At 45.4% G+C, this 576,716-nt stretch overlaps 1 protein-coding gene across 1 annotated transcript; it reads right to left on the bottom strand.

Moving 5' to 3' along the window:
- Nucleotides 1–147,909: 147,909 nt before the first annotated feature.
- On the bottom strand, nt 147,910–497,918 carry IPPK (inositol-pentakisphosphate 2-kinase). The gene is made up of 13 exons (XM_078661382.1): nt 497,704–497,918; nt 443,231–443,278; nt 403,979–404,074; nt 363,700–363,766; nt 354,461–354,582; nt 311,829–311,918; nt 291,212–291,270; nt 276,171–276,243; nt 272,643–272,922; nt 244,661–244,811; nt 207,009–207,111; nt 157,060–157,139; nt 147,910–149,003 (listed from the first exon to the last, which is right to left on the bottom strand). The coding sequence occupies exons 1-13, from the start codon at nt 497,782–497,784 to the stop codon at nt 148,781–148,783; spliced, it is 1,473 nt and encodes a 490-aa protein (XP_078517508.1). The 5' UTR covers nt 497,785–497,918; the 3' UTR covers nt 147,910–148,780.
- Between the last annotated feature and the right edge of the window lie 78,798 nt (nt 497,919–576,716).

Genomic DNA, 576,716 nt, shown 5'->3' with positions numbered 1-576,716 from the left:
GAGGGAATGGGTCATACACTTTCTTTCGGGGTCAGAGTCAGGGCTAATGATTTTGCTATTGAAGGGATCATGAATGCCAAAGGTGAGAAAGTGACAGAGAGGTGAGAAAGTGACAGATCATGGACTCATTCGGGGGGGGGGACTGTTGTAGTTTTTATCAGAATCTTCATAATGAGGAATTGGCTCTCTCCACTGAGCACAATGATCAATTCCTTTAGGCTTTATTACCATTGGAAGCTGCCCATATCACAGCTGCTCAGGTTAGAGGGCCTCATCTTACCCTGGGAGGTGGAGACTGCAATCGGTCAGCTGGCACAAGGTAAGGCTAGTGTCCCATCAAATTCCATAGGAATTTTATTTCAGACTATTGCATGTTTTGGTGCCTGTCCTATGTGAACTCTTTAATTCTTTTGAGCTACAGGTTCCTGGGTCGGGGCCAAGACCAATATTCTAATTTTTCCCTCTCTTTTTCATATCGGACTATATTTCATAGTGGCCAATGTCATTGATTAGCGCTGATTCTAATATTTATACTCAGGTTCTTGTCAATACACTTTCTAAGGTGATCTCCGATTGAGTTGCTGAAAATTAGCATGGATTTGTTCCAGGGTGCGATACTATTTCTCATGTCAACACGGTTATCACAGCCCTCGAGGTGGGCTGTGCTCAAGGAAACCCGGTCAGAATGATAATGTTAGATGCAGAAAAGGCTTTTGACTGGGTTTCGTGGCCTTTTCTTTGGGCAACTAATTGAGGCAGCAGGGTTAGGACCACTGTATATTACTCGTGCCCAGCAGTTTTACCAAAATCTTGCAGCCAGAATCCTCTGCTTAGGTAGCTCGACGGACATAATTCAAATTAACCACGGTACCCATCAGGGATGCTTTCACCCCTGCCTTTTCACGCTAGATATCGAATCTTATATCCAAGCTCTTACGTGCGCTAATGACATTGCTCCATTGTGGATTAACCAACTTGAGCTTAAAGTGCTTGCTTATGCAGACGATCTTACTATTTTGACCTCAGCCCCCGAGGACTCTTTAGCTACTGTTGAAATAACAGCAAGCACATTTTAGGTTATCTCAGGGTGGTGAGGATCTGGGCTGTTCCAGCTCGGCAAACATATTTAGAGGTAGAAATTTCTCTGAAGATGGTAATTGAATCCAATTATGATTCACTGTTTACAAGCATCATGGAGATATTTTGTAAATGGAACCGTCTGCATACCAGCTTAATAGGAAGGTGGAATCTTAATAAAATTATTATTTTGCCTGGCTTTTTATCTCTTTCATTGCATACCCCTGTACCTAACTGAATTCTTCTATTCACAGATAGAGGCCTTGTGGCAAAAATGTATGTGGTGGTATAAAAAGCCTAGAGCCAGTATACAATTGCAACAGCGACCACAGCAGGCAGGACGGCTTTTCCCTAACAGACTTAGAGTACATTACCGAGCCATGCTCATCGGCCGCATTGTCAAGGTGTTGGGGCTGTGAACCTTGGATATTAGGTCATCTGTTTTTGGAATATCTTCCTTGGGGTGCAGATATCGTCCCACATAGCAATATTATTAACACAGTTTACTTCAATAGGACCTGGTTTAAGACACTGCTGGTTTTCATTCTATCTGGGCCTACCTGAAAACGCGCACTTTGGGCATTTCCCTTTTCAACACATTATTTATTTAGGCTATAACCCTAACTTTCCCTGGCAAGTACATGAGAGCTTTAGTAACTGTTGGCAGGCACACACTTGTGAAACACATACTTCTTACTTTATATATTCTGAATGTGATATACACACTTCTCACACGTGACTGATACATACACTTTACAATGCACAATACCCAAAAAACAGAAACACTCACAAGATACATACTCAAACCCTTTGCCCTGCACTGAAGAGAGCTCGCCACCGGACCTTTGCGAAGAACGCCTCCTGAGGAGGGGGGGGCTGCAGTTCGTGCTCCGCACTCTTCGCCCTGCTGAGGTGAGAGCCCGCCTTTTGGCGTTTGCGACCAGCGCCCCCCCCAGGAGCGGGATACTAAGCCCAGGGGCCTGTACCCTTTACCCTACAGTGGACAGTGCTCACCTCCCGGTGCATATAGGGGGTACTTCCCAGCGGGGGTGCTACATTCCACGCTGCGTGGACAGGACACTACCACCGTTCACTGCTGCGGACTGGCCGCGGAGGTAGGCGGGGTCCCTATGGCTGTCGGAGACGGAGGAGCTGGCGGTCACGACGAGAGGCACCCACTCGCCATTTCACGTTCCTGCTCCCGGGACTGACAGCGGGGGACTCCTGCCTGGATCGGCCGGGGATACTAATCACGCTGGGAGCAGAGGGCCGCAGCCCCACCCCGCTCCTACCTAGCTTCTGTCCACTCTCTCGGCACCGGGCGGGACCCACCCCGCAGATAGGCGGTGGCGTTGCCCCGCGCCTCCTGCGTGTCCTGTTGCTCCTAACCCTGAGGCGGAGTGGCCCATCTAAGACCCGAAGAAGACATCTGCGCACGTCCCCACCACCGCACACGCCGCATTGCCCATGTCTGGGGGGACCAGGACGAGGACCGGTGCTGGTGGTACGCAGGTTAAAGGGAAGATGGAGAAAGCGGCAAAATCGACCGACCTGGATCAGACCGCCTCCAAACTGGATACGATGCTGGCGGCGATGGAGCGGCTAGAGGAGGCGATGCAGCTGACCCGCACCTCCCTGGAGACCAAAATCGACAGTGTCGCCATAGATCTCACGCACCTACGAGCTGACCCCAAAAAACTGTCGGACCGCACCCCCACCCTAGAGGCCACCGCAAGTGATCTTGCGCCCAAAGTCGCACAAACGGACAGGCACGTGCAGGACCTCCTCAACCGTGTGGAATTCCTGGAAGATCGCACGGAGGATGCGGAAGGGAGGGCGAGGAGAAATAACATTTGCATAGTGGGGCTGCCGGAAAGATGGGAAGGCAGGGATCCCGAGACGCACATGGAGGGGTGGCTTCGGAGCCTGTTACCGGACGGCGCACGCTCGCAGCATTTTGTGGTAGAACGGGCGCACCGAGTGCCGACCCGGCCGCTCCCGACAGGATCCAGCCCTAGGCCCATGCTCGTTCACATACTGAACTATCGCGATCGTGATGGTATCTTACGAGAATCCAAGAAGCTACAGGAGATACGGGTTGACAACAGTAAGATCATGCTCTTCTCTGACTACGCAATCCAAGTGCAGCGCCAGAGACACTCCTTTTTAGCGGTGAAACAACGGCTCTGTCGACTAGCCCTTAAGTACTCCCTCCTCTTTCTGGCTCACTTACGAGTGGTGGCCCAGGACAAAACTCACTTCTTTAACACCCCCGAGGCAGTTGAGGCCTGGCTGGACTCTGGAACTGCTGTTGATCCCCGCGCAGCGCTGCCGGCGCCTCCCTTGCCACGCTCCCGGGGATCCCGACGCCGCTGCAGGCACAGGCCGACGCGGCAGATGCACATGGAGACGAAGGTTGGCCCCCTGGCTGATCTCGTTCACAGTGAGCAGCAGGAAGCCCTTCGGATGGTAGCGGAGATCAGCGGCTCCCTGGACACAGACGCTGCCTTAGAGGCCAGCCCACGTGTGCTGCCCAGCGACGATGAGGCCATCTATGGGCTACCGGACGCACAAGTGTCAACGGAACTACCGGATGTCACCCCGCAGACTGCTGATTTAATCCACTGATGGGGAGACAACCTGCCCGGAACGCTTCAGCTGTCTCTGAGTGCCTCTCACACTATGCTGACCCCGATTTCCGCAGGGTGCTCGCCGGACGCGGACAGGTGGAACATGGCCCCAGGCTACTCTCTATCCTTTGCTTTGAACGACGCAGTGAGTACAGTTCTGTATGCCGAGGCACCGGGGACGCTATGGAACAGTTTGGTGGTCAGAGGTTTGGGTGATGGTGGTGGCACTGACTTTGGGGGTGGGGGGTGAGGCGTGGCCCACCCTTGGGCGAAGTCTGGATGCGGAGCACCGTGCCTTGAGGGTCTTGGGCCCCCTGCCCGGAGGTGACCCTGTTTCAACTGAGCCGACTACCATGTGATACCTGTGTAGGGGGAGGTATCCTCTATCTGCCTGCGGAACACTCCTTTAACGAACAAGCTAAGTGCTCAGCGACCACCCTGAACTTAAGTCTTTATTCACTCACTAGAGAGTTTGGACGACAACATGTTTTGCTGTCGGCCTTTTGGCATTGCTCTTTTGTTTACTTGGGTTCCAGTGCTGGTTGATATGTTTTCCCCTTTTATTCCTTTCATGTACATTCAGGCTATGCATGCTAATTATCTGATGGCGCCTGTGGATGTGTGGCTTGACGGAACATTGCTTGGGTTGCCGGTGGAGGGTGGGTGGGGGGTTGGAGGGATGGGGAATGTTTGGATGTTCTATGACGGTGGTTAAGATGTGCACATGGAATGTGCAAGGCATGCACACGCCGTCACGCCGTTATCAAATTTATTCTTACCTGAAACGCCACCATATACACATAGCCCTCTTGCAGGAAACCCACTTAACTGGCCCAGAAACACAGAACCTACACCGTAGGTGGCGTGGGCAGTTGTACGTTACTGGGTATTCGGCTTATGCCCGAGGGGCATTAATCTGGATACGGCCCGGGACTCCATTTGCACTCTCCCACTTCCGGGTAGACGCAGAGGGTAGATATGTGGTAATACACGGTAGACTAGATGGCCAATTGATTGTCCTTGCATCCCTTTACGACCCTAACACCGAACAGGGAGACTTCGTTACACGGTTGTCGGCGGTGCTGGCCCCCTGGCACGGCGTTCCCTTGGTATTGGGAGGCGATTATAACTGTGACTTAGTTGTTGCCCTAGATCGCTCCTTCCCGCCTCTAACCAGTGCGTCGGTAACTGGGGCCATGAGGGCACTCACCACTTGGGCGTCACAGTGGGATTTGCATGATGCCTGGCGGAGCCGTAATCCGTGCACTAAGGTATATTCTTACTATTCAGGCGTGCACACCTTACATGTCAGGCTGGACAGATACATGCTGTCGAGTGACCTCCTCCCCCATGTGACTGAGACCTATTACATGGGTCGCACACACTCCGACCACAACCATCACATTCTAGAACTGGCATGAGAGCGCCCACACCCGCCGATACCCACCTGGAAGCTTCAGCCTGATCTGTTGTTGGATGCCCCATTCCGCGACGCGCTCTTGGCGTGCCTTTTACAATATTTTGAGGAAAATAACCACACTGCTTCCACTCCGCAACTTGAATGGGACGCATTCAAAGTTGTTACAAGGGGCCACTGTCTGGGTACACAAGCAGGCATGCAGGAGCAAATATACGGAGAACTGGCGCGTATTGAGTCTGATCTGCTGCGGGAGGAACGGGGGCGGTGGAGGGCGACGAAGGGCTGCTGTTGGAGGCTAGGGAGGCGCATACGCGACTGCTGGACAGGCTAAAGAATTTGAACTATGCAGCCCATTCAGCACGCACCCATCACCATGGGGACAAACCAGGCAAACTGCTGACGTGGCTGATCAGCCCAGACCGCTCAAGTGACATCAATTTGCACTAAGCACGGCGCTACAGTGTATACGCAAAGGGCCATTCATGACGCCTTTGTGGATCATTACACAGACCTCTATCAGTCCCGGTTGCAGGCATCTGTCGCTGACATAGCGGAATATCTGTCTTCCCTACCCTTACCCGAGATTGACGATGCGCAGCGAGATGAGCTGGGCGCCCCCCTGACGTCCGAGGAGCTACGAGTGGCCATTTTTTCCCTCTCAAATGGCATATCTCCAGGCCCGGACGGGCTGCCCAGTGAGTTTTATAAGGCCTACTCTATCAAATTGATTCCGGAGCTATTGCGGATATATGAAGCGGCTAGTGCCGACTCTGCTCTCCCACCCACGCTGAATGAAGCAAACCTGATCTCTCTCCCGAAGCCTGGCAGAGATAGTGCCCAACTGGGGTTGTACCGCCCATTGGCCCTCCTCAACACGGATTACAAGATCCTGGTTTCCACGCTGGCCAGACGTTTAGCTCCCCTGGTGCCTTACCTTGTCCACACCGGTGGTTTTGTGCCGACAAGTAGCACCTCGCACAATAGGCTGTTGTTTAGGGTGCAGAGTTTCGCCACAAATCAATGGTCCCATTCTGGATGTCTGGTGCTTGACCTTGAGAAGGCATTTTATTCCGTAGAATGGCCTTATCTAGTGTCGGTGTTGCAGAGGTTTGGCCTGGGCAATGACTATATCCAAATGGTGGAACTGCTGTACCAGCTGCTCACTGTGCGAGTTCGCATGGGTAAGTTATTCTCAGACACCATCCGGGTACGCAGGGGAACCCGGCAGGGATGCCCCCTATCCCCTTTAATCTTCTCACTGGTGATGGAGCCCCTGGCGGTGCAGTTGCGAGCCTCCGGCGCAAATTGGGGTATCCCTTTAGCAGATGGCGTGCATGCAGTGTTGCTGTACGCTGACGACCTGTTGCTCTATGTAAGGGACTTGACCCGCTTCCCACCAGCGCTTACAGACGTCTTCCGCGCCTTTGGGGCTCTGTCAGGACTCAGGGTTAACTGGGCTAAGTCTAGTGTGTATACCTTCGATGCTGCCACACCGGAATGTGCAATCGTCATTCAGAACGAAAGGCTTAACTGGTACCCAACCACGTTCCGCTACCTCAGGATATACATGTATAGAAGCCTCACGGATGTGCTGGAAGGTAATCTAGTACAGGCCATCTCCTCTCTGCAGGCGCAAATGTCCTTCTGGAAGACTCTTCCCCTGAACGTGCCCAGCCGAGTCACTTTGACGAAAATTATTGCACTACTCAGATTACTGTATTTCTATTCCAATATCCCGGTCTATGTCCCCACGCACATATTTCGTGAACTAGAGACCTCAGTACGGAGCCTGATCTGGAATGCGGGAAGGCCCCGAGTGGTTTGAAGAAGCTATATGCCTCTGTGGAAGCTGAAGGTTTGGCGATCCCCAGCAAAAGAGCTTTACTAACTAGCAGCGCAGCTGCAGTGGGTAACCAGCTGGTTGAGCGGGAAAAACCTGGGAGATACAGCAACAGACACTACTACCATGACGCTCGCACAAATACACGCGATTTTTCACCCTTTGGCCAAAACCCGCTGCCCAACACAGCTGCACTTAGCAGTATCGCGCAAATGCAAACACACCCCGTGGCGCATTTTAAGTTGGGGGACTAACAGCCTGATTCATCATTCTCCCGTTTTGCGAGTCCCTAATAGCGATTCATAACGAATCGCTATTAAGGACTTGCAAAACGGGATTCATGTAGGAATTGCAATAAATATTGCGATTCCTACATGTTCCTTATTTGCGAGTAGCAAATTGCTAATCGCAAATAAGGAATAACTCCCCATTCATTCCTATGGGCCAAAAGCCCCATAGGAATGAATGGGGAGTATTCCTTATTTGCGATTAGCAATTAGCTAATTACAAATAAGATAGCGATTTAAAGGGTGCCAGGGGTGTCCAAAGGACACCCTGTAGCACCCCTTAAATGCAAATTGAAACAGGTGTTGCGCACACACATGTCCAAAGGACATGTGTGTGTGCAACATGAAACTTAGAAAAATGCTTTTAAAAGCATTTTTCTAAGTTTTCGCTATTTACCACGAGGTTTGACCTCGCGGTAAATAGCGGGCCGAAATTGCGAATTCGCAATTTTTAAATGGATGATGAATTGCATTTAAGGAATCTCAAATAGAGATTCCTTAAATGTAATTCCTCGCAGAATAGCGAAATCGCTATTACCGATTTTTGCATTTGGGATGATGAATCCCAAATGCAAAAATAGTGCTCGCAAAGGGCCAGATTCTCAGAATCTGGCCCTTTGCGAGCCGATTTCGGCTTGGTGAATCAGGCTGTAAGTCCCCTTGAATCCTGAAGTCCCCTGGTGGCCAACTAGCCCACCCGGTACCTCCAGTAAGCGCCACAGAGCTGTGTTGCAGAGTGTTGTAAAAAGGAGCGTGGCCTCTGAATACCTCTCTGCAAAGCAGCTCCCTTGCGCATACTGGAGGTACCTGGTGGGCTAGTTGGCCCCCAGGGGACCGCAGCATTGAAGAGGAATTAATTCCCCAACTTAAAACATGCCACAGGGCGTGTTTGCACACATGTCACTGCAGGCCCCGCCCCCTTCCTTCACCATTGTACAAATATTCCTCTAAAATCAGTTGAACTACAAATTCCGATTTACTCACCTGTTATCAGGAGAGAACTCAGTGCTGCATCGTTTAGCCCAGCACTGACCCTGAAAAGTAATTCTAACCATACTTACCAGTAACTTGTATTTCCTTCCATAGGAATCCATTGCCTGGTTTTTACCAGAAAAGTTTCTAAGTGTCTATTTTCAAAAACTAAAACTAGTCTTTAAAAATTGCCTGTATGACTTAAACACATTCTTTCAACTGTTTACAGGAGATGCAGCAGTGCTGGATCCAGGATCCACCACTGAGTAAGAAAAGGTAACGATAACACTACTTACTTGCTAAGTGAATTTCCTTCCATAGGGTAACATTGACTGGTTTCACTTGGAAATTCTTCTAAGTGTGGAACTTTAAAATATTCCTATAAAATTAGCAGAACTACGAATTCTGATTTACTCACCTGTTATCAGGAGAGACCACAGTGCTGCATCTTTGTGCCCAGCACTAAACATGAAAAGTAATTCTAACCATACTTACCAGTAACTTGAATTTCCTTCCATAGGCTAACATTGACTGGTTTCACTTGGAAATTCTTCTAAGTGTGGAGCTTTGGAACTTAATATTTACCTAAAATCATCCGAACAACAAATTTGGATTTACACACCTGTTATCAGGAGAGAACCCAGTGCTGCATCTTTTAGCTTAGCACTGACCAGGTGCTGCATCTTTTAGCCCAGCACTCACCCTGGAAAGTAATTCTAACCATACTTACCAGTAACTTGTATTTCCTTCCATAGGAATCCATTGTCTGGTTTTCATCAGAAAAGTTTCTAAGTGTCTATTTTCACAAACTAAAAATATTCCTAAAGAATTGCCTGTATGACTTAAACGCATTCTTTCAACTGTTTACAGGAGATGCACCAGTGCTGGATCCAGGATCCAATACTGAGTAAGAAAAAGCGACGATAGCACTACTTACCTGCTAAAGGAATTTCCCGCCATAGGATAACATTGGTGATTCTATGTGAAAACATTTCTAAGTGTCAACTTTTAAAATACAATAATATCCCTTAAAAACACTACTGTAACTAAAACGCTTTTACTCAACCATTTACAGGAGATGTCCAAGGACCGAATCTCGGATACAGTCCTGTGGTTAGAAAAGTAATCCATAAAGTAACTAAGTGCATTTAATTAGAAATTCACATTGAGATCAATGTTGCACTGTGCTTGAAATTGTGTTGCCCATTGCTACAACTGTAACTACTGTACTTAAAAGTTTATTGCCTATTTGCAAAGTATTTAAACTAAAGTATTTCATTCTGAGAAAGTATATTTTGCAATGTAATGTATAATGTAATTATAATGTAATTTAAAAAATAAAATATCTAAAAATAATTAGTTTAAAAAATGTAGTAAATCAGTATCAAAAAATAAATATAACAATTATTACATTTAAAAATTGTCATTTACAAAACCTTAGCAATTCACTGAAAAAATAATAGGTTTCAGGCCTGATATAGTTAGGAATTAGCATTTAAAAAACCTTTGATATTCACTGAAAAAACCATAGGTTTCAGGCCTGATATAGTTAGGAATTAGCATTTAAAAAACCTCAGAAATTCACTGAATAAACCATAGGTTTTAGGGGTGTTATAGTTAGCTGGACATTTCACTCATACAAAACCATTGAAATTCCTCCGATATAGTTAGTTGTACTCACTATATCTCGCGCGGCCCCGATCCACTGCTGATGATGTCACATATAACATCATTCATGACATGGTCAGTGACATCACTGATGACATCTCAAATGACATCACTGATGACATCATCCACGTGACAATCAGATACACCTCATCATACACTAATATAACCTTTCATCACTCACTGTAAAATACAGAGTACCATATTTGAATCCATTGACACACCAATACAAGTTTCTAAAAAACCACTCAGTGATTCCTAGATCTATACACACATCTAATCACTTACCTATAGATTCACTGATACATGCAGTCAATGATCAATAGAACACTATCAAATATACTTATACACCTATATCGACATAGAACACCAGCACACATCCTATTCACTTATGCAAACAATGGATCACACTTACATTTACTTAGCTATACACTTAAACAAACACCACTTTATCTACTCATATAGATAGTAACTCATACTATGGGCCAGATGTAGGTAAAATTATTTTACCAATTCTAAAATACCGACTCATACCGAATCGGTAATTCAGAATCGGAAAATGAGATGTAGGTAAAAAATCTGTAAAAATTACCGATTCGGAATCACTCGGTATCTGAAATCGGTATTTACCGAATCGGTATTCTCCGACTCGGTAAATTCCGATTCGGTAAAACCCATTCATTCCTATGGGCCCATGGCCCATAGGAATGAATGGGTTTTACCGAATCGGAATTTACCGAATCGGAAAATACCAATTCGGTAAATACCGATTCGGAAATTTGAAACTGACAACTGATGTGAGCGGTAAACCAATCAGGAACACCAACCACACCCAAACCAAAGGTACAGTGGAATCAACCAATCAGAATCAAGCACCCCTCCCCAGTACCTGGGAGTGGCCACACCCATGCAGGTGTAGAAACCAACAGTCAGGAGAGCAGGAGGACAGACTGAGGAGCAGGCTTCCCTGAGCTTACCTGTACAGCACCATGGAGAGTCAGGATGGACAGAGGGATGCTGCTGAGCGCAGAAGAAAATTGAAATTCTGCCCTGAAGAACTGCAGGTGCTTGTTGCAGAGGTTGTCAGACATTACAGCAAGATTTTTGGGAAACAATCACTGCATGTTGCTGAGTCCATCAAGCGCACTACCTGGATTGACATACAAGCAAAGGTAAATGCCATTGGTGTCACCCACCGTGAAATAGACGATTTAAAAAAAGGTGGTATGACTTTCGCAACATTACCAAAAAGAAACTAGCTGCCCACCAGAAAGAAGCTGCAGCAACAGGGGGAGGAAGAAACCGAGCACCACGACTCACCAACATTGAGGAGCTGGTGGAATCCACCCTTGAGCCTGAATCCATCCATGGCATTGGGGATGCTGACAGCTCCGCAAGAGCTGCAAAGAAACAAGGTAAGATGCATGTCCATTGTCATTAACCCATTTACCTATTCCCCTTCCACACTCTGTGTGCCTACATCACACTCCAGAACAGGTTTTACTAATGCCCAGAAATGCATAATGGGAGACGTAGTCATAGGTAGATACCTCTATGCAGTCAGCATACCATACAGCAAGGGATGCAACACACTACTAGCATAAGAAAATGAGGGACAGGCAAATGTGTGATAGTAGTGTGTTTAATCAAGAGACACATGTGAACTACTCCACTGACACAATGTCCATGTCTGTCCACAGGAGAGTCATCGCGCAGCACAGCCAAGGATAGGGAGAAGAGGAGAGAAGAAGCAGGTCCCAGCACAGTACACGGAGAGAAGGACACAGAGCAGGCAGCCAAGTCACCTGAGGATACAACAACACCACAGCCTCAGTCTCCTCTTTTGCTTGGGAGTCAGGAGTCAGGAGCGGCTGCACAGTCCCCCACCCCGACAACTCCGTCCCCAGTGCTGGAAAGGGCAAGGCGGCTTGATGTGCCCCCACCCCGTATACTGGAAACATCTGAGGAGGAAGAGGATGAGGGTGACATGGCCATCAATCCCCTAGAGTCAGCCAACGCTGAGCAGCAGCCCACTCCTAGTGGGCTGCTGCTCAGCGGGCCAGTGTCCGAGGGCCAGTGTCCGAGGACGAAGGTCACGGGAGGCAGCTGAAGAGTATCACGGTCAGGGGGTCTTCTGTGGTCTGGAGGCCACCATGGTCAAAGTCCAGCGCCTGCAGGCGAAAGCAATGATGGGTGTTCAGAGGCAGGCACGCACCACTAACAACAAGCTGGATGACATAGGCAAGGGCATAGGAGACATTTCTGAGAGCATGCAGTCAATGGCATATGGCATTAGAGACATGACCCAGTGCATGACTGTCCTGTGCGACAAGTTGGACAGGGACCACTTGGAGAGGCGCAAGGCTCGTGTGGATGTGCGGCAGCAGACAAAAGCCCTAAATAGATTTGCGACTGCAACCTCCCTGCTGTGCAGACAGTCAGTGGCGATGCAGGATGCTATTGTTCAGTGCTGCACCAATTTATCTGTGGGGATGGCCAGAGTGACCTCTGCCATGGAGCTCATGCTCGCACAACAGACTGCCACTCGAGGCGACACATGTGTTGCTGAAAGTGAGGAGTCCAGCAGCAGGAGTGGCGCAAGCACTCCTGTCCCAGAAATACGCAGGAGCCGCAGGCGTCATTCCACAGAGACAGGCCACACCGAAAGCCATGACACACAGCCACATCAGTCCCACCCTTTAAGCCGTGGACGCAAACATTGACTATGCCCTCCACCCAAAGGACAGGTCACGGTGGTGTTAACTGTGACCACCCAGTCATGGACATTGATATTTCGTGTAACCATTGTGTGGTATCATTGCACTTGTGTAGTGAAAATTAAACTACGTACGTCATAATCTTTGCCTGTCTGTGTCTCATTACTCACTCAGAAATATTGCTGTGTGACCTCTGCCCGTCTCAGTCTCCCATCTGTAGCTGGTGCTGCTACTGTACCATGGGGCTCTGCCAGTTCTGTGTCATCATCAATGTCCTCATGATGTGTGATCTCCACCTCTGTGCCTTCCTTGGTGGCGAGATTGTGTAACATTGCACAGGTCGCAATGATTTTGCAGCACAGGATTGGAGTGTACTGGCGTGCCCCTCCACTCTTGTGGAGGCAGCAAAACCTGCTCTTGAGTAGTCTAAATGTGCGCTCTACAACGTTGCGTGTGGATCTGTGTGCCACGTTGTACCGCCTTTCACTCCTGGTGGATGGGTTGAGGTAGGGGGTGAGCACGAAGGACCGCAGGGCATATGCACTGTCCCGTAGGGGGGAGAAAGATTGACATTAGTTGCATGTACATGATACATTAATCTGCTGTGAGTGTCAGGGTGTGTCAATGTCATTTACCTAGCAGGTATCCGTTTCCAAATTCTCCGGCAACTAGGCGTGTGTATATTCCACTATTCTGGAATATGTACGAATCATGGGTACTCCCAGGGAACTTCGCAACAATGTCTGTGATGATGTTGCCAACGTTGCATATGACCTGTACATTGATGGAGTGCGTTGACTTGCGGTTCCTGTATATGTGTTCTGTGGCTGCAGGTGGACAGAGTGGTACGTGGGTGCCATCTATGCAGCCTATCACGTGAGGGAAGTGTGCCAGTTGATAAAAATCATTCTTGGTTTTTGCAAGTTCCGCAGGTGTGTCAGGGAATGAAATATAATGCTCCATCCTCTGCATCATGGCGTCAAGGAACCTCCTGAAGAAGCGGGACAGGCAGCTCTGGGACACACCACCCACTGCAGCTATCACACTCTGGTAGCTCCTGGAGGCAAGCAGGTGTAAGCTACACAGCACCTGCACATGTTATGTTATGTTATGTTATATATTTATTTCTATAGCGCATGGCTACTCCGAGGAGTGTCCGGGATGGCGTGGGCCCTGGGTGTTGGGTGCTCCAGGAGTGGGTGTAGGTCCCTGATCAAGTCCTGGATGGTTTGGGGATGTAGCCTGTACCTCTGGAGTATTTCAGGCTCTGTCAGTTCGAACAGTGTTATTCTCTGCCTGTAGACTTGTTCCTCCCTTTGCCATTCCCTCTCTTCTGCTGCCTGTAGTCTTTGCCGCCTTGCAAGGACGTAGAAAGCCGCCATTATGGTTCCACTGTTGTATTTTGGGACTCTTTTTATAGCCTTCACCTGGTTACCACCTGCATTCAATCCATGGTAAATACCGACTCATAAATACCGAATTTCCGTGAATTCAGTATTTTTGGGCTTTCCTACATCTCCATGGCCATTTTTTTACCGTTTCTTATTTACCGATTCGGTAAATAAGAATTCGGTAAATATGAATTCGGAAAATTCCGCTTCGGTAAAAAAACGACTCATATTTACCGAGTCGGAATTATACTGACTCATAATTACCGAGTCGGAATTATACCGACTCATGTTTTCCGATTCGGAAAAGTATAGGCTCCTACATCTGATTTCATGGATACCGGTCGGTAACGGCCGAAATTACCGATTTTCGGCCGTTACCGACCGGTATTGGGCGACCTACATCTGGCCCTTAGTGTGTTATAAAATCACTATTACAAGTATACAGTTATCCATATAGTCACTCATACAATCACTGAATCTTCTGTATACACACATACACTGCCTTTTATTTGTCTAGTTTGTTGGACATGTACCATTGAGAGACATATTTGCTCATCACCACACCCATAAAGATATTCACTCACCCAAACAACTGTTATAACATGTTGTTTTAACTTCATATACCTACTGAATCAACTATTCACACATCTTTGGGCAGTCACACCCCCCCACGGACCACACACACATTCACTCTCCCATACAAATACTCAGTTAACTAATCAATAACTAATATAGACTTTCAAATAGCTAGCAACCAACTGGCGAAGCAGTTTACACAACAACTGACAAAGTGATACAGATGTTCACACAATTTAGTCACTATCCAATATATTTAGTGAGACACTTTAAATTAGTCAAGTAAACAGTCAATCACACTGCTACTAAATCCTTCATCCAGATATTTATATTTATATATCCACTCATTCTTCAATGCACATTGCTATATATATAATACATATTTAAATAACGAACCAAACCACATTCACTGGATGATGTCAGCAGTGATGTCATTTGAGATGTCATCAGTGATGTCACTGACCATGTCATGAATGATGTAATATGTGACATCATCAACAGTGGATTGCGGGCGCGCTAGATATAGTGAGTACAACTAACTATATCGGAGGAATTTCAATGGTTTGTACAGCTAACTATAACACCCCTAAAACCTATGTTTTTTTCAGTGAATATATATATATATATATATATATATATATATATATATATATATATATATATATATATGCAAAGGAATTTTGCCTGGTTACTCCAAATATATTGGAAAGACGAACACGAACCCAGGAATCTTCGTGCAGGATATTTATTTAATTGGTACACCCAGCACTACCACGACGAGTTTCGGTCCTCAGGAGTCCTTGATCCCATGATGCCATGAGGAGTGACCCACATTTTAAAGTGACAGTGCAACACCATGTGATATGATGCCAATAGACATAGTAAAGGTATTGTACATCACTATGTATCGTGTAAACAATGTCTTGAACATAGCAGTAATTTAATGAATAGTGCAAATAGGCAAATACTGTGCAAATACGCCAATTAACAGTCATTAATTAAAAACACAAGGGGAACACTGTAGCCGGGCAAGAATAAAATCACAATAGCTATCAGTGGGCAGTCGTGTATGCGAAAATACTAAAAATAACACCCCAGTGGGGAATTACACATACTGCATTCCAAATGCCCCCTGCGGCGGCTACCTTCTGCTGAGCCTTCTACTGTGCAATGATACAAAGATAAATCCCTTGAAAGGTATTGTACATCTCTATGTATCGTGTAAACATTGCCTTAAACATAGCAGCTAATTAATGAATTGTGCAAATAAGCAAATACTGTGCAAATACGCCAATAAACATTCATGAATTCAAAACACATGGGGAACACTGTGGCCAGGCAAGAATAAAATCACATGTGTTTATCAGTGGGCAGTCGTGTATGCGAAAACACTAAAAATAACACCCCAGTGGGCAATTACACATACTGCATTCCAAATGCCCCCTGCGGCGGCTACCGTCTGCTGAGCCTTCTACTGTGCAATGATACAAAGATAAATCCCTTGAAAGGTATTGTACATCTCTATGTATCGTGTAAACATTGCCTTAAACATAGCAGCTAATTAATGAATTGTGCAAATAAGCAAATACTGTGCAAATACACCAATAAACATTCATGTGAATTCAAAACACACGGGGAACACTGTGGCCAGGCAAGAATAAAATCACATGTGTTATCAGTGGGCAGTCATGGATGCAAAAATGCTAAAAATAACATCCCAGTGGGTAATTGCAATTACTGCATTCCAAAATCCCCCTACGGCCGCTACCCCCTGCTGAGCCTGCTGCTATACAATGATACATTGATCAATCCCTTAAAAGTAGCAACCAAAAAATGAAAATGCAAATGTACATGCTGACCAATTGAAAGGTTATAACAACCCTATATACCGAAAGCCATATCAACCATGTATCCATATGTGTGCCTGGCCTAAATGGATGCAGCTTAATAACTATAAAGCTGCTGTACTTCCCTGAAATGTTACAAATGTATACTTAAATATTTATTACTTCATAAATATCTAAAATGTATACATATGTGCAAATTAGCTAATCAAATCAAAATCAAATAGTGATTTAATATAAAACTAATTTAGGTTGAACAAATGGCTCACTGATTTATTGATTTTATATGATAACAATGCAAAAACATTTTTGTACAATGCGACATTAGCAAAAGTCAAAATATAGGGTGATGCCCATGTGGGCCCTATGTCTACTCTACATTAAAATAAGTGCTCGTGCAAAAAGTGCTTCCTTAAAATGTGTTAAAATAACTAGAATTTCATAGTGGGAGGTCGAATGTTAAAAATTTTGTAAAGTGTGTATCAAATTGATGACGTGGGGCTGAACGGTTTATAGGCAGGTGTAAAAATCCTCACTGGAGTTTAGCCGATTGGGCGTCTTTGTGTCCAACTCCAGGATGTACCTTGTTTCCAGTTTCTTGAGTAGAGCTTCACGGTCGCCACCACGCCTCAGTGGTGGAACCATGTCAACCATGAAGTAACTAAGGTGACAGGCAGTTGCCATGGTGCCTGGCAACCGGATAGGATGCGTCACTGTTACTGATGGCTCTCATGTGCTGCAGGATCCATTTGTGAGCCTGCAACTTGGTGCTTCCAACATATTGCAGCCCACACGAACACTCCAGCACATATATGCCAAATTCAGTTTTGCATATAAGCCTCTTGGATAGGCTGATGGGTGTGTCATGAAAGGGAATCCTTTAAGATGTTCTACTCTTTCCATATTTACATGCTTGGCATGTTGACCATCTAATGAATCCGTTAACTGTTTGTAGCCATGTTTTTGGAGTGATAACGCCTGGACTGCTCTTAACAAGCATGTCACTCATAGACCGGGCTTTTCTGAACATGATTTTAGGAGCCTCTGCCACCGTCATGCCAATCTCTGGGTCATTGCGAACTACGACCCATTTCTTGTTGAATATTTTATGCAAGACTCGATGTTGGCGATTGTATGTTACAATTAGTCTTGGTGGATCAACAGTAGGACAAGGTGTGTTATGCGAACCGCCTGATTTAGGTGTCTTGTGCAAGGCTGCTTTCTAGATATTGACTTAGTTTTGATAATTGCTTTGTCAATCATCTCAACAGAGTAGCCCCTGGCCAGAAACCTACTCTTGCTCTCATTTTGAGCCCTGATACAGTCACCTACCACGCTGCAAATACGTCTGATGCGCAGCATTTCGCCGTACGGAATGCTGCGTATCAGATGCTCCGGATGGTGGCTGGCAGCATGGAGCACTTTATTGCCGGTGGTCAGCTTGCGATGTAGTCTAGTCTCCAGTTTACCTTCATGAATCTATACTTCTTTGTCCAGAAAGTTGACTAATTCCTTACTAATGTGTGCTGTGAACCGCAGATTAAATCATTGTCATTGATCTGCTGGGTGAATATGACAGCTGCTTCCTCATTGCCCTTCCAGATAAGAAATAAATCGTCTATATAGCAATACCATATTATCACATTTTCAGCTAGTACATCTGCGAATATGGTGCTGAGGACTTGCTCCTCCCACAGTCCCATGTGCAAACAGACATAGCTGGGAGAGAAGCAAGCCCCACTAGCTACACCTCTTATCTGCTGAAACACATGATTCTGGAATAGGAAGAAATTGTTATTCAAACATATTAAAATCATGTCCAAAAGCATTTTGTTGTGGTTCAACATGCACATAGGCTTAGTCCTCAAAAAATGTTCAACAGCCTTGATGCCGTCCAAGTGATGTGTGCTGGTATACAGCGCGGTGATATCTAAATTGATCAGCAGTAATCATCTTGCCATATCACATCATTAATCTTTCTCAAGAAGTCACCAGTGTCTTGCAAGTAGGAGGGTAAGCATTTGACATGGTCCTGCAAGAAATAATCAACGTACCGCAAGGTGTTCTACATAATGCTGTTCCTAGCTGATATTATCAGCCTTCCTGGTGGTTTGATTGAGTTCTTATGTATTTTAGGAATAAGATACATGACTGGGATTACCGGATGGTTGATCTTAAGAAATGTAAGTTCATCTGCACTCAGTAGACCAGCACTCTTCCATGCTATCAACTTGCCGTAATAATCACTCCAAACCATTTTGACGGTTTTCCAATCACTCCATCTATAGCATTGGCGATCATTTAAGTGGAGGAGAGGTTCCTCTAGATACAATTCCCGGGGCCAAAGGACAACATTTCCACCTTTGTCAGATTGACGGATGATTATATTGTCATTACATTGCAGTTTTTTATGAGTTGCCCATACCAGTTGTTCTGATAGGTGGACTTATGGCTTGAATGTAGGGTGGACACATGTATCTTTTTTAACAAGTTTGTCACAAGCTCATTGTACACATCGATATTGTTGTGCAACATGATTGAATTAAATGTTGATTTTGCCTTGAATTATGTCCGTCCTGCCATGTCTAAACTAGGAAAGCTCTCAATACCTGATGACTCTGTACCTATGCTTTCCTCACGTAATTTGTGTAGACTGAGCATCAAATCATAGCCATTGACCATAGGCTCGGCGGACTCCGTATACCTGCTGGAACTACTGCCTGTGGGATTGTTGGTTCTTTCTTTTGAAGATTACAAAAAACACAGTTGATGGACAGAATGTAGAACAATGCCATACATTCACCCCAGTACAAGGATCTGGGCCTAAATCCATCGTTTTTTTGCACTCCACAACACCCTGGGTTAGACACTGGCTATATGCAAATCAGCTCTGACCCTTTGCCACATGGGAAAAGTCCAGTCCGAACTACCAAGCCATGTCTTTCCCAGAACGGAATCAAGCATCCAAGGACCGGTTTCTGGCTATCAGCCTTCATTCAGCCTGGATAGCTTGACTCCAGTGGTGTGGAGAGCCTGGGACTCACGTCTGAGCATACCCAGCCCACTCGGGGTGAAAATTACAAAAAACACAGTTGATGGACAGAATGTAGAACAATGCCATACATTCACCCCAGTACAAGGATCTGGGCCTAAATCCATCGTTTTTTTGCACTCCACAACACCCTGGGTTAGACACTGGCTATATGCAAATCAGCTCTGACCCTTTGCCACATGGGAAAAGTCCAGTCCGAACTACCAAGCCATGTCTTTCCCAGAACGGAATCAAGCATCCAAGGACCGGTTTCTGGCTATCAGCCTTCATTCAGCCTGGATAGCTTGACTCCAGTGGTGTGGAGAGCCTGGGACTCACGTCTGAGCATACCCAGCCCACTCGGGGTGAAAATTACAAAAAACACAGTTGATGGACAGAATGTAGAACAATGCCATACATTCACCCCAGTACAAGGATCTGGGCCTAAATCCATCGTTTTTTTGCACTCCACAACACCCTGGGTTAGACACTGGCTATATGCAAATCAGCTCTGACCCTTTGCCACATGGGAAAAGTCCAGTCCGAACTACCAAACCATGTCTTTCCCAGAACGGAATCAAGCATCCAAGGACCGGTTTCTGGCTATCAGCCTTCATTCAGCCTGGATAGCTTGACTCCAGTGGTGTGGAGAGCCTGGGACTCACGTCTGAGCATACCCAGCCCACTCGGGGTGAAAATTACAAAAAACACAGTTGATGGACAGAATGTAGAACAATGCAATACATTCACCCCAGTACAAGGATCTGGGCCTAAATCCATCGTTTTTTTTGCACTCCACAACACCCTGGGTTAGACACTGGCTATATGCAAATCAGCTCTGACCCTTTGCCACATGGGAAAAGTCCAGTCCGAACTACCAAGCCATGTCTTTCCCAGAACGGAATCAAGCATCCAAGGACCGGTTTCTGGCTATCAGCCTTCATTCAGCCTGGATAGCTTGACTCCAGTGGTGTGGAGAGCCTGGGACTCACGTCTGAGCATACCCAGCCCACTCGGGGTGAAAATTACAAAAAACACAGTTGATGGACAGAATGTAGAACAATGCCATACATTCACCCCAGTACAAGGATCTGGGCCTAAATCCATCGTTTTTTTGCACTCCACAACACCCTGGGTTAGACACTGGCTATATGCAAATCAGCTCTGACCCTTTGCCACATGGGAAAAGTCCAGTCCGAACTACCAAGCCATGTCTTTCCCAGAACGGAATCAAGCATCCAAGGACCGGTTTCTGGCTATCAGCCTTCATTCAGCCTGGATAGCTTGACTCCAGTGGTGTGGAGAGCCTGGGACTCACGTCTGAGCATACCCAGCCCACTCGGGGTGAAAATTACAAAAAACACAGTTGATGGACAGAATGTAGAACAATGCCATACATTCACCCCAGTACAAGGATCTGGGCCTAAATCCATCGTTTTTTTGCACTCCACAACACCCTGGGTTAGACACTGGCTATATGCAAATCAGCTCTGACCCTTTGCCACATGGGAAAAGTCCAGTCCGAACTACCAAGCCATGTCTTTCCCAGAACGGAATCAAGCATCCAAGGACCGGTTTCTGGCTATCAGCCTTCATTCAGCCTGGATAGCTTGACTCCAGTGGTGTGGAGAGCCTGGGACTCACGTCTGAGCATACCCAGCCCACTCGGGGTGAAAATTACAAAAAACACAGTTGATGGACAGAATGTAGAACAATGCCATACATTCACCCCAGTACAAGGATCTGGGCCTAAATCCATCGTTTTTGTGCACTCCACAACACCCTGGGTTAGACACTGGCTATATGCAAATCAGCTCTGACCCTTTGCCACATGTCCATCATCCCCTTTTGTATCGCTTTGTTCGCCCTAAGTGTGGCAGGGTATGCTCAGACGTGAGTCCCTTGTTCACTTGGCCACTGGATTCAAGATAGCTTGGCTGATGAGGATTATGAATCCGAAACCGGTCCCAGGATGCTTGTTTCCGGTCCAGGGAAGACATGGCTTGGCAGTTCGGGCTGGACTGTTCCCATAAGGCACAGGGTCAGACTGATTTGCATATAGCCATGTCTGAACTGGGGTGGCTGAGTGAACTAAAGAATGGTGATGGATTAAACCCAGATCAGTTGACTGGGGGTGAGTGTTTGATTTATACAAACGCTCCGTCCATCATCCCCTTTTGTATCGCTTTGTTCGCCCTAAGTGTGGCAGGGTATGCTCAGACGTGAGTCCCTTGTTCACTTGGCCACTGGATTCAAGATAGCTTGGCTGATGAGGATTATGAATCCGAAACCGGTCCCAGGATGCTTGTTTCCGGTCCAGGGAAGACATGGCTTGGCAGTTCGGGCTGGACTGTTCCCATAAGGCACAGGGTCAGACTGATTTGCATATAGCCATGTCTGAACTGGGGTGGCTGAGTGAACTAAAGAATGGTGATGGATTAAACCCAGATCAGTTGACTGGGGGTGAGTGTTTGATTTATACAAACGCTCCGTCCATCATCCCCTTTTGTATCGCTTTGTTCGCCCTAAGTGTGGCAGGGTATGCTCAGACGTGAGTCCCTTGTTCACTTGGCCACTGGATTCAAGATAGCTTGGCTGATGAGGATTATGAATCCGAAACCGGTCCCAGGATGCTTGTTTCCGGTCCAGGGAAGACATGGCTTGGCAGTTCGGGCTGGACTGTTCCCATAAGGCACAGGGTCAGACTGATTTGCATATAGCCATGTCTGAACTGGGGTGGCTGAGTGAACTAAAGAATGGTGATGGATTAAACCCAGATCAGTTGACTGGGGGTGAGTGTTTGATTTATACAAACGCTCCGTCCATCATCCCCTTTTGTATCGCTTTGTTCACCCTAAGTGTGGCAGGGTATGCTCAGACGTGAGTCCCTTGTTCACTTGGCCACTGGATTCAAGATAGCTTGGCTGATGAGGATTATGAATCCGAAACCGGTCCCAGGATGCTTGTTTCAGGTCCAGGGAAGACATGGCTTGGCAGTTCGGGCTGGACTGTTCCCATAAGGCACAGGGTCAGACTGATTTGCATATAGCCATGTCTGAACTGGGGTGGCTGAGTGAACTAAAGAATGGTGATGGATTAAACCCAGATCAGTTGACTGGGGGTGAGTGTTTGATTTATACAAACGCTCCGTCCATCATCCCCTTTTGTATCGCTTTGTTCGCCCTAAGTGTGGCAGGGTATGCTCAGACGTGAGTCCCTTGTTCACTTGGCCACTGGATTCAAGATAGCTTGGCTGATGAGGATTATGAATCCGAAACCGGTCCCAGGATGCTTGTTTCCGGTCCAGGGAAGACATGGCTTGGCAGTTCGGGCTGGACTGTTCCCATAAGGCACAGGGTCAGACTGATTTGCATATAGCCATGTCTGAACTGGGGTGGCTGAGTGAACTAAAGAATGGTGATGGATTAAACCCATATCAGTTAACTGGGGGTGAGTGTTTGATTTATACAAACGCTCCGTCCATCATCCCCTTTTGTATCTATTTCTTTTGAAGTGCATGACATTTACACAGTTTGAGTTTCCGCGTATACTTGTAGAGGTCAATGCACGTTGGCGCATAGTTAAAATCGTTGGCTGGACTGTAAGATAGTCCTAATGCTAAGATATTTAACTCTGTGTCAGTCAGATGCAAGTTAGTGAGATTAATTACCAGTAGAGAATCAGTGGTGATGCGGCTGGATGGCACGTTCATTTACGATTCCATTTTTTCCGTGGTTTTCTGTTGTTTTGTTTTACTCCCCTGTTTGCGCTTGCGGCTTTGTCTTCGATCACGGCGCTCGATGTTTGACCTCTGTTGTGTTTTAAATTGAAATATATATGTATATATAAAATTATATGTTTTGAATATCAGTAAATTCAAATAAAACATAAAAGATATAATGTAAAATATATATTTTAATAATGATATATATATATATATATATATATATATATATATATATATATATATATATATATATATATATATATATATATATATATATATATATATATATATATATAATATATACACACATACATTTTTGTGGTGGAGATTAAGCCCTGTTAAACTACGATCCCAGCTGTGTCGGCCTGTTTTCTCGAAAGGAAGCGGGAGTGGTGTGCGCATATATATACATACATACACATATATATTTGAATCTGGAAACGTCCCAACTGCCTGTGGTAAGCAAAGACGAAGAGTAGACCCAGTTTCTTGTGCCAATCGGGAAATTTCTTTATCGACCAGCCAGTCCGCCATGACGCGTTTCGACCCTCAGTCGGGTCTTAATCACATGATGAGTTGACATAGCAGGGGGAGGAATTTAAAGTGCATTTTACAGGAAATGACATCAGCATGACTCTTCATAAATATCAAGGACTTACTTGTAGTTTAGCAACATTGCGCAAAAAAACGCAATTGGAAAGTGCATATTTTTGTTTGTTACACTAAGCAATATAATACTGTGCAATCTTGTGCAAAAAAGCTAATTTTGTGCAAAATATTTGAGTATAAAATTTGAATAGTTTTGTAACAACATTTTCCATATTTTATGTGCGATGTTAATAGCAGCCTGTAATAGACACAATTTAATTTAGAACAGGGTATTTCATTTCAAATAAATATTAAATATATAAATATCTTAATATAAATATTAAAACCTCAACTCTTTTTAAACCTTTGACAGTTTTCCCAATTGTATTTTGACATCAATGGGATTAGCATGTGCAATTCAAATTTCTCTTTATATCTTAAAGAATTAATTGTGCCACATGCCCTATCCTAATTTGCACATAACTTGTTCAATTCATGCGTTTTGTTGCAAGTGTTTCGAATTCAGCCCAAGTGGGTAAAGTCCCCTTTGAGTGTTATAAAACCTATTTTATAAGTCCTTCCTGTAATTAAAAAGCACCTTAAAAAAGAGTATATTTTTTCTCTCAATGAATGTGCAATTGTGCAAAATAGTGCAAAATAAAAAAACATAACCCCTAACCAATAAGCATCAGAGCACCTAAATTGAGGGCTATTGTGTCCTGACGCTATCTCTCCCTGAGAAAGTGCTACCAAATTATAATAAATAATAATCTTTTTTAGATTTTCTTAAAAAACAATGTTGCCTACACAACATAGTTCCATCTGCCATTATTTATATGGAACCAATATTGATAGAATGAGTAGTCTAAAAAGGTACAGCAAACTACTCTAATGTATATCAGGAAATTAATAGTCTTAATGGAAACAGCAAGAATTATACATTTCAAAATTATATGAATATAATAATATAATCTATAGAAAATATATCCTTATGAACTATAGACAAGTATAAAAATCTTTGCTGGAATTGAGCCCCCCTGGATGTTTAGTTTTGAGTTCTATCATGTATCGGGTTTCCAGGAGACGCAATCGGGCCTCCCGATTGCCGCCTCGCTTTGTAGGGAAAACCGTGTCAACAAGATAGAACTGTAAATGGTTAGGGTTGCTGTTATGAGCCTGCTCGAAGTGCCTCGCTAAAGGGTAGGCTTGGTCTTTGCCTGTGATTGCCCTCATGTGCTGGAGTATTCATTTGTGGGCTGGCAGTTTGGTACTTGCCGATGTATCTTAGCCCACACAGACACTCCAGCACATAGATAGCAATGTCGGTCCTGCATGTCAATCTTTTGTTAATCATGATGGGTTCTGATTTAAAGGGACTGACATAGTGTGTCCTGTTGCTGCCGATCTTACAGGCCTTGCAACTAGGACATCTCCTAAAGCCTTTAATTTGTGCCAGCCAAGTTCCCCGAGTCACCAACTCAGGGCTGCTACTCATCAGGCAGTTGCCCATTGATTGTGATTTCCTGAATGGGAGTGCTGGTTGGCTGGATACAAGACCTCCAATCACAGGGTCACCCTGTACTAGATTCCAGTTGCAGGTATAGATTTTGCATAATTCTCGATGTTGTCGATTGTATGTGAGAATAATTCTGGTTTGAGAGCCAGCTCTATTCTCAGCTTGTCCTTCCTTTTGAGACCTGGGTAACAGTGCTTCATCTCTGACAATGGAATTGGTTTTAAAAATAGTTTCATCAATGATGTTGACAGAATACCCCCTAGCAACAAAGCGTTTTTTACTTGCCAGCAGAGCAATCTGACACTCCACGTCCGAGCTGCATATGCGTCTGATACGCAACATCTCCCCAAAGGGGATGCTGCGTATCTGATGCTGCGGATGGTGACTCGAAGCGTGCAGTACAGTATTGCCCGCTGTGGGTTTTCTGTATAGTTTAGTAGCTGATGCATTATTTTCAATGTACACCTCTACATTTAAAAAACATACAGTAAACTTGTCAATACTGGCAGTGAAATTCAAATTAAAACAGTTGGCATTCAAAGTTTCTACAAACTGGATAGCACGTAATTCTGTACATTTCCAAATAAAAATTAGATCATCAATATATCTAATCTATATCACCACATGTTCTTCCATGATCTTCTTATGAATGCCTGCCAGGACCTGCTCCTCCCACAGCCCCATGTGAATACATGAGTAACTGGGGAAGAACCAGGACCCCATCGCTACCCCTCTCACTTGGTGATATATTTGGTTGTTGAAGAGAAAGTAGTTTTGCTCAAGGCAACCCTTCACCGTAGTTAATAACATTTTGTTTTGCGGTGCACAATTGAGGGGCCTTCTATTCAAAAAAATTTCAACTGCTCTTGTGCCGTCACTGTGTCTGATAGAGGTGTACAACGATGTTACGTCCATTGTCATCAGCCAAAAGTCCGAACTCCATTCAATATTAGCAATTTTTCTTAAAAATTCTGAAGTGTCTTGAACATATGAGTTCAAACCCTGTACCCATTCCTGAAGGAAATAATCAATATACTTTGAAGTATTTTCAATAATGTTGTTAATTGCCGATATAATCAGTCTACCTGGTGGAGTGGCAATATTTTTATGAATTTTTGGAATTAAATAAAACGTGGGGATAACTGGGTGTTCATTCTTGAGGAATCGATATTCTGCCTCACTTATCAGTCCCCCACTTTTCAATGCAAGAAGCTTCAAATAGTGATCATTCCAATCTGATTTGACCACCTGGATGTTACTTTTCCTATAACAGGTAAGATCTGACAATTGTATTTCTGCTTCGTTCATATAAAGATGTCTTGGCCTTAGGACCACATTGCCCCCTTTATCTGCTTGCCGCACAATTATGTTGGTGTCAGTCCCCAACTTTTTCATCAAATTGCTGTAGCACAAATTGAGTTTGCTGGTTACATTGTGTGTTTTATTGACCTTACTGTAAAGTTTCTTCAGGTCCTGAGTTACTAGTTCATGTAATAAGAACCATTTATGAATTTTATGATATCAATTAATTGTTATTATTCAACATTGGTCCAAAAAATGACAGTAGTGAGGTTGTTCTTTTTTTGTATGCTTTTTATCATCTTCTTAAAACTTTGATCTGTAGGACATAACTTGATTTCTGTTAAATATGATCAATTTTAGCTGTGTTAAAATATTTGTGAGTGGTATTTTGAAATCTTTTTAATGTTTCATTGACTGTTTTTTATATGTGCTTTTATGATTCTGCAACAAAAATCGAATAAAGCTAATTTTGAACTTTGAACTTACTAGTTCATGATATACATCAAGGTTGTCATGTAACATGATAGGGTGGAAGACAGATTTTGGTTTGAACGGTGTTTGCCACGCTTTCCTGTCTCCCATTTGAATCATGTTAACTTGTGATGATACACCATCTTGTTCATTTTGTAATGCCCATGCATCTTGAAATACCTCTAAGTCACCTGCATTTAAGAGGGAAGGGCTAGTTGCATCTGCCATAATAGAGGGATCTAGTTTCTTTTTGGGCTGCAGATGGTGGAACTTTGTAAGTTTTAGTTTTCTAACAAAACGATATGTATCCATTCTCTCATCAGCATAGTTAAAATTTCGAGGGGGGCAATATGAAAGTCCTAATTGAAGAACCTTGATTTCAGTTGCAGTCAGTTCTTTATCTGTTAGATTAATCACTGTGTTGGAGTTTGTGCCTGTATCTGATTCTTGTTCTGGAATCGATTCCATCTGCCTCTCACCTCCTTCTTGCCCGTGTCTTTGGTGGTATTTGCGGCGCTTTCTTCTTTGTTGCCGCCTCTAATTGTCACTTTGCTTTTTGCTCCAAGGGGTATACGTGGCCTCAGGGTTTCTCGTCTGTCTCTGCATAGACAGTCGACTTCCTGGGCCAATGATAGCTTGGTAAACCCCAATTGCTGAGCCCTATTAGCATCATTCTCCGTGTCGCTTTCCGCGGCAGAACTTACTTCTGAGGCAGATGTTGACGCTATCGTGGCATCGCTTTGCTTTCTCTGCAATGGTTTGCTTGTTCGCGCTTTTACCGCGGCATACCTCCGGGCATATGTGAATATCTGGCCATTCAAGTAGTCACATTTATATTTATGTATGTTTATGTTTATATAAATATATATATGTATCTATAGTACTAAAGTTATTTACATTTATTTAATTTACATGAAATCAATGCTACATATTAAGATGTTTAAGATTTACTGTTTTAAACTATATCTATGGTTTAAAAAAACAAAAATTTATATTTTTTAATGATAGCATGAAAAGATATATTTTTATCAATAGTTTTGTACGTACTTTATAAGTTTAGGGAAACTATATTTTTGTAATCAATATTTTTGACACAATATTTCTGTGTCACTATTTTGTTATGCTCAATATTATGTCATTGATACCTCGTCTCTGTGACCCGTTGGCTCACTGTATAGTGGATTCTGGGCCTAGCTCATCTAGGTCCAGATTTCCCAAGGCTTTGTGTTGCCCAGGTGTCACGCAAGGGGACGCAGGTGATACAGAACCTAGGATGAGATTTACCAAGCCACGCAAGGCCACATTGCGAGGCTCTGCATTGGTTGATAAATCTGGAGTGATGCAAGGCAGCACAAGTCGTAGCCTTCCGTTACTATGTCAGGTAAAGGTGTTCCATTGGTGGAGTGTGGGAGTTCCCACGCATCTACCCATGCATTTTGGCACATTCCCAGATTTTGCCAAAACTGGAAACCTGGGTGCATCCAAATACGACGCCTTCCCAGGGGCGGTGTAGCAAGGAGAATATCATTATTTCTCCTCGTTGTTTCCTTTTTCTAAGTGAGCTGCATTCTGCATCACACATAGAAAGAGGAAAATGCCTCTCATGATTGTTTTTGTGCAGGAAAGTGTCCCTTCTGGCACAAAAAGAATTCTGATGCATGCGCTGGCTCTAGTACGCAACTCAGCAAAGCAAGTTGTCTTGCTGCATTGCTTGAAAAAACGTTAAATTGGGCCCCAGGTGAAAAGTAGTGATAGTCGCTTGCATTATAAAAAGAAAATCACTTTATAAAGAATAGATTCAAATGAACACAATCTGATATACTCTCAAATAGCAGCAATCAGATAAAAACAAAGGCAGCTCCATAATGAATTTACAAAATCAATCAGGATAGACAGGATCTGATAAAGCTGTAATGTGTCCTGTGCTGTGAAGAGCTGTACAAAGTATTCTTCTATCACATCGTCCTCTAAACACAAAGGTGACACTAAAGTAATATTTAAGTGCAAACAAAAACACTGACACTAAAGGGAACTACCTTTTGTGGAAATGTGCTCCTTGTGAAAGAGCAAAATGAGGTGACTCAAGGGAATTAGCTTGTGGCTGAAGTAGACTGACCCACTGCCCTTTTTAGGTCTCGCCTGGCGACCCAGTGCGAAAGCGCTGTCGCCAGCGAGATCTATTGTCAGCGACTTGCCTCAGAAGTGGAACAGAGTGGGGCAGGCGCAGGGCTTTTGGCGATTGGGGTCTGTGGACGTGCTTGTGAAGACGCGCTTGCTTCTAAAGTGTGTACAGCTGGTGTTTGGTGGCGCAGCGCGTTAATTAGGCTCGAGGTTATTTTCACTTTCTTTTTTGAAATGCGCACATGCACTGCAAGCGAGGCACGTTCCTTCGTGTTTCATTCAGCCTTGGAACACTCCGCAATACCGGGCCAGGAGTCTCGTACCGGGTGGCACGCTCCTGCCCCCACCGCAGCTTGCCTCCACGTTGTTTAGGCCAGGCCCATGCTTGGTGGCTCCTCTCAATCCCACGATGCTACGTTCGACAATCCAGCGATGACAGCAATCCAATGGTAAAGGTAACTATTACCTGGGGGGGCTCATTCAGTCCTTAAATCCTGCTGCCCCCCCAGGTGCCCCCATGCCATTGGGCGCTTTGGATGTCACGACCCAATAGTGCTACCTCTTTTTCGTGGACCTGTTGACTGCCCGCCTCCCGCTCATCCCCCCGGTAGGGGTTTGTCACAGGCCCCTCACCGTCCAGCTTCGCCTCCCTGGCCCGCTTGTTTTCACTCTGTGATCTTCGTCTTCTGCTCACTTTCTCTTTAACAGTTTCACTTGTTCTCTTCTTCACACTTTCTATGGGGATATTTTAAGGCATTGGCAAAATAAGGAATTATCCAGGGTACTCACCTTCTAAGGGGCACCCTGGTAAAGTGAGCGGGCAGCCAAAATTGCTACTATAATAATGTTGCTCATAAAAAAAACAGCTTTGTTTTTAATTTCACAGTAGAGCATGCTTAAAAGAAACTTAGGGCCACATCTACTAAGGATTTGCGTTGGGGAAAAGTCTTGCAATGTGCCGCTAAGCAGCACAAACTCTTGCAAGGGTATTTACATTCTAGCGTCAAAGTTCTTTTCTGCTAGAAAGACACTTATTAGCTCTCGCCTGACCCAGCGCATGCGCTGATCTGGCGAGACATTTAGTGAGGGCTCAAAAAATGCTACCATAGCCAGCCTGGCCAGCCTGGAGCTACAGTGCATGTCCAAGGGTGCGCGCTTAGGAGCCGAGGCGCCAAATGGCAACCCTCGTCATACTCATTAAGCGCCCAAGATCACTTTCGCCCGCGATCACTTTAGCAGCGCCGCTTTGATGTTCTCGTTCAAAGAACATCAAACATCAAAGAACATGCTGTGTTAATGCTTTGCTGCTGCCCGGTTGACTTACAATGTGCTTTCTCTTTCCACACACTCGATGTTTGTGTTCCTTTATATTGAGATATTTTTAGTAGTACTGTCATACACACAACCACAGCCACACACACACACACACACAACCACACACACACAAACACAACTACACAACCACACACACACTACCACACACACACACAACCACATATACAACCACACAAATAACCACACACACACACAACCACACACAACCACACACAACCACACACACAACCCCACACACAACCCCACACACAACCACACGTACAACCACACACACACAACCACACAGTCAGTGCACACTTTCACCAGACACAGACACCATCAGTCGTCAGTGCACGTTTTCACCGGGCACAAACACCACCAGCCGTCAGTGCGCGCTTTCACCGGGCACAAACACCACCAGCCGTCAGTGCACGCTTTCACCAGGCACACAAACCACCAGCTGTCAGTGGACGCTTTCACCAGGCACACACACCTTCAGCCATCACACACACACCACCAGACGTCAGTGCACGCTTTCACCAGGCACACAAACCACCAGGTGTCAGTGGACGCTTTCACCAGGCACACACACACACCACCAGCCGTCAGTGCACGCTTTCACCAGGCACACAAACACAACCAGCCGTCAGTGCACGCTTCCACCAGGCACACACCACCAGACGTCAGTGCACGCTTCCACCAGGCACACACATCACCAGCCGGCAGTGCACACTTCCACCAGGCACACACACCTTCAGCCATCAGTGCACAATTTCTACAGGCACACACACCGCCAGCCATCAGTGGACACATCAATTGTTAATGCATCCACAATTAACTATTGTAGCAATCGCAGTATGGCACACTTTACTTTTAAACATATTCATCTAAAGCGCAGCATAACACCATTGCTACAAAAATAAATACACATTTTTTTGGCCTACAATTTATAGACTTTTGTTGCAATTGGTGTTGCAGTATTTAGCAATGCCAATAGCTCAAACTTAATTAATGCGAGACCTATTGCATTGCAAATGCTTGTTGTCTGCTGTAATGGGTGTAGGCAAAATGTGAATGACACAACAGAGCAATGGATGAAGATAGCTGGCTGAAAGCCCTGTTAAGTAAATGAGCAAAGCTCTGTCAAAACTTAGTTAAACCGTGTTAAGTAAGCATATTATACATATAACTTTTGTTTAAAAAACGTTTGCTAATACCAGACCTAAAAACGGGGCACTTCTGCCAACTTAACAAACAAAATCATCGTTTGAGAAGAGGGCAAGGCCTTTGAGAGGGTGGTGCTTCATGATGAAAACTGCCTGGGAGGTATTTCTGACACTTGCCCACACCAAACCTTCACCACTCCAAAATAAAAAAGCTTACTGAGGCTACCACTGATATACGGGTGTGTTTCCACATCCCTTAATAGACATTGGTTGATAAGAGCCCCCGCAGACTATCTAGAAACCCACTCAGGGCAGGGGGTTGCAAGTCGCCTTGCCAGTCACCGTGTGATATTGGCTTTTCAAGTGTGACCTTATGAAGAAAGACAATATTGTGTCACAGTGGCACTGTGTGAGTTAGCAGCCTAGAGAAAATCGATGATGTGCAGTTGCGTGACCCTCATGCACAGTAAGCAAGTAGCTTATTAACAAAAGTCAATATATAATATTCGGCCTAATTTAAAAAAAATTAAATTTGTTTCGATACAGCATACAAATACTCACTAACAGAAATTGTACTTTAAACTCCAAGAAAAAGCACAACTAACACATTTTCACAAAAAAACACAGCGTTGTATAATTTACAAGTCATGAGTGACCCACAATAGAAAATATAGGTAAAATACAACTAATTAACCTAACAAGCTAAAAAAATAAACACTGTAATTTACAGAGAGCGAGCATGCTGTTATTTAGCTGTCATTATAGTGCACATCTGAAAACAAAATTAGAAAGACAAAAATATTGTTTGTGTTGTTCAACTTTGCAAACCTTTCATAGTACTCTATTTATAACTGTGAATGTTGGGTTTTAACTCTGTTGGCCACATGCAGCATTTCAATCAGCTGTTTTCTCTTTGATGCTGTAACACAAAACACACGCCTCGCACCGCCTGAGGGTGCAGCAGCTGTAGGCAGGAGTGCCTGCAGCATTCTGATAAGGTGTCAAGCGTGTGGGTTCCAGGACCACAGCCTCTTCTCTCTCGTGAAGGGTGAGCGAGATCAAAGGACTGGAAGTTGGCAGTTGTGGTTGCTGAGAGGGAAAACAAGATGATATTAATCTCCGGATCAACAGACACGCCAAAAATGCGCATATGATATCAATAGAATATAATTGTGCATGTCCTATATGGATAAGATGAAATACATATAAATTCTATTTGACAAGTGGGTTGGCGGTGTTTTGAAGTATTTCCATATCTATTCAGAGGAGATCCAGTAAATTGTCGTGTCCTTGTAGTTAAGGGGTTAAATGATAACACCGCACTAAAACAATTTAAGCATACTAGGAGCCTCCATTTTTGGATCATCCACAAGAATCTTTGGCAAAGCAAAATTATCTGATTCACATTGTGATTAACATGCAAAACCCATTGGATTTGCCAGAGCTCGTCAGTAGGAGGTAGTCACTAGGCAAGCTGAATAACCGCAGGAGTCCAAGGGCAGATTCACATCAGAACCGCCCGATTGGATGCAGCAGCTGGTGGCAGACTAAAGGACGAGGTGCACAGGGGTTCAGGTATTGGAGCCCCCACGAGGGATTCTGACCTCAGACTTGGTGATAGGGCAGCTCGGGCCTCTAAGGATATAGAACCCCACCTCCTGTGTTGCTGAACCTTTCGGAGTCCGGAGGAGCCCTGGATCAGCAGACCGGTCAGTGGTGTTGTGGTGCCTCCGAATGCTGTGTGAGCTGTGTCGTGGCTGCAAAAGAGAGGAGCCATAAGGCAGCCATTTTAGCACTGGCAAAAAATAATAATAATACAGTAGGAATGTAGGATCCTTCTGCATGGTTACCCTCACTTTTTGCCGGGTGCTATGTTGGTTTTTGACTAGTCTGACTGGGATCCTGCTAATCAGGACCCCAGTCTTGCTTGCTTTTTCCATAACCTGTTGTGACATGTACTTAGGTACATCCCAGATTGGGTACCCATGAGAGACCATTCAAAACCAAACTACAGGCCTTCCATTGCAGCCTGTGTAAGTGGGTGCATGCAGCACTTACTAAAGATATAGGTTTACTATATTTTAAGGTCACTGCACTTAAAACCTAAAAGTCACCCCATAGCAGGGCTTACCAATCCTGTAGGCAGGGTGCTTGGTTCCAAGTGAGAGGGTGCCCCAGTATGAGCAGGACACTCCTGCAGCCCAAGGAGTCCATTCTCCCGGGTTGTCAGTGAAGAAGCCATATACCATATTTAGAGGGGCATTATACGACTGCGTGATGACCAACTCTAAAACGGCTGAAATAAACACTATCGGGTTTGGTGTCAAACATGGTTGAATCATACCCCCACACCGGTAACAGGCGTGGGAGGTATGATTCCACCCCCTCTGAAGCATGCTTCATGAGTCTACTGGTGTTCCCGGTACCAGCTTTCTAGCTCCGGACAGCACAAAATAGTTGCTGCCGAAACAGAGACACATTTCTGCCCTCTTGCTGCTGACCCAAGCTGGAGCAGGGGAAGGCAGAAACAATAGGCATCCTGTCACAGGGAGGTGTGACCACCTCCCAGACATAATTTAGTGTATTAGGGCTGTATGTATTTTGTGTATCAGGGCTGGGTGGGTGTGCTTGCCAGTGACTGAAAGTCTGCACGAGGGGCACATTTGGTGTCCCTGTGCATAGTCCATTTCAAACCAGTCCTGGGAGCCGTTGGCTCTCGTTCTGGCATGAAACTGGACAAAGGCCATGGGAGTAACCTACCCCCTGTCCAGTACCTCCCCTGGGAGGGTCCCCTGCATCTTTCCAACCCTCTCCCATTGGGTAATTAAGGGCTAACCTGGTTGTAAGACCTTACATTTGTCATGGACAAGATTCAGAACTGAAGCCACTGCACTTCGACCCTCTGGGCACTCTGAACTTTGCTGGACTTCATTTGGGCCTGACTTCATCTTCCTCTCAGTCTGCTGCATCATCTGTGCCTATGCACCATTCGGATTCATGTAGGACACGTGGAGCATCCAAGACACCTGAAGATAATCTCCCTTGGAGTGATGGAGTCACTTCCCTGCATTCGCAGGCACCGCAACACCACTGACCGCTCTCCTGAACCCGAGCTCCTCAGGACTCCGAAAGGTTCAGTAACACAGGAGGTGAATTTCTATATCCTTAAAGGCCCAAGCTGCCCTATGACCAAGTCTGAGGTCAGAATCCCTGGTAGGGGCTGCAATACCTGAACCCCTGTGCACCTCGTACTTTTGCAAGTGCATGTGTTTGTTGGCAATTCTGCTGTAAGTGCATTGGGCTCCGAGTAGCCCCAACCTCTGGCACCTCTTTACACAAAGATCTTCAACCACCTAGCACTGAGTGCTCCATGGCCTGTGGTTTTGTAACGCTGCTCGAGGTCCTTTTATGACTCCTGTGCCTCCGGCCTGTGGGTCCAATTGAAGGTCAGCTTTGCTTTTCCTGGGCTCCCCTGGTTGCTCCAGGCTTGCCCTGAATCTCCTCCTTGTGGTGAGTCTCCTGGACCTTGCTGGTCCGAACTGTACACTTCCTTGACCTTCTGCGTGGGTTGCTTTGGCCAAGGCTTGCTGGTGCTCCTGCCGGACAGTGACCCCTCAGCATTCGACATCCTTAGTGTGACAGCTCGCATCCAGCTCCTGGTCATCCTCAACATTGGCTGGTCAATGCAGCTGCAGATTCAAGGTCCCCATCAACTATACTGAAGCATCCAACATCGGTGGGCATTCGTCTACCGAGCCCCTGGTCACTCTCAAGTGACCAGACTCTGTCCCCTCTGCTTTTAGGTACTCTTCAACAATAATCCACATTTGGATTCCAACTGACACTTTCTCCTCTTTCAGCAGTGGCACTTTCCTGAAGTCCTCTATTGGGTTCGACTGAGGTTTCAAACACCACTTCACATCTATTGCACCAGGCTTCCCTGAGATAGGTAACTTGGGTCCTACGGTATCCAACGGTGGGATGGCTCTCCAACCTTCTGTCTTACACAGGGTTTCTTCAGGGTCCACTGGGAAGGGTTCTAACTATTTAAAACTCCAACCATGACTTTCACATAGAGTTGTACAGAGCACAAGGTCGTGTTTTCACACTGCACCCGTTCTCTGTGGGGTCCCTATCTACTCACCTTGGATGGTTCCTTGGGGTCCAAGCAATTCGTTGTCCTCTCGACATCATCCTGACTTGAGTCGTTGTTCTTATACCACTTTCTTAGTATATGGCTTGCACCCACTGGGGCCCACTGTCTATTAGTGTCATTTACTTTGATTCTTTGCTAATGTATTGTGTGCTTTGTGTCTATCGCCATGTAGGAGATACTGTAACGTACTATGTAGTATTGTATAATAAATATATATTCTACTTTGTGGTTCTCCTTTCCATTTAATCTATACTATAAGATTGTATTCTGGTAAAACAAGCTGCTTTCCACTCCTTCAAGACTTAGCCTGAAGGCTGCTCTCCACAGCTATCACTTGGATAGCTTTCTAAGGTTGTCTGATACCTCTTAACCCCTTCGATGCTCATGACGAGCTCAGCTCGTCATGCAGTACACTGGTCGTGTGCTTATGACGAGCTGACCTTGTCATGAACAATGGGAATAAATAGTTTGCAGCACAGCAGGAAAATCTCCCTAGCAGCCAAGGTGTTAAATCACCATAAGGGTTGCCTGGACTGTTGCAAGGTGCCCACTTTAATTAGTTTACATCATATACCAGGCCAACTTCTCACAAATACCATATGCATTCAATATTTCTGGTCATACTTTGATGATGTTCACAAAGCAATCATTGTTTTGTTAGTGCATCAGGGGCTTAGATTATTTTTATTTTTAGTGGTTCAAAGAGAGCTAGAAACTAAGATCGGTACAAAAGGGGGTGGTGATGGACGGAGCATCTGAACCAATCAAACACTCACACCCAGTCAAAAGATCTGGGTTTAATCCATCACCGTTCTTTAGCCCACTCTGCCACCCCAGTTCAGACATGGCTATGTGCAAATCAGTCTGACCCTGTGCCTCATGGGAACAGTCCAGCCCGAACTGCCAAGCCATGCCTTCCCTGGACCGGAAACAAGCTTCCGAGGACCGTTTTCTGGCATTACAGCCGTCTTCAGCCCGGCTTGCTTGAATCCAGTGGCACAGTGAGCAAGGGACTCACGTCTGAGCATACCCTGCCACACTTATGGTGGCCAAAAGCAGTACAAAAGGGGGTGGTGATGGACGGAGCATCTGAACCAATCAAACACTCACACCCAGTCAAAAGATCTGGGTTTAATCCATCACCGTTCTTTAGCCCACTCTGCCTCCCCAGTTCAGACATGGCTATATGCAAATCAGTCTGACCCTGTGCCTCATGCGAACAGTCCAGCCCTAACTGCCAAGCCATGCCTTCCCTGTACCGGAAACAAGCTTCCGAGGATCGGTTTCTGGCATTACAGCCGTCTTCAGCCCGGCTTGCTTGAATCCAGTGGCAAAGTGAGCAAGGGACTCACGTCTGAGCATACCCTGCCACACTTATGGCGGCCAAAAGCGGTACAAAAGGGGGTGGTGATGGACGGAGCATCTGAACCAATCAAACACTTACACCCAGTCAAAAGATCTGGGTTTAATCCATCACCGTTCTTTAGCCCACTCTGCCACCCCAGTTCAGACATGGCTATATGCAAATCAGTCTGACCCTGTGCCTCATGGGAACAGTCCAGCCCGAACTGCCACGCCATGCCTTCCCTGGACCGGAAACAAGCTTCCGAGGACAGGTTTTGGCGTTTCAGCGGTCCAGGGAAGACATGGCTTGGCAGTTCGGGTTAGACTGTTCCCATGAGGCACAGGGTCAGACTGATTTGCATATAGCCATGTCTGAACTGGGGTGGCAGAGTGGGCTAAAGAACGGTGATGGATTAAACCCAGATCTTTTGACTGGGTGTGAGTGTTTGATTGATTCAGATGCTCCGTCCATCACCACCCCCTTTTGTAGAAACTAAGATGGCTGGTGTCAGCAGCGCAGAAGAGCAAAAAGATCATCTTAGTTTTCAGGCTCACATAAAACTGTTAAAAGACACCCTGTGCAGAAAAAAATGATTGCTTTGTGAAGAGCCTAGTAGTATGAAAACAAATACTGCATGTGTAATGACTGACCATACCTTTTGGATGTAAAAACGGTCACTCATTCATCCCATTGGAGGGGGAAGGATGCACCTTAATAACCAGTAGAAAGATGGAGAGAATAAAATATGTCTGTGGTCTGAATAAAGATGTGATTGATAATGTCTCAAGCCAATTGCTGAATAGTCCTGACTCAAAGAAGTCACTGGTTATAGAAGACTGTCTCAGACCCTAATATTTACTTATAACATATCATTTTTTTTTAACAACAAAAGGTTTTGGCCTATTCCAACCCTAAAAAGGAGACATAGCCCATTAAAACTATAGGCAGTATTGTGAAAAAAGGTATATTCAAAGTTAACACAAAAATTGTCATCACCAGTCATACTTTGTATCATTTATTTTCAGAGTGTCACATCACACACCATGATTTTTATTTGCCAGTGTTGATTCACTAGCACTCAGATACTATAGGTGTGCACTCCCTAGACTCAGCCCTCGGTGTCCAGCTGAACTATTCTCCTTGTCACCAGTTGTTCCAGTGCACCCGCCATGCAAATGCCTTCCCGGCTCTTCATGCTGTGAGGGTCATCTGATCCAATGTGACGTCTCTGCATGACTCGGTATTCGCTCCGTCCATTCTATTGGTGGTACTTTTTAGGTTTTGCCTCGTCGAAAGCTGCGCCGCGCAGCTTTTCGGCGCAGGCGAAATCTAATGTTAGAACAGTGTGCCCTTCGTTCCGTCTCTCTCTTCCATTGGCTAGCTCCATAACTGGAGGCTAGCCATTGGAAGAGAGAACTGTCCGTCATTTCCCGCAGCGATTGGTGGGCCTTCCGCCGATTCTTTCCCTCTCCGCAACGTCATGAAGACGTGGCCACTGTCGGCGTGTACTTTTTTTTTTCTTTACACCGGTTTGTGTTCATTGTTCGTCTTGTTCCCTGTCCCGCTGGCTGTTTCCTGACCACCCTCCCGCTGTCCGTGTGCCTGCCCGCCCCCCCTCCCGCTGTCCGTGTGCCCTCCCGCCCCCCCTCCCGCTGTCCGTGTGCCTGCCCGCCCCCCCTCCCACTGTCCGTGTGCCCGCCCGCCCCCCTCCCGCTGCCCGTGCGCCCGCCCGCCCCCCCTCCCGCTGTCCGTGTGCATCGACCACAATGTGAAGCATCAAGTGACACACCACTCTCGGTCCAAGTACAACACCCAAGGATAATTGACACAGCGCCTTGTGCAAGCCTGACGTACTCAGCGCATAGGGCGCGGCGTGGACCACCACCCTGTCCACATGACGAGGATCAGTGTACATTGAACAAGTTGGTCGCAGCATCCATGTGCGCAACCATCTGAAACTGTGAGCTGTTGTTATTTTGTAATTTTACAATATTTATTGCACGCATATAAAAGGTTGGCCACTTAGGTGCCTGTTATCTCTTTTTCTTTTTGTGACGCCTGCTTGCAATAAAAAATAACCATTGAGACAGCAGGCCAAGTCCTGCTATATTGGGTTTTCCAATGCTTGTTTGCAGTGGTTCTCAGCTGAGATCTCATAGTGCTACGCATGAAGTTTAAACCGCCCACTTCTAATTCAGATGTTGGCACCGCCCTAAGAATAGGTGCAAAAAATTGTTGCTTCTGTTCAGCTTAGCGCCTATGTGGTGTGAAGCGCTATCTGCACTTTGTTTACTTAAACCATCATTGTTACCGATAGCAATAGAAAGTGCAAAAGTAAAAAGAAATGTGGAACAAATACAAGGAAAGATGACGTAAAAGCCATTTAAAGGTATTTCCTTCATTTTTGGGTCTGATTGGTAAATTGACTGCAAAAGCATCTTTCAAATTACATTCGCGACAAGAGACAGCAGGGGGATTCTTATAATTTAAAGGTCTCTTCCATTTGCCTTTCAAAATTATTTGACTACATAGAAATGTGGGTTTTTAACTGATTAGCATAAATTAAATCAAAGTATGTACATGTCGTGAATTACAATGGCGAAAAAAATGAATGAATGGAAAATGTAGAGACTACAAGTCCCATAATGCCTCGTGTGAAATGATGAATCTCTCAACGGGGCCGATCACTTTTTATTGTTGAACGAGCCCATTTGCAGGCAGGCTGTGGGCAGGCGGGGGGCCAGGCGGGCAGGCAGGTCTCACGTTTTCAAACATATGAAGGTGGTCCTGGGAGCCTTGCTTGCCTGCGCGCCCCCGGAAGGCAATTCTGTCCTTTGCCCTTTGGACTGCGTCCTTGTCTACACTGTGAGTAGATGCTTTTGTTGAGAAAGCTTAAAGAAAAATCAGCATATGTTTGTGAAAACTTACAGCGTTGCGAATGAATGAATGACAACTGAGTGACTACGAGTACCATGATGCAAAGCGTGAAATGAATGTAAAGGGGGCTGGACCTGCCCAACCTGAAAAGCGTGTGATCTGCAATTACGTTCTATCAATTTAATTTGCTGTGTTGTCATTGGGACATCCTTCAGAGAATTACATTTAAATGTAGCCCCCAGAAGCGATCCCGTCTATACAGTGCTCTGTGAAACTAGAATTTTGCACTTAATGCTAACAAAACGCAGCGAGGCGCACAGGGAAATAAATGAATTTTCATGCAAACTCACCCCAAGGCCCCGGCCTCAGTTACTTCTGGCGCTTTTACCGGACTGGTGGACTGAGCGCCTCTTAATATTTGTTTGCGCTATGTGTGTGGTTGGGGGGTCGGGGGTCTGGTATCAAACGCAGCATTGTAAAGAACAGGAGTGACAAAGAGTGTCTAAACAGTTTTTTATGTTTAAACATTGTGATGTAGCGCTCGTATGCTGCCTGTCTGCCGTTTCAAAGCGCTTTGAGACACTGTGAGCATGAAGGCATGACAAGACAGGGCTCAGAGAATACAGTGAAAGCGCAATATGTATGCCTGTGAGGTAATGTTGTCGCCTAGAACCCCTCCCCCACTGGGTTCAAAGGGTTCCAGCCAGCAGGATATATTCTGGTTGTCTATCTGTCCACCACAGCTGCCAAGCTGTCAACGTGTATTAAAAAAAAGTTTGGGATCTGTGATGCTGCATGCAATGGGGCGGGGCCAGTGAGCATGGGGCGGGGTCAAAGGTGTGGCTAAAAAACCAAAATATTCTGTACTTTTTTTGGGGGGGTCTTTTACCGTCAGGTAGCTACATATACAATAATGCTGAGCTTAAATGAAAAATAGAGAAGTTGTTATTCCGTGTGAAATGCACTATTGTACATTATGAAACCTCTAGTGGTGGATGCACTGCAGAGGTCTGTGTGTAACCAGAGAGCATATAATTTAATCCGGTTGGTGCCGTGTAGAATAGTGACTTGTGTATGTTTAGTGCTACGAGTTCCCAGTCTGCGACATAAAACACTGTGAGCCATTATTTTGGACGTGCATTACACACAGTACAATGGCTGCTACAAAATGTGCAGAAAGGGTTAAGATAAAATGGTGCCTTCAAAATATAGACTTTAGTAAAACCATGACTGTAAGTAATACATTTTTTTTAACATGCCTGTCCTTTCAATATCTCATCAGGAGAAGTTAACTATATAATTTCAATTAAAAACACGCACTTCACAGCTCAGTATTAACTCTTTGCACTACCACTCAAACCCAAACTAGAAAGCACTTTCTGATAAAAGTCTATAACCCAAGAAAGGGCTCTGGTTAGGGCAATGTACGGGTAGTATTGCAACATGGGTGACCCGGCCTGCCTGTGACCTCTATCACAAGCACATCTGACCCGCAATTATGCACGACTATGGATTCTGAACGGCCACAAGGAGGGTTTAAATTGTACTTATACAGCGCTTACTTTCCCTGACGAGACGTTGAAGCGCTTTACAGCCCATTAATTATAGGGGCTAGTTGTGCATGCTCATTATATGCATTCACACGGTAACTGAAGCTATACCTGCATTTTCCGTCTCCGCTGATTTTCTTGTAGACCAGTCTTCTCCAAAGAGGAGCTCGCGAGCTGCTGGTCGCCCTCGTGCCACCTGTGAGCAGGTCTCCTATGTGCAGGGAGTGCAGAGTGACTAGGGAGTGCTAGGGAGTGCAGAGTGACTGGGGAGTGCAGAGTGACTGCAGAGTGCTAGGGAGTGCAGAGTGACTAGGGAGTGCTAGGGACTGCAGAGTGACTGCAGAGTGCTAGGGTGTGCTAGGGAGTGCTAGGGAGTGCAGAGTGACTGCAGAGTGCTAGGGAGTGCTAGGGAGTGCAGAGTGACTGCAGAGTGCTAGGGAGTGCTAGGGAGTGCAGAGTGACTGCAGAGTGCTAGGGAGTGCAGTGTGAATGCAGAATGCTAGGGAGTGCTAGGGAGTGCAGAGTGACTAGGGAGTGCTAGGGAGTGCAGAGTGACTAGGGACTGCTAGGGAGTGCAAGGGAGTGCAGAGTGCAAGGGAGTGCAGAGTGACTGCAGAATGCTAGGGAGTGCTAGGGAGTGCAGAGTGACTAGGGAGTGCTAGGGAGTGCAGAGTGACTATGGAGGGCTAGGCAGTGCAGAGTGACTAGGGACTGCTAGGGAGTGCAAGGGAGTGCAGAGTGCAAGGGAGTGCAGAGTGCAAGGGAGTGTGAGGGAGTAGAGAGTGACTAGGGAGTGCAGAGTGACTAGGGAGTGCTAGGGAGTGCAGAGTGACTAGGGAGTGCTGAGTGACTAGGGAGTGCTAGGGAGTGCAGAGTGACTAGGGAGTGCTAGTGAGTGCAGACTGACTAGGGAGTGCAGAGTGACTAGGGAGTGCTATGGAGTGCTAGGGACTGCAGAGTGACTGCAGAGATTAAGCTAATGGCAATGTAAATGACAATGCCATTTATTTATCTGTTTTCAAAACCAACACATAAATACAAATGTTGTCATTTACAATGCCAATAGCTCTAATTTTTCCAAAGGCGAAACCGTTGCATTGTAAATGCGTGTTGGTATTTCCTTTCTGTATCAGCACCTTGGTATTTTTTGTTCTCTAGATGGTGACCTTGTACAGCACACCCTACCCAGATATGTTTCCTAGTATTCTTCAAGTCTATCCTTTGCAATTTTCGTTGATCACTTTTCCGCACTCTACTTAGTCTTTTTAACCAGTTGACCGCGATGCGAATTCCGCCGCGGTGCGGGTCATTTATGGAGTGGGCGTGTTTCGGATGGCCCCTGGCCATCCTCCGCACACGGCCACAGGTTAACATATTCTCTCTTTTATTATGTGATTGACCAAGTTAACCTCATAGCATGCCACTTGCACCACAATGTTCTCTTCAGAGCAACCAGACATCTTGGCCCCTAGGGTGTTCAGGGTCCTTAATTATATGGATGCCATGTTTCTTAGGAATTTCTATCCCTTCTGAATATGGATATAATAAACAAATCTGGCTCCTATTTACGGTAAGCAAGTTGATATTCTGAGTTGTGAACAGTGGCGGCTGGTGACACTTGAAAGTGGTAAGGCGTAAAATCAGAATACGTAGCACAATTATGACTTCTAATGTTCTACTTGATCTGTTATTTTATTTTCAGAAAGGCAGCATGGTGCCTGTGTCCAAGGAGTAGAAACAACGTGTGAGGCACGTATTAGAACCAGGACGTGCCTTCAGAATAATAGGATTATCGGTAAGTAAGCAAAGCATTTAGACAGCTGTGATTGGTAAGGCTCAGCTATGCCAGTGGCCACCTTGGCAAAAAAAATGAAAAATTCTAAACGTGCGGGCGTTCAGGGGTCTTAGCACCAGAGAGCAGTACATTTAAGAATGTGGCTCGAGTGTGACTGCTTGACATAAGGAGAGATTAGGCAGCCTCAATAGCTCATAGAGAGAATCTGTGGACTGTCAGCTCAGTTGCATTGTGACAGAAATGCTTGTAAATGAGGAAAACAGAACTCCCCAGTATCACAGCATGCTTGATGCTGGTAGAGCTCCATGTTGAAATCTGTTTATTTATATGAACATTTCACTTCTTATTTAGCTTAGCGCATCCAGTTTCACATCAGTTTTTTCCATTGCCTTCTTCAAAAAATTATTCCATGAAATAGATACTTTGATTTGGACCAAAGGACTTCTTTCTGTCCATAGACAAGAGCCCCCATTCTTGAGCAGTGCTCCACCTCCCTTTGTGAATGTGTTTTTCTCTTTTAAGAGTGTTATTGTGTGGTCCTCTGTGGGTTCTGGCTCGTCTACAAAGTGAAATGCAGTTCATGCATGATGGCTACTGGTGTTGTTTTAGACATCTAGGCCGATTGTCATTCGGATTATTCATTGAGTGGAAATGATATATCGCATTCCATTTGGTGAAGCTCAAATGCTCAGTGTGTTTTAAACAGATTTACAACATATATGGATACGTAATGTATCCACAAATAAAATGTACCCAGTTCACCGAGGACGAAAGAGTTCAAATGAAGGTTCATATTTACACATTTTTCAAGCTACACAGCACAGCATCCAAATTTGCCGCACTGTCTTGCTCAGGGAAGAAAGCGCAGTGAAACGCCATATTTAAAATGGTTGGTATGCCTCTAGTCTGTCATAGACTTTGCTGGCACAAAAAATAAGGCTGAATCTCACATCACCGGCATAGCGTCCATTTGTGCAGCAGGTGCAGTGGCACCGGTCCCAGAGGCTTGAGGGCACACTGAACCCTGAATTTTATTGTATTTTATAATTCAAACAGAAGCCAGGTGGCCTATTCCCTTCCTTGCTCGAGAGCCCATGACTCTCTGGCCACGCCACTGTCTCAAACCATGGTGCAGAGGTGAGTGTGTGCAGTCTAGCATAGGATGGATTTATACCAGAGTCATGTCCGTCCAATACACATGTGTGTGCATAGTAAAATTCAGAGGGTTACCACGCATTGGATGTGTGATGTGCACTGCAGCACACAAGAAAGTCGTTGTTTTTCTGTAGAAATGAACACCTTGGTTTTGCTTTTTTCAAGTAGGTGTTAGCTATTTAAATAAAGCCAGGTCTGCCTATCTTAGTAAATTTGTCTGTCCATCCCAAATTATTTATATTTGTGCTAATACTCCATAGTAATACCCCTTGGAGCAGAAAGATTGGGCCAGTTTTGAAAGCCCAGGGCTGCTCCCTGAACCTCTGTGACTTTCCACAGCTCCCGGGGTAAAAATGCAGCAGCACAGCGAGACTTCACGAGAGAGAAAGAGAGTAAAGGGGAAAGTGGCCAGAAAGCGATAAGAGAGGGAAAGAGAGAGCGGAGAGAATGAGGGAAAGAGAAAGGACAGAAAGAGAGACAATTGAGAGAGGAAGCGAAGGGAGTGGGGCTGGTTTGAGCAATTGTGCCAGGGCTGCTTTTGGTATACCAGTCCAGCACTGTAAATGCATCTTAAGACACCAAGGCAACATGGTGTTTATAAACTAAGGAAAAGATGGAAGCTGGATTGAAAATAGTGCTGTACATTTTGGGTCAATGTGTGAGCTGGCTTGAGCATGCATACTTTGAATTTTGAAAGAAATGTGGTGATTGGTAGGAAAAAAGTACTTTGTACATTATGGTAGTAATGTAGCAACTTTCCTAGAAATTTGGTTTACTTATTGATGTGTACCACGGGCAAAGCCAAGTGTAGTTTGGTGTCTGAGATTTGAGTCTGTTTGATAATGAATCTAATAAGAAGCTCAAGCACTGAATGTTCGGGCACCCAGGTCAGCTCTCCTGCATACTAAAGGCCTCATAACACTATGTGCAACTCAGAGCCACAATGAGCTGTGCTGGCCCATTTGCTGAACAGAATTCTGTATCAAGCTTTCTCACAAAGAAAACAGTGAAATGCATTTTCCCGCACCAAGGATTCCCTCACAAGGTTCAAGCTACCATGTCTCTTGTCCTATCTAAACTTTTATTTGAGTTTAAAGTAGAAGTTTATTGAAATAAATATGCAATTACAGTACAGGTAAAGTACAGTGAAACAAAAGGGAAACATCCTTTACCACGCGGACTTTACTCCGCAAGGCTTTAACAACGCATCCATTACAACGCAAGTCGTAACCACGACTTGCGCTGGAGGGCTCTAGAGGATTAAGAATAGTATATTTACTATTCCAACACCTTCCCTAGTGTCCACGGGGACTGGTGTTTGAATAGTAAATTATGCTATTCTCAATCCGCGCCCCCAACGCAAGTCGTGGTAACGACTTGCGTTGTAAGGGACGCATTGTTAAAGCACGCGTTGTGACGGTACGCGTCGTACCGTCATACATCCGAAACAAAACATTCATTAGGTCTATTATCTCAACTATGCAATATATAACAACATTAGCGTAAATTATATTACATCTATAGGAACGTGTAAATATTTGTAAATAAGATCTAAAAGATATGAAACAAATATATTTTTATTTTCTGTTATTACTTTAAAACAAGTCATGGAGGTCTAGGTACCTCTTCAATTCTAGGAGTGTGTAATTGTGGAATGCGGACAGATTTGTTTAAAAAGGTTGTTATGGGTAGCCACAAAAGATCTCTTTTACTAGCGAGAGTCATTGGGTAAATGTATGCTTTGTCAAGCCTGTGATTGTAACACACACCATACCACCAAGCTTGACAAGACACCTGAGAAGTGTCCTTCTAGGATTTTGTAATTGTGTTGAAAAGCAACAGCCAGAAGTAAATCTATTATAAGAAAATGTTTGGATTGGGAATCCCAAAAATTGGAAATACTACCTAGAAAAAGGTTAATAAAATTAAATGGGGCCTGTGTATTGAAGATAGAATTTATCTTTTGCCAAACTTTCAACCAAAATTCATAAATAAGAGGGCAATCAAAGAGCATATGTTTATCCGCTGATGGCTGAGAACAGGAACAACAATTAAAAGATAGAGCAGAGTCAATTTTGTATAACGTAACAAGAGTGATCAAAAGGCGGTTGTAAATAAAGAAAAGTGTTTGAGTTGCATTAGCTGCTCTAGACTACTTTGGTATTTTTGCCCAAATTTTGTTTCAAATTGAACAAGAAAAAGTAGTTAGCAGATTGGTTTCCCAAAGAATCTCTACCTCCGACTTTACTCTCTCTTCCGGAATAAGTGTAAGATGCTTGTATATTTGAGATGCAGAAGGCAATGCTTCCAATAAATTGTGCATAGGAGATGGAGGGGGAGAAATTAATTGATCAAGAGAAAGTTTGTTATAAGACGATTGAGCTGCTGAAGTAAGTAAGTGATATTTGGTTTCATATGAGTCCGGAAAGGAGAACAACAACTGCACTACTCAAAATGGTAAACAGGTGCCGTGTTGAAAGAATTGGTGGATCCATTTAAAACCTTTGGAATACCAATCCTTCTAGAAAATAATTGTATTATTTATTTTAATAGACATATTATACCAAATTGATGAATGCAAAAACTGATCCCTAGGAGATTTATAAGAAATAAAAATGGGAGACAAAATTTTACTTGTGTTCTTAAAAACTGGAAGAGATAAAGATGAAGTTCTAGAAGTAAAAGACATGCCCTCCTTTAAGGAAAAAGGATGCCAAGAGGATTTTTCAAGATCTGTCCATAAAGGACAAGGTATTGAGTCATTTCATTGTAATAAAATCGGCGCTTGTTTAAGACAAAAGGCCAAATGATATCTATGAAAATCTGGAAAATAAACTCCACCCAGATGCTTTGATTTTTTAAGTTTAATAAGTGACATTCTAGGTTTTTTTATTATTCCTTAAAAAACGAGATTAAACAGAATATATCTTTTTGTATTCGGATTGTGGGATAATAATTGGCATATTTGAGATGTAAAACAATACAATGGGTACTAACATCATTTTATGGTACCCCACTAGGATAAAAACAAAGGATTCCAATGTGATGTATGTGCAGAAAGAATTGAATGAAGAGATTTCAAATTAAGGGCCACAGCATCTTGAACCATATCAGAGAACCATAGACCTGAGTTTGTAATCTTATCTGGATTCCAATGAAAAGAAGATGAATTAAAATCTGCATTAAAACATATTTTATTGAGAGGGAGGAGCTAACATTTATCCTCATTTAATTTATAACCGGAAACAGACCCAAATTGTTCCACTTCCAATAAAAAGGCTGATAAAGAAGTTTGTGGATTTGACATAAAAAGTAAAATATCATCAGCATAAACAAGGAGTTTGAGCTGAGTGTCCCAATAAGTAAACCCTGTAATCTGCGAGTTAGAGTGAATCTTTATTATAAACGGTTCCAAAGCAAGTATGAATAATAAAGAGGAGAGGGGACAACCTTGTCGGACACTTCTATGAAGGGGGAAAAAATGAGACATAAGATCATTAACCAAAATAGATGACTTTGGAGAGGAATATAACAAAGAAACATAATTAATAAATGTGGGCCCAAACCGAACTAGGAAAGTGTAGAAAATATAAAAGACCAACTAACTCTATCAAACGCTTTTTAGGCGTCCAAAGAAATAGCGGCCAGAGAAGATTTATAGGATTTGGATTTTCTAAGCACATTAAAAAATAGACGAGTATTATCTGACATATGTCTACCTTTGATAAAACTACATTGTTCTCTCCCTATTAGCTGGGGTAATAATTTTTCTAAACGGAGGGCTAGTATTTTTGTAAAAATGAATAATCTAGATTAATAAGGGAAATAGGACGATAATTTTAACACAATCTGGGATCTTTATTATCTTTCGGAAGGAGACATATCACTCCCTCTTGAAAGAAGCCACCTGAAGCCTGAGAAGAAATAAAATAAAGGAAAAGTTGGTGCAATTTGGGTAACAAAAATGAGGAGAAATGAGAATAAAATTCAATAGTAAAACCATCAGGTCCGGGAGCTTTGCCGCGTTCAATGAATCGAATAGCATCCAATATATCCTGGCTTAGGATATCTATCTGGAGAAATCAATATCCAGACATGAAGGCGGAAAAACTGATGATAAACACTGAAGAGGATCTTGGGGAATAGATTGAGATTCTTGACTATATAAGGCTTGATAGAATTTTGTAAATTGGAGAAGTATCTCCTCATGTTTTGTGTCCATACTGATTAGTAGAGGTTAGAATAGATTAGATTTTCATACGTTCTTTTTTGATTTCAAGATAATTGGCCAGAAGTTTCCCTGCTTTATTTTGACCCCCATATTATTTCGCACTAGATTTAAGTAAATAAGAATTGGCACATACTGTAGAAAGTGTATTAAACTCAAATTTAGCAGATACTAAATCATTTCACATTTTCTCTGAGTGAGAGTTATAAAAAGAGTGTTCCAACTGCTTAATACGCGTGTTAGGTAACTTAAATTTAGTAGAGGCAAATCTTTGTTTCTGCGAAACATAATTAATAATAAAATCTCTAGAAGCGGCTTCCCAGATAACTTGAAAAGATATGCCAGGGGATTCATTTTCATTGAAAAAAATGGTAGCAAATTACTCAAAGGCATGTGTAAATTGTAAATCCAAAAGAAGAGAATTATTAAATCTCCACCGCTTAATTCCTTGGAAGGAGGAAGGAGATCCAAATCCAAGGTGACTGGTGCATGATCAGAAATCAAAATGGAGCCTTTATCAGAATTAATGACATGCTGGGCTAGAGCGTTCGAAATAAAAATATAATCTATACATGATTGGGAAAAATGTACAGGAGAAAAGAAAGTGTATTCCTGATGTGTTGGGTTGCACAATTTCCATGCATCAATAAGAGATCGTTGGGATAATATCGACATGAACAGAGAATGGATTTGTGACGGTATGAATTTAGATATGGAGCGTCTATCGAAGATGAAATTAATAACCATGTTACAATCACCTCCAACAATCAAATAGTCATCAGTGTAAGTCATTAACTTAGACAACACCCCTGGCCAAAATGAATTATCTGGACTAGTGGGTGCATACAGATTAACAATAGTAAGAGGAATTGTACCAATAAGTAAGGAGACTGAACCCTCCTTCCTTCACAATCAACATCTTGTGAAACAGTTTGCATATCAAGACATTTATGACACAGAATAGCTACATCATTATGTTTCCCTGAGCCCGGGGAAGCGAAAATATGACCAACTCATTGTCTTTTTAGTTTAGCTAATTCTTTGTCTGAAACATAGATTTCTTGTAATAAAACAATATCACCTTTTAAATTGGCAATGTGAGACAAAACCCTTTGAAGTTTTAAAGGGGAGCCTAAACCCTTTACATTCCATGAGATAAATCTTAAAGCCGTTTATAAAACGAGAACAAATTTATAGAATATATAACAGGTAACAATATTTAACTTTCTGTGTAAACTGTAAAACAGAACAGCAAAAAATATCGCAAAATAGACCTGAAAATGTAACAACTTATCAAAATAAACTGCATAATGGATATAACATGAAATTTGAGAGAAAAGAGAAGACAAGAAAACAAGAAGATATAAAAAAAGTTGAGTGAATATGCAGAGGTGAGTTAAAAAAGAGAATTAAAAATAGACAAAAAAAGTATAAATGCTTTGCAAAACATAAAAGTAGAGCAGGAGGGTAAAACATAAAGAAATAGAAAAGAGAAAGAGAAACAAAACCCATATAGGAAATATAAAAACTAACATACCAGAAAAGACACACAGAGTTTGAGGGTGGTAGAGCCACATATGGGAAACTGCACAACAATTGGAACTCTCGAAAACGGGCAGGGGAGGAATAAGAAATATCATCAAGAATGTAAGAGACGTCAGATGTAGACTCATGACAAAGGCATTAACTGAGAAAAAGATGAAAACGCTTAAACAAATATTAATGATGTAATACAAAAAACATATAAAACGTATAACCAAGACTGTATAATAAGATATCCAGAATCATTGAGGTAAAATTAGACAATAGATCGTGGTTTTATTCTTATAGGTGACTTTAAACAAACAAGGATGGCTAAAACCAAATCTCGCATTAAGATTTCTCAGTGCTGGCCTCATATCTAAAAACGTAATTTGTCGATCCGCTATTGCCTTGGCATAATTCCTGAGAAAAGAAAAGGTTGTATCCGTGCCAGGAGATTCTACCCTTGACCTTGACTGCTTGCAGGACCTTCAACAAGTCGATGTATTTTAAAAAATACAAAATAACTTCTTGTGGTTTATTGGATGAAGGCGCAGAATGTGACACATGACCTAAACGATAAGCTCTCTGAATATTCAATGGCGGAGATTCCGGCACATCAAGTATTTTTGGAAGAAATGTCTGAAAGAAGGAAAGAGGATTAGGATCCTCAAGACCTTCAACCAAGTCATAAATATGTAGGTTGTTACATCGGTTTGGGTTTTTCAAGATTCTCAATCTGTTTTTGAAGATGAGAGTTTTGGGATTGCATAGAAGGAACTTGAACTGCAACAGACTGATAAGAATCCATTTTGTTTTCTAAATGAACAACACTCTATATGTGACCATTTTTCATCCAATTGTTGAAGGCGAGCATTGGTCTCTTCTATGCATGGCTTAAGAGACACATTTCCTCAAGAATAGTTTCCATAGAAATTGAAGGAGGAGATATAGTTGGCGAAGGTGGATCATATTTAACCTTTTTTCCAGATGAGAGGACTGACGAGCCCGGTGATTTGGCCGCCATTTTGGAACTAGGAAGTGGAATACTTGAGGGCGGGAGACTGGATGGTGCACCTTGGTCAGAGTCTGCCATGTACTCTTGAAGAACAGAAAAAGGGTTGAAATCCACTGCAAAAGATGAAGAAGTATTGGCAAAGCGACGAGTAGGTTTTGTTCTCCCCATGCACAAGATAGCATAAAAGGAAACACGTTGTCAAAAATGTTAAAGGTTTGGTAAGGCACCCAGCTGAACAGTAAATATGATATAACTTTATGTCAAAAAAGTACGGTTACCAGAAGGAGTAAATGAGGCAATGTTGAGAGAAAAAGCACCAGAGGTAATCCAAAAATAAACAATTATTTGAAGACCATTAAAAAAACATAAGCGAAGAAACTGCAGTATAAATGCCTCATCCTTAATTAATAAACATGGGTTGGCAGTCCAACAATGAAGTTTTCATGGCCTACTTGGTTGAAAACTCATTAGTATTCATGACTGATACTAGAAACACCATCACGATGGAAACAAGATGGCGGCCATATTCCTGAAGAGAAGACGTGGTGAGGAACAAATGTCAGAAAACTGTTCCCTTCTCATTGCACGTCAGAAACCAATGCTGGAAAATTGATGTGGGTAGCTTCTCAGGATGTCGCCTTGCATTTGAAAGTAAAGGGCGGATTTCTGACACCACCGCGCCGCTATGGAGCTCACAGTGGAGCTGCCATTCCCATCGGCGTCCAAGCCACACCCCTGTCCTATCTAACCTGAATTATACTGTATCACAGCTCACATTTGTAAACGATGAGATTACAGGGAATTCACAACACTGCCACTAGACCCCTTCTACATCTAAAGTCACAAGCAAACATCTCCCCTGCCTTGAGGGCCCCACACAAGTTACCAGTTGCCCCAAAAGATCAACCTTCAAGCTGCTTTGTTTCACACACAAAGCAATACATGTCAAAAGACCACTCTTCATCAGGAGAAGACCACTTTTCACCCGAAAAAAAAAGCCAACATAATGCATACAACAAAGGAACCTACACTCAATACAATGCCTCCCTGCCACAAAATTCCTACATACAAAAAAAGCATGGATGGAACATCTTCCTCAGTTCAATCAGTCAAACTATGGAATTCCCTAATTCCACATGGGAAATAGCCTTCACAATGGGGCTGTTACCATGCAATACAATTACCAAGCACCCTTAACAATCCTTAAGTCATTTCAACGCATGTCTTTACCATGCATAATTTTACCACGCATCTACCTATCTGTCTATCTAGCTATCTAGCTATCTATCTAGTTCCCTATAAAAAGGCACTGCAAGGTATACATATAAATGTATTTGTGTGTGTGTGTGTGTGTATATATACGAGTGGATCCCCGTCCTCCCCTATACATAAACCAAGCTGCAGTTCGCGTGCTACTCAAAGGTGGACACCTTCGAGCATTGATATATATATATATATATATATATATATATCATATAACTTATAATATGTATATGTAACTCTGTTCCGTAGTTGCTGAGAAATTTATGAAATCCACATAAGGATGTCTGTGGCCACAGCTAACTTACAAATAATAACGGGCTCATGCAGAGCTCTGACTGGCTGTCAACACTTCAACCAGGAAGTGTTGGCAGCCATCTTGGGACTCGACTTTAGCCAAGTACCAAAAAAAAATAAAATGGAAAAAAAGAAAAGGGGGCAGCGTAGGAATGCCCTGACCCTAACCCTTCGTTTTGGGTGTCCTCTGGAATCCTGCCTAATTTGTTTAATTCATGGCGATTTTTGAGAAATATTCCCAAATATCACTGGTTACTTAAAAAAAAAAATGAGCGCGGGCTCCCAGGCTTGTTTTATTTGTAGCCCTGGGTGGGCCAAGGGGCACGTGGAGATTATTGAATCTCCCCCTCATGCGCCCCCTCTAGGGCTTAAAACCATCTCCCTGGGGCTAATTGTAATAAGAAGTAGGGGTCAGGCAGATCCCCCTGAGGCTATAAATCAAATGCTTGGTGGGGGGGGACCTCACAGACCTACACGAATCCCGGGGACCACCACCCACCCAAGGCTAAATTAACTATGAATCATCGGGCCACGCAGTCAAGCGGGCAGGGAAAGAGACTAGATGATTTCTCAAACAGCCAGAGGGCTGTATTTTTAGCAGCTCCCTGTCTGAGAGACCAATTCCGGCTATAGATCAGAAATTAGCAGGAAGAGGCAAATTAAAGGCCAGTAAGGAGTAGAAAGAGGCAAAATACAGATCAGAAACAAGCAGAAAGAGATATTCAGACACTCATGCGCCCACACACAGACCTACACAGAGACTCATGCACTCACTCACATACCCAGTCAGACACTCCTGCACCTACTCTCAGACCCACTATGACACTCATGCACCCACTTGGAGACTCACGTACCCAATCACACACCTACTCGTTAAAAATAAACAAAGGTTACAGGGACACAATAGTTAGGAAATAGAATTTTTAAAATGTAGAAATTTGCTGAAAAAACAAAGGTTACTGGGACATTATAGTTAGGAAATAGAATTTTACAAAACTTAGAAAATGAGTGAAAAAAACTAAGGTTACAGAGATGCTATAGTTAGACTCAGATTTCTCTCATACAAAACCAGTGAAATTTAGCAATTATAGTTACCTAAGCTAACTATAATTTATGCGCCCACAATGCCCTGCTTTTGACCTCACATATTCCATCGCTCATTACATGGTCAGTGGAATCACTGATGATATCACTGAAGCTCTGGTAACTACAACTGCTGAATTTCACTGGATTTGTACATGTGAAATCTGAGCCTAACTATAATGTCCCTGTAACCTTTTTCATTGAATTCCTAAGGTTTTTTTAATTCTATTTCCTAACCATAACGTCCTAATAACCTTTGTTTTTTCAGTGCATTTCTATGTTTTTCTTCATTCTATTTCTTAACTATAATGTCCATGCAACCTTTGGCTTTTTAAGTGAATTCGTAAGGTTTTTATAATTTTATTTCCTAACTGTAAACACTAACCTTTGACACTGTGGGTCAGGTTATGACTTTTGGTGCAGTAGAAGAGGGTAGTACGCCACTGCCACGCTCCCGTTGTGCCAAAGCCGTGGTTGAGCCACCCACCAGATTAGGAGTTTCCACCTGTCAGGCGGGCTATTTTTTAGCCCTCTCACGTCGGTGCCTCTAAAAATGGGTACCGCAATGGGAATGGCAAAAAGAGTTCCGACACTGCATCAACCGTAAAGTCCATGCCATGCAGGAACTAGTGTGCATGCACACAAGGGGGCACATGTTGTGCACCCCGTGTGCATCCAAATAGTGTGAGGCACCAGGGGGCCCTGTAGTGCCCACTTTGTTTACTCTCTGCTATAGTTTTCATGGTGGTGGAACAGCCATGAAAACCACGGTGAAGAGGAAACTCTTAATATGCTTGGCAGGACTGCGATAGTCCTCCTAAGCATATTGCGGACTCAGGACTGCTGTGCCACCACCAGGGCCTAGTGGTTCTCTGGCTGTGTCGGTGGTCCCATGGCAATCCGACTGCCCCAATCTTAATCTGGCAGTCCGGTGGCTGGGCCGACACCGACGTGCCATCAAGGCGGACTGGCAGACTCGTAATCTGGCCCTAAGTGTGTCTGCGAGTGCATGAGTATCTCAGTGGGTATATGAGTGTCTGAGTAGGTTTGGAAGTGGATGTGAGAGAGTATGAGCGGGTATATGAGTGTCTGAGTGTGTCTGTGACTGGGATCACTGACATAATATCGACAGTCACAATATCGAGATGTCAAAATATCAAGGTGAAAATATCGACTGACAAAATATCGACTTCCTATCTTCAAACAGGAAAGTACAAAAATATCGACTCCAAAATATCGAGTGTAAAAAATATAGACTGTCAAAATATCGTTTTTTTTAAATGTCTTAAAAGTTATTTAAAAGTAATATAATAATAAATAAAATTAATTTTAACTTATTTAAAATACTTAAATAAACATAACATTACAAAATAATTAATATAACTTTTAAAAAAGTAATTTATTTTGAATACATATATATATATATATATATATATATATATATAGATATATACATATTATTAACAAAACATATACAATATTTTTACCGTAGGATAGCAAGAGGTTTAAATGTACTGTAACGACTCCAGTGAGTGCAACAGAAGGGAAAGCGTTGGATAGCGTAGGGGTAAAAATTACTATTCCCACTCCAGAGAGTGCAACAGTAGGGAAAGCGTTGGATAGCGTAGGGGTAAAAATTACTATTCCCACTCCAGAGAGTGCAACAGTAGGGAAAGCGTTGGATAGTGTAGGGGTAAAATTTTATATTCCCACTCCAGAGAGTGCAACAGTAGGGAAAGCGTTGGATAGGCTAGGGGTTAAAATTACTATTCCCACTCCAGAGAGTGCAACAGTAAGGAAAGAGTTGGATAGCGTAGGGGTAAAAATTACTATTCCCAATCCATAGAGAGTGCAATAGTAGGGCAAACGTTGGATAGCGTAGGGGTAAAAATTACTATTCCCACTCCAGAGAGTGCAACAGTAGGGAAAGAGTTGGATAGCGTAGGGGTAATAATTACTATTCCCACTTCAGCAAGTGCAACAGTAGGGAAAGCGTTGGATAGCATAGGGGTTAAAATTACTATTCCCACTCCAGAGAGTGCAACAGTAGGGAAAGAGTTGGATAGCGTAGGGGTAATAATTACTATTCCCACTTCAGCAAGTGCAACAGTAGGGAAAGCGTTGGATAGCGTAGGGGTTAAAATTACTATTCCAACTCCAGAGAGTGCAACAGTAGGGAAAGAGTTGGATAGCGTAGGGGTAAAAATTACTATTCCCACTCCAGAGAGGGCAACAGTAGGGAAAGCGTTGGATAGCGTAGGGGTTAAAGTTACTATTCCCACTCCAGAGAGTGCAACAGTAGTGAAAGAGTTGGATAGCGTAGGGGTAAAAATTACTATTCCCACTCCAGCGAGTGCAACAGTAGGGAAAGCGTTGGATAGTGTAGGGGTAAAAATTACTATTCCAACTCCAGAGAGTGCAACAGTAGGGAAAGCGTTGGATAGCGTAGGGGTAAAAATTACTATTCCCACTCCAGAGAGTGCAACAGTAGGGAAAGCGTTGGATAGGGTAGGGGTAAAAATTACTATTCCAACTCCAGAGAGTTCAACAGTAGGGAAAGAGTTGGATAGCGTAGGGGTTAAAATTACTATTCCAACTTCAGAGAGTGCAATAGTAGGGAAAGTAAATACTTCATATATAAATATAAATAACATAAATAGTAATACCAATTACAAATTAATTAAAATATTTAACAATTGTATAAAATATATTAAATAATTATTTATAAATACAAATTAAAATTATTTAATTATAAAAATTACCTACTAATACTAATTAATTACCTATTAACAATAAATTAATTTAACATTTAAAAATTAATCTATTAATTTTAACTACCAATTATATTTTAATTAATTACCAATTAATAATTAATTAACAAATATTTCTAAATAAATATCAATAAATAAATTAACAAATTTAATTAATTATAAATAAATTACTTCCCACCCTATTCCCCTATAAACCCACAACACGCTACAGAAAATAAATTACTAAAATTAAAATATTTATCAATTAATCAATTAGAATTAATTACCAATTATATTTTAATTAATTAACAATTAATAATTAATTAACAATTAATTCTAAATATCAATAAATTAATTAACATATTTAATTAATTATAATTAAATTACTTCCCACCCTATTCCCCTATATACCCACAACCCGCTACAGAATTATATTACACAAAAAATTAAAAATAATATTAACTTACCTTAAATTCGATATTTTTGTTGTCTATATTATGTCTAGTCGATATTATGTCCATTCTATATTTTTGATTCGATATTATGTCCATTCTATTCGATATTAATTTTTTCTAGTCGATATTTTTGTTGTCTATATTATGTCTAGTCGATATTATGCCCATACTATATTTTTTTCTCGATATTGTGTCTAGTCGATATTATGACCTCGATATTTTGACTCTATACCCTGTGACTGGGTATGTGAGTCTCTAATAGGGATGGGTGGTAAACTCCGCTCTGCTGACAGAGTTTGCTGAGTTTTGCCACTCCACACTCTGCTTGGAAAGCAGAGTTAGGCAAAAACTCAGCCAACCGCCAGTGGAGCAGAGTTTACTGGCGCGCTCACCCCTAGACTTCATGCCCCAACCAGTGGTGCACCAAGAGGGCCCTTTACAGAGTGGTTGAGGAAGGGGGCGGGCCTCTGATGAGGTCTCAGCAATCCTACAGCGGGGGACTAACTTGTGGCAACAATCCGGGTTCTTGGCCCCAATGACCCTCAGCAGCCAAGAGGACTTCATCCCCCAACCAGTAGTGCACCTGGAGGCCCCTTTGCAGAGTGGTTGAGAAAGGGGGTGGTCCTCCAGCAAGGTCTCAGCAATCACACGGTGGGGGACTTGTTGCAACAGTAAGGGTTCTTGGCCCCAACGACCCTCAGCAGCCAAGGGGACTTCATCCCCCCTCCAGTGGAATGCCTGGAAGTCCCTTTTCAGAGTGGTTGAGAAAGGGGGAGGGCCTTCAACAAAGTCACAGAAATTGCACAGTGGGGAAGAAACTTGTGGCAACAATAGGGGTTCTTGGACTCCAACGAAATACAGCAGTCTAGGAAACTTCATCCCTGACCAGCAGTGCACCAGGAGGCATGTATGCAGGGTGAGCAGGTCTTCGATGAGCTACGGCAGGATTTGTGGGTCCACAGGGCGCCAGGGTAGCTCTGGGCACAATAGGGACCAGCAGATTCCTGCATATTAAGAAAAAAATTATAATCCAATTTATTGGCCTTTATGAGTCCCTCTGGGACCCCCACGGTAACACACCGATTTTCAAACCTGGGAACCATTTCCAACCAAACAAAATGGTGGTGCAACTTTTCTGCGAAGGTGTGGCCACCAATCTGGACTTTGTTCTGGTGCGTGGATCCCCGGATTTCCCTGCAGGGGGTGGGCCTCTGATGAGGTCTCAGCAATCCTTCAGCGGGAGACTTACTTGTGGCAGCAATCCGGGTTCTTGGCCCCAATGACCCTCAGCAGCCAAGAGGACTTCATCCCCAACCAGTAGTGCACCTGGAGGCCCCTTTGCAGAGTGGTTGAGAAAGGGGGTGGTCCTCCAGCAAGGTCTCAGCAATCACACGGTGGGGGACTTATTGCAACAGTAAGGGTTCTTGGCCCCAACGACCCTCAGCAGCCAAGGGGACTTCATCCCCCATCCAGTAGTATGCCTGGAAGTCCCTTTTCAGAGTGGTTGAGAAAGGGGGAGGGCCTTCAACAAAGTCGCAGAAATTGCACAGTGGGGAACAAACTTGTGGCAACAATAGGGGTTTTTGGACTCCAACGAAATACAGCAGTCTAGGAGACTTCATCACTGACCAGCAGTGCACCAGGAGGCATGTGAGCAGGTCTTCGATGAGCTACGGAAGGATTTGTGGGTCCACAGGGCGACAGGGTAGCTCTGAGCACAATGGGGACCCGCAGATTCCTGCATATTAAGAAAAAAATTATAAGCCAATTTATTAGCCTATATGAGTCCCTCTGGGACCCCCACGGTAACACACCGATTTTCAAACCTGGGAACCATTTCCAACCAAACAAAATGGTGGCGCAACTTTTCTGCGAAGGTGTGGCCACCAATCAGGACTTTGTTCTGGTGCGTGGATCCACGGATCCCCCTGCAGGGGGTGGATCCGTGGAGGACCCGCGTTCCTATATATACAAATTTGTTTTTGGTTAATATCTCTACAACTACTAAACTGATGTATACCTAAGCACAAAAAGCATGATCTGTGGAACAAAATCTACCTTTCCGCCAAATTCAGTGTAATTCGGTCCAGTGGTTTGGGCTATAGTCGTGCTCAAAAATCCTATGGGAATGAACATAGAGAAAACATGTTTTGGACCGCCCCACACACTCAACCTTTTCCTCGGCTCACGCTTGACAAGCCATGTCGAAACGCTCCATCTTCCTTCCCTATTACTATGTGATTCTTAATTAGGGGCCAAAATGTCTGCACTATTCTTCAGTACGCTCCTTCCAACTTATTAAAAGTGGTTATTAGTCTGAATTGAAACATTCCTCTCTTTGATGGTTTATCCTTCCTCCTTTCAAAAATTAATTGTTCCCTTGTTTTCACTTTTGCCTTATTTTTTCCTCTTCTATGTTATGTGTGTATCTCCTTCTCAAAATCTATGGGTCATGTCTATTAGAGCCTTTTTTCTCTTCCTGGAGTTTACTATCAATCAATCAATCAATCATAACATTTATAATGCACACTACATACCCGTTAGGGTCTCAAGGCGCTGGAGAGGGGGCGCTGCTACTGTTCGAAGAGTCAGGTCATAAGAAGTCTCCGGAAGGTTAGGAGGTCTTTGGTCTGCCGCAGGTGGATGGGGAGGGTGTTCCATGCCTTGGCGGCGAGGTAGGAGAATGATCTACCGCCGGCGGTCACTCTTCGGATGCGGGGGACGGTGTCGAGGGCAAGGTCTGCACAGTGGAGCTGGTGGTTGGGGGTGTAGAGGCTGAGACAGTTGTTGGGGTGCGCTGGTCCGGTGTTGTGGAGTGCCTTGTGTGTGTGGGTGAGGAGCTTGAAGGTTATCCTCTTGTTGATGGGGAGCCAGTGCAGGTCTCTCAAGTGGGGTGTGATATGGCTGCGGTGGGGGATGTCGAGGATCTGGCGTGCAGAGACGTGCTGGATGCGTTTGAGCCGTTTCAGGAGTCTAGCTGGGGCTCCGGCATAGAGGGCATTTCCGTAGTCCAGTATACTGCTGACGAGGGCCTGGGTGACCGTCTTTCTTGTTTTAGTGGGGATCCACTTGAAGATCCTGCGAAGCAGGCAGAGGGTGTTGAAGCAGGAGGAGAAGACGGCGCTGACCTGCTTCGTCATGGGGAGGGTGGAGTCGAGGATGACCCCTAGGTTGAAAGCGTGTAGGGGGTGCTCCTAGTGCAGTAGGCCACCAGGAGTCATCCCAGGCCGAGCGGATGGGTCCGATGATGAGGACCTCCGACTTGCCAGAGTTCAGCTTCAGTCGGCTGTTTCTCATCCAGTCGGCGACAGCCTTCATTCCTTCGTGGAGGTTGGTTTTGGTGGTGAGGGGGACTTTGGTGAGGAAGAGGATCAGCTGGGTGTTATTGGCGTAGGAGATGATGTTGAGGTCATGTCGTCGTGTCACGCGGGCGAACAGTGCCATGTAGACGTTGAATAATGTTGGGCTGAGGGATGAGCCTTGAGGTACGCCGCAGATGATCTCGGTGGCTTCAGAGCGGAAGGGGGGGAGGCGGGCGCTTTGTGTTCTGCCCGAGAGGAAGGAGGTGGTCCAGTCCAGGGCCTTCTCTCAGATTCCGGCGTCGTAGAGGCGTGTTCGTAGTGTGAGGTGGCATACCGTATTGAAGGCGGCTGACAGGTCCAGGAGGATGAGGGCCGCGGTATCTCGGTTGTCAAGCAGGGTCCTGATGTAGTCGTTGGCGGCAATGAGGGCAGTTTCTGTGCTGTGGTTTCTGCGGAACCCGGACTGGGATGGGTCCAGGATGCTGTTCTCCTCGAGGAAGCTGTCTAGTTGTTTGTTGACAGCCTTTTAGATGACCTTCTCCGGGAACGGGAGCAAGGAGATTGGTCGGAAGTTCTTGAGGTCCTTTGGGTCTGCCTTGGGTTCCTTGAGTAAGGCGTTGATCTCTGTGTGCTTCCAGCTCTCCTGGTAGGATGCCGTCTCGAAGGAGATGTTGATGGTTTTCCGGAGATGGGGTGCGATGGTGCTGCTGGCTTTGTTGAAGATGTGGTGTGGGTAGGGGTCTTCCGGGGATCAGGAGTGAATGGTGTTCATGATCTTGCTGGTGTCGTCGTCATTGATGTTGTTCCAGGCGAGCAGGCGGTTGGTGCGGGTGGTGGTCGAGGGAGCAGGGGTATCGGCGGTTGCCAGGGTGGTGACGGCGTCGAAGCTGTTGTGGAAGTCTGCGATCTTGCGATGGAAGAAGGTGGCCAGCGAGTCGCACAGGCCTTGTGATGGTGGGATGTCATTGGTGTTGGAGCTGGGGTTGGAGAGTTCCTTTACGATGTTGAATAGCTCTTTGCTGTTCAACCCGTTTCTGTCTAGGCGGTCTTTGAAGTAGGTCCTTTTGGCCGATCTGATGAGGTGGTGGTGTGGGCTGTGTAGCTTTCCGGTGTTTGTTCACTGATCCAGTTTTTTTTAGAGTTTTCGGCAGGTAAGCTTGGAGGCCTGGAGGTCTTCCATGAACCAGCTGGTTCCCTTGCTGTTGTGGGTGTTGGGGAGGCTTCTTGAGCGGGGCGAGGGTGTTGGCGCAGTCATCGATCCATTGTCTGAGGCTGCGGGCTGCGGCGTCGGGGTCGGTCGGGACTGCCGGTGGGTTTTTGGCAAGGGCGGTGGTTAGCTGGTGCTCGGTGACTTTGCTCCAGTGGCGGCAAGGCATCTGGTGGGTGCGGTGGTGTGTGGGGGGTTTCTGGAAGGTGAAGTGGATGCAGCGGTGGTCGGTCCAGTGGAGTTCGGTGGTGTGGTTGAAGAAGACGTGGGAGCTTGCTGAGAAGATGGGGTCCAGTGTGTGGCCGGTGGAGTGGGTGGGTGTTGTGACGAGTTGTCTGAGTCCAAGGTTGGCGAGGTTGTCGATCAGGTTGGAAGAGTTGGGATTGTTGTTGTTCTCAAAGGTGGAAGATCAGGTCCCCAAGGAGGATGTAGTCCGTGGAGGCGAGGGCATATTTTTCTGACTCTAAGGCGTTCGTCATATGGGATACTCCCCACTAAGTTCTGAGGGTGAAAACTAGTTGTGTGTAACAGTATGTTACCCACTCTCATTTTTTTGTAGAGTTTAGTCTCAAGTCTTTCTTACTTAACATAAACAGTCAAGTACAGGAAATGTACTTCGTTCTTACGAACTGAACTAGTGAAGTGGAGGTTCAACGTATTTTGATTTCTTTTTTTCAACAAAAAGCTTGGCATCTTCAATTGGGCCCCTTCATATTGCAAACATATCATCTATGAACCTGCACCAGAATATCACATTCCCTGACCACTCAGCATGATAATCATTTTGAAGCACCTGCTCCTCCCACCAGCCCATATGCAGATTAGTATAACTGGGGGCAACGCAGGTGCCAAATGCTGTACATCTGACCTATGGGAACAAATCCCTGTTGAATAAGAAATATTTATTTTCCAAACACCTACGAGGCATAGGCAGTAGCATTCTAGTGCGGCTCCACAGTGTCAAAGGTCTAGTACTTAAAAAATGATTATTTGCCCTCAGCCCATCCTCATGTTTTATACTAGTATATAGCGTGTTTACATCTATAGTCATCAACACAAATTCTTCTTCCCAGGGAATATCAAATATTTTTTTAGCAAGTCCCCAATTACTTTTATATTTGAAGGCAGGTGTCTTACAAAATCCCTTAGAAAATAGTCTATATATTTAAATATATTCTCAAATGCACTGCCTAGTGCAGAAATTATAGGACAACCTTGAGGACTGATCCTATCCTTATGAATTTTGGATATGGGATAAAATACTGGTGTTTTTGCATATTCGATGTACAGATAATGACATTCGTTATAGCTCAAGACACACAAATGATGGACGGAATGTAAAGCAAATCAAACATTCACCTCCAGTCAAGAGTTCGGGGTTAAATCCATCGTTCTTTTGCTAACCATGCCACCCCAGTTTAGACCCAGCCATGTGCAAATCAGACTTGACCCTGTTCCTCATGGGAACAGTCCAGCCCGAACTGCCAAGCAAGGTCCTCCTTGGACCGGAAACAAGCATCCCGGGACCGGTTTCGGGGCATCACGCCTCATCAGCCAGGCTAGCTTGAATCCAGTGACATAGTGAGCCCGAGGCCCACATCTGAGCATACCCATACTCCATAACAAAGGGTTCTATGCCTCTCCACAACTATACAAATTTAACAATCATTGGAAAGGCAAACAGGTTTGGTGTTGGCTACTGATCTTTTGATTTTGAAAATGCTCATTTTATTTATGAATAATGTTTATATGAAGGAAGTGCCATACAGACAGCTGAGTAGTTATGTAGGATGAGCTGCCATGCCCAACCTAAGTAAAAGGAGTTTTGATTGAAAGACATTTTTTTATGTAAAAGCACCATGGTCCCTGGCAGAATGCCTACAATCACAGCTATGTAAGCCACTGACCGAAGTCGGATGACACTGTGTGTAATGCTGTATGCTGTGGGAGAGGAAGCAAAATCTGAAGGACACTGAAGCAGAAGACTAAATGGTGAGGACACCCTGAAAGCATGTATGTAAGTAGGTATAGTTTATATATTTTTATTAAAATTTAAAGCAATTGTATAACACCAGACTAAACAGGCACTGACAAAGAAAGTTAGTTATGAGTTCCCTGCTAATCCTTTGACATTGCCAATACTTGTTTTGCTTTTTCATTACTTTTTAAAAACAGAGGGGCTCATTATGATGGTGGAAGGACTGCCACCTCCAGCCATGCATAGGCGGTCCTTCCGCTATCGGAGCTCGATTTTCCCACCGCCGAATTAGGATGGCAGTGGGAATCCAATTCAGTCGTGGCGGACGCAAAGACAGTGCGCCACAGAACCGCCACAGGCAATTGTTGCGATTGCCTGGCGGATGGACAATAGGGGCAAAATGGTGGCGGTGCCTAGCAGGCACCATACACCAAATTAGGATGAAGGCTGACACCGGCATTTCCATGGCTGTGATACAGCCATGGAAAGCCTGGTGGAGAATGCCTCTGGGGCCCCGTTGCGGGCCCCCCTTGTGTTGGGGTGGTGTCTGTGCACTGGGGGGGTTGCCCATGGTCGTTCCCTACATTGCACTGCACCAAATGGCAGGCACGGTGTGGTGCTTGCCACGTAATGCAGTGAAATGCACCACATGGCTTTTTTAGCTTTGCGTCGGGTGCTGTTGTGAGCAGCATCCGCCACAATGTTAAAAACAAAAATGCGACCGCCATGGTGATGGTCGCATCCTAATTAGTGGTGCGGGACCGCCACATGTATGGAGGACGGTCCTGGTTTACACCAGGATGGCGGACGGACTCCAGTCCGTTCGCCATCCTAATGAGCCCCATAGTTGTTGGGTGGAATTAGTGAGCAATATCAAAAATGTCATGAAGCATATTTTTTGAGTCTCATAAAACAGACATTACCATAGAAGCCTCTGGAATTAATGGAACTACAGTGTATGGGGGTGTGCTCTTTAGAAAGAGCAAAGTACCATCACTCGCTCTCAAGTTGGTTACTTGCTAAAGTCGACTAAGTGCCCCTGCTGTGTGCTGTAGTGGGTTGAAGAAAAATATGAAAGACACAATAACAGACCAGTGGATTTAGGGGGCTGTCTGAAAACCCCTTTAAGTAAGTATATTGTATATATAATGTTAGTAAAATCAAAAGGTCTTGGCTAATGCCTGGCCTAAGAATAGAAGTATTGTGTTTTTTTAAGTGTTTGAGACATAGGTATTTATTTAAACTCAAGATTGGAGCCTTCAGGAATTGGTCGAGAGGAGTCAATGTATCTGATAGCAGGTCTTAGGGCCATATGTATCAAGCTAATTAGCATTCGCAAAGGCCGAAATTCTGCGAATTTCGGCCTTTGCGAATGCTAATTAGACAAATGGTATGTATCAAACATGTTTGATGCAAAATAAGGAATAGCAAAATTTGCTATTCCTTATTTTGCGATTGCACTTAAGGAATCGCAAATTTTGCGATTCCTTAAATGCAATGTATCCCTCCCAGGAGATAATTTGGAGTTCACGTTAGGGGAAGTGGTCAGTGCAATAGATGGCCTAGCAATGGGCAAGGCCCCCGGCCTTGATAAACTACCCGGTGACCTCTTTAGGTCCCATTCAGAGATCTGGGCGCCCTACCTTCTTATCCTTTTCAACTCAATAGCATGTGGAATGGCGATCCCCTGCACTTGGCTGGGGGCAGAGATAGTCCCCATATTCAAGAAGGGCTGTCCTCTGCTCCCATCCAACTACAGGCCGATCAGCCTGATAGATGTCCCCCAGAAGATTTATTCGCGACTCTTATTGGACCAACTCATGGACTGGATGGAGGAAAATGAAATTTTAAGTCCTCTCCAGGCTGGCTTCAGGAAAAATACGTCCACCATGGATCAAATCTTCCGCCTCGTCCTCCTTTACTGGAAGACGGTGACCATTGAGGGCGGGAGATTATACATGGTGTTCGTAGACCTGAGGTCAGCGTTCGACCTTGTACCACGGAAAAAACTCTGGGAGGTCCTGAGGGAGATGGGAGTTCCCACCAGTTTACTCCAGGCAATTATAAGACTCCATCAGGGTAATTTCGCCCAGGTGCGCTGTGGGCGGGGTGGTGCTTTGACACAAAGGTTCCCTGTTTCCCGGGGGGTCAGGCAGGGGTGCGTCCTTGCCCCAACCCTTTTTTGTCTATATGTGAACAGTGTCATCTCGCATTTAGCCAATGTTGGGGACAACGACGCCCCGATCCTGGCAGGCAGGAGGGTACCGGCAATTATGTTTGCTGATGACACCCTCCTGCTTTCCAAAACGCCCATGGGAATTCAGAGAATTCTGGATGGCTTTGATCTCTTTTGCAGGCAGTATGGCCTCGAGATCAACGCCGGGAAGACCAAGTATATGATTTTTAACCCCTCCCCCACTACTAGACCTAACCCATCCCTAAATTCCACGGTCTTAGAGAGGGTAAAAACTTTTCAATACCTGGGCGTAACCCTCCAGGAGAATCTTTCATGGTGTCCCCAGATTGCAAGTTCGCGAATAAGGCTCTCTCAACTGTCTGGGGCTATCCTGAAGATTACAAATACTTCAACATATAAACCCATAGCTCCTGCAGTTGAGATGTACAAAACTCAAGCAAAATCTGCTGCACTATATGGCAGCGAACTATGGGGACACCAAGCTGCAAATGAGATGGTATGTGTTGAGAATAATTTCATGAGGCGTCTTTTGGCCCTCCCAGCTGCAACTCCCTTGCTTCCCCTACGTCTTGATTTGGGCTTATCATCTATCAGGGAGGATGCTGAACTTAATCCTATAAGATTCTGGCACAGACTCTGGTCAACTAAGGAGCTTAGCCACTACAGGCGAGATCTTGTGCATGTTATGAATTTAAACCACAACGACAAGATCCCCTGGCTAACTTTTGTCAAAAAAGAATTGTTCCGGCTAGGCTTCAATGAACTCTGGCTGGCCCCCGAAATTGGCTGCTATAAGGTCTCCCGGAAAAGACTAGTGAAAGCCTACAAGCAACAAAATCTTGTATCCCAAATGACTGCACCTAGCATCGGCACCCTAACCCATTGTTTTACCCAATCCAAAAATACTTACAAATTTGAATCTTTTTTGGATTTTATTTACCCGGTTACAGCAAGGAAGCTTTTTATACAGTGGCGGTTCGGAACCCTACCCCTTAAATCCTTTACGAGTAAATGGACCAATGGAGGGGACAAACTATGCCCTGGCTGCAATTCTTGTGATGAGGAGGATATCCATGTCTTGTTTTTCTGTCCCACTTATAGGTCCCCAAGGAAGTATTGGTTGGTGCCTTTATGCAGAAACATGGCAATAAGAAATTGTTCAGCATCGTATAGAATTTTGAAATCTGATTCCTCCCCCCACATTGTTTTTGCAGTCTCAAAATATCTGTTCGCCATGTGGCGTATTAGGTCCAAGTTGATTAAGGTCACACCAACATAGGATGGTAGTTCCAGCCACTGTCTTAAAATAATTTTTAGCTCCTTACGTAAAGTTGTTACATTAATGTCTATCTTACCTCAATTGATATGAACTGTGATGTATTTTTCTTATTCATTTTACTTCATCTAATTTTAACTTCCAAGATACGTATCGATTGGCACTTACATGTACTTAAGTGTTGGTTTTAAAATGTTGTATGTTTTTTTCATGCATCTTTTATGGTCTTAATGGCCGAAATAAAGATTTTTTGGATTGGATTGGATTGGCAATGTATCAAACAAAAAATATGCAAAAAATGCCATTAAGGATTAGCAAATTACCACCAACTTCTAGTTGGTGGTAATTTGCGAATTCTTTTCAAAAAGCTTTTTTCCAAAAAACAAAAGGTGCCATATGACGCCCATACATGCCCTTAGGGCATGTATGTGCGCCATATGCCGCCAAATGTCTTTTTCAGGGGTGCAGCAGGGTGTTCTTGAGACACCCCTGCACCCTTGGAAAAATTCCTAATTTACGATTAGCAAATTGCTAATCGCAAATTGCACTTTCATTCCTATGGGCCTCCTGGCCCATGGAAATGAATGGGTAATTTGCGATTAGCAATTTGCTTATCGCAAATTAGGAATGCTAAGGAATCGCTATTGAAAAGCGATTTTGTACATACATACCGTTTTGCATTTCCTAAATAGCGATTCCTTAAAATTCGCTATTTAGGAAATGCAAAATAGTTTGATGATACATATGGCCCTTAATCTCCAGTTTTATCCTAAGTGATTACTGTATGTTACTGTGCATCCATGTTGCTGATTTGAAAAACATCACGGGGCAGATTTACTTATATTTCACGCAACACATGATGGCAAACAAAGTTGCTGCGCTGCATTGAATGAAAGGAAGAAAGCAGAAATTCTTCATATTACAAAGATATGAAGCATTTCTGCCATATCCTAGCGCTGGTGCACTGTGTGCTGGCTAGCGCCAACTCAGGCACCCTTGCACCATTTTCAAGTGTGTTTGCTTTACAGGCAGGATTGTTGTTATGCAGGAAGGAACACCTTCCAGAAAAAAAACAACCCTTACAGACATCTTCCTCCTTCTATTCAGCACCCATAGAAAGAGGAAGTAACAAGGAGAAATAACATAACGGGCCAGATGTAGGTGGCCAATTACCGGTCGGTAACGGCCGAATTCGGCCGTTACCGACCAGTAATTGGATTTTGAGATGTAGGGCATGCATTTACAGAATCGGTATTTTACCGATTCTGTATTTACCGATTCGGTAAAATTACCGAATCGGTAAATACAGACTCGGTAAAATACCGATTCTGTAAATGCAGATGTAGCTGGCACATGTCAGAGTGCCACAGGGCTTTAAGAATCGGTATTTTACCACCCAATCCAATTGGGTGGTAAAATACCGAATCCAGGTGTGCATGCACATGTGTGCGTGCACACCTGTGGCATGTGACAGTCTGTGTGCCACATGGCGCACATGCCTATTTTTGGGGTGCCAGAGGGTGTCAAAGTGACACCCCCTGCACCCTTGCTAAAATCGGTATTTACCGAATCTGTAATTACAGATTCGGTATTGCCCATTGATTCCTATGGGCTGCAAGGCCCATAGGAATCGATGGGCAATACCGAATCGGTATTTACAGAATCGGTAAATACCGAATCTTAACGATTCGGTATTTACCGATTCTGAAATACCTACATCTCCCCCCCTCTATTTTACCACCTCTTAAATACCGATTCGGTATGAGGTGGTAAATTAAAATTACCTACATCTGGCCCAACATGTATTTGTAAATTGCATGTTATGGGGTAGGTATCTCGGTGCTGAATAACAGATGTCTATTGTTACCCAACTCGTTTTATCAACCTCAGATGGATAAAAGGCTGAGTGGACCCGCGGGTATGTGAACCTGTGGCCATGAGGTCGAACATACACCCCTGCAGTGACCGCATTTGTCCACTGAGCCACCAGACCAGGGCTTATAAATAGACATATTTCTCCTTGTTACACCTGCTTCAGGGAGGCGTAGCTCTTCGACACGTTTCCAGGATTACTACCTTTGGTAAATCTTGGAATGTGTCAAAATCTATGGGCGGTTGCATGGGAACAACCATGTTCCAACCATTTAACTCCTTCCGAACACAAGGTGGAGCCTTATACGCTGCCTTGCCTTACTTTCCATTTACTAAACCACGCAAAGCAGCTTTGTGTGGCATAGTAAAGGCTAAAAAGGATGTTGCGTCTGGACTGTGCCACAAAAGTGACGCAACCCGAAACAAAACCTTAGTAAATCTGACCCTATATTTCTTTAGAACGTTCCCATTGTTTTGAAGTGACGTGTTAGGTTGGTAGTTTGATGCAGGTGAGTAGGCAGAATTGAGTTTTAAAAGTTAACACAAAAATACACGAATAAAACAGGAATGAGGTTGATGACTTTCACGCCCACAGTGTCAGCAGTTTTGTTCAAGTTCTATATTTAAGTGCTAACACGTTTGACTTTTAGAGCAATTTTGGCAGACCCACTTTCCGGAAGCCTGTCATGGAACATATATAATAAAACATAACTGCGTATATTAGTTCTTACACATACCACGGTAAATACACGAACAAAAAAAAAAAAGCCTTTGAATTTTAGAGAAATGATTTCCATGTGCTGTAAAGTACGAATAAACCCTTGGAATGATAGACAGAAAGATGCTGACTCCGTTAATTGCAAGTAAACGGCTGTATTCACTTTTTTTGTGTTCACATACTTAGTTCAGATTATGTCAGTTGAAGAGTCTCTGAGGTTTCTAAATCTGCCAAGAAACTTTTTACATCTATGTTTTTGTTTTGCTGATTCGGTAGTTCCATTCGTCTGGGAAACTCGCAGCATATTGTTTTCGTATGCGTATTTCGTTAAGCGACTCTCTTAATGTGGGGGTGCTTTTTTTAGTAGTTTTTTTATGACAAGTCAGATCAAGATTTGAAAAAATAATGCACTTTTTAGTGCACGGACAAATACATTGAAAAATCAAACAGAAAATGCCTTGTGGGTGACGTGAAGAGCCAACCTCCCTCCAACCCCACAAAAGGCCTCTTCCAGCTCTACCCAAGATGGCTTTGGCTGAGACTAAAACTGGCAGCCTAAGCAATTCCAAAAGATACATTTCAAGAGAGGCATCGGACCCCATCATTATTACTGTTCTATAAAACTTCATGAAAGACGCTCTTTGGAACGCACATGCAACCCCCACAGAGGCCCATCAAACACACATGTGCTTAAAGCAGCCACGGAGCAGAAACCAGACAGATTTATTTTCATAGAGTCTAGTGTCAAGGAGAAACATAATAGGGACATGGATGTCATGCTGAACTTTCTAAAGGCTGATGGCCTTCAACGCCAAACGGGTATAAAGTGTGAAAGTGATCCATATATGCAGTAGGGGTTCTAAACACAGCATTCTTGCTCACTTGGCCCCATTGTACCATTTTTAAATGAAAAGAATTTGATAACTTGCCTCCCTGAAAACCATGGCACCGTTATTCATGCTTTTTGGCTTAAAGTGTGCTTTAGTGAATGTGAAGCACTGGTTGTGTAAAGGTAAATAAATTAATGTCTGCATGAACTGCATCGTATTTCCTTCCTAATCTACAGGGAAGAAGGACTTCGAGTGCAACACATATCGTTTTAAATAAAGAATGTTTTATCCAATATAAGGGACCAGGTGTCCTTTTTTGCTTATTTAGTACTCTTGAAATTGTATGGCAAATGCCCGGTATTTAGTAATGTAATGTCATAGTATGAACTGTCTGGAGGCATTATGGGACCGTTAGTCCAGAGGGGGTGGGAAGCACATGAGCAAGTACCGATTGTGATTTGCATATCTTTGTTTATTTTTTATTTTATTTTCAAAGGTTTTGTATAGCGCTACTGGACCCAAGAGTATCAGAGAGTTTTACAAGGATGGTGAACATAATGAGATAAAATTAACAATTAAGCGAAAAAGAGTTACAGTATGATAATGCATTCAACAGGGCTAAGGGGGCAAGAAACAGAGAGATAAAATTAAGTGGAAAATGAATATTAAAAGTTAGGAGAGAGAGGGGGTGAAGAGAGGGAGAGTGAGAGAATGAAGGGATTGAGAGGGGGTGGGAAGAGGAGTGGACAAGGGAAGAGAAAGGAGTGAACATGGTCAGAGTCAGTAACATTAGATACCCCAATACTTGTTGAGAAGAAGTACTTTGAGTTCCTTTTTGAAGAGAGGGTAAGAGGGGTTGCAGCGAAGATCCTTAGGGAGAGAGTTCCAAATTGTAGGAGCATTACCAGAGAACGCACGGGATTGGGTCTTTTGACATTTGAGTCTGGGTGGGATCAAGACAAGGGAGTTTGTGCTCCTCAGGGACCTGGAGCAACCTGCTTTGTGTAGTTTTGTTGATAACTTTGGAATTGCTTTTGCCTCGAGCTGGGACCCTGGACTGCTGTTTTTACCCTCGTCTTCACCCTAACTGCTCGCGGAACCCGCTGTGAGGGTCCCGCTTCGTGTGGGGCTCCCTGTAGGAGGTTGACTGTGCAGGGCTGCGAGCGTGTTGCGGCGCAGGACTACAAGTCCCAGGAGCGCCAGCAACCCCCAACCGCCACCACCTGGGACGCTCTCCCTGCAGCTCCTCCCTACAATCCTCACAGCTAAAAGCCGTCTCCGTTGGTTCTACGGTGGATAACTTTGGAATTGCTTTTGCCTCGAGCTGGGACCCTGGACTGCTGTTTTTACCCCCGTCTTCACCCTAACTGCTCGCGGAACCCGCTGCGCGGGTCCCGCTTCGTGTGGGGCTCCCTGTAGGAGGTTGACTGTGCAGGGCTGCGAGCGTGTTGCGGCGCAGGACTACAAGTCCCAGGAGCGCCAGCAACCCCCAACCGCCACCACCTGGGACACTCTCCCTGCAGCTCCTCCCTACAATCCTCACAGCTAAAAGCCATCTCCGTTGGTTCTACGGTGGTTAACTTTGGAATTGCTTTTGCCTCGAGCTGCGACCCTGGACTGCTGTTTTTACCCCCGTCTTCACCCTAACTGCTCGCGGAACCCGCTGCGCGGGTCCCGCTTCGTGTGGGGCTCCCTGTAGGAGGTTGACTGTGCAGGGCTGCGAGCGTGTTGCGGCGCAGGACTACAAGTCCCAGGAGCGCCAGCAACCCCCAACCGCCACCACCTGGGACGCTCTCCCTGCAGCTCCTCCCTACAATCCTCACAGCTAAAAGCCGTCTCCGTTGGTTCTACGGTGGATAACTTTGGAATTGCTTTTGCCTCGAGCTGGGACCCTGGACTGCTGTTTTTACCCCCGTCTTCACCCTAACTGCTCGCGGGGCCCGCTTCGTGTGGGGCTCCCTGTAGGAGGTTGACTGTGCAGGGCTGCGAGCGTGTTGCGGCGCAGGACTACAAGTCCCAGGAGCGCCAGCAACCCCCAACCGCCACCACCTGGGACGCTCTCCCTGCAGCTCCTCCTCTCTCTCATTTGGATTGTATATCTGTAGCAACCGTGTCCCGCGGCGCGGGAGCGGCCCGGGAGAAGCACGGGACAAGGGCGGGACCGTCTGTGGCCGTCAGGGGCCGGAGGAGGCCGGGCTGGGCCACCCCATTGACGTTTAGGGCTAAGTAATTATCCTCGTAAATTCTTGTGATTGTACCGACTCATTTTATTCTGTATTTTATCGATTTATTGTGACAAAGTATTAATTGTATTGCTGTAGAGGGTCGCTAGCAATGTCCTTAACACAAAATAGTACAAGCCTGGTCCCTTCCCAGGCTGAGGGTGGAGTAACCATCCTTGGCCCACTAGATAAGTTTTTTAACCGTGTTACCCAGGATATTGATAAGGAAATTACTCTAGCAGAAAAACGTGCCGAGGCAGGCTGTCAATTGAGATCCTTAAGATTTCTGCGGATAAACGCTTATCACAAGTCTTCCCGGCACTGGTTACCCCCTTGTCGTCCACAATCCTGCCTGTTGTGTCTGAAGTACCTAATGTATCTCCTATAACCTTGGGGACTGAGGGTGGGTTGAATTTGGAAACTGAGATCTCCACTCTGTCCCTAACCCCTTCTGTAAATCTCATTGACTCCCCAAATTGCATAGCTGAAACTAGTGTGCCCACCAGTGCGCTTACTTCAAAATCAGGCGCGAAAAGAAAGAGGAGTACCGCTCCGAGGAAATGTTATTCCTCTAAACCCCCAACTAAAGTCAGGAAAGTCGCAAAAAATTCCCTGTCCACACGAAAGGAAAATAGTGAGATCAGCGAAAGTAGTGACCTACTAAATAAGGGGGGAATTGCTCCTGTAGTGAGTCCAAGTCTTATCACCAATGACCCCCAGGGGAAGGGGTTGGTTGCACCCTCGGTACACCCACTGATACCTGAGCTGGAAAAATTATTAAGGTCCCTTTTGGCACCCATAGAGAATAAAGTTAATAAGGTAATTAGTCGTTTGGATCATTTAGAACAGGCCACCCTTGACAATTTTTTCTCTACAAAGTCTTTAATCAAATCTCAACTTAGGTTAAATGAGAGTAGTAGGTGTCAGGAAATTGCTGGAAAGGGGAAAAACTCGCCTATTGTTGAAATAAAATCTCCTATAGCTAGCACTATAAATGGGTCCCAGAAAAAGGGACCAAGCCAATTGACTAATCCCACAGTGTTAGCCTGCCCGGTAACCAGTTCAGGGAAAAAAACTACTAATGTCCCAGACCAGGTGCCCAAGGGTAAAACCTTGGAATGTTTGCAAGGTAGTATTCCCATTCCTAATAATCTCCAGCCCCCTTCAAGCATTCCTAAACCCCACCATAATGTTGGAGCTGTGGCTAACAACGATCCTAGGCTAAGTAATGTTCCACGCATTAACACCCAGTCAACATCAAATATCCCTATATCTCGTCTGAATGTCCCAGCTAATATACAACCTTTCCCCCATCCAGTGAAGCCGTCTCAAAAGATACCCCCTATGAATCTTACCCCGGATTCCTATCCCTACGTCGCGGTACTTACAAATGTACCACCTCTCTTAGTTGGTCAGAGGGAAACCTTCCAGATGCTCAAAAACAAGGTAATGCACTGGCTAAGGGTAAACAGACCACTACCAGGGGAAGTGGATGGGTTAATAATAGGGGTAAGAAGGACTGACTGGATTGGTTATGCTCCCAAAAATTTTGGGGGGGGATTGTATTGTTATTAATTTTCAAGACCCCAGGGTGGCTGGTTGGATAACGAGGCAGGGATGGGGAACAAGCAGTGGTGGAATTGTTATCGTGGACCTCACGTTTTTTTATCCAAGGCAAATTTGTGCCCAGGTAGGTGTGCCTAGGAACCCAAGCAGCTCCAATAGTTTTTCTTTGGTTGGGGTTGCCCCATCTATTACTCCATTGCAATGGCAAACCTATGGCAATGGTCCAAATTTTAACCCTTTGGAAGGCATGCAATGTTTGGGTTGGGGTTGCTGACCAAAGTTTGACTATTGGGGTAGTTGGGGGGGGTACATCTTGTTGGAACTTATGTCGGAACTTGGATGTACCTGAACAAAATGTTAGTGTTGTGCTAAATGAAGCAAATGTTGGTGAAGAGATTGTATCCAATGTGGCACCTATTGGGGAGCTGGGGCAAAAACTGGGGACAAGGGAACTACCTGTATTAAGTATCAATGACTCTCTAGATGTCAAGCAAAATATTCGGGTCAACGATTATAACGGGGGAGAGCGTGATGATGGCCCTGTGAACCCCCGTATATCCACCTCTATAAGAACACTATCCAAGGATGGACCTATTGTGGGGAGTTTTTTATCCTGGAACGTTGCAGGATTGGGGAGCAAGTCGACATTACAACCTTGGATTGATTTTATCAATGGGTATGAACTGTGTTTCTTTCAGGAGACATGGGCTTGTGACCCTATCTATTTTCCAGGTTATTTAAACTTCTCAATTCCAGCAAGTAGAGGTCCCAGGGGTAGACCCATGGGAGGCCTCACAGTTTGGATTAGCAGAGCTTGGATATTACGATGAAAATGTGTGATTTGGGTTGTAGAGACATCTTAATGTTGCGACTTACCTCTGTAAAGTGGGGGGTGATAGATTTGTATAACGTCTATGCTAGAGGCTCCAGTACCGGGAGCTCCTCCACTTTAGAGGCCTTGTCCTCCTTCTTGCAAACCAAGTCCCTTGGAAATCGAGTAATAATAGCTGGGGATTTAAATAGGACCTTTGAACCCCTAGATAGTGCTGAAGATCCCCTGGGGCAGGAGGAAGATAACCTTTGGGGAGTGCCTCCTTTGAATTTAGCCCCCGTTAAACGCTGGACAAAGGATATACTTCTCCTAAATGCTATGTGTTTGGAACATGGAATGAGGGCTCTTAATGGGAGAACAAGGGGAGATAGGGAGGGAGTGTGTACATTTGATAATGGACACAACAGAAGCAGGATAGACTATGTTATATGTAGTCTTAACCTCTGGCAGTGGGTTTGTGATATGGAAATCAAGGGCAGAATAGAAAGTGATCACAACCCCCTCTGTGTGTCTCACACATGGTGGAAGTCTGGCCATTCCGATTTGAAGGCTAGTGATGGTTTGCCCCTTGATATCTCAAACGATATGCGTAGATTAAAGTGGCCATGTGTTTTGGTGAATGAAGTATCTATGGACTATATTGGTTCTGAGGTGGATAATGCTCTTGCCGCCATGGAACTAGCCAGTTCTATAGTCCCTGGATCTAGGGCAATCACTGATATACACAACAATCTCTTTGCTCTTTTAAGACCACATTTTATGAGAGCATGCAAGGGAAATGTTTCAGCACCCCCTAAACCAGCTAGGTGGTTTAACCAACAGTGTAGGGCAGCTAGATTAACCTTGGGTAATGCTATCAGAAATAAGGACAGGGCTGCAATTAGGGCAGCAAGGAAGCAATATAACTCAAGTATCTCCGTGGCAAAAAAAATATGGGACGAAAAGTTTTGGGATGATCTAAAGGAGGCCTCTGGAGCCAAGGATTCCAGGCTTTTTTGGAAGATAGTGAAGTGGGGTAGAGGGGGCATCCCAAACAAACCAGATAATAATGTTCCAGAGTCTGCTTGGGTGAACTATTTTAGGCCCCAATATGCAGAAACAAATGAGAAGGTGGTGGGGGAAGCAATTCCAGCTGTATTCCCTAGAGACAATCTCTTTTCCGCCAAAGAAGTTGAACTTGCAATAGGTTCCGCACAAGGGGGTAGGGCCCCGGGTATAGATGGGATACCCTCGGATGTTTTTAAACACGATAAAAAAAGGTGGGTCAGGTACATGTTCCTGCTGGGGAACGCCATTGCAAAAGGCGCGCTAATCCCAGACCAATGGAAGGGAGCCATAATTATACCGATATATAAAAAAGGAGATCGATCCCTTCCGGCTAATTACAGGCCAATAAGCTTGATTGCCACTATCCAAAAAGTGATTGGGAAGATGGTGGCAAACAGACTTATGGAATGGGTGGATGAAACGAATTCTCTTTCCCCCTTCCAGGCAGGCTTTCGGAGGGCCACCAGCACTGTTGACCAGGTGTTCCGTTTTAATATGTTGCGGTGGGGTACGGTATTTCTTGGCAGGGGCAGCCTGTATGTCGCCTTTGTCGACTTGCGGGCTGCATTCGACTTAGTTCCAAGATGCAAGCTTTGGTCAGTTTTAAATAAGATAGGCATCCCAGCAGAATTGCTCACATTAATCATGAGGTTGCATGAGAGCAATTTTGCTAAAGTCCAGTGGGGGTTGGATGGCCAATCTTCCATCGACTTCCCGGTAGAACGAGGGGTTCGTCAGGGTTGTGCAATGGCACCCTTGCTTTTCACATTATATATTAATGGGATAGTTGGCAGGATCCTGGATGTCAGTGTGGATGCTCCTTCGTTAGCGGGCCTCAGGGTCCCGATCCTGATGTTCGCTGACGACACTTTAATCATGTCTAAGACTCCCGCTGGGCTACAGCGTGCCTTGGATATCTTTGACGAGTTCTGCCTGGAACATGGTCTTGAAGTTAATGTAGGCAAGACCAAGTTGATGGTCTTTTCCCGAGGATGTAAACCTCGTCCCAGGATACATATGAAAAACATCGTGCTTGAGGTAGTTAGTGAGTTCACCTATTTAGGAGTACAAATAGCTACCAACCGGGGTTGGTCCCGTCACATAGAAAAAGCGGTTCTGAAACACCTGCAAATTTCGGGGGCTCTACGGGTGGAGCATAAGAAATCAAAAACAAAGCCCATAAAACCTGTCCTTGCTGTATATGATGCTAAAGCAATAGGCTCGGCCCTATATGGGGCAGAACTGTGGGGCTTTGAGAAGCTCACCTCCCTACAGATAGTAGAGAACAGGTTTCTCAGGGGAATCACAGGACTTCCCCAGAGTACCCCACTAATTCCGCTTAGTCTTGATCTTGGGAGAAGAACTGTTAGTGATCGAGCTCGATTGCGTCCCATCCTATATTGGAGACGACTTTGGTCCACTCCCAAGATTAGGTACTATGCGGATGGTTTTCTAGCAGTTATTAAACTTGACACCTTCCATAAAATACCATGGCTGAAAAACTTAAGGGTCATGCTAGGCGAACTGGGTCTTTCCAACCTATGGAACAACCCAGCGGGGGAAGTTTTCCCAAGCAAAAATATACTTAAAACCTTATATTGGGACTGGATAGATTGTAGGCTATGGAGGGGGGCTAAATCTGACTCAATGGGTGGTCACTTTCTGGAAATCAAAATGTGTCCTGTGCTAGAACAGTACTGGGACAGTATTACTGTCCCCATGGACAGGAAACTTTTTCCAGTTAAGATCCGGCTCCCTCCCCCTGAGATACTTAACAGGCAGGTGGAAGAGTTTGAACACCCTGTGCTGCCCAGCATGTGGTGCAGCCAACGAAAGCGTGGGTCACTTCCTATTTGCTTGTAATGCCTACGCCACACCTAGAAGGGTTTGGTTAGTTCCAGTTTGTAAGAACCTTGGGACAAATAGTGCTGCTGAGGCACTGAGAATCATCTGTACCACCACAGAGGAGCCTATTGTCATGGGTATAGCTAAATATCTGGGGTGGGCCTGGTCCATTAGGCGGAATGCACTTTCCATTAATTTGATTTGATAATTGTTTCACTGTGTGTCATTTTTACAGTGTTTAAAGCTTGCACAACTGTTTTATAAAAATGTATTTTGCCTAAATGTAACTAAATTATTAATTGTCTTGTTTTAAAATGTATGTTATGCTTTTATGAGTATGCAACTCGAATAAAGCTTTATGATGATGATGATGTAGTTTTGTTGTAAGGTAAGAAGGGGTGTTTTGGTGAAGAGCTTTGTGAGTGATGCAGGCAATCTTGTAGGTGGATCTTCCTTCTATTGGGACCCAATTGAGATTTTTGAGGACGGGGGAGATGTGATCACATTTTTTACAATCAGAGATGAGTCTCGCAGCTTGATTGAGGACAGATTTCATCGGTGCAAGATGGATTTTAGGGGTGCCAGCCAAAGTGGCGTTGCCATAGTCAATCCTGGAAAGGACAAGCGATTGGACGACAAATTTGAAATCGTCTGCTGGAATATATGGTTTAAGTTTTTTGAGGTGGAGAAGGGTGAAAAGCGCACTTTTGGATGCATTTTTTAATGTGGGGGATGAGATTTAGATTCTGGACAATACTGATGCCTAGGGATTTGACAGAATTAGAGGTGGAGAGTGTGCAGTTAAGAGCTTTGATGTCATTTATCCAGAGTTGAATGAGAAGGGGGTTGTTTTTTGGGGAAAAAAGGATGATTTCAGTTTTATTCGGGTTCAGTTTGAGATGGTTCCGATGGAACCAGGTTTGAATTCTGGTCAAGGTCTCATTGAGGTGGTGAATGTCTTTGTGGGATTTTATCCTGTAATATAATTGGGTGTCATCGGCATAGAGGTGGTAATTGATATTAGCTTGTTTGAGGATGAGGGTGAGTGGTTCCATGAACAGATTGAATAGGGTTGGGGAGAGGATGGATCCTTGAGGGACGCCGAGTGAGACAGGTTGAGGTTTAGGGAGAAAGTGGCTGAGCTTGATTTGCTGTGATCGGTTTTGAAGGAATGAGGAGAACCATTTGAATACGTTGCCATCTAAGCCGAACCAGTCTTTGAGAGTGTTGAGAAGGGTGGGATGGTGGACGGTATCAAATGCAGCTGAGAGGTCGAGGAGGATCAATAATGAGGATTCCCCTTTGTCTAGGGAGCGATGAATGTCGTCAGTGATATTTAGCATAGCAGTTTCTGTACTGCATCCCTTTCTAAAGCCGGATTGGAAGACATCAAGGAGGTTGAAGGAGGCGATATGTTTCTCTAATTGCAATAAGACACATTTTTCGAGGGCTTTAGAGAGGAATGGAAGGTTAGAGATAGGGCAAAGGTTGTTAAGGTAATTGGGGTCAGGAGAGGTGTTTTTGAGAATGGGTGAGATTTGACCAAGCTGAAGGGAGGTGGGGACACAGCCAGTGGAAAGAGAGGAGATGATGATTTTGGTCCATATAGATGCAATGATAAATTTAAGTTCTTGAACCAAAAGGGCGGGAAGAGGATCTTTGGAGTGGGAGGAAGGTTTTAGTTTGGTAATGATATTAGTGATCGTAGATTCAGATACTGGACTAAAATCACTCCATGAGGCATTGTTTTTAGCAGGGGGGCTTATATTCGGAAAGGTATCTTGTTGGGGAGGGCAGGAAGGGGATGAAAAGGATCGAGAGGTGTGGAAAAAGTGGACGGAGGTGAGTTAGGAGTGTTGGGGAGGGTGTATAGGATGGGAGTAGGTTGAAGTGAGAGTGGGAGGGAAGAGAAGGATAGTTCGATCTTGTTGATTTTGTTCGTAAAGAAACTGGCAATTTCTTCGCATCTGTCAATAGAGGCTAATATTTTAGGAGGGCCAGTGGAGGTTTGTTTTTTAACAATGTTAAATAGTTCTCTAGGGCGGTTTCTGGCTTGATCAAGTTGTGATCGTAGAAAGGAGGCTTTCTCATTAAAGATATGTTTTTTGTACTGGGCTCTAGCAGTTCTAAGGAGAGCCAGATTGTCAACGGTTGGATGATTCCTCCAAACCCATTCAGAATGTCTAAGGGTCCGTCTTTCTTTATTAAGTTCAGAATTGAACCAAGACTTAGGAGGGTTGCTTTTCTGTTGTTTGAGTTTGATTGGAGCAATTTGGTCGAGGGCTTCAAGAATAGAATTGTTATAATGGTTAGTTAGGTCGGTGGTGCTGTCAGAGAGAGGGGGGAGAAGTAAGTGGGCCTTAATTGTGGATTCCAATTCGCCAGGAGGGATAAGGTGAAGGTTGCGTGTGGATTTCTTAGGTAAAGAGCTGATGGGGGTGGGGCGAGTCATGGATCTATTCATGGTGAAGAGGATAAGGTGGTGGTCAGACCAGTCTCCCGGAAGTATATTTGAGAGGGAGGCCAGGTCGTTGCTAGTCATAATAGCATCAAGGGTGGCAGAATGGCAGAGTTGGGTCATATTGGTGATGTCCATGGTATCATTAAATAGGATGACAGCAGGATCATCACTTTTGTTCCAATGGATGCTGTAGTCACAGAGGAAGAGATTTTTAGAATGTGAAAGCGATGATTGTATAATAGGATCAGTCAACTCTTCCGTAAAGGGGATGTTATTTCCAGGGAGATGGTAGATAGTGTGCAACCGGGTGGTGGGGGAGTCAGGCATAATGAGATCAGCGCAAAGGTATTCCAAGGATGAAGGGTCTTGTAGATGACCGAGCGAGATGTTAAGTTCAATTTTGAAAATGATGGTGAGTCCTCCTCCTGCTTGTTCGATTCTATCTTTTTTAATGATAGAGTAACCAGGGGGGATAAGCAAGTCGAGGATGGGAGTGGAGTGGGAGGTGAGACAGGTTTCAGTTAGGAATGCAATGTCAATGTTTTCACTAAGAATGGTTTCAGCAATCTCAGTAGCGTGGCAGGAGGCGGATCGGCAATTAATCAGCATGCAACAGAGGGGAGTGGGGTCAGGCGATTTGGAGGGGTACCAGGGGGGATAGGTCTAATTTGTTGGGATGGTCTAGAGGAGGTCGGAGGAAGGGGAAGTCTGCTTATTCCTAAGAGAACAGGGATGGTAGACAGTTGAGTAGGGGGGATAGTGGAGGAAGGTGGTGAGGGAGAGGTAGTTAAGTTAGTGGAGCTGCTAGCTTCAGAGGTTATTGGGCGAGTACCAAGTTTTGGCGGTTGTATGTTGGTATTGTAGGGAGTGACGATTAAGGAAGGTTGAGTGGGTAAGTTGCTGGTTGCGTAGTTACTAGAAGTTAAGTAAGTGGAACTGTTAGCTTCAGAAGTTATTGGGTGAGTAGTGGGGGGACAAGGGGGGATAGGTCTAAGTTGTTGGGGTGGTCTAGGGGAGGTCGGAGGAAGGGGGAGTCTGCTTGTTCCTAAGAGAACTGGGATGGTAGACAGTTGAGTAGGGGGGATAGTGGACAAGGGTGGTGAGGGAGAGGTAGTTAAGTTAGTGGAACTGTTAACTTCAGAGGTTATTGGGCGAGTACCAAGTTGTGGCGGTGTGGGTATGTTGGTATTGTAGGGAGGGACGATTAAGGAAGGTTGAGTGGGTAAGGTGCTGGTTGTGTAGTTGCTAGAAGGAGGAGGGTTTCTGTTGGTGATAGAGTTTGGCGGACAATATGTGGATGTGTTGAGGAGAGTGTTGTTGTGCGAGTAGATGGTTTTAGTGAGGAATGAGATATCGCTTCTGAGTGAGGAGAGTTCTAATATGAGGGACATAAGGACAAGTTCAATGGTAGGGGAAGCCAGTGTGTGTGTTGATGAGTGCTGTGGGTCCGTATTTATTGGGCTGTTGGTCGAGTTAGGGTTGTTTAGGGGGAGGATAACGTGTGGAGGATGAGGAGGAAAGCCTGGAAGGGGGTGGGATTATAATGAGTGGGAGGATCATTTTTGGAGAGCGGAGGTGAACTAGAGGAGGATGTAGGAAAGGTATTCATTTCGGACAGACAGTTCGGTGAAAGTGGCATAGAGGAAGTAGAAGGTGGTGTATTTGTTGGATTGTGAGTTGTTGAAGAAAGCAGGGAGGTTTTGGAGGGTGATTGTGGGGGATATGTGGGGGCATTTAAGGGGGAGTGGGGAACTGAGTCGGAGATAGATGTGGTAAGGGAGTCAAGGGGAGGGAGGAGCATAGAAGAAAGTGTGTAGTTGTAAAGGGGGGGTACTATGGGGTAAGTGGTAGAGGGAGAAATGATAAGGGAGTCAGGGGGAGGGAGGAGTATATAAGAGAGTGTATTATTGGAACAGGGGGGAATCTGGGGATAAGTGGCAGAGGGGTAAGGGATGTGAGAGTCAAGGGGGGGAGGGGCATAGAAGAGAGTGTATTAATGGGACATGGGGGTCCCAGGAGGTAAGAGGCAGAGGGAGAAGCGGGAAGGGAGTCGAATGGAGGGAGGAGCGTTGAGTAGAGTGTGTTTTTGGAATCGGGGAGATCATCTGGTAAGTGGGGGATGCAGGGGGTATCGTTGTGTGGCTGTATGATGTGGTGCAAGGAGGGGGGATGTTGGAGAGGAGGTTGAAAGGAGAGGCGTGTGTACCAGAGTATATCAAATTAGGAAGAGGCGATAAGGGGGAGGGAGGAATGAAAGGAGATGAAGACAATAAGAATTGGGGAAGGTCAGAGAGACGAGGTAAGGGGGACGGGGATGATATGGGGTGATGAATCTAAGGGGAGAGGGGGTGAGAGGGCAGGGTTCGGAGATTGTTTGAGGGTTTGGGATTAAGTGCTAAAGTGTTGTTCATTGGGAGTAGGAGAGGGATGGGGGAAATCAGGAAGAGGCGAAAGGGGGAGGGAGAGGTAAAGGGAGAAGAAGGCAATAAAAGTTGGGGTAGGTCAGAGAGATGAGGTAATGGTATCGGGGATGAGAGGGGGGTGATGAGTCTAGGGGTGAAGGGGGTGAGATGGCAGGATTCGAAGATATTGTGAGAGTTTGGGATATAGCGCTAAAGTGCTGTTCAAAGATGTCGAGGTGCTTTTCAGATGCTTGGATGAGTATAGTTCCAGATTTGAAGATAGAGATATCTATTTTGCCTGGAAAGCAAGAAGATGGTGTAGTGGAGAGTTTTAGACCGTATGGGATGTTGCGTAAATTAGAGATCAGGAGGTGACGTAGAAATATGCTTTTCCATTTAGATGGTCGTTTGGTGAAGAAGATGAAGTTGGTATTGCAAACAGACACTCTGTCGGCTATGATGACCCCGAGGTGAGGCTGCGATTTTCTGATCGCGTTGCCCCATGATATTTGGATTGAATGGATTGTGACATTAACATCATGGCAGAAATCAAATAAATCTTGCAGTCAAGGTCAGAGGTCTAACGCTGGCTGATAGTTATCAGCTTGAGAATGTTTTCCGAGACAATGAAATTATTAATGTTGAACATTTTTAGTGACGCTGCGCAGCGTTGCTTTTATTTTACATTATGTATTATATTGAGGCATTACAGGATTATGAGTTTGGTGATCAGTTCCATTGCCCACACTATTCCCACTATGGCGGATGCTAAAGGGATTTACATATTATTTAGATGCCTATGCTACCCATAATAATAGTATAGGCAGATTTCATACGTGGTAGTATGTTTTTTATGTTCATCTATGGGTCGAGTGGGAAGGGCTATATAACATGTTTGTAATTTGGCGCCAAACCAGACTGACAAAGGCTTACCGGTAAGCCAAAACGCGTCTCTCCTTGTTCTTGGGATTAAGGGCGACCTGATTGATTAAACAGATGCTGAATCCTTTATCACCTCGAGTCCGTGCCTTCTTCCATGGAGTTTCTATGGGAGCTGGATTTTTTGGATCCATATATGGAACTTTGACCCAGTGGTATCAGAGCTCTTTACATGAGCACCAGTTGTGTTACCGACAGACACATTCATTTTGTTAGGCACAGGGAGATTAAGTGATTTTCCCAGAATGAACCGGTTTTACCGCTTAGAGGTCGCCCACTCTAACCGTTAGACCACATCCTCTCTGTTTTCTCTACAATGGAACAAAGATGAGACACATCTTTCCCTTTCCAGCAGAATTATCCATGCACAGGTAACAACCTTGTGAACATAATTATGCTTTTGTATCAAAGAGAAACATTAGTAATAAAAGTGGTATGGGTTAGAGAGAGGACAAGAATTCCTTAAAGGTCTACGCTACTCTTAAAAAGAATGGGAATAGATATCGATCTGCCCTAGCTCTTAACCTTCAGCCCCATGGACACCTCATACTCCACGCCTTCTACATGGATATATATATGGATCCAGAAGAGCAGGTGCTTATGGATGACGATTTGGCTTAGGCTACTCACTTCCATCACTTCTCATCTTTGCTTGATTGTCCTTCTACACGCTGCCACTTCCCCAAACTGACTCGGACAATTTGGACAAATCTACAACTTATTTAAAGGATATTCTCTAGCACGATGAAGAGTGGCACATTGATTGGAGACTTTGATATACACTTTCAGTGCATTTCCAGATCACTTTTGGCAGTAGGTCCCTAACAAAGATAGGAAAATGGTCTCCTTGAGGTATCACTGCTTTGTCCTTTACTAATAGCGTTGGCCAAATGCAAGACTAAGCTGAGGGATCTTATGGGAGTTGTCAGGACGACAAAGTCCCATACATGGTGAACAGGCATGCACGCCTTCGGTACCCAACTGTTTGTGCAACTGGTGCCATTGTCATCATGCTAATCTAGAGTGTGCTCAGAGGCCATGCCTGCCTGGAATTGAGAGGGCCAGAACCTGCTCTGTGATCTGGAGGACAGAAAGCATTAGACTACCGTCCATCACCTGGGTGAAACAAATAAAGCAGTGGCGGCAGTGTGCAGAGTTTTTGTGAATCAATAGTATGCTGAGAGTTTTTCTCTCTTGTGGCAGGGAGAGGAGAGTCCATTGATTTCTCTCACTTAAAGTGCAGTTGTTTTATAATTCCTAGAATCTTGCACTGACATTCCATGTGTATGTTGACTAGATGCATGTGCAATGAGTGTGTAGCATGCATATGGTAGTAGGACTCCGTGTATGGTACGAGTCTGAGTATTGAGACCAGTAGAATATATTTTGGATGGCCCCTGGTTTACCATGGCACAAGAAGGCGATACAGCTTTTCCAGGCAGTGAAAGTGTATTGACGGCATTCCTGCGGCTGGAGGGTGAAGATCTAGACAATGAGGTGAGGGCGATGGAGAGATGTCTCTCTTTGGCAATTCAATGAGAACTTTGAGCACAGCCTTTTAGTAGATTGTTGTGGTAAGGAATAAAGCTGTGGTTACTGTTATTCAAGGTGAGAACGATTATAGGCAGTGCCTGTCCTTTATTATGTCCTTGATAATTTTTTGAGGACATCTCATGTCCGCCGGGTGCAGATATCACAGACTTTTTTGTGGCCTTGTTTTGAATACAAACAGCCCCATTGCTACCTGCTATGAGGGCCATCACATTGCACAAACGCTGTCCCTGAGGAGAAGCCTGAAAATGACAAGGGAGAGAGCACCAACCCTAGCTGGTTGTGAAACCGTAGCCCTATATTCCCGACATGGAATATGCATATAAAAGGATAATTCAAATCACTTCACTTTGTTCCAGATCCAAGCTCTTCTTCATCAAGGAAATCAGTGCTCCACAGAGCACTCAATTGGCATCTGCTGTGATCAGGGCTGGTACCTGCATGACAGCTAGTTTCCCAGAGAAGAATCGAAAGATTTGGCTAGCGCCTAGAAGCCTGCCAGCCTGACTGCCTGCTCAGAAAAGGAAGGAGCGTGCCAGTACCTGCAGGAGGAGAGAATGTGCAAAAGGATTAGCCCAGTGGCAGCTGCTACGGGGCTGTAGTGGCGGGGCGCTTAAAGGAGGGGGGGTTAAAAAAAAATACACTTTCTGCCAGCCGCCTCCTCTTCTTTGTCCGACGAAGGAAACAGGAAGCACACAGGCTCCCAGACGTCCCTAGCCAATCACGACACTGCTGTCACCAGCATGACAGCAGCGTTGTGATTGGTCTGAGCACTGAGGTTTGGCGCTCAGACAGGGACTAGGAGCCTGTGCATGTTCCCCACCTAGGCTGTGCAAGAGAACTGGGTGAGGAACATGCCAAGTGTGTATGTCTGTCTGGCCATCCATAGACGGCTGGCCAAACCATCATGCGCACTAAGAAAGTACCCACCACTCCTCCCCCTGCTCTGTGGGCAGCCCAGCCCCGCCCTACCCTACCCGCACCTAAACAGAGCCAGTTTGGAAAAATAAAATGATAAGAACATAGTGTTATTATCATTTTATTTTTCCTGTGCAGCAACGATCCTCCACCTTAGTGGAGGAGCAGAAGCTGGATGTGCCAGCTGTGTTCTAAACATGTGGAACAATCAGAAGTTGCTAAATTGCCCTTGGATGCAAAGCCAAATCTGATCCATGTTGTGAATGGTCTCTCAGTCTCCCATCGCGGCCACTGCAGTGGACCACATACAGAAATACAGCCCGAGAAGTAAGCAAGTTCTGTCCAGCCCCCTTGCAATGACCGAATGAGCAGAGACGTAGAGAACAGTACCTGTAACTATCAGCGTTTTAGGATCCACTGAGCCTTTCATCCTTCTGAGGTCAATAAAATGAGCACCATTGAGTTGGGTAACAATAACATCTGTTATTCAGCACCAAGATACCCTTCTGGGTGAACCTCTATGCCTAAGAAGAGTAGTAGTCAAAACAGCCAATTGGGCTGTGTAGCAGTGCATTTGCCTGTATTATTGACCCCTTCTATGCATCAGACGTGCGGGAGCCGCCCGACGCATAAGTGCTCATGTGCCTCGGATAGCTCAGGCGCGTTCGATGCCATGGCACTGGAAATAACTCTGGTGCGGGCACGCAAGGGATTTCTCCCCCCCCCCCCCCCAACAGCCTTGTCATTGCAGTGAAACCAAAACTAAAATGAACCGATAGGCTCATTTCAGTTTCTACATTCCCAGGGGGCTATCTCAGCCCTCTCCCCCCCAAGCACTTAGAAAGACAGGAGAGGTGTATGACTTGACCCTTTTTGGCTAAAGTCCCTAAACTTTTTGTTTTCCCCCTAGATCTTTTTTCTGACATGGTGTTGCCAACTTTTGGACACTTTGCCACTGCTAAACAGTGTCAAAGTGCAAGTGCACCCTGTATAAAGTATAATGGTAATTGGTTGTCCACAATTGGTATGTTTGCCTTACTAGTAAAGGGCACTATGTGGGCCAGGGCTGGGAATGGAAATGCGACTGGTGGGCCTGCAGCACTAATTGTGCCACCCAAACTAGTAGCCTTAAAAAGGGAACACAGGCCTACCATTGCAGGGCCTGCGCGCAGTTTTTTAAACTGCCATGTTGTTCAGACAAGTGCACCCACTTGCAAGACATCCCCTACCCTTTCTATGCACATCAGACACCCCTATGGTAGGCTCAGGGTACCCCCTGGGCAGGGTGCAGTGCGTGTGAATGGTAGGACATGCACCAAGGTGCGTACCATGTCCTGACAGTGAAATAATCTCCATTTCGTTTTTCACTGTTGAAAGGCCATCTTGCCCATAGGATAGAATGGGAAGGCTAAGTAATATGTTTTCCAGCCTATCTTCCTAAAGGCTTAAGATGGAGAGGTGAAGTTTAGTATGCCTGAACTCACAATGTAATAACACATCTTTCTATGAAGGTAGTAGATCATCACTCAGGTCATTCACCTATTAGTGGCACTAATTCAAACTTACATCTGCCTACAGAAACAACACCCTATATTGTCGTTTTAGCTAATGTTCCCCCATTGTTGCCTGACGCCAGGAAGACTGGCCATCTCTGAGTAATAAATCTTTGCATTGTGTAAATGCAAAGACAGGTATAAATAATGATCTACTACTCTCTGAGCTTAAGATGGCACGCAGGGTTAAGTAGGTAGGTCCAACCAATAAGTCACTGGCGGGGGATTGCATTGTATTGACCTTCAGACCACCAGGCCTGGTAAGATCCATATTAGATAGGATGGCTGACCAACCTATGAATGAGTTAAGGATCTTTATATTACCATTTTATTTTTATCGACCGCCTAGATTGCGACCATACTTAGTGGAAGACTAGAGCTCATTAAGGACAAAAAAGTATCCATAGTTTCCACCCTGGTATCACGAAAATTGCTTTGAGCCACTAAGCGGTCTTGCAGATATAGACTGACTAAAGCTAAAAACGAGTGCATCTGAGGCCAATGCCCATGTATCTGAGATTATTCCCAATACACGTGGGAGTGATAAAAAGTATACACTCTCTAAATACCCTAAACACAGCTATTGCCCCCTGCAGCTGTACCATAATAGAGGTCTGGGAACAGCTGGGACTATTGAGATAGATTTGAATGCCACTTAAGCTGAACGACCATCGAATAGTGGGGATGGCAACTCTTTACATGTGCAAAATTGCCAACCTAATAGCCGCAGCCGGCGTCTAATTTCTTGGAATGTTGCAGGCTTTTCTCGAAGGTTATTAGACGAGACATGGGTCCAATATGTCAAACCTTTTGACATTATTTGCACACAAGAAACGTGGAGCAGGGAAGATGTCTCTCTGGACAGATAACACGCATTAACTTTCCAAGCTGAACCATCATTGGCAGGGAGGGCAAAGGAAGGCCTCGCGACCCTTATTTCGGTACAGTACGAGTCGCTAAGAATAAAAAAAGTAATTGAATCCCCATGGTATCAGCTGATCCTGTGTTAATTTGATCAATGTACCCATATTATTAGTCAATTGGTAGTACAATATGTTTGATACACAGAATGTTGTGGTTATCAATTTGTTTGACATGGAGATTGTTAAGGTAGCAGTGAAGGTCTCCCCTTTGTGTATTATTTGGTTAGGAGATTTCAACTGCACCTTACATCAGCATAGCGGGAGCAAGGCTTGTGAGTTAGTAGATACTGATGATATACCTAGGACCCACTTTAAACATACCATACAGGGCAATGCCTTAAACTCCATTATTGTTGTGAATGACCTACGTATGATTGGAACTTTGGTTAGCACTCCAGTGGTGCAACATCCGACATTTCAGGGTGGTGGGGGGGTTGTCGTGTAAGCACTATTGATTTTATGCCGATTTCTAGTAGGTACTCACACCTTGTTGATAGCTATGCGGTTGAACCCAACCCTGCCAGTGATCATGACCCCCTTACTGTTTCCGTACATATTAAGGCACGAAAGGGCAAGGACTCTGATTGCCTAATAAAACATAATCGCAACCAAGGGATAAGGCTAAAATTGAACTCGATGAAATTATAAAGATTTTGAGGAGACTATTATTAAAACAAATCTAACTCAAGTAATAACCTGCTTAACCAATACTTGGGATATGATAAAAGGAGCCAGGCAGACCTATAAAAAGGTAATTGCGCAGAGAAAGGATGAATTGAGAAGGCAGGCCTGGGATGATCTTGAAAGAGCAAGTGCCCTAAAAGATTCTAGGAGCTTTTGGGAGGTGCTAAATCTCCCCCTTTTTACTAATGAAAAAAGGAGCATGGATACTAATATAATGGGGGTGGCTTGGGAGACCCACTTCTCCAATATATTTAACCCAAAGAGTGTTTCACCAAGCAAGTGCGAGGCTAAAATAAGTATCAACATACAAAATGCACAACAGCTTAGTGCATCACTTTCTTTAAGCAGAGTGGAGTAGGCCCTGAGAAAGGGTATTCCCCTATAAGCTCCAGGGCCAGACGGTGTGCCCCTGGATTTATTCAAAAGCAACCCACAAATATGGGCCCCACTGTTACTTAAGGTTTTTAAAGTCAGAATTGTGAGCCGTATTCCATCATCATGAAAAAGAGCAGTGGTGGCGCCGATTTTTAAAACAGGAAACAGAAATGACCTTACATGCTGCAGGCAGATTTCTCTAATCGATGAATCATGCAAGTTGCTGCGGAGGGTAATTCTTGCACGCCTGGAGTCAAGAGCCAATACTTCAGGCCTTATAGTGAACACTCAATTTGGCTTCAGGAAGGGAAGGGGAATGACTTAGCAGTGCCTCAACTTGTCTATGATTATGGGCAAGTACATGAAGGCTAGGGGTGTTTCAATCCATCTGACCTTCATGGACGTGCCCAGTGCCTTCGACACAGTTTGTCGGGGAAAGCTGTGGTCACTTATGGACACTATGGGATTTGAGGACCTGCTTGTCAACCTGTTGGGCAGATTACACGCATCTACTACTGTAGCTATCCGGTATGGTCCAGGGGAGAAAAGACTAACCCAATTGTCTCAACCGAGGGAGTGCGCCAGGGCTGTATATTGGCTCCCTTCTTATTTTAAATATATACTAATGGCTTAGAACATTTTTTACTACAACAACACTTGGATTTTCCAAGAATAGGAGGCAAACTGGTACCCTTATTGTCTTATGGGGACAATACAGTCCTGACTACCTTAACAGCCAATAGCCTACAAAAATGTTTGAATGCATTCACTGGGTTTATGACAGGACTGGACCTCAAGGTTAATTTTAGTAAATCTTTTATTATGGTCTGCGGTCCAAAGAAAACTAAAACACGTAAATATATAGTAAATGATATTGCTATTGACAAAGTGCCACATTTTACTTACTTGGGGAACCTTTTTAATAATAAACTAAGTTGGGACCACTTGATTACGACAAGGATACAACAAACTAGTAGAACCATAGATGGGCTTTTTTGATTTGCCAGCAAACTTGGTCATAGGCCGATAGCTGAATTGGAAACATTGTATAAAACCAAATGTCTGTCAGCGGCCACCTTTGGGGCAGAAGTATGGGGATATCATAAAAGTGCACAGATTCAAACACATTTTTAACAAGACTTTTACTTATCCCCAGTAGTTCCCCCACTCAATTCTGTCACTCTGAGGTGGGTATTGGCTACGTGACTGACAGAATTCATATTGCCCCCTGCTTCTGTGGGGAAAAATTTGGACCTCAGAGGACCTAATATTTTCAAGAGATATCCTAAGAGACTGTATCAACCTTGACAATGCAATGGCGGTCCCCTGATTATGTTAAAGAAACTTTTTATAAGATAGCCCTTGAAGATTTTTATGAGAACCCGGAGTCTTTTCAACCCAATATGAAAATGGGCCTTAAAAATGCATACCATAATGTTTTAAGCTTGTCTAACCAGGTCAGTGACACAGTGGATCATGCACTTTTGAATCAGCAACAACTTTATGTGTCTTTTACCACCCTGGTCCATTCACGTTTTCTAATGACTAGATTTCATTTAAGCACACTGCACTTTCTTGTGGCTTTTCTGAAACAGGGGGTTGGTGTGAGAGACTTCCCCCCATCCATGTAACCATGTAGCCCAACAGAGCGCAATGTACCTTATGCTTTTTTGCACACTCTACAAAGACCCAAGAGCCCGTTTTATTAAGCCTATTTTAAGGGACATTCATCCCTGTCTTTACAAAGAGGGTTTTGACTATTTGAGGTTGCTATCAACTGTTACTATCTGCAGCTCTGTGCTTAGTTTTATAAAAATTGTATTTCTAATTAGGAAACGTTACGAGTTGTAAATTGCTTTTATTGAATTTACCTAACCTGGTTTTTATTTTGTGCATTGCTTTTAAACTATGTGTAGAACTTTTATTTTAAAATGAATGTATGATTTTCTGTAAACTTTTATGATTCATTTGATTCGAATAAAGTTATTTGACTGACTGACTGAAGGTAGTTTTTGCATTGTGTGTTTATAAGCCACTTTTTTAGAAGTGGCTGGGTTTTTGTGTTCTAAACATTTCTCTGTGTCTCTGCCTGGTTGTGGATTGACTGTCTGGGGAATGTCTTGACCCATGGGAGGAGGTGAGACAGCAACAGCCTCACCTGAATCTAGAGTGTAGGGGGAGCAGTAGCCCCTAGAGGGGAATAGGCCTTGGTTGCTGCTATAAAACAACTGTCCCATCTCCTGCTGAGTGATTGAGAATCCAGACCACCACTAATCAAAGGAAGAAGGTGTCACTGGCAGGGAGGCACCCAGAACTGGTTTGAACAGGGGTCAGTGCCTCCTGAAACACAAAGACTTCAAAGCCATTGAGGGGTATAACTATGAGAGCTGAACCCCCTGAACTTTGAAGAATGGCTTGATCAAGACTGGAGCTACTTCGTGGTCAAGAGGAACATTTGCCAAGGAAGAAACAACCGAAGAGACAGAAGGGAAGGACTGACCCTCACTGTGTGTTCTGGGGCTGGACTGCGATTGCTGTTTTAACCAGTGAAAGGCTAAAGGGACTTTGCTGTGTGCTGTGTTCCCCTCCTTGAAAGAACTTTGCTGCTCTGTGTCCTGAAGTAACTTATCTCCAAGGGCCCGAGGTGAGCTGGCTCCCTGTTGCGGGAACACAGGAACACAAAAGTTTCCAGGAGATTCTCAGCGGCACTGTGTGCACATGCTTGTTGCAGCCTGAGACCCTCGTAAGGTGTGCCCTGTGATCATGGCACCTGGAGTACAAGCAAGGATCAGCGACGCTGTGTGCGTGTGCTTTTTGCAGCCTGAACCTTTTGTGAGGATTGGCCAGTTATCGTGTGCACCGGAATCCAAGTGAGTTTCATCGATGCTGTGTGCGTGTGCTTTGTGCAGCGTGAGACCTTCGTGAGGATTGCCTTGTTATCATGGACCATAGTAAGTAAGTAAGTCAATCAAAAATTCTTTATTCGATTCAAGGAATCATCAAAGCATTACAAAACTAATATTTGTACACATGGCTAAAATGCAGGACATATATACAGTTTGAATTTTCTCCTTTTAGTCTTGGCTCTAAGAACATGATTGAATTAAAGTTATTGCCATATAGTACAAAGATAATTATTCATTTGGCCCATGCAGCACCAATTTGGACTCTAATGCCATTGAAATTATAAGGTGATTCAGTTTAAAACCATAACAATTATTAAAAAGCATAAAAATATTCTTAAAAGTAATTTTTTTTCAAGTTCTTAAAATGTATGCCCATTCATATATTTTATATAACTGAGAGGCAACAGATATTTACTAAGACAAAATACAATATGTTGGGAACTGTCAGATTTTAAGATTCTGAGCTACTCCAAGTAGCTCATGATGTTCAAACTTCTGCACAAGGGCTTAATCCACTTACTTATGGGGGTAGCATATGCTGCGCAAAAGAATAGAACATGCACAATATCCTCGTTGACACCTAGTATACACAGTGAGCATTTAGGATCACTTGCTATCAATTGAGACTTTGCCAGTTTATCTGTAAAAACATTAACTTGTAACATCTCATAACTGAATTTCATATAGAGTGACTTTGCCAACTGCGGTTCAATCTTGTCTAAAAAGGGCTCAAAGCGCGGGGTTGGTTTAAAAGACAGAAATTGGGTAGCCAATCTCCCTATCTCGGGATTTAAAGTGACTTTGTACGTTATAAATTCCTTATATATAGACCTAAACTCTCCCTTTGAGTCAGGGGTCAGCAGGCCCGGGGTTACCCAATAGCGGCTCAAACCTAAGTCGGTGAGCCATTTACGGATGTGGGCCAACCAGGGAAGAGTGACTAATACATCCAAATGCAGTAACTCCCTAATACATCCAAATGCAGTAACTCCCTCAGGGTGCCTGTAAGTCTCTAATTCCTCAGTTGTCCAAATTCTAATCCAATAGCCTCCATACATCATGATGTTCTAGTCTTTTTATCCCAATATCGTATATAAGAGGGATCATCGGGGTATTTTTAGGCAAACGTGTAAACATTCTCAATATTTTATTTTCCCCAGTGGTAAGAGGCTAAAGATTTTCTCTTCTCCATAGCTCAGATCCATAGAGTGTAGCAGATTGAGCTCTACATTTATAAACTTCTAATGTGGGAGTAATGGCCTTTGATAAGGTACAATGCTGTTTCTTCACTATAGGAAAAGAGTTCTGCATTAGGATTGCATTTGACTTATTTATTTGGGACTTCCATGTGAGTTTTGAGTCAAGTGTAACACCTAGACATACAAAGTTGGGGACACATTCCAAAAGCACCCCGTTCAATACTGATCTTTTCTGGAAGTTTTTGTGTGGATTGATAGCCATGTACTTGGTTTTATTAGGGTTTATCCCAAGTCCTTTTATCTTACAGTAATTATCAAGGCTATCAAGTAAATTTTGAAGACCCCTAGGTGTTTGCGACAACAATATTGTATCGTCTGCAAAGGTAAGGGCGCAAATGTGGGTACCTCTGAGCTTGGGGGAATCATGCAATGCTGAGTGTAGGTGTTCTACCATATCATTTAAGTATAATAGGAACAGGGTTGGCCCCAGGACGCAGCCCTGGTGCACACCTCTCTGAATCAGGATTTCCTCTGTCAGCTCCCCTCCTGGGCCCCAGCGAAAGTTTGCAAAATTCCCTTCATGAAGCCTTCTGGTCTAGAATCTTCACTGGGACTCCCTGATTCTGTAACGATCTCCATAAAAGATCTCTGGGGATGGAATCAAAAGCTGCCTTCATATCTATGCAGGCAACATATAGGTGTCCATGTTTTATCTTGGTATACTTCCAAGCTATACTAAAAAGTCTGAATACTTGATCAATTGTGCTTATTCTCTGTCTGAAACCGGCCTGGCAAAGTGAGAGGATGTCTTTCTCTTCCATCCAAGCATTTAACTTGGCATTAATTTGTTTGGCATACACCTTTTGGGTAATGTCTATCAGACTGATGGGCCTAAAGGTCGCTGGATTGTCCCTACTACTCTTTTTGTGGATAGGGGCAATCGCAGCCCCCTTCCAGGTTTCTGGGATAGGCTCTCCCCAGGCTTTTGCGTTGCACAATTTATTTCATGTATGGAGCCCAAACATCGGGGGCGTGTTTCAGAAGGTCACCGGGGATTTTATCAGGACTGGCTTTAAGGTGGCTATAGCTTGCTCAGTATCCTCTAGGCTGAATTGGAGGTGTGTGATTATGTACTTCAGGCAAGGACACCTCAGTGAGAACTCGTAAGTCTGGGGCGAGTACATCTGGTGCAGTGTAGAGCATGGAAAAATGTATATGCCATGTTCTGGGGTCCAAGAAGTGATCAGCGGTCACCTTATTCACTTTATTCCCATTTGCAAGTAATTTACAGAATTTGGATTGGTCTCTAGTTTTTGCAGCTACGATGAGATCACTCCAACTAGCATCCTCCCATTCCCTCAGAGCGATTATTCGTACTTTTTTAAAGTTAGATCTTTCAATTCTGATCTGGTTTACATCTTTAGATTTTAAAGCCTCAAGCAATCTACATTTGGCTTTGACACATTCCTTATTGAACCAAGGGTTCGAAGACTGAGTTTTAGTTAGCTGTGTTTTTATAATCTCAGACATTTTTTGATGAATTTGAGTGAACAATATGGACCCTGGGTGTGACTCTGGTTAGCCCATTAGTAGCCCGCAGAAGTTGGTATATATGTTAGTGAGGGGCTCAACCTGATCTAATATTGTTGGCCTTTTCACAGATCTCCGAATTTTACTTACTGATGGATGTCTAGTCTCTTCTCACTGGTTTGTTATATTTGATGGGTGTTTACCAAACAGACTCCCCCTTAGATCTAGACATAATGGGAAGTGATCGCTCTCCCATCTTTTGTCAACCCTAAAATCATGGATATGGTTCCAATATGCTATGCTTGCCATAACATAATCAATATGGGAGGTGGCATTTCCTCTTGTAAAAGTGTTCGAACAACCATTGTCTGAAGGGAACCGCCCATTGCATGCCCTTAGCCCTCTTTCGAATGTAAAGTGCAAGATTTGAGTTTCTGATGTAGAGCACACCACCTTTTTGTTTATTTCAAGAAGAGGAATTCCCCTGGCCAAGTCTTCCTCATGTAAGATCAAGTCCATTCCAGACATTGGTTCATAACAGCAATTGAAGTCTCCGCCCACAAAGACAGCTCCATTTGGCTTGATACTATCAAGCACTTCTTCCAGCTGTTGAATGCCCAGTGCTTCCTCTGAGCACCCCCTCGGTCTTAAGTATATGTTAAAAAGGTGTATGAGAAACCTATTTTCAAATTTCAACTTTATCCCCAATATGTCCTTGGAACCAGTGTTCACTATCTCTATAGCGGTGTTTAAAGTAATTTTTACCCAGATAATTAGCCCGCCCGAAGGTCTTCCTCTCTTCGATGGTATAGCCCCTATATGGAATGTTCTATAGCCTAGATGGACAGAGGCTCTACCGCCCATGTTTCCTGGAAGAGGCACAGGTCAAAGTTATTAACATAGCCTTGCCAGTCTGGGTCAGAAAGTTTTTGGTGAAGCCCAGCTATGTTCTAGGACAGCATCTTTAAAGTGTTTGGAGCTATATCTATGGAAGGCCTATTGAAGGTTTTACTTTGGGTACTATGGCTATGGTTATCAGTGTTCGTAGAGATTGTTATCGGCTCTTGTGGGTGATTTTTATGCAAATAGGCCTCATGTAAAGCATGAGAATCTCGCTCTAGTTGCTGGGGCTTCACATATATATGGCTATGTGTGCTTCATTTAGATGAAGTCCCTCTAGTCCGCGCACAGTCAATCAACTAATTCTAAATTGTGAGTCCCCTCAAGTGCTGACGATAGACTGTTTCTCTCTGCTGCTGATGTTTTTGTTAGTCTAAAACAAATTTTTGATTCGAAGAGTGAATGTGTTCTTAAATTCATAGTTATCAAATTGTCTACGATGATTTTAGAACGAAAGGTTAATTTGATATCATATAGATTCCCTGTTTCTTGCTGGAGACGTTCAGCTTTTAAGATGTCAGATCTTATTATAGAATGGCATTGGCGTTTATTTCTAATCCAATGCGTAATTTTATTTATTAGGGACTCTTTGTCCTCTCTGGTTTCATTATCTCAACTTGGGACGTTTGGAAGGAAAATACTATACGCATTTTCCCTAGGTCTAGTTATGTATTGCGATGATGGATAAGTCAGTCAGTCAGTCAAATACACTTTATTCGATTCGTTAAAATCATAAAAGGCATGAAAATTACAAACATGCATAAAAACAGACAATTAATATATTTACAAAATAGTGCAAAACCCTTGTAGATAGAAGCCATACATTAAGTCAGGAATAAGGTAGCGTAAAAAATGCGAATGATTAAGATAGAGCATTTGATGACACAGTTTTTGTCTTAATTCTACAAGCCGCCGCTAAAAAACTGGCCACGCAATAAATAGTGCAGGTATTACTCAACAACTGGAGATAAATAAGTGCGGGCCTGACTTGGCGAAAGTCGGCCTCTCTCAGGATCGGAAACAAATATTTTTTTCTTATGTCCGTGTATAACCCGCAAAACATGATAAAATGCATTGTATCTTGTTGAGAGAAGTTATCGCAGCTACAAGGTGGGTCAAGTTCTGGTTTGGCCCATGATTGGTAGCTACCCAAGGTAAAATGGATCAAATTAAATCTGAATTTGGACAATAAAAATCTATGAGAGGGTTTGGTTACAATACTAAGGTATGGCTCAAGAGAATGGGAAATTGTTAACATGAGGTGCAATCTGACTCATGATGGATAAGATTCTCTTGAATATTGCCTGCCTATAACCTCCCGGTATGGTCTGGAATTCTGACACCGCCCTTCCTATCCCTTACCATTTGGCCCATTTTCTCTGTGAGCGTCAGAGGGATTATTATTGGACGCCTTTTGCCTCAAAGACAAGGGCATTCTGGGCCGAGTCTCCAAACTAGTGGGGTAGTTGTGTAATTAGCTAGTAAGGATGGTGGGGGGGCAGATGGAGGCAATAGCCCCCAACCTGCCCCCGGGGGGGGGGGGCAGAAAGCACACTAGGCACCAGGGATTTTGTTTTGTTTTTTATACGTAGGGGTGGGGGCTGCAGAGAATGGGCATGCTAATGTCCCCACCGCCAAAAAAAGTCTTTCTGCCCCCGAAGGGCAGATCAGGGCAATAGCCCCTTATATGCCCGGCAGGGGGGGGGGTAGAAAGCCCACTAGGCACCAGGGGCATGTTTATGGGCCTGCCAGTAAGAAGCCCAATAAGAAAGGGTCACTCCCTTTTTTTTTTTAGGTATGCATTTTGGCTGTTTCAGTGATATTTTTATTCTCACCTGCACCCAAGTGGGGGCAAAAAAACCACTAGAAACCAGGCATAGTTTGTGTGAGTGTAACCTAGAGTTTGGCTGACAGTCTGCATGTACTGACCTTTGGCTGGCATTTTGCAGGCACTGTGTGTGGACCTGCACTTGGCTAATCATGTGGGTGGACTCTGGCTTGATGACGGTGTGTATAGAATGGCACTTGCCTGGTGGTGTGCGTGGATTGGCGCTTGGCTGGAAGTGTACGTGGACTGGTGATTGGCTGCAGGGCCGGACTGGCTGTAGCGGGCACTGGGTATTTTACCAGTGGGTCAAAGGGGAGTGGGTCGGGTTTCTGGGGTAGTTTTGTCACTAGGGGACAGTTTTGCAGCAGTGCTGCAATATCAGACCCCAGTACCAAAAGCGGGAGCGGTGCTTTTTACTTACACATCCCCCCTCCTAGGGCCAGTCGAGTAGCAATCTGCCAGGGCTGGTTACTGTTCCCAATCCGGCCCTGATTGGCTGGTGTTGTGCGGGGATGACGCTTGGCTGGTGGTGTGCGGGGATTGAGTTTGGCTGGCAGAGTGCGTGGGTGGTGCTTGGATGGCGGGGCGTGTGGATATTGCTTGGCTGGCTGTGTGCACTGATATCAGTTGGCTGGCGGTGTACATGGATGAAGCTTAGCTAGTGGTGTCATGGATGGCACATGGCTGGCAGTGTGCATTGATGGCTCTTGGCTGGCAATGTGTGTGGATGGTGCTTGGCTGGTGGTGGGGGTGGATGGTGGTTGCAAGGACATTTGTGCCCGCACAGTGATCCCACACAAAAATGTGTGAAAAAAGGGTTTTTGTTTCCAGCTAAATTTGAGGTTTGCAGGGGATTTTGGGTAGGAAAACGTCGGAGGAGCCACGGAGGCCATACCTCCCTGGACTCCACAGGGTGTCTAGTTTTCTAGTATTCGGAAACATGTGGCTTTGGTAGGTTTCCTTAGATGGCTACCGAGCATGGGGCCAAAAACCCAGGTGCCCCCCTTACAAACCCAGGTTGTTTGTGATAGGTAACATTGATGTCTCCACATTACGTTTTGCGCCCTTGCCTGTCAAGAGTACCTGGCCCACCCACACAAGTGAGGTACTATTTTTATTGGGAGACCTGGGGGAAGGCTGGGTGGTAGGAAATTTATGTTAGCGCAGTGATCCCACAACTTTCCCACGCAGAAACGTGAGAAAAAATTGATTTATTTTGGCTAAATTTGGAGGGGATTCTGGAAAGTGAAACATTGGGGGATGCATGCAACCCATACCTCCAAGGACTCCTCAGGGTGGCTAGTTTTCAGAAATGTGTGGGTGTGGTAGGTTTCCCTAGATGGCAGCCGAGCCCAGGGCCAAAAACCCAAGTGCCCCCCTTCCACGCACAAAACCAGGTTGTTTTGTGATAGGTATTTTTGATGTCTCCACAATACGTTTTGGGCCCTTGCCTGTCACGGGTACTTGGCCCACCCACATGAGTGAGGTACCATTTTTACCAGGAGACCTGTGTGGTAGAAAATTTGTGTTAGCCTGCTGATCCCACAACTTGACCACACAGAAATGTGAGAAAAGGTGGGTTTTTCAGCTACATTTGAGGTTTGCAGGGGATTCTGGGTAGAAAAACGTTGGGGGATCCATGCAACCCATACCTCCCTTAACTTCCCAGGGTGTCTAGTTTTCAGAAACATGTGGGCTTGGCGGGTTTTCCTGGATGGCTGCTGAGCCCGGGGCCAAAAACTCAGGTGCCCCATTGCAAAACCAGATATTTTAATGATAGGTCATTTTGATATCTCCATAATATATTTTGGGCCCTTGCATGTCACGGGTACTTGGCCCACCCACACGAGTGAGGTGCAATTTTTATCAGGAGACCTCGGGGAACACTGGGTGATGTGAAATTTGTGCCAGCCCGGTGTTCCCACAACTGTACCACACAGAAATTTGAAAAAGATTCGATATTTCAGCTAAATTTGAGGTTTGCAGGGGATTCTGGGTAGGAAGAAATTGGCAGGTCCATGCAAGCCATTGTTCCCTGAACTACCCCGGGTATCTAGTTTTCAGAAATGTGTGGGTTTAGTAGGTTTCCCTGATTGGCCGGTGAGCCCAGGGCCAAAAACCCAGATGCCCACCCCCCCTAGCAAAACCAGGTCATTGGTGATAGGTCATTTTGACGTCTCCACAATACGTTTTGGGCCCTTCCCTGCCACGGGCACTTGGCCCACCCACACAGGTTGGGCGCCATTTTTATTGGGAGACTTTGGAGAATGCGGGTGGGTGGAAGTTTGTGGATCCACTCAGATTCCAGAACTTTCCATCACAGAAATCTGAGGAAAATGTTTTTTTATTTTACAAAATTTGAGATTTGCAAGGGATTATAAATAACAAAACCTGTTGAGAGCCACACGAGACACCCCATCCTGGATTTCTCTGGGTGTCTAGTTTTAAAAAATGTATAGGTGTACTAGGTTTCCCTGGGTGATGCCAGAGCTAGTGTTCAAAATACACCGCTAGGCACTTTGCAAAAAAAGGGTCAGTTTTCACTGCAAAAATGTTGTGTCTCCAAGCTGTGTTTTGGCCCATTTCCTGTCGTGGGCACTCCACAATACCTTTTGGACCCTTCCCTACCATGGGCACTTGGCCTACCCACACAAGTGAGGTACCATTTTTATTGGGAGACTTTGGGGAATGTGGTGTAGGCGGAATTGTGTGGATCCATGCAGATTCCAGAACTTTCCATCACAGAAATGTGAGGAAAATTTGTTTTTTTCTTACAAAGTATGAGGTTTGCAAGGGATTCTGGGTAACAGAACCTGAGGAGAGCCACACAAATCACCCCATCCTGGATTCCCCTGGGTGTCTAGTGTTCATAAAGGTATAGGTTTGCTAGGTTTCCCAAGGTGCAGGCTGAGCTAGGGTTCATATTCCACAGCTAGGCACTTTGCAAAAAAAGGGTCCGTTTTCACTGTAGAAATGTGGTGTACCCATGTTGTGTTTTGGCCCGTTTCCTGTTGCAGTCACTAGGCCTACCCACACAAGTGAGGTACCATTTTTATCGGGAGACTTAGGGGAACACAGAACTATCGAGCAACTGTTATTACCTATTGACGTTCTACGCATGTATACCTTCCAAATGTAAGACAATGTGTAAAAAAGAAGTCACTTTGAAAAATTTCCTATAATTCACATGCTAGTATGGGTACACACAATTTCAAAGATGTGCAAATAACTAGTGCTTCTAAACTCTATATTTTGTTCTAATTTCAGAAATACCTAGGTGTCCTTGATTCCTATTTTTCACTCTTTATATTTTACCAAATTAATTCCTATATACCTGGTACACAATGAAAAACCAATGCAAGACGCAGCTCAGTTATTGGCTCTGGGTTCCTCAGGTTCTTGGTGAACCTATTAGTCATATATATCCCGACAACCAGAAGGGTCCAGTGAATGTAATGGTATATTGCTTTAAAAAATGTGTTTTTTTCGAAATATTTTCAATATCTCCTAATTTCAACTGTTAGTTTCTATAAAAAAAACTTGAAGGATCTACACAAATGACCCCTTGTGGAATTCAGAATTTTGTCTGCTTTTCAGAAATGTATAGCTGTCTGGGATCCATTATTGCTTTCACACCTATTTCTACCATTAACTGGAAGGAGGTTGAAAGCACAAAAAGCAGCAAAAATAGGCTATGACCCAGTAAAATGCAAAAACTGTGTAGAAAATGTTGGTTTTCTGCCAAAAGTCTGCCTGCCTATCCTTGAAAGCTGGCAAGATGGTGATTTCAGCTCCACAAACCCTTTGTTGATACCATTTACAGGGAAAAAACAGATTCTTTCTTATTCAGTGCTTTTTCCCCATTTTTCTCACGATAGACAAAGTTTTGCTGTATTTTGGCATATTTTTAGGTACCCTCCAGTGGTAACCACAAACCCTGGGTACCTTTAAATCCCCATGATGTCGGAAGAAAAGGACCCAAATTTGGGGTGGATACCTTATGTGGACAGAAAGTTTCAGGGGCCTAATTGTGAATGACCCAAAATAGCCAAAAAAAGGCTTAGCACGGGGATGTGGGGGAGAACGGAAGGCCTAGCAGCGAAAGGGTACCTTCTTTTACTATCATAAACGCTGAGCAATGCATCATTGGAGTGTGTTAACTTTACAAATAATAATTTATGTAGACTTACATTTAGAAAGCATATTTGAAATCACAGTCATTTACAACATATGCTTTACTTTGCACATGCTTTGCTTTACTTTGCATGTGTTCTAAATGAAAATGCGATGTAAAATAAGAGGTGAAAATGATCCCCAGAAAATGTGTGCATACGCTATTTTTGTAGAATTCCTACTCTCAAAGTGTCTAATTAAATCAAATGACAGTTAAATGTGAGCTGATTTGGAAACCTACAGCTTCTAAACATAAAATGTTTGCCTCAAGAATGGAAGTTGAAATCGGCTCTGTTTCAAAAGGAAAGAGTGTTCACATACAGGCCAGTGGAATCCTACAAAAAAGAGACGAGTAACAGAACTAAAGCGCACTGAAATAAGGAAAGAAAAGCCCTCTTGTTACTTTAGTTCTGAAACTCTTCTCATTTTGTATCGTAGAAGAATTTGACTGGCCTTTATGCCAGCATCCTTTTCTATTGAAGCAGAGACGATTTAAAAGTTCTGCGGCACGGTTTCTTGATGCCAACATTATATCTTTAGAGTCTGTCGGTTTCCAAATTAGTAAGCTATGCTTTTAGGGTCATTAATTCAACTCAATACTGCCATCTAGTGTTTTTGATTTAATTAGGCACATTGAAAGTTGGAATTCTACAGAAAAACGTTTACGCACCCATTTAATTGCTATGGAACTGTTTGCGTTGTAACTGAGCTCCCATTATTAAGCCTGTTTGTGGAGTACTGACCTCTTGCCCCCTCACAACCACCCTGAAAAGCATTTGACTGCTCACCCTAGCAATATTGAGAGTCAGCTGCAGAAAAGGTGTACTTAGGCCAATTTGCCAAGCCATATTAGAAAGGTCCCCAGCAGTGGCAGCTCCTCCGCTAAGACGGTGGAGCGGCACCCCGCTGCTCAAAAGGAAAAAATTAAATTATAATTACGTATCGTTATCATTTTATTTTTCCTATTGAGTCAGTGGCTCTCGGGGTGAGGCTGGACCAGATCAGGGAGAGGAGTGGTTTACGTTCCTTAAGTGCGCATGACAGCCTGGCTGGCCCTCTCTGGCCGGCCAAACAGTTCTGTGCACTTTGCATTTTTCCCACCAGGCTTGCTTTGCACAGCCTGGTGAGGGACATGTAAAGCCTCACATTTCCTGTCTGAGTGTCGATCCACAGCACTTAGACCAATCTAAACGCTACATTGCAGCATTGTGATTTGCTATGGGGAGCCTGGGATACTCATAAATAAGACAAAATAACGTTTCAATATACGCACAAGCCTGTGGGAAGCCAGGACAACGGGTGGGAGGGGGGGTAACTTTAGAATAGGGAATATTAATTTGTAGTTTAAGGAGTAGAACTGATCCATATACTATATATTTGATTAAGTACAATAGCGGTCATTACCCATGATATTTGATATATGTCTTAGCAATGGATGCTAATATATATATAAATGTTTATATGTACAATTACAGTTTGCTTATAGCATTGTAACCGAAGATCAATTAAGCATATGCCTATGCTATTGACCAAATGGCAGCTTTTGTAGAACATAAGAACTGTAATGAAATCAATAAAATTGTGTAAAAAAAAAAAGGCGGAGCCTGGGAGCTCTGGAGCCCGGGTGCTTCCTATTGCCGGCAGAGACAGGAAGAGGAGGACGGAGGAAGAAGGCGGCGGCTGGCTGGCCCAGGTAAGTGTTTTTAAAAAAATATTTTCTTTTTCACCACAAGTCTGGGTACGCAGGGAGGGTGATTATATTTAGACATTTCAGATGGACACCAAAGTCACAACCATCCCTTTACTTACCATCCCTGTTCTCCTACCATAACTACTTACCTACAATATACCTACCATATGTAACATACTATACATATCACATCTAGGATAACTAGAATACCTACAATTACTTACCTACCATACCTAACCTACCATAACTAAATCTCCCTCCACCTCTGCAGGTATAGTATCTAGGTTTGGGAGATATGTTAGGCTGAGTATGGGCAGCAAACTAGGTATGGTAGAATATTTATGGTATGTAAAGCAGGTTACATATGTTGGGTTCAATAGGTAGATATTTTAGGAAAGTTTGGTACAAGGTAGGCATGGTGGGTTGGGCATGGTATGGAAGGCTGGTGTAGATAAAGACAATAGATAGATATGATAGGTTAGGAATGGTGGGTAAGTATCGTAAGTATGTTATATTACTTATGAATGGAGCAGTGTAATCTTGGATCCACTCTTACACGTCACAAATACGCAACATAAACATTCATGTAGAACTTGTTTTCTGTGTGCCCTAACGATAAAAATTTAAAGTGTAGCTCTTGACATCACCATTGAAGTGCATTTACTGTAGAATTAGAGATCCATATATATGTCTGTGTGCCTTAATTCATTAAGCAACATTTACTGTTTAGATGATTGAATACAAACCATACTCACATTATTAAAGTGGTTACTTTAGAAATGACAATGATTTATGTAATGTGTGCATTGTTTTAAATGTGCAGTTAAATGTAGTTCTTATTCATACCTATTCACAAGTATTGAAGATTTTACCATATGCCACATGTGATGTGACTCTAATGTATTGATATTTTACATTCATTTGTGTTTGAAAGAGCACATGCATATTAAATGTCCACCATTGATTTAATACTTTAAGTTGCCCTGATTAGGCCTGAATTTCTTCTAGCACAAAATGCTGTTTTCTATTTTCTGCTTGCATGTCTTTCTCCTTGTAGGTACATTCACATGGTTTGTTAGTTTGAGAATAGAAACAACACTTTACTAGTGATAGAGAGAGAGCCTGAGAAGAAGACCTTGGAAAGGAACACGGGGAGCCAAAATGTTAACTGAAAGTGTCCATTCAACACTGTTGCAAACTGCATTTGATAAAGAACAGTAAGGTTCCCATGTTCCGCCTGGGATATTTGGTGAATGTTGCAGCTTAAAACGTGAGAATGGAAAAGATAATGTAGTCCCTGTTGATGCAAACACCGTATGCTTTTTCCCTTTGATTCTTTGGTGAGTGTGGCTTAGGCTAACACTCATTTCCCTGACCCAAAAAGACTCTTGACTGACCTTCTAAAATGCTGACACCTTCCGGCACTTCCCTGCATTTTCCTATGTGTTCGCTTTTCCTGATTTTTGAGAGCTCTTTAAACTATTGAATCATTCTCTTAGTTTGGACTTAACTTAGACAATTTTAGATTTTACTCATGTACAGAAGAGAGAACCAGAAACTATTCTCTGAGAAGCAAATATTGCTATTAATCCTTTGTATTGCTGCGACTTAACTACTTGTTTGCCTTATACTGGTATGTCTAAACGTTTTTAGGAGGTTGGGGTACCTAGTTGTTATTCAGTATATTTACAGCATGGTACTGAGATTTGTTTATCTTAGCCTAACTACTAACTTGTAATAAACCTTCATAACTATAGTCACTGATTCCTGGCCCTTACTGTATAAACAAATGGGTTACACTGTTAATAGAAATTGTTTAATTCAAAACTAACGCCCTTCACCTTCTCAGGTGGCGAAGAAAAGGTCAATCGGAGGAAAAATGGTAAGAGGGTTTGCCCAGAGCATTGCACCAGTAGGTAAAGTATGTTGGGTATTGTTAGAAATGGGGGTCTCTAGTTGGCAGAGGGAGGTACCTTTGTCCAAATAGGGGCCCTTGCTTCTAGTCAGGGTAAGGGGGATACACTCCTAAAATATCCCCTGCTCATCCCCTTAGTAACTTGGCACGAGCAGACAGTCTTATCTCAGAGGCAGTGTGTAAAGTATTTGTGAAAACATACCGTAATAGACACCACACCAGTTTAGAAAAATAAGTAATCTTTATCTAAACCAAAAGAAGACCAAACAACAAAAATCCACAATACAGTATCAAAAATATCCTTAGACATAGGTTATTCACTCAAATAAAGGTTCTAGCAACAAATAACTCCACCTGGAGTTATTACGACGTTGTGACAGATGAAAATCCCAAAGAACGGTGCCGACTGCGTGGTGCGTGATGTCGGGCCCAAAGTCAAGCAGACCCACAAAGGACGGTACCTTGGAATTGATGTAAGCAAAGACAGTGCACGGCATCGCGGAGGTGATGCTTCATTGGCGCCTGCGGCATCAGTTCCTTATGGCCCCAGGTAAGGTCATGCCTCTGTTCCTTACTGCAGGGCAGGAGAGGAGAGAAGTGGGTTTCTTACTGTGGAGGTGACGTCACAAATGGCGGCAAGGCGGCGGTTCCTTAAGACGGTACGATGTTGATGGATTCTGGAGTCACCTACGTCTAGGATCTGCTCCGTGTTGATGAAGCACCGGCGTCGATGAAGTCGGGGCTGCGGTGCAAGTTGGGACGTGCGTTGTGGATGTCATGAGCGGTATCCTCGGCTCTGGTGCAGGCAGCGGCCTCCATGACTGCTTCGGAGTCGATGCGGCACGGCGTCAGCCCTATGGGGCAAGTTGGGGCGGTGTGCTGTGCTCTTCACGAGCGGTGCCCACGGCTTCGGTGCGGGTTACTGCGTCGCTTGCCGGCATCGGTGTTGCAATTTCCTTCTGTAGCAGCTAAAACAGCAGTTCCAGATGCAGAGAGACAGAAGGGATGAAGTGTTGTGTCCCTGAGACTTCAGAACAGGAGGCAAACTCAGTTTCAAGCCCTTGTAGATCTTCCTCAAGATGATAAAGCAAACAGCAAAGTCCCTTTCTCCTTTCCATGGCAGCAAGCAGCCATTGCAGGCCAACCCCAGACAGCAAACAGCACAGGGGCAGTATTCCTCCTCAGCTTCTCCGGCTCTTCTCTTTGGCACAGGTTTCTCTTGATTCCCAGAAGTGATCTAAAAGTCTTGGGTCTGGGCCCCTCTTTTTATACCCAAAAATCTTTTCTTTCCTGAAGGCAGAGAGTGTCTTTACCCAGCCAAAACCAGTACTGTGGGGCACTTTGCAAGTGCACAACAACCTCCCATTGTCGGTGTGAGCACTGGCTCCAGACACACCACAGGGGGGCACGCACAGCTCTATTCAGGTACAGGTGTTACTCTTCCCACAACTCCAAATGCAGACCAGGCCTATTCAGCCCAAGCCTGACTAATCAGACTTCTGGAGCCGCTGCCCCTCTCCAGCCTCTGTCATCCAAAAGCCAGATGTGCAATACACAAACCTAGCAGAGGCACACTGGATGGTTAGGCAAGAAAATACCTACTTGCTAAAAGTGGTATTTTTAAACACAGAATGTAAAAACACCCTCACTAAAAGATGCACTTTAACATTCTGAGTTCAGGCATACTAAACTTTATTTTTCTACCATGTTCCCAGGGCCAGTTATGTTTATAAGATGTTATAAACAAACTCCTCATTCTGTCCTATGGGAACAGGTAGCCTTGCAATAGTGAAAAACAAGATTGGCAGTTCACTATCAGGACATGCCACACACATCAGGGCATGTCCTACCTTTCACATACAATGCACCCTGCCCACAAGGGTATCTTTGGCCTACCTTAGGGGTGACTAATATGTAGAAATGGGAAGGTTTAGGGACTGGCAAGTGTGTGCACTTGCCAAGTCGACATGGCAGTCCAGACTGCACATGGGCTCTGCAATGGCAGGCCAGTCACATTTTAAAGGCTGCTTCTCTGGATGGCACAATCAGTGATGCAGCCCACTAGCAGCATTTGATTTACAGGCCCTGAGCGCACACACAGTGCACTATACTAGGGTCTGACAAGAGAATCAAGCCCATCATCGAATCATTAATCCATACCAACACTTTATAAAGGGAGCACTTGCACTTTGGCACTGAACAGCAGTGGCAAAGTGCCCAAAGCAAGACCAGCAAAACGGAGTCCAACACAGCAAAAACACAGGAGGCAAAGGCAAAAACATTAGGGGAGACCCACGCCAATGGTGCCAGGTCTAACACAAGTCCCCTCCAGCTGAAATGTGGGGAGAACTACCCACCCTCTTGGGAGTTCTCTTCACTAAGGCGGAAAAATCTGGAAAGACCATCAGCATTGGCGTGTTCTGTATCATGGCGGTGTTCCACCATAAAGTCCATCCCCTGTAGGGAAATGGACCACCTCAACAGCTTTGGATTCTCACCACTCATCTGCATCAACCATCTGAGGGGCCTGTGGTCTGTCTGAACCCGGAAATGAGTACCAAACAAGTATGGCCTCAGCTCCTTTAGCGCTCAGACCACAGCAAATGCCTCACGCTCAATCGCACTCCACCTCTGTTCCTGTGGAAGTAACTTCCGACTACAGGTTGGTCTAGGCCTTCCTCTTTTAGCTATAAGAGCACCACTCCCACACCATGCTCTGAAGCATCTGTCTGCACAATGAATTCCCTTGATAATTTAGGCGACTGTATCGCGGGCGCCGTGCACATGGCAGATTTCAGGGCATCAAAAGCCTTCTGGCAGGCATCAGTAAAATTCACCTTCTTTGGCTGCTTCATGAAAGTCAGCTCTCTCAAGGGGGCAACAATTGTGCCATACCCCTTGACAAATCTCCTGTAATACCTTGTGAGTCCTAAAAAGGCTCTCACTTCTGTCTGGATATGGGGGGCTCCCAAGCCAGAATGGTATCAATCTTGGGCTGTAGGGGTGCCACCTGGCCGCTCCCTTCCTGGTGTCCCAAGTATACCACGGAACCCTGCCTGATCTGACACTTACTCGCCTTGACTGTGAGGCCTGCCGTGCAGAGCCTTCAACACTTCCCAGAGGTGGTAGAGATGCTCCTCCCAAGTGGCACTGAACACTGCGATGTCATCTGGGTAGGCGGCACTGAAATCCGCCAGTCCAGCCAACACCTAGTTGACCAACCTCTGAAAGGTGGCGGGGCATTCTTCAACCCAAGGGGCATCACCCGGAATTGGTAGTGCCCCTTTGGCATGGAGAATGCCGACCTCTCCTTTGCCCCATCAGTTAAGGCAATCTGCCAGTACCCAGATGTTAAGTCAAACGTACTGAGGTACCGGGCAGCTCCTAACCGATCTATGAGCTCATCAGCTCTGGGGATGGGATGCGCATCAGTCCTGGTGACCGAATTGAGCCCTCGGTAGTCCACACAGAACCGGAGTTCAGGCGTGGCGCCGGGTGCATCAGCTTTTGGGACCAAGACCACTGGGCTGGCCCAAGGGCTGTTTGAGGGTTCAATCACTTCTAGCTCGAACATCTTGGAGACCTGATCCTTGATGCAAGCCTTGACCCTGTCAGTCACTCTGTAAATGTAGTGTTTTACAGGAGGACTGTCCCCAGTCTCAACATCATAGACACAACAGAGAATGACAGCAGGGGTCAGGCAGAACAAAGCAGCGAACTGTCCCAACTGTTGGCGACAGTCACTCTGCTGTTCAGGAGTCAGGGCGGGTGAGAGGGTTACACCGTCCACTGACCCATTGTGACAGTCTCCTCTTCCATTCCAGCATCTGTTGCTAGGAGCATGCCCACTTTGGACCTCTCCACGTGGGGCTTCAGGCATTTAACGTGCAGGACTCGCAAAGGGTTCTTGGAGACTGAAGTCCACCAAGTAGGTGACGTTAGTCTAGCGCTCCACCACCTCAAATGGTCCGGTCCACTTATCCTGGAGTGCACAAGGATCCACTGGGGCCATGACCCATACTTTCTGTCCAGGCTGAAACTCGATCAGAGTAGCATTCTGATCATACCACCATTTCATTTCCTCCTGGCTGGCTTCTAGGTTCGCCTGAGCAAGTTGCCTAAAGCGCTTAGTCTGGTTTCTGAAGGCCAGCATGTTGCTAAATAATTCCTGGGGAGGTTTACTGGGAGCTTTCTCCAATCCTTCTTTCACCAGACTCAGAGGGCCTCTTACAGGATGGCCGTACAGCAGCTCACAGGGACTGAACCCTAAGGACTTCTGTGGTACCTCTCTGTAAGCAAAGAGAAGGCATGGTAAGAGGACGTCCTACTTATGCCTCATGGGTTCACCAAGACTCATAATCATGCCCTTCAGGGTCCAGTTGAATCTCTCAACCAGCCAATTACCTTGGGGCAGGTAAGGAGTGGTGAACTTGTATGTAACCCCGCACTACTGCAACAGGGACTTCATATACTTAAATATGAAGTTGGTACCATGGTTGGACACCACCTCGCTGGGGAACCCCACACGGGAGGAAATCCCCATCAATGCAAACCCACCACGGGGGCAGTCACAGTCCGGAGAGGGATGGCTACCGGGTGGCATGGTCCACCAAGACTAGGATGAACCTGTTGCCCATGGCTGTCTTAGGATCCAGAGGCACCACTATGTCAATACCCACCATCTCAAAGAGGGTGTTGAGCACAGGGAAAGGTTGTAGAGGAGCCATACACTTCCTCCCTCTCTTGCCACTTGCCTGTCAAGTCTGGTAAGACCTACAATGAGTATCAGAGTGGTTGCGCATTTGGGGCCAGTAAAAGTGGGTGACAAGCCTTTCAAAGGTCTTGTTTTGCCCCAAATGCCCTGCCAAAGGCACACCATGAGCCAGACCCAGTAGGAAGGCTCTGAAGAGCTGGGGTACCAGCAGCACATGGACTGACCCGGGTTCAGCAACCTTAGGCGCGCTATGCAGGAGACCATTCTCCCAGTAAATCCAGTGTGACCCAGACTGATCACTAGCTGCCTGGTTTGCAGCCTGCTGCCGCAACCAACAAGAGAAGGGCACTTCTGCTGCTCCTGGCAGATTCTTCCCTGGAGGGGCCTCCTTCCTGCTCCAATGGGTCCGCTCAGGCAGGTCCCCCAGTTCGCCACTTGTTCCCCTGTAGGGTCCATGGCAGCATCCCCCTCAAGATTTGCCTCCTCCGGGACCATGGGAACTTTGGGGGCCCGTTTCCCATGCCCCCTGCCTCGTCTTTTTCTGGCAAGCACCTGAGCCACTCTTTCAGGCTCCAGGTCCTCTTGAATGCCCTTACTGGCTGCCATAGACAGAGTGGTCACACACACCCACTCAGGCAGACCCAACGTCTCCAGGAGACCTCCGCTCCACCTTCGCCCAAGAGGAAGCTCTCCAAATCATTGCCTAGCAGACAGTCAACCAGCATGGCTGGCCTCACAGCTACTTTCAAGGTACCCGAGACCCCCCACACACTCAAAGGGAACCTGTGCCATTTTGCAGAGGCACTCTGAATTGTCAGCGGCAACTACTGGGTAGAATGCGTTGTGGACCACCTGCTCTTCAGACACCAGCCGACAACTGTCACACTGGCTCTGGTGTCTCTCAGAGCCTCCACACAATGGCTATTGATGGTCACCCACTACCTGTACTTTTTAGTGTTATAAGGCAGATGATCTCTTGGGAACATCTCACTGTCTCCTAAAGAGACCAGTGACATTTCTGCGGCACCCCACCCATATTGGGCACCTGCCTCCTACCCCAAGACAACACTAGCCCTCTGGGGCGGTGCACCAGTGGGTGCAGTGGTAATATTTGTGGGATACCTAGGATCCCCTTGGAAGTGGACCACCTAACCACAACCATAACAAGCCTTGGAACCCCTCTGAACAGGTTTACCTTTCGGGACCCAGGCTTCTTCTCAGTGGGAGGCTAGGAACCCTTACCTTGGCTCCCTTGTGGATTACTTTGGGGCCCTTTTTAGAACTCCTTCTGTTTACCCTTGCCCACCCCACTCTTCTGCTGAGGACCCAGCCCACCTTTGGCGGAGTCTCCCACACAACCTTTTTGGACCCTGGTGCTGACCCAGCGGTCCGCCTCCACAGAAAGCTTCCTGGGATCAGTCAGCTTACTGTCAATCAGGTGCTGGCGCAGTTCTGGTAAACAATTATTTGACATGTGCTCCCATGCAACCAAATCATAGAGCCCCTGCAAATCATTCACCTTGCTACCCTTCACCACAAGCATCCGGTTTTCTGCTAATATAGGACACATACTCCACCCAGGTACTTGACTCCAGCTTCCTACAGTTTCCAAATTTCTGCCTATAAAGCTCTGGAGTCAACCTATACCTGGCTATCAAGGCTTCCTTTATGGGGGCATAGGACATCAGATCCTCAGTGGGCAAGTTCAGCAAGGTTTCCCTCCCTTCACTGACAAAGCAGCCCCACAACCCTGCTCCCCAATCTTTCTCAGGTACCCGGTGGAACTTCTTTGCAACTTCATAGGCCTTTAACCACTGACCAATGTCCTCATGCTTCATAAAATCCTTAATAACATATTTGGGAATGTATCCCTTTCCTTCCCCAGGCACTGATGGTGTGCTACCACCAGAGGGATTGAGCTCTAAACTCTTTGCTTTCAGATTCAACTCCCTCAACCCTCCCTCATCGTCTAGAAGCATCCTCTTTTCCTCCATGGCCACGTTCTGCTTTTCCAACTCCAACTTCTTATTCTCTATGTTACCCTCCTTCCCCAGCCTGAGCTTAGCAAGCTCCCTCTCAGGCACCCTATCTCTCTCTCTGTCCTCCAACTCCTCTTGGGACAGACCCCTTTGAGAAACACTGCTGCCATCCACATAAGGTACCCTCCCTCCTAGCAGGTTCAATTGCCCCTCCTGTTGCTCATCCACATTCTCTGCCTCCACCAGAGGCTCTTCATCCTGCCCACTGGCATTTCTGGATTCCAACCAGGCCCTCAGCGCCTTTTGGTATTCATCAGTCCTGGTGAGGCTGTTCACAGAGGCTTTAAACTTCTAGCAGATAGTTTTCAGTAGAAACACAGTGTAGGTTTCCACCCTATCTAGACTAGGGCTTGAGTGGTGGTTTTCCTGGTGTTGGCGGGGAGCCATCCGAAGGTTTTCCAGGGAATACAAAGGATGTGAAATCAGGCAGAGGAGACTGCATTAATCTGGTGTTTCATGGTGAGTTTGCTGTCCAGGATGATGCCAAGGTTGTGGATGTGGTCTGTGGGTGTGGATTCAAGTTCAAAGGGCCACTAGGTGTCGTCCCACAGAGAGATGTTATTTGCAAAGATCAGCATTTCTGTCTTGTCTATGTTGAGTTTAAGGCAGTTAGTCTTCATTCAGTCAGCGACACTCATCATGAAGTTGCGGAAGTTGGTTATAGTGGTGGAGGGATCTTCTGAAAGAGAGGATGAGCTTTAAGGAAAGGCCTCGAACTCCACAATGCTCAGATTTGCCCCAATGAATGGAAACCCCTGTGAAGGAATCAGGTGGGACTTTGGCTCATTTATCTTAAACCGCTTAGATGGCTGCCTACAGCAGCCACTCATCGAGGTACAGGAATACAGGAACTCTTGACCTCTGAAGATGGACAGTGATACTGCATACACTTTCATGAATGCCTGAGGTATGCTGGTGGGGCTGAAGGAGAGCATGACAAACTGGAACTTCTTGCGAGTCCAAAGACACCATGAAGTCTCCGGGCTCCAGAGCAGAAAGGAAGTGAGCCAATGTAAGGATTCCAAATGTGTCCTTTCACAGGAAGGCATTCAGGGGTCAGAGGGTCGAGTCCCTTGTGTTTTTTCAGGACGAGGAAGTAGCAGCAATAATAATCCCTGCCCCCAGTCCAATGACCACTGCATGCATGCTTGGAAGGCAATAGGCATACCCCGTAGAGCAATGGATAGATGTAGATGCTTTTCCGAAATTCATTCTGCTGTGGGAGGGATATCTGATGAGGAGAAAAAAGGCATGGCATAGACTTTTTTGAACCATTTGCAAGACCCATCTATTACACATGAAAAATCACCAAATAAGGAGGAAGTGTTCAATCTTGTCCACCCATTGGTTGGCCATGAGATGCTTAGGACAAACTAAGGCGGGTTGTTGGCAGTGGTAGCAGGGGGAAAGGTATTGAAGGACTGATACCCTTGCTGGTCTATGCACAATCTGCAGGTTCCACATCCATGGCCTTAAAAGGACTGGGCTGTCCGCTGCATCACTGGCTGTGAAGGCTGTCACTGCCTCTAAGCCAATCCTCTGCAATAATCCCTAAATTATTGGAATTTTAAAGTGTTCCAGAGCAGAGCCTCCATTCTCTCCAAAGAGGTGCAATCCATCAAAGTACATTTCCATTATCAATGCCTGTACACCCCCTGAAGAAAGCGGTGGACTTCATCCAAATATGACACTGGTGTCAACGGCCCTGCCAATGCAGTCTGCGGTTTCCAAGCTGGCAAGGATACCGTACTTTTCCACTCCTGCTGGTTATGAAACGTCTGAGCCAGAGACCTTAAAGGTCCTCTGGAACTGCTGGTAAGGTTTCACCGGCCATGTACCAAATAGCATGTGTGTATTGGCCTAATAGACTTCACTTATGGATCACAGTTCCACGCTGCAGAGAAAAACACTTATTTAGCAAAGTCATTAATCACTTTAGATTCTTTAACTAGGGTATTGGTTGCAAAATAACCAGTGTTAACCTTACTAGTGGAGGCCTGTACAATTAGACTCTGTTGTAGGCTGCTTGGTAAGAAAATCTGGGTCATCTGGGCCAGTTTATGTCGCCTGGACACCTGCCTCGGTTGGTGACCCATGTGGAGAGTCACGCTCTGCCTCAGCGGATTTATCCATCCCACTGGTGTTTTGTACATCAAGGTTATAAGGCATCATCAGTATAATGAGCATGCCACCCACTCACCATCATCAGTATTCCAAGCTACACTGTAGCATAGGATCCGAGTCAGAACCAAAAAGATAATGAAGACTCTACTGACGGCTGCAACACAGCTAAGGCACTGGGTTAGAGTCAGGCTACAAGACAACTGATTGTGGTTTCATATTGATTGGGCTCAAGCAGACGTCGGCCCGGGACCCGACATTGTTGCCTGCACCGGATCATCCATTGGCACCAGGAACCAGAGTTTATCTTAGACTGGAGTGGAAGTCGGCGGAGGCACAGTAATGGGTCCTGAGGGGGCAGCTGGCACCAGGGAGGTGGCAGTCGGCACTAGGGAGGTGGCAGTTGGCACTAGGGAGCGGGGCAGCAGTCAGTAACCAGACTGGAAGCTCCTGCGATTCCATGGGGCCTGAAGGCTGCAAAATAACTGAAAATTTGCAGCATGGCCTCTTTGAATGCGATCTGCTGGGGGGGGTGAGGGGGGGGGGGGGTTGACAGCTCAAAGAAGTTGGGGCGCATTGCGACCATCAGTTCTGTGGCCGGTGACCTTGATAGTGTGCAACTTACATCTTGACACTCTAATGCCTTCTCTATGGAGTCAGAGAAGCAGGAGGGGGCCAACTCCTGGGTTGCTTTCTTTTGCCTACATTTATACATACTTACCTGGGGGCTTCAAGTGGGAAATGCAGCGTTTTTTTCTTGTATTCGGCAACGTACAACTTCACCTCAGTCCCGAATCACCTTTAGGTGCATTTATCACATGACTTAGCCCAATCACCAAAGGCTCAGAAAGTATGGGTCTATGACAGACATCTTGCTTTCTGCCATTGCAGCACGGTTTGAATTCTGGCATTTCCGATGAGAACATCGCTCCGTTGCACACTGAGGAAAGGTTTTGGAGATGTCAGCAGACCAAGAAAGTCAAGAGTGGATTTCCAGATCCGCTTTGCACAGTGCAGAAAGAAAAGCACTGACTTCAGCTTGCAGGGGTGGCACTTATATGAATCTCCGCTCCGTCACTTCTGGGGAGGTGTGCAGTCAAAAAATAGCTGCACACCAACATCTGTCAGCATGCGGGAGTCTGGTCCCTTGGGGGTAGTTTAGGCTGATATCTATCAGAAATAAGGAATTCAAAACAAATTCTCTCATCAAACATCACAACATGATTTCTGGCTAAGGGTAAAAGGGTAAGAACAGTAGAAGGATAAGAAAATGCAGGGAAAGAAAAAAAGGATTGGAAGCAGCTTTAAAGGAATAGTTCAGTATTAGGCTAGTTAAGCATAAAACAAAGACCGATGGTCAAATGTAGATTAATGAGTACAGCTGAGAAGCGTGATAAAGGACAAGAACCTTAGAGCCAACTGGAAGAGTAGCTGAATGTGAGAAGGTGTAGTCATAAAATGTCTTGTTAGACCTGGCATCTTTGGCGTGGTTTCCCCTGTCTTTTTGCCTCTACCTCCTGTATTTTTGACGCTGTGCTGGATTTCGTTTTTGCTGGTTTAGATGCTTTGAGCACTTTGCCACTGCTGATCAGTGTCACAGTGCAAGTGCTCCCTGTGTAAATTGTTATTGTAATTGGTTATCCATGATTGGCATATTTGTATCACCAAGAAGTCCCTAGTAAAGTGCACTGAGTGTGCCAGGGCTGGTGATACAAATGCTACTAGTGGGCCTGCAGCACTGATTGTGCCACCCACATGAGTAGTCCTAAAATGGAGTCTCAGGCCTGTCACCGCAGTGCCTGTGTGCAGTCTGTGAACTGCCATGTCAACCTGGTCAGTGTCCCCACTGACCCGGCCTAACCCTTCCCTTTCTGTACACATTGGTCGCCCCTATGGAAGGCCCAAGGTACCCCCTTGGGCAGGGCGCAGTGTATGTGAAAGGTAGAGCATGTACTAGTGCAGGGGACATGCTCTGGTACTGAATTACAGCCATTTTCGTTTTTCACTACTGTAAGGCTATATTGCCCATAGGCTATCATGGCGAATGCTGGCTACAGTGGTTACCTGCATATCTTCCCATAGGAGCAAGATAGGACATAAAAGTCTGGTATCCCTGAACTCAGAATTTAATAACACATCTTTTAGGAAAGGTGTTTTTTAAATCCTGTGTTTTAGAACAGCACTTTTAGAAAGGGTCTGTTCTCTTGTCTGACCTTTCTGTGTGCCTTGGCCTGTTTGTGAATTGAGTGTCTGGTTTGTGAGTGGCAGGGGCTGGGTGGCTCCCAGAGGCTGAGTGGACCAACCCTGGGCTGAATAGCTTCATCTGCATCTAGAGTGGTGGGAGGGGGTAGCACCTGGGCCTGAATAGGGCTGTGCCTGCCTTCCACAATGCTGGCTCCATCTCCTGCTGGGGGCTGACTACCCCTCTCTCTGAAAGGAAAGGAGAGGCGAGGAAAACAAAGTGCTCAAGGAACACCCAGAACTGGTTCAGACCGGGCTCAGAGCCCTCCTGCACAAAGGGAACAAAGACTTTTAGGAGTATAAGTACAGGACCCCAGACTACAGAAAATTAGATCATCCTGGAATCAAGAAGGAACCTCTGCCAAGGAGAAAGCTGGAAGAGTGAAGAGGAAGGTCTGTCCTGCTGTGTGTTTGTGGACTGACCTGCAGTTGCTTTTCTGCCAAGGAGAGGGGAAAGACTTTGCTTTGTGCTGTGTCCCCTTGCTTGAAGAGATCTCCAAGGGCCTGTGTTGAGCTGGCTCCCTGTTCAGAAGTCCCAGGAACAAAAGGACTTCACCCCCAGGTTTCCTGAACTCTACTGAGAGGGTTCTGTCCTTCCTAGAGTGCTTGGACTAGTTGTGGTGCCTCTGGAAGTTGTACTTGTGCTTGGGAAGCTGGAAGAGAAGATACTAAAGACTTCCTATAAAGTTTCACACATCGCTCGCTAGCGGAGTGCATCTCCATCAGTGCAATGAAATTCCCGCCGCCGCAATGATCGAGATCGTCGCAGCGGCTGTTGCCGCTGCAAGTACCGACGCATCCTTTGCTTGCGGAAAACATCGCTCCGGTGCGGGAAAAGTACCATCGCTGCGAACATCGTCACAGAGCTGTCGTCACTGGGTGAGATCGACGCACCGCCTGCTTGCGGACCGCATCACGTCGGTGCGCGAGTCGTCGCAGAGCCATCGCATCGAGGGGCCGCGAGAGTAGATCGATGCTGCGCCACGGATCGTCGCCGCACCTCAGATCGTAGCCGTCCCGAAGATCGTTGCATCGTACCTTTGCCAGCCTCTTACACCGAAACCTGCGCAACGGAATCCACGCAAGGTATCGCATCCCTCCCCATACAGACCGGAGTCATCGCAACACACCTGCAGCGTCCAGCGGGGTTGTCGCATCGCCTCCCAAGGGTCTCAGGAGTGACGCATCGCTTGCTTTTCAACGCGGCAGCTTTCACTTGGAACTTTTGTCGCATCTAAATGTACTGTTGGCTAAAACGTGACGCAACTGTGGATTATTTTAACGCAACCTTATGAACTCTTTTGAAACCATTTTCTCGAACTGTGTATGTTGGATTTTTGTCGTTTTGGTCTTGTGCAGTTTAGATTAAATACCTTTATTTTTCTAAACTGTTGTGGAGTCAGTTTGTGGTGTTTTCACTGTGTTACTGTGAGTGTTGGTACAAATACTTTACACATTGCCTTTGATAAGCCTGACTGCTCGTGCCAACCTACCAAGGGGGTGAGCAGGGGTTATCTAAATAATGTATCCTTTTTACCCTGACTAGAAACAAGGGTCCCTATTTGGACAGGGGTACCTACCTCTGCCAACTAGAGACCTCCTGTGATGCGGTTCGGTCCCGGACCCCTCCCGGACCGCCTGTTATCGGACACACACCCTTCCCTGATAACGAGCCTGAGGCGTCCGTGGACATAGCCATGACAACCTGCACCCCTCCCCTCTCTTTCTTACAGGAACCTATCAGGAGCAGGCATGGACCGGAGCCACACCCCCACGACCCCGGAAGTCCCTCCTCATCGTCAGAGCAGGAAGACAGAAAAAGCAGAAGCCGGGACAGAGACGGAGCAGCAATCTCGTGGCAGGAGGCTCGGACCGGAGAAAGCGCAGACCAGACGAAGGAAGATGAAGACGAGTGCAGCGAGGACTGGTGGAGTCCAGAGGAGGAGGCTGAAGAGCGGCCGCAACTCACCAGGGAGTTGCGGCGGAGTGTGTGAGTACCAACTATCCACCTCTGTAAGCACACTAGGTGCCTTGTAAATATCGACCTCTCTTTAGTCACACCTGGCCTGGCCATCACTATTGAATACTTGTATAGCACGTCACCACTTGTACAGCACGTAGTTTGTAGGACATCCCTCACGTCCCCTCACCGAACACTCTTTTCTCTTTCCTTGTCCTCCCGAGTCCATCCCGCCCCCTTCCCTCACCGTCGTTTCCATCGAACCCCATCACTAACCTCCCGGTGCTGGTTACGGGTCAAAACCATAGCAAGAGCAGCTGGACTAACCGCTCCTTTGTTTTGTTCCTTTACCTCCGAGGATCTCCCCAGCACCCGACCTCCCCGAAGGACCATCCAAATCCGAAGACGATCAAGGCGTCCTCTCCAAGACCTTCGCTTCGGCCCTGCGACTGTCCAGCGTTGTACTGTCTCTGTTCTCTTGCGTAATAAAAGACACGCTATTGCTCACTACATACGCCCTCCGTGCCTGATTGTCCGGCCCGCCACCATCCCACGATCACAGGTGGTGTCAGAAGTGGGATCTGCTGGAAGCATGGAGGCCGTCGTGCAGAAAATGGCGAAAACCCAGGAACAGTGGGGAGCACTCATGGAGCGGTTCCTAAAGACCGCAGAGGACGACCGAGGCCAGTTACATGACGTCCTCAAAGGCCAAGGAGCAGCACACGATCAGGCCATGGGAAAGCTAAGCGACGCCCTGGGTCAGCAAAGACCGGTTGCCTCCCTCCCTTCGATTGTCCTGCAAAAATATGTACCAGGAGATGACCCGGACTATTTTTTCACAAATTACGAAAGACTCGCCCAGGCCGCCTCGTGGCCCGTCGATCGCTGGGGCCAATACCTGGGCCCCCTTTTGACCGGCGACCTACAGGCCGCCTACCAGCAAGCCAACATTCAGGGGAACACACCCTACGAGGACATAAAGAAATGTATCCTTGAGCGTTTGGGTATCGATGATGAGACATACAGGGTGAAACTGCGGCAGGCCAAGGAAGGGCCGCAAGAGAACCCCAGAGCCCTCTCCTTTCGCGTTAAAGACCTGGCTAACCGGTGGCTGAGACCCGACACATCCACAAAGGAAGACATCCTAGGGAAAATCTATTTAGAGCAATTCTTGGCTTCCCTTCATCCAGCCACCCAGCGATGGGTCAGACAACATGCCCGTCTCACCTTCGAGACGGCTGTAGAAATTGCTGTCGCTTACAACCGAGCACAAGAACTGCAACGGGGCAGAGATGAACACCCTAACCGACAACACCCTACTACCAGTGGACGTCCACACCGACCCTTGCTTCCACGAAGACCCGACCCGCCACCCTTATTGCCACCCACCGTCCTGTACCGACCTCCTCACCCAGGACCACAATGCTACAACTGCGGAGGTTTCGGCCATATCGCCCGCATGTGTCCCCAAAAGGAAGAACCTATGGAGGTTGGTCTTGTCCGGAACTATGTGTGTGTCCACCCGGGAATCACTCCTCCCCCTTTTCACTGTCCCGTGCACATCGATGGTCACCCTGTTCTCGCCCTTGCTGATACGGGGTGTCGGCAAAGCGTCCTTAGACCACAATATATGGTGACACCTGTTGGTCCTCCTACCGGTATGATCGACATACAATGTGTCCATGGTGACACCAAAAGGTACCCTACTGCCCGGATTCGAATGCAACACCCCGCAGATCCCGGAACCGACCTCACCGTCGGACTAGTACCGAACCTCCCAGAACAAGCTATTCTGGGGAGTGATTATTCTGGCCTTCCAAGTCTCCTACAGGATACCACAGACTCATTCGCTCGATGGTGGAAGGAAGCCCCCTTTTCTCAGGAACAGCCAGTAAGGGTCCCGACGTCCCGACCCAAGAAGACACGGACCCAGAGACGTCAGGAAAAGAAAAGTTACTCCAGTGCGTTCCCCGTGATACCCGATGAACACCCCTGGCAGACAGGGACTTCAGAGCCGCACAGAGGGAGGACCCCCTCCTACAAGAAGCGTGGGCAAGGGCTGTAGACAACGAAGACCCCTTGCAAGTAGGTACCTATTTCTTTAAGAAAACAGGACTGTTATATAGAAAAGGTGGACCACAACAACCTCCCCAATTGTTAATCCCCGGCCCCTTTCGGGACAAGGTGTTGTTCCTAGCCCACAGCCATCTCCTGGGGGGTCACTTTGGCGACGAAAAAACAAGCCTGTCCATTCTGGAGAAATTCTATTGGCCGGGAGTCCATCAACAGGTTAGAACCTATTGTCGAGAATGCCCGGTTTGCCAGAAAAATAGCAGATACCGGCCCCCTAAAGTGCCCTTACTCCCGCTCCCCCTCATTGACGTACCATTCAGTCGAGTCGGGATGGATATCATAGGCCCTCTCATTCCCTCCCGAAGCGGGTGTCGCTATGCCCTGGTTCTTGTGGATTACGCCACCCGCTTCCCTGAAGCTGTTCCCTTGCGTCATCCCACCACTCAAAGTATAGCTAAAGCCCTAATAGCTGTCTTTTCCAGGGTAGGGTTTCCCCGGGAGATACTTACCGATCAAGGCACCCCTTTTGTTTCCAGCCTCATGCGACAGGTATGTTCTCACCTTGGGATAAAGCAGATCAGAACCTCAGCATACCACCCACAAACGGATGGGTTGGTCGAGCGTTATAACGCAACGCTAAAACAAACCCTCAAGAAACTGCTGGCCCTGGAAGCCAAAAGATGGGAAGAGATGTTGCCCTTGGCCCTGTTTGCCATCCGATGTAAACCCCAGAGTAGTACTGGGTATTCGCCCTTTGAGCTCCTGTATGGTCGCCCTCGCCGTACCCTTTTGGATATGGCCCAAGAGGCTTGGGAAGCCGAACCTGACCGTACACGACCCCTGTGACGTACGAGCTAGAGCTTGACTCCGCTCGGGGCACGACACAGATATATCATATCAACCTCCTTAAGAAATGGGAGGGTCCACGGCCCGTCCTGACCTGTGATGTCCCCCACACAGCACTTTCCTTTGAACCTTGTTTTGACCCAGAGCTGACCGAGAAACAAAAACAGTCCCTCAGAGCGGCGCTCATGCCCTCCCGCCGGGTGTTTTCTTCCACCCCAGGGCACACCACGCTCACGGAGCATGCCATACACACAGACCCTGGGAAGGTAGTCCGGTTGAGACCCTACCGGGTCCCCGAGGCCCGTAGGAACACCATACAACAGGAAGTCGAGCAAAGGTTACGTATGGGGATCATTGAACCATCCATAAGCGACTGGAATTCCCCTATTGTTTTGGTACCCAAGCCCGATGGGTCGATACGTTTTTGCATAGATTTCCGCGAGGTGAACAAGGTGTCCTCCTTTGACACATATCCCTTACCTCGTGTTGACGAAATGGTCGAACGGATAGGGAAAGCTAAATACATCTCCACGCTCGACCTCTGCAAGGGGTATTGGCAGATCCCCCTTAGGGAACAGGACAAGAAAAAGACTGCCTTCTCCACCCCGGCAGGGTTATTCCAGTTCACGGTTTTGCCTTTCGGCCTTCATGGCGCACCTGCCACATTCCAAAGAGCCATGAACCAAGTCCTGACACCCCATTCCCTGTACGCGGGTGCGTATCTCGACGACATCGTCATCTTTAGCGATAGCTGGGAACAACATCTGGAACACCTGGGTCACGTTGTCACTACCCTGGGAGCCTATGGGTTTACCATCAACCCTGCCAAGACTACTCTAGCGGCCCAAACTGTCAAATACCTGGGGTTCCTGTTAGGTGAAGGAGTTATCAGGCCCCAAGAGAACAAAGTAGAAGCTATCCAAGCCCTGCCATTTCCCAAGACACGAAAAGACCTCCGAGCCTTCCTGGGCCTCCTAGGTTATTACCGGAGATTCGTCCCCAACTTTTCCCAAAGGGCAGCTCCCCTCACGGACCTGCTCAAGAAAACAGCCAAGACCGATGTCACCCTAAGAAACCCTACACCCACACTCCTGCAGGCCTTTCATGAACTAAAACTGTCTTTGACCACTAAGCCTGTATTGGTCAGCGCAGACTACACCCGCCCTTTCATACTGCAGACCGACGCCTCAGACCAGGGTCTAGGAGCCGTCCTCTCCCAGACAGACGAGAAAGGGAACGAGAGACCAATCCTGTTTTTGAGCAGAAAACTGTTTCCCCGTGAAATGAACTACGCGGTCATCGAAAAGGAGGCTCTCGCCATAAAATGGGCTGTCGAGAGTCTCCGATATTATCTGGAAGGCCGGGAGTTCCTTATATACACCGACCATGCACCTTTAGAATGGATGGCCCGGAACAAGGGGCACAATGACCGAATCCTCCGCTGGTTCTTGTCCCTACAACCGTACCGCTTCAAAACCATCCATCGGAAGGGTTCGGAACAAGGGAATGCCGGCTTCCTCTCCAGATACCCGGTCACCCCAACCCGTACAAGAAGGACAGCTAGGGAAAGGGGATGTGATGCGGTTCGGTCCTGGACCCCTCCCGGACCGCCTGTTATCGGACACACACCCTTCCCTGATAACGAGCCTGAGGCGTCCGTGGACATTGCCATGACAACCCGCACCCCTCCCCTCTCTTTCTTACAGGAACCTATCAGGAGCAGGCACGGACCGGAACCACACCCCCACGACCCCGGAAGTCCCTCCTCATCGTCAGAGCAGGAAGACGGAAAAAGCAGAAGCCGGGACAGAGACGCCGTCGGAGCAGCGATCTCGTGGCAGGAGGCTCGGACCGGAGAAAGCGCAGACCAGACGAAGGAAGAGGAAGAAGAGTGGAGCGAGGACTGGTGGAGTCCAGAGGAGGAGGCTGAAGAGCGGCCGCAACTCACCAGGGAGTTGCGGCGGAGCGTGAGTACCAACTATCCACCTCTGTAAGCACACTAGGTGCCTTGTAAATATCGACCTCTCTTTAGTCACACCTGGCCTGGCCATCACTATTGAATACTTGTATAGCACGTCACCACTTGTACAGCACGTAGTTTGTAGGACACCCCTAACGTCCCCTCACCGAACACTCTTTTCTCTTTCCTTGTCCTCCCGAGTCCATCCCGCCCCCTTCCCTCACCGTCGTTTCCATCGAACCCCATCACTAACCTCCCGGTGCTGGTTACGGGTCAAAACCATAGCAAGAGCAGCTGGACTAACCGCTCCTTTGTTTTGTTCCTTTACCTCCGAGGATCTCCCCAGCACCCGACCTCCCCGAAGGACCATCCGAATCCAAAGACACTGAAGACGATCAAGGCGTCCTCTCCAAGACCTTCGCTTCGGTCCTGCGACTGTACAGCGTTGTACTGTCTCTGTTCTCTTGCGTAATAAAAGACACGCTATTGCTCACTACATACGCCCTCCGTGCCTGATTTTCCGGCCCGCCACCGTCCCACGATCACACCTCCAGATCTAACATTGGTGGTCAGCGCTGGGATTTTGAACTTGTATTTGTACTAGACCCACAGTGACTGGTGTACATCACTAGTGAGTGCAGACCACTATGCCACCGCATACTACGGTTGAGTTTTTTTTGTTGGTTCTATTTTTGAGTAACTCTTCAAAGCATCATGTCTGTGAATGGAAAGGCACCAAGTGTGGAGGCAGAATTGGAGTTGGTCATTGAGGATTTGTATTCATACAAAGTTGAGGAGCTAAAGCAATTCTGCAAAAAGTTTGAGTGCCCCATAAAGAGCAACTTCAGGAAGGATGAGTTGCAGAGAATCTTGAAGGCCTGGCGGGAGGCCCAAGAGGGAAATGATGCAAGTGGAAGGGAGGGGTTTTAACCCCACAAATTGCCAGTGGGCAATCCAGGCTCAAGGCCTGGCAGTAACCATTCCAGCCGGGGTCTGACCCCATAGGAAACAGAAGAGAACCAAAGAGTGAGAGACCATGAAATTGAAATCATGAGAATGAAAATGAAGCAATGGGAAGTAGAGAAAGAAAAGGCGGCAGAGGAGAGCAAGAATGCTCGTGCCCTGGAGGAAAAGAAATTGCTTTTGGCTCATGAGTTGAGCATGACAGAACTGGATATCAATGCCAAGAGGGTGGATGCCAGTTCAAATGGTGGCAGCGCACAGCCAGTGCCAGGGGGTAAAGTATATATTCCCAAGGATTTGGTACAGAATTATCATCATAGGAGTGAGGATATCTATGCCTGGTTTACTTCTTATGAGATTTCATTGAGAATGAATGGTGTGCCTGAACAGCATTGGGGGCGGGCTGTGGAAACATTTTGAGGCTTCTGGGAGGAGTGCTTTGGAGCCCTTAGAGTTAGCAGGTACCATGATCTACCCCAATATGAAGGAGGCTCTATGTCTCAGGTATGGACTTACTCCAGAGCAGTACAGACTGCAGTTTAGAAACTCTAAGAAGAAAGAGTCTGAGACTTGGATGGAGCGTGTGGATTTTTACTCGCGTGCACTGGAAGGTTGGATGAAGGGCAGCAAAGTAACTGACTATAAGAGGTTGTTGCATTTAATTATTTGGGAGCACTTGAGTAGTCTTTGTGTTCCAGAGCTGAGCAAGAATCTTTTGGACAGCAAGCTGACAGACCCCATTGCTAAGGAGGCGGACCGCTGGACCAGTTCTAGGGTCCACAGAGGGACTGTGGGTACCACAGCCAAAGGTGGGCAGGGTACACAGCAGAAGAGAGGGGGGACAAGGGTAACCAAAAGGAGTTCTCTCAAGGGCCCCAAAACAGTTCCCAGGGAAAGGAGTCCCAACCCCAAGCAACCATGGCCCCCTCAGGGCAGAAGGGATAACAGAAGTCCCCCTACCTGTTATCACTGCAATGAGGTGGGACATGTTATTAATAGGAGCCCTAAGAAACAGCCAGCACCCACTGGTGCTCCAGCCCCAGGGTTAGCAAGTGTAGCTTTGGGAGGGGAGTTAGTTTCCAGTGGGGAGGAGGGATTAGCAGTCATGGCCCTTGTCTCTTTAGGAAACCAAGAGATGGTCCAGGATACCCATCTGCCCCCTAACACTAAGAAATACGGGCAGAAGGTGACCATCAATAGGAGAAAGGTTGAGGCTCTGAGAGACACAGGAGCCAGCGTGACATCCATGAGGTGTCAGTGGGTGTCTGAAGAGCAGGTCATTCCCAATGTACTCCGCCCAGTAGTTGTAGCTGACAGCTCAGTGCGCCTCTGCAAAGTGGCGCGGGTTCCCTTTGAGTGGAGGGGTCTCAGGTCTTTTGGAGGTTGTTGTAAATCAAGCCCTGCCTGTAGACTGTCTGCTAGGTAATGACCTGGAGAGTTCTCCATGGAAGGAGGTGGAGCACCAGGCTCCTCTGGAGATGTTGGTTTTGCCTGTGTGGATCAGCGTGACCACGCTGGCTATGGCAGCTAGTAAGGGTGATTCAGCAGAACTGGAGCCTGAAACAGTGGCCCAGGAAGCAGCCAGGAGAGGAAGAGGCAGGGGGCGCGGGAAACCCGCCCAAGCTGTTCCCACGGCCCAGGAAGGAGCAGTACCTGGGAGGATGCCCTGGAGCCTACCGGGGCACAGGTGGACGAACTGGGGGACCTACCTGAGCTGACCCATTAGCAGCAAGAATGTGGCCCCTCCAGGGAGGAATTCTGCAAGGCGCAGAAGGAGTGCCCTTCCCTCATTGGTGTGCAGCAACAGGCTGCAGACCAGTCAGCAGGTGGAGAGTCCAAGGATCATTTCATTTACTGGGAGGACGAGTTGCTATATAGTGAGCCTAAGTTCGCTGAGCCGGTGCAGCCCGTGTGCTGGTGGTACCCGAGCGCTTCAGGAACTTCCTAATGGGTCTGACTCATGAAGTGCCTCTCGCATGACATCTGGGGCAAGACAAGACCTTCCAAAGACTTGTCACACACTTCTACTGGCCCCAGATGAAGAAGCACGTCGGGACACTCTGTAGATCTTGCCAGACATGTCAGGCGAGTGGCACGACCAAAGGGAAGTGCAAGGCACCCCTCCAACCCTTTCCTGTGGTGAGCACCCCTTTCGAGCGGGCGGGCATCGACATTGTGGGGCCACGGGACCCAAAAACAGCCTTAGGCAACAGGTTCATCCTGGTCTTTGTGGACCATGCCACCCGGTACCGGGAAGCTGTCCCTCTCAGGACAATCACAGCCCCCGTGGTGGGCCGTGCATTGATGGGGATCTTTTCCCTTGTGGGGTTCCCCAGAGAGGTGGTCTCCGACGGGGGTACCAACTTCATCTCTAGGTACATGAAGTCTCTGTGGGAGGCGTGTGGGCTAACTTATAAGTTCACCACTCCTTACCACCCTCAAGGAAATGGGATGGTTGAAAGGTTCAACCGCACCCTGAAAGATATGATTATGGGCCTAGTGGAGCCCATGAGACGGAAGTGGGACGTCTTTCTACCATGCCTGTTGTTTGCCTACAGGGAGGTGCCTCAGAAGTCCTTAGGGTTCAGTCCCTTTGAACTTCTGTATGGCCACCCTGTTAGAGGACCTCTCACACTGGTGAAGGAGGGGTGGGAGAAATCCAGCGGGAAAACCCCCCAGGATGTGTTCAGCTATGTGCTGGCTTTCCGCAACCAGACACAATGCTTCAGGAAGCTCGCACAGGAGAACCTAGAAGCTAGCCAGGAAGAAATGAAAAGATGGTACGACCAGAATACCACTGGTCGAATTTCAACCTGGGCACAAAGTGTGGGTGATGGCGCCAGTGGAGCCTTGTGCGCTCCAGGACAAGTGGAATGGGCCATATGAGGTGGTGGAGAGCAAGAGTGAAGTAACCTACCTGGTTAACTTGAAGACTCCCAGGCAAACCCTGAGAGTCTTTCATGTGAACCGCCTCAAACCCCACTTTGAGAGGCCTGAAGTGACAATGCTCCTGGCTACCGATGCTGGAATGGAAGAGAGAAGTGACCCTCTTCCTGAACTCCTGGCAGCCAAGGAGCAAGATGGATCAGTGGATGGTGTGGTCCTCTCGCCCACCCTGACCCCAGAACAGCAGAGGGACTGTCACCAAGTGTTGGGTCAGTTTGCCTCCCTGTTCTCCCTGACCCCAGGTGTCACCAATTGGTGCGTCCATGATGTGGACACTGGATATAGCCTGCCTGTGAAACAGAAATTTTACAGGGTAGCTGACAAGGTCAGGGCCAGCATCAAGGAAGAGGTTTCGAAGATGGTGGCGCTAGGGGTAATTGAGTCCTCCAGCAGCCCCTGGGCTAGCCCAGTGGTCTTAGTGCCAAAAGCTGCTGCGCCCGGTGCGACTCCAGAACTCCGGTTTTGTGTGAACTACTGTGGGCTCAATGCGGTCACCAAGACTGATGCACACCCCTTCCCCAGAGCTGATGAGCTTGTGGATCGGTTGGGAGCTGCCAAATACCTCAGTACATTTGATTTAACTTCTGGGTACTGGCAGATTCCCTTAACTAAGGGGGCCAAAGAGAGGTCTGCGTTCTCAACGCCAGAGGGGCACTTCCAGTTCCGAGTCATGCCCTTTGGGTTGAAGAACGCCGCCACATTCCAGAGACTGGTCGACCAGGTACTGACCGGGCTGGAGGAATTCAGCGCCGCATACCTGGATGACATTGCTGTGTTCAGCTCCACGTGGGCAGAACACTTGCAACACTTCTTTGAAGTGTTGAAGGCTCTGCAAAGGCAGGCCTCACTATCAAGGACAGTAAGTGCCAGATAGGGCAGAGGTCTGTAGTGTATTTGGGACCCCAGGTGGGAAGCAGCCAGGTGGCGCCCCTACAGGCGAAGATTGATACCATTCTGGCTTGGGAGCCCCCCCAAGACCCAGACAGAGGTGAGAGCCTTTTTAGGTCTCACCGGGTATTACAGACGGTTTGTCAAGGGATAAAGCACCATAGTTGCCCCCTTGACAGAGCTGACTTCAAGGAAGCAGCCCAAGAGAGTGAATTGGACCGAGGCCTGTCAAACTGCTTTTGATGCCCTGAAAACTGCCATGTGTACAGCACCGGTGCTCAAGGCACCTGACTTCTCCAGTGAGTTTGTAGTGCAGCCAGACGCCTCCGAGCATGTTGTGGGAGCAGTACTCTCACAGATCAACGACGAGGGCTGGGACCAACCTGTAGCTTTCATTAGCAGGAGGCTACTACCCAGGGAAAGAGGTGGAGTGCAATTGAAAGGGAAGCTTTTGCTGTGGTCTGGGCTCTGAAGAAGCTGAGGCCCTACTTGTTTGGAACTCACTTCCGGGTTCAGACAGACCACAGGCCCCCAGATGGTTAATGCAGATAAGGGGTGAGAACCTAAAACTGTTGAGGTGGTCCATCTCCCTACAGGGAATGAACTTTATGGTGGAACACCGCCCGGTACAGAACACGCCAACGCTGATGGTTTGTCCAGATTCTTCCGCCTTAGTGAAGAGAACTCCCAAGAGGATGGGCAGTTCTCCCCACTTTCAGCTGGAGGGGACACGTGTTAGACCTGGCATCTTTGGCGCGGTTTCCCCTGTCTTTTTGCCTCTACCTCCTGTATTTTTGACGCTGTGCTGGATTTAGTTTTTGCTGGTTTAGATGCTTTGGGCACTTTGCCACTGCTGATCAGTGTCAAAGTGCAAGTGCTCCCTGTGTAAATTGTTATTGTAATTGGTTATCCATGATTGGGATATTTGTATCACCAAGAAGTCCCTAGTAAAGTGCACTGTGTGCCAGGGCTGGTGATTCAAATGCTACTAGTGGGCCTGCAGCACTGATTGTGCCACCCACATGAGTAGCTCTAAAATGGTGCCTCAGGCCTGCCACCGCACTGCCTGTGTGCAGTCTGTGAACTGCCATGTCAACCTGGTCAGTGTACCCACTGACCAGGCCTAACCCTTCCCTTTCTGTACACATTGGTCGCCCCTATGGAAGGCCAAAGGTACCTCCTTGGGCAGGGCGCAATGTATGTGAAAGGTAGAGCATGTACTAGTGCAGGTGACATGGTCTGGTAGTGAATTACAGCCATTTTCGTTTTCGACTACTGTAAGGCTATCTTACCCATAGGCTATCATGGGGAATGCTGGCTACAGTGGTTACCTGCATATCTTCCCATAGGAGCAAGAAAGGACATAAAAGTCTGGTATCCCTGAATTCAGAATTTAATAACACATCTTTTAGGAAAGGTGTTTTTTAAATCCTGTGTTTGAGAACAGCACTTTTAGAAAGTGGCTGTTCTCTTGTCTAACCTTTCTGTGTGAATCGACTGACTGGTTTGTGAGTGGCAGGGGCTGGGTGGCTCCCAGAGGTTGAGTGGGCCATTCCTGGGCTGAATAGCACCATCTGCATCTAGAGTCATGGGAGGAGGTAGCACCTGTGCCTGCCTTCCACAATGCTGGCTCCACCTCCTGCTGGGCGGCTGACGACCCTGCCCCTATCTCTGAAAGGAAAGGAGAGGCCAGGAAAACAAAGTGCTCAAGTAACACCCAGAACTGGTTCAGAGCCCTCCTGCACAAAGGGAACAAAGACTTTTAGGGGTATAAGTACAGGACCCCACACTACAGAAAATTAGATCATCCTGGAATCAAGAAGGAACCTCTGCCAAGGAGAAAGCTGGAAGACTGTCCTGCTGTGTGTTTGTGGGCTGACCTGCAGTTGCTTTGCTGCCAAGGAGAGGGGAAGGACTTTGCTTTGTGCTGTGTCCCCTTGTTTGAAGAGATATCCAAGGGCCTGAGTTGAGCTGGCTCCCTGTTAAGAAGTCCCAGGAACAAAAGGACTTCACCCCTAGCTTCCATAACTCTACTGAGAGAGTTCTGTCCTTCCTAGAGTGCTTGGGCCAGTTGTGGTGACTCTGGAAGTTGTACCTGTGCTTGGGAAGCTGGAAGAGAAGATACTAAAGATTTCCTGCAAAGTTTCACGCATCGCTCGCTTGCCGAGCGCATTCCCATAAGTGCGAGTAAATTCCCGCCGCTGCGAAGATCGAGATAGTCGCGCCTTTTGCCGCTGCAAGAACCGACGCATCCTTTGCTTGAGGAACACATCGCTCCAGTGCGGGAAAAGTACCATTGCTGCGAACATCGTCGCGGAGCCTGTCGTCACTGGGTGATATTGTCGCACTGCCTGCTTGCGGACTGCATCACGTCACTGCAAGAGTCGTCGCACAGCCATCGCATCGAGGGGCCGCGAGAGGAGAAGAATGATGCTGCGCCGCGCATCGTTGCTGCACCTTAGATCGTCGCCGTCCCGAAGATCGTCGCATCGTACCTTTGCGAGCAGCTTCCACCGAAACCTGCGCACCGGAATATCGCATCCCTCCCCATACAGACCGGAGTCATAGCAACACGCCCGCTGCGTCCAGCGGGGTTGTCGCATCACCTCCCCAGGGTCTCAGGAGTGATGCATCTCTTGCTTTTCAACGCTGCAGCTTTCACTTGGAACTTTTGTCGCATCTAAAGGTACTGTTGGCTAAAACGGGACGCAACTGTGGATTATTTTAACGCAACCTTAAGAACTCTTTTATAACCATATTCTTGAACTGTGTATGTTGGATTTTTGTTGTTTTGGTCTTGCGTAGTTTAGATTAAATACCTTTATTTTTCTAAACTGTTGTGGAGTCAGTCTGGGGTGTTTTCACTGTGTTACTGTGAGTGTTGGTACAAATACTTTACACATTGCCTTTGATAAGCCTGACTGCTCGAGCCAAACTACCAACGGGGTGAGCAGGGGTTATCTAAAGAGTGTATCCTTCTTACCCCGACTAGAAGCAAGGGTCCCTTTTGGGACAGGGGTACCTACCTCTGCCAACTAGAGACCCCCAGATCTAACATGTCTCATTATATATTTGTTACAAATATCCATAGAAAATGGGGCAGGGTGAAGAATGAGTAGAAAACTGGAATAAAGAAGTGATTTGTGTATTAGAACCATTACAAAGCTTGACAATGTCAAATGAAGATATTCTGTTAAGTTAAATTGTGTGGTTGAATGTGGCAGACAGGTCAAGGAATCTATAGATGTGTGGGAGATAATTATATGCAGAGGTGATAGCATTACAACATTAGAGGGCTGTATTGGTGGTGTGAAGGTCAAGAACCTGTACTGAGCTGGATTCACTTGTACAAGGAGGTCTAGATCATTTGGGTTTCAATTCTGCCCTGGAGTTTATGTTAGGCTCTGTTGATGTTTGGCTGTAAGTATGGACGAATGCCAATGTGCACCCATTAGTGCTTTCGAGGGTGCAGGAGAAGGGATTTCAGCCTTTTTTTAGGATTTGATAGTGTTCGACTTGGCACGATTGGCGTGGGTCTCCCTTCCATTTTTCGCTGTTGCCTCCTGTGTTTTTGCTGATCTAGATGCTTTGGGCACTTTGCCACTGCTGTTCAGTGCCAAAGTGCAAGTGCTCCCTTTGTAAATTGTTGTATGGATTAGTGATTCCATGATTGGTTATTTGATTTACTTGTCAGACCCTAGTACAGTGCACCATGTGTGTCCAGGGCCTGTACATCAAATGCTGCTGGTGGGCTTGCAGCACTGATAGCGCCACCCACAGAAGCAACTTGTAAAATTTGGCTCACGACTGCCATTGCAGAGCCTGTGCGCAGGCTGGGACTGCCATGTCGACTTGGCAAGTGCACATACTTGCCAGTCCCTAAGCCTTCCCTTTTCTACATGTTAGTCACCCCTAAGTTAGGCCAAAGGTACCCCTGTGGGCAGGGTGCATTGTATGTGAAAGATAGGACATGCCCTGATGTGTGTGGCATGTCCTGAGAGTAAAATACTGCCAATTTCGTTTTTCACTGTTGCAAGGCTATCTTTTACCATTGGCCAGAATGGGAAGTTTGTTTATAACATCTTATAAACATAACTGACCCTGGGAACAAGAATTGAAAATAAAGTTTAGCATGCCTGAACTCAGAATGTTAAAGTGCATCTTTTAGTGAGTGTGATTTTTGGGTTTCGCCTGCCGAAAGGCTGCGCTCTGCGCAGCTTTTCAGCGCAGGTGAAATCCTATGTCGGCACTAAGCACTTCGGGAACGTCCCCCGGCTCTCATTGGCTAGCTCCATAAATGGAGGCTAGCCATTGAGTGCCGGATCTGTCCGTCAAGGCCGGACCAGATTCGGGGGCGTTCCCGAGATTTTTTCCCTGGGCGGAGATGCGCTGTCCATTCCCGCCCCCCCATCGCTGTCCTGTGCACGTTTCCTGCCGTCCGTGTCCCCTCCCGCCGTCCGTGTCCTCTCCTGCCCCCCTCCCGCCCTCCGTGTCGTCTCCCGCCCCCCTCCCGCCCTCCGTGTCGTCTCCCGCCCCCCTCCCGCCCTCCGTGTCGTCTCCCGCCCCCCTCCCGCCCTCCGTGTCGTCTCCCGCCCCCTCCCGCCGTTCGTGTCCTCTCCCGACCCCTGTGTCCTCGTAGGTGCTTGTTCTTGTCTTATTTCCTATGTGGATAGAGTGTTAGCGTTTGCGGCAGCCGCTCCATGGCCGCCATTGGTTGGACGGAGTCTGGGAGGCAGTCTAGGAAGCGGAACATGTCCGAGAGCGGGGCGGCCCTGGCGGGAAACTGCGAGATGCCGGGCAAGAAGCAGAAGCTAAGCAGCGATGAAAATAGCAACCCCGACATCTCCGGGGACGACAATGTGAGTAACGCCGGCAAGGGCTGCACCTTTAACACATAAAGAACGGAGAATGCACCCGGATTACTTTAACTAACGTACAGAGTGTTAGCGGCAGCCGCTCCATGGCCGCCATTGGTTGGACGGAGTCTGGGAGGCAGTCTAGGAAGCGGAACATGTCCGAGAGCGGGGCGGCCCTGGCGGGAAACAGCGAGATGCCGGGCACGACAAGTGTCCTTTCGTCAGTGTGCTTGAACCTCTGTAGAAGACAGATTTTCCGCTATGTACCCAACATTCCACGGATTTGAAACTCGAACGTGTAATTAATAGTTCAATTTTAGGGCATCGTATGTGACGTGTATTTGTTTATATCTAACCTCTCATTTTGTTTCTGGCTTGTTTTGAACCAGGATGTCTCTTAGAAATAAACCCGGTTACTAGCTAGTCCCGTTGTCAATAATAACAGATACAAAAGAGCTCATAAATATTGCACGTTGAGAAATGCACGTTTCCAAGATCCGAAAACCCGTGATGCGCAGCTAGTAAATACACCAGAATGGCTGCTTACATCATCCGCCATTTTATTCCCGAGTGCTCGCTGTCTGAGTGCAGTTATTCATTTGGGACCTGAACATTTAGCTGCGGTAATGACCTGCCTGTCCTAATGATGCTGCCGGTGCTACTCATGAAACACGGGTTTGCTGCTTTTGAGCAAACTATTCAGGTTCTTTCCCAGCACACCGGGTGATGTAGTCCGTGTTTTTTCCACACAATGTCTGCTATAAGAGACCTCTGGGTGATTATCAGGCCGTCAGGTCTTCTGTCCCAACAGAGTGTCGTGGAAACTCTCCAAAACCACGAAACGAGAAACCTAGAGCAACAGGCATTTCTTTTTCAGTGGTGTCTGTGTAAGCAGTTAGGTCTCTCGTTGTGGCTGGTGCTAGGTTTATACCGAGTATGCACTACTAAACCTATATTGCAAATGCGTACATAGTGGGCTTTATATGAGTCTGTTGTTGCCCACTGATAACTTTATTTTATGTTAACAGAGATTTGTATAGTGCTGTATAGCCTTTAGTATGGCCATGTAGCATTTTCAGGTTCGGGTAACTTCTCCCTCAGGTTTTGAGAATTCATCACACACTATAGTATGTTTTGTGTGTCAGCACCAACACTGGCAGTTTAGGCATGCTTTATGCTAAGTGTTTATATTTGATTATAGTGTGGGTAACCAGAGATCTTACTCAGTTTCAGGTATGTGCCACCTAAAGATTGATATGGGTATTACTCAGCTTGAGGTATCTGCAGGAGGAAACTGAGACTATGTTGTCTTATTAAGGTCCACAGTATCCTTTTTAGTCTTGTTAGCTGTCAGGTGTTGGTGTAGGGTGTTATTCATTGTTTTCAAACAGTGTTTGATATATGTGCATTGTTCTGACTAATGTGTTGCGTTGTCCAACTATGGAAGTGTGTGATACAAATACGTAGTGTTCCTTCCAGTGTGTTATATTGCATTTTCCCAGTTATCTAATGTAGCTTCTAAGTACTATTTGAATCCACCCGACTCTGTACATCCAAGTGCATCCCCCTGTAGGTTGCATGCATGGCTACTTCTGTTATTTATTATACTGCACGATGTTACTAGTGCATTGATCCCAAACTATATGGAATATGTGAGCTGTGTTGGTTGCATAGGCAGAGTAGTGTCTAATGTGTTGTCTGGTGTGCTTGTTGCTGAGAGGAGCAGAGTAATACCAACCATCATAGTATGTATGCACTATGTTGGATGTGGAATCAGTGTTCTGTCTAATGCTTTCTGATGGATACAGAGGTTTATTTGATGTGGCTTATGATGCAATGGAGTATTGGGGACCGAGCTACATAAACCTACATATTTTCAATTTCAGCCATATTGTACTAAATGAATTTGCCCAGAACACACATTTTGTAGTGCAGTGGCAACGCTGGGATTAGAAATACCACCCCACCACGTTTCCCGGGTCAGGAATTTAGTTACCGTGACACCTGAACTGAGAGGAATATCAGACTTGCGGGGTCATGCCCAGGCTGCCAGATGTCTCACTATCATGGGGATACAAAAGATCCAGGACGTCCCTGTGTGTGTGTGTGGCTCTGGGTGTGTGTGTGTGTGTAGTAGTAATTGCTGTCTGCTGAGCTCGTCCGTAGGGTACAATAGGTCTCACAGTTGCGAAAGATTAAGCTAATGACAATGTAAATGACAATGACATTTATTTATCTGTATTCAAAACCAAATCATAAATACAAATTTTAACATTTACAATGCCAATAGCTCAAACTTTTCCAAAGGCGAAACCATTGCATTGTAAATGCTTGTTACATTCTGTTTTTGAAAATACCACGTTTAGAAAGTAGGTATTTTCTTGCCTAATCATCCAGTATGCCTCTGCTAGGTTTGTGTATTGCATGTCTGGCTTGTGAGTGACAGGGGCTGGGAGAGGGATGCGGCTCCGGGAGTCTGATGAGTCAGGGCTGGGCTGAACTGACCTGTGTTGAATTTAGAGTAGGGGGAGGAGATTTCATTTCACCTGCCTGGACCAGGTCTGCTTTCAACAATGCTGTATCCACCTCCTGCCAGGAAGCTGCACCAGTGATTACAGAACTGTTTTACGCTGGGTACAGACACTCTCTGCCTTCAGAGAACACAACATTTGTGTGTATAAAATGGGGGACCCAGACCCCAGAACTTTAGATCACTTCTGGGAAATCAAGAGGAACCTATGCCAAGGAGAAGAACTGGAGAAGCTGAGAAAGATTACTGCACATGTGCTGTTTGCTGTTTGGGGTTGGCCTGCAGTGGGTACTTGTTACCAAGAAAAGGAGAAAAAGGTATTTGCTGTTTGCTTTGTCATCTGCTTGAAGAAAAGATCGTCAAGGGCTTGCAAATGAGATTGCCTCCTGTCTGGAGTCTCAGGGACACAAAGACTTCACCACCAGCTCCCCTGAATTTCCTTGCTGGGAATTTCCAACCTGCAAAGAGGTGCCTGCTGCGGTTTAGGACCTTTAGAGACTATTTGTCGTTGGGAGCTGGAAGATCGGCGCAATGAGGAAGAAGCGTGTTGCATCCACACCGATTCCCAACGCATTGCCGAGCCACAGAGAAGAAGCGCGCTGCATCCACACCAGGTCCCGACAAATTGCCAAGAAAACCGTTGCAACACCTGCTGTGCGGCTGCAAACGTTCACACATGGTCCGGATCGTCGCATCGCATCAAGCCGCCATTTTGTTGCATCGCACCGGATAGTCACCACACATCGAGACGCCATCTTGTCACATTGTAACCGGAACGCAGTAAGAATCAGATGCATCCCCTCCTATCCGGTAAGGAACAGACGCATTGCCTCCCCTGCGCCGCAGTAAGGAACAGACACATCACCTCCCCGAAGCAAGGAACTGACGCATCACCTTCGCTGCGACCCTTTTGTTTGTTTTGCGTGACGCATCCAAGGTAATTTGTGGGAAAAGTGTCGCATTTACAACTTGCATTGAACTGAACTATTTCTACCATTGAAGAGCCTTATTTTTGATACTGTGTTGTGGATTTTTGTCGTTTGGTCTTCTTTAGATAAAGATTACTTATTTTTCTGAACTGGTGTGATGTCCATTTGTAGTGTTTTCAATGTTTTACTGTATGTGTTCACAAATGCTTTACACACTGCCTTTGAGATAAGCCTGCCTGCTCGTGCCAAGCTACCAAGGGGGTGTGCAGGGGTTATTTTAGAAGTGTATCCCCCTTATCTTGACTAGAAGCAAGGGTCCCTATTTGGACAAAGGTGCAAACCATTGCCAACTATAGACCCCCATGTCATAATTTGAGTTTTATTTTGGGCCTAACTTTGAATCCGTCCAGTTTCACCACAACCCTTTATCAAGGCGCAACATCAATTTTCTTTTCAATTGAAACGTTTTGAAGATAGTCCCAAAACGCCTGTTGTTAACAGAGGGTTCTTTTAGTTGGCCCTCACACCCAACGTCCAACCCATATTTCCCGCCCAAGAAAAAGTGCTTTTTACATCTTCATTTTGCCAATGTTTTGTCGAATTTCCAGCTAAGCCAATCATTTGTGCTAATCCCGGTAGTGGGAGAATTACTCCACTTGACACACGTCAGCTGGATTAATTTAAAAAGCTGACCTCTTTTAATAAAGTATGAGCTATTGTATTTGGTGCAACTGAAATAAGATTGAAAGCTTTCCAGCCTTTGTGTGAGCACATTGCTTATCATTTCTTGACTTTCTAGTCAACCTTATTTGCTTGCTTCTTACTCAATGGCATTCCTCCCTCTTCTAGTCTTTGTGCTTTACCCTGCAGCATACCTAGTCTAGGATATTTTTGATTGGATGACTAGGATCCTTCCAGGGCTCACATCAGGAAACTACTTTTTTGTTTTCTTTGAGGACTTCATGAAAGTACATGTTCTTTCTTGCTGCCTCTGCATGTGCTGTTTTCCTCCTCACATCCCCACCCCTGCGTTCTCAACCCTCCAAGTTCGTTGGTAAAAGCACAACAGGTATATTTTGCCACGTCTGACAAAAGAGCAGACTTTATTGGAAAGGTTTTCCTCCACGTTGCATGAAAAGCCCAGGTCTCCCAGACAAAGTCAGCATTCATGATGCTGGTGTACTGGAAAGCAACAGCGCTCATTCAAACTGCTTAAACAGCCTCTCTTCTCTCAGAAGCTCATCTATCTGCTGCCCGGGCTCCTGCAGAGCACCAAAGTGCCGAAGAATTTGCATCACTAACTCATTTGTAAATTAAATTGCAAACATCTTCCTTTAAATTCTGATACTTCCTCAGACAGCTATTCTGTTCTTTTCAGTACACCTTTGCTATTTTCCTGCAGGATCATATGCATTTTTTTTATTCAGTTCAGAAATTTCTGAGTGAAAGTTGGAAAATTAACAATACAGTTTATAAAAAATAGAAAATATTAAATTCAATGTTCAGTTATGAGATACTTTGAGATATGTTTTTGCTTTTCCGCTAGTATTTTAAGAAAAGCTTTTCTTTAACATTTTTGACTATGCTTCACAAGCAATTACTGGGAAAGCCAATAGTTTAATACTGACATTATGAAGACTAAAGCGATTGGCTCTGCCAGTGTGTTTGCATTGCAGACCACAAAGTTTCTCTTATGAATCTAGTGCTATCCAAATAACAGAACGCCTATTATTTGCATTGGCAATGACGGTCCTATTACTATGTAGCGCCACAGACCGGGTGAAAATATGCTACTCTTTTACAGAAGATCATATTTCTATCATGTCATAAGAGTGGTGTCTATTTACTGCAATGCAATTCCGTTACATGTAGTGCACTATCAGATGGCCGCAGTAGGCCCGTGGCAGAGGTGAGTGACAGCTACTTGGGGGTGTGCGATAGTATTAAGTTCTGAGAGTGTCTGCCCATCCCCACCCACACATGAATGAATGAATGAAAGTGGATTTGTAACAGCGCGATTGCTGCCCTGAGGTGTCCAAGCGCTAAAAAGGAACCAGATGAAGGGGTGAGTGAGGTTGTATACCAGAAAAGGAAGGAGAACGGAGTTAATATTAGACGGAATTGAACAGGTGTGTTTTTAGTTGTTTATGGAAGGAGACGAGGTCAGGATTGGATCTCAAATGAGACGGGAGGGAGTTCCAGATCTTGGCGGCGTTGAAGGCAAACGTCCTTCCACCCGATCTAGTCCTTTTGACTCTAGGGACTGTTGCCATGAAAGCCTGGCTAGAGCCCAGGTCTCTACCTGGGCGATACTGGCTTACTAGACTACGATTAATTAGGGGTCCCGAATCCCAAAATGCCTGGTGAGCAATACACATTGCTTTAAAAGTGACTCTCTTACGCACTGGGAGCCAATGAAGGTTGGTCAGTGCCGCTTTAACTGACAGTCTGCGAGGAATCTGCAGCAGAGTGCGGGCAGCGCAGTTTTGTACCAGCTGTAATCTCTTTAAGGTGAACTCTGGTGCACCCAGATAGAGGACGTTGTTGGAGTCCAATCGTGACTGTATCAGGCCCTGTATGGCTATCTGCTTTGCCTCCATTGGGAGCAAAGGAAGAACTTTCTTCAGTGTCCTGAGCAGTCCAAAGCAGATGGCTGAGAGCTTTGTGACCTGGGTGTTGAGTGAGAGACTCCTGTCCAGCCATACCCCTAGGCTTTTGATGTTATCCTTCGGGGCCGGGGGGGATACACAGTTTAAAACAATATTTTAAACATGGAAAGACCCTGAGGCGGGCGCACAGATATCCATCAGCTGGGGCTTAGAGCCCCACCAACCCATCCAAATATACCCTAAAATAAAATTTATTATCTAATCCAAAATGTTATTTGTCTTCTATAACATAAATGCTACCAAAAGGAGAGGCTGGAAGGAGGAGTGCGTAGTTATGCCTACAAAATTAAAGACATGGTTTTGCAGGAGTTGACTGTAAGGATGAGGTGCAATTGGTCAGTAAACTTGGACAGATGGCAGGTTGTGTAGCCCTAAATCGTGGAAAGAACTAGAGCAAAACGAAAGGCAAACAGAAAGAATCACCTGGACTCTACAGTCAGTGTTTAGATGTGCATGCCTTCCGTGTACAATAAGACTGAAGAACGCTGACTGTGTGGCCTGCCAGGCATCTTACGCCTCTTATGGTGGGCTGAGAGGTCTAAAATGGATGCATATGTAGCATACTCTGTGGTGCAGAAGAGAGAAGGGGTCAGAGTATTATGGCTTTTCAAATTCTCAAGTCTCCTCTTTCCAAAGGCGGTCCAAATATACCTTGTGCGGTACTCGAAGGTGCGTAAGGGGGAAACATATTTTCTTTTAGGGAACAGCCCTTATATGAATGTGCCGATGGAAGTGATTTGTCCACTATCAACCGAACCATCCAGTGAGTCAGAAGGTGGGCAAGTGAAGACCATTCCCACCTAAATCGCAGTAGTGAAGAATGTGACTGCATGGTGAAGGTACATCTTACCATCTCTCACTAATTCATGCATATTACAGTTGTTATTCCAAGATTATTTACCTGGCCTGTCAAGTCGATTGCCCAACTCTAAAACATAATGAATACGAATGACAAGTCTTGAAGGGCAACCAGCTTGTATAATAAAGTGGAGTTAAATATACTTTGGAATATTGTGAACAGTGGCCTGAAGACTAATGATCAAAATAAAAAAAAACACAAAGCATGAGAATTTTACATTCTGAAAGGTGTTTGAATAATTAGCAATTTTAGAAGTTATCACAGCTTTTCTTGTGTAGGTGCCGGACCTGTCACTCAAATTATATAAAGATGACAAAAAATACAGCAACTTTGTAAGTTAGAAATACAACAAAACAGCAATAAAGTAAACTGCTGCTACCAGTACACAAATAGAGTTCCACAAAACCAAAAACAAGTTAGTCGTCCAATCTAAAATTTGTACACATATGAATGTGAACTTTCCTGCATTCTTAAGTCAAACAGGAAACTGGGTTAGCAAATAGAAGAAGAAACAATAACCATTCTTACCTAGTAATTATGGTTAACAACTACATCTTGAAACTGGTAACAAAAAATAAATACCAATGCTCAACAGAGTGGAAACAAGCCTCAATTGCTTTCCTTAACAAACAAGTTGCTTACCTTTGGTAACGCCTTATCTGGTAGAGACTACCTAGCCTCGGATTACTTACCTTAGAATGATCCCCAGGCGTCGGACTGCATTCTGAATTTTTTTCATGAGCAGTACTCCTGCGTACCGGTATCGTTTTGGGTGCCTATATATGCAACACTAAGATGTGTTGATGTCAGTTACTTTTCACAGCTTTCCACACCAAAAGCATAGAGCCACAAAGTACACTGACCACTGGTGTGGAAAACTAGGGCCTTGAAAGGGGAAAACCCTGTCCCTAAAAATCTGTTCACAGAGGGGAAGGATGAGTGGGTCGGTAAGGAATCTGCGCTAGAGTCTCTACTAGATAACACGTTTCCAAAGTTAAACAACTTGTTTATCTGATAGACTTCTAGCTGCAGATTCCTTACCTTAGAATAAATACCCAAGCAATACCACCCCAATGTGGGTTTGCATACCTATTTCACACGAGAAAGTCCTGCAGGAGAGTGGGCGCAAAAGGTCCATCCCCTATGGTCCAGACTGTCCAGGCAGCTGTGTTTGGTTAACGTATGCAGGGAAGCTGACGTCGCTGCCTGGCTGAAGTCCAGGACCTGAATTCCGCGAGTTAACGCAGTAGATCCAGTTTTAGCTCTGGTGGGGTTGCTTTTCAGCCGTAGTAGAGTTTGATACAGAAAACTATTCACCACAAGACGGTCCTTTTATTTATGGCACGTCCCTTCATTACTCTGGCATACCTCACGAAGAGATGGCCGTCCACCCGGAACTCTTGCGTGCTATCAAGGTAGAACGACAACCCTCTTTTTGGGCCCAGGCGGTGAAGTAGCTCCTCTTCTTTGGAAGGATGAGGCAGAGCGCATAAAATAGGTGGAGTGATGGATTGGCCTACGTGAAATGCAGTGGCTGCTGCTAGCAAAAGAAAATGGTGAGGCAGCGTGAGGGAGAATAACAAAAAAATTAAAAAGAGTACTCACCCACTGGCCGCCACATCGGTGCTCTGCTCCTGTCCCGGAAGCCCATGGGCTGGTGCACAGGGTCCCAGACTCTAGTGAGCTCCCCATCACCAATCCAGAAGCTGCTCTCATGCGGTTATAAATATTACCTAACATGACAGAAGCGCCAGGATTGGTAGGAGCGGGCTGGTCTGGTGCTTACGCATGACCTAGGAGCCTATGCCTGTACTCCACCCGGCTGTGCAACACAGCTCACGTTGGAGAGATCGAAGTGCGAATGTCGGGCTGGCGGTCATAGGACAGCCAGCCAAACCAACATGCGCACTTGCAATGCCCACAACTCCGCCTCCCTGCTACAGCTGCTATCCAGGAAGCCCCTCCCTGCTTAGACTTGGCTCAGCTGGCAGCCTGCAAGGTGAAAAATAAAATTAAAATAAAACTGGTATATTACCATTTTATTTTTCAGGATCGACTTTGGACTCTGAGAAGTAGAGCAATGCACTTCCGCCCTAATGGGGGAGCCGCCATTGGTGAAATGGAGTGACCACTTTCAGAAAAAAGGAAGCTCTCATATGCAGCACCAATTAGTCTGGGTAGATTTTAAGATAAGGAGGCTTGGGTGACAAGGCCTGAAGTTCACTGACCCTCCGGGCAGATGTTTTTGCAACCAGGAAGGCTGTCTTCTTGGTAAGGAGCCTGAGTGGACAATTGTACAGAGGCTCAAAGGGAGCAAACATAAGGAAAGTGAGGACAAGATTTATGTCCCACTGGGGCACAACAAAGGGAGAAGGTGCTAACAAATATCGTAAACCTATCACAAACCTATTTACAAAAGGGTTTTGGAAGAGGGATGGCTGATCAGGCATCCACAGAAAAGCGGAAATGGCAGATAGATAGGCCATAAGTACAGCCCTGCTGGTCAAGGGAAAGGGTGAACCTGAGAACGGTTTGGTGAGTTTCCTCCCCTGCTGCTGCAAAAGACAATTCTCCTGAAGTAGGAGCCAGATTTGAGGACCAATGGCCATGCTCCACAGCTCTGGATACCAGACTCTCTGTGCCCAGTCCAGCCCAAAAGGTGACTTGAGCCTTGTTGTTCCTGATCTTCTTGAGAACTCTAGGTAGGAGTGGTATGGGCAAAAAGGCATACAGAGGCCTGAGCTCCACTCAAGATGAATAGTCTCTCTGAGCAAGAGCCGCCTTGCAAACCTCAGCAGCTAGAACTGCTGACATTGTGTGCTCTTGTTGGAGGCAAACAGATCTAACAAAGTCTCTCCCCGCTACTGAAAGAGACCTTGCAACAGCTCCGGATGGAGACGTCATTCGTGATCTGTGGGGCATCTTCGGTTGAGCTTGTCTGCTCTGGCAATCAAAGAACCCACTAGATGTTGAACCACCGGGGATATGCCCCGTTGTTCAGGCCATGTCCAAAGCTACAGGGCCTCTTGACTAAGTGTCCACAACTCCACACTGATCTGTTTGTTGCAGTACGACATGGCAGTGGTGTTATCCGTGAACACTTGCACAAGCCTTTATTGGATGGAGGGTAGAACTGCTTTTAATGACAAGCGGATCTTCCGGTGCTCCAACAAGTTGATGTGGAGTTCTAATCTCCTCCTCTCACAGATGGCTGCCCCATCTAAAGAGTGACATATCTGTCACTTCTGTGAGATTTGGTTGAGGAACAGAGAGGGGTCTTCCACTGATCCAATTGTAGTTTGTTAACCAGCACTGAAGATCTTTCACAGTTCCTTCTGAAATCTAGAGCATATATTGGAGAGATTCCCCTGATGCTAAGCCCACTGGAACTTCAGCTCTAACTGCAGAGGTCACATTTGCCATCAGGTATGTGTCACTAGCAGGTCACAGGGAGCCATGAGGCCCAGCAGCTTCAGTCTGGATGACTGCAATCCAGGATAGTGGCTGGAACAACTGTATCATAGCCTGAATATCCTGGACTCGCTGTTCAGGAGAATAGGACCAAAACTGCACCATATCCAGAACAGCTTCTGTGAAAAGGAGCAACTGAGAGGGAGTCAGGTGTGATTTCGGCAGGTTGATGGTGAACCCCGGGGAATCCAGGAGGTCCGCCGTAGTCTGGAGGAGGGAGATGACAGCCTGGGGAGAGCATTCCTTCAACAGCGATGAGATGCAGAAAGGCTGGCACCCCTGATCCCCGCAGATAAGCTTCAGCCACCGCCGTCACCTTGGTAAGCACCCGAGGGGCGCCAGTGAGGCCAAAGGGAAGCACAGCGAACTTAAAGTGCTTGTGGCCCACCATGAACCACACGTAACACCTGTGGGCAGACAGGACAGTAATATGAAAATATGTATCCTGCAAGTCCCACGCTACCATCCAGTCCACTGGGTCCCGGACAGAGAGGACCTCAGCAACAGTGAGCATTTTGAACTTCTCCTTCTTGATGAAGAAGTTGAGAGCGCAGGTCTAGGATAGGATAGGACAAAGGCCCCCGTCCATCATGGGCACCAGAAAGTAGCGGCAATAACAACCAAGACCCACTTCTGACGCGACATTCTTTCTATGGCTCCTTTGGCCAAAAGAGCCATCTCTTCCTGGAAGAGAAGAGAAAGGTGGTTATTGTCACCTGTCGTAAGTACGTGGCACGGAGGCAGGGGAAGTCAAAAAGGGGAGAGAGTAACTCCTCCGACAATCAGCAACATCCACCTGTTCGATGTTATGGGCTGCCAGTTGGGGGAGGTGATAGCGAATCATGCTGCTCATGATGGTAAACGGGCAGACTAGGCGGGCTTGGAGGCTGTGGCTACTGGGGTGGTGGTGGAAGGACCCAACAGCTGGCTACTGGATCCATGGGTCCGCTAGGAATCGCGTCAAAGGCCATGCAAAGGCTGGAAAGATTGCGCGCAGCAGTTGCTGGGTGTGTAAGGAAGCAGTTGCATGCCCCTTCTGTGGCCATGAAAGGAGCAAAAGGCAGATTTGAGGGCGACGAGGGGCCACAGAAAAGTCCAAGGACCTGGCAGTAGCCCCACTGTCTTTAAAGCACTCCAGCGTCGAAACAGCCTTGATTCAGAAGAGTAAGGGAGTCATACAAGGGTATGTCCATGAGTGAGGACTGGATATCCACAGAAAAGCCAGCAGTCCACAACCAGGTGTGGCGTCGCAGGGCCAATGTCAACGAAACCACTCTTTCTAGTGCGGCGGTGGTGTCTAGTCCACATCTATGGATTAACTTCGCCGCATCGCTCCCATCTGCAACAGCCTGCAAGAGCGCGTTCCGGGCCTCCTGCCCTAGGCCCATAGGCAGCACCTGCGCAACTGTATATCACAGAGCGTGGGAATAGCGGCCCAAAAGGCATGTAGTGTTCACTGAACGCAAAGCCAGGCTACTCGGAGAAAACATTTTCTTGCCTAAATTGTCCAGGCTCTTGGATTCTAGATCCGGGGGGAGAGGGAAGTTGGAAAAGCACCAGGATTTACATGTGAAGTGGAGGATTGGACCACCAAGCTCTCTGAGGTAGCAGGTTCCGTGAGGAATTGTGGGTCCCCTGGAGCAGGGCAGTGAGCAATTGTCCTGTTCACAGGAGCCCCAGTGCTGGGCTTGGAACCGGTTCCAAGAAGGACATCAGTATGCACTTCATTAAATGGACAGGACATCAGTATGCACTTCCTTAAATGGAGAAGCAAGAAGGAAGGGGACACTCTGAGCCGAAGCATCAAAACATTAGTCTTGACTGCCACCGAGGGCAAGCTAAGGTCCAGGACTTCAGCAGCCCTCAGCACCACCATTCTAAATGAAGGTCCCTCCTCTGCAGCCACGGTAGAGAGAGAAAGTATGCCAGTATCTGGAGAAGTCTCCTGTTGCTGGCTTTACCCAGATCCTCACACCAGTTCAAGGAGTCATTAGGCTGGTATTCTTTAGGGTCCAGTGAGCCCTCCCCTATATGTTCCGAATTCCCAGCCCATAGGAATAGAGCTAAGGCTCTAGCCTGGAAGCATGGCTCCAGTCAGTGCCGGAGCCAGCGTCGGACAATGCCCCTTCGGCTGTGTCAGAGTCGGGGATGAGAATGGGGATGGCGCCGCAGGAAGCGTCAGTCTTGGGATCAGCTCCAGGGAAGGTTCACATGGCACGACCAGCACCGATCCAGATCCACCTGTGGATCCCCGACTGGCACCGGAGCCACCGGCGTGGATCCAGTAGGGGCCCCTCCCGAACCCACAGGGCGCGAAGGCTCGCCAGAGGGAATGGGCAGCTCAAATATGAGTTGCATGGCCTCATAAAACTCCTGAATTTGAGCGGGGGCACTCCGGCTCCTGGAAATGCAGGGTGGTGCAGAGTCATCCCAGGCTCTGGCTCAGTCACGGAGCCAGGCTTTGAGAGATGCTCCCTCGTCTCACCAGCCAACGAACGAGGTGAAGTTGAAGCACGCTTCTTTTGGGACCAAGACTTACCTGACTGGCTCTACGACTTGGAGTGGGAAGACGACCTCGGACTCCGCGACCACGCCCGGGACCTCCCTCTCGAGTGTCGCTCGTCAAGCCGCCAGGAGCTTGAGGGATTGCTCCCTCAAAGCTTTCGAGTGCATTGATAGCAGTCGGGACAGGCCTTTGGGTCATGGTCTCGTTCGAAGCACCATAGGCAAACAAGGTGTGGGTTCGTGGCTTGAACTTTGACGCAGTGATTAATTTGTAAAAGTGCTGGCACTGTAGTCATGTGGCAGCTTGCACTAGCTAATTTATCTTGTTAGCGCTGTCTAAAACAGAACCAACTACTAACCACAAACGTGGGGAGAGGATGCACCATAATGGTCAGAGCTGCCGACTTCAGAGCTGGGGAACCAGGTTCAAGTGTCGGTGTCAGCTCAACATCCTGTGATTCTGGACAAATCACGTAATTTTCTCATGCCTACCATAAATAAATGTGTCCTTAACTGGTGCTCATGAAAGGTGCTGGTGTTGATTATTATGTGCAGGTGCTGAGCACCAGAAACCACCAGCTCAAATGAAGCACTGCTTTGACGACATTTCTGTTGCACCAGGAGATAAAACCTCATAAATAATTTTAACAAGACGTCAAATAAAAAGCAAATTTAAAAAGTGACTAAAGGGTAGCTCTTCCTCGATCTCCACTAACTGGTGTGGAAAGAAAAGAACTGAAGTCAACGTGCCTAGGTGGTGCCTATACAGGCACAGCAAACAATTTCCGGCGTGGACGACACTAAAAGCAGAGTGTGCAGGGGTACTGCTCAAAAAGAAATTCCAAATCCAGTTTGACGCCTGTGGATAATTTTATGGAAGGGAATCTGCGGCTAGAAGTCTCTATCAGACTTAATACTTTCCTCCCAAAAATTTAAAAAGTTCTTTACTTGTCTAAAAATAAGTATTCTAAGGGAAGGTATAAAGTCATCTCAAATCGCAAGATGAACTGGAATCAAAACTCCAGGCAATATTTTTTTTAGAAAAAGGTTCCTAATAGCTTTAGAGATGAATTTTCATTAGCAATAGAAAGCACGATTCAGTTGTAATTTGAGCTGCTGCGCAGTTGAATCGTCATCAACATTATTGGATTGAACTGTAAATAGATGTTTGTAAAAAAAAAAAAAATGTTTTAAAAATGGCGAGCAGTGTGGAACGGCCATGCTAGCGCTAATGCTACCTAGAAAGAAATACAGCTTCAAGTCTACCTATTCAACAAATAAAATCGAAGGATCAACAGATCCAGTGGTGGTCAAATCACATCTATTTACAGAGAAGAAAATGAAAACTAACACACTTTATTCCTCAACGAGCATAATTAATGTTTATTTTCCTGCCACATGCGTGAAGTAACACAAATATGGAAACCCTCTTACTCAGAAAAATGTGTTACATTGTAGATGGCGTGATTATTTCAATGTATTAAAAAAAGATTATGGCGTCAGTTTTACAACTGTTATGTGGCTGGCAGGAATCGGATATAACCCAAGACGCATTGCCTTTCAGAGCAAGTGCTGTATAAATAAAACAATCAAGAGCACTTAAAACCCTAATATGCAGTCAAATATAATTTAAGAATAAAGGGCTGAGAGAGAGAATGGATTTTCATACAGGTTATTTTGGATGTTTTAACCCACAGCCAGGGTAAACCATGAAATGAGACTAACATTCCAGTTGACGACATACGTTATATCCAGAAATAGACGTTTCTGTTCACAACTTCTATTTTCTGAGGTAATAACTGGAATAAATAGGCCAGAGCGACCTACCTGGTACCTAAAGATCAGAAGGCTGATAAATTCAACCCAGGTGGAAAAAGAGACTAAATGCAATCCATGGCATTAACAACCGTGCATACAGAATCCGCTTTAAAAAAATCGAATCGCAACTTCCCCTTGTGAGCATTCAGTAAACCCTGGTGTTGCAATTCATGGCACACTTGTGTTATAATAGTTCGCTATACATATTTACAAGTTTCCTGGGCAGTGTCTGAAGATGGTCTGAGGAGTCTCCAATCCTCATGTCCATAAAAAGGTACTTCAGTACATCAATTCCTTCAAGCTGAAGCAAAGGAGACCAAACCTCTTGAGCCGATGCCAATATAATTTTGTAAACCATGTAGCAGGATACCCCTTATTTTTAAGAGCATTTCAACTGCACCAGTTCCGTCATACTTTTTGAAGAACTAATGTGCACTCTTCATTTTCCAGTAAGTAATTTGACAGAGGATCTTCTTTGGCCTGTATGCTTTTCAGGTAATGGTTCACAATCTTGTTGTCGCGCTTGTATTGGTACGGGATGTTGTCATATGGCTTAAAATCCAGATCCAGGATAGAAACAGAATACATCAACCTCGACTGTGATGCTGTAACCACCGACCTTTGTTCAGAGCTGTGAAGCAAAGCATAAAGACGTATATTAACAAGTAATCTAACATTTCAAGTGAACGCCATCAAAACGGCAGGTCATTATCGGAGATGAATTCCTTAATAGGCATGGATGGAAATCAGCCAGAATAATAATAATGGGCTATTTACCGATCTTGCATTGTTAATGGCAGATGCTGCCCTTTCGGTTTTTACAACAATGAAAAGGCTGAACTCTGTGGTGGCTGCCTGAGAATGCAATACAAGGGTGGAATATGGTGCAACAGATCAAGTGTGTAAGCCTTTATGTCGTTTATACTCCTGGCATAAATGATGGTGATTTACAATGCAGCTTCAATAGTTCGGAGCTTGAAAGGACACTAATCAATTAGACAAACGGGAAGTCCTAAAATCAAGATACATGACATTAATGGTGTATTTGATATTTGTGGTATAGCATCAGTCAGGGCCAATTTTGGGTCTTATTTTGACAGGCTTACAGTCCCATCAGCTCCATTTACTTCCAGTTCCATTTGCCTTCCTTTACCTCTGATCACCCATCTACTAATGGACAGAAAAGTCTCGCTTTTGTGACAGGTTTAGCTGTCCAGCAGACTAATGCTTCATATTATTATTTTTTTAATCATACATACCATTAGAAGGGCTATTGTTTAACAGGGTTTTATCCATTGGCCTGCTGAACTGTCATTCACGTTTTGGACCAGTTTGCAATTTTATAACTTTGATTTGTAGTTTTTTGGGGGGAACACTTATCCTCACATCACTAGACCTGAGTTGTTGAAGGATAAAAGTAAATAATAAAGGCAATATGACTGATTAAGTCACTGTGAAATGTAATATCAGGTGCCATACGTCAGATCTCCATATTATGCACATTTATAACAAAAGCAGTGTGCCTAACTTATTTATTGTGAAAAGCATACGTTAAAGCCAATGGTCATGAAGCAGTAGAGTGGTTATTATCCCGTGTTAAGCCTTTTGATAGGCATTTTATTACAACGAATCTCATAGATTACCACAGCAGGCAAGGCTTTAGGTTACCCCTTCTGACAGACGATGAGGGTAGAAGATTTGCTCTGTGAGGATCCTTGTGGAAAAAGATATATCTGACGCCATATGCCCGATATGGTTTTTATAAAAAGTTACAACTAAGGTGGTAAGCTTGAATTATTTAATATGAAACGTATACGTTAAAGCCAGTAGACCCTGTAGAGCCCTAACTGTCTTAAAGCCTGCAAGCATGTATTTTGTACATGGAAACTCACACATTATTCTATTAGGGAAGGATTTTGGTGGTTCCTTCATATGAGCATCAGCCTTGACACTTATTTATTTTAACATCCCTCTTCAATATAGAGAGCAGCACCTCACTACTCTTTCTACTGAACATGGACAATTTGTCCTTTCAGCCTGCCACTCCCCCCTCAGCCTTTTCCCAGCCCAGAGCAAAGAGACTTCCTGCCCGTCCGGGGTTGAGACTGGAGCAGCAAACATTTCCATCAAAGTTCAGAGAGCTCTGCAAGGACCACAGTCGAACATGTCAGCATTGCGTTGGGTGTAGGGCTGCCCCGTCCAGCCTGAAGCAGGAGGTGATGCCATGGTGCCTCCACCTACCTCACCCCCCACCTTTGCCCACTACGTTAGAGGCAGGGAATGGATTAACAAGTTAACTGATCCCACCCTAGTCTGTGACAAGGTGAGCAAACTTGTAGTTGAAGGTGGCGCAGCCCATCTTAATCTTCCTTGCCCCAGGATAGCTACCCGATCGAGCGCTGTTGGGTGGGTGGCCCATAATAACCCAGGCCTTATAGTCATGGCCTTGCTCCTGAATCCCAACTTCCTCCCTTTGTCTGCAGGCGCACTCTTCGTAGGAGGTGTTTAGTGACTCTATGACTAGGAGACAGAGAGGTGTCCCCTACAGCTTTCTGTCTCCTTGGGCATGGAGAGACTCACTCAACACCACCATTAGAGACCCCACGTGTAGTTTTATAGTGGCTAAGCTTCCCCATGCTCACTGCTTCCTCTTAATGGACCAGCAGAGGGCAGATGACAGTGTGACTCCAGACTGGAAGAACTGTGTGACATGGGTGTTCCTGCTAGAGCCATGCCCGGGATTAATTAGTGGGGAAGGGGAGGAGGTAAGATTGAGACTTAAAAGTTAGTTGGTGAGTAAGTGTGGTCGGGGCATTCTTAGTTCACAGGACCCAAAATGAAGCTAGCACAGTGTACCTGAATGCAGGGAAACCTAGCTCAGTGTGTGATGCACTGAGCTGAGTTTGCCTGTATTTAACACAGAGTTAAAGAGTAGCTTGCAATAGAAGTGAGTCTCTCCTTTCCAGGACATGCAACAGGCGAGGCCTCTTGCTTCCCAGCAAAAGGGGCTGCAGGAGCATACTGCTTTGCAACACAGAAGAAACGAGAGAGAATGCACGAAATCTGAAGAAGGCAGAACACATCTGGCTCGGTTTCAGTGCTTGCCTTTAAACGCACTGCTGCACTTATGCCTATTTTTGGGTGTGGCATTAGAAAAGCCCTTTATTATTATTATTATTATTTTAATCTTTAAAAATACATACAGACATAGAGGAGCTTTAGGACAGCGATTTTCACGTATTGGTCCGTTAAATTGTCATCCACATTTTGCTTCTGCACACCACAATATACTGCAAGGGACAGTGGGTCTGGCCACTTATTCAATTGACTCTCCTCACTGCGAGTAACAGGATTTTGCGTGTGCGCACATCAGTCATTGAAGAAGACCCTTTCGACATCAGAGGACACGGGACAATGAGTTCTCCCATTTTAACTCATTATTTTTAACATATATAAACACACATTTTACATTTATTTTCTTTTTGTGCAAACCTGGCTGTTCCCTCTACGCTGCTACCAGGCTGTTCCAGCATAAACATCTTTCTGCAAACTCTCATAAAACAAGCATTGGCAAAGCAAATGGGTTCTCCCTAAGTGAGAGCTATTGACATTGCCACTGTCTCTTAGCCATATTGCACAGAAGCACGGCTGCTGTTCAGCATAGCTACAAGTTAGTGGAATGGTGTAGAGTGCCATAGAGGAGAATGACAGGACAGTGGAGTAAATTGGCGTGAAGTAGAGTGGCAAGAAGCAGAGTAGAGAAGAGCAGAACAGAGTAGAGTGGCACAGAGCAGAGTAGAACAGAGGAGTGGAGTGGCCATGGAGCAGAGTGGTCATGGAGCAGAGTGGCGTAAAGTGGCATAGAGTAGAGAGGCACAGACTACAGTAGTGTGGAGAGGCGTGGCATAGTGTGGAGTGGAGTAGCATGAAATACAGTGGCATGCCGTAGGGTGGAGTAGAGTGGAGTGGCGTGGAGTGGCGCATGCTTGAGTGGCGTGGTGTAAAGTAGCGTGGAGTGGCATAGATATGCGTGGGTGGCGCAGAGTTCAGTGGGATGGACTGGAGAGGCATAGAGTGGAAAAAATCACATTGAGTTGAGCGACGTGGTGTGGCATGGAGAGACGTAGAGTGACATGGCATAAAGTGGAGTAGAGTGGCGTATAGCAGAGTGGCATGGAGTAGTGTAAACTGGAGTACGGTAGCATGAAGTGGCGCAGAGTAGAGTAATATGGAGTGGCATGGTGTAGAGTGGTCGGGAGTAAAGTGGCAAAGAGTGGAGTGCTGTGGTGTAGAATGAGTAGAATGCATTGAATGGAGTGGCATGAAGTGTCGTGGAGTGGCATGGAATAGAGTACAGTGGAGTGGAGTGGCACAGAATAGCACAGAGTGGCATAAAGCATAGTGGCATCAAGTGGTGTATAGTGGAGGGTCGTGTAAAGAGTCGTGGGAGGGAAGTCGCGGTTAGTGGGTTGGTGTGGAGTGGCCTGGAGTGGTGTGGAGTGGTGTAGAGTGGAGTGGCACAGTGTGGAGCAGTCTGGTGTAATGTGGTGGAGAGTTGGTTGGCGGAGAGTATGCAGAGTGTAGTGACACAGAGGGTCATGGATTGGCACAGAGAAGAGTGGCATAGAGTAGCATAGGGTGAAGTGGTGTAGGGTAGAGTAGAGTGGCACAGAGAGAAGTGGTGGGAAGTGGAGCAGAGTGGCACAGAGTAGCACAGAGGAATGTAGAGTAGAGTGTCGAGCGGCACAAAGCAGAGCTGAGTAGCATAGAGTGGAATGGCGTAGAGCAGCATGGATTGGCAGAATAGAGTGGCACAGAGTGAAGTGGCACAGAGCCTAGAGGAGTCAAAAACAGTGGAGTGGTGTAGAGTGGAATGGTGTGGAGTGGTGAAAAGTGGTGTAGGAAAGAGTGGTGTAGGAAGGAGTGGAGTGGCATGCAGTGGTGTGGAATACAATGGCGTAGACTAGTGTAGTTTAGAGTGGAGTAGAGTGGCTGAGTGACAGAGTGGAGTGCACTGGCACTTTATGGCGTGGAGTGGCACTTGGGGCGTGGAGTGGCACTGTGTGGCCATAGAGTGGCATTGTGTGGTGCAGAGTGGAATTGTGTGGATTGGAGTGAAGTGCCACTGTGTGTATGTGTGAGATGTAGAGCCGAGTGGCATTGTGTGGTATAGAAAGCTTACACTGAAATGCCCTATAGCGCTTCAAAGCCTGATTAGGGCTAGTAAGTGCTATATTAATGAATTATAATACAATACAATAGGTTAACAATGATCTAGACCTACAATCTATGTAAAAATGTGATGCCTTTGATCCCATGCCGGAGCTTGTTAGTTTGTGCACACTTTTGCCAGAACTGGTTTGTCTACTAATAAATGTGTTTTAGATTGGGAGGGGCTGGTGGACGAGGAAGCAACATATACTGTACATAAAGGAGATGGAGCCAAGTGGCGGCAGTGACAGAAATAGTACCTGAATCACTGTGCGATCAGCAGGCGGACACTGATTAAGTTGAATCAATCTGTGCTTGGTCCTTGCTCCACAGAAAGATGAAGGGACACCTGATGCGCTGGTCAATTAGGAGGTAGCATAGAAGAGTGACAATTATGCCAATGATTGGTGAGCAATAGGCAGGCTCCAAGCCCTTTATTTTAAACAATACCCCTCGCAAGCGTATCATAAACGCTATGCGGGCGAGACCTAAAAAGCAGTGATTGTCTTACCATAGACATATGTTTCTCTCAACATCTAATGGGTATGGGCTGTGGTGCAATAGTAGAGTTTGAGCCTCATGTGTAAGATCCTGGGTTCAAGCCCGGTAAATGATGTGTTAATTCTTTTTTTTTTCCTTAAACGTTCTTAAGTGCCCTTAGCTTAAAGTATTAACCATGAATCATTTCGTTAAAAAAATGTGGTTCTTCAGGTACACGGGGTCTGTATATTTCATTTCCAAACTGGGCATCACATTTCCACATATTTTCCTTGCCTCTTCATTTACTTGGGCTCGGTATTTCCACTGAAGTCAGCGAGCGCGACTAATATGGGAGAACTTCATGTTTTTCTCCTATTTGTTTAGCTAGGCTCTTTTCACAACCTGGGTTCTTTCCTTTTTTCAGACCCAGCTGAGGTATCAGTGTACTGGTGTTTTATAATTAGCTTTGTCTGTCCATGCTCGCAGCGCCACCTAGTGGCTTTTTAGTATATATTTTTTAAATATCCGCTTTGTGATAATTGTACACACACTACAAAACGCGTTTTTAATAGGTACACATCTTCTAATGATATAATGATCTTTTAACAGGCCAATACCCCAAATATCAAAGTACAAAAGAAGGAAGAGCTTGTCTTCAGTTGGACATACTGCTGTGTGTATGGTGGGGGGTGCGTGGCTAAGACGGGGTGACAAATACAAGCATTAGGGAATACAGAAGTGCGTGCTGGTGGCAAGAAAACATGTTTTTAAAATATGTAATTACCTAAACAATGTAATTACTGAAAAGGCATCAGAAGTTGAAATGTTTATAATTTGAAAGAGCACCTAAACCGGTCAAGCGTTTATAAAATCCATGCTGCTGTTACAGAATTTGATATTATCTAAAAGGTAAATAATTACTTTTAAGGCATTAGAGACCAAAATCTTTAAAAAAAACAAAAAACATACGTAGCAGTGAAAAAGCACGCATAAATGTCCTGATGTTGCTATGACGCTTAGTTCTGAAAGTATATGGTAAAAACTGAAGTTAAAATATACGAAGTATTGGAGCTAATATTTTTGTAAAAAAATACAAATATAAAGGAAATAATCAGTTTTTGCAATGTGCTGCAGACGAGGGAATGCGTGTTGAGAAGGAAGCTCTTAATTACGGAGCGATAGCGATCAAGGAGGTTACAACCAGATCAGGCTTCCTCAGAGATGGGAGACTCTTAGGGGCCCACAGCCAGGCGTCCTGTATGCATGCCCTGGGGTACGAGGGGGTAGAGATGTAATGTGGCGATTTCTGATAAACGTGTCTGTGAGGCTTCTGCAGCCAAAGCAATAATTAACATATTGGTAAATGCACGTACGCAAAGTGAAGAGTAGCACCAAAATAAAAGTACAAAGCTTCATATGCTTAAAATCTGCCATTGAAATGTGCAGAAAGCGTTAATACAATTCTAATAATTTCCCATTGTAAATAAAGCTAGCCCAGGCGTATGAGTCCGGAGTTCCTGGCAGCTGGTGTTATCTTTAGTGGCAGCTGCCATATTTATAATACATTTCAGGTGATCCTCCATGCCCTGCAGGAGGACAATAGGGAAGGGTTGTTTGAATTTTTTTATTCAAATACTGGAGCACTGAAAAAGCAGTGTGTAGGCTCAGCACAGCCATACTTCTACCATATAAATAACACCATCTCACGCAGCGCTGCAACAGCAGACTGCTTAACGGAGTATAGAGAAGCATTTACCCACTGCAAGGGCTCAGCACAGCTGTCCTGATAATGCCAAACATACCGCGTCTTCGCAACACACTACTGCATCGGACTCAGCGCATGAAAATACCTAAGCTAAGCTCGTTGCCTCTCCTTAGTTGCAGTATAACGGCAAAAATTTACAAGAGCAGCGACTCACATGCATCGGGGTCCTGGCAGCCACACAACTCGTTCTGGTGTTGTGGGCTGCTGATCAGCTGCTGCAGGGGAGGAGAGGTGGGCAGGTCGGAGCCCGGCACAGCGGCTGATCACATAGCCAAAAGAGGCTTTTGCCCGGCCGCTAACGAAGAAGTGGTAGGAGTGTGAAATGTGCACCTTGTTTTTAGTGGCTGGAGGTGGAGCAGATGCAGCTTTGAAGCTGCAAATAAAATGAAAGCACAGAGCTTTGAAGCTGCAAATATAATTAAAGTGTAGTGCTTAAAAAATGAAGGAATCGAAAAATGGTTACAAAAAACGCAGCACCCGGTATGTGCATGACTGCGTGTGAAGCAGGCATGCTGAAGAAAGCGTGGCGCTCGGTATGTGCGTGGCTGCGAGGGAAGCAGGCACCATGTTAAAACTAAGCAGTCCCTAAATACATATGGAACTACAGTATAAGGAAACTGTAGTTGGCCGGTGCTCCTGGTTTAAAAATGGAAGTGATGTACCAGGAGCACCAGCCAATAAAGAGCCTGGAAATAAAGGTGACACACAAATAAACCAATGGGAAGCGGCAGGCGGGATTACACTCAGTACGAGTAATTACAGCAGATCTTGCAGACAGCGCATGCACGCTGATGCTTGACCTAAAAAGAAACAAAATGCAAAAGGTCTCATTAGGGACTCAGCCTCGAGTCATCATCGTAGGATAGATTTATTTCTTGAACTGACAGTGGTACAATTCCATATCATACTATTAGTTGCCAGGATAATGTATCATCAGCCTAGGGTGGCTACTGTAGTACATCAATTAAGGAAAGACATGCAAGCTAATAACTCAACACAAAAGTCATGTAAATGTCTGGAGTCTTATGTAAAGCTTGTCTACAAACATTTATATCATGTTAAAGTGCTCCCTATTTTGGCAGATAAGGGAAATTATACAATGGGGGACTACAAGATTTCATTAGCATCACTTAACTCGGTCAGTGGAGTGCAGTCCTCAGTGATGAACAGTCAAAAATAACCATCTGCCCCAGAATGGATTAATAAATATGACTTTTAAACGTTTCCTTACCATTCATCCTGAGGATTCGGAGAAAGAGCAATCATTATGGAGCAATCTTTGGCAGTCATCGCTACTCTATATTGATGAATCTAAAAAACAATGAAGAAACTGTTATTCAAAAACTTAAAAGATGAAAAATGTGACAGATAAACTACATATTCTGTAGGATACACAAGACACATTTCAGTCTCTTCTTCAGACCCATTATGTCTCTCTCTTCTGTGAAACAGACTATGGAGTCTCCCATAACACATGCATATGTGGAAATGCATACAGACTACAATAATCTTGAGCTTCTGAATAAATGGTCCGAGTTGTAATGGATACCTCGTGACATAGATTCCTTACCTTACAAATATACTCCAGGCACAAAGACTGTATCCAGGAAATGTTTTCTCTAGTTCTAGCTGCACCAGGTGGCATCACACATGGTTCTGTAGCCCCAGATGGGACATAGGGCTAAATATGGGGCAGTGTGGAACAGGTCCACATATCTTTTCCGTACTTCTTGATAAATCCTACACAAATCTGACAGCAACTAAGTCAAATATCACCTCTTAAGGTCTTCAGCTATAAACCCAGCCAAGGGTGTCGCAAGAAGATGTCTTTATGTTATCCACTTAACATTTGCATGCAATTTCTTGGATATGACCACACCCTTTAAAAGCCTGTGACTCCTGATTGCCCTTACCTCTAAGGCAATCGGGGAGGAAGAAGCCAACTTATTTTCACAAGGGCCCCAAAGCAGTTCCTCTTCTCTCCTTCAGGTATGTCTCCTGACAGAGAGTAATCCTTTAAGGGATACTCTGGCGAAAAGCACCACAAGACAATTCGGAGTCAGGAAAGCGCCCTTCCGGAGACAAGTATCTTCCTCATGTTTGGAAGAAATTCGAGTTTTCCAAAGAGATGAAACCAGAGTTTTGGGTTCCAACTACAAACCTTTCCTAGGCTGGAGCCTCAAAACAGGCCACACTGGATTTTATTAGGACTGCCACATATCTCTCTGAGCCAATTCCCAAAGCTGAGCCTCTCCTAAGGGCACATAGATGTGTCTATCTATAGCAGAGATCTTTGACTCAGACTCTGAAACCTTAGACAGGACCAATATGGTTCGGTGTTTACAGGCTCCTCTTTCTTTATGGCAAATGACCTGACTTAATCTAGGCTTGGAAAACACTAGGGATCTTAATGTATCTCTAGTGGAAGACATTCCTTACACCTCTAGCCCTTCCTTCTTCAGAGGAAATCTGTTTGTTTACACCTGTGTTGTGGAAAGCAGTGTAGGTTCTAGAAGTGTATTTACCGACTGAGGTAAGTACAGAAAGGGAGGTCTCCCAGACAGTCACAGTAATCCTCAGAATCCTTTGGTGTACAGACAACACCCATTTTGTGGTCTTTGAGGGCCCTGCAAGGTACCTCCACATTCTCATGCCCTAGTTGATCCTGCTCTATTACCATCACAAATGGAAACATTTGTGATGTGGCTATCTTGATGAATTCTGGATGGGGGAGGGGGATTCTGGATGGGGGGTGGGGAGTGGAAAGCTCAAATGCTTAGGCAATCTTTCATTATCAGCTCTAATGCTCTGCCCACTGTTTAAAAAGACCTGCAGATATCACTTTCTGTGGAAATGAAGCAGCCCGCAGGAGTTTTGCAAGTGGAATGTTATAAGCACACTCCAAATTAAACAATACATGAGGACTGGCTGGCCTGAAATCCTTCGATCAACTATATAATGAATATAAAATAGGAACTTCTGAAATCCTTAGATATTTTCAACTCTGGAGTACCCTGCAGACATTTACAGATCACCTTAAAATTATCAGAAAATTGGATTTTTGAGAGAATGGTATTAATCAAATGACTTCAGAAAACAGCCACACACAACATATATAAAACGCTAAGGCAATACGCCTTACTGTCTGGGACCCACATGGAGAAAATGGAAGAGACTTGTAGAGGAATTTGAAGCCCCACATTGGAAAGTTGTATTATAGAGAAAAGTCAAAGGTGAACTTAAAAAATTATCGAGATCTAGTATTTTACATGAATAAGAATAAGACAGGCTATCAGAAGACTACAAGTGCCCAACTGGCTTAAAGACTACAGTCAGGAAAGGATCGTCTAACACGCTCTGGCTGTAAAAAATATACAACATTCTGGAGGAAGTGGGATTGGAGCTAAAAGAAGCATTAGATAGACACGTTGGCCTATCAGTGAAATTGACTCTGCTGTTATGGTGGGGGCAAGCGAAGACCTGCCTTGGTAGTTAGGCTGGACTATTCCCATAAGGAACAGGGTCAAGACTGATTTTCATATGGGTGTGTCTGAACTGGGGTGGCGTAGTGAGCTAAAGAACGATGATGGATTCAACCCAGTTCTGTGAGTGTCTGAAAAGTTTCCGCGCTCCGTCCATCATCTCCTTGAGTTTGCTTTGTTCGCCTGAAGTTGGCAGGGTATGCCCAGACGTGGTCACTTGCTCACTTTGCCACTGGATTCAAGCTATCCTGGCTGATGAGGGATGTTACCCCAAAACGGTCCCAGGATGCTTATTTCCACTCCAGGGAAGACCTGGCATGGCAGTTTGGGCTGGACTGTTCCCATAAGGAACAGGGTCAAGACTGATTTGCATATGACTAGGTCTGAAAAGGGGTAGTGAAGTGAGCTAAAGAACGATGAGGGATTCAACCCAGATCTGTGACTGGGGAGGGGGGGGTCTGAAAAGTTTCAGCACTCCATACATCATAGCCTTGTGTTTGAGCTGTCCGACAGGTGTCCTTGATAGAGAACGTGAGGCCTCGGCTGTGCTGGTGATGAACCTTGTATTGGTATGTGTATAGGTGGGCAGTATAAGTTTTTGAGCCAGAATTTCAAAGGTAAAACTGAGAATGCTTTGTGATTAAAAGACTGCCTGTCCTGTTTCTACCTTGTGGTAGGGAATGGTCTCTTAGACCTTAGGTAATGTTAAGAGAGCCAATTGTCTCTTAGTCCTCTAAACCTTCATCTTCTGTGACCCGGTCTTTTGTCTGAATGGTCTCCACAGTGGTCTGCTCAGATATGATACCTTCATAATCCCAAAATGCCCCTTTTGTTTCCCAGCTCACTTCATTTCTCTCTGCTGGATGCAACCTACCAACTTACTTCATTGCGGTCTCTTTCAGCCCCTTCTTGCATATCAGTGTTGGTCCAGCTTAAAAGCTAGTTATTCTTTGCATGGCACATAAACCGAATAACAGAATGAAAATATACATAGAAAATGTATGTGCACTTGCACACCATATAGAAACATCAATGAGAAAAAGTATAGTACACGCAACATAAAAGAGTGCTTAGATTTCAGAATTAGAAGAACATATACTGCGTGTTAACTTGCCTAACAGTTCGATTCCTAGAATATTTTAAACCACATTGAAACAAAACCTCCTACAAATATCTTTTCTACAATTAAAGAAAAATGAATCTCGACTAAACATTAATGCATTATGAAGCTGCATTTTTTAAATTGTGTGGATTTTGAGGAGGACTACGAATGTATAATGCTTAAAACTATTGTCTTTTGTTCTACTTGTAATGCACCATTGACTTTGAAAAGCCTGTGTAAAATCTATGTGCAGTGAGTCAGAGAGCTGATTTTCTCCACATATCATCTTCATAATAGGGACTTATACATTCATATATAAGTTTCTTGTTTTAGGAAATCTAAGAATAAGTTGCATGTATACACTTTGAAAATGTGGTGGGAGGCCACACTTCTGAATGAATTCATGAATTGATTTGTGACACTTGACTAATGTATTAATTGAATCACACTTGCTTGCATCTAAATAGAAACCTATATATATATAAATGTATTTCATTTACTGACTTCAATGCCTTAACTTGACTTTATTCTTTAGGCCTGCACTTTCTCATCATGATGAAAAAGAATCTTACTTCAGCTCACACTCGGGTAACTTTCTTGTATTTTGGAATGGCATTTTGGAAGGCCCCCGGACACATATTGTAATACCCGTATTGATACTACAGTGTGGTACAAACTCTTCTACTAGCACATGGGAAGCTTCAGTAATGAATGGTTCTTTGTGGACTAACCTTTGCGCCCAGACGGACAATCAATTCCCATGAACAGTGTGGGAAGAATGCGAAGTTGTCACTTTTCCATCTTGTGAGCGGATGATGCCTTCCTGAGTACCTGACGTTAAAGATGTGACAGTCAATGTCATCTCCGGACTTGTGGAACTGTACTGACGAGCCCTTCCAGAAAGAATGGGGCTACGAGGCTAAGACTACTGCTGTTGCCCAGTCCAGTAAGGTCCAGACCAGGCTGTTGAGCCCAGCTGTTGATGCTGCTGCTGCAATGTTGATTGACCCTTTTTTTGCCCTTTCTGTCCTGAGTACTCATGCTGGCATGCTAACTAGCTTCCTAGTTCTCTCTTGCCCGTCCTCTGACCAGACTCTATGCCCACAGAGAACTTTGCACATTTTTCCCTTGCCCCTGCTGGTGGCAAGAACCCTTTGCCTAGTGGATTTTCCTTGGACTTCTTTGTCGAACCATAACTTTGCATATGCCCTGTGAGATTTTACCTTGAACTTATTTTCCTAGATGTCTTGCTCTATGGACTATGCTTCTTAATTTAATTTGTAGCTTTATACTACATATGTAATTGTACTCTGAGACTCATTACTGAACCTACTGAATGCTGATTATTGCCTTGATTTCTATTATTGCTTAAGACAACACTAATTGAAAACGTAAATGTCTGAGCCTTTTTAATTGACTTATGTTCTTTCAACAGAGACTGTGCATACGATATCTAAATTCTAATGTACAGCAGATAGTCACAGATTGTTTTTAGAACAGCAAGTCCTATTGCTGTTGTTCTGTACAGTAGTAGTTGAGCTGCTAGTTTGTATGATTTTGGCCCGACTAAATTTCCTTGGAAGGTTTTGACTTCCAGTAGCCATCCTATACCTTTACATTATCCAACACAACATCCTCCGTTTTCCGAGGGCCACCGACTCTGCAGGGCGGGCTCAAGGATTGCAGGAGCGGAGAAGCCTGCATGTTCAAACCTCACGAAAAATAGAGTCCCACTCCGGCTTCTGCGCAAACAAAGACTTTATTCGTCTGAGGCAACATAAAACAATTCACATCCTGACCGGTTTCGGCGTCACTCATCACGTCTTGCTCACAGGTGAGTTCAATGATTCCCATGTGGTCACGAGACCATAGGATCGACGACAAGCCCAAGAATGCAACATCATTGTTAATAATGAAGAGGCATTGCATTATTTCATATTTGCTGAATAGCGTTTTTTTTTTAAAACAATGTCCCAACAAAGTTCCAAATGGAAATGTGCACGCATTTAATTTCCCAGCAAGTGCACTGTTATGCTGCCTCTGTCCTCGATAAGGGTTAGCGCTGCGGAGCTTCCAAGGGGAGAAAGCAACCCCCCTATTCCCTTGCTCCCAAATGCGCTACTAATACCTGTTGCATTCCTTAGGTTGGTGCGCAAGAGCATGTCATGCCCCCTCAATGAAATCCAACACAACATCCTCCGTTTTCCAGGAGCCACCGACTCTGCAGGGCGGGCTCAAGGATTGCAGGAGCGGAGAAGCCTGCATGTTCAAACTTCACAAAAGATAGAGCCCCAGAACAAAGAAAAACCAAAGGAAATGATGGGCGGAGCGTTGACAATACAAGCACTCACCCCCAGTCAACTGATCTAGGTTTAATACATCACCGTTCTTTAGCCCACTCTGCCACCCCAGTTCAGACATGGCTATATGCAAATCAGTCTGACCCTGTGCCTCATGGGAACAGTCCAGCCCGAACTGCCAAGCCATGCCTTCCCTGGACCGGAAACAAGCTACCGAGGACCGGTTTCTGGCATTTCAGCCTTCTTCAGCCCAGCTTGCTTGAACTTCTGCGCAAACTTTACATTTTGGAGGAGGGCGTGGCCAACAACATGCCGAGGTAGACGTGTCTCTCGGGAGCTCCCGGCCGGCGATAATCAATCCGTCGAAATATGAAATCCCACATCACGAAAGACAGCACAAAGGGTGCAGCACTACTCCAGGAGGCGGCGGAGCAAGGGTACGAGAGACATTGAAGCCCCGGAGCAGCGTAAAACCGAAGTTTAGGCTGGCAATCCGAAACCGTGGTGAAGAGGCAAGATGGCGGCGCCGTAATCATATCGGCGGTCGGACGGCTGCAGAGAGCGGAGAGAGGCACACAGAGGTGTTACCCAGTGTAGCAGGCAAGCGGAGGTGCAGTCCCGAATAAAGGACACCCAGAAGCGGGACCGAAGGCATCAGGTAACACCGGAGCCCGGGAACACCTTAAGCAACATGGCGGCCTGACTCCGGTACAGGCACGGTGAGGAAGAGCACATCGGAGGACGGGCGTTTTGTCTCACAGACCCAGCCGGCAGAAGTTACCTGACCCAACCGCCGGTGAACAGCAGGCGAGAGGGTGCGAGGCCCCGGGGGCCGGGAAACCTTACCAAGATGGCGGCCGCACCTTCTACCGGGAGGAGGACATAGGCGAAGTGAAGGACACCACACCGGGGGAAGACGGAACGGCCCGGAGGACAAGTAAGCCACAATTGACCATCCCCACAGGCCGGTGCACAGAAGTGGAGCCCCCCCCACCCCCCCATACCCTGAGCGCACACTGCCACCGGAGCGCAAGGGAGGGGCGGGGCAAGGCACACAACGACACCGCCACCAGCGAAGGGCCCTCACAGGTCGGTGCACGGAAGCGGAGGACCCCCCCGCCCCCCAGTACCCTGAGCGCGCACTCCCACCGGAGCGCAAGGGAGGGGCGGGACAAGGCACAAAACGACACCGCCACCAGCGGAGGACAGGGGAAACCAGAAGGAGAGGCCACAATACTAAGGCACCGGCAAATAGTACCCGAGGGTAACACACCCCCCCCCGCACTATACGAGACAGAGGCAGTGGTTCCACGACCCCCCGAGCACCCAACAACAGCTGGGGCAGCGGGGTGAGGGGGGGGCCGAGTGAGAGCAGTATCGCCAGCCGCATGCACCTGGAGGGGTGACAGGACAGGACGTGCAACTCCATAGCCAGGCTCCACAAGACAGAGTCCACAGTGCCAGCAGTAGACGAAGTAGGTGGGGGCACCGAGGCCACGCTGGAACTACGAACTAAGCAACAGCAGTGGGCAGTGGACACGGATGGTCTCATGAAAATGGAATAGAGGGATAACAATCAGACCACCGTGAGGAGGACACCCAGCATTATTGGCAGTGGTGGTGAGTGTGGGAAAACGCAAGCCACGCGGTAGCAACACCCAGATACCCACAGGGACACACCAAAGGAGTGTGACTCACCGCTCCCCACTACATCCTCTCATCATTTCAGGGAGTTCAAAAGTGGGGCGCAGAAGCCGGGCATACTACCCTGCCGCAAACAGGAAAAGTGAAGGCCACAGGATCAGTACCAAAGACCGCCATAAACGTGCAAACTGAGGTAGAGAAGTTGGCGAGAAGGAGAGTGAGCGAACCGGAAGGCGCCAGTAGGACGCACAGCGGAGCCACGCCTCGACACCACCGAAGGAGTTGTCGCACATAGGAAAGACCCGAGTGGGGCAGGTACTGGAGGTAACACTGGTAGTGCATCGAAGACTCAGGTACAGTTGGGGAGCATCACTAAGCGAACACCACTGAAGGACACCCAGGGCCGTTAACCTACGAATCCAAACCATAGCAGCAACGATGGGAAAGAAAGACCAACTATCCAAGCCACCAAAACAGGGCACTATGGACATCTTTACAGCTCCGCGACAAACCAAAGAGAACCCGGGAACGGCGCCAGAAGGGCCCATCGATACGGGACGACTACTCGCAGCGATCCAGGCATCCAGAACAGACATCCAAGAATCACGGGCGGCACTGGAGGTCAAAATCGGCGAGGTGGGATCCGAGGTCACGCTCCTACGCCAGGATTTCAGGAATCTCTCCGCCAGAGTGACTGAGACCGAATCGCGTATCGGGGAGGCGGAGGAGTCGATCACCACGTTCAGGAAAGATATGGCCGAGCTCCAAGCATCACACAGACAGCTCCTCTGGAAGGTGGACGATGCCGAAAATAGGGCACGTCGCAACAACCTACGCTTTGTGAGATTTAGAGAAGGGATTGAGGGGAATAACATGTCGGCGTTCCTACATAAATGGCTCATCGAAACCTTCCCAGCGGCGCAATTCTCACCATGCTTTGTAATTGAAAGGGCACATAGAGCGCTACTGGCCAAACCTCCAGAGGGAGCGAGACCCAGGCCGGTAATCGCACGCTTCCTCAACTTTGTGGATAGGGACCTGATATTGCGGGAAGCAAGGAAGCTAGGGGACATTCGGCTGGAGAATACTAATATCATGATCTTCCCGGACTACAGCCAAGAAGTCCAGAAGCTTAGACGCTCCTTTGACTCGGTGAAGGCCAAACTCAGGTCTATGAACATCACATACATGCTAGTCTTCCCTGCTAAACTTAAAGTCATCTATAAAGACAAAGCACTTTTCTTCAACCACCCAGAAGACGCATGGCAGTGGTTGGAAGAGAGACCGATCCTCAATGGGCGTGAAGCAGCAGGGCGAGAGGAACTGGAAAAAGCCGTAAGGGAAAAGACACAATGGGGATCACCCAAGCAACAACGAAGGAAATCCAGAAGAATATACTCACGCCACACAGGAACCCCGTATCAGGCGCGCATAGCGACAGGTGCTAGGAGGGGGAGATCGGAGTCGCCGGGTACATCGACAACAGCTGACCAAACACTCCGGGGGGCACGGAAACAGATTCGCTCGGAGGGTGAAGGAGATGACGAAGTGGAGCCCAGAGACTCAGATGCCGAAGAAGAAGATGAGTTGGACAGCGATCGAAACTCAGTTCACCCGCTAGTGAAGGAAATTCGCAACCTGGAACAAGATGCCTCCGATAAGATCAGTGGAACTGAAACTACCACACAAGACTCACACTCATAAAAACCGGTGAAGTGGACTACTGGAGACGTCGGCCGGAGCACACAAAAGGGACACGCAAGTTTTTTCACACACCCCCCTTGTTTTCTCTTATCTAATCTAATCTTTGTTTGTTTTTGTGGAAAGTTCAGAGGCTCTTTCCTCTTTATTTGAAGCGCAGGGGTGGGCAGAAGCTACATCTGGGCATACTACCCGGAACATTGGCGACACTACCTTCTGCTTAGACAGAATTAGCAAGATATAATTGAATAAGAGGGTGGGAGAGGGGGGGCGACAGACCGACTGTTACCGAAAGTTCGGTCCTTAACCAAGGATGAGACTGGAGGGAGAGGGGGGGGGGGAGGGAGTCGGGGCAGGGGAAGTTCTTCAAGTTCGGGGAGTTGGGGGGACTGTTGGGAAGGGAAACAGAAGAAGAAACAGAGTCAAGCATACATGAAGCAACACTGCCGCTCGCGGCTGTCACGGACAACCACATAACATGAGCGTTACTCCATCCCATGGCAGGTACACTAACAGCCCCAGGTCAGGAACATAGAGGGCTCCCAATCCTGACGTGGAATGTGAATGGCCTAGGCGCCAAAATAAAGAGGGGACTTGTAAATGCGTACATTAAGAGGGCGGCCCCAGACCTTGTACTTCTGCAAGAAACACACCTTAGAGAAGGGAAGTGTGCATTCATGGCGAGAGGAAGGTACATGGTGCTGGCACATGCAGGGTACACTTCAGGTTCAAGGGGGGTAGCTATAATAATCAATAAATCATGCCCGTTCACCATAACACGTACTTGGAGCGACCCACAAGGAACATATGTAGGAGTACAGGGGACATGGAAGAGGCAAAGATATACTATAATTTCGGTGTATGCGCCACCGAAACTACAGACGCGCACACTCAGGGCAGTAGCGACCATCCTCCTGGAGACAGCAGACTCTATGCAAATAATCGGGGGAGACTTCAACGATGTAATGTCTGAAGAACAAGACCGCTCAGGGCCGACACGTAGGGGGGGGGGGCACAAACTGCACTCGCACAATACATAGCTAACATGGGCCTCGTCGATGTATGGCGATGGAGATACCCGACGCATATTCCTTCTACTCAGGTGCCCATAAAGTCTTCTCCAGGTTAGACTACATATTTGTGGCCAGGCAATACCTAACGGCAGGGGATGAGTTCGTATACAAAGCTAGGGGAATCTCGGACCACTCACCACTGTATGCAAAAATAGGGGCAGGGAGGAGGAAGGGAGGCAAGGAATGGCGCGTCGCAGCATGGGACCTTCAGACTCCGGAGATCGCACGAGGAATTAGAGCTGATATTAAGGTATATGTGGCCGAGAACGAAGGGTCGGTCGACTCCGAGATCACATTCTGGGAGGTAATGAAACCTGTTCTGCGGGACAGAATAAAGGGCAGACTGAGGGACGAGCGGAAAAAACAACATACGGAGGCAGCAGCACTAGAAACCGCAATTTTGACCATAGAAAGGGAATACCAGACATGTAAAGAGGAGGGAACCTTGAGGCAATTACTAGACAAACAACGGGAATATAGAGAATTAGTCTCTAACGAGGCCCGGACACAATCGCTAGCTACCCTACACTGTCTATACGACGTAGGTGACAAGTCAGGTAAACTCCTGGCATGGCTGAGCAGGAAAGAAAGAGCGGCGAGATGGGTGGAGCAAATCAGACAGGGGGATGGAGATATGGTGAACACCGAGCAGGGGATAGCAGAGGCTTTTGCGTCCCACTACGAAACCTTCTACAAGGCAAGAGACCTCGGGACGGACGTTGAGGCACACCGATATTTTGAGGGGGTAGACATACCAATATTGGAGGTCGAAACCAGCACGACGCTGGAGGCGGACATTACACGCGATGAGATTTCAGAAGCAATAAATAAACTAAAAACAGGGAAAACACCGGGGCCGAGCGGCTTCCCGGCGGAATTCTTTAAACGTACGTCGGACCTGATAACTCGCCACCTCCAAGCCCTTTACACAGCATCATACAAGGAAGGGTGCCTCCCACCTGACCTTGCACTGGCCACCATTGTCCCGATCCACAAACAGGGTAAACCCAAGGAAGAATGTGCCTCATATCGCCCCATCTCGCTCCTTAACATGGAGGTGAAGGTACTGGCAACAGTCCTGGCGGTACGTCTGAGATCGGTGATTCCAGATCTCATCCACTCGGACCAATCCGGGTTCCTGCCGGATAGAGCGACTAAGCTCAACCTCACACGCACACACAACTGGCTGCAAGAAGTTAAGGACAGGAAGGAACCACACTGGTTCCTCTCCCTAGACGCGGAAAAAGCGTTTGACGCAGTCCACTGGCCCTTTCTTATGGCCGCGCTACAACGGTTCGGCCTAGGTCCGAAATTTCAGGGCTGGATAAAGCTGCTGTATACGGCCCCGAAAGCTCGCGTACGGGTAAATGGCCACCTATCACGCGAATTCCAAGTCGGCAGGGGCACGAGACAAGGGTGCCCACTATCCCCTCTCCTATTTACGCTCACGATCGAAATCCTGGCGGCTAGAATCCGACAGAACCCAGACATCCACGGATTCTCGTGGGACGGTGAAGGGGGAACACAGGAAAAAATATCGCTATATGCTGACGACGTACTGCTATACATTACAGATCCCGAGACCTCGGTGCCGGAGTTGTTCAAGGAGTTTGACGGTTTTGGAGCAAGGGCGGGCCACACATCAACTGGCACAAGTCAGTCCTGTATGCACCACAAGGCGCCGAAGGGTGGGCAAATTTGCCGGGTCAACTACTCATCACCACGGAGGGGTTTCAATACTTGGGAGTTTATATTACCCTCAACAAGACACTTTCGTTTAGCAGAAACGTGGAGCGCATTATGGGAGAGGCAGTGGAGGACATGGCGAGATGGAGATTACTACCCCTAACTCTACTAGGCAGAGCTGCGCTGTATAAAATGATCACTCTCCCAAAATTCCTATACGCACTCCAAAATGAGTACTACCCACTCCCGACAACCGCTATATCTAGAATACATTCTGAGCTGCGTTCTTTCCTGTGGCTGGGGAAGCAGGCGCGCATAGCCCTTCAGACACTCCAATGGCACCAGTATAGTGGGGGGATCTCATTGCCAAACTTAGAGGCGTATTACTGGGCGGAACACCTGACCCCAATAAATGACTGGATTCATGCACCGGCGGACCACCCGACATATGCACTGGAACGAAGCAAACTGTCTCCACACAATGTACTGTACTACCTGTACGGGGGGAGGGCGGGGAGATCGCTTCTGCCGGCCACGGTTATTACACTGCGGGCATGGACACAGGCTACGAAACGCATGGGTTGGGAGGAGAGACCGACCCGACAGACGCCACTATGGCACTGCCAATGGTTAACGGAAATTAAAAAACTAAAGGGCTTCCAAAGGTGGGATGACATTGGTATATCAACCATTGGAGATGTGATCAGGAAGGGTGAACTAAAATCATTTAGCATGCTACAGGCGGACTATGGGCTGCATCGTTCGCAAATATTTAAACACACACAGTTGGCACATGCATGGAGAGCCCAGAACGTCACACCCACGGACATACCGGATTATGCACCATTAGAGGGCAGACTCCTTCAAGAGCAGATAGTGTCTTGTATGTGGGAAACCGCCTGATGCACTAACGAATAACATGCTTGGCGATTTAGCTAAACTTAGAGGCGTCTGGGAGGCAGAAGTAGGGGAAATGGAAGACCTAGACTGGGAAATAGTCCTAATGCACCCTCGGGAAGTAGCAATCAAGTCGAGGTTGAGGCTAATACAGTTAAATGTACCCCATAGGACCTACTTTGACAGGAGGCGTCTCCTCAAGATGGGAAGGATAACCGACCCCTCATGTCTTAGATGCGGATACCACCAAGGGGACTTTTACCACACTATATGGTCTTGCGAAAACATTCAAACATATTGGGCACACATCTTCACGGAATTGGGAGAGGTTCTGGGTATAGAATTGACACGAGACCCGAAACTGTCACTGCTGGGCATGACAAATGAGGTGGGCCTGCCACGCCCACAACTTATCTTTTTGGTATTAGCCTTAGTAGTGGCGAAGAGAGACATCGCAAAATACTGAGGAGTTGCAGAGGCACCAGCGATAGAGGAATGGAGGAGGGGCCTAGATCTGTACATGGTGGCGGAAAGAGTAACCTATAAAGCCAGAGGCTGCCCTAAAAAGTTTCGGAAAGTGTGGAAGAAATGGAGACAATATCATGGTCTGGAAGGGGGCCAGTAGGGTGGAACAGAACGTCAGGCAAGGGCAATAGAAGGGTCAGAAAGGAGAGACGAGTTAGCAGGGATACTGCCTGGAGAGGGAGGAGAGTCAACCAGATACCGAAGGGAGCAGAAATCAGTGGTTCTGTGGGTGGGCGGCGGGTGGGGAGAGGTAGAGTTGCGTGAGACTCCGTACCTGGAGTCGGTGAATTGCTACTATTTGTAATAGAAGGATATGTGATGACTGTTGTTCTTCCAGAGGGTATACGTTATTTTAGTTATCCTTTTCTATATCTACAGTTGGGAAGAGGGGGGGGGGAGTGGGAGTAAAGTAAAAGCAGAGATTTATCATGCGATGGACAGCCCGAATGGACTTTGGCCCAGATAAACTCAGTGTATGAAGGATTGAACGCCGCCCGGCCTCCGGGATGTGGACAAAATGGCTGTGATGCTGGGTATGAATACGTATCTGACGTCTTGGGGGGGGAGGGGGGCGCAAATGATATCTTTTTCTGATTTCCGGGGCTGGAAATATACGTATATTTGCTCTGCACAAAAATAAAGTTAAAAAAAAAAAACTTTACATTATGGTATTGAGGGTGGTATATTTTAACCTGATCACAAATTTGTAAGTTGGTTACCAATTCCTGGTCGTCATTGGTTAGCCAACAGTTGACACTGTAATTTCCTTCACCCATCAATGCGAAGAGCAAGGTTCATCGGAGGACTAAATGAAGGAAAACCAAATAATATAATAAAATTATTGGGCCTTTTCTTCTGCTGCAAGTGTCTATTCCCAACACTGTTTCTTGCCCCCAAACCCTCTCTTTAAAGTATATTCCCAGGTTTCTATGCAAATCCTTCACTCTGCCATTTTTAGGTCTCGCCTAGCGTTGCAGCGCATGAGCTACTCACTCTGCGAGATCTATTGTTGTCGGATTGCTTTCGGAACTGGGGTGGAAGCTCCACCCATGCTTTTAATTGGCGCGTGTCACAATTTATGCTAAACGCTCGCTTTTTATTGCAAGTGAGGCTTGTTTCTTCCCTTCCTGTCTTCCTGTCTCCTGTCAAGGGGTCCTTGACAGACTGCGAAAATGTATCCTTCGCCATTTCCTTTTCGCCCGCTTGTACCTTCTCCGGTATTTTGTTATATCGGCCCCCGGGGGCCTTTTCCGCCTTTTGCAATGACCTGGTTGGTACGGTCATAAACCTTGCAAGTAGCTCCTCCAACTTCTCGATTATTGGTGACTTTAACCTTCATTTAGATGATTTGAATGTATTCTCTTCTCGAGAAATGGTTGCAGGAATGGAAGCTTTCCAGTTTAAACTTATTGTAACTGGCCCTACCCATAATGCTTGCCACCTGTGTGATCCTCTGTTTACTAATCTAGAGGATCTTACCCTGAAGGAGAAAATTGCAGTACCCTGGTCAGATCATTTGCTTCTTTCCTTTGTATGGACTCCAGTGGTCGTCCCGCAATCCTCTATAAAAACCACTAAGTTGGGCCGAAGTTGGTCTAAACTCGCAGTTGAAGAGTGGGTAACCCACATAAACAAGTCCATCCCTGACTTCGCCACCAATCCTATTGAAGCAAATGACGATTTCAATACTTGGCTGGAAGCCTCCTTAGATATTGTGCTACCAAAGAGGTGCTTTGACTTGCGAACTGGCTCTAATGAGAAACCTTGGTATACGCCTGAACTTAGGAAAATGAAACAAACCTGTAAGCAGGCAGAACGGAAATAGAGAAAAAAAATTCTACATCGAGTAAGGACAACTATAGATCAGTACTTAGGCTGTACAAAGCTGGTATTAAAGACGCTCAATCTAAGTACTATCAGGGAAAGATTATGCCGGCTGCTAATGCCCCGAAGGAAATATAAAAAAAATTTAAGTCCCTTACCAATCCTCCTGACCCCCTTCCTGATGCCTTGAACGCCCAATGGCTCTGTGATGAAATTGCTAACTTTTTTCTCTCCAAAGTCACTAACATCTACCTGCAGTTTCCTCATTCAGTTCTGGATTTGCAATCTCCCTGCGTCCCCTCATATGCCAAGCTTGAGGTGTTCCCTCCTCTTTCTTTATCCGACACAGTGCCTTTTGGAGAATCTCAAATCCGGCTCCCCAGCTGATTTGGCGCCTCCCTCTGCACTCAAGTTAGTATCAGGGACTATAGCACCTGTTATCCAACACGTTATTAACAATTCATTGGCAGTTGGACAAGTCCCCCCTGTATGGAAGCAGGCATGTGTTAAAGCATTGCTAAAAAAAACTAACTAGGATTCGGGGGATTGGGCAAATTATCGGCCTATCTCCCTTCTCCCCGGTATTAGCAAATTAGCAGAAAAACATGTGAACACTACATTGGCAACATATGTCGAAAGTAACGGGGCCCTACATCCCACTCAGACAGGGATCAGAAGCAAACAGGGCACTGAGACGGCTCTCCTGGCAGTGGTGGAAGATGCCAGGAAGATTGTGGACTCCGTAGGCTGCGCTGCTATTATCCTGTTAGACCACAGCGCAGCCTTCGATACGGTAAACCACCGTATCCTGATACAAAGACTGAAGGCGGTTGGGGTAGCTGGGACTGCCCTGGAGTGGCTTCGATCTTTTTTAGCTTACAGATCGTTTGCGGTCTGTGAGGATTAGGTGCACTCAAAGCAGACAGGGTTGCAGTATGGTGTCCCCCAGGGATCCTCGTTGAGCCCCACCATGTTCAACATCTACATGAGGCCCTTGGCAGACATTGTACTTCCCTGGGGGGTCCACTTGGTAACCTACGCGGACGACACCCAGCTGGTAGTGTCACTCAGCCAGCTGGACCAGACTAATAATAACCTTAAATCCTGTCTGGTCAACGTAGCGGAGTGTATGGATGCCTCTTTTTTAAAGCTTAACGGCTCCAAGACCGAAGTCATGTTATTGGGCCATGCCTCCCCTACTAATCTTGATCCTAGCTGGCCAGCAGTACTAGGCCCTAGCCCGCTGCCGAAGAGCCAGATTAAGAGATCTGGGCGTGTGGATTGACCCCGGTCTCAGTTTTCTGGTACAAGCTCGCAAGGTCGCAGCCACCTGCTATGGCTTGATCAGAACGCTGAGGAAGATCCTCCCTCTTCTTCCTTTTGATGCTAGGCGCACGTTGGTGCAAGCCCTCATTCTATCACGACTCGACTATTCCAACGCGATCTATTTGGGCGCTCCACAGGGGACCATTAAGACCCTTCAGCTGGTTCAGAATTGCGCAGCACGCCTACTGCTAGAGGTGGAGAGACGTAACTCTGCTAAGCCAGCACTTCGTCAGCTTCACTGGCTTCCTGTAGAACAGAGAATTGTGTTCAAATCTTTGTGTACTGTACACAAATCCCTCACTGGTAATGGGCCATCGCTCCTTCTACCGATGTTTCAATGCCTGCGGGTATTGCGAACCCTCAGATTCAACCATAAAATGTTGCTGACAGTCCCAAGGATTCGCCGGGCTCGCTCTGGCGGGCGCAGATTTGCGCTACACGCGTCAAAACTATGGAATCAACTCCCTGAATCGATCCGTTTTGAACCTAACCACCTACAATTCAGGAAACAGCTGAAAACCTTACTTTTCCCTTGAATGGCTATGACATTTCTGGTTATCCTAATGCGCTGGGATGCCTAAGGGTAACCATGCGCAATATAAGCGCATATTCCATTCCATTCCTTTTCTGCTCGCCCACCCGGACTGGATATTTGGCTCGTGCACAGCATCTCTTTTGCTTGCGCACTGCGTCTCTTCCGCCTTGTTCAACGCGCATGGCGCGCTTTCACTTTCAGCAGCAGCACTTTGTTTCATTCACCTTATCCACCCCCTCTGCATAGAAGCTGCCCCTTCCCTCTGCTGATAAAAGGCTGAGTCTGTGGCTTGTAAGTAAAGGAAGGAAGGAGATCCCGGTCTAGCCATGACACAGGGACCAAGTTTCAAGAATGACAGCCCTCTGTAGGCAGCCCTGCATGCATCCTACGCAGCTAATCCCTCCCAGCTTCCATAGACTATAGTGACGCGGCTCTAACATAGCGGCAGCTCCAGGGGAGGAATAAACTTTTTGAGAAGGAGTTGTGCGTTGTCTCAAAAGCGAAATCCCTTATAAGGCTCGGATCCAGTCCCTGCTCAGTGCTTCCGACCTTGGCAGCCATAGGTAAGAGCTGAGGGAAAAGGAGGGATTAAACGAAGACGCTAACAGTCTGGGGGAAACGTCAGACTCAGCTGTGGCAGTGTGGGGCTTTAATGAGGGGATGTTGAGGGAGATATTTTAATTGCAGACCATTTTGGACTGTACACCCGTTCCTTCATCCTCTAAAGGAATTAGATGCTCATTAGTCAGTGAACAGTTTTTGGTGTTGTTTTGGACTTTCAGGTGCACTGTATTCGCCTCACCTCTATCTAAAGTTGATGTGTGCGGCGCACTCACTCACGTGAACGACTTCCTCGAAATACTGGAACTACCCGCTGCTATGACTTCAGCCTGCCTCGCTGTGGGCTCCGCTTCACCAGAACCCAACAAACTCTGATTGCTTTGGTAACACCAACATTGAACACTCCACTTCCTGCTGCAAGTGGAGTGACAGCAGAATTTTGCCTGTCCACAGACATCCCGATTCTATCTTGACTCTCAAATTAGGACACTGATGCTGGTATCTCTCACACTAGTGCTACTGTTTTTTGACCCATACTTCCGGTAGTCAAAGTTACTGGCCTTTGTAGGATTGAGGCTGTCATGTTTCTCTCTTAGGCGTTCCAGGTCAGTAGCATTGTCATTATACAATAATTTATGACCAGTAAAAAACGAAAGCATTGAAAGAGCGGTGCATTCCTAAGGTACTGGTTATCGATTGAAGCTTGTTGTTTTAGGTTCTTCATCCTTCTCAGTGTGAACATCGATTGGCCGAGGCGGCAGGTCCTATGAACGCTTTCCAGGGATGTATGTCCTCTGTTGGAGTTGTTGTTTGAGGTAGGTGAGGTTTAGAGACGTGCTCCAAGCACAGTGCAGCCTGTGTGGCAGTACTTAATCGTGTGGTCTGCAGATAGTGTGAGTATAGGTGCAGCACCGTATACTACTTTTCCTTTCATATACACAGATAATATACTGAATTTTGTGGAAAAAGTCTTGGGAAGAGCCACACCATTTAATGCTTAGAGACAGATGTCGATTTTCAATATTTGGTCAGAGATTGAGTTGCAACGTTTTGCTGGCTGAACATAAAAGGGGTTTTCACCACTTGCTTACAAGGGTGAACAGCCATTAGTACGCGGCTATTACACTGCATACCAAGACTTCGCAAGCGTTACAACGCATGCGATGTACCAACGCGTAGCCGTTACTACGCAAGTTGTTACATTGCATGCCTTGTAATGCTATTCCACAGTGCGATGACTGAAAAAGCCTGAGGATGCACGTTTTTAGTAACGTTTTGTAGAGTCCTAATATATGCACTCCACTGCAATAGGATCTGGAGACAGAGGAGTAACAACGTGACTTTGTGCATCATTTAACTCTTAAACTAGGTTGCTTGAAGTTCACGTACTCCTTAGAACCTTTTAGTAACCAACAACAGAGCAGGCTCTCTTTTATCCACACATGACGATCCACATCGCAGGGTTTCTGCTTCGAGCACATCTGTGGCTGATAAGTGGCAGGCTGACTCAGAGATAAATACATTCAACACGTTTCCTCCAAGAAGTTGAAGTTTCCTGTGTAAGATTCCCTGCAATGCGCGCTGCTCATAGCTCTTTAAAGTCATTGTGTTCTCTTGGGCAGACGGCTTTACGTGCGATGTGCCTAGCAGCCCTGCCAATTGGTGTGTATGTCTCTTTCACCTGGCGTCCTCATGCATCCTGAAGGTTGCCTCCTCCCTTCTCCAACCTAGCGTGTTGTGGAGCCCTGAGCAAGGCGTAACACCCCAGAGGGATTCCCGGCGCCTGTGCGTGTGTTCGAAACAGTCCCTTTCTTGGCCCTGCGCAGGTGTCGGCGGAGTCTGTCCAACAGTCGCTGTTCTGTGGACCAGTCCCTGGATATCTCCTGGCAGGGGACCTGAAAGGAGAATGAGCGGAACGAGGTAGGAGGGAGGCCAGCAGGGAGCTATCAACAAGTATGACTTGTTACTACGCAAACATGCGCAATAAAAACTTGGGTAGTAATGGTATTTGAGAAGTTACAACTTCGTACTAAAAGCATGCAAACTATCGGTTAGCATAGTAACGGGTCATTTTCACTTACAAAAGCACTAACATGAGGCTGGGTTGCCTCTGCTCGAATCCTGAACAAAGTACACAAATCCTTAATTTTTTTTTAACATTTCAGAAGCATTTTCTACAGTTCACATCACAGCTTCTGGTATCCAGAACAACGGAAATACTGGAAATACTCCTCTGGATATGGCTCTGGTCACTCTAGCACGCTTCATCAGAGGACTGAAGGGATTGCAAATGTTGTTCTGTTACTATCTTTTACATGATGGGTGATTTATAGCACCTTCCAGCCAGTTCTCAAACCGCTGCATATCAAGTGTTGTTATTAGCCAAGTGCGTGATTCCCGTTGTATCAGGTCTGGAAGAATGGGGCTGCATACCCTCTTTGAGAGTCTAACGTGTTGAAGTTTACACCTATCTCAGTATTAGATGCCGTATTCCACTAAACTATCTTAATAGGAAAGAAACTGCACCCTAGATACGTTTTCAGAGCTGTATCACAGTGGATTAGCTATGTGAAGGCAGTGAACATGTCTTTCTTTTGGTAGTATGGTGTTCCAATCAGCATTTCTTACGCAGTAAGGGTTTTGTGGATATATGGTAAGTTTTGTACCCTAATAGTGCACGTTTTTAGCTTTAAGTGGTCTGGGGCTTACTGTCTATGTGAAGGGGGTCCAAGCTAGTGGGTTATGTTTTTGGGGTGGTTGTGAGCATGTTGAAAGAGAGTGTGTGCGAACAGTGAACTACTTCAAGTGGTAAGAGACGAGCCTGGTTTTCAGTGTTATGCTGAACATTTCTGTGCTCTTGTATGGTTCTAATGTGTTAGAGGAGTAAGATCCTGAGAGCTTTCGTCAGCACAGGGAGGAAGACCTTGCTTGTCGTGTTAGTAAGAGCTATGCGATCTTAGTTATTCATTCTGTAGGTATTTAGAATCTCTACCATAAAATGCTAAGCAGGTCATTCTGATGGTCATCAAATGTATCTAGTTTATACATGCATTTCTGAAGCTTGAGCAAATAGCAAAAGTACTTTTCCACTTTTTTAAACTGTAGTCTTGTTGGCACTTGATTCTGTCAGACCCTCCAAACAGTATTGTAATCAAGGTTCCACGGGCCTTCTTTGGTCTCATTCATTCTTTCTTGTTTGCTGTATTCTATTTGACGTCTCAAGCTAAGTGAAATATCCTTTCACTTCATCCACTAAGCAGCCCTACAACTATTCCATTCTCTCCAGCACTTACAGATTCTCGTCAGTAGCTCTGATCTTGCTTGAATGAGACACCCCATGATTCACCGTTTAACATCTCTAAATAATTTCCATGCACCTTCACAGCCCCCCTTCGCCTTTCCTTGCTGCTTCTCTATTCTGCTTCCTTTCCTGCTCCTAATCTCCGTGCAGCCCTCAGACCCTCATCTAAAATAAAAGCCATTGTTGTTTGCAATGTCAATAGCTCAAACTTGTGTAAATGCGAGACCTATTGCATTGCGAATGCTTGTTTATTTACGATGCCTTCCAGTGGTAACTTGCCCCGTCTTTGTCTCTGGACACGTATCTAACATGTGCCTCTCCATGCAGCCTTTTTGTCAAAAGAGAGAATCTCAGGATAAGGAAGGATACAGAGTACTAAGTTAGCAAGTCCTGCTTCCTTTGTGCGACAATACAGGGTCATGAACATGTCGGAGCAAGTCAGGGGAACTTCAGACAAAGTATTTTATTTTGTTACTGTTGTGGGACCCAGTAGCTTTGTCCACACAAGTATGAGATGCACAGCACCTGCTTCTCTATCTAGGTTGACCGTTTTGGGAGTGGCAACAGAGCACATTCCTCACTGCAGAATGACAGTGAAGAGAAGTTAGTAATGCCGGCCACAGCACCACAGTTTTATGTGCTGGTTCAATTCTTCCTCTTTTCCTCACTCCAGTACAGGTCGGAAGGAAGACACAGTTTTTTATCTGCCTCATAATAACTGGCTCTTCATTATGCCACTTGCTGCATGGTTCTTCTGCCCATCCACTTCTTGATTGCACTTATTTCTGAAAATCCGAGTGTCCCTCTTGTCCTCTCCTTTCACAGACTTACTATATTAAGGTGGGCTCTACATGAATTAACAACTTTTGGGTACAGATGAGACACAAGCCTCCAAGACTCTAGGAGTTGTGGCAGGCATATGGCTCATCAAAGATAGAACACAGGACGAGTGCTCCTATTTCACTTCGGAAAGCAGTTTGTGTACCCTAGTAGGAACCTCCTCTGAGATAGTTTTAGCAAAGCATGCAAGCAGCTTCAATCCAGGTTATGACCAAGGGTGTAGTACAGCAGGTCCCACATCCCAAAATTTAAGAGAAAACTTGAGATCGGATCTTCGCTTAAAATGGCTGATTAGTTTTGTATACATTGCTCAGGATGAATCATGGAGTGGATGTAGAACAGATCTTCAAGTAGAGAAGGCTGGCATAATTGCAGCATAGTGGAATAGATGCACAAGTTACTACTTGTGTAACAATATATCTGTAAGAGACATTAGTTAGTGATAGATTCCTTACCTTAGAATATCCACAGGCGTCAGACTGGATCAGGAAAGTTTTTCGTCAGCAGTACCCTTGCGCGTCGGTAGGTGGCATTGTGCGGCTCCGCCTCCGTCGCTGGCGTTGTAAGTGCCGAGATGACGTAATGGAGACTAATTAGGCACCACCCATGAGCGCCAACGTCAGTTCTGTACATGGCTTTCCGTGCCAGGAACGCAAAGCCATGCAAGAAACTGACCACTAGTGCCATGAAACTAGGGCCCTGAAAGGGACAACCTTAACCCTAGGAATCAGTTTGCAGAACGGGGGGATGGGTGGGGCGGTAAGGAATCTATCACTAACTAATGTCTCTTACAGATATATCGTTACACAAGTAGTAACTTGTGCATCTGAAAGAGACACGTTAGTGATCGATTCCTTACCTTAGAATAGATACTCCAGGAATACCAACCCCGGTGGTGGGTCTGCGAACAAAATTACACCAGAAAGTCACGGAGAACAGAACGGCCAAAGAAGCCGTCTCTCCAGACTTGACTCTCAAGGCAATATTGCTTGGTAAACGTGTGCAGCGAGGCCCGCGTACCTGCCTGACAAATGTCCTGCAAGGGAACGCCGCGCCCCAAGGCAGTAGTGGCTGCCGTTGCCCTGGTAGAATGGGCACAAAGCCTCACAGGAGGCTCCTTCATGGCCAACGAGTAACATGCTTTGATGCACAGAACAACCCACCAAGAGATGATTCATTTGTGCACGGCCTGACTTTTTTTGTAGCCAACAAAGAGCAGATCATCCAACCGGAACTGTTGTGTGCGCTTCAGACAGAACAAGAGCGCACGTTTTGGGTCCAGACGGTGGAGACTCTCTTCCTCTTTTGAAGGATGCGGAGGCAGAAAGAAGGTGGGCAAAGTGATGGTCTGCTTGATGTGGAAGAGTGTGACAACCTTTGGCAAGTCCTTAAAACCACGTTGTGTGGATGAACAGAAAGGAAAGTAGGTTTAGAAGAAAGAGCCTCTTCTGGCAGAGGTGATAGCTACCAGGAAAGCCGTCTTTAGAGTGAGAAGATGTAAGAAACAGTTATGAAGGGGCTCAAAGGGAGCGCACATCAGATAAGTCAAGACACGATTTAAGTCCCATTGAGGCATTATGAAAGGCACAGGAGGAAAGTGTGTGTAATGCCTTTGAGAAAATGGTTAACACCCGGGGACTTAAAAAGAGAAGACTGATCTGGAAGCCGTAGAAAGACTGAGATAACCGAAAGATAACCTTTGATAGTGCCCAGAGCAGAGCCCTGCTGAGCCAAAGATAGAAGGAACAGAAGGACTTCAGAAAGAGGGGCAGAAAGGGGATCCACAGCCTTTGCTGTGCACCATGCCACAAATTTGTTCCACCTGCAGGCATATAATGTCTTAGTGGAGGGACGCCTGGCTGCCAGAATGACATCACAGACTTTGGGAAGAAGATCGAAAGCGGTCAACTATCGCCGCTCAATCTCCACATATGGAGGTGGAGGCTGGACAAGCTCGGGTGGAGGACCGTCCCCTGCTTCTGTGACAGAAGATCCTCCCATAGAGGCAGTCGGATCGGGGGATCGGTCGCCATGCTGAGTAGCTCGGGATACCAGTATCTTCGTGCCTAATCCGGAGCCACAAGGATGACTTGGGCACGGTCGCGCCGAATCTTCTTCAGCGCTCCTGGCAGAAGTGGTATAGGCAGAAAGGCATACAACAGACCACAATTCCACTCGCCGAGCGAGTGCCACCTTGGATATTCCAACGTGCAGAACTGATGACATTGCAAGTTCTCTTTGGAGGTGAATAGATCTAACCAAGGCTCTCCCCACTGCAGAAAGAGACCTTGCGCCACGTCCGAGTTCAGACGCCATTTGTGATCCATCAAGCACCGGTGGCTGAGTTTGTCTGACCTGGCGTTCAGAGAATCTGCCAGGTGTTGAACCACCAAGGTAATGTCTTGATGTTCAGACACAGAGACTCCTGACATAGGTCCGTGAACACCTGCACTACATTTCCCCGGACAGAGGGAAGGAATGCCTTCAGTGCAAACGATCGCCCGAAGCTCCAAAAGTTTGATATGGAGCCGGGACTCCGCCGGAGACCAGAAGCCTCTGATCTCCGCCTCTCCGAAGTGGTCGCCCCATTCCAGGAGGGAAGCATCCGTCACCACTGTGTGCTCCGGTTGGGGAAGGGAGAGGGATCTGCCATTGACCGAATCGCGATTCGTGACCCACCACTACAAGTGTCGTGCAGTGCCTTCTGAGATCAGGCGAGCCCGCCTTCAATAACCAGTCGTCGAGGTAGGGGAAGACTGACACCCCTGACCAGATGAGCTGCGACCATCGCCATCACTTTCGTGAACTCCCTAGGGGCGCTGGTAAAGCAGAAGGGGAGCACGGCAAACTGAAAATGCTCCTGGCCTACCGTGAACCGCAGGTAATGCCGGTAAGCTGGCAGGACTGGGATGTGAAAATATGCGTCCTGCAAGTCCAACGCTACCATCCAGTCTCCAGGGTCGAGGGCAGCCAAGACCTAAGCAAGAGTCAAAATCTTGAACCTCTCCTTCCGTAGGAAGCGATTGACGTTCTTGAGGTTCAAGATGGGGCACAGGCACCCTTTGTCCTTCTTGGGGACCAGAAAGTAGTGGGAATAACAACCACGTCCTATTTCTGGCTCAGGATGGCACTCGATGGCCCTCTTGGCCAGGAGGGCCATGACTTCCTGTTGGAGAAGTGCAAAGTGATCCCCAACATGCGGTGGAACTGAGGTGGCACGTCTGGGGGGGGCAGACTCGAAGGGGAGAGAGTAACCCCTTCGGGCGATTTGCAGCACCCTCCTGTCCGAAGTGACAGAATGCCAGTGGGGGAGGTGATGTTGAATCCTGCCGCCCACCAGCGTGGGGTGCACCCCAAAGCTCGGACTAGGAAGGCTTTGAGGCGGATGCTACGGGAGCGGAGGTGGACTGATCCGCACGCTGGCCCCCCTGTGCTGCCACGGCGGCCTCCACAGCTGCGCCGAGGTTGGTTCTGTGCAGGCTTCTGGCTGAACGAACATGCAGGGGTACCCCTTAAGCAGCCATGAAAGGAACGAAAGGTAGACGTGGCCGGGGGTGTGGTGGAGAGACACAAGGACTTGGCTGTAGCCCGAGAGTTCTTGAAATGCTCCAGAGCACTGTCTGCCTTATCGCCAAACAGGCGAGTACCATCAAAAGAGATGTCTATGAGGGAACTCTGGACATCCCCTGAAAAACCTGTGGACCGCGCCCAGGTATGGCGATGCAGGGCCACCGTCGTGGAGATCGCTCTCCCCAAAGAATCCGTGTGTTCAGCCCACACCGAATGGCGAACTTCGCGGCATCCTTCCCCTGAGCAACAGCTTGGGAAAGTACAGCCCGCACCTCCTCCGGGCATTGGGGCAGTGTCTGAGCCACACAGCGTGAGAGGAGCGGACCAAGAGGCATGCGGTGTTGACTGACCGCAGCCCAAAGCTGGCAGAGGAAAATAACTTCTTGCCAAAATACTCCAGCTTCTTTGATTCCTTATTGGGCGGGGTGGTAGAGAATGCACTTTGGGAAGTGGAGGCCTGAATGACCAGGCTCTCCGGAGTCCGATGATTTGTTAAAAAGGCAGGGTCACCCGGTGCCGGGCGATGACTCCTGGTCACGTTCTTATACACAGGAACCCCTGTGGCTGGTCTAGACCAGGTGCTCATCAAAACATCCGTCAAGGCCTCATTAAGCCGAAGCAGAGATTCCATACAACTTGCCGCCGGCTGAAGCACTTCAGTAAGGAGGTTCGTCTTAAGAGTGATAGTAGGCAGATCAAGGTCAAGGGCCTCAGCTGCTCTACGGAGCACCACAGTATATGTGGCGCTCTCCTCCATGACAGCAGGAGGAGACATAAATCCAGGCTCAGAGGAGAGGTCAAGGCCACCTGCATCCTCCGATTCCTCCGACCACTCATGTTCGGAATCGCACTGCCGTGAAAGAGGGTCCTCCGACCCCTCCCAGTCATCCCCCTCCTCCACGGCCTGAGGCACAGGCTGCAGCGGTGGGGGGAGGCACAGGGGAATACAAATGCTTCCCGGCGCCGGGAACGACGCCGATCCGGCTCCATGTCCCAATTAGGGTCCCAAGCCAGAGCAAAATTGCCTGTACAACCGGGCAAGGGTGGAGGTGGGACAAACGGGACCCATTGTGGCGCCGGGAACGGAGCCACAGGGAGCGCCGGGGCCGAGCCACCATCGGAGGACCCTCCGGCGCCGGAGCCGCTGGCGGAGGACCTTGCAGCGCCGGTGGCTAGAGCCGGCGACAAGCAAGGGCCCTCAATTGGGACCGCGGGGCCCGAAGACACGCCGGCGGGAGCCCTAGGCCTGAAAAGGCGGTCCATGGCAGCAAGAAATTCTTGTACCTGGGCCGGAGTCGCCGATGGACCCGGATAAGGTGGGTAGGCCGCGGGACTCTCTGGCTCCAACAGAGCAGAGGGGGAAGAACCTCTGGTCCCCTCGTCCATGTCCGGAGACCGCCGGGGGATGTCGGAGAGCATAAATGCTTCTTCAACTTTTTCTTGTGACGTCTCTTACCCGATTCCGAGGGTGAAGACTTCGACCCAGAGGAAGATAATGATGGCCCCGCGGTCGGTCCCTCGAGCGACCCCTGGACCTCAAACGGCGCGGAGATGACTGCCGGGCCTCCAACAGCTTTCGGAGAATGACCAGAAGTCATGGTTGTGCTCCAGACAGTAGAGACAAACGCCGTGGGGGGCGGCCACCGACATCGTACGGCGGCAGGCCCCGCAGGATTTAAACCCAGGCATCCCTACGCAGCACCAGGAGTCAAGACTCAAGAAGTAGAGACAAAAGTCTCAAAAATATTAGTCAAAAAGCGAATAGGGCACGTGCTCTAACCAGATCTGCGTTTGCTGGCGCCGAAAAAGAAAGAACTGACATCAGCGTGCATGGGTGGTGCCTAAGTCGTCTCCGTGACGTGATCTCGTTGCTTACGATGCCAGCGATGGACGCGGAGCCTCACAACGCCACCTACCAACGCAAATCTATCACTAACGTGTCTCTTTCAGATTTGTGGATGCCACAGCCAAACTAATCAGCCCAAAGTTGTTGGGTAACATCTGGCATTGTTATGGTCTGTGAGTTAAGCCAACTGAGTGTTTTGGTGTTTCACCTATCTTGTCATCCTTGTGAGGTGATAAACTGAGTACCATTGAGCTGTGTAGCAATACACAGCTATTAATCAGTGCCAAAGATCCTTCGGGGTGAATGTGTGCTTTACAAATACACATTATGCCATCAAAGCCTGTAGGGAGCACAGATGCAGATGGCAGAGCTAGAAAGATATGTAGCCTGCGTTCAAGACCACCAGGAGGCCCAAAAGTAATTGTAGCCCATTGCAGCAGGACCTACAGTTTTATAACAAGCGGCCCAATGGAGTGGTTGTTCAGAAATAGGCTCTAGCTTGGGCCCAAATGCAGCTCATCCATGCAGCATCTCTGTTGGAGTTCAACCCAAACAGTTTGCTATCTCCACTGTAACAATAAGTGCAGAGAGGTTGTTTGGTATCAGTAGCACCAGGTAAAGTAGTAAGTTGCTTGCTATTCTAATGGCGGGCTTTGGTGGGGCCAATGGGTGAGAAAAAGGAAGATTAGAGAAACGTACCCAGTGCATACACATACATGTTGCAACAACATAAGCAAATATTAACAAGCTAACTTTTGAATTATCATGAAAGAGACCATTTTTCAATATACCTCTTCCAGAATAGGTGCAGGCCATTCAGCAAGCATCATGCTTAAAACCTCATATTTCTGGAAAGGGTCTACCAACGCCACTTACATTCAATAGTTGATAAACATCTCCATGAACTCCTGGAACAAACCAAAATTCCTGAGCTATAAGGCTATAACAACCAAGCCAAGAGGTTGAGAGAATGAGGAGTGATGTAAACCTCTGCATGCATCCCTGCTCAAGAAGTGCCTGATATCCTGGAAGTTAACCACAGATACATGGTGTAGCCCTCTGAACCAGGTCCAACATCCCCAAGAGTCTCTGCATCAGCATTAAAGCAAAAGGATTGGGAAGATTGTGTACAGGAATTCTCCAACCTCAGGCTCACTTTCAAGAGGAAGAGAAAACATGATTTCTATCTCAGGCTGAAGGTCCAGGCCAAATCCAAAGCCTACCCCCTGCCCATAACAGAAATATAGGAAACTATATCCTCAAAGGCTTCAGAAATCTAGGGTTAAAACAAAAACATTTCCTTTGTGTATCCGCACTCATACTACAGGACGTTGTACGCATGCTGTGTTGTCTTTTGGGTTAGTCTTGTGCTCGGGAAAATTAATAATTTCCTACTGTTTCAAGTGGTGGATTAGGTTAATATGCGTTAGGTGTAATTATAAGAGTGAGCTAATGGAAGTGGAAAAACACAGCAGTCCAAGTTTCATACACCAAAACAGTTGAAAAAGTAACATTGCATAACCAGGAACTCTTAATCACCAAGACTGTACTGTTCTCTGCACAAAAGGCCCTGCTGCCTTACTCCTGCACATAGATTAGGTCTTGCAAAAAAGTGACAGCAGCACCTGCACGTTTTTTCAAATCAATGAGTTTAACACAGAGTACATTTTCTGAGCCAACTACCATCGCCAATTCACAGCACCGGCAGACACTTTAAATGTATTCAGCTGGAGGTACCAGTAAAAAAAACTCATGTCTTAATTCTCTGGATGAATTTAATTGAATGTCACACTTGGAAATAACCTTCAGTACATTAGATTTTGGTCCAACTGTCTTTAACAAAATCTGTATGCTCTTGGTAATTGGGATAAATGTCTGGGCATGAACTGTTGTTAAGTGGTTGTTAAAGCAAACACAGGGAAATGATGTACGGAGTGCTGAAACTTTCCAGACACTCACCCTCAGTCACAGATCTGGGTTGAATCCATAATCGTTCTTAGGTCACTTTGCCCCCCCAGTTCAGACACACCTATATGCAATTCAATCTTGAGCCTGTGCCTCATGGTAACAGCCCAGCCCGAACTGCCAAGCCGTGTCTTTTCTGAACCGGAAACAAGCATCCTGGGACCGGTTTCGGAGTAACATCCCTCATCAGCCAGGCTAGCTTGAATCCATTGGCAAAGTGAGCAAGGGACCCATGTCAACACCTTGGAGTTCGGTCTCCCGGTTGATCAGTTGCCGAAGACTTAATGATTTAAATCAAGTTCCCGGAGAACACACACTTACAGCCAGATGCATCAACAGATGGAATTGCTGTTCCTAAATAGCGATTTATAAGGAATCACTATTTAGGAATCGCAAAAGCCTATGCATGTAGGAATCGCTATAAAATTAGCGATTCCTACACTTTCCTAAATTGTGACTCGCAAATTGCGAGTCGCAATTAAGGAATATCTCTCCATTCATTCCTATGGGCCTAGGGGCCCATAGGAATGAATGGGAAGACAATCTCAATTTGCTAATCGCAATTAGCGATTCGCAAATTGAGATTGCGATTTCAAGGGTGCAGGGGTGTCCAAAGGACACCCTGTTGCACCCCTGAAATGATGTGTGCACATATGTTGCGCACACACATGCCCCTAGGGCATGTGTGTGCGCAACATGAAACTTTGAAAAATGCACTGAAGTGCATTTTTCAAAGTTTTTGCAAATTACCATGAAGTTGTACTTCATGGTAATTTGCGTGCCCTAATAGCGAATTCGCTATTTTTTTCAATTTCATGCATTGCATTTAAGGAATCTCAATTTGAGATTCCTTAAATGCAAAGAATCGCAATTTAGCGAATTCTTCATTAGCGATTTTTGCATTTGGGATGATGCATCCCAAATGCAAAAATACAGGTCGCAAAGGGGCAGATTCTGAGAATCTGCCCGTTTGCGACCAGTTTTTAGGTTGATGCATCTGGCTGTAAATGTTTTAATATTACCAAGGTTCTAAAAATGCAATGCGTTTTACTCCTTTGGTCTCTCAGAAATTGATCTAAAATCTAGAAAAACAAAAGGCCATGGGACGGTAGGAATGTGTTCTCAGCACTGTACATTTGACGGCACACTTCGAGATGGACAAAATGTCTTCTTGTTCCATATTAAGCAAGTACATCACAAACACCTACATTTTCTATGCATTACAGGGTATCTAGTGCTGAGTGTACGAAACGGACAGATAAACTCCAAATATCGTAATGCAAAGAAAAAAACAGATTAAATTAAGCGATCGTGCAGCACAACACAGCGTGATATTTTACTGTAAATAAAAAATGCCTATGTCAGTTGCCGCCTGCATGGACATGCAGTGGCTGGGGGAGTCAATCGGGAAAAAGGAAAAAGAAAAGTGGCCAGTGCACGCAATACAACATGGGGCAGGTAGGCCATACATTACAGCTCAGGTGGGGTGGGAGGGACGGGGCAAGCAATAACTTGGAAGGGGGATGGCATAACCAAAACAACGCGACAGGGGGACGGGGCAAGCAACAACTTAGAAGTAGGTGGGTCAAGCAACACAATGTGGGAGAGGGTGGCTCGACAGGGCAAGCAACAACACAGTTTGGGGCACAGGGCAAGTAACATCGCAGGGAGAAACAGAGCAAGCAGCAATGCGGGAAGTGACGCAGGGCCAACACAGACAACAGGAGGGCAGGAGTGGACAAGGAACATGACGGACAAAGGTTGGAAGGCAGGAAGGGGCAAGCAACAGGACTGATGAGAGGGACATGGGTGGGAGGGGCAAGCAGCATAAGCTTTTATGGAGTGCTTTCACAATAAGTAAAGAAAAAAGTAGCTCGAAAAGAGTGAGCAGTGGAAGAAGACTGAGCAAGGAAATAGTACTTGGCCCATGTGCCAGGGAGGGCCAAACACAAGAAGAGGAATCCAAGTCTGCAAGCGCCAACCACAGGGAAGAAAGCAAGAGAGTGACAATGAAGTCAACCAATGGTAAGCAATAGGCGGGCTAGAAGTTCCTTCTAAGTAAACAAAATGTATTGCAAGTCACAGCGCATGCACGGTCTCAGGCAAGACCTAAAAGAACAGCAACCAAGCTGGGAACCCCCCTTGAAGACCTGTTCACAGGTGCCACTTCAATTTCCTTTTACCTGCTTAAAAATTCCAGCTGGGTCCTGCAAAGAAGAGAACTTAGGGCGTCGTTCTTCAAGGTAGTATCTCTCTCCTCTCTCCTTCTCTTCACTTTGATTGTTTACAACTCTAGTAGTCACCTAGGCCATCTGACAGAACTAACTTTTCCAGATGCCGATGTTAGGTAGACCACCACTAAGGGAGACATCGAATAGCATGACAATGTAGACATCAACATTGAGGGCTTCGATGCTGGAGCAGAGGTAGAGGTGTTCGTTGATACTGCCGAAGTGGATGGCATTATGAACTTTGGGTTTGAGGAGCAGGTTACCATTATGTGAAAGCTGAGGAGTGCAGGAGGAGCTACATGGCTTCAGGTGGAATAGGAAAAAGGGCCTCTGGAGCCAGAGGAGTAATCAAGGAAGGAAAAGGGGAGTCTCTTGCAATAGATTAGGTTACAGGTTTTTGAAAGGGAGACAATCTTGGTAGCTATTTTAGGTTTTTTCTAGACTTTATACTTGGGTTCCAGTTTAAAGTGTATTAGCTTCAAAGCTCTTTCTTTTCTGCTACTCAGACAGATGGAAATGTAACTGACAAACTCTTCAATGTTGTGATCATGTTACTAATCGTACACATTGTCTTTCGGAGTGTTTTCAGAAATCAAAAGCCACCAACTTCTTCTTAGGCGCCATTTTTCCAAGAAACTTTTAGCGAGGTAGAGAATGCAGTGATTGTTATAAATCACCAGACACAAACATGCACACAGGACAGCTTCAAAGGCAAAAACTACAAGTTAAGAGGGGAGGTCAAGGAGGATTGCCTATACACTAATTTCTAATTTAAAACATTTATACAGCGCAGCGTACACCTTGCGGTTTCTTGGCGCTAGTGGTCAGTTCGACACCTGAGGAAAATCAGACCTGTAGTGGGTAACGAAGGGCAATTTATACAGGGAAAGCTTGGTTGAAGAGAAACCGAAAGATAATGGGTTGCGTAGCGAAGATGGTCGGGAAGGGAATTCCAGAAAGTGGGGGCAAGAGTAGCGAAGTTGGTGCCGCCCCACTTTTTACGTTTAAAACGTGGGGTTTGGAGAAGGGATTTGGAGGAGGAACGAAGCTCTCTGGTGGGGACGTATTCCTTTAATAACGAGGAAATGAAGACAGGGGCAGTGCCTTGTCGAGCCTGAAAAACCATACAACCGGTCTTAAACAGGGAACGTTCTCTAACAGGGAGCCAGTGAAGCTCTTTAAGGAGGGGTGTGGAGTGATGGTACCGTGGGAGACCATAGACCAGGCGAGCCGCCTGGTTCTGAACCAACTGGAGTCTCCGCAGGCTATATGCTGGGATGCCGTTGTAGATGGGGTTGGCATAATCTAGCCTCGAGATCACCAGTGCGGCCATGATCAACTTAAGTGCCTGTGGGGAAAAGAAACGGGAAACAGAGCGGATGGTGCGGAGGGTGAGAAAGCAGGAGGAGACAACGGAACTGATTTGTGAGTGAAGAGTGAGCTGGTTGTTGATTTTAACCCCCAGTGTTTTAACTGTGGGTGAGGGAGTGGGGGGGGACCAAGAGAGGGGGGCCAGAAACAGGAATTCCAGGGACTGGACGAACCACCGGTGAGAACCAGCTCAGTTTTACCTGGGTTCAATTTCAGGTGGTTGTGGTTCATCCAGTCCCTAATGAAAATCATGGTGGATTGAAAGTTAGAGACAGAAAGAGAGGAAATAGACAGATCAAAGACGAGCTGGAGGTCATCAGCGTAGTTGTACACGGTAACCTCCAGCTGCTGAAGAGCAAAGATGAGGGGAGAGATATAAAGGTTGAACAGCAAAGGAGAAAGAGAAGATCCCTGGGGGACACCACAAGTGACAGGAAGTGGAGTGGACGTGAAGTCGCCTAGCCGGACCGCCTGAGTGCGGTCCCTCAAGAAGGAGGACAGCCGAATCAGGGCTGAGCCCTCGATTCCCGCCGCCCTGACACGGGACAGTAAGATGGTATGGTCAACCGTGTCAAAGGCGGCGGAAAGATCGAGAAGCACCAGCGCCTGATGTTTGTTGTTGTCCAATCCCTTCCTGAGGGTGTCCAGGACCGAAACTACGACTGATTCGGTCGAGTGCCTAGGGCGGAAACCGGCCTGACGGGAGGCCAACCCACCGTTGGCCTCTACATGGGTGCTGAGGACTGCGGTGACGTGGCGTTCCAGCACCTTACCCAGATAGGGCAGCAGGGAGATAGGACGGTAGTTGGCTGAGATGGTAGGGTCAGCGCCGGGTTTTTTCAAGATGGGCACTATAAAAGCTGTTTTGAGTGCCGGGGTCACTACTCCCTGTGCAAGAGAATTGTTAAGAAAGGTGATGGGGACTTCAGGGCCGGAAGAGTAAATGTGTTGGAGGATTCGGGCCGGACAAGTGTCTGCCGGAGAGCCCGACTTTACTTTGGGGAGTATCTCACAGAATGAGACCACAGTGAGAGGGGGGATGGAGGAAAGGCAATTGAGGACAATGGGGGGGGAGGGGTCCACAAAGGCAGGTGAAGGGGGGGGAATGTTGGCCTTGATGGTAGTGATTTTTTCTACAAAGTAAGTATTGAGCTGATCACATAGTGACTGGGATGGAGGGATTTGGGATGAAGTTCTATCGGAAAAAGCCAGATTGTTTACTATGCTGAATATTTCTCTGGATTTATTTTCCGCTGCCACTATTTTAGTAGAAAAATAGGTGGTTTTGGCAGAGAGAATTGCAGATTTATATTTAGTGAGTGATTGGAGATAGAGGGTTTTTGATGCAGGGGAATAGTTTCTTCTCCACTGTCTCTCCGCCTGTCGAGCAGATAGTTTTAGCTCTTTTAGGTGGTCGTTAAACCATCTGTTAGAGTCCTTTTGTCGACGGATGGAGATGCGACGCAAGGGGGCTACAGAATTGCAGCCAGCAGTCAGCCAGGTCTTAATGGCATTGGCTTGAGAATAGGAGGAGAGACCGGAGAGAGACGGAACGGAGGTACGAAGCAGGGAAGACAAGGCAGCAAGGTCAACTCTGTTCCAATTCCGTGCCCAGGTGTTTCTGACGTGTGGGACTTTGGATGCAAGATGGTGAGAGATAGAGAAGGAAATAAGGGCATGGTCGGACCAACAGCAGGGGGATACAGTCACCGGGGATAAATGAAGGTTAAGGGACCAGACCTGGTCCAAAGCGTGCCCATGGGAGTGGGTGGGGACAGATATGTGCGAGAGAAAATTCAAAGAGGAAAGAGATTCGGTGAACTCTTTGGAAGCGGTGCACTCAAAGGGGTCCGAAGGCCAGTAATTGAAGTCGCCTAGCACCAAGACCGAGGCGTAGTTGACCACCAGGTTGGCCAACAGGTCTTGAAATGCTGGCAGGAATAATGGAGAGGACTGGGGTGGGCGGTACATGAGAAGACAAGTGATAGGGGGAGAGAAGGATAAGGAACGAGCCACAAGAAATTCAGTGGGGGCGATGGGGGAATAAGAAAGGATTTGAAAGTGTAATTCTGACCGGGCGATTAACGCCACACCGCCGCCGGCCCTGCCCGCCGGGCGATCGGCGCGCAAAGCAATATAGGAGGGGGGGAGGGTAGCCAGAAGGACAGGAAGGGAGGAGTCACAAAACCAGGTTTCGGTTAGTAACAGCAGGTCGGGCTTCTCAGAGTCGAGCAGGGTGAACAGCTCATGATGATGTTTGACCGCTGACCTTGTGTTAAGTAAAAGAACAGATAACAGTGGAGGAGAGAGGGGGGGGTCAGGCAAGGGGGGGTTCAGCGATGGAGAAGTCGATCGGACGAGGAATGATCTGGATGTAGAGGAAGGGAGAAGACCTAACGAAACAATATGTTTTTGTATGAATTCTGGAAGAGGCCAGTCTCCTTGGAGTGAGGTGAGCTCCTTGGAAGAATAGGAAGTATATAGGGCATGGGGTCGTGCCCCGGGCCCCGTCCGGCCGCGACGGGCGCAGACGGGCTTGCCTTAGGCGCGCCTTCGGCGCGCAAACGGCGAGCCCGCTGCGCACGTCCGCTGCGCTCCCTGGGGTAGCACATTTAATATAGGGAACCTAAAGGCGGGAAGGGGGCGTGGCCTCAAAGTGGGCGTGGCCGAGCGTGGAACAGGCCGAGGGGAGGGGGTCACGTGAGCGTTTGATCCGCTGCACGGCGCCCTCGAAGTTAGGATAGCGGTGGGAGTCCAGGTAGGTTCAAAACACAGGCATATATTACAAGTGACACAAAATAGTTTAAAAACGAGCACTCCCGGCTATTTTGCCTCAGGAGACAAACAAACACCCCAGCGCTAGCAGCTCAGCGCTTATGAAGGGCGGGAAGGGGGCGTGGACTCAAAGTGGGCGTGGCCGAGCGTGGAACAGGCCGAGGGGAGGGGGTCACGTGAGCGTTTGATCCGCTGCACGGCGCCCTCGAAGTTAGGATAGCGGTGGGAGTCCAGGTAGGTTCAAAACACAGGCATATATTACAAGTGACACAAAATAGTTAAAAAACGAGCACTCCCGGCTATTTTGCCTCAGGAGACAAACAAACACCCCAGCGCTAGCAGCTCAGCGCTTATGAAGGGCGGGAAGGGGGCGTGGCCTCAAAGTGGGCGTGGCCGAGCGTGGAACAGGCCGAGGGGAGGGGGTCACGTGAGCGTTTGATCCGCTGCACGGCGCCCTCGAAGTTAGGATAGCGGTGGGAGTCCAGGTAGGTACAAAACACAGGCATATATTACAAGTGACACAAAATAGTTAAAAAACGAGCATTCCCGGCTATTTTGCCTCAGGAGACAAACAAACACCCCAGCGCTAGCAGCTCAGCGCTTATGAAGGGCGGGAAGGGGGCGTGGCCTCAAAGTGGGCGTGGCCTAGCGTGGAACAGGCCGAGGGGAGGGGGTCACGTGAGCGTTTGATCCGCTGCACGGCGCCCTCGAAGTTAGGATAGCGGTGGGAGTCCAGGTAGGTTCAAAACACAGGCATATATTACAAGTGACACAAAATAGTTAAAAAACGAGCACTCCCGGCTATTTTGCCTCAGGAGACAAACAAACACCCCAGCGCTAGCAGCTCAGCGCTTATGAAGGGCGGGAAGGGGGCGTGGCCTCAAAGTGGGCGTGGCCGAGCGTGGAACAGGCCGAGGGGAGGGGGTCACGTGAGCGTTTGATCCGCTGCACGGCGCCCTCGAAGTTAGGATAGCGGTGGGAGTCCAGGTAGGTTCAAAACACAGGCATATATTACAAGTGACACAAAATAGTTAAAAAACGAGCACTCCCGGCTATTTTGCCTCAGGAGACAAACAAACACCCCAGCGCTAGCAGCTCAGCGCTTATGAAGGGCGGGAAGGGGGCGTGGCCTCAAAGTGGGCGTGGCCGAGCGTGGAACAGGCCGAGGGGAGGGGGTCACGTGAGCGTTTGATCCGCTGCACGGCGCCCTCGAAGTTAGGATAGCGGTGGGAGTCCAGGTAAGTTCAAAACACAGGCATATATTACAAGTGACACAAAATAGTTAAAAAACGAGCACTCCCGGGTATTTTGCCTCAGGAGACAAACAAACACCCCAGCGCTAGCAGCTCAGCGCTTATGAAGGGCGGGAAGGGGGCGTGGCCTCAAAGTGGGCGTGGTCGAGCGTGGAACAGGCCGAGGGGAGGGGGTCACGTGAGCGTTTGATCCGCTGCACGGCGCCCTCGAAGTTAGGATAGCGGTGGGAGTCCAGGTAGGTTCAAAACACAGGCATATATTACAAGTGACACAAAATAGTTAAAAAACGAGCACTCCCGGCTATTTTGCCTCAGGAGACAAACAAACACCCCAGCGCTAGCAGCTCAGCGCTTATGAAGGGCGGGAAGGGGGCGTGGCCTCAAAGTGGGCGTGGCCGAGCGTGGAACAGGCCGAGGGGAGGGGGTCACGTGAGCGTTTGATCCGCTGCACGGCGCCCTTGAAGTTAGGATAGCGGTGGGAGTCCAGGTAGGTTCAAAACACAGGCATATATTACAAGTGACACAAAATAGTTAAAAAACGAGCACTCCCGGCTATTTTGCCTAAGGAGACAAACAAACACCCCAGCGCTAGCAGCTCAGCGCTTATGAAGGGCGGGAAGGGGGCGTGGCCTCAAAGTGGGCGTGGCGAGCGTGGAACAGGCCGAGGGGAGGGGGTCACGTGAACGTTTGATCCGCTGCACGGCGCCCTCGAAGTTAGGATAGCGGTGGGAGTCCAGGTAGGTTCAAAACACAGGCATATATTACAAGTGACACAAAATAGTTAAAAAACGAGCACTCCCGGCTATTTTGCCTCAGGAGACAAACAAACACCCCAGCGCTAGCAGCTCAGCGCTTATGAAGGGCGGGAAGGGGGCGTGGCCTCAAAGTGGGCGTGGCCGAGCGTGGAACAGGCCGAGGGGAGGGGGTCACGTGAGTGTTTGATCCGCTGCACGGCGCCCTCGAAGTTAGGATAGCGGTGGGAGTCCAGGTAGGTTCAAAACACAGGCATATATTACAAGTGACACAAAATAGTTAAAAAACGAGCACTCCCGGCTATTTTGCCTCAGGAGACAAACAAACACCCCAGCGCTAGCAGCTCAGCGTTTATGAAGGACGGGAAGGGGGCGTGGCCTCAAAGTGGGCGTGGCCGAGCGTGGAACAGGCCGAGGGGAGGGGGTCACGTGAGCGTTTGATCCGCTGCACGGCGCCCTCGAAGTTAGGATAGCGGTGGGAGTCCAGGTAGGTTCAAAACACAGGCATATATTACAAGTGACACAAAATAGTTAAAAAACGAGCACTCCCGGCTATTTTGCCTCAGGAGACAAACAAACACCCCAGCGCTAGCAGCTCAGCGCTTATGAAGGGCGGGAAGGGGGCGTGGCCTCAAAGTGGGCGTGGCCGAGCGTGGAACAGGCCGAGGGGAGGGGGTCACGTGAGCGTTTGATCCGCTGCACGGCGCCCTTGAAGTTAGGATAGCGGTGGGAGTCCAGGTAGGTTCAAAACACAGGCATATATTACAAGTGACACAAAATAGTTAAAAAACGAGCACTCCCGGCTATTTTGCCTCAGGAGACAAACAAACACCCCAGCGCTAGCAGCTCAGCGCTTATGAAGGGCGGGAAGGGGGCGTGGCCTCAAAGTGGGCGTGGCCGAGCGTGGAACAGGCCGAGGGGAGGGGGTCACGTGAGCGTTTGATCCGCTGCACGGCGCCCTCGAAGTTAGGATAGCGGTGGGAGTCCAGGTAGGTTCAAACACAGGCATATATTACAAGTGACACAAAATAGTTAAAAAACGAGCACTCCCGGCTATTTTGCCTCAGGAGACAAACAAACACCCCAGCGCTAGCAGCTCAGCGCTTATGAAGGGCGGAAAGGGGGCGTGGCCTCAAAGTGGGCGTGGCCGAGCGTGGAACAGGCCGAGGGGAGGGGGTCACGTGAGCGTTTGATCCGCTGCACGGCGCCCTCGAAGTTAGGATAGCGGTGGGAGTCCAGGTAGGTTCAAAACACAGGCATATATTACAAGTGACACAAAATAGTTAAAAAACGAGCACTCCCGGCTATTTTGCCTCAGGAGACAAACAAACACCCCAGCGCTATCAGCTCAGCGCTTATGAAGGGCGGGAAGGGGGCGTGGCCTCAAAGTGGGCGTGGCCGAGCGTGGAACAGGCCGAGGGGAGGGGGTCACGTGAGCGTTTGATCCGCTGCACGGCGCCCTCGAAGTTAGGATAGCGGTGGGAGTCCAGGTAGGTTCAAAACACAGGCATATATTACAAGTGACACAAAATAGTTAAAAAACGAGCACTCCCGGCTATTTTGCCTCAGGAGACAAACAAACACCTGGCATGTGTGATATGAATCGGAAGAATAGAAGTGCTATAAGAAGATAGCTAACCGGCTCTATTAAAAAGCCCTTCTGCCAAACTTTCAGTTTAAAGGTTACATGGTTATCCTACCGTATGACACCCAGCTTGATCTGGGGGATATTCAAATAGCACCTGGCTCAATAAACAATGCAAATGAGAAAAGCCTAGCAACATTTTTCCACTTTGACTGAGGAAAAGATCGTATTAACGTTTCTATTCTCTTTCTTGCAATGGATATGCTTAAGATGTTTTGCCAGAAAACATAATTTTTGTGAGTTGATCCCAAAATTGAATTGTATTCTGGAAGATCCACTTAATTAATCACATAACCACCTAACAACAAAACCACCCACCAAACAATCTCTGAAAACATTCAAATGCTTAAAGGTACTCTATAAACTGTTCAACCACATATCCAAATATCCCAATTCAAAACCTCTGCGGACCACAACTACCTCCCCTCAAACCTCATCCTTTGACTTCTCTGCCCACCTAGAAGCAGCAAAATATGAAATAGTTCAGGCTAACAAAGACTGAACTAAGCAGGTTCATTGTCTTTCTCGCTGAGCAAGTTCCATCTGTGTTCTAGTGCTAATCATCTCTGATCCAAGCTCAATACCAATGGATGTGCCTGTCTGCTATCATCTCATCCCACAAACCCTCAGAGACTTTGTCTACTTTTGTGAGAGTTGTAAGGCGGTTTCATTGTTTTTGGGACATATCCGGATCCAAATACACAAGAGGAGGATTTGGTGATCCGTAATGTGACTTTAGAAGTGCCTGCAATGTTTTTTTGTTTTTTTTATATATATATTTTTATTATTAGAAGAAAAAAACAAGAGGAAATGGTATACATATCGGGTATCATACAAAGGGTACATTACAACGGTGAGTAGGCGAACAAGTCAACGAGGCACAAGTCAATGAAAGGAATACGAGACATAAACATTAGAAGGTGTGTAGCAGGAGAAAAAACAGCACGATGAACAAGTTACTTACCTTCGGTAACGATATATCTGTAAGAAACAGTAGTTAGTATTAGATTCCTTACCTTAGAATATCCCCAGGCGTCAGTCTGGATCCGGAAACTTTTGCGTAGCAGTACCCCTGCGCGTCGGTAGGCGTCGTCTGCAGGCGTCCCCTGCGGCTCCGCGTCCGTCGTCGGCGTCGTGCGCCGTGATGACGTCGCTGGAGTATATAGACGCCGCCTCCGCGCGCTGACGTCAGTTCTTTGCACACAGCTTTTCCGCGCCAGAACACGCAGAGCCATGTGAGAACTAACACTGGTGCCATTTGAAACTAGGGCCCTGAAAGGGATGTCCTTAACCCTAGGTATCAGTTCGCAGAACGGGGAGGACGGGTGGGGCGGTAAGGAATCTAATACTAACTACTGTTTCTTACAGATATATCGTTACCGAAGGTAAGTAACTTGTTCATCTGAAAGAAACAGGTTAGTATTAGATTCCTTACCTTAGAATAGATACCGCAGCAATACCAACCCCGGTGGTGGGTCTGCGAACCAATACAAACCTACACCAGAAAGTCCTGGAGGACCGAACGGCCAAAGAAGCCATCCCTCCGGACTTGACTGTCCAGGCAGTAGTGCCTCGCAAAGGTGTGCAGCGAGGCCCACGTAGCCGCCTGGCAAATGTCCTGCAAAGGGACTCCCCGGCCCAGGGCAGTAGTAGCCGCCGTGGCCCGAGTGGAATGGGCCCTCAGCCCAACAGGAGGCTCCTTCCGAGCCAAAGAGTAGCATGCCTTGATGCACAGGACGACCCACCGAGAGATAGTTCGTTTCTGTACCGCCCTTCCCTTCTTCTCACCCACGTAGCCAACAAACAGTTGGTCATCCACCCGGAACTGGCGTGTGCGATCCATATAAAATGAAAGCGCACGTTTTGGGTCCAGACGATGGAGCCGCTCTTCATCTTTTGAAGGATGCGGAGGCGGGAAGAAGGAGGGTAAGGTGATGGACTGCCCGATGTGAAAAGCAGAAACTACTTTGGGCAGGAAAGAAGGCCTAGTCCTAAGAACCACCTTGTCAGGATGGACGGACATGAAAGGAGGTTTGACAGAAAGAGCCTGGAGCTCACTCACCCTCCTGGCAGAGGTGATGGCAACCAGAAAGGCCGTCTTAAGAGTGAGAAGACGGAGAGGACAGGAATGAAGCGGCTCAAAGGGAGCACACATCAAGAATGTCAGAACCAGGTTCAAGTCCCACTGAGGCATCACGAACGGAACAGGTGGATACATGTGCGTGATGCCTTTCAAGAACCTCAGTACAATAGGGGACTTGAATAAAGATGGCTGATCAGGTAGCCTTAAGAAGGCGGAAAGGGCAGAAAGGTAGCCCTTGATAGTGCCCAGAGCAGAGCCCTGCTGGGCAAGAGAAAGAAGGAAGAGGAGAACCTCGGAAAGAGGGGCAGAAAGGGGATCCACAGCCTTTGCTGTGCACCATGCCACAAATCTGTTCCACCGGCAGGCGTATACCGACTTTGTGGAGGGACGCCTGGCTGCCAGAATCACATCACAGACTTCAGGAGGCAAGTCGAATGGCCTCAACTGTCGCCGCTCAATCTCCACGCATGGAGGTGGAGGCTGGACAGGTTCGGGTGGAGGACCGTCCCCTGCTGCTGCGACAGAAGGTCCTCCTGAAGGGGCAGGCGGATCGAGGGACCGACTGTCATGCTGAGTAGCTCGGGATACCAGTATCTTCGAGCCCAGTCCGGAGCCACAAGGAAAACTTGGGCCCGGTCGCGCCTGATCTTCTTCAGCACTCTGGGCAGAAGTGGTATAGGCGGAAAGGCGTACAACAGACCGCAACTCCACTCGCGCCGAAAGGCGTCGCCGAGCGAGTGCCGTCTTGGAAACTCCAACGCGCAGAACTGATGACATTGCGCGTTCTCTTCTGTGGCGAATAGATCTAACCAAGGCTCTCCCCATTTCTGAAAGAGGCCGTTCGCCACGTCCGAGTTCAGACGCTATTCGTGATCCACCGAGCACCGACGGCTGAGTTAGTCCGCCCTGGCGTTCAGAGAACCCGCCAGGTGTTGAACCGACAGAGTCACGCCCTGACATTTCAGCCATTGCCAGAGGCGCAGAGCCTCCTGGCAAAGGGTCCACGACCCCACTCCGCCTTGTTTGTTGCAGTACCACATGGCGGTGGTGTTGTCCGTGAACACCTGCACTACACTCCCGTTGACAAAGGGGAGGAATGCCTTCAGTGCTAGGCGAATCGCCCGCAGCTCCAACAGGTTGATATGGAGCCGGGACTCCGCCGGAGACCAGATGCCTCTGATCTCCGCCTCTCCCAAGTGGCCACCCCAGCCCTGGAGGGACGCGTCCGTCACAACTACGTGCTCCGGTTGGGGAAGGGAGAGGGATCTGCCTCTGACCCAATCGCGGTTCGTAAGCCACCACTGCAACTGTCTCGCAGTGCCCTCCGAGATCAGGACATGGTCGGATAGGTTGCCCTGATGCTGGGCCCACTGAAACTTCAGGTCCCACTGCAGAGCCCGCATCCGCCACCTGGCGTGATGCACCAGTAGGATGCAGGAGGCCATCAGCCCCAGAAGCCGTAGCGTCAACCTGACCGAAACCCGGGATAACGGCTGAAAGATGGGAATCAGAGCCTGAATATCCCGGACCCGCCGTTCCGGAGGATAAACCCGAAACTGCGCCGAGTCGAGAACCGCTCCGATGAAAAGGAGCTTTTGAGAGGGACACAGGTGTGATTTCGGCACATTGATGGAAAACCCCAGCTCGTGCAGGAGGTCTGCCGTCATCTGAAGGTGGTGGACGACTGTTTGAGGCGAGCCCGCCTTCAACAACCAGACGTCGAGGTAGGGGAAGACTGAAACCCCTAACCGGCGCAGATGAGCTGCGACCACCGCCATCACTTTCGTGAACACCCGTGGGGCGCTGGTAAGGCCGAATGGGAGCACGATAAACTGAAAGTGCTCGTGGCCTACCGTGAACCGCAGGTAACGCCGGTGGGCCGGCAGGACGGGGATGTGAAAATACGCATCCTGCAAGTCCAACGCTACCATCCAGTCTTGTGGGTCTAGAGCAGCCAAGACCTGAGCCAAAGTCAACATCTTGAACTTCTCCTTCCGGAGGAAGCCGTTGACGTTCCTTAGGTCCAAGATAGGACGGAGGCCTCCTTTGTCCTTCTTGGGCACCAGAAAGTAGTGGGAGTAGCAACCACACCCTACTTCTGGCCCAGGAACGCGCTCGATGGCCCCCTTGGCCAAGAGGGCCGTAACTTCCTCCTGCAGAAGTGTCAAGTGGTCCCCCGACACACGGTGGTTCTGCGGTGGCATGGCTGGAGGAGTGGACTCGAAGGGGAGGGAGTAGCCCCTTCGGACGAGCTGCAGCACCCACCTGTCCAATGTAATCGTGCGCCAGCGGGAGTGGTGATGGCGAACCCTGCCACCCACTGGCGTCACGTGAGCCCGAAAGCTCGGACTAGGAAGATTTGGAGGCTGCAGCGGGGGGAGGTGTGGATTGACCTCGCCGCTGCCCTCTACCGCCACCACGGCGGAAACCACGGCCGCCACCGCGCTGGGGAGCGTTCTGCGGCGCGTGGCTGGCAGCACATGTGGGACCGCCACTTCCTTGGCCACGAAAGGGGCGAAACGAACCCGTTTGCTGGCGCTGGGTCGAAAGACCCAAGGACTTGGCCGTGACCCTGGAGTCCTTGAAGCGCTCAAGCGCGTTGTCCGCCTTGTCACCGAACAGGCGACTGCCATCAAATGGCATGTCCATGAGGGCATTCTGGACGTCCGGCGAGAAGTTGGCAGATCTCAGCCATGCATGGCGACGAATCGCCACCGTCGTGGACATAGCCCGTCCCAGCGAGTCGGTCGTGTCAAGACCACACCTGATCGAGTATCTCGCCGCATCCCGGCCTTCAACCAAGGCCTGGTTGAGCTTGTCCCGCACTTCCTGCGGGCATTGCGGCAAACACTCCGCGACCGTATCCCACAGGGAGTGGGTGTAGCGGCCCAAGAGGCACGCGGTATTACAAGACCGCAGTCCAGCGCTCAAAGACGAAAAGACCTTTTTGCCAAATTGGTCATATCGCTTCGATTCCCGATCGGGCGGGGCCGACGGGAATGCGGACTGTGAAGTGGAGGCCTGGATCACCAGACTCTCCGGGGAGGGATGGGTGGAGAGGAAGGCAGGGTCGTCCGAGCACGGACGGTGACGCCTGGCAACGTTCCGGTCAACCGGCGCACCGGAAGCGGGCCTGGACCAGGTGCCCAAAAGGACATCCGTCAGGGCCTCATTAAACGGCAGCAGAGGCTCCTGAGGGCATGACTGCGGTTTAAACACTTCGGTCAGAATGTTAGGTTTGACCTTAGCGACGGGGAGCTCAAGGCGCAAGGCCTTGGCAGCCCTCATCAGGACCACCGAATAGGCAGCCCCCGCCTCCGACGCCACAGGGGAAGGCGAGACAAACCCAGGGTTGGGCGACTCGTCCAGACCACTGGCATCACCCAAGTCACCTACCCAGTCCACATCATACTGGCAGGCACGGGATAAAGGGTCTTCAGACCCCTCCCAACCCTCTCCATACTCGTCCTCATCGCCGTAGGCTGGGTCGACGATATAGACAGGCTCCTCGGAGCCAACGGGCTCCAACGGCGCCGGACTCGGCGTCGGACGATGCCGGTCCGACTCCGCGTCAGGAGTCAGAGAGGGAATGGGGGTGGCGCCGCGCGGCGCCGGCGCCCCGACGCCGGCCGGAACCGACGGCGGAGCCACGGCGTCGCGCGGAGGCGGCACCACGGGTTGGCCCAATGGAATCGGCGCCAGAGAGGCCGGTAGACCAGCCGGCGACGAACCTGAGGGACCCAGCGGCGCCGGGGCCGGAGCCGCCGGCGGCGTCGAGGCAGGAGCACCCGAACCGCTCGGGCCCCCAGACGGGACCGACGGACCCGCAGGCCCCGCCGGAGGAGACATCGCCGGAGGAGACATCGCCCTCATAGCCATGAGGAACTCCTCAATCTCCTCGCGCGACGCGCCTTCCCCAGGGACCGACGGGTATGGGGCAGTCGGCGACCCACGCGGGGCCGCGGGGGTGGGGCCACCCGAACCCCCGGCCGCATCACGCGGGCGTCGGGGGGAGTCGGGGGTACGATGACTATGCCCCGACTTCTTGTGACGCTTACCTGACGAACCGGAGGAATGGCGGTGACTCCCGGAGCGCTCATGGCGGCTCCGCGATCGCTCCCTCGACCGCTCCCTTGACCTCCGACCGGACCGGGACCGCTCTCGACGCGGGGCCGACACTCGGAGCTCGAGCAGCTTGCGGGACCGCTCCCGCCTAGCTTTACTAGTCAAGGCCCGGCAGTCGACGCAGGACTCCACGTCGTGGTCCGCGCCCAGACACCGGAGGCAGAGTCGATGGTGGTCGGTGACCGACATCAGGCGGTCGCACCCGTCGCAACTCTTGAAACCGGGCATCCTACCGGCACCGTAGAAAGAATTAGGAATTTATCAAAAACTTGGTCAAAAGACCGGAGTACTGCTCTTCGGATCTGCGCTAACTGGCGCGGAAAAAAGAAGAACTGACGTCAGCGCGCGGAGGCGGCGTCTATATACTCCAGCGACGTCATCACGGCGCACGACGCCGACGACAGACGCGGAGCCGCAGGGGACGCCTGCAGACGACGCCTACCGACGCGCAGGGGTACTGCTACGCAAAAGTTTCCGGATCCAGACTGACGCCTGGGGATATTCTAAGGTAAGGAATCTAATACTAACCTGTTTCTTTCAGATCAGCAACCCCGTTAAGCTGAGGCCTACGAAGCCTGTTCATCCACAAATCAGGACAATTAAGACCAAAGTAGACACCCAGATATGAGAAAAAGATCGATTCAGGATAAGCAACCCACCTCTTGTAGAAGAAGAAGAAAAGAAAAAGGCCATAGAACTAAATAAAGACAAAAACAAAAAACCCTCCCCAATCCCCCCACCCTGCACCCCTGCAATGGCTACGGCCTGATCCCACGAGCAGCGTGCCTGTCGCCAAACTAACTAAATCCTAAAAGAAGGAAAAGAGTGGAGGAGGAGATGTCAGACAGGCTCCCGGTCTCCCACTACCCCCCGCCAGAAGCAAACAACCCCAGAATATAGTCAAAACTTTGAAAAATAGCAATTACAAGCCAAACAAACCGGTGAAGTTTATAAAAACCGCCCGACTCCCGCATCGTTATAGACTGCAAGTCCCGTATCCAATGAAGCCGTTATATCAAACCCAGACAATCAAACTCATCCCTGGCCCTTCCGATCTTTCGTGCGAGCTCTCACCACTAGAACCACCATGTTGACTGGGGAAGTAAAACGTTCAAAAAAGTCAAAATCAGGACAGCAGGATCGAGTCCACAGTTCTAGTGCACGAAGTCCACCCATCAAACAGAAATACCCTTCCACCGACAGTAAGTCTTGTGAACGTAGTAGAACCAGCTGGGAGGAGAAAAAATGGGAAATCAATCCGGTATGCACTGAGAGCGTTCTCCAGGAATAGAAGATCAGCTGTGTCCATCTTGGGTGATAGCGGCATTAAAAATGATGAATTTTTGGTAGTTCCGCGCTCGCAAGCTGTTGTTCGTGAGCTAACAGTATACATCAGTCCTAGTTTCTGCACGGGCCCTCTGTTTCAAGCGAGACCCGCTTCACGGGTGACACAACGTGTTCCGAATCTGGCAAAGGGTCGGAGTCCGGTCTCAAACAAATAGCCTCAGCTGTTACGACCATTTTGTGGATGATGGCGGTGATCCGCGAATTTAGGGTCCCAATGGCGGCCATTACGGTTTTCAGCGACGGCGTACACTCCGCCCGCTCCATCTCCTCTCGCGAAGCAACAGATCAGATCATTAACCCCGGAGGTCGACTACTCGGGGGCAACAGGCACAAGCGGAGCGGACGGTAACGGTGGGCGACCAGTCGATCTCGGGATCTCCACCCCGCCGCCGCCAGCGAGGATCCGGACCGGTCGACCCCAGGGGGTCAGCAGGGGGGCTTCGGGCGACGGATCCCCGTCCACAGCCACAGATGCGTCTTGCCACCGTATACTTAGCACCAACCGGACCACAGGACCACAGGACCACCATCCAACCCGGTCTGGATATTCTCCACTTCGAAGGACCGGACGCCGCCCAAGTCTCGCGGCCGATGTTGTTCAACTCCAACCCGGATGGGTCAGAAATGAAGGCCCCGGCTCCCACGTTGGGTTAGGCCAAAGATGAAATACGGCATAACTTGACCATTAGAGGCGATAACATTTTCGGGATTGCATCTGTAGAATCAGCAGCGGTTCAGCCACACGGGAGTCTGGTGCGAATTCAGGATCAATATCAGGATTTATCAGCTACCGGCGGAGGTCGGCGGAGCAGGGAGCTTACGCGGCCATCTTGGTTGCTAGCGTAGCTCCTCCTAGTGCCTGCAATGTTAACGCTCTTTCCCATTCCATCTCATACCTGATCCATCAGAAAGTATAGTGACTTCCAAGTTCAAGATGACAGAGGAGTACCTCCAGGTTAAGTGGGAAAGATACTGCATTTAACCCAATGCAACTGAGAACACCTTGCATTGTAACTGTGCATTTTGTTTGGTTTGTTCACCTGTGTACCGATTCACACCATGCCTTCCCTTAGCATTCACCTCTGCTGTTTTGTTGCATAATTTGGTTTCTCCTTCATGATCTCCTCAAAGTCTGCCCTTTTCTGCTTCGGTTTACTACTGCCATAAACTTGCTCCTGAGGCCCCCTTGCTACCATTTACTGCTCTCCGTTCTTTATGCTACTGGAGTGCTTACTCATGCTGTGGGTGACATCTTACAATGATTGTAAACAGTGGTGAGTATTAACTACTACTACTACTACTAGAACCTCTGGATCTTCATCAACAGCAAACTCAACATGACCGCCCAGGTCAATGCCTTCACAACCTCATGCTTCGATACCCTGAGCAACCAACCATTAACACTGAACAATGTAGTCTTAAAGTATCCTGCATGCCTGTTCCTTGCAATGTTACAGTCTTTCAATAACATAAATGTCTAACCGAGAAAAAAAAAAGATCAAATGGCTTCCAATCAGCATCCAGAAAACCGTCGTACACACCCTTGTCACAAGCAAGCTGGAATGTGAAGATACTGTTCATGCCTGGAACAACCAAAAAATTATTACCAGAAGGCTGCAGACCAATCAGAACTTTGGGGCATATGTGTCAAATGATACATTTGTGATTCTCAAATAGCGATTTTTAAAAAATCGCTATTTGAGAAACGCAAAACGCTATGTATGTAGGATTTGCAAATAATTTTGCGAATCCTACATATTCCTTAATTGCGAATTGCAAATTGCGATTCGCAATTAAGGAATACCTCCCTATTCATTCCTATGGGCCTGGAGGCCCGTAGGAATGAATGGGAAGACATTCTCAATTTGGATTCTCAATTAGAGAATCGCAAATTGAGAATGCAATTTCAAGGGTGCCAGGGTGTCAAAAGGACACCCTGTTGCACCCCTGAAATGTGCATGTGTGCACATGAGGCACACAAACATGCCCTAAGGGCATGTATGTGCGCCACATGGAACTTTGAAAAATGCAAAAAGTGCATTTTTCAAAGAAATCGCAAATTTGCGATTTCTTAAGGAGAAATCGCACAACTTGGGTGCTTTTTACATCGCATTTAAGGAATCGCAAATTGCGATTCCTTACATGCTTTCGCAAAACAAGGAATCGCAAATTTTGTGATTCCCTATTTTGCAAGGGCCTTTTGGGATGATACCTCCCAAAAGGCATTTTCCTGTTTGCAAACGGGCCGATTCTGAGAATCGGCCTATTTGTGAACGGGAAATGGGCTTCATACATATGCCCCGTTGTGGCCAGAATCACTCTCAAACTACCATGCTGCACTCACATCACACCAGTCCTCTAAAGGAGTTCCACTGGATCCCCAAACTAGCACAATTTAAGGCACTACATAACCCTGGCCCACCACACCGCCACAAACGCATCTGCTTTCACAAACCTTCCAGACACCACCGCTCATACGGACTTCTGCATGCACATATCCCATGTATATGGATAACCAGATCCTGAGGTCGAGCCTTCTCCTACATCGCTCCCAATGTCACTAGACATAACAGACTCTTCCTCACTTCTTATATTCCGCACAAAGCTGAAGACCTGGCTTTTCGAGTAGTACCACTAGGCTCCATGTTTGGCTAGACTCATACCTGTTCAGTGCCAGGATACGCTCTTGGTTGATACTGCACTCTACGAACTTGCATAACATATTCATATTTGAAAAAGTGTCCCCAAAGCACACTGACGTAGAACACAAACGTGGTGAGGCCTCAGTACTGCAAATATTGCCATACAGGGTAGCTATCTGGGGGTGTTAATCCACCAATTCGGATTCCCACAAATGTTTACCATCTATCAAGCAAAGTTTTTACCACTTCTCAGTTTTCTCCTCTCCCATCTTAAATCTCCAAAGAATATTCCATCTGTACCCCCTCCCATTACACAATGAGTTCATATCCCCATTCTGCTGACACACCACTGGAGGCCTCCTTTTTCTCTTAGCTTCCAAATCCCCTTCTGTTGCTTGCTTCCAACATTCAACCAGCCTCATTACCCAGCCCCTTTTATTTGGAGTACCATCCTTCCAACTGAAGTCCAGGACCTTGGACCCCGGCATGAACTCTTGTAAGCACCTTCACTCAAAAAGAGTGAGGGTAAGTCCAACCAGCACAATTGGGAATGGGGTGCTCTTAGCCTTAACATCTACGGGCCTTCTCTAAACGAGGAAGACAGGCTAACCTTTTGCAATTGTTGAAAGCTTACTTCCTCTCTCAGTTGAGCTACATAATGTGCTTCAATGTTACATACATGGACTATAATATAGATATGTAGATGGCGGTCAACGTGAGGCTAGTTCACTCTAAGTAACTAAAAGAAAGCACATTTCCCCCACCAGAAATGCCTTACCTTTGTTGCAGCATATTCTACTGAACCATCATCCTCAACTGAAATATTTTTTAATCGCTCATAAAAGGTTTCATCATAGGGGCCATCAATCTGCAATGTACTTCTAGGTGGAGGAAAAAAAGTACCAAGGTGTTAGCTGCACAAGTAAAAACACATTCATGCTTAAAGTCAAAGTATTGCTACCAAATGGCAAATAACTCTTTAAAGCCATTAATAAACTGTGCGCAGAGTTCATTCAATAATGAAAAACATTCAAAATAGGAATATTGAATAAAACACAAAGACAAAGCGATATTACTAAAACGTAGGTGGTGAAAGTACCCCTAACCATTGAAGAGATACAGTGCCGAATGCAAAGACAACACATCCATAGGATCCAGTTAGGAGCTAGGATTTATATGTTTTTTGTTAAACAAACAGCGTCTAAAGCCCTTCTAAATCCGGACCAAGAATGAAAACGAAGGCCAGGTTAATTTTGTGAGCATACTTAGTTCAGAGAAATACAATAAATATGGATTGTCATTCACGTGTTGTAGCCAGTATTATTCGACACACTGAGTCAGCTTTGAGGGACTGCATTTTGTATGTGCTCATATATGAATTTACCTAAAAAATAGCCCCCACTGTTAGACATTTGAAGGCACTTGTATTTACCAATGATTGCTAGTACCTGTGTATAGTTGATTGCCATCACTTTGATAAATAACAAGAAATGTAATACTCATTATCATAAATCGGCTTTGGCATATTCATTTATAGTATGGAAAATAAGCACAATTCATTATACTAGTAAATATTTGCAAACTGTTAGGTTTAAGCCACAGCCCCTCAGTTTTGTGAAGGCCATTTCACACACTTGCTTCTTGTTCGAGAGGCACACAGAGTACCCACTTAAGGTACTGCAGTTTCATGAAAGAGTAAGCCATCTGATTTGAGAGTGTCTTCTACTAATCACTTGGGGTATTGACTGTTTGTGGAGACTTCAGTTAGATCGGACTCGCGAGGGACACCTAGTAAGCACTTTAAGTGATCCAGCTTAGTGAAAGAATGTTGTGGATTTTGAATCACACTCGAGAGGGGCCTAGTAAAGACCTGAGGTTCTGTAGGATGTGAATGTCTTGACAACCTCATGGAAAATGTACATATATATTAATATTTCTCAGTGGTAATTGCCACTGGGCAGTTCTAGTCAACTAAATGTTTCCATAGGAAATCCTCATAAAGAAATGAAAGTCTGAGGGAGCGGCAGGGCCAAACGGCATTCCAAACGCAATCTTCAGGAATAACCCAGAGTTATGGTCTGAAATCCTAACACCAGTCTTCCACGAGATCTATGTAAATTCTAACATCCCAGCTTCCTGGAGGGGGACTGTCCTACACCCCATACACAAAAAGGGAGACCATGGTAAGCCAGGGAATTACAGATTAATCTCCTTGATTGACGTGGAAGCCAAACTATACGCCTCGTGCCTATTGAACCATCTGCAACGTTGGATGGAGGAACAAAACATCATACCCAACTTCCAAACAGGATTCAGGCAAGGCATGGGCACTCAATCGAACCTTGCAACCTTAGCTCTAAGGGTTGTGAAGCGCTGCGAGGCCTCCGGGTGGTTGGCGCTATATAAATATAATTTTTCATTTAAGCTCTATTGACGGAACAGGCGCAAAGAAGGAAAGTCCGCCTCTTAGCCTGTTTTGTGGACATCAAATCTGCTTTTGACAGAGTGAGCAGGAATCACTTATGGAATAAATTTAAAAGATGGGGTATACCAAATGCACTCCTCACCGCCATTGTAACCTTGCATACTGACACCTGGACAAGAGTCAAGCTGGGAAACGGGTCAAGCACCACCGGAAATATTCCTATACAAAGTGGTCTGAAGCAAGGCTGTGTCTTGGACCCAAGCCTTTTTAATCTGTATTTATCGGATATCGCCCGACACTTTGAAAACTCAGACTGCCACCCCCGAAACTGCCCAACAAACCAGTCGCAATCCTCCAATATGCAGACGACATTGTCTTGTTAAGCCAAACCCCAGTGGGACTACAAAGATCAATAAATAACCTGGCATCCTACCTGGACTCGGAACAGCTAGAGATAAACAAAGATAAAACAAAAATTGTTCGTCTGGTTGACAGCAGGAAATTAAAGTTCAAATGGAGGGTTAAGGGCGTCCATGTGGAAGAAAAAAGTTCATATAAATATCTGGGCGTAATAATCGGGCAGGGCACAAGTCACATAGAACACAAAATGTCCCTCAAGGCAAAGACTCAGTCCCTGATCTACGCTTATAGATCCTTGCGTAAAAAATTGGACTGCCCTAACCATTCGCATTTGTTAAAAGTCATGGCTGCCCAAATCCAACCAAGTTTGTCATACGGCCTTGTACCCTGGTGCGGCAAAGATTCGCATCTCCAGAACGAACTGCAGTCCAAAATTTATAAAGCAGTTTTTGATTTGCCAAAATGTGCTTCGCCCGCCCCAGTGAGACTGGAATTTGGTCTTCAGGATCTTAAATACAGGGCAATGCGTAACTTTATTAAATTCTGCCACACCCTCCGGCTACCCGAAGCGGAAACTCTAAATAGACTCTGCTGGGACGAAGTAAGGTCACAGAATGAGCAAGATACCCCAAATTCTTGGGGGAGTTATTTGAGTTCATCTTTGGCCACTTTGGAACTCCAACCAGCTTGGGACAACAAGATGGATCGAGTGTCCTTTAATAAAACTGTGAATGTCGCAAGCAAAAAGAAATCTTTATTGGAAGATAAATTTGCGCTCACAAAGAGACGGCACGGATGGACAGTCATGAATTCATACAGGTCTCCAAAGCCACAAGCCTACTTATCTGCCCATTTTAGTTCCTATTTGAAGATGTGCTTTCTAAAGTTCAGGATGGGGGTGTACGTCTCTAAGGATTTATCCCCCTCTTGGGTGACAGGTTTTAACTCAGAACGTTGTCGCTTATGTGGATTCCAAAAGGAAACCTTGGCCCATTTGTTGTGCGCCTGTCCAGCCATGTTGACCCAAAGGAGACAATACCTAAAGGCGATCTTTATCAATCTGAACATTCGCTCTAGCAGACAAGCAGTGATAAGATGGCTGGAGGGCTCGTCATGCATCTTGTCTTGCCGAGGAGTTAAGTTTATGAGATTAGTCAACCGCGGTCTACTGCAAGCGGATGATCTTTAACCATAATTTCATGTAACATATCCCCATAATTTTAATCTGGTTGGTATATAATTGTAACTTTTTGGTTGTAATCTGATCTAAACATAGTTTTAGAATGATTTTATAATAACAGATTTTTATACACTTGAAATGTATGGGAGATAGAGTACGGATGTAAAATGAGCACTTGCATAATGATATTTCTTGCTGTTCGAGTATATGAATCTCACTTATTTTATGTAGGGGGGGATTGTGATGATTTTAATTAATCAAGCAATAAACATTAAACTTGAACTTGAAACTTGAAACTCCATAGGAAATGCAGTTATTTTTTTTGCTTGCAACTTTGGCGCCGTTTGATGAATCCTCATGAAACTTTCCAAAAACCATTCTTCCACCTCAGCTTTTTCCTGGAATCTTTTGGGGTGATCCGTCTAGGAGGGGCAGAGAAAATGAGGGAGTCTCAAAACAGGTTTCCCTCATTCCCGGCACAGCTCATTTTAAAGAGGGGTGGGGGTGGGGGGCGGGGTGCATGCAGAATTTTGATGATTTAAATTGTTCTATGTTTGAAAAACATATCCATTTATGATGTTCTGATTGAAATAACTTGCTGCTTTCTCTCTTGGAACATCTATAAGCACACTTATTTTTAGCCTAGTTTGTTTCGAAATTTTTCAGCCCTTAGCACTTTATTCACTTTCTTTGGCCCGCTAACCGTAGGTAGAGCAAAGTTTGCTTGGCAAATGTATTGTGTATACACTTACGATTAAGATGTCAAATGCAATAACTTTATTCTGTGGCAGTGTTACATTGCGTATTGATAATCTTTGTATTTGTACGGTAATTCATTATCATGATTTCGAGTATTTATACCGCAATTATAAAAATATCAAAAATGTATTTTTTAGATTCTAATGATTTTGGTTACATGAGGATAGTATTTGCACTGTCATTCACTTTATTGCTTCTGCTGTCAACACAATTTGCTATGCGTGTTGCCAGTGCCCCAATGTGAACTACAAATAGTATTTCTTCTATGTTCACTATTAGTTAGGTGTCGGCCCATCACATGACCATCTGGGTGGGGTTTAAATAATTGTTGTATATCACAGTGGCGTTTATGTTAGCAAGGCGACTTGGATCGCCGAAACGCGTCACACACACACACCCCCCCACCCACACACGCGTCACACGCGCGTCACACACACACACACACACACACACACACGAGAAAGTACAAAAATTAAGAGAAAACAGTTGCGAAAAAGTCCAAGTGCTATCTTTAAAAGATTCCTTCATTTTAACAGATTAGAGTAATTTTCAATCTCTGGGATGCAGTCGTAGGCGGGGGCCCATATTCGGAAGTTAAGAGATGTGTTTTGTGTGAGAAAGAGGAAAGCTGCAAAGAGGACTTACATAATTGTATACAATACGATGTTGCCATCGTGTGGCCACGCTATGAAATACACATTATTGAAATCCATTAGACCAGCCATATATTATTGCTTTAGCGAGGGTCCCAAATATGGTGAAACATTTCTGTTGTTGTTAATTTTTTATTTGATATGTGAAGCAAATATACACCCGCTGGCTTCTTAGCTGCCGGACAGAACAGCTGAGCGTGACGGCGTTCAAACTGGTAAACGAAGTACAACTACTTTGACTCCCGTGTGTGCAGAAAGTCGGTTAGAGAGAGCTCATCATGGACAGTGGTTCTTTTTAACTGCACCTTACAGTGGCAGGGTGTGTCCCTTATATATTTACTTACTAAAATATTGAAAATGTTTAGTACGAGACTCAGCACTCAGGTTTCACATAGGTGCTGAGGTTTCAGATTGCTTATGTGTGACATGTTCATACTTTCAGTGTGAGAGCCATTCAACGACTATGAGTGACACTTTCTCACGAGCAAAATCAAGGAAGGAAGACGATGGAAACATAAATATCAGAAATTACACCCATGTCAGCAACGAGAAACTCTAATAAGATCTTAAAACTGCTGCAAATCAGCAAAAAATGTAAGGGCACTAACCTAGCGCCACGCTGTAATTTAAAAAAATACTTTTTTTTATGCTCATGATGATGCACTCTAAGTTAGTAAATTAAATTTGGATTCATTGAAGACGAGGGACTACTTTAATGTCACAGGGCTGGTGATGCATCACCCTACGAGTTTTGTGAGGTAGCACCTCTGTTAAACCCTGCACCTAGCCTTATTCAGTAACCTCTGGCATGTTAGTTAAAGAGGAAAAATGTATGCTTCTTCATCAAGTGCAAGCACAGTTAATAAAGAACCACCATTTATTATTTTCAGTGCAAGGGTCGCCGTGTATCCAAAGAGCCTGAGGTGGTGCACAACGCTTGCAGTGAGTTACTGCGCTGATATAGTTTGCCATCTTCATACTGTGCTCGCCGGGTTGCTAGGCCATGTCAGATGACGCCTGCTCACATGGCACTGTTACAGAGTGTCTGGCCAGCCAGGGATATCCTAAGGATTTTGGGGGCCGTGGGCCAAACTTATTTTGAGGGCCCCCGTTTGGATTAGGTTTGAATTTATGAACCAATTTCAACTCTTTCGTACCCTCTCTGGCCAGGTCACAGACACTGCACAGTTGCGCTCGTCTAAATTTGAAATGTATTTACCTCCAATATTTAGGGATAGTGATGTGTTTTTTCAAGATTGTAACAGCAGCAACTCATTAATATTACTGCAAATAATGTCTGTGAAACAAAATCTGTGACTTCCTACCATTTTTCTGATGTGAGGTCCTGTTTTGATATCAAAGAAACTTGTTTAATGGATGCTGCATGAAACAAACATTTCTCTACAAACAGTCTGCAGCAGCCTCTCACACATCACCCACATTAAAAATAGATTGTGTTAAATACCATTTTTATTTAATGTAAGATTTATTAAAGGTCATAAGGGTAAGTCTCCCTGCTGAACCGAGCTGGCTCTAAGAGGGGGGCCCCTAAAGCCTGTGTTCATGCCTTAAAACGTCTCTATGGCCTGCATTTGTGCATCCTTGCAGCCGGGGGCATGGCAGGCCACACGTACAGGATAAACCCAGCACAGAAGGTCTTGTGACAGAGGAACTGCCTGCTGTATTATCCCACCCCGGGCGACACTGCTATCTTAAGGTGCTGTGGTTGTCAGCTGCTGCGCTGGACGAGATGATAACAGTTGTAAAGAGAATAAAGAAGGTACCCTGCCAATTATTTATAAAGGTCCCACCTAGAGGATCCTACTGTGATAAGGTGAGGGGATGAATAGCCCAGAGGCTGAGGCTGCACAGGACAAGACTAGGTCATTCCAAACAAGCTCCACAACATGTTTTGGAAAAATACATATTTTTTTATTTTTATTTTATTTTTTTCCTTCTTAGATATATTCAAAAGACATACATATATAAATTTAAATAATCAATGATATTTTACAAAACATATAAACAAAAATGCTTTTCAAAGTTAAGACCTGCCCATACTTCAGACAAACTACCACATTCATTCACACAGGGATTTTCCTAACTACAATAGAACCATTCAACTCTCATTCATCCATTCTTATAATTATGGCGTAGACAACAATAGATCTTAGGTAGGTTGCCTAAAACGGAGGGTTCATCCAGGCAGATGGTATTAATACGGGTCCTGATGTATTTAGAACGGGTTGCCGTATTCCTGGGACAACGTGCCGACGCGCGTTTCGGTGGAAGGCCAATATGGCCACACCTTCGTCAGGGCCAAAGTAGTATGGTGGGCAGGGATAAGGGATAAAAATCTGTTTAGTTTATTGGGGACGCCTACGCAGTAAGGTCCACCTTCACCATATCAGGAGGGAGTAAGTTTCAATTATTACCCAAGATTTAAAAAGTCCACCCGTAGTCCCTCCTGCAGGTTTACCAGGTTTTAGTTTCTAGCTTCTTCCTTAGTAGCTGCCTTGCGTCCGGAAGGAGGTACTTTCGGTGCGTAGTCCTGCACTTTCTAGTCCTTTTCTTTCGGTGTCACAGATCGAATCACAATAATGTGTCGGGTATTTCTTTAACTTAAACGTAGATCAAGCCGGGCTTTTGGTTAAGGATTCCACCGACATTGCTCGGGACCATGATGAATAGCCGCTTCTGTTAGTCCCGTCTAATGGTCGGTCGTCTACGTTAGAGGGGGTTCCGCCGGCTGCCTCGATCGCCCAACAGCATAATACAGGACACTTGCCTTAAAACAAGATGCACCTTAATGGAGTTAAACTTCAAACCTGCTTTGGCCAGATACAGCAAGTATGGAAGAACTGCTTCTTCCTGACTCTTCACCGGATTGTGACCATTCTGCACACACCACATATAGAACCTCTTCCACTTGCATGCGTAAGAATGTCTCGTGGAAGGACGTCGTGCTTCTCTCAGAATGGACATGCAGTCTTGTGGCAGTCCTAGATGGCCGTACTGAATGACCTCAGGAGCCATGCTGCCAAGTTCAGTGATGGAAGGTTGGGATGGTGAATCCTCCCGTTCATCTTCGATAATAGGTCCGGCCTGCAAGGAAGCCTCTTGTGAGGAGACACTGACAGGTGAAGTAGGTCCGTGTACCACCATTGCCTCGGCCAGTCGGGGGCAATCAGTATCATCGTTGTGCACGAGTGGTTCAGCTTGCTCACCACCTTCGGGATCAGCGGAAGTGGTGGAAAGGCGTACACAAATTCCTCTGACCAGTCGATCAAAAGAGCATTCCCTCTCGTTCCTGGTCGGTAAAACCTTGAGGCGAAGCTTGGGCATTTGCTGTTTACGTCGTCCGCGAAAAGATCTATGGAAGGACGACCCCAAGACTGGAAAACGTCGTCTAGCACTTCGTCGTTGAGAACCCAGTCTTCTCTGTCCTCGAAGTGCCGACTTAGTGCGTCCGCCCTCACATTCTGCTCTCCTGGGAGGTGGACTGCTTGAACAGACAACTTGCGAGCCAGAAGCCAATGCCAGATGCTCTGAGCTTCTAGTGACAGTGTCCTTGAGCGTGTCCCTCCCTGTTTGTTTAAATAGTACATAGTGGTGGTGTTGTCTGTTTGTACTAGAACCACCTTTTCCTGAAGCGAGGGAAGGAACGCTTTGAGAGCCAGGTGGACTGCTCTCAACTCCAGCAAGTTGATGTGGTAGGTGCTTTCCTTGGGAGACCACAGACCCTGCACCTGAAGAGGGCCCATGTGCGCCCCCCAGCCTTGTAATGACGCATCTGTGATGATCGTCTGTGTAGGAGGAGGCTGATGGAAGAGAATTCCCACTTGCATGTTCTGCTTCTTCATCCACCACTGAATGGAGGACCGTGCCACCTCCGACAAAGTGATCTGATCGTCCCAGCGATCTGATTGCTGATCCCATTTGTCCTCCAGATCCTGCTGAAGAGGACGCATCCGAAGCCTGGCGTTCGGTACCAAGAATATGCAGGAAGCCATCGATCCTAAGAGAGAGGCTATCTTTCGCACTTTCTGAGACCTGTTGCGAAGAACTTGCTGGCACTTGAGTGCTATTGAAGACTGTCTCTCCTCCGAAGGAAACACTTTTCCTACCTCGGAGTCTAGCAGAGCTCCTAGGAAGTGAATCTTCTGAGTGGGATGGGAGACCGACTTCTTGTAGTTGACATGCAGGCCTAGATGTTGACAAAGTTCTATGCATGTCCGAAATTGATTCCTCACGCTGTCTGGAGTTGGACCTTTCAACAGCCAATCGTCTAAGTATGGGTATACGAAGACTCCCCTGCGGCGTAGAGCTGCCGCTACCACTGCGACACACTTTGTGAACACTCTGGGGGCCGACTTCAACCCAAACGGGAGGACTTTGAACTGGTAGTGAGAGGTCCCCACCCGAAAACGAAGGAATCTTCTGTGGTCTGGACGTATCGGGACATGAAAATATGCGTCTTGAAGGTCCACCGAACACATCCAATCCCCCTTCCTGAGATGTGGATATATCTGGTGAAGCGCCAACATGCGAAATTTTTCTTTTCGTACATGTAGATTGAGCGTTCTCAAGTCCAGAATGGGCCTGTATTCCTCTTTCTGGCCCTTTTTTCTGACCAGAAAATACCTCGAGTATACTCCTTTCCCCCTTTGCACCACCGGCACTCTCTCGATGGCTGATTTCTCGAGGAGTGTCGCTACTTCTTTCTGTAACTTTTGTAGCTGGTGACTTGATGTTGACATCGGAGGAACGGGTGGAGGTAGACGATGGAAACGAAGACAGTACCCATTCTGCAGCGTAGACAACACCCATTGATCTTTTGTAATGGTCTGCCACTCTGTCCTGTGATGCGCAATGCTTCCCCCCACTGGAGTGGACAACGGCGCTGGGGGAAGTGAAGGCTCATTGCTTCTGCTGAGATTTATTGAAGTTGTTGCCTTGTCGCTGATTCCCATTGCCTTTGGAATTGCGCTTGCCTTTGTATTGCGACTTTTGTTGACCTTGCTGGTTCTGGCCCTTCTGCCATTGAGGGGTTTGAACCCTCTGCTTCGAAGAGCCCTTGTTGTCCGAACGGAATTTCTTACGGAATTCCTTCTTCTTTTCAAGCCCCACGGCTTTGAGGGTGTCTAACTCCGTCTTCATCCTCTGCATCTCCTCATCAGCACTCGCTCCAAAGAGAGACTTGCCTGAAAAAGGAAGATTTAGAATCCTGGCTTGAGCCTCGGGTTTCAATGCTGTTAGTCGCAACCATGAGGATCTCCTCGCTGTGATTCCATGCGCATAACCATGCGCAGCCAGCGTTGCGCCATCTGCCGCCGCTCCTATCATCTGATTGGAGACTTGACCGCCCTCCAACAGAATCTCCTCAAAATCCTTCCTATCTTCCGGAGGAAGTTTCTCAGAAAATCTCTGAAGTGAGTCCCACAGAGATCTATCATACCTGCCAAGCAGCGCCTCAGCATTAGAGACCTTAAGGAAAGAAGCCGAGGTGTTACAAACTCTTCTCCCCCATGAGTCTTGCTGCTTGCTGTCCTTATCCGGCGGTACTGTGGATGACTAAGCTACCGCATTGGATTTTCTAGCCGCCGCAATGATTACTGAATCAGGCGGGGGATCAGATTTTAGGAACAAAGGATCCTCCTCAGGAGGACGATACTTCTTGAGAATTCTAGCTGGGACGGACTTCACCGTTGCCGGAGTCAGGAAGACTTCATTCACTGGGTCCATTATACCCGGAACCAACGGCAACAAAGGTTTGGGTGTCGTTCTGTGCTGTAGGGTTTCAAATATGACTGTCGTCTTGATCTGCGGAGCAGTCATAGGCACTCCTAGTTTCAGGGCTCCCCTGCCCAAGATGTCCTGGAACGAGAAGATATCCTCAGTTGGAGATACCCTCGAGCGTGGACTGTTCGTCAAGGTCGGAGAGTAATCCCTGTGAGAACGGTTCCTCGAAGAACCTGAAGAGCTACGGGTCCTCCTGGACCTAGATCTTCTACTTGAACGTGTTCTAGATGGAGATCTATCTCTGTGACGAGATTTTTTCGCACTTGAATGTCTAGAACGAGACTGCTCTTTACGGGGAAGAGCCTGGTCTCGATATGCCTTTAGCCGATCAGCCATCGCCTTGTCCTCGGCCCAGTGGTGAAGGGGTCTATTCCACCTTGGAGAAAGATGAATAGAAGGAGATTTGTGAGTGGGATCCTGCACAGGTGAACGTGGCCGTGAAGGTTGATCCACTTGATCCTGTTGCGATCCTGCAGGGGACTTGGATCTCTCCCTAAGTGAACCGCTGTTTCGTCCACCTGAAGACCCGCCACTGTGAGATGATGAGGAAGACGAGGATCGGCTCCTTTGAGATCTAGAGGAAGATCCCGACCGAGATCTCCTTTCTGCGATCCTCCTTTTCTTGGCAGGGGGTTCATGCACCGGAGATTGTCCCACCTCCGCAGCCGATGCCGATCCTGGAGAACCGAATTGAGACCGAGACTGGTCCAATGGTTCACCTTCCGTCTCCTGCAGCACCTGCCTCAAAGGCGACCTCTCCTGTGATCTTGTAGGAGTGAGGCTCACTGGCTGGGAAACGCTCTGTTCTCTGGCTCTCCGCTGATCCATAGACAGTGGCTGCATCGACGCCGAGCGCTGAGCTGATATACGCTCTCTCGACGTCGACCGTGGCTTCGTCGACACCGATCCCTTCGGCATAGAGCATCTCGCCGTTGAAGGACGTCCACTCGACGACGACTGAGGCTGCTTCGACGCCGATCGCCTGTGCTCTGTCGGCGATGGGGTGTGCCTCGAGGCCGAATGCCGCTTGCTTGAATGCGACGGAGGCTGCCTCGACGTCGAACGCCATTGATCGGGCGTCGACGTGGGCTGCTTCGACGTCGATCGACTATGTGTCGACGAAGGCTCCCTCGACGCCGAACGACCATGACTAGTCGTCGACGGAGGATGACTCGACGTCGAACGCCGTTGACCTGGCGTCGACGGAGAATGCCTCGACGTCGCAGCATGACGATGCTGCTTCGACGTCATGTGGATCGCCGTCAAACTCTTCCGCTTCGACGGCGACCTATCCCTCGACGCTGTCTGTCGCGGAGGTACCTTGGATGTTGACGCTGAAGACATCTTCGTCACCGTCGACGCCGACTGCGAACCGGTCGGGGCTTCTTTCGACGTCGACCGCGTCTTCCGACTTTTCTGCTTCTCGGGAGATCTTCCTCTCTCAGAAAGCCCATAAACACAAATCCTCTCACGTTCTTTAAGAGTTCTGGATGATAAAACCTGGCAGTGTTCACAGGTTTTCGAAGAATGAGAAGCTGGTAGGCACAGGATACACACTGAATGAGTGTCAGTCTTGGCCATCTTCCTTCCACATGAAGGGCACTTGTCAAAGAGAGAAGGCATCTTTGACAGAAAAATCACCTTTTTTGAGCCCAAAAAAGGTAGCAGTAACACCCTAAGTCCAAAAGACGTCGAGTGAAAGCAAAAAATTGTAGTTAACAAGAGTATTTTTTGACAAAAAGCCAAAAAGAAAAGGGAGCTGTTTCACAAGGGTCCTGACTGAAGGAGCCGGAAAGAACAACTGACCTAACTGTCACCCCTGAGGCATGATGGGAAGCCCGGGGTCATGGCTGCCTTAAAGGCACGGTGCCAGTTTTTTTTGTTGAAAATGGTTTCATTTTCTATGCTATTGTTTTGCAATGCAGCCTGAGGGCTAACAATGTCTATTTACAAGCAATTTTTCAGAATTTATGAGTGGTTTACTCATTAAAACACAAAGTTCAAAGGTTATTTGACCTGATGTGTTTTTTCTTTTGCTTTTCTTGCTAATTGCAGTGCATGTATTGAATATGCTACTTACCAGTATGCATCTGTTCTTGGCATGTAGGGCTGCTAACATTCATATCTTAGCATTAGATCGCCGCCTAGTGTTGGGCTCGGATGATCGCACATTGTTGTCCTGGAAGAGTCTTCGAAGTATCCTGAGATAGGTGGCTCCTCCCCTGGACTACAGTGCGCATGGGCATCGGCTCCATCCCCAGATTGTTTTTCGCCATTGTGGCAGAAGATGGAGTGAAAAGTGTAAAGGATGTCCATGCTAATGAATAAATACAATAGTATATCTGCAGCTGCGACAGGCACCGGGGAGGAGGGCGGGCGATATGAATGTTAGCAGCCCTACATGCCAAGAACAGATGCATACTGGTAAGTAGCATATTCAGTTCGAGGCATGTGGGCTGCTAAATTCATATCTTAGCATAGAATACATAGCAGTCCCTCCATCAGCGGCGGTTGCCCGTGCCAGCTGCAGAAACCTGAAAAAGTGTCTTCAGAACAGCCTGTCCTACAGCAGCTTGCTGCTTGGAATGCACATCAACACAGTAGTGTTTTGTAAAGGTATGTGGTGTAACCCACGTGGCTGCTCTGCAAATATCCTCTAAAGGAATGTTCCCTAGGAAAGCCATGGATGCCCCCAGTTTGCGTGTGGAGTGCGCTCTGGGGGGTATTGTTAAAGTGCGCTTGGCTTTTTGATAACATATCTGGATGCACTTAACAATCCATCTGGCTATCCCTGCTTTGGAAATCGGGTTGCCTTTGTGTTGCGGTGCGAAGGCAACAAAGAGTTGTTTCGTTTTTCTAAAGGGTTGTGTTCTGTCTATGTAGTACATCAACGCCCTCCGTACATCTAAGGTATGGAGCATTCTTTCCGCCACCGTTTGCGGGTTTTGAAAGAATGCTGGTAAGTCAATAGTTTGGTTTAGATGAAACTGTGACACCACCTTCGGAAGGAATTTGGGGTTAGTGCGTAGCACTACCCTATTTGGATGAATTTGAATGAATGGCTCTTGGATTGTGAGCGCCTGCAGCTCACTGACACGCCTCAGAGACGTAATAGCTACAAGGAAAGCTACTTTCCACGTAAGGAACTGGAGTTCACACGAGTGCAGTGGCTCAAATGGCGGTCCCATCAGTCTGGTGAGAACGACATTGAGGTTCCACACCGGAGCTGGCGGTGTTCTTGGGGGAATGACTCGTTTCAGACCTTCAAGGAAGGCTTTAATGGCGGGCACTCTGAAGACAGAGAGGTGCTGCCTGTTCTGGAGATAAGCCGCTATGGCGGATAGATGTATCCGAATGGAAGTGTACGCTAGATTGCACTTGTAAAGATGCAACAGATAGCAGATGATGTTGGGGATAGATGCATCTAGTGGGTTGATGTCATTGGCTGTACAGTAAATGACAAAACGCTTCCACTTTGCAGCATAGCATGCTCTAGTAGTTGGTTTCCTCGCCTCCTTGATGATGTTCATGCACTCCGGAGGTAGGTTAAGGTATCCAAACTCTAGGACTTCAGGAGCCAGATCGCCAGGTTGAGCTGTTGCGGATCTGGATGCTGAATGTCTCCATGGTTCTGCGTCAAAAGACTGGGCGTGAGGCGCAGTCTTTGATGCGGCACCACTGAGAGTTCGAGGAACGTGGTGTACCAAGCCTGGCGCGCCCACGTTGGAGCAACTAGGATGAGAGTCATCTCGTGCTGCCTTAGCTTTCTTGCGACCAGCAGTATTAGAGGGGCTGGCGGAAAAGCGTACGCAAATTTGCCTGACCAGTTCATCCATATCGCATTCCCCTGCGACTGTGGGTGAGGGAACCTGGCGGCAAAGTGTTGGCATTTTGCGTTCTCTTTTGTGGCAAACAGGTCTATCTCCGGATGACCCCACTGCCGGAAGTACGGGTGGAGGACAGATGGGTGTAACTCCCACTCGTGCATTTGATGGCTGTACCTGCTGAGCAGATCCGCCATCTGATTGTCCTTTCCTGGGAGGTGTTCTGCCATGAGGAAAATGTTCCTCTGAATGGCCCACTTCCACATGCTCTGAGCCAGATGAGACAGCTGTGGCGAGTGGGTGCCTCCCTGCTTTTGAATGTAGTACATCGCGGTCATGTTGTCCGTCCGGACTAGCACGACTTTGTTGCACAGATGTACAATGAAGGACTTGAGCGCCATGAAGATTGCCATCAGTTCCAGATAGTTGATGTGCATCTTCTGTTGCTGCGTCGTCCATAGTCCCTGCACTGTGTAAGTGAGCACATGAGCTCCCCATCCCTGGAGAGATGCGTCCGTTGTCAGGACAATCTGCGGCACAGGCTCTTGGAACAGTCGGCCCTTGCAAAGGTTGTGTGGAGTCCACCAATGCAGAGAGTCGTATGCCCGACTGGTAACCAACACTAGGTCTGTCAATTGCCCACGAGCCTGTGTCCACTGATTCGCTAAGCACTCCTGGAGCGGGCGCATATGTAGCCGTGCGTGAGGGACTATGAAGATGCAGGAGGCCATCATGCCTATCAACTGCATGAACACTCTCGCTGGAAGCGAGTGTTGTGGCCTGAACCTTTGGATCAGAGCCTGCATGCTGTCTATCCTGACTTGGTTTGGCTGAGCCATGGCCGTCAGGGTGTAGATCGTCGCACCTAGGAACTGCCGGACATGTGCCGGCTGAAGATGCGATTTTGGGTAGTTCAGGGAGAAACCCAGATCGTGAAGAAGGTGAATTGTAGTCGACATGTCTGCGGCGCACTGTTGCTCTGACTTGGCTTGCACGAGCCAGTCGTCTAGGTAGGGGTAGACATGGATGTTCTGCCTCCTGAGGTGCGCCGCTACCGTCGCCAGACACTTGGTGAACACCCTCGGGGCTGTTGTGACTCCGAAGGGTAGGACCTTGAACTGGTAGTGCCTGCCTTGAATAGTGAACCTGAGGTATTTCCTGTGTGACGGGTGTAGTGGAATGTGGAAATAAGCATCCTTGAGATCTAAGGTTGCTAAGAAGTCTCCCTGGTTTAGCAAGGGAAGAATCTGTTGCAGTGTAAGCATGTGGAAATGTTCTGATAGTATGTACAGGTTGAGGGGACGTAGATCTAGAATGGGTCTGAGAGATCCGTCCTTCTTTGGAATAAGGAAGTACAGGGAATATACCCCCGTGCCTTCCTCTCCCACCGGCACGAGCTCGATTGCTCCCTTTTGCAGCATCACCACTACTTCCTGCTGCAATAAGAGCAAGTGCTCTGCGGACATAGGCCTTTGCCTTGGCGGGATGTTGGGTGGAGTGGACTTCAACTCTAGGCAATAACCATACTGGACTAGTTGTCGCACCCACCTGTCTGTGGTGATGTTTCTCCAGACGGGCAGGAACTGCTGCAGTCTCCCCCTGACAGGTGTTAGGTGGTCGGGGGGCAGTGACAGAGAGTCACTGTTTGCTTGGAGTAGAGGAGCGGGAGCTGTTGTTTCCTCTGCCGCGACCTCTGTTGCTGTTATTTCTGTAACCTCCCTTGTTCTGTTTTGTGAACGAGGATTGTGCCCCACCTTTTGAGAACTGGGATTGTTGACCCATTTGTCCTCTGGTGACTCCACGTGCACCTGAGCGACGAAAATTGCTGCCACGAAACTGTTGTGACTGTAGGGCCCCCATAGATTTAGCAGTTTCTGTGTCTTTCTTTATTTTCTCTAGGGTGGTGTCAACATCTGGACCAAACAGACTATCAGGATTGACTGGCTGATTAAGAATTGTTGTCTGAATATCCGGTTTAAACCCTGAGATGCGGAGCCACGCTTGTCGTCTCAGCATAACGCTAGTGTTGATAGCTCTAGCAGCTGTGTCCGCAGCGTCAAGTGCACACTTGATGGCTGCGTTTGAGATTAGCTTTCCTTCCTCAATAAGCAGTTTGGTGCCCTCTTGGAACTGTGGAGGCAGGTGTTGTACAATCTGTTCTAGGGTGTCGTAGTGCGCCCTATCGTAACGCGCCAAGAGTGCCTGTGTATTGGCGATGCGCCAAATGTTTGATGCCTGTGCAGCTACTCTTTTGCCCCCTGCCTCTAGCACTTTGGACTCCTTATCCGGGGGAGGAGCTTCACCCGTTGTCTGGGAGTTGGCACGTTTCCTGGCATTGGCGACCACAAGAGAGTCCAGTGGCAATTGTCCCCGAATGTATGCGGGGTCTGCAGGTGCAGGTCTGTACTTTTTTTCAATGCGAGGGTTGACCACTCTCGCTCTTGTAGGCTCCTTAAATATGTCCCCAGCATGCTTGAGGACTCCTTTAAGCATAGGCAGTGTCTTTACTGTCCTTTCAGAGACTGAAAAAGTGTCGAAAAGGAAGTCTTCCTCAACCGGGTCGGCATGCATGTCCACATCATGATTGGCTGCCGCCCTTTCGAGTAGTGCATGAAAACCTGCTGAATCCTCAGTCGGGGATGCCCGTGCATTAAAAAGCTGCGGGTCCTGCCCCGCACCTTGGGTGTTCTGGTCACCAGTGTCATCATATGAATCCGGTTGTGCATCAGGTTCATTGATTGGGAAATTGTACTGCTCGTCCTCATCATACCCCTCACCCGCAGAGTGTTCCGGGGAGGGAGTAGGGCTCCGTCTCGGAGGAGGCTGGATTGGTTCCGTGAGGCCTGAGGCGTCAAGGGGCACCCTCTTCTTCTTTAGTGGGATGACATAGGGGTCCACTGGCTCCGAAGTGATTTTCCTCTTATAGAGGGTCAGTTTGCCTGTGTCAGCGTCGATGAAATGCTCTGAATCGTCCTCGGATTCGAGTACCCGACGTGGAAGCGGGCCAGTCGGTGAAGAAATCACCTGTTTCGGTGCCGATTTGGTTGAAAATGCTTTCGGCGCCTCCTTCGGCGGCAAAATAAAGAGAAGTTTCCCAGATGGCTTCGCTGGAGTGTCCTTTTGCGGCTGCGGCGATGGTATCGGAGCCGACGGGGCAAAGGCCTTCTCCCTGATTCTTTGCAGTGATTCGGCTATGGGGGACGCCTCACTCACAGTTTGCTTCGGCGCTGACGAGGATGGTCTGATCTTTCCCTCGGATCCGACGTCCTTGTGGGCCTTGTGCGCTTTGGGCGCGGATCCTGTCTTTACCGTCTCCGATTCCTGTGTTCGGGGCGCAGACTTCTTTCCGTGTGCCTGCGTAGCCTCCTTGGAGCCGACTTTGGCGGGCTTGGACGGCGTCGTAGCCGCTGACCCGTGCCGACCATCTTTCTTGGAGGACCCCTCCTCTGGCGTCGGTTTCGATTTTGCAGCATCGGAATCGACGGACTTCTTCGACTTCTGCGGACCGGAGGTCGACGGAGTCGATGGGGTAGCGGGCACCGTCGTTTTCACCGGCACGGCAGCCATCTTAGGGACACTCGAGTCCTTAAGTTTCAGTTTCGTTTTCGGGTCGGCCATTTTAGGTGTTGTCGATCCCGATGGTTTCGGTTTCGGTTTCGAAACAGTCTGCTCAGCAAGTAAGTCCGTGGCCGGGCCCGAAGGCGGGGCTGTGGCTTGCGGCAACGGGTCTTGGGTAAGGCCGACAGGCGATCCCGTGTCCCGGTCGGTATCCTCGTAACCTTCGGGGCAGAGCTCGTCCCCCGAGCTGTCTGCCGCGGCCCCATAAATCTCATCGTCGTCTCCTACCTCGTCGACGTATTCAAGGCCTTGACCCGCGACTCCGTCGTCGTCTCCCGGATCCGCCTCGACCTCCGTCTCGGGTGGGGAGATTTGGAGATGATGACCCTGGTCCTCTTCGTCCTGGTCGCCGAAGATGTTCTCCGGATCCGGGGCCGCTTGTTTAGCTTCCATGCGCATCGCGCGCCGAAGCTTGAGAGTCTTCTTTGAGCGGAACTGTGCACACAACTTGCACTTGCCGTCGTCGTGGTCAGGCGAAAGGCATTTGTTACACACGGGGTGTAGATCGATGTGTGGGTACTTGGACCCACAGAGCGGGCAGTACTTAAACGGGCTCCGCTCCATGTCCGAAAAGTTTTGCAGTCGTGTCGCGATGAGAAGGCCTCAAAGTTCCGAGAGCGAAGAAAACTCCGCTTATTCCGGCTCCAAGAGACGGAAGACTCGAGACCGTGCGCAGACAATACCGACGCAAGAAAATCGAGGCCTTTTGGCCGCTAAAAGTTAGTTTTTCTTGGTTCCGACAGTAAGACGTCGAGACCACATCCGAACCCAATGGCGGAAAAAAACAATCTGGGGATGGAGCCGATGCCCATGCGCACTGTAGTCCAGGGGAGGAGCCACCTATCTCAGGATACTTCGAAGACTCTTCCAGGACAACAATGTGCGATCATCCGAGCCCAACACTAGGCGGCGATCTAATGCTAAGATATGAATTTAGCAGCCCACATGCCTCGAACATGTGTTTACATTGTTTTTAGCCTCAGTTATGGAGCTGCATTGGTGTGAGAAAAATAATATATGTGCATACATATATGTGGAGCGAGATATATGTGTTTTTTACATATATATTTTTTATATTGTTTCCGGGGTCCCGCACATGGGCGGGAATATTCAGTGCTTATGACTATTGATGAGGATCCCCTGGAAGAGAACAAACAATTTGCTTTACCCCAATAGGCGTTTATAAAGTGCAATGTGTATAGCAGCTTATTACAAGCTCAGGGATCGTTGTTAATCATGCTTCTATTAAGGACATTGTTCCCGTCTTCTAAACATATTCTTATTATGAGATCCTTTCATTACACTTAACATCTCCTTACTAAGTAGAAACACAACTTTGCCAGCCTAGATCTTAAGCTCTAAGAAGGGGGTAATATCACCTAAATCGTTATAATTTTTGCACAAATATTGGCCAATGGCAATAAGTTACATCTCGAAATCTGAGGTCATAAATCAGATCCAGACCCATTTCCCTCGTGTGAATCCCATATTTTTTTTAATACAGGTTGGAAAACCTTTTTCCTTTCCTCAATGAAGAATCCAGAATCAATCAATCAATCAATCACGACATTTTTAGAGCGCACTACTCACCCGTAGGGTCTCAAGGCGCTGGGGGGGGGGGTGCCGTTACTGCTCGAACAGCCAGGTCTTGAGCTTCTTCCTGAAGGCGAGGTGGTCTTGGGTCAGGCGCAGGTCAGTCGGGAGGGAGTTCCAGGTCTTGGCGGCCAGGTGGGAGAAGGACCTTCCTCCTGTTGTCGCTCTTCGGATGCGGGGGACGGCGGCGAGGGCGAGGCTGGTTGATCTGAGGTGGCGCTTGGGAGCGTAGAAGTTGATTCGGTTGTTGAGGTAGCTCGGGCCTTGGTCGTGAAGGGCTTTGTGTGCGTGGGTGAGGAGACGGAATGTGATTCTTTTCTTGACGGGGAGCCAGTGCAGGTCTCTCAGATGTCCGGAGATGTGGCTGTTTCGTGGGAGGTCGAGGATGAGTCTGGCTGAGGCGTTCTGGACCCGCTGGAGTCTCTTCTGGAGCTTGGCGGTGGTTCCGGCGTAGAGAGCGTTGCCGTAGTCCAGTCAGCTGGTGACGAGGGCCTGGGTGACGGTCTTCCTGGTCTCGGTGGGGATCCACCAGAAGATCTTCCGTAGCATGCGTAGGATGTTGAAGCATGATGAGGATCCATCAATATGTGGCTCACTGAATATTTCCTACCTCACTTACAGGGACACTAACCATTGTTCTTATCAACTTCAATTTTTAATCCCTTGATATGCCACCCATAGTCAGTTCCAACCCTTAAACGCAAGACTTCATTATGTAGGCGCTTGTCCGGAATATTATATAGGTAAGAGAACAGATTCATGCTCTCCTGTGAGTTTAAGAAAGGAATAAATGAACTCTTAATTTTAAGATAATGCAAATCCTCTCCAACTAGTTACTAATGCTCTTTGCAAGTGTACTCTTTATCTGGCTGATTCAAACTACTTCCCCTCCTTCGGTGCGCATCTCTGGGGCCTTCAATTGCTTTAGCATCCCTGCCATGGGCTTCTTTTTACCAGAATAAAATGACATCATCTCTGGAAAGATTTGCTTCCATACATTGTCATCAGGGACCCCAATTTCCAGAGAAAAATAGAAGCACAAAGCTCTGGCATACGCCAGGACACTTCAAGCTACAGTTATTAGCTCCCTTCTTACATCTTGAATCATAGTGGTTTTAGGGAACTCAAGGAGCAATTTTAGAGAATTACCTTCTAGCCCTTCCCAAAAGACTGGCCTATCCCAAGCCAGAACCTCTGCTCCACAAAGGGCCTGCAGAATTAGCTTACCCTGTATAACTTTACTTAATGGCTCAAAGCTATAACTACCAAACTTATGGTCAAGCCTTTTTACCCCATTCTTTACTGTCGATAGAACAGGTCTCAGGGAAGCCATTTGTTTGTCCCACCGCAAATCATCTGAAAAGGTTAGACCCAGATACTTCTACTCTCTAACATGCTCTAATCGTACGTTACCTAGAAAGCAAGCAAATAAAATTTTCCTCCTAGCAAAAAACTTTTTTTTTGTCTTATAATCATTTATCATTATTTTTTTTTCAAGACAATAGGCATGGCAGGCATGAGTTTTAGCACTGCTGCTGTTAAGTCTGGTCATTGCAGAACTCCCCCCAGACTTTACGCAATACGCATAGTTATTCTCCAAAGGATGGAGTTAGGCACATTAGTTGCCTCATGTGCGCGGACGATCTGGTGGTGATGGATCTCATGCCTATAGGGATGCACCTGAAACTAAATTGCAGAGCTGTGGTCTTCTCCTTATTATTTGATCATTCTTTTATCTTTTCCTGTTGAACCAGACATTATGTTGATTAATTGACACTATAACATTTTAATCAGCATATAAGTAATGTGATTAATGACCTTGATGGTTTTTCAGAAAGCTTTTATCAGTCAACAAAATGCATAGTTTATATAATAAGGGTTGGGATCTAAATATTACCCTGTGTCAACATATTAGCAATAGTCTGTGTGGGCTCAGAAGTCTAAGCAGTGATAATGCAACACATTTTAAGCACACAGTATATGGTGAGGCCCTTAACGTAGTTATTTTGAAGTATAACTTATTTTTTTGTGCGATTTGCAATTGAGGAGCGTGAACAGAAACAAAGGTGGTATACCTCCCTTGGGTTTGTGAGCCTTTGAAGGAAGGCTGGTTGAGCAAAAGACTGGTAACCATTAATCTGTAAACTTTCTGTCATCCAGGTTGCTTGACAGCAAATAATATCAAAGGCATTGACAAACCTAAACCAGTCAGGATTTGTAATTTTAGAGTGGGCATCTGCAGATTTCCAGAAAACAACACTAAGTCCATCCTGTACTGGGGAGAAGTTTTGGCCTATGAGCATTTTGCGTTGCCCTGTGATCAAAGAGAACCAAGTGACAGAGGAAAGTGAGCTAAACTGGGTATACCAGGAGTCGAAGGATTAGGATCAGCTACCCTAACAGTTTAGCAAGGAGTTGAGGGCAGTGTGTCCCGCATGGACAGTCAATCAATCAAATCTAGCTCTTTCACATTTTCACTGCAAATGCTCACCTGGACGGTACTTATTTACAACAAGGGGTGGTGATGGACAGAGTCTCTGAATTAAGCAGAGTACTCTCACCCAGTCAAGAGATCAGGGCTGGATCCAACACCGTTTTTTAGCTCATTGCACCATCCCAGTTTCAGAACCTGGCTGTATGCAAATTAGTCTGTCCCTGGCCCAGTGCATCATGGGAACAGGGCAGACCAGACTACAAAAGCCAATTCTTACACTGGGAAGGAAACAAGCTTCCGGGGACCGGTTTCTGCCATTTCAGGCGTCTTCGGCCCGGCTTGCTTGAATCCTGATGGTGCAATGAGCAAGGGACTCACATCTGAGTATACCCTTCCACGCTTAGGGTGGACAAAATTATTTACAACAAGGGGTGGTGATGGACAGAGTCTCTGAATTAAGCAGAGTACTCTCACCCAGTCAAGAGATCAGGGCTGGATCCAACACCGTTTTTTAGCTCATTGCACCATCCCAGTCCCTTGCTCACTGCACCATCAGGATTCAAGCAAGCCGGGCCGAAGAGGCTGAAATGCCAGAAACCGGTCCCCGGTAGCTTGTTTCCTTTCCAGTGTAAGAATTGGCTTTGTAGTTTGGTTTGCCCTGTTCCCATCATGCACTGGGACAGGAACAGACTAATTTGCATACAGCCAGGTTCTGAAACTGGGATGATGCAGTGAGCTAAAAAACGGTGTTGGATCTAGCCCTGATCTCTTGACTGGGTGAGAGTTTTCTGCTTAATTCAGAGACTCTGTCCATCACCACCCCTTGTTGTTAATTATTTTGTCCACCCTAAGCGTGGAAGGGTATGCTCAGACATGAGTCCCTTGCTCACTGCACCATCAGGATTCAAGCAAGCCGGGCCGAAGAGGCTGAAATGCCAGAAACCGGTCCCCGGTAGCTTGTTTCCTTTCCAGTGTAAGAATTGGCTTTGTAGTTTGGTTTGCCCTGTTCCCATCATGCACTGGGACAGGAACAGACTAATTTGCATACAGCCAGGTTCTGAAACTGGGATGATGCAGTGAGCTAAAAAACGGTGTTGGATCTAGCCCTGATCTCTTGACTGGGTGAGAGTTTTCTGCTTAATTCAGAGACTCTGTCCATCACCACCCCTTGTTGTTAATTATTTTGTCCACCCTAAGCGTGGAAGGGTATGCTCAGACATGAGTCCCTTGCTCACTGCACCATCAGGATTCAAGCAAGCCGGGCCGAAGAGGCTGAAATGCCAGAAACCGGTCCCCGGTAGCTTGTTTCCTTTCCAGTGTAAGAATTGGCTTTGTAGTTTGGTTTGCCCTGTTCCCATCATGCACTGGGACAGGAACAGACTAATTTGCATACAGCCAGGTTCTGAAACTGGGATGATGCAGTGAGCTAAAAAACGGTGTTGGATCTAGCCCTGATCTCTTGACTGGGTGAGAGTTTTCTGCTTAATTCAGAGACTCTGTCCATCACCACCCCTTGTTGTTAATTATTTTGTCCACCCTAAGCGTGGAAGGGTATGCTCAGACATGAGTCCCTTGCTCACTGCACCATCAGGATTCAAGCAAGCCGGGCCGAAGAGGCTGAAATGCCAGAAACCGGTCCCACTGTGAGATGATGAGGAAGACGAGGATCGGCTCCTTTGAGATCTAGAGGAAGATCCCGACCGAGATCTCCTTTCTGCGATCCTCCTTTTCTTGGCAGGGGGTTCATGCACCGGAGATTGTCCCACCTCCGCAGCCGATGCCGATCCTGGAGAACCGAATTGAGACCGAGACTGGTCCAATGGTTCACCTTCCGTCTCCTGCAGCACCTGCCTCAAAGGCGACCTCTCCTGTGATCTTGTAGGAGTGAGGCTCACTGGATGGGAAACGCTCTGTTCTCTGGCTCTCCGCTGATCCATAGACAGTGGCTGCATCGACGCCGAGCGCTGAGCTGATATACGCTCTCTCGACGTCGACCGTGGCTTCGTCGACACCGATCCCTTCGGCATAGAGCATCTCGCCGTTGAAGGACGTCCACTCGACGACGACTGAGGCTGCTTCGACGCCGATCGCCTGTGCTCTGTCGGCGATGGGGTGTGCCTCGAGGCCGAATGCCGCTTGCTTGAATGCGACGGAGGCTGCCTCGACGTCGAACGCCATTGATCGGGCGTCGACGTGGGCTGCTTCGACGTCGATCGACTATGTGTCGACGAAGGCTCCCTCGACGCCGAACGACCATGACTAGTCGTCGACGGAGGATGACTCGACGTCGAACGCCGTTGACCTGGCGTCGACGGAGAATGCCTCGACGTCGCAGCATGACGATGCTGCTTCGACGTCATGTGGATCGCCGTCAAACTCTTCCGCTTCGACGGCGACCTATCCCTCGACGCTGTCTGTCGCGGAGGTACCTTGGATGTTGACGCTGAAGACATCTTCGTCACCGTCGACGCCGACTGCGAACCGGTCGGGGCTTCTTTCGACGTCGACCGCGTCTTCCGACTTTTCTGCTTCTCGGGAGATCTTCCTCTCTCAGAAAGCCCATAAACACGAATCCTCTCACGTTCTTTAAGAGTTCTGGATGATAAAACCTGGCAGTGTTCACAGGTTTTCGAAGAATGAGAAGCTGGTAGGCACAGGATACACACTGAATGAGTGTCAGTCTTGGCCATCTTCCTTCCACATGAAGGGCACTTGTCAAAGAGAGAAGGCATCTTTGACAGAAAAATCACCTTTTTTGAGCCCAAAAAAGGTAGCAGTAACACCCTAAGTCCAAAAGACGTCGAGTGAAAGCAAAAAATTGTAGTTAACAAGAGTATTTTTTGACAAAAAGCCAAAAAGAAAAGGGAGCTGTTTCACAAGGGTCCTGACTGAAGGAGCCGGAAAGAACAACTGACCTAACTGTCACCCCTGAGGCATGATGGGAAGCCCGGGGTCATGGCTGCCTTAAAGGCACGGTGCCAGTTTTTTTTGTTGAAAATGGTTTCATTTTCTATGCTATTGTTTTGCAATGCAGCCTGAGGGCTAACAATGTCTATTTACAAGCAATTTTTCAGAATTTATGAGTGGTTTACTCATTAAAACACAAAGTTCAAAGGTTATTTGACCTGATGTGTTTTTTCTTTTGCTTTTCTTGCTAATTGCAGTGCATGTATATGTGTTTACATTTTTTTTAGCCTCAGTTATAGAGCTGCATTGGTGTGAGAAAAATAATATATGTGCATACATATATGTGGAGCGAGATATGTGTTTTTTACATATATATTTTTTATATTGTTTCCGGGGTCCCGCACATGGGCGGGAATATTCAGTGCTTATGACTATTGATGAGGATCCCCTGGAAGAGAACAAACAATTTGCTTTACCCCAATAGGCGTTTATAAAGTGCAATGTGTATAGCAGCTTATTACAAGCTCAGGGATCGTTGTTAATCATGCTTCTATTAAGGACATTGTTCCCGTCTTCTAAACATATTCTTATTATGAGATCCTTTCATTACACTTAACATCTCCTTACTAAGTAGAAACACAACTTTGCCAGCCTAGATCTTAAGCTCTAAGAAGGGGGTAATATCACCTAAATCGTTATAATTTTTGCACAAATATTGGCCAATGGCAATAAGTTACATCTCGAAATCTGAGGTCATAAATCAGATCCAGACCCATTTCCCTCGTGTGAATCCCATATTTTTTTTAATACAGGTTGGAAAACCTTTTTCCTTTCCTCAATGAAGAATCCAGAATCAATCAATCAATCAATCACGACATTTTTAGAGCGCACTACTCACCCGTAGGGTCTCAAGGCGCTGGGGGGGGGGGGTGCCGTTACTGCTCGAACAGCCAGGTCTTGAGCTTCTTCCTGAAGGCGAGGTGGTCTTGGGTCAGGCGCAGGTCAGTCGGGAGGGAGTTCCAGGTCTTGGCGGCCAGGTGGGAGAAGGACCTTCCTCCTGTTGTCGCTCTTCGGATGCGGGGGACGGCGGCGAGGGCGAGGCTGGTTGATCTGAGGTGGCGCTTGGGAGCGTAGAAGTTGATTCGGTTGTTGAGGTAGCTCGGGCCTTGGTCGTGAAGGGCTTTGTGTGCGTGGGTGAGGAGACGGAATGTGATTCTTTTCTTGACGGGGAGCCAGTGCAGGTCTCTCAGATGTCCGGAGATGTGGCTGTTTCGTGGGAGGTCGAGGATGAGTCTGGCTGAGGCGTTCTGGACCCGCTGGAGTCTCTTCTGGAGCTTGGCGGTGGTTCCGGCGTAGAGAGCGTTGCCGTAGTCCAGTCGGCTGGTGACGAGGGCCTGGGTGACGGTCTTCCTGGTCTCGGTGGGGATCCACCAGAAGATCTTCCGTAGCATGCGTAGGATGTTGAAGCATGATGAGGATCCATCAATATGTGGCTCACTGAATATTTCCTACCTCACTTACAGGGACACTAACCATTGTTCTTATCAACTTCAATTTTTAATCCCTTGATATGCCACCCATAGTCAGTTCCAACCCTTAAACGCAAGACTTCATTATGTAGGCGCTTGTCCGGAATATTATATAGGTAAGAGAACAGATTCATGCTCTCCTGTGAGTTTAAGAAAGGAATAAATGAACTCTTAATTTTAAGATAATGCAAATCCTCTCCAACTAGTTACTAATGCTCTTTGCAAGTGTACTCTTTATCTGGCTGATTCAAACTACTTCCCCTCCTTCGGTGCGCATCTCTGGGGCCTTCAATTGCTTTAGCATCCCTGCCATGGGCTTCTTTTTACCAGAATAAAATGACATCATCTCTGGAAAGATTTGCTTCCATACATTGTCATCAGGGACCCCAATTTCCAGAGAAAAATAGAAGCACAAAGCTCTGGCATACGCCAGGACACTTCAAGCTACAGTTATTAGCTCCCTTCTTACATCTTGAATCATAGTGGTTTTAGGGAACTCAAGGAGCAATTTTAGAGAATTACCTTCTAGCCCTTCCCAAAAGACTGGCCTATCCCAAGCCAGCACCTCTGCTCCACAAAGGGCCTGCAGAATTAGCTTACCCTGTATAACTTTACTTAATGGCTCAAAGCTATAACTACCAAACTTATGGTCAAGCCTTTTTACCCCATTCTTTACTGTCGATAGAACAGGTCTCAGGGAAGCCATTTGTTTGTCCCACCGCAAATCATCTGAAAAGGTTAGACCCAGATACTTCTACTCTCTAACATGCTCTAATCGTACGTTACCTAGAAAGCAAGCAAATAAAATTTTCCTCCTAGCAAAAAACTTTTTTTTTGTCTTATAATCATTTATCATTATTTTTTTTTCAAGACAATAGGCATGAGTTTTAGCACCGCTGCTGTTAAGTCTGGTCATTGCAGAACTCCCCCCAGACTTTACGCAATACGCATAGTTATTCTCCAAAGGATGGAGTTAGGCACATTAGTTGCCTCATGTGCGCAGACGATCTGGTGGTGATGGATCTCATGCCTATAGGGATGCACCTGAAACTAAATTGCAGAGCTGTGGTCTTCTCCTTATTATTTGATCATTCTTTTATTTTTTCCTGTTGAACCAGACATTATGTTGATTAATTGACACTATAACATTTTAATCAGCATATAAGTAATGTGATTAATGACCTTGATGGTTTTTCAGAAAGCTTTTATCAGTCAACAAAATGCATAGTTTATATAATAAGGGTTGGGATCTAAATATTACCCTGTGTCAACATATTAGCAATAGTCTGTGTGGGCTCAGAAGTCTAAGCAGTGATAATGCAACACATTTTAAGCACACAGTATATGGTGAGGCCCTTAACGTAGTTATTTTGAAGTATAACTTATTTTTTTGTGCGATTTGCAATTGAGGAGCGTGAACAGAAACAAAGGTGGTATACCTCCCTTGGGTTTGTGAGCCTTTGAAGGAAGGCTGGTTGAGCAAAAGACTGGTAACCATTAATCTGTAAACTTTCTGTCATCCAGGTTGCTTGACAGCAAATAATATCAAAGGCATTGACAAACCTAAACCAGTCAGGATTTGTAATTTTTGAGTGGGCATCTGCAGATTTCCAGAAAACAACACTAAGTCCATCCTGTACTGGGGAGAAGTTTTGGCCTATGAGCATTTTGCGTTGCCCTGTGATCAAAGAGAACCAAGTGACAGAGGAAAGTGAGCTAAACTGGGTATACCAGGAGTCGAAGGATTAGGATCAGCTACCCTAACAGTTTAGCAAGGAGTTGAGGGCAGTGTGTCCCGCATGGACAGTCAATCAATCAAATCTAGCTCTTTCACATTTTCACTGCAAATGCTCACCTGGACGGTACTTATTTACAACAAGGGGTGGTGATGGACAGAGTCTCTGAATTAAGCAGAGTACTCTCACCCAGTCAAGAGATCAGGGCTGGATCCAACACCGTTTTTTAGCTCATTGCACCATCCCAGTTTCAGAACCTGGCTGTATGCAAATTAGTCTGTCCCTGGCCCAGTGCATCATGGGAACAGGGCAGACCAGACTACAAAAGCCAATTCTTACACTGGGAAGGAAACAAGCTTCCGGGGACCGGTTTCTGCCATTTCAGGCGTCTTCGGCCCGGCTTGCTTGAATCCTGATGGTGCAATGAGCAAGGGACTCACATCTGAGTATACCCTTCCACGCTTAGGGTGGACAAAATTATTTACAACAAGGGGTGGTGATGGACAGAGTCTCTGAATTAATCAGAGTACTCTCACCCACTCAAGAGATCAGGGCTGGATCCAACACCGTTTTTTAGCTCATTGCACCATCCCAGTCCCTTGCTCACTGCACCATCAGGATTCAAGCAAGCCGGGCCGACGAAAAAACGGTGTTGGATCTAGCCCTGATCTCTTGACTGGGTGAGAGTTTTCTGCTTAATTCAGAGACTCTGTCCAACACCACCCCTTGTTGTTAATTATTTTGTCCACCCTAAGCGTGGAAGGGTATGCTCAGACATGAGTCCCTTGCTCACTGCACCATCAGGATTCAAGCAAGCCGGGCCAAAGAGGCTGAAATGCCAGAAACCGGTCCCCGGTAACTTGTTTCCTTTCCAGTGTAAGAATTGGCTTTGTAGTTTGGTTTGCCCTGTTCCCATCATGCACTGGGACAGGAACAGACTAATTTGCATACAGCCAGGTTCTGAAACTGGGATGATGCAGTGAGCTAAAAAACGGTGTTGGATCTAGCCCTGATCTCTTGACTGGGTGAGAGTTTTCTGCTTAATTCAGAGACTCTGTCCATCACCACCCCTTGTTGTTAATTATTTTGTCCACCCTAAGCGTGGAAGGGTATGCTCAGACATGAGTCCCTTGCTCACTGCACCATCAGGATTCAAGCAAGCCGGGCCGAAGAGGCTGAAATGCCAGAAACCGGTCCCCGGTAGCTTGTTTCCTTTCCAGTGTAAGAATTGGCTTTGTAGTTTGGTTTGCCCTGTTCCCATCATGCACTGGGACAGGAACAGACTAATTTGCATACAGCCAGGTTCTGAAACTGGGATGATGCAGTGAGCTAAAAAACGGTGTTGGATCTAGCCCTGATCTCTTGACTGGGTGAGAGTTTTCTGCTTAATTCAGAGACTCTGTCCATCACCACCCCTTGTTGTTAATTATTTTGTCCACCCTAAGCGTGGAAGGGTATGCTCAGACATGAGTCCCTTGCTCACTGCACCATCAGGATTCAAGCAAGCCGGGCCGAAGAGGCTGAAATGCCAGAAACCGGTCCCCGGTAGCTTGTTTCCTTTCCAGTGTAAGAATTGGCTTTGTAGTTTGGTTTGCCCTGTTCCCATCATGCACTGGGACAGGAACAGACTAATTTGCATACAGCCAGGTTCTGAAACTGGGATGATGCAGTGAGCTAAAAAACGGTGTTGGATCTAGCCCTGATCTCTTGACTGGGTGAGAGTTTTCTGCTTAATTCAGAGACTCTGTCCATCACCACCCCTTGTTGTTAATTATTTTGTCCACCCTAAGCGTGGAAGGGTATGCTCAGACATGAGTCCCTTGCTCACTGCACCATCAGGATTCAAGCAAGCCGGGCCGAAGAGGCTGAAATGCCAGAAACCGGTCCCCGGTAGCTTGTTTCCTTTCCAGTGTAAGAATTGGCTTTGTAGTTTGGTTTGCCCTGTTCCCATCATGCACTGGGACAGGAACAGACTAATTTGCATACAGCCAGGTTCTGAAACTGGGATGATGCAGTGAGCTAAAAAACGGTGTTGGATCTAGCCCTGATCTCTTGACTGGGTGAGAGTTTTCTGCTTAATTCAGAGACTCTGTCCATCACCACCCCTTGTTGTTAATTATTTTGTCCACCCTAAGCGTGGAAGGGTATGCTCAGACATGAGTCCCTTGCTCACTGCACCATCAGGATTCAAGCAAGCCGGGCCGAAGAGGCTGAAATGCCAGAAACCGGTCCCCGGTAGCTTGTTTCCTTTCCAGTGTAAGAATTGGCTTTGTAGTTTGGTTTGCCCTGTTCCCATCATGCACTGGGACAGGAACAGACTAATTTGCATACAGCCAGGTTCTGAAACTGGGATGATGCAGTGAGCTAAAAAACGGTGTTGGATCTAGCCCTGATCTCTTGACTGGGTGAGAGTTTTCTGCTTAATTCAGAGACTCTGTCCATCACCACCCCTTGTTGTTAATTATTTTGTCCACCCTAAGCGTGGAAGGGTATGCTCAGACATGAGTCCCTTGCTCACTGCACCATCAGGATTCAAGCAAGCCGGGCCGAAGAGGCTGAAATGCCAGAAACCGGTCCCCGGTAGCTTGTTTCCTTTCCAGTGTAAGAATTGGCTTTGTAGTTTGGTTTGCCCTGTTCCCATCATGCACTGGGACAGGAACAGACTAATTTGCATACAGCCAGGTTCTGAAACTGGGATGATGCAGTGAGCTAAAAAACGGTGTTGGATCTAGCCCTGATCTCTTGACTGGGTGAGAGTTTTCTGCTTAATTCAGAGACTCTGTCCATCACCACCCCTTGTTGTTAATTATTTTGTCCACCCTAAGCGTGGAAGGGTATGCTCAGACATGAGTCCCTTGCTCACTGCACCATCAGGCAAGCAAGCCGGGCCGAAGAGGCTGAAATGCCAGAAACCGGTCCCCGGTAGCTTGTTTCCTTTCCAGTGTAAGAATTGGCTTTGTAGTTTGGTTTGCCCTGTTCCCATCATGCACTGGGACAGGAACAGACTAATTTGCATACAGCCAGGTTCTGAAACTGGGATGATGCAGTGAGCTAAAAAACGGTGTTGGATCTAGCCCTGATCTCTTGACTGGGTGAGAGTTTTCTGCTTAATTCAGAGACTCTGTCCATCACCACCCCTTGTTGTTAATTATTTTGTCCACCCTAAGCGTGGAAGGGTATGCTCAGACATGAGTCCCTTGCTCACTGCACCATCAGGATTCAAGCAAGCCGGGCCGAAGAGGATGAAATGCCAGAAACCGGTCCCCGGTAGCTTGTTTCCTTTCCAGTGTAAGAATTGGCTTTGTAGTTTGGTTTGCCCTGTTCCCATCATGCACTGGGACAGGAACAGACTAATTTGCATACAGCCAGGTTCTGAAACTGGGATGATGCAGTGAGCTAAAAAACGGTGTTGGATCTAGCCCTGATCTCTTGACTGGGTGAGAGTTTTCTGCTTAATTCAGAGACTCTGTCCATCACCACCCCTTGTTGTTAATTATTTTGTCCACCCCAAGCGTGGAAGGGTATGCTCAGACATGAGTCCCTTGCTCACTGCATCATCAGGATTCAAGCAAGCCGGGCCGAAGAGGCTGAAATGCCAGAAACCGGTCCCCGGTAGCTTGTTTCCTTTCCAGTGTAAGAATTGGCTTTGTAGTTTGGTTTGCCCTGTTCCCATCATGCACTGGGACAGGAACAGACTAATTTGCATACAGCCAGGTTCTGAAACTGGGATGATGCAGTGAGCTAAAAAACGGTGTTGGATCTAGCCCTGATCTCTTGACTGGGTGAGAGTTTTCTGCTTAATTCAGAGACTCTGTCCATCACCACCCCTTGTTGTTAATTATTTTGTCCACCCTAAGCGTGGAAGGGTATGCTCAGACATGAGTCCCTTGCTCACTGCACCATCAGGATTCAAGCAAGCCGGGCCGAAGAGGCTGAAATGCCAGAAACCGGTCCCCGGTAACTTGTTTCCTTTCCAGTGTAAGAATTGGCTTTGTAGTTTGGTTTGCCCTGTTCCCATCATGCACTGGGACAGGAACAGACTAATTTGCATACAGCCAGGTTCTGAAACTGGGATGATGCAGTGAGCTAAAAAACGGTGTTGGATCTAGCCCTGATCTCTTGACTGGGTGAGAGTTTTCTGCTTAATTCAGAGACTCTGTCCATCACCACCCCTTGTTGTTAATTATTTTGTCCACCCTAAGCGTGGAAGGGTATGCTCAGACATGAGTCCCTTGCTCACTGCACCATCAGGATTCAAGCAAGCCGGGCCGAAGAGGCTGAAATGCCAGAAACCGGTCCCCGGTAGCTTGTTTCCTTTCCAGTGTAAGAATTGGCTTTGTAGTTTGGTTTGCCCTGTTCCCATCATGCACTGGGACAGGAACAGACTAATTTGCATACAGCCAGGTTCTGAAACTGGGATGATGCAGTGAGCTAAAAAACGGTGTTGGATCTAGCCCTGATCTCTTGACTGGGTGAGAGTTTTCTGCTTAATTCAGAGACTCTGTCCATCACCACCCCTTGTTGTTAATTATTTTGTCCACCCTAAGCGTGGAAGGGTATGCTCAGACATGAGTCCCTTGCTCACTGCACCATCAGGATTCAAGCAAGCCGGGCCGAAGAGGCTGAAATGCCAGAAACCGGTCCCCGGTAGCTTGTTTCCTTTCCAGTGTAAGAATTGGCTTTGTAGTTTGGTTTGCCCTGTTCCCATCATGCACTGGGACAGGAACAGACTAATTTGCATACAGCCAGGTTCTGAAACTGGGATGATGCAGTGAGCTAAAAAACGGTGTTGGATCTAGCCCTGATCTCTTGACTGGGTGAGAGTTTTCTGCTTAATTCAGAGACTCTGTCCATCACCACCCCTTGTTGTTAATTATTTTGTCCACCCTAAGCGTGGAAGGGTATGCTCAGACATGAGTCCCTTGCTCACTGCACCATCAGTATTCAAGCAAGCCGGGCCGAAGAGGCTGAAATGCCAGAAACCGGTCCCCGGTAGCTTGTTTCCTTTCCAGTGTAAGAATTGGCTTTGTAGTTTGGTTTGCCCTGTTCCCATCATGCACTGGGACAGGAACAGACTAATTTGCATACAGCCAGGTTCTGAAACTGGGATGATGCAGTGAGCTAAAAAACGGTGTTGGATCTAGCCCTGATCTCTTGACTGGGTGTGAGTTTTCTGCTTAATTCAGAGACTCTGTCCATCACCACCCCTTGTTGTTAATTATTTTGTCCACCCTAAGCGTGGAAGGGTATGCTCAGACATGAGTCCCTTGCTCACTGCACCATCAGGATTCAAGCAAGCCGGGCCGAAGAGGATGAAATGCCAGAAACCGGTCCCCGGTAGCTTGTTTCCTTTCCAGTGTAAGAATTGGCTTTGTAGTTTGGTTTGCCCTGTTCCCATCATGCACTGGGACAGGAACAGACTAATTTGCATACAGCCAGGTTCTGAAACTGGGATGATGCAGTGAGCTAAAAAACGGTGTTGGATCTAGCCCTGATCTCTTGACTGGGTGAGAGTTTTCTGCTTAATTCAGAGACTCTGTCCATCACCACCCCTTGTTGTTAATTATTTTGTCCACCCCAAGCGTGGAAGGGTATGCTCAGACATGAGTCCCTTGCTCACTGCATCATCAGGATTCAAGCAAGCCGGGCCGAAGAGGCTGAAATGCCAGAAACCGGTCCCCGGTAGCTTGTTTCCTTTCCAGTGTAAGAATTGGCTTTGTAGTTTGGTTTGCCCTGTTCCCATCATGCACTGGGACAGGAACAGACTAATTTGCATACAGCCAGGTTCTGAAACTGGGATGATGCAGTGAGCTAAAAAACGGTGTTGGATCTAGCCCTGATCTCTTGACTGGGTGAGAGTTTTCTGCTTAATTCAGAGACTCTGTCCATCACCACCCCTTGTTGTTAATTATTTTGTCCACCCTAAGCGTGGAAGGGTATGCTCAGACATGAGTCCCTTGCTCACTGCACCATCAGGATTCAAGCAAGCCGGGCCGAAGAGGCTGAAATGCCAGAAACCGGTCCCCGGTAACTTGTTTCCTTTCCAGTGTAAGAATTGGCTTTGTAGTTTAGTTTGCCCTGTTCCCATCATGCACTGGGACAGGAACAGACTAATTTGCATACAGCCAGGTTCTGAAACTGGGATGATGCAGTGAGCTAAAAAACGGTGTTGGATCTAGCCCTGATCTCTTGACTGGGTGAGAGTTTTCTGCTTAATTCAGAGACTCTGTCCATCACCACCCCTTGTTGTTAATTATTTTGTCCACCCTAAGCGTGGAAGGGTATGCTCAGACATGAGTCCCTTGCTCACTGCACCATCAGGATTCAAGCAAGCCGGGCCGAAGAGGCTGAAATGCCAGAAACCGGTCCCCGGTAGCTTGTTTCCTTTCCAGTGTAAGAATTGGCTTTGTAGTTTGGTTTGCCCTGTTCCCATCATGCACTGGGACAGGAACAGACTAATTTGCATACAGCCAGGTTCTGAAACTGGGATGATGCAGTGAGCTAAAAAACGGTGTTGGATCTAGCCCTGATCTCTTGACTGGGTGAGAGTTTTCTGCTTAATTCAGAGACTCTGTCCATCACCACCCCTTGTTGTTAATTATTTTGTCCACCCTAAGCGTGGAAGGGTATGCTCAGACATGAGTCCCTTGCTCACTGCACCATCAGGATTCAAGCAAGCCGGGCCGAAGAGGCTGAAATGCCAGAAACCGGTCCCCGGTAGCTTGTTTCCTTTCCAGTGTAAGAATTGGCTTTGTAGTTTGGTTTGCCCTGTTCCCATCATGCACTGGGACAGGAACAGTCTAATTTGCATACAGCCAGGTTCTGAAACTGGGATGATGCAGTGAGCTAAAAAACGGTGTTGGATCTAGCCCTGATCTCTTGACTGGGTGAGAGTTTTCTGCTTAATTCAGAGACTCTGTCCATCACCACCCCTTGTTGTTAATTATTTTGTCCACCCTAAGCGTGGAAGGGTATGCTCAGACATGAGTCCCTTGCTCACTGCACCATCAGGATTCAAGCAAGCCGGGCCGAAGAGGCTGAAATGCCAGAAACCGGTCCCCGGTAGCTTGTTTCCTTTCCAGTGTAAGAATTGGCTTTGTAGTTTGGTTTGCCCTGTTCCCATCATGCACTGGGACAGAAACAGACTAATTTGCATACAGCCAGGTTCTGAAACTGGGATGATGCAGTGAGCTAAAAAACGGTGTTGGATCTAGCCCTGATCTCTTGACTGGGTGAGAGTTTTCTGCTTAATTCAGAGACTCTGTCCATCACCACCCCTTGTTGTTAATTATTTTGTCCACCCTAAGCGTGGAAGGGTATGCTCAGACATGAGTCCCTTGCTCACTGCACCATCAGGATTCAAGCAAGCCGGGCCGAAGAGGCTGAAATGCCAGAAACCGGTCCCCGGTAGCTTGTTTCCTTTCCAGTGTAAGAATTGGCTTTGTAGTTTGGTTTGCCCTGTTCCCATCATGCACTGGGACAGGAACAGACTAATTTGCATACAGCCAGGTTCTGAAACTGGGATGATGCAGTGAGCTAAAAAACGGTGTTGGATCTAGCCCTGATCTCTTGACTGGGTGAGAGTTTTCTGCTTAATTCAGAGACTCTGTCCATCACCACCCCTTGTTGTTAATTATTTTGTCCACCCTAAGCGTGGAAGGGTATGCTCAGACATGAGTCCCTTGCTCACTGCACCATCAGGATTCAAGCAAGCCGGGCCGAAGAGGCTGAAATGCCAGAAACCGGTCCCCGTTAGCTTGTTTCCTTTCCAGTGTAAGAATTGGCTTTGTAGTTTGGTTTGCCCTGTTCCCATCATGCACTGGGACAGGAACAGACTAATTTGCATACAGCCAGGTTCTGAAACTGGGATGATGCAGTGAGCTAAAAAACGGTGTTGGATCTAGCCCTGATCTCTTGACTGGGTGAGAGTTTTCTGCTTAATTCAGAGACTCTGTCCATCACCACCCCTTGTTGTTAATTATTTTGTCCACCCTAAGCGTGGAAGGGTATGCTCAGACATGAGTCCCTTGCTCACTGCACCATCAGGATTCAAGCAAGCCGGGCCGAAGAGGATGAAATGCCAGAAACCGGTCCCCGGTAGCTTGTTTCCTTTCCAGTGTAAGAATTGGCTTTGTAGTTTGGTTTGCCCTGTTCCCATCATGCACTGGGACAGGAACAGACTAATTTGCATACAGCCAGGTTCTGAAACTGGGATGATGCAGTGAGCTAAAAAACGGTGTTGGATCTAGCCCTGATCTCTTGACTGGGTGAGAGTTTTCTGCTTAATTCAGAGACTCTGTCCATCACCACCCCTTGTTGTTAATCACCTGGACGGTACAGCAGACCTGCATGTTTGTAGGCACTCGAATCCCTCTTATCTTGAGTACTATTGTTTAGTGCAGAGTGCCGGGTTATAGAAAAAACTAAGAGAGAGAGCCTGTATGCCATGGTGTTTTTTACTCAAATAAGCATAAGAGGTGGGCACCAAGTTATGGATCTTTAAAGTTAATAACTACACAATCGCCTTTGGATGATTTGTTGGCTCGGCCAATCCACCCTATTCTACGGCAAATAGTTCATCATTGCACAGGTCGCCATAATAGCTGGACTTCTATGGTAGCCAGTGAGCCATCTTCCGCTTCAGGGCCTCAGCGTCTGCCATCCAAAAAGAAATTGGTGAGACATTTTCGAGCACAATCACGTAAGGAGTGCAGTCAAGAGGAAGCTGCAGGATTTCTGTAAGCACGCAGAGAATCCAACTGTGCTGGTTATTATGATAAGGGTTTTTGACTGCAACCCTTGTGTGTACTTTGCAATTCACACAACCTCTTTTTCCTACACTAGTCTCCTCGGGATATCTGAGCCTCCGGGTATTAAATCGTTAAAGACACTTGCAATGACACTAAAGACTTCACGCCGACCCTCAGGGTGGGTGGAGAAGCGTAGCTCAATAGTTAGAGCGGCAGATCCTGATACAGAGGTCTGGCCCGGGACCAGGGTTCAATTCCCGCCTCGGCCGCTCTTGTACTCAATTTCCCCGGACCTGATAATTCTCGCCTCGGTGCCTAGTCTAATCATGGGTCCCACTCTGGGCAATAGCTTCCTTAATCTCCACAACGGCCCCAGCAGCGCTTGGATGCCTGGCTTCACCTTGGGGGTGCCCAGGAGTGGAAATTTCACACAGGAAAGCCAGGATGGGTTCCACAGCGGTATGAATACAGAGCTACGAGGCCTCCGGGTAGAAGTGCGCTATATAAATACTATACATTTACATTTACATCCATCTCCTTTTGAGACCGCCCCTCGCAAGGATTGATTACTGCCTTTGATGTTTCGGTCTTCTACATGTGGGGCCCTCATAGAAATAACATGTTGTGATCCCTGCTAATAGTATGCAAAGAAATAAAGCTAAACCATAGATACCCTGATACAAATATCCTTGCTCGTGAACTAATATCTAATACAAAATGTGCAACAATGTACCAGGAGGAAAGATGTGCAGATCAACGTCATTTTTCCTGATCCAAGTATAATCCAGGAGATGGATTTCTTCAGTTTTTTAGTTGGGGTCTAAATGTCAAGTTGAACACTGTGCGGTGTAAGAACGTACCTTTCTTCTGGAAATTCCTCCAGATACTGCTCAACTCGGTTATATAAAGGGAGTAGTCCTTCGATGTCGAGCAAGTCAAGCATCTGGACTTGAAGGGTTTTGTGCAGGATACATCCCTTTGGCAATCCAGAACACTCTACAGAATGTTTTCCTAAATGAAAGATTAAACTGTGTTAGTCATGATTCAAGATATAACTATTTTCTATTAATCTGTCATTAGTACAAGACACACTAATCTTAGCTCTAAAACAAAGTGAGAAATTATATTCTTGTAACATACTTCGGGAGAGAAGGCTAGGAGCTTTCTTTTATGATATGAAAATGAACGAACTGTATGTGTATGCACAGATATGTTCATACCAAAGGTCCATCTCTCAACACACCCAAGGGTTTCATGTCTTAGTTTGACACTCTCTTCAGAGCAATGAATTTTATAGCACATAAGTACTGTTGATGGTTCTAAAGAAAAGGTACAATAGAACTGAGAGGGCTAATGTGATTTTGTTTTACGTTTACTGTACTCCTCCCTCAGCCCTGTCAACAACATTCTTAGAAATAAATCTGGATGAGAGCAACAAATAAAAAAAAAAAAAGGAACAAGCATCGGCCATGCCAATGGACCTGACTTTAATGTGCTACATCTGCACTCACAGGAGCACACCCCTCACTATGCACTCACATAGGACGAGTCTTTTACCTCTGGTGTACTAGGAATAAGAGTGAGAACCAAGAAAGCGCATCCACATGTTCTGGAGTGGTGGAACATGGGATTACCCAAGAGAGCATGAGAAGGGAAATAAAAAATGCTAAAGGGGATGTAGGAATGAAGCTACTCTGGACAGGTGCCAGCAACTGTCTTGTGCACATGCAAAGTGCCTTAAAAAAGATCAGATTAATCACTCATAACCTGCAAAAGTGTACTGATATAGCATTCCTCTCTTATCTCCTGCGGGGGAATTAAATGGGAATGTGGAAGGAGACATCTTTGGAGTATATTGCAGCAGTTCTCCTGTTGGAAGCCCATGTTTTCTCAAAAGCAGGCAGCAAAAGTCTCAGACTTGGAAACTCTCCAAATCATGCTACCTCCACAGCACACGCTACCAGGTGCTCCATTAACTAGCTAACTATAAAATAAATCTGTAAACTTAACAGGGCTATAAACTGGCTCTTAGCCTCCAAACATACATAACGGAATTCTCCATGAAACATCTACTGTCATTAAGGCCAGAGCAAACATCACCTCCTTAATAACAACTTGAAAGTTCAAGAGGGTTCTGAAAACTGACTACATTACACCCACACTAACAGGGACTTTAGCAACCTACCTAGGAAATTACAGAAGAATATCCAACTGACCATTCCTAGGTAAACTAATTCAAAAGGCAGCCTTCTCGCAGTTCTACCACATAAGTGAACCAAAGTAGCTCTTCTGAGATAGAGAAAGATTCAGACTGGGAATGAGAACTTAATCAGTATTAATCTCCATCTTAGATGATCACAAGAACACAAGGTACTTAATAGAGTCGCAACACAACTCTTGCTTGACTGGTCAACAGTATTCAACATTGTACATTGGCAACCAGTAGTCCAAAGGGTAAATGACACAGGGATCCATGGTACAGTACATCATTGAAAAAAATATACCTCACTGACAGAGCCCAAAAGATCAAACTTCCTCCATTCTGCTTGATGCCACTCAACTCTTGCATAGGGATTCCCCTAATCCCCTCAAGCCAAGGGGCAACAATTGTCCCTCTCCCCTTTTAAATATGTCTGTCATTTCACCCCGACATGATCAACTCCTTCATGTTTACCTGCTACAACTGTGCTACAATCATGTTACAATTAAGTTACAATTATGCTGATGATACCCAGATCATAAACAGTCTGATTTTAAGTCCTCTTCACTAACAGACCATTTGATGCTGAAAAAGCATCTTAAACACAATTCACTCAGGGTAGGAATATTCACCTAGGAAACATGGAAAAATTAAGACCTGCTATGCATTTGGCTCCCATAGTTCGCACTTCCACCAACCACCCATAAAGCAGTAAAGGAACTTAGTGTTATGTTTGCCACGTTCTTGCGCCAATCTCAAGGAAATAAATGAGCAGAGATGCTTTCTGTACGATAAGAACGCTTTGATGCAACTTTCTTTACATAAGCCTATTGCACAGGATTAAGAAATCAACAGACCTCGTGTCATCGTTTCTGGATTATGTGAAAGGCTTCTACATCAAACTTACTAAGGATCTATCTTTGTACAGTCGAAACTCGAACTCTGCAATCTAAAGAGAAATACCAGATCCAAAATGGCTCCAATCCTTTTAATAAAAAAAAAACTGCCATCATTGGCAGTTCCTTCTCAGTTCAGCCATGCAAACTCTGTAATACACTCCCAAAGAATAAGGATCTATCAACTATGACTTTAAAAAAAAAAGAAAGAAAATGAAGGTTTAGTACATGCACAGTCCCACTGAACTGATGTCTAACTGATCCATGTCACCAACGGGCTTAAGATACACAGTTCTCACTTTTCATCATGAGGAGGTCTTAAGGGATACTCAAACGAAGAGAGTGGGACATAATAGGGCTAAAGATTAATGGTGGAGGGGATATACAATGAATTACTTGCTAGTACTTTCATTTATGTATTTACAGCATTTCCATAGCACACCTTCTACACTGAAAGTTTAGCAAGCCTGCAAGAGTTAAGAAAAGGAATTGCTTCAAACAAAAAGTTTAGGTGACAGTGAAAGTTAAATGTAAAGGCAGCAGAGAGAGCATGATGAAATTAATTGGAATACGCTCGGAAAATCCCTTCCGCCAGACTCACAAAGCATGAATGCATCTGAAAATAAAGGGAAATCCAAGAGTTAAATATATGATGAAGGGTACACATTCCCAAAGGGACAAAGACCAAGACTGGTGGAGATTCATAACAATGGAAATCCTCACCGTTTCACTAACAGAACCATAGAAGTGACAAATTTATGAAGCACAGACAACTCTGCTGAGGGATAAAAAAGGCAAATAAACCGAGGATAGCTGACGACCGAGCAGATATGAGCATCAGGTCACACATTAGCAAAAGAGGCACAATAGGAATGAATGGAAGAGGGCAAAGACACTTTGAAGGAGGCGGCTGCAAACTGGCAAGAGAATCAAATCTACCTCAAGGGACAGAGCAGAAACCGTAATGGCAGGAAAAGCACGAGCACTTGGAAAAGAATTACGATAGTTGAAAGCAAGATGGGCATATAGTGCCATAGATCTACAAAAGACGCCCTGCCAACATGAAACAATGAACAACGTAATGAACTGAAGGAGTCAGATAACTTCTAGGTGGCACCTCATCCAGAAGACATAACAAAGAATCACCAGAACCCCAGAGGAAAATAGGTAACTGAAGGATCCGGCCATTGGGTGTTCAACGGGAATTAAAGGAATATCCACTGCACTTGGAATGGGAATGGTGTGGTGTGGTGTGGTATTATTATGAGAAATCAAAATGGTCTAGCACTAGGTTTGCTTCAGCAAACTGGCAAGAGAACCCCGAGTAGGTTAAGGCTTTTCCCAGCCCAGTAACAACCAGACTTTGAGAAGTCGCAAGTCAAGTGTAATGCATAGGAGACAGAAAGCTGCCCAAACAGCCCGCAGACAACTGAGGAAAAATCTCAGAATCTCAGAAGGGTAACATGTCTTGCAAGCAATAGTTCAGGGCCGTGAGCAACCATCAGGCCCAGTCAAGTGGTAAGGGTTAGAACACACAGTGCTAAATGCCACAGAAGCTCCATAAACAATACTGGGGATGCTGTCTGATGAAGGCCTGGGAGGGAGTCTGGGCCTAGGGGCCTCCACATAAGTGTGATTAAACCAAGTGGGCTCACCTTGTCATCTTGTTAGAAAAATGTAGCAGGGCTAACCCATACAAGGGGGCTTTTGGACCAGTGACAGGCAGAGAAGGGTCCTATGCAAGATGGGAGCCAAGGAAGCAAACCTGCCCAAGGGATCTTTAAGCCTAGCCTGCTGAAAACGAGCCTGTAGGATGCTTTCAGGTTAAATCACAATAGACACAGCTTGTCTGGAGGCACGAGAAAGTAGACCTTGATTACTGTACTTTGGCGGTGTAGACCGACAAATTTACTTACCTGTATCATCGGTTTGAGCTGGTAGTGCTGTAGATTCATATGCTTTGCACATTCCTACTATCTAGTATCGAGCTTGGAGTTTTACAAGTTATATTTCTTCAAAGAAAGAGTTTTGGTTCGAGATGATTCATGATACCTCCCCCTGAATCCCATAAAGTACAAGCACAGACTGCATATTAGATTTAGCTTCTCCCCTATGGGAAGGCACAAGAGCAGAGATGTTTAGCAGTATAAAATCTGTAACTTGTGTAAGAAAACATTAGTCAAAGTATCACAGATGTTATGAATAATCGCGTTCGAGTAGGCAAGTAGGGCCCATGTAACTCTGTTTGTTTCCTCCATCTAGAGAAAGCAAAACAATTATCTTTGGGAACAAATCGAAACCATATAAGTGGTTATTGGGCAACAAGATGGTGAAGGTGGTAACCTCATATCAATACCTGGAAATGAGGTATTCTCAAACATTGAATTTGGCCATACATAAAGAAATTGTGGGGGCCCGTGCAGCCTCTACTATAGGAGGATTTGTAAAGTTTTAAAACACATTTAGGGGATCGTTTGAGGACCCAGCTTCTATCTGCTTATAATAGGATGCTGCAAGCACAATGCGTGTAAGGGGCTGAGCTGCTGGCCCAAATAAGATGCTGCATGCACAATGCTTGTAAGGGGCTGAGCTGCTGGCCCTAAGTACAGAGGTAAACTGAGAGAAGTGTGAGGGGTAAATGCCTGAAATAATTGCTGGGGCTACCAAAAAGCGCAATGTGCCTGGCAATAAGATTGGAAGGAGACTTGCAGGCTTGGGGTTTTCTAGCCTACAAAGCATCCTTGCGTTTTTAGGAAAAGGTCTGGGCCACGGGGGTCAAAAGGTTTCAGTCCACTGTGATAGTGAAATTGCAACTAGCGAATTAAGATGGGCGGTGCAGGACAGGAATAGACTAGGTAAAATCGTTGCGACACTAACTGGTGGGGCCATTTAAAGTCACAGAGGCCTCTCACCGTTCGAAGGGGAAGTTGAAAGAGGTCTAACGTAGGTTATGTACCAAGTATAACATCAGCAAACTATATGCAGGAGTCCTGGGGTAACCAAAGATCGTTCCCATATATATAATACGCACTGACTAATGCTCAGCTACGCATACAGTTATTAAAATTTCAGATTTCTCTGGATTTTTGTTACGTGAATGGGAAATGTAATGCACTTTCTGATTCCTATTCGTTTGAGGGCTAAATTCAAACTTCTAGGGTCCTTCACAACACAGGTCCTGTGATCCTCCCATCTAATTTGGAGTTTTATACCCCACAAGAAGGATCAGATCCGCCACTCTTGCCCTTGCTAAAACAAAACGAGTGAAAAAAGAAAGAGCCGGGGCAGTTCTTTCACTCATCTAGCTATAGAACACTGGAATTTATTACCCCTAGATCTCCACTGCACCAATGATTAGCTGGTATTTAGAACCAAGCCCAAAACTTGGCTTTTTCCAAAATAAGGTTTATTCTACTTCTGCCTTACTCAGTACTTTTGCTTATGTTATAGGGCTTTCTACAGTGCCGCGATATCCCCTTTGGGATGAGTGTTACACTTTATAAAAATGCAATAATAAAACAAATACATTCTCATAACTGTACCTGTAAAATTACAGTTTCAAAATGTTAATGTTCACCTTTTATCAGACTGCTTGTACTTTTATATATTTCGATGTCGGATCTTAAAACCACTTAAAAATATATATATATTATAGCTCATCTTAATGATGCGCTTGCACTACTTGTGAACATGGAGTTTTTAGATGCGGCTGTGAACCAGCAAAATTTAAAACAAGCCTTTGCAATGTAATCGGTCTCACCTTTGGGACCTTATATGTATTTAGCTATGCAGCACATTAGCCTGGGTGCTGAAACATCCACTGTTCTTTAACATGGAAGGAAAGTAAGCACCAAACTGCGTGACACACCAGGTATGGGAACACATGGAGAGAAATATTGCCTTTCAGCAGGAAATGGTATAGTCCAAAGCTCTGTTTTTAATATAAATTCAGAGCCTTCGGTAGGCATATCACTGAAAATACAATTAGAAAAAAATATTATTGTCTACGGGTGCTTGTGGCAGACAATTTCTATGGACTGGAATCTAGAGAATGCTAAAGCGATTCTGGTATTTTACTGACCTCTGCTGGTCTTTTTCTATCAAGACAGTTAAATAGAGGCAGTTGAAAAGAAAAAAAGTCCCCAAGCGGAAGCAGACAAGTCCTAGGGCTGATCTCCAGAGCCCACAAAGTACATACACATATAAGTATATACTAATATATATATAAGTGGTCTTCAATGCTCGACCTAAAAATATGTATGGTAAGAAATGCCGTGCGCTGATCCTTGACAACATAGGTTAGCTCCTATGTTGGCCCTTGTGGAAGGAACGACAGATGGGGTAAATATGATTTTATGCGAGATATAAATTTGATGCCTAACAGAGTGTTATAAGGGAATTTTGTGGGTAGGCTCTGTTACAGACTGTGCATGGGTCGGGGGGGGGGGAAGAATTGGAATGAATTTTAATTTTCATTTTGTGGTTGTATGTATTTATTGTTTTATAGACAGTTGTCTAAACAATAATAAAGGTGACTTGCTTGATGCTGTACTAAAGCACTACAACTTGTAAACTGATTATTACAGGTAAGTACATAACTTTTTCCATTTGCAGCATGTGTCGCTATAAATCCTATGTTTAGCAGACTGAAAAGCTCCCTTCCCCTAAAGAGGTTGATCGCGACCAGGAAGGAAAGATGTTTGAAACAATGTTTTAAGGACAGCTTGTCCAACTTGCGATTCCTGGCTGGCTTTTATTTCCACATAATGTTAGTGGATAGTGATTTACATAGCCGCTTTCCAGATGTGTGTTAAAGGGATGTTGGATAGCAAGGTCACTATGGCCCCTTCTTTACGAGGGGAATGCTCTCGAGGCAACATAGAGGGTATTCCACGTTAAGGTTTTGTATAACAAATCTGTATGCACTTTACAATATATCTGTCGAGCTCAGACTTTGAAACTGGGTTGCCAAGGGGGGGTTGTGCAAAACAAAGAGTTGCTACATTTTTCTGACTGATTGCATTTGATCTACATACAAGGGTTCTTTGTACGTCCAAAGTATGTAATTACATTACCACTGTAGTCTGTGGAAGCGGAAAGGAGGAGAGTAAACCAAGAAACTAACTGACATGAAACAAAAAGACAAATTTTGGCAAGAAACTAGGTTGGGTCCTAGGGAAAATACGATACTTGTGCAACTGGTTTTAAGTTTTCTCCACCGATAAAGCCTGCACTTACTAGATCTTCAAAGGGAAGTGAATACAAGAAAAGCCATTTTCCATGACAAAAGTAGCAGGAAGCGCAAATTGAGGGGCTCAAAAGGAGGTCACATAAGTTAAATGGTATGGTGCCGTTATGGTAGAGGTAATAACCTAGGAGGAATGACCCTTTTATGTCTTCCATGAAGGTTTTAATGCCAGTCATTTTGAAAATGGACTTTTATTCTTTATTTTGGAGGTAGGCAATGACTAACAATCAATAGCCATTTTGTTTTTGTAGTTGCTTGAAGACCACTAAAGCCCTAGCATTATAGCACGCACACACATTTGAAACAAGTCTCCATCATGTTAACCTGTGTGGTGCACCGCACATTTCACATAACCATTCAAGCAAAGTGTTGCCTCGTTCCGAAGACATTGAGAAGAGGAATTTAGAATACAGTAGAGGCAGCTCTTTCTGGCGAGAATTGCATCAGTTTGCCATGGTCTTCACGCATTAGTCTCATGAGAAGAGCCTGCTGATTAGTGCCTATGTAGGTTGAAGTTTACAACGGGCTCTCGCTTCTATCCACTTGCACTGAGAACAGGTGTATAAATGTAGCACCAAATGGCATGCTCCAACTGATGGAGGGTGAAGCTCTGGGCTCTTTAAAAAGCAATAGTCTTGCTTATTTTTAATGCCTGTTGTCGATTTTTGCATTAAACACGTTATACTTCTAACCTCTATATTAGTGTTCGTGCTTTCTTTTACAGAACCTGGTGCATTGTGTGTTAGGAATCGTCTTAGCTAGGCAAAAACAGGATCTCTGGACCGGACTTCACATTATCACCCTACGTGCCACAGGTATGGGAGACATTATTTTGCAAATGTGAGGGGGATGGGGCACAGCTCAGAGCTCAATCTGAAGGTAGAGCCGGAGAGCTTAAGCACATTGAACAAAATGTAGGTTAAGTCTAAGTGCACCTAACATATTTTGTTTGCATTGCATGTGTTATCTTGCATTGTCTGTAGTGCTTTGCACAAAAGGTGTCATATACGCAGGAGACAACAGGATAATAGAATTGTTGGGTAAGTGGAAATGGAGAAGGCCAGAGTCAATGGTCGTGTGAGTGCAAATTCATGGCGTAGAGCAAGCAGGCTCTAGAAATAGTGTGGGAATGAGAGAAGATAGGCAGGAGTGCCGGGACACAAAGCACATACAATTGAAGGATGAATGTGTAAGAGAAAGATTCCTTCTGATTGAGCCGCCCTGGCTCCTTGGCTAGTCCTTCAAGGTGCACAACTGAAGGTCAGCCAAACACAAGGGGATCCTAGGGTGTGAGTGTAGGATATCTTTCCTCCCCACACGTGATTAGTTAGAAGATAATCGAGGGAACTCCTACCCTGTTTTCGGGTTTCTAGGCTATCTACACTACGTGCTGGGGGCACAAGGCTGACTGACCCCTTCTGCTGTCTTCCAAGTGACCATGAGCTAAGAAACCGTGATGGGACCCAAAAAATCTCAAACCTAGTGAGCCCCACCATAAGGTACTCCTGCCAAAACTATGTAAAACTAACATGGTAAAGGCAATCGAAAATTTTTGATACAGTCTGTGGGAATAACTAACAAAGATGAGAACAATTCCTTTCCTAAATACAGTCTCTCGATATAGAAAGAACAGAGTGTGTGTAAATAAGTTTAAAGACCATAAACAAGAGACGAAGAAGAGTGGCCACTCTTTTTGCTATAGTAAGAGTGGGCCCATAAATGTACATGTCTAGAAAGGGTTCAAACTTAAGACATGGCTTGAAACTAAGGAACTGATTGGCCAAGCGTCATGAGTTGAAAGGTGCACTTGTAGCATATTGGTCAGACACAATTGCCCAATAGTTCACTTTTAGAACAGCTACCTCTGCCTTGCATATTTTATCAGGGTAGTTCCACAATCTAGCCAGCCAAGTGTCTTGCACCAAGTTGCAATGTGCTTTAGCTAGGGTATTTTTGTAGCGTTGTTCGTTTTCAATAATTTTCCAAATGCCTCTCAATAGTCGATTAGCCCAGGTGTAGACCACAATCTTATCCAATACATCAGCGGTTTTAATAGTTTCACATCTGCAATGCTTTTTAAAATAGATCGAAAGACAAAGGAATGAGGCCTGTGCTGACCGAAAGAAGGGATCTAACAAAGTTATTTTTGCCTACTGCCAGTTTAGGAGTGTCAACGTAGCCCAAAATTTCAGCTCCGAAAGGTGCAACACTTTGAGCTTTATCACAATAAAACTCCAGGGCTGGCGTTATTGGTAGCGACTGTGTCTGCTTGTGGAGTCCCATGGTGGCTTTCGATGTTTGGATTATAAGCAGATGGCTTTTGCTGAGCTGCAATTCCCAGCACAGCTTGTCAGTCAGCTTAACGAATAAGCAATCAAAGCTATGGACCCTCTCACGTGGTTCGTCTGCAACTGTAGCAATGCTGCTTATGGTTTTGCCCTTCCAACATACCATAAATTTGGTTTTGCATTGAGTTCTAGGCCCCTTAAAGCACAAACAAACAATAACTTACCTAACACGTTCTGAAAAACTATGAGAGTCTTTGAGACAAGTAAAGAATTATCAGAGAAGAGACAGATTGTTATTTTCTTCAAATTTAGGGAGGGGTTCGTTCCTGCAGTCTAGAAGTGCATTACACACGTTGTTCATGTACAGAGTAAACAAAGTAGGTGTGAGGACTCACCCCTGGCGTACAACGCGTTGGACAGGAGTTCTACTAGTTAGTTCACCATGTTTCCCCCAACAGACCTGGGCATAATGGTCTACATGCAGTCTGGTTATCAGTGTTGCCGTGGCCCCCATTTCTATAAGAACTTTCCGCCAATTCTTGCAGGCACAAGATCAAATGATGCTCTTAAGTCAACAAATGATACATGCTATTTTTTATTTGAATGGTCCACATGTAGAGAAATGTTATGCTGTCCCAAGACGTTAGAGTGGTAAGTGTGCTACCCACCAATACCCATATGATTCAGTGTCCCAAGGGAATGCCCTTGCTGATTCGGATGTCAGAAAGGCCACCCTGTTACGGATTTCTGATGTCGCTATGTATGTTGTACAAAATTATTTATTTACTGTATTCTTCCGTAAAAGATTTGTCTTTGTTGCAGAAATGAGCCTGCGTTAATGAGGAGCAGTATTTGCTCAAGCAGTGGTGTACTGGGACTCCAAATGTGTACGGAGAAATCAGGGTGTGTGTCGTACCAACATTTGTACTCCCAAACCTTGCACAGCTGTATCACGGAGCTGCCCATGTTGGCAGGGATGCAACAACCCACTACACCCTTCTTTTCTTTTATGGCACGGAGCTGCCCATGTTGGCAGGGATGCAACAACCCACTACACCCTTCTTTAGTTCTATGGCACAAATGGCATATGCTGGGAAAGCATCAAGACCACCCCTGCAGCTCACCCTCCCTCTTGGGGCCCTCAGTCCAATTCCAAATAGACTTCATCGAGAGGCCTAGCTGCGCTTCATATTCTTAGGTGTTGGTGATTGTATGTTTTCTGGGTGGGTTAAAACTTACCTCTTCGCAAGGGCAGATGCCTTTACAGTTGCAAAGTGCTTTCTTGAGGGAACATATTCCAAAGAAGTTACCTTGCAAGCAACCTAGAAGCACACTTCATTCCATCTGTATGTGCAGGAGTGTTGCAAAGCCTTAGGAATAGAGAAAAAACTCCACTGTGCATATTACCACAATCTGCAGCCAAGGTTAAGCAGAACAATGGTAGCCTAAAAAAAATAAAACAGCAAAGATTATGTTCTGAGAACCACGTGAAATGGTCTGATGCCCTGCCCCGAATTTTATAGAAAACTAAGCTGAGCCGTACGCGATAGCTGTCGGATGCCCCATAAGGTTACCATTGAGCACTCCCAAATATGCTGCCAAGATAGACTTACACCTGAATGATGATGTAGTCCTACAATATTGCAAAAAGCTCGTATGCTGTCTTTACAGTTTCTGTTCAAGCTGCCCTACTTGAAAGCCCAAGTGGAGTCTGCTCTTCCTTCTAGCCTGGTGACTGGGTCTTCACATGCTGTCATTCGAGGAACAGTTTTCTGCAGCCCCCATCCACCTCGGCGTGGCCCCGTGGCCCCTACCAAGTGCTAATTATCACAAACACAGCTGCTAAGTGTTGCAGTCTGGGAACCAGAACAGACTCTTCCCTGTGTACGTGTGCTGCATATCTCAGAGGAGACAGCCCATCATTGCTTGCTTCCGGACCTGCATCAAGCCCTAGGCTGGGACCCTTGCCGGAAGGTGGTCCTTTTGCGAACCTGCCAGTGGGTCAGATCTCTGGTGCCCACCTCTCATCTACTGCACCTCCACAGTCAAGCAAAGCTATGCCCATTACTCCTCACTGTTACTACCTCTGCCGGAGGGAAGGGCAGTTCGTCTTTTACTGGATCCCTTTATGGGCCTGGCATGTTATCTTAGCCACTGTCTTTAGTCTCTGGCTTTTTGTGGGAAACACAATTTTTGTGGAATGGAAGGACATCAACACATCTGACTGTACAGAACTTATCCTTGAACAGAGCTGCTGCCCTGTATATAGAAATAGCTCCTTAATGCTGTTGCTTGAAGAATCCTGCTAAACTGACAAGTTACTTACCTTTGGGAATGCTTTTTCTGGTGGACACTATCTAACCACCGATTCCTCAACTTCAGAATATTCCCCAGGTGCCAGACTGGATCCAGAAGCTTTTTCAGCAATACTTCTGCCTGCCATAAGGGGGTGCTGTACAGCTTCACGTTAGCTTCGTACCACCCCAGAAATCAAAGAACATAAAAGCGCCACCCCTGCACACAGACATTAGTTTATTGCTCGACTGTTTCCACCCCCCCAGACGCAGAGCATTAAACAATAGCCTGTACCAGTATACAGATCTCTAACTTGGGACATCCGTTTCTTAATGTTTCTCCTTCCAAACACTCAGACATGGAGCACCCCAAACAAAGTGCAAGTGACAGTGTGCCAAAACAAAACTTTGGTCCTTATTGTGATATTCTGGAGGCCACTAAACAGAACGAGAATGTAGGAGAGCAGTGAGGCATCATCTGTTAGATAAATGTATTCACCAGAAACATCATTATTAAAGGTAAATAACTCGTTCTTCTGATGGATATAATTAACCCCAGATTCCTCAGCATTAGAATGGACCAAGGCTGTACCTCTCGAAGGTAGAGGATCTGTGGTGTGGACTCGCACCAAAAAGTATTGCACGAACGAACTGGTGAAAAGCCTGTCCCATTGGGCATGGGTTGTCAAGGCAGTAGAGCTTTGTGAACGTGTGCACCGATGCTCACATCACATCTTGGCCAATATCAAGGACATGCACTCCTCAATGCGGGAGAGGGGTTGGCCTAACGGCTAAGGCGCTCGACCTCGGACCTGGAGATCTGGGTTCAAGTCTCGGTAACGACGCCAAAAACCCCCTGTGATTCTGGGCAAATCACTTAATCTCCCCGTGCCTAAAAAATGAGGGTGTGTCCTCATGTAACGTAACTGGTGCTATGTAAAGCGCACTGATAACTGATTCGGTTCGGTTCTAGTTCGCGCTATATAAAACTCCCAAAAAAAAAAAATGCCAAAACAGTGGTAGCAGCCTTAGCCCTGGTTGAATGGGCTCTCAGTCCCCCTGGAGGTTGCCTTGTGGTCAGTGCACACACCTTAATACAGAGGACTATCTACCTCGACAGAGTCCTCTTCTGCACAACCTTCTATTTCTTCACCCAAGAAAAACACCACAAAAATGTGTTCGTCCACCCGATGTTTACTAGTATGCTCAAACCCCTTTTGCAGTCCAACTGATGGAAAATTCCCTCTTTATAGGGGTGAGGGGCACAGAATACTAGGGGGTGATGGCTTGATCAAGGTGAAAAAGAATCATGACTTTTGTCAAGAATGCTGCTTAAGTCCTCAGTACCAGTTTGTCTGTAAAAAAAAGGTGGTGCAGGGCGGCTGCACAATTAGTCTGAAGTTCACTCATGAAAAGAACTAAAGTGATCACTTTGAGGGAAACAGTCTGTAAAGTCAGAAGACAGGTGCATCAGCTCGAAGGGCATACATACGAGAAACCTCAGGATCAACTTAATGTCCCATTATGGTATCACAAACTGTTTGGGAGGAAATATAATGTCAAACCTTTAATAAACCTCATCACAGCCGCTGATTTAAACAAGGATGCTTGGTTGGTAGACGCGAAAAGGTTGAAAAGGTTGCCAAATAACCTTGAATGGTTCCCACTGCAAGACCTAGCGAACCAAAGACAAAACAAACAACAAAACATCTGACAGTTGGCTTGTAAAGGGTCTTTCTTGAACACTCTACAACAGGGTACAAATCTGTCCCAGTGCTGCTGTAAATGTACTTCGTTCAAGGACCCCTGGCAGCAAGGGTGAAATATACAACTTCAGGTGGCAGATTAAACTCAAGTCAACCGCAGCTGCTCAAACTCCACGCATGGAGGTTTAGAATGCGTACATTCGGGTGAAATATACTGACCTGCTGCTGCGAAATAAGATCCTCCTAAAGTCATAGCCTCACCAGAGAGATGATTCTCACTCTAACACACGTGGCAAAAAACGGAGCAGCTGGGATGACTTTGGCCTGGTTGGCCCTGATCTTCTTCAGAACTGTGGGCAAGAGAGGGAGGGGTGGGAAGGCGTAAATAAATCCTAAGTTCCATTCCAGCCAAAATGCATTTCTGACCAGGTGTCAGCAAGGACATGCCAATGTGCACAACCTTTGACACTGCGTGTTAGAAAGAGGTAAGAAGGACCTAGCCCCGGTTCCCCTCACTGCCAAAAGACGTCCTGTGCCACTACAGGATGTAGAAGCCATTTAAAATCCGCCAGATGCCGCCAGCTGAGCTTGTCTGCCCTGGCACTCAAGGATCCCACCACGTGGGCATGACTAAGGAAAGGCCCTGATGCTCCAGACAATTCAAAAGGGCAGAGCATCCTGGCACAGGCCAATCTTGCTTGCTGCGGTACTAAATGGTAGTGGTGTTCTCCATGAGAACCTGCACCAGTCTCCACTTGATGGATGGCAGAAAGGCCTTCACCACCAGATGAATGCCCCACAACTTCAACAAATTTATAAGGAACCAGGCTTTGGCCAGAGACTAGGGTCTTCTGGTCTCCAACTCAGGCTCAGGGCTGCTCTCAGCAAGATCCGGAACTGAGGCTGAAACATTGGCATCATAGACCTAATGTCCCGTACCGTTGTTCCCAACGGGTACAGGAAATTAGGGAAGATCTTGAACTGTACTGTACCTAGGACAACTCAGATGAAAGCAGACCTCTGCAAAGGAGTCCGGTTCAAATGTGGCTCACTGAATATGAGCCCCAACAATTTTCGCCTTTGTCTGAATCGAGTCCACGACTGACTGTGGCAAGCCGACTTTTAACAGCCAGTCATTATGGTAGAAGTAAATGGATATCTCCAACTTCGGAAAATGGGCAGCGACCACTTTCATGTACATCAGAGGGGTACAAGTGAAGCGAAGGGGAGTACGACAAACTGAAAATGCTCCTGGCCTACCTTGAAACACATATAACATCTGTTGGGTTGCAGGACAGAGTCCAAGAATACCATCCAGGCGTTGGGGTCATCCAGGGCTGTCAGAATCTGGGGTAGCGTGAGCATTCAGAGGACAAAGATCTAAGATGGGCCAAAGGCCCCATTCTTCTTTAGCACAAGGAAATAGCGATAGTTCCAAACCTCCCCTATTTCACAGTACAGAATCCTTCAAAAAGACTAATTTACAACGTAAAACTCACACCTCAGAATGAACAGGTGTTTTTCCGAGATTTAGCAGAGCAGGATTATGTTACTTACCCTTTAAATATCTGTTTGGGGCATGTAGGGGTGTAGATTCACATGCTATGCATAGTTCTGCCATCTAGTATTGGCTTTGTACTTCATCCTTTTCTTCTGGGGGGACATGGGTGTCTAATTTCTCCTGGGAGGGAAAACTCCTTTTTGATGTCAGAGAATCCAGTATTCGTCCTGCAACCTAATGGATCTGAATCTGCTGTTGTTGAATGTCCATTTTTACAATAGGCTCGACCGGAGACATGGAAGCCAATGAAGACTTTGAGGTTTTTGGATCAGTAGTTTTTTTAACCAAGGCTTTTGGTGTAGACCCATGTTTTTTGCTCAGAACCGAAGCGGATGAGGTTGGATGCCGGTTTGAACCCGGAGGTCGATCTTGGTACAAAGAGTTTTATTTCAGATGTTTGGTCTTGGGATCAGTTTTCTGTGCTGGGCCAGAGGGCGGGGCATCCGAAACAATCTTTTGTATCCAATCATGGCCCAAAAGCAGTGGCGGTCTGGCAACCTTTAAATGAGGATGTTTTAAGGCCAGCTTGGCTAATGGAGCAAGGGCAACAGTACTCATGGGTTGACCCGCTTGAAGTCTGCTCATGTCCAGGTTGATCTCCACATCAGAGCCGGAGCTTTCAACAGGTGAGAACCCTCCTTGTTCTTACTTCAAAGAAAATGTCGGAAGTGTCATCCCCCACGACCGCAAGACATTTCCATTCAACGCTCCCTTCGATCCCCAAGGGTGTTCTTCGACCGAAAGGACTTACACACGTCACAGTCAGCCTAACGATGGTCAGGCGAAAGACACAAGTTGCACACAACATGTTGGTTAGTGTGCAGATATTTCGAATGGCAACGTGAGCAAAATCGAAAGGGTGTGTGTTCCATCAGAGGGGCATCTTAGATGGAAAGGAGAGCACACAGGAGTAGGCCCAGGAGTGGCCTCGCTCCAAGTGCAATCGGTCGGATCCCAAACCATATCGAGAACAGCGCAGAAGGGAGAAGCGTGATCGAAACAATACTAACAAAGACAGTTAAATGAACCGAAGAATCACACCGAACAGAGAAGAAAGAAAGAGCCGAGGCAAACAGATCAGAACCCGACGGCGGAGAGAAAACAAAGGAGCCGATGCCCATGGGCAGAATCACTGAGCGGAGTCACTCTATCTCATGACTCCAAATACTTCTTTGAAGAAAAACAACTTGCACAACCCTGGACCCAACACTAGATGGCAGGAGTACGCAGAGCATGTTTACCTACAGCCAAGCATGCCATCAAACAGAAAGCTTACAGCATAGCCAAATAGTTTCAAAGACTTATCTGTTGGACACGATAAATCGCCATCCTGGGAGAAAAGTGCGGGCTCCTTCCTCATACAGGGTGGATGGCCACCACGGATGTCAAGCTAAGCGTCTTAGTGGCTGTTGCCTCAGGGAAGGGAGACTGGGGGACGGGTGTCCTGGTGGCCTGCATGTTGACTCCCAGATACAAGCCCCGTCCTCTAAAGGGCTTGGGTGATTGCAGGAGAGACTCTGAAGGCTGATGTTGCCAGCCAGCCCCCTAAGGTAGCCTCTGAATTTCCTAAACCGGTCAGGAAATTGTTTGGCAGGGGTCAAAATAACCAGAGAGCGAACAGTGGCCCTATTCTCCTTGAAATGTTCAAAGGAGGAATCAGCTTTTTCGCCAAGCAGGAGTGAGGCATCAAAAGGCCCCAGAGAACCCTTTGTAGGGTATCAATGCATGGCGGAGGAGCACCACAATGGTGCAACCACCCTTCTCAGACAATCAGTAGCACCAAGGTCATTGCAAATCACGTGTATGGGCCCATCTTGACCAACTTGAATGTTATGAACCGATCAGTGCACTACCTGTTTTCTCACACCTCGCTGCAGGGATCCACTTGCCAGAATCCCCCACCCGATCTCACTCCCTCCTAGCGCTCTGCTCTTCCTCACAGGGCACACTGGTCTTGGAAAGCAGGTGGTTTTGGATGTCCATGGCAATAGCCCCTCACCCAGCTGGGAAACTGGCAGACCTTTCCTGTTAGTCCTGGTTAAAGGAATACATTTTCCAGAGCTTTTCCTCCTCACACAGCAGACTGGCTGCTTGACAGTTGACAATTTGGGGGCCCTAAGCTCCCATTATTATATTATATTTGCAGACACCAAATTTGGTTTAGGTCTGCATCTGTTAGACCTCATACCCTTGGGTGGTAGTCACTCAAACGTTTTGCCTTTACCTCCCCTGTTTTGCTGAGTTTAGTTTCGGTTGAATTTAGTACTTGGTACACTTTACCACTGGTAACAAGTGCGAAAGTACTTGTGCTCTCTCCCTTAAACATGGTTAAATTGCCTACACCTAATTGGCACATTTAGTTTATTTTCAAGTCCCTAGTAATTAGCACCCCATGCTACTAATGGGCTTTCAGCACTCACTGTATCACCCACCAAAGCAGTCTTTTAAAATCTGTCTCAGGCCTACCACTGCAGGCTGTAGTGCAGTTTTAAACGGCCATTTTGATCTGCCAAAATAAACCTTATGCCAGGCCTAAACCTTCCTTTTTAATAGATATTTCACCCCTAGGGTATGCCCTGAGAGTTCACAGGGCAGGGCGCATTGTATTTAGCAAGTGGGACATGTAGGTTTATGTTATACATGTCCTGGTAGTAAAAAACTCCTAAAGTTCTTTTTCACTATAGCAAGGCCTATCACTCCGTTAGGATAACATTAGGTCACCTTCTTACACTCAATAAATGATAACTTACACTTTGGAGCAGATAGGAAAATTATGTTTACACTCAAATGAATTGTAAAATGAAAACCTCATAGTGGTAAAGTCAGATTTTAAGTCACAAATCTGAAAATGCCACTTTTATAAAGCTGGCATTTTTTTGTCCTAACCATTTGTGCCTGCGTCACGTGACTAAATAGTTTGGCAGTTGGCCTTGGTGTATTCCTTCCAGACACTGACAAAGGATACTAGGTGTTGGGCAGCATAGGTCATCCTTCTAGGGCGGTTGGTGCAGAGCTTTTCCCTGCCCAATTTACATTTCAAGGAGCTGCCCACAGCACACTCAGAAAGAGACTTAACACCAGTGTATTGTCACCCTAAACCACTTGAAGCCTGGGATGGGGAAAGAATGAACTTTCCAAAACCAGACGTGGGAGTAGTATAGGGAGTCCCCTCACTTCAAAGGCTGGCACCAGATATAAATATTGGACCTCTTGAACCACTCATCAGATCGGGGCCGGACTGGCCATAGCGGGCACTGGGCAATCCCCCGGTGCGTCGCACAGCTGGGGGGCCGATTTGGGGCCCCTGGGGGCCGTTTTTGTTACAGGGCCGCAAAATCGGCCCTGTAACAAAATGGGCCGAAAACCGGCCCAGGCAAAGAGCTCGGTGGCACCGCTGGGGAGGGGGGTCGGGGGGGGAGCACTTTGCCAGGGCCGGTTTTGGTTCCCAGTCCGGCCCTGCTTCAGATCACTTCTGGACCTGTGGAAGACTCAAAGGGACTGTTCAACTTCTGTAAGACCAGTCTTTCTGCCTGAGGAGGGAAGAGTGGACCTCCTCTTTGAACCCAGGACCACCTGGTCTCCTGTTCTAAGGTTCAGACCTGGCTCCAGAGTCCTCGCTGCAACTGCCCAGCGGACCTGTTCAACTGGAACTGAGACCTGCTGGCCTCTGCTAAAGTCCCTGAATCCCAAGAGGTGCATCTCCATGTCCTGGAGCCTTGCTTAGCATCAGAGTTTACTCCTTCGAAAGAAAACGAGAAATCCTTACATTTTCAGCTCTTTGCGACCACAAACTGCCCGTTTGCGATTAGATTATGCCGCCTGCACCAACAGCCAACACAAAGCTCTGGTGAACCCGACCCTTCGAACTACAGCGACCACATAATAATAATAATAATAATAATAATAATAATAATCCACATTTGTAAAGCGCACAATCACCCGTTAGGGTCTCTAGGCGCTGGGGGCCGTCGGGAAGATTAAGCAAGCTATTGCCCAGAGTCACATGGTGCTGGGCTAACCTGCCGCCGGGGATCGAACCGTGATCCCCAGATTCCAGCGTCAGTCGCCCTGGCCGCGGCGCCACACCTCAGCAACATGAGATCTGCACTTAGCGATAAAGCAATCACAGCCACGGTGATCACCGAACGCGAAGCTCCAGCAACGACCATCCGTAACGCCTGACAGGATCTACGTGCTACACCGATGGCCATCCGCAATGCCAGGCCTGCTCTTTATACAACAGCGACAACCATGCACGGCACTGTCCCGGCTCCTTGCTGCCTCCTACACTGTAAACTGAACTCTCCGCGCCAGGTTTTGAGAACTTAATTTTTTCAGCAGAACTAACTTAGTCCCTGTGTCGGACGAAGGTCCATCATGGTCAGCCTGAAGTGAGACTTTCCCCCCCGGTCTAGCATAACTAGATGACCACGAGTGGCACTTTGACTTTTTAGGCACCATACTTACCTAAACTTTGCAATTACACATCTCTGGCTTTTAGTCATCATGGTATCATTTTAGTTATGAAAATGTACTCAATTTGTCTAAATTGGTTTGGGATTTTTCTTAAATAATAATAAAAATAATAATAATAATAATATATTAATAAGCACATTTGTAAACCGCATGGTTACACTCGGCCAGTGTGTTCCAGCGCTGCGGTGTCACTGCAAGAAAACCACCCGCTGCATCTTCCCTAGTTATCCTGGGGGAAATGATAGGTCTTCAAATCTTTCCTGAAAATGCTCTCTCGATCATCTGTCCGGAGGTGCACGGGGAGTTTGTTCCAGTGCTGGGCAGCCAACAGCGGAAACGTGCGTCCACCCATTCTGTCTCTCTTGGTCGCAGAAACGCACCCCAAACCCCTCCCACATGATCCTAGTTGGCGAGTAGGAGCATAGAGGGTGAGTAGCTCCGACAAATAGGAGGGGGCAGTCCCCTGCAGATGCGGTGGCAAACACACATTGCCTTAAACAGGACTCTCTTCTTGTGCTTTGTTCTCACTTTGTTACTATTTGTGTGCTAAACAGAGCTTCTAAGTTAAGTCTGACTACTTTTATGCCATGAGAGGCTTAAGCACAGGTTAATTTAGCGACTTTTGTGGTGCACCATGACGAGGATCGTGGTTGTAGCTTGAGAAGAGTCTACATCCCATCATCACAAAACACAATTCAAACATAGTCTTTGAAGTTTGGTTGGGGAGCTGCTTCCTTTTGAAGTGCTCACTCCTCTGTCGTGCCCTTCCTGCAGAAAGTAGTTTGTAACAGCAGGAGTGACTCCAAATTTGATATCCCTAAAACACAGGCCATAGCAGTGACCAGAAGCTTTCACCTGGATTTCAGCCACAGTGGTATGAGCATCAAAAGGTTACTCGAGGGCCCCAGCCCTACTTTTTATGATTCTCCTATCCACTCAATTTCACTGAAGTGTGTGTGTGCCTGCGTGTGTGCGTTCGTTCCCACCAGGCCACAAAAATACAGCAATTCACAAATCTGTCTTCCATATGGGGCTGAGGGCGGGGGTACTCTTCCTCCTCATGCTCCTCCAGTCAGCCCTGGGTCTCTTACAAGGAAACCCAGAGTCATCCATGTGTTGTACCATTCACATGTACACATACTCACACCGCAGACATGCAATCACATGCACAGCACTACATACTAACCTGATGTAGGCCAAAGGTGAGAAACACACAGCAGCAGAACTTTACATGAGTGAGCCAGAAGGTCTCACTCCAGTAACACAGGTAAAAAGGCCTGTTCACCTCTACTGATTACTTCACATTATGCTGCTACCACTGCGCTCATGCTACTTAACTCCCAGCAAAGGCAATAGCCTTTGACAACTATGACAATAGTTCTTTGAGCGCCCCTTCCAGTCCAAGAAGAATGCAATCTGTCAGACATGCCAAAGTTCCGGTTTGCCTATGACAACAAAAATCAGCACTGGCGATCCAGACATCTTTGCAGCGGAGGCACTCGGGGCAGGTGTGCATGTCCCTCACGATGTGAGGGACTTTTCCGTCCCAACGAATACTTCAAACAGCAGATTTAGAGGAGTGTACTCAGAAGAGGAATTCTTGCAGCAGAGTGTGGGCAAAAGGCCTCTAGTCAAAAAAGCCAGTAGTGTTTCATGAACATGTTTAGCAAGGCTGATGTTGCAGTCTCACAGGTATCCAGACCTGGCAAATCCCTGGCCAATGCGATCGTAATGGCCTTGGTCCTGGTCAAATGAGTCAGCCAGTCGGGGTTCCTGGTTTGCCAGAGAGTAGCAGATTTTAATGCAGAGAACTAATCACCTGGATGGAGGACTATTCCCCTGGACATAGTCCTGTTTTGCGCCACAATGTCTTTCTGTCCTCAGAACTCCAGGTAGGAGAGTAGTGGCTGGAATGTGAATGGGAGATATGTGCCCCGATGCAGGCAAAATGTATCTCCCAATTACATTTTGGTAAGAACCTACAGTGCGCAGAAGCTGTGACACTGCTTGTTCTCAATCGTGGGGAACAAATCTAGCCAGGGCATGCCAGGACGCCTCCGGGCATTCGTTGCGCTTTATAAATGTTTAAATCAAATCAAATCAAACCTCAGGATGGAGCAGTGGTCCGCCAGCTGACACCTGTTCTGCTCCTCTACTCTGGTGTTCAGGGACCCCCATAAGGTGGTTGTCTACCAGAAGACCCTATGCTAGTCCAGAGACAGAAGTTCCTGACACAGGACCCCTGCCCTGTGTGCGACAGTCTCACATAGTGGCCATGCTATGCATTAGGATCTTTACCAGCTTTACCCCGATCATCAGTAGAAGGCTTATTATATCACCTAAAGCTCTGAAGGTTGATGTAAAGCAGACTCTCCAATGGACAGTAGAGCCTCTGATCACCATCTCTCCCCGATGACCACCCCACTAGTGAACCACAAAGACTGGGTGGAGAAAGCAGAGTGGTCTACTGCAGGTCAGGCTTGCATCCATATGCCACAAAGGAGATATTGAGCTATCTGTCGTTCAACATGGACAGCCTTGGAGAGGCAGAAACAGGCTCTGGGACAATTGAAACCTTGGGTTCAATTGCAACGTCCTTATGTGCCATATGGTGTACAGGAGAAGGAGGATGCATGACTCTAGGAGCCCAAGCAGCCTCAGAGCCATCCTCACGGATACGCAGGACCAAGCCTGAAACGTCAGGACTATATCCTGAATGACCAGACTCACTTCCGGGGTGGAGAGGCCTTGAATGTTAACGTGTCCATGATAGCCCCCATGAAAGGAATTCTCTGCATAGGGCTCAGGTGGAACTTAAGCTTGTTGATGGAGAACCCAAAGGAGATCGAAGAGTACGGTTGTAGTTCAGAGGTTGTCTGTGCCAGTCATTGAGGTGCAGGAAGATATGTAACACTGACCTCCGAAGATGAGCAGCGACCACTGATATAACTTTGGTGAACACAAGAGAGGCAAAGGTAACGCAGAGGAAAGGTGAAAGTACTGCACATCAATAAAGATTCTGGCCCCACTATGAACCGCAGGTAACATCTGTGGGACAGCAGGATGGGCAAGTCCCAGGGATATGGCATGACAAAAATCACTCTGGTGCAGGTGCCTAGAAGGCAAATCAAACGAGCTTTGGAGCCGCTGCACCAAAAGTACCTTAGAATCACTCAAAAAAGTCTTGATCCACTGAACGGCATGTTCATAAGGGACGCTTTGTCCTTAGGTTGGATTTACATTTCTTTCATTATGGCTATTCAAAACTGCAGATTTTGAGCTCACTAATGCATGGTCACATGAAAAAAGGAAAAAAAGGAAAAAAGGATAAACAATTAAAGAAGAAATATTTAGATATTGGAATGTTCTTGTTTCATGACATGTTTGTATTTGAAATATGAATTGGAAATTGATATACATATTTTTTATAAAAAAATATATGCCTTTTTGCCCACTACAGATTATGTTGCTGTGTTGATATTGTTCATGCCCCCTCATTTCCCACTGTTGAATGCCCTGATGAAGGTTTGCCGTAGATCTGGCACGGCACCGAAACGCGCGTTGGCATTGTTTGATTCTGTCCTGCAATTACGATTTCTGGTCCCTGGTTTTACTGGGAAGACGCCGCAGGACAGCTATAGTGTGCTACATCTGAAATCTTGAGAAGGATGAGTAATGATATAGTTGATGGATATATGTGTATGTTTGCTGTTATATGTGTTGAGAGGAGGTAAAGAATGAGATTAAATGTTGTTGAGTGAATGCTAGAATCTTGGGTTGTGTGGGACTGTGCAATTGTGATGTGCGAATATGGTTATTTATGTTATCTTTGATGATGGAATTTTTTATCTGTGATGAAGTCAATAAATACAACTTTTGTATTTTTCTACTATGTTGTTTTGTCAATTGTGTGGGCTGGTTATGCATTCTGGTGAACTCAAATCTGCTATGGAATAATTTTGGACTCCATGTGAGCCATTGGAATCAAGTATAAGGGACAGACCTGTTTGTTCTTGGTTGGTTCTGTTTTCCCCTGGTAGTCTGCCTTTTATCATTTCTCAGGGGGCCCCTACATTCGATTAATTGGGACGCTGGATATCACCTGAAAACCCAGATGATTGCATCAAGGCATATCTTCTAAGCAGTACACTGGTGCCTATAGCATGGCTTATGCAGTCAGTGGGGTCCATACTTGCATGCAACATACAGTTTGGTATGTCCTATCAGTCTTGAATCATTTGGGCTAGTGTATACGTAACGTCCTGCAGAATAAGTGCCCTTAAATCTCAATTACCTGCTAACTAACAGAGGAAAATCTTTTTGGCCAAAGGCACTATACCTTTCGACTCCTACTTGGCAGGTTTGATGGAAAAGCCTTCAGTATTACTTTGCTTGCAGACTCCTGCAACACAAGGCTCCTAGGCACCTGGTGTCTTGTTAAAATGTCAGGATCACCAGGGGCTGCTCTAGGCAATCTGCCCATAGGTCAGCTTCCTGGACAGGCTGACCATGGCTTAGATAAAGGTGCCAGGACTCTTAAGTGGCTCATATGAAGTCAGACCGGATTAAGAAATTCAGTCAATAAACCGACTTTGGTTTCAAAAGCAGATAATTACAAGTCTAGTACTTTATTGCTCTTTACAGTACAAAAGCAAAAAATTCACTTTATTCCATTAGTGGACCAGGGGGGCAAGTCCCGCTCTATCACAGTGGAGGTATCAAGCCAACTGGAATTCTGAAAGTCTCAATATAGCCCTTCATCCGAGTAGTGAGAGGGTGCATTTTGTCCACCTGCTCGTCCTCATCAGTGACATGAGGGGCATTGGGTGTGCTCTACACACAGGGGAATGGGCAACAGAGAGGGCCTCTACTCTTACTCTCGGACAGTACGGACAACGAGGGAGCGGCTGAGACTGAATGTCCGGACTGCATAAACACTGGTTGCACCTTAGTAATTTCAAAGCATGACCTTGGCCCAGCACAGGTCAATGTCGGCTCAAGATCAGAAACTGTCAGGAATGAATTCGGCAGTGGGGCCTGCACGAAAGGAGCTGGCGTGGACCCTTGAATAGAGTAGAAGTCTGGACCAGCATCAATATGAGCCTAGAAATGGCCCGAGGGGTCAGTTGACGGAGCAAATGGCCGCTGGTGGAGGGCCAAATGACAGTCCATGTGGCTCAGTTGGACCCAAAGGCACACCAGAGGGAGCCAGTAGGTCCAGAAAATTGCAGCGTAGGCCCCTTGAACACTGTTAACTGCTGAGGGGTGGAAGACAGCCCAGGGAAATCAGGGTGCATTGTGACCAAATGAAGGACCGGCTTGGCGTCAGGTGACACCAGATCCTTCGATTAATGCCCTTGTGAAGTCTCGCCAAGCAAGATGGGGATGAGTCCTACTTGGTTTTTTTTGCATTTATTGCAGATTTTCAATTTCAGGAAGAATGTATTCAGTACCTACTTGGTGACTGCGACTGACAACAGCCTTGTGGCTTTCGGGGGCAGGACCTTGACCGCTATTTTGAACACTACCTCTTCTTATGTTTGGCGATGTAAAGTTTTGCCTTCCGCTGTATTGTCTCTGGCCTCATATGGGTGCACTTATTGCACGACTCAGAATACAGTTTAAATTCTGATGTTTTTGGGGAGACATCTTCCCTAATACACTGTCTGTGAAACAAAATTTGGAGTTGTAAGAAATCTGACAAACTTGGTGTGGCCAAAGTCTTGGGCATTCTTGCCCCTATTCTAGTAAATCCATTTCTCTCCATCTGGAATACCTCCCTGTCCCGCGGTCAGTTCCCTTCAGTGTGGAAGCAGGCCAGGCTAATTCCTATACTGAAAAAACCTGGTGCTGACCCCCTGCAATTTAGCAACTATCGGCCCATATCGCTCTTGCCCAAACCTGCCAAGATTTTGGAGAAGGTGGTACAGAAACAGTTGGCGCAGTATCTAGAATCAAACCAGCTTCTACACGACTCCCAGTCCGGCTTCAGAACCGGCTACAGCACTGAAACGGCGCTGGTAGAAGTCTCTGAGATCATCAGGGAATCAGTGGATAGGGGCGAGGAGGCCATGTTGGTCCTCCTCAACCTATCCGCTGCATTCGATACTGTATCCCATAATATACTTGCCACCCGTTTACAACAGTTAGGGGTAGGAGGGACAGTGCTGGCCTGGACTAAATCTTTTCTGTCCAGTCGATCTCAGAGAGTTACGTTGCACCCTTTTGAATCCGAGGATAAACCCCTCCTGTGCAGAGTGCCCCAGGGTTCTGCCCTGAGCCCTTTATTGTTTAATGCCTATGTGGCCCCTCTTGCCAAGGTAGTTGAGTCTTGGGGTGTCAGGGTGGTCTCTTATGCTGACGATACTCAGCTTGTTTTCTCCTTTAGAGACCGCTCTGATTCCCTCTTTTCCAACTTTAGAAACTGCCTTGGCAATATTTGCACTTGGATGGCAGCCAATCACCTTGCCCTCAACACCGACAAAACGGAGGTTCTCTTTTTCAGCAAGAAATCCCCCCCCCTGCAAGTCTTTGGTGGCCTACCGTTTTGAATCCTCCCCCCTTTCCTGTACAAGCGGCTCGCAACCTTGGCTTCACCTTTGACAACGCTTTGTCTGGAAGTGTCCAAGTCAACAAAGTGGTAGGTGCTTGTTTTTCCAAATTGCGGATGATCAGGAAAATTTTCCCCTACCTCCCTCAATCATCTCGCAAAACAGTTATCCAGGCACTCATTACCACCCATCTAGACTATGCGAATAGTCTATATGCAGGTGCCCCCCTATACCTAATTGACCGCCTGCAAATTGTCCAGAACGCGGCAGCTCGGCTCATTGGTAATATCCCTGCTCGTACCTCGGTCAGAGCCTACCGGGATGAGCTTCACTGGCTTCCTATAGCCCGACGCATTGATTTTAAAATACTGACCCTGACATTCCGAGCAATCCATGGAATCGGCCCTGTCTATCTGAGAAAACGTCTTAAGATCTCTTCTTCAGTTAGATACCTGAGATCTAACAGTTTGCGTCTACTGACGGTGCCAAGATTCAGGCTCTCTCGTAGTGGCGGCAGATCATTCACCGTCACTGCTGCCAAGCTTTGGAATAGCCTTCCTCTTGATCTCAGGTTCTCTGATTCCGAGCCAGCCTTTCGACGCAAACTCAAGACCTGGTTGTTCACTAATCATTAGGTCTGCAACATTCTCAGGTTCAGTATTTCCTTTCCCTTAATGGGATGTACTCTTGGTTACTCTCTATGGGGACTCTCATGTAATCTTAGCGCCGGGACACTTCCGCCGGAGGTAGCCGTGCGCTCTACAAGCTTCTAAATAAAAATAAATAAATAAATAAATAAAACTCTGAATCCGTGTAGAAGGTAAAAGAAATGAAGAAACTGATGTCAGCATGCAGGGCTAACGCTTATTTACAGCTCTGCTCTGTCACTTCTTCGGTGGTATCAGTCACTGTATATGACACCACCTACGGGCGTGCAGGAAGCACTGCTGGAAAACCTCTTGATCCAGTCTGGCGCATGGGACTATTCGGAAGCTGAGAAATCTGCTGTTAGATGCATCCATAAAAAAAAACATCCACTAGTATAGAAACTAGGGTGAGGATTATATCTCCAGGTATACAACGGTAAACTGGTGTTGTTTATCATGACACAGGCTTACTGATGGGATTTTTGTCTATGGGATACAACTCTCGAGCTGCACAGTAAACACTTGTCTATTGTGCATCCTTTTAACTAGCAAACAATTATCTGCTAAGAAATTATGGTATTGGTTCCAGTACCACACCATAAAGTATTTGATTACTTCAAAAGCTTTCCCTCTAAAAGCTTGAAGAAACATGGGGCCTGTATTACAAGTATTACAAACTTCTCCAGGGACTGGTGTCACTCGCAGTTCTTCCACTGAATATATACTCCATGCAAGGTCATATTGCCAACCAAACCTGGAAGAAAAAACCTAACTTCTAAGTGGAGGCAAAAATTTAATTTTCCATACTGCAAATGCAAAACATTGGCTCCTTATAACCATCATCTACCCAGCTCACAATGTCACAGCATGTGCCTAAAGACCACAGACTTTGTACTCTAGCAGCAGAGTAAGATGGAACACAGTATGGCCTAGCAAATGTTACATTTTTCGGTCACATTGTGCAAGAATACTTACCATTTCTCATCAAGTCCCTACTAAAGTGACTGGCTTCACAGTAGTTCCTTCCTTGTAAAATAGGGATTGGCCTCTTGTCACTTGCCCTGTAGTTCTCTGTAGTGCTTAATAGAGTCATTGTTATAACATTAATTAGTTCCTTAATGACTGTCCTTGTACAGTGCGGTCCACTGATCAGCCCATTGGCTGGGAAAAAAAAAGATTTCAAGTGATGAGAAAGTTCATTCAAGTCAGAGAGACTATTGTGATAATCCCTGCAGCCATAAATTAATTCTCCATTCTACAAGGAAAGAACAACATACAGGATTTAGTGACATTTTAGAAGAGTCATTTTGCAGTTTTGCATGCTAATCAAACACAATCCTTGATCTAGAAGCAAAGTTAAATGGTTTACGTAAAATCACAAGTACTTTACAATTCAATTTGGTCATAGATGTTGAAAGCCTACACCTCAATATACTGAGTCTCCAAGGATGGAGTCCGGAATTTGCAGAGGGCAATCCCACTGTAGTCAATAGAGTTGAAGAATGTTCACACATGAGGAAGATTTACAAGCCTAGTGACTACATGTAAGTACGGAAAATATATGGCTTGTTGCGAGAACAAAACATTTTCCATTGTGGACAACACCCTCTAAAAGATGGCTCGACGATAAGTGCACCACAACCAGAATGGGCCTGCATTCAATTTGGAATTGCTAAAGTTGCTGTTCATGAAGCCTCTGCACTCCCTTGTGCAGATAACAGACTGCCTCAAACGTATATATGGAGTGTGTGTGTGCACTGGCTAAACACAATGAAAATCTTCACTCTTAACCCCTTGGCTGCGGCGGTAATTCCGCCGCAGTGCTAGGGGGGAGGGGGAGCCGCGCGGCGCCGCCATGCTCGTGACGAAACCACTCCGTCACGAGCCTCGGGCGCGCAGTGCTTGTGACAGAGTGGTTCCGTCACGGCCGCCCGCTCAATAGAACGCTCAGCGCAGGCGCGAAATCGCTGCCGCGCAGGCGTGGCGGCGGGGCCGGGACGGAACCACTCCGTCATTAGCACAGCCCGTCCGTGGCTGGTGACGGAGTGGTTCCGTCACCAGCACCCAAAGGGTTAAGCAAATCTCCATCATGCAGAGACAGGGAATACAGTGAATTTTATCTGGTTTCTGCAATATTTGCAAATCAATCTGAAATGGGCAAGTCTTGCTAAAGAGAGAAATCTGGGGCAGTATGAACAACCTAACTTCTATACGATGAGTTTCACGTTAGTCGAAACAATAAAAGTAAGTGACTTTACTGCGCCTTTTCAATAAATCACTACAATCGATTGGCTATTAGAGTGCTTTGTTTACTTGTTGGTCTCTGGTCCTGAAGACCGAGATGGCACAAAAAATGAAAGTAATGGAGCCATAACTCAAATAAACATGCTCCAATGCACGATGTGACACTACAAATGTTAGCCTTTACATGCTGTCAGCACTGGAACAATCTGAATGTGTGCTAGAAACATAAATCAGTTTAATCCATTCATTAGTGTTCGTTTCCTCTTTATTTGCTTATGAATGATCTCTTCTCCTGCATTAGTCTAGGCCTTTGCAGCAAAGGTGGCCTGGGAGAGTCGCCTGACGGCAAGTGCTCCTGTACAAATATCAAATCCAATCAATACAATCCAATTCAAATATAATCAGGTTTGAAATGAATTTTTCAAACTTGAGCGGGAAGCTGGCTGCTTGGTGTGTTCATGCCACCTGAGCTCAGATGGGCCTGAGGGGTCAGCCTCCTTGATGTTGTGAATGTGCAGTGGCTTAGCATTAGCAACTCACACTGCCAAGTCAAAGATTGCGCTATATCCGTGGCCAGAAGCTACTGTTTAACATGCTTCATATGACACAAACCAAGGGCTGTACACCAAAGGTAACATATCAGACCTGTATCCTGAGGACCGGTCCAAGTACTATTTCATCTGTATAGTTGACACGCAGAGTACCCTTCTTGCATCCCACCCCTCTATAACGTGGCAAAGACCCACCCGGGGGTGGCTTTGCCTGTTTCTGAACCCAATGGTGTCATGCGTCTGAGCAATGCAGATCAAGTAGACACCCACAAATACCAGGTGTACAGACAAAGGCAGAGAAAAAGATCGCAAATAGATCAGGGAGTGGCTATTACCCAAAAATCACTGGTCCTTGGGGTGTCAATGTTTTTTTTCCCTGCTGCCCTGCACATAGGTCAAGAGATTTTCACTCACTGAGATCAGGAGGCAGGGTGGGAAGGGTGACAACTCATCCAAATCAGATGCTGACAACCAGAAGAGCTCCAAAGATGCTACCCAGCAACTTCAGGAATCCGCTCCCCCGTGCAAAAAGTGTTACTGACTAGGGGTTCCGCTGTGGGCAAGCACAAGCAGGAATGCTGTGATTTAGGGAAAGATAACATCGCAGGAAGGTGCTCCTACAGTGAAGGGAATCGCAGATGATCCTTACTAAGAAGGTTTCTTGTGCTGCATGACTTCCATAAATCTCTGAGCAGGGGGTTGAGCGAAACAGGTAGAAGGAAGTACTCTCAGAAATCGGACGAGGATGCAGTGTCATAGTAAGCAGGTCAAATGCAGTGCTTTGGTGGTAAAGAACATGGAGCAAAGTGAGGCCGGTAGTAAGAGAAGAAGAAAAAAAGTTGCACAAGTTGCAGTGTCTCTGCCCCTGGGACATAGGGAAGTGCAGTCACAAGCAAGTAAGTAAGCAAGTAACTCAGAGCAGGTTGGCAGGTGAGATTTCCCAAAGCTATTGAGCAGGATCCCCCAACCGCTCTAGTCTTAGTCAACCCCATCTAGTAGTATAGCCAACACCGACAGTCAGAGTGGTGCCAATTCAATGAAAAACCACTGAGGTAAGAACAGGGGGGGAGGGGGGGGGGAGAGAGCACAAACACAGATGTATTATTAGGAAATGTTGCATGTGAAGCATTTCTACAGGATTGTTAGACTTGTTCTTTTTTGTTTGCATTCACACATTAAGCAGTACCAGGTCTCAACAGTCAAGACTTTAACGCCCAATGATGAAGGTGTCACAGTATTTTACACGTTTTGAAGCAACTAAAGTGCTCAGAGTCTTCAATAAGTAAAAGAAGCAGTAATCATAAAATGTTGAAACTATGGGTACCATCTCAGGCAAAATACAAAGGAGAGGAGTTTTCCTTAAGCCGTCTGCCCTAGTCACAGCCTGCTTAAATTCCTTCCCCACGTGGCTCACATTATTTCAGTATTCATTCTTCACAATGTCAACAACATGGTGAATAATTGAAGGAATTTAAAAAATACATATTAGAGTGCACGATATGTAGTCTATGATAGTATCCACAGAGATTGGGACCAAACATATAATTACATTTTATACTGCAAAACAATGTCTATTTTAATTTAGATAAGTTACAAGAAACCGTTACAAAATTCTGTCACATCAGTTATGTGATTTACAAGAGAATGTTTTATTCTTTGAAAGTTAATATGAAAACACCGAGGTAAATCAATGTCCAAAAAATCTTACCTTAAATATTTTTAAATTATTTTGTGCCTCTTGTAGTAAATTTGACAACGCAAAGTGCATTCTCTGTTTATTTCTGCAATAAAAATACACATTTGTTTTCATTTTGAAGTCTATTTGACAACTTTTTAACAAAAGAAGGCAGAAGGAAAGGTTACTTGTATAGTAACTCAAGCTCTCCTACCTTAGGTAATCACCTGTTATTCAAGTATATGGAATACTTCAATACTGTAGGAGAAACTGAGAACATTCTCTTAAAAAGCTTTACATATGCTGCACATATTTCTTTTCCAAATATGCTTCACCTTACAACTGGTTTGCACCCTAACAGTTGCTCATACTGCTTGCAGCTGGTCCAAAGATTTTCAGACAAAGCCGATCAAAGATAACAGTGCGTGGTATTACTTTATGAGACAACCTTTACTTACTACAAAAAACGGTTCTCTCCGATTGCCAATGTTTAGGAACATATTAGTAAGGAGATGTAGGCTAGTAGGTGCTGAAAGCATAAACCTACATTAGGCTTTCTACAAACAGATTGCAAAGAATAGCTTGGTCAAGATAAGCTTTCATTCCACATTTAGAGAGTAGTGCACACAAAATGATTGTGGCTACTATGCTTATCTCTATTACTGAAGCATGTTTCTGAAAAATCATCAATAAGACCCAGCCTCAGCAGTGTTGCATAGGGTATCTGGCCAACACTATCTGGCCAACACTCCAGATAACAGATAGCACGTTAGTCAGGTATGTGGTGATCTAGGCAACTGTACTTTGCATGGATCACCCCGGCTTTTAACTACCTTATGTCAACCCACTTCCGAAAGGCATGTACTGCCTCCCTAAAATGTGGGACAATCCCCCACTAGAAAGAATGAAGGACTGCTTTCTTGCCTGCTAAGAACTATCTACACAGGGGCGTGGCCAAGCGTGATCCAAGATGGCCGCATAGAATGTGAGCTCGGTCGTCTGTGAGCCCTAACGACTATCCTGACGGACTATCCGGCAGTCCTGTATGCACCCCGTGTGCCGGAAAGGTAGCGGAGCCTGGCCTGCCTGCCCCGGTGTCTGTGACAGCTTTGATCGCGGAGCTGCGGCCGTCGTTGGAGGCGGGCCCTGCCTGGGCCTTGAATCCGGGGCCCACAGGGACGGCGCCAGCTCGGTGGAGACGACTTCAGGCCCGCCCTGACGGTTGAGCTGCAGCCGCTGCGGCTGTCCGCCCGCCATCACCCGAGTAGCCCGGATCGGGGCTTTATATTGTAGCAGTGGAGGAGGGAATGGCGAAAGGGAGCCGAGGAGGCAGCGGTGGTGGTGGTGGTGGTGGTGGTGGTGCTGCGGCGGCTGCCATTACGGCTGCGGTCTTCTACATGCCGGTCGCGGAGCTGGAGGAGGCGGGCAAGTGCCTAATTTGAGACTTTGAATTCCCCTCCCCCCTTGACCTCAGTGAAGACCCGCGAGTTTGTGGAGGACTTGGCCACCACTTACATCAATGCAGGCGGCATACGAAATAGTGCATGGGACTCGGCAGTGTGAAGGTGGGATTGGCCCTCCAACGGTGGTGTAGTGCAGCGCGTTTGGAAGATAACACAGCGGTGGACCCCGATAGGGTGTAATCCCTTGGTTGGCCTGGTTGATTGATGTGCGAGGAGCCCCCCGCCCTCTTTGCCCCTGAGCCAGGTTGTTTACGCCACTGGAGGTTGATGCTGTGATTTTGGGTGCGCCAACGATTGCCACGCTGGGAGTTACGGTGTGCTGAGGAGTAAGGGCGTGAATTGGCGGCAGACCCCGACACGACCAGCTTAATAGCAAAAGAGACTGAGTCCACTGGCATTGCGCCTGCAGTGGTCCTCCCAGCATGGTGGCACAATGGGAAATGTTAAGACCGCGATAGCTCGCTCCGAGATGGCACATTGAGGGCAGACTTGTTGACGCTGGACCTCTGTGATCCTCCGGGGTTCGAGGCCGTACTGCTGGCCCAGGGCTCGGCGTGCTGCGCAAGGTGGGTCTATTGTACGGGTCCTGGCTGCTTGCCCACAACTGAGTTCTGCCTCCACCTGTGAAATGGATCGTGGGAAAGGCCCTGGGGCCAAAGGCTCCAAAAAGGTCCAGGCTAATAAACTGGATCGTTACACGATCACGAAGGAGACGTGACTGGGAAGGCTCTCTGAAGAGACTGCGAAGTGGAACCAGAGTGAGGAGGAACCAGAGCTCTCCCTGAAAGACGTCATTGGCGCTATTACAGGGGGGAAAACCTTGCTGGAGCACAAAATGGACTCCATGGCCATTGATATTAATTTGATTAGGGCTGATATGGGGAAACTCAATGAGAAGGTGAAGCAAGTTGAACTCACAGCTTCCAGCCTAGTGGAGGACGTCTCAACTACAAAAGGAGGTCAGAGAGTTACAGAACTCCCGCAGCTCAATCGACCTCAAACTGGATGATTATGAGGGCCACCTCCACCGTAACAACCTCCGAATCTTAGGTGTGCCTGAAAGATCAGAGGGGCAGGCCCTGACCTGTTTGTGGAAGAACTCATGCTCAAGCACCTGAAGCCTCAGTAAGTTTTTTGTTATAGAGCGGGCGCACAGGGTCCCGGGGGCCGTCCCAGACCGGGTGCTCCCTCGCGGCCTATGCTGGCCCGAGTCTTTAACTACCGAGACAGAGACGCTATCCTTCAAAGCTCGAGGGCCAATGCCCCACTCAGGCATGAAAATGCTACCATTTCCTTTTTCCCAGACTTCACGCAAAGAGTGCAAAAGCAAAGGAGATTCTTTCTGTCGGTGAAGCGAGATTTAAGGGAAAGGGGCATGAAATACTCGATGTTGTTCCCGGCCCGTCTCAGAGTCGAGGTGGAGGGCTGAGCATGGTTCTTTGATCAGACAGGGGCGGTAATGGAGTGGCTCGAATATCGGGGAGCTCAGGCCCATGCGGTCCTAGGAGAAGACGGCAAAGCAGACAGTCAGCCACCCTGAAGCTGAGGCCAGTTGAATACTCGACCTGTTTAAAAGGGGGATGTTGGTGGTTGGGGATGGGACACTTATGATAGGGCAATAGGGGTGCAAGGTATTTGATAATTTGCTAAATTGACATTCTTCAGAACCAACTGTTACATGAGCTGGGGACACGGACCGGAGCTCATAAACTGTTACCCCCTAAGTTCTTTATTTTTTCCTTGGAATTTTCAGGGCAACAGGCACTCTGGGTTTTTCAGTGGGCAGTTTGGAGCCCAGTGGGCGGGGCGGTGGGGTGGTTTTGGGGAGGGCAGTTTGGTTCACCTGTTGGGTGGTTTGTTGGTTGCATCAGCACAATACATTTGATCGATAGACAAAATGCGGAGGTTTGTCAACTGTACCATGTAAATGATGGGTGGTAGGGAAGTGAGGATTTTGAGTTGGAACATTAATTGGCTGGGGGACAAAATTAAACGAAGTGTGGTCCTTCAGTATCTTAAAAGGCAAGCGTCAGACGTGGCCCTGCTTCAGGAGACGCATCCCGTCGAGAACTCATGTAAAGCTCTACACAGAATGGGGTACAAATTGGTCGTACACTCAGGGTTCACGTCGGGCTCCAGGGGAGTCGTCATTTTGATCCGCAAGGCGTTCCCTTTGGCAATTGTTTCCACGTGGGAGGATGGAAGTGGCAGATACATTGGAGTCCGGGCTTGTGGGAGGGTCACAACATAACCTTCCTATCAGTTTATGTTCCTCCGGGGCTACAGGGCACAACATTTGCAGACTTGGGGAAGCTCCTACTTGCTCTCCCTGAGGGGCCTTTAATCCTGGGAGGCAACTTTAACGCAGTCGTCTCTGGTATGATGGACAGGTATCCCCCACGGGAAACGGGGCGGGCGATGCGGTGGCTACCCGACTTCATGGACGCAATGGGCCTAGTTGATGGCTGGAGATTGCTCCACCCTGATCAAAAGCAATACACATTCCACTCGGGCGCATAATAGTCTCTCGCGATTAGATTATTGTCTAGTCCCCGCCGCACAAGCATCCTACATAACAGAAGTCACACACTTGTCCAGGGGCATTTCAGACCATTCTCCGCTGTGGGTCCACGTGGTCGTAACTCGAGGTACAGCGGGGAGGGTGGCCCCCATCAATCCGTGGTATCTGCGCAATCCCAAAATTTGCAAAGACCTCATTACAACGCTAGATAAATACTTCACTAACAACGTGGGGTCGGTGTCCTCTTTCCGGTCCCTGTGGGAGGCCTTTAAACCGGTCATTAGGGGCCAGGCTCTGTCATTGATAGCGGGCTCAAAAAAGGAGAAGAATAGGGAGGTGGTGGACCTGGATACTGAAATTGGTGAGCTAGAGGGAGAGTTGGAACTGGGAGTGACGCAGGCCAAACCTAGTTTTTGAGCCTCAAACAACACGACTACAAGACGCTCGTCACTAATAGGGCCAAGGCTCTTGGTAGGAAACAGCAGGGCAGGCTCTATGATTTGGGGGATAAGGCAGGGAAGTTTATTGCATGGCTGGACAAGAGAGACTGGGCTTGCCGCCTCGTCCCAGAGCTCCTAACAGAGGAGGGGGTATTGCTTACCGAACCACAGGACGTAGTGGATAGGTTTGCGGACCATTTTCAGACAGTTTACACGTCGGTCTCCCCTCATTCGGAGGCCGGCTCCCAGCTACTACTCCGAGACATAGAGCTCCCGTGTCTTTCCCCTGAAGATCAGGAATTTATGGATAGTGCGTTAACAGCGGACGAGATCGCCCAAGCCATCCGTTCCTTGAACTCTGGTAAGGCACTAGGCCCCATATATTGAACTCTATAAGCTCAAACCAGATAAGTTGGCACCTCACTTGAAAGATAGGTTTGTTGAATCTAGAGATAAAGGGGTTCTGCCTAGGGATCAGAGTGTGGCTACGGTGGTCGTAATTCATAAGGAGGGCAAGATTAAAACTAACTGTACCTCATATAGGCCGATTTCTCTGTTAAATGCTGAACCGAAGATTTTGGCCAAGCTCCTGTCGAATAGACTGGTAAAAGTCGTCAGTGGTCTGGTTCACCCTGACCAATCGGGCTTCATGCCCCATAGAAATACGTCCCTAAATCTGCGCAGATTGCACGGGGTGATAGCCAGAGTCCACACTCTACGGGAGCCAACTGTAATTGCATCGCTCGACGCAACCATGGCTTTTGACACGATTGAATGGCCCTATTTGTGGGCAGTTTTGGCCAAATTTGGATTTGGCCCCGAATTTATCAGATGGGTACGTCTGCTTTACACGAAACCGCTCGCCCAAATAGTGATAAATAACAGAGTTTCAGCACCTTTTTCGCTCGATCGGGGCACCCGTCAGGGCTGCCCGCTGTCCCCCCCATCCTTTTCTCGTTAGCCTTGGAGCCTCTTGCCGCCTGGATACGTTGGGAACCGTCGATCAAGGGCATGCGGTGATCCCCTGAATGGGAGGATCGCATATCTTTATATGCAGATGATATTCTGCTCTACCTGACCTCTCCCCATAAGTCCCTTATTGTAATCTTCGATGTCCTGGCCTCCTTTGGGAGAAATTCGGGACTCTCAATCAACTGGGGGAAATCCTTGTTGTTTGTATTGAGGAGAGACCCCCTGTCCCTCTGCGAAACTGTCCCATACAAGTAAATACAGAAGATTTCAAGTATTTTTTATCTCTCTTGATCCCTCGGTTAGATATGCCCGAAATCTCCTTCCTCCTTTGCAGAGGCTCAGGAGTGATATTGCCAACTGGAGGAAGCTTCCTCTTTCATTGTTGGGTAGGGCAGTACTCTTTAAAATAATGGATCTGCCTCACTTTCTCTACGCCCTGCAGAATACCTTGGATACTGTGCCTGCCGGTTATTTTCGTTAGACCGAGAGCTTGCAGCGTAGTCCACTATGGGAAGGCAGGCCCCGCATTGCCCTGAATAAGCGAACACTTCCCTGGTACAACGGAGGCATCGCCCTCCCGGATATCAAAGGATACTATTGGGCCTCCCAGCTGGCTGCAATCAATCATGGCACATAGGGTCCAGTTGATGACCCTGGATATGCCATGGATAAATGGCTTCTTCCCGGGGGTAGGTAAAACAGGGCCTTGTACTCCAGACCGAAGAAACTGACTTTGACGGGGCCAACCAATCATACAGTCCAGATCTGGCATGACGCCACGAGTTCCCTGGGTTGGAGAGATAAACTGACCATGGCCACCCCACTCTGGGACTCCGAGAAGCTAGGTAAGCTCTGGAGGACAAAAGGTTTCGATAAGTGGGACCTTAAAGGGATCTTCACAGTTAAGGATATCTTGGGGAAGGAGAAGATTAAATCGTTTGAGGAAATGCAGGTGGAATATGAACTAACAAATGCCTAATATTTCCGCTATGCACAGGTCCGGCATTCGTTTCACTCAGCACTGCCAGGGGATGTGGAACCCCCGGAGGCTTCACCTCTGGAGGATAGAATGCTGGAGGGCCACCTTCCTGAACAAGCATTTGCAATGCAATAGGTCTCGCATTAGGAAAGTTTGAGCCATTGGTATTGCGAATTACATTTTTTTTATTTATGTGTTGGTTGTGAAAATAGCTATAGTAATAGCTAAAGTAATAGCTTTGTCATTTACAATGCCAATAGTTTTAACTTTCACAAATGTGACACCTATAGCATTTGCAATGCAATATGTGTTGTGAACCTGGCTGCCTTCCTGTTAGAGACACTAGGATTGTGTAGCTCTGCCCCTGAAGGTGCTAATCACATCGAGTCAACAATCCTGGTTTCTGGAATCTGGTGTGTTTTTGGAGTGGCTCCAGCTCAAACAACATTTTGTAATACTGACCAAGCTAGACCTAGAGTTCACATAGTGGGACTAGTTCTCGGACTTCATGGGATCTAGGTAAGTGGTGGAGGTGGTGGCTGTTTGATATTTGCACAGGAACGCAGGGTCATGCAGTCTTTTAATGATGGCTCGAAGGGTGCATTTTCAGGACCAAGGCTGGTAGCGATCTTTGCTTGCGCTTGACGGAGGCTAGTGAATCATGGGGTTGATGAAGAAAGAGGGTACCCTACTTAAACAAAAGATCTCTACGAAGCTGGATTTTGAGCGCGCCTACAGAGACTCCCATTCTATGTGCAAGCTCACCTGGATTTTATTATTTTTACTGTTCTTGAGCGTCTCTGGAAGCCTTCCAGCTCTCTCTGTGGCTCATGTTGCCTTTGTTTGTTTAGTTGGCTTGCAGGGCAGTTTGCGGGGGGGGGGGTTCTCCTCTCAGGCAGTACTTCCAGCAGTCATCAGCAGGGTCACACGAGGAGCTTAAGGTTGAGACAAAGTCTGGGTAAACATGCAGAATGCACCTGCAGTCCAGAAAGCACCAAAAGTCTGTTTTGGTCCAGTTCAGTGTAGTTCTTCAAATTACTGAATTGGAGCTTGAATTTCAGTTTGGGCATCATTCGACTACCTGTCAGGGTGTTTGTAATGCTCAATGATATTCAGTGTGTATTCCAAACCAAAGCCATTTAGTAAAACATGGCCTATCTGAGTTGGCCCCCAATTGTGTTGCTTAGGTAGGGCGGGGACTCTGTGTGCCCTCAACCCCTAGAGAGGAGCACCGGAATAACGAATGAGAGTTAGCATAAGGCGAGGGTACCTGAGCCAAAGGAATAGGAACTATGTATATGTGCACTATCTTCTCTGTGACATGCTTGAAGCGACACTCGCTATCTCCCACATATCGGGTGAATGGAGATGGCTCATTGCAGGAGTTTGAGAACTTTTGCTGTGGGAGCAAGGGTAAAGCCATGTTGTGTGTTCCTGTTGTGAAGCCTCCGACGCCTTCGGGTAAAGTCCGCGCTATATAAAAATGCATAAATACATACATAAATAAATACCGCCTTCGGGTAAAGTCTGCGCTATATAAAAATGCAAAATTAAATAAATAAATAAATACCGCAAAACATCCTCGTTACTCTGCCGGCCTGCGACCAGGAAGTCAGGCAGGCCGGCGCGACAACAGGAAACAGGAAGTAGGAGGGCGGGAGCCTACCCCGCCTCCCACGGAAGAGCCGCGATTGGAGCCGTGCACCGGAGCAGGCAGGAGCCTACCCTGCGCCCCGGTGCCTAACGAGGGAAGATGAGTCCTGCTGCCGGGCCCTGCAGCTGAGGAGAGCCGGTGAGTGCATTGCTGAGGGGGGAGGGGGAGGGGAGTAGGGGGGGGGGGGAGAGAAGCATGTACACGCGCGGGGGGGGCGGCCTGTGTATGTATGTGTGTGTGCGTGTGTGTGCGTGTGCGTGTGCGTGTGTGTGTGTGTGTGTGTGTGTGTGTGCGTGTGCGTGTGCGTGTGTGTGTGCGTGTGCGTGCGTGTGTGTGTATGTGTCTTGGAGTGCGTGTGTGTGACTGTGGGGGAGGGGGGTGTGTGTGTGAGCGAGTGTCTGTCTGCGATGTGTGGGACGCGGATGTTGTAACTTTGCCTCTGTTAGCAGCTAATCTGTCATTATGCTTTGCGTGTATATGCTAATAAATATTGGCGTGTAAGAAACTCTACATGCCTGTTTTTAACTTGCGGGAAAAGTGCTTTTTATTTATTTATTTTTTAAATAGCGTGAACTGGACCCTAATGTATTGGACCGCTTTATGTAATGACTAGTTACATTACACATGTACGCACAGCAACATGAAGTGAATTGCCCCAAATTACAGTTCTGGTTAGAATTACAGGCCTTTCGCGCCACTTTTCCGTCACTTTTAATGTGAGGAAAGTGATGCAAGTGGCTTGGGAATAAATTTTGGGAATAGACTATTTAGTAAAGCAGTCACGGGTTGTTTTACTGAAATGTGAACGCTGGCGCTGCTTTCACCGCATGGGAAACGTGACTTTGCAGCTGTAACAAATACTGCAGAGTGAGGCTGGGCCCTTTCCTTTCTCTCACTAGGGCACCTTTGAGCTGAGCTGTGGAGAGCAGGGCTTCTAGCCAAATAAATGTGTAGCACACGCTGTTTTTAATGCAGCAGATTGTTATTATCATTGTGTTTTTGTAACTGAAACATTGGGAAAGGTACAGGCGAATGGATAAGCTGTGCTTTCTTACTTATGCTGGCAATTTGTATTTAATGTTCCCTTTACTGTTGTTTTCGACTTTGTCACATGTTTCGCACTTGTAAACAATGTTTGCGCTATATAAGATGCCGCGCTAAATAACCAAGGAAGGAAAGACTTTAAATGGTGCGTTTAAGTTAAATTCCCGCTCTGAGCGAAACTTTGAAAGCCTACAAAAGAATAACTACTTTAATTGCGCTATACAAATAATGAAATGTTGTAAACGGTTTGTTTCTTTTTGTACGCTTTTGTGTAAAGTGTGCTATATTAAAATGCGCACACAATAAAATATATGTAATTTGTTAAAGGCTGAAAAACAGAAACAATTTGTACTTGGCGGGTTGCGGCTACCCCCCTCACCTCTCCCACCTCCAGAATGTGCGTGTAGCCAGAGACTTTGAATGAGGGTACCGCGTGCATGTTGTTTATTTACTCTGTAAATGTTGGAACTGTTTCCCCTCCCCCCTTCCACTTCCCCCCTGCAGAATGTGCTTGTGGCGGGACACCTGGAATGGATGTGCCGCGTGCGTGGGCTTTATTTAGTGTGTAAATGTTAGAAACTTGCTGTATTAGCCGCTAATAGGGCAGTATGCTTTGCGTGTGTATCCTAATAAATTGCGGCATGTAACAATGTTTATATGCTTATGATCAACGTGCAGCTAAAGTGCTTTTTCTTAAGTGCATTTTTAAATAGCGCGAACTAACCCGTAATGTATTGGACCACTTCATATGATGGCTAGTTACATGAAATATATGCGCACGAGAACATATGTATGTTGCCGGCAAAACTTGTTCCTGCGTTTCCCACTGTAAAATTGGCATTTGTGTTCGTTACGCCACATTGCGCTTTCTTATAGGAGGAATAGCGTTTCTACGGACAAGAAAACACTTAGTAGCATTGAAAACAAGCGCGTATGGAAAGAGGAAACATTTGAGAATGTGAGGAATGAGCAAGGAATGGATTATGCTAGTTAGGTGAATGGAAAAAAGCCGAAACGGAAGACGGAAGAAGAGAACTGGAGACATGAGAAAAAAAAAGAGAAAAAATAAAGGAAATATGTCTGTTCCCAACTTGTAGACAAAGGGCTTCTTGTTAATTGCAGTGGTAAATTGCGCGAATTGGACCCTATTATATGAAACCGCTTGACATAATGGGCATTTACATTTGAGACGTGCGCGCGGGAACTTATGTATGTTGACGCCAAGACTTGTTGTTCCGTTTCCAACTGTAGAATTTGCATTTCTTCCGCCGCCGTTTCAACTGCATGGGACATATAACTCTACAGTGCAAACATATCCTGCAGGCGGAGGTTAATGCCTGCCGATCATCATGCTGGCAGTTTTCCTGTAATATTACCCTTGCTGGTGTTTTCGGCTTTGAATGTCGTGTGCTATATAAAAATGCCGCGCTCAATTAAAAATAATGACACCTTTAATCGCGCTCTAAAAAGCAAGAAATGAAAGTCTTTAAAAGCTACAAAAACGAAAGCATACAAAAACGAAAGCATTCAGTCTACAAAAACGATAGAATTCAAGTAAAGCGATCGCGCTAGAGTAAACGAAACTGACAGCATGCTTACACAGCCAAAGAAACACGCTGAAGGAAAAGCGCGTGCACGCAGTGAAATCCAAGACAAGCAAAACTCGTACACCTTCTCGTCCGTCCTTCCCTCGAGACAGCTAACTATACGTCTCCAACCCTGGACGCATCCTTTGGATGCTAATTCCAGGGCGAGACCTAAAAAACGATCTCCTTGATATATAAGAAACTAATTAATCATAGAGCGGATCCCCTTGAGGCGCTGAGGGACAATTGAGTGTAGGATGGGATAGAGCTAGATGACAAAGACTGGTAGACAGCAGTGTCTTCCCCAAGGGAGGTCGCCATTCCAGCTCACCTGAGGCTGGTTCAGCTTAAGATACTGCATAGGGTCTACGTCACGGTATCCCGGCTGGTGCTCATGGAACTGTCTGATACGGGATTATGTAGACGGCAATGTGATCTTACAGGTACCTATCTACACATCATCTGGGAATGTGAACACATCGCCACATATTGGCGCAAGATACACGACACTCGGCATAAGGTGTTTGGGGTCTCTCTGATGCCAGAGGCAAGGAGATGCTTCCTAAACATATGGGAGCCTACCGACTTAAATACCTCACAGACACGATGGTCTACTCTGGGCTTCAGGTTAGCTAAAAGAAATATAGCCCAGCTGCGGGGAGTCGAACAACCTCCCACCCTAGAAGTGTGGGAAAACAACTTAGATTGGTGTATGTTTAGGGAAAAAACTAGGTATCTTGCGAGGGGACGCCCTCGAAAGTGGTCACTGGTATGGGGACCCTGGAATCGTTACAGAGGAGAAATTTGTACGCCACCTAGAAATGCTGTTTTTGATGACCCCCCTCCCCGTGAAGTTCCCTTTCGTTTGTGAATATTATTTATCCTGTGACCCCCTGGTGTATAATTTGCAACTCTGAAGTAACCTCGGTAATGTAATTTTTTTGCTGATGCTTTCTTTAATAAAAAGAATAATACATTTTTTTTTTAAAAGAACTATCTACACCCATGATGTTTATTATTGTTCAGCATAGTCAATCATGGTTTATAAATGCTCTACCATGGATGACCATGGTTTACCCTCAAAGTTCACCACACGGGCCACGCTTGCTTTATATATGGCCGCCAGTTCTATTTCTGAGATTCACCTTACGGTCCGTCCCTCATTTATGAAAAGTAAATATCCAGAATTATGTAGTACTTAACCAGCTGGGTCATATAGCCATTACTGTTCTCATCTTACAGATCATGTTTCTGATGTGTATTGGCCTTACCACCCTTTGAAAGGTATTCCCATTACTTTATGGCCATGTGCAGGAGTGGTGCTGTTGATCCCTTTTAGAGGGAATGGAACTAGTGCTGCCTACAAGGTTATGGTCTCTTAATCAGGTGAGTTCTGACAGTGAATACGTCAGACGCCGTCTTACATGGAAATTATAAGAAACGTCAAGCTTTTTCCTGGACTTTACATTAATCTTTTGCTTGCATAGAGATCTATGGCCTGCATTGTTTTGCTCATGTTATCATGTTTTCTGACGTAATGTGCTCTGCCTTCAACCACACTGTTAAAATGAGTACTATGGCTGGGGTGAGGTTTGCTGTTATGTAGCTGGGAGAGAAAATATAGCCTACCCTTTAATTAACATATTGGCCGTGGGGATGGGATGGAGTCCCCAGGGCCTCATGGAGGCCCAGGAAGGTGGCCGCACACCCTCCTATAAACTACCTTGTACTGCCTCCTGGGAACAGACCCACCCCTTTTTTTTTTTTTTAACCGTGAGAGCCTGTGCTTTTAAAAAATACATATTTTTAATTACAACGGATTTGTAGATACACCCCAAATTTGTGATGATTATAAATATATTTTTGAAACAAGAATTAAGCTCCAATATCGAGTGGTGTAGGCTGGCAGAGGAGCCTATCTACTGGGCGAGGGCATGCTCACAAAATCATACAAAGACATAGGGCCAGTGGCAAGCACTTACATATGGAAAGCTCGAGTCCCCACCGTATACCTCTCCACTATAATCTGACTTCCGCGGGTAAACGAAAAAGACTCTGGAGGCCAATTGGGAGAGGGAGTGTGGGTCATACTGCGGCGATGGGAGGCACACAAGTTATCCAGTACTATGTAATCTGACACATCATACCAAAGACTCCTATTCTGCACTTCTTTTTCCAACGCTCGCTGCATCACCCGAAAAAGAAGTGGGGGCAATGGTTGTATATGTTGTTTTAAACTGCTCAATAAAAAAAAATTGGGAAAGAAATAATTTTTGCCTCTGGGACTCTCCCCCACTAGACCTAGGTGAACAGTGTATCCATACACTGCCCCCTTATATCTTGTTTTAACCTTTAGGACTCGGTCCCTGAAGTCCTAAAATGACTGTTACTGCATCTTTGTTCATGTGGTGGCAGCAAATGAGTTCTTATCTTAAGATCTGAGAGGTCTGCAAATCCTCCGCAGTGTGAAACATACAAACTTTTCAGAAAATACTAAACAAATTTACACCAAATCACATTTGCTGTCTCGACGACTGTGATGCTTCCTCAACTGCTATACTTCTTTATTAACCTCCCCTTGGGACTACCCCACATCTTCTCCAGCGACCTGGATAAGATACTTGATGAGCCTGTCTGGCACCCATCTTGGCATAGGACATCGCTGGCCAAGCTGAAGCTCCCATTGAGGCTGGTGACATGAGGGCCTAGAACTTGGATCTTATTATATCGAAGCTGAGTTGCAGAGGCTATCCTGCTGGATAGCTCGGCTTAGCCCAGCTGGCACATGCTCCCTAAATCCCAAGCTGATACAGTAACAGCTGCTGGGGGCATTGACCCCTGGAACCTATTCACCCACGATATCCTCCAGGCTGGTGGAGGTGGCCCAGAGAAATCTTAAGAGAGGCTACCATATTATTCGGGATTGCTCACCTGGATTTAGAAAGCCTCGGAAACCCACTCCGGGATTTTCCTGGCCCCTCTTAGGGATACATAGGAAACAGAGCACAGTCGTGCCCTCATTGACAGGGAATGGTCTAGAGCCCTCGGAGTGTCACGCAAAACACAGTTCAAGTTAATACAGTTCTATATTCTGCACAGAGCATATCATTCCCCAGCAAAGATACAATCTTTTTGTGGATACCACGTTCTCCTGACCACATTGTGATTCAACAGCGGACAACTTCAAGCACACTCTCTGGGCCTGCCCTGCACGAATAACTTATTGGACAGAGGTGACAAAACTCTTTCCAATGTGACTAAAGTACCCTGTCTAGACACCTAGGAAGCTGGGGCCATCGGCCTTTACAAATGCCACAAAAAGCCGAAGATAGCCATCTCCCGATTTCTTGACTTGGCCCTCCTCATAGCCAAATGCACAGTCACAATGTAATGGTAGAGTAGAATTACCCCATGCAGTGCACAATGGCAGAGGCCAGGTGCCTACACAGGAAGGAGGCCCGGAGCCTCCAACGACACCCAACAGCACCAGCACAGGATGCATTATCAATGGAAAGTGTGCACCCACCTTAATCTGCTGCTATCTCCCTTTCCTGCCTTTCTGCAACCAAAATTCTGCTCGAGGTCCATCATCCTCACCCCCACATTATAAACTTGATACCCCGCCCCTTCAGTTGATAGGCCATCTCTGCTCTCAACCCTTTCCCCCTACTGCCCCTTCCAGGTTAGCCATTGTCCACAATCCCCCAACATAGGTTGAAAAACTCTGCTGGCTTGCCATTGGCGTAACTCTTTAACACCTAGGCCCACTGACGAACTCTGGGGAGAAATGCGGCGAATCTCACCACAGAGCACAGCGCTCTGCACTGGTGTTGGGACAATGTGTCATGTGGGAAACAGTGATTCTCTATGTCAGAGCTGTGCCTATACTTTGTTAATTACAAAACCACCATAAAATTAGTTTAAAACAAAAACAAGATGGTTCTGGAGAGTGTCACCTACCGAAATGTGAATGTTACATCGACTGAACACTTGAATCTCTGAAGAAAGCAGCATGAATTGAGGTCGGGAGGACATTGGCAAGAAGACTAGAGGAAAGTCTCTGCTACTTAAAGAGAAACCGCAAAAGCAATTTGGAAGAAAAACATGTGCCTGGTAATCCGGACCATATCAGTGCACGATATGTCCTTCCAAGCGGAGAAAGGGGACTACCTAGAGCTAGACAAATACTTTAGCAAACAGACCCATATCCAGTTACGACCAGTAGAACAGAAGGAGATCCAACCCATTGAAAAAACAGGATACATAAACTGTAACCATCTAGCCACACATGTTCTATCATAAAGCAAACTCATAAAGCCATACAATCTTTTAAATGTCATTGTAGGCTAAAGAAATATATGAAGCACAAACTTAGGGGAAAAAATGATTTAAGACAGAATATATAGCATTCTTACCCTGAGAAGAGATCCAACGGACAGTATCTACTTATTCTCTTCCATTTTCCTTTCGCTACCTGTAAACACAACAAACAGAAGTAACATTTACTGGTCACGTTTAGCTAAAGGTTTTCTGCAATGCTACTCTATCCGACTGTGGGTCAGATGTAAATTAAATTAGCATGCAAACTTTGGTGAATGTTTTTAATAGGAAAGACACGTGAGCTCAAAAGGGTGAACATCCGTATATGGGGGATTCTATGTCAGGACCGGAGGCTTCAGATTATGCTTTTCCTTCTTCGCTGTTTATTACAATTACAAAACACAGCAGCCTAGAAAAGCACTGAAAGCTAGAAAAAATGACTGAATAATCTCCAAACCAAGAGATTAAGAACATGTAACATCACAATCCAGGAATAGAAAACTACATTTCCCATCAAGTCCATGGATAAACCACACAACAATAGTCCTTTCACAGTGTCCATCGCACGAAGATAGGGCGTCCATCTTGTGTCCCCTTCCTCTTTCTTCGCTGCTTTGCAGCCAGTTAAGTCCCTTGCTTTTTTCCTCTTGCGTTTTTGACTGTAGTGAGGGTTAATAATTGCATGTTGGGACTTTGAATGTTATTATACGCTTGCATAGCTATGTGAGGGCTCTGGTGGCGATGTTTGTGTATTTTTTCCTCAGAGCCCCTTGGTGTTATCATCGCGGGGACGCTTTCGCCCCTCACGCGATGTCCCCGTTCTTCTGATGCGGCGCAGCTGCGGTCGCTAGAGGGAGCCGTCGCGTCTCGTTCTCCCTAGCGTGGTTCCTCTCGCTGACGGAGACCGCGCTGAGGAGAGGGAGCCGCGCCTTTGTTGCCGCCTCAACCCGGACGCCCGATCACAGGTTGTATTTGCCCCACCTTCTCTTGAACGCCCCGAAGGGGTCTGTACGGCGGATTACCGCCCTTGAACGCCTGCGGGCTGTATACCGGCACCTTGGCGGTTTCTCACTGTATGCTTCAGTTCTGTGCCTTCCGTAGGGCCGATTACGGCCTTTTTCATTAGCGCGCAAGGGGGGGGCGGCATAGACCCGGTCCTTGAGAGGGTCTGCGCGCTTGGAGGCGGGTGCTGCCTCGATTGGCCTGGTCCCCAGTCCACCAAATTACCAGCCTCTGGCTGGGCCTTACCCGGGTACTGCGCTTACCTGTTAGCCCCGTGCCTTACTCCCTTCTTGTCCTTTTGGCAGGGTAGTGCATCATGGCAGAGGGGTACTATGTCGAAGAAGAAGAATCTCATCAGTACCTTAACGATGATGAGTTCTAAGACGCGGTTGACAGTTCTATTTACCGCTGCGTACAGGAGATTGTAGGCCCCATGGAAGACAGGCTCTCCACGCGCATTGTGGAGGAATGTGCGAAATTATCTCAAGCGCATTTGGGAGCGCCTGGAGGCACCTCTGCGGCCTCTGAGGGGGTACCCCCTGCTCCTAAGAAACTTTGTAAGGACGGTGCTACGGGATCCACGCAGGGTGTGGACAAGGGTGCCTTTGAGCGCCTGCGTGACGCTTTTTTGGCAAAGGCAACCGATCCTACCCCTGCGTCGACCCCGGCCCCGGGACCTTCAGGGCAGTCTATAACAGCCCCTTCCTCCCCAGGTGGGTTCTCCCCGGCAGACACTGACGACGACGACGAGTCGGTGCGCTCATGGCGGCCGTCAGGCTCCGCGACGGAACTTCCGCAGGATAGCTCGGGCATGCTGGACCCGGACGAGATTGTTCATCCGCGGTCGGCAGCCTGGGTGCCTGGGGAAAAGGTTGCGAAGTTTGTGGCGGCACGCCTCCGCAAGCCGCTGGAGAAGGAAGCTCGCAGTTGTCTGAGGGGAGAATGCCCGCGTCCTACCCTGGAGGGTAAAGTTGCCATGACCCCTGAATTAGATGGCAAAATGGCCACATTCATGGCGAAATTTGTCAAAGACCCCCGTAAGGGAATGGACCGATCCTGGCGTTCCTGTCAGGATAAACTGCTAGACGCCATAGGTCCCATTACGAAGATCCTGGACATGGCCTAAGAGGCCAAGGTTTCTGGCACTCCTATATCCCCGGACGTGCTCTCAAGCTGGGCGCAGAGAGTAGTCATCTTTCTGGGAAACGCCAACTGCGCCCTATCAACTGAGCGCCGCCGGTCGCTGTTGATTAAACTCGACCCTAAGTTAGGTGACCTAGCCTCCTCGGAGGCGGGCGCGGTGGCGCAAGGCGGTTTGTTTGGTGACCCCTTTATCAAGGAACTGGGCAAATTCGTTAATACGTTTACCTCCTTGGATAAGGCCCAGTCCAGCATAAAGAGGGTCTTCCACCAGCGTTTTTCCCCGAGGGGCCGGTCGCGGTAGGGGCAACGCGACCGGCCGTGGCGGTCAAAATTTACCCAACAAAGGGCAAGGCTCCGGCAGAGGCCAATACAACACATCGGCAAACTACACCAACTTCTATCCGACGAGAGGCCAGCGCTTCAAGGGGCGCGGAAGCGGTTTCCGGAATGACGCCGGTGGTAATAGTTCCCATGGTAAGTGTGATACCTGCGAGTCAGGTGAAAATTGGGGGACGGCTGGCGGACTTTCCAGCCGCTTGGGCAGCGATTACGGCAGACGCATGGGTGCTGCAGACAGTGCGAGGTTTCCGCTTGGAGTTTTACGATCAACCCTATCAGTCGAGGGCACCATTCCCTTTAGTCTTCTCGCAAGCAGATGCGGCCTTAATCGACGAGGAGGTCTCCAAACTTTTGCGAAAGGGAGCCATCTGCCGAACGGTGAGGCATCCCTTCGGCTTCCTCAGCAACCTCTTCTTAGTCGAGAAGACGGACGGAGGACAGAGGCCTGTGATCAACCTCAGAGACTTCAACGGGTGGTTAGTGTACCATCATTTCAAGATGGAGGGGATCCACCTACTCCGGGACGTGCTGCTCCCGAACGACTGGATGGTCCGCTTGGACCTCAAGGATGCTTATCTGGTCGTCCCCATCCACCCTCCACACCGTCGGTTCCTTCAGTTTCTCTGGAAGGACCAAATCTTCGAATTCACCGCCCTTCCGTTCGGGCTTTCATCTGCCCCTTGGTGCTTCACCAAGCTGCTGCACCCGGCGGTGGAAGTCCTTCGGAGTCAAGGGATCCGAATGATCGTCTACCTGGACGACATCCTCCTGATGGACCAATGCCCCAACAGGTTGCTCCTCCAGCTCAATCGAACGATTTCATTGTTACAGGGCCTGGGGTTCATTATCAACGAGGACAAGTCAGTTTTTTCACCTTCTCAAACGATGACGTTCTTAGGTTTCGTAGTGGACTCGGTACAAGCCTCTCTCAGCCTTCCCTCGAGGAAGATTGCCAAGATCCGTCATATGCTGAAGCAGACGATTGCAAAGTCTCATACCTCCCTGCGGCAGATTGCCAGAGTGGTAGGACTCCTGTCCTCCTCCATTCAGGCAATCTTCCCGGGTCCCCTGCACTATCGTGCCCTGCAGCGCCTCAAAGCGCATCACCTCAGGAAGGGTTTGTCCTACGACCAGCTGGTTCCTCTCTCTCAAGAGGTGAAAGGGGAGATGGCTTGGTGGCTCTCTCATATGGAGGCGTGGAACGGCCGAGCAATCTTCGGGTCCGTTCCGGATTTGATCATCGAATCGGACGCCAGCAGATCCGGTTGGGGCGCCCGCTGCGGGGATTTCTCTACCGGCGGCGTTTGGTCGTCCGAGGAACAAAGGCTCCACATCAATTGTCTGGAGCTGCTAGCGGGATCTTTCGCGATCCGCTGTTGGACCAGAGACGTGGTGACATCATGCGTCCTTTTGCGTATGGACAATGTGTCGGCGGTTCGTTATGTGAACCATCTGGGCGGTCCCCGGTCCCGTGCGCTAGCAGATCTGGCGACGAACTTTTGGGACTACTGCCTCTCTCATCGGGTCTCAGTGACGGCGGAATATCTTCCGGGCCGGGACAATCAGGTGGCAGATTGGCATTCAAGGTACCTGCGGGATTCCAGCCTTTGGAAGTTGGACACCCAGGTTTTCCAATGGCTGAACAGCCTGTGGGGTCCGTTCTCGGTGGACCTGTTTGCGTCCCGACTGGATTTCCAGCTTCAGAGATTCTACAGTTGGAGACCAGACCCGCTAGCGGAGGCTACGGATGCGTTCCTCCAGGATTGGAGTCAGGGGAAGCTCTATGCGTTTCCTCCGTTCTCGATGGTACTGAGGGCGGCGGCTCAGTTACGCCGCCAGAGGGCGGAGGTGACTTTGGTGTCACCGGTTTGGAGGTCTCAAGTTTGGTTTCCAGTTCTTCTGGAACTTTCCTGGGATTCTCCAATCCTACTACCCCGGCTCCCTCATCTCCTTCTCAATCCGAACGGGGAACCACATCACCTCGTCCAGCAAGATTCTCTCCGCCTCATGGCTTGGCGGCTTTCCGGCGACGTTGGTCGCTCCCAGGCCTTTCGGACCCGGCTCAGGACCTTTTGTCTAAAGCCTGGGCCAGCAGTACTACAAAGAGGTACCGGTCGGCTTGGGCCAGGTGGGTTCGTTGGTGTGTTCAACGACATCTGGATCCCCTGGTCGGAGGAGTTGTTCCCATCTTGAATTTCTTGGCCAACCTAGCGGTGGAAGGCCTAGCTTACCGCACTATTAACGCGATGCGGTCGGCAATTTCAGCGGCTCACGAGCCTGTGGCAGGGGCTCCAGTGGGCGAGCATCCTTTGATTTGTAGGCTCCTACGAGGAGTCAGGCTTTCTTTACCCCCGGAGCCGCGCTATTCCGTCCTGTGGGACGTGAACGTAGTGCTGAATCTTTTTCTTTCCTGGCAACACAACAGGTATCTGTCCCTTAAGGAATTGTCTGCCAAATTGGCTATGCTCCTGTGTTTGGTATCGTGCCGCAGGGTCTCGGATGTCAGGGCATTGGACATTTCGGCGAGAATTTTCTCACCAGAAGGAGTGACGTTTCCTTTGGGTCGTCGCACAAAGTCGGCGACGAGATCGATCTCCTACCCGGCCTTTGTGGATGTCCCCAAGCTATGTGTGGTTCAGTGTTTAAAGACTTATGAGGATGTCACTCTTGAACTTCGCCCCCCGGGCGAGAGACAATTGCTCATAGCCCTGCGTAAGCCACACAAGGCGGTTTCTTCCCCCACCATAGCCAGATGGGTGCGGTGGGTGCTGCAGGAGGCTGGCATTGATACTAGCAAGTTTGGCGCTCATTCGTCTAGAGGGGCCATGGCCTCGAAAGCTTTTTCTTTAGGTGCGCGTTTGGAGGACTTGATGCGTGCGGCGGATTGGTCCTCGGATTCCACCTTTAAAAGGTTCTATTTTAAGACGGTGGTGGACATTGCGCATCTGGTAGTAAGTAAGCTTTGAACAAGCATAATCTGAAGCCTCCGGTCCTGACATAGAATCGAAATTTGCCTAGCTTTGTAACGGTAAGTTTCAATTCTATTAAGGACACGGAGGCGAGGATTATCCCTCCCGATCCTTCGGAGGAGATCCCACCCGTATGGCTGTAAGTAACCAGTTTTGCTTCTAAGGCTATTTAATGTACTGCATTGTGCCTTTGTGGATAGTGGGTGATTGTTTCTGCTTGTTCTTATTACTGGTACAACGCTTACGCTGTTGTTATTGTACTCCGCTAGGTAATGAAGGTTCGAAGCAGGACCGTTGAGAGTTCGGCGTGACTCGCGCAAAGAAAGAGGAAGGGGACACAAGATGGACGCCCTATCTTCGTGCGATGGACACTGTGAAAGGACTATTGTTGTGTGGCTTATCCATGGACTTGATGGGAAATGTAGTTTTCTATTCCTGGATTGTGATGTTACATGTTCTTAATCTCTTGGTTTGGAGATTATTCAGTCATTTTTTCTAGCTTTCAGTGCTTTTCTAGGCTGCTGTGTTTTGTAATTGTAATAAACAGCGAAGAAGGAAAAGCATAATCTGAAGCCTCCGTGTCCTTAATAGAATTGAAACTTACCGTTACAAGGCTAGGCAAATTTCGATTCAATGTAACACACAAAAGTATGTGTTACAGGATCTGCAATCAATAAATCCTAGACACACTATGGTAGGGTAGCTTTCATTCACAAACCCACACCCTGGTCCTCAACACATTTCTGTGCTTTCTTTTTATAGTATAAAATATGCAACAATAACTGTATGCAGTAAAAATAATATGCATCACAGTCCGGCTCAAGGTAAAAACTTGCACAATAGGCTGTCTGGCAACTCTTTAATGGAAAAGAAAGGACAAAACCAGCAAATGTTCTTTTAGCTTTAAAGGGGATCTTGAAATATAATGGATATCATCGTCAATCAAATAAGCAAATCACATCACTGTTTATTCCAACTACCACTTTAGAGTATTTGAAAGCTTTGTGCCTAGCAAACCGATGAAGTGATTTAGCACCTATGGCTTACATCTTAAATGATCAGCAGGTAATGAGGTTGAAAGCAAGCAAGGCAAACTCAGCCTTGAAATCTTGCCACATCAGTAAACCGAACACCTTTGCACTGGGTAACAATAATGACTCCCATTTACAGTGCTTTGAATGGCAAAAGCATGGCACGAAGTACCATATAAAAAGGATATTTTTATCATTAATTTGAGTTCACCTGCAAGTTCACCTTTGACACAGCAACCAATTGATTGCTTCCATTTCATAGATACATGTGGCCAGATTACTAGCAGTAAAACTGTTACTTATTTAAACAATTGTGTGTAACTTATTCTGCAGATTGACAGGTGGAGCATACTACTGCCATTTGGGGATCAGCCATGGAAAGTACATGTATGCGCAAATAAGGCAGCCATCTTGTAATGGAGTTTTAAAGAATCAAATTCCATTAAAAGATGGACCTCGTACATGTGTGTGCAACTTCTAATGGAATTTTTAATGCTTATTGAAACTCAATTGAATGATCGTCAATATACTGTGTGATCATTTAAGGAATGCAAGCCCTTTACAACCATGCCATGCACACACTCTTCCTTGTAAAAGCACCTACTTGGCTGCCCGTTAATGAGGCACCAACCATTACATTACCCTACATACCATTTAAACTTTTCAGATAAAATCCCACTCTCAATATCAGTCGAAAACGTAGGTGGTCCAGTCGATTTGGCCCTCTCACTACACTCTTTCCACACGGACTTGCTAGCTATGACCTTATTTAAAGCAGCACTACTGTTGACTGAATAGATGAATGACTGAGGGCCCCTCATTTGTCACGATTGCTGCTCCAAATTATCGCCAGCCTCTTTTACCTTCACCCTAGGTTTCATCAATGGACTATTCACCATACTGCCTAACACTCACTGAGGACATTGAGACCTCTTTGTTTAGAGGTAAGGTGCAAATTGTCCTCCAAACTGATATATCTCAAGAACCATAAATCATAGGTGAATGGTTCTGAGTTCAGGGTATTGACCCTTGGCCAACAGAATCTAAGGTGAATTGGGTGAAACATCTATAATCCTAAAATCCATTTCTGGCTCAGGAAGGGAAGAGATAATGCAGGCTTCCTTAACACCAAGGACAGGGAGCAGAGGGCTCAGCAACCTTCAGGATGACTCCGGTTCGCCTCTGGATTGTAGACCAGGATTCAAAGCACAGGGGACAGTGCACATTCAGTGACAGGCAAAGCCCTTCAGTGTGTCTGGAACGTTTTCGACCTTCTTGGTATGAATCAGATAGTCTCCAGGTCTGTTCCTGATCATTTGGGCCTAGAGGTCTAGTAGCTTCTGTGGTGGATTTCATCAAGAGTTGCCCTCTAGAGGTTTTATTTTAATGCAAACCTGGCCCTTGAAGTCAGGGCAACAGATTTCCTCCAGTGCATCTATTCTTCTTCCGCCCCCTTCAGGGTGGAAGAGCAAAACTTTAGTCAGAAGTCATGGAAAATAAAGTACTCATTGTAAATGGGCACTGCAGGGGTGTGGAAAAGTAAATTTTGCCATGTTATATGTGCCTACGTGTTCCCCATCTTATGTTATATGTGCATGATCGATATGCATGTATCCCCTCTGACCGATTAAAGACGCAATTACAGTTGTGTCCATCTCTAGTATGCCAGTTTTCAGTCTTCGTGAATACAACGAATATCAGGCCTATGTAAAGCTACGTTGCCACGTTTCACAGTGTGCACGTTAATTCATTGAATTGTCCCCGTTTCTAGGCCTCAAAAGGGCCCGGACTCAGATTCAGCTCCTGTTTCCTGAACTCTCCGAGGAGCGATACAGCCCCCACCTGTATCCCTGACCCTTCACTTTCATGTCTCGCAGTGCCCGGCTCGGCCTGGCTCTGCCTCCCAGTCTGCCAAGAGTATGTTATGTTTCTAGTTATCAGTCCAGCCCTCCTTCTCTGCATTCCTAAGCTACTGAATCGCATCAATAGTTTCCGTCATGGTCTAGCCTTTATGTCTCCATGTAAGAGAAATACTGTATTCATATTCATAGAATATTCCTCGCACATGCAATACATTTAGAATAATGCATGCACCAGTCTTAGTGTCTGTTAGCCTTTACCCTGATAACTTTTGGATTCTATCAACATGTACTATAAACACCAGATACTAGATATGCCTAGGTACATGTCGCTCTGACCCTCCAGACTTTCGTCTCCTCTTCTAGCGCAGAAGTCATAGCCCCCAGTTCTCCCTGGTAACACGTCATTGCCAGTTTGCGCGCACCACTAGGTTAGAGGTCCCAGCTGCTCAGGTAGCCCCCTCCATGTTTCCGCCCCGTTTATGACATATTCTGTTACGTTTGCATCACATGTCTATGTATACGCCCTGTACACACCTCTTGTTACACCCACTTTATGCCTTATCTTTCGCGACTGCTACAAACTCCGCCTACTGCTACGCCTACTGTATTGAATGCAATGTAATTGTTTTTAGTATATATATTAATGCACTGTTATTAAAAGCCAGCCAATTCCCAGATCCTGCCCCCGGCAGCTGCCATCCTATTCCTATGCAGGCTGTCCTGTTCCTGTCCTTTTATGCCTGATTAAAGCCTGTATACTTCAGCTACCTCGAATCTTGACTCTTATTTATTGAGCTATCTGTTATTAGAGTATCCTGAAAAATAGAACCGGTAATTAATTATTTATTTACCACATAATGGCGCCCGAATAGGGACTTGCCCTTTCCCCACGCGCCGGAGAAGCCACGCAGGCCCCCTGATCCTCTGCAGCCGTGACGGAACCATACCGGCCACGTGCAGATATTTCTGCTTCAAGTATCCCTCAGGCCCACGGAGGAGACGGAGGTTGCGGTCCAGCGTCCAGACGAGGCGGTGGAGGAACGCGGCGAGTCCCGACCAGAGCCCAAGCCGAGAGTCCAAGGTCCGAGGTATCCGGAGGCCCACCTGTAACTGAAGTCCGAAGTTCGTCCGTCCGTCGTCGTAGCAGTCCAGTCCAGTCCGAGGCCTTCCGTTCTTGCTGCCCGGTGAGTACCATTGCTGGGGTAGTATCTAGACAGGGTCAATTAATTTGTCTCTGGTCCGTGGGTTTGGGTACACAGATCCAACACGAAGTGTCCACCTAGGTGGATGCGGGTCCTGACGTGTCTCTTTATGAGACCGGTAAGTTTCGTACTGTTTTAGCAGTACATCTAGTCATTCCAGTAAGTTCTGTTCTGTTCTCGAGAAATTCATGTGTTTCTGTTTTCAGTATTCCAGGTAGTATTCTGTCCGAACTGTTATTTTAAATGTTATTTCATGTGTTTTCAATGTTGTGGTATGAGTGATTTGTTTTCAAGTTATTATTGTGTTTATCGTGTATTATATTTGTGTCCAGATTCCAGTCTAAGTCATGCCTCTGTTCTCGAAGTTACGTCAGTTAAAAACCAGAAAAGGTCTGCTCGAAGAAGCAGTTCCTGTCCCGCCTAGGGACAGTCCAGGTCATTTTATGTATCATAAGCATGGCATAAGTGCCATATTATATCTAGACTTATGGGTCGAGTATACTAAAGATCTAGAAGAGAAATATAGATGGCCTGTATCAGGTACATGGGATGCCGAGTGCATCATGCGAGTAGAAGAAGCATTATGGAAAAAGAAATCCAGACAGTCCCAGAAAGATGCCATCGAGTTATGGCGCAAAGAATCTCATAAAAGAACCGAAAAAGAAATCAGAAAGTCAGAATTAAGTAGAGAATCCTCAGAAAGAGCCCAAGAAAGGGAATTAATCGAAATAGGTGAACGAGTTAAAGCCGAACAGTCAGACAGACAGAGAAATGCCCTTATTAAGGGTATGTATCCTCTTCGTGCAGAGGGCTTGCCAAAAGCAACCCCGGAAGCACCATGTAATTTTCCGCCGACATTGGTTCCGATTAAGCTACGTCACAAACCGACCGCAGCTGATATTTTTCTCTCGTCCTATTTGGACGACACAGTCCCAGAATATGCAAATCCTGTTCCGCCAGCTCCTGTAAATAATGTAATTCCTGTTCCTCCAGCCACCGGGGCACCTGTTACAGCACCTGTTACGGTACCCCCGGTCCAGCCCGTAGTACAAGTTCCCGCTACATCGGTCACTCTGCCAGCACGAAGAGTATCAGTTGACGATTCTAGTATAGGGGCCGCGGGGGGAGGTCCTCCTGGTACCCCGCCGCCACACAAACGTGTAACATTAGTCGAGTTACATGAACGTGCGTTACAGCGTACGCCCAAATATCAGTCCGTTGCAGATATCAGACGAGCTCTTACAGAATGCCGTTATGATCCAGTCCCAGGTGATGATAATATGGTTATATATTCATTACGCGTAAGACGGGTGACCGAGTATTTGGACACCCTACCGAATATGAAAGAAGATCTAGACAGAATATATCGTTTCATCCGTACAGGAGACGATCCAGAAAGTATTGGCGAAATCATGTCTCTAAGGAAAGCTGAGACCCAGCTCATGCTATTAAAATTTCTAATCAATTGTTTAATAAGGGAACAAGATTGTCCGACTAAAGATCCGATCGAAATGAGAGTTCTGACAAAGTGGAGTGATCATATAGCCGAGGGAAGACACAAGACACTCAGTAGTATAGAGAGTATGTACAAGAAAATTCGTAAGGAAATAATAAGGTTACATGAGAAACGCAAAGCAGCGCAAGTGTCCGAGAAAGAAGACGACTCTCCTACCGAAGAGGTAGAAGACGAGAATCCCACCAGAATAGCGTATGTAGGTAAATCTAGACTTCTAGACCGACATTCACGCCTAGAACACAAGAAAGTTTTTCACCTTCCAGCACTAGAACAAGAGAATCTTGAACAAGTATTTCAAGCTACCGATCACATTCTGAAATCACGTATCGGTTATAGTGAACTTAGTACCATGCATGAACTAGAACTAGCCCGATCAGCAGTCCGATGGACTACTGATTCTACCACTTTTCCAGATGAAATAGTGGCACAAATGTTTCTGAAACTGCCCCCAGCCGAGCAGCGACTGGTGGGTATGTATATGATCCAACACCTCATTACACTGTATGAGGGACAACATTCCGATCCAGGTCCGTTACATGATGTTCTGAACGAGTTGCTCCAGTATAGATGGAAAGGTTTAGGTACCGATTTAATTAGTGTCATTCTAGAACAGCGCCACAAATATAGAACGTTTCTGAATCCGCATTTTGTTCATGTCTCACCTCCAGAAAGTAAACCATTTTACATAGATAGACAGCATCCGTTACGAGAAGTACACCCAGTTAGGACAGCGGGTGGTGAAATGCAACGAGTATTTGTTTACACCCCTATCACAAAGATGGAACTCTTAGAGATGAAGAAATTAATTCCTTGTCACAACAAAGATCCAGCAGGGTTCCATCGAGAATTAAAAGACATGCTCCGTATGGGAGAATACACGTATCCAGATGTCATTAAAATGTTAAAGGTCCTGTTGCCCGCAGGGGTATATGAAAAACTCAAGGAAAAAGAATGGGAGGTGGGAGAGAAAAAGATAGATTGGACGGCTCTAGAAGCTGAAGATAAAATACGAGTACCAGGTACCGGTCTTGGGGACAAATGTAAAGAATTGCCCGAGTTATTGATACAAGTTTTGCCAAGGTTACTAGCCACGAAAAAGGAAGATTGGGATGCAATCTCAGCATGTAAACAGAAACAGGATGAAGACACTAGTGATTTCTATTCTAGATTTGAGAAATGTTTTATTATTAACAGTGGTTTGAAGACAGGTAGCGAATCATACCCTCATCTTTTTGTAACTAAACTAGTCGAGAATTCAAGTCCACAAGTTAAAAATCGAGTTTTGAAAGTCGAAAGTACCTGGCAAGCTAGTACCCCGTCACAAATGCTTCAAATGCTCCAGTATCACCAGAACAGAATCAGGGAAGAGCAAGAACACGAAAGGAGATGTATGAAAGACACGAAAATGAAAGTACTAGTTGCACAATCTGTTCCACAAGACAGTCAGAAGAGGGGTCCGAATCAAGCCAGTCATCCTGCAGCTCCCGTTAAAGGGACATGCAATTATTGTAAACAGCCAGGTCATTTTATAAACGAGTGTGCAGTTCTGAAACACAACATAGCTACTGGTAAGACTAAAGAAAGACCACGTCCGCCTAGACCAGAACAAGTCTCACAGACTTCTCAGTCACCACAGAATGCACAACAGACAGTTCCAGCACCGCAGCCTATCGCTGCAACACAACACGTTACACAGCAAATGTATCAGTATGCCCAGACAGAGTATCCAGAGTATCAACAGTATTCATGAAATAGCCTAGAGAGGGAGGTAGGCTTGCCTCTCATCGAGATACCTGTAGATCAAGAGGGTCCCTATGTACACAGTCAAGTATTAGGGAAAGACAGAAAGTTTTTGATTGATACAGGGGCAAGTAGGACTACTATCAGTCATGACGAGGTTCCAGGGGCTCCGCTCTCAGGCTCTAAAAATGTTTCCCTTGGATTTTCAGGAAAGCCTATTGTTAACGAGATTTCAAAGCCAGTTACTCTAGAAGTTGGTCCATTGTCCCGAACTACTGATTTGTTACTTACGAAGTCATGTCCAGAAAATTTGTTAGGCATTAAAACATTGAAAGAATTAGGTGCAGTAATTTGCTGCTCTCCAGAAGGAATACGATTGTTTTTGCGTGACTTTAAAGGTCACTATGTATTACGCGATTTTGATCCAAGATTATCCAATGTACTGCAGCATTTATGGGCGCAAGGTCCAACTGATGTAGGTTTTATGCAAATCACACCCCATCGTGTGACTCTCAAGCAAGGTATAGTCTTGCCACGAATCAGACAGTACAGATTGCCACCTGAGGCTGTAGCAGCCTTATCCAAAATTATTGACGAGCTCATTGCTCAAGGAGTGGTTGTAGAAACTGACTCCAATGTATGTAATTCTCCTATCATTCCAGTCATGAAACGTACTGATCCAAATGCACCTCCAGTATATCGATTAGTGATTGACCTTCGAGAACTTAATAAATGTATCATACCCCAGTATCCAGTAGTCCCAGATATTTCATCCCTATTGACAGCCATTGATTCCGAAGCTACATTTTTCACTGTAATCGACCTCAAGAATGCATTTTTCAGTGTCCCCATTCATCCAGACAGCCAGTACCTTTTCGGTTTTTGTTTAAATGGAAGGAGCTATAAATTCACACGAGCTCCTCAAGGTTTCACAGAAAGTCCTAGTATTTACAGTCAAGCACTTAAAAGACAACTAGACAATATCCACATGCCAACTGACACTGCCCTGCTCCAGTATGTCGATGATCTACTGATCACAGCCCGTTCTGAACGTGACTGCGAACAAGCGTCACTTACAGTTCTGTATTTCCTAGCCGAGATGGGGCACAAGGTGTCCCCTTCAAAACTCCAGTTCTGTGTCCAGCAAGTGATCTACTTAGGCCACTTACTGTCCAAGTGGGGTAGGCAGTTGACACCAGACCGTATCCAGTTGATAGCGAGTCTTCCACAGCCCAAGACACAGAAGGAGGTACGTGCTTTTATTGGCCTCACTTCTTACTGCAGACAATGGATTCCTCAGTATGCATTTCTAGCCAAGCCACTGATACAGTTAACGACACAGGAGGCAGCCGTATCGACTGTCCTCCCTTGGACCCAGGAACATACACTTAGTTTTAATGAATTAAAGAAAGCCTTATGCCAAGCACCTGTTCTAGCTACACCGAACTACAGTAAGTCTTTTACACTTTTTGTCACAGAACGTGATGGTACTGCATTATCTGTTCTCACACAAGATCAAGCAGGACAGTACAAGCCTTGTGCTTATTTTTCGAGCACATTAGATCCAGTAGCCCAGGCTTTGCCTGCGTGCCTCAAGTCAGTTGCAGCCACAGCTCTAGCTATCAGACAAAGTGATTCCATAGTATTAGGACACTCCTTGACAGTACAAGTTCCACACTCCGTGGAAGTTCTTTTAAACCGAACACAGACACAGCACTTGACCATTGCACGTTTAACAGGTTATGAACTGACACTGTTCCAGCCACACATAGAAATCAGACGCTGCAACGTTCTAAATCCTGCTACCCTGTTACCGTCAGTTACTTCAAATCCTGCCACACATGACTGTGTGGAAGTCATTAATACTATGACTAAGCCAAGACAAGACCTGACAGACATTGCATTACCTAACCCCGACCTGACACTTTATGTGGACGGTTCATGTATGAGAACTAGTACAGGAGAACTAGCAGCCGCGTACGCAGTGACTACTGAAACTGAAGTTATTGAAACACACCGTATTGACATCCTGTCTGCTCAAGCAGCAGAGCTAGTTGCTCTGACCCAAGCCTGCATACGTGCCAAGAACCTGAAAGTAAACATATACACAGATTCACGTTACGCATTCGGAGTTGTACACGACTTCGGAGTACTCTGGAAGGAGAGAGGTTTCATGACTTCTCATGGAACCAAGATTCAGCATGGTCTCCTCATTCAAGCTCTGTTAGATGCAATACATTTACCGACAGCTATCGCTATCATGAAGTGCAAGGCACATACGAAAGTTACTGACATCATTTCCCAAGGTAACGATCTAGCAGATCGAACAGCCAAGCTTACAGCTCAGACACCAGACATTCCAGTTAACAAGACACAGACATCCATTCCAGAACAGACTACTTGTATGACAGTTAAGGACCCTACACAAGATGTCATAGACATACAGTTACATGCTACTCCTGAAGAAATAAAGAAATGGTCCGAACAAGGAGGGGTCCAGACAGATCAGGGATGGGTGACGAAGGGAAAAGCCACATGGTTTCTCCCCGACTCCATGGTTCAAGTCATTATCAATACCGCACATAGTCCAGCACACCTAGGAGAAAAAGCCATGTTAGATAGTATACAGAACCTTTGGTTCAACAAGCACTTACGAGCTGCAGCCAAGCAGAAAGTCCGTACTTGTATGATATGTTGCCAGTTCAATCCAGGTAAAAGTGTCCCGGTGGAACAAGGTGGATTCCAACCTCCTGACCACCCTTTTGAAGTCCTCCAGATGGATTACATTCAGATGGAGCGATGTCGAGGTTTCAAGTATGTCCTTGTAGTTGTATGCGCTTTGTCCAGGTGGACAGAAGCATATCCAGTTCCAGATTACACAGCAGCGACCACTGCCAAGCAGTTGGTTCGTGAATTTTTTCCCCGTTATGGACTCCCTAGGGTCGTGTATTCTGATAACGGCCAGCCATTCTCATCTGAGTTAATGAAACAAGTTTCCCTTCTGTTAGGGTACCAGTGGAAGTTCCATTGTGTGCGCCATCCTGAAGCAGCCGGTCTCGTAGAGAGACATAATCAAACCCTGAAAATCCGTATTGCTAAGACATGTAAAGAGAAAGGTGTAGACTGGCTAGTTGCCCTGCCAGTTGCTTTATTCTACATGAGAATGGTCGCACATTCCAGATCAGGTCTGTCCCCTTATGAGGTCGTATTCGGCCGCCCCCCAAACATGTGGGGTACACCTAGACCCCGCAGTATTACAGATGTTTCCAGCAATATGTTGACAGATTACCTAGCTTCCTTGATGTCTGCCCTACACTCTTGTCGTTCCCAGGTTGCCGCTGCATTTCCAGACAATACCGAAGTGAAACCGCATGAGGTCATTCCAGGCGACCTCGTCCTTGTAAGGAACTTTGATCGTTCAAGTCCGCTGGAGCCTCGTTGGAAGGAGCCGCGACTTGTTCTCCTGACCACCCGCACGGCCGTGAAGTTGGAGGGCCGCAAGGGGTGGGTCCATCTGTCTCATCTAAAGAAGTTCCATGGAGTCCGAAAAAAAACATTTGCAAAGGACATTTCTAAAGACTGCCTGAAACCAGACACTGATTTGAATCCTGAACTGAAAGTTCCTCTGTTAGAGAAAACTCTGCAACAGGAGTATAAGTTAAAGCTCCGGTCTAGCAAAATAAGTCAGCCAGTTTAATTGTCTAAGTCCCTCTCGGGTGAAACGGTTAGACAGGTCCCTGACATGTATGAGATAGACCCCCATAGTGAGAGAGTTAGTCAAAACTCTATACGATATATCGTCATTCTAAGTTTCCTATTGTTTCTAAGTTTGATGGTTACCTGCACAAGTTATGCATTACATTTATGTTTTCCAATTTCGCATATAAATAAGTTTGCTATTGCTACAGTAGAGCACACATTTAGTGATCTGCCTCCTCACGAGTTATCCTATCGTCTTGCTATGCGTAATACATTTATAAGAATGTTACACTATTCACACCAGACCAGCAATGCCACTAATTGTTGGGTGTGTGGTCGACTCCCCCCTTACCAGACACCGAAGGGAGTTCTGCCACTCTTTCCTTATCCGTTTTCACATAATGGTTCGTGTGGAGCATGGTCCATGTTAACGTCATCTTCAAATGATATGTCCCTTCTGAATAGGACATGTTTTCCAGACAAGCAAGGTCTCTCCCATAGAACAGGGTTAGATCTAGAGAATGAAGTATATAATTTAGGTAATTATTCTTCGAATTTTATGGTATTGAATGTTCAGTCTGATACTACTCCAGACTTACCTGCTATTTCAGTACTACCAGTCAAAGGCGAATTATGTGTCAGAAAGAATGGTTCCGCACATGTAGGACATAGTGATTGTACTACTACTGTCAAGTATAGTGACAGTGGGAAATCTATTTTCAAAGCCTCACGTCATTCTTATTTTGTGTGTGGTCAGACCGCATATGTTCGTCTGCCCCTCGATTGGGATGGAACATGTTACATTGCCTTCCTACTGCCACCAGTTTTTCTAGCCCCATCTGATTATCACAGAAACACACATCTAGTACAGGTCAGACATAGAAGGGAGATTGAGTCCCCGATTGTCGATCAAACTGAAACTACTCTAGAACAATATCAAGATTTCAATAAAGGTTTCTTCTTCTTTATAGGACCTGTCCAGAATAGTAAGTTAATCCGTAGGTTAACCAGAACCCTTGAAGCAGTAGTGAATGAGACTACTTCTGCTTTAGGTAACTTAACCGAAGAGCAATCTGCTATGAGATTTGTCGTGCTCCAAAATCGTCTCGTTCTTGACGTCATACTGGCCGATAGAGGAGGAGCATGTAGAGTCATCGGATCTAGTTGCTGCATTTTCATTCCTAATAACGCGCCGTCTGTTTATTCAGCTATAACCAGACTTCATAAAATTGCCCATCAGTTACACCAGAATCCAGGCACCTGGACATGGTCCGGTTGGCTCTGGAGTATTGTATCTGCCTGGGGATGGAAAGTATTGTCATTCCTAGGTATAGCAGTAATGATCATATTCAGTTGCTGCCTCTGTATACAATGTGGCCCTGCGATTTGCGGTATTTGTGCTACCTCTTGTATTCCTAGTCCTAAGTCCCGTTCCAAGACAATTCGAGACGAACAAATGATGCTATATGAAATGATAGATGGTATCATGAATATTGATGTTTCCTGATGGAAACGTAGGGCACAAGGAGGGAATGTGGAAAAGTAAATTTTGCCATGTTATATGTGCCTACGTGTTCCCCATCTTATGTTATATGTGCATGATCGATATGCATGTATCCCCTCTGACCGATTAAAGACGCAATTACAGTTGTGTCCATCTCTAGTATGCCAGTTTTCAGCCTTCGTGAATACAACGAATATCAGGCCTATGTAAAGCTACGTTGCCACGTTTCACAGTGTGCACGTTAATTCATTGAATTGTCCCCGTTTCTAGGCCTCAAAAGGGCCCGGACTCAGATTCAGCTCCTGTTTCCTGAACTCTCCGAGGAGCGATACAGCCCCCACCTGTATCCCTGACCCTTCACTTACTTTCATGCCTCGCAGTGCCCGGCTCGGCCTGGCTCTGCCTCCCAGTCTGCCAAGAGTATGTTATGTTTCTAGTTATCAGTCCAGCCCTCCTTCTCTGCATTCCTAAGCTACTGAATCGCATCAATAGTTTCCGTCATGGTCTAGCCTTTATGTCTCCATGTAAGAGAAATACTGTATTCATATTCATAGAATATTCCTCGCACATGCAATACATTTAGAATAATGCATGCACCAGTCTTAGTGTCTGTTAGCCTTTACCCTGATAACTTTTGGATTCTATCAACATGTACTATAAACACCAGATACTAGATATGCCTAGGTACATGTCGCTCTGACCCTCCAGACTTTCGTCTCCTCTTCTAGCGCAGAAGTCATAGCCCCCAGTTCTCCCTGGTAACACGTCATTGCCAGTTTGCGCGCACCACTAGGTTAGAGGTCCCAGCTGCTCAGGTAGCCCCCTCCATGTTTCCGCCCCGTTTATGACATATTCTGTTACGTTTGCATCACATGTCTATGTATACGCCCTGTACACACCTCTTGTTACACCCACTTCATGCCTTATCTTTCGCGACTGCTACAAACTCCGCCTACTGCTACGCCTACTGTATTGAATGCAATGTAATTGTTTTTAGTATATATATTAATGCACTGTTATTAAAAGCCAGCCAATTCCCAGATCCTGCCCCCGGCAGCTGCCATCCTATTCCTATGCAGGCTGTCCTGTTCCTGTCCTTTTATGCCTGATTAAAGCCTGTATACTTCAGCTACCTCGAATCTTGACTCTTATTTATTGAGCTATCTGTTATTAGAGTATCCTGAAAAATAGAACCGGTAATTAATTATTTATTTATCACAGGGGAACCAAGCCAATAATATGTTGCACATTAAAAATCCAGAACCTTAAGCAACCAAGTGGGTTAATATCTTTGCAGGCATGTTACTGTTTTCCAAAAATAAAAGAGTGAGAAGCAAATAATGGACGGTGGTGTAATACTGGATGTTCCATGTCACACACCCAAATAAGATGTAGCTTTTGAAGGACTGAAATGGGGCACGGGGCTTTCCTGACAGTTTTTTTTTTTTTTTTTTGCAGAGTTTTATATAGCGCAAACTAGACCCGAACCGAATATGTAAATCAGCGCTTTACATATTTTCCAGTTACCTTACATGAGGACACACTTTCATTGTAGGCACGGGGAGATTAAGTGATTTGCCCAGAATCACAGGAGGTTTTGGCGCAGTTAGCGAGACTCGAACCCAGATCCGAGGTCGAGCACCCTAGCCGGTAGGCCAACTCCTCTCCCCAGTTATTCCAGTTTCCAAAAAGTATTGTTGGGGAAACAGTTATCTGGGGTTAATGTAAACTTCAATTCATAATCAAGACAAGGGGAAACCCATTATGGTATCGCTGAAGCAGTGGGCCCCAGGGGCTGCTCCAAAGAAAGAAAACCTAAAATGGCCTTGACCCGGATGTTAACTATCTTGCGCAAAATGCAGTGACATATAGTACTGAAAACCAGTCACACAGTCGCCATGCATACCACACATTAACAGACTCGCACAACAGATACTTAGCAGAAATGTAAGATTTCAGTTAAGTGGCACTGAACCAATTTGGTTTGTAGGGCAGCTTGACACCTCTCAGAGGGGTACAGCTAAAAAGACCCAACCACTAATCAACTACCATCAACTGTCAGTCTACCTATATCTTGGTGAGGAGGCAGTACCCATCCTCTAATAAGGGTACACTTTGAGCACACCTGTAGCCATGTACATGGAAGGAATGTCTATGGGAGGCTTAAAGATGTTGACTCCACTGAAGAAGAACATTCAGTCAGCCAGAAAAGTTGAAACAGGGCAGGACAGCACAGCTGTGCCAATATTGCGATTTAGTTGCCTACAGTCACCACATAGAAGTACGATACTATGAGGCCCAGTAGTCTCTGAAACCAACAGGCAGAGATGATCGTCTTGCCTACAAATGTATAATGTTTTGTTAAAGTGAGATTTTTCTCTCAGAGGGAGCGGGAATGGGAGGATGAAAACATGTATTCTGAAATCCAAAGGTACAGATGGGTAACTACTGAAACAGTGGCAGGAAGTTGGGCACCAAATCAATTTGTATCTGAGACCCCCCCACCAAATGTCACTGTGAGAAGACCTACTGAAGATAATGGACTAGAAACAAACAAAATTCATGAACGATAGCTTATTTAACTTACTTTATCCATGTTAATTATTTTTCAAATCAGTATTTTAAAATACTTTAGTCCCCCACCAAGCATGACAGCCTGAATAACAAAAGTTACATAAGAGTAGGTAGCGCATCCCTAAACTTACCTTGAGACGCTGATACATGCAAAATCGACATACTCTGTGCTTTACCTCCTTGCTCACAGAATTGGCGATGGGAATAAACCCACACTTGGGCTGCAAAATAAAAACAATCCAATATCAGACCTTCATCTGGTTACAGTGGCTGCTACTGCCTAGTGTACAGCACAGGAAGTCTTCAAAAATAGATTTCTTGATTTCTATTTCACAACTAGAGGAGAAATACGCATTGTGTATAATAATCAGCCATATTTGTTTCCAAGATGGCAGTGAAACAAATAAAAAATAGCTTATGGTCATAACAAACATGCACATTTGCTAGAAACCCATCTGTGAGACAATAACTAAATAGTAGTTCGATATTATGGCCACTTGAAAGTAATGGACTGCCTTTCTTAAAACACCCCCAAACGCTTCATAAAACTTTTACAGAATTTAACAAAGATTTACACAATCATGACAAAAGATACAAAATAGACATTTACAAAAGAGAATACCTTCATTAAAAACTTCTGCTGTACGTAAGCAACTTTGCCAGGCTTTAGATGCATGCTGGGGTTTTGGAGTAGCAATGGGGAAATATTTCCCTTAAGTGCTACAACTGCAACCGCAGCCATTGTAGATTGTGTCCTATGATAACATGATAAAATAAAGGTTTTCGTAAACCATCTTTATATGAAACACTTACTGTTTCTATTTTGAGAACCTAAATCATTTGTAGAACAAATCACAGTCTCAAAATGCTGGATCACTAATCTTATGCAAATAAAAGAGCTAACATCCATTTTACCAAAGACTTATCAGCTTAGATAATGGCTTGAATCTAGACAGCTACTCCAGAGAGCGGAGGATGTATTAATTAGGGCCAAATTAACTGTTAACCCCTTGCGTGCTCCCGTCGGCCAACCTCGCTAGTGCTGCAGTCGGCCAACGGAGCCCCGCCCACCTAATAGAACGCCCGCACGCCGCGGTTAAGTTGTTAATCATAGAGAGATTTTGTGTTGTGGGTACTCAGTACATCTCATTTTGCACAAACATGGAAATAGTTGATCAAGCCTGTAGCACCATTCTTTGATCTTCGCCCTAGTACTCGAACCCCTGGCAACCTGGATTTGTGGCGATTCATTGATAAGAGGCTTGCACTGGATGGGTAAGTGGGAGGATGGTATTTCCCTGTATGCCGACAACATACTTGTATACCTAGCATCTACCAAATACTCATTAAGCACAGTCTTAAACATGGGTACATATTTTGGCAAATACCCGGGCTATACTATTAACTGGGCAAAGTCAATTATTTATATATTGAGAGGCACACTCCCCTCATTACCTAGGGGATGCAAGGCAACAGTGACCACAGAGGGGTTCCGATACCTAGGCATATATAATACCACTGATCCAGCCTTATTCTAGGATAGAAACCTTTCACCCCCATTACGTTTGTTGGGAGATGTGAGACACTGAAGATCCCTTCCACTCTCTTTCCTAGGACCCGCAGCCCTATTCAAGATGATGGCACTCCCTAGATTTTTATACGTACTGCAAAGCGCACCAAGCACGGATCCTGCCTCCTATTTCAAAGCCCTAGAGAGTGAGCAGAGAGCACTCCTATGGGACGGTAAGCCCCCTTGAATAGCAACACAGAAACTGGTAAAGGGGTAGTATGATGGGGCATCGGAGTCTCTAATATACAGAAGTATTACTGGGCATCACAGCTATTGGTGATCAATCAATGCCTATATCGACCCTATGATGAACCTGCATACAGAATGGACAAACTGGTCTTACCAGGCGGTAGATATGAAAGGGCACTCTACACTGCACCAGAACGAATACCACTCACCGGCCTCACCAAACATACTGTTCAGCTCTGGCATGTGGTAAATAAAAGCCTGGGATGGTCAAATAGGATCACACAGGCCCCCCCCCCACTGTGGGATACTGAGCGATTGGGACCCTGAGGAGCATCAAGGGAGTTGACAGATGGGATCTCATAGGTATCTCCCGAGTGGGAGGCGTGTGTACAAGGAGGTGCTATGCTGCAGAGAGAATATGATCTAGAAGACACAGAACGGTTCCGATACATACAAATCAGGCATGCTCTGCAGGCAGTAGTCGACGATGAGGAGTGTCAGGAGGCATTGGCCTCATCCCGGGAGATAGCCATTTCTTCGAGACTCAAATTAATACAACTCAAAATATTTCACAGAATATACTTCTCAGGCTACACTCTTGTTAAGATTGGTCGTATGACATATCCTACTTGTAGAAGGCACTGAGGGCAAGAAGGCACATTTTACCACATAACTTAGGACTTCATGAACATAAATACTGGGGAGCAGTCATACGGTGTATGGGAGAGACACTGGAGTTTAAATTGGAGCCAGAGCTTAAGCAGTGCCTCCTTAACATATGGGGGGGCTACAGACTTGAATAGTAAAGAAAAATACCGGGCCACATTGGGAATGACAATAGCAAAACGAAACATAGCAAAATCATGGGGTGCTCCCGAAACAGCAACACTTCAGGCATGGATGGAAGATATGGACTAGTGTATGATTTCAGAAAATACAGTTTATAAACGCCGTGGCTTCCCGAAGAAGTAGGTGCAAATATGTGATAAATGGAATTCATTTATGGGAGATGTACGTTGGCTGGGCTCAGGACCCTTCCCAATACGAGGAGCTGAAGGGTCTGCATTCCATAGGGAAAAGAAACCTTGCATAATAATTAAATTGTTGTAACAAGGTCTATAGATTCTTTAAATGCTGCTTTCCTATTCCTGATGTCTTGGTTAAGTTATCAATAAAAATAATTTTTTTAAAGCCTGTAGCTCCAAAGAGGGCACACTTATACGGTTAAATGGCAAGTGATGCTGTTCTATTGCGACTAAATAATTTACAACAAGAGGTGGTGATGGACAGAGTCTCTGAATTAAGCAGAGTACTCTCACCCAGTCAAGAGATCAGGGCTAGATCCAACACCGTTTTTTAGCTCATTGCACCATCCCAGTTTCAGAACCTGGCTGTATGCAAATTAGTCTGTCCCTGGCCCAGTGCATCATGGGAACAGGGCAGACCAGACTACAAAAGCCAATTCTTACACTGGGAAGGAAACAAGCTTCCGGGGACCGGTTTCTGCCATTTCAGGCGTCTTCGGCCCGGCTTGCTTGAATCCTGATGGTGCAATGAGCAAGGGACTCACATCTGAGTATACCCTTCCACGCTTAGGGTGGACAAAATAATTTACAACAAGAGGTGGTGATGGACAGAGTCTCTGAATTAAGCAGAGTACTCTCACCCAGTCAAGAGATCAGGGCTAGATCCAACACCGTTTTTTAGCTCATTGCACCATCCCAGTTTCAGAACCTGGCTGTATGCAAATTAGTCTGTCCCTGGCCCAGTGCATCATGGGAACAGGGCAGACCAGACTACAAAAGCCAATTCTTACACTGGGAAGGAAACAAGCTTCCGGGGACCGGTTTCTGCCATTTCAGGCGTCTTCGGCCCGGCTTGCTTGAATCCTGATGGTGCAATGAGCAAGGGACTCACATCTGAGTATACCCTTCCACGCTTAGGGTGGACAAAATAATTTACAACAAGAGGTGGTGATGGACAGAGTCTCTGAATTAAGCAGAGTACTCTCACCCAGTCAAGAGATCAGGGCTAGATCCAACACCGTTTTTTAGCTCATTGCACCATCCCAGTTTCAGAACCTGGCTGTATGCAAATTAGTCTGTCCCTGGCCCAGTGCATCATGGGAACAGGGCAGACCAGACTACAAAAGCCAATTCTTACACTGGGAAGGAAACAAGCTTCCGGGGACCGGTTTCTGCCATTTCAGGCGTCTTCGGCCCGGCTTGCTTGAATCCTGATGGTGCAATGAGCAAGGGACTCACATCTGAGTATACCCTTCCACGCTTAGGGTGGACAAAATAATTTACAACAAGAGGTGGTGATGGACAGAGTCTCTGAATTAAGCAGAGTACTCTCACCCAGTCAAGAGATCAGGGCTAGATCCAACACCGTTTTTTAGCTCATTGCACCATCCCAGTTTCAGAACCTGGCTGTATGCAAATTAGTCTGTCCCTGGCCCAGTGCATCATGGGAACAGGGCAGACCAGACTACAAAAGCCAATTCTTACACTGGGAAGGAAACAAGCTTCCGGGGACCGGTTTCTGCCATTTCAGGCGTCTTCGGCCCGGCTTGCTTGAATCCTGATGGTGCAATGAGCAAGGGACTCACATCTGAGTATACCCTTCCACGCTTAGGGTGGACAAAATAATTTACAACAAGAGGTGGTGATGGACAGAGTCTCTGAATTAAGCAGAGTACTCTCACCCAGTCAAGAGATCAGGGCTAGATCCAACACCGTTTTTTAGCTCATTGCACCATCCCAGTTTCAGAACCTGGCTGTATGCAAATTAGTCTGTCCCTGGCCCAGTGCATCATGGGAACAGGGCAGACCAGACTACAAAAGCCAATTCTTACACTGGGAAGGAAACAAGCTTCCGGGGACCGGTTTCTGCCATTTCAGGCGTCTTCGGCCCGGCTTGCTTGAATCCTGATGGTGCAATGAGCAAGGGACTCACATCTGAGTATACCCTTCCACGCTTAGGGTGGACAAAATAATTTACAACAAGAGGTGGTGATGGACAGAGTCTCTGAATTAAGCAGAGTACTCTCACCCAGTCAAGAGATCAGGGCTAGATCCAACACCGTTTTTTAGCTCATTGCACCATCCCAGTTTCAGAACCTGGCTGTATGCAAATTAGTCTGTCCCTGGCCCAGTGCATCATGGGAACAGGGCAGACCAGACTACAAAAGCCAATTCTTACACTGGGAAGGAAACAAGCTTCCGGGGACCGGTTTCTGCCATTTCAGGCTTCTTCGGCCCCGCTTGCTTGAATCCTGATGGTGCAATGAGCAAGGGACTCACATCTGAGTATACCCTTCCACGCTTAGGGTGGACAAAATAATTTACAACAAGAGGTGGTGATGGACAGAGTCTCTGAATTAAGCAGAGTACTCTCACCCAGTCAAGAGATCAGGGCTAGATCCAACACCGTTTTTTAGCTCATTGCACCATCCCAGTTTCAGAACCTGGCTGTATGCAAATTAGTCTGTCCCTGGCCCAGTGCATCATGGGAACAGGGCAGACCAGACTACAAAAGCCAATTCTTACACTGGGAAGGAAACAAGCTTCCGGGGACCGGTTTCTGCCATTTCAGGCGTCTTCGGCCCGGCTTGCTTGAATCCTGATGGTGCAATGAGCAAGGGACTCACATCTGAGTATACCCTTCCACGCTTAGGGTGGACAAAATAATTTACAACAAGAGGTGGTGATGGACAGAGTCTCTGAATTAAGCAGAGTACTCTCACCCAGTCAAGAGATCAGGGCTAGATCCAACACCGTTTTTTAGCTCATTGCACCATCCCAGTTTCAGAACCTGGCTGTATGCAAATTAGTCTGTCCCTGGCCCAGTGCATCATGGGAACAGGGCAGACCAGACTACAAAAGCCAATTCTTACACTGGGAAGGAAACAAGCTTCCGGGGACCGGTTTCTGCCATTTCAGGCGTCTTCGGCCCGGCTTGCTTGAATCCTGATGGTGCAATGAGCAAGGGACTCACATCTGAGTATACCCTTCCACGCTTAGGGTGGACAAAATAATTTACAACAAGAGGTGGTGATGGACAGAGTCTCTGAATTAAGCAGAGTACTCTCACCCAGTCAAGAGATCAGGGCTAGATCCAACACCGTTTTTTAGCTCATTGCACCATCCCAGTTTCAGAACCTGGCTGTATGCAAATTAGTCTGTCCCTGGCCCAGTGCATCATGGGAACAGGGCAGACCAGACTACAAAAGCCAATTCTTACACTGGGAAGGAAACAAGCTTCCGGGGACCGGTTTCTGCCATTTCAGGCGTCTTCGGCCCGGCTTGCTTGAATCCTGATGGTGCAATGAGCAACTCAGACATGAGTCCCTTTCTCACTGCTCCATCAGGATTCAAGCAAGCCGGGCCGAAGAGGCTGAAATGCCAGAAACCGGTCCCCGGTAGCTTGTCTCCTTTCTGGTAAAGAATTGGCTTGGTAGTTTGGTCTGCCCTGTTCCCATGATGCACTGGGCCAGGGACAGACTAATTTGCATATAGCCAGGTTCTGAGCTGGGATGGGGCAGTGAGATAAATAACGGTGATGGATCAAGCCCTGATCTTTGGACTGGGTAAGAGTGGTCTGCTTAATTCAGACACTCTGTTCATCACCACCCCCTTTTCTGAATCGTTTTTGGCCACTATAGGTGTGGCAGGGTATACTCAGACATAAGTCCCTTTCTCACTGCTCTATCAGGATTCAAGCAAGCCGGGCCGAAGAGGCTGAAATGCCAGAAACCGGTCCCCGGTAGCTTGTCTCCTTTCTGGTGAAGAATTGGCTTGGTAGTTTGGTCTGCCCTGTTCCCATGATGCACTGGGCCAGGGACAGACTAATTTGCATATAGCCAGGTTCTGAGCTGGGATGGGGCAGTGAGATAAATAACGGTGATGGATCAAGCCCTGATCTTTGGACTGGGTAAGAGTGGTCTGCTTAATTCAGACACTCTGTTCATCACCACCCCCTTTTCTGAATCGTTTTTGGCCACTATAGGTGTGGCAGGGTATACTCAGACATGAGTCCCTTTCTCACTGCTCCATCAGGATTCAAGCAAGCCGGGCCGAAGAGGCTGAAATGCCAGAAACCGGTCCCCGGTAGCTTGTCTCCTTTCTGGTGAAGAATTGGCTTGGTAGTTTGGTCTGCCCTGTTCCCATGATGCACTGGGCCAGGGACAGACTAATTTGCATATAGCCAGGTTCTGAGCTGGGATGGGGCAGTGAGATAAATAACGGTGATGGATCAAGCCCTGATCTTTGGACTGGGTAAGAGTGGTCTGCTTAATTCAGACACTCTGTTCATCACCACCCCCTTTTCTGAATCGTTTTTGGCCACTATAGGTGTGGCAGGGTATACTCAGACATGAGTCCCTTTCTCACTGCTCCATCAGGATTCAAGCAAGCCGGGCCGAAGAGGCTGAAATGCCAGAAACCGGTCCCCGGTAGCTTGTCTTCTTTCTGGTGAAGAATTGGCTTGGTAGTTTGGTCTGCCCTGTTCCCATGATGCACTGGGCCAGGGACAGACTAATTTGCATATAGCCAGGTTCTGAGCTGGGATGGGGCAGTGAGATAAATAACGGTGATGGATCAAGCCCTGATCTTTGGACTGGGTAAGAGTGGTCTGCTTAATTCAGACACTCTGTTCATCACCACCCCCTTTTCTGAATCGTTCTATTGCGACTGGCTGGTTTACATATTAGAAATAGCCATCTTGAAATGGTATAATTACTTAAATACTGAATAAGAGGCCATTTTCAAACAAGGTACATGGAATACTCTTCAAATCATTCAATTTTACTTTCTGAGTTTTCACCATTTGCATGAACAGAAGTAACAGTCGTAAAAGTTTCTTTGGCATTTTGTTACCAAATGTCATTATTAACAAAGTTACGAGGATGTTCAGTAACACAGTAGTAAGGAAAACTTTGTTAACTAATGAGCTCCTTTTGTCCGATAGTTCAGGAAAGTAGGGCCAGATCTTGCTGCATCCATAGTCTATTGGTGCATGAAAAGTGTAGTGAGGTTGGGTGGGGAGGTAAAGTTCTAGTCTGTTGTCAATGGGCGGGATCACATGATCTTAGGACAGCATATAAGGCTGCATGTCTCTACCTTATAGCAGATGGTAGGCTTCACAACGCGAGCTCACCATGGGGCCCATTTACGAGTTGACTGCACCTATCTATCCCAATGGTCCAGTAACAGGAGTCCTGGTGACCCAACTGCGTGGGAAGAATGCTGGTGAGTATAGGTTGTACTATCTAACGAAAAAACGGAAATCCAATAGAACCAAAAAGGGTCTGGCTGCGTCTCTTACATTTTATAGTGTGTACGAGGTGAAATTTGGTATCATGCAATAAAACGTGATTTTGTTGTACAGTTTGTCCATTTACAGTTTGTGTGATTTTACTATGAAATACTGCTCACAACATTAAAAAGGCATTTCATGAAAATACAATTGAAGTTCTCTCTATCAATCAAAATCGAAAACTAGGGAAAATTCAAACACAAGCTGGAGTGTTTAAGGTTAAGCAATACAATACGTTTTTCAACAGTCAGTAGACCAATGCAATAAGCTCCTCTATACACATTTTTGACTGCAGGTAAGCCTTTGTGCAGGTTCGAAATTGTGGGACTTTCCAGTAATGATGGATGCTTGTTTCAGAGAGCAATGTGGCACAATTCCTTTTAGAAATGCTCTATGTAACATACCACACAAGGTAAGGAGTGATTCCCTGGGTCACAGTTCTGGAGCTGTTTCCTGATCTCGCTTTGAGATAAAGCCTTATATGCTGCAGTAGCACTGACAAAAGGTCCTCAAAATTAGAGTCAGGCACATTTTGATTTTAATAGGCTAATGTCAAAACCATTTAAAAAACGAGCATTGGCACAGCCAATAGGTTTGGCATTGGTTACCAACCTTTTGGCTTTGTCAGGGCTTGTTTTGTTTTGTTTTGTTATGGTTTTTGCACAACTGTGCTGACTTACTGCCCCACACTGCATGCTGCAGTGGACAGAAGAAAAGTGTGAATAATGAACAAAGAATTATACACCGCAACAGCTGCCCAGACAAGGTCGTTAGGGCGCTACACCAGTGAATGAGGCATACAGCTAGAGTAAACTAATGCAGTCCGAGATATAGGGCGTTTGCATAATCCAGTCTGGCAGTTATAAACCAATGCATCTTACTTGTTTTGTCTGGTAGACTGTTAAGGATTTTATTTATAATGGAGACTGGATGATTGCTCCAAGGGCAGCACATAAAAACTGAGTAGGGCTCAATAAAGAGCCCGGCGGGACTCCTTTTTTTTTTTATTGCCTTGGTTCGGTCAAAAAGCAGAAAAAGAATACATTCTCAACATACAATAATTCATTTCCAATACATTCTTAAAAAAAAGAAAAATAATAATGATTGCTCTATATATTCTTTTAGAACTCCCCATGTGGATAAGCCAATCTTTTTTTTCCTTGCACCTTTTAACGCATATAGACTCCACTCTAATTCGTAAACATTAAATAATTTTCTTCTCCAAAACTCAAACATGGGTGCTTCCGGTTGTAGCCATTCAGTGGCAATACAGAGCCGAGTAATAATCATTAATACAAACAAAAAATTCTTATATTTACTTAATTCCACATTTTCATTGATAGATTGGCTGACCCCAGTTAACATAAGAGCTGGCGATATCTTTATAGGATAGTGAATAACTTCAGTAATAAATCTTTCTATATTAGAAATGAATAACCTCAATTTAGAACAGCTATAAAAAATGTGCATAATATCTGCCTCATCTCCCTTACAGCGAAAACACTTCCCATCATATTGTGGACCCCATGTGGCCATTCGTTTAGGAGTGTAATATAGTCTGAACAAGGTTTTATATACTTGAGCCTTCATGTTAGCTGATAGACATAGCTCTTTGGACATCAGGATAGGATCCAAAATATTCCATCCAATCTCTTCCAGCTGGGCCTGCCAAAAAGGGAAGATGGCGCCGAGGCAAGATGGCGCCTGTACGCGGAGACGTGTCAGACGTGTGAGCTGCACTCTCCCCTGACTCGCAGGTTTCTGATGCTGGGAGAAGGCGGTTAAGCGCAAAAGTACACTGAAAGCGGCCAAGAACAACGGAGAGCTCAAAAAAGTGAAAGTGGTCCAAAATGTACTTTTCGGCAGGGCGCGGTGCATGGAGATCTGCGAGGTTTGCGAGGACGCCGCGTCTTGAACGCCAGGCACCGGGAGCACAGGCTGAGCTGAGCGTGTCAGAGAGGCTACTCCTGGAGTCACCGGAGACGCTGTAAAAACGCCGAGCTTGGCGAGTGCTCGGAGAAAACACGGATAAACCGAATCTGGGAAATTTCATATTGAGAGTTTTGGAATCTTGGAGATTGTCTGCAGCTGCAAAACGCTTAGTCCAGACGCCGAGCTTACAGAGCTCACAGAGACGATATCTCGGACGAGCGTTGGGAATCTCTGCAATTGTTCTTCGAAGTTAACATGGCACCCAAAGGGACTCGCAAAAAACGGGACCCAGAGACTGCTACAGTGAGTACACAAGCTGAGCATAATTTGACTGGGACTGTGCAAAAAAAAAAAACCGGGGGGTGCTATGTCAGCAGAGAATATGAGCGATAGTCCTAACACAGCTTCAGCTGGGTCAAATAAACAGACTATCTCTAATTTGTTTAAAGCAGTTGAAGCAAAAAAACGCCAGGAGTTGGTCTGTAGCCCACAGCCTGCTTTACAAAATCTCCAGGGGAACACTGGTGCATCTAATGGAGAGATTAACGATATAAATACACTTACAGATAAACCAGGGTTGGAAGTAGAGCCTTCAATTAATACTATGTCTAGAGTGGTCTCCTTACACAATGGCAGTTTCAGCGGTATTCTCACCTCCCCCCCTACTCCTATGGAAAACGCTTTAAATCCTGGAGCATCCGAGAGTAATGCCGAGAGTAATGCCAGGGCAGCTCCGGGAATGTCTAAATCACCTGACTGCAGCCATGATTCGAATATAATCAATGAGGCAGAATCACTGGACTTCTATTCAGTCTCAGAAAATTCAGCTTCGTCATGTGAGGATTTGGCTGTTCAATATTCTAAAAAATTGCATTTGGAGGAAGGCGAGAGTGAGGTTGACGACGATGAAATTGATTGCGAGGAAGATATTGAAGATAGCCCCATCACCGTTAGGGGGGAGGGTGATGTGTCTCTAACTGAGGGGGCTAAAGGAGGTTCTCAAGAAGATCTTAATGAAAACATTACTCTAGCTACAATCTATCAGACTATCTTGAGTCATATGGCAAAGACAGAACGGGATAGTCAAAAAATTCAAAATTCATGTCGTAAGCTGCAAGGTTCTATTCGGAGGCTCACGAAATCTCAAACTGACTTTGCTGAGAGATTTAATGAAGTTGAGACCAGAGTGTCTAATATCGAAGATGAACTGGTAAAACAAAAGGCCGCTACTGAAAACTTTACTGCTAACAAAGAGGACATACTTTGGAAGATGGGCGATTTTGAAAATCGATCTCGGCGTAATAACCTTAGACTAATGCAAATTCCCGAGGGAAAAGAGGGTCAAAATCCACGTAAATTTGTTATTGAATTATTTCAGAGGGCATTCCCGGAGATGAAGCGTTGGGACTGGGAACGAGAGATCGAACGCGCCCATAGATTCTTTCAATATTCAATCTAGGCAGGGGGAAAATGCCAATAAACCTAGACCAATATTGGTCGCTTTCAACAGTTTTCGTGCTAGAGAAGATATTTTTACGAGTACAAGACCAAATAGCAAAGCCATGGGAACAGGATTTACATTTTTTGCAACATCAGATTATTGTAAATATACTATGGACATTCGCTGGCAACTAAGACAACTAGTGAGCCAATTTCAAAGGAAGGGTGCACAAGCATATATTATGAACCCTGCCAAACTGAAAGTTATATATAAAGAAACTACACGCTTCTTTAGTAATGTTGCAGCCGCCAAAGGATATTTGTATGATTTAAAAGATGCTTAGAATATGAATGAACTGAGCCTTTCCTTCACTTTCTAATTTATTTATTTATTTATTTATTTTTTCTCTCTTCTTTAAATTGCGCAGTTTATGATGCTTAAGTGTCATGGAATTGAAAAAGAAAGGGAAAACATTTTGATGTTATATCTAATAGTCACCTTAAGTGCTAACTTTATAAATATTAGAATGCGGTTTATAGTGGATAAAATACACTGGCATGATACATAATGCAAGAAGGAAGGGAGGGAGGGAAGCGAAGGAAAAAAAAAAAGGGGCAAAAAAGAGAATTCTACATTACGAACTTTGAATACTCTGTGCTTTTTCAAGAAGTTTTGTTAGGTCAGAGAAGATGGAAAAGCCAGATTATATAGTTTACTTATATGTTGTAATGTTGAGATGTCGTAATGTTCACCTGTGAGCCACAACGGGGGAGAGATGTAGGTCAGTACCATCATTAGGACCAAGAGTCCTAAAGCCACGGTAAAGGAGGGGTGGTAGGGTGGGGACAGTTGGGGTGGGGGGGTGTTGGTGGAGGGTGGTACGGTGGGAAAAAGGGGAAAATGCCTTGGGGGGGGGTCAAATGAGTATATTATATTAACAATAGGGAAAAGAGCTATTACTAAAGGGCCTGTAAGCTTGAAGATGGACTGTTATAACTCAAATTATACCCAAATTATACTAATGGAGAATTGCAAGTACCGTAATGGCCAAGAATCTTAAAATATGCTCTTTTAATGAGTCGGGTCTCAATAATATAAATAAAAGAAAGAGGATTGCAGCTGAAATTCGATTTATGAACCCAGATATTCTATGTTTACAGGAGACTCATCTCCCCTGGGAGAAAAGAGCTTTAGCATCTGATTTAGGGTACTTTCTATTGGCAACATCCCGACAAACAACTACTATTAGAGGTGTAATGATTATGATAAAACTGCGGCTAGGTACTCTTGTAAAAAGCTTATCGGATAAATGGGGTAGATGGGTGATAGCTACTCTAAATATAAGGGGGACATTTATCACGATTTGCTCTATTTACGGATCCAATTTGGATGAAGGGGAAATATTTGAATATTTAAATATGGAACTTGCCAACTGGAGATCACCCTTAGTCTTATGCGGAGACTTAAATATTAATTTGATAGGAGGGGAACTTGAGGCTGGATTAGAGAACTATAAGGGCAGAAAACCTCGTGTATTTAGAGCTTTACAGGATTTAGTGAAAGATCACGCACTGGTTGATATATGGGCTAAAAATCACCCTACCATACCAGGCTATACTTATTACTCATCGCCTCATAAGAAATTCGTACGCTTGGATTATTTTTATATTTCAATCGCAATTCATGCCAATACAAAAATTCAGTTATATCCCAGGGTAACATCGGATCATTCTCCACTGATAATAGAGATAGCTTGCATAGGAGAAATAAAACAGAAAAAGAATTACTCTTTCGATAGAAAATTATGTTTGAATTTGGAATACAAAGAGGTTATAAATAAATGGACTAATGAATTTATACAGAATAACCTAAACTCTGCTAATATTGAGATAATTTGGGATACATGGAAAGCGTGTTTTAGAGGGGAAACAACGAGCTATGGGTTTTATTATCAGAATCAACAGCGAAGAAAAATGCAGGCTCTATATCAACATCTTTCTAAAGATGAAGAAATTTTAATATCAGAGATTAAGAAGGGGGATAGTAACCTAATTAAAATACAGCAACAAGAGGGTTTAGTTGCGAAATGTCGCGCGTGTATCACGGGCATTTGGTCTGAGGAGACAGCGCAGAAATACTTAACACACAGGAGGTACATGCATGAATACGGAGAAGCTGTAGGTAGGGCGCTGGCTTTAAAACTTAAAATGAAGGAATCCAATAGTAAAATTGCTAGATTACAAGATGAAAACGGGATAATACATGAAGATCCAAAGAAAATATTAGAAGTATTCTATCAATTTTATTCCGATCTATACACTAAGCAATCCAACTTGGTACATGATACTTTCCTGTGTGGAGCTATTTTTAGTAAATTAACAGAAAGTGAAAAGAACGCTTTAGAACAACCTTTCACAATGGAAGAACTGGAGAAGGCAGTTAAAAATATGTCTAATGGTAAGGCAGCAGGCCCCGATTTTATCCCAGCCGAAGTCTATAAATGTTTTTTTGAATCTTTAAAAATAATTATGCTGGAAACCTTCAGGGGAGCACAATTGGGGAAGGCTCCACAATCATGGGACGATGCTTTAATCGCAGTCTTCTCTAAAAAAGGGAAACCCCCGGAGCAACCTGCATCGTATCGACCCATATCTCTACTAAATTGTGATAGCAAGATCTACTCAAAGATGTTAGCAAATCGTCTGTCTAAAATAATTACACCGCTAGTCTCTCTGACCCAACATGGTTTTATTCCTAACAGAGGAACTGTCGCACATATTAATAAGGTAATCACTTTAATAGACATTGCAGAAACCGAGAAAAGAAATTTTGCTCTGATATTACTCGACGCCGAGAAGACGTTCGATCGCGTAGAATGGGCATATATGTGGTAAGTTTTGGACAGAATGGGATTCGGCACAAATTTTGTAAAAGCAATTAAGACTCTGTATCGCTCACCAAATGCGAGAGTTGCTGTTATGGGTCAAAAATCGGAAAAAATTACTATTACTAGAGGTACCCGACAGGGGTGTCCCTGTTCTCCACTTCTTTTTGCGTTATTTATTAATCCTTTTTTAAATAAATTACTAGAATCACCATACATTAAACCATTTGTTGTTGCCAATATACCGCACTCTTATCTTCGCCTATGCGGACGACGTAGCTATAGTTACCACTGATCCTAGTCAGGCAATTGTAGAGATAGAACGCCTAGCTACTGAGTTTGGAAACAGCTCTGGATATAAAATGAACGCGTCAAAAACGCAGATACTCTGCTCAGACAGCACTCAATTTAATGATAATAGGGTAACATCAGAGGTGACATATTTAGGAATTATTATAAAAGCCCAAACAAAAGAGATTGTGGAATCTAATTGGGCCAATGTATCATGCCAAATTCAGAAATCTTTAGATAGGTGGGGGCGACTTCAACTTTCTATAATTGGCAGAGGGAATATTATTAAGATGAATGTATTACCCAAAATATTGTATATATTTCGCAGCATTCCTTTAGAAATTCCTAGTAGCCAGATATTGAAACTGCAATCTTCATGTACAAAATTTCTATGGGCACCTGGGAAAATAAGGCGTGCAATGAAATGGCTTACACTTCCCATAGAGAGAGGAGGGCGAGGGATACCTGACTTTTTATTTTATTATTATGTTTGCTGTTTACAAAGAATCCGAATTTTATTGACTGGGGAACAAATAGAGGATCCAGCAGAGTCCCCGTCAATATTTTATCTGCTACTGGGAGAACATTCAAAGGGATGCTTATTAAAGGAATTGGAAGGTAATTATTATAAACACACTAGATTCAAGGTGATTGAATCAATCTATAAAGTCTGGAGGAAAGTTAGGTCCTTAATAAAAATAGAGAAGATCACTTATTATACTCCTTTTTCAGCAAACAAGATACTTCCCTTTATATTTTGGGACCATGTGGCCAAGGAATGGAATAGGAAGGGAATCACTCGAATAGGAGATTTATTAGAGTCAGATGGATCGGTTAGAGCCTTTTCCGATTTACACAGTAAATATCAAATATCTCATTCCAGCTTTCATAAATATCTCCAACTTAGAGATTTTTGCTTAAAGAAATTAAATAAACCGACTCCTAATAGTTTAATAGAGGCAATTCAATCAAAGAAAAAAATTGGTTTAATATATCGGCTAATAGTCGACTATAAATCGGATGATTTAGTTAAATACAATACTTTGCGGGACTCCATGTCAAAGTAATTCAGTTTATGAGGTGAACGGTGGAAGAGAGACTGTTTGCATCAGTATGAAAGAAAGCATTCCAGCCATCTGAATGCTAAACGTCATGCACTTATGCTTTGAAGAAGTTCCTACAGAACAGAGTGTGGCACAGTGTCAAATGCAGCTGAAGGGCCAAGCAACATCAAATCAACACATTGACCCTACTCCAAACTGAGTTTGATGAACTCTGAGACACTGGAAGAGCGCTGATCCAGTGATATGACTCAGCCTAAAACCAGATTGTGTGCTGTAAAGAAGATCATGTGCTTCCGAATACTAAGAGTACTAGTCATTCACAATGTTTCCACCATCTTAGGTGAGACTGAAATAGGCCTGAGTTTGGCCAGTTAAGTGGGGTCAGCAGTAGGTTGTTTCAACAACGGGATTACCTGAGCAGGTTTCCAGCACTTCAGAAGTGTGTAAGTGGGAGAGACAGATTAAACAACGTATTAAGTACTGACCTGACTGCCAGCAATTCTTTGACTAAAAAATGGGCTGGGCAAAAATCCATTGGCAAGCCAGACCTGCAATAAAGTATATATTGAGCAGAGCGCTGATCGAGTAGCTGACACGCTGCATCACATCCTCTCAGGTCATTCTCTTATCTCCCTTATCAAGGAGGCCTACGTCTTTATATCACTTCTGTGTTCATATTGAGTGACGATTTCACCGAACTTATTGAATATATTGATGACACATTAACACCTTCATTTCATGCCCTGACGAAGTTTATTCCATGAACGAAACGTGTTGGCTGTTTTGTATTTTTCTATGCATTTGGATCTGACAAAATAAAGACTTTTTCTACGAACACACTGATCAAGCTTCTTTATTAATGCCACATCATTCTGGGAGTGCACCGCTCCATTGTTTCCATATATATTGAGCAGACTCCTCAAGCAAAACGCAGTTGACTCAGCTGATGAGGAACCAGTAGGAGTGACAGAATGGTGAGAAAAGAACAATGAAATCAAGATTGTCAGATGACTCATGAAATTCTTGATCGATTTTGTTGCTTTCATCTTTAAACAACAAAGAAGATTCTCACACAGTTTGATTAAAGGCGTAATAACACTATTGCAGACTGCACAGTAAGAAAAGAATCAACAATTTAAAAAAAACGTCTCCATGCAAATTGGACTCTCTATTAATTTTCTGAGAAAAAATATTTGCCTCTGGTTTTCCTATAGCGATATGGTATTTTTTAAAGCAGATTTGTATCTGCCTATCAGAGAGTATACAATAGCTTCTCCATATTCTCTCTAATCTCTTGCAATTGTGTATTTTGGTCATAAGCTCAGCCGAAAACCAGAGAGCCAACAGCGTTTGACGTGGAGAAGAACTGACTCTCAAGGAGCAATTTGGTCAATGGCACTCGGAAGCAATTGACTACATTGCCATCTCGCACCAATGTCCACCAATGTCCACACTAATAATGCCTGAGAAGAGGCAAACCACAGTCCGCGTGAGCTTTTGTCGATTACTTTTTTTCCATAGTCATGTGAATTTAATTAGAATGGTGTTTGAATACACTCAGAGTGTGAAAAGAAAAAGGGACAAGAAAGTGATCAGACCGTTCACGAGAATACAGTGATCCTACAGATAGGGGATTGAAACTGGACAATATAAGAATAATAGAGTAGGAAATGGAAGGTTTTTGCATAGTACACCCAAGAATTTTTCCTTAGCGGTTTCTGTTGGATGTAGAACTCTGCCCTTTACCCCCGCTAACCAGTGATAAAGTGCCTGTGCTCCCCCTTTTAACATGATGAAATTGGCGTATTTTTACCTTACCTATAACTCCTTAGTATACGGTAGAAAGTGTACCCAGGTGTCGGTAAGTTAAAGGTGACTGATGGGTTGCAGCACCCATAATGCAATCCGCTACTGTGACAGGGCAAACCTGACGGAAGGCCTACCATTGCAGCCAGGCTGTTGCAGTGTTAAACTGTAATTTCAACTTGTCAAAATGACCCTTTTCAACAGGCCTAAACCTGTCTTTCACATCACAATCAGTCACCTCCAAGCTTACGGCCAATATTTACTGCCTATAAAGTAGGGTGCATGGTAATCTAAAAGTAGGACAAGTGAAAGTTTCATGTTAAACATTTCCTTGCAGTGAATACGACCCAAAAGCTATTTTCAATGTAGCAAAGCCGACTGTCCCATAGGAAAATAGTATTACATTTGATCATGATAATGTCTGTTAGAAAACTGCTAGAAATCTAGTTCCAAGACAATTTTTAATAGTTATTCAAAATCCAATTTAATGGTAAAATCTAATTTTTAATAACTTTTACAGAAAAGGTACTTTTAGAAAGTTACCCTTGTCCCTGCCTAAAGCCTCTGGAGGTCCTTTGGCATGAGCTCCAACTGTTACCTGCTGCTGAACAGTCCCCTTGTTGAGGTGTAAAAACTCTTCATACAGGAGGATAAGTGCCTTGTGTGCAGGGAGGTGTTTCTGTTCCTCTGGCAGGATGACTAACTAGACTGTGGTCAGGAATGTTATCAACTTAAAAGAAGCCTGCCCTGTCACAGGCAAAAGTAGGAATACACCTGGGCAGAATATTGTTTGTTCCCCCAGTCAAGCAGGCACCAATCACATGGAAAGGAGCTTCCCCAAGAATTTGTTTAGAGTGAGCACAAACAAGGGGTTGCTCATTTTACTAGCCACACCTCTCGGGTGAGAAAGCAAAAGAGACACAAATAAAGGAAGGAATGCAGATCAAATCAAACATTCACACCCCATCAACAGATCTGGGTTAAATTAATGGTTCTTTTGCTCACCATGCCACCCCAGTTTAGACCCAGCCATATGCAAATCAGTTTTGATCCTGCTTCTCATGGAGCAGTCCAGCCCGAACGGCCGAACCAAGTTTTCCCTGGACCAGAAACAAGCATCCTGGGACCGATTTTGGGGTATTACCCGTCATCAGCCAGGCTAGTTTGAATCCAGTGACAAGGTGAGCCCGGGACCCACGTCTGGGCATACTCGGCGCACATAGGGCAAGAAAGCAAAAGAGACACAATTGATGGACAGAATGCATAACAAACCAAAATATTCACCCAAAATCAAGAGATCTGGGTTAAATCCATTGCTCTTTTACTCGCCATGCCATCCCAGTTTAGACCCAGCCACATGCAAATCAGTCTTGGCCCTGCTCATCATGGGAACTGTCTAGCCCAAACAGCCAAGCCAGGACCTCCCTGGACTAGAAGCAAGCATCCTTGAACACCCTCTTCTGCCACGCTAGGTGGCATAGTGAGCTGGGACCCTTTAACTAGGGGCCTTAAGCAAAAGAGAAAATGCAAACTAATGCGCTCTACGCTGAGCAGTGCTGAAAGCAGGAAAAATGTTGAAGTGCAAAGTCAAATTAAAAAACACTCACCCACCACAACACGGAATAAACATTTTTAAAGTGTGAAAAAATAATCAATAGCTAGTATGAATGACTTAAAGAGGTAAATGGATGAGTAGGTTTGGCTTAAACCCGTATATGTATATCATATACATAGATTTAGTAGAATCAAAAGGACTTGGCTAATGCCAGGCCTAATTAAACAAAAAAGCTGCTGCTGGAGTTGAAGGCCCAGGCTTCTTTTTGGCATTCCACTTGACTAAGAGTGCAGTACAGAAGAAGAATTAAAATGTTTGTTCTGGTGGAAGTAGGAAAAGAATTTTGGCAGGGAAAAAGCAAAGCAGGCTGTAGAAGCAAGGGTCCCCCTTACCCAGTGACAGGGTTGGCTCTCTGAAAGTGTCACAGAGGAGTACCAGAAGTGGGTTTCATTATACTGGAGTGATAAACAAGAAAAGGGACTGTACTGCTGCCGACCTATTCCTTTACCCTATTTGAATATATAAAAGTGGTCAGGGTCAAATGGGTGTGGACATCAAAAATAGGCAGGAAACTTAAGACACCTAACCCTTTCCACAGTGTTGTCTAGTGGAGTTACTTAAGAAGAGTGGTTAACTATACATTGCACGTTAACAAGAGGTCTTAAGACACGAGGTGATAAAGAAAAGAGGTATGCTTATGGGTTTGCTCACCTTCCTATGCTCAGTTTTTTAGATGCTCAATAAGAAGGTTGAAACATTAACTCTTGTCCCTTTTCTATACTCCGGCACTTCCAAATTTGTTGGTTTAATGATATTTTAGTCAAGGTGAGACTATAACCTATCCTGCAAATTGACATACACCCAATCTAGGGTTATTTCTTGAAGATACCGCACACCAAAAACACCAAACTAGTCAGTCCTTACGTTAAAAGGAGTTCACTGTCCAGAAGCCACCCAACACTTGGAATACTGCCTGCAACCCAGTACATTTGAGAATACCACAACCAGCAGCTGTTCCTTCAACATAGGAATGCTGCCCAGGACAAATGTAATACACTAAGAATGACAGAAGGCTATTCAACCCACAGCGCTGGCCTGTAAGAAGACAACAAAAATTATTTGCAATCTGGGAAAAGGCCAGAAGGGAGCATTGTTCCGAGACCCAGCTCATGTGCTCCATGGTGCATCCATGCCAAATAGCCTATTTCCCCATGCAATAAAATTGAATACATTTATAAATTGGCAAGTATAGTGTTTAAACGTGCTACTCTGCCATTCACTCTTTTAAAAGGACGCTGACCGGATCATTTATATGCAAATGGTAGTAGGGTTAAGGCACTTTCAATCACCTACATATCAAGTACATGTAACCAATTCTGTTAGAGTCCTACCCCCTTGCAGAACTACTTTTCAATAAAGGCCCGCATGTTTTGGCAGTGGATGGAATGCAGTGACCAAGGTGATGTCTGCGCAAGTAACCTATTTTCCAATTAGGTCTTTGTTAGAGTTTGATTCTTACGGGTCTGTTCAAGTAGGGACCACAATCTTAGTTAGTGTAAATCCGATACATAGCCTGTAATAAACTCTGCTCACCCTATGGTAGCTTGGCACAGACCAGTCAAGCTTAACTTAAGAGGCAATGTGTGCAGTATTTATGCAACACTTATTACAGAAAAACAGTGAGAAGCAGCACACAAAATATAGCTTATTTTAATGAACAAAACACCACAACCACAAAACTTCAATAAGTAGAACTGCAATTATACTTTTTAAAATAATATCTGCAAATATAGTGCTTAAAAGCATAAAACATCAACCAGGGCTATCGGGTCGCGCTTGACAGGGTCGAATCCAAAAGTTGAAGCCGACAATGATGAAGCGTGGGTCGGATACAGGCACCAACCTTGTCCCGCTGAAAAAGTACCTTATTGCGCCATTGATGGGTTCCACTGTGTGGAGCAGAGGGGGCGATGCATCGATGTTGACCCCTATGGATGTAGGCGATGAGTTTGTTCTGAGCTGCGTAAATCTAGATGCGTCACGGTCGGCTTCTTCATATGTAGGCAATGCATTGACGTTGAGCCGCAGAGACGGCAATGCGATGTCTTTGTCTTCTGCGGCGATGCATAAGAATTGAGGGGAGATGAGTCGGCTCCGACCGGAACAACAACGGCAATGTGTGGATATTGTTAGCTGCAGCACAGAAACCCCACTTCTATGAGCCCAGGACTGGATTGGCACCACTTGGCAAGGAAAGACTCACAGTTGGCATAGTCCAGGTTCTGTAGCAGGATTGTAAGAAGTCTTTGATATCCCAAGACTTCAGAACACAAGCCAGCAAGCACTTGGTGTCACTTTGGTTCTCGGGATGTAGAGATGCTGGTCCAGTCCTTCTCACTCCCAGGCATGAAGGGTAGCACGCAGTAGGGCAGGCACCGCAGAGCAGGAGTCGAGCAGAGCGACAGTCCTTTCAGCCGCACAGTAGTCCTTCCCGGCAGAATGTCTTCAGGTGCAGTAGTGTACTGAGCTGGTGGTGTCTGAGGTCCAGTACTTATACACAGGTTTGCTTTTGAAGTGGGGGGGACTTCGAAGAGAGGCCTATCAAGTGCAAAGAGGCATTCCTGCCCTGGATCCAGACTCACTACAGGAGGTATGTAGCACTCTGTGTGGGGACAGGCACATCCTATTCAGGTTTCAGCTTCCTTCCATACTTCCCAGGATGGTACATCAGTCACACCTAAGTTTCTTTTGTGTGTGGTTGTCTGGAGGGAATGCACAAAGTCCAGCTGTCACTCACCCCAGACGTGTATTCAGAGGCAGGCAGAAGGCACAGAATGGGTAAAGTAAGAAGATGCCAATTTTCTAAAAGAGCCATTTTTAGACTTACAATTTAAAAGCACAACGTATGGTAAACTTGGATTGTAAGTTGCGAGTCCAGAGACACCAAACTCTAAAAGTCTCTTTTCCCAATTGGAATTACACGTCTAAAATGTAATAAGTTTATCCAACAATTTACTTATGGGAGAGATAGGCCTTGCAGAAGTGGAAAACTGATTTAGGAGTAAGGAGTAAGCATGGGCGTAAAATCCATCTGGTCGCACTTGCCAACTAGAATACTATACAATTTCGCGAGAGTAAACACTTGCGAACACGTAGATGCGGCGGGCAGCGACAATCTCGCAATTGCGAGATTGCAAAATTTGCAATTTCGCACAAGAAATCCACCAGCAGGCAGCATAAACCTTGAAAATTATGATTTTTATCAGAATAACTCCTCAGGTTGACATTTGCCTGCACTTTTTCTTTGCAAGGAGTCCATTTTGAGGGTTGAGGGATGGGGGGGGGGTGGGAGGAAGGAAGTGCCCCACAGTCTCCAACTTCCTGTTCCTGTCCAGCAGGCTCCTCTCAGTGCTTTCGTCATGTGCTGGTCACTTTGATTTGGATCTTGACCTGGAAGGATTACTTTTTGTGGATGCTGCTGGATATTTGGATTTTTGCAATACTGAAAGCACTCAGCAGGTGCAAAAGTTCAATCTTATCATTAGTAACCATTCCCTGTAGGGCTTCCTGAGGGGCCCCTTCAGAGTTCAGTTGCCTACTTGCAACTATTCTATGACCCTGCTCTGACCCTCACAGCAGGCTCAGAGAATAGCTACAAGTAGGCCACAAAGGTCCTGTGAAAAAAAATTGCACTGCAACAGAAAGCAAATTACAGATAAGGAAGCAGGTGCCAGCCAGACTGGAAGTTTAAATTCAGTGACACATTAATCAACCCCAAATTAATTCATGTCACTTGAAGCAGGGCAGGTGTGCTTGCTTTTTTTCACCCCATAATCTACAGTGATAAACCAACCAGAGGGTGGCAGTGATGTACCAGAGGGTGGCATGGGTGTACCAGAGGGTGGCAGTGGTGAAACAGAGGGTGCTGTGAACCTGTGATGATGAACCAGATGTAGAAACAACATAGTCGCGGCCGTTGCGAGCCGACAAGTAAGTTCGCAATTGCGAACTGGTACATAACCCTCGCGAACTGGCAGAAACCCTTGCGAACACAAAAGAAATAAAAAATCCGCAAATTCGCGGATTTTGCGGACTGCGAATCCGTAAATACGCAAGTTCGCGGATTGCCAATTCGCAAAATCCGCCCATGCTTATTTAGGAGTGTTTCACTACCTGGACATGTAAAATCAAAAAGTACATGTCCAACTTTTTAAATACACTGCACCTTGGGGCTGTACAGGGAATACCTTTGGGGTGACCTACATGTATTAAAATAGAAGTATTGAACCTGACAAGAGGGTTAACTTGCCAGATTGACATGGTAGTTTAAAACTACACACAGAGGTTCTGCAGTGGCAGGACAGACATGTTTAAAGGTATACTGAAGTGGATCGCACAACCAGTGATGCAGGCCCACTAGTAGCATTTAATTTACAGACCTGGGGCACATGTAGTGCACTTTACTAGGGGGTTTATAATAAATGAAAAATGCCAATTGTGGCTACACCAATTATACCATGTTTTAGGGAGAGAGGACATGCACTTTAGCACTGTTTATCAGTGGTTAAGTGCCCAGAGTCCTAAAACCAGCACACATGACGTCAGCAAAACAGGAGGACAATAGGCACAATTTCTAGGGAAACCACACCAAGGATGCCAGGTCTAACAGTTTTCAAAACATTATGAAAATGTGTGTCAAATTACTTGACCTCACTGGTGCAGTTAGAAATGTGTCAAATTCAGGAATAACAAGAAAAATGTTTTACCCACACCTCCTACAGTTTGGATCAAATTTGTGATCACAAAGAAAGAGATAAACACCAGTTACTATGCTCATCTTGGCACTGACTTATGCCTCTTTACTCTTTTTATTTTTTACAGAAAGATACTTTTTTTTGTCCGAAAGGTGGACACACTATCAACTAAACAAACAGCTCACATTAGTAGAAAAATGAACAATACATAAATTATATTGTGCTGTACAAGACTCCAGGCACTTATTTACAAAACATTTTACATATACAGTGAAACACCAATACATTCGTGAAACCTATTACGTAACATTCAGTGTGTCAAAAACAATTTATCTACACATCAACTCAATATCAAAAGTCAATATCAAAAACCCAGTCAAAAAGTCAATATCAAAAACAAAGTCACCATCTTATTCTCCGACTGAAGCTGTAGATGAAATCAAGCAGTTTTATGACAAATATCCCGCTCAGAGAGCAATTAGTTCAAATACTCTGAGCATTCGGAAATAAACACGAAGGATTCAATCCCACATAGCCGACGCGTTTCGAGTTGTGGCTGTATAGATTGCCAAACTCTCCTCAGGGCTGAATTAATCTTTGAGAACTGTTTCTGGGAACTGCAGGCATCAGTTCAAAGCTGTAAAATTACATCTGTATGCAGTGGCTGCCAGTCTTCACAGGTGGCAGGTACCCCGCTCACTTTTGAAGGAAGGCGCTACTGGTTCCTCAATTTCGGCTTGCAACGCATATTTGTAGTGAATTGGCACAGTGGGCTGTTACCCACACGGTCGATGTTTTCTTCACCCGCGGTGACGAATTCCTGTCTGTGACTCTTCGCGTGTAGCACTGGGACAAGTCAGCGGAGCACTGACTTGTCCCAGTGCTACACGCGAAGAGTCACAGACAGGAATTCGTCACCGCGGGTGAAGAAAACATCGACCGTGTGGGTAACAGCCCACTGTGCCAATTCACTACAAATATGCGTTGCAAGCCGAAATTGAGGAACCAGTAGCGCCTTCCTTCAAAAGTGAGCGGGGTACCTGCCACCTGTGAAGACTGGCAGCCACTGCGTACAGATGTAATTTTACAGCTTTGAACTGATGCCTGCAGTTCCCAGAAACAGTTCTCAAAGATTAATTCAGCCCTGAGGAGAGTTTGGCAATCTATACAGCCACAACTCGAAACGCGTCGGCTATGTGGGATTGAATCCTTCGTGTTTATTTCCGAATGCTCAGAGTATTTGAACTAATTGCTCTCTGAGCGGGATATTTGTCATAAAACTGCTTGATTTCATCTACAGCTTCAGTCGGAGAATAAGACAGTGACTTTGTTTTTGATATTGACTTTTTGACTGGGTTTTTGATATTGACTTTTGATATTGAGTTGATGTGTAGATAAATTGTTTTTGACACACTGAATGTTACGGAATAGGTTTCACGAATGTATTGGTGTTTCACTGTATATGTAAAATGTTTTGTAAATAAGTGCCTTGAGTCATGTACAGCACAATATAATTTATGTATTGTTCATTTTTCTACTAATGTGAGATGTTTGTTTAGTTGATAGTGTGTCCACCTTTCGGACAAAAAAAAAAAAAAAAAAAAGTATCTTTCTGTAAAAAATAAAAAGAGTAAAGAGGCATAAGTCATTGCCAAGATAAGCATAGTAACTGGTGTTTATCTCTTTCTTTGTGATCACAAATTTGATCCAAACTGTAGGAGGTGTGGGTAAAACTTTTTTCTTGATATTTAGGCCCTACCCCCCCCCCCCCCGTCCCCCTAGGCCAAACCCCCCCTTTTTGTTCAAATTCAGGAATAAAGCACTAGATAAACATGGCAGTTACTTCTAAACTCATTCATTGCGTAAGTGTTCAATTGGTACATCCAATATTTAAGGGGTTTCATTCTGAACATAGCAAAACATAGGATTAAATGCCAGGTTTTGTGAAAATGAAAAAGGGGACAAAACATCCACAACAAGATATTTTAACATGTCACCATGTGCAAATTTCACCATTAAGGAACAATGCACCTGTTTTCACAAGGGCATTAAAATACATTCAGGTAGCAGAGAATACAGATGCAGTGGAGGAAGTGTTAAGAGTTAAAGAATTATCGACCTTCTTGCTGTCTTGAAGTATTCTTTATAGTTTTAGTGCCATTAGTCACACAATGTGATAACAGATGACTGCTCTATCCATGCAATGAGCTCGCAATGAAGACATTTATTGTAGTTTTCACCAGTGTGTTTTACTAGCGATAAATTTTAGCATTTATTTTCACATACACTTGTTTTTAGCCATGAGGCAAAGGGGTAGGGTGGAATTTATGAACTCTAGATGTCATTGAGCTTCTACCCATCCCTCCAGAACACTAGCATCTCTGATGTGCTTTAGGACAAAACTGGTAAGGCTGCTGGAGTTAGAGTGGGGCATGAAAGTGCCGATTATCATCTCAGAAAAAGATCACCTTCATAATTCCTCCTGCACACATTTCCTCCTCTCTCACCCAACAGAGCTACATGTCTGATTCTCCGTACAATTTATTAGCATAGCCATACAGCAAAAGACTCCCCACTGCCCTCTTCTGCTTTTGCCCACAAAGTTTATCCAAAGATTATCTAAGCTTAATGCTGCAAGACCAGCCACTTCTGCTGAGGATCTATCAGTTCAAGCAACAAACAGCCAAAAAGCAGCTGGTGTCACCTTCTAAATGAGGATCAAGCTTCTACACATGACATTTCTTTTCTTGGCATATGTGAGACTGGTTTACCTGTAGTCTCCCTACTATTAATTGTAAGGTGCGTGATAATCATGAATCTGTACTCCGCCACATTTGTGTTTGCTTCCCTGTGGTGGCATGCATGTGCAAGTCTTTGACCCTTTCTTTGAATGAAACAGTTTATTTATAAGTGTCTATAGAGAAAACAATGACTTGCATATCCTTAACTCCGACGTCAGCACCAAAAGTTCTAATGTGTTCTTTATGAAACCGTCATGTGGAAGGGGAAGATAACCTACCTGCAACCCTTGCCGATGTACATGGAGAGGGTGAAGAGATAGTAGACTGCCATTGTTGTTTAAAGTAGGAGGAGTGCAAGTTTTGTTTGGCAAACACTCTTTGGCATAACGAAAATTACTTCTAAGTTATAGATACTTTCTTTTTTTTTTATTGTCAATACAGAAGTAGGACATCACAAAAAACAAATGAGAAACAGAAGAAAATAATAATAAGCATGCGAGACATACGATAGCTAAAACGTGATAGTTGATACTTGTTCATACTGAAGAACATCGAGCAGTCCATTAAGCAGTTGGGTTATCTACCCATGGATAGAAAAATAAGTAGCAAAGCCGTGTTGATTTCCTATATCGACAGTACATATTTAAAACAATGAGTCCCAAATCAGATTGAATTTGCGCATAGATTGAGCCCCCTTCATCTTTGCTAATGCTTCCTCCATATCATATGTTTGCCTAACTAATATCCACCAATCCATTACTGTGGGAGGTTTTGATGAGATCCAGTCCCGGGCTATTGTCAATCTTGCACATACGAGCAACATTTTTAACAAATCTTGAATATCAGAGCTAGTATTTCTTATTCCAATCATTATTTCATTATTTCATTATTTTTAACCATTGTTTGCTAGGTAAGCGCCGCGATACTGAGGCTGCTCCTGATTGAATTTGCATGCTGCTAACTAGCGCGAGCACAGCGCTTTTAAATGCGGAAATAATTAATTAATTTTCACTTTTATTTTAAATTATTCGAAGGGTCCCGTTTTTGGTGGGGTTTGAGTTAGGACATACCTGCACTCTAATCGGAGACTACACCGCTGTTGAGCGGATCTTTAGCTGCTTTCTCGGGGCGGGAGCCATCTTGGGGGAGGAAGTGCCGCTTTGGGACGCCATTGTGGTTGACAGCCTAGTTGCTGCCTGGCCACCTTGCACGCTCGAGGCTACTTAAGCTGAGAAGCACAGGGCTTCTCCTTGCTAGGTAAGCGCCGCGATACTGAGGCTGCTCCTGATTGAATTTGCATGCTGCTAACTAGCGCGAGCACAGCGCTTTTAAATGCGGAAATAATTAATTAATTTTCACTTTTATTTTAAATTATTCGAAGGGTCCCGTTTTTGGTGGGGTTTGAGTTAGGACATACCTGCACTCTAATCGGAGACTACACCGCTGTTGAGCGGATCTTTAGCTGCTTTCTCGGGGCGGGAGCCATCTTGGGGGAGGAAGTGCCGCTTTGGGACGCCATTGTGGTTGACAGCCTAGTTGCTGCCTGGCCACCTTGCACGCTCGAGGCTACTTAACCCTGCCCTCATGCAGGCGCGCAGCGTATGCGCGCAGCGTGGGCGCGCCGGAGGCTCGCCAGAGGCAAGCCCATCTGTGCCCATCCGAGACCAGACGGGACCCGGGGCCACGACCCCTGTTTCTCGCCTGGTATATACTAGAGGTGAGTTGGAGTCCCTGAACTCCTGTAACACTGACATTAGCCCAGAATGTGCTGCCATTCTTGTGCGAGAGAGACTCCTTTCTGCCCCTATTCCCCAGTTGGGTCGGAAGGTTATGGGTCAGGCCCGAGGCTTATGCTTTGGCCTACTTAATACACGCTCCCTGCAACGACATAATTTAGAGGTGTTTACCCTTCTAGAAGAAGGAGAACTAGACCTCTTGGGACTTACCGAGACATGGTTAGAGGATTCCTCTACGCCGGATCTCGTCGCCTCCTTACCATCCGACTTTTCGGCACTTTTCTATAATAGATCTGGAGCTAAGAGGGGGGGAGGTGTTGCCCTCCTTTACAATTCACGCCTATTGGTCGAAAAGGTCTTGACGGAAAATTTAGCAGGTGCGGAAGTGATGGGCGTTAAGTTGCAATCAGGGATGGATTGTCTGGTGATCCTGTTAGTTTATCGCCCTCCGTGGACCACGCCTGAATTCCCTGACTTATTCATAAGACTGGCCCAGGACATCCGTTCAAGATATGATAAGGTAGTGATAATGGGGGACTTTAACTACCATTGGGAGAAGGTCCCAAAAGATGGTCAGGCGTTACAGATCGATGAGGCGTTAACCTCATTAGATCTGGCCCAACAAGTAAGAGGCCCAACACATAATAAAGGACACACCCTAGACTTGGTGTGGACGACAGTTCCTGTTCAGGACATGGCTGCGGCCCAGCCATGCGTATGGTCTGACCACCATTTGGTGAGAGGCACGTTATTGGTGGACAGACAGAGAACAACAACCAAAGGAGGGTGGAAGGCAGTCAGGAAGTGGAACAAGTTCGATGGGGATAAAATGATAAATCTACTTCGCACCAATCCCCTTGCTAACAATTGTCTTCTTAACCCAGAGGCCCTCTGTGGGGCACTCATGGACAAAATCCAGAATGCCACAGATAAAGTTGCACCTATTTGTAGGGTGAACCGTACGGATAGGAAACGAGGGGCCCCGTGGTACAATGACTCACTCAGAGTACAGAAACGTGGGTTACGTAAACTGGAAAGAACTTGGCGTAAAAACTACAGTCCTGACTCTCGGAGCAACTATATACGGGCTCTCGCTGGTTATAAGCAAGCGATTATAGCCAGGAAGTCCGAGTTCTACGAGGAGAGGATTTCTACGGCTACGAACCCTCAGAAAGAAGTTTTCCGAGTCCTTACGGAGCTTAGGAAGAACAAGGAACAGTCTCCGGACTTCAGTCAGGAGGATTGTCAGAAGTTCAAGGATTTCTTCACCAACAAAATCATTGATTTGGTCACTGAAATTACGGCAACCTCGCAAATTGACTGTCCACCGGTGGATATTCCAGCTATATTGCCCATTACAATTCCGCTTTCTAATCTACCCTTGATTACAAAGGATAGGTTAGTTTCCCTCATGGGACGGGTCAAGTCTGGCTCAAGGTCGGACCCATGCCCACCTGAAGTGTTTAAACTTGCACTCCCGGGCATAGAGGAAGATGTGCTGAGTCTCCTGAACCTCTCTCTACATACTGGTCAGGTGCCTTCCGCCTTCAAGGAAGCCCGTCTGATTCCCTTGTTAAAAAAACCGGGGGCAGACGCAAAATGTCTGAAAAATTTCAGACCAATCTCCCAGTTACCATTCTTGGCGAAGGTTCTGGAGCAGCACGTCCTCACCACCCTTTCAGCACATCTGGAAAGCAACACGCTGTTAGAGCCGAATCAAGCAGGCTTCCGTGCGAATCACAGCACGGAGCTGGTTATGTTGTCAATCGTAGATGAGCTTAGGAACAGAGCAGACAAGAAAATTCCGGGGGCCCTGGTGCTGTTGGACCTCTCCGCGGCATTTGATACCGTGTGTCATGAACAACTATTGTCGCGGATGAGGGACCTTGGCATTCAGGGCATAGCATTGGCATGGTTCACATCCTTCCTTCAAGGGAGGACGCAGAAAGTGCAATTAGGTGACATGCTTTCTACCGCAACTTCGATCACTTGCGGAGTCCCTCAAGGGTCTGCTCTGTCACCCCTATTGTTCAACATATACCTACAGCCTTTGATTCGAATGCTCAATCAAATGGACTGTCAGGTATATAACTACGCAGACGACACCCAGATTATCATCCAGTTGGAGGATAGCCAGAATGCCTTTACCAGACTGCAAAACATCCTGAGAAGCACAGCTAACTGGATGTCCGGCAACTCCCTAAAAATCAACCCGGACAAAACCGAGGTGTTGCCGATTACCATCGCTGGCAACCCTTGGTGTGATCGTTTCTGGCCTGGGGAGTTGGGCACCCCTCCAGAACCGGCGGAGGTGGTTAAGAGCCTGGGCATCCAGGTGGACAGTAAGCTGTCCATGAAAAAGCAAGTCACAGCTGTGGTGGGCTGCTGTGTCGGCCTCCTTCGCCAACTCAGGAAAGTTTCCCCGCTGTTCTCTTTCTCCACTCTAAGGAGTGCGGTCTCTGCAATGATTTTAGCCAGGCTGGACTATGGCAATTCATTGTATATAGGACTTCCACAGGGCCTTCTTAACAGAATGCAGACGGTCCTGAATGATGCTGCTAGGCTCATTTTTAAGAAACCGAGGAGTACCCAGGCATCCCCCCTCCTGCGGGAACTCCACTGGTTGCCAGTTAGGCAGAGGCTAATGTTCAAAGGGCTCTGCATTGTACACAAAGCGCTTCATGGCAGGGCACCCACCTATTTGAAATCTCGCCTGTCCCTTTATAAACCAGGGAGGGTGCTTAGATCTGCGGATTCCATCTATCTGGTCCAGCCACGCTGTAGACTGACCACGGTGGGTGGGCGTGCTTTTTCACATACTCTGCCAGCTATGTGGAATAAACTACCGCTGGAACTCCGCAATGAAAAGAAACTAATGCCCTTTCGCAAGAAATTAAAAACTGTGCTTTTCCAGCAAGCGTGGGGTGGCCGCTAATTGTAATCTGATGCATCTTTTATTGTCTAGCTGATCCTAACAAAGCGCTTAGAGACCCCTGGGTTATAGTGCGCTATATAAGTCACAATAAATAAATAAAATAAATAAATTTCAATAGTTGTTAGAGGTGTTTTGATTTCTAATTTTTGTGTTAAGATTTGAGACATTTTTTGCCAAAATAGAGAGAGTCCTGGACATGCGACAAACATGTGTTTTATGTCCGCCGCATGCAGACCGCATCTTGGGCATTTTGTCCGATCACTGAACTGATTGTTAGATGACCACTTTGCTATTCGATCTGGCATATAGTATAATAAGCAAATTGTACGAAATTGTTGCATGAGTAGGTTAGGCGAGTGTGCTGCTCTAACTATTGTGCTTAATGCATATGATATTTTTTGGGCCAAAATTGGCACCCCCATAGCTCTAGTTCAACGTTCAGCTATTCCTGAGCAGTCATCCAACCTATAAGCACAGAGACTTTTCTATGCTTTACTAATAGAAGATTTTTCGTTGGTGTCATGCAAACAATTCCATATAACTGATTCCGCAATGTTCTTCAAATTTAGTTGCTTAATAAAATAATGGCGAATCTGCATGTATTTAAATTGCATATTATCTGCTAAGTTGTACAAGGACTGCATTTTCAATAAGGATTAGTTACTTACCTGTAATCCTAGTTCTCTTCCAGGGGTATCCTCATCAAAGTCATAAGCATTAGAATATTCCCGCCCATGCGTGGGACCCCACACTATATTATATGATTGATATATATATATATATATATATATATATATATATATATATATATATATATATATGCAATTGCAGCCTACTAAACACCAGAGCTGAATCATGCTGTAGAGAATTTCCATTATACATGTAAATATAAACCTTTCAGGTTGATATTTACACAAATACATTCAGGTGCTCACATAAGTGACAAAAGTGCGTAACGTAACTAAGTGGAAGTGATAGTATACGAAATATCACACAGATAGACAAAGAAATCCAGGACGATATGTACAAGTGGGGGGATTTGCAATGGGCGGTCGACGACGTTTCGATCTTTAGATATTTTAGATCATCATCAGGACAGGGTGAGCGTTCTGAAACTGAATAAAAAGAGGGGGGGGGATTTTGTTAGCGCTGAGCCTAAATGGACAGTAAATTGCTTAAATGCTGTGCCACTGTGCTCCCGGTGCTAAGTCTTATACCAGTGAATGTTTGTTGCAGTTGAAATCTCATGCAGCTCATTTGGGAAATCAAATTTCATGCGGGGACGCTTGCGCAGTACTACACATCTAGTTTGGCAGTAGTAGGCAGGTGTGTTCCATAAGTGGAGATTCATATGGTCCCAACGTGCTAACCATGATTATTGAAGAGCACAAATAGGATTGTAACACATGCAGCTGTGTGCTTATCGCTATTTGGGAAGGCCGGGATCCGCAAGGTTGCTGGGACCACTACTTACTGATTGGTAAGTATTCAAAGGATAACGGTATCATACTAATGAATCCATTGTCCAAGCCTTCTTGGGTGACCTTGAGAATGTCTTCGCTAATCTTTTTGACTGGGTTGCAAGTTAGTCGCTCATAGTGTAGGGTGTTATTGACTTGGCGAAGAATCTCAGCCTCATATGCGGTCCTATCTTGGATGGCAATTCCGCCGCCTTTGTGTCAAAGTTTTATTATGATTTCGTCATTGTTTTTAAGTCTATCCAGACTGTCTCCTTCATCTGTACTGACATTAAAAGGAGTGAATCTGTAATCCATTTTAATTCTAGCTAGGTCTCTCAATACAAGGTGTTCAAACGTGATAACCTCTGGGGGCATAGTGCCACTCGCTGGGTTACATGTGGACACTGGACGAAGTCCTGTGGTATCATTTCTGGGGGGATGTCGCGATCTTGGAAGAAGACCTGTAGTCTCACTTTTCTGAAGAATTGTAATAACTCTGCGTGAATAGCAAACCAGTTAGGCTTCTCAGTAATTACAAATTACAGACTTCTGCTTAGCAGCGCTATGTCCGTCGAATTTAGCTGGTGGTTAGAGAGATTAAAGATGGGAATAGATGAACAATAGTTACTTACCTGTAATCTGTGGTTCTCCAGTATTGGTGTCTTTCATAGATTCACATGCCTGAATCATTCCCCGTCGTCGGAGTGGGAGTCCCACGGTACATGAAAAAGCAATAATATGCCATAAATATGTAGTAATACTAATAGAAAAAGAACCAGGAAGTAAAGTAGCCAATGCTACAGTAGGAAAAACTTCCACATCTATGACTCTCATAGTCATTTTGTATAGTCCAAACTACAGCCAATCAGGCGCCAGCACCCACCAGAATGTTCTCCCCAGAGGCTCAGGCTCTCAGATTTTCTCGCAAGGAGTGAAGGTAAACCATAATAGCCTAAAAAACCTCTGAGGTGAGGTGGGCGGGTTGCATGTGAATCTATGAAAAACACCAATACTGGAGAACCACAGAATACAGGTAAGTAACTATTGTTCTTCTCCAGTATTAGGGGTGTCTTTCATAGATTCACATGCCTGAATCAGAGTAGCTAGCAGTACCTATCCTTGCTGGGCAGACGCCAATGACGCCAAGCTTGTCAGCTAGTAATGCAAATAACAATGCAAAGTGAAAATACACATATCGTATAAAGCATAACATAATGCAATCATGGAAATATGTGTGAACATAACATAAGAAGCGTCTGACAGCAGAAACAAGGAGGTGGGAAACAGAGGCTCACCTTAATGAAACAGATTCCGTAGAACAGCTCGACCCACAGAAGTATCAGCCTCGCTGATTGACTCTAGACAGTAATGTCTGGTAAAGGTATGGCGACTAGCCCAAGTAGCCGCTTTGCAGATCTGCTGAAGAGGGACTCCAGCAAATAAGGCCGTAGATGAAGAGACCGCTCTTCTAGAGTGCGCTCGGGGCGCTGATGGTAAAGGTCTCCCAGCCTGTGCATGGCAAAAGGCAATGGCAGCAGAGATCCATCTTGAAATAGTCGGTTTTGAAACTGCCTGCCCCTTACGAATCGCACCGTAGGTAATGAACAACTGGTCAGAAGTGCGTACAGTAGACGTTCTTTGTAGGTAGAATTTAAGACATCTTTTAATGTCAAGCGAGTGTAACGCTCTTTCCGCAGGTGTTTGCGGGTCTGGAAAGAACGACTTAAGAACAATAGGTTCGTTCAGATGGAAATCCGAAGGTACTTTCGGAATGTATCTTGGATTTGTGCGAAGTATCACAGAGTCACTTGTGAATTGCAGGAAAGGATGATGCACAGTGAAAGCTTGGATATCACTAACCCACCTGGCGGATGTTAAAGCCAAGAGCAGTGATACTTTCCACGAAAGATACTTCAAGTCGGCCTTATGGATGGGCTCGAATGGGTGACGCATGAGTTGAGCTAGGACCACATTCAGATGCCACGAAGGAGGTGGACGGCGTACAGGAGGGAACATTCTAAAGAGGCCTCTAAAGAACTGTTGGATAATCCTTGCTGACTACAGAGAATTGGACCCATCCTGTCGATATCTGGATATTGCAGGCAGAAACACCTTTAAGGTAGCAGGAGACAGACCTGTTCGTGCTAACTGCAGGAAAAAAGGAAGAATTTCCTAAATTTTTGCTGAAAAAGGGTGAACCCCTGCTGAACGGCACCAGATGCAGAAGCGCTTCCATTTCAGACTGTACGTCTTGATGGTAGCGGGCGCTCTAGCCTTGGCCAACACCTCTTTACAGTCCTCCGGGATGTTCAGGTGTGCGAACTCACGGTGTTCAGGAGCCAGGCCGCTAATCTCAGAGAAGCTGGGTCCGGATGGAAGACTTGTCCTTCCTGAATGCTGAGCAAGTTCGGGATTGGATGTAACTGAATTGGCTTGCTCTCTGACAGTAGGAGGAGCTCTGTAAACCAATATTGGCGCGGCCATCTGGGCGCAATCAGGATGAGTCGGCAAGGTTCTTTCTTCATCTTCCGCAGAACCTTGGGGACTAGTGGAATCGGTTGGAAAGCGTACGCAAACGTCAGAGACCAATTGATGGAGAACGCATTCCCCAGAGAGTACTTGTGGGGATGCCAGCTTGCGAAGATCTGGCATTTGCTGTTGGTACTTGTCGCAAATAGATCTAGGTCTGGCCAACCCCACTGATGAAATATGTGTTCCACTGTCTCCTGGTGAATCTCCCATTCGTGGGTGGTGACCGTTGTTCTGCCGAGTGCGTCCGCGAGGACGTTTTCCGTCCCCGGAACATGCACTGCTTGCAGATGTACATTGTGGTGAAGAGCCCATGTCCATAAATCCTGCGCCTCTTGAGACAGGAGAAGAGATCGAGTTCCCCCCTGCTTGTTGACGTAGTGCATGCTTGTTGTGTTGTCTGTTCGTATCAACACATTGGCATCCTGAATGATGGCACAAAACGCCTTGAGTGCAAGAAAAATGGCTCTCAGTTCTAAACGGTTGATGTGCCACCGTCTCGGTTGCGCAGTCCATTTGCCGCTGATCGTGAGGCCTTGTAGATGAGCCCCCCAGCCCTCGAGGGATGCATCTGTAGTGATGGTTAGACTTGGTGGTTCTTGAAGGAACGCGCACCCCTGCCTCAGATGACACATCTGTGTCCACCAGAGAAGAGACTTCTTCATGAGTGGTGTGATTTGAATGAGGTCCTCGAAAGTGCCCGAAACCTGTTGCCACTGTAAGGTTAGTTCCTCCTGAAGCGGCCTCATTCGAAGCCGGCAATTTGGAAGTAATGGAATACAAGCCGATGCCATCCCTAGAAAAGACTTGTACAGTCGGACTCAAACTGACTTTCTTTGCATGAGATCTTGTGCTAGCCGACTTATCTTCATTTGTCTCTCTTTGGAGATGAAAGCTCTGAGTTTTTGAGTGTCCAGAGTCGCTCCTAAGAATGCCTTTCTTTGAGACGATTGCATTTGGGATTTGCTGAAGTTGATTGTCAGGCCTAGAGACTGAAATAGGTGCAGACACTGTTGAAGGTGGCGTTGAACGGTTTCGTGAGAACTGGCCTTTATAAGGCAGTCGTCCAGATATGGGAAAATTTGTATTCCCTCCAGCCGGAGGTGCGCAGCCACTGGAGCTATAACTTTTGTAAATACTCTTGGAGCTGACTGCAGTCCAAAAGGAAGGACCTTGAACTGGTAGTCCCTGCCAGCCACCCTGAAGCGAAGGAATTTCCTGTGGCGAGGTAGGATGGGGATGTGGAAATATGCATCCTGGAGATCTAAAGTGACCATGCAATCTCCTGCTGCTAGAAGATGTAATATTTCCTGAAGCGACAACATCCGGAACGTTAATTTCCTTAGATATTTGTTCAAAGCGCGAAGATCGAGGATCGGGCGCCACTCCCCGTTCTTCTTCCTTATCAGGAAGAACCTGGAGTAAAACCCTATTCCTCTCATCCTCTGAGGAACGCTCTCGATCGCTCCTTTTTGTATCATCAATTTGATTTGGGTAAGCAGCTCCTTCAGGTGAGCTGGAGGCAGTCCTCTTGGCGGAACATTTGGAGGGAATTTTTCAGATTCTAGGGCATGGCCCCTGGCCACAATATCCAGGACCCATTTGTCTGTTGTTATAGACTGCCAGTTGGAGTAAAATTTCGATATTCTTCCGCCAAGTTTTTTGTGAGGGTGGAAAATAGGTGGTGGCAGGTGAAAAGTTTCATTGGCGCTTGTCTTTGCCGCGGTAATTTGTCTTACCCCTGTTCTGGGTGTAGTGTAATCTTTTCTGCCCATAAGACTGGTAGCGCTGTGTCTGATAGCGCTGGTTACTTTGTCGGTATGTGGATTGTTGTTGGTATCCACCTCTATTGGAGGACGTCCCTCGTCCTCTCGCGCCTCGAAAGGGCGGCTTGCGGAATTGGAGAGTGCCCAAGGATCTTGCTGTTTCAGTATCCTTTTTAATTGTTTGTAAAGCTTCCTCTACTTTGGGACCAAATAAATATTCGCCATCAAATGGCATGTCTAAAACTCTGTTTTGGACTTCTTGCCTGAAAGAAGGTGAATGTAACCACCCCTGTCTGCGCAGGTCAGCAGCTCCTGCTAACTGTCGAAATCCCGTAGATGCGACATCTATAGCTGAATCGATAATCTCTTCCGAGATTCTTTGGCCTTCTTGAAGAATTTGGAGTGCTTCAGCCTTGGATTGCTCAGGGAGGAGATCGATGAAAGGTGCGATGTCCGACCACATTTGGCGGTCATACCGCCCCAAAATGGCCAATGCATTGGCAGCACGAACAGTTGTTGCAGCCATGGTGGAAACACGCTTTCCAATTGAATCTAGGCGTCTGCCATCCCTGTCCGGCGGCGCCGTAACTGCAGAGGATGGATTTCTGGCTCTCTTCTGGGCAGCCTGGACAATTACAGAGTCAAGTTTTGGATGTCCAATCAGACATGCAGGCGATTTTTCGGGAGCTTTATACTTTTTATCAATGCGTGGCAAGACCGGAGGAATGGAGGCCGGCGTTGACATTACCTTAATCCCTTCCTTCCAGATGAAATCAATGATGGGTATTGTTTTTATTTGTCGTCTGGGCTGATCCTTAAAATCGTATAAGAAACATTCTTGTTGCGTCTGTTCCATCTGTATAAGAAAACGTTTGGTTGCACGCTCCATTAGTAAGTAAAAACTCGCTACATCCACCGGAGGGGAGGCCGACGTAGTCTGAGGAGATGGTGAAGGAGATTGTACTTGATAGTCATCCCACTCCGATAAATCATCCACTTCTCCTTCTTCCCTTTTGTCTTCATCCTCCGAAGACTGCGGAGCTCCCTCTTGAGTAGGTTGTGAGTGTGAAGACGGACACACCGGTGGGAGCACAGTTGGAGGTACATCAGAAGTTGGAGTTGTCGGTCCAGAACCTGCTGATTCTGATGGTGGCAACCTCCTATATTAATCGTCCAGCATATATTGTAAGTTGGATAGCAACGCCATAGGCACTTGAGCAACTGGGTTACTCACTGGTGTCGATATATTAACAGGAGATTGAGAAGCATCATATTCCTCCTCTTGAAGTTTGATATGCAACTCCGATGGACTAGTTGCTTGTCCAAATGTATTCTGGACCATCCCATCCTCACTTTCAGTGTCCAAAAGTTGGTCTGGCACTTCAGAAGACACCTTTTGAGGTGAAATACAAAGGGGTTAAAGCTGCATTGCTGTTTCACGTATTTGCCCCGATGCTTGTTGTGGTGTTAAAAACACCGTCGACGGAGACCAAACCTGTAGTGCCGTGCATGATGACAACTGCGGCGTCGTCGGAGGATTCCCTTCCGATGGTTTTGTCGTCGACGGGACACTCTTCGTCGACGGGACACTCGTCGTCGACGAGACACTCGTCGTCGACGAGACACTCGTCGTCGACGAGACACTCGTCGTCGACGAGACACTCGTCGTCGACGAGACACTCGTCGTCGACGAGACACTCGTCGTCGACGAGACACTCGTCGTCGACGAGACACTCGTCGTCGACGAGACACTCTTCGTCGACGAGACACTCTTCGTCGACGAGACACTCTTCGTCGACGAGACACTCTTCGTCGACGAGACACTCTTCGTCGACGAGACACTCTTCGTCGACGAGACACTCTTCGTCGACGAGACACTCTTCGTCGACGAGACACTCTTCGTCGACGAGACACTCTTCGTCGACGAGACACTCTTCGTCGACGAGACACTCTTCGTCGACGAGACACTCTTCGTCGACGAGACACTCTTCGTCGACGAGACACTCTTCGTCGACGAGACACTCTTCGTCGACGGGACACTCTTCGTCGACGGGACACTCTTCGTCGACGGGACACTCTTCGTCGACGGGACACTCTTCGTCGACGGGACACCCTTCGTCGACGGGACACCCTTCGTCGACGGGACACCCTTCGTCGACGGGACACCCTTCGTCGACGGGACACCCTTCGTCGACGGGACACTCTTCGTCGACGGGTCACTCTTCGTCGACGGCGTGGAGCCCGTCGACGAGCTCGTCGACGAATTCTTTTTCGTCGGCGGTAGAGCCTTCAGAGGAGTCGACGACGAGGCGTCGACGACGGACGTCGACGATACAGGCCTCACAGAAACAAACACCATAGTTGGAGACGATGTCGACGATGACATAACCATACAAGGTTTAGGAGAGGAAAAAGTTACCGTCGATGTCACTGTAGTCGTCGTTCTCGTCGACGAGGAGGCTGAAGTGGACATCGCCATTGGAGGAGATGAGGCCTGTGGTAAATTCCTCTCAGATGATTGGGGAAACTTGATGATTGTTTCCTTTTTAGAGACAGAAGCGCTTTCCATGCCCCTGCATGTGGGGACAGCCTTGGATGTTGAAGGCTTATCCAGTCCCTTAGTAGGTGGTTGTTTTTTAGTCACCTTTGCCTTAGGTGATGACATTCCTTCAGGCGCAGGCCTCTTCCTAGAGGCTGTAGTAGAACCAGAGGCAATGGTGCCTACCTCAGAAGCAGGATTAGAAGAATCCTTTAGCCTTTTCAACCACAGAAGTAAACGACCCTCTCTATCCCTGAGTGTCTTTTGAGGCATGGTTCTGCAGATCTTACAGTCAGAGGCCTGATGATCTGGGTACAGGCAATAGATACACTTTTTATGTGGATCTTTCTCAAAAATCCGAAGCTTACCACAGCAGTCACAGGCTCTAAAGAGAGATTTCTTAGAAGACATCCTTGAAAGTAGAAAAATTGAAGTTAGAGTTAAGAAAACTGAGCAGAGCTCAGGGAGACTCCCTTTCACACGACATGCGGTAGAAAATCTGAGAGCCTGAGCCTCTGGGGAGAACATTCGGGTGGGTGCTGGCGCCTGATTGGCTGTAGTTTGGACTATACAAAATGACTATGAGAGTCATAGATGTGGAAGTTTTTCCTACTGTAGCATTGGCTACTTTACTTCCTGGTTCTTTTTCTATTAGTATTACTACATATTTATGGCATATTATTGCTTTTTTATGTACCGTGGGACTCCCACTCCGACGACGGGGAATGATTCAGGCATGTGAATCTATGAAAGACACCCCTAATACTGGAGAATCCATGGTCTCTTGGTTAGATGTCCCGGGGTCTAGTACTGGTAGCCCCATTGGTAGTACCTGTTCCGCGTCTGGCGTTCGCCTGGGGGGGGGGGGGGGGGGGAGTTGAATCTGGTCCGACCCCTCCATCTTCCTCTGGGAGGGTCTGAATTCCTCAGTAGGCCCCTGCCTAAAAAAGGAGGGTTGCTGCTGTGTTAAGATGTGCTTGGCCCCTCTGTTACGTCGGAACTATCCGATTCAGTAGATGAGTCAGAAAATGTGACAGGTACTCTGTCCCTGAAACGACCCCACGTGCCAGTCGGGAATCTTTGTTGATCTTGTGGGCCTACCGGGAAGAAATCTTCACATAGATAAGGGTTTTTTCCTTATTGTAATTTTTTATATCTTTGGTGACTTTCGTAGATTTTTTGTGATGTTCAAAGTTCTGGAAATCTAATATTTTCTCTAGGGCTGCCTTTGCGTCAGCAATACTATCTAGTTCGAGGATGGCTTGTTCTAGTGCCTGGATCTCTTCCAACTCTTTTTTACTATGTTCTTGGGCCGTATCAATGCCTAGCACCATCCAGTGCCTTGAGCAGGTAGTCCCGATGTGCGAGAAACCGGTTTTAAATTTTGGGTCTTGAATGAAGATAGCCGGTACGCTGCGCACCTGGAGACCAATAGGGATAACCTCAGCTCTTAAATAGTCGGTTAGCATGCGCGCATGTAACTCTGTGCGTATGTGTTTTTTCTTTAATCTTTCAAGTTTCGCAAATTTTTCGCTCGCCACGTCTGTGGAAGCTCTATTGCTTAATATTGGCCCTTGAAATAGTGAGGGCCCGGTGAGCTTACTCGCAATATATTCCTCCGAGTAAGTAGGAATCAATGGTGTGGATATTCTGGTATATACCAATAATTTGTTTTAAATTAGTTTTGTTAACTATGCGAGCATTGCCCGCTGTTAAGATACTTAATGCAACCACTCAAAGAGTGGAACCCTTGCAGTGTAGCCACTGCGCTAAGGTAGGTTTGAGAAACAAGGGTACCCCGTTAAAAGAACCAGGGGTTTAATATTTATAGTAGGTACAATGGTTCAGTGGAGGCCTGATCAGATCCAGTAACACACGGTTAAGTATTATTTGATCTACTGAAAGAATCGCAAAGGGATATAGAGCGCACGAATGCCCAAGGGCGTCTTGGCGCAGAGTTAAATGCAAAAAAAACGACTGGAGCAAGTGGTAACATGGAGTATGACTAAGATGTGAAGAGCCATGTTTTTACGGCCTTCCTGAATATTAGCAGCGTGGAGCTATTTTTTATTGAAAGTGGTAGTTGGTTCCAAGTTTTAGCTGTTTATTGAACAACCCACACAAAAGCATTTGCCTGCAGGTGCTGATTTAATACAAGGATCTGGAAGAAAATAAAAGCAGATATGATACTTGGAAAACAGAGTTTCAACACCTAGTGAACTCCGGGGCAGTGAAGTGTATGGCAATAGATCAAGACAGCAATGGCCTAGCTTAGCTGACAGCTACTGGTGCAGTAGGCTAACAATCCAAACAGTACTCCCAATTTTTTTCTTTATTTCTTTGCTAGTTAAGTCACTTTCCAGAGTGGATTTAAATTTGACTTTGATGAGGGGACATGTATGGGGCTCTTGACCCAGTGCTGTTCCCAATGTGCCAGCGATTCAGTAAGCCTCCATACTCTTGATTGCCTATGCAGCCTATGGAATTTCAAGGGGGGGGGGGCTGACTACAAAACATTATGCTCGAGGGGGGGGCGTGGCATAACAGAGCTTGAAGACCACTGCTCTAAAGGCACCTCTTCATGAATGTTACACTGTTATCTGGCATACCAGAGGGAGAAGCGCATGGATGACAATTCCTCCCAGTCACCTTTCTGGATGAAGAAAGGGTCAAGGGCCAAAACTTAGTCTACTGTCGTCAGACAACAACAGAATGTGGACTCTGGATTAAATCTGTACGCTTTTCTTCACATTGAGAGTACTCATATGGTTAGAGGACAAGCTAAGAAGAAGAGGTTAACTACACAATTATCTGTAGCAGTGGAGACATGGGCCTGTGAAACTATAAGGGGGACTGTGAAACTATAAGGAGGCCTCAATGACACATCAGACGTCAATTTCAGAGAACAAAGAGGTTAGGAGAGAAACTCTTCAAAATCAAAAGAAGCTTTAAAAAAACACACAAGAAAGAAGAGGTTAAAAAACAAAGGGATGAAAAAGCAAAGTGCTAACTAAAAGGTTTAAACATTCTTTAAAATGACTTGCTTTGAAAGAGTGGGAAAATGTGGGCTAACTTTATTTCTCAATTTAGAAATAAAATAAAAAAGTGACCGGCTATTATACGATGTTTTTTGTGGTCAGGTCTTGCTATAAAAGCACTTATCTGGGCAAACATTAATTCATAACAATACATATAAAAAAGGGAATCGAGTTTTACTGTGAAAAAGTACATCACATTAACGGTTTACGGTTACCTTAATCTCTATGCAAACAATAGGCCGGTGCTCCACCAAATGGCAAGTTTGTAGTCTCGTTAGATTAGGCAGGCACATAGCATATCCACTCAAAATGTCCATTGCTTTGTCACATCGGGATTCTGGAAAAAGCGGAAGGAAGAAACACAAATTGTTAACAGAACAGAATATGGAGTGGTCTACCTTCCTGTAACTGTAAGCTCTCGTTTACTTTAACAATAATAAACAGAATACAGAGAACCAGCTTTATAAAAAAAATATATTTTACTTGTGGTCTACCTTCCAAAACCCCACTTACTCTACAAAAAATAGTCAATTAAAATAAATAATTCCCAAAATATTTCTGAACACACAAAGTTTGTTTCCAAACCACAGTTGATTAAAAGCCACAACAAACTGACAGGTTAAATACCTCGGAGAATATGTGGCCTGAGAGGAAAATTAATGAAAGCACCTAACACTGGAAAGTTAGAAGAAAGCATCACTTTAATAAACTACACACACATTAATACCCAAACCAGAAAAGGGTTGATTGGAAAGTTGACCATAAATACCAAAAGCAGATTTTTAGGTCGAGCATTCGAGACCTCTTGTATATACTTTAATATATGCATATATGTGTATGTACTTTGTGGGCTCTAGAGATCAGCCCTAGGACTTGTCTCCTTCCGCTTAGGGACTTTGTTGTCTGTTCAACTGCCTCTAATTAACTGTCTTGATTGTTGCCTCCATTTAATTTTCTTGAAAGAAAACGGCCAGCAGAGGGCAGTAAAATACCAGAATCACATTAGCATGCTCTAGATTCCAGTCCATAGAAATTGTCTTCCACGAGCACCCGTAGACAATTTTTCTTTCAAATCTTGGATTTTCAGTGATATGACCACTGAAGGCCTGATTTTATATTAAAAACAGAGCTTTGGACTATACCATTTACCGCTGAAATGCAATATATCTCTCCATGTGTTCCCATACCTGGCATGTCAAGCAGTTTGGTGCTTACTTTCCCTCCATGTCAAAGATCAGTAGATGTTTCAGCACCCAGCCTAATGTGCTGCATAGCTAAATACATATAAGGTACCAAAGGCAAGACCGATTGCATTGCAAATACTTGTTTTCTAAACAGGTTAGCATCTTAGTTGCTGTCCTAGGTCAGGGTTAGAGATCCTGCGCCCTCAATTCACAAACCAAAACTTGTAAATATTTGTTACAGGAAAAAAAACGCCTTTAATTGTCATGTCTACTGCCATCACTGCATGACAAAGTAAGCTTAGCACCATCGATGCTCATGACGAGCGGCGCTCCAGTGCTCATGACGAGCTCAGCTCGTCATGAGCCGTGGAACGCTCGCATGCGGAGATAATTCCCCTGCCGTGCTGAGCGTTCCACGGGAACGGGTGTGCTCATGACGAGCTCAGCTCGTCATGAGCATGGGGGCGCTGCGCGCGCCTCCCCCCACCCCCGAGCACAGCTGGGGAATTACCCCCGCATGGAAGGGGTTAATCATGTCGTTATCAGCTGTTGCTGTAGAGAAAATATATTATTATATGAAATACAAACCATCACTGCCGTCAAAGATTAGTTAGTAAGGGCACCATGCTCTTGCCCACAAAAGAACACACGTTTCTTAGTGGTGTGTGAGTCCACTACTCTTATCATGAGTAAGGCACTAACCCTGTGGGGAGATACTGAGTGACTAGAGAGCGGTTGGATGCAGGCAATAGCTGTTCAACAAGTCACCAATGTAATGGAAAAAGAAAACACGATTTGACATAACGTAAAGATATGCATGTGTATATCAGCTGACTATTTGCAAATCTTCAGTTTCACATATTTCTAACAATGCAACAAACAAACACTCCTCTTTAGGTAGTCATTTTGCGGTAGACTGTTAGCCAAGACCATTGATTTGAATAACATTGTACATGTAATATACTGACTTATAGGAGGGCTTTCAGCCAGCGCTTTTCATCCACTGGTGTGTCAGTGTGTTATTCACATTTTTGTTTCGCCCTCCAAGGCATACAGAGAGCGATAGTTGGTCGGCCACTTCAGCTATTGGGTTACCTGGCCACTTCAACCATTGGGTTACCTCTCTGTGAGTGAAAGAATTCTGTTCATACACAATATGCATCTACCCACAAAAAGTAGTCCCTTTGTATAGCTTTACAAACATTTTTTATTAACATTGGTAAAGTCACGCTAGACGTATTGGTTTGCCATAGCTTTTTAGCCCAAACCTTTTGTTTTTGATAAAAGATTTTAATAAAAAAATATAATTATCAAGAGGGGCTTTCAGCCACCCCTCTTCATCCATCGGTCTGTTTAAACGCCATTCACATTTTGCATTCACCCACAGCGCATTACGATATGCCCACCAGGTCAGACTAGTTTAGCTATTGGTTCCTTTCACTGGTAGCTGCAGTATTCTTTCCCAGAACCATACTGCCATCCACAGAGAAAGTAGTAAACATCTGGAACTCCCAGAGGGACGCCTAATAATGAGAGGGGACATGAATAATTTCCCCGGAAGTAGATGTGATGGGGGAGGAATCGGCCACGGGTAGAAGAGTGGGCAACTTGGAAGACTTCCCGATAGCACTGGGTCTCAATGATATATGGAGTAGCTACCACCCCACAGTACATACACCTATTAGCAGCTCAAGAGAGCCTGTCCAGACTAGACTACCTGTTCACACAGACCAGCGGTCTGGGTGACTTTACGGAGGCGAAGCACATGGCACGAGGGACCTCCGACCACACCCCAGTGGAAGTAACTCTAAGAGGCCCATGAAGGACCCACACTCTGCCCATGAGGATAGATCCCTGGTACCTTAAAGAAAAAATATTCTCAACAGATTTCAGGAAGGGAGTCGGGCGCTTCTTCAGTGAGAAACTGGACTCGTGGTTACACTGTGGGAGGCGTTCAAAACCGTGCTGAGAGGACAGGCCCAGGACATGATAGGGGAGTCCCGGAAGGAGGTGATGGAGCGATAGTTTGCAGGCAGAGATATCCAAACTGGGTAATAGTGTAGTTGAGGATGCAGCTCGAACTCAGGAATGGCAACACCGGCTAAAATTAAAGCCGAAAGAGCTGAAAAGCCTATTAGAAGATAGCGCGAGCACAGGCTTTGGCTACTCAACACAGACTGTACGAGGAAGGGGACTTGGCAGGCAAACTCCTGGCATGGGTAGACAAGAGGCGAGCTAAGAACAAGTGGGTCCCAGAGATTATAGACGCAGAGGGGTGACACTACAGTAAGGGGAAGGAGATAGCAGAGGCCTTCACCAACTATTATGAGGAGCTATATTCATCGAAGAAGGGAAGATTGGTGACTGAATGCAAAGATTTCCTACAAGACATACGTTTACCTAAACTGACGGAGATGGACAAGGACATGTTAGAGGGCAATTGCATGTTAGAAGAAGTAGATAGTGCAACTCAGGGACTCCAATCAGGAAAAGCAGCAGGGCCTAACGGTCTACCGGTGGAACTGTTCAAATGCGCACAAAGTAAGATAGCAGAACACCTACTGACCATGTTCGCTGACGCAAGGGAGGAGGGGTCTCCTCCCCGTAACCAAAGGACGGCACTGATAAAGGGCATCCCTAAAGAAGGGAAATCACCAACAAATTGCAGCTCACACCGCCCGATCTCTCTACTGAACTACGAAGTGAAAGTATTAGCCAAGATCCTCTCCATGCTGCTATGCAGGGTGATCCCCTCCCCGATGCACCCAGACCAATCCGGATATATGCCCCTTAGGGGCACCAGACTGAACTTAAGGTGACTCTTTCGGGTCCTCCGCATAAAGGGAGGGGAGTCAACAGAACCCGCGGCGCTGCTGTCCCTGGATGCTAGGATGGCCTTTGACAGTGTGGAATGGGACTACCTCCTTGCAGTACTAGGGCACCTTGGGGTTGGGCTTAAGCTCGTCAGCTGGGTGAAGTTGCTCCACCACCTACCCTTGGCAAGAGTACAAGTTAACAACTCAGTGTCCAGGGAGTTTTGCCTACAGAAAGGAACAAGGCAGGGTTGCCCGCTCTTACCACTACTATTCACCATGGCTCTGGAACCAACTGCGGCATGGACCAGACAGGACCCTCTGGTATGGGGCATTCCATGGGGAGGGGAGTGGGAAAAACGCATTTCCCTTTACGGGGATGACATTTTACTGTACTTACATAAGCCACGACAATCAGTAGACCGAGAACTCCAAGGAGATTACTCGGGTTACCAGATTAACTGGGACAAATCCCTCCTATTTCCACTGACGGGTTGCAGCCCCAACCTAACCTCTAGATGCAAAGTCCACACAGAAACCCAGAGTTTTAAATATTTGGGAATCAAGGTGATCAGAGAACCACAATAATTCCACTGTCTTAATCGAACACCACAACTGGATAGATTCATAAAAGATGTGAAACAGTGGAGTTTGCTTTCCCTTACTCTTAGGGGTGGAGCAGCCCTATACAAAATGACACTGCCCGACTTTTATATACCCTACAAAATATATCTCATGAAGTTCCCCACACCTTCTTCCAGAGGGTGGAGGCCGAGCTGCGCTCCCTGCTTTGGGGCAGGGAAGCCCCACGTATAGCGCTCCGGAAGTTACAGAGAGGAGTCAATAAAGGAGCTTTAGCCATCCCAGATATCAAAAGTTACTCCTGGGCCACACAGTTAGTCACAATTAATGACTGGATGTTTTGGGACCGAACTGACCCAGCATAGAGGGTAGATAGGGCAGCGAGGGGAGGGGTGTTTCCTGTTGCTTTATGATAAGGAGGTCAAGAGTGCTCCCTACCCACACCCACATAGTCATTACAGTATTGAGCACAGTCACAAAAACACCTAGGTTGGGAGGGAAGACTGACACAGAGGACCCCACTTTGGAACAGTGCTGGACTCCCGAAGGTCAAAAAGCTGGAGAATGTTTGTAAGTGGTGACTGATGGATTTGGAAAAACTCAGGGACGTGTGGAGAGACCAAGCCTACATTAAATTCAAAACACTACAACAAAAATACGAAATGGGAAAGGGTGAGTGGTTAAAATACCTACAGCTAGGACATGCCCTTAGGAAGCACATCACCAGAGGTGAAACCATAGTAGAAGACTCCCCATTTCAAGACCGAGTGCTCACAGACCCACTAACCTGCAAAACAATATCGCTCATATACAAACAAATAATAAATAACTCAACGGATATTCTGGGCCCGTTAAGGACCACATGGGAGGGTGGCAAGGGAAATCTAGACGAGGAACGGGTGGAGTCGCTGTAGAGTCATAGGGAGATCGGAATACAAGCTAGGTTCAGATTAATACAACTCAAAATTCTCCACAGAGCGTATTATACCAAAACATTGCTACACCGCATAGGACACGCGAGGACAAACCACTGCAAGGCAGGATGTGGCCAGGAAGGATCACGGTCAAGGTAGTGGATCAACCAGTCTCAATCAAACCCAAGTGGTTCCTTATACAAATTGTAGGAGAGGAAACATGGCCACGATACACGAAAATCTGGCTATCCCTGGCAGCAGTGGTACCAAAGCAAAATGTGGCGAGATGCTTGGGGACGGTCGCCGCACCAAAAATAGAGGCTAGGAAATCCGACGTAGACTGGTGTTGCTAGCCTGAAAAAAAACATATACTTGAGCAGGGGCTGCCCAAAACAATGGGAGAAAATCTGGAGTAAATGGCAAAGGTATAGAGGATCGTAGGGGAACGGGCTGCTGCCCACATAACATCGCGCACTTTGCCCCTACTGGTACACTGCGGGGATACGGCTTGCGTGGTGGGTGGCTGCGACACAACTAAACAGGACCGAGGGGGTTTGAATGAAGAACCACAACTGTCGATCGTTTTACAAAATGTATACTTATGGCATGGTGTTTTCACTAAACGCAGTGCCGGAATTTCCGGGGTATAATACTCCTTAGATGTATTGTGATTTGAGCATCTACCCATAAAAAGAGTTTTAAAAAAAAATAACTTTTAAAAGTCAATTACCTGTTCATGTGCATACGTATGCAAGCACAAGTGTCTGTTTTTAATGTTTCTGTATAAAAGTTCTAACATACACATTAACAAATCTTTATTGGCAAAGCCAATAGGCTAGCAGCCAATGCCACTCCATGCTTGTTCATGCTTCCTGCTTGCACAATCATTCTCTTGAACTTGTTCAGAGATTTGAAAATTCCATTCTTTGAAAAACTGCCAAAACGTGCTATGCTCTATTCAGCTAATTTGGCCTGTGACTTTCGCAAGGCTTGTGCATTGTGCCCAGTCTTCCAATCTGTATGCATGCGTTGGAATGTAGGATCTGTAACTAGCAGGCAAGCAATGCATTCTGTGAGGACGGAGATGCATTTTGTCCCTGTGGCAACTGCAGTCTGTTCAGATTCAGAGTTATAACTCCTGCTCCTATAGAGTGTCGCAGTCTTATTAAGCACAGCTAGAACGCCCCAGATCTGAAAGAACCTGCTCAAATTCATAGCTGACCACATTCAATCAGAGAGGCAAGGTGTTGAGCTGTTCCTTAACAACCGACTCGTCCAGGCTTAAATGCAGCCCGAGGGGCAGGGAGTTCCCATATAGTTTAGCTGCTAGGAGCCGGAATGAGCACGCTCCTGCTCGAGCTCTTCTGATCCTGGGCACATGTGCAAGCCTTAGGTTGACCGATCTAATGGCCTCTAGCAGGGCTGTATCAAATTACTGAGAAAACCAGGACCTGTGTTGTGGAAAGCGTGGAAGAGAAGATAGAGAGTTTTGATTGTATACATTGTTCCACTGCTAGCCAGTGAAGAGCCATTAAATGAGAAGAGACTGGCTGATGTCTGGGAACACGCAATAACAAGAGGACAGACGCATTCTGGCTGGTCTGCAATCACTTCTGCAAATTCTGTGCCAGGCCCAGATATAAATGATTTGTGGAGTGGGTGCGAGAGCATCAACCTAGTGCTAGAGCAACATGAACTTAGCTAGTTCTACAGCGTCAACAACACAGCATGTCCTACATCAACGCACAGCAAATACCACAGCGCTAGGCCTAGGTGGTAAATTCCGTTCCGCTTGCGGAATTTAGTTAATTTCACGTTCCGCGGAGAACGCGGAATTGCCAAAAATTCCACGATCTGCGGCTTCGCACACTTTTTTGCTTGTTCCCGCTTTCAAAATATGTGTTTGGAAGATACTGCTCCCCGAGCATGCAAACAGCGTTCGCAAACAGGAAAAAAGCATTGCTAACGGGCGGAACAAGCAATTCTGCATGTTCGCGGAACTTTTGCGTGCTCGTGGAGATTTTTTACCATTTCGCGGAGCTTTGCGTAGCGCGACTACGCAAATTCCACCCACCCCTACACAGCTGCATCAACGTAGCCAGTGGTACAGCAAATATTACAGTATATGAAACACAGCCTGTCTAGTAACATACAACAAATACTACAGCACCAACACAGCCAATAGTTCATTAACAATACAGTGAACACAACATCAGCATCATAGCGACTGCTCCATCAAAGCACAGCAAATCCTACAGCACCATCAACACAGCCAGTGCTACACAAGCAACACAGTGAACACTACAGCATCGTAAACACAGCCTGTGCTGCATTAGCATACAACAAATACCACAGCATCATCAACATAGCAAGCGCTACATCAACTGTGAATATTGAGAAAGTCAGTATCAATGTGAATACCGATACATTCATAAATAAAAACGAAGTTGCATCTTTATTGACGAATTTGCCTGGCGTGAACTACACGTCAACTCCGACTCAGGAATACATAGTCAGGCAGGTGCTGAAATCGAGGCCTGAGGTCACTGATTGACAGGTCACAGGTGGGGTGGTAAGTAGCAAACAGGAAATTCCAGATCAATCCCACAGATTCCACAATGGTCCAGAGAGATTGGCCCCAATAAAGCACACATGGCCGGAGCAGTGCGCACATTCCCAAAACACCATGAAGTCAGTTGGCACATGAAGTTAGGAACACATAGCCATTCAGGACACATCACACACAGTGATCACGGGCTCCCCAGACCAGACACCTGGACACGTCACCCACTGGCCCCATTGTGTCCACGCAAGGTCGAGGCTCACCTGGATTCCTCATTGAATACATTCATTTATGACTCCTAAGACAGCGATTAACGTTCCTTACTAAAAAGGATCGCCGGAACGGTTTATGGCATTCAAAGAAATGTATAAAACCCATGTAAAATCAATTGTAAGTTGAGACAGTCTTCAGACCCTATGCCTGTGGTTGCTCTACTGGCTGCACGGTTTAATTAAATGAACTGGTCCTGTTCTGCCAAACGCCTTTTGTCTCTTGATTTTTTTCAAGGTATTTCATGTTCAAGTACCATTTTGTCGAGCCACCATTGGTGCTGATTGGTACCTCTGTATATTATTTAGTGCAAGTGTTTTCATGAACTTGCTCATTGATTTCTTCTCTTATATACATTTTATGCAAAATAAACTTCTAAAATATTCAGTTCTTTATAAAATAAGAACCCACGACTCAATCACAACATGAAGAGATATACAGAAACACAGGTGTATATAAAAAGAATTCTATCTTTCAAAGTTCATAAAGGGTACCTCACATTTAAACACACAATGTAGCAAGAGGATAACATAGACACTTGATAGGTCCTTCAATGCCACAATTGTATACACTTTTTCTCACATGGATTATTTTCAGAAAAAAGTGTTAAAGTCGACGTTTCGGTCTCTAAGCATTCGTCCATGAGACCATCTTCAGGACTATTGTGTATAATACAGTTGACCCCTGAGAATTACTTCACACGACCCAGAAATCCGGTACCATTATCGTTGTCAACTTCTATATATAGGCGAGGGTAATCGTTATTCAGTGCCTGTAATTTTAATAATCCCCGTAAAGATAGTAGGGCTATCTGGAACTTTATTCTACTGTAAATGGAGTTTTTCAATTACTTCTCCAAAGAATGTTTAAATTATGTAGATTCAATCTGGTATTTCGGTAATCATGTGAAAGAATGGCAGTCTATCCTCCGATCTGCAGGATCCAGGAGCAATATCGAACACCTTGACATCTCCTAAAATATATTATCTCTCCATTGGACTAACTCTAGAATCGTCCTACAAGATGTAAGAAGAATGTAGAACCTATCAGCAGGAGGCTAGTAGTGTTGAATAAAAAGAGTGTTAACGGAGTGGGTCTGTATGAACAATTTTTTTTGATGGCTCTTACCTGGTCTTTCAGACTGGATCTTCAAACAGAGTCGTTTCAAAAAATCCAAAGGTAGCTGAACAACCTCCTATAATAAAGGATATCCTATGCATTAATACATTATTACATTATAGTCTAACAGATGCAAATCATGCCATCTTCATAAATGGTTAAATATGAAAATGAAAACAGATAAAAGAATGGCGAAGAGCAAGGCATAGTTTCAGCTCAGAGTGAAGAACAATATTAAAATTATCTGAAATTCTTCAACCCTTAATCTTTATTTGTGAGCTATTAGCACTATGTTTGGAATTTCCACACTAGAAGCGGAACAGTAGGATGGAGAACAAAGGTCTGCTGGAAACTAAATAGAACAGAGAATTTAACAGATTCTTAAGGAAATAAAGTATCCCTGCAAACTCGACAGTTTCTCTTGTTGTTCCTTATTACTACTAGCACATGAATACCGATGGGCCCAGTAAAAAGTTACCAAACCCATGGATTTACAAAGTCAGTGGGATCGCCGCTGATGAGTTGTATTTCACCCAGGAATGTCACCCTGCTGCAAGCAGGCGAAGTCTCCTTTTGGAATAGCGAGGAAACATTTGGAAATCTGCACGACCAGGCGGTTTTCTGTATGTTATTTCTCAAAAACATATCATAATTCCTGTTAATTCATCTCTTCCGAAATTACTAGGGCCTCTGGTAACAGTAATTTTCATGGAGGATTTTTATGGGCCACGTCAAGAGGGCATTGTCTTCAAAATTGAGAAAATGTAAAGGTCTCACGTCTCTAATAAGTAAATACGATGGTTCCCCAGATATGTAAACAGTTATATGAACGAAGGCTTGAAGAATTGCCCACTTTTCAATTCCTAGGTAATCATAACATTAGATTCAAAGGAAATAGGTTTTGTGGATCACGGTGTATGTCCCAAGCTCCAATATGAATATTTTCCATTAACCCACTGTATATATCTACTCATACCATTCAAATGCACTGCCAAATCCAATGAGAGTTTACTTAAAATGTGATTTGGATGCCTGGTGTGGTTGAAAGTTGAACCATATAACCTCATTGGTGCCAGGCTCCTAAACCCTCACCACCCCTTGTTGTAAATAAGGCTCCTAAACCCGCCATGAAATCCTTAATAACATCCTGGATTAGATTAGGTCATTCAGTTTTTACCTCAACAGTTGTGACATACCGAGCCCCCTTGCTGTCTTTTTAAGCTGCAAAGTAAAAGAGATTATGGTCACTGAGCTGCACTGACAGCAAAGAGGGGGTCACATGATATACTACCTATATGCGATAAGTGAGGAGCTTAATGAAAGCTCAGTTGTATGGGGCTAAGGTGGTGAACAGACGAACAATCTCACCCGCTGGGGCATCGGGTACAGAAAGTCCATACCCTTTACAAAGAAGAAGCCTATTACCCAGATATTATGCAGTAGTTCCAGGGATCACACAATTCACAAAGCTACGCAAAAGAAATGATGTGTCCCAACTTGGACTAAGCTTAGTCCGCCTCTTCTTCTACCAGTGAAGAAGAGACGTAACTGAGTTCTATCAGATTGTGCTGGAATCAAATATGACAGAAACGTGGGACCACCTGTAGGTAGTGACATCTACAGGCCCCAGTTTGTGGAGTAGTGAGGGCTGGAGAAGATTTTCTGGTTTTCTGAAATGGACATGTCGTCCAGGGTGATCCACAAGTGCTAATGCTATAGATGGAAGTTCTAACAGATGGAGGGAAGCAGAGCACACTTAAGGCCCGGTGATATTCTTTAAGATACAATTTCACTTTATAGAAATGTTAAGAACGTCTCTAGATAAAAGGATGATAATTGACAGCATGCAATTGACACCAAGTATATAATAATCACAATATGGATATGATCAGGAGTAGAAATAGACAGACATTATGAAATCATTGTTAACCATATCATTTAGACTGGCGAAGAAAGACATAGATGGTAGTGTTCCAAACCACAATTAACAACTGGCAAATGAAGAAAAGGGATACAATATTATTTATTTTGTAAATAATATAATGAAATGTAATAAACTGGAGTATTGAAACCAAGAATGGCCACACAAATGTACCACGGTCTAGATATATATATGGGCATTCTTGTGTTGATTTGCATTTATAAAACAACTATTTACAACCATCACATTGTCTCTTCAGTAGTTTAATGTGGTTGTTGTCTGAGTTTGTGAATCCTAAATAAAACGTTAAAAAAAATGTAAGTAATTTACCAAATAAGTCACTTTAGCTTTGATGGAATGAGCCATCACACAAAACTATGGGGCATGCAAGGAGAACCAGTGGAAAATGGAGGATGTTACTGCCAAATGTCCAACCGTTGGTCCGTAGAACAGAGACCAGTTTGCCTACATAAAAATGTATAGCACACCAAAAATAAAGGTTGCACAACATATAGAAAAGGAGGGGAGTGGAGGCAGAAAAAAGGATGGAACAAAAACATGCTTATTTCAATGAAATTCCATTAGCATCTTCGGAAAATGGTGGGAGGAGGCCTAAACACCTTCCTGCCTCAATGGAACACGACGTGTTAAGAGAGGCACAGATCCTAAAGCACAGTGAAGAACCTGGATACTTGGTTCATCTATATGCAATTAGGCAAGTTGACTTTCTGTGACAAGGCAACATTTCAGAACTTTATGACTGTGCTTGAATACTGCTCTCTGGTGAAGTCGATCTATATTTTCAAAGATGCTTAGGTGGACAAAAGTTTGCTCATGGAGCACCATATTTTACAAATGAACAATGGTGGGAGGAGGGCGTAGAATTCACCACTCAGTAGAAGTCGTCTGTGCTCCTTTTCTTGCAAATGGCACGGAGGACTGATAGCATTTCCTTTCACGTTATCTGCTAATACAATTCTACAGGCAGCAGCAGAGTTGCAAGTTTATGTACAGAGGTTCGTGGTGTTGGATGTGTGAAGCACTGCGACTCTGGATTAGATTACTGTAAGGACACAAGACCAGTTTAAACCCAATCACTGTTAAGTGGAGGAATTCCTAGATCTGTTTCACAACACACAGACGTAGATCTCACTGCAATGTGCCAGCTTCCCTCTCCCATATCTAAACTCTGTTGAGGCCGTTGTGACCACAATGGCAGGCAGATGAGACTCCCCTCCCAACTAGAAGTCTGAAAGCACAGGATCATCAGCTCAAAAGACGGTGTCAGATATGAGTGAACATGGTAGGCCTGTGGTGGCTGAACTGCAATTGACCACAGTGCTTTGCTAAGGATAGATTCAAGACACACATTAAGTTTCATGATAGATAACCATGTAACAACAAGTATTACATTGAAATGCTCTTGAGGAACAATTCAATGAACTGTTGCATAGCTGCTAATTAGTCGGGGAAAGAAAATCTTTGCAAATTCAGAGTTCAGAATTGTCCCCAAGAACTGGATCAACCTGAACAGAACTGAGAAAGATCTGAATGGTTCAAAGAAAATCAACATCTACAAAAAGTATAGAGGACATGGGCAAGACTGTACTCAGACAGCTCCCTTTACAAGCACATCACCAGTTTAAGATCTGGGTAAGGATGGTAGTAGCAGCAAGTTTTCTGCAACCACAAAGGAGAGCATGCAGAGCCATCATTGAGAAGAGGAAATGGGTATTCAAGCTAAAACTCATTCCTTTGTAGCGTTAGTGTTGGTTTCTCCTACGGAACCACACATATTTGCTGTGATCTTGTGGGGTAAGTATGGGAAAATGGGTGGCATACCGATCTAGTAATAAATTGTTGGCTTTTCTGGTCAAACCAAGCATGTTAAACAAATGCTGGAGAAGAAAGTGGTTTAAATGTATAGACCCAAAATAGGACACCAAGCCCAAGAGGAGAGTGCTGTCTGCTCGAGGTATGGGGTGAATATATACCTTGGCCTTGATTGGAAAAAGTCAGCACTGGATGGAAAGAGGACAGGGGGCTGGCTAGTATTTCTTGCATATCTGCTGATGGGGGAATGTCCTCTGTGTGGTACAGTCGTGTTCCTCTGCAATGAGTGCCCAACTGAGTGGATCTAGTTTTCTGAGTTTTTTATGTGAGGAGAGTGACAGGGAAAGAAAGAGAAAGCGCGCAGGACTGTACCTTGACATGAGTCAGGTCCTGGAGACCCACATAAAATGTGCCCTCACTTGAATACATGTAGCATGGTGGCAGCAGTGTACCATGTTCTGTGAATCAGTAGATGTAACCCGAAATATTTATTGTGTCACAGGAGTGGAGGTCTACTGGCCCACTCATGCAAAGCTCCTTTGCCACATGCTAACATTGCTAACGGCTCTCTCTCTCAAGGTGCAATTGTATACAAGTGACCCAGAGTAATCAAGGCCAGCAAGCTTCATGTATCTGTGCATAAGATGGAAGCGAGGTTGTTTTCCCAGGCAGTGGAAGTGTATTAAGGACATTCCTGGAGCTGGAGGGAGAAGATTAGACACTGAAATGAGGAAAAGGGAACAGGGCTCCCTTTGGAAATTTAATTAGGTTATTTCCCTGTATAACGCTACTGATTACTCGTTCTGAGCACAGACAGAAGATGGCTGGTGTGAATGGTGGGAGATAGTGGGTGTCAATGGTGGGACCTCTGTGTCTGCTATTCAGAGTCTGAAAGGCTTTATAGGGCAGGCCAACCTTTTGTCTCTCACTGTTCAGAATTGTTGTTCATAACCAGGTGAAGAAAGCTTACACCTCTGTGTGCCTCTGTTGCGTTGCTCCTCACCGGGGAACATTAACCCTGCTATGAGGAACATCACTCTACCAAAAGGTTGAGTCAAGAGGACAGCCTGGAAAGGATACATGAAAGGAGAACCAACTCATGTTGATTCTGAGGGTACAGCCAGAGACTCTACATGCCCTCTGTTTGATCAGTTTAAAGTGGGAGCTGCTGACACACTTGCTGATCCTATTCCAAGTTCTGTTTGACCAGAGTACCCTGAGGACTGCTGTGTAATGGGAGCTGATGTCTGCCTGACCGCCAGCTTCCCAGAGAGGACGTTACCTGGAGTCTAATCTGGAAGGAAGAGCAGTCTCCCTGTCCTGAAGCGCCAGGAGGCGGACCAGCCTCATAAGAGGGAAAGAGTTTGTCAAACCTCCAGGTAGTGTTGACTACTAGGGCCAGCAGACACCGCTGACTCCGGAGCGGAGGGCATTTGCCCAGAGACTCAAGAGGGAGCAACCGGCGTGCTCCTAGATCAAAACATCAATTTCATTGTATGAAGGGGCTTTACCTTGGCACTGTCGAAGTATGCAGAAGCATACTGCGCCACTTCCCGAGTTGCAAGTCGGGAAGTGGCGCAAGCTGGTTCTAGTCAGGAAGCGTAGCTGAAGAGGTGCAGGCAGAGCCGCTATCCCATTGCAGGAAATGGTGTAGGAGCTGAACCAGCGTCCGAGAAGTGCCTTCGGCAGCCCCATGACACCTCTCTCTGCGGAAATTACCTTGTGCTCAGAAGAGGGCCTGCTAATGACAGGAGACCACCAGTGGAGCCAGAATCTGCATACCAGTCAGACTCCAGGTAGGGGCCTCCACAGCTGCTGCTTCCATGAACAGAATTAGGGTTCTGAAACACTCGTAGCTGGCGAGTCTACCTCCAGTATAAGGGCCAGACACATGCTGCAGCTCTTGAACCTGACTGATGAGAGTAAAGGATTCACATACTGGGACCAATAATGTAGAACTGAGTGCACAAACTCTGTTGAGAATGTTAGCACAGTACAGGTGCATGAAGCCTGCTCCAATATATCTTATGCCAAGATGGGGGAAGGTGAGAGAAAGGGTTCTTCAACCCTGGATACTGTGGCCCGCATCAGTGGATATTCATTCCTGCATATAATAGGGTGTCGTACTTTATTATTGAGTTTACTGAAGTGCTTTCTTTTTTTAATAAAAAGTTAGCACTGGATTGGAGTATCAATTATTGCGCTGCTGGGAGAATTTTGAGAGTCTGACTTTGATGCACCCCCACACCATCTCCCTACGAATCCTGGGACTGCTACCACTGAGTTAAGTGCCGAAGGAATTGGGCTTGGCCCAGTTTGGTTGAACACCACTAGTACCAGTTTAACATCCAACTATAGCAATAAGCAACAAAAAGTTGACTAGTCCAGCTGGGCAAAGGACCTTCCACTGCGCGGCAACATGTGTTGTTGCATTTTAAGTAACTTTTGTACCGTTTGAGCTAGACATAATTGTTTGGTTAAAATCTACAGATAATGCTGCAGATGATGGATTATTTGCACATGCAGCAAATCTATAATAATGAGAAAACCGTAGTGGCCGCACAATCGCATAATTCCAGTGGCCCCGGTTTTAGATAGGAGCGATAAAAAGTTATGCTTTTGTTTAAAGAAAAAAACGTAGATATTCACTGAAAAACCAAAAGTTAAAGTAAACCTATAGTTAGGTGAATAGGTAATTGAAAACTTTAACATTTTTAACAATAAAAAAAGTACAGAAATTCACCAGACATAGATAGCAGACCTAACTAACACTTGTGCCCCGGCCATACACTGCTTATGACTTCTCATATTACATCACAAATGACATGTTCTATGACATAATTTATGACATCACTGATGATATTTCAAATGACATCATTATTTACGTTCGTATTGAACGTTTCACCCAACTATAACGTTACCTTTGTTTTTTATCAGTGAATTTCTAGTTTTTTTTGTTTTTTGTTTATTGAGTTTACTAACGTACTTTCTTTTTTTAATAAAAAGTAAGCACTGGATTGGACTATCAATTATTGCGCTGCTGGGTGAATTTTGAGAGTCTGACTTTGATGCACCCCGAAACCATCTCCCTACGAATCCTGGGACTGCTCCCCATTGCTACCACTGAGTTAAGTGGCGAAGGAATTGGGCTTGGCCCAGTTTGCAGACCCACAACGGTTACAGAGACAAACGACCCCAGCACCAATGGCTGAGGCCCAGTAATCCTCGCCTGACCCAATCCACACCCCGAACTGGGCCTGACAATAGTACGCATTCATTAGGAAGTGTTCATTTTGTACTGCTTTCTCTCTCAACAACATTCTCCATTAATGAGGAGCACATACAGCGCATGACTGTTTCAGAAGACTCAGATAGTATGGGGTGGGCAACAGCTGCTAAAAAAGGCAGCTGACATAGTGCACTTGGCAAGATATGGAACATTCCGTTATAAGCTACCAAAATTGAAGTACGAGAACAGAGTAAAAAGTACCACAAATTTAGAAACCAAGCAGTGGTAAGACAATGGAATTGATGGGAGCAAGAGAAGCATGATGCAATCCACCTCAATGTAGAGAGAAAGAGAACTGGCAATTGTATGTGCAAGGGAAAACAAAACACAGCCACGTAGGATTCACAGTTGCGTTCATTTTAATAGAAGCAAAATTCTTTGGTTCATCTGCTGCAAAAGCAGTTGCCAGTCCTACAACAGGGTGTCATCGCAGCCAATTAATCTGAGTGGAAGACTGTTTGGGCTTTGGAATAATTCTCGAGTTCTAGAATTATTTGACACTTTTCTAAATTCACAGTAATGTCTATTCCTGTAAGAGTAAAGTTTGTAACGTTGGATTGTTCGAGCAACATGCCCCAAGCAATTGAAAAGGACGACTTCGTATGAGACAAGACCGGAACATCCTGAATCAGAAATTCATTGTTTTCCACTTTTTTTCATGCTCGCACATACAAAAGGGTTATTATGCTCCTCTTCTTAACAGGAGGAATGGGGTAACAACTCCAATTTATTTTTTAAATTTAAAAGTAGTGAGTGTCATAATCAGACACATAAAACAATGACTCGGATACACACAATGCTAAAACAATTGATTACCCTTAATTTTCTGATGCACTATAGTGTGAAATAAAACGACAGAAAAGACAACAATCACAACTTCAATCAAGCTGTAATTTGAAATTTGATACCATGTTTCCAAAAAGAGGGATGATGGCATCATTTTCCCGTGAAATGCATAAGAAAAGGATTACAGGGTGTTCCCAAATGCCTTGATTTAAGATATAAATATCCTTACAGACAATTTTAAAGAGGAGAAAGAACTGCAAATTAAAGAAGGCATTATAATACATTCCTTGAATGCCTAACCCAATTCAAAAATAAAAGCTAAAGTAACCTAATAGTCAAGGCCACTGGAAATATGTAGCAGGCGAGGGTCAAATTATGCAGCAGGTTTGAGGAAATTATGTGGCAAGAAAAGGCAGATGATGCGGCATAATGTCACACATTTTGTAATAGTATTACTTCATTAGTTCATCATTTTTAAGTTTTCCTTGAGCTGTGCTTGTGAAATCTATTGTATTCAATATATCTTAAAAGGGACTTACATTCTAACTTCACTGTTTATTGGTCCTTGGGCTTGACACTGAACTTTTCCCCGTTTCTATTGGTTGAGGGGTTCTATTTCCTGTTTTTCCATGTGTGTTTCTCTTATCAGTTTCCCATCGGCAAAGTACAGTGTTCATCTGCTCGGAGCATGTTAGTTGGCCCGCTCTTTTTTTAGGGGGTCCAGCGCTCTTTTGTGGGTCTGCGTTAACATACATAGGTAGGGCATCCACGCACGTATTTAGCATTCAATTTATTGTTTCAAGCATTCTTAATAGATGTTCTTATCGTCGATATAAGAAACGTGTTAACCGCTTGCACCTTGCAGTCTACAACGAGACGGCTTCCGAAACCAGACACTAGATAGCTCTGGTCTGGACGTCAGATTTTCTCTTTCCATGGAGACCATTTGGTTTTTTAATGGTTAAGTATCTCGTGATTACAGCACAGGCCAAAAAAAACAGGAAACGCTTGCCCACGGGCCTGCATTAAAAGTCAGACTGTTGGCATGCCACATTAAGCAAAAATACTCCCCGAAAACCATGGAATTTACCAGCCAAAAATAAGGTCACCTCTAAGCTAACAATGCGATGCTTAGTTTTAACGTGTGTACTCGTATGCACTGACGCAGCAATGTTTGTCCCAGGCGCCGCAGCGCTATTACTGAAATTAAATTACATTTTGGACCCGCACTATTCTTACTGGTTGACTGTAATTATTGCACCGGGCTGGATTTGTTTAGCTGATACTGGGAGGGTTTAATTTGCAGCCCGACAGAGAAAGTTTCTCAGCAAAACTCCGTTCTACCATCATCTTAAATTAGTCTTGAATTATAAGAACCCTGGATGTTTTCTGTGAAGCTTTACGGTTGCTAGTAAAAGAAGCGTTCTTATCCGACTGGCCTGGAAAGAAGATTGTGTCTTACTTTATTGCAGAGCAAATTATAACATTATTTAGCTTTCAGACAGCATTTCAAAATTGTATAAACATTTAGCGTTGGCAGTTTGCGATATTCATGATAGAGTAAGTGGGAGGTTAAATTATCGATGCACCTCCTCCAAATCGTAAAAGATATTTTAGCTGACGTGTCACAAGAAATAAATGTGACACACATCTGACGTTTGTTTAAATAAAAAAAAGCCATGAAAACATGTCTAACTACGTTATAATGCGAACAAAGAAGGTGAATCGATACGCATGAACCTTTCTTGACCCCAGAGATCAAGAAGAGGATACAGTGGAACCTTCGAGAACAGCTTCCTCAGGTAATTTTTAACAGGCATGTGCCATAGGCACCGCCATTCTCCTCCATCAGCCCTAGGCCACGCCCCCTGCCCTGAGGCCACGCCCCCTGCCGGAAACCTGCTATTAAAAGGCGCGCTCTGCACTCGCTCGCAGTAAGAGGTCACAGACTCCTGAAGCACAGCCGGGAGATCGCTGTTTTTAAAACTTTGTTTGCTTAAATAATATCGTTTTTACCTGCTTTTCACCACTTTCTGGGCACTCCCTTGCCCTAATCTCACCCCTTATTCGCCGCGCAGCCTATCTCAACGCTGCCACGGCACCAACTTTTCTGCCACGCCCCTTCCCTCTCAATATAACAATGTGCCTCCCCTGGGCGCGCAGCGGGCGCGCCGTCTGCGCGCCGAAAGCGCGCCAAAGGAAAGCCCGTCTGCGCCCGTTCGCGCCAGACCGGGCCCAGGGGCCAGCCACGGCGGCCATTCTATCTCATACTCGGCCAACTCCCTCAGGGACCTACAACTCACCCATCTTACCCCCTTCCCCACCACCATCAGACGCATCATTACTGCCAGCATTATCTCGTCTGACCGGCGGACTACCAGTCGGAGCATGCCCCCCGCCAAACCGGGCGCGAACGATACCACCATTCGGGTGCTGTATTTGAACACCCGCTCCATGGTAAACCACCACGCCGATATCTTTATCCTCCTTTCCACCGAGAAACCGGACGTGCTCCTACTTACGGAGACCTGGCTGACCCCGGACTCCCTCCCTGATATTCTGGCGGCACTCCCCCTTGATTATTACATCCTCCGCGCTGACCGTCAAGGCAACCGCCCGGGAGGCGGAGTGGCAGCCATAATATCTAAACATCTCAATTTCATCTCCACTTCCTCCCTCTCCCTCCCGGGTGTCGACCACCTTATCCTCAGTCTAAAAACGGATCTAGGTGCCTTAACACTCCTCCTCCTCTACCGACCATCCCAACTCATGCCCTCCTTCGCTGCTACCCTGACCGACCAGCTGATCAACCTACTCACTTCCAACCCCAGATTCGCCCTCTTTGGCGACCTCAACTACTGGTTCGACGATGCCAACGCCGGGCCCCATGCTCTGGAATCTTTGATGGCCCTTACCAGCCTCAACCTAACTCAACAGATCACCTCGGCTACCCATATTAAGGGCTACATCTTGGACCAGATATGGTCCCAAAACCTGACCTTCTCTCCCCCATCCGTCTCCCCCTGCACCTGGTCAGACCACCACTTAGTGGATACTACCCTCACTGTCAGCGGCAAAATGTCCATCCCACTAATGGCAGGTGGCCTTTCTCGCAAATGGAGCTCCCACGACTCCAAAGGCCTGCTCGCGACCCTTTCCGATACCCGGCCCACCCTCAACCTGCCCACCGACACCAATATTGACGAGCTGGACTGTGACATCGACACTTTGCTGAAGTCAGCCAGTGACATATTTGCCCCCCTCACCAAATTCCCACCGACCAGACACCACAACTCCCACAGATGGTTTACGGATGACCTAAAAAAACTCAAACTGAAAGTGCGCCAGCTGGAAAGGACATGGAGACGTAACTACTCTGAAGCAGACAGACTGCAATACACCCTAGCCCGGAGAGACTACAAAATCGCAATCTCCTCAGCCAAATCATCTCATTTCTCCAACCGAATCTCCTCTTCGGACAACAAATCTAAAGAAGTGTTCCGCATCATGAACGAACTCACCTCTGATGAGAGAACTCTTCCAGGTCAAACCCCAACCCAAGGAACCTGTGACGCCCTCAACCTCTTCTTCGTCGAGAAAATTAATAAAATCAAGGCTTCAATCACCACCTCTTCCCGGACTCCCTTCTCTGATACTCCCCGCAACAATTCATCTGTATATTCTGATTTCCCGGCCCTCAACTCTGCTTCCCTGGCCCAGCTTGCGTCCCGGGTAGAATCAGGCTCCCCGAACGATGTCTGCCCTCCCCCGATCCTGCGGAGCATCTGCCACTCCCTACCCGAATGTATCTTACCTCTGTTGAACAGCTCGCTCAGCACAGGCACTGTTCCCAGCTCTTTCAAAGAGGCCATCTTAGTCCCGCTACTGAAAAAACCTGGCGCGGACCCAGCAGATCTGTCCAATTTCCGTCCCATCTCGCTCCTACCCTTCCACTCCAAAATAATCGAGGCACATGTCACCCAATGCCTCTCCAAATTTATCGAGTCATCTAGCTACCTGGAATCCAACCAGGCAGGCTTCCGGCCTACCTTTTCAACGGAGGCTGTCATCTTGGCTGTCCTTGACACGCTGAGGAGGAACGCCGACGCAGGGACCCCCCAGGCCCTCATACTCCTGGACCTATCGGCTGCGTTCGACACGGTGGACCACAACATCTTGCTCCACCGTGTCGAACAGGCCGGCATCCAAGGCCTCGCCCTGAGCTGGATACAATCATTCTTGTCCGGAAGATCACAGGCCGTCCGGCAGGGCCCCTACACAGCGCCCAAAACCCTCACGACATGTGGTGTCCCCCAAGGTTCTTCCCTGTCACCCTTATTGTTTAACCTTTACCTCCGGCCCCTACTCCACTCTCTCCACAATTGGGATATCACAGTATATAACTATGCCGACGATCTGCAGATCATCTTCCCCCTTAACTCCCAGAACGCGGTAGCCAACTTCCACTCCGCCCTGGTCCACATACAGGAATGGATGAACGTCAACCATTTGAAATTGAACCCTGGGAAAACAGAGCTCCTTCTTCCGGGCTCGAGCCCTTCTGTCTGGGGGGCGCACTTCTGGCCCACGGAACTGGGCACCCCACCAACTCCCGCGAACACTGTAAAGAGCCTCGGCGTGACCATCGATACCGAACTCTCCCTCCGATCTCAAGTCGGTTCTGTGGTTTCATCCTGTTCCTTCCAACTCCGCAAGATCCGCAAAATCAGTCACTTACTCCCCCCTGCTGCTCTAATCCAAGTGATCGTCTCCCTAGTGCTTTCCCGCTTGGACTTCTCCAACTCCCTCTATCACGGCCTTCCCAAATCACTCCTCTACCGCCTACAGGTAGTCCAGAACCAAGCAGCCCGCCTAATTTACAAATCCCCCAAATGGCAATCGGCCAAACCACTGCTGCACAAACTACACTGGCTGCCTATAGAGCAGAGAGTGGCCTTCAAGGTGGGCTGCCTCACGTTCAGAGCACTTCACGGCACCAGCCCCGCCTTCATAACCTCACTCATCCATCCTTATCGCCCTACTCGCGACCTACGCTCTTCCCACCTTCACAAGCTTGTCGTGCCCAAAACCAGAACCAATAAATTCGGTGGACGAAGGTTTGCCCTCCTGGCCCCAAAGTTCTGGAATCCCCTCCCTCTGACCATTAAATCTAGCAGCTCCCTCCTTCATTTTAGGAAGCAGCTCAAAACCTTCCTCTTCCCTCCACCCTGCTAATCTTGTAATCTCACCTCTGTCCTACAGCGCCAGGAAACTCATGGTGTCAGTGCGCTCTATAAATGTCACTTAATAATAATAAAATAAATAGGGAAAGTGAGTGCTTGGTGTATGGTTGGGGGGGAACTTCATATGTTGTAATTGCATTTACAGAGGCTGCTGCTTTTAGCGCTCGCTGCTTTTCAGCTGTATGTTTGTTTATTTCGACAAAGTGTGCACAATAGACACCTTCGCCCACCTTTTTCGATTCTCGTGGATCAGCCCTTTCTGGTTTGCGAATGTGAGTGAGCACGTCACGCCTCACTGTCCTTGTTCGGTCTTTGAAGTTACAGTGATCCTGCCCCTTTATGTGCGTGCCTTTCACCCGAAAACCCATAGAACCCTTTCACGGAGTTTCAGTAACTTATATTGCACACCTGCTCACCAAGCTACAACTTATAACAAAAACAGCTTATTATTAATCACATTGGTGAAACTTAATGCATTTACCAATGCTTGTTAAACTTGGTAATACTCTCTGGACTTTGGTTGCACGCCACTAGTACCAGTTTAACATCCAACTATAGCAATAAGCAACACTAAGTTGACCAGTCCAGCTGGGCAAAGGACCTTCCACTGCGCGGCAACATGTGTTGTTGCATTTCTAGTAACTTTTGTACCGTTTGAGCTAGACATAATTTTTTGGTTAAAATCTACAGATTATGCTGCAGATTATGGATTATTTGCACATGCAGCAAATCTATATTTATGGGAAAACCGCTGTGGCCGCACAATCGCATAATTCCAGTGGCCTTGGTTTTAGATAGGTGCGATATTAAAGTTATGCTTTTGTTTAAAGAAAAAAACGTAGAAATTCACTAAAAAAACAAAAGTTAAAGTAACCCTATAGTTAGGTGAATAGGTAATTGAAAACTTTAACATTTTTAACAATAAAAAAAAGTACAGAAACTCACCATAGTTAGCAGACCTAACAAACACTTGTGCCCTGGCCATACACTGCTTATGACCTCACATATTACATCACACATGACATGTTCTATGACATAATTTATGACATCACTGATGATATTTCAAATGACATCCTTATTTACGTTCGTATTGAACGTTTCACCCAACTATAACGTTACTTCAACCTCTGTTTTTTATCAGTGAATTTCTAGTTTTTTTTGTTTTTTGTAAACATTAAGTAATATTTAATTACCATCTGCAACTGTAACACCCCACCGCGCACAGCCACTGGCCTGGTGTGTGACCAAAACCTGCATGCATCCAACCGCACGCTGCACATGGCCAATGGTAGGGTTAGTAGGGGTTCAGCCACAAGGGTTGGCCAACACCACACTTCACACGTCCTTCAGCTATGTACAGCGGGGGAAGGGCCTGGCACTGGGGACCCCATGCCCCAAGAGCCTGTTTATTATTATTATGATTATTATTTTTTTAAAGGTGAGAGGAGCCACATAACCCCCCTCCTCAAACCATATTGTAGCCCTGGAGACCCCAGGGTCATATATATATTTTGGAGGGGGTCAAACAAACAGCTTTGTTCCTCTCATGCCTTCTTGGCGACAGTCCCCCGGATTAGGAGATCCAGAGCTGGAGGCCGGTCTTTTTCTTACAACGCAGCCAAGTTATGGAACTCACTCCCCCTCCATTTAAGATCTAATCCTAACTTGATGACCTTCCACAAACAACTCAAAACCTTTCTTTGCAATAAACCAGACTAATTCCCGGGCTGACCACACTGGGAGGTACTAACCTAGCTCTTAGCGCCTGGACGCCTCAGGGCAGCAGTTGCGTTTAATAAAACCCCTTTTCATTTCATTTCATTTCAAGTGGACCCCCTGCCTGAGCCTCATTATGCCCTGGGGACCCCATATCTCTGAGCAATAGGGACTTTTTGAGTTTATTTTGCTTGGACCAAGTACGCAAAGATGAAAGAGGGGGAGAAAGGATCAAAAAACGACACATCCTGGAGTCCAAGTATATAGTTTAGGGACTCCTTACATTTGCACCCTGCATATTAGAATAGCAACCATATATCCCCTTTCCCTTCTTTCTAACAAACATTCTTAGTTATTACAATTAGGCGCCAAACTGTAGTCTTGGAATGACATGCTATACAGCTAACTTTAGAAATGAACAATTAGTGTTAGTTATATTGAATTGTATTGGAATGATGCCAAGGCAAGATGAGATTGAAGGAGGGGGCCTGATGAAATTAACTGTCACGCTCTATATTATTGCGACATGATTGAAATAGCCCATTCAGGGCGTTACTATGAAGTGAATATTTTTAAGCCAATATGATTTTTTCGTGCATAAATTAAGATAAATCTTAAATGCGAGATGAGTTATATATTGAAAGATAGTATCAAATGCCCACTGAGGGCGTAATTTGATCTATTGGGTATTTGCTCTATGTCATTTGAGGTCACGTGATTGAACACGTTTATAAATACACCACTATTGGTGTCCTCTAAGTAGCAATCCCCCATAAATATGTTTCTTTAGAATTTTAAAGATACCTTTTCCACATGTATTTTACATAGAAATGACTATGCACAATAGGTGAATAACCTTTGGATTGTACATATTCGTAAAATATTATTGCTTTGTACTTTTTTTGTTATTATTTTATAAGTTTACTGCATTTTAAAAGATGGCCGCCATGATTCCTGGGAAAATGGAGCAAGGCCAAGAAACCGTCTTTGATACTCATGCCGATCACATGACACCTTATGGGTTTGCATTAAAACACGGTAATTGCTTTTGGTCACTGACATCGAGAAAGGCTTCTATCCCGAAACGAGTCTGTTGGAGCGGGGGTCCGCACATTAAAGAATTGTAAAAAAAAAAAAAACATCAACCCGTGAGGGCGTCCATTTTTGGCCTGAATCGTGCAGAAGTGGAAGAACATATATCACAAGACATCAAAATAACAATAAAAGGGAATCTTTTATAAATTAAGACCAGAGTCCTTGTGTTGGTATCCAGGGGAAAGTGAAAACTGGAGTTGGTGTTATATATATATATATATATATATATATACACACACACACACACATATATATATATACACATATACATACACACACACACACACATTCAGTTAAAACCGAATATAACAGAAAACATACCACCAAGGGGAATATCTGATTTTCAACAGAAAATTTTCAACGCTGGACCTTTTACACCTTTACTGCCCTCTGGCACAGTGCATCATCTATCTCTAAGCACTTTTCTATGATGGATGCTCCTGCTAGGACCTATGCCCTTTCGTGAGCTATTTAGTATGGCTTTTTGACCATTGGCAAAGTTCCTGCACTCTCTAAACCTACTTCCACTCACCTTATAAGGATTCAGCTCACTGTTCATTGCACATTGCTATGTAGGCTTTTACACAGCTTAACTATGAGCAGGGCCTCTGTGAAGGACATTAGGTACCATCTTAATGTCATCCTACTACACCGACAGCGGGAAGAAGCTATACTTTCTGAAAGCTCACATATCAAGAGTGTAGAAATTCTTCTGCTTCAGCTTCAGCTTCATGGCTTCCGGTTCAAAGCAGAATCTCTTTTAAAATACTATATATAGAATTATACACAAATATGTCTATGGTTCAGCTCATGGTATTTTGAAATGTAAAATATGCAAATATCAAGCAGCACTTTGCATATTTTGAAATGTAAAATATGCAAATATCAACCAGCTCTTTGCATCTGTCTTCTGCCTCTCTTCTTTTGCAGCCTGGTTTTAAAAAACTCCAAATAAAATGCCAGAGCTTTCACGGTGCTGGCTCCACATATCTGGAACTATATTTAAGGTAAACAAGCTAAGCAGAGCCTGTTCTTTGTCCCACAATGGAAGGTGCACTAGAACAGTGAATGTAGGCCAGATCTAGTGTCTTAGGCAATTCTCACACAAATCTTGCAAGAGCACACTTCACTGCTTTTAAATAAACAATGGCTCACATGTGTTGAATAAATATATGATTAGTGGGCCTCGTGCTGGCATTCAAATAAACACAAACTACCCAAGACATGGCCCAAAAATGTAAAATAAACTGTATTAAAGGTGGGAACAGCACAGGCAAACGCAAAGGCATCTTGCAAGTCATACGGTTTCATTACTACCTCATCAGGAGCTGGTTTGTGTAATAGCAGCATTTGCGGTTACCAAAGGCCCTAAAAGCTTTTAGTATGCATATTAATTATTTAGCAGACATCTCCCATATGACCAGGTAGACCGGGAACAAGCCCCAGAAAAGACACTAATACCAAAGTTATTAGACCAGTCATTTTTTGATATCCCAAGACAAAGAACAGAACTGTGTGACACAGACTCTTGGCTAAGAGAGCACTGAGCCTCAATACATATGTAATGTCTTATGTAGAAAATCTTCATTCAATCGATATTCATCATTGGTCTTAAGAATGCAGCAGCAGGACGGTATGAAAGGCTCAGCATTAACCTTGTATGTGCTGCAATCAAATGTTAATGAGGTCCAATAATGTCCCTATCCATCCACATACTGCACAGGGGATGGGACTAGAGTGCTAGAAAGAAGTGCTTTAGTGCTGGGAAATTGCAGGTAGGAAGATAAGAAAACATAATGAAAAGTTACTTGTAAGAGTACATGTAAGGACAATGTACGGAGAAGGAAATCAGGAGCATAAAAAACGAATAATGGATAATAGGGATGAACAATAAAAAAGAAGGAAATAAAAGGCAAATTTGAAAAACTCCATGTATATCCATGTCTGAGACGCTTAGGTTAAGTATATTTTACAAGCCTCTTATCTGTAAATATTTTTAAAAATTGTTTCCTATTATCCCGTGTTTTAATTGTAAATCCTGAAATTGTCTAATCACCCCCTCCGTGTCCAGTAGATCCCCTATCTTCTTGATCCCCTTATTCTCCCAGACCTTCATAGTTGCATCCCTGAATATATCTCCTGGCAATGAATGATTACCATATAGACGCGGTCATGACCCCTTTGCCTAGCTTGAAATTCTGCAATGTTAAAAGACATTTTTGCAAGATCAGAAAATCATCTTGTAAATATCCCCATTGGTTGCGTATGGTTCCCACTTGGAAGACGACGTTGAAATCCATTCTTGGGAGATTACGTCTGTCTTCATTGCGCCATGCTGTATGATTCAGAGTGGACAAGGGTTCTCGTTCTAGTTCTTCTGGCTCGAGACCCGTAACGTCTACTTTGCGCATGCGCGAACTGGTAACTGCGCACTTCAACTGAGAGAAACGGCGGAGAGAGTAGCGTTTCCTCAGCGCGCAAAAGCTTTAGCATTCTACAACTTTGTGCGCGTTTATCTGAGTCGCAGAGCAGTAGTCTATCAGGAAAGTATTCAGAATTTCTTGTTGTTTCCACAGAGAGCGTGTGGTAACTTTATGTTTTTTCCCCGACCTAAACCAGAGTCCGTTTATTTTCGTTTTGGAAGCAGCCTGAGGACTTGGTGAAGAGGGTGCGGGTTCAGTGTGTCACGAGTATTTTCTGGAGGAACGCTTTCTGTGAAGAGAAGGCTTCCAGTCTACAGTTTTCAAGTAAGAATTTTCATTTATATGCTTGCAAGCCGGCGCCTATCATTGGTCCGTCTGGAGTCGTCTACAGTGGGCAGAAGTCAGCGCGCTTTTCTTTCATTTTTGGATAAAGACTAAGAACTGTTATAAGACTTATTCTACATAAGGCATCTTGAGCTCAGGAGGAACTTCTACTGTTTCTTTTGTGAGAAAAAATAGAGACTTGAAAATACAGAATTTTGAATGACAAGTTCCAACTATTAATGAACTGTTGAATCTGGTAACGCAGAGTTTGAGATAGCATTTACCAGTAATACCCATCTTTACTGGAGAAAGAAAAAGAACTCGCTAATTACCAAATAAGAATAAAGTAACTATCTTATAGTTAACTTATCTTCAGTTCTTGAGCGGGGACTGAAGCCTTTCCAACTGATCAAATTCAAGCTCAGGCAAACGTTAGAGAGAGGCGAAGTCATTGGTGTAAAAGGTAATTAAAGGTAAAATCTTGAGGTACAGTTTGTAGTCAGAGTAGAATAGAATTACAGTGTTGTCATTTGTTACAGGTACTTTCAGGACAAGTGAAGAAAGAAGAATCCTGGCAAGTAATCGTCACCAATGAAGTCTCTCTTGTTTTGTCTTCCACTTCCCCTTTCCCCCCTGGCTGAATTCTAGAGACAGGTGTTTATCAGCTGTCTTTGAATTTGGTTGGAGGGTTTGGGGTCTAGCATCTGTTCCTGGAGAGATCGCATCAGGTGTTCTGACAGATTGAAGTGCCCAAAAAGCCTCTTTCTGAGGTACACAGATCTCTCCCTGAGCAGATATGGCGGAGGGGTTAGATGTAAAGGCATTGGCTACAATCCTTGACAGCATGCAAAAACAATTAAATAATTCCTTGGAGGATAATAAGAATCTTAGAGAAGAGATGGAAAAGACTAGCCAAGAAAATTTACAGATAAGATTAAAATTAGATGAATTGTTAGAAGCAGGTCCTAGTTTTAAATCCTCTCTGGGTCAAGTTAGCAGTTCATCCCCCTCAGATATTTCTACTCAAGTTATTCATGCAGTCTCACCCATCATTCCGTTGGCCCCTCCCGAGAGATTTGGTGGGGATCCTCAGAAGGCCCAAATTTTTCTTACGCAATGTTCCTTGCATTTCCTGTGTAGACCAGTTATTTTTGCCAAGGATCAATCTAAGGTGGCGTTCATTTTGTCGTATCTGAATGGCGATGCAGCTGCATGGTCTATGTCTCTGGTCACAAAGGACGACCCCATTTTGTACAGGTTTGATGAATTCAAATTGGAGTTTTTGAGAATTTTTGACAGGCGTTCTGCCTCACAAGCCACAGACAATGAATTATTGGACCTTAAACAGGGCAATCGGGACCTAGTGGCGTATTTGGCCCAATTTAATAAATTGATTGTTGAAACTCAATGGCCGGAAGCAAAGAGAGCTGCAATTTTTTATCGTGGATTAAGGGATGAATTAAAAGGATGCCCTGGCGCAAATCCCGAAAAGACCCACAGAGGTATCAGAACTTATCGACCTGGTGCTGCAAATGGATCATAGACTCAATGAACGGAAGAGTGAAAAGCGAAGAGATTTTCGTCCTCTTCCCCCTCGTTTTGATCGGATGAAAACTGAAGGTCCAAAGGTATCTGAAAATTCTCAGTCGGAAGAGCCCATGCAGATTGGGTCAATAAGAGGGCCCTTATCTAAGGAAGAAAAAGAGAGGAGAAGAGCAGGACATTTATGTTTGTACTGTGGGCAATCGGGCCACTTTGTAAAAGATTGTCAAAAGAAGCCAAAATTGTCGCAGCAGGGAAAAGATCGGCTTCACCTGTAGTGGGAGCTGCACAGGTGAAAGCAGAATCAAAGTCAGCTTCAAGATCTCAACAGATAGTTAACACTCTTCAATCGTCTGCTCCTCATTTGATAGTCTCATTCACTGTAGAGTTTCGAAATTATAAAATCAGTGAAGTCTCTGTGATGATTGACTCAGGGGCAACGGGTAATTTTTGCGACATCAAGTATGCCCAACAAATTGGAATACAGTTTATGCGAAAACCAGTTGTGGAATCAGTGAGAGCGGTGGATGGAGCTAATCTGTCATCCGGTCCCATCACTCACGAAACGGAAAAGATCCAATTGACTGGATTGAGTGGACATACTGAAATCTTAGTTTTTAATCTCATTGACGCCCCTCAGTTCCAATTAATTTTAGGACTCCCTTGGTTAACGGAGCATAACCCACGCATTGATTGGGAGAAGAGAACTGTCACCATGGATTCTACCTATTGTAAAGAAAATTGTTTTCGCAAACCTTTTCTGTCTGCAGAAGATTCTCCAGCTCGAAAATTGGCTGATCACCCAGCTCTGATATGCTCTATTGAGACTCAGGAAATTCCAGTCGAATATCAAGATCTATCTGCAGTTTTTGATAAAAAAGAGGCCGAAAAACTACCACCACATCGCCCGTACGACTGCAAGATAGATATTGAACCAGGGGCTGTGCTGCCATGTAGTCGCATTTATGCCTTGACAGAAACCGAGAACAAGTATTTAAAGACCTATTTGGAGCAAAATTTGGAGAATGGTTTCATTCGTCCCTCCAAGTCTCCTGTTTCATCGCCTTTGTTTTTCATCCCGAAAAAGAACGGGGAATTGAGAACCTGTATTGATTATAGGGCTCTAAATCAGGATACAGTGAAAAATAGATATCCTCTTCCTCTTATCTCAGTACTTTTGGATCAAGTCAAAGATGCCAAAATCTACACCAAATTAGATTTACGCGGGGCGTATCATTTGATTAGAGTAGCTGCAGGAGATGAATGGAAAACTGCCTTCCGAACTCGTCATGGATTATATGAGTATCAAGTGATGCCATATGGTTTGTGTAATGCCCCTGCCGCATTTCAACATTTTGTAAATGACATCCTTCGTGAATTTTTGGACAGAATTGCGGTAGTCTACATAGACGACATTTTAATCTTTTCCAACAGTGTAAAGGAACACATCTGTCATGTAAGATCTATTTTAATTCGATTGCTTGAGAATCACCTTTATGTTAAGTTGGAGAAATGTGCGTTTCATGTGGAAGAAGTAGAGTTTCTTGGATTTGTTTTATCTCCAAAAGGAGTCAGCATGGATATTTCTAAAGTCAAAGCTGTGCAAGAGTGGCCTTCCCCTTCAAGTGTGAAAGAGATTCAGAGTTTTATTGGGTTCTCCAATTTCTATCGGAGGTTCATTCCAGACTTTTCTCATAAAGTCAGTCCCATCACTCGACTATTGAGAAAAGGAGTCAAGTTTGTGTGGGACGATGAAGCAGAGACAGCATTCCAATTTCTGAAAAAATCTTTCACCCAAGCTCCAATTCTGTTGCATCCAAGATCTGAGGAACCATTTTATGTAGAAGCCGACGCTTCTGATGTTGCCATTGGAGGTATTCTATCTCAACGTCATCCTGACACTGGACAGCTGCACCCAGTGGCATATTATTCTCGAAAACTAACTCCTCCGGAATGCAACTATTCCATTTCAGATAAAGAATTGTTAGCAGTAAAAGCAGCCTTTCTTGAGTGGAGACATTATTTGCTTGGAGCAGCACATAAAGTCACTGTATATACCGATCATCGAAATCTACAGTTCTTAAGGTCTGCAAGGACCCTTACTGCTCGTCAGCTTCGTTGGTCTCTGTTTTTTGCGGATTACAACTTTGTAATCACGTTCCGGCCAGGCACCAGTAATGTGAAAGCAGACGCACTTTCTAGAATCAATTCCAATTTTGTGGATCTCAATCAAAAGGATCAGACGATCATTCCAAAAGAAAAAATTGTTGCAATTTCGGTTACCACAGATTTGGCAGTTGGAGTTCAGAAGGCTCTATCACAGGAAGAGATGAAGTTGTGGTCAGAAGAAGACTCGGCAAGAGAAATCAGGAAGGGCTTGCCGTATCACCAGAATAGTTTATATCTTCCCACAAAAGAATTGCAGGAAAAAGCTTTGAAATTTTGCCATGATGGAGTCTTAGCTGGTCATAAAGGAATTCAGAAAACTACGGAATTGGTCGAAAGAAATTTTTGGTGGCCAGAGATGGGATCACAGATACGACAGTATGTTGCCACCTGCGAGCGATGTCTGAGAGGCAAGTCTGATCGGAGAGCTCCCCTGGGTTTATTAATGCCTATGCCTACACCCCCTCATCCTTGGCATACTGTGTCCATGGATCTGATAGTGGATCTTCCCGTTAGTCAAGGATTGAACACCATATTGGTGATGGTGGACACTTTTTCTAAAATGGCCCACTTTGTAGCTCTAAAGGGGATCCCCTTCAGCTTCCCAGCTTGCTCAATTATTTACTCAGCACATAGTCAGACTGCATGGAATTCCTCAAGTTCTAGTCACAGACCGAGGGTCCCAATTTGTTTCCCATTTTTGGAAAGCCTTTACCAAGAGGTTGGGAATCGATGCTCGTTTCTCCACCAGTTTCCACCCGGAAACCGATGGGCAAACTGAGAGGGTCAATCAAGAGCTTGAACAATATCTTCGGCTGTATTTAATGAATCAGGAGGAGGGATGGTCAGAGTTAGTGTGGTCAGCAGAATTCGCCTATAACAATGCTCAACATTCTTCCACGGGGTTCTCACCCTTCTATTTGAATTATGGTCGACATCCCAGTTTAACCTTAAGTAGAGAGGAGGCTCCAGTCCCAGCAGTGGAAGAATTTGTAGAAAAGGTGCAAGAATCCTTAAATCACGCTAAGGGAAACCTAGACAAAGCTAAGAAAAGTTATAAGGTTCAGGCTGACAAGAAACGAAGAGAGAATTCACCCTTCAAATCTGGAGATAGAGTCTGGTTGTCAACTAAAAATCTTAGATTAAAAGAGAATCGTAAGTTTCAACCCAGGTTCATTGGCCCCTTTAAGGTTGTTAAGATGATAAACCCTGTCTCAGTCAAGATTCACCTGCCATCCTATTTGAGAGTCCATCCAGTCTTCCATGTATCCCTACTTAAAAAGAGTCCACCTCAGCTAAGATTGAAATCAACACCTAAGCCCATAGAAATTGATTCAGTGGATGAGTATGAGGTTCATAAGATCCTAGATTCTAAAATTAGGAAGGGCAAACTACATTATTTGATCAGTTGGAAGGGATTTGGCTCTGAGGAGAACTCTTGGGAACCCTTTGACAATGTTCATGCTCCCAAACTCATTCGAGAATTTCATGAGTCCAATCCAAACAAACCAAGAATGAAGGGACGCCTTTTGGTGGGGGGTACTGTCATGACCCCTTTGCCTAGCTTGAAATTCTGCAATGTTAAAAGACATTTTTGCAAGATCAGAAAATCATCTTGTAAATATCCCCATTGGTTGCGTATGCTTCCCACTTGGAAGACGACGTTGAAATCCATTCTTGGGAGATTACGTCTGTCTTCATTGCGCCATGCTGTATGATTCAGAGTGGACAAGGGTTCTCGTTCTAGTTCTTCTGGCTCGAGACCCGTAACGTCTACTTTGCGCATGTGCGAACTGGTAACTGCGCACTTCAACTGAGAGAAACGGCGGAGAGAGTAGCGTTTCCTCAGCGCGCAAAAGCTTTAGCATTCTACAACTTTGTGCGCGTTTATCTGAGTCGCAGAGCAGTAGTCTATCAGGAAAGTATTCAGAATTTCTTGTTGTTTCCACAGAGAGCGTGTGGTAACTTTATGTTTTTTCCCCGACCTAAACCAGAGTCCGTTCATTTTCGTTTTGGAAGCAGCCTGAGGACTTGATGAAGAGGGTGCGGGTTCAGTGTGTCACGAGTATTTTCTGGAGGAACGCTTTCTGTGAAGAGAAGGCTTCCAGTCTACAGTTTTCAAGTACGAATTTTCATTTATATGCTTGCAAGCCGGCGCCTATCATTGGTCCGTCTGGAGTCGTCTACAGTGGGCAGAAGTCAGCGCGCTTTTCTTTCATTTTTGGATAAAGACTAAGAACTGTTATAAGACTTATTCTACATAAGGCGTCTTGAGCTCAGGAGGAACTTCTACTGTTTCTTTTGTGAGAAAAAATAGAGACTTGAAAATACAGAATTTTGAATGACAAGTTCCAACTATTAATGAACTGTTGAATCTGGTAACGCAGAGTTTGAGATAGCATTTACCAGTAATACCCATCTTTACTGGAGAAAGAAAAAGAACTCGCTAATTACCAAATAAGAATAAAGTAACTATCTTATAGTTAACTTATCTTCAGTTCTTGAGCGGGGACTGAAGCCTTTCCAACTGATCAAATTCAAGCTCAGGCAAACGTTAGAGAGAGGCGAAGTCATTGGTGTAAAAGGTAATTAAAGGTAAAATCTTGAGGTACAGTTTGTAGTCAGAGTAGAATAGAATTACAGTGTTGTCATTTGTTACAGGTACTTTCAGGACAAGTGAAGAAAGAAGAATCCTGGCAAGTAATCGTCACCAATGAAGTCTCTCTTGTTTTGTCTTCCACTTCCCCTTTCCCCCCTGGCTGAATTCTAGAGACAGGTGTTTATCAGCTGTCTTTGAATTTGGTTGGAGGGTTTGGGGTCTAGCATCTGTTCCTGGAGAGATCGCATCAGGTGTTCTGACAGACGCGTATAGTAATTATATCGACCAATGCCAAGCTTTTTTGCCACCGCCTTCCACACATTATATGCTGCTCGTAGAATCTTAAACTTAGTATGTTTAAAGTAGTTAAAATCAACTGTTTTCAGCAGGCCGTTCTCGGCTTCCTCCCCTACTAGTGCTCTATATACATTCGTGTGATTTAATCTGCCATCTTGGTTCTCTTTACCCCCGCCACCTAATAATCCTTGTGTATACTGCAAAACTGCTGCCCAATAATAAAATCTCAAATCTGGAGCCCCCCATCCTCCCATCGCCCTCGGGAGTACCATGTATCGATAGGCTCTTCTAGTCTTCCCTTGAGCCCATATCAGTCTATTAAGTATTAATTCCAGTTTCCTAAACCAAGCCTGATCGAAAAATAATGGGATTGCTCTAAAAAGGTACAGAAATTTCGGAAAGGTGACCATTTTAATAACGTTTATCCTACCCATTAATGTCAGATGTAAATTGTGGATCCTTTCGGCGTTTCTTTTTACTTTATCTAGTAATGGATTCATATTAAGTCCTACTAAGCTATCTAAGTAATACGGTTTGAACACAGTAGAATTATGGATTATTTGGAGAGGGCGGACCACTGTACAATTCGACAGTTGTATGCAGAACTGTATATACTAAAAACCGATGACAGAGAAAAATTTGCTAATAAATGGGCGGTAAAGGTGGGAGCGACCGCGGAGGATTTACAGACATCGCTGGATTTAGGGCACACAGTTCTTTGCTCTGCGACACTACAATCGCAACACTATAAGTCACTATATTCCTTATATCATACGCCAGCCAGAATTGCACAGTGGGGTGGAGACACAGGAACTACTTGTCCACGTTGTGACTCAAGAGAGGCGGACATTGTCCATATGTTTGCTCAATGCCCGTAATTACATACATTAAAAGTGGCAATTGAAAACTTTTTGGAGATCTCTTTGGGAGTTAAGAGTAAATTGACGGATGATATAATAATCCTAGGGGTGTCGGGAGGGACAGAGGACCATATAGAATTTATGTTTATGGTAGCGGCGGTCTACCGAATTGGAATTGCAAGGGCATGGCTTGATAGGGCTCCTCCAACATTTCAAATGTGGATAGCAAGATTGATCTCAACGTTTAATTTGGAGAAAGCTATCTATGAAAGGAAGGGTAGGAGAGCGAGAGCATTGGGAGATAGAATCTGGCAACCACTAGATCAGTGGAAAAACAGACAGAGAGAAGAGTAGATATAAAGCACGTAATTTCAAAAGTTATGACTTATAGCAAATTTGTTGTTTATGTTTGAAAATTTACTGTATGAATATGATTTCATGTTTTGAATTCTTTTTGTGCTGTATTGGAAAATATTGTAAAATGGGGTGAAAAACGTTAAAAATAATAATTAAAAAAAAGTATATTTAACAAGCCAATACCCCCACCACCCGTGTGTGTTTGTGTGTGCCTGCAGATTCCGGCCAGGACTATTGGAGAGTGTGATCTTTGATCAGTGTCCATGATAGGCAGAGAGGGCAGCTGCCCAGGTTCACACTCTTACCTCACTACTATGGTCTCTATATTCGCTGCTATAAGGGGTGCGGGAGGTGCTGCAGCACCCCTAAAATAACCATGCTGGAGGTCAGAACGTGAATGAACAAAAAAAAGACACCTTTAAATTTTGTTTTTATCTCGTCATATTTGCTGTGGATTCAAAGACAGAGGTCAAATGTCAAGCAATGTTTTCTGACAAATTACTGCTTTTTTCTTTTAACAATTAAATTGCTGTTTCCTTTTTTTTCTTTGACTGTAAAATGAAATGATTTTTTAATGTGAACTATAACAAACTTGCTGGAGTGTGAAAAGAAAGGCTGAAATTGTCAATTTTTTACTGATTTAAATACCTATTAATGGACTAACAATATTTCAAAATGTATCAGCAATTAGGTAAGCACAAATTAAGAACTTTTCTTTATACTTCTGAAGTGTGGTGGACAAAAGATTTAAACATCAAAACAAATCAAGACACTTGTGTGAGGTGCAAATGATTATATTCGCTGAATCCCAATGTCCACACATTGTCGTTTCCACACTATAGTATTTGATCAGTAAAACTACGTGTCAGTACAAATGTGGTTGCCATTTCTTTAAATGACAATGCACTAAAACACCGAGCTTTAGTAATATATTTGTGACAGTGTGCTTCAAAGTGCACTACTAGCTACATTCTACACCCTCACCACTCTCCTGCTGAATGGCAATGTCTCATTTGTTACACTTGTTCTTTGTGATATTTGGATTTTTTCACTATACCCAACACTTCAGTGATTTTGGCACTCTGAAAATTGCTACAACACCATGTGTGGCAGTGAGACACAAATTGATTCTCTATTTATTTATTTCTTTCTCTGTTGGGCCTCACAGAGCTAGGTCATAGCTCCTAGACCAGAGGAGGAATCCCACGCTCCCATGGGCTTCACAGCTATTTCCTTGCCATGTACAACCCAACTGTGGGAGAGCTGGTTGGGGTCCCTGCCTCTAAACCTGTGGTCGTAGAGCTTGAGGCCCACGGGAATGGGGAACTGCTCTCATGGTCCTTCCAGCAATAGAAAGTGGCTGTAAGGCCCAGGTGACGTGGTGCCCCCTCCCCATGGCCTCCCAGGGCTAAACCATCTCTAGGTCTGATCGAGTTGGGCAATAGCTGCGAGTCCCAAGAAAGGGGGCTTTTGTCCCCTGAGCCTTACTGCACCCCCTCTCTAGTGGGCCTTGTAACACTAGACAATAACTGTGAGGCATATAGGAGGGGGACTCACTTCCACTGTGCCAGAGTTAGACCACCTTTAGGAGTATCATTGGTCACTGGCCTGTCCCTTAACCAGTGCTTAATGTGAGCCGGTGGTTTCTGGTGCTCGGCACCAGCACTTTATTGCTGGGGTTGTGTAATATTTGGTATCCCATTCTATCATGAGGCACTTAATTGCCTGAACCTGCACTTATGAGCACAAAAACAGTTGTTAGATAATTCAATATACATTATAAACAACTAATACCTGCCTCCCATGCCATTCTTAAACCTTTGGCGGCCTCAAACAGTCTGAATTGTCACACTTGTAGCAGTGTGATGGTTAGTAGTTTTGCAAGTACAGTGGGAATGAGTGGTGCAAACTGCAGTGGCCTCTTGACGAGGGCCATGGCACTTATTATTTTTTTCTTTTCAAATTAAGCACTGGCACTGACACCCCTGTTTGGTAAAGAGCAGCAGGTGTTAGGCAAAAGGTATAGCCACACTAGATGCCCCAAGTCCTGCAAGAAAAATCACTGCACAGTTTTCAGTAACTTTGTTAAGTATCGCTGCACAATGTACCCAAAAACATGTTGTCAAATCACCACCAATCCGCTGACATCAGCCGCATTCCTGGTTAAATACCCATAAAATCAAATTCTATTTCAGGACCAGAGGCTCTGATAATTGCTGGTCTTACTTTTACTGCAAAAATACAGCAGCCAATGAAAAACGTGTTAACATAACAAAATATGCATTTCCCACGGTACCCTGCTCACAACCACCAATCATGGTTGAGCAGACCATATAATCATAGCCATCGCCATTTTAGGAGCCTCTTTCTTTGCAGCTCACAGCCAAGATAAGTGACTCATTATTTATGCTTATATATCATTGATTTATGTGTACTTTTGAAATGTTTAATCAATAACGTTATGGTATGTCCTGGATCCTTGACAGCGCCTCACTCGTTACGGGACAACGATCCTTGTGAAATAATATACCGCATTCGGGATTCCGTTTTAATTCCCCTGGTCGCGCTGGACAACAAGTTTTGTTACTGCAATATCCAGCATTCAGGATCCAGTATTGTTCGCTGTGGTCGCGCTACTGAAGTAGACCATATTGCAGCTCACAATGCGTCATTGAGCCGGTGCCTTCCCTAATCGGGCCCCTTGCACTTGAGACTGGGGACACGTGTAGCCCGATTGGGCTATCTTTTGGACGTTTTTGGGCTAAGCGCTGTTCTCTTTCTATTTTTAGCCTCCTAGCTCTGCGTTATTTTAACACAGAGCTCCACACTGCTAATTAGCATTGCAGCGTGGAGTTGACGCCGGCTCTGGCTGAAATAATCAGAGCTACCCGCTGAGCTGTGTGCACACTCTTGGAATCCTTTGGTTCTGGACTCCTTGTCTCCCCTGGGGCTGTAATAACTGGAGTACACTCTGCAAAGGAGCCTGTGACTTTCTCCCTGGTGCACTTGGGGTTTGCTCCCCCTTGATTGGTCCTTTTGGGATAGACTTGGCACAGTGTTAAATACTAGTATTATTTTTTTAGAATGGACGATTGGGCCCCCTTTGAGGAGGAAGAGTATGCTTATTATTAAGAACGACCAAAGGGGCCCTACTTGGAAGATAATTTGGTTGATGCTCTGATGCCTCTGTCCCGCAGTCAGTCAACAGGGCAATTGAGACTGCTGTTCCCATTACAGTAAACCAGGCTCTGGCTGCCGCCCTCATACCTATTACCGCTCAATTGTAGAGTTTTGCTAGGCGTCATGGTTTTCAAAACCCTGTGACACCGAGCCCTATACCTGGTTCTCCAGATGCAACCCATAAACTGCAAGCCAAGTCCTTTGAATGGCCTCCTGCTGACGCTCTGGCTAACCTCACTCAGGGCCCTCTGGGTGATCATGGGTACACAGCTCTGTCAACTTCCACAGGTGCACAATCCAAGCGCAAGTGTGGTAAAGATACCGATACTGATACTACAAATATCAACTCAACTAATTCGGCGAAGAAGACTCATGCAGCCAGGCTACAAGTTTCAGCTCCAACTCCCTCGAAATTCCTTTACCTTTAACCCTCAAGACATTGTCCACTCACATTTGTCCAATTGGGCTCCTACCACCAGAGGTGTCCGAGAACCTCCACGAGAATCTTCATATAGGATTTGATAAGTAGGTCCACAACAGTTTTCAAGAAGAATGCCCCAGGACAGATATTCCAGACAAGGTTGCGAAAAGACCCCGAAAATCAACCCTAGCATGTTGACTATTCCTAAAGAAATTTGCTAACGGTCCAAAGAAGGGGTTGTCAAGACAAGCTGCTAGATTTAGCTGAGTCCCTGACAAAGATTTTGGAGATGACCTTTGTGGCCAAGGAAACTGGCTCCAGTGTCGACCCCGATATATTGGCTGACTGGACCCAACAGGCTATGTGCCAATTGTGCAGTGTCAATGGAAAGGCGCAAATCCCTCCTTATGCGAGTGGACTTAACTGAACTCACTTCACTGAGACAGGTCCCTTGTCTGAGGGTCACCTATTTGGAGATAAGCTGGTGAAGGATGTTTCCAAGTATGTAGGTACCTTTACTTCCTTGGATAAGACCCAATCCAATAGCAAAATAGTTTTTCAAGCTTGCCTTTTTAATAGGGGTGGGCTAGGCAGGGGCCACTCGCCAGGTCATTACTATTATCAAGGCCCTTCCAGAGGTGGATAAAGTCGTGGTAGAGGAGAGTGGCAAGACTCTACCAAGGGAGGCATTTTACTCCACCAGGCACCGATTCTCCCAGCGACACTTCAACAGAGGCGGTCACAGAGCGGGATTCCAAAGCCAAAGTTCTGCAAGTATGACCTCTTGACACCTCAGTAATTTCGTTGGGGGGTCGTGTTTAATTCTTTCTCCACAATTGAAGGATGTTTACACAAGATACATGGGTCCTGCAGACTTTTCTGGATTTTCACTTAGAATTCTATCAGACTCCTCAGCAAGTGTCATTCCCTCAGCAGTTACATTTTTCCCTACAAGAGTGCGTTTTCATAGTTGCAGAAATTGGGGACCAGTTGCAGAAGCGGGCAGTGGCATATTGAGACAACAGCGCCAGTTGTTTCTGCAGCAACGTCATCCAGGTTTGGAAAAGGGGAGGTGGACTCAGGTTGATTCTGAATTTGAGAGATTTCAAACATTTCATCACGTACAAGCATTTGAAGATGAAGGGTATCCATCTTTTAGCGGATCTGTTGCGGAAGGGGGATTGAATGCTCCGGCTAGACCTCAAGGATGCGTATATAACCATTCCAATCTTCCCTCCTACAAGCAATTTCTTCAACATCCGTTAGAGAGGCAGGTTGTTGGAATATTTAGTCCTTCGGGCTTTCTTCTGCACCATGGTTTTGCCGCGGTGTTTCGCCAAGCTGATGAAGCCAGTGATAGCCGAGAGTAGAGTGGGGTGGGGTGGAATGGAGCTCTGTGGTGTAGTGCGAGGTGGCGCAGTGTGGGTGTGCTTGGCATGCAGAGTCAGAGTAGATTGGCATAGTGTGGCTTGTGTGGACTGAAGTGGCATGAGTGCAGTTGAGTGGCATTGTGTGGGGTAGAGTGGAATACAGTAGGGTACAGTGGAATGGCATAGTGAGGAGTAGTGTAGAGTGGCATGGCGTGGAATGCAGTGGTGTGGAGTGGCGTAGAGTGATGCAGCATAGAATTAAGTGGAGCGGCATAGAATGGAGTGGTTAGTACAGTTATGCATGTAAGCAACAAACAAGAAATCAAACTAAAAATCAACGCAAAGCTATGAGGCAAAATGAGGATGAAGGACTGAAAAGCAACTAAAATAGGAATGCATCAGCAAGCGTCAAGAAGGTGTGCATGTTTTGTTAGTATGGCATTTATACATTATACCCATTGCAAGCAAAACCTAAAAACTAATCAAATTCAGGGCTGAGCCACTCGCAACAACTTTGGCAGGGGGACAGGTCTCCTCGGAGTCCTTAAATTGGCTGTGAGGGGACCTGCTGAAGGTGAAAAACCTGGGCCCAAAGTAAGAACTTAAGAAAAAATAGTTCCCGTCAATCTCACTTACCCAAGAAACTCAAAGTTCTCAAAAGTAAAAACAAATTTGTCAAAGTACCATCCATGTTCTCCACAGATAAACAATGAAAGAAATATGAAGGGACAGGCACTTGAACTTCCACTTTTCAAGTGTGCGATCTTCTAGTAGACAAACTCCAAAGGCAGTGATCAACCATGCCTTAAAATGCACCAATGTACTAAACTTTACACCACCCCCAGTACCTAGATGGCCCACGACAGCTTTCGCGGTGCTGAGTGAAATACCACCCTGAATTTGCCCTCCAGAGTTGTACTTTATGTGATCATGGTCCTGTGTATTTTGTGTTCCCTTCCGGACAATTCCCTACTATCTTTAACTCTCCCACCGCAACCCAGCAACCTCCCCGACTTGCAAATCTGCACAAACACCCAGTTGACATTAGAGGCAGAGTACAAGCCTGGGGGTGGACGGAGCCTGCATCCCTCTATACCCCCTCTCCCATTATTTTTTAGACCGGGGACTCCGTCCCCTTTCACTCAAGAACTGAGGCTTGGAGGTGCTGGCAGTATCACATTGTGCCCCAACACTGGTCACGTGTGTGTTCTAAACACTATAATGCATTGCATTCCTTAGCAATATGGTGGCAAGATGTTTCTAAAATGTCATACCCCCGGTAGCATTTTCTCTTTGTAGGTAAGATGGCATAGGAGGGGGATATCTTTAACTTAACTGTGAATGACCAAAAAAGAACATCATTAATTTGTATAGCCCTTATTGATGCAAAAATGCAGGTGCTTTGGTGTTTGAAGCTGATGGAAGAAGGCAGCTGTAAGAAGACAACAGTAAATCAGTAGCCTTTAAATGAAATGTGCTGGTGTATTTTTATATATGTGTTAAAGCAGTTTAAAATGCAACTGCAAAGTGCCGCGCATCTGTTAAAAAAGATTGTTATCGAGTCCTACGTTATCTATATGTAGAAAACTGAGGAAAGTTATACAAATTAAAACGAAAATCAAAAATGTTCCATTTTTGTGCTATCACATTTTTGTTGTTTTTATGTAGCGCAAATGCCCTAAGAAGGTCACTTTGGAGTGCTGATAAAATGAACACATGGCTGGAAAATATGACACAAGCTATATCAGTTACTTTAATGTATCACAAATAAATGCCTTTGACTTCCTTGCCAAATTTCAGACTGGATTACCTTTTTCTATATGAAGGAAGACTCTAGCCACATTATTTACTGGGATTGCTCCATACTATAGTAGAAATGCAGTGCATGCCTTGTTGGTGCTCTACAATTCTATTACTACAGACAATTTTCTTGATATGCATCAACGATCTACAACCTGAACAAACTGACAGCATTTGAGGTGCTTCTTGTGTCGGAGGTATCACAACACAAAAAGAGGATGGAAGGAATACTGAACATTGTCAAACATACACCCCCATTCACAGATCTAGATTAAATCCATTGCTTTTTTTGCTCACCATGCCGCCCCAGTTTGGACCCAGCCATATGTAGATCAGTGTTGACCCTGCTTTCCATGGGAACAGTTCAGCCCAAACAGCCAGGCCAGGTCCTCCCTGGATCGCTTTTGGGGAATCACTCCTCATCAGCTAGGCTAGCATGAATCCAGCAGCATAGCGAGCACGGGACCCACATCTGGGCATACACTTCCCACGTAAGACAACTATAGCAACACAAAAAGTTGATGGATGAAATGCTTAACATTGTCAAACATTCACCCCCAGTCACAGATCTGGGTTAACTCCATCATTTGTTTGCTCACCACACCACCCTAGTTTGGACCCTGCCATATGCAAATCAGTCTTGACCCTGCTTCCCATGTCAAGTCAAGTCAAGTCAAAAAGATTTGTATAGCGCGCTACATACCCATAGGGTCTCAAGGCGCTTGAGGAGGGGTGGGGAATTACTTGTCGAATATCCAGGTTTTAAGTTGCTTTCTGAATGCTAGGTGGTTCTGAGTGAGGCGAAGGTGAGTAGGAAGGGAGTTCCAAGTTTTAGCTGCCAGGTAGGAGAAGGATCTGCCTCCCATGGTGGTTTTGTTGATGCGAGGTACAGTGGCAAGAGCTTGATTGGAGGATCGTAGCTGACGGGGGGGGGGGGTGTAGAAGGACAGTCGTGTGTTGAGGCATTCAGGTCCAAGTTCGTAAAGTGCTTTGTGTGCATGGGTTAGGAGGCGGAAAGTAATCCTCTTATTTACGGGGAGCCAGTGGAGGGTTTTCAGATGACCAGAGATGTGTTCTTTACGCGGGATGTCTAGTATGAGCCTGGCTGAGGCGTTCTGGATGCGTTGGAGTTTTTTCTGGAGTTTTGCGGTGGTACCGGCGTAGAGGGTGTTTCCGTAGTCCAGGCGGCTAGTGACCAGTGCGTGGGTGACCGTTTTACGAGTTTCGGTGGGGATCCAGCGAAATGTTTTTTTGAGCATGCGAAGAATGTTGAAACAAGATGATGAGACGGCGTTGACTTGTCTGTTCATCGAGAGTGAGGAGTCCAGGATGATGCCCAGGTTCCGTGCGTGGTCTGTCGGGATGGGAGCTTTTCCAAGGGCCTCTGGCCACCAAGAGTCATCCCAGGCGGAGGGAGAGGTGCCTAAGATGAGGACTTCTGTTTTGTCGGAGTTCAGTTTCAGACGGCTGTGCTTCATCCACTCGGCTACTTCTTTCATTCCTTCGTGTAAGTTGGTTTTGGCGGTGTTAGGGTCTTTGGTGAGTGAGAGGATCAGTTGGGTGTCGTCAGCGTAGGAGATGATGTTGAGGTTGTGTTGGCGAGCGATGGTCGCAAGGGGGCTCATGTATACGTTGAAGAGGGTGGGGCTGAGTGAGGATCCCTGTGGTACGCCGCAGATGACTTCAGTGGCCTCTGACTTGAATGGTGGAAGGCGGACTCTCTGGGTTCTTCCGGTGAGGAACGAGGTGATCCATTCCAGTGCTTTTCCTTGGATTCCGACGTTTCTGAGGCGTTGTAGGAGGGTGCTATGACAGACTGTGTCGAAGGCTGCGGAGAGGTCGAGGAGGATGAGGGCGACTGTGTCTCCGTTGTCCAGTAGAGATCGAATGTCGTCAGTTGCAGCGATGAGCGCGGTCTCAGTGCTGTGTTTGGCTCGAAAGCCGGATTGTGAGGAGTCGAGGGATTTGTTGGTTTCGAGGAAGGCGGCGAGTTGATTGTTGACAGCTTTCTCGATGACTTTGGCAGGGAATGGAAGAAGTGAGATAGGGCGGTAGTTTTTGAGTTCGGTGGGGTCAGCTGTGGGTTTCTTCAGGAGGGCGCTGAGTTCGGCATGTTTCCAGCTTTCCGGGAAGGTTGCGGAGTTGAAGGAGCAGTTGATGACGTCTCGGAGGTGCGGTGCTATAATGGAGTCTGCTTTGTTAAAGATGTGGTGAGGGCATGGGTCTGTGGGGGATCCTGAGTGGATAGAGTTCATCAGACGGATGGTGTCCTCAGTGGAGATTGGCTTCCAGTCGTTGAGGATGTTTCGGGGGGGTGGGGGTCCTGCAGGGGGTTGGGTGGGTTGGTCTTCGGGTCGGTTGTCGAAGCTGTTGTGAATGTTTGCAATTTTGTTGTGGAAGAATGAGGCTAGGGAGTCGCAGAGGGCTTGAGAGGGGGTGATGTCGTTGGCCGAGGGGTTGGTGAATTCCTTGACGATGTTGAATAATTCCTTGCTGTTTTGGGCGTTGTTATCTAGTCGGTCCTTGAAAGCGGCTTTTTTGGCGGTCCGGATCAGTTGGTGGTGTGTGCGGGTGGCGTTTTTGAAGGCGTGCTGGTGGTTGGGTCTTTTTTCCAGGCCTTCTCAAGGGAGCGGCAGAGTTTCTTGGATTTCTTAAGATCATCGTTGAACCAGGAGGTCTTCTTGCTGCCTAGTTTGATTTGTCGTTTTTTCAGTGGTGCTAAGATGTCAGCGCTGTTGGATAACCATTGGGTGAGGTTGGTGGCTGCTTGGTCTGGGTTTGAGGAGTGGGCTGGGGGGTTTAGAAGAAGCGATGAGGAGATCTGGTCGATGGTGATTTTGTTCCAGTTTCTTTGCAGAGTGGGTAGGGGGTGGTTGTTGGAAGTGGGCTTGTTGTAGGTGAAGTGAACGCAGCTGTGGTCAGTCCAAAGGAGAGCTGTGGTGTGGCTGAAGGAGACATGTTTGCTGGAGGTGAAGATAGGGTCGAGTGTGTGACCTGCGATGTGGGTGGAGGTGGTGACAAGTTGTTTAAGTCCGAGGTTGGCAAGGTTGTCCAAAAGGGTGGTGGTGTTGCGGTCGTTGTTCTTTTCAAGGTGAAAGTTGAGGTCACCTAAAAGGATGTAATCCTCGGAGGGGTGCGCGTGTGGAGTGATTAAGTCCGTGATGTCTTCACTAAACTGTGTGGTGGCCTGTAAAGGAGGGTGCCTCTGAGTGTGGTTTTGGGGTCGATGTGGATCTGGAAGTGAAGGTGTTCAGAGTTGGCGAGATTGGCGTCTGAGCTGGTTGAGATGCGGATGGATTTCTTATGGACGATAGCGATGCCTCCTCCTGTGCCCAGACCGAACTGCCAGGGCCGTCCTCCCTGGACCGGAAAACATGCATCCTGGGTCCGCTTTCTGGGTATCACCCCCTCATCAGCCAGGCTAGCTTGAATCCAGTGGCATAATGATCACAAGACACACGCCTGGGCATACCTGTCCGACTTGGGGCGAGTCAAAACATTACAAGATGCCATCTATATGAGTCTTGTGTTTTCTTTGTAATTAATTTTGGTCAGATGAATAGGTCTGAGTAACTCTAGTTTACTTCTAAGATACATAAAAAGATACCACTTTTGAAGGAGTCCCACAGGACAATTGTTTTATTAATACAAACCTACCCTGGTCCACGTGGGCAGATAGGGTCGTCATTTGAAACCAAGTTAATGAGCAGCTCTCTCATCTGTGCTCACTAAAAACCGGTTCAAGGAGTAGCTTTTCTTCTACTGGGTTTGGTGCCTGCTTGACTATGGAGACAAAGAGTGGTGGCCTTTCCAGGTGTCACCTAACATTTACTTGTGACATTGCAGGCCCCTTTGAAGAAAATTAGGTCCTTTGGCCCACCACACTGGTCTCCCTGCCAGGGGAAGAAAAAAAAAAAGCCCCCCATTCCAAGGCCATTGTCCCTGCTCCGGGAACAGTTTTCATTTCTTTCATAGCTAATTCAGACCACGTACAGTCTGGGTAGTGGAAAGAGTGCTAATGCAACTTAGCCTCCAGCTGTTTCCAGCAGAGTAAAGTTAACTTTCTAAAAGTTAAAATTCCGAAATATTTAATGAAAATACAACTTGACCATTAAAATGGATTTTTATTAAATATAAAAATTAGTCACTGACTGGAGACTGTCGCTGGTACACAAAAATAATTATAGTTTGAAGCACAATCTAAACTTTGGCTTTTCATATATACCAGTTACAACATCGTTTCGGGCCTAGTCACTGGGGGTGGAATGTGCCATTTCGAATGTCACACATGTTCCATTCGTAAATATTAAGCACTCTCCCTTGTAGGCAGCAAGGTGTGCTTAGTGGGGACTTATTTCATATTTAAAATCACGATTTCCGACCTGCTAAAAGGAGGATTTTGACAGTTCTGTGAAGCAGGGCTCAAGCTGCTACTGTCAGGCTACATTGGATGGGCCTGAAGCGTTGTTTTCCCTGCCATAGTACTGGGTGGCACAATAGGTGCTGCAGTCACTAGGTGGCATTTAACTTTCCATCACAGGGATGTATTTCTGAATCATATACAATGGCCTTAGAGGAAAGCGAATTGGGTTTAAATCATTTTCTACATGTTTAAAGGGGAGCACAGGCATTTCCCACCTGTTTAGCAGGGGTAAAGTGCACAGAGTACTAAGGCCAGCAAAACAGATAAGGCAAACATTGGTGGCATTCATGCAAAACATTGTCATTTTCTACAGGGATGTATCCGTGTCAGTTTACCTCTCTTCAAGCAAGCAAATGACTAGGGTAAGAATAAAGATAAGAACAGCCCTTCACTGTGTGGGTGAATTAACAAATGTAAGCGTTAAGAAATGGGTGGGTGGGTGTGGATGAAGGAGAACGCAGAGGTATGAATGAATGTGCAGAGAAGGATAGGGCTTGCTGAGCAAACTAAATCACAAATGGGTGAGGGTGAAAGCAGGGCTGGGTGCGAATAAATGCATACATCTTTGGGTAATAAGGAATGCTTCCATGCATGCTTAAGTGAGAATGAACAAGTGGGTATGAATTAATACATATGAAGAAATGTGTGGATGTCAATGCAAGCACGCCGATGGATGAGGCTTACAAATGGACAGGTGCATAGATGTCCACTCTGGTGTGGGGAGAGGGTGGCATTTGAGATCAGATCTGGAAGGTTCAGTAAGTGAAATAATAATAGTCCTAAAAAAGCTCCTTTGTGCAATATTGAATAAAAGGAATTTTACTGGAAGAAATGTGATTTGGTTGTCCTAATTCTTGTGTGACATACCTTCAATTGAGAGTAGTAAGTTGCTAAGGCAGAGTGGGATTTTTCCTGACCCTTTAAATAGGACTTTGACACACCTTTAGATTTTTGTTCAGCAGCGTATATAAACTGCCTTGTATAATTGTGAACTAGTTAACTTCAGGGGAGTGGACTTCGCTTAATGCCTTAGTACCCAAGACGGGTCTACAAAAAATAACTAAAGGGTGGTTCTCATCAGGGGGCTCTGTCTACAGTGTCAGTGATGGTAGGGTTTTTTTTTATTATAGAAAAGTCAATGTATGAATGTATGATCAAGAACATGTATAAAATTGAAGTGCTGGATCAAATAAGGATTATGGGCCCCGAATGTCAGTATGGTAGAAACAACATCAGCAAAGAAAATAAAAGAGTGAATACGCACAAAAACATGGGAGCTTTGAATATTTAAATAGGACTGTAATGAATAACAGCTGTAAAGCTGGTAAATACGAACCTGTCCCACTGGGCAAAATACACTTCGTCAGAGATAGGTAGACATACAATAGTTGTCCTAGTGAATATGCCTGACCGACCTAGATTTATTATGTAGAGTAACATATAGATAGCTTAAAGGGAGAGTTTCATACCCTGATGTTTGCATTTAGTGCAAGGTTAACATGAATACAGGTAAACGATGAGACTCAACATAATTTGAATACACCTATCCTGTGACTGTAGACTAGAAGGATCAGCATTTACAGGAAGGCACAATCACTAGGCATATTTCCAGAAAAAGAGAGGCTACACACCAGAGAGGTGGGGGATGGCAGCCTTGGGGTAGTAAGGTATAATAATAAATGTTGATTAAAACATACCTGAACCTACGCTTCCAGCTCATGATTTGGTATATGTGAGTAAACTAGTTATCTTTTTTGCTTACACTTATCGAAAATAAAATGTGTTAAGTTGATAACCGCTGAGGGCGATCCAGTGGTGGGAGCAGTTCTATCAAAGAAGTGTTTGCTTGAAGCGGTGATCATAAGTTGAAGACTAACATTTTGTTCCAAATAAGTACTTGCTGTTGCACTGTCCCAAGAGGTGTAGAAATTTGGCTAATGTCTCCATCTGGTTTTACTAGGATGTACAGAAACTGGTGTCAGTCTTTAGTGAAATAAGGGGGGGCACCTTGAAATAAAAGTAGAGGAGATTAGTTTTAGAGAACTATTAAATAAGAGTCTCTTTAATCAGCAGGCGTCATTGATATCCCTCAGGTAGTTATAATATCAAGTTGAGAGAGCAAGAGTCAGAAAAGAACAATGTGGACCATTCAGAAAATAATGCATGAAAGTACCTAAAAAACTAGTCTTACCATTTCTGCTCAATTGTCTGAGTTAATGGCAATACAGACGAACGTGTTTATGTATATATATTTTCAAAGAGATCTTCCTCTCCTTTAGGAGGATATGAAATGTCGCTTAGTTTGCTTCATTTGGATACATTTAGCAGTGCATCTCATACCGGCTACAGTATCTTTATCACAGAGTTATGGACTCAAATTTAGCGGTTGGTGAAAGGATGATCATGTGAAATCCTCTTGTGGGGAAAATTTTACTTGCGAAATGAATTTGCCATTTTTTCACGAATATGAATCACCATGGAAAGGCAATATTTCAAATAGAAAAATGTGGAAAAAAGCAGCTTGCCGCAATTTGTTTCTTTTTTTTGCTTACACATCGCGGTAAACAAAATATTCATGAAAGCAGACTCAAATATACTTGCACACATTGTACAGAGTTGCTAGAAAAATGTTACAATAATTACCCCATAATGAACGTAGTTCTCTCCCAAATATAACTTCATGATGTGTTTCCCAAACTCCACTATGTTCTTTAAGTGGTGGAATATTTCCTCTGGTGTCTGAAAGACAAAGGACACAGGTCATGAACGAGAAATTGACAGCACAAATGTGAGGTCCTATCTTTCGTTTAAAGTATACATCAGTTTTTTAATTGGAAGATGAAATTAAACAATTTAAAAACAGAACAAGTTCACGTTTACGGCTGTGAAAGATACCAGAATGATATATTCTTTCTCAAACCGTTTTGTATATCAGTGTGGCCGTATCTTAAAGACTTTCACCAAAAACTGCATCAAAAGCTATTGCAAGAAAGACGTAAAATAGACATTACCAACCCCATTAGAAAAAAAAGCGTGTCCTAGGAAAAAGGAAATGGTTGTCATCTCGAGAGGCATTAGGCACGCTGGTAAATAATGGGGGCCAATCAGTGCTTTAGTTGAGCGCGGTGGTTGAAGGTTGGGCCCACACCGGCACTCATTTATGGGGACCGGCAATAATTTTTCCTCAATGGCTTTTGATCTAGAGGAATGGAGAGAAAACCACAAGGGGGAGAGGGGGGATTCAGGTAAAGAGAACGACTTAAAAGTAGTGGCAAAGGGGAAACGCAGGGATGAAAAGGAACCTGAACGAGTGGAATAAAGAGGCCAGGGAGTATTTGGAGATGTATTAACAAGCATTTACAATGCAATAGGTCTCGCATTGACGTGAGTTTGAGCTATTGACATTGCAAATAACAATGCCTTTTATTTTTGTTTGTTTTTTCAAAACATAAATAAAAGGCATTATTTACAATGTCAATAGCTCAGACTTGTGTCACTGCGAGGCCTATTGCATTGCAAATGCTTGTTTTCATTGGAGTCTAAATGAGCATCTTAATCTGTAGCTGCACAATTATTCTGACCTAATTTCAATTACTCCTGAGCATTTCAGGCTTTTTGTTTCTTTGTCGCCTCACACTTTTACTCGTGCTGCATTTTCACACCTGACAACTGCATTTTGCTTTGTAACTAGTTCCAAGGAAGGAGTAACAGCGAGCGTGTCCGAACAGCAACATAAGAAGAGGGACAGTAACGTCAAAGAGGGAGGCTGAGACGAGGGGCGAGAACAAAGGAGAGGACCCGCTTCCCTCTGGAGGTTTGAGGTTCAGCAGAAGAGAGGACAAGGGAAGGAACACTAGAGGGTGTGCTGTGATCCAAGGGAGAGGTTGAGACTAGGGAATAGTGGATCGAGCAGATTGCAGAGAGAAACGAGTATGTCGATGGGTCGGGCCACTATACTTTCGATCCCTATATCTGTCACAGAACGGACTGGGCGCCAACGGGCAGAGCAGCACAAACACAGTTAAACAAACAAAACAATAGCCAGTAGTAATGTTCTTGAAAAACCGGATGTTAAATCCCATACTTGCAAAGTTAAATGTGAAACTACAAGACCCAGACTGCAATACGCTGCTGCCCAAAAGAACAGGACTGGCATTAAGGGCCACCTAATGAATTTACCCACTTGGCAGCTAATATCAGTTTGTGAGGTGGGATAATGACGGTAATGTCCATCTGCATTTGATCAGTGATACAAATGTAGTAGCATGCAGGACCCTTTATAATAGCAGAAAGCGTCCTCCCTTTCGGTGTGTGATGTCACAGTCTGAGCCCACCCCCCCCCCCCCCACCTACCTTATTATGTTGTGCACGCCCAACCTCTGCTTGTCGCCAGATGCTCGAAGTGAAGGTGAGGCGACACAACTGCTTGTTGAAATTTTTTTAGGGAAGAACTACATAGAACTTTGCCCCAAAACCTGCTCTCGCAGTCAGACCAGCAGCAGGATGAAACGAACTATCCTAATGGGCTGAGCCCTCCCCTCCAATGTTGCGTGGGAGGGAGGCACTGCTCCAGACTGTGCCACACTGACCCTTGCCCGAAAAGACGAGCTGCCCTCCTACCATGACTGGGGGAATTTTAGGATGCTACACGCTAATGGTTCCTCTCCTCACCTGCCTGGAGCTGAGCGCAGTGATGCTGCGGATCAGGGTGCCCAGCTTTGAGGTTCCCGCCAGCTTACCGGCCCCGGCATCCTGCGCCAGCAGCCCCGGTAAAGAACTCAGAGTCTTGCCCACGATGTCGCTCATGGTCAGGCAGCAGCTGTCAGCGGAGCCAGAAGTAAACAAGCGGCATACGAGGCAGGAGCAGTCTGCTACCGGCATGCGCCATCTTTTGCCTTAGCTACTTCCGGTTACAATTCATACACTAAACTTTATCAGTCAGCTTTAGATAGCAAATTAACGAAACGAACAGAGCGGGTACAGAAACGTGCCAGCAGTGACAGAAAATAAACAATAGTAACAAAACTGCAATACAATGAAAGTATGCAGTACTTTCAAACATTTACGCCTTGCTTTTCGTCAATACAAAAGAATGTTTATTTTAACATCCGCAGATGGTTCAAACACACCAATATACCAGAAGAATCTGTACTGCTCGCTCGGGGAATTCTTCAAGAAGCAGGGACAAAGCTGCGTAATTGCTCTGCAGCTAATCAAATGCCGGTTGGCGTCAGTACAGCCAATGACGAGGTTAGGCCACGAAACCGAAACCACTGTTGTAGCGCAGGAGACGCCGTCGCCGTGTACGTTGGGTGTCCCTGCGCAAGCTGTGATGAGAAGAATCGCCGAGCCGAGGTAGGGGATGTGTGGGTAAGCGCTGGGGGGATGTGTGGGTAAGCGCTGGGGGGGGGGCTGTGTGTGTGTGTGTGTGTGTGTGTGTGTGTGTGTGTGTGTGTGTGTGTGTGTGTGTGCACGCGGGGGGGAGGAGGTTCTCTGTGTGTGTGTGTGTGTGTGTGTGTGTGTGTGTGTGTGTGTGTGTGTGTGTGTGTGTGTGTGTGTGTGTGCTTGCGTGTGTGTGTGTATGCGTGGCTGCGGGGGGGGTTCTCTATGTGTGTGTGCGTGCGTGTGTGTGTGTATGCGCGGCGGGGGGGTTCTCTATGTGTGTGTGTGTGTATGCGCGGCGGGGGGGTTCTCTATGTATGTGTGTGTGTGTGTGTGTGTGTGTGTGTGTGTGTGAGAGTGTGTGTGTGTATGCGCGGCGGCGGGGGGGTCTGTATGTGTGTGTGTGTGTGTGTGTGTGCGCGTGCGTGTGTGTGTGTCTGCTTCCAAGGAGCCATGGGAGACAGGAAGCGCGCGTGACCTGATCCGTTTACGCGCGCGTGCACATCACTTGTTTCCTGTCTCCCTTGACTCCTTGGAAGCAGAAATGATTACAATAGAGTCTCGCAGCGACGATCGGTTCGCGATCGGTTCGCAGTGCGAAACCTAAAAAGGCGTGAGGTGGAATCATGACTGTTTAGCTGTGGTATTTTAAACTCGATCAATATAATATCTCTGGCTGTGGACACAAGTGTTTATTATTTTACAACATTTAAGCGCCGGGGCAAATATACTCCATGTAGAGATGTATAGGTCTCTGTGACCAACTCCAAATGTGCATAACATCACTAAAGACTATAGCAACATGCTAGCAGTATCCTTCGCATACTATAAGAATACCACATTCCTAGCATCCAAAGAAAACAGCCCCACATAAATTACCATTTAATTAGTCCAAAGGAATGCAATGTATTTAGGCATTTCTGTGGCCCAAAGTTTCAAATATGTCTTGGATCAACAATTCTAGTTAGCCTGTTGAAAATGGGCACAAATCTTAAGTACCCGGAAACCTCTCGACAACAAAACTGCATCTTACCACTTTCTAAGGTGACATATTCAGGATGCTTTGTTTGTACACAATTCACATAGACATAGGACAAAACATAATATTTAGTGGCAGCTCGAATTTAATCTAGCCTTCTCCAAGAAGGATCTTTGAACTTCCTAGCAGGATAGTTGTTTTATCAGGATACATCAGACTGTTTATATATGTGTGCATTCTTATAAAGAGCACTCACCTCCAAGTATTAGCAAAATGATACTTGAAAAACAATAGAAGACAAGCTTTAACTTACATCAAACTAAAGAAAAGAAAAACAATTTAACACGTCAACAAGCACAAACCAATGAAATGACAGCGCCAAATTAGTTTAGTTAGGTCCAGAATGGGCCATGATGATTCTATAAGCTGAAAATTATAGAGTGCAAGGCACAAATAAAGGAGTGGGCAATTCTAAGGACTGAAGGCAAAAAACACGAAAGAAAGAAGAGAAATGTAAAACCATCGGGAGCTTAGAGGGAAAGAGCTCAGAGGAGATTATGCACTATTTTGAAAAACGGTGATAAGGCGGCTTTCAAAGCTGAGAGTTTCTAGTTTTTTCCAAAAAATGAATAGAGATTCAGACTGTCAAAGTTTCATTGAGAGCACTGTTTGATCATGGGGTATTCAGTTTTCTCAGGCTTTAGTTTCAGTAGCTTTTATGCCATCCAGTCCTGAATCTCCTGCATGCATAACTTTAGGGTAGGTATGTTCCGAGTTGATGAAGCCCTCAGGCAGATCTGGGTATCATCTGAATACTGATGAATGGCACACCTGATCTTTCATTAAAAATAATCAATGGTTCCATGTAAAGATTAAACAGTACTAGGGCTAGAATGGATTTTTTGGGAGACTCCATATGTCACAAGTGCAAGCGTAGATGACCGACTAGCAATTCTTATTATTTGTTTTCCATTGGTTAGGTAAGAACGGAACAATCTGAGGATCTCCGCTTCGATGCTCATGTGGGTCTCCAAGAGGTGAAGGAGCCGCTAGTGATCTATGAAAGCGACAGATTAAATCCAGAAGGACAAGAATACATGCTGATCTGTTGTCTAACATACACAGGATATCTTCCAAGATTATTAGGGCTGCAGTTTCAGGATTACAGTCAGTCCGAAAGCATTTTTGCTAGGGACACAAGGAGATTGTTGACTCCAATGTGCTTGTTAAAAGTGAATGTCATACATTTCTCTATGGCTTTTTCACTAGCCAGAAGAGGTTGATCAAAGGTAGTCAGTTGTGATTTCAAGCAGATTTTGTTCTTAAACAGAGAAGTTTTTTTCAGTTTTTTAAGAGTATGGGAAGACTGTTCCACACAGTCAGACTGACCACTGGGAATAAAAGCCCGGCATCTATTTTTCCAGGAAAAGTGACCTGAATCTGTGTCTCATCATGAGAGAGATACTTACTACGGTCAAGTCAACAAAGAATATTTCAAAGATTTTTCATGTACATTGAGCAATATAGGCAACATCAAGCCCATTAAGTATCCCAAAAAGGAACAGTAACTGAAATGACATTAAAATTCATATGTACCTGCTGACTCACTTCCAGAATGTTGTGTTCTTCTATTGGTGATGTGAGTGTTTTCTGGCCCTTCCCTTTGGTAATCATGAGTCTGTCTTTCGAGTAAGAGGGCAGTCCTAGGTGTATAGTGCGGTTTGTGTAGAGGTGGGTGAGCCACTGAAAGCTAGAGCCAGACTCGACGTTAAAGCCTGGCTCTGACTCAGCTTGAGATCCTGTTGAAGCTCGAGACCAAAAGCAAGTCAAGCTTTAATGTGGATTCTGCCTGCCACCCACCCTCTACCAGGGATGTGGCGTTAGGGCCAGAGCTGCTGACTGTGGGAACTGGGGAACTGGGGAACTGGGATTGAGTCTCAGCATCAGCTAAACATTCTGAGAGTCTAGGCAAATCACTTAAGTTACCCATACCTTTAAATAAAAAAAACTAAGGCGACCTTGTGTAATGTAAGAGGTGCTCATGTAAAACACTAAAATACCGTAGGTCGAGTTCGCACTATACAAAAAGTGCAGAAAAATGCACAAAGAAAAAACAAAGCGTTAAAGGAAAGAGAAATAGATACCCATTTAGTGGCTGATTTGTACTAAGGGAAACCAGAAAATCACAGCTTCACCACTTAAAATATTTACTTAAGATCACACAGTTTATTTAACCAAAACTCCTTTTCCTTCATTATCGGAATTGAAAGCACTATCAAATATGTGAGTGCAGAATGCCAGTTGTACAAAAAACTATTGTGTGATTTAACAGACTATAATGTTGATCTATAATAATCTGGCAAAACACACAAGATGATGAACGGAATGTTGCACAATGGCAAAACATTCACCCCCAGTCACAGATCTGGGTTTAATCCATCGTTACATTGCTCACCAAGCCACCCAAGTTCAGACATGGCCATATGCAAATCAGTCTTGACCCTGTGCCTCATGGGAACAGTCCAGACCGAACTGCCAAGTCATATCTTCCCTGGACCAGAATCAAGCGTCCTAGGACCGGTTTCTGGCTATCAGCCGTCTTCAGCTAGGATAGCTTGACTCCAGTGGCGTAGTGAGCACGGTACCCACGTCTGGGCATTCCCTTCCCACATAGGGTGAACAGCAAAACACACAAGATGATGGACGGAATGTTGCACAATGGCAAAACATTCACTCCCAGTCACAGATCTGGGTTTAATCAATCGTTTTTTTGCTCACCACACCACCCCAGTTCAGACATGGCCATATGCAAATCAGCCTTGACCCTGTGCCTCATGGGAACAGTCCAGCCCGAACTGCCAAGCCATGTCTTCCCTGGACCGGAATCAAGCATCCCAGGACTGTTTTTTGGCTATCAGCCATCTTCAGCAAGGATAGCTTGACTCCAGTGGCGTGGAGAGCACGGGACTCACGTCTGAGCATACCCATCCCACTCGGGGTGACAAATGCAAAAACAACAGTTGATGGAGTCAAGCTATCCTGGCTAAATGCGGCTCATAAAATCCACTGGGTGTGCAGGAAAAGTTAAGGAGGAAGCCCTCAGCAGGGGTAACACCGGTTGCAACACAGCCCCTGCAGTGCCGGGGGAGGGAGGCATCCAAGCAATCGATCTAAAGCCTGCGAATATATAGGAGTTACTGGGGCCCTTACTACATTCGCCTGGGGGTGGTGGTTATCACCTTCGTTATGCCACTGGCCCTCCCGCGCACCCACCTAAATCCCTTGTTAACCCCTCCCTTTACTTCTGCCATATAACCCAGCGCCCCTAACTCCTGCCAGGGGCCATCATGCGGTGGAAGAATAAACGAGGCTATCTCCTCCTTGACACAACCCCCACCTCTCCCCGCAATCAATCTGCAAATTTCATCCACACCGTCTGCTTCCTATCCATGACCTGTCTCCTGCTTTTCATTTATCCATGGTGCCTAAGTCTCCTTCTAGTTCATTCCCCAGCATTGCATTTTCCGTATGGACCTCGCCTCCGTGCCCTAAAACCGTATTTCTCTGATATTCTCACTCACTTTGTCTCTTGGGGACCCTTTGAGTTCATGATGCACATGCGCTGTCTTCTTCCCGTTTCCCTTAATCCCTCCTTGATGGAGGGGTGGGGGGTGGAGGGGGGGGGGGTCAATCACGCAGTTGCAAAACTGAGAAACTAGCCGACTCGTACTTCCGATCTGAGCACACGAGGCGCCGCCTGCTCTCGGAATCAGTCAGTGAAGCCGCGCAGCTAATTTGTGTGTTCAGGATTATTCTTGCGCTTTATCGCGTCTCACAGGAATTCGGTAAGAAGCAGCACTCATTATTGGGCCGGGAGGGCACGCGTTTAAAGTACTTCAGGAAGCGTGGAGCCAAGTGCAAGATGATATTGGAAAGTAAGGCAAATATCCTGTGTCCGCTCAGTCACTTCATAACGTTAACTACATCGACTTGGCTCATTGCGAGCCAGCCTCCTCCACATGGTATGTGTGCCCTTGGGAGGAGCACATACGCGAAGCGGCAGCTTAGTTGCCATGACGACAAAATGCAAACAAAATAGCGTCGGACTGTCCACAGTCCCGACGGGCACGCGCATGAAGTTTGCTTTGGACAAATGGCTAGGCAGCCATCTTTGTCCATGCAGACGTGTGTATGTAAGCCCTCGGGAGATTTGATCGCAAAAGGCACTCGCATGGCGAGAGCAGCGCATGCGCTGCTTTCGCCAGGCGAGACCTAAAAAATTTGAACATTTGAGAAACAGTGTAAAACCATTAAGGGCAACATGTAAAATAAATCAGGAGCAGCATTCTTAAAAAGGTTAAAAAAAAATGCACCAGCAGCTCTATGATCCTGCACTGGTATAGATTTCAGACTGTCAGGATTTTGCAATAGTCATTTGAAAATCTGCACAAGAAATGCAAAGTCACATGTTAAAAACATTTTCTTGTTTTCTTTTTCCAACAAAAAGAAGTATTTTACACCATGAAGAAAAGTCACTTCTTCTCACCGCCCCTTTTTAGGATGCGCTTGGTTCCCATCATAGAAAAAGTTGAATTCATGCCCTTGTCAGAAGTAAATTCCCTACCTTTAAAGGGAATCGAGAGACTTGGTGAATAATAACCTTAAACTTCTATGTTTGTGGGTGGCCGCAAACTCACTGGGCATTACTTCCCGCCTATCAGCCTCTGTGAGTAAATGTGTTCACATCAAAATCCTAATGCAAGTATATAATTTTATATATGCAAAATCATATTTTGCATGTGTAAACCAAAGTTATATGCGTAAATAGCTTTGAGAATTGGGTTTTGAGCATTTTGACTGACAGTATCTGGCAGAGTTCTTCCAGCTGTAAAATGTAAACAGGCCATTGATCCAGCACTTCATACATACTCCTAATTAAAGCAAACTAAGGCACGGTAAAATGAAGTTATCTAAATAAGAATAAAACATTCTGGTCAAGTAGAGAAGGTGAAACAGTGAGCGGTCTGGTTGATCCTCAGATGTCAATGAACCACAAAAAAATTCTGGGTTTGTTTACAAGTTTACAATAACATTTTGTGATATTACCCCGCACCTGGCGATCGATGCAATGGCACCCGTATTGCAAAGGGCGATTATAGGTAGTCCACCCCCTAGATACTCTCTAGCTATCCACAGCAAACTGCACACTCTAGGCAAGGACCAAGCTAGGCAGACGAGAGGGCCAGCACGTTCTACGTTCTCCTTTGCTCCCACTCCGCCAACACCCACGAATTCCGGCCACAAATGAACCAAAGGCTTTATCCCAGCTGTGTGACAGGGGCCTTGTAAAATGGGGAGAACCATACATAAATAAGAGAGTTCTGAGCCCGGACGACTTCGTCGGTGCCACACAGCGCACCCCTTTAGATGCCTTCCTATATTACAAACTAAAGAATGCCTTATGGGCGCACTTTTTATTTGTTTTACTTTTTGTTTTTTATGAGTTCCCCACACAATAGGTGCCTTGCAGAGCACTGGACACACACTTGACGGCCACCTCGACGACAGCTGATAACTAAACTTTATCGGGCAGCGTTAAAGTACACGCCTGTGACAGCACAATCTGCATGCATAAACTGGGAAAGGGATATGCAGCATGAGATCTCAGAGAAAATGTGGTCTTTTAGCTGTACCCAAACCGGCATGATATCCCCGAGCAGTAGGTTTTGCATCATACACTATAAAATTCTCCACGAGCATAGCACACCCCCAGATCTTTCCATAAACATGGCCAGAGGGAAGCTACAAATTGAGCAAGATGAGGTCAACCAGGGCTTAACTTTTTGCACTAAGCATGGTTCTGTCAAGCTGTCTATAAGGAGGATGTACTGAAGGCACTCTCCACCATTGCAGCTTATGAAAGGTCTAGAGACGCAAGAGACACTGTACTGGTGTGGGTATGGAACATTCCAGCATCCTACCGCCAGCAAAGTGCTCCAGTCCTAATGCAGGCGCATAGACTGGTAGCTTGCTATTGGAGCATAGGATGGTCACCAAAGTACAAAAACTGGATTCAATCACTTATTTACTGCGACAATCTGAATTATATGTCACTATTCTTCCACTTCATCCTGGCTTAGACATATATGGTGCCCCCTCAAAACCTTCCTAATGATGACAGCCGAATGATACACATGACTAAGTGGCGGAGCGCCCTGCAACAAGCTGTGGAGTGCAGCGCTGTGAAAGCCCCAATGAAGGCTTGATACCCACTGCCATATACAGGGTACTGATTGGTGGTTTGGGGGAACGACTACAGAGAAACATTCATGGGCTCCCATCTCACCCATGTGACGAAGGTACAGATTTACTGCTTGTGACTAATGATTATGGTCCAGTGGTCCTTTCTGTATGCCTGGTCTGTTAATGCGGTTACTTCTCTTGTAACCTGGCTTTATGTTTCGGGTTTCCTAGTATCAATAAAACCTTAAAACAAAACTAAATGAACGTGAAAACATTCACACCTTTATCCAAGGGAATCATAAAGGAAAATTGATACATTCCAAAACATGCGGGTACTGCAGATTGAACAGTCCCTCTTTGCCTTCAAAACATTGTGTAATTTGAAGGACTTTTTTGTCCACAATAGACCAAAACCATCACACTCCAAAAACGGTGTCACACTAAGCTGGGTCCCTCCTCCTATGGTTGGCCATTTTCCATGTTGTCATTGTAATGTTTATGAACTGACAATGCGGGTCAAAGAGACTGATGTTGGTTACAACACACAGCGGTGGATTTATAAACATGCAAACTATAACACTAGAACTGCATCAATTTGATCACGTCACTGCAACTTGAAGTATGTAGGAATGACACTAGCGCAGCCACAACCCATATCAATGAAAGAAGGATTACTATACAGTGTCGACATTTAAACTGCTTTTATGGTTTTCCTTAAATACCAGAGTTGATACACTTTTGGAGAGCTGTAATGGGTCGAGTCAACAATACTGGTCTGTATTTACCATGAGAGAAAGAAGTTATTGACCTGGGTCACACTCCAAAGAACCACTTTAAGCATACCCTGTAATGTCTTTTGGATGTTTTGATCCCTTGGAGTTACTCAACAACACTCGTTTTATTTACCTTGGTAGAAGTTATTCACCAGGAGGTCTAGGTAAAAATAGGTCTTTATTTTCCCCTGATAATATCTCTAGACCACTGAGGTAGAACTATTTTCTCTCAGGAGGATTACTAGATATACAGTTAATGAATGACAATAGCGCTTGCAAACATTGGAGCTAATTATACAATCCTCCTAATGGGACACTGGAGTCTGCAGTACAGATATTACAGCTCATGTGCCATCATCATGCACGTCCCAGTGACATAATCCAATGCTGAGATCTTCCATCCGGATATATTTTGGGACAGCGACAGCGGCACGATGCTCTCATTACAGGAGGTTTGGATCAGTTCAGCGACCACCAGCGGGGCAAGTAAGTGACTGACACTGGTGGGACTTCATCAAGTTTATTGATTCACCTTCATGTTACACTACTTTCACTTATATTTTACATGATACCAAGTCAGTCTGGATGCCCCCCAAGTCCTAACAGGCCTTTTTACCTTGTACTTAGAGTAAGCTACAGAGATATAGATAAATTGGAATGCGGACAATATGCATATAAGAGGTTTTCCAATACAGCATTAAGGGCCACATGTACAAGGTAATAGTTTGTGATTTCCAAATAGCGAGTCTTTTAGATTCGCTATTTGGTAATCGCAAACAGCAATGTACAAAAGTGTATATGACACATTTAGCGTTTCCCAGTGGGTTGCAAATAGACCTACCTTATGAATAATAATGAGATAGGTCTTGGTTTGTGACCCATTGGGAATCACCAAAATTACACGGATGGTGGCCTGCAAAGGTCAGCAGACCCCTATGTCTGCGATTGCTTTTAAACAAGGCAATCTTTTTTTGGGGGGGATGGGATAAAAGGGCTGCATAAGAAAGTGTCTGGTTTTTTCCCTGCAAACGGTATCGACGAAGGGTTTGTGGTGCTAAAATCACCATCTTCCCAGCTTTCAGGAAAAGGCAGACTTTTGTCAGAAAACTACAATTTTCCACACAGTTTTGGTATTTTACTGGGACATAGCCTATTTTTCCTATTTTATGTGCTATCAACCTTCTTCCAGTTAATGGTAGAAATGGGTGTGAAACCAATATTGGATCCTGGAAAGCTAAACATTTCTGAAAAGTGGACAGAATCTGGAATTCTGCAAGTGGTCATATGTGTAGATCCTTCAAGGTTTTCCTATAGAAAGCAACAGTTGAAATGAAAGAATATTGAAATTTAGATGGAAAAAACAGCCATTTGTACCTACATTTCCACCTGTAACCTTCTAACTATGGTAGATTTTTGAAAGCTATATATCATTACGTCCACAGGACCCTTCTGGTTGCAAGGATATATGAGGCTTGTAGGTTCATCAAGCACCAAGCAATAACTGAGCTGCACCTTGCATTGTGTATCGGATATTCAGTAATTAATATGATAAAATATAAAGAGTGAAAAATAGGTATCAATGAAACCTATGTATTTCTGAAATGGGAACAAGATATGGAGTATAGAAGCAGTGGTTAGTTCTGCATCTCTGAATTTGTGGGTGCCGATATTAGCATGTGAATTAGAGGGTATTGTCAATAATGACTTTTTTTTACATACGGTCTTACATTTGGAAGCAGTGGCGGCTGGTATTTGAAAGCGGTGAGGAGCAGAGGGGGGTTGAATTAAAAATTAAAATAAGAGTTGCGGGGGGAATGAATAAAAAATTAAAATAGTCACTTACCTGTCTGCCGACCGCAGTCACCTCCTTCTCTGGGTCCTCTTCTTCCCGCTTCCAGAGCAGGAAGCAGGGAGTACCTGGCTCCAAGCCTCCAGATAGCCAATCACAACACTGCAATGCCGCATTGTGATTGGTCTGTGCACCGTGGATCGGCGCTCAGCCAGAGAATGGGCGGCTGGGCATGTTCCCCATAAAGGCTGTAATGCAGCCTGCATGGAGAACATGTAAAGTGCGCATAATGGTTTGCCCGGCCCGAGACGGCCGGTCAAAGCATCCAGCACACTTTTTGAGTGGGCAAACCACTCCTCCCCTTCCCTGTAAGCAGAGCAGAGCAGCCCGCCCCTACACAGCTGAGCAAGGGGAAAAATTTAATTATAATAACATTGAGTTATTATCATTTTATTATTTCCTTTTTTTTACCTTCTCAGTGGAGCCTTAAGTGCTTGGAAGGCAGACATGCATAGAAAGACACTGGTAATATCGCTTGCTATACTTCTGTGTTCCTCTAAGTCTCCCGATAAAAATGGCACCTTACTTGTGTGGGTAGGGCTAGTGTCTGCAACAGGAAACGGCAAAAAACGCAACTTGGACACATCAAACTTTCCCACTAAAAACGGACCCTTTTTAGGTTTTGCCTGGCGAAAAGATGCGCTCTGCGCATCTTTTTCGCGCAGGCGAAAACCTGATGAGAACTGTAGTGTGGGTTTGGGTCGGCCCTCGTCATTCATTGGCTGGCTCCATAAATGGAGCCTAGCCATTGGACGAGGGGCCTGTCCGTCAATGCCGGACCAGATTCGGGGGCGTTCCCGAGATTCTTTGGCTTTTGCCGACGTCACGCGACGTCAGCCGAAAGCCGGGAACGCCCCCGAATCTGTTCCGGCATTGCCGGCACCCGCCTTCCTGCTCCGGTGTCTCCCGCCGTCCGTGTCCTCTCCCGCCCCCCTCCCCCCGTCCCTCTCGATGAACAGCTTCTTCCGTTATTGATCAATTGTTTACTTGTGATAGAGTGCCCGGCGCCCGTGATTGGACGACGCTCCGCCACCCCGGACCACTTCGAAGAATTCTCCCTTTGCGCTATTGACCCGTAGTTTGAGTGATTATTATAGCGCCGGCATGTGCAGGTAGGGGGACTCGCGCCGCTGGCGCACGCAGCTGTTTACATTCGGTGTTTCTGCACCGTTGTGGCTTGTGTATTGTGTTCAGTATAGTGCCTACACCGCCCAAAGCTCTTACTACCTCTATTTTTAGTGTGATCTTTTCGATCAACCGGCGCTGGTCACGGCGGGACGTCCTTTTCATGGCGGGGGCATCCCTTGGACCCTGAAATGATGCTTTAGTAGGGTCGGTTTTGCACAGTTTTCACCGGCTTAAGTCACAGTTACTATCGTCTAAAGAAAGAAACGGTTGTTTTAGGAGCGAGACTATCCTACATTCAGAAACAGTGTTTTTAGGTAGTTAGGGCAGCATGTCTTAAGAATGTCCTAAACCATTAAATTGTGGTCGATTCATCAAGGAGACCTCCATGTTGGAGTCAGGCAAAATCCTTTGCAAGTCAAGTCCAGAAATGCTAAAACTGCCTTAAACCTGTGAGAGGCCCGAGTTATACAGAGCTATACAATCCTATGACATTTGGGCCTTATTTACAAGTAATTTCCCGACATTTAAGACAGACTAACAGCTGTGCGTTGAAACTTTCGAAAGATTTTCTGAGGGTAAAACCCTGCATGGATCAGGCCGTTTCACCTGGCTTATGGCAGCCATAAAACGGTCTTAAATCAGGATATCCCCTTCATTACCTGAAGAGGATGTGGATTAAGGGCTAGAGCAGCCGACTTTTGACGCTCAACATCCTGTGATTCTGGGCACATCCCTGAATCTCCCCGTGCTTAACAACATGAATGTGTCCGTCTGGATTGCACTGGGTGCACATGTAAAGCGCTCTGATACCTTCGGGTCGAGTTCGCGCTATATAAAACTGAAAAAAAAAAAGAATATTTTATGTCTGTCCCAGGCATGGGTGACCCCGCGTTGACCCCTGGGGCCCCGACTCTGATACCCGGCCGTATATTCAGCATATTCACATACGATACGTTTACGAGCAGTCAGTTCTTGAAAAGCTGACAGCCTCTGCCCTTCCTGGCCCAGTGCTTGCGTTTGAAGCGCAATGTACATTAGAGCACTGCACGGCACGTGGGCAGTAAACAGTCCTGAAGTTACCCAGTGGCTGCAGGAAGCTTCTCTGCAGCATCCCTTGCAGCAGTGTGTTGCACCTTTATATCCACACTTTGGTGTGGGTAAGTGCACATATGTCTTTGCCTACCGACTTCGACCTTTATTGCAGCGTCCCGTGTGCATTTGTTGCAGAAAACATGCCGCCACCCCAGGGCACGGCAGGAGTGTCGCCCCCTGCAGGTAGCACTGCACACAGGAGGGGCTTGCCTGGTGGCGTCCACTGTCAGGAGCTCAGTCACACCACGTGGTACTGTCATCACTACATTTGTGTACTTTCCGGTTCCATTGGCTTGACTGAGAAATCTATGCATCGTGTATTTTATGCTCCTGAAAAATCAATTTACTGGTTGGCAATTGGCACAGCAAGGGCGATCCACGCTGACCACAGGACTTTGGTGGCTGACTTGGAACCCTTTGTTTCAGTTTAAAAGTAAACATTTTATTAAGACATCAATAAAACAATTATACCAAAAATAACATTGTACAATATGATGAAATATCCATAGGTTAAAAACTGTGAATTCTTTACAAAGTTGTATAATAAAATTTGAAACTCATGTCACCAAAAAATGGAAGATATTGAAAGAAAGTAAGAAATTATGTGTAACCCCGTGTGTGCTAACAAACATGGAAGCATCTGCCCCGAGGAGTGTGCAGGCCTCCCTTCAAGGGGACTGACTGACTTCTGATGCCCACGTGCCCACACTGTGTGAGCAGAGTGTGAAGGTGCTCATTCATTGATACTGTATCTTTAATGTACCAAGCTCATTCATTGTTACTATGTCTTTAAAGTACCAAGAACCTTGACTGTAGTAGTTCTAGAATCCTGCCTTGTGTGTATTCCCTGATGTTCAGTTACTAGGCTGTCTTCTGTGGATGAGGTTTAATAAATACCTCTTGGCTTACTCTACTGGTTCCTGTACTTTCTTCTATATAAAGGACACCACATTTTATGGCGACGATCGGGTGAACCCACATCACCTTTCACCTCAACACAGAGACTAAAAGAAGATAATTTCCCCTTCTCCTCCAGCGGCAGTTTTGTAAAAGAAAAGGAAGCGGAGTCTTCCCAGCGGCAGTTCCGACTAAAAACGGTGAGGAGTAAGGTGGGAGGCTTCTCGAGGAGATTATTTAAATTAAGGGAAAAGACTGTCTTTATTTGAGAAGTAAAGACGAACGATTCTTACGTTGAACAGGCCTCGCTGAACAGGCCTCGTGCTTAAATTGCTCGCGCTGATGAACTGACATCAGAAAGGGTACACGCGCTTTGATTCTTTCCTCGCGCTAATCTATTAGCTCGCGTTCAAGAAATAAACATCACGAACTACAAGCGCATGGATTATTTTGCTCGCGCTACTCTGCCATTGTGATACAACAGCGCCACCTACTGCCTGCTAACACGTGACATTGCGCAATCAGTTCACATTGTGTGTCATCAAAAGAATCTTCTCGAGTAAAAGAAAGGAAGACAGAACATTCTAATTTAACCATTATTGAAGGATTCCAATCTTCATAAAATTAACAATTGTTTAGCCTAGAGAGAAAAGAATACAGCAAGAGAAAGAAAGATTCTATTGTGAGCATTAAAAGAAAAGGGAACTTAATATAAATTAAAACATTAAAAGAGGATATTTGAAATGCAAAATGTAACTCAACCCGCAATTTTTTTAAATACTCCAGGAGAACCTAATATAAAGTGAAAAAAATGGAAAAAGATTTTTGCCAACTACGCAAGAGTTTGTGGAACTAACCTAAGTGCAGAAAGAAAACTAGCCCTCCTTTTACATTGTTTAGGAGGAGAAGGACAAGATGTCCTAGAACACCTCCCTGATTTATCTGCTGGAGAACAACGCAATTTAAATGAATACGAAATTGCAATTGCACAACTAGATAAACACTATCTTCCAAGGATTAGTACCATCATGGAACGCTATCACTTCGGCTTAAGGGAACAGAAGAGAGATGAAACTGTAGAAGACTATATTTCTTCATTAAGGAAACTAGCTTCCTCTTGCAACTTTGGCTTAACACTCGATGAAAGGATTAGGGATCAATTTGTCCTCAGATGTGCCCATGACGAAATAAGAAAGGAACTTTGGTTAAAAGACGAACCACCCCTTGAAGAAGTTTTAACAATAGCTAAACAAGTAGAACACATGACAAAGTGCGTGGGAGAATTGAGAAAAGAAAAAGACAAAACATCTTTTGTTGAAAAGAAAGAAGATACAAAAATTGAAGAAATAATTTGTCAAGTCAAGAAACAAGACAAGAATGAAACTCAGTCTGCCTCAGGAAGAGATGATTTTTCTACAAATCCTGGTTTACAAAACAATTTTCCAGGACAAAGTAATAAATTTACATGTTTTAGATGTGGCCAAGTAGGACATTTGGCTAACTCTCCAATATGTCCTGCATTAAGAATTATATGTAATGTTTGTGGCAAAAAGGGACATTATGGTAAATGTTGTAGATCAAAAATGTTTAGACCTGACATGTCTAGAAAACGTTGGAATCAGTCACACCCACAAGTCAGAACTGTTACATTTGAGATAAAATGTGAAGAGGGAGATCATCCCATTCATCCCGTAAAAATAGGAAATGTAATAATAGATTTTAAATTCGATTCATGTTCTCGCATCACCCTAATTGATGAAGAATTATTTAATAAGCACTTTGCTGGAAAAGTAAGACTTATGAGATCAGATATTAGGCCCCTTGGGTACTCAGACAACCCAATTAAAATGGTTGGATGTTTCATGACGGAGATTGAACTTGGGTCTAGAATTATTGTAGGGAAAATATATGTGGCAAAGAAGGGTGATATCTTGTTAGGCTGGATACATCAAGGTCAACTTGGTGTAACTTTAAATCCCAATGCAGATCCGCAGGTACAAATTCATCAAGTAGATATTCTGGAAAGAAATGAGTCTGATAAGGAATTGGGAGAGAATCTAGCTAGTAGATTTCCAAAAGTATTTAAGGAAAATTTAGGTTGTTTACAAGGTTATAAACATCACATCAGATTAAGAGAAAATGCTGTTCCTGTCATAGCGAAAGTTAGAAGAATACCATTGATGGAACAGGATAAGGTAAAAGAGGAAATAGACAAATTGTTAAAGAATGATGTCATTGAACAAGTTGAAGCTACTGAGTGGTTAGCTCCCGTTGTCATAGTTAAGAAATCTACAGGTGAGATTAGGCTCTGTGTTGATTTAAGGGCATTAAATAAGGAAATAGTTGTGGACAAGTTTCCCCTTCCCAATATTGATGAAATGGTTAGCACCCTTGAAGGAGCCAGATATTTCACCACACTTGATCTTGCCTCAGCCTATCATCAGGTTGTATTAGATGAACATTCACAAGACCTAACTGCCTTTATCACCCCCATGGGTACTTTTAGATATAAAAGGATGCCGTTTGGTCTTGTATCAGCGGCTTCCGTTTTTCAAAGGATTATGGCAAGAATTTTAGAAGGAATATCTGGTGTAAGATGTTACCAAGATGACCTACTTATTTATGGGAATAGCTCAAAAGAACATTTTGGTCGTGTCTGTTCTGTACTCAAACGTTTGGAAGATGCAGGTATGACACTTAAGAAAAGCAAATGTAAATTTGGTGTAAAGGAAGTTAATTACTTAGGCCATAGAATAACCGATATGGGCATCTTTAAAAAAAAAGAGTTAGTTGACACCATCAACAAAATAAAAGATCCAGAGAATAAGGAAGAGTTAATTTCCTTCCTGGGTATGGTAGAGTTCTATGGGAAGTTTATTCCTAATTTTGCGGACAAAACCCAGTTTATGAGAAAGTTGACATCGAGGAATGTGGAGTATGTGTGGTCAGATGTATGCAAATCTGAATTCATAGGGATTAAATCTGAATTGAACAAAGCTCCCTCTCTACAGGCATTTACACCAGGTCTTCCCACAATTTTATTCACTGATGCAAGTGAAAAAGGACTTGGTGCTGTCCTAATACAAAAAAGAAATGGGAGAGACAATTTGATTTGCTGCTCCTCAAGATGTCTAAGGGGCTCGGAACTAAATTATTCCGTCATAGAAAAAGAATCTCTTGCCATCTATTGGGCCCTGAGAAAATTAAGAAACCTAGTTTGGGGTACCAAGATTCTAGTTTATTCAGATCATAAACCTTTAAAAGAAATTTTTGATAAGAAGGGATTAGATTCAATCTCTTCAAGAATTAGAAAATGGATTGTTTCATTACAAGAGTTTGATTTCTCTGTTGAATATATCCCAGGTGTCACAAACAAGTCTGCTGATTGTCTCTCGAGAATGGTTGGTCAAGAGAATTTTGATGATGATGATGCTGTAGGTTGTTGTGATGAATCTATAAATGTGTGTGAAATTACAGAAGGAGCAATTGAGGAAAAGGAGTGGAGAGATGAGCTTGAAAAAGATGAGGAATTAAAAAGAGTTATGCTGTCCTTGAGCAATAACTCTCGTTTAGAGAAACCCTGGATCTTAGTTTCCGATGAACTCTCTATACACTCCGGTTTTTTAACTAGGGGAACAAAAATGGTTCCTCCACTGGGTATTAGAAAAAAACTTTTATCTCATGCTCACTCTGGACATCTTGGAATTGTAAAAACCAAAGAAATATTACGAATGCAATTTTGGTGGCCAGGGATGGATTTGGAAATAGAAAGATTAGTGAGGGATTGTCCAGAATGTTCTGCAAGTGATAAAATACTTAAAACTAGACAGATGCCAATGGTTAAGCGGTCCCTCCCAAGACATCCTTGGGATGAACTAGCCATAGATATAGTTGGTCCGTTGTCAGGCGTAAGTGATACTCCTTACCTTTTAGTACTTATGGATCTTTATTCCAGATGGATTGAAGTGAGCGCTGTAAGGGAAATCACTTCTGAAGAAGTAATAAAATTTCTAGAGGCCATTTTTAAAAAAGAAAGTTTCCCTAATAGTCTCCTGTCAGATAATGGTCCACAATTCTGTTCAAGGGTTTTTGAAGAGGATATGGAAAAATCAGGTATCGTACATAAGAAGTGTTCTTTATACCATCCAGAAACCAACGGAGCTGTTGAGAGAGTTAATAAAACCCTGAAGGAAGCTATACAGTTAGCAAGATCATCTGGCTTAAATTGGAAATCTGTCCTACAAGACAGAATAAATGCTTACCGCTATGCTCCCCACACAACCACTGGTAGATCCCCCTTTGTTTTGTTTAAAGGAAGGGCTCCCAACACCTATCTGTGTCCTGCTTGGATGGATCTTAATAAAGGTCTGGTTGATAATGGAATAGGTGAGTGGCGAAGGAGGGAGGAGAGGAAACAAAATGAGAGAAAGATTTATTTTGATAAAAGAAAGTGTGTTAATGATCAAAAAGTCCTTGTTGGTGATTTGGTTCGCATCAAAGCTCCTGTTGGTTGCAGAAATTGGTCCAAATTCTCAGATGTAAAAGCTGTTGTAAAAATATTTAAGAATGCCATTAAAACTGAGGATGGTAGAATTTGGAATAAAAGCAGAGTTGTTGTAGTTAAGTCAAGAATACCTATACCTGTTTCCTATTATGATAGACAAGGTTCATCTCATATGTTTTCCAATTCTGCCAATAACTCTAATCTACCCATGCTTCCCTCAAGAGGTCAGAGAATACGTAGACCACCCTCCTATTTGAGAGATTATGCATTATGACCTTTTCAATCCCTTTCTCACTTGAATTTTGTTTTATCAGTTTTACTCGTTGTTCTTCTTTCTTTGTTGGGGGGAGATGTGTGAAGGTGCTCATTCATTGATACTGTATCTTTAATGTACCAAGCTCATTCATTGTTACTATGTCTTTAAAGTACCAAGAACCTTGACTGTAGTAGTTCTAGAATCCTGCCTTGTGTGTATTCCCTGATGTTCAGTTACTAGGCTGTCTTCTGTGGATGAGGTTTAATAAATACCTCTTGGCTTACTCTACTGGTTCCTGTACTTTCTTCTATATAAAGGACACCACACAGAGCTGTCACGTGACCTCCTTCTCCACCAGTTTCATTATCTGCCAAAACAGGCCTGTGCCCAGAAACAACACGAGCCCCGCACTTTACGGAATAAACAGCTGCTTTCAAATAGGTTCTCGTGAAACATTTTGGGTTCGATTTCGAATTATGTACCAGTTTATTACAGGGCTGTGGGTGGGAGTGTTAAACAAATCACCCCTGTCATTGTAGGGGGTCTGTGCAGTTATTGTAATAGACACAGCAAGTGTGTGCACTTGTACAGCAATATTCTGTGGTTGGACTTTTGATAATATGTTTTATCTTTCCTGTTTTTTGTGATAGGTGGGGGTTGTTTTGTGCGGACTATGGACGCTAAACTTGTTCTCAATCCGGTCCTTGACATAAAACAATTTTCTGCCGGCTGCTGAGAGCTGCGCGCGCTCTCCGCAGATACCATCAGCTCATTAGCCGGGACGAGTTTGTCTTTTTACGGGGAGTTTTGTGCAGTTGTTTATGAAAACATGCAGAATACAAAGCAGCCGCTTTTCATCAGAGACGCAAGCGAAAGAGTGTCAAGAGATGCTTCCCCGGAAGCACGTAAAACATTGTAAATATGAAACAAACAGAGCAGCGCTATACATGCCAGGCATGCTGAGCGCTGTATGCGTCTGGTTAGAACTACTCTGTAATAACTACACTTATTACTCACAGAATGAAGCGCACTGCTGGGGCATAACGTGGGGTTTTAAGTTGTTTATTCTTGCAATGCGCACAGCGTATTCAAAATCAAATGTATCTGAACCTAGAGGTTAGATAGTCGTCTATATGTATAAGAAGCTGGAGTTCCAATCACAGCTCCTCTGTTTCCCCAGTTATGTGATCCTGTGCAAATTAATCTATCTCACTGTCATTGTATTCTTTTATATTTCTTGACTAGTGCCATCTTCAAAAGGTCATATATTTATATTGGTGCATATACTCCTCTGCACAGATGTATGTATATGGATTGGTACCTATACGCCTATGCTCAGATGTATGTATATGGATTGGTACCTATACGCCTATGCTCAGATGTATGTATATGGATTGGTACCTATACGCCCATGCTCAGATGTATGTAAGTGACTGAGCATTTCCAGTATCACACCTGGAAACCCACCCCATTGGGAGATATCCAGGCATCCACAGGTGAAACCGTGAGTACATTTCTGGGAATGTGGAATAGCACTCACAGTACAGTCCCGCCTGCGTAATGCTAAAAAACACCAACGTTTTGCGGGTGTTCACAAACTTTCAAGGCAAACCACTCCTCGACCCCTCTACCCTCCCCATGTGCATGTTTTACCACTGCAGAGCTGTGTGCAGTGCCATCTTCTACATTCATTTACACCTGCTAGGTATCCTTTTGTGGAACCGAGAGCGCCTGGAAGGCTCAACGCCAGCAGCATGAGCAATGCACAAACTAGCACTTTTATTTTACATTTTCAATTCTTACCTTCAGATCTCCTGGTCAAGTGAAGTGAAATACAAAGGTACATTACAGAGACAAAGATGCAGGGCGGTATCTCAGCTGATGCAGTATTTAAAACTAAATGCTCTTGTCACCGATTGACAGTTATTGTCAGGGCTCGAGTCAGGGTACCACGCGGGTGGACGGCGTCCCCCCACTTATTTTACTGGGTGGACGCCGTCCCCCCTGACAAACAGCTGGGCTTCACTCTTAAGCCTCTCTGGATCGAGATCGGAGCTCACGAGCACGCTGATCACGCGCTGACTTCTCAAATGCAATCGCATCTAAGGGGTAAGCGAGGGGAGGCAATGAGCCCGATGGGGCCAGCCACCTTTCGTGACGTCATTTCCTGTTGTGACGTCACTTCCGGTGACAGTGTCCCCCACCTCTTTTTTTAGGTTTTGCCTGGCGAAAAGATGCGCTTCTGCGCATCTTTTTCGCGCAGGCGAAAACCTCTTGAGTTGTATACGGGAGACAGGGACGGCCTCCGTCTTTCATTGGCTAGCTCCATAAATGGAGGCTAGCCATTGGAAGACGGGCCTGTCCGTCAATGCCGGACCAGATTCGGGGGCGTTCCCGAGAATTTTTGGCTTTTGGCTACGTCACGCGACGTCAGCCAAAAGCCGGGAACGCCCCCGAATCTGTTCCGGCATTGCCGGCACCCGCCTTCCTGCTCCGGTGTCTCCCGCCGTCCGTGTCCTCTCCCGCCCCCCTCCCCCGTCCCTCTCGATAAACAGCCGGCATTGCCGGCACCCGCCTTCCTGCTCCGGTGTCTCCCGTCGTCCGTGTCCTCTCCCGCCCCCCTCCCCCCGTCCCTCTCGATGAACAGACTGTTTTATACTGCAAAAAAATACATGCGCAATAACAATTTTCTGTACGAGGACGGAGAGCGTCTGAATCAGCATTCAGTCAATGTTACATTTTCCACAGGTGCTTCTAAGCGCATTATTTCTACAAGCGTATAAACTCTTAACACCTGCTCGGCTCTGCGGGATAGTGTTACGCGCATTCAGGGTGCAAGTAAAGCTTGGCCACCAGTATTTCTAGGAACCCACACTTCAAAGTGTGGGACAAGGCAGGATGGAGTTTAACTGGTTGCTTTAAAGTGGGAAAACATGCACTTGAACATTACCACATAGCTCTGAATTATGCCCTAAACATTGGGCGGCTCCCAATTTTTCACGCATAACAATCCCTGTGAAGATAATTGGTTGCAGTCAGAATTCAACTTGCGCTGGTAACATTTTACTAGACCTTGGGCTATTGGGAGGAGTTTTATTTCCAGGTCTGCTTTCAAGGAACTCACACGCATCCACAAGCGCTGGCAATGAACAGACTGTTTTATACTGCACAAAAATACATGCGCAATAACAATTTTATATGACAGATGAGGAAATGGTCGCTTTTAAGTATGAAATTATTGGTTTCTAAGAGTATTCGTGCCCTTCTTCAACAGGTAGACTAAGCATGGCATGAAGGTTACAGCTAGTCCATTATACTAGGGTTGTGTCACCAAAGAAGCATTGACAAAGCCTGTAGTGCAGATTCAGAGTGCAGATTCAGAGTGCAGATTCAGAGTGCAGATTCAGAGTGCAGATTCAGAGTGCAGATTCAGAGTGCAGATTCAGAGTGCAGAGTGCAGAGTGTGACTCTATGTGTGTGGCTCTGTGTGGGTGTAAAATGCAAGAGGTCATGCATTTGCGAGCGATTTAAGCTATTGGCATTGTAAATGACAATGCCATTTATTTATGTTTTAAAAAAAACACATAAATAAAAATAATGTCAAGAGCAATGCCAATAGCTCTAACTTTAACAAAGGCAAAACCATTGCATTGTAAATGCTTGTTTTGCAATGTACCTAGCTGTGGATTTTGGGCCCTAGCTCAGCCAGCACTTGGGGAAACCTAGCAAACCTGTTACATTTTTAAAACTAGACACCCAGGGGAATCCAGTATGGGGTGTCTTGGGTGGCTCTCATCAGGTTCAGTTAACCAGAATCCCTTGCAAACCTCAAACTTTGTCCAAAAACCCCACATTTTACTCACATTTCTGTGATGGAACGTTCTGGATTCTATGGGGAGTCACAAACTTCCACCCAGCCAACATTCCCCCAAGTCTGCATATAAAAATCGTGCCTCACTTGTGTGGGTAGGTCTAGTGTCTGCAACAGGAAATGGCCTAAAACTTATTGTGGAACATCAAAATTATTTATCACGAAACAACCTGGTTTTGTAAGTGAGTCACCCTTGGTTTTGGTCGTGGCTCGACGGCCATCTAGGGAAACCTACCAAACCCAGACATTTCTGATAACTAGACACCCGGAGGAGTCCAGGGAGATGTAGCTTGCATGGATCCCAAATGCTTCCTTACCCAGAGTCCCCAGCAAACCTCCAATATAGCTTTAAAAAAAAAAAAAAAAACTTTTCCTCTCATTTCTGTGTGGAAAAGTTGTGAGATCACCAGGCCGACACAAATTTTCTACCACCCAACTTCCCACCAGGTCTTCCGATAAAAATAGTACCTCACCTGTGTGGGTGTGCCAAGTACCCACGACAGGGAAGGGCCAAAACGTATTGTGGAGCCTTCAAAATGATGTATCACAAAACAACCTGGTTTTGCAAGGGGGGCAGCTGCGTTTTTAGTCCCGGGCTAGGCAGCCATCTAGGAAAACCTACCAAACCCAGACATTTCTGGACTCCAAGGAGGTGTGACTTGTGTGGATCCCTCAATGTTTTCCTACTCAAAATCCTCTGCAACCTCAAATTCAGCTAAAGAAATCACATGTTCCACACGCTCCTGTGTGGGAAAGTTGTGGGATCAAACCCCCCCCCCCTCACCCCCCCCCCCACCCTCCTTGGAGAAGATTTGCCTAAAAATATCGCTGATCTGCCCCCCAAGCAGCGAAAATGTGTTCACAAAAATAGGGCGGGAACCCTTGCCTGAGGGTCCGCACCCTGACATGCACATAAACATATCTGTGGTGCATTGTGGACTTTCTGCTCCTCCGCCCGCCCCCCCCCCCCAACCCTCCTGGGGAGCAGAAAAACTGTGGCTATTCTTTTGGGGGGTGGGGGTATTGGCATTGCCCATTATGGGCAGCCCACCACTTATAGTAAAAAAAAAAAAAAAACTGGTGTCTAGTGTATTTATTTTTTATGCGGGTTCCCAATCTAATCTAATCTAATTAGTAGATTGGGATCCCGAATACCGAACAACATACCTGATGTTTGATAAACATTGCGATTAGGGAAGACGGACATGTGCTGGACTACAATCCCTTTCGGTCCCCTTGTTGTGGGATAAATATTGTCAAAAGACACCAATCAGTTGAGAGAAAGGAGCAGACTAGTACACAAGTGCATCTTCATCTGTAAAATAACCCTGAGCTGTGCCAAAGAGTTATTTAAACATGAGGCATGCAACTTTGAAGCAGATTCCAATTCAAACAGGTAGCCATTAAAAAATGGTAATTGAATCAAACTTCTAGAGGGCAAACATCAAGCTGCCAGACATATTCTGAACGTATTGTAGTTGACTGAAGTTGATACTTAAGAAGAGTGAGCCAACCAATAATGTTGGGCAATCCCGAGGAACAAATGACAACACTTTCTTCAATAATCTAATCATGCAAAGGCCACCCAGAACTACTGCTTCCATCTGGTGATTCATTTTCAGAGTCCCAACCCACAGTACACCAACATCCCTGGTCCTTTCAGGACATACTACTTGGTGACCGAGTAACCATGGAGGAGCAGGTTTAGTATCCTTAAGGCTGAGGTGGCATGTTGGGCAAAGCAGCAGTATCTCATCTCTGAACCCGTCCAGTTACAATCTCCTTCCAACTATCTAAGAAGCAGTGTCCTGTACGTTATCCACTATTTTTGGAAACAGACCATGAATGCCTAAGAAATGCAAACAAACCTTCATATAAAGTGATCACAGCTTCATGTCTCTACAGAGATACATCAGTAAATTCTAGGATATGCTAAACAATGACAACACACAACAGATCCAGCTAACTCAGGGTTTTACACAAAGGCCCTTCCCAACTCTTTCCAGGTGGGTCTTGCAATTTGTACCAGTCAGCAACTTGGGTGAAATCTACACAACCACAATAACCTTTCATTATCCAACTTAGAATTCCTGATTAAATTAATTAGAAAGCGTATACAATCCAAAAGGACTGATGTCTAGTTTGTCCAAGAACTTTCGTGCAACAGCTTAGTGTCAAGTATGGTTGTCCTTTTATGTGGCTCATTTAAGTCCTCATGATCACCTTTTTGTCCTGCAATCAATGGTAAAAGGGCCTAGTATCAGTGTAGTTGGAAATATGGGTGAGACTGGAGATCAATGGTCCGATTTTATGGGTACGGGTAAGAAATCAAACTCCTTATTTGGGACGCCAATGGGTTTAGGTCTAAGAGGAGGCAGTACAAAATTTGGAAGACAGCTTAGCTCATATAATGATTCTGTCAGAGACCCATTTGACGACAATAGAGAGCAGGGCGCTATTCTAAAAGCAAAAATAGATGGGACAGTATGCGCTCTCCAATCAAGTCGAATACTTCAAGGGGGCTGCAATTATTGTAAGGAAAGGGGATGGAGTAGGTCTGGTGGGTTACAAACGGACTGCTCTGGCAGATGGGTAGTAGGGTGGATGAAGTGCAACAACTACAGTTTGTTATGTGCCAGTTTGTATGGCCCGAAATCAGAAAACCCATCTCATCTTTCAACCCTGCAGTGGGACTTACTAGAGGTACCCTTTCCAATGATCCTGGGAGGCGATTTTAATACACTATTGGATGTTCAGTTCAGTTCATAAGGCTTTATTTCGGAGCATAAGAACAATGTCCATAAAAGCACAGCAAATACAAGCAGGGTACATTCATCAGTAAAAAACATGATATAAAATACATCACAATAAATAATTAAAAGATCATACTTTTCCTGGCCCTAATCGCTTTCAAGAGGAAATAAGCAGTAAAAAAGCAAATATCAACATGATTTAAGTTAAAAAGCAATTTCAAGGCGTCATGAACTGTCCTAACACCAAACTTAACAAAAATAGGTTTTAAAAAAGACAATACGAAGGTTTTCGTATAGCTTACACATCAAAACAAAGTGCAGAGTGCTTTGTGCGGAGCTGTTGTCACATGGACACGCACCCTCTGGGTGCTTGTTGAGGGAAGGGAAAGCCACCAGATTGTGCACAATCCCCATCCTCATCCGAGTCAAGACAAATCGGTGGGACGCTCTGTTAACGTGCTTTAAATAAGGTTGGAAGCCCGCACTTTCATTATATTTGGCATAGAAGGAACTAGTGGATAAATTAACTCCATTACATCGCCGCTGCTCAGACTTGTACATTTAAGAAGACATTCTTCAATTCAGTATTAGACAAGTCAGAGGCTGCTAGGCTGTCCCCCTTGACGTCAACTTCAAAGATCTCCTTAAAGGTATTAATTACGTATTTAATCCAGGGGATCTTTTGATAATTATCTAGGGAGAGACAGTCCCCTATAATAGCTCTATTTAATGACGTTTCTTCCTTTGCCCACACAGCACGCCATAACATTAGAGGTCTTAAAGCAATTAAATCAGACAGGTGGGGGATTCCTAATTCCTTGTGGACTAAATCATTAGAAGATGATTTTGGTAAACACAAAAGTCTTTTAAGGAAACAGTTTTCCTCCACCTGGAGACCACCTACAGATACAAATCCCCATACCCCTGCTCCATAGATTGCAATCGATAGGGATCTTGCCTCGTAGATCTTAAGCATGTCTGCAATCCGTCTATCACCCAGTTTAGTGGCAAATTTGCATACCCCATGTCCGCTTTTCGCCATTTTGGCCCGAACGTTATTAAGCTCACAACCCCAGCCCCTATTTTTAGAAAACGTTATGCCCAGGTAGCAAAAGTTGTCCACTAGTTGGACCTTCTGGCCATCAATAAAAAAAAAAAGGATGATGTTTCCCCCTGCCTTTTCCACATTCCATAACATAAGTTTTGGATTTGTTAATGACCAATTTACGTTCACCAATAAAAAGAGAAAACCTGTCCATAAGACGTTGCAGACCCAAGGGTGTCCTTGACAGCAGCACCGTGTCATCCGCGTATAATAATACCGGGGCGTCAAGATTATTAACTTTAGGGGCGTCTGCCGCAATAGTTTTAAGAACTGGATCAACTTCATTAATGAAAAGAGTAAAAAGGAGGGGGGCGAGAACGCACCCCTGCCTAATACCCTGCCCTATCCTGAACTGGGGTGTACACTCCCCACTTGGGCCATAGCGGACGCTCGTACATAGGTTGGCATAAATACGTGCAAGAAAATAGACAATGCCTCTATGGTTCCCCTCCCCTTCCTGAAACCATATTGACAGTCTACAAGGATGCTATTAGAGGAAGCCCACTCTTCCAATCTTGTAAGTAACACCCTGCTCAGGATTTTTACAGAGGAGTCTAGTAACGAAATGGGGCGGTAATTCTTCACCTCCCCCCTATCACCTTTCTTATAAATTGGAACTATGATGGATTCCTCCCACGAAGGAGGAACCCCATAGCAGACCGCAGCATTAAAAACTTTGGTTAACAGCGGACCCCAGAGCTCAGGTGTAAATTTATATACATCGATAGGTACCCCGTCAGGGCCCTGGGCTTTACCCCCTTTACTGGCACTAATGCTAACCATGACTTCCGTTAGAGTAATGTTTAGTGGAGCAACAGGCCACGAACCATCACGATCCCTAGCCCAACCCTCCGAGTCAAAAATTCCAGAGAAGTGAGTGACCCAGGAATCAGAATCAACATTAGATGTCAATTCGGGGACTTTATCGTCCTTTAAGAACGAACCATTCACTGTAGCCCAGAATAACGTATTGTTTGAAGTTTCCGCTGCCAGAGCTAAGTTATCCCAGGCTTCCAGCTGCAGTTCCTTCTTTCTACGCTTGATTTCCTCCTGATAGATATATCTTAGCTGTCTTACCACACTTGTTACTCTCGGTTTAGCAATCAGTGCCTCCTTCAGCTTTTTTAGTGCGAGGGTACAGGCATGGTCAAACCACCCCCTTTTGTTGGTCCGGTTTCCCCTTTCCAGTTTTGGTCATCAATTTCTCAGTAAGAGCATTCATTTTAATAAAATTAGCTACAATCTCTCTGTTGTCCACATCACTATCCAGGATGGCAGTGATATCCAAAAGACAGTTCCTGACAATGGCTGCAGACATCGTTTCTGCTTTGTCCCCCTTCCATCTAATTCTAAATCCATTTGTTCTATGGGGTTCAATATTAACAATAACACCATTATTAATGGCAGAATTTACCTTCCAGAAGGTCACCTCTATGGCGACACAATTGTGATCGCTATATAGGGAAGAATCCAAAACCCTAGGCGCCCTACACCAAGAGATGAGATTAGAGGACATACAGATATAATCGATTATGGAACTCAAGTTCCGTCCTGTAAAAGGTAGGAATACTGACACCAGAGTTATCTTTAGCAAATGGCAAAATTTCCATATCATAGACAGCTAACAAGTTGTTCAGTGAATCCCCATATTGGTTGTGTGGGAAATGAAGATCAGCATCCCCATTCATGTCAACAATCCCAAATACCCTACGATCAGAAAGGGGGCAGACCACCACATTGAAGTCGCCTACCCATACTATTTCAAAAACAATATTAGAACCCATAATAATGACTTCTAGGGCACTCTCTAAAGCAGCTACCACCAGATGCCGTGAACTGTCCAAGACGTTGTTATAAAAGTTAATTAAGAGAAAATTTCTGCCATTACCCTGTTTCAACCATAAAATCTGTGAGTGGGCACCTACTAGCACATGTTTTTTCACCATAATAGGGGGTTTCACAGATATCAAGATCAAAAGCCCTCCCTTCGCTCTTCCTGATGGAGATGCCAGAGCGGGTAGAGAGTAAGAAACATATCCGTTAAGGTTAATGTGTTCTTTGGACCAAGTTTCCTGGATACATAATATATCGAAACTATTTACAAACTCTAGCCAACTTTGACACTCCATTTTGGACACAATACCCGCTATGTTCCAACTGCCAACTAGACAGGCCTGTTGCCTGGAACCATCATCCAGGGCAGTTAATGGCCTGACACTACTATTACTGGGCATTTCATCAATGATGTCTAGGCGTACCTTCGGCCCTTCCACATTAGCTGAACCAAAAATATTCTCTCCAATTAAGACCCCGGAGACAGGGATGTCCCTATCCTTAGCTTGTATACACTTCACCTCCACACAATCTTTCCTCCCCTTATCACAATTGGGGGGGACTGGCGACTCCAAAAAGGAGTTAGTTGAACTAGATGTCAGTCAGTCATTAGATTCAAGACCACTCAGCGGTTGGAAGCGATTAAAGGTAGACACCCCAGGACTTGATACTGTGCTATAACCCCTGTCTCTATTCCTGTGGCGAGCATAAGCATTCTCGCCCTTGAGATGCTTATAAAAATAACCAAGGGGTCTTAATGCGATTCCCTGATTATGGTAGGGGAGGGAAGAAGCTCTAAGTAGGGCGGTGGTTGCAAGGTGGGGGTGGCGGAAATTCACTATAATACAATCGCCACTAACATTTTTCAAAGTACTGCCTATCCAGTTTGTTCTTCTAGTAGTGATAATCTGCCCTGATAGTTCTACTGGGAATCCACACTCCCGATTAAGCCATGAAACGGTTTTATTTTTTAGGGAAGCATGAGTCTCAAAATTATTTGGATGCCCAGTTGTACCAATGGGGGGGACGTTAGTTAGGACCGCAACATACGGCGCACAATCGGGGGGCAAATCGGGTTGGGAATTAATCGGGCCTTTATTTAGGCCGGACGTTACCCCTTTCTTTAAAACAGTTGTTGGGTCAGTTGTAGGGCCAGCAACTAATTTACTGCTCTTTGGCTGGATAGATACCGTTGAGGATACAACTTCTGGCCCAGGTTCAACATTAGGGTCCTTTGGAGTATCAGTGATGGATCGCAACTCCCTATCAATTACTTGTGTGCAGCCCCTTTGGTCAATGAGTGTGTCCAAGACCCCCCCCTAATTTAACCATTTCAGCGGTTATTATATCCAGCTTATCCAGTAAGGGTTTCACTGTCTTCTCAATCTTGATATCAATGATGCTAATTAGTTGATCTAACTGCTCTGGATCAACTTGACCATAGTGTTATCGGCAGTCACGGTCCGATCATCAACCAATTTTTTAGGGGTCAGGTCTACTCGTTTTTTATTTCTATAACTATTGCTATTAACCCCCCTCTTAGCTGGTAACAACCTGCTAGAATTCCTACTTGATCTTAATACTCTCTGAGTAGGTAATACCGAGTGGTTTAAAACAGGGGGGTCATTTGTCAAATCCGGGGCAGTTACATCAATAACCGAGTCCGGGGGGTCCTCATTACTAATCTCAGCAATAGTCTCTACAGTTTCAGGGTCTAATACTGCGGGAATACAACTATCGTTCAGTGAGAAGGTAGTCAAAGAGATAGGTGAACTGGGCAGTGTAGGTGAAACAGTAGTAGTTGTTATGATGGTAGGATTTCCCTTGCCTAGGGACCGACGTCGCTCTTTATTAATTTGGTCGACCTTTTTTAACAGATAATTATCCAGAGTGGCTAAAACTGGCACCTTCTTATCTGGTTTGGATAGTGACATAGTGGGTGCTACTCAGAGTCTGCCCCCTTCAATGAAGAATAAAACAGTTAGTGCCCAATACCGGGCTAAACTTTAGCGAGGCTATCTGGATAACGGGGAGACTCTCCCCCAATGTATGCCTTGCCATGCCCAGGTAAGCGTCACCAAACAAGATAAAATTAGATGTCCTCAAATAAAGCCAAACTACAAGACATTAAAATAACACCCCACAATAGAATCAAGCGTACAGGAAGTCCAAGGCCAAATACCGTGGCCCAGCCCTGACACGACCTGCCACGGACTGTCACAGACTGTCCGCCCTTATTGGATGTTAATTTTGACAGATCTGCCTGGAGAGATAGTATCAAAATCCCAAAGAGTAGGCAGGCCCTGAAAAGGGTGTTTCAGGGTATGGGTTTGGTAGATGTGTGGCGACGTAGAAAATCAGATTCCTGAATCTTGGGAGAAAGCCACGTTGGTATTAATATTGAAGCTGACTAAGGATCCTAAGAAGGCAGATTCATATTGGCCAATTTCATTATTAAACGCCAATTACAAAGTGTTTACCAGTATTCTTGCAAGCAGGATGGCCCTTTTGGCTCACCAATTAATACACCCAGAACAGGAGGGCTTTTTTCCAAGCAACAGATTCATGAGCTTACACAACAGCTTACTAGTACAATCGATCTTGCTGTTGCTTATTATTTGTACCAGATACAGTTGATAATATACAAAATATAATTCTAGCAGCACTTAACTTCTTTTCAAGACGGTAAATACAATACAGGAGACAATGAGCAGATCATAAGTGCAAAGTATTCTAAAAACTACTAACAGAAATGTACCTATTTTACATAGTGAATTATTTATGCAAGACAGAGTTATTTTTGTGCAAAATATGGGTTTTGCAGCTGGTAAAGGGCCAATGATATACCGATATCGCTGTTATTTGTGCAAAATATGTTTATTTGGGTGCAGTAATTTGTGTGGGAAATAACATTTTAGCAGCGAGATGCCAGAACCAAATAAAATTATAAAGAGTGGCTACCTTAAAGGTCCATCAGGTTCTTGCTTCATATCTTATTACATGGTATACCATTAATAGGTCAAGCCTATTTTATAGGACTCACAAGTCCTAGATAGTTGGATCAGCCCTCCACATTCCATAAAATACATCTAATACTATGAGCTACCCAGAATAGCTACCCATTCAGCAACTATAGACAAACGTTTCCCGACGGCGAAACACAAATTCATAATATTACACTTTACTGTCATTCACTTGCTAATACGACGGACCTGTAAATTTCTAAATACAGGGAGTAGCAGACTTCTAAATATGTCAAAGTAAGTGCAAAATACAAATTATATACGGAAAAGACAAAGGAGCATTTTGACAGAAGGAGCAAATGCCACTTTACGCCCCTCTCACTGAGGATACCCAACAGGGTACTCATACAATAACTCAAGGGCAAGTCCAGTTTTGCTTTTTATACAACGGGACCCAAAATACCACCTTTCCAGGTTTCTAGTAGATCATGACCATATAATATTGCTCCAAACACCGGAGTCAGAACTTTAACCCACAAACTAGGATTACATTGGATTATATCTGATGAAAGTCCATCAAGACCTTGAGCGCTACAGCTTTTCAGACCTTTTATAACAGCCTCAATACTACTTACTGAGGGGAACAATAAACTCTGCCATACCATTCTCTGGTAGCCCAGGAAACATACTCCCCATTACTCCCCTATTTTCTTCTTTCAGCTTTTGCAACTGTGATATATACACAAACCATGCTTCTTCAGGTACCGGCAATGCTACAATTTTTTTTTTTTTTAGACAGCCCAAGGTCACTACTAGCTGTGTTCCAGAAGGTCTTTAGGGTTTCAGTACATGGGGAGACAACTGCCGTTGTCCATGCTTTCTCCTTCCACCTTATTAGCCTTAATTATTTTCTATAAGTTTTCCTGTGTGTTGTAATTAGGCACTCCGTATTAACTCCCCTATCCTATATGCCACCCTTATGTTCTTAATTAATGTAGACTGCCCGCTCCTTGTCAGGAAGATATATACCCTTCCTAACACGACCACTATTAAAACTCGCTATTGCCATATATATATCCCTTAGGGAAATAGTTACATTCTCAAAATCCTGTACTATTTACAGAGCTGATTGTTCTGAGATCTCAAGAGCTCCATCATACCATTTATGGTTTGAGATTTTTGTTTTGCTGACCGCAATAATCTGCACCCATTTCTGCAGTATATTGGCCAACTATTGTGCCAATGCGCTCTTAAATCAGCGCCACTATACAACAAGAGCACGAGTGGTTTATAGTCGCTACCAGCTAGATCGCCTATTACTAGGTCCTTTACTATGCCAACATTTTCAGAGGAAATTATTAAATTCACAGTGTGGACACCCTCCCATTATCAAAGGTGAGCTGGGCCGGCTGGTCACCTACACATATATCATTAATAATGGTCATGTTAAAGCGGTCTAATGGTATACCTAATGTTCAAGCGATCTAACTGTGTAACTAATTGTCTGCCAATCCCATTTCCCCTCTGGCGCAGTAATACTGGACATGGAATACCCAAAGCATTTTCTTTCTCCAATTGAAAATCGTCCTTTAAAGGGTCTGGGGAATCTTTGCATTGAAGTCGCCCATCAATAGAAATGGCACATCAGGAAAAAAAAGGTTAACCTCATCCATTAGAACTGCTGCCTATTTTAGTGTTTTTTCATGCCTTTTTTTTCGAGGGGCGTATTAACAAGTATTAAATCTGGACAACCATTTTTCGCCATTTTATCTTGCTTTTTAGTGACCAACCGGAGACTGACATTGTAAAATACTGGTAAATTCTTTGAATAGGATGACCCCAACAATTTCATATTTTACAGCCATCATAATAGCTAAACCCCCAGAGGGAGATCAAACTGCCCTTCAACAGCTTTTGTACTAAAAACTCTATAATCGCTCCATCCCACATCCTCCAATTCCCAGGTCTCTTGCAATGCAATAATCATAACCTTTTTTTCTTCTATAACAGACACAAGGTTCCTTTTCAGACCAGCAATATTTAATTACACAAAATTAACCCCAGCTTCATCAGAATCTGCAGAATAGGGGTGTTGAAATCCCCTTTTTTTGCATTAATTGTTCCTTCAATCCAATTCCAGTTGTTATCATGCTGTTCTGATAGTTCTTCACGGTTAGTAAACATTTGCTTCCCCTTCTCTCTTTTAACAATGAAAATCCCGCCAGACTCAGCAACCTTGTGCGGCACCCACCGCCACATTAACAAGGGCTCATGATTAGGCCGATTAAATTGTGCCCCCATACATTTTTATCCTGCACTTTATCGTGTATTGACCACTCCCTAGTAAGTTCAGACCACTGGATAAATGATTCATAAATATCAAAGCCAGACCGCCGTAGCTCATCCAATGAGTTCAGCGCTTCATCTGCCACTTCATCAGAGAGAACAAACAGAGAGACATAATTAGAGGATATTTTGGCCAACTGAGGAATTGATTTATGATCTATTTAGGACACATAATTCACGGTGACGCGGGGCTCCCATGCCCGAGGGAGAGCCCCTTGGAGCCTACAGAACACCGGATTGGCGGTAAGGGTGGAGGGGGGGTGCGCTTGTGTGTGCGCGGGTGTGCGATGGCGGGGGTCTCTGTATGTGTGCTTGTGTGTATGTGTGCTCCTGTGTGTGTCTCTGTGTGCGACGGCGGTGGGTGGGGGGGGGGGGGAGTCTCTGTATGTGTGTGCGACGGCGGGGGGTGGGTGGGTCTCTGTATGTGTATGTGTATGTGTATGCGCGGCGGTGGCGGCGGGGGGGTTTCTCTATGTGTGTGTATGCGCGGTGGCGGGGGGGGGTCTGTGTGTGTGCGTGCGTTTCTGCTTCCAAGGAGCCATGGGAGATAGGAAGCGCGCGTGACCTGATCCGGTTTACGCGCGCGTGCACATCACTTGTCTCCTGTCTCCCTTAACTCCTTGAAAGCAGAAACGATTGCAATAGGTTTCGCAGCGACGATCGCAGGTGCGAAACCTAAAAAAGTGCTTGGATGTGAGCAGCACTGGCTACCTTATAACGCTCTTTTTCATAACTTTCTAGCAGGAGGGTGGGTCATGAAGCATTTTAAAGGGAGGGTGTAGGCGCCTCCTGGCACCAATAAAAAGAAACGCTATACCACTGGTTTTAAAAAAAAAAAAATGTTATTTTTTTTTTAACTTTCAGCCGCCCCCCTCTGCAACATAGCTAAAGCAATAACAAAGTCAAAAGGTCACCCAGGCGAACCCTACTGGCTTTGCTAATGCTTATTTTTTCTAGTGGGATGGAAAGGTGGGTGGCACAAGCAACAACACAGGAGTAGGAGAGTGGGAGAAGGCCAGCAACAATGCGAGATCGGGGAAGGAGGGAGATGGCAAGCAACAACACGGGATCTGTAGGGTGGAAGAGAGCAAGTAAGAGTGAAGGATCAGGAGGGTGGGAATGGACAAGCAACTGGTGTAGGGGGTGGGGGAAGCAACAACATGAATAGGGTGGGAGAGGGCAAGCAACAACATGGAATGAGTGGGACAGCAAGAAACATGGATGATGGCAAGTAACAACACGGAGTGGCCCAGGAGGGTGAAAAGTGCCACACAAAGTGGTACAGGAAAGTGGGAGGGGCAAAGCAACAACACAGACTGAGGGCGAAGCAACACCATTGAGCAGGATGAGGGGGCAAGCAACAACGTGGAGAGGGGAGGGAGGGTTTGTAGGTGAAAGGTGTCAACACGGAGAGGGGTGGGAGGGGGCAAGCAACAGCATGGATAGGGATAGCATGGGGCAAACAACAACACCAAACGGAACAAAGGGTAGGAGAAAGCAAACCACAACAGAGAGAGGGATGTAAGGGAGCAGTCAACAACACAGAGAGGGAAATCGACAATACAGAGAAGGAAATCACCAAAACAGAGAGAGAGAGGTGGGAGGGAGCAAGCAATGACACATCTCAGAAGGAGGTGCAGCAAGGAGGGAGTAAATGGCTCCTGAACCCATTAAATAAAAACTTTCAACCATGCAGTACATCAGCAGTGCACATGTGCCAAATTATTGACAAAGATGGGTAGGCAAGACCTAATGACATTGCCAATGCTGTGTTTTTTCAGGCAGGATGGGAGGGGGCAAGCAACAGCATAAGATGAGGAGGCTGGAAGGGAAACCAGCAACATCGTAGGATCAGGAGGGTGAGAGTGGGACAAGCAACAATGGAGGATCGGGAGGAGGACAAGAAACAACACAGGAACCAGAGGGTGGGAGGAAAGGGGGCAAGAAACATGCGAGAGCGGGCCGGTGGAAGTGGGGACAAGTCACGTTGATAGTGAGAGTGGGTTGGGCACAAGAGGTAGCAGGCAATGAGGGAGCAGGCAATGCGCGAGGGCAAGCAATGGGATGGAGCGGGTGGGAGGGGGCGAGCAACAACACTGATTGGGCTAGGAACAAAATGGAGTGGGACAGGAAGGTGGGAGTGGGCAAGCAACAAACACAGAACGAGGGGGCAAGCAACAACACAGAGTGGGACGGGAGAGTGGAAGTGGGCAAGCAACAACACAGAGCAGGGTAAGAGAAGAGCAGTCAACAGCACCACAGAAGGACGGATGGATGGGTAGAGGGGGTCAAGTACAACACCACTTACAGGGATGTTAGGGTGGGGAAATAAGCAATAACACAGAGTGTTACGGGTATGAGGGCATGAGGGAGACGATCTGCAAACGCAGGCACTCTTATTGAGTGGTTCAAACAAAATAAAAAGCTTCAAAACAACGATTAGTGGGAGAACACAAGTACTTGGGCCATGCTCCAGGGGAGGGACAAACACATGAAGCCAGCAAGGGCAGACCAAAGTGAGGCAAGGAAATAAGAGTAATGATGAATCCAACCAATTGTAAGCAATTGGCAGGTTCTAAACCAACTGAATCTAACAAAACCTCTGGCAAGTGACAGTGCAGGCGATGTCTCAGATAAGACCTAAAAAGGCCACACATGACCTCTGTTCCACCCGTTCCAGCTGTTAAGCAGCACAGGTCAGTTGGAAGTCTGCCACTTTTCTCCTTCTCAGGTCAACCTCAAGAGAAAGGCAGTTTTCTGCGTTACTACAAAGCTCTACATATTTGGCTTAAATTCTATAATGGTGAATTAGGAGCAATTACTGCTTACCTGATATTACTGACGGAATTGAACCCTCTGCCAGGGCCACCACTATGCCTGGGTCACAACTCTGCTGACAAACTCAATGGTATAGCAAATATGCACTACTATTGTACATACTAGTGGTGAATAGGGTCGGTGAGAAATCACTACTGGCACAAAAATACAGCAGCAGGAAGACGAGTTCTTCTTCAGATGTTTCCAGTAGCTAAGCAAAAACAGCCAGGGGTACAAATGTAAAGTTGGCAGTAAAAAATATGCCGCTCTTAATCAGGGCAGAAGCCTCAATAAAGTGAGGCAAGATTACCTAGTCACAGTTCCAAAATACTGAAAAAGCCTTGAAAATAACCTTTTTAAGTGTAAAGGAGAACTCAAGCAGACTCGTCCCTTTCCGGTTCGCACACTATTCAAGCTTCACAGGCAGAGAGAGGGCCACAGTACAAACCATTCCCTGAGTGAGAGGCTGGTGATCTTTTAAAATCAGTTCGGAGCAGCAGGAGTAATGTACTAAAACTGTCACTGTTAGTAAAGTGAATTTTAAGTCGGTACAGTAGAATTTACCACCAGGAGGTATTCTTCCCTACAGCAAAGGGTGGCATTTGCTGACAAGAAGTCAAACCTCAGAAGGTATTACACGGAAATTGACTGGAGCAATGCATCAGCACAGGCTGTGATCCAAGCATGAATGATGCTGCCTGTGAAGGTGGTGACCATTATTAATTAAATTTTTGAGATGCAGTTTTGGGCTTTACCAAGCCCTAATCCCATTTGCTTCAAGGTAGAAATGTGTACATGTGTATAACGTTATTACCTGGCTTTAAAACAAAATGTAGGACATGAAGAGATCGGAACATGTGCCCACAGTTCAATTGGAACGATGTCCTTCATGTCGTAAAATATACTTTTACTCCACTGTGACAGGTTATTAAACATACAATCCAAACAGCGAGTTAAACAGTTGTGTTTTCAATAACAAAATAGTCTGAAATCACAAAAAGAACAGGGCGATCTTGATATTTGAACTGCTATGCAAACGAGATAACAGGCATAGAATCTATATACACTGCAACAAGGAGTGAAGTAGAATTTATTCCACCTTACCATGCTCCGACCAGGGGCAAACTTCAAAAACCGCAGCACCACACAACGCTATGAAAGAAAGAAAAAAGACACAGGTGAGAGTCCTGGCAGCATTAACCTTACAATTAAATTAAATGTTATAATCGTGTGACCGGTTAGTAAAAACAAAATGACACAAGCACTGGCGAGTATATTTACAGCACAGAGGTTATATATTAAAGCATCCAGATTATAAGAAGCAACCCTAGAAACTGACTGCAAACACTGTGTTGATAACTCGGGTCAGTTTCCTAAAAGTATTGAGTATCAAGTATTCCATATCATATCATGCAATTACCTTCCATTATCATCACAACGTTTGTTTAAAAGGTCGATAAAGACGCTGATTAGGAAGAATGAAAATCAGTCCAATGCGGTGAGAGAAATAGGAAGAGTGGTGCGATGAATCAACAGAGAACTGGGCCCTAGTGTGGGAGGGACAGCAGAAACGGGTACAACTACGAGTCAGGGGAAGAGAAGGGAGAACCAGCGGCCCAATACGTGGAAGGAACTCTAATAAGACGTCTGCCATGCATGTTTCAGAATAATCTGAAAATTGCATTATTTTAGTCATCATAAAAGTAGTGTTTGTGTTTATTTGTGTTGCTTTATTGTAGTTTAAACACTTTCAGTGAAGTTAGCTTTACATTTTCGGCAAGATTAGAAGAATCTAGAGGAAACTACTAATTATTTCACTTTAAATGTGCGTTTTGATGTCTTAACCTAGTAAAACTTTAGCTACTCAACGAGGCACGCATAGGCAAAGCTGATCCGGTTTTAAACAATTTGTGATTCTTATAAATAAGTGATATAGGAAAGATTTAAATGATAGATTTTCCGTCACAGTGATCCACTTCACTGTATGGTTGGTCAAGTCTTATGGGGAACTCCCATTTCAATCTTTTATGGCCACTGACGCCCAGATGCCAACTCATTTTCGTAATGAGGTGCACACAGTGAGTGCACTATTAGCATGTTTATGTCTCAGCACTACATGTGCAGGTAGCCTAGTCTTACTTTTATCACCCATGAGTGGTGGACGTCCAATCTCTGTGGTGTACTGTTTCTGTGCACAGCTTGTTTATCCTATTTCTATGGTGGGTGTCCGTCGATGCATACCTTAATAAACCTGGGCCCATTTTGCTTAGCATTTTCTGGACCCAAACATAACTTTCACATGCAAATAAAATCAGATTCTGAATGTAAATTCCCTAGAGGAAATTTAGATTGGGTAATGCAGAAATTACTGTATTCGCTAAATTAAGATTAGGGTGAAATTGTGGGCATTTCTTGGTGGGCTGTCCTATAAAATTAGATAAATATCCACCAGCTCATACATTTTCGGGTATTTACTTACTTATTATAGAAAGAGCATGTTTTGGACTCCCACTTGGGCTAGACACTGATGGTGATCCCAATGGATTGGTCTGACACACAACATGGTTACATTTTTCAATAGGCCTAGTAAAAATTCAACCAAACTTCCTATCGGTTTATTTAAGAAATAGAAGGACAATCTGCTGATAAACTGGCAACAGTTAAACATAGGAAGTTTGGTAACTGGTTTCATGCCAATAGTCTCTAACGGTACAACTGTCTTTGTAGATCAGTGTGCACAATTAAAAACCTTAAGGCGAAACAGGGTCAATAAACCACCAGCCTGGCCCAAGGAGGAACTCAGGACACTAAGTTCCGGAGTAACAAAATGAATGTGTATGGCAAAAGAACCATGTGAGGCTCACTAAGTTAAACCATGTCAAAACTGCCTACAAAGTGGCCAACCAAAAGCCAAAAATGTATATTGTGCTGCACAGTCTTCTAAATCACAGTGTTCCTTGAGCATCAACTAATTGGGACGATATCATTCAAGAACATTTTCTGGATAAAATAAAGCAGATCGGAGATATATTTCCAGTTACTGATGCCACAGTGGAGGATCACTTGAATCTGGCTTCTAGTAAGCAGGAATTTACCATCTTCTCCTTCCAGGAGATTTCTTTAGATTGCAAAATATGAGTGGCTACTTAAGGCAAGGGTTTTTCCAAGTCATTCTGATGGAGTCATAGGTAATGCCTCTTTTGAAAAACATTAAGCTTCAATCTGGTGGATCCGAAACACTAGTGTACTATCTTAAATCCATCCACTTGTTCCTTGAGAGATTGGAGAAGGCAGCTACAATACACCTTTAGGAGTATGTTGAGCTCAAAGGTAGTCCTAGGAAGGGATAAACAGCCAGTCTTAAAATGCCCCAAGTAATGCCCGTTCAACTATTTTGAATATTGCAGACTATCGTGACTGAGCAATAGTGATGCAGCAATAGCAATGGGTACCCCTGACCACCTAAGCAAGGATTCTGGGTGTGTCACAGGCAGCCGCGGCAGGTAAGCGCGGTGGGGCCTGCTGGGGGGAGATTTCGAGAGACGACCACGAGGGAAAAAGATTTCTTTATTTATCCTTGTGGTCATCTCTCGAAATCTCGACTTTTAAAGGCAATGTTAACAACTTGCAATGTCTTTGGAATTCTGCAGAGAGTGCAGGCCATGATTTACTCAAGACGGCTCACTTCTCTGCTGCTGATAAAGAACAGCATCAACTATTGGTGGTGTCCCAAATTACATTTAAAAAAAGTTACCTTTCCAAGCAAAAAGCTTTTTATGGTAAAGTCTTTCAATACCTGAAATAAACATGCTCTTGACTGGCCACAGAAAGCAATAGGGCTACCAAGATAAGAAAAAAAAGCTTTTTGACAGCACGCGGTGAAATATTTACAACAATCATTCCTACTTAGGGAAGTGCCAAGTATCGATTTGTTTGGATACTCTCATACTACCTGGCGAGCTTTAGTGCCTAGTTGCACTTAAACGTTTTTAGCACTTCATAAACTTACTGCTGTTCTCTCCTTGGAAACACGCATAAATGCACCTCTATCAAAGGAAGGAGCAAGAGTGCACTTAAGGGTGAAGATGGGGAGAAAACACACCAATTCTCAATGGAGTGTAACAGAAGGGAAAAGGGACATAAAAAAATACAGTGATAAGAAATATATATTTAAAAAAGTAGTACATCAACACACATACGTAACACTATTTTTCACATGCAGGAGGAAATCCACAACCAATGATGTCTGATTTCCTGCAGTTCGAGATTGTTGGTGAATCCTTAAAACAAATAAAATTAGAGATCAGTCCCAAACCTTGGCCATTTTGTCAATAGGGTCCCCTTGGTTTAAGGTGTATTTCTATCTGTGCAACACTTTCTCACTATACTGCATATTACTGCCTGTACAGTATCTACTTGTCCTGGTTCTACTGGGTTTTCGGGTTTGTGCATGATTAAATCATTACATTTCCGGGACTTTGGGCTGCTGGAAAGCCAAATACATGCTCATATTTCTACTGCTCAGATATGGATGGAAGATAATAATTTAGTAGCTTGATCAACAGACATTTAGCGAACAAATTGATTAGAAGAACACACAACAGTAAGCTGTGCTTGTGGAATTTGCAGCAGCTCACAATTACCAGATACAGGCACATTTTTTCGAGGCTATACAGGCATGACCATGACATCCAAGTATGAGGCCCTAACTCACTACACTAATGGTCAATTTATCCACATTTGTGACAAAATATTGTTTTATTCACGAACCCCAATTCAAGGACTGGTTGCTAGAGCCAAATCATTTTGGGGATTTCTTTCTGGGCAATAGAAAAGTTCCGACTAAGTCAATAAACGTATTTTGAAATATTAAAAGGCCGGTGGAGCTGCCAAAAGGATATCTATCACATCTGCCAAACAGCCAGGGAGGTCAAGTCATGAGAGAAGAAGAATAAATGGTGTCTGAATGAATTTTTTTATTGACTGCTATTTGGCTGTCAGATGCAGTTTTGTCATCAGCAGCCGGAGCAGAAATATCAATAGTGATAGGAGCTGCCATACTTAAATTCTGCTCAATATTTACACAAGTGTTTAGTTTTAAGAGGTTTCATATTGTACTTCCACAACATCTGAAGGAAAGGTATACGGGGAAATACGACGTTCTAGCATTAACTTCATGTCCGAAAGCCTTCTGCTATCATTAAGTACAGTCTAACCTGGAATCGCTCATCACGACATTATTCAAACAACTGAAATGTTTGGCTAAAGGATGGACTTTATCTAGGATACTGACATTTTACCGGAACGCTTCACCTTACTGACAGACCCCTTATGTTACTTTGGATTGGGGAAAATGGAGGTAACTTCCCTTCTGGGCATTTTTCCAACGGGGGGGGTTGACAGAGTTAGCTGAGAAGTCAAGTCTCACAAATGGGTTGTTCTATGCAGTTAATCTGGGTGTAATCTAAGGGTTATAGCATAGACAAGGACATACGAGCTCCAATAGTGCAGCACACTTGTTACAGCAGAAGTGTACAACAGACAGGTCAAGGTTTGAGTGAAATTGATGCAACTGCCTCACAGAAGTCAGCTAATTATTTCTCTCCCACTTTCTTGGGTCCATTCAATTATACTTTTATTATTCCAACCTTATTTATTGTTTATCTAGTCTTCACCCACATGCTTACTGAAGAATCAATTGAGGATTCTCCCTGCTTTTCTCAAGGAGGGAAAGGTGCACATAAATATATTCATGACCTGTTACATGAGCTGCATAGAAAAATATGCTATTGAATACTTGAAATGGTACAGTTCTCATCTTAAGAGGCTTTTTCAAATAACATTTAACACATAGCTCCGCATTTAATGGGGTATAGTAAGTTAAAGTTCATAAGTTAATCAATTTGCGTACTTTCTTCCAAATTTTGCTGGCTGCTACTACCGTCTTAAACTTAGTTCTTTTGTAGTAGCTCCATTCTATCTCTCTGAACAAACTCCGATTAGCTTCCATTCCTAAAGTTAAGTGATATATCGATATGTTAATGCTTGATGTTATTAAATTATTTCCCTCTTCACCTCCCATCAATAAAGTGTGCATCCTTTGCAAAAAAAAGACGTAATAATACAACAAAAAATCCGGGACCGATAGCCCCCCCAAGCTTTTGGTAGTGTCATAAGCCGCATAGCTCTTCGTGGATTACCAGGAGTCCATATGAATCTAGCACACAGTGCCTGCAGTTGCTGAATTTGGGTTGGTAATATTTCTAATGGTAGTGATCTAAAGAGGTATAGTACCCTAGGTAATATGTTCATTTTTAATACATTAGTTTGACCGATTAAGGTAAAATGCAGCCTCCCCCACTTCTCTAGGGATTCCGCTATATTTCTATAGAGTGAACCCCAATTAGCCGGAACTACCTCAGACATGGCCGCCCTTATCTTAACCCCCAAATACGTTGCTTCAACAACTACTCTAGGATCATTGACCTTCGCTACTTCAGAACAAACCAATTGTGTTTTTGCAGCGTTTAACTTGTAGCCGGACAATTGACCGAAAATCTTAGCTAAGCGCTCAATTTCTACCAAAGCGAGAGCCGGATCCTCTGTAGTCACCGCAATGTCATCTGCGAAGGCAAAGACTATGTGGGGGATATTACGGACCCAGAAGGGTTTAATGGCCTCACTACTAGAGAGCATTCCAATGAAGGGGTTTATATATAATCCAAAAAGGAGGGGAGAGCATGGGCATCCCTGCCTTGTGCCTCTAGTTATCTGCACTGTGTCTGAAGTTACGCCCATAGATGTTATCCTGGCGGTTGGTGCTTCATATAAGATCTGCAATGCCATCATAAATTTCCTGTGAAATCCAATATTCTCCATTAGTAGCCATAAATACTTCCATTCCACGCGATCGAACGCTTTTTCAGCATCAAGTAATATCAGCCCTAAGCTGCGTTTCTCTACCTCAGCTATATCAAACAAAGTAATAACTTTGTTTATATGTGGCCACTGTTCCTCAACCTGGAATAAAGCCATGATGATCATCTGATACAAGTGAAGTAATGACTTTTGATATACGGTGTGCTAAAATTTTAGAGTAAATCTTCCCGTCACAATTTAAAAGTGAAATAGGACGATATGACACCGGAAGATTGGTCTCTTTTCCCTTCTTACTGAAGACAACTATAATAGCTTCGTCCCATGGTTTTGGTGCTACCCCAGTTTGAGCGGCCCTAAATGTATCTAACATCATGTCTTTAAGTTCCTCAAAAAACAGTTTGTATATTTCCTCTGGTAGTTGGTCAGCACCCGCTGCTTTCCCCATTGCTAGCGTTTTTACTGCAATAGCTACCTCGTGCTTTGATAGAGGTGCCTCCAATAAATCAACCACTAATGGGTCTAGCTTGACAAGTGTTCCTAATACGGTAAGATCTACCTCCTCCAAATTATTTTGTTCAGTCTTATACAATGCTGAGTAGAAATCATGGAAAATAGCCAATATATCTTTAGGTCCGGTCTTTGAAATCCCTGCCTTATCTTTCATAGATGATATATTGCGACTAGTATCCTTCATACGTAGCTTTAAATCTAAGGGTCGTCCTACTGCTTCACCATACTCATGACAGATCTTCCGTTGTGCCAAATATGTTCTTGCGTTTTCACTGTCCCATACTCCCAGTATTTTTGCCCTTTTCTTTGCAACCTCAACCTCTAATATTTTCGCCTCTGCCAGTTGTAATCCCTGATATAGCCTCTCCATGTCTGCTTTTAGCTTTCTTTGCCGAGCGACCCCAAAACGTAAAACCTCCCCCCTAAAACAGGCTTTAAATGTATCCCAGACGATATTGATTGGGGCTGAGTTTTTATTGTTATCAAAGAATTCTCTTATCCATTTGTTCATATACACTGTATACTCCTAATTAAAATATAATTTCCGGTCAAAGGTAAATTTCCTCATCGTAGTCGATACCCCCCACCCAGCTATTGACAAGACAATAGGTGTATGATCGGATGAGATACTGGGATAAATCTGCATTTTCGCTTTAGCTAAATGAGGCACTATCATAAAAAAATAGTCGAGTCTAACCTTTTTATGGGGGTGGGAGTAAAAGGTATATCCAGGATCCGTTGGAAACAAAGTGCTCCAAACATCCACCAAACCATAGTCTTTTAGCAAATTGACGACAGCCCTGCAAACCTGCGGTTTCCGACCTTTATAAGCCTTCACTCCCCCAACAATATCATACACTGTTAAATTAATATTCATATCCCCACAAATAATCAAGGGGGTAGCCCAGGCTGCGAGTTCAACATGTAATTGTTCCAAAACCCCTGCATCATCTATATTAGAGCCATAAATATTGCATATTGAAAAATTCCCATGCTGCCCCCCACATTCAACCATCGCCCATCTGCCATTTGTATCTGCTACTTTCCGTCGTACCTTAACCAAATTCCTTTTTGCTAAAATAGCTACTCCCCGAGTCATGCCGGATTGTTGGGATGAAACTACAATAGAAAACCCCAGTTCTGCTAATACCTGGTGTTTATTCCAAGGGAGATGGGTTTCTTGTAAGCACACCACATCCGGAGCGACATGGCGCAGTTCGGCCGCTACTCTTCTTCGTTTATTGACATTATTTAGCCCATAAACGTTTAACGAACATATTCGAAGAGCTCTAACGGTAGACATATCGCTCAACTAGATATCCCGCATGATTGGCCCCAAGTAACCTTTGAAATACCAGACAGAAGCCTTTTGTCAAGTTGCCTACCCTATTTTTTATTGATTCTCTTTCAATTCAATGTCATTTTTAAATGCAAGTGTGGATTTTTTACCCCCTTTTAACCCCACCACCAAGTCCCCCCACGTGCGTTCTTTATAAATAATCTTCATCTTCGCGTGGTTGAGGAGAAACACTTGGGCCCCTTTGGCCTGCAGTGGAGTAGTTAATTGTCGAAGTTGCCATCGGATGTCTACCGTGTATTTGTAGAAATCGGGGTAACAAAAAACTCAAACCCGGGGCCAGGCCGTCTTTTATCATGTCTTGCAAGTTTGAGTACATCTTCCCGAGCAAGAAAACTATTGAAGATCAAAAGAGCCCTAGGCCTGCCCATATTTCTCTCGCTCACTTTCTCTGTTCCTTGACCGGTAGTCCCCTTCAAGTTAAATGGAAAACAATGCGCTCTTTCGACCTCCCTGTCCCAACCCCACTTTGTAAGTTCCGGGAAGGCTTCCTTAAACAAATTAACTATAAACTTGCGAGGGTCTTGACCTTCTTTGCCTTCAGGGACTTGGAGGACCCTCAAATTATTGCGACGAGCCCGGTTTTCAAAGTTAGCAAGTTTCCACAGAGTATCCTCCTTTAGCCCCTGTAAAGTCTCCGTGGCACCTTTCTGCTGTTCTGCGTCTTCCAAATTGGAGATACGAGTCTCAGCCTCATTGAACCTGTTGGCGGAGTCTGCCTGTGACTTCGCAAGCCTTCGAACTGAGTTTTGGAGCTTACGACACATACTTTGCACTCTATGGCTCTCCTCTCTTGTCTCATCACGTAATGACATTATAGACTCCTAGATCAGAGCTAATGAAATGTCAGCATTCCCTCCAGCAGCAGACTCCTCTGGCAGTCGATCTGTCCCTGCTTCATTTCTTATATGGTCTGAGGCTTCAATGTTTAATTCGCAAACAGTGGAAGGGCTTTCCTCTGTAATATCTATAGAATCATCCTGACACAAGCTACTTGCCGGGCTCCCTCCTTCAAGACTCATGTGCAGGGCATATTGTGATACTAAATCCTCACAAGATGAAGGCAACGATGTTTCGGACATAGAATAAAAATCCCCAGACTCGCCATCCGGTTGGGCATGCTCCTGCTCCTCACATCCAACTGCTCCGAGGGCGGGGGGTAGACCATCCACTGCTGGAGGGTTCTCCCCGGCTTCTTGACTCTCCTGGACATTAATGGTAGCTTTAGCGGAAGAGTCCTCGGTTAAACCCCTTCCAATTGCCCCTTTAGCTCTGCCTTTTTCTAGCGCTGCCGCCACTGCAAAGATGTAGGGGATTACCACATTCTTGTCTGCCCCCAGCGCAGTTGTATTAGCAGTTGAATTAGCTTTGGCACTTAACTGTGTTCCCTTTACATTACCTGGCTCCACAGGTGTTTTGGGCTGAGTTTTCTTGCCCATGACCGTTTTGCCCCCTTCTTTGGGGACACCGTTTTCACCCTGGTCCTCCAAGACCTTCTGCTTCCCCCTTGTTCCTTTGGGAGCCATATCGACTCCTTTTCCTAAGTTTTTATCCGTCCAAAACTCGGTTGCCGTCTAACAGCTGTCTCACGGTGCACAAACTTGCACTCTATGCCTTGTAATACCACTCACCACATCAAGTCCTCGGGGTCTAATCTGTCCACCCGGTGATGTAGAGCAGTTAAGTCTCCTGCCCCGGTGTTACAACGCTCCAAGGCACAAAAAACACAAAGAAGACGGGGAATCCTCTCTGCCTGCGTCCCTCTCCGTCTCTCCTCCCGGAGCCTGCAGAGCCGCGGAGCCGCGCTGAGCCCGAATCGGCCCGAATCAGACACAGGTGTGTTGAAGTGAGGCAGCCTGGGTAAGGGCTGGAAACGCCGAGGATCGAACAGGCGCTGCCGCCCAGATGCTGGTGAGTTCTCCGCTCTGCTCACTGATGCCGCAGGTTAGCAAACTGTAGTAAATACTATCTTCACTGTTCCTCTCTGGCTAGACAATACTATTATACTAATGACATCATAGAATTCATTTAAAACAGCTTGGCGACGATTTTTAAAAGGAGGAACCTACGCGTGATAAAGACTACTTAAAGGACTATTCAAGTTAAAGAAAGGAACTCAAGGAATCAGGAATTAACAAGAAAATCTGTTTTCAGACTAAAGGTAACGCCCAGCTGACCCCACCAGTGTCCTGTTCCACCTGGACAGCCTGCACCCTGGGCGTGAGTCTCTACAGTCTGCAACCTCGGCCTTTGTAAATAATGTACCTGCTGTCATCTTGCTCCTGCCTCTGAAAGATTTCTCTAGCAACACCCTTCCCTGAGGCCAGTGGTGAGTAATTCCTTTTCACCTGGCTTTCGTCTAGTGAGGGAAGCGTCATAGCTTTTATCCACTATCTCAGTCATTTTTGTTTACATATGGATCTAGAATCGGTATTTATCAAAGTCTGCCAGTGAAATAGTCTGGAAAAGGAGTTCAGCGCCTCTTGACTGTATTCTCAACTTTGTAAGAGACTAAAGTGTGTTCGCAGAAGTGGCACTGTAAGTAAACTCATACACTATTTTGCGCGAGTGATTTTCAGATACTGAGTGCTACAAGCCTTAGCATGTCACGCATATGGGAAGAATCGAGCCAGAGTTGTGTTAGACAGCGTGAGTTATTAATTTTTACCGATTTTAACTAAAACAAGTGATTTTCGGTGACTGTGTGCTATGAGTCATATCTTGACACGCATGTGGAAGAAATCGGAACAAAGATGTGAGTTATCTATTTTTGCCGATTTTGGGCTTCAGCATGTGTCCTGGCTCCGTGGCAGTTTGGCAGATTACTTTCAAATAGCCCATGACACCACGTCGCGCGCGCAGACTCTACACGCATAACCTTACCTGTTTCGTGATGCCTGCGGATTTCCTTCTGTGACGTCCGTCTTCTCCGCGAGATCTTTGCAGTGCTTGACGTTTTTGCGCACGCTTCTGCTGCGAGCCTTCCTGCACAGCGTCAAGTATGCGTGCTGTCATTTTGTCTTCGGCTCTGGTTCGCACTATTTCCTCAACAACACATCGGATTGTCGGACATATTCCTTCAACCTGTCTATCACGGCAACTAAATACAACAAACATGCTGCTGTTTGTTTCCCTGCCTGGTTGGTGTCATGTTTACTTCCTATATCGACGGTCTGGGCGACACATTAAATACCAGATGTATCGATTGGAAAGAGTGCACAGCAACAGTATGAAAGAGACTTATCTCATACACTGGATGACATTTTACTTTTCTAGAGAAATTCTGCGACAACTTCGTGGAGCTGTCTACAGAGACCCCGGGTGAGAGATCGCTCACCGGAGCTAATATCATTATTTATTTATGTATTTGTGTTACAGTTATTTCATGAATACATTTGAGTTAACACTGTTTTTTTTCAGGAATATGGTGTGTTTTTAATATAACAAATCTGTTGGGCTCATATGAAAACTCTGTATTCTGCGTTGGGGATTTAGTTTGGTGTCTTTAGGTAGTAAATGCTATGAGATGTCTGTATTCTAAGTTAGGGATGTAGTTTGGTGTTTATGGGTAGTCAATGCCCATCCATGTTATCTGAATTAATACCCTGAGGTAATTTTGTGTGGGTAGTCCATGCCCATGTTATAGTGCATGTTCATCCATGAAGTCAGGGTTAGTATCCTGAATTATACCCTACATAAGGGTGGTGTTTTTGATGTGAGTAGTCCATACCATGTACTCTTGTCCCAAGGTAATAGTCTTTACTCTATGCTGTACCCTCTCATAGGGACGTTGGTGTCTATGGTAGTCTATGCCATGGTTGGTTGTTCGGGGATGTTGATGGGTAGTCAACACCCATAGTATGTTCCATAAGTATTTATGGCTTGTCCATGCCCCTTTTCCCAGAGATATTTTGTTTACTCTGCGGTGTACCCTTTTTCAGGGGAGGTTATGTGTTCTTTTTGGGTAGTCAACGCCCATAATATATTTTATAAGTATTAATGGCAACTCCATGCCTTTGTTCCCAGAGATATTTAGTCTGCTCTGCGGTGTACCCTTTTTCAGGGGAGGTTATGTGTTCTTTTTGGGTAGTCAACGCCCATAATATATTTTATAAGTATTAATGGCTACTCCATGCCTTTGTTCCCAGAGATATTTAGTCTGCTCTGCGGTGTACCCTTTTTCAGGGGAGGATATGTGTTCTGTTTGGGTAGTCAACGCCCATAGTATGTTTTTAGTTTTAATGGCTACTCCATGCCTTTGTTCCCAGAGATATTTAGTCTGCTCTGCGGTGTACCCTTTTCAGGGGAAACTTTGTTTTTTTTGGGTAGTCAACGCCCATGCTGTCCTGCAGCGTACTCTTTTCAGGAGAGGTTTAACGTCTTCTGTTAATGGTAGATATTGTGTGTGCACTGTGTTTTATCTGAGTCTACCTTCATGTGGCTACTGGCCAGGGCTTCATTTAGGTGAGATTTCGAGTTGTATTTTTGTCATACATTAAGTGTCGACATATCTTCATCAATCAATCAATCAATCAGGTCATTTGTAGAGCGCACTACTCACCCGTAGGGTCTCAAGGCGCTGGGAGGGGGGGGGGTGCCGCTACTGCTCGAACAGCCAGGTCTTGAGCTTCTTCCTGAAGGAGAGGTGGTCTTGGGTCAGGCGCAGATTGGTCGGAAGGGAGTTCCAGGTCTTGGCGGCCAGGTAGGAGAAGGATCTTCCTCCTGTTGTCGCTCTTCGGATGCGGGGGACGGCGGCGAGGGCGTGGTTGGTTGATCTGAGGAGGCGCTTGGGAGTGTAGAAGTTGATCCGGTTGTTGAGGTAGCTCGGGCCTTGGTCGTGTAGGGCTTTGTGCGCGTGGGTGAGGAGCCGGAAGGTGATTCTCTTGTTGACCGGGAGCCAGTGCAGGTCTCTCAGGTGTCCGGAGATGTGGCTGCGTCGGGGGATGTCGAGGATGAGTCTCGCCGAGGCGTTCTGGATCCGCTGGAGTCTCTTCTGGAGTTTGGCAGTGGTTCCGGCGTAGAGGGCGTTGCCGTAGTCCAGTCGGCTGGTGACGAGGGCTTGGGTGACCGTCTTCCTCGTCTCGGTGGGGATCCACCGGAAGATCTTACGTAGCATGCGCAGGATGTTGAAGCATGACGAGGAGACGGCGTTGACTTGTCTGGTCATGGAGAGGGAGGAGTCCAGGATGAAGCCCAGGTTGCGTGCGTGGTCTGTCGGTTTGGGTGCGGTGCCCAGGGCGGGGGGCCACCAGGAGTCGTCCCAGGCGGAGGGCGTGGAGCCCAGGATGAGGACCTCCGTCTTGTCTGAGTTCAGTTTCAGGCGGCTGGTCGTCATCCATTCGGCTACGTCTCTCATCCCTTCGTGCAGGTTGGCTCTGGCGGTGGCGGGGTCGTTGGTAGGGAGAGGATCAGCTGGGTGTCGTCGGCGTAGGAGATGATGTTCAGGTTGTGTTGGCGTGCGATGGCCGCGAGGGGGCTCATGTAGATGTTGAAGAGGGTTGGGCTCAGCGAGGATCCTTGGGGTACGCCGCAGATGACTTTGGTGGCCTCTGACTTGTACGGTGGTAGGCGGACTCTTTGTGTTCTTCCGTCGAGGAAGGAGGTGATCCAGTCCAGTGCCTTCTCCTGGATTCCGATGTTGCTGAGGCGCTGTACTAGGGTGCGGTGGCAGACAGTGTCGAAAGCCGCGGAGAGGTCCAGGAGGATGAGGGCCGCTGTTTCTCCGTTGTCCATCAGAGTTCGAAGGTCGTCGGTGGCGGCGATGAGGGCGGTCTCGGTGCTGTGGTTCGCTCGGAAGCCGGACTGTGATGGGTCGAGGGATCCATTCGTCTCGAGGAAGGCGGCCAGCTGTTTGTTGACGGTCTTCTCGATGACTTTGGCCGGGAACGGGAGGAGCGAGATGGGACGGTAGTTCTTGAGGTCGGTGGGGTCTGCTGTGGGTTTCTTGAGGAGAGCGCTGAGTTCGGCGTGCTTCCAGCTCTCAGGGAAGGTGGCGGAGTCGAAGGAGGTGTTGATGATGTCCCGCAGGTGGGGTGCGAGGACAGCGTCGGCTTTGTAGAAGACGTGGTGAGGGCAGGGGTCAGTCGGAGATCCGGAATGGATGGAGTTCATGGTGCGGATGGTGTCTTCGGTGCTGATCGGGGTCCAGGTGCGGAGGGTGGTGGTGGGTGGCGTCGTTGCGGTTGTGGCTTGCGTTGGTTGGTTGTTGAAGCTGTTGTGTATGTCCGTGATCTTGTTGTGGAAGTAGGACGCGAGGGAGTTGCAGAGGTCTTGCGACGGGGTGATGTCGTTGTTTCCGGCGCTGGGGTTGGAGAGCTCTTTCACGATGTTGAAGAGTTCCTTGCAGTTGTGTGCGTTGTTGTCCAGCCGGTCCTTGTATTCATTTTTCTTGGTGGCGCGGATCAGTTGGTGGTGTTTCCGGGTGGCGAGCTTGAGGGTGGCCATGTTGTCCGTCGTTGGTTCCCTTCTCCAGGCTTTCTCGAGGGCTCGACAGTTCTTCTTGGAGCACTTGAGTTCGTCGGTGAACCATGGTGTTTTTCTGCTGCAGGATCTGCTGGGCGGGGTCCTCAGAGGGGCGAGCTCGTCCGCGCAGTTGCTGATCCACTTCGTGAGGTTGTCGGCGGCCTGGCTGGGGTTCGCTGAGTTGGCGGGAGGGTGCTGGCTCAGGGAGGCGGTGAGCTGGTCGGCTGTGATCTTGTTCCAGCTTCTTCGAGCAACCTGTTGCTGGAGGTGGTGGATCGTCGTTCTTCTGAAGGTGAAGTGGACGCAGCTGTGGTCCGTCCAGTGGAGTCCTGTTGCGTGGCTGAAGGTGACGTCTTTGCTGGATGAGAAGACGGCGTCGAGTGTGTGTCCGGCGAGGTGGGTGGGGGTGGTCACCAGTTGCTTGAGTCCGAGGTTGTCGAGGTTGTCGAGCAGGGTGGTGGTGTTGCGGTCGTTGTTGTTCTCCAGGTGGAAGTTGAGGTCCCCCAGGAGGATGTAGTCGGCGGAGGGGAGAGCGTGCGGGCTGACGAAGTCGGCGATGTCCTCGCTGAATCGTGTGCGCGGTCCCGGGGGTCGGTAGATCAGGGTGCCTCTGAGGGTGGTCTTCGGGTTGGTGTGGATCTGGAAGTGCAGGTGTTCAGCGGTGGTGAGGGTGTCATCGGTGTTGGTACTGATGCGGATGGTGTCTCTGTGGATGATGGCGATGCCTCCTCCGGTCTGGTTGTCGCGGTCCCTCCGGGTGATCTTGTAGCCCTCTGGGATGGCGATGGCGATGTCAGGGGCTGAGGAGGCGTTCATCCAGGTCTCGGTGATGAAGGCAACGTCGGGGGCGGTGGTGTCGAGCAGGTTCCAGAGTTCCACGGCGTGTCTGTGGACGGAGCGGGTGTTGAGCAGGATACACTTGAGGTGGGTGCTGCTGGAGTTCGGCTTGGCGGGTGCAGGGAAGGTCCGGAAGCAGGTGAACTTGCAGGCGAGGCAGCTGAAGGGTCCGTGGGTGTGCTTCGGGGCGGCTCGGTGACATCCTGGGATGTGGCCGGTGTTGAGTGCGATGAGGTCGGCGGCGCTGTAGGTTCGTCGGGTCGGCTTCCGTCGGTGGGGGCCAGGGGTCCTGGCGCTGGTCGCGATCCGGTCGCGGACGGGCTTACCTTTGGCGCGCCTTCGGCGCACAATCGGCGCGCCCGCTGCGCGTCAACGCTGCGCGTTCGCACGGTCGCCATATAAGGCGAAGTGCGCGGGTGGGCGGAGCAGCTGGGAGGCGGGAGCGGGGAGGGAACAGAAGGGAAAAGGGGCGGGGTCGGTGGTAGTGGCGGGAAGCGGGAAGCGGGGGCGGCGAGGGAGGCGGGAAACCGAGCGCTAACACGGGTAGAGGGTAGAGAATCTGGACAAGCAGACAGGAAAGTAAAAACAGGCTAAAACGGGGAAAAACGCTTAAATACAGGCACAAGTGATAGACAAAATAGCTAAACACGGAGAAAAAAGCCTAAGAGCAGAATACAGGCACAAGTGATTGACAAAATAGCTAAACACGGAGAAAAAAGCCTAAGAGCAGAATACAGGCACAAGTGATTGACAAAATAGCTAAACACGGAGAAAAAAGCCTAAGAGCAGAATACAGGCACAAGTGATTGGCAAAAACAGACTGAACACGGGGGAGGGATTTGAAAAATAAAAACAAGCACAAGCGCGTGGCAAAGGAAGGCAAACTGACGGCAGCAGGGTCAGTCGGCAGCGAGGCAGCGAGGCAGCTAGGCACAGCTAGGGGGGCACACGCAGCAGCTGGCGGCCGTGCGGCGCGGGGGTGTCAAGAGTAATCAAGAGTAATGTTAAGGGTAGTCTTGGTTTTGTTTCAAAATCTCTCTCTTTCGTTAAGGAGAGAGGATGTGGCATATTATGTCATAATGCTAAAGTCATAATGCTGAAGTCATAATGATGATTCTTTTCTCAAATAATAATACCTCATGTTAAAGTCATCTTTCGTTGTACACTACTACTTTTGGTAATTCTAAAATGTGTACTTCCTTGCTGTTTGAAACATATTAGGTATTATTATTGATTATTCCTTTGTTCTGCTATTACTCCATAAAGAGAGAGGATATGTAGTAAATACTATCTTCACTGTTCCTCTCTGGCTAGACAATACTATTATACTAATGACATCATAGAATGCCAAGGAGTCTCTCTAGCTGACTGTACCTTTCTATTCCCTGTTGTGGCAGTTGGTCACCTGAGGCTGAGCTACCAACAGCGAGCTCCTGGTGGGGTTTTCTATCTATCTACTTACAATCTTAACTTGTCTGTCTAACCCGGAAGGAACCCGCAATAAAGGATCTTACTATCAAGTGGACTCTGCATCCTTCATTTAAAACACAAACGCCATTCCCATGTCCAGACGCCGTCCTAAATCATAATATTTACTACTTTTGTTCAGCTTTGATCAGTCGTCCACTATCCGACGCTGTAATTCCGGCTCCCGGACTCTCAGACTCAGGCGCACAGACTAGCGTATTGCAGCGCCTATTTTCTCCGTCAGGTCTTCTCCGCTACTGAGGCTTGCAGGGACACGAGGAGCGGTCAGCCTACACGTCCACTCTCGTGGGCGCCATCTTGCCTCTCAAAAAGGGACACCATTTGTGGTGACAGTGTGGCGATGGCCTGGCAGGTTAAAGGGATTAAGACGCTAAGTGACATATGACCAATGTGGAACGCATTAAACATTTCTTAATACTAGCACAGGCATATGGCTTACCACAAGCACAGTTTTTCAAGTTCTTACAAATTAGGGATTTTTTAGTTAAAAATAATTTGAAACTGATTTCTAACCCTTTGATGGAGGCTCTAAAGGCTCATAGTAGAATTGGTGAGCTGTATAACATTTTAAACTCGAGGAAGAACGACGATCTGGAAAAACATAAGACATATTGGGTAGAGACTCTCAGTGAAAATGAAATAGACAGATCAATAGAGGAAGCGATTGTCAGAGCAAGGGAAGTTCTTATGTCAGCAAATCTACGAGTACAATTTTTTAAAACTTTATTTAGGCTATACTATACACCCGCAGGAATGAAAAAATGGGGTAGTTGCTATGATGGTAAATGTTTTCGATGTGCTTCATCCGATGCGGATATAGATCATATTTTCTATACTTGTGTTAAATTGTCTCCCTTTATACAAGATATGGCACGATTTTTAACTGATGTATTAGAGAGACCTGTTTGTATAACCCCTGTCTTGATGCTGTTAGGGATGGGGAAGGATGTTTCAAAGGGGGGAAGCTTATAGAAGTATAGACATTTTCTATTTGTAGCAATGACTATAGCCCGTTTATGTATAACGGGGGATTGGCTATGTCTGGAGCCTCCAAGATTTGAGGTATGGAGGGCTAAGCTATACAGAATATCTAGCTTGGAATTTAGCCTATATTGGCTAAAGGGGGCAAGAAAGCAGAAATTGGGTCTTATGATTTGGGAACAGTTCTTGGCTCACATGAATAACTGAGAGTATTAATATGTAAATAGCACGGAACTATGGAATGTATATGACTAACAGCAGTCGTAAACGCAATATGACAATTACACTGTTCAAGCCAAAGTACAAATGGGGATATTGTAATGTTAAGCAAAATTTACTTTATTTCTTATTAGATTATCGATATTTATGTTTTAGTAGCGTATTTTCTTGATTAATTTCATTGGAAAAGCTCAGCTGGATACAATTATGTATGAAAGTCATGTAAGAATTACATTGCGAAATGGTGCATTGTCAAATGTCTATCATGTCTTGGAAGTGTGGAAATAAAATTTAAAAAAATAAATAAATAAAAATAACACATAGCTCCGAAGATTCTACCTCAGCCTTGTGAATAGACCTCCTGACAGTTCAGTCACTCAAACTGTGCACAGGTATTATTATTCTCACCAGTGTACCCAAGCAATGTATCAAAATTAAAAACCGTTGTTTATGTTCATCAACTTTCAAGGTTTTTCCAAATCTAAAGGGGCAATTATAATGCCCAACTGTGATTTTGCAAGATTTTCAAGTTAGTAATTGCTAACAGTGTTTCCCAACAACTGAAAGCATTAGTATTACCCAACTGCAAAGAGGGCAATGTTTCCCAACATCAACTGGGTGCCATTTCTCAATTATACTAAAGCACTAACGTTTTCCAACTATAGAGGAGTCTTGTTTACCCAAATGGGAGGTGTAAATTTAATATTTCACGGCTATTAGTCTATCAGTCTCTATCAGAGAACACAATTCCGCAGAGATTAACAAACATATATTCAATACTGTAACCAGGTACCACTATATAGCAAAACTGTAGAAGCACAAAGTATGTTTAGGTCAAGTCTAAAAAACATTGGCAAAGCCTATTGGCTCTGTCAATGTTTTTTTTCCGGAACCATGGCTTAAAATTAAAAAAACTAAATTAAAAGCTCTATGGTGCGGTTAATGCTGGCTGCGTCGTAGCTCTTTTTTGCCGCCTTTAAGTCATGTTGCACTGTAGGCTACGCTGCTATGCAACAGAGAAGGGGTTTGCAGGGATCACCCAACACGATAAACTCATTGGAGAGCAAGAACAGGTGCCTAAAGATATCAGAGGGTGGGAGAATAAACAACAGCAGGGAGTGGATAAAAACAATGGAGGGCAGTGGAGTGGTAGGGGAAACATGAGCAGGGTGAAGGAGGGGGACTGTGGTGAAACTTTGTATTTCTTTTAAAGCTGCATTTGTGCGACATGCTTGAACTGTGCTGAGTGTATTACACAAACTTGCTCTATGCTGACATAGGTTAATTTTGGCATTGTGGCACACACTGCACTGCTATTGAAAGAAAGGAACCTCGGCCGGGAAAAGACACAAAACTACCCATATCCTGCCTCTGCAGTAAGAGTGCATCCCATGGTGCAGTGGTGTATGTTTATCACACAGATGCGGCTTTACAAAGAAATATAAAGTTTTACGGCAGCATTCCTGAAACAGTGGTCATAAAAAGTGCACAAGCAAATGGTGTTTGTCAAAGAAAACCTCAAACTCCACACAAAAGCAGTCGTGCCTCAGTGTCCTTCTCGTCCTGCAGGATGGGGAAGGGGGGGGGGGGGGAAGTTTGATTTTAAGAACAATGGAGAGCGGGTTCATTTAAAAACAACAAAGAGCGTGAAGGGGTCGGTTCAAAACGAATATATACTTTTACTACACGTTTTTTACACCGCAATACCATCACAACGCGGTCATTACATCAACCACATTGTTACCATGTAGTGCCTTTACAACGCAAAAGGTTACAACAACTTGCGCTAGATGGCGCGCTTTACTTAGGAATAGTATGATATACTATTCCAACTCCAGTGTGTGCAACACTAGGGAAGGTGTTGGAATAGTAAATCAGACTATTCCTTAGTTTAGAGCGCCATCTACCGCAAGTCGTTGTGATGACTTGCGTTGTAAAGCCACTGCGATGTAACAACACGGTCGATGTAACAACACGGTCGATGTAACAACACGGTCGATGTAACAACACGGTCGATGTAACAACACGGTCGATGTAACAACCGCGTTGTGATGGTATTGCGGTCTAAAAACCGCATAGTAAAGGTTGTTTCCTGTTCAAAACAACAGCGGGGGAGGTGGCAGCGGGAGGCGGGGGCGCTGGTTGAAACAACGGATACCAGGTTGGGGGAGGTTAAAAATAATGGCTGAGCACAGCTACAAAATAAACATGCGCTCCTCAAAAGACCTTGTTTAGTAGCTCCAGAAACAAAGAAAGCGGCTGAAGCCTTCAAAAGGAAGAAGTATTAGGTCCACACTCCACAGGAGAAAACAAAACGCACGAGGAGAGATAAAAAGAAACGTACAGAAAATGGTATGCAGTGACCAATAAAAAGCAAGAAAATTAGAGTCACAAGCAATCCAATAAATGGTAAGTAAAAGAAGGACTGTAAGCCCCTTTTAAGATGTTTTTATTATTATTTACAAGAGATATCACAAGTACAGCACAGGCAAAACCTAAAAACGGTTTTAAACTTTCGAAACCTGATCATCTGTAACATGTTGCAGAGCTAACTCTAAAATCTTGAACTATTTAGCATTTTTCATATTGCCTTAGAAGCATATTTCTAAGGTACAACCTGAGATGGATTTGAATATCAGGGCAGATAAATGGCACATGGTGCAGACCCTGAACGCCAAGAGTACAGAAGGAGCAACGACATCTTCATATGTAAATCCCTCCCCCTTGCCAGTATTACATTTTTAAATGTAATCCACCACTATTCAAATGTAAACATAGCCGTCCTACAGGATGACCGATTAACATGCATAATATGGCTGCTTTCGTTGCATAACAGCTGATTTGCATAGAAGTGGAAGTCCGTAATTCTCACACAATGAGAGCTAATTTAATCTATAACCTATCACTCACACCTCTCCAAATAATATTTGGGTGAAGCAAGTAATTATGTCATAAAGACATTGCATCAACAGTAAAATTAGCATTTTTAAGTGCAGATATAATATTGGTTTGTAAAAGAAGCACATATGCAAAATCTGCACCAAGTCTTTTTCTGCCGCAGTCTCTCAGAGTTTTTATGTAGAATACCTATCCGGTTGTGGCCCCCAGAGCTTTAGGTTGCATGCTAATTAAAGCAAGTTCAAGAAATATTCTTTGGACATAAAAGTCCTTCCTCGTGGGTAACAAGGATTTCAAAGTGTTTCTTTTAGTTTCACTTATAAAAGAGGACATCTCAAAGGTCATACATTTAATGCTAAACAGGAGAGACGGAGGAATCTTAGTGTGATATAGGCCCTTAGTAAAACGTTCAGATGTCTAATTGCAGCTGCGTTATAAAGATTATGCAATCCATCACAATGTGACAGGGACTGCAAATTTGCTTTTGCATATTGGGTGGTGGGGTTGCTAGCTCAAGCTCAAGTAGTCTGGTAGAAAAAATATTATTGTGGATTTACCAACAACTTACAGTGGGCTTACAGGCCAACTGCTTAACATTGGTGGGCTTTGTTACGTTCATTTGCTTGCTTCCAATTCAATGGTTTGCCTAGCCCGTCTTGTGTTTCTTTGTCCCATGGACCAGAGCTTCCTCACCATCCTTTGGCTTGGCTGACATTTATCTTCTATAGCCTACTTTTATAGAAATACTTTCTTCATAAGACTCCACGAAAGTATCATCACACACACGCTCCATGTTGCTGTTCCTTCGGTGCTATTTTTCCCCGTCCTCAGCCAACTCTACATTGCATAATCCTCAAGCGCTCCTGTTGTCCCCTCGCCCTACTCACCCATCCGTGGTCTTTTTTTTCTTTCAGCGACACATGCACGGGCACCCTTCATGGTGTCACGCTGTTTCTTTTTGTAATTTTGTTTTGGGCCGTGCTGTACAGCATGGACAATACTTCCCAAAGGCGAGACCTACTAGTTTTGCCAATTATATAGGGGGTAGTAACCGGTTTCCCTTCCTAGAACTGTAGATGCGGCCACTATTCAAATATTCTTTAAAAAATAAAATAAAAGTGGTCTAGGAACTTCCCAACAATAAACCACTTCCTTTTTAGTTTCTAAGAAAAGTAGCTCTTCCTAGCATTCAAGAACCTCTAATAAACTTTAGACTATTAAGATGGCGTAACAACACCAACTGCAGGATTCCAGCAGATTATATTTAATCAATGAGCTTGTTGGAAATCCTGCAGTTTATCCACACCCTGGGCCACATCATAAAAAATGATTATACAGTCAAGTCAAGTCAGGATTATCTTTATTCGGTTTCAAATTTTAAAACCATAAAAGCACATGTAAAAATTGATAACAACAGTCCTCACAGGGACATACCAGGCTAAATAATAAACCTAGGCTAAAAATAAATCAGGGATACAAAGACTCCAATACACACAAACAGTAGCAGATAAAAAGGAATTACTCTGGTTAACACAATAAACCACATCTCCTAAAAATATTTGATAATCGGACAGATGAGCGAGACAATGCAAAGTGTGTAGTGCCATAGATAACTTATGGGAGAGAAAGTGGGACACTAATTGACACAGTTAGTTCCCTGGCTATGAGATCTGCCAATTTCAGTGTTATTGGTGATTTGAAGTTGCATCTTGACAACCCCCATGATTCAGAATTGGTTAACTTCACTGCTGACCTAGCGGCTTGTCAGCTGCTCCAACTGGTTCAAGGCCCCACCCACTCTGCTGGCCATTTGCTAGATCCAGTCTTCTCTAACCTTCCCTATCTCACAGTCTGATCCCCATGACACCCTCCAGGGTAGAGCCCCCCTCTGAGGGTGCTCCAGAAATTCTCTCTCAAACGCCCCTGGCAAAAATTAAATTTTGACCATTTCCACGCCTTCCTCTCTATGAACACACCCAGCTTGCCGGATGATCCAAATGCTGCCGATAAAGCGCTATCAGACTGGATCCTCCGCCCTTTGGACACACTTATTCCTGTTAAACGGTCTAAGTGCTGTAACACCAAATCTAGTTCTTGGTATAATGACAGGCTCGCTACTATGCGTAAAGCTTGCAAGAGTTGGAGCGAGCGTGGAGACGAGATTATGACCCAATCCTTAAAGGGTGCTATCAGGAGGCCACCAAGAAATCTCACAGTGCTTTTCAGAAAAAATGGGCAGCCTACTTTGAAGACGAGATCAGGAGCAGCAGTAACCCCACCAAGAGTATTTTTTCCCATACTTAAAGATCTTAAATCGGCTGGGGTATCTGCAGTGCCCTCTATCACATCGGATGAGCATTGTGAGGCTCTCGCCACCTTCTTTGTCAACAAGGTGGAAAGCACCTTCCCTTAAGTGAATATGTGCTCTGACCCTGTGGGTAGACCCCTTCCCACTCACACACTTGCCGCCTTCCCGCCGATCTCCCAGGATGTGCTGCGCTCATTGTGCAGCAAGGGTAAATCCGGCTCTCCTGCTGATCCCATGAAGCTTGATCAATTTATGAAACTGCTACCTGTGCTTCTTACACCTCTGGGCCAGGTGATTAACATGTGCCTGTCTATGGCAGTTGTCCCTAGGACTTGGAATCAGGCCAGGGTTGTTACCCTGTTAAAAAAACAAACCTACCCTCGATACAGCTAAACCTGAGAACTTTCGTACTATCTCTCTCCTGCCGTAGGCATTTAAGATCACAGAGGCCTACATAAATTCCATCTTGACAGGTTTTTGTAAGAGAATAACATATTTGACCCCTCTCAGAATGGCTTCCGTCCGGGTCACGGCACGGAGTCAGCCCTCCTAGTGGTGACTGAACATCTGAGGGTAGAACTGGCTGAGGGACGTACTTCAGCACTGATCTTATTGGATCTCAGTGCCGCGTTTGACACGGTCTCTCACCAGATCTTGCTGCAAAGGTTGGAGGAGGTAGGCACTGTGGGTCCTGCACTGGACTGGTTGGCCTCTTTTCTTTCTGAGAGGACCTTCCAGGTAACGGCCTCCCCACCTTCCACCTCCATGGTTCATACTATTAAACAGGGTGTGCTGAAGGGCTCAGCTCTGAGCCCAATGCTTTTCAACCTGTATGTCCAAATTTTAGCAGCAGTGACCAGAAGTAGAGGGCTTACAGTAGTATCATATGCAGATGATACGCAGTTGGTAGTTGCACTCTCCGATCACTGTGTGCAGGACGTTCAAAAGTTTCAGAGCGATCGTGCTGCTGTGGCTGAGTGGATGGCTGCCAACTGCCTCCAGCTCAATGCCAGCAAGTCTGAGGTTTTGCTGGTAGGGAAAGATCCTGAGCTGTGGAGTGAACGCTAGTGGCCTGCTACTCTGTGTTGTGCACCCGCCCCCATACAGGTGGTGAAAAATCTAGGTGTCTGGGTCGACTCTGCTCTCAGCTTCCAAGCCCAAACTAAGAAAGTTGCAGGGATGTGTTTCGGTATACTACGGGGGCTCAAACCGCTGTTGTTTTTTTTTTCGATCCACCCATCAGGCAGGTTATTGTCCAGGCCTCCGTTTTGTTGAGACTGGATTACGCCAGCTCCCTCTACCTGAGGGCCAATAGGACTGAGATTTTGAGACCGCAGAGGGTCCAAAATGCAGCTGCCAGAACTCTCCTTGGCCTTCCTAGAACCTGCTCCATCATGAGCGCAATTCGTCGGCTACACTGGTTGCCAGTGGCCAGACAAGTGGAGTTTAAGTCTCTCTGCATTGCTTTTAAGATCTTGAATTTTTCCTCTCCTGGCATCTTGGCCAACCTGCTTTCATCATATACCCCCACCCGCCAACTCCGCTCGATAGGTCATCATTTGGCAGTTGTTGCCCGGGTAAGGAGGGTATGTGCTGATGGGCGCTCTTTCCACACACTGGCAGCTAAACTCGGGAACTCACTACCTATACACATTCGCAGCATCAATATTTATCTGGCTTTTCGTAAGGCTATTAAGACCCAACTCTTCCCTTCACTATAGGCCTCCTTCAGTCGATAGCCTCCCTTTCCGTTTGCCATTAGCGCTGGGACGCCCCTTTACTGAGGCAGCTGTGTGCTCTATAAAACTACATAACATAACATAACTAGACCAGAATCGGACTGCAAATTTTAAAAAGTTAACATTAAAACAGTTCTACCCGTAAGCATCTGTAGAAAGATAAAAGGCGATCGCACTTGCCTATGATTGGCCTTTCCCAGGATCAGGCTAAAATAAGACTTTCTAGGTGTGTCATAAAAGATACAAAACATTGTGAAATGGACCATGTCCTGTGGAGATTTTCCATCACAACCACAGGACGATAGACTTTGGCCCTTGCTCTGACCCCTTAGGTGGGTGAAGAGGACCAGAACCTGGTCAGTAGAAATTGTCATATGAGTTTACGAACCCCAGTAAGTACGGTTCCACAATCAGGGTGGTTCTTAACATGATGAAGCAACGTACACAGGGCTTCAAGTGCTCCTTCTCTTTCCTGGCTATGGTCTGCTGCGCAAGGAATGCTGCCTTTATCTGGTTCAAATCCTTCTTATTGGTCAAGGTTAGTGAAAATATCTCCCTTCCCCATACTCGTTAAATTATCCTCGATGTATTTGAGGCACAGCACTTGGGTGGCATGATCAAGGGCCAGACAGTCCTTTAAAATCACTTTGTTTAATGAGGTCAACTTGCTAGCCCAAAGGGGGCCCCCTGAGAAACGGCTAAGAGCCATCTCAAAAACTTGTTTCAGCAATTTGAAGGTCATCTGTGGTAGTGTACCCCCAGATTTCACTGCCATATAGGGCTTTGGAGAGACATGTGGCCCTGTAAAGCTTTAACAGAGCCCCCACCCGTCTTTTTCCCAATCTAGAGATAAAGTTCAAAATAGCTGCAGTCTCTTGTGTAAGGTCATTTTTCTTGCGAGTTAATTGGGGCTCCCATTTCATTTTGGCATCAAACAATATCCCCAAGGATGAGAAAATGCTCGTCCATGTGACCTGGGTAGACCCTACCTTGAAAGTATATGACCTTCTTGAGCTGGCACCTAATTGCATGATATAAGACTTTGAGTTATTAACCTTTAGGTCCTGCTCCCCCATGAATTGGACAAAAGAATTAAAAAGTGTTTGCAGACCCCATTCCGTCCTGGCCATCAAGAAGGCATCGTCTGAATACAGCAGAACCAGAAGGGCATGCCTTCCCGCCAGAGGATAATCACCTTGGTTCCCAGAAGGGTCTTATCCAAATTATTGATGTAAACATTCAATAAGAAAGGGGCCAGAATGTAACCCTGACGGACCCCTCCCTGAATGGAAAACAGGCGCGAGACCTTCTGGTCACCCGAGTATCGCACAGCCGCCTTCGTATCTCCATGAAGATCTTGTAAAAAGAGAACTATGACCCTGTCCACCCCCAGGTGGCAAGGTCTGCCACAGCTTGCTTCTGTTCACAACGCTGAATGCAGAGGAGAGGTCCATAAAGGCTAATAAGATGGTGCCAGAGCAGGCGACTGCATACTTGTTCAAGATCATAAAAAGGTTCAGGCAACCCATTTGTTGAGGTCCTGGGAAATGTACCAGTGTTACAGCCCGGTGCCACCGAAGACTTGGCCTGGATTATACCTTAACAATGTTGTGCAAGTTGCAATGCTGTGGTGAATAAAGCTGCAGACTGGTATTTAAAATGTAATATTGTTACCACACCTTTAGGTTTACATTTTAACTCTATGTGTTAATTTATTGTACTCTGGAGGGCATGGATTTTATTCTTCATTCTATTTTAAGGTGACATGGATTTCTGCTTTTATATAAAAATTCATTGGGTAAACCATGGGTTTCAGGGGTGTTGTGCTAGGCTGGACATTTCACTTGTGCAAAACCATTGAGGTTTCTCTGTTGTAGTTGGTTGTGCTGACTGTGGCTCTCGCGCCCGCAGTCCACTGGTGGTGATGTCGCATGGTGCATCGTTTATGACTTGGTCGGTGACGTCACTGATGATATCTCAAATGACATCACTGATGACATCATCCAGTGAATGTGCTTTGGTTTGTTATTTAAATATGTATTATATATACACACCAATCTGCATTGAAGAATCAGTGGATATATAAATATCTGGATAGAGGATTTAGTAGAAGTGTAATTGATTGTTTACTTGAGTAATTTATAGTGTCTCACTAGATATATTGGATAGTGACTAAATTGTATGAATATCTGTATTACTAGGTCAGTTGTTGTGTAAACTGCTGCACCAGTTGGTTACTAGCTATGTGGAAGTCTATATTAGTTATTGATTAGTTAACTGATTATTTGTAATGGAGAGTGATTGTGTGTGTGGTTCGGTGGGGGATCTATGACTGCCCAAAGATATGTGAATAGTTAAATCAGTAGGTATATGAGGTTAAGACTACGTGTTATAATAGTTGTTTGGGTTGGTGAATATCTTTATGGGTGTGGTGAAGAGCAAAAACATTTCTGCAAGATTCAGAGACAAGTGTCTTTAGCGTGAATCAAGACCATGCTGTTATAAAGTGAGATTGTGAGCGAGCCATTGAAACAAGTTTTGAGCCTCTCATATCGACCACTATGGTTTTGGTCAACAAAAAGGGAATCAGGAAATTGTTTCAATGTTCTGGTTTGTTACGAGGTGGCACATAGGACGAGTACTGCGGAAACCTGCCTCTGTGCGTATATGTGGCCCAATAGTAAAGATGTACTTAGAAAGGCAGCGTGCATCTGGAACTGCAGACAGCTGCCGCATCGGCCACTGCAATTCACCCCAGTGGCATAGCTATAGAAATCAGGAGGATAACTTTGCCGACATACGTAAGAGACAACATACCATTCGGTGGGTGGTACTCAGGTGTGATACAGGTTTACCATCTCTATGACATTATGCACTGTGAAATAGTAGTGACGTCGCAATTAAAAACTTTGTTGGACCCAAGATGAGCACTGATATTATACACCGAGGTTGTACCAACCCCTGAGAAAGGTGTAACACTGGTTTACTACCTTTATGCCAATATATACTGTGAAGTAGTTACTACACTACAATTAACTTCAATATGGCATTACTGTCCTTCGATCAACAGCACGATCATCCTCGGTCACATGTCCTTAAATCCATTGCTGCCCCTAAGACAATGGAACTGTGTCTGGTAATACCTTCACCTACCTAAGTTCTGTACATCAGGATCCCGGCAACCATTCCAAGATGGCTGCCGTCCTGGTCCATTTAGTTACTTCTTGTCCTCACCTGGAGACAGGCTAGGTGTCTATTCACACCACTTTCGACGCTGCCCCGGCCCATCGCAGGGATCCGGTGAGTATAACCGTGCCTTTCCGACGCTTTTCTTTACCACCCGGTTCCAGCGGCAGGGGTAGGTTGTCCAGTGCAGTGATGCTGAGTTGAAGTAAATGCTCTTGTCTCTTACGTGTGTAGGCGAAGTTATTCTTCTGATTTTTTTTTAGCTACGCTGCTGGTGAATTGCAGTGGCCGACGCGGCAGCTGTCTGCAGTTCCAGACGCACGCGGCCTTTTCTATGTGCATCTTTACCGTTGGGCCACATATAGGCAAAGAGGCAGGTTTCCGCAGTACTCGTCCTACGTGCCACCTCACTATCGTGAGGTGGCAGGACTGGCGGGAGCTTCCTCCTCGGCGCTCATGGCCAACGGGGACCGTCCCTCAGTGATTACATTTGTACGTTCTAGGTAGCTCACAATTACCCCTGGGTCCATAATTCCCACCCGTGACGGGCTCACAATCTAGGGTGGGATGTCAACTGATACTTGATGATGTCAACCTAACGACCCCATTGATGCTTTCCTTTAGGACACTGTACCTAGAGGTGTCACAGCCCCGCCGGACACTGTTGAGGCATGGGTATTAGAGCCTTATGGTGAGTTTGAATGACCTCTGGGAGCTACTGCTTTTTGCTTAGATAAGCAACATTTTAATATAATTCATGTTTATGACGACATCACGTGTTACTTGTCACTTGATCACTTGTGTACACATTTTGGGTTACTATTTTTGGTTATATTCAGAGAGAGCTACATTGTTACAAAGTATGCGTAATCACATATGTCTATATTAATGTATGCTTTTATTTTATTTTAGATTTCCCTCAACACTTTTGACGTGGTAGGTAGATTGGTCCACAACTACCACGGTGTGTAGATCGTTTACACATGGTCCTGATGAATTGCCGTCTGATCCTTAGGATGTTTCAGGCAAGAAACATGTTTACCCCATTAGAGTAGAGCGCTAGGATCCTGAACCCTTATTTTCAGATAAGTCGCCACTCTTTCTCATTTTAATCAGGAGGGAGCCACCCTATTAAAATAGTTTTTTGGACTACCCAACCTGTTTTAGCCTTCACCTTCCTTACCCCACAGCTACACTTTTCTAGGCCCCTTCCCCACACCTCACCAAACGGCAAGGAACAAAAGATCTCCGCTAAAGAGACCCATATTGGGTGCCCGTCAGGTATTGCAGCGCCGACGAGAAGCAGACCCAATGATGAAGCAAGACACCTAGCTGGCTGGGTGTTAGTTATGTTATGTTAGTTTTGTCTTTTATAGCGCACACGGCTACTCCATAGAGTGTCCCGGCGCTTTTATTAGAATCTAATCGCAGAGTAACACAACACAATAGAGCAAAGTGGATCAAGAACAATCAAAAGAAGCGAACTACTGGGCAAAAAGCCAAGTTTTGAGGCCCTTCCTAAAAATCAGCAAGTTAGAGGTGCTGCGTAATGCCAAAGGCAACGTTTTCCACATCTGTGGCGCCAACAACCCGAAAGAACGGCCCCCAATGCGGGCCCTTTTTACTCGAGGGACCACCGCAAGGAACAGTGATTCAGATCTCAGAGATCGGGTCGGATGGTGGAAGGCAAGCCTCCTTTGGAGATATTTTGCCCCGGAAGCATGAAGAGCCTTATGGGCCAAGGTCAAGGCCTTGAAAACTATCCGCTTCCGGATAGGCAGCCAATGGAGCGACTGCAGGAGTCCCGAAACTCTGGCACGCCTATACAGGCCAAAAATGGCCCGCGCAGCCGAGTTCTGGACCACCTGCAAACGTTGCAGAAGGTAATCCGGCAGGCCAAGATACAGGACGTTGGAGTAGTCCAATCTAGAGCCAATTAAGGCCTGCACCGTCATCTTCCTATGATCTACTGATAGCAGAGGAAGGAACTTGCGCAGCATCCTGAGGAGGCCAAAACACGTTCCCGTAAGACCAAGGATCTGAGATCTTAATGTCAGGCCATTATCCATCTTGATCCCCAGATTCTTAGCTAACTGGGACGAGTGCGCTGGAGGAAACATATTAGCCGGCCACCATTTCTGCCAGTCTGGATCGTGAGGGCAGCCGAAGAAGAGTACCTCAGATTTATCGGAGTTGCACTTGAGGCTGTTCAGCTGGAACCATTTAAAAACAGCCCCAAGGCACTCACGGATACTCTCTCCATCAAAATCTTCTCCTTTCCTGCACGTAAAGAGAATCTGGGTATCGTCGGCATAGGATACGATCTGGGCCCCATAAGACTCCGCCAATGCCGCCAGAGGGGTCATAAAGATGTTAAAAAGTGTCGGGCTCAACACAGAGCCCCGACTCCCAAAGGCGGCATCACGGCGGAGCTGGGTGAGGCCCAGACTGTTTGTCAGCGGCCAGCCAGAAATGATCTAAACCAGCTAAGCACCGTCCCCCTCAGACCGATCTCATGGAGTCTGATGAGGAGAGCCTCATGGGGGACGGTATCAAAGGCCGCCGACAAGTCCAGCATTACAAGCATAGCTTTGCCCCCCGAATCCCGCGCCTCTTTGATGGCCTCAGACACCTCCAAAAGCGCCGTCTCGGTGCTTAGATTGGGGCGGAAGCCAGATTGAGTGGAGTGCAGCAGATTGTGAGATTCCAGAAAATTGGAAAGCACGATATGAACATGCTTCTCCAGGATCTTAGCCAGCGCTGGGAGGAGAGAGATTGGCCTATAGTTGGCCAAGGCCTCCGGATCAAGACCAGGCTTCTTAAGAAGGGGAATGACCATCGCCTGTTTCCAAGCCTGCGGGACCACCCCCCGACTCAAGGAGAGATTCAAGAGCGGATTCGCCAACGGGTTTATAGCATCGGCCATTTTCGCCAGGAATTTGGCCGGACATGGGTCAAGTGGCGACCCAGATTTAAGATTAGCCATAAGTGCCAATGACGAAGGAATTAAAATAGACGGAAAATCCGCCAAGACTGAGCCCGAGAGGGCCCACGAACCTGACCCGTCTTCGAGGCTCGGAGATACTTCAATTACCCTCAGAGGAAAAGAATCCTGAATCAGTTTGATCTTGGGTGTGTGAGGGCCCTAGTTCTGAAGGGAGGATTCCCCTTCCCCCCTACTCTTAAATATAGAACTACATTATCCTACATGTACCTCTCTCTACCATAATCCCTGCTGACCCATTTAGGAACTGCATACCATTTCTTGTTTGAGTGCACAGAACAGCCATTTCCCATCACAATCTGTTTCGAGATGTAGTCTGAGCATACATTACAAATACACCTCAAATGACTGGGAGGTTTTTGCATTTGCTTGGGACTAAGTAACCGGATACCATGTGCGCATCAAAATCCAGGCAGAAGTTCTCTTCTAATTAAACTTTATTTGCCATGTACAAACTCCAAATGCTATCTTACTGAGTGTCATGAATCAGCGTCTGTGTTTAGTTGTGGTAGCCATGTGGCAGTAGACAAAGCAGATTTGGTACAGGCTTCATTAGAAGTGAGAGCCAATTGTGGCGGTCATCATTTGCTAGCTACCAACTGGCAAACCATAGAATGTCCAAGCTCAAGCAGAATTTCAACAGCATATAATGATACTGATATGCCTTAAAGGCTTAAGTGCACATCCAGCGGTGATAAATCAAACCATCAATTATTATTAAAACAATGAAATAAAATGCAGAAGAGGTCGGTGGAGCAAACTATGCTTTGAACCAAGCTAGACGACGGCGCAGAAAAGAACTCTACTTCACCTGCTATTTTGATTAATTTAGTAAATGCACTTAATTACATCAAATAATACGAATAGCCAGTGGACGTTTCAGCAGGTCACATGTGTGACGTGGAAAGATGTTAGCTGAGGTTTACCTGCTGGTAGGAAAAAAATAGCTAGCAAAGCTTGTCGTTTTAGATGGAATGGACACCGCAAACCTTGCCAGTTAATACACAATCAAAGAAGTACTAAAAAACAGGAATCGCCGAGCATGTAGTGTCAAGAAGGCAAACTTGCATAACTAAGCCAAAACAGTACCGCAACAGAAGCAGGAAAATTTCAACACGAACCGGAAGACATAATGGGTTTATTTTACCAGTCAATAAAAGTTGAAAGTCTTAGAGAAGGCGAATTGTGAAAAGGGTTTCTTATAAACAGTGAGCGGCTCAGCTGAAGCGTTGTGACACACTTAACAGCACATCATACCACAAAGAAACCTCGTATTAAACAGCAGCTAGTGCCCTTGCAGGTCAGGAACCAGAGGGAGGCAAGGTAATAAAGAAGGCTCAGTCTGCATAGCACCACGTTGGTATAGAGCACAGCTTTCCAAACTTTTCATCTTGGTGACACACCTTTTTGTGAAAAAAAATTCAGGGACACGGTAAAGCGAGTAAGCGCAGCGAGCGAGCCCGAACCACCAATGGTGGGTTCGGGCCCCACACACACCACCCCACAGACACACACACACACACACAACCCCCCCCACACACACAACCCCCCCCCACACACACAACCCCCCCACACACACAACCCCACACACACACACACAACCCCACACACCCCACACCCCCCCACACACATCCCACACACACACCCCCCACACACACACACACACCCACACCCTAGCACTCGGATTACTATATTCCCTATGGTCGTTATGCTCCAGGTGAAATATATTCTCCTTTTAGGGCTGCCAGAGTCTACCAATATGTGGGAGGTTGAAACGTGTTGAAATTCTCCTACTGGACTTGTTTGGAAGGAATTTCTCCGTTATTTTCATTACTGAAAAAGTCCACAGAATGTTAGCACAAACTCCTGTGCCAAGGTAAAGCAGCAACCAATTCTTGCGGACTGCCGCCTGAATTAAAGAGATAAAGATGTCACCCTGCATATGACGAGAGAAAATGGAGCACTGACGCCTCAAGATCTGAACATCTCCATGTAACCAGATTTTACATTGGTAATCCAGGAGGCTAAAAAAATATTTGCACCTGTCAAAAAGAAACTACAATAGCAGGTAAAATATGCTAAGCCTAGCGTCGCTGCAGTGGAGAAAGCTTTTTGCTGCTCTTTTTTGGCACTGTTCGATCTTGATTCAGCTGCCCCTCCCCCTGTCGTGTGTGGCATCCCAGGACCGCTCACAGCCACACCCGAGCACTTAACAGGTCTTTAAAGACCTTGTGCGTGTTAATAGGGCTTTGTTGTTGTTTCACCCCTTCTAAGAGCCCCTGCAGCCCAGCTCTGCCGATTGCCGGCAGACGTCAGATCATCGCATCGCGCGACACACCTACATATGGGGCGCGACACAGTAATGTGTCGCGCCACACAGTTTGGAAAGCCGTGGTATAGAGGAAGGACCATGCAAAAAGAAAAGAGTGATTGTCAAAAGGAGACACCCAAACCTTGCTTGTAAAAAGAGCCAATCGTTGCAATTCATTCCATACACAGAAATCTTTCAAATCGATACAATACTTTATATTCATCAATTAAACGTAAATATGCTTCTTGACTGATTGAAAAAGGTTTGCATATGTGTAAGGGGTGAGCGATCAATAGATCAATAAGGGCCTAGAACAGGGAGTAGATGGACGGAACAAGAAGTGGATGGAAGGTTGAATGAGTACCCAAGTGCATTTATAGTTAGATAAATGAGGGAGTGAGTTCTTTGAGAAAATGGATGAATGAATAATTCAGTGGGGAAAATGAAAGAATCGACAGAAAACGTGTGGTAGCAAGCATTACACAGGAACAAGATATGTTGGTGTCATCTGAACAGTTGTAGCCACTTCAGAAAATTCTGCATTAGAGTCATTCTAATTAATATTCTGTTTTAAGTGTTCAGACAAGAGCTTGTTGTATAGCTTTAGAGAAGCTAATGGCTGAAATTCAACGGGTACTATTCAATCTGTCAACTACCCAACCTACTTTATCACCGAATAGTTCCATTCAGTATGCAACTTTACCATGCCTAAACTCCAACTCTTACTACAACTACACTTTAAGTCAGAGACAGAGCAAAGGTCTGTTACTCTGCAGTACAGAAGCTGGAGGTTCTGCTCTTCAACATGTGAAGACAATGGCACAGTTTTCTCTTTGTTGAAAAGGCATTTGAAAGGATGGCGATCCAGTTCTTGTGGATTCTTGAGCTCAATTGAGGGTTTGCAGAGCAGGGAGTTTCTGCATGTAAGAAATCGGAATCCAGCCTCTACGGCTCCCAATCTGGTGTATGATGGGATAACAGAAGTATTCCTTAATTAAACTGACACGAGTCCAAAGTGCCCACTGTCACAGTCTGTCTTTGCACTCTATTTAGAACCATCCCAACACCAATTGCTTAATTATCCCGCTGCAGCATCTCCCTTAGACTATGAAGGAATAATTTCCATACTGGATCTCATTAATATGTCCCTGTCTTCTGGAACTGTACCCGCGGCCTGGAAGCAGGCAGTGGTTACCCCCATATTAAAAAAAGCAAATTCTGACCCCCGACTGCCAGAAAATTACCGACCTATCTCCCTGTTGCCGTGGATTGCCAAGGTAACAGAAGCGCATGTCAACTCGGTTCTGTCCGAGCATCTGGCTTGCAACCAGATCTTGGACCCCAGCCAGAATGGATTTAGGTCAGGACACAGTACCGAGACGGCACTACTTTACATCTTGGAACATCTTCGCCAGGTACTTGACATGGGTCATACCGCAGCGCTTATATTATTAGATTTAAGCGCTGCTTTCGATACTGTGTCCCACCAAATACTTATCCAGCGCTTACAGGAGGCGGGAGTGACGGATGTCGCTCTCCAATGGTTCCGGTCCTTTCTGGCTGATCGTACTTTTAAAGTGGCTATACCACCTGGCCAATCCACTACTTACCCCCTGAAGACGGGGGTTCCTCAGGGATCTTCACTGAGCCCGACTATATTTAATCTCTATGTGAAACCGTTGGCTGGTGTCGTCAAACAGTGGGGCCTTACGATGGACTCATATGCGGACGACACACAGCTAGCGGTGACACTTAGCGGAGACCCCGAGGTAGCAGCTTCGAGATTCCGTGCGGGTCTCTTGGCAGTAGCAAGCTGGCTTCGCACCAACTGCCTCCAGTTGAATGCCACCAAAACGGAGGTATTGGTTCTTGGGAAGCACGCTGAGCTATGGGGTAATCAGTGGTGGCCGTCAGAGCTTGGTGTCACACCTATTCCAGTGGCTGGAGTGAGAAATCTAGGAGTCTGGGTAGACTCTGCGCTTTCCTTCAAGGACCACACCATGAAGGTGGCTGCCACATGTTATGGAATACTGCGTGGTATTAGGCCAGTCTTGAAGTACTTTGATCCCCCTACCAGACAGCTCGTAGTTCAGGCCTCAATACTATCTAGGCTGGACTACGGTAGCTCACTGTTGCTAGGGGTGAATCAAGCGGAGGCCTCTAGGCTCCAAAGAGTACAAAATGCCGCGGCACGAGCCATTGTGGGCCTTCCCAGACACTGTTCGGTGTCGGGTACCATCATGGCCTTGCATTGGCTCCCGGTCAGACAGCGAATCAAGTTCAAGGCGCTGTGTCTGGCCTTCAAAATTTTGAAAACTTCTTCGCCACCGGCACTTGTTACTCTGCTTACACCCTATGTGCCATCGAGGTCTTTAAGATCGGAGGGTCTCCATTTGGCTGTCTGCCCACGCTTCAGGTTGAGCAGGATGGGTGGCCGTTCTTTTAGGGTTCTAGCGGCTGGCCTATGGAACTCGCTACCAGTTCACATTCGTGCTCTTGAGGATATGTTTGCCTTCAGGCAGGCCATTAAAACTTTCCTCTTTCCAGTTTCTGGCTAATCTTTTTAGTGTGTTATGTTATAGCATCTGTCAAAGCGCCAGGACGCCCCTTTGCTGGGGCAGCTGTGCGCTCTAGAAATTTTAATAACATAACATAACATAACATAACATTTCAGTGTTTTGTTGATGATCCACATTATTTTCAATAGTCAACTAGAGGCAGCCATATCGACCATTGAAACCATAGTGGTAGTGGCTTGTGTGGTGGCTGGTTAATATTTCTCACCATGGGAAGTGCGTTTAAAGAATAATGTTGCTAGAATATCTGTAATGTCCATCTTTCTGTGTCATTTCAGGACAATAATATGTGTTCCATTACAAAAAAGATATTTGGAAGAAATGTGCCTGATATTTCAGCATTCACTTGGGCTATGGAAACGAAATACAAGCTGAGCAATAAATGGCTGAAACTCCTATATAAACAGGGAAAAGTCTGAGCCTTCCAGACCCCCAATTCAATATCTGGGTAGCCGGAAGCACACGTTTTATTGGATGCAATGAACACACAGACACTTTTCATCCATCCGTTTGTAGAATGGCTTTATGGCTTTTTCTAGACCGATTCAAAGGACTTTTGAAATTCCATGAGCTGTTCTTTGTGTGTTTTTTTTAATAAACAGCATGACTAATGTTTGTGAGGTTCATGAGACAAATCTGGCATGACATCGCCCACGCTTTTAGCACTCTGGCTGTTTCAGGAAGTGCTCTCATTTGGGATACAAATACCTCTAATTGTGTAAATGTGATTCAATTATAAAGAAGCAGTGCAAGCTGGAGATCAGGTCACTGACTGACCTTTAACTAGATTTATGGCTTTGAAAGTCTAATATCGAGTTGTTTTTTATTTTCTGGCAGGACTTCTTTAAATATTTCAAATTGAGATCTTATGTAGGATTTGTGATTGAGAAAAATACGTAGCATGAAGAACATGGTGTGGTTGCGATGTTCCTTGCAACTCATTTCTGGTTACTATCAAATTCTTCTTAGCAAGGTTAGTAATGACTTGAAGTAAATGTGAGAAGCGGACAGAAGAGGTTGGTCATCTAGCACCGATTAGGAAAGGTTGCCCTAGCCTTGCTACTTTTGTGGCAATATCTTAATTGGGTCCACCTCAAATACTAACATACTATTTGTAGACTTAATCTTTCCAATAATATGATTGTCAAACGGTATATTCCAAAAATACACGTTTTTTACTAAATGAGGCTTGACCGAGGCAAATAGGCTCGCTTTACCCTGGGTTATGACCACAACATGTTATCTAAGCTACAGCATCTCGCTTTCTTTAGTCTAGCAGTGACCAAAAGTCTGGCAAGGGCTTAAACAGAATAAACTACTCCCTCAAACCTTATTTCAAGGAACGATCACTACTAACTTGAAGACATAGCAGTCTCAGGTTTGATCACATATGAAAAACAATATCTGATGTTTTAAATGAAAAGGTGAGCTAACTGTTCTCCTATGCCCATTAAATTTATTTTACTATTTTGTGTGAACCTCCCCAATTTCATTATTGTTTTGGTATTATTATTCCCATCCTATATATTCCACCTTTACATCGTGTGGATGTTTCAGAGTGAGATTAAAGAGTAAAAAAAAAAAAAAAAAAAAAAAAAACCTTACAAGCTAAAACTTTCTTTGTTCTCATTAAGAGGGGTACGTTGTCAACAGACCTCATTGCTTTACACAAGACTGCACTCACAAAACTGCCATGAATGGTGTGCAGACCTGAAAAGGGACATGCTTTTCCCGCCAAATCCAAGTCGACTATCTGCTGTTCATTGTTCAAAATGTGTGTATATCTATGATTTAATCAAACCTTCATCTAATGTGTGTAAATGTCAATTAATTACTTTTCCAACGTATTTAGTATTTTCCAGCAGTTTCAATTGTAACGTAAAAAGTTATGTAAATTGGAAAAAAAATTGAAATGTAACATAGAGAAAATATCACAAACGCCAAAAATTCTGTCTTCGGGCGGTGTGACTCAATTGTTCTTACATGAAAGCAAATAAAACTCAACAAAAAAGTTTAACACATCCTTTTCAACGTTTAAAAAGAATAAAAGCAGATTTTTTTTATTTATTTTTTTACAGAAAATTCGTTTGTATCAGTCTGGCGGTAGTAGTCCAAGGCTATGTTCTGCAGAAGGTTTTACACATTTTATCATCTATTTCCTTAGCATGAAAAAACAAGCTTTGGCAAAGCCAAACTATCTTGCGTATAACTGTTTGTTTGTGTGGTATTATTGATGGGCGAGTGGGTATGCGCATGCATGATGAATAAAAGATTGCTCAAACTCTACAATGCTTGTTAAATAAAGGTTTATTATACAATATATAGCTCAAACACATATCCCAACACAACAAAGTTGTAGAAAAGTGTCCCGATTACTGCATCATCAATTCTCACATGTGCACTATCTCAATCTTACCTATGAAATGTTTTTGCAGCATCATGGGCATTCTACTCACTGATGCACCACCAACCACATGAAATTAAGGATTAGCTGTGCAGTTTGCTTGTCACCCATTTCACAGCATCCATACCCACTGACAGGTTGAAAGTGGTTGTGTTTCCACTTGCACTTCAAAAGTCACTATTTGGACCACTTACCATTCTCTACTATACTTGAGCTGCAAATCTGCTAGAATGTGCTGGGACTGCAATTCTGCTGACCCATCACCATGGCCCCACTACAAACATCATGCCGATTGACTGAAAGCTGGCCTGGGATATAAGGCCGGGTCAGGGACTCGGATCACAAAGGCAATGCTAACCTACTAACAGTTTTTTCTAGCCCTACACTGAATCTCTGGCTTCCCAGGCAAGGAAGAAATCCAATTGTCCGAGTCGTCCTCCATTAATGTACATATATTTTTTAAGAACACAAAATGCATCAACATAGCTGTACTCACCCATCCTTGGCCACAAGAGATGCATCTAGTACTACCTCACTTCCAAAAGCCAGAACACTGGCACACCTGGTGAGAGCCGCTGCTCGCAAGAAGCTGAGAGCATAAGCACTGTTGAAAACTGACCTCTCACTGCTACACAAGCATTGACAACTGACAATACTAAGAGCTCTGCATCATGAGAGAGGACAGCTTAGAGTCTGCAGCCCGGTTATGTCCAGCGGAATGAAACTACAGGCGATTCCCTACCTAAAGAAAGAGAAATTGCCTTAATAAAGAGCTGCATTACCTGGGCAGAGCACAGCATGAGCACTGGCACTCTGTCCAGTAAGAAGGTGCACTACATTCTGCCAGCAAAGTGAAGAGGAGGCAGCAGAGGAAGGAGCGGTAAGGGGCGAAATAGGCAACTACCAGTTGTCCAGGGGTACTGCTCCAATGTCATTTTGCAACATCTGCCTCTCCTGCGAGACATGCGACTACCAGAAAAGCTTCAGAACCAATACACACGGTGAGCTCAGATAGGGCACAGAAAAACGAAGCGGCCACTGAACCACAGTCCATGTTACCATAACAGCTCAGGCCCAACCTCCAGTCTGCTGCTCTGCTCAGCCATGAGCAGCAACCACAAGAGCTGTCAACCGTGAAGCCAGTTGGGGCCATAAAGCCGATGAAAGCAGCACTGCAGTGTAGAGCACTGGATCCTGTGATGCTCCACAGCCTGGCTGCTATATTCACTACAGCAATAGTCATGATGTCATATTGAGATCGTTAAGAAATGGATAGCACTTTGCCAACCACAGATACATGCCCACCAGTCCCTTTATCAGCACTCTGGTCCATGGCTATTGTTCACAGCTGCTCAGTGCTGCTGCTTTTGATACCATGTTCCAGAATTCTTCCAGAGAGCAGCCGGAGCTCGCTTAAGTAAGTCCTCTTCCACCATTCTTTTAAATCAGCTGGAGCGGAGGTTTAATAGGAGCAGGGGTGCAATCTAAGGAGGGACTAAGTTGTCTCTATCTTCAAGTACAAAACATTTAAGACCAAAAACATACATCCATGACATGCCTTGGCTGGTCCCAAGACGTAAAGGACATCCCAACAAGCAAATGCCCAAACGGGATTCTCCCAAACAAACTAATGGCTGAAGTGGTGACCCAAAGCCATTTTCTGTTTGTACAGTACGTTGAGAAGGGGGCTCTCACACAGCCAGAGCTGTCTGTAGCCAGCCCTAAAAATACAGAGGGCACTTCTGTAAAGGATTGGCCTTCTAGGGATTTTACAAAACAGAGTATGTGTTGTTTATCATAAGGACACCAGGCAACTTAAGTTATGAGGTGGAGTCAGTACTGTGCACAGCCTTGCCTATTTTAAGTATGCAGAAAATGTAAAAAATGTGTACTTTGTCGGAAACCGAGCAGGGCTGGGTGAGATATTTTTGTCAGGAAGATATGAAAACCGGACTTGAAGGAATTTAGAAACCAGACAAAACAGATATTTTAAAAACAAAAAGAAAACACACAACTAATAGCATAGCTACAAGCAAAAAACAAAAGACTACTGACAAGTCATAAGGTATAACATGCATGCCATACATCGGTCTGCTCTCATATTTCTCTCCTTTCCATCTTCCTTGCTTAACCAGAACTAGATTTCTTATTGCACAATTTCTCTTTTTACTGACCTGGCTGTACACATACTTCTCCGACCCTATTCTCCAATTCTACTGTAAGAAATTGGGTTATCAGTTCCGAAGAATGTACGTCCAGTGCGAACCAATTCCCCCGTTTTAGAACCAGACTCTCTCAGAGTAGGGAAGCAGAGCAGTCCAAGGACTTCTCTGGGGAGGTAGTGTGGGCTAGTAATCTCCGTTTGCTGGCATGCAACAACACTAAATAAAATATTGTCCAGTCGGTGCTGTTTCTTCGGAAAAAAGGAAAAGAAGATATATTACATATGCACTACTATATATATATATATATATATATATATATATATATATATATATATATATATATATATATATCAGAAAGATTGTACCTGTGGTGTCAGCCCTGAATCACATTTAACATCTAGTGGGTTACGAACCCTATGATCACAATACCCCTCCCAGCTATAGCAAATGAAACATCATGCTATAAAGGAGTGCCATAACATAGAAGGCAAGCCTATTAGCTTTTTCTAAGGGGTCGCCACATTATAAGAAAAATAATTACTTGCTAGAAGTTATGCCCAAACCAATGCAATCAATAACCATATTTAAATGCAATTGTTATCATTAATAAAAGCACTGCAATGTTTCTCAATAATCATTACAATAAAATACCTTGAATAAAGCATTGCAAATCAAAACAACATGTCCGGGTCTTTTTTTCACAATCATACAATTTCAGCCCCCAGAAAGATAGAGAAATGTAGTAAAAGTAGATGGGGAGGGCTGTACTGCTCCACTTGCAGACCCAAATCACGTGTCAAAAGTTTTGTGATGCCCCTGCCCCTCTTTGGGCCACCACAAAGCATGTGGAATATTGAAATTACCCTATGCAAGACATAATTGGGGCACTCCAGCCAGAGTGAGTGAATACTTAATGAGTGGATTGCATTCTGCTCATTTCTGTAAGCGGTGTTGCACCTCAACAGGCTTTTTATATTTTCTTTTAATTCCAGGTGCCCATGCTCACGAGGCACGAAGCTATAGGTATGGCAGTGGGTGCATCTCGGGAAGCCCAGTTCCAGCTTCCCTGACAGAACCAACCCTGTATGCCTCCACCTCCCAGCTACATCCCTGTGTAATGGGAGCCCCCAAGCATGCCCGCTCTCCCATGGATTGAAATCTGCACCAGACCTTTGCCCACCTACCCTAGGGGTTTTCTTCAAAGTACGGCAGAGGCACGCTCTGCTTCTCTGCCTCAGGTTCAAAAGGTGAAATCTTCAAACAGCCATATCTCGGCTGCATTTCATGATCTTCAGTTCACTTCATGCCAGGTGGCGAACTCTAGCCATCGGTATCATTTTCTACAGTTCTCCTGGTCTCTAACATGTCGCCATTGGGAATGAGCTGGTTTTAACGGCTCCCTGTGCCAGTCTTCTCCTCTCCTAGCTCGAAGTGCTCCTCTTCGGAAGGTGGAGGCTTCATGCACAGCCCCTCTACCACTAGCCAACAGTGCACCATCTGGCAACACTCCTATGCCCCAAAGCCTCAAGGCTGTCTTGCATGGCACTTGGGTGGCAGTGGGTTCCAGATCTTCGCCAAACTTGTCAAGGGGACCAGCGTCACTGACCCTGGAGAAACCCATCTAGTCCTGGGAGTCAGATCCAGACTATGTAGCAGGGAATCAGGTAGCTTCTTTATTGTTCCAGTTGTCCGTGATTCTGTTGCTGTTGCTTCCCAGGTCTAGGGTATTATTCCCAGTCTCTCCCCGACACCACGGAGCAATCCTAGAATACCACATCATCCCTGTACCCCTGTCCCATCACTTCTGCACAGCATTCTGGGGCAATCTAAAACGGCCTTGTCAAGTTTTCTCTGTAAGGAGCTTCTCTGAGGGGCTCAGCTCCATCCCTAGCTGACATCACTGCCAGATTCCTTCCCACTAAAACTTCAAAAGGGAAGTTCCTCCTAGGTTAGCTCCAGATGTCTGGGTTTCCTTCTCTGTTCAGTGAGCCTGAGTTGACCCAGACAAGGTGCAGTGTGACAGCGAATTACCAGATGCAGATTATTTCTTCCCCATCCCTTCCTTCACAGGAACGGAGTAAATCACTGATAACTGCTCCCTTTGTGTGGGGAGGCCTTTGTTCCCTTTGCTGAGGAGCAGGGTAATTAACTTGACCCAGGCAGGGGACAAAGGGCCTGGAATCGAATTATGAGATGAGCTAGAGAAACATGAAAATTCTTGATGGCCCATGACATATACAAATGTTACTGTACCTTCATATTCAAACTCAGCCTGCATCTTTTAACCTACTTTGACACCTCACTGGACTATGTAGACCTAAGTGGCACAAAACTTAAGGCAGATTTCATGTGTGTGTATAAATCAATGAAGCACTACATATAGTTTTAGTAAACCCTACTGATCTATCTATTAATAGCCACTAATTTTAGACGGCCTGCCCCCATGTCAGCACATATCCTGGCAGAGTTCCTTCTGCGCCAGGCTAACTGTGCGCAATAGCTGACCTGTGCATGGCAGGAGTCTCACCCGCAGTCCGCGTTTGCACATGTGTAACCAGCCTATGGTCCCGTATCTTAACTGCACCGCAGTAGCCTTCTCCAAAAACGTGGCACTCAACATGCTCAGTCCAATTACCATGAAAATACCATGGGTGAGGCCCAGGTTTTGACAGTCACCCATGGTAAAGGTTCAAAAACTGGGTGATCAAAAGTGAAAACTCCAGGAGGACTAAACGGGCAGATCCATTTTGCTACACCTACCTCATAATTTGCAATACTTGTGGCAGTTTCTTCCAATAGGCCTAAGATTTAATGGGTGCATAATATGCATTACTTTCTTGTCTGAATATCTTAATGCTCAATGCCAGACACTGGACGGAAGATTTCTCTAGTGTGCAAGACAACAAACCCCATTAGACCTACAAAACTTGGACCCTTCCAATGGTCAGACCTGACAATACAACAGAATTCATCTCACATAACCTCACAAGGCAGTTAACAGAAATAGCAAAATCTTAAGTAAAATAGAAACCAACCAAGGACAAGGTATACTCTTGCACACTGCATTATTTAGGACACTAGCACTGAAGGAACCACAAACCCTGGTTTGAAGGATTTCAATGAAGGCTACATGCACCCATAAACAGCAACACCCCGACATACTTTCAGTAAGACACCAGTTAGCATTCACCTCCATTGCAGGACTGATCACATACATAAGATTGTATCTACTATGTCCAACTTAATTAGGTCATTGTTAATAAGCACTTCTACAGTGCACAATGTGAACCGCAAAGGGCACAATCAAACCGCAGATTGAGTACTTTTACAATATAATCCAAAATACTGAATTAACTAATTATGTTGCACACAATGGCATACAAATAGCAATGGTTTGCAGCGGAAGGGGATACTTGACACTTACCTCGTGAAATCCTTGGTTGGGAATGTTTGCAGAGTTATGAAAGCTTAAATTCAAACAGTCCCTAATGTAAGGAAGAGGGATTCGCATTAAAAAGGGGAAAGGATTAGCTGCCAAGTTGTTATAGAACAATTTTGCTTATTTTTGTTCACCCTGTTACTCTCGAATGTTTCCATATGCAGTGTTTTCATCTCACTTTAGGCATGAAACGGCCCATGCAAATAAAAATCACTGTAGAGGGATACAAGAAGATATGAGACTTGCCTTTTGTTCGGCAATGTACGACGTAACAAATTATGTACATCTATGAAGAATACTATTTTTCAATATTTTCCTAACATTACACCGAAGAAACACAGTACATTCTAAGACAGATATTGTACAGGAGTCAAAAATCAATATTTGCAGTAGGACACTGGCTGCTGAACCAATCACAAAGCCAGCAATGCCGTTTCTTGCCATGACATTTAAAAAGACAAACCTAAAAGAATCTTGTAACTAATTTAGTCTTCCCAACCCCTTTATTATCTAGAGGTTCAATATGACTGCATACCCCAATTACCAGCCCTCGAAGGGACGGGATACCCCTTATTTTATTGTTTCACGACTCTCCACTGGAACACCCACCTACCTTGCCTGTCTTTTCTCCATTAGGGGTACAAAGCCGCTATAAAAAGACCTGATCACAGGGAAGGAGCAGGAGGTAAAACAGCAAATTATGAATATAAAGGGAAACACATACAAGCTCTATAGTCATCCTGAAAATCTATGCTGTATGTCCTAAAAATGTATGCTCATTGGTCATACGAGCCTGAATTTATGTGCACTATTCAGGGAGATACGCTGTCCTGCCAAGTATCACGCATCAGGTATGACGCCAACGCATTTCAGTGCGGTGCTCCGCATCACCGCACTGAAATGCATTGTCACGCATATGATGCATTCTCCATAGTGTCCCAGTTGAAGCACTGCAGCATTAACTGGTGTGTAGCAGCTGGCAATGGCATCACGTCGCGACGCATGGCCTGTGCGCCTGCTCTTGCAGGCTTGGTATGCTCCCACTGAGCTGCAAGCTGCTGGTAGGTTCATGCCTTCATTGTTAAAATGTATCAGTCTCGGGGGATTCCCGGTCGCTGCGATGGTTTGAGTCAGACAGCCTGCCGCCTGACATCACGAGGTAGTGCCCTAGAGCCGGGCCCATTTAAGTTGTATGGCGTGGTGCCGCAGGGGACGTAATCACGTCCTGGAGCCTGAGTCGGGAGTTTGTGAGCGGCCGCAATCATGGTCTCTGCTCGCAGCACTGCCTACTGCTCCCACCGGCCCTGGCCGGCCGGCCGCCCTTATTGAGGGCCGCAGTACAGGTCAAGTTTTCTGGTGAGTTTATCTGCAGGTTTTGTGATTGTGTGTTAATTTGCTGCCTGGCCTCGTTTGCAGATAATGACCTCGGGAGATCGGCCCGTCTTTCACTGCAAGCGATTTTCAAACGTTACGTGCTGAAACATCGATACGCGGTAGTAGAAATAATACTGTTAAAAGGTGCTCTTTGGTTCCAGGTAGGATTTTAGGAATGCGTCATTGTTCGGGCTTTTTGGGGGTTATGCCCGCAGCCCTCATCGGCCAGAACCTGCTTCCCGTGCCTACTCTGCACCCACAGGTGGAAGGACTGGTTTTCATCTTTTGTGCATTAGGCAAATTCCTCGCTTGTGTAGTTTTACAGTATTCTCTTAATTGCCAAGTGATTCAGTCAGTGGCGAGCAGGCCCCCTTTAATTCCTTGTGTTGCACTGCAGAAAGTGGTGCCTGGGAGCTTACTGCAGTCTGCACTTGCCAATCAAGCAGCCTGGGAAGAAGGGGGTGCAAAAGGGTGGCATGGACATACCTGCTATAATGCCATCACAGTGGGGTGGGCGGCATTGACAGAGTGGTTAGTGCCCTTCTATTTGCGATGCTTTTCAGAAGTTGAAAGATCTCCTTGGAGTTTCTTGTTGCTCAAATGGGTGTAATGTATGGTATTTATGTTTCCTTCGTTTTTATTGTTTGATTTTGTTGCTTGATTTTGCAAGTAAGAAAGTGTCACTCGTACTCGTTGAAATGTCATTCATAATTTCACTGAAATTGAGAAAATGTCACACATAGCCATTTAAAACCTTGGCAGCTATGGATACGACTTTTACAGATGATCTACACTTGACAATATTATGAAAGGAGGCTTGTCTGCAAAGTACCCTCCCCCCCCCAAATAGCAAGCACAGTCTCTACATGTGCCGATTTTTCAACCTAAAATAACCCTTATTCAATCAACTCACATCCAGGCATCATCCAGACTGTTGTCGGCAACATCAAAAGCATAATTCTCCATAAGGTGTTCACTTAGGATTTACCAAGGATATTCCTTTCTGAATGGCACGAAGACATCTGAACACTTGTTCAGAAGCTGGTGCAACTGTCCAATTATAAAAAGGACAAAAAGCAGACTGCTTGACCTTTCGCGGTACCACCAGATACACAGCAAAACGTGTAACCAAAGACATACAGGACCACAGTGGCTAAGGGCCATGATCACAAAACAGCCTCTAAGAAAACTAATATTACAAAAGCAGACCCCAACTGAAGTTGTATAACAAGAATCATTTTAAGAAATTACAGAGGCGGTATTTGCATCGCTGTAGTTAAGGTTGACAACACTCACTAAGACAAGCTGTTTTTGCTTCACTAATAACTTTGGCTTTCTTGGCCAACCCCCAGCAAAGCTTCCACATGGCACTCACTCAGATCTTGTCAAATATGCTGCAGAATGGTCGGAAAGCACATAGTTAAATGAGGGGAACTCGTATATCTTTTTCATTGAAATACCGGCAGGAAACGCTCTTTTCGCTGGTTTAGAGCATTTTTAATTCAGCCATTTCAGTGATATTAAAGAAACTGCCACTTTACATAGGACATGCGCCAGTTATGTATTTATATATCTATTAGATGCGTGTGATCAGAACATGTTTTAAAATGGGAGTCTTTTTTCTGATTGGGTAATATTGTATAATGTTCAGTGGAACTGAACACAGCGCCCAAAACACAGCGCCCAATCAGAATATAAATTGTGCTTGATGTTGCCACCACATTTGCTAAAATAAGCTACCTTGTTGGTTCATAGGCACGTGTGCTTCAGCATCGCATAATTACCAACAGCATGCAACAACCACCCCATTCCCACAGTTGAACACATGTTCTATAAAGAAAGCATAGTTATTTCGCTAGTCACTATATAAATGACTGCAATCTCAACATTGCCTCCATTTTCAAATACAGTTATCTGAATATTGAAAGGGGCTATAAAAAAATTGATAATGATAAACAGATAGCAATCTGTGGATGGGCACCATAATAAAACACTGGTTGCATGCTCTTATGAGCCACAAAGCAATATTGCTTTATGGGTCATCAGAGCAATGGCACTTAACAGACCAACCAATAGCACTAGGAGAAAGGGATATGGTCTACAAAAACCCTTGAAATCAATTTGCACAAACCAAAGTTATGTTTAGTTAGGGATGTGAGAAGGCGAAGTAATTGAGAAGAATAATTACAGCAACACTGTGTCGACTATGGCCTAAAAGCTAAAAAGAATGGAAATTCCCCAGTAAAAGTACAGGAACGAACTTAACTCCCTGCCTCACCACGACCAGTAACAAACCAAGTTACATCAATGAAGTCACTGGTGATACTACAGGATGGTTTCAAGTTTATTTATTTTTGCATAGTTTGTTAAAACCATTGCAACACAATAATATTTCATTACAGACACATTTTTGTATATACAAACTCCTTAAATATAAAATGGTAAAAAATTCTAATAAAACAAACTATACATTAAAAGTTCAAATATAAGCAGTCACTTGTACAGGCACATTATATCCAGATTATTTATACCACGGTGATTCTTGGATATACTACTTTGTTTATAAGTGCATAAGTAAGTTTTAAAATTAGATTTCAGTCAATGTTTTAATTTCCGGCAATTTCTTATGGCATGCTGTCAGAAATTTTACAAAGGCACAGTTTAGTTTGGGATCATTTGGAGCTAGGCAAGCCAAAACTGCTTGCCTCCTAGTTCGAATTCTCCGCTGGTTGAATTTTACTTTTAATATTTGTAGCCGTTCTTGTGAAAGTTGTTTACAGGAGCATAATAGATGCAAAAGGTCTACTGATGCTAACTCGCAAAGGCGGCACCTAGGGTCCACCTTCCCCTTTAGCCAGGGTGGAGAATGCTGAGTGCCAGGCAGCAAGCCAAGTCTAAACTTCATGAAGCTAATTTTTGTATGCTTGGCATAACCCGTGTTAAAGTACTTTTGGGCTGCTTGCTCATAGTATGTGTTCAGAGTCATCCAGCCGTGAGACCTTTCAGCGAGTGAAGCTTTATCCTCCAGCCACGATAGATGTTTGACTGATTTCCAAGTTAATTTCTTAAGTACACCAGAGCTAGTGGGAGTTTCCCACAGCTGGTTTAGTCCCAGTTAGTGTAGCCCTTCTTTAAGGTATTTTGCTGCGGGCGAGGTAGTATGTCTGCTTAACTCTTTCCACAGCTGTGCATTTAGTGACCCTGGAACAGCTTTTCTTATTTTGTCCCACATTATGATATATGCCCCGTGTCTCGCAAGAGATTGCTTCTGAATGCCAAACTCAAGCCTTATTTGCGATGGGGAGGTATATTGGGGTAGTCCGAATATAATCCTAAAAGCATTTGAAACTGTGGAGTCCAGTAATTTGGCATCTCTTCCTTTCTGTGCTTCACTTCCATATGTTATTGTTGGCAATAACTTTGCACAAATTACCTCAACAATGGGCAGAATCGATGGGGGCCAGTTAATTTGGAATTCAATGATTTCAGAGAGATTGCCAGAGCGATGCCTTTGCGCCTGATGCTGTTTTTCTGCGCAAGGAATTGACCTCCCTTGTCGATCTTTACACCCAGATATTTATATTCCGTGGTGCTCTCTATTCGGGTGTTGCCCCAGTACCAAGTTGGGGGCTTTTCCCTTTTTTTGCTCACGGTAATGGGCTTTGTTTTGTCGAGGTTTATCGTTAGGCCATTTTCCTTTGAGTAATCGTGAGTTGCATTTATAAGATGTTGAAGGCCTACTCTCGTTTTACTAATCAAGACTATATCGTCTGCATATAGGAGACACGGCACTAAGATATCTCCCAATTTTGGTGCATGCGAGTTGCAGGCGTATAATCTCGGTATGAGGTCAGCTACAAACAGGTTAGAAAGTGTGGGGGCCAGAACGCAGCCTTGTTTAAGCCCTTTGTCCGTTGGAATGCGTCTCGACAAGTGTGTTCCGTCGCCCAGTTTAATCTGGACCCAGGGGTTAGTATGCAGGTTTATCAGAAGGTTTAAAAGAGATTGGGGAAACATGCTTGGTCTATAATAAACAGTTACAAAAAAAGAGTCCACAACAATATTTGAATATAGCTTGGACTTGGAAATATAAAAATATATTCATGAAAGCTCGATTGTGAATCCTGCCCGGAGAATCTCATGCACTGCCATGGAAAAAGCTTGAAAATAATATATCATGTCGGCTGTGTAACACAGGAGAGGAAAATATTATACATCTATTGTGCCTCTGCCCAGAACTAAAAAATAAAAGATTAACACTTCGAAAAAGGCACTTCAATAAGAGACCAATAAGGACATGTAGACAAGCACTAATCCAGTGTCTTTGCCTGGAAGATATACATATTAACTCTGCCCTCTCAAAATTCTTAACAAGTGCATGGAAAAAACTTGAATTTTTATAACATTAACTATTATACTGTTTACATTTCTAAATTTTTAATCTTATGAAATTATCGCTTATTTTTTTTAAAGTCATCGCCCTTTTACTGTATTACTATAATTGAATTGTTATATTGTGTATTCTCTTTTGGTAAAGATTTTAAATAATCAATCAATAAACATTATCACACTGATTGGGGGAGCCCCCAGTTACGAAGTTTGGACCACAGTCTGTTGCGTTTTATATGATCAAAAGCTGCTTTATAATCAATAAAGCACAAATGCAGGGAGCTCCTAGTCATTTCTGCCATGTCGAAGAGCATTGCCATCGTTATTATATTTGTAGTCGTCCCCACATTCTTTGCAAAACCGGGCTGATTCAGGGGGATGATGGAGTTTGCTTCTGCCCAGGCTTGGAGCTCTTCCAGGAGCGTTCCAGCGAAAAATGTGCCTCATTGTCCTGTAACGCAACTAGCCGATAGTTCTGAGGCTCTGACCTATCCCCTGCCTTATGGATTGGTGCAATAATGGAACCCCTCCATGACTTTGGCAGAATATTTGTCATCCTAATTTCCCTAAACAGTGGTTCTAATGCTTCTGCCCAGAATGTTGGCTCTTGCTTATAGAGCACAGGCGGTATACCATTTGGGCCGAGGGCCCCTTCCCTCCTTCCTTTGCCTTTTTATGATCATAGTCCGATTAGTTGAAGTGTCGGCAGTTAAGATGTCATTATCGGTTTTGCTTTGTGTGATCTGATTAATTCCTGCATATGCAGCACTGATATAAACACCTTGTGAAGTGCCCGAGGAGTTTTCCCCTTTTGCTCTAGTCTCCGTAGCTTCATGGAAATGAGAACTAAAATATTGTGCCGAGGCTGCCTCAGAGATGTTGGAGGTAGTTCCCCCGTTATTTGGGTGAACAAAGTTGTTTATGGTTCTCCAAAAACTTGCGCTGTTGTTTAGCTTTATATCCGCATGTAATTTGGCCCACATTGCGTTCTCTTTATCCCTTTTTGCATCCTTTTTTTGTTTTTTTAACCGAGCCTTTTGCTTTCGCAGCGAATTTAGTAGTGTTATATCTTGAGGGTTCCACTGTAGCTGTCTCAATATACGGTTGATAAATCTCTTGGTGCGCCCGATTTCTTTCAGCGCAAATTCAGATATCGATTTCGCACCGCCAGATCTTTGTTGGGTTTTTGGCTTAATGGTCGTTGTGTAGGCTGCCTTAGTTTCAGTAAAGCTTTCCAATTTTTTGACCTCATCTGATCTGGCTCTCAGTTTAAAGTGATCCTTAGCAACTCCCATCATTCTGCAATGTGTGGCAGGCCTGAATTTGATTCTCTTAAGATTAATAGTATAATCTGCTCCTTGGGCAGTCTGGCAATGCTCAAACATTTGAACTGTTGTTCGAAGCTCGATTTCTTGAGGCCGGTGATCGCTATCCCCTTTATCCCCTAAACGAATATAAGGTAATTTGGTGAAACAGATCAAGGGAGACAAAGGTGTAGTCCAGAATAGTATTTATTCTGGATGAGCAGTATGTCGCTACAGGGGGATTGTCTCCTCTTGATCTACCGTTTAGTGCTCTTAAATGTAAGTTTTCCAATTCCTCCAAGGCCGATTGACCTGCCTTGGTTTGCTTACTAGAAGGTGGCTCCCCTTGCGTTGGAATGTTCCAGATTGTGTTTTGTATAGACATTTCAGCGTCCGCGGGGTACCCCATTAGATTTAGGTTGAAGTCACCCGTAAGAATGAGCTCTGCAGATGGTCCTTCTGTAATATATTTTTCTACCAACTTGCACATTTCCTTTATTAATTTACCTTTTCGCTTTGGTTGGATATAGACGTTGATTATTGTGATATTAAGATCCGTTGCTCATGTTAAGCCCATGCAGGTTAAGTTTAAGGCAAGACCTGCAGATGAAGGAGAACAGGATGGATGAAACCACACTTTCAGAGGCAAAAGAACTGGGAAATTAACATATAATCCCAAACATAAAACGACGCAGTATCATGCAAGGTGTGTCCATAAACCAATAGAGTCACAGCATGATTTAGAAAACAACACCTTTAACCAACTGGCAGTCATTCTTGAATACCTGGGAGAGTCACTATCAATCACAAATGATAAACAACATCTGATCTACAATGTGTGACAATCATGGTTGGCTGCCCTTCTGTGTCTGTACTAAAGCACCGATAGTGGGCAGAGTACAAGGGGAAGGGACATTTTACGACCTGGGCTTTTGGAAGTTTAAATATAACCCAAATGCCTCACAAACTCTTCCTCCTTTCCAATGAAAGAGAGCAGTGTACATAACAGCACGTATTTCTAAGTCAAATCAGCATACACAGTCATCCAGGTACCCAGAGTGCCAGATATAAAGTCAGAATCGCCAAATACTAAATACACTTATCTAGTGTTTGACAATGGCAAATCCCTGGAAGGAGCTTACAATCGCATGCAGCAGTAACATCATGTTCATTAAGATGATGCCCTCTAATAATTATGTTATTCATCGCATTATGCTATGTTGTTGTAAAAACTTTATTTCGGCCATTCAGGCCATAAAAGTGCATAGAGGAGAATACCCACAATTTACATAACATTTACAAGTATTTACACTTTCATAATACATACACTCTTTAAAAATACATATATACAAATTCTGTTTCCTGAAAAGATCAAAAGAATCATTTTACTCCACTCTAAGATGAACATAGGATGTCATCAAAATATTACTTTAAAAGACCTCGCCTAATGTGCCATATGGCATTTAAAAACCACAATACTGCAAATACTACTGGAGGGTCAGTGTCATATTTTAAAACTCTAAAAGCCTCTGTACAACGTGTAAACCCTAAATTTTTACATATTTGGAATAACCAACGTTTGCGAGATGACGCATAGGCCGGACAGAAGAACAATACATGCAAATCAGTTTCAGCCGTTGTTTTACAACTGGGACACATACTTGAGTTCTCGGGAGCTCATGAACTGGTGCACGCAGCAAAAGGTAAGTTCCCCAATCTAAATTGCATGTACAATTTCCTAGCCATGGGTGGCTGAATTGCATCTAAAAAGGGTTCCTTAGGTACACCTCTTTAACTTGTAAGAACTCCATTGTCAGCCTGCCCTCTTTAGCACTCTCATGTAGAGACAGCAGATTGAATTGCCTATAATGTTCTACAAGATCCGCCCTAGATATCGTGAGGCAGGATAACTCAGGGGACAACCATAGCTCCAACCTCCCCAGCCTGTTCGAAAGACTCCTAATATGTTATGTAATTACAGAATCCACAGGGTGAATAAACCTGAGCTATTTGGAAGTCTTTACTTCTCCTAAGAATATTTATGCCAGGATATGTAGGTATATCATAATTCTTGCGGGAAATGAGACCAGTATATGCTTTATTTGATTGAAATAATTATTTGAAATGCTACGGTATTTCATAAAATATATATCGTATTTCCTCATTATAGGAATAATCACAGTCTTTCAAAACTGGTCAGTGATACTGATTTGCTTTGCAAGATTATTTGTTTCAACACATGTAAGTAATGAAATGTTGCCAAGTAAAAAAATAAACAAAATCAATGGAATTACAGGAAAGGCAGTGGTGGTAGAACGGTGTCATCTATAAGTTTGTTTTGAAAACAAAAACGAAAATCAAAAGAAGCAACTACTTGGGCTGTGAAAGCAATGTGTACCATACATGTGCTGTAAAGCATGCGCAACCAAGAGAAAAGGGAAACACTACACAGGAAGCAGCGTTTTCGTAGACAATGTTTGTGTATTCTCTCGGGCACTAGAGGCTGAAGAAAAGTGCCAGGAGAGACACCATACTAAATATAACACAAGGACTACATGAATGTAGATTGTGAGGTTTAAGTCTTGAAGTGGTACAAATCTCACAGCAAGGTGTCATAAAGCAGATCCATGCCACATGTAAACAAATATATAATAATAAGGGTGTAGATGGAGAGCAGTCTACACAGACACAATGAGGGGACAGAAGCACAAGTATCCCACTGCGTAAGAAAGTGCATGCATCAAATTAAAGAGGTGGAAAGAAAGATGCGTAAAGGGGATACGATTTTTTTTAACAAGGGTTATGTACCCGATGAGGATGATAAATTTGAGAGAATGAGGATTGAGATATCTATAATAAATCAATTTAGGATAGTTGTCCTTGGATGTATAAAAACTTAAGACTGACCAATAGGGCGTGTAATAAAGGGCCCAATACGTTTTTAACCGATTTTCATAAAATACAGAGCAGGTGAAGCCATGAAGCACAACTCAGTGGGACAGAAATCCGTGCGGTGGTGGAGTACTAGAGTTAGACAAAAATAAGACAAACAGTACTCTGTTTTTCTTCAGTGTATGTAGGAGACAAGTCATGGAGACGGGATTGGGATAAAGCTGGACGAGGACATATAGATGCTTAAATGATCAAATGAAGCGAGGAATTTGCCAGCCTAATCGTGCAACTATTCCAGTTTTCTGGCAAGGACTCTAAGGTCCCACCAGTTCCAGCAGTCTTTGCTTTTTTCGCTTGGGGAATTAAATTTAAAGGAAGTGACTAACAAAATCGCGAATCTCCCTTCTAAAGGTGAAATGCTGGAAAGCTTTCGGTTGTGGGGATAAAAACAAAGCGTGGGATTAAAACGAGTCAGCGATAAGTGCGCACCCTGTAAACCCTCATCAAATCAGACAATATAGGGACAGTTGCTGAGGCGAATGAGGAGTGGGAGCCAAATCACCAAAGAGGATATCCACACTCCCAAGTTCCACGGCTCGAAGTCCATTTTATGGACATGAGCCATCAAAGTTTGGAGAAGCCCAGGGGGCTGCCATACAAAGCTGAGGGGGGCGAGAGGATGTAGTGTACTCGCTTGACGTTAAACAGAGCAGTTGAGGAAGCCTGTAACATAGCAGACTACACTGCAGAGCATAGTGCCTCGGCTAGGAGAATGTCTCTTCCTTGTTTCCTCAGCCACCAGGATCACCGCCCGGCTCCCCAGAGTGCATTTAAGGACGGGGAGCAGAGCCTCACCTGAACGTGGGACACCACCAGACTCTTATTGCCCTCTCCGTGGTACTTCCATTCATTCTCGTCCATCTTCTCGCCTTCCATGATGCTTCTATTTGTTCCGGCGAGATGAGGCGCTCTCTGTCCCCTCCGAGATACAACTGTCACTGGCGGGAGGACAGATACAGATGTCCTGCCGGACAGGCAGGTTTTGACGTATAAAACAAGCACAATGTCCCATGAATAGAAGCCCAAAACAAGCCCAAATAGTTCAAAAGAAATATCCTAAACAAGCCCAGCCCCACACGAGGACGACGGGCGATAATAAAAGTCGATAAACATTTGCTTTTCTATATTAGATACGCGCACATAAGCACACATAGTAACTTCAGCCAATGCCAGAGGCATACGCTAACTATGACGTCCTGATTTTTCACTTAGAGTGAGTGTACTGAACAGAAATACTGTCGCTACCCTCTGGTCGGGACTTACAGTTGCATGCTGACTGAAAGTGTGTAATGCCTACTGTTATGCTTAAAATGCATTTGAAAGGGATTCTTGAACGTTGCGAAGCATTTCTGTCCCCCTTTTCCCGTCCCACCGCCGATTCCAGGTATTTCACAGAATGAAAGCCCATTCGAAGATGGCGACTGCTTAAAGCTATCAAAGTTGAAAGGACGCGATTTCATTGTAGCTTATCTCTGGGATGTGCCAGTGGCGTATCCTAACTTCCACTTTTCCATGCAGTGCTATCGCTTTAAATCAACGGGGTAATGGCTGCTGATAGTAGTTTGTTTGTTTATTTTTGTGTTTGTTGTTTTACAGAACACAATCTGAGCCAACCCTTAAAGATCAGAAGTTACCCTGTTCCATGCGTGCGTAGCTCATACGGGCCAACTCGTTGTTTGGTATAATTGAAAACTTGACATGTTTCAATGACATGACCACACATTAATGGCATGAAAACGTGTACACTTTAGTATCAGCTTTGAACACATCTGCAGCTAAGTAAGCCTCATTACAAAAATTCCTTTTGCATGACTCCCTTCTTGTTAATTTGCATAGCTATTGGCCTAGAAGTCATAAGTGTCAGCATTTAGAACTGCTAACAAGAAAATCTGTTTATATCAATATTTAAAAATAAATCCTGACGGGAAAGTAGATAGTTTTCTGTCTGTATTTGCAAAAATCTGTAAAACAAAGCTACTGACTTTAGTTCGGAACTGGGGAACCAGGGTCTTCTTGGTGTCAGCTCCACATCCTTTCTGGGCAAATCACTTAATCGCCTAGTGCATAAAAATAGGTGAATATGCCCTTTTGTAATGTAACTGGTGCTCATATAACATGCACCAATACCTTCAGGCCGAGTTCATGATGTATAAAAAATACTGTAGAACTACACGGCCATGAATTCAAACAAAAATTCTTCTGCTTGATGAACGACTCACTTATGGAACTGAGAAACATAAAAGCGCTGCAACGGGGTTTCAGAACGCTGCATAGAGCACTAACACTCAGCAGAGGTAAACAATCTGGGGATTGGGAGCTCAACTGAGCAGATTATTTACAGTAATGCAATTGGCGTTAATTGCACGTGTCAAGAAGATAGCAATATAAGGAAAGTATACGATAGTACAGAGAGAAAAATGTATGAGTGCTGAGAAATACACAGTTACCAGCGAGCATTTAGTACATGTTCATTGGTTTGGATGGATGACATTAATCGTACAAACATTGACCTGAAGCAGCAATACCAGCAGTGGCTTGAAAGGGTAAGAGAAGCAGCAGAAGACCCAGCATTAAGGACTGAAGGAGAATAAAAATAGTGCTGCTGGGCAGTGGATCACTAGAGTTAAGTTGTTTTTAATTAATAGAAGGAGAGTTGACCTGGAAGAAACGGATTTTCTAACTGTACAGCAGCGGTCATGAGTTGGAGCTGTGGAGAAAATTTCGAGCATCGTAGAAATTTATGAGTAGTGTGTGGTGTGTATATATAATTAGTGAGAAACACAAGGTGGTCAACAGCATGAAGTATAGGTTCAGCATCATCAAGAAATAAAAAAATACTATTGGGCATACAAGCAGCACCTTACTAAGAGCACTAAAAGCAATAGAAGACCTAATATGACAATCTAAATGACAGTGGCCTGTCCTAGGGAGGGTGCAGTAGTCGGGAGTATTTAGTGCTAATTTTGTTGCAAATTCATGGAGTTCATGGAGTTATGCCAAAGAAGGATCTGTGAAGCGCCCTACTTCTGTTTGAAAAAAGGAGCTATAATAAGTCTTCTACATGAAAAGACGAGCTCAATGGAGGAAAGCCCTATATTCACTTCTCTTGATTATCACATGTAGGAAAACTCCTCATGGTCTTAGACTCTCTGTAGCCCCCTCACATGTTTGCGAGCAGAAGCATCCATCTCCCTTTATAACAATGGTAATAGCCTCAGACAGTCATCAGACTGCAACCTAGAAGCAGTTATCTCTGAGGCACAAAACTTCGGAAGTCACACCATCACGCAACTATAGGCAATGCCGGGCACCGGGCAATTCCCTGGTAGGATGCCAAGGTGGGGGGCTGTTTTTTTGTCCGGGAGCCGGTTTTGTTGCTGGGTGGGGTGGGGTGACGATTTTTTTGTACATTGTACAGTAGTCGCTTACTGTCTTTACTGACTACTGTCTGTCTGCTCTGTACTGTCTCTGCTGCGTGCCAGCATCTCCCTCGCTCCGTGCGGAAATTGAAAAAGCACAATTTATGAATGTAATCAATCTCTGCTGACTGCTGGTCAGTGCTGGATAAAGAATGCATTTGAGGTGGAGCAGCGCAGCAGTTCCATTTCAGGAGGTGGGTTGGGTCGCGCGCGGATGTCTCCACCACCGCGTCTGCGCAGGCCTGCTATTAGTCGCAGTTCACCACCAACAGGCGCGGCTGTTGGTGGTGACACATGCGCATTGGGCTCGCGCAATAAAAAGTGTGCGTGACCCCTGCTCCTGATTCTAGAACCCAGCAGAGACTGAGACCGTGACGAGACGACGAGAGACCCTCTCATTCCAGCCACCCCATAATTTAATTATTTCTAGCCCAGGCCTGGCCCCTGCCTGTCCCAGTGTGTCCCAGTATCCCTGGCTGCTGCCAACTGTCTGCCAGTGCCGCCCGCCGCCATGGGAGTGTTGTCTTATGCATTTTTTTAAATGGCATTTGCAATCAGATAAGGCACAGCAGTCAGCAGATCAGTCTACTCCCTGCTGTCGTGAGTGTCACATGCCAGGCTTGATTCTCAGTTTCTGACGCCAAAGCACAACTTTTGATCGACCTGGTATTCTCTGATCTGGATTTTCCTTTTGCTCTGTTACATACAAAACTGAGCTCGGTGAACACGACATATGGGCAACTGTGTCTGTGCTTTGTTATCGATAGTCCTACAATGTTCATTTTGATAAAGTGAACATTTTATTTCCCAGAGAAATAGGTTCATATTGTATCAGAATAGTTGTTATCTTCCTGCCGCACGAGAACATGCAGTGAGTGGCAGGGATTCTGACCGATCCTAGTGGAGTCCGGGAGAGACACTTTACAACCTGAATTTGCAAGGGCAACGTTAAAGTAACATCTGTTGTTCCACAAATCCTTGGGCTATGGATGCTGGGTTTAAATGAAATTCAATCCAAGCGTGTTGGAAACGAATATTATGGGTAATAATTGTGTGTTGAATTCAGATAGCTGTATTATGCTGTTATTATCATCTGCTCAATTCCTTATCACATATTACATAAACCCACGTGGCAAGTAATTTGATATTCCAGTAAATAAAGAGAAAACAACACATCATGCCATTCTCAGTTGCAAATGAATGGGTCTTTGACAGACTGGGCCATGACAACTAAAGTAACAGTACGGATGGATGTGCGGAAATTCTCAAAAATGTAACATGTGCATTATTTCTGTGAATTGTGTAAGGGAGGTGATCGATGGGGGAAGCAAATATATATATATGGGCATATATACTGTGGGCAATAATCAGTCAGAGACCTTGGTGGGCTAGTCGGACCGGAAGTCCCGTGCGACTCCGGCCCATTTATTTATAGCCTTCTGGCCACGCCTGGCCAGAAGGTGATAAATTGGTGTGCGTGTTTCCGGCTCCAGCCCGGACTTGGGGGCAAACACTAGAATGCTACAAATTGTAAGCAATGTACTCGTTTAGAATGATAGGCGTTTCGCAGGTGATGTTTGCACTAAACCGAGTATGATCTGTGTTTGGGAGTTCTGCGTCCTCCTTTCACACCGCTGCATAATTATTCGTCATTCAGCTGAAGACCAGGGGGCCACCACAGTGGGACAGGAAGCGTGCATTTATGTTTGCATTAGCTCCATAATCCATTGTTATTTATGGGGGGCAGGCAGCTTACTGGAGGGATAATTTCAGAGCATGTTTGCACTTTTTTATTGTTTGCCATTGCCTTTGTAACATGACATTTCATCAGGAATGCTGTTTATGTGATGTGAACAACATAGCGCTAAAACAAGGAGACTTTTTCTGCACAGCCCGCCACATCAGCATTGCTCCATTTCTGGCCCCTGAGTGTGGATTTATTTGTGAGCAGTTTCTCCTGCCATGGCCCAAGGGCCATCCGCCGCCCCCAGCAGTGCAGCACTGACCTCAGGCTCAAACCCTGATGAGCTCAGCTGCTCAGGTCAGATTCTGTAACAATTATAGGTTTTCTTTTTGTCAGGGTCAGCCATCAGGTGTTGTTTGTTGTTCGTGTGTGTGTCCGAGTCGAGTCTCCGACTGTGAGTAGGGCCAGGCCAGCTGAAATGTTCAGAGCCAGCAGCCAGTAGGCAGGATACATGTCGTGACTCGTGTGCTCCCTTTGGTGGCGCTGTGCTGTGCTGCTGGACTCTTGGGGGCTGTAACTGGGGCAAAGGTTGGGGTCAGCAAGTCTGCTATATTTTAAGCAGACAACAGGGCTTTCTAGTGTTTTTTTTTTTACACAAGTGTTTTGTTTTCCACTGGCCACTGGTGTTGCCACTGGCACTTGCAACCTCCCTAGTAAATTACTTGGTATACTAGTAGGCCAGGATAGTGCACCGATTGTTCACTCATGAGTTGACTAGTGCCCCATACCACGTGGGGATTTCATGGAGTGATGCAAGGCAATTTTTTTTATGTGATTCCATTAACGGGGTACATTTTACTAAAACTCCATTTTGGAAGTAGAGGTCTGCATCCCATGCAGCACCACGTTCCTTACTCTAAGTCTATGATAAAGATGTGAGATAAAGTTTGGTCTGTGGGATGTATTATGTTAATTTAGAAGGGATGTCGAGGAACTTCATATGCATGTAGGCTGGAGTACGAGATGAATGATTTGAAACACTTGGTGGAATGGTCTGAGATAAAAAGCACCAGAGGGTCTAAAAAAAAGGGAAGGTTTACAGTGTATGTAGAACAGGCAAACAACATAGGACCCCTGAACTTGACCAATAAAAAGTGGTATACAGTGACAACCCGATAGATGGTCAGAGATACCCATCAGTCACCACTCGGAACCGCCCTTCATCATTTGGCATTTTTTCAAAACCATCTATGCAGATATGTTTTGTTCAGACAGAAAGAGACCAGGATGTAAATGGATCTCTTCCGCTGAGCAAACAATAGTATGGTTTACCACTCCTCGAAACTGGTGAGTGGTCAAGTGTGGTGTGACTGTGGGAGTGCAGTGCAGAAAAAGTTTTTACGTGAAAAAATTATAAACGTAAAGAGGTGTGTTTAAAATTGGATGAGGGAGCATAGAACAAACTTTATTCGGATGATGCTCACTCCGCCAATATTAAAAATTTGTTAAAGACAGTTTGAAAAAATGCGCTGTCTAGAGGTGGAACTAGGTCGACATGTTTCAGCAACAAGTGGACACAATTGTCCTTGCTTTCTTCAGGACCTTTACAACAAATAAATGCTACTGCATGGGTAAAATAAATAATAAGTGACAACTAAAAGACAAGTATGACAGACAAGTACAGAGATCACCTGCAGTATCCAGGTGAAGAGTCTTGTCTTTAGCTTACAGCTTATGTCGTTCACTAGAAGGTCAGAACAAGAAAGAGTCACAAGTCAGACAGACTGACTACATACAGACAACCTCACATATAAGCTAGGTCTCATAGATGTAGACCTTAGAATCAGTCAAACTAATAGTGCTGACTATGAACACTCAAAAAAGTAGTGTAATTGGTATACCATGTCTGGATATACAGTTTATATGCCAAATATAAAAGAGTACATCTTACCATAGCTTGTAAGACGTGAAGACCTCACCCCACCTGGCAGTGGCTCAGGAGTAGAGTGAAGCACCGCTCTATGGAACATGAACAAAATAAATGGAAGCATGTTTTTTCAAAGTGTACATAAACCTGCATTGTAAAGAAGCCTTCAATAGACAGAACGTGAACAGGAGGTTAAAATTACGGAATATGCAGAGTCGTAAAATACAACTCCACATCAGTCTTTCGAGTCTCTCGGAGGTGGTTAATAGATTTAACATGTTACCGAGTGTCCCCGAAAAATAGACTCATGTATCCGTAACGAAGTGCATACTAGTTATTAAACCGAAGTATATCAATCGGTACTTCAGAATAAACTGAAGTATGTCGCTTAATGTCTCTTTCGCAAACGCAGGGAAAACGTGGCAGTCTTACCTAACCGTCGGTACTTCCTGGCCGGCGTCTGAACCGACTGGGGAGGCACCGAACGGTCGATTTGTGTCTCAATAAGAGGAGAATCCTGATTGGCCACAACGGACACGTGACAGACTCATCGCGCCCTGTGATTGGCTAGATAACGAGCTAAGAATGTTACAACGCTCGTCATTGGTGATGGTACGTTCTCTAGGTAACCATTGTGTTTATTTACATAATACTGTAGCCGATCACTACAATTTAACCCACATGTGTATCCATAAGGCTATGATAAATACTCGCAGGCTTTAACCCCTTAAAGACTTACAGGAGGAGAAATACCCTTCTTGGCCACAATTGCGGGTTAAACACCCATGTTGTAGAGGGCTGCATCGTAGCCAAGGCAAATCGACAGAGTATACTCGGACACAGCTGTGTCATGTTTGGGATATAGGTGGTATTTATGAAAACTATATCTCTAAAAGGTTATGTTTTTCCTCAAAACCAAACCCAATGAATTGGGTAGCAAGTCATAATGTTGACAGGGCTGTGTGGTAATGTCAGAAGCTAGGTAACGAGCAACGGAGTTACAACGCTCATCATTGGTGGGGGTGCATTTCCTAGGTAACCAGTGTATTTGTATACATAACAGTGTAGCGATCGCTATAATTTGGCCCACATATGTATCCATAAGGTTATGACGAATACTCGCAGACTTACACATCTTAAAGACTTAAAAGAGGAGAAATACCCTTCTCAGAGCCAAACCCACTCAATTGGGTAACAAGTCGTAGTATTGACAGGGCTGTGTGGTAATGTGAAAAGGTGGTGATTGACATGGCTGGTGTCCAAAATGAGACTATAGATATTCATATGCTCACAGGGTGGACCAGGGAATTTCATTGTTAAGCCCGTTACGGTGGGTATCCAGCTTAAGGACCCATCTCTGTTCCTTCAAAAGAAGGAATTTTGCAACATCCGCGGTGTGGGAAGGAATGAAGGGTTGTTCTAGCACAGTCCATTGGAATGCAGTAGAAGGATGATTAGCTTCTAGGAAGTGTGTGGTGAGCTTAGTGGCCTGCCTTTTGCAACGTATAGTGCTCTTGTGTTCAGATATCCTGATGCGTATTTTACGTGTGGTCATCCCCACATATTTGTATCCACATGGGCATGTGATGAGATAGACTAGTCGTTCATCACTATTACAGTTAGTGAATTTGTTTTGTTTCCAAGGTCGCAATGTTCCTAGATCAATCTCTGTCGTTTTTTTAGTTTGTGGGCAGGCTTGACAGGCACCACACGGGTGATGTCCTGTGACTGGCGGAAGGTCCCATAGTGACCCCAAAACCCTAGGTTGTTCTTCAAGGGGTCTTGTATGCACCAACCTGTCTCGCAAATTAGGGCCTCTCTTGAATGAGAACAGAGGGTGTGGAAGAGTCAGACGTCCAGAATTGAGGATTGGCCAGTGTTTTTGACAGATTTCTGGATATTGTTGGAAAGGGTCCCAAATGTATGTACAAACGTGAGTCTTTCCAATGGAGCTTTAGCTATAGATGGTTCCAATAGGGCAGAACGATTGTTATTCATAGCCCGTTTCATTGATTGACGTACCAGCTTGGGTGGATACTTGCGTGTAAAAAGCTGGTTACCCAGAGTACTTGAGTGTTCTTTGTAGGCTGCAGTGGTGGAACAATTCCTTTGGACCCGCAAAAATTGTCCGAAGGGGAGATTCTCCCTTAGGGATCTGGGGTGATGACTGTCGAACAACAGAAGTGAGTTCCTTGAGGTGGGTTTCCTATATAGTTCTGATTGTAGTCCATCAGGTTTGGCCACAATTAACAAGTCAAGGAAAGCAAGGGTGAGGCCCCCTATCTCGATTGTGAATTTGAGAAAGGAGTTCCTGGTGTTGGGCCATTCCAGGAATTCAAGGCAGTGTTCGCTGGAGCCTCGCCAAACCACCAGGATGTCATCGATATACCTTTTCCAGGTTTTTAAGTTATCGATGTAGGGATTGCAGTCACTGAAGATGTGTTGCTGCTCAAAGGAGTGAACATATAAATCCGCTAGACTGGGGGCGTAAACGCTCCCCATACTAGTGCCAGACACCTGCAGGTAGATGTTGTCTTCGAATCGAAAGAAATTCTGCTTCATGGCCAAGGTGGCGCAAGCCATGATAAAATGGACCGGTGTTATGCTGTTTAGATCTTTGGAGTCCAACAATGAGTGGATAACTTCTAGAGTCTCGTCCTGTGGGATGGAGGTACAGAGTGCCTCGACATCAAAAGAGATGAGGAGGTCTGTGGTAATGTCAAATTCAATGTCAGGTAACAGACGTAACACGTCCGTGGTGTCCTTGAGATAAGTGGGCATTTCTTGCACCATGGGTCGCAAGAAATGGTCCACGAATGTAGACAAAGGTTCAAGAGCCGACCCTATACCGGAGATGATTGGACCGCCGGGGTGCGGCCTCTGTTGTTTATGAACCTTGGGCAAGGCATAAAAATAGGGCGTCTTCGGATGTTCAGTGTATAGGAAGGTTGCTTCAGCTTGAGTAATCCAACCCTCCGATGAAGCCTCTTCAATCATCATCCTGATTGTCAATTTTAATTCTTCAGTCGGGTCTTGTTAAAGAAGGTGGTACGCATTCCTGTTATTGAGCTGTCGCAAACATTCGGAACGATAGGCATCGGTGTCAAGTAAAACAATGGATCCGCCTTTGTCAGCCGGTTTAATGGTTAGTTCTTTGTTGGCTGTTAAGAATTTGAGTGCCAGATGCTCTGATTTAGGTAGGTTATAAAAGATCTTTTTGTTTTCAGAGAAAAGACTCTCTACTTCTTTCTCAATGGCCTGTTCAAAGGCTAGAACCTGTGGTGGCATCAAATGGGTGGGAGGCGTGAAAGTAGACTTACACTTCAACCCAGTGTTGATGTCCCTGTCATCTTGTGTTGGTGGTTCCTTGTCCGCAAAGAAGAAGTGTAGTCTGATCTTCCTGAGGAATTTCGCGAGCTCCAACCGAGTCTCGAAATGGTCATTCCGATGGGTGGGTACGAATCCGAGACCTTTGTTAAGGGCCTTGTCCTCTGTTGGAGTCAGGGTGTGTCTGCTTACATTAATTACGATGCTGGACCCGCACTGTTCTGCGCTGGTTCCTTGGTCTTGGCAGAATTGCTTCTCAGACTCCTCGTCCCTGTCGAGGTGGACGGAGGACTGTAGTGGACCTGGAGTTGGGTTTGACCTCTTCTTCTCCCTCAGGACCGGCCTCGGCCAAATCCTAAAAAAGGCTGGCCTGGAAAATTGCCTTGAAATCCTGGTTGGAAATTCGCTGGAAAATTGGGCATACAGGGGCCCATAGGTTGTTGAAAAGGGCCTGGTTGCTGGGGAGGAAAAAAAGGAGGAACTCCTCCGAACTGCCACGAACTTGGTGGCCACCATTGTTGTTGTTGGTTTTGTTGGTTACCTCTCCAGCTATTTCTCTGTATGCCCAATTTTCCAGCGAATTTCCAACCAGGATTCCAAGGCAATTTTCCAGGCCAGCCTCATCCGAATAAAGTTTGTTCTATGCTCCTTCATCCAATTTTAAACACACCTCTTTACGTTTATCATTTTTTCACGTAAAAACTTTTTCTGCACTGCACTCCCCCAGTCACACCACACTTGACCACTCACCAGTTTCGAGGAGTGGGAAACCATACTATTGTTTGCTCAGCGGAAGAGATCCATTTACATCCTGGTCTCTTTCTGTCTGAACAAAACATATCTGCATAGATGGTTTTGAAAAAATCCCAAATGATGAAGGGCGGTTCCGAGTGGTGACTGATGGGTATCTCTGACCATCTATCGGGTTGTCACTGTATACCACTTTTTATTGGTCAAGTTCAGGGGTCCTATGTTGTTTGCCTGTTCTACATACACTGTAAACCTTCCCTTTTTTTAGACCCTCTGGTACTTCTTTGTTGTTCTGTATCTGTGGGGGCCGTTCCCAGAGTTTGGTCTTTAAATATTCCCCCGGGTCCTACCCTACCGTAGTGTTTTTTGCTGAGATAAAAAGCTACTGATTGCAATCAGTAGATGAGAATTTTGTGGTCACAGTGGTTAAGGTGACAGAGACATGGGGGAAGGAGGAGGGCTCAGGTCTGTTTCTTCCAGTAGATTGTCCCGTACTTATATCAATGTAGTATTCTTTGTCTGAATTGGAAGCCAGATTAGCTTGTGTTTAGGATTTGTAGTTGTGCAAGAATTATTTTTTTCCTGGAGTTTGGCATTCTAAGAGAGTCCTGCAATGTGGCAATAATTATTAGAGACCGCTCAACTTTAAGGCTGTGGGACTTTAATGTCAATAGTAACTTTACTAATACTTGTCAGGATTCAATTAGTTTAAGACTCGGCTACAGGCTTTTTTGGAGTCTAATTGTCTCCTATACATTCTAGAGACATGGTAGAGTTTGGGTCAGCTCTTTTCTCCTGACCGGAAGTGTTTGTTTTCGAGCTCACTTCTTTGCTCTGGTTTCAGTAGTTTTTGTCTGGTCTTCTGTTTGTCCTACCTGCAAGCATTCAGTCTCACAGCGTTTTGTTTGGTTGATGTGTTGTTCCACTGCTGACATCAGACCTTGTTTGCAGTGCGCATGAGGGTCTATTTTGATTCCCCGTCTCGCTCGCTCTTTCTCTCTCTCTCTCCCCTCTCTTCTTCCTAGCCTCAGTGCCTGCACTTTTTCTTTGAACATTCCCTCTCCTTTTTCACTATGCTTCCTCTTTACCTGCCCCGCCCCACCTAGTTTTATATCACCCACCACACTATTGGTGGCTGGCCATCATAAAAAAAAATGTTTTACCATTTTAAGATGGTCGCCCGCAGAAGCATTCACATCCGGCATCTTTAAATGGATTTGTTTCAGGTGTACACATCAAGTGCAAAGATGGCCACTGTGGATGTGCATGCATCCACGGTAGCATTCTTTAAACAGAATTTGTAAAATAAAAATTAAAAAGTGTTTAAAGATGGCAAACCACGGTTGCAAGCGCATCCAAGACGGCCACCTTTGAAGGTTTGAAGTAGTTTGTAATAAAATATTCCCCTTCACCTGCCACTCACATTTTGAATTTCTGTAATCTAGCCTGAAGCAAAACCCACAGATACACATCCGGGTTTAATTGATAGCAGCTGATGTTAATCCTGACAACAGAAATGCTCTCTAAAAGCTCTTGAATTCCCCTTGGAGCTAGGTGTGTTCTATAGCAAAGTCATAAAATAAATATCAATAAATAGTCAGAAGCAGCATGATCTTTTTGGCTCTGTACAGTAAAAGCTGTGATTACCATTTTTGTGCATAAGGTCACACAAACTGGAATCATTCAGCCCATACGCATCATGGCTGCTGGATGGTGATTTATGATTTATGTCTGTGATTTATGACTGTGTATCCTGGTGCTCCATAATGTAATCATTTACTATGCTTTAAAAGTTAATGCAATCTTATATGTAATGAAAAATTGTGTTGAAAAATGCTTTGTTTTGGCCTTTCTGTCTCCCAAATGTTCTTGGGGGGGACAAGTTCAACTCCTCCTAATAGTGGTTGCTGAATGCGCTCGCTCACCACACACCATGTGGTGGGCTGGTCTCACTTTTACTTTGCTCTCTCTGATTCACTACTTGTGTCTATGTTTGGTGCTCTATGAAAGAATGTCTATGGGTACACATATGACTGGGTGGGTAACCTGGTGCTCTTTAAGGTCATCTACTATTTACTGTGCTTTAAAAGTTGATACAATTGAATATGTGTTGAAAAATGTGCTGTAAAATTCACCATTTTGGTCTGTCCTTTTCCAAAATTTTCTTGGAGGAGAACCCCCAAATCCCGCCTAGTAGCGGTCGGGCTCACTCGCTTGCTATCGCACCGGACGGGGGCTGGTCCGCCAAAATTTGTCAGGGTTGCTTTCAGTTCCCAGTCCGGCCCTGACTATAGGCATGACTTCCGAATATACCATTATGGACACTACTAGCATCCTTTGGATACTCCCCATAGCTCAATCAATGACTCTCCTGAAGCCCAAACTCCCTAACCTGGCTAGCAACTCTACCCTTATTACCCCAGTGCTCCGACTCAGCCAGCCTTTGAGCTCCCCACCCCTCCCCTCGAGCTTAACTCCATCCCTGGCTAGTCTTCACCTCCTCTGGTTCTCCCATGCCAGCAGTTTTCTAACACCACATTCCTGAGCACACCCCCTCCCTCTAGTCCCTTGATCTAAGACTCAAAAACCCGCTCCCACACCTTACTAGAATCTAAACTTGAAGAGCTCACACTAGACCTTCCACAACTCAGGGCAGACTTACAAAGCCTACTAAACATCACTTCAGAGCAGGCAAACAACCTGTGGCCTAGTATGACTCAGAGGATCAATAGTCACAACTACGCCCAACCCACTAACTACTGCACTAGGCTTCCAGCCCACCCCTAACCACCATGATATTACCAATCCTGGCTTCTCCCCACCCAAGATGGAGAACTTCACCCTACCCTAATGCCCCCACTCGGACCATTAGACTGAAAGATCCACTGTCCGACAGTGATATTTACTCCCTCCTCCTCTCATATGGTCCAACTTACTCTGTTAACACAGAAAATCTGTGTCAAATCGGAAAAATTTATGTGGATCCTCACATAGAACCTCCATAAACAAGCACAACGGCATGCAAGAATATACCCTACAGAATCTACCTTAGCGGACACCAAACCTCACTTGACATGCATTATACTCAACTGCAGATTGGCAGCAAGACACGCTGTGGACATCGCTGACTACATCCTCACACACAAACCTGACCTCTTAATACTGACTGAAACTTGGCTAAGCGGCTCCTCTGCACCTATCCTTGACATACAAGTCCTCCCTAGCCAAAACATCACTTGATTAGATAAATCTAGTGGACCAGGTGGTGGTACCACCTGCATTCACCGTAGCAATCCCTCAGTGAAATGGTCAAAATCCGCCACTCCATCTTCATATGAATACCTATACATCGATATTGCATGTAAAAACAGGCCACTATGTACATTTCACACAATTTACCACCCACCAGAAGAATTTGTTCTCTTTCATAGAACACATTACGCAACTCATCACTCCCGATCAGAAATCCCTAAACTGGCTCCCATATGAACCATGGATACAGCTCAAAATTGACTGCATGACACATGAAATCCAACACTGCAACACCCCAATTTACCTCACTCAAAACCTAGAGCTTTCCCTGTGAATTTGGAACTCCATACACCCTGAAATCAGACTGAAATCCTCAACGGCATCATTCAAAAAGGTAGATAAAGTGCTATTTATGAACACATTTCTGCTCTAGAACCTCTACTCTCCGGGCCAGATGTGACACGTCGTCCTCACCCTTTTCTGTTACTCTACTGTTATAACTGTGTTTTGTTCTGTTGGTTGAGTTCTTACATCCTGTACCTTTCACATCCACTTTGTTGTTCGCTCTACATGCCTCTTCTTTCCTGATCAGTTATAAAGTGATCTGAACCCCCAGGGGTCATATTCACGACATGTAAAACTTTTAAAATAAATAAGTGAAATCTGTTGACTTTGCAAAACCAGAGAGTGGGAGCTTCCAGGAAAGGAAATATTCTTTGTGATATATTTTGGAGTTTGGGGATTCAGTGTTTTAAAAGAAAGCCAGACATTTCTTATTGTGCATCATGTAAAGTAAACAAATGCAAGGGTAATATGTTACTGCTTTTTGACTTGATGAGAAATTTGGAAGTTGCATGCTGCACTGCTCCTAGTGGGGCTAGTATATTTCTTTGGTAGGCCACTGAGTAGGAAGGAGTCATAGTCAAGATAAGAGATGACTACAGCATCAAATGGCAAACTAGGTGCTACAGAAATCTGTTTTCTCTCCCTGTTGGCACCCCATCCTCTCAAATACTATTAGAATTCAAACTAAGCAAACAATCAATCACGCAGAAAACTCATTTTTTGGGATACTGGGCGAAGCTCAAACAGCCCCAAAGGATCCCTAAAAGAACTGATATGGTTTGGCATTCAGGAAAACACACTCCAATGGGAACCCTACTTAAGAACAGCAACTGAACTTTTGGGAGCCCAAAGCATATTTGAACAAAATCTTCTCCTGAAGCTGACGGCCAAAATGCTAGCCAAAAATGCAAAAATAAAATCGAGGGAAGAAGACCTGCAAGAGCTAGCCCGAAAGGCCCACGCGGATCTCTGTGCAACGTTCTACCAAAACCAGAGAAAAGTGTCATACCTATTGTTAGAACTGGGGGTCTCTAGTTGGCTGAGGTAGGTACCTTAGGCCAAATACGAACCCTTGCTTCTAATTCAGGGAAAGGAAGGACACCTTCTCAGATAGCCCCTACTCACCCCCTCAGTAGCTTGGCACGAGCAGCCAGGCTTATCTCCAACGCAAATGTGTAAAGTATTTGCAACCCCTCTCTCAGTAACCCAATGAGGACACCACAAATGGACTCCAGATGAGTTTCACAAGAAACAAGTATATGTTTATATAAAAAGATATACGATGTGACCACACGATAAAACTCCAACATATGAATATTATAATATTTCACCAGGCCGGTTATTAGGCCAACAAGCCCTTGTAGGTTCTTGCAGCATAAATGAGCAATTCTAGATGATTAAATGCAGTCCTAATGCAATGCTATGCAGTTCGCAATGCAAGAATTAGGCACTTCGCAATGTAAAAATAATGCAGTTCGTTATGCAACAATCAGGCAGGTCGTTATGCAAAAATAATGCAATACGTAATGCAACAATGAGGCAGTTCATTATGCAAAATATTGCAATTCGTAATGCAACAATCAGGTAGTTCGTTATGCAGAAATAATGCAATGCGTAATGCAACAATCAGGCAGTTCATTATGCAGAAGTAATGCAAAGAGTAATGCACAATCAGGTATTTCGAAATACCAAAATGATCTATTGTGTACTGCAACTATCAGGCAGTTCGTAACACCAAAATAATGTACTCCAGCACCGGTCACAGTGCTCTGGGCGGTCTTTATGCCACTCCTGCTGACTCGTGGTCAGTTGCTGCCAAAACATGTGCCTCAATATGGGTATGGTGTAAAACAAAAGTGTAGCTCCACACTCCGGCCCTAGAACTGCCACTCCTCGGGAAGTACAGGCCGCAATACGGACTTCAGCGGAGGCTCACTATGCACTGTGAGGAAAGGCCAAGAGCGTTTCTCTCGTAGCCCACACCCCACCCCAGGCGCGACATACGCACCCTCGCTGAGCGTTACCTGGGAGTGCGATCTCACGCTCCTTTCCTCGCGACTTGGGCCTCCAATGCGAATTTGTTGATCTTGGGCAGTGGAACCCGGTCCCCCCCTTGATGGGGTTGGTTCGAGGTGCCTCCTTGGCAAAGACAGGCTTGGACCGGCGGCACAGCTCCTCTGGGGATGCAGGTCCGGGCCAATGGTAATGACGCAGGTATCAGGCTGCAACAGGGCACACACACACAGCGTCGCTGAGACTCACTTAAGCTCTGGGTGCCCACGATCACCGGGCAATCCTCACAAAGGTCTCAGACTGCACAAACCACATGCACACAGTGTCGCTGGGACTCACTTGGACTCCGGGTGTACATGATCACAGGATAATCCTCATGAAGGTCTCAGTCTGCACGAAGCACATGCACACAGTGTCGCTGATACTCACTTGGACTCCAGGTGCCCACAATCACCGGGCAATCCTCACGAAGGTCTCAGGCTGCACGAAGCACACGCACACAGTGTCGCTGAGATTCACTTGGATTCCAGGTGCACACGATCATGGAGCAGTTCTTACGAAGGTCTCAGGCTGCAAAAAGCAGCACACACACACACACACACACAGTGTCACTGAGACACCTCCAGAAACTTTTATGTTCCTGAGTTTTCACAACAGGGAGCCAGCTTTCCTCGGGCCCTTGGGGACAAGGTACTTCAGGACACAGCACACAGCAAAGCCCTTTCAAGCAGGGGGACACAGCACATAGCAAAGTCTCTTAGACTCTCCTTGGTTAAAGTAGCAAACTGCAAGCCAGCCCCAGAACACACAGCAAGGGTCAGTCCTTTCCTTCAGTCTCTTCAGCTGGGTCTTCCTTGGCAGAGGTTCCTTTTGACCACAAAGTAGTTTCAATCCTTTTCATTCTTGATCAATCCACTGTTCAGGGACCTCAGCTCTCATAGTTATACCCCTAAATATCTTTGAAGTCTTTGTGTTCACGGGGGCACTGACCCCTGTCCAGACCAGTACTGGGTGTCTCCCTGCTAGTGAGACCTTCTTCCTTTGATAGTGGGGGTCTAGATCCTTAATCACTCAGCAGGCGGTTGGAGCCATTGCTTTATGGTAGTTTCTTCTCCCCCTACACTCCAGATGCAGGTCAGCCTGTTGTCTCACCTCCTCCCCTGGGTCAAGACATTCCCCATATCCTATCACATTTAAATCCAGACAGTCAATCCACAACCAGGCAGAGACACACAGAAATGTTCGAACACAAAAAACCAGCCACTTCTAAAAGTGGGGTTTCTAAACACACAATGCAAAAAAATCACCTTCACAAAAAGATGTGTTATTAAATTGTGAGTTCAGGCATACGAAATGTCACCTCTCCAGCTTAAGCCTATGGGAAGATAGGCTGGAGACATATAACACGCCTCCCCATTCTGTCCTATGGGCAAGATGCTCTTTCAACTGTGAAAAACGAAATGGAAAGTATTTCACTATCAGGACATGGTACACACCTCAGTACATGTCCTACATTTCAGATACGCTGCACCCTGCCCAGGGGGGTACCCTCGACCTACCATAGGGGTGTCTGATGTGCATAAAAAGGGAAGGGTAAGGCCTGGCAAGTGGGTGCACTTGTCAGGACAACAAGGCAGTGTAACAAACTGCGCGCAGGCACTGCAGTGGCAGGCCTGAGTTCTCTATTTGGGGCATATGTAGGTAATTTCCATGTTGTGATTCCCAAATAGCGATTTTTAAGGAATTGCTATTTGAGAATAGCAAAATGGAATGTAGGTAAAAATTCGCTGGTTTTTTGCGAATCTCTAACATTCCTTAATTGCGATTAGCAAATTGCGAATCTCAATTAAGGAATGAGTGTCCAATTCATTCCTATGTGCTAAGAGGCCCATAGGAATGAATGGAGATACATTCTCAAATTGCGATTTGACACCTGTTGCACCCCTGGAATGTGCCTCTAAGTACATGTGGCACACATACATGCCCTAAGGGAATGTCTGTGCGCCACATGGCACTTTGAATTAAAAAAAAATGCATTTTGAAAGGAAATCGCAAAATACCATCTACTTGGAGTATTTTGCGATTCCTTAAGCCAAAATCGCATTTTAAAATCCACTCCTACATAGCATTTAAGGAATCGCAAAATTTGCGATTCCTTAAATGCTTGAGCAAAATAAGGAATCGCAATTTTTGCGATTCCTTATTTTGCTAAGTGGCACCTACATATCAAAACGCAGTTTGCGATTCGCAAACGCCGAAATTCGGCGAATTTCGGCATTTGCGAATCGCAATCGCTTACCTACATATGCCCCTTTAAGGCTACTGGTGTAAGTGCCACAATTAGTGCTGCAGGCCCACTAGTAACATTTGCACTACCAGCCCTGGCACACATAGTGCACTTTACTAGGGACTTCACTAGTAAAATAAATATACCAATTATGGACAACCAATTACCATTACACTTTACACAGGGAGCACTTGCACTTTGACACTGATCAGCAGTGGCAAAGTGCCCAAAGCATCTAAGTTGACAACACCTTGTCAGAAAAAAGGTCTAGGGGGAAGGCAAAACGTTTAGGGAACTTTAGCCAAAAAGGGTCAAGGCCATCACCTATCTAGCCCTATGAAACTAGTGCTCAAAAAAGATCTCATGAGGATGCGATGTGGACCAATCACCCTAAAAGCATAAACATGTGAGCGCTTAACAGGTTTTTCCGATCATCACTTTCGATTGTGTCATTTTAGACAGGAATCACTGATGCACATTATCTGTCTTTGTCCTGGTCTAAAAATGTTAAGGTGCTACTGGTTAAAGCCAATATTGTGAAGCCTGTGTATCTCAATGCAATAAAGCAGGTATCGGATACTTGAATGGCTCGGCTGTGCCGCGGGCCGTGCCGCGGGCCGTACCACGGACTGCGACGCTGCCCATTTCCTCTTCACGGGCTGTAGTACAGCCCACGATGCTTCTCTCTCCTTCTCAAGCGCGTTGCGGAGCAACACAGCAGCCCGCTATTGCCATTTTAGTGTCGTGGGTGCCCCCAGCGGCGCCTGCTGCCTCTTTGCATCTGGCACACCGTGGATTTGCACGGCAGCCCGTTATATGTTTCACATAACATCTTAGGAATACCGTGGTTCCAAGGTGGAGGCTGCAGCTTCCTATGTCTTTTGGGGACACTTGCACTTACCTTTTACATGGTATTATCCTGTAGGTCTCTCCTTCTCAAGCGCGTTGCGGACCAACACAGCAGCCTGCTATTGCCTTTTTGGTGTTGCGGGTGCGCCCAGCGGCGCCTGCTGCCTCTTTGCATCTGGCACACCGTGGATTTGCACGGCAGCCCGTTATATGTTTCACATAACATCTTAGGAATATCGTGGTTCCCAGGTGGAGGCTGCAGCTTCCTATGCCTTTTTGGGACACTTGCACTTAGCTTTTGCATGGTATTATCCTGTAGGTTATCTCCTTTGGGGCCATCTTGTTGCCTGTTCGCCTTCTCTCCTTCTCAGTCGTGCTCCCAGAGGGCCTTGGGGATAGGTTGTTCTACCTTCCTAACATGGCGGTATTCCTATTCTGCTCTTCACTCCTTTCTCTATCCAAGATGGCAACGGTCTTTTTCCTGTTTTTTAACTTCCTGTTCCTGTCTTGTCACTTCCTGTTTTTTACTTAGTGTTCTTGGGTATAAAAGGGGCAGAATCTTTTCTTTCCTTGCATTGCAACACTCCCTGTTCCTGTTGGTGTGTCCTTGCTCCTGTTGGTTCCCTGCTCCAGTTTTTGATATTCCTTTCCTTCCATTGACACTCTTCTTCCCTTGGCACCTCCTGCTCCAGTTTGAGTTCCTGTTTATCTCCTGCTCAGTCTTGGCTCCTGGTTTTTCTGTGTTTCCTGGCTCATATCTTCTCTGTCATTTCTGGAGTCTCTTCGTCATCAGAAGTTTTTCCCTATGGGGTGCTTTCCTCTTGGGGCTCCTTCTGGAGGGCACTGGCTGCTTTAGCTTTTCACGGCCGGTGTCACCGTGGCTAACGGAAGAGGTCGCCCATATCTCGGACAAACCAGGACCAAACAAGAGCCAAAGTCAAGAACTGTTCCACCATCCTAAGACCAGTAAGAAAGACTCAAAATGTGACAGGCTCAGATGTTCAGCTCTCCGCCAGGTGCTTGAAAGTCCTTAGAGAAGCCCTTAAGCTATTAAATTCATGCACCACGGTCAGTTAAAAGAGGCAGCTGCCAACTGGTCCCTAAGCTAAAGTACAACTGTCGCTCTGTCCCTACTGAGCACTCATTCCTAGGCCTACTGTTTAGTTGCCACATTCTGGCTAGGACCAGCCGGAACCAGGCTATGTTGGCCCTAGCATTGCAGCCTTGTCCAGTTTTATTATTATCCTCTTTTTAGTAAGCAATGTTAAAATGTTATACTTTTCCCATGGAAAACCTCCCAAATTAAGTAAATCCAGCTGGCAGGAATAACTGTAAAGATTATGTTTCTTTAGGATGTTTGATCTGACGGTTACATGTATGGTTTGACTAACTGTGACATCACTTGATTTTACATTGTTTTAATTGTTTAGGCGTTTTATGATATATTGTAATGGTTTTATATAACTAGAAACAATAAAAATCTATCTATCTACATTTATATCTATAACGTCAACTTCAGTTTAAAACCCTTTGAAGGAGAGAATATGCGTTAATTTCTAACGTTTTTGGAGGTAGATCATGGCAGATTTAGCCATAGCTTGGATGTGACTTTGGAAGTTAAGTTTAGAGCTAAGCAGAAAACCCAAGGACTTTGTCATGGTTGCCAATTTACGGGTGAAATTTGTTGATTGGGTGTGAGGAGCATAAAGTAATTCTTCAGCACATTGCGTTTTATTTGATTTTCCTCTGTCTATTTGTAGATGTTCTGAAGTGAAATCGTTTATTTTGGGCACATAATCAAGAGAGCTAAATTTGGAACAAATCCTGGTGTTATCTGCTTATTGGTGGTGGAACACACCAAGATCTCTTAGGAGTTTTCTCATGGGTTCAACATAGAAGCTGACGAGAATGGGTGCTGTAATGGAGCTCTGAGGGACCGCATGTGGGGGCGGGGTTGGATCAGACAAGGTGTTGCCAGTTTTGATCAGTTGAGTGCATTCTCAGGTGGAATCACCATCGGACAGTTCCACCTAGACCCATCCTATTTTTCAAGACTCAAGGGGAATTTGATTGTGAACTGTATCAAAAATCCCAGCAAAATCCAGTAAGATATGGAAGCAAAGGTACAGAGAAGATCATTACAACTGTTGCAGATTCATGACTGTGAACTGCCCTGAAATCTGGTTGGAATAGACCCAACAGATCTTACTTAGGTGTATTAAGTTGGGAGATTACCCTTTTCTACATATCTTTGTCCAGAAAGGGAAGACTTTAGATGAGGCGTTAATTTGGAATATTGAAAGAGAGAAGATTAGGTTTAGTAAGTAAGGGTTTCACATGAGCCCCATTAAGGCAGTTTGTTACAACACTGTTTAAAACAGATGAGTTGTTGGTGAAGACAAGCAAATGAGAAAGAAGGGGCGCTTGCTGGTGCCGGTGCTACAGGGGTACTACAGGGGGGCTTCAACCCCCACAACACACCTACCCTTTGCAAGCCCAGGAAGAGGGTCTGGACGCTGTTTAAGTACTTAATAGTGAATGGGGACCCACAGGCGGAGGGCGCTTGCCTGTGGCACTGCTACAAGGGGGCTTCAACAACCACTACACACATGGCCTTTGCGAATCCAGGAGGAGGGGCTGGACACTGTATGACCGCATGATTTGAGACATGCCCGGGCGAAGACCAGAAAAGGAGCTGGCCCGTCTGTCACCAGACGAGGGTGAGCTCATCTTCCACTCGTTCTCCCGCCAGATTGTGGTGCATATAGTCCCAAGTCAGGAGAAGTAGGTGGCCTGAATATATTATTACCTTGCCAAGTTTTACTAAGCTTATACCAATGGAGAAGAAAAAGCCGAACCAGCCTAACAGTGGAAGGGGCAAGAGTGTTTTTTTTTACCTCCTCAATTACCTCATACCTGTTGTCAGCTATGGGGACTATTTGCACCGAGTTGGGCATTGTTGAGGGTCATATTGTCACAGTGCAGAGACTGCTTAAAGGACCTATAGCTGAGCCACACCAATGGCTGCCCCAGTCTCTATAAAAAAAGCCAATTGAAGAGGAACCTGACATTGATTCAGAGAATACAATAAAAGTTCACCTACAGGCACCCCCCAGAGCCGTTGCCAAGACCAATAATCTTTGTCTCAGCTACAAATTGCTTGCTGACATGTTGATTGACACCCCTGAGGAAACTCGCCCTAATACTCTTAGACCCCCCTCCTTCAAAACAGAAGCAAGGAGACAGAAAATATCGAGGGGCCCCAACAACAAAAGGCATACACTAAGGAATCCATTGATGATAATGAGGGAGACAGAAGCCTTAAACCCAATAGCAAATCTCTAAACCCTCCCAGTTTGGATGCTCTTGCCCCTCAGACTCAGTTAATGGATCTTTGCAAATCATTTTTTAGTAAGATGGAGGTCGTACTGGGGTTTTTCTCAAAAAGAAGTGCTTGGGTAAATCAAATCTCTGAATGATAAACTTTGAGCTTTGGCAGATGTTTATAATAAACCCCAGATGCAGAGCGCTCCTAAATCTCTGAGTGCCCCAACGGGACCCAAAGACTCCTTTGTAATCTTGTCAACCCCTAGCCTGCCTGTACCAACCCTTTTAGATAAATTTAACCGGATGTCACTAAGGACAGTGTTCGTACCCACCGACCCTCGGGTCATCAGCCGCTAAGTTGTGAGGATGAGGCCGCCTTGCATCATCTACAACTGCCACCTGAATGTGCCCCTTATGTCATTGTAATGGAAGACATTCTTACATTAGGGGAAATGTTTATGAGGATTGGCTCGCTTCAAAACATAAGTTGTCTTACTGGTGCAAGAAAAACTCTGGTTGGCCCATTAATTTAGTGGATGATATACTTATGGTACTGTGAGTCAAGTGATTAGGTTACTCACCGAAAACTTCGAAGGGAGACTGTGTTGTTGTTAATATTAGACACCCAAGTGCCTGGTGAGTTCTCTACTACATCTTCTTTCCTACCTAGCGAATATACAGGGTAAGGTTCGTGCCCTTCCCTTGGGATATTTTAGAGGCCACTTCTCCAAATATCCCAAGGAGTTGTAATCACCTACCACAGCTCAGCCCCAAATTTGGTTGGACAGTCAATTCAATTCAATAACTTTATTCGGTCTAAAGAACAATAGGCCATAAAAGTACATTCTTCTAGCCATCTCTTAGTACAGAAGTTTTTCGCCCTCCTGTCTTAATTATCTTTAAACGAGTGGCTGGATCCATCAGCCTACTGTAACCAGAACCTTTCCTTGTTTACTTCCACGCTAGATACAACTATCAGACATATTGGAATTGCCAACTTAGTTCACAGCCCATTGGGATGAGAGAGGAGCGATGGTTTTTACATTCTGTATAGGAACATAGCTGGTTTATACTTAAAGCTATCAAATAAAGATTGGCTGTTGCTGGTAAAAGACATCGATGTAATTTGATGTCAGGAGACTTGGGCAATTGAGAATTTCCATATAGATGGTTACCATTCCTTTTGTACAACTTCTATCTCTTCATCCAGCAGGTCGAAAAGAGGCTTGCAGTGTTGGTGTTTCTGAAATGCCCTGATATCAAAGTTGAAATGTTATTCAATACCCTTTGGTTTAAAATCTTATACTTGTGTTTGCCAAGCTTCTTTAATATATTGTTAATTCATTTTGATTATAATTTGTTCACTCGTTAGGTTACTAATGTAATTGATGACCAAGAAGGTTTTCTCTTAGATTCTCATTGGAAAAGCTCAGGATATATACCCATGATATGGGCCAGAGATTATATTATTAAAAGGTGACAACATGGTGGAAAACATGTCCGTAATGTAATAGATTGGCAAACCGCTTACCCTCCTTCAAATATAGGTAAAGGGAGGGGCAGTACAATTGACTTTATATTACTTTCTCCTGATTTTGCACTTTTTTTCAGATTCCCCGGTCCTCCCAACATGCGCAAACAGCCATAGTCCCTTAATAATTCGTTTTGATTACTTCATACATAAAAATAAAGAGACAGTTATAATATAACATTTGAGATACTGTCCTAATAAAGGATTACGAATCTAATGGGACAAAGTTGATCCTACAAATTTGTTATCAAAGTCATAAATGGTAGGTAACAAAGAAAAGTTTGATAGCTGTCTATCAGAAGGTGCTGCTCCAAGGGAAGTACTGAGTAGTTTTTGAGGGGATCTGCCATTCAATCGGCAGTATGCTCACATCCAACAAACCGCATAGGAATACCCCCATCCATAGATGGTTCAATTCCACTTGCTCAGCTGCCCACAGGCACCTTATATCCTTAAATAAAGCTTCACCCTGTAACTTAGAGAACATTAGCATTGCTGGACACTCATATAAGATGATCTTGGAGCAGCGCAGGGGGGAAATAAGGGCAGCCTTGGAAGACATGGAAGTAGCAATGCAATGTAGGAGCCATAAAGCTTTTTGGGAAGTTGTCTACCAGCTGTACTTTACTAAACCCAATAAACAAAAAATGGAATGCTATATCTCTGCTGAACCGTGGGTAACTCACTTTTTGAAGGTATTTGGTTCAGATAATGTTTCCCGTCTCAGATAGATCCTCCAGAATCGCTGGCTTTTCACCTTGAGGGTGCTATTATTCTAAGTAACACAATTGATATCCAAGATGTGTTTAAATCCATTCTAAGAAGCCCAGTAGGCAAAATTCCTGGACCGGATGGCATCACCACTAACGTTTTTAGGCAGAATCTCCCTTTCTGGGCACCTTTAATAACGAATGTGCTTTGGGCTGCAATAAAAGGTAATTTGCCGAAATCATAGAGGGAATCCATAATTGTCCCAATTTTAAAAAAGGGTAATAGAAATCAGCCCCCCTGCTAGCAGCCGTAGCCCTACTGGATTCTACCTCCAAATTGCTGGAAGGGGTAATTCTTCAGAAACTCGAGGATTGGGCATAACATAGCAATATTTGTTCTGAGTCCAATAAGTCTTCCACCCTGGAATAGGAACAGTCGATCAAGCCCTAAATCTATCCCTGATAAATTCTTTACATTTGGCTTTTATGGACCTCTCCTGTGCATTTGGCATGGTGAATAGGGAGAAGCTATGGGATTTGATGAGGAAAATGGGCATTGATAATTCTCTACTGGACCTACTCAAACGTTTGCATTAGGGGACGGTTGTGAAAGTCCACTATGGTCAAGTTGGGGAATATACGTAAATCAGCATCGGGTCTAATCAAGGTGTTAGGCAGGGATGTATTTTAGCCCCTTTTTTATTTTTGTTTTCCATCAACGACCTGGACAGTGAGGTAGTTCTGAGAGGGAAGGCTCTGCCTATGGCTGGGAACCGTCCCGTCCCCATCCTTTTATACATGAACGATGCTGTCCTCATTGCCCGTCCAGCATGTCTCCACATTTTACTGGACTCTTTTAGTAGTTTTATGAATATCCTTAGCTCTGTTAATGTTGAGGCACGCAAGGAGATTAGATCCTTGGTATCAATCTCACTGGAAGAAATCTCCAGTTGTGGGTCACAGGACGATATTAATGCAATAATCACTAATATCCACACTAGTCTATTTTTGAAACTGAAAAAGTTGTTTGTGAAGACAATTTCAAAGCATGGTAGGAGGGGGAAACTGAAAACTATATCCTGGTTTGACGCGGAGTGTCGCCGAACCCACGGGGACCTGTTTAGATCAATAAAGCAAAAAAAACCATAGCCGAATCAGGTCTTGTAGAAAGGCATATAAAGATGCAAAGCATAAAGCCAAGTCCAACTGGGATGAGGAACGGTGGCTATCACTAACCGAAGCATGTAGCTTTCGGAATATGCGACAGTTCTGGCATCTATTAAAATGGGGTAAATCACAGGAAGATCGCCCAAGCCCTGCCTCGGTTGGTCAACACCAGTGGGTATGCTACTTTGAGGAACAATTTAGGAACGGTAGTAGTGTTCAGGTTGAGGCTGACATTCCAAGTCTTGTTCCGATTGCTCCTCTTAAGTTCACGAGTTGTGAAGTGAAACATATCCTGCAATCTATTCCAAGGGGCAAGACACCTGGTCCGTGTTGCATTCCAGCTGATCTCTTCCAGCAGGACCAGGATCTTTGGGTCCCTTATATAGTCCATCTGGCCAATGCTCTACCTCCGGTGCCAAGGTCCCTGAGTCCTGGTTCGGGGCAGAAATCCTGCCAATTTACAAGAAAGGCGATCAGTCGGTTCCTTCCAACTACCGGCCGATGAGCCTTATAGATGCGGTACAAAAAATCTCAGCCCGCCTGGTTCTTGGCAGGATTCCGGAATGGATTGGTGAGTTTAATATTCTTACTCCACTCCAGGCTGGCTTTCGGTCGCATGTGAGCACCCTAGACCAGGCCTTTCGGTTTATTCTTCTCTATTGGAAGACTGTCATCCTAGGTAAAGGTATCCTTTACGCAGCATTTGTGGACTTAAGGACTGCATTCGACCTTGTCCCAAGGGCAAAGTTGTGGGGCTGTCTAGTAAAGCTGGGTATGCCTGCCCCTCTCATTCGCCTCTTGGTGAATTTACACGCCCAAACATTTGCCCAAGTACGCTGGGGTAAAGCAGGGGAGGTAACAGATAGATTTCCAGTTGCTAAAGGTGTAAGGCAAGGGTGTGTTTTAGCCCCTACCCTGTTTTCTTTATATATAAATGGGGTCACAAATTATTTTGCCAATCACCCTACTGATGCCCCGTCCCTGGCTGGAATGAAAATCCCCTTGCTCATGTTCGCAGACGACATTCTTCTAATATCCAAGACCAGACAGGGTCTTCAGCAGGCCCTAACAAGGTTTGAACTGTTCTGCTGCGAGCAAGAGCTTGAGGTAAATGTGTCGAAAAAACAAAATTTATGGTACTACGAGGACACACCTCGATTACAGCTAGGGTCACTATGGGTGGCTCATCCCTGGAATAGACTAAACTGTTTACCTACCTTGGAGTCACGTTTAGTGAGACCATGAGTTGGTCTCAACAGGTCGACCTATTGGCATTAAAGCATGCGCAGATAGGCGGAGCCCTGCTAAAAGAACATAAAAGCTCCTTTACCAGTCCTATGTCCCCTTTAATGAAGATCTACGGTATGAAAGTTTTACCATCTGTCTTGTATGGGGCGGAGCTCTGGGGTTACAGTAACCTTGACCCTTTGAAAGTTGCCCAAAATAGATTTCTTAGGATGGCCACCGGCCTCCCACAGTCATCACCGCGGATCCCACTTCTGTATGATCTTGGGAGCCTGTGGAGGACCTGGCCAGATTGCGACCACTAGCATTTTGGCGTCGCCTCTGGACAACGCCTGAACTCCAGCTCTATGCAAGAGCATGCACTGAGGTTAGGCATCTTCCTGGCTCCCAGAACATAGGTTGGTTTAAAGACTTAAGAGCCACGTTGTGTGCCATGGGGCAAAGAGAAATATGGATTAACCCCGATAAAGCTACCTTCCCCTCCAAAAAGGACCTGAAGTTACAGTATTGGGACTGGGTGGCAAACAATAGACATTCGGGTTTGACTGCTAGTAGCCTTACTGGTACATTTATTGTTATGAAAGATGCCCCCTGCCTCGAAAAATATTGGGATGTCATAACCAAACCCCAGGACCGCAAACTTTATCACCAATATAGGAACGGTTCACTGCCTTTAAGGGAGCACACTAAACAGTGGGGTAAGGGCGGTCCTGGGCACTGTCCTAGGTGTTCAGGACAGGGTGAAAGTGTAAACCATTTTCTTTTTGTTTGCCCTTGGTATACCGCCCCTAGATCAAAGTGGTTAAGCCCAGTTTGTAGAAACTTGGGCACACGCTCAGCTGTCAATGCTAGTAGGATATTAAAGACAGATCTGTCACCCATGATTGTAATCGGTGTAGCGACATTTTTAGGCTGGGCCTGGATCCTAAGAGCAAGATTTATCAAATCGACTTAGGTCCCAGCCTGTATCTATAGGCTTACCACTGACTATGAGCAAATGTGCTTTCACCTATCGTGCCCGGACTACTATGGTTATTTGACTAATGATTTATTGTAATTTTTAAATGAACTTTCAATGAAGTTTTGCACAAATGATTTAATAAGGTTTTAGATTGTTTTTATATTATCTTATTCTATTTTAGAAACTATACATGTATTTTAGTTACTGTAAATTATGATGCATGTCTTTTATGATGTAATAATCGAATTGAATATCCTTAGCATAAAAGTGAACTATCAGAAATCTTATGTTATGACCAGTGACCCCAAAAACTTAAAATCAAAACACTATGTGATAGATGGGACCATAGTTGCCAAGGTGAACCTTTTTCAATTGTCTTGGTATCATATTTGACTCTAACCCAAAGTGGGAGGACCACTTAAATCAAAGAGCTCAGAAATTTACAGGAGCTTCTGAAGCAATAATCAGGTTCACAGACAAACTGGGTCATAAGCCTATTACAGAAATGATCATGCTTTTTAAAAGCAAATGTCTTTCCGTTGGTTCTTATGGGGCGGAAGTATGGGGCTATATTGATCCAGGAAATTTGCAAATTCTAGAAAATAGATTTTTATGTAGGCTGTTATCAATTGCTAAGAGCACCGTGAGTCACATGGTCCATTCAGAACTAGGTCTAACCTATATCTAAGACTCTATTAGACTTGCACCCTCACTTCTTCGGATAAAGATTTGGAGCACCCCCAGGCAAAATTCTCATGATTGATACTTGGGGATTGTATTACTTTGGCCCATATGGATAAGATCCCCTGATTATCCTATGGCGAACATGTTTTACATGGTTTGGGGATCCCAAATTGTTTCTGTTACCCCAAAACTATTGGTAATAACCTCAAACCCCATGTAAAAAAATGGTTTTTAAGCATAGGTGTGAACTTCAGGTGTCTGGTACACAAATAATGGATACTGTTATCAGATATTCCATGATTTTATGACAACAGAGTTAGAGCCATATTTAGGGGGGGATCACTAAAATCGAATATAGATTTTACCTCACTCTTTTAGATTATGCAATGTGCAATTTTTAGCGGCTTTTCCCCAGCAAAGATCTTGGTTTCATTTTTTGCCATGCTGATCATGTCACAAAATGTCACCTCAGTCCACTGTACTTTTTATGTTACTTTGCGAGCTTTATAGCCTACACAGGTCACAATTTCGCTCTCCCAATTTTACAGGCTGAAAATCTAAGGTCCTATACGTTAGGATTGCAATTTTTGCAGCATCTTGAGACTTATTCTACCTGCTGTGCTGTTGTCAGTTTCATCCGCTGGGCATTGAGAATAAGGGATAAGTATGCCTTATTTTTTTAAACAAACTTTAAGGGATAAGTATGCCTCATAGGGTTAACTAATGTACTGTTATGAATGTTATCCTTTTGTACATATACTAGATGAATTATAATTTTGATGTTTTTATTCTTTTTCCATTTTTCTTTTAAAATTGGTTTTATAAAGCAATCAGTTTTTTTAAATGATGTACATGCTGTAATAATAGAGTTTTCATGTTGATATGTAAATTAATGATTCTCAATTCTTACTGCAAGTTTTTTTTTTATTGATTAAGTGTATTGTTATGGGAATAGCCAAATACAGGTTTTTGAATGACTGGCTGAGAAAGAAGGGACTGAACAAGGTCTGTTGCAATGGAGGGAGAAACTGGATCACCAGAGTAGGAAGAGGATATTTTACCAGATTTGCCTTAGAGAAGTGTTTCTTCTGAGGAGGAGATTGAACTCCAAAGATACTGATTTGGTGCTTGGATTGCATCCAGAATTAGGAGGCAGGATGTTGGAGAGTTTTTACCTGATTAAGGAGATCTTATTGGAGCAAATTTGTTCCTATCCAATTTTGTTTATTTTGTCCATTAAGAAACAAGTAGAATATTTTTTTGGGGGGCTGCAACGATAGAGAATTTGTAACATCTTTCTTGTAAGTATGATCTGGATAAATGGATAAACATCCATTTGTACACGGTCATTACATTGAGTACCATTACTACGCAAGCGTTACAACGCATGCGCTGTAATAACGCGTAGCCATTTCTATGCATGTTATTACATTGCATGCGCAAACCACATCGTTGTGAGGAAGCTGAGGTGTTTCCTCCCAACGACGTGCAACGATCACCGCCCTTCTGACGAGGCAGGAAGGAGAACAGAGGACAAGAGGAGAGCGAGGTAAGGGGGGCTGTTTTCAAGGGTTTAGGGTAGGGGGATTGTTGTGCAGGGGTAGTCTTTTAGGATTAAGGGTAGTGTTGTGTTTGAGGAGTAGTGCTTTAGGGTTTAGGGTAGTGTTGGGGTGTCGTGCAGGGTAGTATTGTATTGTAGGGAGCGGACTGGGGGAAGGGTGAGGGTCGAACAGGGGGTAGTGTTTTAGGGTTTAGGGTAGTGTTGTGGTGTTAGTGTAGGGTAGTGTTTGGGGTTTAGGGTAGTGTCGGGGGGTCGTGCAGGGGATTGTTTGAGTGTAGGGACAGGACTGGGGGTCGGGGAGGGTTGTGCAGGGGGTAGTGTTTTAGGGTTTAGTGTAGTGTTGTGGTTTTTGTGTAGTGTAGGGTAGTGTTTTAGGGTTTAGGGTAGTGTTGGGGTGTCGTGCAGGGTAGTGTTGTAGTGTAGGGAGCGGACTGGGGGAAGGGGGCAGTTCGTGCAGGGGGTAGTGTTTTAGGGTTTAGGGTAGTGTTGTGGTGTTAGTGTAGTGTAGGGTAGTGTTTTAGGTTTAGGGTAGTGTTGGGGTGTCATGCAGGGTAGTGTTTGAGTGTAGGGACAGTACTGGGGGTCGGGGGAGGGTTGTGCAGGGGTAGTGTTTTTATGGTTTAGTGTAGTGTTGTGGTCTTTGTGTAGTGTAGGGTAGTGTTTTAGGGTTTAGGGTAGTGTTGGGGTGTCGTGCAAGGTAGTGTTGTAGTGTAGGGAGCGGACTGCGGGTCGGGGGATGGTTGTGCTGGGGGTAGTGTTTTAGGGTTTAGGATTGTGTTATGGTGTTAGTGTAGGGTCGTGTTTTAGGGTTTAGGGTAGTGTTGGGGTGTTGTGCAGGGTAGTGTTTAGGTGTAGGGGCAGGACTAGGGGTAGGGGGAAGGTTGTGCAGGGGGTAGTGTTTTAGGTTTTAGGGTAGTGTTGGGGTGTTAGTGTAGTGTAGGGTATCGTTTTAGGGTTTAGTGTAGTGTTGGGGTGTCGTTTGGGTAGTGTTTGGGAGTAGGGACAGGAATGGGGTAGGGGCAGGGCCGTGCTGGAGGTAGTGATTTAGGGTTTAGGATAGTGTAGTGGTGTTTGAGTAGTGTAGTCTAGTGTATTGTTTGGGTGGTTGGGTAGTGTTTTAGATTTTGTTATGTGTAGGGTAGTGTATTTGTATTTAGAATTTAGTGTAGTGTTAGGGTAAATGTCTGTTTTATTCCTAGGCAAGTTTTCAGTTCCCATACTTTAACACTTGCAATGTAAAGGTATGCGAACTAAAAACGTGCGTAGTAATGGTATTTGCTAAGTAAAATGCTGCAAAGTAATGGTATGCGAAATAACGAGTCATATTCGGATAAATGGCATATACGTTTTTGTAAGTCTCTATAAGCCTTTGAATCTCTTACCACAAAGAATCTTGAGTCTGAGGATGGATGACAACCTTCTGGAGGCGTTAGGCTTGTCCAACCTTTACTTGGAGAAAGAGATGATTTCATCAACAGTGTCTTGGATGGAGAATAAAGAAATTTGTTTAACCGGGCATGGTTGGGAAGATGAAGGTAGAAGAGATGGAGGTGCTCAGCTTCTATTAATTGTTATCAGTTGCAGCACCAAGTTTAATCATGTTTGGGATGCACCAAAATGACAGTGGTGGGGTAGATATGGAAAAAGAAAAGAAGAAGTGGTCTATCCTGGACAAAATGATTGTATCTAAGGATTGGTCTCATTCCTATTTGAAATGATAATGTCAAGGATGGAACCTTAGTCATGAGTTGTTTTTTTTTACATTGCTTTACTGGGCTATTGACTGAGAGGTAAAATGACAGTTCGGAAGTTATCAGGTCAGAGGAGTTTTCCACCAAATGTTGTAGTAGGGTTAAGTGGAAGATGAAGGTCGGGAGTGAGGAGTTCAGTGAGCTCAATTAGGAATGCGGGTTTATTTCCAAGGGGTGGTATTTAAGAGTCAAGCTCAATCTTTTCATGCAGAAGAGAGACAGACTAGCTTGAAGGAGTTTAAAAGTTTTAGAAAGGTAAATCAGGAAGGAGGAAACAGGACAGGTGGCTATGCTATCCCTTATTTTTCCTTTGTGATTATGTTTGATAATGGGGTAGTCAGGGGGAGTGAGGATATATATATTAGTGGATAGCTGGATTAAGCCATTTTTCAAGTAGAAAGAATATCAAGATCATGGTGAATGGTAGCCTAGATTTTGACACGTTGGAAGATGCATATCTGTAGAGGGCGAAGTTTAGAGTTGGGGAGAGTTTAGAGTTAAGGAACGTGTCATGGGAGATATTGATCTTCATGAGATTAATTGCCAAGGCCTTTTTAGTCCTGGTCCCTTGATGTACCCCCGCAAATAAATGCTGATTTTCATTTTTTATTTGTGTTTTTTTTTTATTAGAGAAGTAATTGAGCTTGGGTAGACATTGCTAATCCGGGACAACTTTTTCTGGACAAGATTTTTATAAATGGCGGATGTGTTGCAGTGATGATGTAATATTTCAGAACCATGAGGCATATATACTTCATTTTGGTGTCAGAACATGGATTTGGGGGGTCAAGTAGTGTCATAGAGATAGAAAAAAACTCCTCAGAGCAAGCCTTCCGCCATTTTCCAAAATGGCGGCTCTAAAATGATGTGTTTTAGCCATCATATTGGTGATTTATTTTAATGTTGTGTTTGTTTCTGGTTTCCTGTTAATTCACATTTATAAACATGAGCAAAGCAGAGTGTTGCTAACTACAAAATCTAAGGACTCCTTCAACAAAGAAAAATAAGTCATATGCCTGCTACAAGTTTTATACATTGAAAAAATTCTTGGAAATATATTTTTAAAAAATTGCAGAAACCAGTGAATCACAACAAGAATCTGAGTCTTCTGAGAAAGCAACACCAACCAAGCTCACTGCCCATCCACTTAAAAGATCGATGGCTACCCCTCGTCCACCTCCAAAAACTGATCAGAAAGCAGAGGATCTTCAATGTGTTATCTGTGGTTTAGCCAGAACAAGGGTCAACGGGATTGACAAAATACCAAAATACAGAGTATTTGAGTCTCAAAGGGCAAACATATTCTTATCTGCAGCTAGTTTCTTCCAAGATGAAGTTTTCAACCGAGTAGCTGATCTAAACAGAGAGGCGAATGTATTTGCAGTGGATTTGTATGCCCATCCGAACTGCCTGCATGCTTACATAAAAAAATATGAATGGACAATGAGCTCCCAGCAGCAACGTAACCACCATCCTTGAGTTAAGTTTGCACTCTTTGAAAAACCAAATTGAGTTTTAAAGCCACTCTTGAGTGCTGGCTATGGGTTCATACTCAGTGAGATCGGAGAAATAATGGTCAACATTGATGAAACTGTATTGATCCATAATAATGAAATGAAGATTTTTCTGGTGAGAGTGTACAATGACAGAACTCATTTTTGTCAGTCGAACAAAAATAATTAGCCACTTATAGTGTTCTCAGCTGATTTGACTCCTGGGAGTTCTAACTGCCAAAATAGGATCACAGGTTGCAGTAATATCAGCAGGAACCCTTTTATGAAACGCCTTGAAAGATTTAGATTTTGGATTTAATGTCAAATTTTGTGATGCCCCAGAGCACCGCAAATCATGGGACTCAATAAAAATGGTGTCTCAACATTTTTTTACATCATTGTTTAATATCACCAAAGCAAAACTGTTACAAACTAAAGTTTTTGAGTTGGGAACAGATGCTGACAACATTGATGATGGCTTTGAAGATATAAGTGAAGGAGTGGGAGACAATCCCATGCTTATGCTTATGCTGTGCAAATGTACTGTATTTTCCAAATCATGTCATGTTTTATGAATTACATCACGGCAAAAAGAAAACTCAGCTGCATATGAATACTGTCCACACAATCTAGGGCAAGTGCAAAAGTAGAGAGCTAATCACTTCAGTGAATGGGATTGGTGTATCAACAAGTTATAGTACGGAGCAGGATCATGTTAGCTGCTCATGCTGTAACATCTGGTGAATCCGACAGTACACCACTCCCAAGTCACCACGAATGGATTTACAATTGCTGCTCTTGATAATTTTGATTTTGAAGACAGCTCTTCTTTGTCTGGAACATCCAGCACACATGATACTGCAATGGTGCTTTTGCAAGACTTTACCAATGAAGTAGCTGATGGAAAACAAGTTGTATCAGCATAGGCATAAACAAACGAAATTATAAACTTATAATACAACTGCCCTGCCAACATGTGCAAAATCACTACAAGCCATCAGCACGTCCCAGTCTACCAGAAATTTTCAAGGTGGCTGAGAACATGAACCTTCTTCTACCTGATGCTGCGGCCCGCAAAGCTGATTTAACTGAATTTATCATATTGCTTATTCGGTGCGGAATGAAGGATGAAGAAAAGCCTGTTCCGACGTGGACTGTAATTCATGCTCTGATCTTCCAGGATACTGGCCCACTGAAGAAGGTTGGAATTTTACCAGTAATGCCATCTCCAGTTGCAAACTGTGCAACAGTATACACAGCTCTAAAAATTAATACTTAATGGACCACCGTGAAACTGCTTCTCACCACAAACTTGTGGGAAAGAGAGGGAAACATTTTAATAAACATGAGGACAGCCTTCTTCATTTCACGCAGCAGCTAGGAAACCCCTGTAAAATGACTGAGCCTGTGTGACTACATACGTTTGTGTTAAAACAATATGTGGATAACGATATATAAACACTTCTACTAGATGTCTTAGAACATGGATTGAAACTATACGCAGAACTGAAGCAGGAGGGATCTGTATTGAAGCAGAAAAGGCTGTCTGACATAACCACTAAAGCTAAACTTCCACGCTTTAATTGCCACAGTAAGAGGTTTGTCCAACCAGCCACTACAAAACAGGTTACAAAAAACAACTTTTGCAAGCACATAGAAAGATGGATGTAATAAAAGAAAGGGGTGAATTTATCAAGGATATTCTGTTGCATGATCTTCTTCCAACAAACGCATTATTTGAAGGAGATGTTACAACCGAACCAATGAAGCACAAACTTGTACAAGAGCTTGATAAATAACTTTCCCCTTGAATAATTTCAATTAAAAAAGGTGTCCTCGGGAGCTTCGCGCGCAACCGGGATGGTCGCGTGAGCACAGGGCTCCCGGACCTTCGCCACCGGCACTTAACCTTTCTATAATCCTGGTTATGACAACGGATCATTGAAGATGCAACCCAGCTGATTTTATAGTTGCTTTTAAAAATTGATTTGGCCCAAGGAAACCGATTTTATGACGATCTGAACTTTCCTGGCCTGCTCCAGGGATCTGCCCCGGGCTCGAGTTGATGATCTGCCTGGGCGGTAATTGAACAACAGCGGTTGCCCTGATCCTACTCTCGACCCTGGACTTGGCTTTCGCTTTCGCTTTTGGCCCGGACCCTTCTACGCCGCGGATTTGACCCCGCTGCCCAAGGACTGCTTCACTTTGTGGTCCCACTTCAGGGCCGGGACCGTATATTAACGCTCGGTGTGTGACGTGAGACACACTGTCCTTTGGTTGAGCATCTGTGGGTGATTTTGACGTAGCCATTTTCACCAGATCTCAGGGTCCCCTCGGGTGCGCAGCTTCCAAGATGGCCGGTAAGCCCGAGGTTGAAAGGCGAAAGACCAAGACTGTTCACCGTGGGGGCTCCATACAATCTAATGTCATGGACAAATACACCCATCCTAAGGGATCCCCCGGTGGAACGGGCAAGCCTCCGGTGGACAAGGGACATGATCCTACGGCGGACAACGACCTGACTCTGCACGATGTTATGGGCGCCATTGCGAGTATGAAGACCTCAATCGGTGTGCAGTATGAAACCCTGGCACAAAAACTGGATACAGTGGCGATAGATGTCAACTTGATCAGGGTGGATTTAGCTAAAACGAACGAAAAAGTTAAGTCCCTGGACTTGAGGACTTCTAGCCTCACGATGGATGTCTCCGACCTACAAACGGAGGTCCGTAATCTACGGTCCTCTAATGACTCCTTCTCCCGTCATCTGGAGGATTTTGAAAGTCGTGCTAGGCGGAACAACGTCCGTATTGTGGGTGTCCCTGAGAATTCAGACAACTTAAATGTTGACCTCATCGTGGAGGACCTCATCGTCAACCATCTCGCCTCCAAAGGCCTGAGTAAATTCTTTGCGGTGGAGCGGGCACACAGAGTGCCGGGTGGTAAACCGAAGCTGGGTGCTACCCCGCGGCCCATAATCGCCAGGATATTTAATTTCCGTGATCGGGACGCTATCCTGCAAGCGCCGCGCTTGGGTGGCCCCACGAAATTTGAGAATACGACGGTGAGTTTCTATCCAGACTTCACTCAGTTGGAGCAGAAACAAAGGATGGGGTTTCAGGGAGTGAAGAGACGATTGAGAGACAGGGACATGAAATAGGCAATGCTATTTCCAGCTCGGCTATGTGTGGAACATGGAGATCGGACGTTCTTCTTTGATCACCCTGAGGCTGCAGGTGACTGGCTCGACACACTGCCCAGGCAGCAGGAACACCCCGAACTCTCCGGTGGAGCCGGGGGCGGACCGATGGACCAGGAATAGTAATGGAACTTGGTTTGCTGCATATAGATCTTTCAGCTATGGTTTGCGGATCCTTTAACTTGCTTTAATTGAGGTGGTTCTCCAGGGGTGGTGGAGGGAGTGGGTCTCTTCCTCCTCTGGGGTTTCTTTTCGTAGATTAGTTATTTGCTAGGGCAACAGGCACACTGCAAGTTGGGGGGGCCTTTGAGTCTTACGCAGGGGTGCAGGGTGGGGGGTCTTGTTTCGAGGGTAGGTTGGGGGGAGAAGGGGGGAATTTGTTATTGTTTGGTTCATTTCAAGGTACTATATTGATGGACTATTGGACTTGGCTGTCGCGACTAATGTGGGGTGGATGCTGCGACCACGTTCGGAATGGGGGGTAGGGGGCTAAAATTGCTATGTTGGAATGTTAACGGGTTGGGGGACAGGATAAAACGTGGTGTGGTGTTACAACTCTTGAGACGTCTCTCCCCTGATGTTGTGCTGTTGCAAGAAACACATTTGATAGGCAATACATGCCATGCCATGAATCGAAGGGGCTACCGTCTCCTGGCACACTCCGGCTTCACCACTGGCTCTAGGGGGGTGGGTATCTTGGTCAGAGTCTCCCTCCCCCTTGAGATCGATGCCGTCATTCTTGACGATAGGGGGCGATACGCCGCCATTACTGGACGATGGGAGGGGAAAGTCATCACTCTGCTCTCCGTTTATGTCCCACCTGGCCTTCAGACTACGACCTTTGCTGACTTGGGTAGGGTGATACTGGGGCTCCCAGAGGGCATCCTTGTGGTGGGCGGCGATTTTAACTCAGTGGTTTCCGGGAATATCGATCGCTACCCACCTAGGGATCTTGGGAGGTCCCAGTCTTGGCTGGGTGGCTTCCTTGACACTCTGGGATTGAGAGATTGCTGGAGGCTGCTACACCCTGGACAACTACAATACACCTTTCACTCTGGTGCACACGGTAGTCTCTCGAGACTTGACTATATCCTGACGCCCGCAACACAGGCCCCGCTTGTTAAAGAGATCAGACATTTGGCTAGGGGTATTTCAGATCACATCCCCTTATGGCTCGTAATGGAACTAGGGCTGGGTGGCCCGATCAACCCTTGGTATCTCCGTGACCCTAAGATCCGTACGGAATTGATCAAGTCACTCGACCATTATTTTGTGGATAACGTGGGGTCTGTGTCATCGTCTGTCTCGCTATGGGAAGCCTATAAGACGGTCATCCGCGGCCACGCCTTATCGTTAATTAATAACGCTAAGAAACGTAAGTGCGAGGCAGTGGTCCGACTTGAAACTGAGATATCAGACATAGAAAGAGAACTGGAATCTGATGTTACCCAGGACAGGTTGCACCTTCTCAGCCTCAAACAACTGACTATAGAGCATTGGTCACTGATGCCGCTAAGGTGATGAGTAGAGAGCAGCAAGGCCATTTGTATGACGTGGGTGATAAGGCTGGAAAGTTGATAGCTTGGTTGGACAAGAGGGAGAGGGCTAGTCGTGTGGTTCCTTTGATTGAGAAAGCGGATGGAGTGAGAGTGACTGACCCAGTTGAGATTGTGGAGTGTTTTTCTGAGTATTTCCAAACCGTGTACTCCCCAGTATCGGACAGACCGGAACAGGACTCGCATCTGCTTCTAAGAGACATTGCTTTGCCCTGCTTGTTGGATCTGAATAGGGAGCTGATGGACGCGACACTCTCTGTTGAGGAGGTCGCGACCGCAGTCCGTTCTGTGAGATCGGGAAAGGCCACGGGTCCGAATGGACTTTTCATCGAACTTTATAAGCTACGCCCAGATAAAATAGCACCGCATCTTCGCTCAATGTTTTTAGAATCGCTAGATGCGGGTACCCTCCCTTTCGATCAACGACTTGCATCTATCGTTGTGATTCACAAGGAGGGGTGTCGCAGGGTTTCCGTTCTCCCACAGAACTGTGCATAGAGATTTGGAACCTCGGTGAATTAGGGTGACCCAAAACTCACCTCAGTACCCAAAACCCCTTACCAGGCTAGCTACAGTGTCTCATTGGTCATAACAAACTCCCAATGTTTAGACAAACCAGAACAATACTTCAGGTCACGTGGAACACATGAACACTCTTTCGTTATACAATCATTTCAAACCAGAACGTGGAGTAAATGAGGACACGTGCACATTTGAAATATTTATTTACTAATGCCGTTTTCTCAAACGCAGTATCTTAGATAATACAAGGAAACATATTATCAGAAGCAAAGTTATCAGCATATTTACTAGTCCATAGAAAGCAAAAGGTGACAGCATGCTAACCTGCTGTAATGAATAAGCGTTAACCACACCTATTTCTCACCCTCCCTAACTAGCATATTATATTAATATCTAAGAAGGTCTCTTTGGGTTTTATCAGGGCGGGCCCATACCTCAAGATCCTAGTATGAAGAGATCACATCTGCTTCCACCAGCTCTCTCTGCATGCGAACCGCATCAAGTGTGTGTCTGTGTTCTAAGCAAAGCAATATAAAACCCGCCTAAAGCCTAAATTTGGCAGAAGCTGCACTTATGTTATGTCTATGAAGGTGCGGAGATCAGACCTCATAACAATTCTGTATCGTGTTATTCTTGAAGCTTCAGCACTCTCTGTACAGACATAGTTTATTAAGCAAAGCTGATATCAGAGCAATAACATATTATTCTCATGTAAACCACAACGGACTTCTAGGTTGAAAGCTAAATCAACAATTAAGTGTTGTTTGCAGAAGCAGCAAAAGGAAAAATGGCGTTTAAACATTTAATAAGCCTATGCTAACTTAACACATTATGAAGATAAACAGTTGCTATATGACACCCCCCCATGATCCGAGAATGGACAAGATAAGATAAGATAAGGGCATTTTCATGAAAGCAGAGTTCAAGAACGAAGAGCAATGGTATAATTTTAATAATTGATGGAAAAAAATTCCATGAATAAAATCAAAAATGAAAAATGTCAATACTGTGTTCATCAGCACTCAAGTCAATAGGTCTGGGAGGTGAAAAGATGCAAAGAAACAGGTGTCATGATCAGAAACCAAGAAAGTTTTTTAGGGCAAGACCGAATATGCAAAATATGCAGCAACAGCCTCCAACATGAAATCACCGTCTTCATCCGAAAACAGTTCAGCCATCCAATTCAAAAGTGGGAAAGAACATACGTGCTCTTCTAGTACCGGAGCCTCTATCACCATCAGAGGACAACTCGGTGGGTTTTCAAGAAAGCTCTGTGCCAAGAAATCCTGCGCTGCTGCGAGTATGTTCCAAGGACCCATTAGTCCATGCATCAATGCCAAGGCCATAATCCTATCGCCAGAACAAATCAACTCGTGAGTCACGATGGGACACATCAGCTGATTAAAATCGACGTCAGGAGAAACCGTCTTGCAGAGACACAAATCAATGGCCCAGTCAAAATCACAGCTCAGGCAATGAAATACAGGCTGGACACAGGTGAAATAGGAAAATTGAAACGATAATCCAAACACCGTGCTTAAAGTCGCAAGCGGCAGTGTGCCATAATATTCAAGCATCCTGTTGCGAAACAGTGCCAGGAGGGGCTGCACGGCTTCTTACACATGAAGGGCATCCATATTTAAAGAAACAAAAAATCACCACAACGCCTGCCGCTAGTGCCAGTAAAACCGGGAATCCACCAAACAGACTTGAAAAAATGGAATGAAAGAAAGCAGGAATGACTCCAAATATTTTCTCAAATGAAGTCACGAGACCGCTGCTAACAATTTTAAAAAAGTGCGCCAGCCCCGTCGTCGAGGAAGCGTTAAAGATAGAATGAACCAGTTCGCTGAAATGCAACGGTAATTCAGTATTTAAAAGGGCCTGAACCTCTGTACTGGTGTTAGCAATGTGAAGCACGAATGTTTCTCGAGCCGAACTCAAGGCCACTTCTTTTTGGGACAATAGAGCTCTTATTCTGCTCATGCCATTGAACTCCGCTTTCAAGGTTGGGATGCGCGGCCAGATGGAAACATCCCCGTTCCCATGCGTGGGAGGGTACAGCACATTTTTGCAGCAAACCACACGCTCAGTTTCTGTCACCACATAAGTAACACCTTTAATTAACCCGCAACAATCTTCATTATTTAAAAGTAAATAACTTCCGTTCCCCAGCAAGGTAAAAGTCGGGATGATTGCTGGAACTGGAGTCCCTTTTAAAACACAGGCTAAGTTTGGCCGGTCCTGGTTACAAGAACCGTGCAATTGTATGTATCTACACATTAATGAGTGATCCGGTGTTTTTGTACACTCCTCCCCATTCAGATAAACCTCCTGTCCGTCTTTCAAACATCTATAAGTGAAAGGAAGGGACCAGACTTCATGGAGAAACGCACTACCTAATGGTTCATATCGACCTATGGCAACATATCGCATACAATTTGTAAATTTATACAAAGCAAAAGGTAATGTTATCAAACCGTGGATAAGCCATGTTGCAGCGGTGGCCTCTGCCACAGAAAAAGGCAAGGACTCTAATCTCTCAATATGTAACATCGAAAAGGATGCATCTCGCATGGAAAGCAGACGCTGCTTGTCAGTTAAATTAAAGGGGGCAAAGAGAGAGGAGACATTCATGTAGGTCCATGGCACCTTGCCAGACTTAAGTGTTTGTAGGGTCCACGCAAATTGCATAATAGAACGCAATTGATTTTGACCGTGGTACAATACAGACACTTCATCCTGTACAATATCCACTACAGAAGATACAATATTCACCAACGTGTAAATGCGGGAAGAAAGCATGTTAATACTATTATCCACCACAGCAAGCACTTTTCCTAGATTAGCTTGATTTATAGCTCTAAGGCGTGTCGCCGCCTCAATCTGTGATGTCTTCCAGATTTCATTGTAAATAGCATATATCCACCTTTTTGACCTACCACTAGCCGGGCCTTTTATGAAATCATTTAAATCCACATCATCATTTAGCTTCGCAAGATGTAATTTAACTGCAGACAATTTAAAATGTGTCAGCCAATTTTGACATAATTTGCCCACCGAGTAAGTCGTGACAGAATGTTCAGTTTCAAAACGTGGATCAGGTCTGACCTGTGTAAAGCCCCCAGACAAACCCAGAAAACGGCGCTGGCATGAATCAGCACTCCTGTGCCACATCAGCCAACCTTTTGGATCCATACTGGATATGTTAAAGGATGAATTCAGCAATAGGGTCTGTAAGTCCCTAATCAAAAACTGAGTATAATTACTCCAGCCAGAATATTCTTCTAACTCAGTGACGGTTGGAGTATTCAATTTTTTAGAAGTAGCCAATCCAAAGCATTTTGTCTGCGAAATAGAGGAATTCAAAAACAACATTTGATTCGGGATGAGACAAGCACGGTGCAAAGCCTCAGTGCCTTGTACCTGCCAGCTTTTAGAATCCCAAACTGATTTTAGGTCAATAGTTTCCTTCCACAATTCATAGCCGCCAACAGCCAGCTGATCAAGAAAGGACTTCGAGTACAATATTTTGGTATCGGTAAGTCTAACCTTGGACATAGGCTTCTGTGTCATTTTGAAATAAAAGGACTCGGGATTAGACTGATTGAAGTCAGTAAAATAAGTGTACTTTTTCAAAAAAGTACTTGAACTGCCTTGTTTAGGAGCTGGGCAATGCTCCCATTGTGTATAATTTACAGTATTCCTTCTAGAAGTAGTTTTATGTAAGAAGTGATTGCCAAAATGTTGAAAGCAAAACAAATCACCATAATTAGCAGATTCTAAGTACAAATCTTCAGCATCAAAGGCGGCATAGTATTTCAAATCAGAAAACAAAGACTCTACGGCCTGAACATCCCAATCATCAGAACGTATGTTTTTTTTCACTACATCCCCCATGTTAACTCTAAGCACATTAGGGACATTAACAACCTCAGTAGGGCCATGAATTTGAAATCTAACGGCATCCCACACTATCCCATCAAGGACAGGCCAAGCAGTGATGTTAACAAATGTCAAGTCTCTTTTCAGTCTGTGTGCAGAATGCGATGAGGAAAGGGGGGCCAAAGTTCCATTGAGATGTCGAATGCATGTTCTTTCCTCGACATAGTGTCCATATACAATTCGGAAAAAATAAAACACAAACCCAATTGACATAAAAAGGTAAATTGAAAAAAGCACCAGCCAAATATATGTCCAAGGGGGAATCAAAAAATGTTTTTTAAATAAGCTGGCATAAACTGCAAAACGTGAGGGTTTCTTCGAGGCATTGGAAACAGTGTCAAATGAAAATCTGGATTCTGTGGCCAAACGCACTTGCAGGTCAGGCATGGATAAGTCAGTGGGGTACGTGTAGTCTATTTCATCATGGTCAGTACCAGGCAAAGTACTTAATAAAGGACTGGAAATTGCAGGCAATTCGATGGCCACTTCAGTTTCAGGATTAGAAGCAGTGGCCAAAACTGAATTTCTCACAATGGAAGGACAGGAAACTGCCGGTGTCATGCTAAGAAGAATCGGCCACTCTGTGTACCTTGACATTGTCAATTGAGATAAACCTGTTTTCCTTACGACCAGGAAGCGGTGGTAAAATGACTGTTCTTGTGCCCTTCAGTCCAAGGGCTGGAACCGGAGCTCGATAGGAAGGACCAAATTCTTTCTTGTTATCGATCTTCTCTCGAACCAGTTCTCCAACTTGGGGTAGCCAGCCGACTACCGGGATCTGCAACACAACATCCGATGTGGAGGGCAAATGTTCCTTTGCAAGACTGCCTCTGGTCTCTTGTAGATCCTGTAAAACATTGCAATGTTCATCTACGTCAAAGGTTGTGGCGCGAGCCACGGAGTCTAGACCGTCAAGGTCAGGGACGTACATCTTGATGCCAAAGAGCATTTTGTATGGGGTCCGCCCACCCAGAGACCTTCTAGGGAGATTATTAAGAGCACGCTGCACTCCATTGAGGTGGGCCATCCAGTTTCTGCCAGTGCCTATAACTCGAGCTGTCAAAGATTGCTTTAAGTCACGGTTCATTCGCTCCACTACACTATTACCCTCAAGTCTGTAGGGAGACGAAAACTTGACTTGGACCCCCATCGAAGTCATGGCATCCTTAAACGCCTTAGAGGCGAAAGCCGGACCCTGATCCGAATGGAAGGTACCACAGGCAAAAATCCCTACAAAGACACGCAAATCTCTAATGACAGTCCGTGAATCAGCGCTGCGATGGGGCCAAACCCACACAAAGCGTGTGCATGAATCAACTGCTGCTAAGATGTACTTATACGCAGTATCAGAGGAAAAAGGACCGCAGTGATCTAAATAAACACAACCTAGTGGTTTATTAGATATGTACAACTGTGTCTGTGGCAGACGCGCAGCAGTCGAAGGTTTAATCTGCTGACAAATGTCACATTGAAGGACATAATCTCGCGTCTGTTTGTACAGTCCCCGCCACCAGAAACGCTGTTGTAATTGAGTTACAGTGGCCGAGACGCCCGCATGCGCAGACGCCACACCTTCGTGTGCCGCTGTAATCAAGTCAGCCCTGCGATCCGAGTTGGGAATTAAACGTTCTCCAACTTCAGGAATTTTCACAAAAGGAACCTTTTCGGGACTTAAGTGGTATGTGTACTTCGAAGGGAACCCCGTAGGATGTTTACCTCCCTTCTCAGTGGCAGCAACAGCCGCCAAGATGTCATCATCAATCTTATTTTTGGACCGAGTAACTGCTGCAACTAAGTATGTAGACACCGCTAATTTCGCTGCTTCATCAGCAAGCGAGTTACCAACAGCGTGGACTCCCACACGCTGATGGTCGGGAGTATGAATTACAAACACGAGTGGCAACGTAGCCTTAAGCTCTGCCACTCGAACCCAGATCATCTTGTGTTTTATTGTGCTACCCTTGGAATCACGAAAATCATTCTGAATCCAAAAGAACAAGTTTTCATTGTAAGACTGTACACAGTAGTAAGAATCACTCACAATAAGAGTAGTTACACTAGGATCCGCGTACTCCAACGCAAGTAAGAGAGCACGAAGCTCTGCCAATTGTGCGGTGCAGTCCCCTAGAGGCTGCGTGTGTACTGCCTTGGACTTGAACTCATCGTTCACCATGGCACCGACCACAATGGCGCATGCGGAAACGTAGGCATGTTTAGAGCCATGCGCAACCTGCGCCGAACCATCAGTGTAAATGATGCAATGGAAGTCCTCCAAAGGTCGCATAGCTAGAGGAGCAGGATGAACGAATTCATACTGCAAGTACTCTTGCGACCGTAATGAGGCGTCAAAAATAAACGTGACATCCGTGGACGTCAAGGACGCAGCCCATTGAATCCACCGAGGGTGCAAAGCTTTTGAATTTGGTACACTGGCTTTCGTAACTGCCTCCAAATGAGGACACGGTGTAACAACCAACATGCGTTTCCCCTGTGACAGAGCTCGTTCCTTAAGAATCGCCATCTGCACAGCTGTTAAAACCTTTTCCACAGTGGGAAACCGCATTTCAGCCGAAGTGTACAAATGTGACTTGTAAGCAATAGGTACTGTGTCTCCTTCATTAAAAGTGAGGTACGTGAAACCCACTTTCCCAGGTATTATTCTTATCACCAGGTTGGTGTGGTTATCACGAGTCAGTAAGAATTTAGAAGCGAGCAGATCAGCCTGCAAGGATTGCAAGATGGCTGAGTGCTCAGGCAGCCAGCATGATTTGGAAAACGTTGGTTGTATCAAAGCATACAAAGGCTTGATACGCTGGGCATATTCCGGAATGTATGCCCTTCCGAAATTTAAAAAGCCCAGTAAAGACTGTAATTTTTTCAGTGTTGTAGGAGCGCGCAACTGAGCGCATTTCTCCAAGAAGTGAGGAGCCAAACCCCTACCTTCATTGTTGAGCTCATAGCCCAGGAACAACACTGTGTACTCAGCAATGTGCGATTTTGCAATTCCCCTTCCGCCTCCTCCACCACCGGTCTTCGGAGCCGATGAGTCCTGAAAGGGACGAGGAGAGCGTTGATCAGAAACCTGAAATCGATCAGGTGATTTAATCGTCGCGCAAGTCATAAACTCTCTCTGTCGGCGCAGGCACCTTAGCCGCAGGATAAGATTCTTGAGTCTGTTGTTTCTGCTTCCCCTGAATTTGTTTCTTAGGCCAATTTTGTTTTTTGGACTTGGGCTGGACATCTGCCTGAGCAGACTGCCCCTGCGGTTGTTTTTTCTCTTTGTCAGAAAAATACTTTAGACCCTTACTTGTGCGACCCACTGTTTTATAAGCAGCCACTACAATCTTCGCTAACTGGCGGGGTTTTTCGGCTTCGGGAATAGCTGCCAACGCGTTAAACACCTGAAAGTTCACAGCGTCCCCCTTGACATTAGCAAGTGCGAGATCGCAAACTATTTCAAAGGAGCCACACAGGCGCATACCCAATTCAACCGCTGCTTCCGGTCCGTGATCGTCCTGAACACGTTTAATGACCGTAGGCAGTACAGCCATAGACGGGGTGCCGAAACACCTCGCATAAACAGCCACAAAAGTCCTCCCCCAGCTCTCACAGTCAACGAGTTCGGGAGCTAAATCTTTAGGCAAACTAATCGTCAAGATTCTATGTTTTTCACCAGGAGTCGTGTTAGGAAATACTGCTTCCAGTTGGTCAAATTTCTCGGCAAGCCAAAAAGGAAAGTCATCCTTATCATCTGGTCGCTTACCAAACACTGCATTGACCATAACCGGATTGAGCTTCAATCCGCCATGTTCCGCTGGAAGAGCCGGACCTCCCGGGGGTCCACCCGGGAGATGACGACCTATGTATTGCACTAATGCACGAATCACGGCAACGGAAACGTCATGTAGCCGACGTACCTCCGCTAGGGTACAATTGCCGCGTTGAGGATGAGGCGTAAATCCAGCCAAAACAGGCCAATTTGCGCCTGGAATGGAGAAAGGACCTTACCTCGGAGCGGTTAACGAATGGGGTAGGGCGCCACCAAACCAAACGCGATGCTGCCAATGATCAATAGGTATTTCCAGTGCCCTGTACGGAGTATATTCATTCGGTACAGGTGAGGCAGTGTAGTTGTGGAACACACCAGAATTAGCGTCCACAGCCGGAAACGTCACCCACGAATAAAACAGTTTGTATGGGTAAGTTGCATCCGCACTCACTACCAAAATCACAGCCAAGCCTTCCAATGGGACTTTGAAAGTCTGTAAATGGTTGCGCACCGCAATGCGACTATGCTGCGGGATGTCCACAGGCTGGGCCATGATAACACAGGAACGTAGAAAAACAAATTAAACTTTGTAGCACAACTGGGTAGTAAATGAAGAAAACCGTTTTAGAAAGATTCAAGCTTGAAAAGACCTATTTCAAAAATAGGTAGGTTTGACCGACACCAACGTTATCCGGAAACGACAGTGAAGGGGTTAAGGTTTGAACGATATACTACTCGAGTGTCATGATATAAGACCACCAACGTTTGGGCGCCATGTCGCAGGGTTTCCGTTCTCCCACAGAACTGTGCATAGAGATTAGGAACCTCGGTGAATTAGGATGACCCAAAACTCACCTCAGTACCCAAAACCTCTTACCAGGCTAGCTACAGTGTCTCATTGGTCATAACAAACTCCCAATGTTTAGACAAACCAGAACATGAACTTGCAATACCTCAGGTCACGTGGAACACATGAACACTCTTTCGTTATACAATCATTTCAAACCAGAATGTGGAGTAAATGAGGACACGTGCACATTTGAAATATTTATTTACTAATGCTGTTTTCTCAAATGCAGTATCTTAGATAATACAAGGAAACATATTATCAGAAGCAAAGTTATCAGCATAGTTACTAGTCCATAGAAAGCAAATGGTGACAGCATGCTAACCTGCTGTAATGAATAAGCGTTAACCACACCTATTTCTCACCCTCCCTAACTAGCATATTATATTAATATCTAAGAAGGTCTCTTTGGGTTTTATCAGGGCGGGCCCATACCTCAAGATCCTAGTATGAAGAGATCACATCTGCTTCCGCCAGCTCTCTCTGCATGCGAACCGCATCAAGTGTGTGTCTGTGTTCTAAGCAAAGCAATATAAAACCCGCCTAAAGCCTAAATTTGGCAGAAGCTGCACTTATGTTATGTCTATGAAGGTGCGGAGATCAGACCTCATAACAATTCTGTATCGTGTTATTCTTGAAGCTTCAGCACTCTCTGTACAGACATAGTTTATTAAGCAAAGCTGATATCAGAGCAATAACATATTATTCTCATGTAAACCACAACGGACTTCTAGGTTGAAAGCTAAATCAACAATTGAGTGTCATGTGCAGAAGCAGCAAAAGGAAAAATGGCTATATGACGGGGGAAGCCACGGGATTGCTGCGCGTCGTACAGGCCCATCTCGCTCTTAAACGCCGAGCCTAAGATCCTCGCAAAAGTGCTCGCGAATCGCTTGATAACTGTTATCTGCGACCTGATCCATCCAGATCAGTCCGGATTCATTCCGCACCGAAACACGGCACTGAACCTTCGGCGTCTACATGGCGCCCTTGCAAGAGCGTCCTCGTTGCGTGAATCGACCATTTTGGCCTCTTTGGACGCCACAATGGCGTTTGATACGCTGGAATGGCCATATCTCTGGGCTGCCCTCGCCAAGTTTGGTTTTGGCCCTGTTTTCTTCAGTTGGGTGAAATTACTATATCACGACCATTTGGCTCAGGTAGTTGTTAATGGTCGTGTTTCTGGCTCATTTTCTCTCGGAAGGGGTACTCGCCAGGGGTGCCCGTTGTCCCCGCTTCTTTTTGCCCTTGCTTTGGAACCCTTGGCGGCTTGGCTGAGGTGGGAGCCGTCAATGAAGGGTATACGCTGGACCCCTGACTTCGAGGACCGAGTGACGACATCCTGCTATACCTCACGTCACCTCGGAAGTCGCTAGTACTACTATTCGATGTATTGACTTCCTTTGGTAAAAATTCTGGCCTTGTAATCAATTGGTCCAAGTCCTGCGTGTACGTTCTCTCGGGAGATTCTCCTCTCTTGCCGCGTGGGTGCCCAATACAGGTGGTACACGCGGGTTTCAAATACTTGGGGGTGTTTATCACCTTAGATCCTGTGGTTAGCTATGACGTAACCTGCTACCCCTGCTTCAGCGCTTACGGTCCGATGTTGAGGCATGGCGTAGACTTCCGTTGTCCCCGCTCGGACGAGCGGCTCTATTCAAGATGATGTCACTGCCCCGATTTCTTTATGCCCTACAGAATACTTTTGATACCATCCCGGCCAGCTATTTTCGAGAGGTTGAAACCTTGCAGAGACAACTGATAAGGGGTGGGTGGTCTCGCATAGCCCTTGCCAAGTTAACACTTCCTTGGTATGACGGTGGAATCGCTCTCCCGGATATTAAGCGCTACTACTGGGCCTCCCAACTGGGGGCGATTAAGCACGGCACGTACGATCCCGCGTTCGAAATGGACAGATGGTTGCGGCCTGGTGGAGACTACAACAGGGCGCTCTATACGAAATCCGCTGGGAGGATGCTCACTGGCCCTACTAAGATAGCGGTGCAAGTTTGGCATCGTGCGAATGATGCAATGGGATGGAAGAATAGACTTACACGCGCGACCCCTCTTTACGCTTCCGAGAGGCTGGGCTCCCTATGGAAGACGAAAGGTTTTGATAGGTGGGATGTGATTGGTATATGCAGGGTGAATGATGTATGGACTAAGGATAGGGTCAAAACCTTCAAGGAGTTGAGATTGGAGTATGACTTGAGTGACAGGGAGTTTTTTAGATATGCTCAGATCCGACACGCGCTGATGGCGGTTTTCCCTCCGGGTACTACTGTTCCGGAGGCGTCGCCGCTTGAAGATCGGGTGCTGGATGGGCACGTTCCCGACAGCACGATTTCGCTTATTTACAAAAAATTGATAAACAATTGGACCGACCTTCTACAGCGCCTCAGGGAAGCTTGGACCGGCGATGGTGTGGAGTTAGATGATGAGGACTGGCAGTCGGCCATATCCTTGCCAAAAGAGGCTGCAATTCCGGCCCGCCTCCGGTTTGTACAGCTTAAGATTCTCCACAGGATCTATGTTACCGGTCCACGCTTGGTCAGCATGGGTTATGCTTCGGATGGGCTGTGCAGGCGTGGTTGCGGCCTCTCGGGCACTTTTCTCCACGTACTCTGGGAGTGCCCGGTGGTTGTTTGTTTCTGGAATCGAGTGCTTGCAGTAATGGAAGAGGTCACTGGTGTTGCATTGTTGCCTGAAGCTCGACGATGTTTGTTGAATGTTTGGGAACCAAATGATTATGATTTGGCACAGACTCAGTGGGTGACCCTTGGCAATATGATCGCTAAGAGGGATATCGCCCAGTTGTGGGGCTCTCAGAGGCCGCCCACAGTTCTGGCATGGAAGGAGAATATGAACTGGTGCATGTTCAGGGAGAAGATGGTGTATGTGGCACGTGGCAGGCCTCGCAAGTGGGGTAAGATTTGGGGTCAATGGAACTCCTACCGGGGAGAAATATGTACACCTCCCTTCACACACTTAGTGGCGGATCCTCCCTCCCCTTGACCCGACATTCCTGCTATTGTGTTGCTCGGATTGTCTCCGGACTTGCTGCATCCCTCAATCCTCCCATCCTGCAATGTCAATGATCGTATTATGATCTTATGCTTTCCTCCCCGCAGGACGCTTCGCCATTCGATTTATTGTACTGCCTTGTTATTTTTCTTGTTTATGTTGTTAAAAGTTTCATTAAAAAGAAATACAAAAAAAAAGGTGTCCTCATTGAAAACAGCTGGTATGTGGACTATGTGTCACAATTGCGAATGGTCAAGAATTCATCCATGCAAAAATTCAGAGAGGTCGTTCAGATATCAGGTCTACAGATATCAAAGTCCCTACAGATATCAAAGTCAGTATGTACTTTGCAAGAACTGCATATTGTCTTTCACAGTTATCTTGAACTATCTTTCAAAGAATGTGAGAGAATCAGATGAATGTCTACAAGTGGAGCAATGGACCTTGCCTGCATCAAACATTTGACACAACTACCTGTGCAACTTGATAAATTCTTGTCATCAAAATCAAACAAGATGAACTTGGAGATGTTAACTCATCAAAACATTGATGATGCTTCAGTGAACACTTAATTTCCAATTATTGCAAGTAGAATGATTGTCAATGAGGAGTAGGTGCCTGCAGAGATATATTCAAAAGGTAAGGGCCATATTGTTCAACAACGTAACAGAAAATTAGAGGAAGCTGACCCTCGAGTTGTGCCACATGTTGAGTGGGCTGTTTGAAATGGTTCCAATTGAGTCGTTGTACTGTAAAATGACACAGATGTTATTATTTTGCTACTTAGAATTCTTGCAATCTTCATTAGTCAGAGTTATACATACGTTATGGAATAGGTGTCCAGTGTTCTTCTCAACGCGCATATTCTTATAGGTGATGACATTATGAGCAACATTTGAGGAAAGCCTGGAGCTTTACCTGCTGAAACTGTTAATATTCTAAAAAGATTTGCTGAGACAGAAGTGGAATGTGACTTTAAAGACACAGAAAAATATATTGTGCATTTGTGGAAAACCAGTTCTGACTGTCACACATTTGACGATCTTCGGTACAGTGAGTTCAGGACATCAGTCCCACTACATGACCTTCCACCGGCATCATATTAAAAGTTCGCTCTACTTGATCAGAAGATGTGTAAATGTTTTGGATCATGCATATGTAGAGAAAGATCCTTGAGAATTTGGTTGGGAAGATATTGATGGGGTGCTAAAACCTACGAAATTTCTAAAGCCTCTACCCACGAGACTTACACATACATGTACTTGGAAAACCTGTGCTACGAAAGATGTCCCTGTCGATATGCTCTTCTTAAATGTTCAACATTCTGCAAATATACCCCGAGCGATTGCCGAAGTAGATAAATAAAGTGAACTATGAAAATATGTCTAAAACAGGAGTGATAAACATTCCTTTTTAGGTCTCGCTGAGTCAGCGAGCATGCACTGCTCGGAGACACTTTAGTAGGTGAGTTTTGAAAGTGCTGCTGGCTGGCGACCAGCTTGCTAGACCGCGCACAGGTGTGCGCGACGTGCACAGCACTTTTTCACATCATGTGCGCACAACTCCCCTCACCACTTGCGCATTTCCTCTTATGTCTGCATATGTCCGCCCACTCCGGGCTCACAGCAAGCTCTGACCCCTTTAAGCGAGGTTATTTAAATGCAGCCCAGCCCCTGTGTTGTCCTTCCCTCTCCCGCTGCAGCCCCCGGGGATCTGTGCATTCCGCGCAGCAACATTCACCTACTTGTCTACTCCGTCCAATCCACTACAGCTCTCCTAGCACAGTTCCCATTCTGAAGCCCATCTCCCTTTCCAAACCTGTGGCTAAACAAACCTTGTGCTTCGGTACCCCTAATCCCCTGCCACCCGATCTGTGGATACTCCGTTGCCACCAGAACTACAGCCCCCCTCCACACAAACACACAGGCCGTGCCAAGAGCCTCTTGATACCCGTCAGGTAACATTGCAAAAAAAATATCATCTATGCAGCCTCTTCTGATGATAACTGCATGCATCTTGCTCAGGGAAAATCTGCTTGTCTAATCTTTTGGCGTAAAATGGTATTAGAAACATTATCATGTTGAAACTTTTCACTTCCTGCTGAGTGGAAAAACAGCAGTGGGCTGTAAGCATGTTTCTCGTTACAAACTGCAGCTGTGCTAACAACAAGTGTCAGGCTGATGAAAATCGGAATGCCTTGATTTTGAGGCCCAGATATGGGGGCATGCCTGTGAAATCTCAGCTCGACCTCAGCAGGAGCCCTGCAAATCTGCATCAGGATACGCACATGCAAACAGCAGCAGGGACAAAGGTGCCCTCCTTTCTTAAGGTTCATCAGCTCACTAATAGCCAAGGTTTCAGTGGCTTTTACAATTCCTTCGGCCTGGCAGGTTTGGCTGAAAGCGCACAGGCTTTCACAGCTGCTGCACAGTAACTTTTATCATAGGGTAGCCTGGACCTAGCTGTCTGTAATGTTACAGATTCTAACAACTGATATTTCAGTTTAAAAGCAAAACTTTCTAGATGACAATGTCCAACGTATTCAGGGAAATAATGACTCTTATTATCATCAGTTCCACTCTGTGACTTTAGTAATAAAAGGAAACTGTTTGGTGATCAATGTAGATATGTTAGAAATTTGATGGGTTTCTATGAATGGCAATTGACGTAAATTTTCTAATTACCCATTTGAGACTTTGCATTGGCAAAGTATTGACCCACCAGCCCGGGCACATGTGATCAGGAAAAATGTATTCACTTTGAGTGGAACAAAAACAGTGGCTGAAATGTCCTGACCAATTACCACTTATGGTATTGCGTGGTTTGCAGAAGTAAAATGTGAATCACAGTTGAACACACCAATAGATGAAGAGGGCTTACCGAAATCCATCCATTTATGTATATATTTATTTTGAATCATTTCGATTACTTGAGGCTGGCGGAAAAGCTAAAGCTGTCTTTAGGCCACTCCTAAAAGTGGCTTTCAAATTAAATACCCCAGCTGTAATTATGGTCATTGGAAGACTGAAAAATCTCTAATGCTTTCACCAAATATGCTTATTTAAAGGTGTCAAATACTGACCAGTACTGCTCAGATCTCATCAGCGTGTTTGGTTGTCGCTCATGAAATTTTGTAGGTAGTTGTGTGAGGCATGACTTACAGGCTGTGTATGGTTCAATGGCATGAGAGTTCAATAATTCAACAATTTAGTCAAATATGGGAAATCCCTACTTTTTGGGCGGCTCACTTCTGGTAACTTGAAATCTGCCGGCCTTTCTTAGGGTTATCAGTGTTTTCGTCTTCAGAAATTGGGATGCTGTGGCCTTTTGTTAGATCACGTATGAAAATGGAGAGTTAACACTCAGCTGGGAACTCACAAGACGTCAATTTGAAGAAGGTCTTTAACGATGGAATATTAGACCGACGCTGGGTGCCCCTGTTGGATTAAACTAGGCTTTACTCTTGTACTTTGAACAGAAAGCTCTCTGCCAGCAGACCATTTCCCACTAGAGGAATGTGATTGCATCTTGCTTACTCCATTGACATAGAGTAAAGAGCAATCGACTTACGTGAACACTAGAACTACTTTAGAAATAATGCATGGCAGTCTCATTGAATAGTTTAGAGTACACCATCTGTGCACTCTGAAAGACTGAAACTGTGACGTGAACTTGCTGCTATTATGTAAACATATAAATATATACAAATATGTAACTCTAACCTGATAGAAAAAGGGATTTCTAATAGTCTGTGTGAAAGAGCATTGGCATAGCCAATAGGTCTCACCGATGGGACCTTATAAGTGTTTCATTATCCAGCTCAACATCCTTGGTGCAACAACATCAACTGTTGCATAGCTAAACACTTATAAGGTCCCAAAGGCGAGACCTATTGGCTATGCCAATGCTTGTTTCATATTCAGATCATAAACATTGTTTGGTGTATACATATTTCTATATATGTCTCTTCTTCCTCTATTATAGCCGCCATTTTGTAAAATGGTGGCAGGGTCACTCTGAGGAGTTATTTTCTGCCATTTTAAGACGTCTTGACCACCAAAACCTATGTTTTGACACCAAAATGAAGTATATAGATCTCATGGTTCCTGGAATATTACATCATCACTGCAACGCATCTGCCATTTCTTAGAATGTCGTCCAGAGCAATTTGGCCCAGACCAGCAATGTATACCCAAGCTAAATTACTTGTCTAATGATCCAAAAGCACAAATCTAAAATGAAAATCTTTTATAAGGAGGTATATCAGATGGCTGGGATCATGACAAACCCCCCAGGAGATTGGGATATGCTTTGTCAATTCCATTTTGGCACTCCACCTAATCTGCGCATAATTCCTTTCATGCAGTTTAATTAGTAACTCAATGAAACCTCTCGTAACCCCCACGCTTACTAAAACTCTCCAAAGATTCTCTCGGGGGACCAAGTAAAATGCTACGTGTAGGTCAACAAACGCAGCATATAATTATTAGGGCATCCCGTATCACCCATCTTAAAAATGGGAATTATTCCCTCCACTCTCCACGTTTCTGGAATCTCTCCACCCTCTACTATTGCATTTGATAAAATGTTACGATAACACACCCACAGCTGAGGTTCTGATTTATATAAATCGACTGGAACTTAATCGGGACTGGGTGCCTTTGATGGCTTTAAGCTGTCAATGGCAGAGAGAGTTTTCTTTAGGCTAAAAAATACTTTAGCATACTGACTGTTTCCTAAATGTAACTCATCACCATTGGGGCAATCATTCCTCTCACTGCGGCACTGTTTAATGGCGGGATCAGGGGCATACAAATTTGCTAATGTTCTTCCCACTTCTCTGGTTGGATTAGTATTCCTAGTAGACCCATGAACAATAATATATCAAAAGCTCCTGCCATCATTCATTTTAAGAGTCTGACACAACTGTTGCCAGTTACTATCCTCCCAGTCCTGCTTGGTATAGGCAATGACTGATCAATATCTTGAGTGTGCTACTCAAATATCCAAGCGATTACACCCTCTAATAGCGCTTTTTAGTACTTGTTTATCTGATTTGCAATCAGCCAAAAAGCGTCCTTAGAAGAAATATTTGACTTAATACGAGTCTCTTAGTAGAAGATATTCTCAAGGGCTTTAAAAAGTTGGCATGAATATCTAGTATAGGTCCATCCACAGCTTAAATGTCCTCATAATTTGACAAATATTGTACAACCCAATAATAAATAAATGCATGAAGATTCATATTAGCCATTACACTAGGCCAGGAAACCTCTACAATTGTTGGCAACAATTGGTTCCGGAACCACCGTAGAACAGGTATGTGGCAATCTCCTGAAGTCGTCCCCAATCAAAATTACATTCAGAGAGTTATGATCACTATCAGTCCGGTTGATTAACTTCATGTCATGAAGCTGTGGCCAAAAACTAACATCCAATAGAACATAATTAATGACACTAGCTATACACCGCCTCCTAAATGCAACTGCTCTATTTGGGTCAGAATAGGTTCTCCCATTACAAGCTCTCAAGCTCCTCCTCACAACTAAAGATGCAATTTGCAGGGCAAAATTGGAGGAGCAATGATACAGTTTTCCATTATGATTAGGGATACCCCAGTACTTATCTTCCTTCTCAGTTACCATATCAATACATTGAGAGGGTTGAAATGAGGCATTCAAATCACCCACTACTCGTATTTTGGCTTTCTGTTGGAACTGGGCCATCAGCTCAACCAATAGAACTAAAGTCGGTGAATCACTACAAGCTGTGGACAGTGGCATAGAAAGTCAATATTACCAAGTTCAAGCCAGTCGGAAATTTAAACACTATACCCACTTGCTTGGGGCTTCCTCAGGTGTAGACCACTTAGCCTTTGCTTAATCTTGGGCTCACTGTCCTCACTAGATGTCTTAGGGTCACGAAAATAGTTCTGCTGTGAAATGCAGGGAGTTATGGTTCTGTTTTCTGCCACCAATGGTACTTGGATGCCTCTAGTAATAGTCTTAGTTTCTATTTTCTTTTGGCAAGGAATTACAAGATTTTTACAACAGTTGTGACAGCAATGATTATCATGTAAATTTATCTTGGCAAATTGATGTATCAGCCCATATAGCAAAAGCTTTAGTTCGTCAAGCTTGCATTGTAATTCAGGAAGGTCATTATATACCAATGCTGCCGACATATCAGTCCTAACAATAGCATTTGAGGTTCCCTTTGTGCCAGTGCACCCCCCAGATGTAGTGTAATCACAGGTGTGAATTATAACAGTATTTGAATGAGAGCTTAATGTAGCCTCCTCCATTAAAACTGCAAATCTGTTTGTGCATGGAACATTCTTAACAATGGTAATCTTAGGAGACAGTGGTTTGCGACCATTGAGCCCTCCTCAATTGCAGTTTCACATGTTCTCTTCTTGAACATTGCTGGTACCTTAAATGTAGCTTTTGCAGAGGGTCACTCCTTTAGCAAGGTCAGTTTTTAATATTGTCTTGACCTCATTTATCAAATGGTCGATATTTTCCAGGGTAGAGTTTTCCCCTGTTATTGAGCTTGGAGAAGGGTCCTTGTATGTGGGTTTCCTAGACCTCTTGACATTTGCTTTTACTAGTTCAGATACCTTACGCTTCCCCATTTTCAACCACCCTAACCACTAGACCAACCTTAAAGTCTTTGGCTAGATTTTTTAGGATTAACTCCGCAGACAAATTCACTTACTAGTCAGTCAGTTGTCTCAGCAGATAGACATATTAAGAGAAGGGGCCTTGCCCTGCCTCTTCCAGTCCATGGCGGGTGTCCCATATTGCGGGTGCAGGCAAGCGCTTATAAGCATGATGTGAAATGCGCCTTCTGGCGTGGTCTGTGCAGCTTCACGGGAGGAGAGATGCTGTCTGGGGCATGCATTCCCGCTGTGGCCATCGGGTAGCAGCAGTGAAGATACTGCTCTGCGGGGGCCGGCAAGCCCTTATAAGCGCTATGTAAGATGCGCCTCGAGGTGTGATCTGTGCAGTGTTACGGGACTGGAGAGGCAGTCTGGTGCATGCAGTCTTGCTAAGGCCCCCAGGTAGCATCAGTGAAGACCCCCTCATCTAAGTACTAAGGACTCGATGGTCTCATCCTTAAACCAGTCAGCCTCAATGGTGCTGAGGAGGAGAACATCTCAGCCTTAGCATTCTAGGGGTTAAACTTCTGCATTAGACCTTTCAGACCTCGTTCAAGAGGCTTCCAGGCAGGGGCTACTGGGCTGCAACCATGAGGGGTGAGGCCTTTTACTGGTATTGTCCTCTTCCAGCTATACTATGGCACTGCAGAATGGACCAAGTACAACAGTTTCCGCACCTGACTCTCAGCAGTAATGTAGGCAAGCAGCCATTGGCTTCTCAGGGAGGTTAGTGTTGGGATATCAGGCTCAAGACTCAATAGCCGTCCGCCCCCACCAGCACACGAAGAATGATGTCCAGCCCAGTGCTTCTTTTTGTAGAAGTTACAAGTACTTTTATTACACAAAATCATATTCCATTACACATTGAAGTCATGCACAAGTTCCTGATTCACTAGGCGAACCTTCATGCTCTTAGGGGCCTCTGTTGATTAGACCTTTGCCAGTCTCTCGTTGGTCCCTCCCCTTACACTGGATTCCCCCATTGCAAGTTCAGGGTCTTAAGGTAAGCTTATTGTGTGCACCTCATGCCCCTCAAATCAATTGTAGAAACTCAGTTATCCGGGCATAGGCCCATTTAGTGTCTCACCAAGTTCATAGTAGCAGTGCAGGGCAGCATTTAGCCCTCCTATGACAGCGGAAGCTCACTAGCAGCAGTTGGAAGACTCCAAGAAGCCTGTGGCAACCCAGAAGCAGTGGGGAGTCATATTAAGCACTCCCACAGTAGCTGCATCTTTCCAGCAGCAGGCTGGAGCCTTTAGACGGCACAGAACAGTCCTCTCTTGGGCTGCAATACACGCAAACACTTCAAAAAGGTGTGTACACACCAACACGTTTTTATACAATCCCCATTTCATGCAGGAGTGCCTGCCAAGCAATAGCCATCTTGACACACTCTATATTCAACTGTGGTGTCACCGAGTCTGAGGTGTTTCAATGCAATGTTTCTGTTTCTTTCTTCACCTCTTGAGCATTATCTTGACACCTATTTACTCTCTTTTTTCACAGTAATGAAAGTTACCAATGATGAAAACGTGAGCAAACTGGTGAGTACCAACCAGCAGCTCCCTTGGCGATGCTTACTTGAGGTACTTTCTGACCTTTCACACATTTTGTTTCTTGATTTTTTCTTGATTACTTTAACAAGACTGCTCACATTTTGGTAGTTTGACAATCAGTGAGACTTGTAAACCCGTATCTGGACGTGATTGCCATTCTTGGGAAGCCAGCACCAGAGGAGGGATACTATTATACTGCTCTCGGGATCTTTCGGACTTTGGTGGGTGTTTTAAGTGCAATCAGGCCTTTTACATAAAGTTTTGCTTTCAAACAGATAAGACAACAACATGTCATTTTCGGCTTCCAGACTCAAATCATTAAAATGTTTAACTTACAGAAGAACGTCAAGGATTTCAGAGTTGCACAATTCCCTCTTGGAAGCTCCCAACAAAATGTTCCACACAGAAGAACCTGTAAATGTTTGTAACCATCATTCATCTTTGTACTCCCCTTTCTTTTCAAACACACTGTTGCTAAAGGAAAGTGCCACGCAGCACTTCCACACAAAGCCCAGAGTAAACAAACATAATACATACATTAATAAAAAGTACTTACCTAAGGTCAAATCCCCACAGAGGCACTGAAGGGAGTGATATCTGTGAGGCAGATACTGAAATGAAAAATGGTTCCAATATTAAGTCACAAGTAAAGGCTGACTCGGGTAGTTCTTGTGCCTCTTTCCCCATATCTCCTAATTTCACGATTATAGGCTCATCTAGTTCTTCGGCAATTGAAAAAATCACTCTTTTAATCCCTGTATGCTTCAGAAAGTCAAATGGCATCACATAGAGTTTTTTAAATGAATTTTTATTGTATTGATTGAAGTTTTAGAACATGTTATACACACATCTCCAATGTTATCAGTGCTGTAAAATAGGCTAAGCAAACCTTAAAAATTAAAAGAAACCAAACAAAACCCATAAGAGAACCACTCCTGCGACTGTAAAATCATACATTAACTGTGTTCGCAATTTGTACATGCATAGGCGTCCATGCATGACTTGATGAAAAGCAACCTCAAGAAAGAGTACCTGTCTCATAAGTCCATACCCTTAACTCCAATTTGATTAGCTGCTAGAAACCCAACTTCAACCTTCACCAAGAATCCGCAAGGTGTAAGTATGCTCAAAGAACAAAGGCGAGAAAGAGATACAATAAGGAACAAGCTACAGTTCTGAGAGACTCATGCACATTGCAATATTCAGTGGCATAGTAACCAACCTAATCCCTGCATCCAGGTCAGTTTCCCCCGACCCATGATTCTCGCACTTATGACAATAATCTATTTGGGGTCCTCCGATATCTTTCCTGCTAAATATTTTTGATAAATTCCCCCCAAATTCTTGGGACGGTTTTGGGAGGAAGCAATTCGCTGTATAGCTCCGTTTGTGTGTTGCAATAGACGCATCGCCTACATAATTCATGGAGGTAATTAGTTCTGTAGATATTTAAAGAATATATTATATCCAGGCCTAGTTACATAATTTTTCCAATGTATATTTTCTTCCAATGACAAAATATATTGTCTTTTCTTTTCTCTCTTGGGGTATGTGATGTATTTGTGTGTCAACTGTATTAGATGAATTTGAGTCTTTAGGAACATTTTTATAACTATATGAATTTGAGACAAATTGCTATTGTAATTGTTTTTATGATTGTTTTTATTATATGTTTGTGATATATGAACTTGTTTTTTAATAATAAAAAAAATATATCTTGGTGATATAACGAAAACTGTTGGATTCTTAAGATTTTTCTTTAGTTCTATTACATGGGCTGTTAAAGTGTAGCCTTTGGAATTTGTGACCCTAATATAAGTAAAGTGCTTTTGTACTGTTTGAGCAATAACCAATGTATATCTTGTGTGTACTTGTCAGAAGTATCCTATACCCTTGGTGTGGCATAAGGGGTCCCTCTCTTTCTTTATATATGCAATAGAGCATATCCCTTGACCATTCCGCATGGGTAGGAGGAGGACCTTGCGCCCAGTGCATAGCAATTCTGCGCGTTGTGATCAGTAACCCCATCTCTCTGTTAGTCATCGAATATCTTTCTTTATCCGTTTCGAGTAACCTAGTAGAGGATCCAGTAATATCGGTGTTTCTGCGATATTGCTCAATTCCTGGAATATCAGGCTCCAGTAATTAGCAACATCCCGGCATAGCCAGGTTACGTGTAAAAAAATCAGCTGGACTTACTCTGCATCTATCACACTCTGCTGTTTCCCGCAAGCCATATCTATGCAGACAGACAGGTGTGTAATAGACTCTTTGTCTCCGCCATGTCATCTCCAAGGAGCTCCCGCAGGGCGTCGCACTCTATGAAAGTGGAATCGCACCAGTGGTGTGACCTCCTGATTTTCGATCCCAGTCTCTGCCCATCTATGTACCTTTTCCGTCTAGGAAGAGGTCTCCAATTTTAGTTATATCAATAAACTTTAACGCCTTAACCACTTCCCGGTCTATGCTAATGGGCAACCAGTTGCACGACTCTATTGGGGTTATCAGAGAATATTGTCTAGTGCTCACCTGCCTCTTCACCAGGTCGGACCACGCAGGTACCGTGGCATAAACCGAGTCCAAGATACCCGTATGACGATCGGGAGCGTGGAATAAATGGGAGGGAAGTGCGGAGGGGGTAGCAACCATTCTCTCTATGTGCAAGTGTGGGGGATCCAACTGCTGATGTATCCAATGGTAGGCGTGCAAACTGTGTGCTACTCCATAATAAAGTTCCAAATATGGGGCCCCTAGGCCGCCCAGAGTGTAGGGAAGGGTGAGAACCCTCCACTGGACCCGCAGCTTTTTTCCCGCCCATACCAATTCCGTCAGCATTGTTCTTATTGGTTTTAAAGAAATGTACCGTAAGGACCATAGGTATGTTTAAGAACAGAAACAAGAACCTAGGGAGTACCATCATTTTCATCAGTGAAATGCGACTAAGTAAGGACAGAGGACAGTGAACCCAATGTTCCACATCCCCCTCAAGTTTGGTGACTGCCCTGCCATAGTTCTCCCTGAAAACGATCTCCGGGTCTGTATGGATGTGGATGCCCAGATAGCGCACCGGGTCACTTGACCACGTCAAAGGGAAGTCCAATTCAAAGGTAGAAGTGAACTGAGTCAATGGAAATATTATGGACTTGTTTCAATACATTTTTGGTCTAGAGAGTTCCCCAAAGCAGACAACCTCTCTAAGCACAGTAGATAAATTAGTCTTAGGATTTCTAATATTTAGGGGAGAGTCATCTGCGTTTGATGAAATTATTAAATTATAATTAGGGAATCGGATTCCTCGTTGCCCATAGTATTCCCTAAGCGCGCAGGCAAGGGGTTCTGCAACCATTGCATATAGGAGTGAGGATAGCGGGCACCCTTGAATAGTGCCTATGGATATTTTGATGAGAGCAGTGGCCTTGTCCCCAACTCTTATTCTGGCAGTAGGAGAGGCATACAGGACAGCCCCCAATTTAATAACAATTTTGCCAACGCCCATTCTTCTCAACACCATACTCATAAATCCCCATTCAACAGAGTCAAAAGCTTTTTCCACATCCGAGAAAATTGCAGCAGCCTTGATTTCACGATTAATGTGCTGTACGGCTCCGAAGAAGGTGCACAGATTATATGTTAGGTTGCGCCCTGGGATGAAACCTGCCTGTTCCGTGCTGGCCAGCTTCTGAACCAGTGGAGCAAGGTGGCTGGTGAGTACCATTGACGTATAGTTTGGTATCAACATTCAACAGCGACAATGGACGGAAAGAGGAGCACTCATCAGGAGGCTTACCAGGTTTCAATATAGTGACTATCAAAACTTCTCTCATCGTAGGGGGCATCTCACCAGATTTGCTAATTTCTTCGAACAGGGTCACCAAGTGAGGAACTATTAGATCTCTAAATTCTTTGAAAAAGCCAACTGTGAGACCATCCTGCCAAGGGGCACTTCCCGAGCGCATACATTTTAAGGCCTCATGTATCTCCCAGGCCTCCAGTGGTCTCATCAGATATTCACGTTGCTCATTGGCTAGCCAGGGCTGCTTAATTTATTCGAGGTAGTCTAGAATATTGCTCTCATCTGCAGTGGTACGAGAGCGATAACATTCGGAATAATACTGCCCAAATTGATCAGCGATACTTTAAGGGTCATTCAGTGTCTCACCCGCCTCCGTATAAATTGCAGTGACTGCAGAGTACTCTCTCCTGTGCCGCAGCAGCGCTGCCAATATTGCTCCTTGGCGCTCCCCCTCCCTATACACTCTAGCCACTGCATATTTACCCATATGTTTGACTTCACTGTCCACCGTCTCATGATATTCCTCTAATGTCTTTTTTAGCATTTCTGTTGTGCTAGTTTTCTCCCTGCGCAGTAGTTCCAGTTCTAGGTCAGCCAGGCATTTTTCTAAGCTATGCAAGCGGCCTCTATTAGAGCGAAGTACCCCTGGGTGCTTGGAAATTACAATGCCCCGAATATATACGTTAAAAGTTTCCCAGACTGTAGAAAATCTAGATACTCAGCCAATATTATTTGTAAAAAAGTCCTATATGGCTTTGGATATGTTGGCTTTAAAGGCGCTATCCAGCGGTGAGTAGGGGGGAAATCTCCATGTGAACTTGGCTGGTTTCTTCCACGGACAAAGAAGCACGAGTAGTATCGGTGAATGATCTGATAGTGTTTGTGGGTGTACCGTGCACTCCCGAACCGTTGGGTATAATGCTCTCGCAAGGAGCCAATATTATATTATTGTGTGCAGCTCATGCGGGGCTGAATAATGAGCGTAACCCCCTTGACCTGGTGAGCGAGTGCGCCAAACGTCTACCAACTCCAAGCGCACCATAGCATCCGCAATAAGTTTAACGCAAGCCGATGCGCGCCGATCCCCCTGAACAGTCCAGGGCCGGGTCAAGGACGCAGTTGAAATCCCCCTCCCACTGTGAGCGTTAGTGCGGTATTAATGTGTGAACAAGTTAATAGGTCTGGTAAAACTGTGGATTGTCTTAGTTTGGCCCATATAAGTTAACCGCCAGCAAGTCTATGCCTTTTCCCCTGCATCTAGAAATAGCGTATAATCCCTCAGCGTCTGCAACAACAGGTTCCAATACAATTCCTGATTTCGGGTTGACCCATGTGAGTAGACCCGTAGCATGCATCGAAAAGCCAGCTGCATGAAAAGGTCCCTGCAGTGTTCTCTGCGTAAGGATTTTACTATCTACCGGGAGGTGGGTTTCCTGTAGGAGAGCGATATATATGTAAAGCCGTTTGAGGTTTGCAATAAAGCACCGTACTTTGCTTAATCATTGAGACCTCTGACATTCTAGGTGAGGAATCGCACCTTGTTAGGTTCACCCAGCACCATCCTTAAAGAATCCAGGTGCCTCAGTTAAGTCTGTCTATCTTAGTCATACCTAGATTGAACAATAGCCTATCGTCCCTATTACAGTTTTTATGTACAATACAATCTTAGTGGTTCAAAAAATAAACAAATGTGAACCTCCTCCCCCACCCATGCCACGCCATCCCCAACTTGTCGTGGATGAAATATCCCCCTTCCTAATGCCCAAACAAAAATGGAATAGTGCCATAACGTGGAACACACACAGGGGCAGATGTTGCCTCTCCACCAACTCTCACTCCACCACAGCAGAGTGAAAATTAAAGCCATCAAGGACCATATGAGGCATCTTGCCTTCCACAGCATTGTAGCATACCACCGTCATCGGGCCGAGTTCCATATCTATCTACTCCCGGGCATAGGACTATGTTACGCTCGCATAGTTTGCGTAGTTTGAGCAACTACCCGCTCTGCGAATTGCATGTAGCACAGTGCAAAAATGCGCAGCTTAGCGGGCATTTTTTGCTTGCTCGTGATCCTCAACGTCAAGTTGGCAACCGCGAGCGAGCAAAATGACATCCCAGCGAGACTTTTTCCTCATTCGCGATCAGCAACATCAAGTTGCTGATCGCGAGCATGGAAAATAAACTTCCCGGCGAGATTCTCAATGCGGGGAGGTCAGGTTTCTCATTGCGAGTGGTCGCGTATGCTCGCGAGCGCTTGCAATGAGAAACTACCAGTCCGCATTGAGAAAACTGCTGCTCGAGTACAAATCTACTTGAGCGGCAGAAAACGACCGTTTGCACTGTGCAAGATGCCGTTTGCAATGATTGAACAGTGCGGACAAGCATCCGGCACTGTGCAATCAGTGCGAACAGCATTTTCCCTACCGCACTACGCAGTTCGCGTAGCTTGCATAGTGTGATGTGCACTTCGCCTAGCAGCGCGTAGCGCGACTACGCGAACGACGCCTAGGGTTATATCCATCCCTTTACCCCCCAAATATTTCACATATTAGCCTCTAGGTTGCATGCACCCAATGTTCCAGACAAAAATAACCAGCAGCCCTCCCAACTCTTGTATCCTTTGGGAGGCAAAATCGAAGATACAAAGGCACCGTAACAATTCAAGGGCCGCTGAATGGAACACCCGCAAACATGCCAGCAATTAGCACTTACCAAAAACACATCACAGACTGGATTGCACCCCAATACCTGTATGGCCGTGTAGGCATTTTGCTCATTGGGAGGTGGCCATTCAGTCAGCCCACCCCTGTCTGCAGGTCAAGATCCTTCCACCCCCTCAAACCTTCATGGCAAACGCTCATCTTCACACAGTATAACAAGTGACAAATAGAGCAGTAATGATTGAAAATACCCCCTCCCCCATTTATTCGGGCACTGATGATAGCTTATTGTCTGTTCAACCCTTTAGTCCTGTTCATCCAGGTTGCCCGCGGCAGCTTCCATCAATTGCTCAGTGCCGCCCTTACGCGGCTGGTTTTTGAAGGAGTCCTTTAGGGCTTTCTGTAGGGATTTTGGGTCTAAGAAAATCTTTGAAACTCCATTCAACGTGACCCTGAGTCTGGCAAGGTAGAGCATGGCGTACTCTAGATTTTGTGCTCGTAATGTGGTTTCAAAGGTGCGAACTGCCTACTTGCCTCCTGGACCTTGAAGATAAAGTCAAGGAAAAGTGAGATGGATGAGCCCTCATATTGCAGGTCCTCTATTTCCCTTGCTTTTTTAAGCACAGCATCCCTGTCCCTGTAGTTGAGGAGCTTGGCAATAATCAGGCGTGGAGGCGTATCGGGGGGAGGCCTAGGACCCAGGGAGCAGTGGGCATGCTCGATCACGAACATAGAGGAAAAATGTCCCGGCCCAGTAGTGTCACTAAGAGGTTTTCTGTGAATATCTCCATATTCCCTGTGGAGGTGGATTCTGAAAGGCCAGTAATTCGAATATTACCTCTTCTAGACCTGGCTTCCAAGTCTTCTGCCTTTTCCTGCAGTTGTGCTAAGGCCTCATTGAGTTGTTTTTGCGCTGCATCAGTTTCCATATCGGCTTCCTTAAACTCTAACATGGTCCGTTCCACTATATCAAGCCGTTCAGCATGCTTATCCAAGCGCTCGGACATACGGTCCATACGAAACGCAAAAGAGTCAATTTTGCTATCAATCCTGCTTTGGTTCAATTGCATGACGGCTAGGATTTAACGCAAATCTGCAGGTGCGTCCTCAGGCATATCGCACTGCTCAGGGGAGGGCTGAGGGTCTCCCATTTTGCGGGCACTCATTTTCCGTTGTTCAAATTGTAACTTGGATTGGACCTTGTCCACCTTTCCCATCGTTGAGGAGATCACTTCGGCCATCACCCACAAGCTGTCTCCGCAGGAGGTAGACATATAAAAATCAACTGGTGCTGACCAAGGTCAGGGCAAACCAGAAAGATTGAGACTGCACCTCCTCCACACTTTACTAGGATGTGTAGTGTTTTAAACAATGGGGGGGAGGGAAGAGCAGTGCTTCCCTACTATCTGCCCAGGACGCCAAGCCACTCCAGCACAGACAGCGCCCTGAGCAATGTCAGCATTCAATCAGCGCCGTCCAGCGCAGAAGACAACCAAGGGGAGGAAATGCAAGCACGTGGCAAAGTTGGGCCCTATGCCGGATGCCTAGTTGTAGCAGGAAAAGTGCCCAATTACATGATGTCTGTTGCTCCAGAGGGGGCGACATGAATATCAGTGGGGCAGGTGCCGACGGTCGTCCAGGGCCGTAGTGGCACGTTTCAGTTCAGCAGCGCACCCCCAACGAAGACAGCCCAGTTAGGTGCTTAGATGGCAGCAAGATGCCTGGATAAGTGTCAGATTATGTTGATGGCTTGCAGGAGCTCCGCTACTGCACGGCCATCATGCAAGCTCCGCCATGGCATCACATAGAGTTGTATGACATGACTATCTTGACCTTCCTTCCTCGCCAAATATGTGTTTCTGAAAAAGATCAGAGCTTGGTAAACCATTTCCCTGTTTTAAAAAAAACCTCAGAAGGAGTCAATGTTAAGATGCCCATACGTGTAGTTTTGTTTCTAAATAATTTATTTCAAGGTATAAATTAAGGATAAATATATCTGAGCAATAATAACCTCTTGCCATCTTAATATTTTAGTTCTATATAACTATCAAAAAGAGAAAAGCATTCCTTCCATGAGAAACACCATAGGGCCAAGGGGTATGAACTAACTGTCAAAATACTAACCCCATAGTTCCAAAGTATCTTCAGGTACTTCTTTCGAGTAAAGAAACAGAAATACACATGCTTTCTGTTTCTTCTTTTCCTAGTACATGCCCTTAGCCGACCAGATGGTTCGGGATGTTTACTATTATTATCTTTTCAAACTTACTCATTTGTTATGCAAATGCTGAAAACTGAACTGCAAAGAACACAAGCTCTCTAAAAGACCAAGAGGAGAGGTGCAGCCACATAGAACATCAGGTATAGCTTTCAAAAAAGAGGAAGCAATAGCAAATCTTTATGATGTCCAGGTGCCAGTCACAAAACTTGCAAACAGAAGTACACAAAACATAAACAACAATATGGCAGAACCGCAGGCACTCATCAAGAAAGAGAAATGGATCCACCTAGGTAGGTCAATTCAATTTTTACAATGTTGTGCTAATCAAGTATCAAACAGGCCCATAACAAGTGGATAACCTTACATTGATTTACTCTGCGCTCAGATATACAAATTAGAGAACATTCTCCCTTAGTGTGTTACTGCAGGGCTGTAGAAATCCCCTTATTATACATTCCCAAAGCCACCTGACAGCGTCAAAAGAAGTCACACTCCTGCAGGCTATTGAACGTTATTTTTATTTTTATTTGTGCACCTTGCTAAACAATATTATGCATTTATTTTCATCAAGCTGCATGCTAATCTAGCGTTTTGCGCCTGCGGCTGGCACTTACCATGGCTGGAGGCAGACCACAGTCAGATTTAGGTGAGCATGCAACATGCCAGCAGCTTGGACATGCAGCAACCTCTATTCTTTAAATTGGGTCAATATGTCTATATCTGAGGTTCATCACATGTGGGCAGAAGCCAAATATTGCTCTCCAATAGGATTATTTATAGTGTTCTTTTCAGAGCAACTACAGTGCTTGCTGGTAGAAGTAGATACCCAGTGTTTACATGGTGGTAGTCTCATTGATTACATTATGCCCGCGCACCTTAATTGATTTTTTAAAAACATTTTTTGAGACAAACAGTGTCCAATCACATCTCATTATTTTAATAAAGTGCTATTGCTGGAAAGTCAAATACGCTCTAGGTTTTGTTTGTGGTGGTGATTTCAGTTGTTGGGCCCACAAAATACATCTGCAGCATTCAGGGAGACTCCAAATGCACCAAATACATAAGGACGAATGTCATAACTATGATGAATTTTGGTGTGGAGATATGCACATAGGCCACAGCTAAGTCTGGGCCTGATTTAGATCTTGGTGGATCTGGTCCTGCCGTCACTTTTTCACCAGTCCGCCCGCCTACTTGGTGGTCCGCCCGCTCTATTTAGACGTTAGTGGGTCCATAGACGAAACACCGCCCGAGTGCCACAGATTCCGACATGAATTTTCACCCGCGTCGTCAGCATCATAGGCAGAAGGGATTGTTGGCGGGAGTCCAGCCAAGATTACTGCCGGGCCAATCACAAAGTGCCTTTCCGTCAAGGGAACTACGGCAGGGATATCTCCCACTTTGAGTTGATGGAAAATGTAGGAAATTAGGTAAAAAATAATCTTTTTCCTGTTTCCCACTTCCACTTCCATCTTGGACGCCATTGACCAGGTCCTCCATTTGCTGCTGCTGCATGACCATGATGCTAATCAACTCTGTTGTCACCGGCATCTAAGGTAAGCTTCTTTTACACTTGTCTTACTATGAATAGTGTGTTAACAATTGTTTTAGTCTTGTGTATTTTTACATTACTCTTAAATGCATTTTTATGTGTAATGCATTAGTGCACATTTTATAACTTATGAAGGTAAAATGAACACATCTGTATTGACACTTCAAAAAAAAATTATGTTGTTGTGGGTGTTGTGCTTGTGGTGCCTATGAGTGTGCATTTAATAGTGAGTGTGTATTGCTTGTGTGCTATGTAATATGTAAGAAAAGGGGCATAACACATTGCCTACATATATTTAAGAAGCAATCACAACATATATGTGTATAGACACATGTCAGTAGTACTTACCAATCTCCACTCCACCAGGGACTCACTGCGTCAGTAAACCACAGCTAGGACCATGCCAGCACAATGGGGACATCTAAATAGGCTTGATACAAACCCACTGACCAGTGACTGAGTTTTGTTAGCTTACGCAACTTGAAACAGTCTGTCAATGTGGACATGGTTCAGCCAGCACACATCTAAGTACAGTGAGCGGGATGCCATCATCTAGGCGGAGTACTTGGATACACCACCGCAGAGGGACGACAGGAGTCCTGACAAGACCTAAATCAGGCCCTTAGTTTTAATACCCCTCAATCAAGGCAACCATACTAAGAACTAAATTCATTTTTAAATATGTGTGTATATTGAAGAATATCATGAAATATCACAGTACATTTACCAAAATTATAATCACTAAGTTGCCAGTTCTTCTCAAGATATTAGTATGCAGTAGGACAGTTATCAGTGCTTTAGGTGAGATGAAAAAGGTGGAGGGGCCCCTAAAATGGGTGTGGCTTGATAAGCCTTTGCACGAGGGGTGGCCTACGTAATTAATACATATGAAATAGCATTGTGTGTGTGACAAATGTATACATGGGGTCTCACTGAACAAAGCATAATCAAAATCAGCAGGATATTGTATTTAACAGTTTACATATCCCCTTTATCCAACTATTTAAACTTGACATGGTAAGTTTAAAAGTAAGTGGCAATTCACTAGTTATTTAATTGAAATAATTCTTTGGGGCTTGGAACACCAATGGTAAACAACAGTACCCATTTGTCACTTAGTCCCTGTGTCCAAAAATGAATATCTGGTGACATTGTGTTGCAGCACTCCCAAGCTAGAGCCAAAGAAATGTTTTTTTTCTTCACCAGTGAATGACATAAGTCGAGGGCCACATAGAGTCTTGATTCAGTGTCCATTATTTTAATTGGCTAGTGCCCAGCCCTAGCGGGCCCTGGCACACATACAGCACTGACAACAGTATGAATGAGCACTTAGGGCTCGTCGGCTTCATCTACTGGCTCCAATGGGCAGCGATATAACAACAAACAATGCGCATTTGTTTCATTCAATTATTAATCATGTAAAATGAGACTCATTCTCCTCCTTCAGGTGAAATACAGGTGGGGCAATTGAGAGGGCCCACAACCCCTTCAAATAAGGAAGGAGTAATGCTACCATCCTATGGCTGGTGACACAGGGGTCAATGGAACGCTAGAGATGTGCACCAACAATATTTGTGCCTTTTTCATTCCTGCCCAGATTGTGACCTGAGCGGCCTATCACTAGCTGTACACTGGTCACAAGAGTGATTGCAAGAGTGATACAAGAGTGCAAAATAGTGAACACACAGTGGATATAAATTCTATGTGTGTTAATTTAAACGAGACGAATATAGTGCAGTTTTGTTTGTAGGGCACTCCCCATTGTAGTTGAGTACTACTGATCAGAAACTAAGAGGGGCACTGATAGATTTTTAAGGCTGCACTTAATAGGCTCTGGAAGAAACAGATCTTAGAGCATGAGAAAAAAGAACCTGGAAACATTTTAGGCTAACAATGGATGAACAAATTGAGTTTTACGATCTGGCATTTTGGCATTAGCACCACTATAACAAAATATTTCGTAAGTAGTATAGAAGGACACTTCTAGAATTTTAGAGAGGAGTGCATCACATTTTTCATCTACTTGCAAAAAAGGCATCAGTTTGATTTCCTAAGGGTGCAAGAAGGGTACAATGATATTGTTAAATCTAGAATGTTGTTGCTGCCCCATGATTGGCTGGTTAACTGTTGTTAATTGAGTATCTATCGTGAGATTTTCTAAAATACGGCATTTGCAGTCAAACCCATAAGTGCAGAGTGTAACATTCTCCCAGTAAAAATATCAGACAAACTAGACGTTCACTATTTGTTATAATCAGCAGTGATTGTTAGAACAAAACAGCACATCTAAGATTGTTTGTGTTAACAGTTTACATAGCATGGTATTGCAAAACGTAATTATTATAAAAACTTTGTAAACTGTTAGACCGTATTGAGTCACTGGTTTGGCCGAAAAGAAGCCTTTTGCCAATCAGTTTATATAATAATTATTAATCAAGTACACAGTTTGTGGTGCCCAGCAGCTCACAACTAATTAGCTGGATAGAAACCTACTCCAAGCGTCTAGCATATTGTGGTTTTGTGTTTTTTGGTTGTGGGAACTATTGTCACTGATTGGTTTACCAGTTCTTATCATTTGTATGTTGATTAAGGGGCCTGAAGCCAGGTGTACCTATTGCAGTTGAGGGACCACTGTTGCACACATACTTCTGGTTCTGCGGCAAGAACATGGCAAGCATATGTCTCCTTTATCCCTCCACAACGAGTGAGAAACCTGTTCTGCAGCAGTTCACAAGCATAGAAAACAGTTGTTCTAATAATGGTCACAGAAGCCTTTCTGAACATTGACAGTGGTGTAGAACGTGATCATGATCAGCCCAGCCCTTCCATATAGGCAATGGGGCCATGCAGCCCACCTTTTTCTCCGCAAGAAGAGTGTCTGTCAGGCTGAACAAAGGTCAGCCTGACAGACACTCTACTTGTTCAGGTCAGACAGCCAGGAGGTAGACATGAGCTAAATGTGCAGGCTCCTGGCTGCATGAGCGGAACTTTGCCAGGCCGAGGATTTCACAGCCCTGTGGGCGTAAGCTCCTCAGCCTGGGAATAGTGCATTGAGGACTTTCCCCTCGTGATGAGGGAGAAGTGTCTCTGAATGCCTCGGACCTGGGTGCTTCAGTTTTAATCCCTGAAATGCCAATGGCTGAGTGTCAATCAGTGACACCATGTCACAGAGAGGAGTGGGGTCAGCAATCTCACTGACCCCATCCCACTCCACGACGAGTGAGGGACTTCTGCATTCCTTCATTGGTTGACCTTAGGTCAGCCAGTGAAGGATGCAGCAGGTCCAACCCTCCAGGGACCGCTGAGGCTTCCCTCTCTACAGTGAAGATTAGTATTATGTTTTTGTTTATGCTTAGTGCCTGCCTGTGTGTTTGTATGAATGTATGTGTATTTGTTAGTGAGTGTTGTGAATGCGTGCGTGCGTGTGTGAAATCATATATGCGTGTGTGGCCCCTGCCACCTCCATGGTAACATTACCAGACGCCACTGATCATGATACATACAGCCTCATTATCAGGGGCATAGCTATCAGTGATGCAGCAGGTGCAGTGGCTCTAGGGCCCCTAGACCTAAGGTGCCATTGAATCATAAATAGTGCAATCTTTTGCTACCTAGGCTTGGTGAAGGGGGTCCATTTCACTTGCTTGCATGAGGGCTCTTGGATCCCTTGCTACGACACTGAATGGGTACTACCACCTCTCACACTGCCCTAAAGCAGTGAGGTGAGACCTTTCAAGTGCTAACTGAAAATGGGGACAGGGTGGGGGCTTACTTACAATGTATTTCCTTGTTTTTTATTGTTATCTTTCAGACCTTACTTTGAATTTGTTATTGTGATCCTTCTTATTGGAATATCTTCCTCAAACTATGATCTGTTGTCAACCATGAACCTCATTCACTTGCAGCCATGATCCACAATCAACACAGAGACAGAATTCCTTTTAGTTACAAAATAAATAATAATAACAGCAAACCGCAGTGGTGTTTCCAGCTCGAGACTTCAACAGAGTGCTGAATATCTAGGACATTAGATACATTATATTTAAAAGGGAAGTGGGAGATATATTCATTGTTTCAAGTTATTTAAACCAACTTCAGGAAGTAAAAGAATCTCTCTCCAGGAATTTACCAAAGGGAATCGCACACTGCCATGACTAAATAAACTCCATAATGTTTTGAGTTTGAAGCCAATGCGTTTTTGTGTTTCTTCGCAGTGTTGTTAAATCAGCGAAAGGGACGGGCACAGGGAAGCCTGGTACAAAAGTTTCAAGATTCAAGCCATTTTTTGTATTAAATATTCAGAGATAATTGTCGAAGAAATCTCCATCTCGAGTTTTCGGTTGAGTCTGAAGGTACTGATTGAAAACATCAAGTGTCTATGAATCATGGAGATTTCCAAAAAAGGGGGTTCCTATACATTGGCAATATGGATAGGCTTCCTGGCACAAGGCAACATGTGGATCAATGCAACTACTGCAAGGGGATACCTATATATTAGCAATGGAGCTTAGCCTCCCAATGCTCAAATATATATACCCTACAAACACACATACGTTTTATATTGATCATATAACAACATTCTCACCAAGAGAACAAGCAGGTGCCTAGCTGATCTCATGAGTTTTCATGAGTTTCAAAAATGCCAACAGTATCAGCTGAGCAAGCAGGTTTTTAAACTTTCGCATCTTGAGTGACAGGATATAGCACGTCTAAGGCTTGGAGATGGGCTCATCCAGTAGGCTAGGCTAGAATGTGCAGAGAAACATGGCTGCTGCAGGTTAGAGTCATGCTAAAAGAGGGCAACAATGAGTTTAAATTATTTCACAGTATGTAACCACTTTCTAAAGGGTGAAACTTTGTGCTAACACTTTCTTTCCTTATATTGTGGCGTGGTTGTGGCAGTGGCTGCGGTTGTGACTAGTAGTACTTGCGTGGACACTGGTTATATGTCGAAGAGCATAGCACTGGGTGACAAGCTGAGAGGCAACATTGACTCAAATTATTCAAAGGTTGCATCAGTGTTTTACTTGATTGCACCACTTTGGTGTAGTTTTTTACTGGCTGTCTGTGCATCAACATTTGCGCTGTTCTTACCACCTCAAATCGTCATGAGAAGTTGAACAATTTAAGGGAACTTCAAAAAACAAAATATCAAATGTTTGTGTAGAAACTGGTTTAAATAGCCTGAGGCTTTACCCTTAACCTTTGTCAATGAGAAGTCATCCCTGATCAAAGAATTCAGTTGAGCCGCCCAAAATATTGATGGGAAGGTTTATGATTCTGTTGTGACTTGAAGTGTTGCTCAGCAACCCTTCCTTAGTTACCAGTTCCCTGCTGCTCATCCAGTGAGTGTGATGTCACGGAACCTTGAAAAGGTTGTTGTGTGGATGAATGTCAGTTGAAGAGAGTGGGCTGAGCAGCAAGGATGCTGCTCCTGGTGCGGCTTCTTCTACTATGTACCATCTTACTTAAATGACCTGTAACTAAGACCTATCTTAAACAATGAACCTTCTTCTTATAACCTACATGCCGGTTACCTGAATTCATGATTACAAGTGCCTATCATCTTTTACAAGTCCACCCCGGAGTGTCTCCAGCTTTGTTAGATTTACACCTGTCTGATGTCTTGACTTTAAAATACCGCAAATACTGCAAACAACTAATATGCTCTCTTAAAAGCTTCCAATCTCAGGTACAAGAACTATTGGCAATCCACCTGGTGCCTGCCACGATCTGTAACCCAGGTACATCTGAAAATCCATCAGAGGAAACCATGGTGGTTAGGAGCCCATTAAGACATGCTCATCACCAACATCGCTGTAAAGTGCATAGCACTGCCAGCCTGCATCCACGCCTCACATTGCAAGTGGACTCCAGAAACACAAGAAACCCAACCCGCTGATGGGAAAAATATTTCTCTATAGGTGCTCAACAGACGGGAATTGAGGATGCAGATCATCTCCTGCCCACAGCAACTGTGTTGTAACCTGAATTATAATTATCTGGTTACTCTCTGTTACTTTCTTCCTAGCTGCTCACCCAGTGTGAATGTAATGCATGGGATGTTGGTGTGATGGTCTTGAATGTAATGTGTGGGGAACAGCCTTTTCAACGTGGGTATTACCATGCGCTACCATTACAACGCTGCTATTACAACACAAGTCGTTACAACAACTTGCGCTGGAGGGCGCTGTTGGATAGGGAATAGTTTAATTTTCTATTCCAACAACTTCCCTACTGTAACGTGGGCTGGAGTTGGAATAGAAAATTAAACTATTCCACTATCCAGCACTTACAGCGCAAGTCGTTGTAACGACTTGCATTGTAAAAACAGCGTTGTAATGGCACGCGCGGTAAAAGCCCGCGTTGTAATGCCATATAACCTAATGTGTGGGTGCCTGGATGCTTCAGTGTGGCAGTTGGAGTATGGGTTGAGCAGCAGGCAGACTGTTCCTGGTGGGTCTGCATCTCTACACTCAACCAGGGCCGGCTCTAGGGTGGTACGATTGGTGCCACCGCACTGGGTGCTGACTTCGGGCGGGGGCACCCTATTTACAAGTATATTATTGTTTTACAATCACCTTCTACAGCGTTCCTAGCCTCCACACATTTTCAGGCAACTATATAAATGCCAAGATAACGTCTGTGATGAATGTTTTTCCTGGAGCGTGATGAGTTTTATCTAGTGCAAGTTTTGCCTAGTCCAATGGTAGTGCAGAGGGTTAATATGCCTGCTGCAAAGAACATGTATCATTCAGATTACAAAGTGCATATAATTTATATAGGTCAGTGGGTTATTGCTTTTTCCTGAGAGATCCTTTTGTTACTTGCAGTTTTATAATCCCAACATAGAACAGTGAGCTATTAAGTGCCATCAAAGAGCTGCATGTAAACTGCAAAGCATAGTTTAGAGTGTTATGATTTTTCACCCAGTCTTTCATCATCCTAATGTTGCATAAAGGGTTCATTTGTGTAGAAATCAAATCGGATGATTAAAGAGAACCCCCAATCATGGTGTTAAGTTTTAAATTCTGAGTTGGTGGTTCTCCAGACCAAGCTCGGTTAAACTGTACTACCTACCAGTATGGATGACGTGATGTGGCTCCTACACCTTGTAGTCCCCTGCCTTATTTAACATTTCCTATACACTGACTTACACATGTATGATTGATTGTCCCTGTGTAGTGTGTAATGTAAAGTGCTCTGACACCCCACACTGGTATGAGTGGCAGCAGCTCTATAAAACTAATTAAATGCATCTGGGAGAGAGTGTTTATGGAGACTGAAGGGGCACTGGTGTAGAGTGGTAGTGATGGAATCTGTGGTGGAGGTGGTCATTGGGTGGCACCAACAAACATTGTCACACTGGCTGCCACCAGCGCTAAAGCCAGCCCTGAACTCAACCACTTTTAACTGAACTTAAACTTACATCAAACTACGTCTTGGGTATAGACCTCATCACTACAAACTGCCCGTGGCTTTGGTTATGGAATGCATCCCAGCTACCTAATCCTTCAATGGGTCTGCCTGGTCTTCTTTGCAGTAAGCCTCTTTGGTTGGTTCATCGTGTGGCTGTTTCACGAGGAGAGACACGCTGATCTGGAAAAGTCAACAGAATAAAGCTCTCTTTCCTTTACATAAGTAGGAGATAAGTCTACATAGACAACACTGTCTCTGAAAGTATTGGATCAATACAAACAGTATAATAATTTTTCCTCTTGTTGGCTTTGTTCTAACAGCCCACAGACTGAAATGGGCATTTGTGCATAATCCAGATCCTATTTGAGTTTGAAGAACAATGACCCGATTTACCTCTGCAGGTGCAGGTGATAACTTAGCTACTCCTGTTAACATGGATAATTTGAATATGACACTCCCTGGCAAGCATGTACTTCCTTCAGCTTTTCACTTGACTGCTAGAACTAAAGGATTGGTTTGTGAGAAAGAACATGGCAGCATTTATGTAGGGCACAGCAGTTGAAGGTAACTCTGGGACAGCACAAACATTCAATTTCTTTTACTTTGGTCACCCACATTAAAATACTGAGATTTGTCTTTTCGTCTGGAGTATAGCTCACTCAGAGTAATGTGACTGAATAAACTGTGTCTCAGCATGCGTTGTGGTACTAGATCCTACTGTTGACTACCCAAGGACTGGTCTGGTTCACTGGCAATGGAGTGTCAGCTATTAGGCATTTAAGCTTAACACCTTCTACTTTACACCAGAAAAAAGAGCAATTTTGAAGACAGCAAGATTCTTTGCAATAATAATTACAGACCCTGGAATATGTCTGTCTATTAACAAAAACCATTGCTAGAGTACTAGAGGCTGGGGACTATTTCAATGCAAATGCTTTTGCAAGTATAACTACACAATGGAAAGCCCCAAAACAATCATTTTGTAGAGTAGAATAGCTCTCAATTTCATATTGGCTGCAAAGAGCAGTGTCGGTGCTATTGTAGGAGTTGAGTTGTGTGTATACCTGATAAATCAATGGAAATACACCAGTGCTATTGTAGGAGTTGAGTTGTGTGTATACCTGATAAATCAGTGGAAATACACCAGTGCTATTGTAGGAGTTGAGTTGTGTGTATACCTGATAATTCAGTGGAAATACACCAGCAAATTACCGAAATTTGAAATAGTGTTGAAGACCTAGGTACTCTGATAATGGTTTTGAATTTTGGGATCTTTGATGTTTGTGATGAGGATGATTTGGAGGCCAGAAAAGAGGTTAAGGATAGGAGGGTTTTACTTTATGAACACTGGTACACTAATATATTGGGGTATACTGCAGAAGAGCAGAAAAGAGAAAATTGTAAAAGCAATGCAGCTTTCCTGCTATAATACTAATTAATTTAAAATGTTAAAGCCATGTTTTTGTGACAATACTAAAAACTGTTAACTCGATCTTCTTGCCTCATATCAGAGACACAATGCCCCCTTGCATTGAAGCATGATTTTTAGACACATTCTCATATGTTGACACATTTGAAGGTTGTTTGCTCTTGTTCTCATGAACTCACCCTGCACCTGCTCCTTATGTATCAAAACCTCTTAGAGATGTGACCCATTATAGAAACGTCTGTAAAAGGCTATAAATATAAATTTCTTCTTGCCTCAGAGACCTTTGTTTCTTTGCTGATTCTGGGGAATCAAATTGCTCCATTCACAGCTCTTTGTGACAAATACATTTTCAGGCAGAACCGATACCTAAAGTTAATGTTTTCTTCCACAATCAATCAATTCTTATTAATGTAATTTATTGTGTGTCGTAAATGTTTTATGATCACTTGAATTTGTTATTGAAATGTACAGTAGATTCTAATGGCTGTTTTTAATGACGCAGAAACCACCTACGCAGGCGGGCAACGTCTGTGAGGGACAGAACTTTGCCCTTATGCTGCCTGCTCTTTCTGCCTGTTCTGAAAGCGAGATTCGTGGACAGCTGCTACCATGCGTTACGTCTCTTATTAGGGAGGAAGGATTGAATTGCTAACACCCTTGTGGATGTGGATGTTTGAAGGAAGCTTGCACTGCTGATTTCCTTTTTGATTCTAGTTTTGTAGGTTCACAGGAATCTTGCGCCAAAGATGTCTACCTGGTGGCTCTCTATGTGTCTTACAGAAGCTTGTGAAAACATGTTTCGCTATAAAAGAGCCAAAACAAAACAAGCCACTTAATTGATTTGGTGTTTTCCTCCAATCTGCCCCTGGCAGGGGCAGAGTCCACTAGGCCACCAGAGAATATATTTGATGGGGAGAAGCGACCCCGCCCACAGCAATGGCTTCTTCTTCCCCCCACCCCCAGAAGCTCTTACCTCCAATATGTCCCCAGGGGGAGCAGAAATCCCACTAGAGACAAGGTATGTTTTAATGGCAAAATGGGTAGGGCAGCCTTCCAAGGAATTGGGCCTAGCCACCACCCACCCAAATAACTCCCAGCAGTCTTTCTGCCCCCAAATACGCCAGATAGGATAATATGAAAAGGCAACTAAACCACCCCAGGGATTGTACTTGGAGGGAGTAGTGGCCCCCTGGCAATGGGCTAATGCTACCCGTACCCCCAGGCCCAAACGTCTTTCTGCCCACTTGTTACGACCAATCTGCCCCCGTGGAGAGGAAGCTAACTAAACACCAGTGATGATTTTTGATTTGTGTAGAAATGGGTGGGGGTGACCGGCCTAGGTATTGGGCCTAATCCCACCCCTCAAATG

Source organism: Lissotriton helveticus, chromosome 9 (genome assembly GCF_964261635.1).
Source record: "Lissotriton helveticus chromosome 9, aLisHel1.1, whole genome shotgun sequence".
Lineage (NCBI taxonomy): Eukaryota > Metazoa > Chordata > Amphibia > Caudata > Salamandridae > Lissotriton > Lissotriton helveticus.
Note: the sequence above shows the minus strand (reverse complement) of the source record. Positions and strands in the feature narration are given on the sequence as shown.

Bases quoted from the DNA above. Each gene is read 5' to 3' on its own strand.
- IPPK (XM_078661382.1), bottom strand. From the start codon at position 497,784: ATGGAAGGCGAGAAGATGGACGAGAATGAATGGAAGTACCACGGAGAG. The intron at 363,767-403,978 runs GTAATTATTGTA...CCTTTATTATAG, and splicing joins AGAACTACGTTCATTATGGG to GAGGTTGTTCAGCTACCTTT. The intron at 291,271-311,828 runs GTAAGTTTAGGG...TTGTGTTTACAG, and splicing joins GCATGTATCAGCGTCTCAAG to GTAGCGAAAGGAAAATGGAA.